This window comes from Eumetopias jubatus, unplaced genomic scaffold (assembly GCF_037043125.1).
Source record: "Eumetopias jubatus isolate StellerSeaLion01/CBP00866 unplaced genomic scaffold, mEumJub1_p1.0 scaffold_8, whole genome shotgun sequence".
Classification (NCBI taxonomy): domain Eukaryota; kingdom Metazoa; phylum Chordata; class Mammalia; order Carnivora; family Otariidae; genus Eumetopias; species Eumetopias jubatus.
The window spans coordinates 124062245-124573490 of NW_028274814.1; the positions used below are offsets into that span (position 1 = coordinate 124062245).

At 43.6% G+C, this 511246-nt stretch overlaps 7 protein-coding genes and 2 pseudogenes across 9 annotated transcripts; 4 read left to right on the plus strand and 5 right to left on the minus strand.

Moving 5' to 3' along the window:
• Window positions 1-118756: 118756 nt before the first annotated feature.
• Window positions 118757-263509, plus strand: STAB2 (stabilin 2). 2 transcript variants are annotated; one of them, XM_028121647.2, is made up of 70 exons: window positions 118757-118831; window positions 122746-122879; window positions 124885-125000; window positions 138198-138283; window positions 139113-139182; window positions 146186-146281; window positions 151612-151737; window positions 152656-152852; window positions 154467-154600; window positions 160265-160398; window positions 162009-162091; window positions 163655-163804; window positions 165177-165320; window positions 165872-165928; window positions 166082-166207; window positions 170744-170797; window positions 171103-171183; window positions 173282-173434; window positions 176532-176594; window positions 179303-179389; window positions 179950-180036; window positions 181169-181280; window positions 183968-184148; window positions 186461-186554; window positions 187789-187947; window positions 190900-190995; window positions 192067-192159; window positions 193612-193659; window positions 195127-195263; window positions 195693-195807; window positions 197930-198007; window positions 200284-200382; window positions 200477-200584; window positions 202776-202907; window positions 205710-205838; window positions 206919-206975; window positions 207912-208007; window positions 209793-209988; window positions 211363-211458; window positions 215028-215073; window positions 215952-216028; window positions 218504-218629; window positions 220464-220537; window positions 222183-222254; window positions 225202-225321; window positions 226226-226273; window positions 227336-227419; window positions 228752-228898; window positions 230119-230259; window positions 231477-231536; window positions 232912-233088; window positions 234406-234495; window positions 236442-236588; window positions 237733-237789; window positions 238980-239106; window positions 240620-240769; window positions 242481-242585; window positions 243961-244068; window positions 245806-245999; window positions 247303-247444; window positions 251308-251441; window positions 253424-253589; window positions 253734-253840; window positions 255501-255620; window positions 256395-256535; window positions 257464-257466; window positions 257867-257974; window positions 258877-259005; window positions 259872-259988; window positions 263459-263509. In XM_028121647.2, exons 1-70 carry the CDS (start codon window positions 118757-118759, stop codon window positions 263507-263509), a joined length of 7647 nt encoding a protein of 2548 aa, XP_027977448.2. The 2 variants fall into 2 exon arrangements, with proteins under 2 accessions (XP_027977448.2, XP_087881797.1); XM_088025671.1 differs by lacking the exon at window positions 257464-257466.
• A 2314-nt stretch (window positions 263510-265823) lies between these two features.
• On the minus strand, window positions 265824-321502 carry NT5DC3 (5'-nucleotidase domain containing 3). The gene is made up of 14 exons (XM_028121650.2): window positions 321292-321502; window positions 303845-304029; window positions 295072-295146; window positions 294343-294398; window positions 288528-288618; window positions 287498-287635; window positions 285460-285520; window positions 284930-285032; window positions 284678-284779; window positions 282529-282610; window positions 281374-281460; window positions 276440-276580; window positions 272022-272086; window positions 265824-270102 (listed from the first exon to the last, which is right to left on the minus strand). Exons 1-14 carry the CDS (start codon window positions 321500-321502, stop codon window positions 269850-269852), a joined length of 1650 nt encoding a protein of 549 aa, XP_027977451.1. The 3' UTR covers window positions 265824-269849.
• Window positions 321503-323124: 1622 nt separating this feature from the next.
• On the minus strand, window positions 323125-392173 carry LOC114222966 (putative tetratricopeptide repeat protein 41). The gene is given in 15 exon segments (XM_028121651.2): window positions 323125-323803; window positions 323895-324024; window positions 338386-338519; window positions 343270-343422; window positions 343983-344130; window positions 347252-347423; window positions 349548-349687; window positions 362692-362870; window positions 363711-363909; window positions 369762-370001; window positions 372714-373155; window positions 375627-375787; window positions 384733-384955; window positions 388000-388181; window positions 391375-392173. Coding segments are annotated over 15 exon segments (3981 nt in total).
• Window positions 324375-324466, plus strand: LOC114223007 (U6 spliceosomal RNA; annotated as a pseudogene).
• On the minus strand, window positions 352383-352820 carry LOC114222970 (calmodulin pseudogene; annotated as a pseudogene).
• A 12467-nt stretch (window positions 392174-404640) lies between the features above and the next one.
• HSP90B1 (heat shock protein 90 beta family member 1) lies at window positions 404641-423212 on the plus strand. Its single transcript, XM_028121626.2, has 18 exons — window positions 404641-404826; window positions 405803-405905; window positions 406736-406877; window positions 407407-407523; window positions 408564-408895; window positions 413770-413881; window positions 414090-414209; window positions 414977-415093; window positions 417242-417379; window positions 417464-417541; window positions 417661-417726; window positions 418195-418464; window positions 418715-418960; window positions 419732-419868; window positions 421464-421542; window positions 421634-421789; window positions 422052-422171; window positions 422916-423212. Exons 1-18 carry the CDS (start codon window positions 404778-404780, stop codon window positions 422943-422945), a joined length of 2412 nt encoding a protein of 803 aa, XP_027977427.1. The 5' UTR covers window positions 404641-404777; the 3' UTR covers window positions 422946-423212.
• Window positions 423213-428057: 4845 nt separating this feature from the next.
• On the minus strand, window positions 428058-432164 carry UQCC6 (ubiquinol-cytochrome c reductase complex assembly factor 6). Of its 2 annotated transcripts, XM_028121594.2 has the most exons (3): window positions 432007-432164; window positions 431516-431633; window positions 428058-428230 (listed from the first exon to the last, which is right to left on the minus strand). In XM_028121594.2, the coding sequence occupies exons 2-3, from the start codon at window positions 431621-431623 to the stop codon at window positions 428135-428137; spliced, it is 204 nt and encodes a 67-aa protein (XP_027977395.2). In that variant the 5' UTR covers window positions 431624-431633; window positions 432007-432164; the 3' UTR covers window positions 428058-428134. The 2 variants fall into 2 exon arrangements, with proteins under 2 accessions (XP_027977395.2, XP_027977396.2); XM_028121595.2 differs by lacking the exon at window positions 432007-432164 and having other exon boundaries at window positions 431516-431949.
• A 7211-nt stretch (window positions 432165-439375) lies between these two features.
• TDG (thymine DNA glycosylase) lies at window positions 439376-464423 on the plus strand. The gene is made up of 10 exons (XM_028121686.2): window positions 439376-439565; window positions 452395-452537; window positions 454365-454606; window positions 456208-456277; window positions 457666-457801; window positions 457995-458077; window positions 458157-458251; window positions 461247-461418; window positions 461834-461959; window positions 462401-464423. The coding sequence occupies exons 1-10, from the start codon at window positions 439543-439545 to the stop codon at window positions 462529-462531; spliced, it is 1221 nt and encodes a 406-aa protein (XP_027977487.1). The 5' UTR covers window positions 439376-439542; the 3' UTR covers window positions 462532-464423.
• A 212-nt stretch (window positions 464424-464635) lies between these two features.
• Window positions 464636-488007, minus strand: GLT8D2 (glycosyltransferase 8 domain containing 2). Its single transcript, XM_028121660.2, has 9 exons — window positions 487922-488007; window positions 485731-485823; window positions 478285-478456; window positions 472813-472930; window positions 471533-471617; window positions 470811-470923; window positions 468561-468727; window positions 467617-467729; window positions 464636-465089 (listed from the first exon to the last, which is right to left on the minus strand). Exons 1-9 carry the CDS (start codon window positions 487938-487940, stop codon window positions 464917-464919), a joined length of 1053 nt encoding a protein of 350 aa, XP_027977461.1. The 5' UTR covers window positions 487941-488007; the 3' UTR covers window positions 464636-464916.
• Window positions 488008-511246: the final 23239 nt, after the last annotated feature.

Genomic DNA, 511246 nt, shown 5'->3' on the forward strand with positions numbered 1-511246 from the left:
TTAGGGGACGACATGCAGCCAGCCCTGGGCTGAGCTCGATATACTAGGACAATTTTCCTGGGAGGCTGGAAATCCAGTGGTAGCCAGAGAACATTTCTGCAATGAGTTTTGAGGTTGGTTATCTTCAACGGGGCTATGCAAGAATAATAAATTCATGGGGACAAGACATTTTCTTAATACTGAAGAAAGCATTAAAGTGGCCTGCTCCCCAAAAAGGAGCAAGTTTATTCGTACATGTGCTATGTTTACTGCTGTATGCAGGGAGTTGAAAGTTTGCTTCCGAGACAGCAAAGATATTTTTGCCCTGAAGTAACAACTTTACAAACATTCTATTTGCTTTGTAAAAAGAATCTATTGTTCCATGCTTTGCATGATTCCGATTTTGTTTTCTTTTATTCTGGTGACCTTGAGAATTGATCCAAAATTCTTCACCTCTGTTTTAGCCTTCCGTACCCAGAGCACTTTGTTTCAAAGCTACATCACTAATGAGTCAAATATTTGTTTTCACGGTAGTTACACAAAAGATATTACAACTAGTATGTGCAAGGACAAAAGATTGGTTTCTAAGGCTGACGTTATTTTACTAAGACAAAGGGCCTTTCCTTCCCCCACCCTCCAACTCGTGCTTGGTAATTGTGTCTTCCTCTTAAGCAAAAGCTACCTGAATGTTCAGCTCAAGAACAGTTCTTCTGAATAAACAAATCACCCTCCTCAATATTTAGGAGAAAATCAACATTAAACGTAAGCCAAAAACAACAACATAAACATAACTTCTCTTTTCTATCACTGACATGTGACCAGTACCTGGGGAGCTTAAATGGGAAAGTCCCCTAACTTAACTGTGGCCCAGTCCATGTGTTGTAAGTGACCCAGATCAGAGCAAACCTAATTATCTTGAAGCACTAACCGATTTCTCTGCCTCTTATCTCTCTCTTATCCCTCTCTTCCCATCCGTCTCCCCAATCGACCAGATTGATCTTCCAAAAGACTAGTTAACCTTCACATTATTTTCCCTGGTGAGAAATCACCGAAGGTTCTCCACACTCTTTTGTTTGGCATGTAAGAACTTCTGTCTTTTCGTCCAAACCGCCTTTCCAGCCAGAGCCACCATTCTCCCCCTGCACACCACTCTGGCTCCCCCTTCCACACACCTCGCTGTTCCCACTGTGCTTCACACTTTCCCAGTGCATGGCAGTATTCATAGTCTGTCCTCTGCCCTGACACTCTTCTCTCCTTAGCTCTACCCAGGCCCCCACGGTAGTGATCTCAGAGCCCATTAGTGACCTTCAAGTGCTTTGACAGGAGAGACTGTCTTGCTTATTTTTGAATCCCTTCTGTAACTAAGAATGTCTCATTCTGGGTAGATGCTTACAAAAGATTCACTGGGTGGATAAATGGACGGATGCAGAGATGGATAGGAGGAAAGATGGTTAGATTGATGGGTAGGTGGGAGGGCGATGAATGAATAGGTAAGTGGATGAATGGATGAGTCAGTGGTTAGATGAATGAGCTAATGAAGTGTATCTTATTACAGGAGATCCAAGTAAGAGAAACAACATCTAATAAAGTCACTTGACACTAATTTCTGGAAAAGAACATCAATGGAACTTAATTCTGGTCTAATCCAACTTTGTTGTCAAAGACATTTTCAAAAGATAACTTTGCTACCCTTACAGTTTAGAGCTATTTAGAACAACCGTTTATTTCTATAGTTAGCATGGAAGTGGTACTTAAATTAATCTCAACCCAGATCTATTTCTAAAGTACTACCTAACCAAATCCTCCTTTCACTGACTGGAAAAATATTTTGTTTTCTCAATACAACAATCTTCCATCTGAAAATTTCTAGAACAATTAACACAGGTCTCTGAGATTCCAAAACAATGATGGTAAAAGCCTGATATCAGCAGACATGTGCTCTTCTTAGATAGGAGTGTGCAGCCTTCACTTAAAGCCTACAGACTCTTAGACAACACACAATGCTACCAAGATCATTTGATCTCCATCAAGCAGCAGACTGCAAGCAGCTACTTGGAAATGGCACGAGGATCTGGCATAAACCAGTGTATTTACTGCAGTCAAAACTAACGATTTATAGCCAACTGCCAAGCAGGGCGCAGGAACACTTTTTTTTTCAGTAACACTTTTTAAAACTATTTTAAGAAGCTCATTTTCTTTTTTTTAAGATTTTATTTATTTATTTGACAGAGAGAGAGAACACAAGCAGGGGGCATGGCAGGCAGAGGGAGAGGGAGAAGCAGGCTCCCCGCTGAGCAGGGAGCCCGATGTGGGGCTTGATCCCAGGATCCTGGGATCATGATCCGAGCCAAAGGCAGACACTTAATAGACTGAGCCACCCAGGTGCCCCAAGAAGCTCATTTTCTGTATGCCACATTTCATTAAGTTTTTTGTTGGTTTTTTGGTTTGGGGTTTTGGGGTTTTTTTGGGTAGCCATGTTTATAAGCCATAAACAGCTTATTTATATTGTCTCTACTGTTGACAAAAGCCCAGCGTTCTCTACACATGTGCTTCTGGTTTTCTGAACCCATCAGTGAAAGAGAAAATCAAAGAGATGTGTCCCACACAGCTGCACTAGAGGAGAGTCATTTACCTGGTGCTGGGAAACCACGGAAGACTTCCTACAGGAAGCACCATCCAAACCTAGCCCAGACTGGAGAAGGAGCGGGAAGGGAGCATATACAATGGTAGAAAGATGATGGCACGTGCAGAGAAGCACACATAGTTCAGAGAAATGGCAGCGGAGAGAAGAAAGGAAGTTTAGTGGCAGAAAAAACCTGGAGAGGAAGCAGGGTTTAGCATGGCAAAGGACCTTATAAATTTGTAAAGAAGTTTGGAATTTATCCTGGAGGCAATGGGAGAGCAGTAGAAGCTTTTAAGCCAAGGTATGACTTTTAAAGCAAAGATACGCTTTAGAAAGATCACCTTGGCCCCAAATGTGGAGGCTTTATGGGATGAAATAGACAAGAGGCAGAGTAAGGACATAGGAGACCATGCCATTGATGATTATAAGGATCCCAGTGACCCCAGCTCTCAGAAGGACCCCTGCCCAGAGTCCTGCAGGCTGGGCTCCCAAATTCTCCAACTCTGCTCTGTACCCACACCAGTCCTCCAGACGTGTCTGTGTCCACTCCTTTAACTGAACTTGGCTTCTCTGGCCTGACCTTTGCATTTTCAGAGAACCTTAGCGAGAGTCACTGTTCTGTTTGGTGATTCACATTCCTGGCCTCCTCTGGGGATAACTGCCATAGCTCTGGCTCCTAGAGCCCAAACCTGGTATCAAATCCCTCCAGTGTCGCCTGAGCAGAGATTTTTACGCAGGGATTTTACACAAAGCGTTTTCTGGCACAAAAGTGAACCTGGGGGGAGTTTTCTGCAACAAAAATTTCCATAATTATTATTAGATGTACAAAATTATACAAAGATGTACATTGCATCCAAAATTGCATTTTTAAAAACCAAAGGGAATGTGAGAAAGGGAAAAAGGTACACCGTCTTTCCTCTGCACCCATTTTACATGGTCATTATCGCCATAACCAAAAACATAGGCACGGGGGGACATCCAGAGATGGATAGAAAATGAGAACGAGGGAGAAGAGTGGGAGAGACTATAGAGAGCAGGAAAGAGGCCACAAGAAGAGGAACACCGAATCCATGTACACTTGAAAATGCTTTAGAAAACAAAATGTACTGATATCGATATACCAATCCGAAATAGCAAAAGAACTAAGGAAATACAACTTAATGAAACAAATATTCTGGTACGTTCGAATGGTCTCAGTGTTGTTCCGAAAACAACTACTCCAGTATATACCACGGGACTATGATCCCCTCACAATACTGTCTGAGTGATCACAAGTGTTTCTGTAAGAGGTACAGATAAATTGCTGAAATTGTCAAGATAACAGTTTTCCAGAAGGAATGACTAGTCCCAAAAAGCTTCAGTCCTTATTCTCCGGTCCTATACACCTGGTACATTCATCTTCCAAAAAAGGAAATATGAGATGGTCAGAAATGATGCCATTTGTACCTGAAATAGATTCACTGGAGCCAGAGGGATAGATGTATGTATAATGAAGTATTGAATTTGATTGGATTCGGTATTGAATTATTAAATCAGTTCTTAAAGAAAAAAAGAGGTGTTGTTCTGAGGGGCGAGAATTGAATAAATCTGGGGGAAAAAAAACCTCTGTTTTTGAATGATCCCTTGTTCTATTCAAATCTCTTTAAATTGGCGGAAATGAATTTGAGAGTCCTGTGAAGGTCATGACTGAAAAAAGAATCCCAAAATTGATTTAAAGGGGCTCATCAAGGAAAGATTTGCAATACTTTCATGAAACGGCCTTCTGAAATGGAAGAGAATTGGCCAACAATTCCATTTTCCTGTGCATCCCATTAATAGAATAGCCAATTATTGTTCAGCAAAAGCAATATCCCAATTCATTCTTTTTCACAAGGTAACGACTCTTGTCTGTGAGTTGAGACTATGAAATGGTGGACCGGACACACGCCGCAGAAGAAAAGCATGGGGTAGGATTTGGGGCTTTTTACTGGCTGCAGTTCATTTCATTAGAGGTTCTGAGTCTCCCGCTGGGCTCTTATTTCTAAGCCTTTTGTGTGGGATTTTCCTTTTAAAATGATACCTCAATGCAAACGTCCACATCAGTGTAAGAAAACACTTAGCACACGCCTAAGAAACCTGTAGAATGGTCACAGAAAGCGCAGAAATATTTTAAAGTAAAAATAGAGGGAATGAAATGGAATATTTTAGGCCGGCCTAGCAGGTGGGTATTTGGTGGTTGAAAACCTGCTCGCCCACAAGCAGGACTGTAACTGTAACAATAGAAAAGGCACTTGTGTTCCAATCATCCCAACAAAACTAAATTGCAGACCTGGGAACACTAAAAAAAAAAAAAAAGAAAGAAAGAAAGAAAGAAAGAAAAAGAAAAGAAAAGAAAAGAAAAAAAACACAACACCCTTCAAAAGAAAAATAAAACAATGCTCCCAAAATAGGCCCGATTATGTGGGTCACTGCATACTGTGTATTTCCCCTGTAGCATTTTATCATGGTTACTGTTGCCAGGGGACACTTGATGCTCTCATTATATATGTTTGTCTTTCACATCAGAGCCAGTCTTTTCCCTTGGATGCTCCCAGAACTGTAACAGAAATAAAAATAAGGAATGGACCCCATTATTACACAAATACCTACAAAGCAGAGGGAGTGACCCCCGTGGGTCACCGTGTTGTCCCTGGAAGCATTGATGCCCTTGCCCTGGGGGCCCCCAGCCTTTTGTCACAGGGTCAAAGCCAGGACCTCGGCTGAGTATCCTCTGTGAAGAATTAACAAGTGTGACAATTTGTGGGCCCTCCCCCCTCGGCCCCTGGTCCGGCCTGCCTGAATGCTGTAAATAGAGACATCTGGCTAGGACGCTTTCCCTGCAGTAATTGAAAATGAACACGGATCAAGTTCTGGCCTGTTGTATTCATAAATCTTGAGGCTTAATTACATTAAAGGGAAATCTAGAGCCCAGCACTATGGAAACTGCAGATTCTATCAGGCGCTTGAATCATGAATCTTTAAGATAAGTGGGTTTTCTCTCCCCACCCCACCCCTCAAGTCCTTAGTAGAGTTGAATGAGAAATTTCCAAACCAAGCCTTCCAGTTTTAACGCACGGGGAAACTTCTGGGAAGATTTTTGTGCCTCTCTATTTGTACATGTGTGTCCCCTGCGTGTTCACTGGCTGACACGCGTTGCATTCCTCCGAGCAGATGAGCGTTTCAAGGCTTACAATTAGGTACATTTCTATGAGCAATGATGACGGACTTGACAGATATTTAAAATATGTTTTTCCCCCAAGTTGAGCAGAAAAAGTGTGCATCTAGTTAAAATTTAATGAGTTTCAAAAAAAAAAGAATTATGGCAAATGAACAAAGGAAGTCAAAGCTCTCGGCATCCTCTTAAAAGATAAGTTGAAAATTATTCCTGAGTGATTTGTAATTCTATTGAAATATATATATGAAATGCTTTTTTATTTGCTTAATATAAAAATCACTCAATTCTATCAACCAAATATGGATTTTTTTAAAAGTATATGACTCTGGTGGTTCGTGCAGTTCATACTTTTATTATAATTGCAATTACTGAATGACATTTGCCCACTTTGGCAAACGGACAGATGGAAAGCATTGGAACCTACTTGTTAGAAACACATCGACACCAACCACCATGCTGAAGTGAAGCCCTTCGAGGACACGCTCCACCTGTGACTCCTGCTTGCCCTGCAGACAATGCCTCTCCCAGTTTCTCATACACCATGGGCACAAAATGTGGTGTGGGGACGAGCTGATAAATGAATCTACAAACTAGATCTGTATCTCTGGGGTCAGCTGTAATAATGGAACCTGCTACTACTACCCCTTTGTCTCCGTTCCTTGAGGGTAACTGCTTAGCATCGAATGAGAAAAAAATCACTGAGTACAAAAGCATGCAAGGGACTGTGAGGGGTCTGGCATAATAGTTATCACTGATCTAGAATCTACTCTTTCAGACATTGTGCTAGGGTCTCCATAGACAGGCTCTCAAATGCTCACAAAAATTCATCAAGTCACACATCATTATTTCCCTTTTCTTGATTGAAAAACTGTGACTCAAAGGAATTAGGAACCCAAGACCACACAGCTGGGAGAGATGAAGTTGAAAGGTAAATAGAGGCCATTTTGACTCTTAAGTCCATGCTATTTCCACCAAACGACACAAATATCTAACCTTCTATGGAGGTCTACCATTTATAAAACTCTTCCCTAAATATCATGGGCAGCATAATATTGTGGCAAAACCATGCGTGCTGGGTTCAAATTCTGCATCCTGCACTTAGCTGTTATGGCAGTCCAGACAAAATAAACTTTTTCCTCTCAAGTTCCTCATCCTTAAAAGTGGGAATGGTAATGATAGTAATAAAAGTCAAAGTTGAGGGTCATTTTGAAGGTGCAATAAGGTAATAACCTGACCCATAATAAGTGCTCAAGAAACAATAGCTGTTTTATTCTCTCCTTCACACAGCTTTCAGTGAGTGTTTTCTATTGCGATCTAACTCTCTAGAAACCTCTTACTATAAACACTAGAACCATGTGAGGAGTTCAGGAGGTATCAGAGAAGGTCCCTAAAGAACCTCCCAGCTAGTGAGGGAGAAAAATATGTAAATTCTCAGCTTTACTCTATGGTATGGGCTGAATTGTGTCCCCCCAAATTTATCTGTGGAAATGCTAATCCCCAGCACCTCTGAATGTGACTATACTTGCAGAAAGGGCCTTTAAAGAGGTCATTAAAATTAAATGAGGTCATATGGATGGGGCCTGATCCAATCTGACCACTGACCTCATAAGAAGAGGGGATAGGATGCAGGCAACATGCAGGCTAAAGGAAAACCATGTGAGAACATAAGGAGGTGGCCATCTACAAGCCAAGGAGAGAGGTCTCAGAAGAAACTCACCCTTGATCTTGGACTTATAGCCTCCAGAACTGTGAGAAAATAAGTTTCTGTTGTGTAAGTCACCTACACTGTGGCCTTCTGTTATGGCAGCCTTAAGCAAATTAATACACTAGACAAAATAGATTAAAAACACTACTAGAGGAACAAATAACCCCAAACACAGAAGGACTCCCATAGAACTATATACTGTCTTCATAATACCGCACACAATATGGTGAGTGTTTATTTACTCGTCTGTATTAACTAGGCCATAAATTTCCTAACAGTAGGGTGGAGATACGTTTGCTCTGGTGTCCCCCACAACTAGCGCAGTTCCTGGCTCCCAGTAGATATTTATTAAATAAATAAAACCATGAGCAATGCTTTATCTTTCCTTTCTTGTGTTTCACAGTAACCAAATACCTGATGAAAGAAAGTTCTTCCTTCTAGAAATATTATAGCTAATAAATGCAGAAGCAATGATAGAATTAGGCAACCACCATCTTGTAATCCTTAATGCAAAAAAGGCTCTAGCCAATGATTAGAAGTAGATGCTGAAATTATTAATGAATGGTTGATGGGGAATTTACAGAGGATCATGTTGACGCCATCTGTGTTCATTGATAAATCTTCAGATATCTAACAAGAGGAAGACCAGATATTTTGTGATTTATGATGTGATGCATCAAGGAGGACATAGCACCACCTTGGAAGTATCTTCCCTAAAAAAACTGTACCAGTGTTTAACTGAACCTCTAGATCCAACTACCTGTTTACAAAAATACAGGGGATAGAAGAACAAGTTAAAAGACACATCCATGAAGCAATCAGCAAAATCCAGGATGCAGGACATTTTGCAAAGAAATGACCCACTTTCTCTAACAAAACAGTGGTATGGGTTGGAGGGGAAATTTTTATTTTACAAATAAAAGTGAATTCAAGAGACATAACAACATACACAGAATGTGCAATTGCCTCGAGTCTTGACCCAATCCTATCAAACGGAAAAATGACCATTTGAGACTATCTGGGAAAAAGAAAAGTGGACTAACATTACATTGTGTTGATGAATTATTGATAATTTTCTCAGGAATAATAATAGCATGGTAAGTATGTACAAATATAGAGAGATATAAATTCAGGTATGAATATAGATACCCTTATTAATTAATGATACATACTGAAGAATTTGTGGATAAAATGGTATGATGTTTGAGAATTTCCATAACAAGTTTAAAACTAACTTGATTCTCATAAATGTGGTCTATAAAAGAGTACAGATCTTGTTGTTGCTGTTTATGATGATGATGTTTTTAAGGTGAAGGCATCAGGAACCCAATTCCTTTAGTTAAGAGGTTTACTGAGATTAGTCAGAAAGTGGCAGGACCTGCTTCTTCCAACTCTTACTCCTATGCATGTGGGTATTTCACTATAGACCCCTAACTCCGAAATTAGGGATAAAGGCATAAATTTTAAATTAACATTTATTCTTATGCAGTAACTTTGCTGAGTTTTTTATACACATTACCTCATTTGGTGTTCTCATAAAACCATGGAGTGTGTGCTATTGGACCCATTTTGCAGATGAACCAGAGTTCAAAGAGGTTTTATGATTTGCCCAAAGTGGCACAGGTGTCAAACCTAAATCTGTCTGACTTCACTTCAAAAGGGAAATTCAGATCCTTGGCCCTGGGGTCAAATTAGTGTGGCAATCACTGCATACTGCAGCTTTCTTCTTGGTGAGTTGCAGCGAATATTGGCTTAGTCAAAATTCCAAAAATTTGACCATGGAATTTTTTTTTACATTTAACATCTATTAACTCCACATTTGCCCACGGAGCACACCTTGAAAAATGTTCCATTGCTCTGTACTTGCAATGGGTGAAATCTTTCTGTATTTCTGCCATTTTTGAATTTGGGAATATTAATGCCTACCATTAAGTGGGAAAGGAACAAGTCCACTTATTTAGCAAGCAAACAGTTGATTATATGTGACCAGCTTCATTTGTAATTGACAAGCAATTATCTTTACTTCGTGAAAAGCAATATTATTTCCTTCCAAGTATTTAGACCCCTGAGTATTATACTTTCCAAAAGGCCATGAGATTTTAGACACCCCTTCACCAACCCAAGCTCATTGGAAAGTTGATTTCCTAGAAGAGTGGACAGTTAAAGGGGGAGGAAAGTTACTTTGTAAGACGGTCTTGTACTTTTATGATGCTGTTAATATTAATACAAGCCCAAGGCATTGGGCCAAATTTTACAGAAATGAGAAAAACAATTTTTCTCCAGATGTAAAAGGCTTTGAACTGAAACTTGATTATTAAAAGAAAAAGGGAAAATGGAGCAATAATGTCAAACCAGGCTATTTTAAGAAATGCTTTCCACACATACCCAAAAACTTGTCACCTCTTCTTCCATCTCCATATGTCCCTATTTTTTATACATTTCTGAACTCAGACATCTCTGTGGATCTGCCACCCAAGAGCAACAGTCTCTGAGGCCGGGAGCAGCACCCGATGCAGCTCCGATCAGTCAAGAACCGTTACAGTTCACCGTGGAAGAGTCCTCAGCCACCAGGACAGGGAACTGAGCTGAGGAGCTGTGCAAAGAAAACTCCACCTTCAGGATGCACTCCGCAGCCTCCATGTTTCACGCACCATGCAATTTTCAGATGGCAATTGTAAAATTAGGAAATGTGTTCTCAAACGACAAAAAGAAAAACAGAACCTTCTCTAGAAAAAGGGAGAAATGTCATTCCACTTGAAAGAAAATGCAATTGTTCAAAACAAATTCTTCTCTCTTAAAAATCAAGAATCTGTACATTACCTTTACAACTTCCAACAAAATTTTCACAACATGCTCATTTTCCTCCACATTCACACATTTACCCTAGTCTCTATTCCATCTTATAAAATCTGGTGTACGTACATTTCTCTGATTCTTACAAGATAATGTGCACACTCACTGCCATTTTTTTGCAAAAGCAAGGAGAGAAGTAACTGATGATCTCCTATCTGCTTTCTGGGCCACAGTCACACGGGTATGACAGCTCTGTGACCAACGACATCAAGCACTGAACAGCACTGATGTGCAAGTCAGCGGATTGCCCAAGACTTTCAGCAGGCTGAAGACAAGGTAGTTTTCCCTGGAAAACCCTATCCTGGATGTTCCAGTCTGGTAAATGGAGCACTAGATTATTCCATTGTGGTTCCTTCCCGCTGAAATCAAATCAGCCTTCCATTTGGCCAGTTCCTTGTATGTCCTGGTGCAACCTTTCTATGCATGTCCTGATAGCCACTGAATTATTTTTTAACAAATCATCAAATCACATTGCTTTGTGATTATAATAGTGGAGATCAATTTCTTGAATGAGCAAACAAATTCCTTCTACGTGCCAGACACCGTACTATATGCTTTCCTTTTGTTACAAATAATTTTTTAAAAGAACAAATGAATTAAGAAATAACAGATACATTAAGGAGTAAAGAAACTTTTTCATATTATTTGAAAGGAAAATTGCCTTGGAAATTATACACACACTATTTCTGTCTCACATTTATATTTGTATAATTACATATTTAGTTAATATTTATATTAATAACATAATATAAATATATTAATTGTATCATATATTTTATAATTATAGAGTTATAGATAATATATAATTCTGAATATAATAATCTCTTTCTTAAAATCACTCACTCAACAAGTATGTATGAAGTGCTATTAGGTGCCGAGCTTTGTCCTAGGTGCAGAGAATGGAGGAGTAAGCAGGACTTACTTCAAAGGAGCTTACAGTCTAATGAGGAGAGCTGCCAGGTGAAGATAGGATAGGGAAGGCTGTGAAAAGAAACAGGTCTTGAGTTTGCAAGCTAGTGAGGAGGTGTGTGGCTAGCCTCCTCTGCACATTAGATTAAACCAAAATCAAACAGCATGCAGATCATTGTGCAAATAACTAAGCAGAGGATATGAGTTACTACAGAATATTCTGTCAAATAATTGTGTTGCTCATCTTGTTTCTATGCCTAAATAACAGGTGGCAGTGATTTTATATAAGAACAGCAAGAAAGGGTAAAGAGGAAACCGATACTTACTAAGCTACCCCACAGGGCCCAGAACTCTGCTAGATGTTTCCATGTTCAGTTTCTTAGTTAATATCCATGAACCTGAACCATCACTTTATAAGCCTAGTATTTCCTCTATCTTGCAAATACGGAAAACCGACACACTCCAGAGTCGGTTAACTTTCTCAAAACAATCCTGCTGGTGGGTGGTAGAGTGTGTGACTCTCAACCTCAAGGTCGTGAGTTCAAGACCCACTTTGGGCATGGAGCCCACTTAAAAAAAAATCTCTCCAGAATAAAGTGGTTATAAAGAGTTATTTATATATCCTGAATATTAATGCTTTCTGGATTATGTGTATTGCAAATATCTTCTCCCCTTTTTCAACTTATTATTTCCTTTTCTTTATAGTGTTTAAATGAACAGAACTCATTTTTAATATGTTGTACTTATCAAGACTTTTATGATTAGTACTCTTTTTATATTGCTCCCAAAAATCTTCCCTAGCTAGAGGTCATGAAGATGTCCTTCTATATTGTCCTTTTCTTTAAGATTTTATTTATTTATTTGACAGAGAGAGAACAAGAGAGCACAAGCAGGGGTAGTGACAGCAGAGGGAGAGGGAGAAGCAGGCTCCCTGCTGAGCAGGGAGCCCGATGCAGGACTCAATCCCAGGACCCCAGGATCATGGCCTGAGCCGAAGATGATGCTCAAATGACTGAGCCACCCAGGTGCCCCCTTCTATATTGTCTTTTAAAAGGTTTATAGATTTGTTTTTTATATTTATGTGTCTAATTTATCTTGAATTGCTTCTTATATATAGTATGAGATAAACTCCTTTTTTTTCTAGGTATAATCTAGGTATATCTAGGGGTAATCAATTGCCCAAGCACCATTTGTTGAAAAGTTCCTAGTTTCATCACCACCCTGCAACTACAACAACAACAATGATAATAATAATTGCAATTAACAATCCCATTTGCTTGCCTTCTTGCTGGAATTCTCCCTGCCATTAGAACAGCACTTAAATATAACTGTTATTTAATATATATATATATATATATATATATAACTGTTATTAGGAATCATAGTAGTGTTACACCAAGGAAAATGCAAGTCTTTCTTCTACTACATTATTAGCTCTCAGAGGGAAGAACTCAGTGTTTTTCATCTTTTTATCTTTCAGATAACACAGCAAAGAGGTTAGGTAGAAAAACCATGTAAAAGGAAGCCATGGAGACATCTATTTCAAAATGGTCAACTGAGTACACGTTGCAGCCCTCCCACACCTACAAATGCTTCTTAGATTAAGTTCATCTGAATTACTGGTATAAAGCAATGGCTCTTATACTCTAGTTCTAGAGTGATATAATTTCCAAAGAAGGGTGAAATAAGTAGAAATGTCCATTATAACCCTTTCCCAGGTTTGAGAGGATTCCAAAACATGGTCCAAAGCAATGTTTATTGAAATATTTTTATAAGTTTTTATTTAAATTCTAGTTAAATTAACATACAGGGTAATATTAGTTCCCATTGTGTAATTTAGTGATTCAACACTTCCATACATCACCCGGTGCTCATCACAAGTGCACTCCTTAATACCCATCACCTTTTTAATGCATCTCCCTACCCATTGCCCCTCTGAGGACAATCAGTTTGTTCTGTATAGTTAAGAGTCTGTTTCTTGGTTTCCTCTTTTTTCCCCCCATGATTTTTTATTTTGTTTCTTAAATTCCACATGAGTGAAATCATACTGTATTTGTCTTTCTCTGACTTATTTCACTTAGCATAATACTCTCTAGCTCCATCCATGTTGTTGCAAATGGCAAGATTTCATTCTTTTTTATGGCTGAATAATATTCCATTGTATTTTCTCTTTGCTGATACAGTCTTTTGTTCTTCTTCCTCAAATAAGCTCTCTTCTGCACCATCCAGGTCTCCCCCCACCATCAGGGTCTCTGCCACCATCCTGGATGGCCCTTTCCTCTCTGTTCCTCTTGACACTGTCTTGAGAGTTCTCCTCTCTCCCACATGTCCCCTAAGACTTGAGGTTCCTCTTTCCACCTTCACTGATTTTTCTACTAAGAATAAACCCACAGATCTTTTCATTCTTTTCTCTCCTTAGAGAGAGGGGAAAGAAAGATGTGAACCTGCATGTTAATTTTTATCCTGTAAAGCTTAGAGTAACTATTTTTGAATTTAATTAGAGACATTTAAAATTATCTACTTGTTTTCTACTAAAAACATCTACTTGTACAACATTTCTTTTTACTTTATCCAGGATAAACTTCACTTACTAAGAATCCCAGGCTTACATGTTCTTCTTTGTCTACTCGATGTTGTTGTCACTGATGACTCTAGAACAGAGCCCCTTTGAATATGATGGCTTTTGACATTTATAGGACATTTTCTGGAAACAAAAGGGATTTTTCAAATCTTGTCAAAGGTCAGTACAAAGACCTTTCATTCCTGCCTCAGTTCACTAATGTTTGGGTTCAAAAGGCCATCATTTGAGAGCTGCCATGTTCACTGTACCAGGAGAAGCAGACTTTTAACTCCATATCCACCATTTTCATTAGGCAAACAGTAGAAACATAGCACACATGAGAAAAGAACCAACAGCAAAATTAAAGTAAGTGTTTGGAAATTGAACCAATATTTCTTCTGATGTCTGCCCAGGTACATGATACTGCATACATTTCCATACAAATCTGTTCTTGCTTAAAGACTGAGGTTGTTCAGTAGGCCTCTGAAATTGAGGTGTGGTTTTCCCCTTAAGTCTGAACTCATCCACCTTTCTTTCCTTTTAGAAATTCCTCGCAGGGGTGCCTGGGTGGCTCAATCAGTTTAGTGCCCGAGTCTTGATTTCAGCTCAGATCATGATCTCAGTGTGGTGAGATCAAGCCCCACGTCAGCCTCCATACTGGGCATGGAGCCTAAGATTCTCTCTCTCCTTCTGCCCCTCCCCCAGTGCTTGGGATCTCACTCTCTCTCTCTCTCTCTCTCTCTCTCTCAAGTAAATAAATAAATAGAAATTCCTTGCAGATTTAGAGATGTTTCTTATTTGTGACTTTATGCAGTAAGTTAATAAGCTGGTAAAATCCTCCAACCCAAATACTAACCAGGCCCGATCTTGCTTGGCTTCCTAGTAAAATCCTTCATGCAGTCATTTGTGATTTCTGTTTTCTTTGTCTGATTTTTAAAGTAATATAATCAGCTTTGAAAAATTTGCCAGGATGATGAAAAGACTTCTCAAAGGAAGATTATCTGTCTGACCACCATCCTAAAAATGCAAGTCCTAAGAAGCCTAAATGTCCAGGCATGACACAGAGGAGGATGCATGACCCTCATGTTTCCTGTTCCTTTTGAGATCTTCCCTCAGTTAACTTGTTCACCAGTATGACTGAAGAACTGTGTTCATAGAACTTCGACCTTGTTGCTTATGGTCACTGGAAACTGTTACTTGTTTACTTTCTACTTTGAAACTATGCATAAGATGCTACAGAGAGAATTCTGGGAGTTTACGATTCCAAATGAACATGCAGGTAAGACTGGATTTCTGTAACATATTCCTCCCAGAAAGTCACTTTTAGTACAGTTAGCCACAGAAGGCAATGGCAGGGTGCATACTGTGTTTCTCTGAGGAAGTTCACTTTTCTCTTTTCCATGTTTGTGCCCCAGGAGACAGTCAGTAGGCTCCTTCTTCTGTGGCTGAAAGGTGTAGAAAAGATGAAGTGACTAGTGCCCTTGTACTGGTGTATGTGGGGTGCTGTAAGCTCCATCCAGCTGACCATCTCCCGGAACACGGTGAGAAAATGGCTGCCTTGTTGCCGAGACTGGCTCTCCTGGCTGGAGTTGTTGTTTACAAGCCACGTGCCTTTGTGCAGTCTCTCCGGTTGTCACAACAATGTCTTAACTGCTATGTCAGCCAGGTCAGCTGAATGGGGATCTACATGGGTCTGTTTTTAAAATATTTTTAGTTCCCATACTTTCAAAAACATCTAGTTAAGTTGCCTAAATAGCCTGATCTTTCAAGCTTTTAAATCAGTTGCCATGGTAACAGATGTTCAAAGACAGGGGCCTACAATTTTATATTAAACTATGTTTTCCCCGACTCCCCACAAACTTCACGTTTATATGCTCTGTCTTGGCGGGGTGGGGTAAAGGCACAAGTAGAATTTTCAATCTTCGTTCCTTCCTTGTATGACACTTTCTTAAAAGAAAAAACCTCCACATTGCACTAAAGAAATCGGCCATAATGTAGTGCTATTTCATATCACTCTTGGTGTTTAATAAGACCTGAATATATTGAAATAATAATTATAGCAACTGAGAAAGAGAAGGGGGGGGAAATCAGTGGGCTCCATTGCCTGTCCTCCAACTGCACTTCAGATAAAATGAAAACTACACAACTCCATTGACTGGTCATCTTGAAACAAAGAACAAAAGCTTAATCACATATCTAGACAGGGCAATTAAAGTCAAGAGCACAGAAATCTAATTCTCCAAGCACATCCATGCATAATAACCACTTTTGGAAACATGGTCTATACTGAAAAGCTTCTGTGTCTGTATAGAATCTGTACTTTTTAATTATGAGACATTTCACATAGAGAAGACATGGGGGGCAGGGGCAAGTCCAACAACTATGGGAGGGGGCCTTTCCTTCTCCACAGACTCTGAAACCGGTAGGTTTCTAGCACCAACTTGTGAGAAAGAAAACGGACGGTGCTTTTCCAAGAATTCACGGCAAAACTGCTCTCTGAAAAGGCATGTGGCAAAGCAGAAAGAGCATGGTGGGTACTGGCTCAGGGATCTGGGTTCAAATACCAGCTTGGTCTCTTACCAGATTGTGATGTCAGGCATGTTGTTTACAGTCTCTGAACATTGTCCTCTCTTTGGGATTAAAATATTGCCTGAAATGGATTTCCATTTAATAATCCAATGAGATCCCTGTGGAAAACATCCAGCTTAGCAAGGTCTTAGTAAATGTTCTTCCTTTTCTGTTGTCCCCATCTCCATTGGGGATTCCTGAGTCTAAAAGCAAGAAATTCTCTCTCCTAGTGACTCCCCCAATTTGGTTGTCCTTTTTCTTGAGTGGATTACAGGGGTCTCTGCCACCCTACCCAAGATAACATCTACAGCTCAAGCGCAAACACTCGTGCTCCACAATGGAGTTGCACCTGGTCAGGGAACTAGATGACACAACCACGGTCCCTCACATTTTAAGAGAATTGGCCCCTTTTTATACTTCCAAACAGATCAGAACAATTTTTGTGTTAGTTCAGATCTTCTGAGAAGCAGATGCCATGACAGATTAAACAAGCAAAAAAAGTATTAGGGGAAATACCTGTGGGGGAAAAAATGGGGAGAAACAAGCCTGACCCCTAGGGAAGGAGAAAGGAAAAGAGAGGAGGTTGGGTGGAAACTTCCTAGACAGCCACACAATCTAAGGAAAGTGCATCTAGAAGGTCTGGGAGTCCTCAAGCCAAAGTCAGCCATCAGAGGAGTCTCTTGTCTCCCAGGATGGGCCTCAGTATCCCCACCATGCTTGGCCTCCTGACAGACCAGAGAGAGGAATTCTCATGTGGCCACAGCTAATTGGGTTTCACATTTTCTCCAGATGTAAACACAGCCTTAAATTAAAAACTTAGATGTTTCAAAAAGGAGTATGTGTGCATATATATATATATATATATGGTCAATCTCTCAATTAAGAAGATTTTTATATGAAGCAAGCAATGCACAGAGCTGCTGGAGACACTGCCTTTGCTCTGTCTGGAGCTGTTGCCACAGCTAGAGGACACTTTTTCACCCACTTTTGAGGATCCGTATACCCCTGTCCTTCTCCATACCTCCGCTGCAAGAAGCCTTCCTCCTCAGCTACCTTGAGAGCTCCCTGTACCCTAAGCCATCCCACCTTCCTGAAAAGCTCAGAGCAAAGTGGCTTAACTCTGTGGGTACAGGATTCATAAAAGAGTATTTGTTAATGCTCACAGCTGTGACAGATAAATCCCAAAATCTCAATGGCTTTATACAATCGGAATCTATTTTTTGTATATCCAACAATCCCTACAGGTATGTAACAGGCGGCCTTCAACACAATCAAAAAGGAACCTCTGCTAGACCAACCCCCTGGGACTTTGGGGACCTTCTCTTCCAGCCAATGGACAGAAAAGAATAGAAAGTAGGAAATCCTGGGAGACTTTCGTGAGCTAAGCCTGGACATGGAATCGATTGCTTCCTCACATATTTGTTGACCAGAACAAATTTCCACTGGCCACATCTAACTGCAAGGGAGGCTGGGAATTGCGGTCCCACTGTGCACTACAGTAAGAATTGATTAGTACCTAGCTATCTGCGAAGAAGGATCCAGTGCTGGGGCCTGGGGGGCTGGGGCCTGGGGGCTGGGGTCTCGGGCTACCTGAATTACCAACTGCACAATGGGAGCTGTAGTGTTGTTTTCAGAGGTTTCTGAGGTTGGTTTCAGAGCCTACCCACGGACTGAGCTGCTTGAGTGCTTAGCTTCGAACACTTAGTAAATGTTTTCAGGTGGAAAACTTCTATGAGAAACTGTATTTTGAATTATAAACAACCTATTTATAAGCAGACTTTAGTAAGAAAGTCCATCTGTAAATTAGGAGCTAAATATATACATGTGAGTATATACGTGAATATATACGTGCATATGTTAAATATGAATTTGGATATCAGGTAACTGACAATCGGTTCACAACCTCTAGCAAACTGAAATTCTTATCATTGGCATGAATAGACCCACTGTATGTTAGGAAGTGACACTCGTGATCATTTCGGTATTTCCTCGGTGCAATATACTGTCTGTTGAAAACACTATTAAATTGATCTTTACTCCTGTGGTCTTTGTGACAGATCAGCTAAAAATATTGTCTTCCACTAACCTCCAATGAAGCAATCTGTCTTATAAGAATACAATTTTAGGACCCCATTTACTGCATTATAGTGAAATTTCATTTTATATTCTCACACTTATGCAAATATGCCATTTTGAACATATGCTTAGAGAGGATGCAAAGACTGCTGGCAATCCAGCCACTTAGCTCAGACAACTGACAATAGTATCTTTTTTTAAAGCTACATCAGAGCTTCCCCTTACTTTGGAGATGACAAATAGCTCTTCATAATCCCCTAACAACATAATCCTGCATTGCATCGTCCATTTTAGAGGACAGACAATATCGTGGGCTTACAAATTAAAGTCTGGAAATTTTAGGTCTGCGAAGAAGTTGAACAATACATTCCTGATTAGAGAAATATGCAAAAACTGCCTTCCAGATGCACTTTGCATTTATAAAACATTTCCATAACACTTACAGACATGTGGACATAAATGATACCCTATTTGCCATGTCTGCACGTATGTTCATGAAATTAGATTAGAGATAGCAGATTTGCTAAGAAGAGGAGACTTTAATTCTTGATTCAGCTCTGCCTTTACTAGCTGTTTGACCCTAAACAAGCCACCTGACTTCTCTGGGCTTTGGTTCCCTCCTTTGTAAAACAGAGATTTGGATTAAATGACTTTACCACATCCAGGGGCGCCTGGGTGGCTCAGTCAGTTAAGTGTCTGCCTTCAGCTCAGGTCATGATCCCGGAGTCCTGGGATCGAGCCTGCTTCTTCCTTTCCTGCCCTCCGCCCCCTCTGTCAAATACATGAATGAATAAATCTTTTAAATAAATAAATAAATAACTTTGCCCCATCCAGTATTCTATATGATATCTTTAACCTTTTTGGGTCTCCATTTCCACAAATAGAAAACTGATTATAAACTATCCACCTTTTTTTTAATCTTAGGATTCTCTTGAGGATCAAAAGAAAAAGTATATGGAAATGAGCTTGGGAAATTGCAAAGTGCTATGCAAATGTAAGTTTTTAAAGAGAAATAGTCACATTCATATACTGTCCAAATCTTTTGCGTGTTTGCTTAATCTGGACCCCAAGGTAGATACAGTGGAGTTTAAGACTCAGCTCTGCCGATCCATCTACATATCATCTAGAAAGCTGAGAGTTAGTTCCATTTTTGACAAGCTATGGGAGATGGCCTAAAGTCCAGACAAAGAAACATTGTTTAGAGCCAGAAACTGAAGCATCCTCCTAATACCACAACATGCAATAGGGCGCTGCTGTAGGCTGCCTTCTTTAGCAACTCAAACTGTAATGTCCCCTAAAAGCCACACACAAAACGTGTCTACCAGACTAAAATAAAGGAAAGCAACCTCTTCAGGTAAAGGTAAAGCATTACTGCCATTAGGAAGGGCATTATTTACCATAAGACAGGCAGCCCTATAAAATCCGGCATGGAAGACATGGAAGTCCAACAAACTCAACTTGATTTGAAGAACACCAAGGGTGTCTGCACATCCGTGACGCACTGTCGGTGTGATGGCTAAGTATTATCAAAGACATTGTGGGATCATTGATCTCATTACTCACTAAAGCCCATCAGGGCAGAATGTCCTAAAAACCAATGCATTCACACCTTTTCTTTCTCACCTCCCCCTGGTCCAGGCAGCATCCTCAGCAAGAACACGGTAATCATGAAGAGCTGGCCTTTGGAGCTACCGCTGGCAGGTTTGAATCCTGGGTGTGTCACTTGCCTGCTCTGTGGAATTAGGCAAAGTGTTTAAATTCTTTGTGCCTCAGTTTCCCCTTGTATTAAGGAAACTGTCCCTCAATTTTCAACTGTAATAGAAGAATGATATATAATAAGGTCCATATAGATTATATACAGATATATCCATAAAACCCTCAGCACCATGCCTAGCATAGAGGATTATTGAGAGGGTTATCAGCCAGGATTATCAAGATTCACTGAGAGATTAAGGCTGTCCATCTTATATTCTGACCCTCTCTTCTAATTCTCCCTAACTCCCCTAAATATTTTATAACTGCTAGTTATGACTTATTAGTATATCATAGGGTCAGTTTAGTGGGATATAATCACCAATTATTTAGAGAAAAATGCAATGCAATGCAAAGGGACAGAACATAAAAGAATAAAATAGAATAGGAAATATATCACATGTAATGAGATTAATATGTGCAACTGGGGGAAGGAGGACCAGGGGTGTGTGTGTGTGTGTGTGTGTGTGTGTGTGTGTGTGTGTTACTGAGATAAGGATGAAAAATATGTTTTCTAATGTGGGACACTATCAAAAATGAAGCTACAACTCTCAGCCCTTTCATTGTGCCCTCTGGAATCCATAGTCCATGGTGAACAAAATTCCCTATATTCTCAGACTCTTTTCTGAATGGTCCTCTTAACGTCTTACTGTAACTCAGTGTTTTTCAAACTTGAAGTGCATCAGGGTCTCCTGGAGAACTCTGTATTAGACAGACACTAAAATAATCCCTAATAATCCCTCACTCCTAGTATTCACACACTGTGTAATACCTCCCAGTGTGAGTTGAAGTCACAACTCACTTCTTATGAATAGAACACAGAAGTCATTATTTATCACTTCTAAGACTACACCAGCCTCAAGATGACAGCAGACCAGCCAATAGCTGACCGTAGCCCCACGACAGAACTTGAACCAGAGGCACCCAGCTAATGTTCCCGGATTCCAGATCCTCAAACGTTGGAAGATAATGTCCAATGTTTTCGGCTGCTGAGTTTTGGCAGAATTTGTTACACAGCAATACATAACCAATACAGGTTTGTTAAAACATAAGTTACTGAGCCCATCCCCAGAGGTCCTGATTCACTATGTTGGTGGTGGCGGGGGGGGGGGAGGGGGGGGCAAGATCTGGAATTCTGTCAAGTTCCCAACTGATGATGCTGATTTGGAAGAACACATTGAGAAGACTGTTCTCTCTGAACCCAGGTTCTCACTGAGGACCCCACTTCCCCTAGAACCCTCTTGAGTGAGAGCTGTTTCATTTTGCTTCCTCTCTCTCTCTCAGTCCATCATCTACTGGGCATTCCCTTCCATATCTCATCAACCCTCCCCCGCCCACTCTCCCTAGCTCAGAAAGTGATTCCATCTCTTCTCTATCTGGAAGGAAGCTGCCAGATAATCTTTTCCAGGATCCAATCTACTCTGTAATGATTAGGCTCTGATGAATTTGCCAATCCTATTGCTAAGAAAGGCTCTTTTCTCTCTCAGATACCTGACCCTCACAATTGAAAGCTGGCTTCCAAGGCCATTGTTTCTGAAATGCCATGTTAAAATTCCCTAACTTAGTCCCAAGGGGTAGAATGGGTAGAAAAGCAAGAACCCTCAAAAATGCAAAATGAATCATACATTTCAAAATGTTATCCCACATGGCAGATTGCATTACCAGCTCCCTGTATCCATGTTCACCTCTCCCTGTATTCATGCCCCTTTGCCATGTAATTTTTTCATAGCTCCCACTCAAAGCTGGACCCAGCCACATGACTTGCTTTGACCAATGGGAGGCTAGCAAATGCCATCACAAGCATAGATGCGAAGGTATTGCACTATTGGACTTGCTCACTCTTACCCCGTGTCACTACCGGAGCATATGTCTTGGCGTGCCTGCTGGAGGCTAAAAGACACATAGGGCAGAGCCAAGTCACCATAGTCCTCCCAGTCAGTGCCATTCTAGATCAGCCAACAACCAACCAATCCCTGAGCCAAAATCAGCAGACCTGCCTAACAGACAGACTCACAGCTGAACACCGGTGTGTGAGGGAGCCTTACTGAGATCAACCAGATCCAGACCATATCACCTAAAGCCCTCAAACACCTAAGCAACATAGTCACTATTATCAATTGTTACATATTTGATAAAATGATATGAGAAAACACTTTGCTCTAAAGGTAGATCCTGAATGAGATCCTATATATTTACCAGAATTTTATTTATAAAATTTGGTAAATTTATGGTTTATTAGAATTATAAAATATACACACATAGACCTAATCATCATGTAACCATTGTGCACTATAACTTCAAGTATCCATCGCTGCATTCATGGGGAGTGGGGAGGGTGGACAGGGAGGTTTTGCTCCATGAGAGGGGATTTCTGCTAAATAATTGATGGATTTGAATCTCTGCACACAATGCGCCCGGAGACTGCTCCCCCTCTCTGAATACAATTAGAAGAAGGTACTGACCGCATCCCAGGTCAAGCAGCTTGGATCATCATGGAAGGTTTCTCTCTCTCTCTCTCCAAAACATTGGTTTGTCCTGGATGAGAAGCAAACCTGCTCTGCCCTGGTTTCCTCAGAAGGAGTGACTGTAGGCCCTCTGCAACCAGCGGTAGACACCGAGCTGAGAAAGCACCTCTCAGCGCTGGTGCTCTTGTCTGCAACCAGGGGACTATGAACCTGCAGACTCCAATGGTAGGAGATGCACTCTATTTCCCTTGGGTGCCTGCCCCTCAATAAATAGCATCTACTTGAAGAGCTCGGATGTCAAAAAGGCTTAACCTCATTTGTCTTATTTGAGCAGGACGAGACTAAGACATTTTGAAACTCGAAGCATTAGCAAGATCATGGGGCCCACTGCCAAGTGTCATTCAAAATAATATGTTTTTTAAGGCTGCAAAACTTCCTGTATGCTGGGATCTAGCTGTTCTGACTGCAAACTTTCTGACAAACTACAGAAAGCCCAACCTATTTGGATGGATTTTGTTTGTTTATTTGAGGGGGGGAGAGAAGTTGTTGTTTTGCTGGTTTTTAAAGCACATATTGAACTCTTCTCATCGGTAAATCAATCTGTCTGCAGATTAGAAAAGACTGCAGGAAAGCTACAGTTTTGTTTTGTTTTTTATCTGGGCCTGGCAGATTGACCTGATGAGGGGCATCCACTTTAAAATGGAAACAATGTAGGGGTGCCTGGGTGGCTCAGTTGGTTAAGCGACTGCCTTCGGCTCAGGTTATGATCCTGGAGTCGCTGGATCGAGTCCCTGGATCAAGTACCGCATCGGGCTCCCTGCTCGGCAGGGAGTCTGCTTCTCCCTCTGACCCTCCCCCTTCTCATGTGCGCTCTCTCTCTCTCTCTCTCTCTCTCTCAAATAAATAAATAAATAAAAATCTTAAAAAATAAAATAAAATGGAAACAATGTACACCAACAGCAAACTTTCACTGATAAATACAAGATAGGTAAAGTTTCATGGGTGCTTTGGAAAACAACTGATTTCTGAATGTGATTGCATTTATAGGATAAAACTCTAACTGGTAATAGAAGTTCGGCCTATCAATGTTTACTTTGAATACTATTTTTACTTTATAACCTGCTAACCACCCTTCTGATTTTTTTTAGCCTGCTTTTACATCTTAATGAGATGTAATGTTCAGAAAAGCCTAAAATGCTAGCATTCAGAGAGGAGTTGATGTATAAAATAGAGTTTTCCTCTTCATAAATGGGGCCTGCCCTTCTGAATTCCAGACTTAGCCCCAACACAGCTTAGGACTCCCTGCGTTAAGAAAGGTGTTTATTCTCCAAAGAACTGTAAATGTAATGCATGTGATAGTTACTCATAGAATGGCTAAATAATTCCATCATCCAGAGAGAAAACTTCTAGAACGCAAACTGTGTTGTTTCCTGATCAGATTTTTAAAGGTAAAATCCTCACTGTTCTTAACTCAGACCTCTCTCATTCTTGACAAAGAGGCAATCTCCTCATTCTTGGTGTTTAACAGGAGGCAACGACTTTGGAATTCTCCCCCATTTCAAGTGCCCGCAGAACCGCTCCTGTCTTTTACAAGCATCCAGAAGCCTCGTTGCAAAAACAAACCCTATGGGGAAAAAAAATGGTGGATGAATTCACCCGAAGTGCAAATTACCTCGAGACTCAGGCTCCCCTTTTCTGTAGAACTAACAAGTGAATCTTAAAGTCCAGACAAAAAAAAAACCCCACTGAAGTGAGCCTTTGAGAGACATTTGTGCGGGTGAGGACAGCATTTTCATGGTAATTTGTTAATGTTCTTGCAGAGCAGGGGTAATTTACTGCAGTAAAATCCAGCTAATAGTTGTAGAGATTTGAGGCCTTCGTCAGGGAGGGCGTGCACGCCCACAGGCTGCCTGCTGCCTGCAAGGCTCCCATAGCCACTCACAGATCCCCTGCTAAACTTTGTTACGGCTGGACCTGCTGGACACCCCTGCTCTGCCCACTTCCCCACCTTTCAGCCTCAGAGGCAGTGCCCAGCTGGGGTGAGAGAGAGCGGGAGCAAGGAGTTTGGGGAGAGGTCGGGCAGAAGGCTTGGTGTTCAGGACACTCAAACTCTGAGAGGTCTTAACCCGACAGCTCTCTTTTGGGGCAGTCTGTCAAGAACAAGACAAAAAAGATAAAAGGAATGATGTGTAAAAGACATCTATCAATGCTATTCATTTTCTTTTCTGATTACGAAAAAGATTCCCATTCATTATCGGTTTTCAAAAAAACAAAAGACCCAAAAGGGGACAAAATCACCAGGAATTCTATCTAGACATCTTGATTCAGTTCCTTCCAGTCTTTCCTTTTTTTTTAAAGATTTTATTTATTTATTTGAGAGAGAAAACGTGCATGTGCAAAAGACAAGAGAGAGCGCGCACACAAGCAGGAAGAGTGGTAGAGGAGGACAGAGAAGCAGACTCCCCACTGAGCAAGGAGCCCAATGCATGCGATGCATGCGGGGCTGGATCCCAGGACCCCAGGATCATGACCTGAGCTGAAGGCAGATGCTTAACCAACTGAGCCACCCAGGAGCCCCCTTCCAGTCTTTTTCTATGCAGAATTTAATTACTCTATGCAACTTTATTGTGAATGAATCCTTTTGTTTTTTTGAAAATAAGATTCTTATAGCCACCTAATATCATTGTCTGTATGCACTGTAAGTCATAGAATGTTCCTGTTAGAGGACCACAGCAGTGGCTCCCATTATTGCATAACTATAAATAACATTGTAGGGACCATCCGTGTACAGAAATCTTGGTCTCACACTCTATCTATTTTATTAAGATGGATTCTCAAAAGGGATGAGTGGTATCAACAGATATGGACATGTCAGCATACTTGGTACATAAAATCGAGTCAAACTGCTTTCCAGAAAAGCTGCAGCCATTACACAGAACAGGAGTCCCATATTAATGCCCTTCAGCCACATTCAGTTTTTAATATGTGCTCGTTTGACAAGCAAAATTACAGATGGAAAGTTACTTTTTCCGTTTATGGATACAAAATGCATTATGTATAGCTTGGTTTGCTCATAAAATTAACAAATCTGGCCCATTTGGGAAGGCATAAAATCAGTCACTGAGAACGGAAAGTGACCTCACAGAGCACATGATCTGCCAGGTGAAGTGGTTTGCCCAGGGTCATGCAAACATTTAGTGATGAACTTGGAACTAAAACCAGGAATTGTTCTAATTCCCACCCCATTGTTGTGAAGTACAGACTTTTAGTAAAAATAAAGCCTACTTTAAAATATGGAAAGAACAGAGAGATGGAGGGGAGTTTTGATGGTCATTAGATAAACTTTGTCCCCATTGATTGTCCACATCTTTACAGCAGTGCACGAGGCAAGCACTCCGGCACCCAGCAGCTCATCATCACCTTCCACCTCTCCCAGAGGTTCCCTTTGGAGGAGAGGGGTCACAAAATGCGAATTTGTTTCTGAGTTAACCAGAGCCAGTTGTCAGGGGGAGCTCAGTCCATTCCGAAAATATCTCAAGTGACAATGTAAAATCAAATATCAATGACTCTTTCTTGCCTCTCTGTCTTTCCTCCCGAGTTGTCTGTGGCCCTTTTATGGCAAGAACATGAAAGTCATGGGCCTGACTGAAGACTCTCTATGATACCACCTTTCACATCTAAAACCACCTTTTAATTTCTGCATTCAAATGTCCTCTCCATCTGACCCTGTCGTGGCTTTAGAATGGAGTCACAAATTCTTCCTGATGCCAGGACATGTCTGTGTCCCCTCCCCTTGAATCCGGGCAAGACTTCTTTGACCAATAGAGCACAGGAGAAGGGATGCCACGTGATGCACGAGGCTAAGTGACAGAGGGCAATACGGCCTCCTCCTTACCTGCTGGGAACACTTGTGCTGGGAGATATGAGCCACCACATAAGTCTGACCACCCTGAGGCCACCATACAATGAAGAAATTCACATCACATGGGGAAACCACAGGTAGATGTGCTGACTGACCCAGCCTTCAAGTCATTCAGCCCAGATGCCAGGCAGAGGGAGTGAAGAAGTCTCCAGACCATTCCAGTATCCAGCCATTTGAGTCAACTTTGGCTTTCATGTCCTCCCAGATAATGCCCCAAGCATCATGGAACCGAAGCAAGCTATCCCCCTGTGCTTTGGCTGAATTCCTGGCTCACACAATTAATGGGCATAGTAGAATGATTGTTGTTTTATGTTTGAGGCATTTGTTGTGCACCAGTAAGTAGCTGAAATACAACCATCTTATTGCCTTACTGCTATGATCAAAGGTTTGTGTCTGCCCCCCAAACCTCAAATTCATATGTTGAAATCCTAATGCCTAGTGCGATGGCCTTAGAAGATGAGACCCTTGCGAGGTGCTTAGGTCATGAGGAGTGTTATGAATGGAATTAGGGCTGTTATAAAAGAGGCCCCAGAGAGGTCCCCTCACACCACGTGAGGACACAGCAAGAAATCAGCAGTCCATAAGCCAGAAGAGGGCCCTCACCAGAACCCGATCATGCGGGCACCCTGATCTTGGACTTCAACCTCCAAAACTGTGAGAAGTAAATTTCTGTTGCTTACAATCCACCAGTCTGTGGTATTTTGTTATAACAGCCCTAATGGACTATTCTCCATCTCTTCCTTTTCCTCACACAGCCCATGAGCTACCATTTCCCCTACTTTCTCTCAAAAATCTCTGAGGATTGGATTGGGGACATTTGTAACAATATTTAATATAAATATTGTTGATGGTTGCATTGAAAAAGAGACTTGGAAGTCACCCAGAACATGCGGGGACCTACAAATTGACTTTCCAGATAACATTAAAATGTCATATGTTTTCTCTGCTCTTTTTTTTTTTTGTGATCCATTTCCCAGTTCCTGATGCTTATCCACATCTTGAATGTAGAGAATTTCCAGAAACTTCCCATACTCAATCAAGTAAACAACTAGCAGGGGTCAATTTCATTAAAAAAAAAAAAAGCTACCACTTAGCTAAGTGCTATGCTAAACACTTTCCCCACATTATCTTAGTATCTTGAGTGCATGAGTTAAGTCTTCTTAACCCATTTTACTGAAGAGGAAACTGTGGCTTAATGAGGCAAAGTAACACAGCTCCATAATGGTAGAGTCAAGATTTGAACCAGGAGTTATAGGGCCCCAGACCCAGGTGTTAACCACTATCAGTAGTTTTCAAGTCCTTTGGTCACATTCCATAGTAAGAAATGTATCTTCCATCATGACCAGTGAACACTGCCACACATAGATTACTGCAATAAAAGTGTCAGGAAACAATGAATACCTCATCATGTACACAGCACATTGACCTCTATTCTTTTCTGTTTATTTTCCATTTTTAAAAAGTAGGTAGTTGGGGTGCCTGGATGGCTCAGTCGTTAAGCATCTGCCTTCGGCTCAGGTCATGGTCCCAGGGTCCTGGGATGGAGCCCCACATCGGGCTCCCTGCTCAGTGGGGAGCCTGCTTCTCCCTCTCCCACTGCCCCTACTTGTGCTCTCGCTCTGTCTCGCTGTGTCTCTCTATGTCAAATAAATAAATAAAATCTTTAAAAAATAAATAAATGAATAAATAAAATGTAGGTAGTAACCCATCAAATCGATTGCATAGCCTGCTGCTAATTGTTTACAACACAGACACTACAAAATCATTGCACCTTCTCTAATTGGACTTAAAATCTGGGAAGTCATTACCCCAAGACCATTTTCTTCTTTTAAACTGAAGGTCACTACCCACAGATTAAAACCCAAAGTTTTCATTCAATTTTTTTTTCCATTAGAAACAAGCCTTAAAAGTTCTATCCATCAGGGAATACAAATCAAAACCACAATGAGCTACCACCTCACACCAGTCAGAATGGTTAAAATCAACAAGTCAGGAAACAACAAATGTTGGTGCAGATGCAGAGAAAGGGGAACCCTCTTACACTGTTGGTGAGGATGCAAACTGGTGCAGCCATTCTGGAAAACAGTATGGAGGTTCCTTAAAAGTTAAAAATAGGACTACCCAATGATCCAGCAATTGCACTAGTAGGTATTTATCCAAAGGACACAGACATAGTTATTCGAAGGGCTGAATGCACCCCAATGTTTCTAGCAGCAATGTCCACAGCAGAAAAAATATGGAAAGGGCCCAGATGTCCATTGACAGATGAATGGATAAAGAATATGTGGGGGGGGTGTGTGTGTGTGTGTGTGTGTGTGTGTATAAAATGATATAATGGAATATTACTCAGCCATCAAAAAGAATGAAGTCTTGCCATTTGCAATGACATGGATGGAACTAGAGGGTATTATGCTAAGCAAAATAAGTCAGTCAGATAAAGACAAATACTATACAATTTCATTCATATATGGAATTTAAGAAACAAAACAGATGAACATAGGGGAAGGAAAGGAAAAATATAGTAAGATGAAAATTGAGAGGGAAGCAAACCGTAAGAGACACTGAACTCTAGGAAACAAACTGAGGGTTGCTTGAGGGGAGGTGTGTAGAGGGATGGGGTAACTGGGTGATGGACATTAAGGAGGGCACTTGATGTAATGAGCACTGGGTGTTATATGTTATATGTTTATTTATTTATTTGACATAGAGAGACACAGCGAGAGAGAGCGAGAGCACAAGTAGGGGGAGTGGGAGAGGGAGAAGCAGGCTCCCCACTGAGCAGGGAGCCCGATGTGGGGCTCCATCCCAGGACCCTGGGACCATGACCTGAGCCGAAGGCAGATGCTTATAACATCCAGAGCACTGGATGAATCACTAAATTCTACCGCTGAAACTAATAAGAAAAAAAAGTTCTATCCACCACTTTCCTTTGTAATGTGAGACTCTTCAGTAAAAAGCTCTACTGGGTAAATTTAACAAACAATAAAATTAATGCTTCAGTTTTAGTTGCTGGACAGGAGTAAGATATAGGACAGATGTCCATCTCGGGTTTGCCTTTTTCCTCTCTTTCCAGAAGGGCACCAGCCACTGCCCCCAACAGGCTCGAGGGCACGGAACACTGTTGGCCCCTCTTTACTCCAGCTGTTCAAACCATCAGTGACTAGAGAGCTGTGACATGACTTCCTATGAGAAAATACACTGGACCAATGTCAGAAACTAGAATGAGGATGGTGGGAAGGTAACCCCAAGAATTGGGAGAAGATGCTGAAAGGTCGTGAGGCAACACTGGGACTGGGGGGCCTTGGTGACCACAAACAAAACACAATGGTGAAAAAAACAAAGACGCCACTGAAGAGAGAGGAGAATGGAGGACTCATTAGGGGGAGCAGAAGCGCTGTGCCCACCAGAGAGAGTCAAAGAGAAGCTGGTCCCTCACGGGGTAGCCAGTCCTGCTGGCTCTCTGGGAATTGGCTTTCCAATTCCAGGGACACATATACTCAAAATAAAGACCTATCTTTCTTCCTGAAAATTTGAAAGGCTTTTACTTCTTTATGATCCAAAGATCCTTAATTAAAATGGATGCCAAAAATATTCTCACAGTGAGAACTGAGTGTGGGACAGCCACAGAGTCACAGACAAGAGACAGGACCTCCTAGAGGACTATTCCCATGCTTTTGCCTTTGGAAATATTAACGATATTAATGGCAAAGCCTTTTATTTAAATGATACAGGACTTTATAGTCCACAAAAAAACTGATGACACATAATCGTCTATAAAGTGGGGATAACAATATTACCTTCCTCATATTTTTGTTCACACTCATATTTCATACTCAGATGAAATGAGTAAACATATGAAAAATCCTTAGACTAGTACCTCCCACATGGTAGGTGCTCAATAAATAGGACTTGACTCTATGATCATACTGGAACGTGGGTAGACATTATAGAGTCATCTGATAGGTGAAGAAATGGGACACTCGGAGAGACCCAGGGCCATGTTAAAATTTACACAGCTGATAAGTGGTAATTAAGGTCTTTGGGCTTTGTGTCCTCCATCTATTCATTCCACAGGTACTCATGGAGTCCCAGGATCAGTGTCAGGCTCACACTCTACACAGTGACTATGAGGGATGCGATTTCTACATCCACAGTCAAATGCTCTTTCCCCAAGGCTTATGATGTGTCTACAATACAGGCATCAATTAAATAGTTGCTCTTGGTTTTATGCCCTGCAAAGGAGCTTAAATTAAGCTACAATACAGAGGCACATAATTATGCATGCATCTTTTAGTATCTTGAGAAATTATAGTTGGTGCCTCCTCTGTGCCTGTCCTCAGCCTCTTGGGGTCACTCCAGCATGGCACTGATGTGCTGTTTTGTAACTCTCTGGATAATTATCTGTCCCATGACTCAACCCAAGACTGTCAGCTCCCTAAGGACAAGAACTGGCCTTGGAGCAGCACTGAGTCAGTTGATTTTAATGGAATAAAAGGGTGCTTCTCATATCAGTGCAGCTGCCTTCGTTTTTCTTCATACTCAGATTGGCCCTGGTTTTTAGTGTCATGGAAAGTTTTTATTGCTTGGAGTTTTTTGAGTTTGTGTTTCCCCCCCTCCCCCACCCATGGTGGGTTTTCTGTTGAAGAGGTACATAAAGCTCAATGGAATCTGAAGGAAATAGCCAGGAATTAAAATGACTTCCACCAAACCACCAGTAACACTTATGTACAATTCCCAAGCCCTGAGCTCTAGGGAGATGGAAGGCAGAAGAGAAAAGTAAGCAAAAGTGTAGAGAAAAGAGAAGGAAGTGAAGATGAAAGAGATAGTGGAATACAGTTCACAGCCATTCGGGCATGACAAAGCAAAATTAATTAAAAGTACCAAAAGGAGGAATTGTAAAATGCCATCTGTCCACACCTCTTTCCCACAAATCCAGAAGAAGGTCTGGCTGATTAGATAGACAGACAGGTAGATAGATGATAGAGAGAGAAAGAGAAAGAGAAAGAGAGAGAGAGAGAATATAGATATGTATATAGCAATAATAATTATTACATGTTATTTATTTACAAAATATATTATTATATATTATATGTATTAGAGAGAGAAACAGACACAGAGAAAGATCAAGAAATATTTATAAAAAATCAATGTGGAACCCTTTGAAATCTTTTATTAGAAGTAAACCTGATTCTAAAAACTCCTCTAACTCTACAAATGTAAAATCAGCCATGTTCAAAAAATCTATCAACCAGAAACATAGTTTTCACCTTTAAATAAAGCCACAACACTACTTTTGGTTGATTCAATTTTGCCCAAAGCAGATTTTTCTTCACCATGAACATATTTCATTCATATTAATTCCAAATAGAGCAATTTTGAGATTGAAATAGCTTTCCAGCAAAGCTAGAGTCTACAAAGTCAATAGTGCTAAATGTTAATGGATTCCGCCCTCATCAATTGGGGGTATGGGAAGGTGGCTGGATCATTTTGAAACTTCATAAAAACTCCATAGACATCAAATATTGGGAGTTAACCGTGAAGAGGAGAAGGTTTAGAGACCCTCTAGATAAACTTTGCAAAGTTAGACTTCTCTCCTGGTTTACCTAAGACAAAGGATTCTCTGGGGGCAATACAGTAAATTTGAACTTTTGTGTGGCCCTTTTATTTGTACGTGTGTGTTTTAGCGAGCACCCTAGAATGGCAAATGCTTCCTCCTCGGTGGAACCATGTAGATTCAGAAAAAGCCATCTTCCATTGAGAAGACAATTGTCTTCTATAGAGACAAGAAACAAACGCCCATGACCCGGGTCACCTCCTCCCAGCAGGCTTTTGCTGCGGCTTCCTCTGAGCAAACACAACAAAGTCCGGAGCAGTCAATCCTGCTGCCCCACACTGGGCCCCTGCAGTTGTGCTTTGCTATTTACCCTTCCTATTAATCTGTCAATGTTCTAGTCAAACATGCAAAACAATATGGTGGGTGCATAGTTTGATTGGCCATTGCTAAGTAACTTGGGCCAAAGATGAAGAAATAGAACTTCCACCCAACAAAATGTGAGGCCCAATTTGTAAGAAAATGTTCAACAATACCAGTGCATGACAATTTTTCAGGGTGGCTGTGATTTAGCATCCCCCTCACCAGAAAAGAGGGGTCCCTATAAATGACATTCTGCTCTAGAATCTAAAAATTCAGGTCATGTTGCTGCCCCTACCACTGTGGGATAAGACTGTCTGGGAGTTTTGTAGAAGAAGGTGCTTGCTAATGAACAGAGGGATTTGGTCTGGTACACAGGTGAGCCCCTGGCTAAAAACTGAAACATTCTTTGAACTGAAAAATGAGAGTCCTTGTTTCAACACTCCCTGAAACATGTGTATGCTACAATTTATAGCTCAATAGTTCCAAAATGTAATCCAAATTATCAAACATTATGAAACATATAGATAACGAGTAGCTCATTTCTTCACTCCACTTCCTCTTCTGCTAGCCCAGATGAAGCCTCAGAATCCTTCTCAACACAAAGGTCTAAGTAGCCACTCCCACTCCACTGGAATTAGTACAAAATATGGAACCTATTTGTCATTCTAGCCAGTGCTTGAGCCTCGAATGAACAAATGTATCAGAATATAAGATGTGTAGATGATAAAAAAAAAATTGTCCCCTCCTAGTACTACAGAACATGCATTTTTCCCGCTGTGTGTTTTCAGAAACCAGATAGAATGGCAAGAGTAGCTAGCTTTTATGAATCTGGGGTACCAGGACCTAGTACAGCAAAGGGAAAGAAAAGATGGATATTGCAGTTAGGCTGACTTAGGGTCAAATTCCCTCGTTTACTATTTACTAGCTCCTTGAGCTCTGGCAAGTATTTAACTGTTCTGAGATATGCTTGTTCATCTATAAAACAGAGAAAATAAAAATTTATCGTGTACAAGTGAGGACTTCTCAACTCCCATCTCTGTTCCATTTTCTCTGATGATTTACTTCTCCACAGACCACAGGCAGCTGTGGGCTCATATCCTTGGCAGTTTTTGACCCAAGAGAAAAAGGAAACTTCTCTTCCCAGCCTGAGCTCAAACACTGATGGGAAGAATTCTGACCAGCTTGACTGAGGTTATGTGTCAACCTCTGGACTCCCACTCTGATTGGTCCAAACAAGGTCACACAACCATCCATAGCCAGGGTATTGTGGTTGGGCTACCCCTAGAGCCACTCGGTGGGAGTGGGTAAGAGTAGTTTCCCAAAAGAAGTGCTGAGTAGGGGGAATACTTTTCTGGGGTAGACAAAACAGTAAATACACACTCTGTGATGTCACAGAGTGAGAAGATTAAATAAGATAATCCATGTAAGGGACTTAGCACCTGGCACTTAGTAAACATTTCCATAAATAGCAACAAAGATGATGATAATTATTACTGTCATCATTATTATCAATCTCTAGTCTCAAAAGTTACAATAGTAGGGGCATTCACAGAAACATACCTAGTGTTTCACATCGAGATCATCACTTACAGATGTTAGTTTTAATCTGGCTACTTAGATTATATGCTCAAATAGCACTCAGTGAAATAAGTGAATACTTATTGTACACTTTTTGTATACTTTGTCTTAATTTTGTACTTCAATTTGAATTCAACTAATAATTCAAATTATGGAGATTTCATTTTGCTCCAGCTCGCTGAAGTAAAGGATGAAAGTAAGAAACTGATTCACTCATGCATTTACTTGAGCTCTTATGTGCCAGGCACTGGGTTAGACACTGGGTGATACAGGGGAGCCAAAGTGATCAAGTCAGTTATAATAGAAGGGGCCAACTTTCCAGAAGGGAAGCTGGAGAGTAGTGAGAAGCACGATGGAGAACAATGAAACATAATAAGAGGTTGAAAAGCACAGAATGGACTTTAGGTAGAGGCAGGCCCTCTGAGGAAGGGACATCTGGGCAGACATTTGAACAAATTAAAGGGAACAGCCTTGAAGGGGATAGTATTCTACACTGAGGGAACAGTGAGTACTGAGTCTGGAGTGTGACAGCGTGGCCAGAGCAGAGTGAGCAGGTGAAGGGGATAGGAAGTGATGTTAAACAGCTTGCCCACCCTGTCCCCCCAGGATGTATATGTCCTAATCCCCAGAACCTGAGAAAATGTGACCTTGCATGGCAAGAGGGACTCCACAGATGTGATTAAGTTAAGGACATTGTGATGGGACATTATCCTAGATTATCCATGTGGGCCCAGTGTAATCACAAGGGTCCTTAAAAGGTTAAAAATGGAGGTAAAAGAGGGGGTTAGAGTAATGTGATATAAGGAAGACTCATTCTGATGTTACTGGCTTTGAAGATGGAATAAAAGTGACACAAGGCACAAAATGCAAGTAGCCTCTAGAAGTTGGAAAAGGCCAGGAAATAGAAAGTCTCCTAAAGTCTTCAGAAAGGAATGTAACCTTGCCAACACCTTGATTTTAACCCAGTAAGACCCATGGCAGACTTAGGACATACAGAACTGTAAAATAATAAATTTGTAGTTTCAAGCCACTAAGTTTGTGGTGATTTGTTACAGCAGCAATAGAAAACTATATGGTATCATTCTTAACATTACCAGAAAGTTAGTTTCTATCTTGAAAAACTTGTCAGGAACAACATCAGTTACTTTAAAGTGCATGCACATGCCCTACTCTAATGGTCTGGGGTCACCTTATAAATACACAAAAGAAAGAATGGTAAAGGAAACATGGGCTGTGTCTCCGGGTTTTCCTAGCCGAGGCATAATGTATCCCTAGGCTGGCAAATATATATATATATATATATTTTATAAGGGCATGTAAAATTATGCTATAATTCACAATAATGTGGATAAATATGGAAACTGAGAAAATGTTCCAAAATATAACAAATGGCACCAAATCAAGAATCAAAATTATTGGTTGAAATGAAGCTAAAAAATATAAAAGTGTATTATTGCTCATACACTACCTGCATCCTCATTGCAAAGGGTCTGATATGTAGTCAGCAAGAGTGCTGCTTCTTTTCGCATTGCTCCATAGTATGTCACTTAGACATCCATTCGGTGAGTTCAACTCCCTATAAATGATGAATGGAGAAAGAAGAGCAGGTTTACAATGATGCAACAATGGGGAAATTTGACATTTTTAAGATGTTGAGCCATCCTAACTATGAACATATTTCTTTCCAGGGATTATCAATAAAATTTTATACTATTTTGTATAAAGCTCATGACCACCTTTTGTAAGATATAATCCTAGGTACTGTTGGTTTTTTGTTTGGTTGGTTTTCGTTGTTTTGCATTATAAATGATATCTTTCAAATTAAATTTTTTCTAATAATTTCCAGAGTATAGAAATGTGATTCAAGGAGTGCCTGGGTGGCTCAGTCATTAAGCAGCTGCCTTCGGCTCAGGTCGTGGTCCCAGGGTCCTGGGATGGAGCCCTGCATCGGGCTCCCTGCTCAGCAGGAAGCCTGCTTCTCCCTCTCCCACTCCCCCTGCTTGTGTTCCCTCTCTCGCTGTGTCTCTCTCTGTCAAATAAATAAATAAAATTTAAAAAAAAAAAGAAAAAGAAATGTGATTCAATTTTATGCACTGTTTTTTAAAGATTTTATTTATTTATTTGACAGAGAGCATGAGGGGAGGGACAGAGGGAGAGGGAGAAGCAGGCTCCCCGCTGAGCAGGGCGCCCATCGTGGGGCTCAATCCCGGGACCCTGGGATCATGACCTGAGCTGAAGGCAGGCACTTAACCAACTGAGCCACCCAGGCTCCCCCAATTTTATACACTTTTAAAACAGCAAGCTAGTTCAACTATCATATTAATCCTGAATTATATGCCTGTAGATTATTTGGGGTTTTTGACATGAACAATTGCATCACCCGCTAATAGTGACAGCGTTGTTTCTTCCTTTCAATTCTTTATACTTTAAATTTCTTATCTTATTTCACTAGCTGACATCTCTAAAATAGTGTTGAACAGCTGTGGTAATAGTGGACATCTGTGTTTTTCCCACAGACAGATTTATTATTTATTTACTAAAGCAAATAAATGTTGCTTGCACAGGCCCCTGTGAGCTCTAGGAATCATTAAGTTTTACAGAATATTGTAGGTAGAGAGGGAAAGCCTAGTGAAATTGAGAAACACTTTCAATAGATTGCTATAAAAGGTTTTAAAATGACAAAACCAAACGTACTTTTACCATATGATCCAGCACTCATGCTTCTTGGTATTTACTCAAAGAGGTTAAAAACAAAAACAAACAAACAACAACAACAACAAAAAAAGAGGTTAAAAACATGTCCATATGAAAACCTGCACATGGATGGATGTTTATAACAGCTTTGTTGATAATGGTCAAAACTTGGAAGCAAACAAGGTGTCCTTCAATAGGCAAGTGGTTTATTATAGTATGATATATCCAGAAAATGAAATATTATTCATCAATAAAAAGAATTAAACTATCAAGTCATGAAAAAACATGGAGGAACCTTAAATGTCTATTATTAAGGGAAAGAAAACCAATCTGAAAAGGCTACTTACTGAGATTTCAACTATATGCCCTACATATGACATTCTGGAACAGGCAAAACTACGGAGACAGTAAAAAGATAGTGGTCACCAGGGATTGGTGGGGATGGGATGAGTAGGCAGAGCACAGAGGATTTGGGGGGCAGTGAAAATGCTCTATATCATACCATCATGTTGGACACGTGTCTTTATACATTTGTCCAAACCCATAGAACATACAACACCAAGAGTGAACCCTAATGGGAACTATAGACTTTGTGCGACAATGATGTGTCACTGTAGGTTCATCTCACACAACTCAGGTGGAGGACATTGACCATGGGGGAGGCCAGGCTTTTGTGTGGTCAGGTATATTGGATATCTCTGTACCTACTTTCCAGTTCTGCTATGGACCTAAAACTACCAAAGACCTAAAGGTCTCAGAATGAAATGACCTAAATCTCTAAGTCTCTAATTTTTTGTGTTTTATTGTCATCTTCGTTTTGGTACATATTTTTTAATTATAGTATTGAGGCTTGAACTATGAAGTACTTCAATCAAAAGGAAGTTAAGACAGGAAATTGCATGCAAAGGTGCTGGAAAAGAAAAGAAGAGGTATGTGGAGTTGCAAAAAATTAGTGGAGGTGATATTGACACGTGAGAAGGTGTTAACCATCAGGGAATGGGGCTCCCAAAACAACATAAGCTTCAGCCTTTACAAAAGTTATATATGCCTGATTATTCCTGATGTAAACAGGAATTTATACAACATTTCTACCACCATATACAATGTTTGCTGTATTTTTTATTTACTTATTTATTCTTTGTAGATTGCTTTATCAGGTTAAATAAATTCCCTTCTATTTCCATTTTGCAAAGACTTTGGGGGGTTGGGGTGGGTTGTTTGTTTGCTGTTTAATTAGAAAGAAATGGTGAATTTTATTGAATGTCTTCTCTACATCTGGTAAGATGATCATTTTTTTCCTTTTAATTTGTTAAAATGATGTTACATTAATCAAATTTCCAATATTAAACCAATTGGACCTTCATGGAATAAAAACAACTTGGTCTTTTTAGCATATGGCTGGATTTTGTCTGTTAATATTTTGTCTTAATTTAGTTTTATTTCTTTAACGATCATGTTGAAATTGACTTTTTCCCCCCTTATAATGTCCTTACCTTGCTTTGTTATCAAGTTATGTAAGCCTCATAAAATGACTTGGAGAATATTCTCTTTTTCTGGTTGCTGACAGACTTTGCATAGGATTGAAACACCTGCCCCTTAAATATTTGGATGACTATATTGGTAAAACCATCTTCTTCTGATGTTTTTCCTGTGGGAAAATTTTTAACTACTCATTTATTTAATGATTATAGGGCTATTTATGTTTTCTATTTCTTTTGAGTCCATTTTGGTAAATTTTGTTTTTCTAAGAAACTTTTATTTTTTAACTTTCCAAATTTGACACTGAGGAGTATGTAATATCCACCTGTGTTTTTAATCTATTCAGTATATGTTCTTTTTATAATTCTTAATGTTATTTATATTGTATTTCTCTCTTTTTTCTTGACAAATCTTGCCAGAGGCTGATCAATTTTGTTATCCTTTTCAAAGAGCCAATTTTTACTTTTATTGATTCTATTTATATGTTTATTTTCTGATATATTAATTTTTATTGTTTCTTTTAAATTATTGTCTTTTTTATGTATTTTGGGAGTTTATTCTGTTCTTAACTCATTGATACTCGGTTTTTAAAATATTTTATCCAGCATATTTGGTTAGTTTAGATAATAATACAGGATAATTAGTCTACAGTTTCCTTAGAAATAGAAAACCCTTATTATATATTTCAACTTATCTTTATTAATATCTTTAATAATTAAATTTTGTACTCTTATTTGGCATCCAATTAGTTAATTCAACATGATCTATACTGTGGAACTTCCAATTCTTTAAAACATTGAAAGAACTCATTTGTAAAACTGGGCTCAGAGCCTTTTTCAGAGTTAATTATCTGAAGACATCTTTCATTTTCGTCATGACTGCTGTTCTAGCTAGGTCTTCCATCTCCTTTTGAGTTAATTTTAATTATTTTGCCTATTAATACAATATAATAATTTTGTTGAGGCTTTTGGATGTATCACCACAAAATTCTACATAGTGTTTTCTTATATTTTATTTTTTTTAAAGATTTTATTTATTTGAGAGAGAGAGAATGAGACATAGAGAGCATGAGAGGGAAGAGGGTCAGAGGGAGAAGCAGACTCCCTGCTGAGCAAGGAGCCCAATGTGCGACTCGATCCCGGGACTCCAGGACCATGACCTGAGCCGAAGGCGGTCGCTTAACCAACTGAGCCACCCAGGCGCCCATTACATTTTAAATCTTTACGTGTACTATAGCGAGAGGAAACTGGTTTATCCATTCTATTTCCTTGGAATTATAGGTATAGTAGCTTCTATTCCACTTCTCAAGAGAAAATTTAGAAACAAACACCCCTCCCCTCAAGAAATAATTGGGCTAAATTTACCAGTAGTTACACAATTTAAAAAATAATAAGGGGGGGGCCTGGGTGGCTCAGTTGTTGGGCATCTGCCTTCGGCTCAGGTCATGATCCCAGGGTCCTGGGATCGAGTCCCGCATCGGGCTCCCTGCTCGGCGGGAAGCCTGTTTCTCCTTCTCCCACTCCCCCTGCTTGTGTTCCCTCTCTCGCTGTGTGTCTCTCTGTCAAATAAATAAATAAAATCTTAAAAAAAAAAAAAGGAATAAGGGTATATCTCTCACTCTGTGTCTTTATCTTGCTTCCTCTTCTTTTTTTTTTTTTTAAGACTTTTAGTTATTTGTCAGAGAGAGAGAGCACAAGCAGGGGGAGCTGCAGGCAGAGAGAGAAGCAGACTTCCTGCTGAGCAATGAGCCCGATGTGAGACTTGATTCCAGGACCCTGGGATCATGACCTGGGCCAAAGGCAGACGCTTAACTGACTGAGCCACCCAGTCTTCCCATTTGTTTCCTCTTCTGCCTTCTTGTGTCCAGACAGTGCAGACCTGATTTCTGGCAAGCTCCTGATTTCTATATGGTGAGCAGAATTGACACACTTTGACAATGTGCCTGCCAGTGACTATTTTATCTACTCAGCTTCTCCACCATGACTTGTGAGTTATCTTCAGTCAATTCAGATTGGAGAGAGTAGGAAACACATGCTAGCTTAAAAAGTCAAGCCTCAATCCCCAATTCATTTTTACCAGGGAGCTCTTTACCTGAGAGAGTCCTGTGGCCTACATTAACAGAGCTGATAAGTTGATGCAAAACAGATGTTTACTGTCTGAAGCAGGACTCTGAAGGGGAGGAAGGAATTTTTGACTTCCCAAACATAACCCCTAACATATTAGAGACCTCTTTTCATTCTCAGTTTTATGTGTTTGTGGTTTGTCCTTTTTTCTTAAATCACCTTTCCAGCAATTTGCATGTCATTGTTGTTTCACAGTCTAAGATAGGAGATTCAGTCTGGGTCAAAAGCAACTGTAAAGACCTCAAGTGCATAGCTTTATAGCTCTTCCCTCTAATATTACTCTAGTCACATATTACAGCTTCTTAACATGAACTTGCTTCCCCCAGCCACCTTCTCTCCCTCTAACAAATTATGTCTGCCCCCTGGACCAGGTTTCATAGCTTCTGCTTATTCACATCCACCATTTGATCATGATCCTTAATGGTTCTTCCTCCAGCTCATAATTTTTCAGCAACTCCTCTGATGCTAACCACCAGCTGTCTCAGGATATTCAGTTGGGATTCAGAAGGCAGGGAATCTTACTAGCCCGCTCATGCCTTCACATCAAGCCACATCACTGATCCTGAAAAGCCTAGGGAAACAGCCCAGGACCAGTCAAGTGTCTGTTCCTAAGCCTACCATCTCCTTTTGCCCTCCTCAATAACAGCTCAAAATTAACACATTGCGACAGAATTCTTGATTCATACTCTTTTTCAGTCCTTAATGTCCATAATGTGACATCCCTATCTCTATAATGTGCCATCTGGCAAGTTGTTCAGACCTATGTGTTCTCCTTAGTTTCTCCCTTTCCCCCATCATCTCACTCACAAACTCTCATTCATCACGTCTTATCGTTCTTTCTCTAAGGTAGGTCCCAAATCCATCCATTCTCTCAATTTCCATTAGCATCTCCTTAATCCAGGACACCATTATTTCCTATCTGGATTATTACAACAGCCTTCTAACAGCTCCCTAACCAGCTATTACATTTCCAATTCTTTCCATCATTCTATCCACATTCCTCAGAGCAGCAGTAATGATCTTTTTAAAATATACATTCAATTATACAGCACCCTCACTTAAAATCCTTCAGTAGCTCCCTATTTCCCTTAGAATAAAATCCAGTCTTTTCTCATGACTGACAGAGCTTCCCATGATCTGGTCCTGACTAATGTCTCCACCTGATCTCACAGTATGCTGTCCCCACTCACAGTGTGCCAGGCATACCAGCCTTCTCCCAGTGACTCAGGACCCCTGAAGGTCTTTCCTGCCTTAGGGCCTCTGCACAGGCCTCTGCTTGCTTGCTCCTCCCTCTGTTCCTTCCCACTTGTTTTAGACAGGTGATCTTCTCTGAAGAGTCTGTCCTTGGCCACCCTGTCCAAAGGAAGTTTCCCCTGACTTGAATGTAATTCTTTATGTCACTGCCTTGTGCTTTCATGTTTTGCCTGTCCCCCTAAATTATAGGGAAAGAAACTATAAAAAACAACAGAGAGAGAGAGCAAAAGCCATAAGAGAAGTCAAGAAAACAAAACTTCAAAAAATAAGAGAAGGGGGAGGAAGCAAGAAATTGAAAGGAAATTGACATAAAGTTACCAAACTCCTTGGAGAAAAAATGTTCACAAAATTATTAGTAAACACAAATGTTGTGCACCCCTCAAGTGAGCATTCTGAACACTTCTTTCTAAGTCTGATGAAATGATTTCTAGGTTTCTTGCCTTCAAGATTTATGTAAGTCAATCTTCCTTGAATTCTGGCAACTACCATATTCTCTAGTTTGATAACTTATCAAAAGGAAAGTTCAAAATGAGTTAGAAGCATTTGAAGAAGTCATTAGGAGCCACTAGAAGAGGCTAACGCTTCTTTTCTCATTGTGAGTTTGCATAGCAAGCATCCAAGACAAGTTTCAAAATAAAACAACCCTCCCTTAGGGCCATGGGTACATGAGGCATCATTTCCCCACAATAGCCTGACCCTTTCGCCTGCCTTTGTCCTCTGCAATGCCTCTTTGTAAATCACAGGTGTTTGTGGGCATAAAGCCCATCAGAAGGGAGTTTCTTGTGAAGAGTTCTTTCTTTGCCACTTGTTCTAAACCTGTTCAGAGAGTGCTCCATGCCTTAAACCAAATCTCCATAAAAATCAAGAAACAAGAAGTTTTCTGTATTCCTGCCCAGCAGCCGCACTATGACATTAGCTTCGACAGCTTTGTGACCCGGTATTATTCCAACTTTATTCACTAGTCTCTTTTTCTCTTTCTCTCTCTATTCCTTTTTTTAAAGCCTATTGGCATTTTTTTTATCTACTGTAAAATAAAAAGGAGGAGGATGGTGTTTTTTTTTTTAAAAAAAAAAAGCACCCTATGTGGCAGCTAGAAAAAGCTATCTACAGTTACTGTAGTAATGGTTTCAAAAAACACCTGCAAATCAAAGAAAGACACCATAGCAGTGTCTTCAGTGTTGTTTTTTGTGGGGTTTTTTTCTTCCCTTAAAGTTCCTTCTTGGCCATTCTAGGGTAGGCTCGGGAATGAATTTATGTGACAGCTATGAACTTAGTATTAAAATTGTGAATAGTGCCTAGCAGTTTTCATGCCCTTACTATAAGATCGCCTCAATTTGCCACACAGCGGTGAATAGGGTAAAGGGGGGGAGGTGTCAAATGAATGGGAGGAAGAGGGTATGTGAATGGGAGGGTTTCCCTAGAGGGAGCAGCACAGCAGTCACGGGGAAGAGTGATTTATTTTTGAAATTCCAGGAAGAAAGGCCAAGAGAAGCTGCCTAAGAGATCCTGAAGCACGGGGTGGGGGGTGTAAGATAAATAATACGTCTTCCACATTTAGCAAGTGTCAGCGCCAACTCTAGAAGCAGGGACCGGGCAAGGGCGAGGGGGGAGGTGAGATGGTAAATCCATTCCTCTGGTCTTCCAAGATTGAATATTAAATGCCAGCAGGGAGCAGATGCGGGTAGGGGCTTCAGACTGGGGCTAAGGGCACGGAAGGAGGGGGTTAAGCGTTTATCTCAATGGAAATTAACCACTTGGGGAGCATTAGGAGAGAGCCGGAGCAGGCTGGGCGGGGGAGAAGTGTCTCTCAGTGAGTTTAAAGAGAGGAACTTTTCTGGTGCAGGGATTTGGGGAGGGCGTTCAGAAAGCCGAGGTGCACCGGGCCGCAGAGAGCAAGGTGGGACGTGCCCTCGGCCGCCCCCGTGGCCCCGCCCCCACCCCGTATTAGCATGCGGGCAGCAGAGGGCCAGCCGGGCGGGGGAGGGCGGCAGTGGGATCGCCGCGCGGGGCGCATTGTGGGCAGCGCTCGCCTCCGCGGGGGACCATCTGCTCGCTGTCAATGCATCACCTGCTCGTCTGGGCCGTCGCCGGGGCAACGCGGGGCGGGGGATTAAGGATCGTGTGCGTCTGGGTTCGGGCGGCGGCGGCGGGGGCGGGGCGCTCCTCGGCCGCCCCGGGCCTGGGACGGTAGGCCAGGCGGAGGGGGCCCGCGACCACAGTGGCTGGCTCAGCCGTTCGCCGCTCCCCTCCGGCTTTGCAAAGACAGCCGAGCCGCCCTCACTCGCGGAGGTGGCTGGTGTCCGGAGGGGGAGCAGACAGCAAAAGATCCAGCCGTTTGAACCCACCCAGAAAGCGAGAACTGTGATCCTCGGATCTACCTGGAGCTTCTTGGGCCATGTCCCAGGACCGGCGTCTGCAGCCTCCTGCGGGGAAACTGATCCGCCCAACCCGGTCCCTGGAACCGTTCTGAGCAACGCCCCCGCAACGCCGTTCTGAGCGCCCCGCTGTCGTTGGGCAACCACAATGGGGTGCGCATGGCGGGTAGACCCTCCCTGGTTCCTGTCACCTACGTTACAGATAACTTCCCCACCTTTCATCTGATATTTTGTTCTGCCGCCCAACGCTCAGGCTGGGGGAGCCTTTGACATCAGACTATGAGTGACACTTGTTCTTTGGGGGAGGATTGTCCCAAGATTTATCAAAACGGGTTTATTTTCCATGGAGAAAGTGGTTCTGAGGTCCTGAAATCCCCTTTCCACCTATTCCTGTTCCTCTCCCTCGAAATAATTTTGAACCCAGGAATACCACGAGCGATGTAGCCAACAGCAGGGGGCAGAGCGAGGCTGTGGATGGAAACAAGTGTCCCCTTTGGGATTACATTTGCTCCAGAGTCACCAACAAAGGTCCTTCCTATCTGCCGAAGGATTCCGTGCCCCTTAAACTCCCTTACCTAAGTTTTCCATGGACTCCACAGAAGCAAGGCGTTATTAAGCTTTAATCACAGCTGGTAATATATCATGTTTTCTTTCTGGGCCGGCTAAGTACTGTTATTCCCCTGCAGAATAACCTGAAGCAGCGAAAATGTTGAGATTCACCAAATCCCAGGCTGGACCTCCCAGACCCATATCTAAAACATTTCCAGTCCGGTAAAATCCCAGCTTGTTTCTAAAGATTTGAGTCAAGAAAATCCCAAACCTGTCTTGTTAGATCTCATTCCAGGGGCTGGCGACTCTTGAGAATCAGCAGTCTTTCTCTGACTAACTTAGTCACTCCAACCCTTTTCCTACAGTTCTGTTTTCTGAAGAAACAGGGAAATTGGCCTCTTTTCCAGTAAACCCTTTGTGTTGAAGAAATCATTAAACTGTCCATTAACCTTCTCAAATTTTCATCTGTCTTTGATTCCAGCCATTTTTCTCTTCTTTAACCAAACCCTTATTTAAAGTTACACTAAATACAAGTTGATAATATCTATCTTATGTATTTCTCCAACTAAAATCTCAAAATCATCAAATACAATTTCTCTCATCCTTTTATGATTTCTGGATATGAACATAAAAATTAGACTAATTTCATGATTAAAATTACAGTTTTAAAATTTACTGTTGCCACCATTTATTTGCTCTTCCTATCATTTATATGCAAGCAAAGAACGTCAACTCTACAAATACCCATGTGTTTTGACATAACAGATGAAGGAAAAAAAAATAAGTATGTAATGTATTAACTTGCTCGAAAGATAAAGAAAATTCTACCCATCCAAAACTGCTGTTAATTCTGACTTTCATGGATTAAAGTTGAGAGTTCTGAGAAGGCAGGCTCTTTGATTCACAAGGTATAGCTGTCCTTGGAACAACATGGGGGTTAGGGGCACTGACCTCCCACATAGTCAAAAATCCACATAGAGTATTTGACTCCCCCCAGATTAACTACTAATAACCTACTGTTGTAGCTTATTATACTATATACTATATAAGACTTACCTATAACATAAACAGCACATAGTTTCTGTTATATGTATATATACTATATTCTTACAATAAGCTAGATAATAAAGGAGTTATTAGGAAAATCATAAGGAAAAGAAAATACATTTATAATACTGTAAAAATCGTCATATAAGTGGACCCATGCAGTTCAAACCCGTGTTATTCAAGGGCCAGCTGTACTTCCAAATACATAGAATCATGGCATCATTCCTATTTAAAGAAGGATGAATTTGAGTCCAACCATCAGCTCTATCAACAAAGTAACTGAAACGGAAATACAAGTAACCTGCCCAAGACTGTTACAGAAAAGCTGAGTATGCCCAGGGCACTCTCAACCCCACGAACCTCCCGAGGGAGCACTTTCCACACCAAAAACACCTCAAAATGCCTTTTATCTACTCTATTCCTACTCCAACAGCTGCTGACTTCACAGCAGAGATGAGAACTCTTCATCAATTCAACGAATAATCATTGAACACCTGCCACATGTCAGGCAAGCTAGACAAAGATCCCACCCTTATGGCACTCACTGCTTAGTAAGGGTAAATAGATTTAAAAAAACAAAAAACCTCTTTTCTTTACTCATTTACCCAATAAACATTTCTTGAGCAACTAATCAGTACTATGATAAGAGGGAAAAAATATATCCATAAATAACATAGGGATATCTCTCTCAAAAAAAGAAAAATATACAAAAAAATTAGAGCATAATGTAGTTAATTAGAAAATACCAGTAGGACAAAGTATCATGGAAGTAAAGAGGACGCATCAGATAAATTTGCCTGGATAGCACCACAGAGATGTCATAAAGTGGGCGATGAAGAATTAGTAGGAGTCCCCAGCACCTAAAATAGGGCATGGACATAGCAGATGCCCAATAATTAGTTGTTCAATGAACAAATGATGTAGTTTTCAAGTAGACAAAGGGAAGACAATCCAGGCAAAAATGTCACAGTATGAACAAAGACTCCAAGAAATACTATTAAAGGGATGAGGAGTGAGCAGTTCACTGCAAGTCAAACAATATAAGAAGAAAGAGGAAGATGGAATGCCAGTGTGGAGGCATGTGGAGGAGGGATTTGCATATCATGCCAAGAAGGTAGACTTTGTCGGGGTCCCTGGGTGGCTCATTTAAGCATCTGCCTTCAGCTCAAGTCATGATCCCAAGGTCCTGGGATCGAGCCCCACATTGGACTCCCTGCTCCACGGGAAGCCTGCTTCTCCCTCTCCCACTCCCCCTGCTTGTGTTCCTGCTCTTGCTATCTCTCTTTCTGTCAAATAAATAAAAATAAAATCTTTAAAAAAAAAGAAAAAGAAGGTAGACTTTGTCTTAAGGACCAATAAATTTTCAACAGCAGAACGCTTGCTTCAAATAGAATTGCAAGGAACACAAATATAATAAAATTAATCAAAACAAAACGGCCCTACTTGAAACAGGGGTAGGACCTGACACCCCGCCCTCTGGTCACAATCTCACTGTCTCGGCACTGCTGGGGAACCTAGCATGCCCCTTGGAACACTCTTTGAAAACCAGTGCCATGGTCCATGGGTCATCACTGAACATTATTGGACATGACAATGCAAGTTTGGATGGAAAGAAGCCAAGAAGAATAGTTAGGATGCTATTGAAACATGTACTGCATGGAGCACTGGGTGTTATATGAAAACAATGAAGCGTGGATCACTACATCAAAAACTAATGATGTAATGTATGGTGACTAACATAACATAATAAAATTAAATTAAAAAAAAAGGATGCTATTGAAATTGTCCAAGCACAAACTAATGAGGATTTAAGTTAGACCAGTGACAATCATACTGAAATGGAAGATAAAGAGATTTTGAAGATGGAATCCTTAATATGTATGGTCTTTCTACTTCAGGGAAAATAATTTCACCTCTGGTACATCTGGATTTGGATATTTTTAAATGATAATATGTAACAAAGTACATCACAGCTGTTACTACGGCCAACGCCTTCCCACACTTGCAAAAGTTTGTGGAAAGAAACACAAATTCCTTTGCAGTGACTAGTTAAAATATGGCTTGGATCTCAGAATATAGATTTTTGGATTTCTAAGAGGAGCAAATGGAAAATTTAGGAAAACAGCAAAAAGGAGGGCACAGATGAGAGTGGTCCAGTACTCCCTTAATTAATAACCAGGGGAACCAATTTGTGTGCAATAATCAAAGTTATGGTGAACAGTGACCCTTCCCCACACCCCCTGAAATGTAAGCATTCAAGTGTTGTTCTTAAAAGGCATATAAAGTTCACATATAATATTGCTCACTTATATTTAGATATATTTGACGATGAAAGGCCCCTCATGGGTAGAAAATCTGTGACTTAAGGAAACCACAAATTATGGACTGGGTAAAACAAAGATATATGCTCTTGCAAATAAGCTAATGGAAGAGAGACAGCAAAGGGGAGCTGGGAAGCCAAGGAAATTCACATGATGAAGATAGCTGGCATTTAGCCAAAAGTGAAAACTATAAATATTAATCAGATGAGAATCAGTATCACTTTACTGCAAGAATGTTCTGTAATTAAGAGGGTGGGTATTGTGCTGTGCATGTTAGCACAATTGTTGCCAATAATACCGAATGCCGGCAGCTCCTGAGCACTGGAGAAAACACAGATTCCTAAAGATGTCACCTACCAGAAAGTTTACCATGTACGCATGAGCTGTTTATGTCAAATTCAAATGATACGTCAAAATAAAGGAGGAAGAAATACCAGGGCTTCAAAATTGTGCTTCTGTCTTTAAAAGAAAACAAAAGACAAGGAAAAAAATATTTGTTGGACGCCTATTATATGCCAGGAATTTACTAGACCCTTTCCATACACCATGTCATTTAATCCTTACCTCAAACCTGCAGGAAAGATGTTCTCATAACCACATTTTAAAGACTCATTAGTTCCAAAGTTGGCTCTGCTGTCCAGGGTGCGACTCTGGGTGTGTCTCAAGTAGAGCAGAGGTGAAATGTCCCTAACATTGGTGACATGACAAGATCATGAGATTAAGGTGCTTAATGGATTATCCACGTAAGCAGTGAGTCTTCCAGGGAGCTGATGACCCTTGGAGTGAAGGGGAAGTCTTGGAGGGAGGTGCCAAAGCTCTCATTTGGGAAAGTCAGCAGTAAGTCTACTCAATGGTCAGGCAAAGGGTGTTTAGAAACATTCCGAGTGTCAAAGGAGAGGAGGTTACTGGAGACCAAAGGAGTAATGGTTGAAAGAGGCAGAGGGGGACGAAAGTATGTTGTTCCCTACCTTCCTCTGTGCCCAGACACAGATGAGCAAGGATGAAGACATCCACTGTGGCAGGGTGCAAAAGCAGGCATCTCTTCAAAGGAAAATAGGGGTTTAGTTAGGTCAGAAGTGGAGGGCTCTTTGAATGAAGAGGCCAAGGATGTAGAGGTCACTTTCTTGTCTCTCCCTTGCCTATAGTCTAAAATCCAAATACTGAGAGGTCATTGAAGCCCTTCATGAGATGATCTATAATGGCACATCTTCAGATAGGCCTTCCCTAGTAAATGTTTAACAACCAGCTCTCTGAGAGGATAAAACCCTGATCTGTAGCATCTGCCAATATCCTTGGTTGTAAATACTCCCACCATGATTGACTTCAGCTTCCAAGGCCACATTAGTGAGTGCAGAGTTAGCAAAAGATATGCACAGTCAGCTCTGATGAGCCAGTGCAGATTGGTTCCAACACACCATTCGCCCTTGTCTATTTCATGTTCTCCTGTCCCTTCTTCCCATTTAATCCTTACCTCTGTATTCTTGTTCAAAGATAGAGCTGCTAACTTCGGCAACTATACACGGCACAACTCTGGCAGAACCATGTTTATCACAGTCATCACTGACACATTTATGTAATATAACAGCTTTCCTTCAGATGCTAAGTATAAAGAACAGGAGACTGTCCCTAATTTGCACAGAGGCATCATTTCGTTGTCATGCTGCTCAAAGATCACATACTGGAAATCCATCCCATGGGCATCTTTTTCGTTAGCTCACAGGGAGTTTAAAAATGTTTGTTTTTAAAAAACTAATTTGCCATTCATCTATTGATGGACCCTTGGGCTGCTTCCACAATTTGGCTATTGTAAGTAATGCTGCAATAAACATAGGGGTACATATATCCCTTTGAATTAGTGTTTTTGTATTGAATGGATAAAGAAGATGTGGTATATTATATATATACAGTGGAATATTATTCAGTCATAAAAATGAATGAAATCCTGCCATTTGCAACGACATGGATGGAGCTAGAGAGTATAATGCTAAGTGAGGTAAGTCAGTAGAAGGAAGACAAATACCACATGATTTCACTCATACGTGGAATTTAAGAAACAAATGAGCAGAAGAAAAAAGATAGAGACAAACCAAGAAACAGACTCTTAAGTATAGAGAACAAAGTGATGGTTACCAGAGGGGAGATGGGTTGGAGGATGGATGAAATAAGAGATGGGGATTAAGGAATGCACTCGCTGTGATGACCACTGGGTATTTTACGTAAGTCTTGAATCACTATATCATACACCTGAAACTAATATTACACTGTATGTTAACTATACTGGAATTAGAATAAAAAACTTAATAAAAGATAAAAATAAAAATAAAAACTAGCTTGCCAACATTTAAAAATAAGAAAACAAAAATCCAAATTTCTGGATTCTCTTGGGAAAATCAGAGCAGGCTGCATTATGAACAAATGGAAAATGCCTCTGCCTACAAAAAGCTAGTCATTCAAAAGATGGCAGATCCATCAGCCCACCGAGGCTGGTATTTTATACTCAGCATTTTTACCCTGATATCCTGAAATCCATGTTATCTGGACTCCATTTTCTTCTGAAATCCCTCCCCCACCTTCCCTCTGTTTCCAGAACAATCCTCACACCTGCCATTCTTCTTCCTGAAATACTCCAATCCCCAGCCCCTTCACTTGGCCAACTCCCACTCATCCTTCCATTTCAACCAACTCTCAGCAAGACTCCCGAATAGCCTTCAGCCTGCTTATACCCATACCACACACCACAGAGCACTCAGAGCGGTCTTTTTAAAATGCAAATCAAATCATGGCACAGGGTAATTATAATGGGACACAAACTCCTTAAAATAGTCCTTAAAGGAATATTATGCAGCCACCAAAAGGAATGAGATCTTGCCATTTGCAACGACGTGGATGGAACTGGAGGGTGTTATGCTGAGTGAAATAAGTCAATCAGAGAAAGACATGTATCATAGGACCTCACTGATATGAGGAATTCCTAATCTCAGGACACAAACTGAGGGCTGCTAGAGTGGTGGGGGGTGGGAGGGATGGGTGGCTGGGTGATAGTCATTGGGGAGGGTATGTGCTATGGTGAGCGCTGTGAATTGTGCAAGACTGTTGAATCACAGATCTGTACCTCTGAAACAAATAAGGCAGTATATGTTAAGAAAAAAAAGAGAAGAAGAAGATAGCAGGAGGGGAAGAATGAAGGGGGGGAAATCAGAGGGGGAGACGAAGCATGAGAGACGACTGACTCTGAAAAACAAACTGAGGGTTCTAGAAGGGAGGGGTGGGAGGATGGGTTAGCCTGGTGATGGGTATTAAAGAGGGCATGTTCTGCGTGGAGCACTGGGTGTTATGCACAAACAATGAATCATGGAACACTACATCAAAAACTAATGATGTAATGTATGGTGATGAACATTACAATAAAAATTTAAAAATAAAAATAAAATAAATAAAATAAAATAGTCCTTAAAGGACTATATGATTTGAACACTCTCCCTATTCTTTAGTCACACCGTTTCCCTTTCTCCCTCACACACACCACAATTGTACTCTTGCCATCTGGAATGTTCTTTCCCAAATCTTTATGGACACCTTCACCTCATTCTGGTCTCAGCACGAATCAACCGCACATCTTCAGACAGGCCTTCCCTGGACATCCACAGTCTAGCATAGCAGCCCTCGTCCCTACCAGCCTCCCTTCAACGACTCTCTAGCACATTACTTTGTGACATATCTTAGATAATCCCCTAGACATCCACTTCAGAATCCCCAGTGGTGGGACCTGTCAATCTATACTTTTATTAAACTACCCCTGATGTGTACCAATTTGGGAATACCCCGTCCATGGCATAATGGAAAGAATGAGGAAAGAACATCATGCATGTCAAGGAATGTTGTGGTTCATCGATAGTGGGTTATTCCTTCTGGGTTACTATAGTTCAGTTCAGCACTGATCAGACGGTACCACAAACCCAGCCTAACTTGCGGCAGTAAATTAGCATTTCCTTGCCTGTTCTAGTGATACCCAAAACCCCTATAAACAAAATTCTAGAGAATTTGTTAGAAATAAATCCAAAGGTCCCTCCAATCCCTTTGAAGAAGTGATGAAGTGAAGGATGAACGCCTAGCGGTGAGCTCAGCAAAAGAGTAGGAGGGGAAAAAGGCAGACACATTAAAAAAAAAGCTGGAGATGCTGTGAGAGCTTAAAAATCATTGGGAAAATGTCTGACATCATGAAGAAATGTAAGATTAAAATCTTACTTGATGGTCATGAAAATACAAAGACTAGAGGAAAAGAAATGGAACATGGCGATAAGATTGGTGAAGTTCAATAAATCCTGTAAGTGGCAGGATAGTTTTCCAGTTAGGTTGAACTTGGGAATCATGGAGACGTGATTTCCCAGCAGCTCTGCCAGCTTTTGAGTTTGAGCAACATTGAAGCCACTGGGGATGTCATTTTTATGGTATGCTTCCAAATTTAACACTTACGTAGGAAAAAAATGTCCCAAGCCAGATTTGAAAGCCCACAACCAATAACTGGAAATGCAATTCAGTCGATACATGACTGACAGTATTACAATTGTCCAGAACATTGGTAGGAAGAGATATCGTTCTTCTCAGCGACAGCCCTCATCTCCCTAGAGGACAGAATCTCTCCTAGAACCTTTCCTTTTTTCCTGGAGATTACAGTTACTTACAAATACATGCATCTTCCCTCACACTGTAAGTTCCTTTAGGGCAACATAATATTGAGGGTCAATAACCAAAGCACTGGAGGCAGAGATGCCTGGATTCAGGTCCTGGGTTGACCACTTGCCAACTGTATGTCCTTGTCCAAATTATTTGACCTCTCTAAGTGTTAGTTCCCTCACCTTCTAAAAAGGGAATAATCATTTATAAATGCTTCTGTGCCAGGTAGGTGCTAAGTATTCTAAGTGTTCTAGTCAACCCCCATAAGAACACTTTGAGGTAGCTACAGTTACTCTCCCCATTGTATAGAGGAGGCAAACTGAGGCATAAGAATGTTAAATTTATTTATTTGTTATGTTAATATGTTAATTATTTAACATAACTTACTCAGAGTCACACAACCAATAGGTGACTGAGGTGGCATTTAAGCCCCAACGTATTGAATGCTAAAATAAGGTAACACTTGTAAAAGGCTCAGAACAGCAGTTGTGTGCCTAGAGCGAGCTTTTCCAGGGATTCTTCATGCCCCTTCCCATCTGTGCCATGTAGCAGTTAGCAACCCTAAACTACCTTATGCTCCAATCATATAATGTTTGCTGCTGAAGAATGGGGTGCGGGAAGGTAAATACAAGAACAACCTATAAAGTAACTCACTCCTTCTGAAGTTAATCACCAAGCAACTGAGAGCTTCAAGGAAGAACCATTTTCTTGGAATATTTCCAAATCTGCCATCTTCAAAGGGAAAAAATAAATCTCAGCCCCTGAGCCAAGCTTGAACACGGATAGTCAGGCTTGAAAGTGCAACTTAAAAAACAACTTTAAAATGCATCCTTGTGTAAAATGTAGATGATATTGCCAAAGAAAGAAATTGGGTAAATCAAAGCTGGTTTCCAAGACTGAACCAACTTGCCATCCTTGCTGAGCAAAGCAGGTACTGGATATTATGCATGACTACAGTGACCCTTAACCAAGTTGCATTTTTAGTCTGAATTCCTGTTTGGAGCAGTGCAACCCAGCTAGCTGTCAGAAGCCATACTCAGATGTGAGATATAATAAATCCTAAGAGAGAGGCTTTCTCTTTTCTTCCCTAAACCCACCACAACAATTTCCTCATCTCGTTTCATCTATGACCTTTAAACTTTCTGAACCCAGGGAGTTCTGAAATGCAGATACAATTTCCTTTAAATCCCCCTGAAGCAATCATTTAATTGTGATAAAATTACAGTATCACACTCCTGCCCTGGGTTCCTTCCCCTTGTGCTGTAGGCTTAAGAGAGGCCAGATCATAGATATTCAGGAGAAGGAAACTTTTATGTGACATCAGTAATCTTAATATTTTGTCCCTTCTTTAATGGCTGCAACTTGGTTCGTGGACCATCCTTCATCCTGCTTGTGCCCACTGGGATTCTCTTTTATATCCTGTCAATGCAGGTCAGGTCCAGCACCCCCTTCTCCCAGGAACCTGCATGTTGCTGGGTGGTCCCAAGCTAGAAAGTGAAAAACATTACCCGACCACTTTGGAGAGTTGTCAAGATTCGCTTCCATGAAACCAGGGAACAGGCTTGCCCATCCTGACTCTCAAGAGGCTCACTGGTGGGACGCCTGGGTGGCTCAGTCCCTTAAGCATCTGCCTTCGGCTCAGGTCATGATCTTGGGGTCCTGGGATCAATTCCTATGTGTGCTTCTCCCTCTCCCTCTACCCCCTTCCCCCGCTGGTGTGCTCTCTCTCTCTCTCTCCAAATACACAAAAAAATCTTAAAAAAAAAAAAAAGAGGCTCACTTTAGAGCCCCCAGAGAAGAAATGGGGAAGACAATAGAAACACCTTTGAGAAGAAGATAGAATTTCATTCACCCCAAGATGTTAGTCTCATTATGGCCTTCCGTTGGATCCCAGGGGTGTTTGAGAGGTGTAAGAAGTAAAAGAGAACCAAGAACTAAAACAAGTGTGGGGCGACTGGGTGGCTCAGTTGTTAAGCGTCTGCCTTCAGCCCAGGTCATGATCCCAGGGTCCTGGGATCGAGACCTGCATCGGGCTCCCTGCTCGGCAGGAAGCCTGCTTCTCCCTCTCCCACTCCCCCTGCTTGTGTTCCCTCTCTCGGCTGTGTCTTTCTCTGTCAAATGAATAAATAAAATCTAAAAAAAAAAAAAACTCAGACAAATGTTATATATATTAAACAAAATTATATTTGTATTTTATGTAAGTTATAATATATAATATACTTTTATATAAATATATTATAAAATATATGTGATGAAATTTTATGATACATGTGTATAATGGCATTGTGTATATATATATATTTTGAATATGTGCATATATAGAACTGAGATGTAACAAAGACTGTCACACTATAAAAACACCCTTTAATCCTCGATTGGGGGTGCAAGGTTTTCCAGGCTGGCTCACTCACTGCTCCACTCCCCTTTTCCTTCTTTCTTCTACCTCAACCCACATGCTCTCTAGAGGCATAGATAAATGAATTCGATTACTCAAAAGAGCCACTGATGAGTTGCTTTATCTTCAAAAGTTAGTACACCTGAAGGCAGGGCCAGGAAGACATATGTTCCTTGGCCTCCAAGTTGACCAGTAATGTGACATCCCTGGTACTGTCATGCTTTCATGCCTTTTCAAACTGTTATTCTTTAAATATTTAATATTTTCACACAGATGTGCATTTACATTGTCTTTATTTTTTTTATTTTATTGTATTATGTTAGTCATCATACATTACATCATTAGTTTTTGATGTAGTGTTCCATGATTCATTGTTCATGTATAATACCCAGGGCTTCATTTACATTGTCTTTAAATATATAAATATCCTTTTTTAAACATAGAGTCTTTTTTCTTAAGGGGTACCCCTGGCTTCACTTGTATGTATTGGAAAGTCAAATTCTTGCTTCGAATGTGCCTTCATCTACTCTGCAAAACAGAAGCCCTAAAGGTGCCCTGACACAGACTCCTTAGACAGCACTTTGGAAAATAAGAGTATTCCTACTTGAGCCTGCTCCTGAGGAGCCTTGACCCCTGCCCAGGAGGGTTAGCCATATTTTCCTTTTATCACTATCACGACAAGTACTGATTTATACTCCATTTTCTCCCTCTCATTGCATTTTCGGCGATAGTTTGGTTCCTTTTATGGAATGTATAGCAAACAGCCCAGTGGATCTGCCCTCCGGTGAGGCTCTGGGAATCTGTAGGATGGTCGTAGTTGGGGATGGAGGTGAAGCTGGTCTTCGTGCAGTAGACATCTGCTCTTCTGCCCGCCCAGCAATCATTCCTGCTTCCTCAGGTGAGAGTTTGCTGATATTCCTTGGGGAAATGCTCTCCTCTGCTCTCGGTTCATGTGTCCCATGGGGCATGTGTCCCAGATCCGGCACAATAACTGGTTCAGAGAAGGATGTGTGGCCCCAGCCAGACCAGGGAGAGTCGGGATGTCTGCATGAACCCTAAGGAAAAGAGAACTCGCTCTCCACCAGGGTTGCTAAACCGATAGAAGGGAAACCTGTAGCTCCATTTGGCCATTTCATGCCATTGAATGAAAAGAGTATGAAGGCCCAGGGAGGGAGGCAGAGCCAAGAAAGAGAGGTTCCTGAGGATATGACTTCACACCTGAACCAGCCATGCCTAAAGCCAGATACGCCCCTGAATTTTCAGTTTCATGAGCAAATACCTTCCCCTCTTTACTTAAGCTGGGTTTTCTGTCCTTTGCAACTGAAAAAGTCCTGATTAATAAAGCAAGCTGTATGATCAGTCTTCCCCTCAATAAAATAACAGCAACAACAAAAAGATTTCACCAGGATTAGGAAATGGGCTCTTTCTTTGAGCACGGATTATAGTCCGTCTCTGGATCAGGATTGGGATCGGGAGGACTCTAATTCAGAAAGAAAATGAAGACAGAACCAAAGTATTTGAACTCAATTTATTAACAGAAAGAGTATTCAATCTTTTACCAAATATTTATTGAGCACCAGATGCATGCTGGACAAGTCAGTGTGCTGGGCGACGGGACACAGCCCAGAGCAAGAGGCAGGGTCGGCCCCTTGCTCACACTTTAGTGGAGAAAAACAGAAAGTAAACAAGGAAGTGCTACATCACATGGTGGCCTATGTTTTGGAGAAAAATAAAGCAGAATGAGGAGGATAGGGAGTGGGGGATGGGCCGAGGAGGAGAGGCCTCTCATCCAAGCAGAAAGCAGAAGCAAAAAGGAGCCACACAGTTCTCTGAGGGAGAGGACAGCCCAGGAGCAAAATCCCCGAGGTGGGAAGGCACAGGGCAGGGCCATGGAATGGCTAGGAAGGATGCACAGGAGCTAAAGTAGAGTTAGAAAGGAGGCCAGATCCTGTAGGACCCTCTAGACACTGTAACGACTTTCCTTTGACTCTGAGCAAGCTGGGAGCCAACGGAGCGTTTTGCAAAGAGGAAAGCTGTGACCTCCTCTCATTTGAAGGATGGTTCTAGCTGCTGTGTGGAAAATAGGTAGGAGCTGGGGTGAGGGTTTGCAGGGCGGGGGTGGGGGACAGGAGCAAGGACAGAAGCTGAGAGATGCTGTCCAATTCTACCCAAGCTTTCCGATGGAAATAGCATAAAAACGTTTAAATCCAAGCAGTCTGCCAGAAAAAGAAGAGTATTGAAAAAACAACTCTCAAATACCCCTGCAGAGAAAGAGTTCAAAACCACGGCACATAAATAATTATGATTTTAGTCCCTCATAGTTCCAGACCAGTGGTTCTCAATCAAGATCTTGTTTTTTCCCCCCAGGATACATCTGGCAATGTCTGGAGACCTTGATGGTTGTCACAAATGGCTGGGGGGGGCGGGCAGGAGGGGAGCGTGCTCAGGGGGACTTGTGGGTAGAGGCCAGGAAGGCCGCTAAGCAGCCCAACACAGCCCCACACAACAATGAGCCGAGCCGTCCAGCCTCACGTATCAATAGTGCTGAGGTGGAGACACCCTAGTCTACAGAGTGTAAAGATTCATTGTTCTCAGTTTCTGTGTTAGTGACTCTTAAACTTGCACTAAATATGAAACCAGAGAAGCACAGACTGAGTTGGATTATTTTCCCCTTTGGCTAATCATTTGAAAGACAAAAGCTATCATTGCTGTTTTCCATTTAAGAACAGCTTATTGAAAAAGAAAATAATAAAGAGCAGCCGTGCTGTCCAGTAGATCCTTAGGAAAAGAAGGGACAGAAGAATATTCCTCAGTTTGTAACAGGAAGAAGACTTAAAAAAAAATTTTTTTTAATATAAAATGTCATTGCAGGGAAACAAAAGTACCTGGCACAGATTTTGCTTTGGGGAGGAAAATGCCTTTGAAAACCCAACTAGTTGTATAATTAAGTGATAATGAATGCAGAGCTGTACTTTGTATTCCATTCCAGCACATTGGAGTTGAATCTGAGCTTGAAAAGCTAAATCCCTCAGTGCGCTGGCCCCTCATCAGTGAAGTGCAAATCAAGGCCTTTAACTGCTACAGAAGGGGTGTTTCCAAAAAAAAAAAGTGTGAACTACAAATATTATGTTTTCAAACTGCCTGCTTTCTAATGATATGCTAAGTTGTAGATGCAAACCGTATTTAATAGAAAGAAATGTTTCCTTGGAACAAGAAAGCAAGCTATCATATGTGATGTTTTATGCGAAATGGAATGATAATCTAGTTTTTAAAAAGAAAGAAGGGCTATTAATTTCCAGTTTATAAGGGCAGTAGGAACGCTTTCTGGATTTTTAACTCGCCAATGATTCTACTTAGAGGAAGACTGAATAATATTTTTCTTTGTGCTCTGGCGAACATCATGTGTAAGAAGTATGAGAATAGATATGTATGTCGGATTAAGCTTTTCACTTTGTTATAAAGATAATTAGTCTTTGGAAACTTGTCTTAACAAGAGTTGAGAAAACTTCAAAAATACAGCAACAAACAGAGGACCTGCAAACATAAGAAATTCCTAAGATGATGAGTTATTTAAAATGTTATTATGATAATTAAAGGACAAAATATAACCAACTTGCAGACAGGCAATCCTTCAAAGAAGCCAGTATCATTTGATGTTTTTATCTTGATACTTAAAAATAAACTGAAAGTTAAAGAGATGGAAATTTGTTTGTTTTACCAATTGGTATTTTCTCGAACAAGGACTAAAACAAAAATTCCACATACAAGGAATTTAGGAGGTAAGCCCAATGGGAAGCAAAATAGACAAACTAATACATGTTCAAGTTCAAGTAGCATTTTGATAAATAAGTAGGCTTAAATGAAGAGAAACAGGGCTCTACAACAGGAGGGTAAATGGATGACAAAAGTGGTGAGTATTCTACTTATCGGTTAAACACCCACAAATTTTTATCTACCCGATTTCATCAGAAGCACAGGTTCTCACCTAGCTCTGACCACAGAAGCGTGCCACGGGGGAACATCCCTTCCAAGAGAACCGGCAGCCCGGGGCTATGCAGGGGACCACCACGGAAGACCAGGACAGCAGGCAGACGAGGCTGCCCGTCAGTCTATTCCTGCCCGGTGATAACACGATCACAGAAGGAAGAAGTTGGGGCAAACCAGTCTAGTGACACAGTAAGACAGACCCGATACATTTTTCTCTTTTGTAATTATGCCTTCATCCAAAACTGTCTGCTTAAGAACTTTCTGGGTGAGACGGGCAAGTAGCTTCTTCTGCTGGCTCTGATCAAACCGTAGAATTAATTAACTGTGGAGTTGCATGTCCACATTGCTCCACCTTCACTGCAAGCCAATATCCCCACACCAACAAAGCTCTGGATTGGGAAGCTTGCAGCCAGCAGCCCAGATGCCTCGCTCGCCCATGAGATTTTTGGCAGAAGTAATCAAGGCTACAGCAGCAAGGGCAGGGTAGGAAGGAGGCCTTTAGGATGCCTTTGCCAATGCCAAACATGGAATGTAGTCAGACTGCTTGAAGTTCAAGAGTGACATGATCCACCTGATGGATGACCCACAAATCAAATAGACCATTTCAGGTGAAAGACTGGAGAGTCAGATGAACTAAAACTTCTTTTCTGATTTTTTTCTGATTAAAAGATACCTACGGGGGAGCACCTGGTTGGCTCAATCGGTTAAGTGTCTGACTTCGGCTCAGGTCATGATCTCAGGGTCCTGGGATCAAGTCCCACTTGGGGCTCCCTGCTCAGCGGGGAGTCTGCTTCTTCTTCTCCCTCTGCCCCTCCCCCTGCTCGTGCTCGAGTTCTCTCTCTCTCTCTGTCTCCCTCTCTCTCTCTTTCTCTCTCAGATAAATAAATAAAATCTTAAAAAAAAAAAAAAGGACAGCCCAGTAGCACAAGAGAGGTTGGCCTGTGGGAAATGTATTACCTTGAGCTTTGAATTATTGATTTTTAATGGGAATGTCTAGTCTCTCAAACTGAATTATATGTTTCCTATAATTCTCTATTATCAACCTCCCATCCCCAGCATTTAGCATTTAAAGACAGTCTTTAGCAAAGCCTCTGCTTAGAGGAAAGAATAAAGAGTCATAGATGACATTTTTTAAGATTTGAAAGAAAATTCATTGCAAATAATTATAAGTAATTTCTTCTGAAAGGGCACGTAAATTAATGACATTTGTGGATAATACTTCCATATTTTTTCCTTTAGTTTTTTTTTCTTTTTTATCATCATGAATCAGAAGGCAAAAAATTTTTTTTGTGAGGAACACTCAAAGGGCAATAGAAATACTTCAGTGTCATTGAAGACCCAGCAGAAATTAAAACACTTCTGTCAGGATATAAGGGTTAAAGAAATTGTGAATCAGGAGAAAGAGGCACAGATGTTACTTTAAACCCCAAACCATAAACTGGCTCATAGGCCTGCCACAGTCTAATGCTAAATCAGTCAGAGTTCTTAGTAGCAAACAACAGAATCTTCTTTGACCGGTTTAAACATTTATATAAAGTTATTTATTAACTTTATTTATTTATTAAAAGTTTTTTATTTAAAGTCTACCCCTCATCCCTGCCCCCAAGTATCAAAGTATTAGGTACTTAGTAACATGTCCTAAGCAGATAGCAATTTAATTTATTTCAACAGTTGTGCTTTTTTTCCCCCAACAGTTATGTTTTTCATGCTTGGAAGGGAGACTTAGTTCAGCCACTTAGAAATTATGTGAGGTTAGGCAAATTACTCAACCCTATGAGTCTGCTGCTTCCTCCTCCACAAAATGGGAATGATGAGTTTCTCATAGAGTTGATGCCATGACATTTTTGGAAATGGGGCACAAGCCTGGACTGGAGTAGACACACATAAATATAAGGTCCACCACACATGCCCAAGCTTTATGCTTTAATGGAGTAAGCAGCTACCTAGCTGTGTGATTTCCAATGTCCCAGGAAACCCTCCCACCCTTCAACCAAGCCCCCACTACACATACACACACATACACACACACTCACACTCACACATCCCACACACACATCAGCTCACTCGTGACTGGAGTCAGGGAGATGCTGGGATCTAGCCATGAGAAATGAGTTTGACAAGACCATAGATCTGAGGAACCCACACTGAGACACAAGTGGTAGTTACGAGATCCCATTCAGAGAGCCGCTGTACGGGAAGAGGCAAAGGACACTGCTGTCCTGGCGGTGGCAGGAGACGGATACCACAGAGTACTGCCTGAAAGTAAGAAGGGGTGAGGCACCTGCTGAAGTGGCCCAGATATTCCTCAAAGTGACAAATGACAAGCTCCATTTGACCAATGTAGAGAGTGAGAGTGAGAATATAAATAACGCATATTATAGAGATTCTCGGATAGGGATCAAAGACTGGAAAACCCTGATTTGCCGTGCTAGCATCACCTTAGAAAGAGCACAAACTACCCACAACTCCTGGACACAGGCAGTCCCAAGTAAGGGGGGCGGGAAGGGATGCAGGGGACATACGTGGACAGGCACAGAGGATTGAATTCATTTCTGGCCAATGAAAAACCCCTCCTATGTGTAATCCCTGATTTCTTTTTTTTTTTTTTAAGATTTCATTTATTTATTTGAGAGAGAGACAGAGAGAGCACAAGCATGGGGAGAGGCAGAGGAAGAAGGAGAGAAGCAGACTCCTTGTTCAGTGGGGAGCCCAACGTGGGACCTGATCCCAGGACCCTGAGATCATGACCTGAGCCGGAGTCGTGACCGACTGAGTGACTGATGGAGCCACCCAGGTGCCCCTATAATCCCTGGTTTCTACTATCACCTTACAGCAAATATCTGCCCAGAATAACTCTCTATTTCTTTTTTTTTATAATTTTTTTATTATGTTATGTTAGTCACCATACAATACATCATTAGTTTTGGATGTAGTGTTCCATGATTCCTTGTTTGCATATAACACCCAGTGCTCCATGCAGTAGGTGCCCTCCTGAATACCCATCACCAGGCTAACCCATCCCACCACCCCCTTCCCCTCTAGAACCCTCAGTTTGATTCCCGGAGTCCAGAGTCTCTCATGAGGGGGAGACGAACCATGAGAGACTAACTCTCTAGTTCTTATGATCAAAGCAAAACAAATAAAAAACCTAAGTGAAATAGTGGACTGAGCCAGGAGCCTTGAGAGAAAGAGTAGAAATGTGAAAACTTCAAGGGCAGGCCCACACCACACATGTCCCTTTGGTCTCTCTCTGTCTTGCATGAATGCCCTTCATCCCTGTCACTACCTGGTGGGCTCCTCTTCATCCTTCAAGACCCAGCTTAATTATCTACTGCCTTCTCTGTAAAACCTTCCCAAGGACTACAGAAGGAATCAGTCATTCCTTCCATGTGCTTTGTCTCACTGCTTGGGCACCTCCTGTGTCCCACTTCCTGTCTTCTTGGCTCACTTTTCTGACCCAGCCCTAGCTGTGGCACCAACTGTGCCCAGGAATTACCTGGCAGTCTTGTACCTCAGCCACACCCCCATCTCTTCATCACAGCCCCATCCAGCCATCTTGACACATGTGCAAACCGAGACAGAAAAGAGAGTTAACATCTTATGGGGCAAACCTTGACTCAGAAGATGGGAGCTGGTGGAAAAAATGTCCCACTCTTACACGTCTCAGGGTACAATTTTGAGGTACATTCTACACAGCTCCTAAAAGGTCCCCAATGGCATTGCATTGCAGTTGCCCTCAGCAGTTAATAATACACAGTTCAACAGGCTTTCCAGCCTTCCCAGTTTCACTCTGTCTAGCAAGCACCCTGCACATACCTTAAAATCACTTCCCAGAATAAACCACCTGCAAACAAGCCCTCGTCTCAGGCTCTGCTCGGATACAAGTTCACAATGGTTTTGACTATAAAGCACACAGAAAAACAGACCATCCACACAGACTATTCTTCCATCCTCAACATGTCAGCTTGGAAACCAGTCCCATTGTTATGAAAAAAGATGGTATCTAGCAAGCTCCTTTGGCTAGATGAACACAAAACTATCACTCTCAGAGAGGAAAATAATCCCAACTTTGAAAGATGTTAGTCTGAAGGACCATCTTTGTGTGGCGAGGCCATCTCCTCCATCCAACGTCGCTTTCTATCAATACTAAGATAAATTGGGGCGCTTGGGTGGCTCAGATGGTTAAGCGTCTGCTTTCGGCTCAGGTCATGATCCCAGGGTCCTGGGATCGAGCTCCGCATCGGGCTCCCTGCTCAGCAGGGGGCCTGCTTCTCCCCCTCCCTCTGCTTCTCCCCCTGCTCATATTCTTTCTCTCTCTGTATCTCTGTGTCTCGAATGGATAAATAAAAAAACTTTTAAAAAAATACTAAGATAAATTAATCCTCTCTTCTAAAAATGGCCCACCCATAGAGTTCAGTCCTTTCCACTGGCAGCTCCCAGGTGCCTGGATGGGGCGTTTTGCAAGAACCCATGGTAACTTATATGAGCACCATGCCTTGTATGCAGAGAGAATAAATGGCTCATCATTTTCATCTGACTACTATGTATGTAGATGAGTTGTAATTAATCAGACAGAAATTCATTTAAAAATGTTACTGATTTGGGGCGCCTGGGTAACACAGTCGGTTAAGGGCCAGACTCTTGATTTCAGCTCAGGTCATGATCTCAGGGTTGTGAGATCGAGCCCCACGGAGGGTTCTGTTCTGTGTGTGGAGCCTGCTTAAGATGCTCTCCCCTCCCTCTCTAAATTAATTCATTCATTAATTAAAATGTTACTGATTTCAGCCAGGATGTATAATCTCCATCAGTGATGCATATCCTAACATGGGGGGCATCGGCAAACTACTTTCAAATTTCAAAAGGGCGCCCATATTCCAAAAGTTTGACCAACTCCCTGTTTTAAGTGGTATTAATGGAAAACAATAATTGTTTAATAATAACCTCTATGCACTGAGTGCCTACATTTATTATCTTAACCCTCTCCAAAATCCTGCAAGAAAGTATTCTTAGTCTTATTTTAAAGGTAAGAAAACAGGTTCAGAATGTGTAAGGGACTTTCCTGAGGCCACAGGATAATAAGTGATGAATTGAAGATCAAAATCCAGGCCTATGAGACCTTACTATCACTATCATTCATTCATGAATTCATTCACTCACTGCATAGGCACCTCTGGGGACATGGCACGTGCTATAAACTTTGGGAAAACATAGCCGTTATCTAAGCCCCGCTCCTCAAAACATCTTTCTTCCGCCAATTTAATTCAATTATTCTGTCTTTTTGCTCAGCTTAAGCAGGTTTAGAGTAACAGAACCTGACCTTGTCTTTTAGCTTCTTTTCGCAGACCCTAAGAGCCATGCTGCCTATCCTTTTTCAAGGATTTCTTGTTCTTTTATCACCTGTTTGTTCTCTGGCCTTTAACTCACCCACAAACAAAGGTGAAAGAGGAGACAAGCCCAGTGACTTGCATCTCTTCCACCAGCCCAATCCCTTCCTTTAGCCAGGGAGGAGATGTTGGGTCTATAAAAAGGAATCAAAACGTTGGCAAGAACAGGGCCCCGTCGTGTCCAGCCATGCTTCCGTGAGGCACAGAGTGGGGGCAAGAGAGACATGTGTGGTCATGTTTTCCAAGTGTACGCTTTTTGTTCCCAAACCAGGGAGACATGCTTTCCTGGCTTCCGCATGCACCCTCCCCCAGTCACACCGAAGAACAACTAAACTGTGGGCAAGTCCTCTCTTTAAAATGCCAACCGTGGGGCACCTGTGTGGCTCAGTCATTAAGCGTCTGCCTTCGGCTCAGGTCATGATCCCAGGGTCCTGGGATGGAACCCCGCATCGGGCTCCCTGCTCAGCAGGAAGCCTGCTTCTCCCACGCTCACTCCCCCTGCTTGTGTTCCCTCTCTCGCTGTGTCTCTCTCTGTCAAATAGATAAATAAAATCTTAAAAAAAAAAAACTTAAAATAAATAAATAAAATAAATAAAAAAATAAAATGCCACCCGTGCACAAACCCAGCAAAACCAGGCAGCCATCAACCCTGCCACTTGATTTCAGTTCATGGACACAGTGCAAACCTAGACAGAAAAGAGAATTAATATCCTATGGGGCAAACTTTGACCATCAGAAGATGGGAGCTGGTGGAAAAAAATGCTCCTCTTACACATCAGCCCAGTGACACAGTGAGGCTGGACCTAACCAACTTTGATTTATTTGAAATGTGTGATTCACTAAGTACATGTATCCGTCACAGGCGCAGGCCGTTCCCTGACAGGGTGTCTCCTGATGACTGACTGCTCAGAGGCAGACTGAACAGAAATACTGTTCCCAGACCCATCAGCAGATAGCACATGGGTAAACATAAGTGCCAACACAGTCACAGCACATCTCCAGGAAATATTTTCAGGGACACCTATGATGGTACAGTGACAAGGGAAGCTCAGCATCCGCAATACCCACATCTGATTTTGGTCAGGGTTGCCTTCTCCTGAGTCCAGGGGCTGCCAATCACAAAACACACCTGGCCCAGCTGCTTAAGTAACTATGAGATCTATTGCATGGAGTCCCTGAGTCTTAAAGAAGCAGTGTGGCAAATGTTCTTGGAGCCAGCAATTGAGCTCCTCTAGGAATTCTTCTTAATGCATGCCAAGATCTGGCTATAGAGGAGCTGTTCATCACAGTGTGATGGTGATGGTGGGAGGCAGTGGGGGGACGGTGGGTGAGTGGTACATGGCACTTGTCTATGCACTTTGTATATATTAATTCAATTTGTCTTCATAACAACCCCAACAGGTAAGTGTGATTATGGTTACCACTTTGGTTACCATATGGTTACCAAATGAGGACAACTGAAGTAGTTACATAATTCTCAATATGACACAGCCAGTAAGAGACAGAGCTGGGTCTGTGATGGCAGTATCTCCCGAGATGACTCTCCTAACCAACTGTACTGGTTTCGAGAAACCAACCACCGTAGTGTGCTGTATCCTTCAACAATCCAATTTTATACCTCTTAGTCCTCAACCAAAAATGACAGAGAATCCATAATAATAATACTGTAACAAAATTATGAAACTACCTTTAAGAAGAAATAACATCCTCCTCAGTCAGAATAAAACATAGTCCGGTTTTCTTAAAGCATATTTAAGCTACTCTGGCTTGCAATAACCTCCTTCTTGCTATATCCTCACCTGGTGTAGGCTGAGATCATCTCTCTCGTGTCTCTTTTTATAAGGACACTAATCCCATTGATGAGGGCTTCGTCCTCATGACCTAATCACTTCCCAAATACTTCACTTGTAAATATTATCACATCAGCGGTTAGGTCTTCAATATATGAATTTTAGGGGGACACAACATTCATTCCACAGCACCAAGACTCAGAGAAGTTAAGAAATGTATTCAAAGTCACACAGCCAGTAAGAGGTAAAGCCAAAATTCAAATTTTCTGGACCCAAAACTCCATGTTCTTTCTACCAAGTAATGTTTCCAAAGGACTATGAGCTTATACCTTAAAAAAAAGCAGGGATTCCAACTGAATTTAATATTTTGTCCCATGATCTTATGAAAACCAATAAATGCCTCTCCTCCAAGTACGTGGGAGCCTCCATGAAGGACACAACCTCAAAATAGCGGTGATTTCTGCCCGCTACATGGAGCCCATCTCAAATAATCCCAATGCAAGTAGCACAAGATCCCCACCTCTGTATTTACTTATTTCACTCTTCTCTTTACCACTGTTAATAGCCACCAATATTAAGCTCTAGTGGGTCCCCTACAATTTCTTCTGAGAAGCAGTGATGTAACTCCAAGGCAGATTCCTTCAGGATGTAACCCCTGAAATGTTAGCATCGTTGATCTATCCGTAAAAGTGCTGTGGTGGCTCAGGTCAGAGCCCTTCACTACCAACTGCTGTCAAGGTTAATGGACAATTTCAGCTGTGTCTCAGCTCATTCTCCATCCTCAGGGTATTTGCTGCCAGGCAAATGCCTCAATCAGAACCATACAACTGTATAAAGAGTCTGTGCTGAGTTAGCACAATAATCCACAGGTCTGGGCTGGTAGCAGGAGATAGTCAGGGATGGGGGAATTTGAGAAATGGAGCTCTACTGACTGCAGGATTTCTCCAGAGAACTGGAGGGTGTGAGTTCTGCTCTTCAGAATGCTGGCGGCTCTAGTAGATGCATTCCCACCCATCATTTCAGCCTGTAATTTGCAGAAATCTGGTTTCTCTTATGGCATGTGGCATGCCAATAGGGCAGCAAGACCAATCTTCTGCTTTTGCTGCCACCCTGGAAAGCTAGCTCCCAAATTTCCCTCTGCGGTCACCCTCCTCTCTCCTCCTTCATTAGAGAGCGTTACCCCCCAGATACTGTCAAAATTCTCCCCAGAGACCCACAGAACACATCTTAGGACTGAATGCCTTACAATCATCCTGTCGTAGTTTGGCTACAATCAATACGCTTGGGGCACGAGTTAGTAAATGCGTGTTACTGACTTGACTCACTTTAGGTTTAAGAAGGACAAGGTAGTCTTTATACTTGTGTCAATGCTGAAAATAACCAAGGTTGGGACGGGAACATTTCACCCAAACCCTTTGCAGAGTTTCCTCCGAGAAGAGAAGGTGACGGGTGCCAGGAGATCAAAGGCATCAGGAAGTGTTTGCAGAGTTTTGCTGGAGGCCGTGCTCCTCTGGAATCCGAACTGTCACCAGCACATGGGGCCAGGCTGACTTATGAAGAGTGGGCCGCGCACTCGTTTGGTATTCTGGAAAGACAGTGGTGTGTGTTGGGGGGCCGAGGCGTGCTGGCGACTCTGGGGTCTGCCAGGCTTTCACTCTCTCCAGCTTGCCCCTGCCTCCCAGCAGGAGCTGACCCGGGCTTGGAAGAGGTTAACTAGCACAAACAGCCATCATTTGTGACGAGTGGGAAAGCCCCATGTGTTGCCCCAGCTTCTCTTTATGAGGCATGAGGGGTGGTTTTTCTCTGTTGTTCAGACGGTTGGCACAAGGTAAGTACCCAGCATGCTTCTGCTTTAGGAACTGGAAGGGGCCTGTCTCCAGGCAAGTGTTCAGGAGGCAAATAAAAAAAGGAAGCCCATCGGAAACCCTCCTGTTTCAACTGGGGGAGGCAAGGGGTGAAGGGGGTAGGGAGAGAAGTTGGGGTAGGGTGGGGGTAGGAGCAGAATAGCACTTCAGTGTGCGTTGAATAAATGCGTTCACCTCGACCTAATCGGTTCAAATGCTCTATTTTCAGATCCCATCTGCTTATCTCAAGGAAAGTTTGGGGAACAGCTCCCGCCCATTGTGAGCCCATCATTTTGCAAATCTATTCCCATCAGAGCTCTCATTATAACAGATGTCAGTGGAGGAATCCGAGCTGTCGGGGAACCGCCAACCATGAAAAGGAGGGGCAGAGGCGGCTAGTTGAAAACAAAACAGTTGCCCCCACCACAAACGTAAACAGCCATGTTTGTCACAATATTTTCCCACATTGCCTGACAATTCCAGGGGACTTATTTCAAAAAGAAAAAGTGAGGGGGGGGAAATCACTGTAACAATGAGGAGGCCGAATCCAGCAAGTTCATCTCCTCCAACTTGAAGGATTTGTAACCTGTTCCTAAAATCATTTTTCTCTGCAACAAAAATTAATGTGTGTCTCTTCCCTCCAGGAGAGTTTCTTGTTAATGTGAAAAATGGTCCACTAGCCTTTAGTCTGGGCAAGATGTGAAGGGTTTAAATGGTGGGATTTTTTTCCCTTATTTATTTTCCCTTTTCTTTTTCCTTTTTTAGTAAACCCTGCCTCACCCTGGATTGTGATCAATGCAAGACCTAAAATTTTGCACATTGTAAGAAGGAGAAAACAATTTCTTGCCAGCGCTACCCTCTTGTCAGATAATCCATGTGAGAATCATCTGGGAAGTCTGTAGCAGTAGAACTTGGTCAAGAGCTGCTTACTCCAGGGAGCATTTTGTCTAAACTGGGTTTTCTGTTATCCGAAGAAAGCAAAGGGTTGCTTTTGGAACTGGAAGTACTGAGGGCCCCGGGTTTCAGTCACTCTGAGTTAGTTCTTTGTGGAAGAGAAGACAGAGCCCTAAAAGAGCATCCTGGTTCTTTGAAAAGTTTATTTTAACCAAAACTTTAAAACTGTATAATGAGACATGGTGGGGTTAAAGTTTTGACACAACTTGGGTGGTGATATTTGGTTGGTTTATTTTTCTATTTTTAAGACCAAATGATGAAGGCTGACTCCTGTGTTGTAGCTTGCCCATGGGCCCCGTGAAGACACCTATAAACAAGAATCCCTTGGGACACCTAGTGGTTCAGTCGGTTAAGCGTCTGCCTTCCACTCAGGTCATGATCCTGGGGTCCTGGGATATAGTCCCATTTCGGGTCCCTGCTCAGCCCGAAGCCTATTTTTCCCTCTCCTCCTGCTGCTCCCTCTGCTTGTGCACTCGCTCTCTCTCTCTCTCTCTCTCTCTCTCTGTCAAATAAATAAATAAAATCTTAAAACAAAACAAGAATCCCTTACTAGCATATGCTGTTTCATGAGGAAACTCCCTTAACTTTCATGCCAACAAGGCAGCCAAGCCAATGTTAGTATTCCCATTTTATAGTTGAGGAAACTGAGACCCTCAAAGAGCTATGGTTTAGAGCTCTATATTCCAACCCTAATACTTTTCCTCTACATCCCATGTATGAAAAGTCCCATCAATGTGCACAGCCATCTGCATCTTGGAATACCAAACAGCCACAAAAACAGAGAAGAGAAGAATATTCATCAAGATGAGAAAATGTTTACAACATATGAAGCAGAAAAAAAAAGCCTGATGCCAAAAGCATGGGTCCGTACGATGTGATTTGTTTCATCAGTGGATTCATTTATGCGCCTGGATTAGAAATATGGATACAAATAACAATTGTGGTTGTCACCGAATGGTGAGGATTTGACTTTCTTCCCTATACTCTGCATTTAAAACATTTGACACAATAAACTTAAAAAATTGTATTTTGTCATCAGAAGAAAAGTCATGTATTTGATTGGCAGTACTTAACCACAAATAATATTCCTAATGAAAGAAAACTCAATAAGAGAAAATCGCTCAATTTTATTTTGTTGAATTCTCTGTGAACTCCTAACACAATGACATGGAAACATCCTGACTTTCAGATCTACGACCTCCATGGCAAAATCAAACATTGTCATCTGCCGTTGGAATGACATGCTTATTAAATTATCATTAGTATGTGTGACCTGCTATGTGACAGAATGCAGAGAAACGAGGACGTCCGCAGTAACCGTTCTAGTAGCATCTAGGCTTGCCAGCCTCGTGTAACAAGGGGGTGAGACGCCGCACTGAGTCTTCAAAGAGGTCACATCAAACCACTCTTGCCCCACAGGCAAGGTGAAGCGCGGATCACACGGACAACAGGGAATTGTGTGTCTGCTGGCATGACTAGAACCAATGCCAATCAAACAAAAGTTCAGCCTTCCATTCAGTCCTTGACAGGCTGTGATTCCTTTCAGACAGAGTCGGCCAACAGACTGAGCTACTGAATATTTTCTGGCTGCATTTCATAACACTAATGATGTAAATGAATATTTAGCCTCGAATATTAACTTGGAGCAACAATGCTGGTTATGTCCTCGAACTCAGTAATGACTATACTTATTGAATACTATGGTGATTTGTCATTGCTGGAAACAGCAAAATTGTCCCCTCAGATTTCCAGGCAGGAATTCATTCTGACAATATAAAGTTTAATATTTGTAATCCCCCCGAAGACCTCTCGGCTGATGGGATGCTCTCTAGTCCGCGCCTTCAGCACCCACTGTGGTTTTGATTGCTCTTCTTTTCCACGGTGGTTTTGGTCGCATGGGTCTCAGTTAAGAAACATCCTCTCCTTGGTCCCCGTTTTCCGTGAAAAGTCCCCTGGGTGACCTCAAGGTCTGGGTAAATAGTAAAACTGTGGTGCCAAGCCTGGTTTGGGGATCCAAAGCACACACTGTACTCAGGATATTTAAAGTTTCTGAAGCTGCCTTTTGAAAGCAACATTTCCTGAGATCATGTTTACAGCACATGTTTGAGGTTGAACTATACGAAGTTGACATTTTTGTAAGGCAAAAAGGGTTAAAGATCAGCAGTTTGATTTTGTTCAAGCACACAATACTTGTCAAGCTACAAATTTTCAGATCATAAAATCAGATAATGATCCACCAAAAATAGGTTAATATCCTGCCACCTTCCTTCTCAGTAAGTGATAACACTCCATCACGGACATTTTATGGGCAGAGAGATGCTTTGTGTAGAGTCACTACCTGGGTCTGAACTCCAGCCCAACACTTGCTTAATAGCACCATAGTAGACAAGTCTGACTTTCTCTAGGCCTCAGTTTCCTTGTCAGCATGGGGCTAATCTAGTACCTACCTCATGGGATCCGTGTGCAGATTAATGAAGTATATGAAGTGCTTAGCCCCACACCTCGGCATATAGTGAGTGCTCCATAAATTTAATTCTTTGATTCAATCAACAAAATTATCTATCATCTATTATTATCTCCAAAAATGCCCTCATGGAGCTATAATTCTCATGGATGTTGTTGTTTTATCAAAATTCTTCGACAGGTATTTAAAGGTTCTTCTTGTACCAGAAATATTTACCAGTCCCCAGCCTAAAAAGAGAGTTAGGATTCAAGCAAACATCACAGCAATTCTTCTGAGACTCCATCCATCCAGCTTGCATGCTCTGGAAGAGGGGAAAAGAGAAGTAGAATGTTGAGATATCTCATAATTGCATTCATCTTCCTACACCTGCAATCACACTCCCAAAGACTTGTCCAAGCATGACCCAGGGCATCCATGACCCCGTAGGAGAACCTCCAGCACCGCTTCCCAGGTACCGCTCTAACCTTGGACATGGAGCATCCCTCCTAACTTAGTATCACAACTAAAACGGCGACTGTTCATTCATTCATTCATCCATTCATTCATTCATCCATCCCACAAACATTTACTTCACATTTTCTATGCACCAGTCACCATCTTAGGGATAAAGGAATGGAAAGAGACTACACTGCGCCCAAAAGACATTTATAGTACAGTGAGAGAAAATATCAAATGAACAGGCAATTACAGTTAGCTATAATAAGTGTATGAGACAATCCTCCACAGGTGTCTCAAATGTCTGTATTATCTTGTGAGCAGAACTACCTGCCCTTTAGCTCACACTGTCTCTTCAAGAATGTTTGCATAGCAAACAGCCTTGGAAGATACAGTATTTCCCTCCAGAGAAAAGACAAGGTGTTTTTTGTTTTACTGTCTAGTATAATAAAGATAATGTCTCTCCTTGGGGTAAATTTGGGGCAGATTTGCTTGCAAGCCACTATAAAAGATTCATGTTCTCTAAGCTCTGGGTTTATCTCCTGTGATCCAACCCACACATGTACAGAGGTCACTGGGCCCTCAGTACCTCACTCTGGAAATTGAGCTCAGGAAACAGAGCAAGAAGATGATGCCGCTCTGACAACTGCTATTTCTTAAGTAACATTCCTTTCTGTCACTCTGACCCAGGGGTCTTGTGTCCTCTGCCAGAATTTAGGAGACTATGGAAGGCTAATATTTTAGAGTAATCTTCCCAGACGAGGCTCAGTAGAGTTCATTTATCAAAGGGGAGGTAAGTTGCCTAAGATGGGGGAGAAAATGGCATGAGTATTCTGTTTCCCTGAAAGATAGAAATTACTTTCCTGACCTTCACCCACCCCCATAGTTTTGTGAGCCTCTAATTCCCTGTAATATAGCCTTCACTGCTTGAAATACCTACAATGGATTCTGTTTTCTTGGCCCAACCTTACTGATACAAAGAGAAGGGAGAAGCAAAAGAGAGCAGGAGAGTTTATGGAACGAGGACCTAGAAGTAATGGAGATGAGGAAGGGATTCAGAGTTTAAGTGAAGGAGAGGGTCTTAAAGAGGTGAAGGAATCCTTCCCTAATTCTCTCAGAAGAGAAGGAAGCAAGGATGAGCATGAGTAAGTCAAAGTGAAACAAAGGCGGGACATTAAAGGTTCTTCTCTCTCTCCAAAGCAATAATAATTACTAACGTTTATTGATGCCCTGGTACATGTCAAACAATGATCTAAGGACTTTGAATGTATTAGTTCATTTCATGTTCATGATGTAATAAGTACAATTATTATCATCTCCACATTACAAAAGAGGGAACTAAGGTACAGGAGATTGAGTGCAGAGCCAGAATTTACCTTGGGTAGTACATCTTCAGATAGATTTAGATACAGATAATGATACAGACATAGATACTCAGTTTTGGGGGTTTTTTGCTCATTTATTTTTTTAAGATTTTATTTACTTATTTATTTGAGAGAGAGAGAGCACGAGCATGGGGAGCAGCAAAGGGAGAGGGAGATGCAGACTCCCCGCTGAGCAGGGAGCCCAACGTGGGGTTCAATCCCAGGACCCTGGGATCATGACCCAAGCTGAAGGCAAATGCTTAACCTACTGAGCCACCCAGGTGCCTTCACTTATCATTTTAATAAGGAAAAATCACCTACCTACCCACCATCCCATACATGAACTACAATATTGACAAGTTACATTTACTTATGTGTTTCCCCAGTTCTGTTCCTGTGCCTCTCCCCATCTGAACTAATCATCACACTGAATCTTGTCATTATCATACTTCTATATATTAAAATGTAGTCTTATTTTTTGCTCAGGTCATGGTTTCAGGGTTGTGGGATCAAGCCCCACATCAGGCCCTGCTTGTCCCTCTCCTTCTGTTCTTCCCCCCCATGCGCTCATTCTCTCTCTCTTTCCATCTCTAAAATACATAAATAAATAAAATCTTTAAAATATAGTCTTATGACATATATGTGTATATCTAAAAATTGTATATTTAATTTTAACTTTTCTTAACTTTAATAAAAAGGTGGTGTGTTAGATGTAATCTTCTGAAAGGATTTTTTTAAAGATTTTATTTAGTTATTTGAGAGAGAGCACAAGCAGGGGGAGGGGCAGAAGGAGAAGCAGGCTCACTTACCATGACCTGAGCGGAAGGTAGATGTTTAACCAACTGAGCCACCCAGGCACCCCTGAAACAATTTTTTTGTTTCACACTTTATTAAACATGAGATTATGTATATTGTTTGCACTTTTCAATTCTTTCATATTATTATTAATACTTTTGTCTACTTGACCTATCAATTACTGAGACAACTGTACTAAAATCTCCCCTGTATGATACTGGATTTGTCAATTTTTTCTTGTAGCTAATTTTGGTTTTATGCATTCTGAGGGTATGTTGCTAGGCAAATACACGTTTAGAATTTTATATTTTTCTCATAATGTGAATCCTTTCTCATTATGTAGTAACTCTCATTATTTCTCATAGCATTCTTGGCCTTAAAGTCTAAAGTTATTAATAATGCTTTCTTATGACTAGCATTTGCTACATCACTTTTTATACTATTAGTTTTTTTGTATCCTGATGTTTTAAATTTGCCTCTTAAAAAAAAACAGTCTGACAATCTTTGTCTTTTAACTGGAATATATACAATTTAATTTTTTGCAATGACAAATATATTTGGGTTTACTTCTACTAATTTATTTTGTACTTTCTCTTTGTCTCACTTTTTGTGTTTCTTTCCTCCTTTCTTGCCTTCTTTGGGATTGAATATTTTTCTTATTCCATGGACCCTTAGCAATTTAGAATTTATAATCACTATTTCTATTATTTCATAATCCCATATAGATTATAGCATGTCTGTTTAAGTTATTAAAATCTAAAATTAATCATACCTTTATCCTCATCCTATGAAATACAAAGCTTTAAAATGTTTTCATTCAATCAGCCGTTTCTAATTTGCATGCTATTGTTCTGTTTATTTAATTCTGTCTTGGCTTTTCACCGTAAATGATATACTTGATGTTTGTTTCAGATATATAGATATACATATACATATACATATATACAGCTTTTTCACTAATCATACCTTCTTGTATCTAGGAATACCTTTATTATCCCACAAGTACATCTTTTCAGAATTCTCTGTAGTAAGAGCCTATTGGTAGCAAACTCTCTGTTTTTGTTCTTCCTCGAAATGTCTTCATTACACCTTGACTAGTAGATTTTGAGCTGCAGAATCCTAGGTTGACAGTTATTTTCTCTATACATTCACAAAATCCCACTGTCTCTACTTGCTTTCATTCCTGCTCTTCAGAAGTCAATCCCATTCAATTGCCATTCTTTTGTAAATATTCTCTTTTTTCTCTATATGCTTTTAAGATACTCTCTTTCTTCGGGGATTCTAAAGTTTGACTGTGCTATTTCTAGCTGTGTATTTCTTTCCCTTCACCATGGTTGGGATGGATTAGATTCCTAAATATGAAGATTGGTGCTTTTCATCAGTTCTGAAAAATACTTATCACTCTCTCTTCAAACATTTCCTCTCCCTCATATATCTCATCTCTTCTTCTGAAACTCCAAATATTAGACTACTTCATTCTATCCTTGTGTCTCCTAATCTTTCTTAACTATTTTTCATCTCTTTATTTCTTTGTGCTTCATTCTGGATATTTTCTTCAGATCTAGGTTTCAATTCATCAATTCTCTTTCTCATTATGTCTACTCTACTACTAAAATCCATCCATTGATTGTTTTTCTCTCTTCATCTAGTACAAGTTTCAAATCAGACCATTTCCTTACTGTTCCCTGCTTGAGGGGTTGGCAGCTTTATTTTTAGTTTCCCCTTATATACTCAGCCTCTGTTGGCAGCCATATTTGGGGTCTCTTATTCTTCTCACTTTCAGTGGATTCTAGTCTTTCTCCTTTTTCCCCTTACAATCAACGGTAAACTTCACTGGGGTTTCAACAGATGTCCTCAGAATGAAAGTGTCATTGGAAATCTGTATACCTCTTTGATTTCCTTCCCTCCTAACAGCTCATTAATGAATTTTAGGATTTTTAAAAATTGTATTCTGCATTTGAAGATTTCATTAGGGGGTAATTCAGAGTATCCTATCTACTGTTCTTACAAAAACAAAAAACCGGTTTGCTTTAAATTGGGATAAGAACAGACTCCAAATCCAACACAACACATCTTAGGTTTTGTATGAGCGATTCAAGCAGATGTTGCATATATATGATGTATGAAAAGCAAGTTGCAAATAAATGTATATAGTACAACCCAACTTACGTAAAAATAAATATTAAAAAAGCTTGAAATACATATTTGTTTGTATATAGATATGAGCACAAAGAAAGATGTAAAGGGCTACATACAAAGTGGTTTGGGTTATTTCAGAATGGCTAAGACAGGTTGTGAGAAAATAAGGGGAAATACTATTAAAAAAGAGAAAATATACAAGTTGATAAAATGTACAACAAAATATTCTTCCAAATATGTACAAGTTTAATAAGTCTATGGACAAGGACTGAAAGGAAATGTGGACAAATGTCTCAATGGTTAAGATATTACCTTGCCCAACTATAAAGGGGTTGACCAGATGGTCCTGCACGTATCCTTTAAATTTCCATTTAGGTAGCCCTGAATTACAATGAATACACAGCAATCTCTTCTCTTTCCCAGTTACAGTCCTGAACCACTTCTTCTGCCTTATCTTATACTTACATTCCAGCCCATCCATATACCCACCTTGGCCTACTTGTGACCTTGGAATTTTTCCATCTGTTTATAATTTTGCCTTGATTCTTAAAACCAAAGCTCAATATTGATGAACTTCACTACGGTTCAGATTCTCCATTTGGATAGGGTGCCTCTAGTGCAGGAATGGGGACAACCAGTATGTGATAAGCATATATGTCAGATACTAAATGGGAGCTTGCCATGCATTATTTTATTTGTCTTTACAACAATCCTATGAGGAGAGGTCCAAATGCTGAGAGATGGCATCCTAGGGAAATCTTACTAGTGAGAGAAACCAGGACACTCATTCTGAGGAGGTGATTATGAAGTCACCTCTTGTAGAATGGGTGGGAGTTAAACAGGTAACTGTATACCCAAGGAACTGAATCTACGAAACACAGCATGTAATGACTCAATACTAACCTTTTCATTGGCAAAGGAAGCTACGTCGATATATTTTTTTAAAAGATCAGATTACACATTTGTCCTTAAAGAGGGGCCAATATTTGGAGTCCCACTGAGCTTGAAACTGCAGCCAAATGGTCCTGTCACTGCTGCCTCTGGAAGGACCCAGGACACATCTTCCCTAAGAGATTGATGGGATCAACTCTATATTTCAATTAGCATTATGTCCCTGGTTGCTTTTAGAATTTTTGTAATTTTTGTTGTTTAGATGATGAACTGAACAAAATAAGCACTTAGAAGAAAGAATATTTTCTTGGGATCTTAAGGGATATGAAAGAATGGGGAAAAAATTAGACAGTCATTCGATGGTGTGGGTACAAAATGGCGAGGAGCTTTGAAGGAGGTGTCATTGTAAGAGAAAGGAAAAGTGTCGAAATCTGAAGCTACTACAACTCAATAATTTACCATCTAGATTTTCTACGCTGTCCTCCATGTAACCACTAAACACATATGATTATTTAAACTTTAACTAAATAAAATTAAAGATTAAATTCCTCAGTCTCACTAGCCATATTTCAAGTGCCCAATAGATATTTGTGGCTAGCAGCCACTGTATCAGACAGCTCAAATAGAGAACACTTCCATTATCACAGAAAGTTCTTTTGGACTGAACTGAATAGAGCTGAGAAGGGAAAAGCCCTCCCTCAGGTCCTACTACACATTTACAGATACAGTTTTCAATGCAGGATGCCGTTGTCCAAAATCAAATGTCTTACATGGAAATTCTATCCACCTCAGTAAACATTTATTAACCACCTTCTAATCCAAGACACGGAACCAACCACTGGGGGAGATAGAGAAACTAATAAATTAGACACGCCCACTGCCCCTGACCTGATTCAGGGGCTGAAAGAACTCAGGGATCTTTTCCTTAAGCACAATTTCTTCCCAGGCTGGAATTATAGAAGGTACCACATCACAAAGTCTCTAATCTTAGCATCGAAGTGAAGGTCTCTGGAATTTTGGGGATGATGGAATAAGACTTATACACTGGGACAACCTAGGTCTCCAGGAGACAATCCAAGACTAGGATTCTTTTAAAGCTTTCTCCCCTGCCCCATTTTCAGGGCAGAACAGAGCAGGCTGGTGTGGCAGCAGGTCCAGTGTAGTTCAAGGTTGTATGAAACTAAACTGTCACCTTCCTCCAAAGAAGGAATATAAATAGGCTTGTCTTGGGGCCTATTTCCTCTTTTGTAAAATGAGCAAGTTGGATTGCAAAATAATTTTCAGTTACAAAAATATCATGTTCGACTGATATTTTTTTATCTGAAAATATGAGGGAAAAAATGAGATTTTACTCATCTGGATTGACCCCAGGCCCTCACCTGGGGGCTATCAGAGGGTCGGCAATGGTCTCTTAAGGTACATAAGGGACTCTAAGGGAGGAGCAAGAGCTTCACAGCATGGGGGTGCCACAGTCTGCGCCTTGAATGTATGCTCACCATACAGCTGGGGGCCCAGGGAGTAAATGTATATTATGTGACTTAGATCATCAATTCCTCCAAAATGGACAAACAGTTAAAAAAAATTCTGCCAAAGAAAATGCATGTTGAAGGTAATGCAAAGAGTGCATCTAAAGGTAACCCATGTGATATTTCCAATATTTGTTCAGTTTTTACCTAAGAAAAATAGCAATTTAGTATGGTTCAAACTAATGCTTGCAAAGAAGAAGAAAATGGCTCTATTCCCAGTGCCAGCTAATCAGCCACATTACAAGGCAGAAACAATGACCATCTAATAAGACTTGATAGGAAGTGAGTCCCCAAAAGGTGAAATCATCATCATTTGCAAAATGGCCGTATGTCCACTATCCTTCTTTTTTTAACATCATAATAGATGTTTATTTCTCTCATTTAAAAGAATTTTTTTATTTTAATTTTATTACGTTATGTTAGTCACCATACAGCACATCATTAGTTTTTGATGTGGTGATCCACTATCCTTAACTGTGAACCTCACTGCTATGTGCGAATACACTCTGCCCGAAAATGCCAGCTAATGATAGAATGAACGAAGACAGAAAAGTGATTTATCTACTTCATCTTTACATCATCTCCTAAATCTATCTGTTGGTGTATGTCATCATGTAGGTAATAAGTCAGCACAGCAGTGCCAGTCGTGGTCCCCAGTCAAAAAAAAAAAAAGGCAAAGACTCCGAGATCACGGACCGCAGAACCTCTGCGGACCGCCGCTCCGGTGTGGATGGCTTATGTTCTGCTGCCATCTCGTGGTGGGCGTCCTGGGAACACGCCTTTGGGAACTGGGAAGGACCGGCTCGGACCAGTGAACTCCAAACTTGTGGGTAGCGTAGAGCCCCCACAAAAGAATCTGAGTCCTTACAAGGGTCACTGCTGCAACACTTGGAAGGTCTGAGGACACGGGCCAATGTCAGGGTTCTGCCACATTAGTTACCTTGCTTCTTTGGGACGCTTCTCTCCTATACCTGTAAAGCGTTGGTGATTTGCAGGCTCTTGGTGAACTTCGGGAAACACCTCCGGGTCTGAAATGTCTATGACATTTATCAGGTGTCACTTTGCATTTTACTAGCTTCCAGATCCTTCATTTACAGCCCCATAAAGCTGTCCCTCCTTCTCTGTGTCTATCCCATTGTGTACACGCGTGTTGAAATAAATTTCTAGGCCCAAGATGGAGCTGGATGCCTTGTGGGCAAACCGAAACTTAGGTAACTTTCAGGTCCCTTGACGTGCTCCGCTTAGCCAAAAGCACAGTATATCAGGTCAGCCAATCTCCAAACGTGGAGCCAACTCTGCATTCTATTTTTATTTCCTTGTTCCTTATTCTCTGTGCTATAAAAGCTTTCTGTCTGGGGCACCTGGCTGGCTCAGTCCGTGGCGCATGCGACTCTTGATCTCGGTATTGTAAGTTTGAGAGCCCCACATTGAGTGTAGAGATGACTTAAAAATAAAATCTTTAAAAAAATAAAAAAACAAAACTTTTCCTGCCCTCCGCCCCATTTTGCAATTCTGCGGACCCTTGGAAATGGAGACTGCCCACTTCATGAAGTGTTAAATGAAGTTTGTATCACCTACATTGTCTTCTTTAATCACTTTTAAAACATGTTTGTCTCTTACAGTTATTAGGTTATTGTTTATTGTTTTGTTTTGTTTTACTTTGCTTTTTTATTTTGAAATAACTGTAGATTCTCAGAACATGGTGGGGGTAGGGAGTACGAGCAGATCCCATCCACACTGCTCAACCTCCCCCCACGGTAGCAGCTTATGTAGCTACAGCACATGAGCAAAACCAGGAAATCCACACGAGTGCAATCCAGAGTTCGTTTGGATTTTACCAGTTTTACATGCATTTCTTTGTGTGGGTGGGGGCAGGGAGGGGCGTTTTTATTTACTTGCTCATTTTAGATTACCTGGTTCCTAGTACAGTGCCTGGTAGACAAATGACTTTCCTTAGATGTTGATGAAGGAACACATAGAGAAAAAGAGGCTGAAGGGAGGGGGGAAGGGACCCTTGGCAATGAGTAAAACAAATCAACCAATAAATTGAAAGTAGTACCTAAGTGGATTTTTCTGAGATAACAGGCTAGATCAATGTTAAAACGCAACTTTTCACTCAGAGTTACAGTCTTGTTTTTATTACTCAGTAGATCATTCAATATGCCAGTCCTCAAGACACCCATCCAAATGACATCCTTGCAAATTACAAAATCTCTTGGGCTTTCAGTTGTTGTTCAGGTGGCCGATGAGACCCTAACATGCATCCTTTCTTTGTCTCTTCATTGTTTAAAGGCTGTCTCTAAAAGTGCTGCTGAATGCCTATTTTACTTGGGGCAGCGGCTCACTCTCTAGGGTCTTCATTTTTCCATCTGAAAAATGGCAAATGTCCTTCTCAGAAATGATATTCTAGTAATTCTATGGCTCTACGATATCAGAACTTTCTTTTTAATACTACTTTTGTATTACATATAAATGTAATAAATATTTGCTTGTTACAAAAATACCCCCCTAAATGTATTGAAAAAGAAAATTCAAATCACCTATAATCTTATCCACCGATGATGATACAGAATTAATATTTTGAAGGATTTAATGTCCGTTCTTTCTACACCTGTTCATCTGTTTTATATATATATATAACACCTTTGCTAAAATAATTATTATTTTTGAAACTTTGCCTAAAATTTTATACTTGGAAAATTATACCTCTCTGTTTTTATTTATATTTTTTTACTGGCTAATAAATTTCTCTATCAGTAGCATCATATTTATCAAATAACATGGTTGCAAATTCTCTGTTCTTCACTTCATATTAGGATGTTAGTGTTTTCTTATTAATGTCATATTAACTTATATATTATGGATGCAAATGCTTGTTATATTTGTTACTCAATTTTTGCCCTTAATACTTATGACAACTATCCACAGTTTTATTAATACTTCTTTTACTTTTTTTTATTATTATTCATAGATCTGAGATCAAGCCCTGCATGAGGCTCCCTGCTCTGCGGGGAGTCTGCTTGAAGATTCTCTCCCTCTGCCCCACCCCCCACTCGCACACACACACGCGCGCGCGCGCACACACGCGTGCACACGCGCACGCTCTATCTGAAATAAATAAATATTTAAATAAAAAGAAATCCATTCTCTAGAATCATTTACCTTTTTATGTACATTTTTCTCTTTCACCTATGATTTTGGTTTTTTATATTTAAACATTAACACCTACGAACTTATTTTGGTATGAGATGAGCTGCTATAGCTTCATTTTTTTCCCTAAATAGCTCCTCTTCTCGAGCATGTAGGAATCCATCTCTTGCTTGTTTCTGCCATTTTGGGACTAGAACTACATCACCAGCTTTCCCGGGTCTCCAGCTTGCAAACAGATCATGGGACTGCTCAGCCTCCATAATCGCATGAGTCAATCCTTCATCATAACTCTCTTTCGGTATGTCTATGGAGATCCTATTAGTCCTTTGTTTCTGGAGAACCTGACTAATAGAGGAGAGAAGACAAATGAACAATTGCTACAGGTGTGATCGGTTGTTGCAGGAGAAAGGTGAGAAGGCGCTATCTCTCTGGGAATCCAGGGAGGTCTAGGAAGGCTTCACAGAAGAGATAGTGCTAGTGGTAGGAATACTGGGCATTCAGTACAAATCCTAGGTCCACTCACACTCTCAAAAATGTTGTTGATGAGCACCCAGGTATAATCCAGGGTTTCTCAACCTCAGGGCTATTGATATTCAGGGCTGGATAATTCTGTTGTAGGTCCTGTGCTGTGCATTGTAGGGTGTTCAGCAGCATCCCTGGTCTCCACCTGCTAGATGCTGGAGGCACAAATCACCCCTGGTGGAAAACCACTAGTCTAATCCTATCTCCTCTCTTTCTGAATGCAAAAAATAAACATTTGGATAATATAAGAAAGTGTAGGACTCTCACACTTCCGTTGGTTATCCAACCTCCCCTGGATATGGTATAAATAGTACTGTAGTCCTTAAAACAAAGATTTTTCAAGCAACAATTTTTGCTTGAAAAATTGTAACCTCAAGGAAAGTTCCCATACTCCTTCTGAAAGATTCAAAGAGACAATCATAATATCAGCTCTTTCACCAGCAACACAGCACGAATAAAAATATTTATGCACAAAAATGCGTATATCCATAGAAGAAATCCATTTCACTAATGTTATTTATAGCAACATGGCATTTTAGTACCAAAAGTTCATTGGCAATGGTTTAGGTCAGTGGTTCCTAGACTCTTGGGTTGCTTGGCAAATGTGCAGATTCGCAAGCCCCACCCTAGCCCCACTTGCTCACTACAGTCAGGAGTGGAGCCTGGGAATCTGTTTTTAGTAAGTGCTCAGGTGGTTCTTTTGATTTGGCAAGTTTGTACAACTCCCATCAAGGGAGGCCCTTCATCTTACCAGAGGAGACACAGCTCAGGAAGTGATTTTCCCATCATCCCCCTGGTGGAAAGTGACAACCCTGGACTTAGGCCAGGAGGCTCCTGACTCCTAGTCCAGTGCTCTTTCCTTTACACCAACCTGAGGCTGGCAGGCCGAGGAAAGCCCTCAGGAAGAAAGCACAGAAAAAGGCTCTCCCAGGTTGGATAACAGGAGGGTTGAGAAGTGGGATATGTAGATCAGGGGTCAGCAAATTTCCTGTAAAGGACACGAGAGAAAAGAGTTTTCACTTTGTAGGCCATATGACCTCTGTCTCAGGTGGATGTAGCTCCAAAGCAGCTGTGGGCAATACATAACCAGCTAGGCATGCCTGGGTTCCAAAATACACTGTATTTACACAAGCAGGGTACCGTGATTCACCCACCTCTGATATAAATGACATTTGACGAAAATAAACAAGTGTAGCCTTGAAAGGAAGCCGGGGGCGGGGTGGGTGGGGGAGGCGCTGAAATCCGGCCTGTGGCCCAAGAGTTGCAAATAAAAGTTTTGTGCTACTCAGCTAAAGCCATCTTACACAGAGCTTCATCATGATATAAGATCAATAATTAAGCAAACTACATAAAGTGTTATCCTAGTTTGCGTTCCGCAGAAGGCAGCCCTGAGGACAGGATTCAAGTACAAATCACTCATTTAGGATGCAATGGGAAATACATTTCTGTGGGAATCAGGGAAGTAAGATCCAGAAGGCAAGTGAGGAAATGCGGGGTACTTTTCAAGGTCACTCCACTGTGGGCTTACCCCTGCAGACAATGGAAAAACAGTGTGGAGCAGGACTTCTTAAACTTGCAGGGCATCAGAAATACCTGGGACCTGGGTCCCACCCCCCAGAGATTCTGACTCAGTAGGTCTGGGGTGGGGCCCAGGAACGGGCATTTTTAGCAAGCTCGCAGGACCTGCAAGTGCTGCTAGCAGGAGGAGCACACTTGGAGTAGCTCTGATAGAAAGCAGCCTAGCCACACTGGCATTGCCTGGGATCTGGTTCGAAATATCAAATCTCAGGTCCCACTTGGAAACTACTGAGTCGGAATCGGATTTTGAACAAAACCCTAAGTGTTTGTTTGTACAAGAAGGCTTTAAAAGTCCTGGTACGGAACATGAATCTTAGATTTATACCTCCAGATAGGTAGGATGTTCATATACTAAGTCTCATTAGTCACTGGTTGAAATCTACTGGCGGTGTGTAGGTTAACGCCCCTCCTGCTCCCTATCTCACGCTCCCCCTGCCCCCCAGCTTCCACACCTCTCACCTGTTCTGTGTACAGTGGAGCTGCCTTTAGGAAAGCAACATGGGCAGGAGCAGGTGGAAGTCAGCCCTCCCCACCGAGGTAGGGAGGCCCAGAGATGGGGTGGGGGGGACCAGCAATCTGCTACTGCTGCTGAGAGACACAGCCTAACAGAGTGGGGGGGTATTGCCTTGAGCTACAGCATGCACTGGTGGGGAGAATCAAGCTCTGGAGTCCTACAGCCCTGGGTTCAAAACCTGACTGTGTCCTGTATCAGGTTCCTGATAGGAAGGATCTCCTATTTTGGCCTCTCAAAAATTCAGTTTTCACCTGCAAATGGAGATAATTTAAACCTTCCTTGATTCCCTATAGTCAGGAACATATAAGCATTCAAAAAATATACCTATTTATTATTGTTTTGTTATTACTGCCAAGCTATGAACCTCTCAACACTGAGATCTCATAGACTGAAGTTCAGGGCTGAGTCATAATGAGTATCAGGGTAAGAACTTAGACAACCATGTACATGCATCAGGGCTCTCCAGGGAAACAGAACCAATAGGACATGGAGAGGTACAGGAGAGGTACATGTGATTATGGAGGCTGAGAGGTCCCACCATCTGTGAGCTGGAAGCCCAGGAAGGACATTTCTGTATTTCCAGCCCAAACCTGAAGGCCTGAGAACCAGGAAAGTCAATGGTGTAAGTCTGAGTCTAAAGACCCAAGAGCCAGCAGCACTGATGTCCAAAGGCATGAGAAGAAGGATGTCCCAGCTCAAGGAGAGACCAAATTCACCCTTCCTGCACCTTTTTATTCTATTCAGGTCCTCAATGGATTGGATGATACCTACCCATACTGGTGAGGAAGAACTCTATTCAGTCTACTGATTCCAACGCTAACCTCTTCCAGTAACATCCTCACAGAGACACCCAGTACTAATGTTTTACCAACCACTGGGGCACCTCTTAGCCCAGTTAAGTTAACACATAAAATTAACCATCACACCATCCTCCAAGAGCTTAGTTTTGAGTGTTATTTTATCAGAGGTTGCTTCTTCTGTTTGGAAAATGCTCACCTATATTTAGAGCAATAGTTCTGAAGAGCAGCTTAGCAGAATTAAGCTGGTTGAGGAACACTCGTGCAAAATAATCCTGAAAATATGCATTAGCTACATTTAGATGAAAACTTCTGGCCCATGTGAAGGTCAGAAGATTTAAACTAATACGAGACCTTCATAGGGTCTATAGCGGGTTGAGTGGCGGTCCACGTTCTCATCCCCAGAACCTATGAATGTCACCTTTCTTAAACAGTCTTTGCAGATGTAATTAAGTTAAAGATCTGGAGATGAAATCATCCCAGATTATCCAGATGGGCCCTCTACCCAATGACAAGTGTCCTTCTAAGAGGCACAGAGAGGAGAGACAGAGGGAGGAGAGAAGAAGACTGTCACAGGATAAGGCAGACACTGGAGTTACACAGCCACAAACAGAGGAAGACCTGGGAGAAGCAAGGAAGAATCCCCCTGGAGCCTTGGAAGGGAGCGTGGTCCCGCCGACACCTGGATTTCAGACTTCTGACTTTGAGAACTGTGAGAAGCCAGATTTGTATGTGATGATCTGATACGACAGTCCTAGGAAGCTAATACAGCATACAAGAGCAAGAGAGAAATATCCCCAATTCCAAGAAACCACTTGGGTTCACCCAGAACCATGCCAGCTAAAAAAGCAAATGACAGGAAGAGAGTTTGAACCCAGTGAAGGACATAAAGTTTAGAAATCACATAAAATATGTCCATAAAATTTTAACTGAAAAAAAATTTAAGTTTTTTAACTCAAAAAATAAAAAAGCTCAAAACTAAAACTATCTGCGCTCACACACGCAATTATCTAATACTTTGAGAGAAAGCCGCAGGGCATTCTGTTTATAGAGTATTTCAGTTATTGCTGATGCCACTTCCGCTGTGTAGCAAAAGTTGCCCACCACATGGGTCTTACCGTTCCAGTGCAATTCGGCCCAACCGCCAAGTGCCAACAGCTGCCCTTCTTTGCCTGCTCGTTTCCTCTGGCCACCAGAGCCTGCTCTGCCTGGGACAGAGGCAAGGTGGAGAGCTGGGAAACCAGGGTCCCCAGGAGTATTCAACAAGCAATGCATGATGGGAGTTGAGATATATGTGCCCCAGTCCCTGGCTGGGATCCTCTGACCACTGACTCCCCAGCAGGACTAATGCCCGGCTGCCCAGAGCACTAACCTGCTCCATGATGGATGCTTACCTTCTCATCTCCTTTCCTATCTCCCCACCAATGTTGTGATCACCTCCCAAATAAACCACTTCCTCTGGAGTCCTTGTCTGAGGGTCTGCTTCTTGAGGAAACCAAACTAAGACAGATTGCAAAAGTACCATGTTGGAAGCAATTCTGAACCAAAAAGCATAACACGAAGCCTTTGTCTTCTTTAGGAATTCTTTCTGAACTGCCTGCCAGTTTCACTGCAATGTTAGAAAATGATCTAAGGCGTTAAGCTGGCCTTGCCTGACTTTGACATTTGCCACATTTACTCCAAGGAGACACACACTGAGCTAAAGGGCTCCCCTTTTTCTCAACCTCAAACCTACCCTCCGCTGGGAGGTGAGTTCTTTTTTCTTTTTTCTTTTTTTGAAGATTTTATTTATTTATTTGAGAGAGAGCATGAGCAGAGGGAGGAGCAGAGGGAGAGGGACTAGCAGACTCCTGGCTGAGCAGAGAGCCAGAGGCAGGGCTCGATCCCAGGACCATGACCGATCCCTGGGATCATGACCCAAGCCAAAGGCAGACGCCCAACTGACTGAGCCACCCAGGCGCCCCATGAGGCGAGTTCTGACTCCAAAACACACCTTGTATCAGTCCATACTCTCCATGGCCATTGCTACTCCCTGAGTCCCCCATCACCATCTCCCAGTAGACTGTCACAGTGACCTCCTGATGTGTCTGTCCCCACTACCCCTCTTGAGTCTTCCAATCTACTCTTCAAGTAGCAACGAAGGAAATCATTTGAAAACATAAATCAGTCCATGTGACTCCCTTCAGGAGATCTTTGGTAGCTTCCCACTGCACACGGAATGAAATGCCAACTCCCTCTCCTAGCCCACAAGACTTCTCCAGCCTTCACTTTAAGCCACTGTCCTCTTCACTCTCAATGCTCTGGGAACCTCAGTTCCTCTTGGTTCCAAGAATGGACCCAGCTTCTCCCAGCCTCCAGATCCTTGTGCTTGCTCTCCCCTCTTCCTCAAGTACTCTGCCCAGACTCTTTGTATGTATGCTTCTGCCTCATCTTTCAGAGCCCTTTCTCTGAAATTGTTCTCCAATTACCTCATCTAAAATCATCCACCCATGCGCCCCACTGCATCATTGTCTTGCATTGCTCCCTGTTTATTTCCTTCATAGAACCTATAACAGGTATGCTTCCATTTCTTGTTTACTTGTTCGTTCAAAAAAATGTATACTCAGTCCCTATATGTGCCAGGCCCAGTCCCCCTACCTAGTGTGGAAGGTATACAGCGGTCAAAAACAGACATGGTCCCATCTTCTTCATTGGAGAAAGAGTCCGGTGAGGCAGACAGTTGTTAAACAGATAATACATGCAGTCTCAAAGCTGGAACTGTGGAAAGTGTAATGTCCAAAGTGCCTCCAGAGCTCAAACTAGACAAATTTGGCCTAGTTAGGGAAGGCCTCCCCAGGGAGGTAAAAAATGAGCTGAGGATCTGTGCAAGAAAGGGTTAACTCAGGAGACCTGCATTGTTCAAACCCTGCACCTTCCCAAGGACAGGACCTGGACGATGAACACTGAGCCCTTGGAGTTGCTCTGCCTGACAAGAGTGTTTTTATATACCTGAAGCTTTGAGCCACACAGCGTCAGTTTATGCTAACAATGTGATTTACGGTAAATGTCAGGTTTTTGCTCTGTGGGGGGGGGGTGCAGTCTGAGTAGCTGAGGTCAGTCACATGGAGACTACATGCCTACATACTGACCCGCAATTAAAACCTCTGAACCCTCACCTGGGTGAAATTTCCCACTTGGCAACACTCCACCCAAGTTGTCACACATTGTTGCTGGAAGGGTGAAGCACCCATGGGACTCCAACGGAAGAGGACATCTGGAAACATGCGCCTCATTTCTTCTACGTTCTGCGCCATGTGCCTTTTCACTTCTCTGAATTTCATCAGTTTCCTTTCACTGTAATAAACTGTAACCATGAGTACAACAGCTTTTCTAAGTCCTGTGAATTCGTCTAGCAAATCATTCAGCCCAAGAGTGGTCTTGGGCCTCCTGACACATGGCCAACATGCACACTCAAGGCAGAAGGAACAGTAGGCTCAAAAGCCCTACAGTTAGTTACCGTCGTTGTTCCCACAAGTCATCCAAAACAGAAATCTGGGGGGTCATTGTAAGTTACCCTCCTTCCTTACCCACAGCATTCAATCAACAACAAATATGATTGATTTTTAACCTGAAATACTTCTCCATTCAGTCACCTCATTTTCAAGCCAGCCTTCATTTCTCTAATTCAGGCCTTACCCCTATTCTCTCCTTCAGCGGCTCTCCATGCTTTATCACCCTTGAATCCTTCTTCCACCAGGGTGATCCATAGGCACTAAAATGCTAACATGACTTAAGACCCATAGACCCTGGCCTAAAGCAGGAGTCTTCACACTGTGCTTCCAGGGACCTCTTGGGTGTCTGTGGACTGCTGAGGGGCTCCTGCTGTTCTCACTTGAACAAAAGTAATGTCAGCTTTGTGGATTTTACACATTGAGCTTCCTTCTGATTTAAAGAAAGGGCTGCACTGCCTAAAACAAAAATCAACACAAACAAACATAAGCACCTGGCTGGCTCAGTCAGAGGAGCATGTGACTCTTGATTTTGAGGTTGTGAGTTCAAGCCCCACATTGGATGTAGAGATTACTTAAAATAAATAAAATTTTAAAACAAACAAAAAACAGACAAATAACCATACCCACACTCTTGAAAGATGGAATACAGGGTCCTTGGCACTATTGAACCATGGCCCCTGGCTACATCTTTGCCTTCTCACTATTTCTGCTTCTTTCCCCTCTGCCTATAGCATTAATCTAGATGATCTAGGGCTATACTTTTCAAACTTTTTAGTTTGCTCACTTTATACTTTTAAAAACATATGGATTCTCCATATTAGTATCTTCTCACTACTCACTTCTCACTACTAAAACAAACTACCACAAATGTAGGCCCTTTAAATACCACAGATTTTTTATCTTACAGTTTTGGCCATCAGAAGTCCAAAATGAGTCAACAGGGCTGTATTCCTTCTAGAAACTCTAAAGCAAACAATTATTATATGTTCCACTGCAGGACATCTCTGAGTCAGGCTTGGCAAAAAATCAATTTATTATACTAAAACTCTCTTTCCATGAAGCTGTAAGTACTTCATTTTAATTTTCACCTTTTCAGTCTATCCAGGTGTCTCACACCATTAAATTCCATTGCTGATGCCAGGGCGTCTGTTCCGGGCAGAGTGGTTGCATTTTCTTCCTTTCTCACTCCAGCAGTTGGATTAACCAAAACCTTACGCCTCAGAACTGTTGCTAAAGTCATTTGATTCTCTGGCAGTTGCAATCTGGAAATGGTTCCCACTTATCGAGCATTTCCTGCAAACCTGGCATTGTGTTAGCACATCCCGTGCTTTATCGCCTTCAGTCTTCACAACAACACTTCCCCAAAGGAATTATCACAATCCTCACTGTACCAGTGAAGTGGGGACATTCAGAAAAGTCACATAACTTCCCAGCCCACACTGTGGGAACACAGATTTGCTTGAAAGTGTCCACCCAACACAGCTGACTGTCTCTGGCAACATGACTCAGCCCTTCCACACTTGGCATAGGCACGACTTTATTATTTCAGAAATTTCTAGTCCCGGAAGATGAAGATCCAAACAACTCAATTGTTTATTCCAGGAACTTTCTGAAAATCCATTTATCTGAACAATAGACCACTTAACGAGCAGTAGGCCCTTTCTCAGAACTCTCAACTGGGGTTATCAAACCACTGCTTACTCTTGAAGGCTCACTTCTGAACCTCACCCCACTGTGTGCACCAATCCTAAATCACTGTACCTTAACGGGTGTCCACTCTCTATCAGATCCCTGCTTTGAAAGACCCACATTTCAGACCTCTAAAACCCTGTAAGTCTCCTGCCTTGATGCAGCACCTCCCCATCTCTGATGTTATTAACACTGTGGTGTAGTGGTGTCCTTTACTACAATGAGCAATTTGGATTTGCTTGATCAACAGGTTATTCTGACATCTCTTCTAAGAATTGGCAGTCGATTCCTAGTTTCTCCTGTATTGTCTGTGCTCCTCATCAGTACCTATATTCTCTTCAGGTCCCTTGAGCAAGTAAATCTTCACAGGAACCTGTGTCCAACAGAGCAATGAATTGCCAATAAGTACATCTCTGGAGCCCCAGCCTCAAGGTCAGTCTGGCTTTGGTCCAGTCCCAGGAGTATAAATCCTGGACTAATCCCAGATATTCTCTGGTTCCCTTGTCAGTTACCATAGTGTGCTAGAACCAATTATAGCCCATCCTAGAAAAGATCTAGAATTGCCTTGGAGGTCCTAGTTGCACTAAGAACATCCCTGGCATTTAAGGACTGTGACAGAAGTCAAATTCCCTGAGTCCATGTTGTAAGTTTTCGCTGCGTAACAACCACAAAACCTCATTGTCCTACAACAACAGGCATTTACTGCTAACATGTTTGAGCTCAGCTGGGATTTGGCCTGGGGGTTCCGCTATCTCCTCTCAGATCATTCATGTATCTGGGGAGTCAGCTGCTTGTCAGCTGATCTAGACTGGTTTCAGCTGAGGCTCTTGGGATGATTCGGCTCTGCTCCACTTGTCCCTCATCTTCCAGTAGGCCATCCCTGGCACATTCTCATGACTATGGCAGAGGATCAGGAAATCAAATCCCAGTGCTCAAGACAATTTCAAGTCTCTGCTTACATTACATCTGCTAATATCCCACCGGCAACAGCAAAACATAGGCCAGAGCTCAAGGTCTAGCAGGGAGGGTTCTACAAAGTTATACTGCAAAAGTCATGGATACAAAGAGAGGTAAAGAACACGGACCAGGCAAAAGTCTCGCCTCCAGACTTCTACCCCATAACACATGCTCCTGTACAGCCCCCCATATAAAGTTCATCCCATGAGGAGCAGTCTCTGGGTTTTGATTTTATAAATGATTTGCTTAACAAATCAATACAAGAAAGCAGACTCTCTTGCATTTCTGAAGATCTCTTACTCCTGTCAGATGGGTGCCATATTCTATCGATTGTTTTTATCCCTGACACTTCTGTCTGTCCTTTCTCCAAGAACCACAGGAAATGGAAACACAAAGGGGCACTACAGAGGGAAGACATGTTGGCACTGGAAACCTCTTTGCATTCGATGTCACTTTCCCTTTCTAAGTGACAAAATCCACACTTTCCCTCACATGCAACAGTGATTAAGAGAGAAAGAGGCTAGGGAGCCGCTAGGGAAAATCAGAGAGAGGTGCCAATCATTTTTTAGTGTAAATATGCATAGGACATAAAAAACGATTTGGGGGTGCCTCAGTGGCATATCTGGTTAAGTATCCAGCTCTTGGTTTCAGCGTAGGTCATGATTTCAGGATCATGAGATTGAGCCCTGTGTTGAGCCCTGAGTTGGGCTCCATGCTCAGCAGGGAATCTGCTTGAGATTCTCTCTCCCTCTCCCTCCTGCTCATGCTGTATCCCAAATAAATAAAGTCTTTAAAAAAATGATTTGTTGTTTATCTGAAATTTAAATTTAACTGGGTGTAACTGGGTGTCCTGCATTTTTATTTGCTAAAGCTGGCTACCCTATCAAGAGGAAAAATTATAATATTCTTAATAGAAGGAAAGAGAAGAAAAGAATCACACACACACACACACACACACACACACACACACACACACACAAACGAAACAGGCCCATTACAGAGGGAAACTGGCTTTAGTTCTGTCTTGTAGTCCCACTTCAACCCCAAGACTTATGTCCAGGCTCAATCCACAAATCTTACTAGGTATAAGAAGATATACTTTATTTTCCTCTCTCATTATGATTTGTCCATAGCAATATTTAAAAGAATTAAAAATTTTTTCCAAGGTCATTTATATGTAGGTATTACATTTATGAAGGGAATTTGCAAGCAGTCTCTGTCAATCCCATTACTCAATACATAAAGGTGCAAGGATCCAAACAGCTGAAAAAAAACAATCCAAGGTTACATAGTGTTTTGGGACCAGACTGATTATAAAGTTCAGATTTTCTGAAACCTAATCATTATGATTTCCACTCTTTCTCTGATAATCTTCATTCCAGCATCTAGAAAGAAGCCATTCGAGGCTTGATACAACTTTGAGTTGAGAGAAAGAAGAGAAACCTCTCCTTCCACAGAACACCAAGCACATGCCCCACCAGGAAGAGGCGATGCATCCACAGAGCAATTTGCTTACACGGAGGCCAGGTACTCCTCAAGACAGGTGCACAACCCAGTAGAAACTTTATCTGAAAAAAATCCAGGAGAAGCTGAGCTCTCGAATTCATACTCAACATCCATGTTCTGTAGAGCCCACTTCGTGCGGCAGGTGTCGCCAAACAGGGCAAGAGTTTCCTTTTGTTGACAGTGATTGCACCAGCTGAGCGACTCTTTTGAGCCACACAACAAAAAGACACTAAAAGAGGCAGCTTTCAAGATCTAATCTATGGGTAAGACCACCCCTTGCAGGCAAGCAGGGTGGCTGTCAGCTGTCAGGGGCAGGCCCGCATTGCACGGTGGAAGAGCAGTGTGGGTCCTCTGCCTAACGCCGCCACGCCGCCATCAGGCTCGGTCTGATAAAGGCTGGCCTGGCCCACAGACGACATTCCCCCACAGAACAGCTGCACTTAACGTCTTCACACGTCCCATTGTACTGTTGATTTAATGAGGCCTCTTGGGCACTGTGTTTGTAAATGACAGTCATCATAATGCCAAAGCACCAGGGACACAACCGTCTTGTGTTTACACCATTACAAGAATTTTTTTTCATTAAAAAATAAAATATAATCACAGTAAAATCCACGTTCCCCTCTGGTAGATTTTATGAATTCTCTAGTCTGAGGAAGTCCTTAGGGCAAAGCAGTTCAGACCATAAGCTTTGGAGGCATGAACAAGTCCCAAGTCCACTCTTGCTTGATGGGACAAGTTATGGAACCACTTGGAGCTCCAAGTTTCTCAGCTAGAAAATGGATATAGAAATCCATTTTATGTAAAAAAAAAAAAAAAAAAAAAAAAAAATCATACCGCCAAAGGGCTACAGGGAGTCTGAGTGAGATAAGGCATGGACAGCACCTCACCTGACATCTGGCAACTTCTAAGAGCCCAGCGAATGTTAGGTATTCTTTATTTTACCAAATACATGTGAGGCTAAAAACAACAGCCAAAAACAAGTGTGTGTGTACATATATATACACATATATCTACCTTAGTTTCTAGATCGCCTCTTTATCAGGTTCAATCCCTTTCTCTAATCAGGGGAAATGAGTTACTATTTGGAAAGTGATTGCAAGCACTGAAAGGCACAGTAAATGCTATATAATTGCCAGCTATTGTTGATAGCATTGTCATTGTTATGATTATTACTGAATGAGAGCATACAGACCTTTTGGAACAGATCTCAATTGACTTGATCCATGGATTCGCTACTGGCTTTCTCTGCACTGCAATTCTGGGAGAAAAAGAAGATGGACTCTCCTAAGGGATGGAGGTGAAGTGTGATTAGAATTAGGTTAAAATAGGGATCAATAAATGAGAGCCCACAGGGCAAATCCAAAGCCCACGGTCTGCTTTGGTAAATAAAGTTTTATTTGAAACACAATAAACCCCACTCACAGTTTACATGTTGTCTATGGCTGCTTTTGTATTACAGTGGCAGAGTTGAATAGTTGCCAAATAGGCCTTAGGACCTACAAAGCCTGAAATATTTACTCCCTGGCCCTTCATGTACAAAGTTTGCTGGGGCACCTGGCTGGCTCAGTAGGAGGAGCATGTGACCCTTGAGCTCAGGGTTGTGAGTTCAAGTCCCACATTGGGTGCAGAGATTAATTAAAAATAAAATCTTAAAAAGAAAAAAAAATTTGCTGATCCTTGGGCCAGAGAGAAGAGAATGAACCTAGAACAGGGTCTGGCACATAGTAGGTCATCAGTAAATATATACTGAAAAAAAATGAATGAACCAAATACATGAATAGTTAGGAAGAAGCTGATTTATTGTTGGTCCTGACCTATTAAGGTCTTCATGAAGTCACAATCACTTCATATTGATGTGTCAGCTCCATTATTGTCCTGGGGAATTGCTTGAGCCTTTGTTGGGAATGAATAGGGCATAAATATCACTTGTAAATCAGACACAACGGTACTGGGTTCCTGCCATTTGGCTCCAAGTGTCCCATACTCTGCCCTATTCAAGCAGTAAAAGGAGAGAGGAAGCTGGTGATGATGGAAGAAACCTTAAATTTACATTGAGATAATATAAAGAATAGAGAACAAAAGGGGGCCGACAGAAATGGTGCATTTGCCTATAGTTGTAGCAAAGGAAAAGAATGCATCTGATTCCCAATCTTGCAATAAGAAATGTAGACCTCAACATTCAGAAAGATCAATGAGCACAGTCATTTGACGATAAAAACTAAATAAAACTCGAGTTCGGATTTGGCTAGGGCTTCTTTTTTTGGATCAGATTGCGTGAACACAATTGTCTGCTAAAGCTTCCATCAAAATTCCTAGCTTAAATGTGAATGCCTGGCCTTTCCCCAAAAGAACAAGGGCTCTGTGAAGGCCCAGGCTCATCTTTGATCTCTGTTTCTGCCTACAGAGCTTAGCAGTTGTCCTGTGCTGAGAAGTCTTATATGAGGGTCCTGAGCAAGACCTGATGACTGAGGAACTGAAGCAGGGCCTCAAACAGGTGGTAAACCAGCTGTCCCAGAAGGCTACTAGGTATCCCACATCTGGTAGCATCCTTGGCTAAGAGATCTGGCATTGGTCTCCTGGCTCCTGTTTGCCCTGATGTTTGTCATTGGCCCAGCATCTCCGTCACCTTCTAGTACCAATAACTGAATTTGCTCCAAGGAACTACCTCTTCCCCATTCTCAGCTATGTGATTTAGCTGAGAATCCCTTTCCTTGTCCCAGGGGTGGATCCTAATTGGTTTACATATATTCCATCCCTCTAGCCACATTGGCAAGCTATTTTATAAAACAAAACAAAAAAACAATGAAAACAAAACCAAAACACTAAAATCTCCTTGGCTTTAATGTGATAGGGGTTTATTTCTTGCTCACATGAAGCGAGTCCTAATTTGTGGGTGATTTTCCTCCATGCAGTGATTCAGGGACCCAGGCTTTTTCTACTTGGTTGATCCCCCCATCTTAAATACATGGCTCCAAAGTCACTCTGGGGGTTGTCTCCATTCCTGTCAGCCAGAAAGGACAGAATGTCTCAGGATCATCTCACTTCTATTCATATCTGCCAGAATTCTGTCACATGCCCAAATCCAAACCACAAGAGAAGTTGAGAAATGTAGCCTAGTTTACACAGAAGAAAGAGATGCTGGATTTAGTAAACAGTGAGTCTGTCTCTATCACAGATGGGCATTTACTTTAATCAGAGACAGTGATGCATAAGTTAATTTTGCTGGGAATTCTAGGGAAAAAGATACCCCATTGATTGGGTATAGAGAGGACATGTGTCTGAAATCCTGGGGCCAGTAAGCAGTCTAAGAATGGTGCCAACCTGCAAAACCCAGAGCTAAGATAGATACTGGGGACATCACTTGAATCCTGGATCAAGCCATGCCTGAAGTGAGACCTATCTCTGGACTTTTCATTTGTGGAAACCAATAAATCCCCTTTTGGTGTAAACCCTTTTGACTTGGGTTTTCTTTTGCTTGCTACTAAAATTATCTAAGTTATACCATTATTGTTGGCTACCAATGAACTCTGCTCTCCTGTCCTCCCAATTCTGTCGATTGCAAAGAGGCAGTAAAAAGAAAGGTTAAGGGTTCCGAATCTGCAGCCAAACTGCCTGGATTTGAACCCCAAGAACTGCCAATTGCCCTTGAGCATGTTACATCTCTGTTTTCCTCACTGATAAATGAAGAACAAAAATAGTACCTACCTCATAAGATTGTTGAAGATTTGTGGAGTGATTTATGTAAATGCTGAGAATAATGCATAATGCTTAAGAAGACTATACAGATAATTGTGAATGTTACTACGGTGATGTGTCAGACCTATGTTGTACCCTTTGCCTCACCTCAAATAAGGCATCAGCTGCATGATGCTTTCCCTAGCTTCTCCCCCTCTCTCTTTTCTTCCACAGCCCTCTCTCCTCCATACCCACCTCCCCTCCTATCTTAATTGGCATGGGATTGTGGGGAAAAAATAAATTATTTTACTACCCAAAACAGATCCACTGGCTCGCCCTGGGTGAAATGGACTTTTGGAAACCTAGAAGCATCATGTATTAGCAACTAGAGATACACACAAACCAAAAGTATCAAAGGTCCAAAGCTCCAATTTCCATTTATTGTGACTGAAAATCCTCTCTTGTAAGGTGGCAGGAGGGGACCCAAGTACAAAGTCCAAAATGCCACTTTCACTCCACTAAAATATCACCAGCATAAACTGCTCCACAAACCAGAGGCAACTGTTTATTTTCTCAAATCACCTCTCAAGGCCCCATGAACCTTATATGACATGAAATCTATCATCTCTTTCTATAGGATTCCACCCCACCCCATCTCTTGATGGTCCACAAACCTCGGGGGATTGTACAGTCCAAAAAGGGAGGCCAAATGGCAGGTGCATAAGACTCCCACACTCAGGCTGGGAGAAAATTGGTCTCGGGTACTGTCATTGCGGCTTGTCGCCACACGGGGTCACTGTTAAAGACAGATGCCGCAGGCGCCGGAGGCCAGGGGCCCGCTGGTCCCCGTTGGTGTGCGAGGTGTCAGGTCCTGGCTCCCGAAGGAAGTCGATCTAGTGCCAAAGTGAATCTAGTGTGCTCCCAAGGTTGCTACTCTTAGGGACTGGCTCTTTCCGTTCACATGCCACCTTTCAGAACATCAGCCAACCCCAGGCTTTCGGAATCAGGATTCATTCTAACATCTCTTTTCTCACCACCAGCATCACCTTCCCCTTTTTCCTCTACAGTATGACCATTTTTAAAAACGGTCGCATTACATCCTCCTTCCCGTCCCTGGGAGACCCTCCTCAGTGGCTGCCAGACACAGTGCCTTTAGAAAGGAGATTGCCCTCAGTGATTCTAGAAGGCACCTCTCTCACGACAGAAAACACGTTTAAGCTCAGGCAGCGCATCCTGCTACAGTATAAAATCAGTCTTCTGCTAACTCCTCCTGAGCAAGAAGGATCTTGAGGTAGGTGCAGTTCACCTTCTGCCCTGCCCCCAACCCCACCTACACTCTGTGAGCCACTTGAAGAGATTGCTTGCCCTGTGTCTGCCGATGTAACACCGTGGGTTAATTTTTTTAAATCTACAGAACACGGAAGAAAATATAATTTTGTACTTATTTTTGCTAAAATCCCATTGACTCTCCTTTTAGGAACCGTTCAATCCCCTGTTGTTTGTGAACTCTCAGAGTGGCTCTTATGCCTTTAGAGCAGTACCAAAAAAAAGTCCGCAGAACGAGCCCTTAGATTTTTTAACTTCTGGTTTTTACCTAATCTGCTTCCCAAAGCATGTAGTAAGCAATTTTTTCAGTGACCCTTATGCATACAAAATTGAGGCAATCATTAAAATACGCACTGTATTATAAGAAATTCAAGCAGTAGGTATATTTTTTAAGAGCAGGATTGTTAAATCAGTTCTTTGCTTTTTCAACAACCGGAGGTGTTTTTCTACTTTCCCTTCTCCACCTTCTTTTCGTGCTCTATCTTCCTTCCTCGTTGTCTCATGCCTTTTACCCTCTTGATCCTTCAGGTTTTTGCCCCTTTGATTGTTGGCCATATTCAACTGAAATGTTTTAATCAATGTATTTATTGAATAAAATATAATGATCCCTGTTCTTTAAGAAACAGCTTTAGTGGTACTTTTTTCTACATCAGGGACACAAATATACCAAATTATGAACATGTAAGAGCTAAAACTATAAAATTCTTCTTAAAAAGTCATTAGGGGAGGTGCCTGGGTGGCTCAGTCAGTTAAGTGTCAACTCTTGATTTTGGTTCAGGTCATGATCTCAGGGTGGTGAGATCGAGCCCTGTGTCAGGCTATGTGCTGGGTGTAGAGTCTGCTTAAGATTCTCTCTCTCCCTCTTCTTCTGCCCCTCCCTACTCCCACTCTTAAAAAAAAATCATTAGGGAAATCTTTTGAAAAATTGATTTGGCAATGATTTGTTGGATATGACACAAAAGCACAGGCAGCAAAAGAAAAAATAGATAAATTGGACTGCCTCAAAATTTGAAAACATTTGTGCATCAAGGCTCACTATCAACAGAGTGAAAAGGGAAGTCATGGAATGAGAGAAAATATTTGTAGGTCATATATCTGAGAAGAGGTTAATACACAACATATGTAAAGAGCTCCTACAACTCAACAACAAAAAAAAAAACAAAAAACTCAATTTTAAAATGGGCAAAGGAGTTGAATAGACATTTCTTTAAAGAAGATCTACAAATGTCCAATGAGTACCTAAAAAGATGCCCTACATCATTAATCATCAAGTGAATGTGAATGAAAATCACAGTGCAATACCACTTCACATCCATTAGAATGGTTACTATCAAAAAAATAAATAAAAATAACAAGGTGTTGGCAAGGCTGTGGAGAAGTTGGAACCACTGTGCACTACTGGAAGAAATGGACACTGATACAACCGCTGTGGAAAACAGGATGGCAGGTCCTCAGAAGTTACACGAAGGACTATAACCTCATGAACCACACAGCTAAGCTTCTCCCAAATTCATGACCCACAGAAACTATCTGGTTCATCCTCAAAACAAATAAATAGGGGCACCTGGGTGGTTCAGTCAGTTGAGTGCCTGACTCTTGATTATGGCTCAGGTCATGATCTTGGGGTCATGAGATCCGTCCCCACCTTGGGTTCTGTGCTGAGTGTGGAGTCTGCTTAAGATTCCCTCTCTCTCTCCCTCTCCCTCTGCCCCTCCCCCGCCCCACTCGTGCTCTCTCTCTCTCTCTCTCTCTCTAAAAAATAAATAAATAAATAAATAAAAATAATAGAATTAGCAGATGATACAATTCCACTTGGGGGTATATACCCAAAAGAATTGGAAGCAGGGACTTGTACAGATATTTGTACACCCATGTTCCTGGCAGCATTATTCACAATCGCCAAAAGGCGGAAATAGCCCGGATGTTCTTTGAAGGATTGAGTGGGTAAACAAAGTGTGGCAGATCCATACAGTGGAATCTTATTTAGCCTTAAAAAGGAAGGAAATTCTGGCAAACGCTTCAACATGAATGAACCTTGAAGACATTCTGCTAAGTGAAGTGAGCCAGACACAAAAGGACAGATATTGTGTGATCCACTTACAGACGGTACCCGAAGTAGTCAGATTCATAGAGACACGAAGTAGAGTGGTGGCTGCCAGGGGTTGCGGGTGGGGTGGGGAAGAGTAGCTATTGTTTAAGTATAGGAGTTTCAGTTTGGGAAAATGGGTATTCAGCTTGGGAAGATGAGTAAGGATGCACATTCTGTGTCACATATCTGTGTCATCCTGCACAATAATGTGAATGTACTTAATGCCATGAACTGTACTCTTAAAAATGGCTAACGTGGTAAATTTTCTGTTATGTATATTTTACCACCATACAAAAAAAAAAAAAGAAAAGGAATTGCCTTTTAACTTATGTATCCTTGAATTGTATTTTTTTAGGTTAGTAGTCCTCAACCAAAGAGAAAGAAAAGCAAAAGTAAATGAAAACAGAAAAGAAAATTTCTGCTTCAGATATCCAAGAAGACTTAGTGAAGCTAGAATGATAAAAAGTCAAAGCAAAATGGAGCCAAGTTGAAGAACCCACTGACCCTGAGAGTTACGTGGCTTGTCCAAGGTTACACAGCCCATTAACTGGAGGTGTGATGGTTTCATGATTTTCACATCTTGGAGTAAGACACTGGGAAAGATCAATTCCAAATGCTTCTTTGAGTGTTGCCTGAGAGTTTGTGACAGCACCACATCTCCCTCCATCTCTAACGAAGGCATTCACTCCCCCGCAGAGTGCCACAGGGCAAGAAGTTCAGGGGAATGGTGTAGACCGCTCAAGCCACTGAAGGCTCCATCTCTCAGGAACCAATGGGGGCTGGGGCTCCAGTAGGGAACATGGGGAGTGGGAATGTTAGAGGGAGAACACAGGTGGATTTGGGGCATAAGTCATTGGTTTAAATTACTTAGGATAGACAACACGGTGTGTGTGTGTGTGTGATCACGTATTAATTTTGACCTTTATCATGGAGCCTAGTTAAAATTTATGTCCCTTCCATCTGGAATACAAACACTAGGAAAAGCTGGTTAACATTTGAAAGCTTCCAAACGAAGAAGAAGAAGAAGAAGAAGAAGAAGAAGAAGAAGAAGAAGAAGAAGAAGAAGAAGAAGAGGAGGAGGAGGAGGAGGAGGAGGAGGAAAGCAAGCTTCCAAACAGAAGCCTACAGGCCAAAAGTAACCACCATGTCAGTATCTAAACATCCGATCAACACCAGGATGTGAATTAATTAGTATGACATAGGTAAGGATAGTTTTTTCAGTATTGACATTAATCATGATCATCATCAATTTTTCCTTATCTTTTGGAATGTTCCCTCCAGCATATAAAAATGCTGTTGTTTCTCTCATCTTTTAAAAATCTTTCTTGACTCATTTGCTCCCCCCCACCCTCTCCACTTAGGCCTTATTTCTTTGCTGTTCATTTGCTGCAGAACTCAGTGAAAGACAGATCTACTCTGTCTCCACTTGCTCTCCTTCCATTCTTTCTCAAACCTACCCTATTCAGCGGTTTGTCCCTACCTCTCCACTGAAATTACTCTTGTCAAGTTCACCAAAAGCCACCATGTTGCTGAGTCCAAAGGCACCATCCCATCACTATACATCACCTGCCACCACCACTATACATCACCTGCCACCACCACTATACATCACCTGCCACCATCACTATACATCACCTGCCACCACCACTATACATCACCTGCCACCATCACTCAACAAAGGTGAGCGTTCCTCCTCCTTGACTCAGTTCTCCTGTACCTGTTACTATAAGAGCTCAGGCTCAGTCTGCTCTCTGCACTCTCCCCTTTGGGGATACTCCCTGTCCCAAGGCTTTCAATACGACCTGTAGTGCTAATGATTCTCAAGTGTGGATATTCTGCCCAGGCCTCTTCTAGAACACCACACTCATTTATTCAACTATCCCTTGACAACCCCACTTGGATATCTAAGAGACATTTCAAACTTATATCGAAGATTGAAGTCCTAAATATAACCCCATGAAACCCTGCTTTACTTCCACCCTCCCATCTCAATGGTTGGCAACTTCATTCTTTGAATTATTCAGGCCAAAAACACAGGAGTCGGGAGGGGCGGAGCAAGATGGCGGAGGAGTAGGAGACCTGGATTTCATCTCGTCTCAGGAATTCAGCTGAATAGGGATCAAACCATTCTGAACACCTACGAACTCAACAGGAGATCGAAGAGGAGAGTAGCAACAACACTCTGAACAGAGAAGCGACCACTTACTGGAAGGTAGGACGTGCGGAGAAGTGAATCCGAGGCGATATTCGGGAGGATAGACGGCGGGGGAGGGGGCCTCCGTCGGCCGCTTCTGGCAAGTGCTAGAGCCGCGGAGCACAAAATTGGAACTTTTAGAAGTCAGCTCCGCTGAGGGACGTCGCTCCAGTGGCTAAGCAGGGGGTGGAATCCTCCCGGGACAGTGTGGTCTCAGGAGCCTCGGGGTCACAGAAAGACCGGGGGTGCCTGAGTGTGGCAGAGCTCCCAGGTATTGGAGCAGAGAAGCCGGCTGCAGAGACGGAGCCGAGGCGCGGGCTCGCAGCTCGGGGTGGCCATAAACCGTGATCCGCGGCCCAGTCGGGCCACTGCTCCTCCAGCAGGGACCCAACAAGCGGCAGATCCGGGGAGACTCCCCTTCCTTCCCCGGGAAGAGCGGCGCGGAAGCGCACCGCAGGGATCTGCTGGGTTTGGAGACTCCACACGGAGTCGGGTGCCAGAGATAGAAACGCTCGGTCACAGGCCGGGTGAGCACGGAGTGCGGTCGGAGACCGGGGAGATAGGAGTGATTGCTTTTCTCTGGGGGCGCACTGAGGAGCGGGGCCCCAAGTTCTCGGCTCCTCTGGGGTGGAGATTGGGAGGCCACCATTTTCACTGTCATCCTCCAAAGCGGTACCAAGAGCTTGCAGGGAACAAAAGCTCCCGAGAGCAAACCCAAGCAGATTACTTAGCCTGGACCGACAAGGGCGGGGCAATTCCGCCTCCAGCAAAGACATTTGGGAACCACGGCAACAGGCCCCTCCCCCAGAAGATCAGCAGGAACAGCCAGCCAAGACCAAGTTTACCGATCAATGGGAACAGCAGAACTCCAGCACTAGGGGAATACTGCACATAGAATTCATGGCTTTTTTACCATGATTCTTTAGTCTTTCAAAATTTATTTTAACTGTTTTTTTTGGAATTTTTCTTTTTCCCTTTTTCAACCAACATCTTATCAATTCCTTTTTTAAAAAAACATTTTTATTTTTCATTTTTAGAGTCATATTCTATCCCTTCATAGTAGTTACCCTTATTTTTGGCATATATATATATATATATATATATATATATATATATATATATAAGTTGTTCTCTCTTTAAAATTTTGAGATACAGTTTCTTCTAATGGATCACAATATACCCTATATCTCTAGTGTATGGCTTTGTTCTAGCCTCCTGCCTGATCACATTCTCTCCCCTTTTTTCTTTCTTTCTTTTTTTTTTTAAATCCTCTTCTTTCTTCTTTCAAACAACTTTTTATCAATTCCTTTTATAAAATTTTTTATAATTTTCATCTTTACAGTCATATTCCATCCCTTCATTGTATCAGTCCTTATTTTGTACATATATAAGTCTTTCTTTCTTTAAAATTTTGGGAGGCACTTTCTTCTAACAGACCAAAATACACCCAAAATCTAGTGTGTGGCACTGATCTATGCACCAGCCTGATCATATTTGATCATATTCTGTTTTTCTTGTTTTGTTCTGTTTTTGTTTGTTTTTATCTTTTTCTTTTTTTTTTTCTCTTTCTTTTTTCTTTCTTTTCCTTTGTTTTCCCCTGGTTTCAGGTCTTTTCTGATTTGTTTAGAGTGTATTTTCTGGGGACGTTGTTACCCTGTTAGCATTTTGTTCTCTCATTCATCTATTCTCCTCTGGACAAAATGACAAGACAGAAAAAATCACCTCAGCAAAAAGAACAAGAGGTAGTACCGTCTGCCAGGGACCTACTCAATACGGACATTAGTAAGATGTCAGACCTAGAGTTCAGAATCATGATTTTAAAGATACTAGCTGGGCTTGAAAAAAGCAGGGAAGTTATTAAAGAAACGCTTTCTGGAGAAATAAAAGAACTAAAATCTAACCAAGTCGAAATCAAAAAGGCTATTGATGAGGTGCAATCAAAAATGGGGGCACTAACTGCTAGGATAAATGAGGCAGAAGAGAGAATCAGCGATATAGAAGACCAAATGATGGAAAATAAAGAGGCTGAGAAAAAGAGAGATAAACAACTACAGGATCATGAGGGCAGAATTCGAGAGATAGGTGATACGATAAGACGAAACAACATTAGAATAATTGGGATCCCAGAAGAAGAAGAAAGAGAGAGAGGGGCAGAAGGTATATTGGAGCAAATAATAGCAGAGAACTTCCCTAATGTGAGGAAGGAAACAGGGATCAAAATCCAGGAGGCACAGAGAACACCTCTCAAAATCAATAATAATAGGTCAATACCCCAACATCTAATAGTAAAACTTATGAGTCTCAGAGACAAAGAGAAAATCCTGAAAGCAGCTCGGGAGAAGAGATATGTAAACTATAATGGTAGAAACATTAGATTGGCAACAGACCTATCCACAGAGACCTGGCAGGCCAGAAAGGACTGGCATGATATCTTCAGAGCACTAAACGAGAAAAATATGCAGCCAAGAATACTATATCCAGCTAGGCCGTCATTGAAAATAGAAGGAGAGATAAAAAGCTTCCAGGACAAACAAAAACTAAAGGAATTTGCAAACACGAAACCAGCCCTACAAGAAATATTGAAAGGGATCCTCTAAGCAAAGAGAAAGCCTAAAAGCAGCATAGATTAGAAAGGAACACAGACAATATACAGTCACAGTCACCTTACAGGCAATACAATGGCACTAAATTCATATCTTTCAATAGTTACCCTGAATGTAAATGGGCTAAATGCCCCAATCAAAAGACACAGGCTATCACATTGGATTAAAACACAAGACCCATCGATATGCTGTCTGCAAGAGACTCATTTTAGACCCAAAGACACCCCCAGACTGGAAGTGAGGGGGTGGAAAACCATTTACCATGCTAATGGACACCAAAAGAAAGCCGGGGTGGCAATCCTTATATCAGACAAATTAGATTTTAAACCAGAGACTGTAATAAGAGATGAGGAAGGACACTATATCCTACTTAAAGGGTCTATCCAACAAGAAGATCTAACAATTGTAAATATCTATGCCCCTAACATGGGAGCAGCCAATTATATAAGGCAATTAATAACAAAAGCAAAGAAACACATTGACAACAATACAATAATAGTGGGGGACTTTAACATCCCCCTGACTGAAATGGACAGATCATCTAAGCAAAAGATCAACAAGGAAATAAAGACTTTAAATGGCACACTGGACCAACTGGACTTCACAGACATATTCAGAACATTCCATCCCAAAGCAACGGAATACACATTCTTCTCTAGTGCCCATGGAACATTCTCCAGAATTGATCACATCCTAGGTCACAAATCAGGTCTCAACCGGTACCAAAAGATTAGGATTATTCCCTGCATATTTTCAGACCACAATGCTTTGAAACTAGAACTCAATCACAAGAGGAAGGTTGGAAAGAACTCAAATACATGGAGGCTGAAGAGCATCCTACTAAAGAATGAATGGGTCAACCAGGAAATTAAAGAAGAATTAAAAAATTCATGGAAACCAGTGAAAATGAAAACACAACTGTTCAAAATCTTTGGGATGCAGCAAAGGCAGTCCTGAGAGGAAAGTATATAGCAATATAAGCCTTCCTCAAGAAACAAGAAAGGCCTCAAATACACAACCTAACTCTACACCTAAAGGAGCTAGAGAAAAAACAGCAAATAAAGCCTAAACCCAGCAAGAGAAGAGAAATAATAAAGATCAGAGCATAAATCAATGAAATAGAAACCAAAAGAACAGTAGAACAGATCAATGAAACTAGGAGCTGGTTCTTTGAAAGAATTAACAAGATTGATAAACCCCTGGACAGACTTATCGAAAAGAAAAGAGAAATGACCCAAATCAACAAAATCATGAATGAAAGAGGAGAGATCACAACCAACACCAAAGAAATACAAACAATTATAAGAACATATTATGAGCAACTCTATGCCAACAAATTAGATAACCTGGAAGAAATGGATGCATTCCTAGAGATGTATCAACTACCAAAACTGAACCAGGAAGAAATAGAAAACCTGAACAGACCTATAACCACTAAGGAAATTGAAGCAGTCATCAAAAATCTCCCAACAAACAAAAGCCCAGGGCCAGATGGCTTCCTAAGGGAATTCTACCAAACATTTAAAGAAGAATTAATACCTATTCTCCTGAAACTGTTCCAAAAAATAGAAATGGAAAGAAAACTTCTAAATTCATTTTATGAGGCCACCATTACCTTGATCCCCAAACCAGACAAAGACCCCATCAAAAAGGAGAATTACAGACCAATATCCTTGATGAACATGGATGCAAAAATTCTCACCAAAATACTAGCCAGTAGGATCCAACAGTACATTAAAAGGATTATTCACCATGACCAAGTGGGATTTATCCCCGGGCTGCAAGGTTGGTTCAACATCCGCAAATCAATCAACGTGATACAATACATTAACAAAAGAAAGAACAAGAATCATATGATCCTCTCAATAGATGCAGAAAAAGCATTTGACAAAGTACAGCATCCTTTCTTGATCAAAACTCTTCACAGTGTAGGGATAGAGGGTACATACCTCAATATCATAAAAGCCATCTATGAAAAACCCACAGCAAATATCATTCTCAATGGGTAAAAACTGAGAGCTTTCCCCCTAAGGTCAGGAATGCGTCAGGGATGTCCACTATCACCACTGCTATTCAACATAGTATTAGAAGTCCTAGCCACAGCAGACAACAAAAAGAAATCAAAGGCATCCAAATCGGCAAAGAAGTCAAACTCTCACTCTTTGCAGATAATATGATGTTTTATGTGGAAAACCCAAAAGACTCCACCCCAAAACTGCTAGAACTCATACAGGAATTCAGTAAAGTGGCAGGATATAAAATCAATGCACAGAAATCAGTGGCATTCCTATACACCAACAACAAGACAGAGAGAAATTAAGGAGTCGATCCCATTTGCAATTGTACCCAAAACCATAAGATACCTAGGAATAAATCTAACCAAAGAGGCAAAGGATCTGTACTCAGAAAACTATAAAGTACTCATGAAAGAAGTTGAGGAAGACACAAAGAAATGGAAAAACATTCCATGCTCATGGATTGGAAGAACAAATATGGTGAAGATGTCAATGCTACCTAGAGCAATCTACACATTCAGTGCAATCCCCATCAAAATACCATCCACTTTTTTCAAAGAAATGGAACAAATAATCCTAAAATTTGCATGGAACCAGAAAAGACCCCGAATAGCCAGAGGAATCTTGAAAAAAAAAAAAAAGCAAAGCCGGTGACATCACAATTCCGGACTTCCAGCTCTATTACAAAGCTGTCATCATCAAGATAGTATGGTACTGGCACAAAAACAGACACATAGATCAATGGAACAGAATAGAGAGCCCAGAAATGGACCCTCAACTCTATGGTCAACCAATCTTTGACAAAGCAGCAAAGAATGTCCAATGGTAAAAAGACAGTCTCTTCAACAAATGGTGTTGGGAAAATTGGACAGCCACATGCAGAAGAATGAAACTGGACCATTTCCTTACACCACACACAAAAATAGACTCCAAATGGTTGAAAGACCTAAACGTGAGACAGGAGTCCATCAAAATCCTAAAGGAGAACACAGGCAGCAACCTCTTCGACCTCAGCCGCAGCAATTCTTCCTAGAAACATTGCCAAAGGCAAGGGAAGCAAGGGCAAAAATGAACTATTGGGACCTCATCAAGATAAAAAGCTTTCGCACAGCAAAAGAAACAGTCCACAAAACCAAAAGACAACTGACAGAATGGGAGAAGATATTTGCAAATGACATATCAGATAAAGGGCTAGTATCCAAAATCTATAAAGAACTTATCAAACTCAACACCCCAAAAACAAATAATCCAATCAAGAAATGGGCAGAAGACATGAACAGACATCTTTCTAAAGAAGACATCCAGATGGCCAACAGACACATGAAAAAGCGCTCAACATCGCTTGGCATCAGGGAAATCCAAATCAAAACCTCAATGAGATACCACCTCACACCAGTCAGAATGGCTAAAATTAACAAGTCAGGAAACGAGAGATGTTGGTAGGGATGCGGAGAAAGGGGAACCCTCCTACACTGTTGGTGGGAATGCAAGCTGGTGCAGCCACTCTGGAAAACAGTATGGAGGTTCCTCAAAAAGTTGAAAATAGAGCTACCATATGATCCAGCAATTGCACTACTGGGTATTTACCCCAAAGATACAAATGGAGGGATCCGAAGGGGTACGTGCACCCCCAATGTTTATAGCAGCAATGTCCGCAAGAGCCAAACTGTGGAAAGAGCCAAGATGTCCATTGACAGATGAATGGATAAAGAAGAAGTGGTATATATATACAATGGAATATTATGCAGCCATCAAAAGGAATGAGATCTTGCCATTTGCAATGACATCGATGGAACTGGAGGGTGTTATGCTGAGTGAAGTAAGTCAATCAGAGAAAGACATGTATCATATGACCTCACTGATATGAGGAATTCTTAATCTCAGGAAACAAACTGAGGGTTGCTGGAGTGGGGGTGGGGTGGGAGGGATGGGGTGGCTGGGTGATAGACATTGGGGAGGGTATGTGCTATGGTGAGCACTGTGAATTGTGTAAGACTGTTGAATCACAGATCTGTACCTCTGAAACAAATAATGCAACATATGTTAAGAAAAAAAAGAAGATAGCAGGAGGGGAAGAATGAAGGGGCGGAATCGGAGGGGGAGACGAACCATGAGAGATATTGGACTCAGAAACAAACTGAGGGTTCTAGAGGGGAGGGGGGTGGGGGATGTGTTAGCCTGGTGATGGGTATTAAAGAGGGCACGTTCTGCGTGGAGCACTGGATGTTATGCACAAACAATGACTCATGGAACACTACATCAAAAACTAATGATGTAATGTATGGTGATTAACATAACAATAAAAAAATTTAAAGGATAAAGAAAAAAAAGAAAACACACACACAAAAAAAAACAAAAAAACACAGGAGTCATCCTTGACTCCTCTCTTCCTGACTCACCCCCATCCAGACTATCAGCAATTTTTTGGCCCTCATTGTGAAATGTTCCAAGAAGCTGACTCCTTCCTGCCACTTCCGCGGTTCCCACCGTGGCTCAGGCCACCATCATGGCTCACCTGGCTTGTCCTACAGCCTGCTGGGAGGTCTCCCTTGCTCCTCCCAGGCCTATTCTCCACACAGCAGCTGGGATGGTGGCTTCCTAAGGAAGACAGATTATGTCTTTCCTCTACTCAACCCTTCCGATATCACCCAGAATCCTCACTGAGGACCTTTACCTTCCGGCTCCCATTTCCACCTCCACCTGAGGGCCTCTGCATCTCTGTTTCCTCTGTGTGGAGTGCTCCTCTTGGAGCACTTAGCAAACTGCCTCATCTCCAGGAAGTCCTTCTCACATTTCACCTTTACAATGAAGCTTACTTTCTGTAATATTTCACCACCCTATTTAATTTTCCTAGCTCTCCAGAACGCCTTCCATCTGCCCTACTGCCAAGGTCTTGAAATTTTTGTTTTTTTTAATTTAATTCAATTAGCCAACACATAGTACATCATTAGTTTCAGACATAGTGTTCAACAATTCATCAGTTGCGTATAACACCCAATGCTCATCACATCACATGCCCTCCTTAATGCCTTAATTCTTAATTGTTTTTTTAACAAAGGATCCTGCATTTGCATTTTGCACAGGGCCCCACAGGTCATGTAGCCAACCTTTCTTAAAGATCTCTACTTGCCTCTGTTTTGTGATGTGTAAAATACAGATAATAATAGTACCTTCCTCATGGTAATTTTGAAAGGATTAAATAACATACTAAGTGTTATGTGCCGGGCATGTAATACTTATACATTCATTCACAACAATTTGTCTACTATGTATCGGGCACTCTTCTAGAAATGCCTATGAAAAGTTGCTGTCGAGGACCTTACATTCCAGTGAAGGAAAGACAGTTGCTATCACGTGAAATAAGTACAAGATGCGGGGAACTAAAATGGAGTGATGTGATGTAGTGGCTGGATGATCACATTAGCTTGGGTAGTCGGGGGTGGCTTCCCTGTGAGGTGACATTTAAATAAGAGCTGAAGACAAGAAAAAAAAAATCAACTATGCAAAAAACAGAGGGAAGAGCATTCCAGGCACAGGGAATAGCTACCGAAAATGCCAAGGATGAAAACTCACTTGGGGTGTCAGAGACACAGAATCAAGGCAGGGCGGGTGTCGCCACAGAGTACATCACGGAGTGCTCTGGGATGAGGCCAGAGCAAAGACTGGAGCCCAGACCCAGTAGGACCCAGAGTCAGAGCAACGGGTTGGTGCTCGTTAGTGCTGGGATGGCAAGTCATTCAAGAGCTATAAGCTGGAAACGCCTGATCTTACATGTTTGAAAGATGACTCTGACTGCTATTGGGAGAATGGGTTGGGGAGGGCAGAGGTGGAAGGAGGGATGTCAGGTAGGATGCTGGTCGACCACCACAATTACGGAAGCAAGAGAGGAGGACGACTTGAAGGGCCGTGGTGGTGGGGGTGAGGAGAAGGGGTCAGATCGCAGTCAGATCTGACCCGTTGCAGGTGGAATCGGTAGGAATTGCTGATATCAGCAGTGAGGAAAAGAGAAGAAAAAAAAATGATTTGGGGCAGTTGAGCGATCGCTGTTCACGATGATCATGTAAATACCAAATATGATGATGTAAATACCAAATTTACATTCATTAATTAATTGATCACGATCCTCACAAAGGATCAGGACGTTCCCATGGACAACATGCCAACCAGAAAGGTGCCTGGGTGAAGGATGGTGCGGGCGGTGGACTGACGAACATACTGGGCAGGACGGAGAACCCTGAATGGGAAGGAGAGGGGGAAGCTCAAAAGAAACTTTGCCTACTTCACAGTTTTGCCGAAAGCAGGACCTGCTGACTGGTCTCCACAAAAAGGAAAAACAAAACAAAACAAAAAAGTCTGCAGCATGGAAAGATTTAAACTAACAAAGGAAGAGGAAAGGGCCAGGAGGACGGGGGTACATGTGTTTGGACACATCCCCCGCTTGGGAAAGCTGACTCCTGAAAAGGCCAATATCTGATGAGTGTGCAGGAAGCCCTTTTGCCCTCTCAGTTCCTAATAACAACCGGTGCATTCTATTTACCCTCTCAAAGCACGGGCCAGAGGAACCAGGAGGGGTGTTCGGGGCCAGGTAAAGGCATGGGCATTCATCCGTCTGTTTGTTCAGCCCTTTTTGTAGGATGGGAAGCATTACAGGGAGGGAATTCCTGGGCCCCAATGTACCTGCTACCTGAAGACATGACCTTTCTACCAAAACTGTTAGCCGCTTGAGCCCCTTGTGCCCCATTAGAATGATATCCTTCCTGGAAAATTCAGTCCTTAAGGAATGGCGATGGACTAAGGGTGCTTCTCTAGGAAGATTAAAAGTTTAACGTAGAATGCTAAACACATATATGTTAGGGTACACCATATGAAGTTGCTGGTATTAGTCTTTTTTTTTTTTTTTGCCTAAAGTAGTGACTATTTCATATGGTTCAACCTGATATCTGCCTCGGTGGGCTAATGAAATCGTCTGGGCAAAATACCACCATGGCAATAAATCTTATCTTAAATATATCCCACTACCCTTTCTTCAAAATCCTAGAATGCTTCTGTTTCCTTTAAGAAAGTAATTTTGAGGGACTGGAGCAATTCGGATTACTTGCAGGAGAAAACAATTTACTTATATTCCTTTTGGATGTACCCAGCATTCAAGCCAACCACCAAAATGTTCAAGGCTTAAAGAAGTTTAGAAGGGGGAGAAATTCCCTTGGGCTGAGAAATGTGAAAAGAAATATTTCCAGTCTTGTAAAAGTAGAGGAGAAGAAGCATCACATCATCCCATTCCGTTACTTTATCATACGGAAGCAGTTTCTTAGCTCAAGGCCAGGGTCAGTGGTTTGGGGCGGAACTAGAGCCAGACCCTTGTCTGCTTTAAACCAACTCTCTTTTCTGAACTAATACTCATCATATACGGAAAGAGTCTGAGAATTTGTGGTTGAAAATCACTTTGTTCATAAAAAATAGAAAAATATTTAACATACTTGCAAGAATTTGATTTCTCAGATATCACAATAATAATCTAATAATAATAATAATCCAACAGAATAAGATGTGGAACACAAACCAAGGGGATTTCAGATGATTCACTTAGAGGAAGGAGCTATGGCAGGGCAGAGTGGCACAAAGAGCAGAGTAAACTGATTTTCTAAGTGGCTCAGAGGATTTAAAGAAAAAAAGGAGGTATATGCTTTAATAAAAATTCTTTTGAGGATGGTGGTATTTTAGTTGAATTATCCAAACTGCTTATCTATATAGCTGAGAAACTTTCACTTCCATAAGTCACTCTGTCAATCATTAGTATACACCAAGCATTATTCCCAGTATTTGGGATAATCAGGTAACTAGACAGAAAAAAATCCCTATCCTTAATGAGCATATATTCTAGTTGGAGAGACAGAGAACTAACCATAAGTATAGCAAACAAGCAAATTATAGGGTGACTTGGAAAGTGATACATGCCAAGGAAAAAGAAAAGGATCAAGATAAGAAGTGAGGGTACCAGGCTGGGAAGGATGCACATTGCAGTTTGCAACAGAGTAATCTGCACAGGTCTTAATGGAGAGAGTGGGTTTGAACAAGGGCTTGAAGGAAATGAAAGAGTTAGCTAAGGGTCTCTTTAGGGAAGATCACTCTAGGCTTAGACAAGCCACTAAGATAGAGGCATGACTGGCAGGTGTGTGCTTCACCACGTACTCCGTAGTGCTGGTGTGGTATCTGACCCTAGAGCATGGCTAAGATCTTTTATATGAAATAAGGAGCCTTGATCCATCCAGTTTAGCCATACGGTATTATGCCATGCATGACAAGACCAGTGGACCATGCAATAGACCACAGGGACTTGGTGACCCAACCCTCAGTTCTGGTCCAAATATGCCTGTGGTTAATTTCAACCATATTCTTTTCTCTTCAAGACTTCTGCGACCACAGCTTTCTTTCAGTGTAACAACAAATAGCACCCGATTCAGTTCAGCATTTTAATGACTGACTTAGGTGAACCACAGATAATCCACTCATGAGCTTAGGCATCGGGTATCAGAATGGCGGTCTACCCTAACAGGCAGATAGAGTGAGATTACTTGGCATCTATTACTAGTTGATACTAACTGATTGACCCTGACTAAATCACTCAACCCCCTCATGCCCCCATTTTCACATCTATGAAATCAAAATACTACTCTTTGCCAAGTCTATTTCTCAAAGTTGAAATAAGGTTTAAGTGAGGTAATACGTGCCAAAGTATGACAGAAGCAATAATGCACAGTGCAACGTGGCTTATCCACCTCTATGGCCCCAGCCCAGCATAATGTCTGACGTTCCATAAATGTTTGTTGAATAAATGAATAAGTAAGTGAAACTTACAGTGTGATAACAATCAAGAAAAAAATCATTCTGTTAGATATGGCTCATGTCTACACAATCAAAGTAAAGGTGGGTATTTGGGGCAGCTATCAATATAAATCAAACTAAATAAAATATTATTTAGACTTTCACCTGAAGACTTTTTAAACAAGTTATTTCAAAACATGATAAAAAAAATTATAGACTACTCTTAGTTTAACTGAAGTCCTTTGATCCATAAAAACACAAGATATTCTTCCCCAAGGCAGGGAAGGGAGAAGGACAAAGAAAATAAGAATTCATTATTGCTCAGCAGATCAGTACAAGAAAGAAATCTTTTTAAATGAAGACAAATGTGAGTTCCTAATTTATATATTTGGAATATAAATAGCTATTGAATTGTTTCAATGTTACAATAAGATGTAAAGGAGAGAAGGAAGTATTTTGTACTTTGGCCAAGATGTTTTAGATGCCAAAAATTCTGCCCAATGAGTACATAGACACACCCACACAAAAATGTCCGGGTGAATGTAACCTCAAACTATTTGTTTAATAAAACTAGATTCCATTGAAAATGCTTACTCCAGGGCGCCTGGGTGGCTCAGTCGTTAAGCATCTGCCTTCCGCTCAGGTCATGATCCCAGGGTCCTGGGATCGAGTCCCACATCGGGCTCCCTGCTCGGCGGGAAGCCTGCTTCTGCCTCTCCCACTCTCCCTGCTTGTGTTCCTGCTCTCACTGTCTCTCTCTCTCTCTCTGTCAAATAAATAAATAAAAATCTTTAAAAAAAAAAAAAGAAAATGCTTACTCCACATGAAAGCCACATGCTCAAGCAGAGAAATCCATCTCTCCTACCGAGACATTACCTTTAATGGTAAAATTGAGATTTAATACCATGCACTGAGATTTTGAAAGCCTGTTTTGTTAGTCCTGTTTGCTTCACGTTGGCCAGTATCTAAATTTATCAAGGACCACATCAGACAGAGAGGACTCAGTCAGGATAGGAGGCATCTCCAAAGAGTTTCGACTGATTTCTCCTACTGGAAGTTTTCAGGGACATATGATTATTTTCCCTTTTCTAAATTTTTACTTCCCACAATGAAAATTCAGAGAGGGGAAAAGTTCTAGGAACTGTTTGATTTGTGAAACTAGGTGAAGCAATGGTTTCAATTTTCTAGATTGATGCTCAAGAAAGATCAAAACCCAGCTTCTATCCTGTGATCGTTTTCTTCTTCGGTCTGGCAAAAATTGCTGAGAGAATGAAACCTGAATTCTAACCAGAAAATCAACCTTAAATCCCCCATTTCTGCCCTTTTTTTCCAGCAAAGCAAAAACTACAATTGATCCCCATGTAAACGGCTAGGTTTTTCCTACTTCAGAAGCATTAACTCTCGCCCTGTTGGCCACCTCACAAGGTCCATAAGGACATTGCTCAAGATTCAAGAACCAAAGCATGTCACGTGAATGCCTCAGCATCAGCCTGTGGCTCCACACTACCTGGGTTCAAATCCCTGTTCCGCCACTTACTAGCCTTGTGACCTTACCCAAGTTACTCAACTTGTCTCTGCCTCAGTCTCCTCGTCTGCAAAATGGGGATGGTGATAAGATAATGATAATATGTATGTCATAGACTTGTGGGGAATATTAAGTAAAGTGAGTTAAATATTTAAAAAATGCCTGGCACATATAAAAGCTGTGCTTGGGTTTGTGATGAGGAGGATGGCGGTGACAATGACAATGATGGTGAAGGTGATGACCCCCTTCTTGGCACGCTACTCAAAGCAAACACGAAATGCTTTGTTACTCAAAGTGGCCAATGACTGAAATCTCAGTAGCGGGTACCATGTAGAGAAAGGAGCAGTTAAACACTAAAAACCAGAATCCTCGGGCCACAGAAGTTGCTCAACAGTGTCACCCAGGAAAGGTCTCAATTCATCTTCTGCCTTTCCCAATACGGGAAAACTGCAGATTCCAATCAGGAAGTGAATCTTCTCACTCAAGAGACAACCAGCCCCTCTCGAGTAACCATACTAAGAACAGATGACAAGAGCAAAGGAGCATGGAGGACCCAGGAAGACCAAGCAGGAAGCCATGAGAATGCAGAAGGGCATCCTTGAGTGGAGGAAAGCCACTCCCGCATCTAAAGCAAGTGACAGCAGCAGGGTAGGGGATATTGGAGAGAGTAAACTGCCTAAAGAAATGTTGCTGGTTAAAAACCCTTGTCTCAAAATGACTCTGAATGTTTAGAGACAGAGATTACAACAACCTGCCAAAAAGGGTATATGGATGGCAGGCGAAAAAGTGACATCCCACTAAGGGAGGACCCACAGGTCAGCAGAACTGGGGTGACTCAGGAAAGAGGAAATCCAGACCCAACTCGGAGCTGCACTGGGAGAAGGGTAGAGATCTGTGTAGCTGCCATCTATGACACTGGCATATTTTAATAATATAATAATAATGGTTAAGAGTGATGGAGCACCCACTATGTGTTAGGCACCATGCTGAGCGCTTTGCTTGTTAATTCCAGGGTCAGGGAGTGGTAGGGGTTTGAAATAACTTGAAGCATCTCTGTTCATAGCAATCAAATGAGCTTAACAGAAATAAAATTAATTAACAAAACTATTCAGACAATTTCTAAACAAAGCCATGTTAGTTATATGTATTTTTTATGCAACTAATTAATGAAGTATATGAACAGATCCTAGGCTATAGAGTTCCCATGGCCACTAGCAGGCTGACTTCTACTTCCCAGCAACTTAAAAATAGAATATTCAGCCTGCTAAAATCCCAGACATTGTTTCTCTAAGAGAGATCAATAAAACACTGAATCTGGATGTTTAGTTTGCAAAGACAGAAAGTATCTCTTGGGGCGCCTGGGTGGCTCAGTCGTTGGGCGTCTGCCTTCGGCTCAGGTCATGATCCCCGGGTCCTAGGATTGAGCCCCACATGGGGCTCCCTGCTTGGCGGGAAGCCTGCTTCTCCCTCCTCCACTCTCTCTGCTTGTGTTCCCTCCCTCGCTGTCTCTCTCTCTGTCAAATAAATAAAAATAAAATCTTTAAGAAAAAAAAAGAAAGTATCTCTAGGTCTAAAAAAAAAAAAAAACCTGGAAAATACTGCTTTAAGCAATGTTGAACTGTTTCCGTTTGGTTTTGTTACATTATGCTTTACTGCAGGACTTCTCAGAAACGTCCAATGTGCTAATGAGCACGGTTAATACATAAGAAAGGGACATCGAGGGCAGGGTTTTCCAAATTATTTGATGAGAGATTCCTCCCCTAATCCTCCTGCAGCATCTCCCAGAACTATTTTAGGAAATGCTAGTATTTCCTCAGGGATCTAGCCCATTCTAAGCCCCAGATATTTATTCATGTCCCTCAGGGAGAAAAGAATCAGAAAGAAGTCTCCAACCTCTTGCCCTGGTGTAAGGGAAAGTGAAGGTAACACACCCTCTGTGACAGATAAACCTCAAGATCTCTTTGGCTTCACTCAATAATTGTTCATTTTTCCTCACACAACAGTCCCATGCAAGCAGCATCACCCAGGAAGTTTTAAAACTATTTGTTCTGTGCCCCACACCCAGAAGTTCTGATTTGATTGTTCTGGACAAGAGTCTGACATTGGGGAATTTCTTCTAAACTCCTCCAAGATTCTAAACCAGGATTGAAACACACTGAACCAAGGGATTATAAGAACTTCCTCATTTGGCATCTTCCATTCAGACCTCTGGGTTAGCCTCTGAAGAGCCTGTCTGTATTAGAAGTTTCTTAGATTATTGACCCATATGATATAATGCTATTTCCAAAATTCAAAGAGAAAAAGACCAAAGGGAGAGAATTATTTAACCAAAACTAGTATCTATAACGCATGAGTATCTCAGTTAAGTCAGTGTCATGAGACACACCCTCATATCCTATCTTGTTGATAAGCCCAGACTTTATTCTTTCTGGTTCTGAGTCTGATACTTTTCCATCATGTCCATGAAACTGGAGCACCTCCTCCTACTTATTGATGCATTAAATATTCATTGTTTTGGGTAGTAGAGGGTAGTGGTTAACAGTACTGGTTCTGGGGCCACACGGTTTGAAAACTGGATGCCCACTTACTAACTGTGTGACCTTAGAAAAGTTTCCAAACCTCTCTGCCTCCATTTCCTTATCTATAAAGTGGGGGAAATAATCCTAACTATTTCACCAAGAGCTGTGAGGATTAAAAGGGGTAATCCATGGAGAAGTCTAGCATAGTGACTAGCATATAGTAAGTTTTCAACAGATGGTGACTGTTACTATTTGTTTTTATTGTTTTCAAATGCACGTCTCTGCCCTAGGCTCTCAGATGTACAGAGAAGATGAAGGCTTGCCCCTGTCCTCAAGGAATTCACAACTGGGCATGGGATATTGACACAGACAGATGGATTGTGACAGATATGACTGGGCTTTTGTAGTATTAGGTGCAAAATGCTGGGAGAGTTTCCAAGGTGGTATTCGAGGGGCAGGACAGGAAGGCTTCCTATAAGAGGTGGCATTTGATCTGGGCCTTGAAGGGGAAGATGAGACCTACAGGTTCAGTCATTTGTTAGGACATGACATGGAAGAGGGGAAAGGATGAGTTGAAACCCCAACTGTCGGAGACTGCAAAGAGACATTTTTTTGCAATAGTTTGCCAGCCATCCCAAGTGAGGCTACCACCCTCTCCCAAGTCAAGGCCCTGAGTTTCTGCAACATTCTCCCTGTGGGATCATTGCCCACTTATGGGCACTCCCATAAATACTGCCTGGCAGCAAGCTTGGGACTTAGAATTCAGAGACAGAGGCCTGCAGTTTTCCATGGTGTGGTCGTCTACATGTTGGCGGGGCTGTGGGTCCAGGATGAGGCAGGACCAGAAGTGGGATGGGCCGAGCAGTAGGAGGCAGGAGTTTGTTCTTGGGAGTTTCATAAGGCACAAAAATTCCAGAGTGTGTCTCCGCCTCAGCCCCTTCAGGATATCCTGTTATTCAACCAAGACATATATAGAGTTGAGAGTGGCCAGCTTCACCAGGACCCCTGGATTTGCCACTTTTCCTGTCTCGAGGCAGTTCTCACATATCATCTGCTTCAGTTCAGGAACAAGAGGGGAAAGGGTTTAAAGGCAAATACTGAAATGAATGAGAATTCACTAGGAGTTCATCAGACTACAATAGGATAGCCGAATAGTTCTGACAGGTGCCTGGCATAAGAAGGAGCAAATAGTTTCTCACCATGCTACAAAATCTCATACTTCTTCTTGGATTGGTTATACACAATTCCTGCTCCCCACCTGAAACTACAGACCAGGTAAGATGACACTTGCAAGTTTGTTATTTTTCAGGTTTATGGTGTGTCCAATTTTTTTGCTTCCCTCTGTTGTCATGGGTACTGGACTTCATACAATAAAGAGAAAGCCAGTGCAGAATCGGATCCTAATGGTGGCGTGCCATCTTTCTGAAGGTGTGCTCACCCAATTTGTTCTATTCCTGTCCTAAACCACCCTTGCTAGGAGCTCTAATTTAATGCTAACATTCCTCTTTCCACTGCTGATGTTGATATCCTTGGCGGGCGGCGGAGGGGGGGGAGGTTGTTTTGTTTTCTTTTGTTTTAATAATCTCATCACTGTGTCGTTTTGAATATAGGAAATAACAGTGGTTGAAGACAGATGAGTAGAGAGATGTTCTGGGGAATTCTGGGCGGGGTGATGTCTGCTTGAGAAACCCAGTATTCCAGAATGCCTCGGGAACTCATCCCTTCTACTTTCCACAAGTTGTAGTAAAATCACCCAGGGCAGTCATGTCAGCAGCTCCCATGAAGGACACCAGCACACCAGTGTCTCAAACAGGCTCACGTGAGCTGTCCTAATAGAGCATGTTGGGTATCAGATGTACAGCAAGGGCACCCTAAACAAGGGGTATGAGCAAGGCAGTCTGGCAGTTCTTTTAAAATGCATTTCACAAGGCATGATTTCTGCTCTATTATTCATAAAACTTAAACATGATGCTACATCTGTACCAGGCAAATTTTTATCAGTGCCAACTTGATCCCAGTTGGCAGTACTCTGATGATGCTTTTCACACAATTGCACTACTGGGTATTTACCCCAAAGATACAAATGTAGTGATCTGAAGGGGCACATGCACCCCAATGTTTATAGCAGCAATGTCCACAAATAGCCAAACTATAGAAGGAGCCTAGATGTCCATCAACAGATGAATGGATAAAGAAGATGTGGTATATATATATATATATACACACAATGGAAATTAGGCAGCCATCAAAAAAATGAAATCTTGCCATTTGCAACAATGTGGATGGAACTAGAGGGTATTGTGTTAAGCGAAATAAGTCAATCAGAGAAAGACAAGTATCATATGATCTCACTGATATAAGGAATTTGAGAAACAAGACAGAGGATCGTAGGGGAAGGGAGGAAAAAATGAAACAAGATGAAACCAGAGAGGGAGACAAACCATAAGAGACTCTTAATCTCAGGAAACAAACTGAGGGTTGCTGGAGTGGAGGGGGGTGGGAGGGATGGGGTGGCTGGGTGATGGACACTGACGGTATGTGCTATGGCGAGTGCTGTAAATTGTGTAAGACTGATGAATCACCGACCTGTACCCCTGAAACAATAAATTATATGTTAATGAAAAAATTTTAAAAAAAGAAAGAAAACGCTAGAAGATAGATCATGGTTTAGTGCTCCAGCTTAAGGGTTTGGGAGCAGCGAGTTGGAACTGTGGCTCTCGTTTGTTTATTTAACAAATATTTCTGAGGACCAGTCACTGTGCTCCACAGCCTACTAGCTGTTCAAGCTTGAGCAAGTTAGCTAGTCTCTCAAAACTTCAGTTTCTCCCCCAACAGTGCTCCACAAACAGCTGAAATGATCATTCTCATCATCACCACCACCATTAGCATCAACAAAGGCTTGCTTTAGTGTGGAAATCAGGCCTTGACTGGTGTTTAAAGCTGAGTTTGCTTTTCAGAGGAAACTGTATGAGAGATAAAATGAGCCATTCCATTTGAAAAGGATAACTTGAAAGTCAAGAGATTTCTTGAAAAGAGAGGATTAAATCTGACCTTTTAAGAAAGAAAAGAAAAAGTAATGTCCTTCCATACACCTATCTAAATGGGAAAACCTAATATAAAGAAATTCCTGCTTTAAAAATTCAGGAGGTTCCATGACCATTAAAGGCGGTTGATTCAAACTCTAGCTAAGGGTGGCTTTTATTGTTATTCCATAAAGAACATTCCAGGGCTATTTTGGTTCATAACAATCACCAAATGAAAGCTGCCCATGCAAACAGATTTCGTTTTTCTATATGCCACCGTACATCGTGTAGGAAAGAGGAATACTGAATCAGGGAATCAGAAGACCACGAACTTACAGTGTGACCTTGGCAAGTCACTGAACCTCCACTCCTCTTGGTTTTCTCCTCCCTAGAATAGGCGTGATGAAACCTGCCCTACTTATCTTCAACATGGTCAAGATCAAATAAGATGATGCCCTTGGAAGTATGTAAAACCATAAATTTCTCTGTAAAAATAAATTTCTTCTTATGCAGCCTTTATCCATTTCAGAAAACTTAGAAGTAGTTATGATGTTCCCACCATCCCTACCTAATGCTGGGCCTGTACTGTTTAGGGATAGGAGTAAGTAAGAAGGAAGAGACATGGCACCCTCCCACAAGGGGTTTTTAAATGGAAAAGCAAAGACAACGAAATGTGTTCCACTGGCCAACCATATGAAGAGTAGAAGTTGAGAAAAGGAAGAGTTTGGTATGGTTTTGTGGAGTTGTTACACAGAGCCTTGGAGGATGAAGTTTGGGTAGCCAAGAGGAGAGGGGAGCACATTCCTCTCAGGAGAGGCAATAAGCAAAACATGGAGCGGGGAATGGAGAAACATCACAGGAACTAGCATTTACTGCCTACGACATTCCAGATCCTGGGCCAGGCAATCTGCATGTGTCATATCATTTAAAGGTCTCAATAACCTGGAGAGTGGTTATTATTATCTCCCCATTGCAGAGGATGACAAAGGGTAAGGAATTCATTCAAGACTGTACACTTGGGGTGCCTGGGTGGCTCAGTCAGTTAAGCGTTTGCCTTCGGCTCGGGTCATGATCTCAGGGTCCTGGGATCGAGCCCTGCATCGGGCTCCCTGCTTGATGGGGAGTCTGCTTCTCTCTCTCCCTCTGCCTCTGCCCCCCAACTCATGCTCATTCTCTCTCTCAAATAAATAAATAATCTTTAAAAAAAAGATTTATAATAAAAAATTTTTAAAATTAAAAAAATTAAAAGACTGTACACTTAGCAAGATAAAGAGCTTGATTCTAAGCTTAAGTCTTTTGATTCCCAAATTCGGTCTCTCTTCATTGTATGAAGCTGCTTCTTCTTAAGCTTGATGGGAAAATGAGGGAGATTTGAGAGAGGGGACCAAATCCATTTGAGAGGATCAGCATCAACACCATGGACAATGAGGGATCCTGAAGACAGGACCAAAATGTGTCTGCATCCTTCATTCTAGCAGCTAATTCTCTACTGCCTAATGTTGCTAAGCAACTGTTTCTAGTGTGTCTGTTGTATTTCCTACAACTCATTCATTCAATCAACAAATATTTACTAAGCACTACTATGTTCCAGACACTGTTCTAGGTACTTAGGGTATAGTCAAGGACAAAACAGAAAAAGATCACTGCCTCTTGGAGCCCACAGTCTAGCTGAATTATAATCAAAAGATTGCAAACATCTTCAGAGTAGGAATGACATGCTTCATAGCATTTAGCACCCAAACTAGACTATTTCTGTAGAATCAATGCTGAAAGAATATTCTTGAGACCTGTTGATCTACAACCAATTGACCCTAAATAATCACTTTAAAATTTTCCCATTTGGAAAGTGTACTCTATGACATATTTCAGGTTTCTCATTTGGGTACATGTGTGTAATGATGTTACCTTGCTTTACTGAATTCCAGACTTTAGATCAAGGATGGCAAACAGGTGGTACAAGCAGCCTCCTTCCTACCCACAGCAATGGCAGACATTGCTTGTTGATCCCAACACTCTTTCTAAATAAGGTGGAAAGCAACTAGCCAGTCATTACCAATCAACCTTGTTGTCATCCCTGTCATTCCATTGACTTGAAGCCAATAGGGAAGAATGACCAACCAAGGCTCGACTAATGGGACTTGATTTTTTTTTTTTATGTTTTTGCAGGCAAAAAGATGTGATAAGAAATCTCTGCTTACAATTAGGACTGAGTGCCAATCCTGTTCACTCAACTTGGGAATTAATTGCCCAGATGGTTACACCAAGGTTACCAATGGCTCCATGGGGGTTCGAGATTGCAGGTACTCAAGAGAAAATCTCGTCTTGAAATTTAAGGGATTGTGAATCCAAATTGAAACTTCCCATCTCAAAATCTACAAAGCATTTCCATGATTTTCCCTTATTTTAAGATTATATTCAGTCCAAACTTAGGTAACTTACAATTTACAGCCCTGAATCTAAAAAATTGACTGATTATTGATTATTGATTCACATTTTAATACAGAATTGACTATATTGCATTGCAAATAAACATTTTCCCTACATCTTGTCCTTCTTTATTTTGAAAATCTGGGTTTTGTTTCATTTGGAGAGGGTTCTAGTCAGAACATGGACTAAAAAGCCATGGGTCTGACGGTCATCTTACTAGCTAGCTGTGGATCCTGATACTAATTAGAACCTGAAGTGGAAGACAAAGGAATTACAGCTTCATGCATTTTATGTGAGCATTGCATTCCTGAAATCCTCTTATGATTCAAAATCCTCATAATTCAAGGCTAAGCCTCAAAAAGGATGATGAGCAGTTTTGCTCACCAGCTAATGGAAGCAGCCATACAACTCAAATGTAAACACAATGTTTTATTCACTCAGTCTACTAATTTAGACATTAGACAGCTCTCAATGAGTTCATTCTTGATTCAGGGATGAAGGATCAGTACTATTTCTTATTTTGTATTAAATAAAAACTAAACACTGTTATATCACACTACTTTAAATTCATGTTTGCTTAATGTGACCATGATATATTCTAAAACCAAAATCATCAGTTTTATAAAAGGTTCCAAATACAAACTGGCCTAGAATTAGCAAGCATATGTGACAGTTGACCATTCAGTTACCAAAGCGGGCACACATCTGTGACCAGAAACTCTTAAAAAGTATATAGAAAGATGTAGGGTTCAAGGTTAAAATTATGTGGTGACTTTACTGAGGACTTTTTTGTCCTGGCTACTATTTTTCATGGCAAGGTGGATACTTGGTTACATACTCCCCACCTTACCATCCCCCTTCCAACACACACACACACACACACACACACACACACACACACATCCAGGATAAGATTATTGCACTCATGCTCTCTGTTTTAGAATTGAAGACTTGGATTTGCCATTCATTTATGCTGAAATAAATCCAAGATTGCCTCTTGAGGGGATGTTTTGTTCTGCCCTTGGCTCTCCCTTTTCCCATCTTTGTGAAGAAATGCCCCTGCCAGTATTCTCAAGCTTTCAGAGGAACTGTCAATTCTGTCTCCAACTTGACTGGCCATAAAGCCAGTAGCTCAGGGACTGGATTAGAAGTACAACCTTGAACTCACAGTTGCATCACACTATTCTTAACAGCCCCGTTGAAAGAAATGATATTCATGGAGGATTGTTTCTAGATACACTAAAGTCAAATCCTAGAATAAGTCACCCATGCGGAGATACCCCGAAAATAGGCAATGGTATTTCGCCGCTACAGAATTGCTATTCCAGGTCTGCACCTCAGATGGTATAAAAACCGTTCTAAGAAATTCATCATTACATCTCCCTTGAGTGTAAGGTGGCAAATATTGCCCATTATATTACACCGCCTCTCACAGAAATGTCTACATCTACAGTATCTGCAAAAAAAAAAAAGTGCTAATCCTAAGCAGTTGTTTCGTTTTAAAATCCAGAGATCCTGTGCATCACAGAACTCATGATCTTTTCCTTCTCGTATTGGCTGTGACAAGTGTGAGGTACACCTCTAGCATGTGCCTAGAACCTAACACTCTTTCCTATCTACTAACCTCACTTCTGACATGACTGTAGATATTCTACCTTCATTTGCATTGTGTTCTGATTTTTTCATCCATTTCATACAATTGAAGGTAAATCATTATTAAGTTTTGCTCTCCCTAGACAAAAATGTATTCAATCTCTGTTTTTTTAAATATAGGCAAGTGTAAAGAAAGACCTAAATAAAAACCTGGGCTAATCCCACTGCCCAGAGTTAACTGCATTGCTCTGATCATGGGTTTATGTCTTCTACTTCCCCTCCAAGGTACATATTTGAGATCAGAAGGTACTCGCTGTCTCTCCCTGGATGCCGCCATATCTGTAGGAAGGACTATGTCCAACCTCAGTGCTGCCCAGGCCACTGGGGCCCAGACTGCATGGGTAAGTGGCACAGAGCTTTTCTTGGATTTTGATACTTGCTTCTCAATGTCCCATTTCACAGAAAATCGAAAGGAAGGAAGTCTGATAAAAGGAGAGTGTCAGCACCTTTTTCTAGAAAGTTCCATTTCAGTCTATCTGTAGAAAAATCTTTCTTGCTCTGTCAGCTTTTATAAACAAATCTGCTTTCCTCCAGTTAGAGGTCTCTTTTTAAGAGAATTCCCTTACAAGTCAGAAAAAGGGACAATTGAAAGGATATCCATTTTTATAAAAAAGATAAGGGACCATAGAGAAGATGGAAGAATGCTGGGGCTACTATAACCCTGAGAACAATTTTCTTTAAGAAGGAATTTTATTATAGCATCTCAAAGACCATAGTTATTGTTTAGCAGCACAAATAATCATTGAAACTACTAAAACTCTAGTCTTTAGGATGGAATATCAAACTCTATGATGACCAGTTTCACTGTAAGAAAAACTAGCAGCCAAATCTGAGTTGATGGTGCAGTTAGACTTCTTTGGTCAAGCATAGCATTTGTCAGCTAAAATTGAACTTCTGTCATGATTAAAGATGTTAACACTCGAATAGTGGCTGAGTCCTTGCTATGATATGCAAATTTTGTGAGATCACTTTTTTCCCTTGGAGAGTAAATGTCAGGCATTTTAATTCGCACATTGACGATTTGTTTCCCATTTTCTAGATGTAATGAAACATCTCCTAAAGAATCCACTTAAATGGAGGGGTGCTTGGGTGGTTCAGTAGACTGAGCATCTGACTCTTAATTTCAGCTCTGGTCATGATCTCAGAGTGGTGAGATCGAACCCCGTGTCAGGTTCCTCGCTCAGCAGGAAGTCTACTTAAGATTCTCTCTCCCCCTGCCCCCTCTTTCTCTCTCAAATAAATAATAAATAAATAAATAAAAATTTTAAAAAACAGAATCCACTTAAGGAGAGAGATTAGTTCTCTTTTGCTTTTTTTTTTAAATTAAAATAATCCAAGCAAAGTGCACACAGCATGTAAAGTTTAGAAAGACTTTTTGTCTTCTTTTGGTCACACATAGGAAATCCTAAATGGTTTAGCTTATTTCCCTGCCTTTTTTTTTCATATGCCTTCTATACAGTTGAGCCCTTCTTGTACATATGATGTTGAAACCTACTGTTGTGTTTTTTTTTAACTAATGATTTTTTTTTAACTAATGATTAAAAGAATAATAGCTTCCATTTATTCAACATGGCTGACATGTGGTACCAGAGAGATACTTGGCCTATATTATCTGATTCAATTCTTAAAACAAATCTTTGAACTAGACATTTTTATCTCCATTTTGCCTATGAGGGATCAGAGATTTGAAGATGATCTCTTACCAATTTCTTTTGGCCTGATAAATGATAGAGCAAGTTCAAGTTCAGGGCTGCCTGTCACCAAAGTCTTCTGTCTTTCTACTCTGTCCCATTGCCAGAGCAGCTTATAAAGAAAGAAAGAAAGATGGGGCGCCTGGGTGGCTCAGTCGGTTGTGCATCTGACTCTTAATTTCATCTCAGGTCATGATCTCAGGGTCATGAGATCGAGCCCCTTGAGGGGCTTTGCACTCAGGGCAGAGTCTGCTTGAGTTTCTCTCCCTCTGCCCCTCCCCCTGCTTGCATGCACTCTCTCTCTCTCTCTAAAATGGATAAATAAAATCTCAAGAAAGAAAGAAAGAAGGAAGGAAAGAAAGAAAGAGAGAGAGAGAAAGAAATGGGAGATCCTCCAAATGTGTTTCTAACTTCTCTTTTGATTGGCAAGTCCCTTTACCCTTCCAGTCAATGCCTGAGTTATGCTCCTTGTGCTGGAAAGATCAAGGTTTGGGGTTCAGGAAATCCTGGCTTTCTCTCTATTAACCTCTCTGTTTTCAGTTTCACCCCAGCATGTGGACACTGTGTGATTCTGAGTTTGTTACAATGGAATCAAGTGATTAACCCACCCTTCTAGATTTCAAGAACTTTTTAAGCACCAAATGTGGTCAGGATTACATCAAGTTCTTATAGACATGCTGATATAATACAAAAACTTTTAGATTTGCTTTTCTCTTTCTAACCCATGAAAACTAATCTGATGCTGTTATTGATTAGACCCCTGTAGAGAAGAAAAAGGTTTGTCCAAAATACAGCAACAAAAGTCAGTGCGTGCAACATCAGGAATGACAGACCACAGCTCAGAGAGCAAAAGGACACTAGTCCTGCTCCCACATTTGCCTTGACTCTAGTCCCATCATTGGGCAATTTACTTCCTGCCATGCCTCAGCTTCCTTAGCTGTCAGATGGGGGTCCAAAGTCCAACTTTACAAAACTGTAGTGGAGATTTTAAAACATTCATGTAGATAAAAAGTACTTGACAGAGAGACACTGAAAAAACACTTTAATGATGTTTTAGGAGTAAATGAATGAGTGAACAACAGTCAAAACAGACCTCTGACGGTTAAAGCCAAATAAAGTGACGTTCTCTTTTGAGCCCTTCTTAAACATGGGTAACTCCTAAAACATGAACAGACAGACAGGATTCAAAATCTTCAGTGGGCTTCATGCCATTGCAATATGCTATGCACAAATGGGGCGAGGCTCCTGTCTGCGATCCAATGTGCATGGTTCTTTGAAGGCTCACACATTCCCTTCTGCTAGGTTTTAAGGCCAGAGAAGCAAAGTTTGTGAAAAGCAGGGGCTTGGACGGTCTTTCTACTGTCCTCTCGTTGTAGCAAAAGGATGCGTCCCTTTATCTTCATCTTCCAAACATACCAAATGTCTCCAAAGGCTTCCTTCCTTTAGCTCAGGAAAGAGATAAATGTTCTACTTAGCCGTATATTTCACCTCTCGCATTTTGTGGTGATGACAAGTGAGATCTTGCCTATCACTTTACATTTCCGCAAGGATAAGGCCATTTTGGAGCTGCTGACGTGTGTCCATATATCTTTCTGATGAACCACAAGCTTTGGAATGGCCTTCTTTCCAAGGCCAGCGCAGCATCCGATTCCTTTTCAGTGCGTCAACAAATACATTCATACTGAATACCTTTGGGTTACTTTTTAAGTTATTTTAAAAATGCCTCATTCCAATTAGAAAATAGCTCTGATCAATTCAAAAAAAAAAAAACCCCAGAAAACACGAAAAAAGCACAATGAGAAAAAAATTGCTCATCATCTTTTAAAATTAAGAATAAAGCATGGATCCTCACATGGAAAAAAAAAAAAACATGTCATCCTGACATAAGAAAGGTGTTTCTACCCAGATTTAACTCACTTCTCCCTCATTAAAAACTATACTGCTTTATCAGATCAGCACACAGCAGTCTTTACTAATTAGCACACAAACATATTTGTAACATTGAAATGATCACATTTGAAAAACCAATATCCTACTTGAGAGGAAATCAATTTTTTTTTAATTTGGGCATCCCAGTTCTCTTGATTTCACCACAAATGTTAACTGATTTTTGCAAACAACTCAAAGTAATGGGAAAAGAATGTGGGCAAAGGGGTTATAGTGAACCTGGATCACAGCCAAAACAATCTGATTATTTCAAAGGGAAATGGTCTTGATGCTTCTTTTTGAGGTTGGTGTCATCAAATTCTGCACATTTATTTTTTTTTTTGTACTGTACTATTTATGTTTCCAGATCTCTTTCTTTCCTCTTGTACGTTTCTTGCCATTCACTGCACAGGTCGCAAATAACAGACTTCTGTGAACTTGAAACTGGTCTTGTAGGCATGTTCCTTTTGGCTTTGAGTGAGAAATAAAGCTGAGTTCACCTGAGGAACCTAATTCACATCGGTTTCCCAGGGAGACAATTTCAACCAAACTCTAAGTGAAATACCAAGACAAAGTCTCTGCCCAGCACCGTGAGCCAAACTTTTCAACAATGGTGGTAGCATGAAGTAGGCACCTCTAGAGTTCCCTGGGAGATAAAGTTACAAGGAGGTCTTTGGCGTCTTGCTGCAGGGGAAGTTTATTATCTTCCTTTAAAGAAACAGAACGGTTGATGATTTGCTGACAGCTTATAACGGGTAAGCCTCCTGCGTGAGGAAAGTCACAATGCAAGAAGAGACCACCAGGGTAGCAGTAACTAAAGGGAAATGGGATAATGACCTGAAATAGCTTTATCAGCTACTTGAGCCTCACAATGCGTCAGAAATGTGCCCTGATAGCAAATTCTGTAATATCTTTCCAAGCACGGTTGCTGAGAATGTCAATTTTACCATCTTTCTTCTTAATGGGGGCCTGAGGTGATAGAAAGTGATTTGAGAAGCAGGACTAAAATTCACACTTTTGCTTTAAAAATTTTATTTAAAAACTGAACAAGTCATTTCATAGATTTCAAACTTAAACCATCCAATTTAGGACATAAAATGAGAACTCTTTGTGCCCCCACACTCCTGCTATCTTTTTCCCAAAGTTCCTTCCATGGTTGGCCGACTCCTAAAAAATCAAGCATTTATGGAGCACCGACTATATGCTGCTCATAATCGCATATCTGATAGGTCCAGTGTCTACCCCCAAGGGGCTCACAGATTAACATAAGAAAGAGACACAAAAGCAGGGGAGGAAAAAATAATCATACCTGAGAGCCCAGCAGAGGACCTGGGGATTTTGAGGAGTTTTGCAGCTTGCCCAAAGGCAGCCAGACTAGGAGACAAGCCTGTCTTGCTGCATAGTCCTGGCTCTAACCCGCTACTCTCCCCTGCTTCCCCAAATAACTATTGGTTTTGCCAAGTCAACTGCTGGCAAGGCGACCTGCCCCTCTCTAACCTACTTCTAGAAAACTTGCTTCCACCAGCAGCCAGGTGCCCATCACTGCCTGGAATCGATTCCATGACACCTGAGCTCCCCCTGGTTCTACCCTTTAGCTGAGAGGCCATGGGGTTTTACAGTAAGATGGCACCAGACTCTGAAGTCCCATTGGCCTCCTGACCCAGCATTTACCACGCTCTGGTTCTGGGACCCACTCTGTAGGGCTATCAGATTTAGCAAATAGAGGACACCCAGTTAAATTAATTGCAAATAAACAACAAATACGCATACAGTATTTAGGGCATACTTGTTCTAAAAAAGTATTCATTGTTTTATCTGCAATTCAAATTTAACTGGCATTCTATATTCTATCTGGTAAACCTGTCCTTCAGCCTTGGTTTTCTCATCTACAAAATGGAAATAATGATACCAATAGGCCTTCCTCCGAAGGTTGTGCTGAGGTTTGAGTGAGCTCGTACCTACAGAGTACTTAGGATGTTCCCGAAAGCTGGCAGGTATTCAGAATATGCTAGTTACCATTTCTGTCTTTTGTGGTCCAGGGGGTGTGTCTAGGTTTGATTTTATATTCTAAGGTACTGATCGTGTATGCTCTGGCTTAGTGGTTAAGGACTCAAAATCTTGAAGTCAAGCCTGATTGCAGTGCCCATTCTAAGACTTGCCAACCACGTGATCTTGGGCAAGTTACTTACTTCTCTCGGCCTCAGTTTTCTTATCTATAACCTGGGGATGATGGCAATGATGATGATGTTAACAACAGTCATGCCTTCCTCAGTTGTTGGGAGAATAAGACCATGCATATAAAGTGCTTAGCAATAGTAAATGCTTGACAAATTCTATCCATCTGTCATAGAGCTGATAACCAAGTCACAGTGCCAGCAGCCTGGGGAAGACTTTCCTGTGCATCTCGTTATTTATGTAGCTTATGGCCCCTTAGGTCAACTATTTTTCTTCCCACAATTGTCTGCCCTTCTGTGGACCCCATGGGTTACCTGGATGACTCAAAGCAAAGGCCTGCCTTTCAAGGATATGGGGAAGATAAGCCATCAGTCTGCCTGGGCTGCTGTAACCAAATACCATAGCAACAGACATTTATTTCTCACAGTTCTGGGGGCTAGAAAGTCCAAGATCAAGATGCTACAGATTCAGTTCCTGTTGAGGCTCTTCTCCCTGGCTGACAGATGACCACCTCCTCACTGTGTCCCCATATGAGAGAGAGAGAGAGAACGCTCACTCTGGTCCCTCTTTCTCTTCTTATAAGGACCTTAATCCCATCATGGGGTCCCTACCCTCATGATCTCATCTAAACCTAATGACCTCCCCAAAGCCCCACCTCCAAATGCCATCTTGTTGGGGTTTAGGACTTTAACATGTGAATTTGGGGAGGCACAGACATTCAGTCCATTAACAGTAAGTATTCACCTTGGCCTTTGGCCCACTGGGTCACAAGCCACTCGAGAGAAGTCTGGGCCAGGACGAAGCACCTGCTAAGAGAAAGACTTCCCTCCCTTGCAGAATATGTGCTGTTGAGGCTTAGGAAGATTCCCAGAAGACAGCAAATTAATACCCAACCAGTAGATGCCTTGACCCTTAGCACAGCCACAGGCAGATACCCAGTGACCCCTGAATAAAGCAGACCGCCCATTTCAATGAGAAGTATGCATTGGAACACCTCTTCAGAAACAAGTCTAAAGCACTGAAGCTGGACTCGCCAGCCCCTTCCTGCCGTAGGCAAGAGGAACAAAGGCCCCTTTTCTGCTCAGGCTAAATCTCATTTCACTTTCTTGTGAAAATACAAAGAGAAAACATTAGCATCTTTGAAAATAATTGTAGGCATTCAACAAATCTTGAATTAATTACTTAATTAAATGAAAGGCTTGTAAAAACATTTAAACCATGTAGAATAATTTTAAGCTATCCCTACAGAGAAGCACAATTCTGAGCCTTTAAAGTCAGACAGAGCTGGGTAGACTCCTTGTCTCCCAGTCTGATGCCCATGTGACCTTGTTAATGGTCCTCTCTCTGCCTCAGTGTCCTCTTAGGTAAAATGGGGATTGTAACACTTCATAGACTAAAGAGTAATAGTTCATAGTTGTGAAGATAACACATGTAATGTCCTTGGCGTTCCACTCAAGGTTTAGACTGCTAATAATAATAATAATAAAAAGAACAGCACAAAAAGGAAACAAAAACAAGTCAAGTTGGTCTTTTTAAGGCCAACATCTGGCTCGTGAAGGTGTTCAGTAACAGTTTACCAAAGGGTGGCCCTGAAGAAATGCTTCCTGAACATTGGTGTTCTGGAACTGAATGTATTTGAACGAAAAGGCTCAGAGACTGAAGGTCAGAAGCTGAATGACTGACCATGTGCTTAAAAATAGCCCTTCCCGATTCTAGTGTCTTGCTTTGTTTTCCTTTCCGGTCAGTATAATTATAGAAAAGGACATCTTTGAGGTCTAAACAGAAGTCACGTTTCATTAATTATTGACAAGGACACTGACCACCTTTCCCAAACCTATCAGGAAGGCACATGCTCAGCTAATGGATTGTTCTCATTTATTCTTAATTTATAATTTCTGTACAGTAAAACCCACCCTTTTCAGTGTGCAGCTGTATCAGTTCTGACAAGCCTCTTTTGTGTAACCACCACCACCATTAACTTAGAGAAGAGTTATTGCATCCCCCCAAATCCCCTTTGCTCTCATTCCCCCCATCTCCTGCCCCCTGGCATTTACTGATCTGTTTCCTGTGCCTATAATTTGACCTTCATGTCATGTGTTTGGAGTGATACTGTGTGTGCCTTTTGAGTCTGGCTTCTTCCACTTAGCATAACGCTTCAAGATTTGTCTGTGTTGCTGTATGTGTCTGTAGTTCATTCTTTTCTAATGCTTCATAGTCTGCCGTGATGTGGCGGCAACCAGTCAATCCATTCACCAGCTGGAAGATGTTCGGGTTTGTTTCCAGTTTGGTGCAACTAAGAATAAAGTCATTGTGGACATTCATGCACAGATTTTTGTGTGTACCTACATTTGATTTCACCCGGGGAAAACTACCTAGCAGTTGGAATCCTGGGGGCACCTGGGTGGCTCAGTCAGTTAAGCTCTTGGTTTCAGCTCAAGTCGTGATCTCAGGGTCATGAGATTGAGCTCTGGGTCAAGCTCCGCGCTCAGCTGAGAGTCTGCTTGAGATTCTCTCCCTTTCCCTCTGCTTTTGCCTCCCCCACTTGCACTCTCTCTCTCTCTCCCCCTCTCTCGCTCTCAAATAAATAAATAAATAAAACCTTAAAAAAAAAAAGTGGGAGTCCTGTCCAATGTATGTTTAACTTTATAAGAAACCGCCAAGCTGTTTTCCGATGTATATGCATCGTTTTGTTTGGTTTTTTTTTTTTTTCATTCTTACCAACAACATGTGAGAGATCCAATTGTTTGGCATCCTTGCTAGCAGTTGATATAATCAGAATTCTAAAAAAATTTGCCATTGTGTGCGGTGGCATTCATTGCAGTCACTTTAATTTGCATTTTTTCATGTGCTTATTTGCTATTCATGTATCTTTCAAGTTATTGTTTCTGGAACATTGACAGTTCTTTAAATGGTTGACGTACAAGTCCTTTATGTGATACATGATTTGTAAATATTTCTTCACAGCCTGTGGCTTGTCTTTTCACTCTCTTACACTAACTTTTGATGAACTAATGCTTTTAATTTTGGTAAGGACAAATATATCAATTTTTCTTTGATAGATAGTGTTTTTTGTATCATATCTAGAAATCCTTGCCTCCCCTAATATCACAAAGATTTTCTTTTATCTTTTCTTCTAGAAGCTCTATAATTTTAGGTATCCACTGTGAGTTAATTTTTGTATATGATCTGAGGTATAGATCAAAGTTCATTTTTTATATATAGATACCTAATAATTCCAGCATTATTTCTTAAAAAGACTATCCTCTCCCCATTGGATTGCCTTTGGACTGTTGCAGAAAATCAATTGACCATCTATGTGTGGGTCTATTTCTGGACTCTCTATTCTGCTCCAGTGATCTGTGTGTATATCCCTTCACCATACCACCCTGTCGTGATTACTGTAGCTTCACACTAAGTCTTGAAATATGGCAACGTACATTCTCCAGCTTGGTCATTTTCAAAATTATCTTAGTTATTCTAGTTTCTCTGTTTTTCCATGTAAAATTTAGAATTAGTTTGCCAATATCTACCAAGAAGTCCTGCTAGAATTTTAACTGCAATCACATGGATCTGTAAGTCAGTTTAGAGAGAAGTAACATCTTAAAGTACTGAATCTTTTAACCCATAACCACAATATATCTCTCTGTTTATATAAGACTTCTTTTATTTTGTTTGTCAATGTTTAATCAGTTTTAGGTTACAGACTTTACACAAGTTTTATTATGCTCATACCTAAGTTTTTCATGGTTTTTGGTACTATTTTTAATGGTATATTTTCATTTCAATTACCAGTTGTTTCTTACTAGTTTGTAGAAATACAATTGATTTTTTTATATTGCTCTTGTATCCTGAGAACTAATTAAATTCATGTGTTAGGTCTAGTAACTTTTGGGGGATTCTTTTGACTTTTCTCTGTAGACAATCATGTTGTCTAAGAATGGAGACAATTTTATTGCTTGCTTTCCAATATGTATGCACTTTATGTATTTTTTCTTACTTTATTGCACTTGTCATGATGTATTATCTGTTTCGTATATCACTGGATTCGGTTGGCTACAAATTTGTTTTAGAATTTTTTTAATCTTTGCCTTAGATTTTTAAAAGAATTTTTGTATCTATGTTGATTAGAGATGCTGGTCTGCAGTTTCCTCTTCTTATAAGTATTTGTTAGGCTTGGGAATCAGAGTAAGAACGCTCTCCATATAGAAGGAGCTGGGAAGTGTTCTCTCTCCCTCAATTTCTCAGAAGAGCTTTTGTGTAATTGGTATGATTTCTTCCTTAAATATGAGGTATATGCACCAGTGCAGCCATATGGGATGGAGTTTTCTTTGTAGGAGGGATTTTAAGTTCAAATTCAATTTCTCAGATAAAAAGAGGCAGGTCTGACTCCTGAATAAGAAAGGGAACCAAGGGAGGTTAGATTGGAAAAGTCTTAGACTAACGTGTAGTTCTAAGAACATTGGGTAAAGCTGGTGGGGAGCACCCCAGCCAAAGTCACCCAACAGGGGAGTCCTCCATCTTGCAGGAATGGGCCTGCTCTGGTATCCATCCTGGTATCCCTGCCCTGCTCAGGCACCGGCTAGAAATAGATGTGGGAAGTGTGACCTCATGAACAGGATGGTTGCTAACAGGGAAATTATGCTCCCACAGTGCACATCTGAGAGGTACATTTTCATAGAGACTCTACCTGGAGAAGGACCTCAGGAATCTGTCTTTGTAAAAATCCCTCCTCCCCTACCTCCTTCCCCAGGTGCTTAGAAACAGCTGGTCCAGTGAATCACCTTCAGAGTAACACCTGCTCAAATTTTTTAAAAGAAGGGCTTGCTAACTGTGTCTTAAGGAAAATGAGGCCCAGACTTCCTAAACATAGCCTCACACTCTTGGGAACTGGGATGGGAGATGCTCCCTAATTCTTCTGTGACCAGCCTTTGGCCTATAATTATAATTATATTCTTAGTAGATGGCTTTGCCTTGTTTTCTGCTCTATACGTTATCACAAGGCAAAGGCCAGGCAGAAGGGACACCCAGAGGACGGAATAGTGGTATCTACCTCAGAGGAGGGTCCGGGAGAGCATGTTTGAATGGCGGGAAAGGTACAGGCAAGATGTGGAGGGAAGCATATGTCTGGGCAGCGGGATGGACAAAAGAAATGGGAGATGGGAGAGGAGGTGGTCCAATGCAAGGAGCAAGCTACCGAGGAGAATACGAGTATGGGAGACTGGGATTCTGGCATCGTTGCCTGCAGAACAAAAATGCCTGGGAGAGCATTTCTGCAAGGTGGCGCTGATTGCTGAGTCCCAGGGCTGGGGAGGCCCTGTGTTCTTCTGAGCCAGCCCACAAGGCAAGCTACCGGTCCCTCAGAGAGCACCTTGCTTGCCTAGTCATATAGAAAGACACAGGGACCAAGAGAGGGAAACTGTGGCAGAACTGTCACCCCTCTATCTTCCTGGTTCTGCCCAGAGGTGAGTCTGGTTCCCAAAATACCATCTCAGCCCAAGAAGGGCCTACTAGCAAAAGGAAATAGAAGAAGAGCCATTGGATAGTTACAATCTATGGAAAAGCTCTCATTAGCACCCCTTGCTCAGCATTGTTAATGCAAGTGTTTCAGTTGGGTTTCAGATGAACTTCAAAGTGTGTACCTCCTACCTGCTTGATGAGGGCCCTCTCTCTCCTCTTCATCCCCACGTCCTGCTGCTCTTTTTAGGATAAAGACTACAATCTTTAACAAGGCCCTTCTTTAATGATCCGGCTGTTGCCCCCTATTGAGACCAGATCTAAGTCAACTGGGCCATTGAGGGTTAGGTTGTTTGGGGTCAATGTGAGTGACTTCCAGTAAGTGGATTGAGGAAAGCTCTTCCCCCATTAGCCTCATCCCAGTTTGCAAACCAGTATTTATCTGATTGTTAATCTATGACTTTCTCCCCACTAGACTGGTAGGGCCATGGAAATAGGGAACCGGGTCTATGTGCTCACTTTGTACACCCAGGACCTTCCAGAGTCCTGATTCAAACAGATGCCTAATAATGTATTTCCTGAGTATTGTTACCTATTATAGCACAATCTGAAAGAACAGAAACTGGAGAGGATGAGGGGTATCCACCCTAAATACTAACAACCATTGATTGAGCGCCTAATATTTCCAGCCCCTACTGCAACCTGCAAGGAAGACACTTGAATGGAATCTCAGAGCCTTGCATTGATTTTCCCAAGAGGGGACAGATAGCAAAGAGTTGTACTGGGGCTCAAATCCAGGAGTTTGCTGATTGCGGAGTCTGAACTCTTTCAGACACTATTGCGTCTCACGTAGCCACTGCCCCAGCTGGTGAGAGCGGCCCAGAATAACATATTAGTTTTCAAGGTGATTTATAAATATTAGCTACATGTCAGTGTGTCTTCTCCTTTGCTTCCTTCATAAACATTTCTGTTATCTGTGCTGTGACTCTGGGCTACAGCAGTGCTTGATGAGTATATAGCATAGCAATGAACAGTGTTTAAGTGTAGTAGACTCTGGGAGCACCTGCCAGGGTTTGAACCCTGGCTCCGACATTGTTGTGGGATAGAAGACCACAGACTCAAAATGTGTCATCTAGACTCTGTAAGTTACCAACATTCTGCCTGCAGGGAAGAGGGGAACCAGAGAGAATTCCATCCACAGGTGTGGAACTTGACTCTCTCACCTCCCTGTACCTGCAAGTTATAAGTGTTCTTTTAAAGAACTAGCCTAGTAACTCAAATGAGCCATCAGGTTCTCTTCGGAAGAACTGGTTCTCTCTGTGATTAAAAATCTCTTTTTCCAAGAACTGTTTTTCATTTTCTATGGGTGCTGATTTCTTGGAAGATATATGGCACAGGGGAGCTTTGTCGATGAGGGTAGGAGAGGAGGGAGGTCCGACGAGTGGACACTTCTGGTAGAGGAGGAGGGAGTCCCTCATCACCCGGGGCCAGCTGGATGGCTTTGGGCAAGTCACTCTACTACTCTGTGCCTCCATTTCCTTATCTAGAAAATGGGGCTAAAAATAGGCCTTAACTTCAGGGGCTTGCATTGAGTAGTACATGCGTGCATCCTTTATTATTATCTAGAATTCCGTATCATTAGCTATTTTGTGGAAGGCATTTGTCTTGCTAACTTTAATTTGGGATAATATTTGATCCTGCCTCATTCACACAAACAAACTCTCCTACCAAGCCTTTAAAACCCCAGCTTGAATGACTCCTCCTCAGGATATCTCCCAGACTTCTCAAGGCACTTCAGTAGCTCCCTTCTCTGGGCTCCATGGAGCATTTTGTTCCACAGCACTGTGGAAGAAGCCCAGCTATAGAGTAATGCCGAGAGATGAACTAAAGTCCCAGCTTTGCAAATTATAAAGTGTGAAACCTTGGGCAAGTTACATGGCCTCTCTGAACTTCAGTCTCTTCATCTGCTAACCAGCACCCATAACAACATCTCAGGATTTCAGTGGGAATAACTTAATTAGAAAAATATAAAGTATAAAAATTAAAAAGTATAAAGTATAGCAAATGCTCAAGAAATGGTAGACAGTCCAAAGCCTTCTAGGACAGCACCTGACTATACTGTGATTCACTCGCCTTCCCCATGTAACCCTGGGTGACGTCGGCAGGGTCTTTAATCATTTCTTATCCCTGGCAGCTAGCACACTACCTGGCCCATGGGAGATGCTCAGTGCATCCTTGCAAAATGCTGTGTGCAGGCATGAATGACTGAATCTGAGCCCTCTGATTCCCTAGAGTGTCCGGGAGGTGCGAGCTTGCCCTGCAGCGGTAGGGGCACTTGTGCAGAAGGCATGGAAGGAAACGGAAGTTGCTCCTGCCAGGTAAGCTCACAGACGTGTTCTCCTTCCCCCTCTCCGTTCCTGTCGTCCCTATTAAACACATATACACTAGGTGGAATCTCTAAGAAGTAGTACTATTAGTAAAAAGAGTATACGATCTGTGACAAAATGACCTCTTAGGGGCTGGAGACCTCTGAGAGAGTCAGTTCCCCGCTCAGCCTTAAGTACATCCTTCTGTAAAATGGATTTGATTTAAAAAAAAAAAAAAAAACCTGTGTCATTACATTTGTTGAAATAGTGCAATGAGCTCATATATATGAAACTATTTCGTGAAACTCTACAGGGCTGTAGAAATTGCTGGGTTTTTTTCCTGTTGAGAATCACTACCATGAGCAGACTCCTCTGTGGTCACTGGGTCTGCCAAGTGAAGAACGTCTATTGTTATCCCATGAAAGTGACTCTTTGTGAGCTTCAAACCTTCGATAATTTAAATACAAAGAAATCCTTCTGAAAGGGATGGAGCTCAATTGTCTTCAGAAATGCAAAACTGAAAGAGTGTTCATTTTACTCCTGAGTGAAATTACAGGTGACTGTTAGCACTTGCCCTCTCTTTGTATCTTTGGACTGACAAAGCAGCCCCCTTCTGAGGAGCTCCAGACTCTTGGCGGAAAATGACGCAGGGTTAATGTATGCATTGTAACACAAAAACAGCCAAGTATAAAGGCAGAAGTAGGAAGAAGGAACTTCAGGAAAGGACAGAAGGAAGGTACAGTTGAGAAACAAATGCTGACCAGACCATCAGTTAGAAATCCCAGGGCTTCCTGGAACGGCGACCACTTGGGTCTCATGCCATTTACTTGGTTTTCTACAGGACGGGTTTGGGGGAACAGCTTGCGAAACCTGTGCTGATGACAACTTGTTCGGGCCCAGCTGTTCAGCAGGTATGTCTGATTATTGTGTAATCAGATGCATTTGTAAGGGCTGAAAGTAAAACCTGGCTTAGGCAGCTGGAGACGCCAGAAAGGCTATTCCTTGCAGGGGAAACACCGGAGTTACAAAGAACTAAGTCTACACAGGCAAAGCAAAGAGTTGACAACAAATGTAGTCTTTCAAAAAAGAGAGACAGTGTTCTCTGTGGTTTCCAGCAGCCGCAGTCAGCTGCTCACCAGTAATGCTTTCTGGCAAACTTGGCAGCATACGCTTCCCTCTCTCCAGGCTCCAGGATCCAATATCCACCTGTTGTTTGCCCTTGAGGTCTTTCTGGGTCCTGGTCTCAGCATAGACCTCCTTCCCAGGGGCCTCTTCTTCCATGATAGGTCCAACCATGTTCTGTTCCTTCCTTTCGGGACTTCTCAAATACCCAAGCGGATCAGGGATTGTTGGCTCCATTTTGCAGATTAAACAAACAAACAAATTGACACCGGCTTGTCCATTCTCTTGGCTCCCCCCAGAAGCAGACCGTGAAACAAAGACTTCAGTATGGGTAGCATACTTGGCAGGTAACCCCAGAAACACTAAGAAAATGACATAGGGAAAATAAAGGGTGTGTTATCAAGCCAGAGACCAGTGTAGATGATTAGAGCTTAATGCCCTGGGGAACTGGGCATTACTGTAGGACTGTAGAACATTCCTCTTGGAGTCATCCCAGCAGACAGGAGCGGGAACCACAGTTTGGTAGGCAGAGTAAGGACCTCCCCAAAATGTCCACATTCTAATCCCTTGTACCTAGGAATGTATTACCTTATATGGCAAGGAGAATTCAGGTTGCAGATGGAATGCAGGTTGATAATCATCTGGCCTTAAAATAAAGAGATTATCCTGGATTATCGGGGTGGGCCTACTGTACCCAAAGGTCCTTAAATGTGGAGGAGGAATGCAGAAGATACCGTGTCAGGGTGATGAGATGTGAGGAAGAATCCCCCAGCCTTTGCTGGCTTTGAAAATGAGGGGGGCCACAAACCAAGCAATGTGGGCAGCCTCTAGAAGCCAGAAAAGACAATGAGCTGATTCCAGCTGCCAGTGAGCACTCGGGCAGAGCAGCCTTCCTAGGAAGGGCTCACAGGATACTGGAAGTTGGCTGGAAGGCAGGGAATTGTAAGGTCTAGAACATGTGGGGGGTAGGGGCAGTGTCTGCCAGATTCACAGTCTCCCAGAAAGGATATGTCAGGTGACCTTTCTCCAATACTACCTTAGTTCTGGCTTTTATGGAAAAGTCAAATTTGGTAGACCCTGCTTTGATTCAGATATTTTTTGCATTAAAACCTATGCCCATACATTGACATCTCACCCCCATAAATTTGCAGACTCTGTAATAACTTTGACCTACAACAGCAGAGACATTGTCTCCTAATCCATGGTTCCTTGAAGGCGGGTACTGACATGTCTTTCTCCCCAGTACCTCCCACAGTGCTGCCTGCATGCGAGACACACACTACACTTCTGTTGGCTGGATGAATAAGTGAGTGAGTGAGTGAATGAGTGTATGAACGAATGTAGGAACGAATGATCGAATTCACTCCAGCCATGTTGTCCTGATCCACAAGCTTGATTTTGAGAGGCACCATGTGCAGAGAATTAGAGCTTTGGCTTACGCTCAGACTGGGCTTCAGCCTTAGGAACCTTCAGTTTACCCAGCACATGCTCTGTCTTGTCTTCATCTGTAAAAATAGAAACGATATTGTCTCCCTTAGTGTTATTATGAGGATTTAGTGAGATCATCAGTGCACAATAAATGTTAGCAATTATTAGTAGCAGTACCTAGGATTCCCTAGTGGCCCCCAATTTTATGTTTTTGTTCATCCACCACTCCATGGAAGATGATTTCATAAGGGTGTTGGCAAAAACAAATTGAAAACAGGTGTTGGTATTCAGTGTGTTTTTAACATTGTATGTTATATTAAAGGACACGTCTCCCAAATTGGCCCTTTCCTACCATAATCCTAGCATCTGAATCACATATTTTAAATAAATATTGAAATGGAAAGGAAAAAAGGACAGTATCCAACACTGTTTACTTACCAAGAAAGCCAAGTACAGTTGGGGGATGAAAATTTGGAAAGAAGAGGAATCCATGTTGCCTCCAAGAAATTGGTGCCAGTTGGTGATAAGCACATATATACAAGGAGACTCTAAACATTTCTAAATAGAGAAAGTATCCTCCCTAAACACTTGTTTGTGCCATGGAGGAAGGGCAAGTGAAAGGGAGAAAGGTGGATTAGAAACCTAAACTAAGACTCAGGAGAGAAAACTCCAAGCTCTAGTTTCCAATCAATAGAACTTCAGGAGATGATGGAATGTCCTGAATCTCTACCATCCAAGCAGAAGCTCAATGGCGGGACACACGTGGCCACTTAGCACCTGAAATACAGCTAGTGCAACTGAAGAACTGAACTTTAAATCTTAGTTCATGTCACTTAACTTAAATTTAAATTGCCGCACAGTGGCTAGTTTCCTCCATATTGGAGAGCACAGCTCTAGAACATAATGGTTAGGAGAGCAGGCTTTGAAGTCAGACTGGCCTGAGGATGTAACCAACCCCACTTGCTGTGTGACCCGAGGCAAGCTATTCAGCCTCTCTAAACCGTTCCATCTATAAAACAGGAATAATAATACCTGCCTGTGGGATTGACATTATAGCAAAGCTCTGAGCAGCAGGTAACAAGCACTCGCTCGATGGAAGCATATAGTCAGTGAGGACAAAAACAGTCCAATGGTAAGCAAGCCATGCATGGATGGATGGATGGATGGTTGGGTGGATGGATGGATGGATGGATGGTGGATGGCTGGCTGGCTGGCTGGCTGGCTGGCTGGCTGGCTGGCTCAGTGATGGCTGGTCTTTTCCATTAGCAAAGACGAGAGAAACTTGCGATCTTTTTCAGCTGGGCCTCCACTGGGTGACAGTGTGGTTTCATCCAGTGAGGCACCGGTCCCACGGACGTGGCAATTCTGCCCGTAAGTAGGACAGCTCTATTAGCTGCAGTTTATTTTTAACACTGACTTTAACCTGCTGCCAGAGCATTCTCCTACCCTGCTGTTGATTAGTTTAGAAATGATTTAGAGTTGCATCGGCCAAGGGTTTTCATCTCTGCTGCCAATGCCCTTGCCTGCTCCGTGCCTCATTCCTGGTTAGGGCAGAATGCAAGGCCCACTGTCTCTGACACGACTCTCAAATCAATCCCACAATTGTGTCTCATTAATAACAGTAACTAGAATTTGCTGAGCACCTGCTGTGCACCAAGCAGTGTGCAAAGTTTGACAGGCATGATCTCTTTGGATCCTCACAACTCTGCAAGCTGGGTTCCACGTGTTATGGATAAAGAAGCAGAGAGGTTTCTCAAGGTCAAGCAGTTATTTTGGGGATAGAAGCAGAATTTGACTCCAAATATCTGACTCCAGAGCCTGGGCACCCGAACACTGCACTATTCTGTCCCTGATGAGCATCCACCATGCGTTAGACCCCTGACAAATGATAGGATGCTAAAAAGGAAACAGATTAGTTCCCCAAGGAGCTGGAAATGCAGGTGACAATTACGATCCAGGGTGCACAGCACACACAGGATGCTATGGGAACAGGAGAAGGAGCAGCTCCCTCTGCCAAGGGGCATAGCACTGGGGGCTTTGGCACTGTCCCTCTGACCCAAATGGCCATGGCTTTGACCTCTTTAAAGTCACACACCCCCAAGTTTTTTGTGTCTCTAGAGATTTGCTGAACACCAGTTCAACAAAGTCCAAGGGCTCCTTAAAAGACATCTCAGAATCCCTCCGCAACTCATTTCTCCTTCCCAAGGGCACTTTCTCGGCGGTGGCTGGTGACCCTGCAATAGGTATCAGGTGGACAGCCCGAAGGCTCTCCATGCCAGGTCAGTTAATCCAGTACAGTGGCTGTACCAGAACACAGGACACAGGGAGAGGCTTATACCACACAGCCTAGAGGGAAGTTTAATGGCAAGGACAGCTCTTAACAGTTAGCATTGAAGTTGGGAGCCGGGGCTGAGTCACATTCAATTCCCTCTTCTGCCTCCTCGCCCTCTTCCATTGGCTACATGACACTTAGGACCTTGAACCTCTGAGTCCAGCTCCCCACTACACTGTGAGTCCTTGAATTTAGGTATTGTGAACTACTCATATTCGTATACCCAGTGCCTTCTACAGTGACTGCCACTAGGTAGGAACTGGGTAGATATTTTTTTAATTGAATTGAATTGACCCTTCTCTAATGAAACATAATACACCCCCCTCCGCACCCCAGTTACCTCTATGACCAATCTGACTTCTCTCTGGAGCTCCCGTTCCAACAGCTACAGCCGTAGGTGAACATCAAAGTGCTTTGTTAAACTAGAAAGAATGGCAAGTCCGTTTTGGAAGTGAGGATGACAAGTGCAAGTCCAATTTACATTTTCACATTATCTGTATGAATACTTGCGCTGGATGTCTCCCACGTTTCATAGGTAACACAAGGTTCATGAGCTCTACTGCACAGAGTGCAGTGAGCATCAGAGGAGATGATGGGTGTAAAGCGTGTGGCAAAATGCCTGATGGATAGTAAGTGCTCAGTAAAGGGAAGGGCAGGGCCAATGCTAGGATGAGGTGAGGGAGGGACATGCCTTGGGCACCAAATTGAAGGAGGCATCAAAAACTCAGTAATCAAGGTAAGTCATTTCATTTCTTAGCGAAGACCCTTGCAACAAAGGGCCACAAACAGGTGGCTTCAAAAACAAGAATTTAGGGTCTCAGTTCTGGAAGCTAGAAATCCAAAATCAACATGTGGGTAGGGCCATGCTCCTTTCAAGTGCTCTGGGGGAGGGCCCTTCCATCCCCTCGAAGCTTCTGGTCGGGCAGGCTTTCCGGGGCTTGAGGCAGCACCACTGTGATCTGTGCATGGTGTCCTCACGTCTGTGTCCTCACCTCTTCTTAGAATGACCCGTCATATTGGGCAAAGGCCCCAGTAGGACCTCAACTTAACTAATTACATCTGCAATGCCTCTGTTTCCAAATAAGGTGACTCTGAGGGATGAAGAGGTAGCACTTCAATGTATCTTTCTGAGGGACAAAATTCAACCCATTACAATCATATTTTTAAATTCTTGAGCAAAACATCCAAATATCAAAGAAAGGCAGGATCCAATACTGCCCTGGATCTACCTTGCCTCATTCTGTCCACCCCCTGCCCTGCCTCCCCCTCCTCTCCCTATATCCTGCCTCCCCCTTCTCACCTTAATCCTGGCCCTGCAGGATGCTGTCTGATTGATAATGTAGTTGTGCTGTTACGGGTATTGCGATAAGGCAACAAAAAGGATGTTGTAGGGAAATACAGGGAGGGGGGAGGCCTCCCAAGGGATTCCAGGCATGGAAGCGTGCAGTGCAGGAGGCGGGTCTCTCCTAGGCCAGCCCCGCTCAACTCTTCCTGGCCAGCTCCCATTCACCATTGATCTATCACACTGCATTTGTGATGAGCTGCTTTTTCGTACCATTAGACATAGAGGGCACAGACTTTGTCTTATTTCTCTTTAGGTCATTAATCCCAAGCACAGCACCCTGAACATGAGAGATGTTCAATACGTATTTGGAAGGAAGGAAGGTAAACTAATGAGTCATCCCTTGTGCTTAGAACCTAAGATGTATAAAATGAAGCAGTGGAAAATGAAAAGTAAAAAGGTTGGAATCAGACTGGATAGAGCCTTGTTTGCCAAGGAGAGGGATTTGGATTTCATTTGGTCAGCAATTGGTGGTCCCTGAGATATTTTGGAGACGATCACCTGCCATTACTGGTCAAACGAAATGGATGGAACAGAGAGGTGAGAACTTGGACGGCAAGGCCAGATAAAATGCTACTGCAACGGTGCAGGCAAAGCATGACAGGCACCTGGAGAGCAGTTCCGATGGATATGAGTTGGGGATCGAGTTGGGACATATAACAAAGAATTCAAAGGATTTGATGTCTTACTAAATGTTTGAAATACTTTCTTAATCCTTGCTTTTCCAATATTTGGTTAGGTTTTTAAGCAAGTGGATCTTCTTAATTATGTTTCACTTGAGTTAATATTAAATTGGCTTACATGCACTGAACACATGTGTGGTAGGCAGAAGAATGTCCCTGCAAAGAAGTCCATATCCTCAGCTCCGGAACTTGTAAATATGCTAGGCTACATGGCAAAGGAGAATTAAGGTAATTAAATTAAGATAATAAATTTGTGTTGTTTTAAGTCACAATTAAGTCGTGGTAATTTGTTACAGCAGGAAAAGGAAACCAATACAATATGTCGCACAGAGGGCTGGGCTGAGGGTGCTGGTGACCCTGCCAGATCGTAAATCTTGCTACAAGTGAGCTGCAGACCGAGTGCTAAAGAATTGACCATTTATTTCAAATGCCCTTCACTTGTCATTCCTGAAATGACCTCTCAGTGGGCTTAAAAGGTATCTATTTCAAGCTAAAAGACATGGCATAGTTATTCTCTGCTCTTTCAAATTTCTTTTTTATACTTGAAGGTCCGCATCATTCAGGAGGTAGGATTTATCCCAACAGACAGTAGATTTCCACCACCAACAGTGATTGAGTCAGTGGTGGCTTTTCTCTGTTAAACATGACAGGTATATAAAAAACATTAAGTTAATTCTCTTCTTGAGGCATCCAAAGATGAAGTAACTAGTTTAAAAGTAGAGAAAAGCACTCCAGTGCACTCCAAGGCACCAATACATCATCTCATCCAGCTGTAGAAACCCCAGGAGGTAGGTATCACTATCCTCATGTTATACATAAATAAATTGGAGCTAATAAAAGGAAAATGAAGCCAAGATCCAAACCAGGGTCTCTAGGACTTCAAACCCTTGGTTCCTCCCATCTCCTCATGCAGATTCTCAACAAAAACTATCTCAAAGCATTACTCTTCCAGAATCTTCAGAAGTCTATATCAGGTAATGAGAAAAATCCCCGTGTTCTGTCTGCAGTGTGCAGCTGTGTGCATGGAGTGTGCAACAGTGGGATAGACGGTGATGGAAGCTGTGAGTGCTACTCTGCGTACACTGGCCCCAGCTGTGACAAGCGTAAGTCCTGCCGCTTCCTTAATGTCCCACCAGACCAGACAGGCACAGATGGATGCCTTTCAACTTTGTGTTCACATGCCGGGGCTCTGCATGGGTGAGGCACCATCAGATGTTTTCCTGGGAGAAAACCAAGAATTAAAAAGGGTGAAAAAGGAAAGGAGATGATGGGAGGGGAGTAGAAGGGAGGGAAGAGATGGCATAGAAGAGGAAGTCATGGGAGACTTGGGAGCAATGTACCGACACAGCTATGATTTAGGAAGGTCGAGCTGGCGGCGGTGCGAAGGATAGAATAGAGAAAGAGCTGGAAAACCAGCTGAGGCCATGGCAACAAGTCAGCCACCCAGGAAGGGGGCAAGGCATGTTCTCAAGTTCATGTCTCAAGGACAGAACACATGCACAGGACATGGAGGTTCACTAAGGCTAAGCAATTCACCAGAGGTCACAAAACTACCAAATAGAAGAGCTGGAACTCAAATCATTTGAAATTCTTGAAATGCTCTATCACACTGGGTCCAAGCATAAGATAGGAACCACAGGGTGATTGAAACAAGGGAAATTTAATAGAATTAGTGAGCTATGATAGGAGAGCGGCTATAAAAGCACAAAGTGAACTCTAGGGCTGCTGGAGCGTAACAGAGGAAACTTGGGTAGGGGTGACCATCCCCAAGGCTGAGTTCAAACCTTGTTGGAGAAAGGATGGTGGTAGGCCCCTGGGTAGAGGAGAAGTTTGCTGGTTTGCCCAAGCCAGCATGGGACCACACTCCTCCGGCAGGCAGGCAATAATGCTCCAGGGCGCTGATGAGCCAAGGCTGGGGGTGAGCAAGCACACAGAGGGAGCTGGGGGTGCCAAACTTGGAGGGTGCAACATCTGTGTGTGGAAGGGGCTGTGGGAAGGTGGTCACTGGGTACCGGCTGAGCATGCGAGGTCACAAATAGACTGTGCACTCTGAGTGATGGCTGAAGCAGAGCATCACTGAGTGTCCTCACATACCCGCCCCACTGACACACTGTACAGTGGCGGCAAGCAAACACAGCAGAAACACAACACTGCATAAAGGAAGCAATGAGAGGAGCCCCTTTCTCCTGCAGTGGCCCCCCAGACCCCCCCCACTGGCCAAGCTTCATATACTACTGTAAAGGAGAAATAGAATCCACTCCGTTATCAAAGAGCAGGTAATGAAGGGTGAATTTGGAGCTTAGCCATTAAGAAACTGGACGTTCTTCCTGTGACACTAGCCTCACTTAACTTATCCTCTGGATTTTACTCTTCTGACCTGTAAAATGAAGGGACTGGACAAGATTCAAATTCAGCAAATTCAAACTCATTTAATAGAAAGTCACTGTGGGGCTATGCACAGTAAGGAGGATGAATAACACACAGCCTTCTTCCTGTGGAGGAGACAGGCATGCAAATGACTGATTCAGATCAACAGCAGAATGAAACTCAGGTGGAGAGGACAACCCTTCTGTAGACCTCAGGCAGCCTTCTTCCCTGGCCCCTCCGGTCGTTGCCCAGCAGACTCATGAGCAAAGACCTTTTTAATAAGACAGCATACCCAGCCTAGAAGCCAGCCTAATGGAGAACACGGACAGATGTGCCTCCAAGTTACAAAATAACTCTGCTGAGTCAAAAGATAAACGATATACTGGCACAAAGTATTTGCAACCCACATGGCAGAAAAGTTTTCATAATAATAGGAACCCAATTTTAAAATTTGCCAAAGAGCAGCTACTTCTCAGGAGAAGAAATAAAAACTAGCCAACAAGCTACTTGCTTAACCCATGCAGAAATGCCAATGAATCACAGGTTCCTTTAAAACTATAACGACGTGATACTTTAAAGGTTTGGAGGTTTGGTTTTGGTCTGGTTTGGGGTTTGTTTTTTGCTATGTTACACAGATTGCAAAGATAGATAATACTTACCTGTGGGTAAGAGAAAAATTACAGTACAGTCAATGGGGAGAGGAACTGCTACAACCTATGAGGGAAATTTAGCTTTTAAATTTTTCAAAGTGTGCTTACAGTTTTCTGCCATAGCCCCCATTCTAGATATTTACCTGGAGTAAAAAGAGAGGCAGGCACCAGTAGGTAAAAATATATGTACAAAGAAATGCATGACAGTATAATTTGTAAGACCAACACGAGCTAAACACAACTTGAATGGCCATCAGTAGGAAATGGTTGAATGAACTGTGGCACATCCTACTCCCGTTAGGATAACACCAGCCGCTGCAAGAACCAAACACAAAAATCCAACGGCTTAACACTAAGATTCCAAAACTGTACCAAGCATCCCAAGCTACCACACCAAACTCACAAGGGTGTTATGGGATATTTTAAACTTTTGAGGGAGACAGTGATGCCTCCATAGAATACCACACAAATTGCTAGCTTGAGTCGGCTCACAATTTCAACATTAGGTAGCACTAGATCCCTTTCAACAATATCATCCTTACAAAGCTGTGTTTTCAGTGGTTGCTAAGATAAAAAGCAAGTAATCATGCAAAAACCCTTTCGAATGGAATGAGGGAGGGAGTCTCCAATCTGATTCCGAGGTTTAAGACGTTGAGGATTGTCCGAAAAGCTCACACATTCCACTTATAAGTAAATATGGTTATTTAAGAATGAAGTAAAAATATTTCTCTTTATACCAACCACATTACTTTTTCAAATTGTTACTGAGGTCTCATGACACACTTACTGAATTCCTTGGTTCTAACAACTTAATAAACCTGGTGGATATTTCTTTTAGACCGGGGCACCATGAAAACATTAAGACACTAAACACCATAACCCGAGAATTTGGGGAACCTCTAGCTTAACATAACAGAGGTGTAATTCTTACTCATGCACAGTCCTGTATGGGTGTTCATGGTTGACACCAGCTTCCCACCACATGGTGATTAGGGATCCAGATCTTTCTATTTCGTGCCTCTGCCATTCTGTAGCACCTCAGGGTGCTCCGCTTTGAGCCATGGAAGGAAGACGAGAGGATGGAGAAGCCCCTGCTTATGAAATCCAGAATGACACATCCAACTTCCTCTCAATAGTCCATCGATGTAAAGTCGTCACATGACCCCACCTAGAGGCAAAGAGGGGTTGGAAATGTAATCCTTGAAAGGGCAGCCACCTTCTGGCAATGATTCTACTTTATGGAAAGAGTTGGGGGGTTGTTCTCTCCATTTGGTTCAACTAGCCACTGTTGGGGACAATTTCCATGAGTATCTCATATTTGTATGCTTCTTGAGTGCAGCACACTGACTGCTCTTTGTTCCAACATCTTTTCAAGGAGGTTTATATTGCAAACAGCCTTGGAAGATGTAGGGTCTCCCTTGGGAACCAAGTGTAGGCATGCGTACTGCCTGTTTGAGTTATCAGTGGGTTACCTTTCAGCTCAAAATTCATCTTTTTTGCCTGTTCTGTGATAATGGAGAGGAATTTGTAAATATTTCTCATTTGCCAGCCAGCAAGATGTAAAATCTTATGAATAGAGGGTGCTGGAGGGACACTGAAGAAGGAAGGGTTTTCTCTTCCTTTTTCTGCTTTCACCCACTCACCAGGGCCCCAAAGAACTTGGGTTTTCTCCACTGCTCAGCCCTCCACAGCTTCTCCAGTGCTAAGTCCCTGCAGGGCTCAGCTTCCTCCAGTGTTTGCCTACTGTGTACCTTGTCTAATGCTTGACTCAAGTGGCAGCAGCATAGCCAGGAGCCCCAGACTCCACAGACCTGTGTCCCACCACACAGAGATGTGCTTGCTGTTCAGTATGTCTTCTCCTCTGGGCCATGCTCACTAAGGGCCCTGCAGGGTTGGCCATCTGGAGAGCCAGCCATGCCCCCCTCTCTCCCACACGGCTGGCCCCTATAGCCGCCCTGGCCCCAGCCACACACAGAAGTATACTACCCTTCCGAGGGGGTAGCTTCTCAGCTTCCAGTTCTGGTAGCACCCAGTGGCAAGCAGCTTCCCCGGGCACCAAATGAACCCTCAGGCTTGGCATCTCCTTGTGGATGACCTTCTTTAGAATTCTTTTTAACTCTCATGGGTTTTCTGCCGATAATTCTTTACACTAAAACATTCCCTGTTCAAATAATTGTGTATGTTAAAAAAAAAGAAGATAGTAGGAAGGGAAAAATGAAAGGGGCAAAATTGGTGGAGGAGATGAACCATGAGAGACTATGGACTCTGAGAAACAAACTGAGGGTTCTAGAGGGGAGGGGGTGGGGGGATGGGTTAGCCTGGTGATGGGTATTAAAGAGGGCACATACTGAATGGAGCACTGGGTGTTATATGTAAACAATGAATCATGGAACACTACATCAAAAACTAATGATGTAATGTATGGTGATTAACATAACATAATAAAATAAAATTTAATTGAATTTAATTTAAAAAAATTGTGTGGTTTTGTCTCTTGCTTGGGCCCTAAATAATACATTGCCTATGATTTAAAAAAACAAAAAAACAAAAACTTAGGTTCCCTAAGATTGGGGCTCCTCCCCTGTAATGGAATCCACGGCAGCCCCTCTCTGCATTGCCCCAGAGGAATTGGGGCTTGGAAGAACTGGTGCAAAAATGCCACCACTCTGGCCACTACTCTTGATGTGAGTCATAAACTGTCCTTCACCTCTGACCCACGAGTCTCATAGCTTCTACCGGCATCCTCGGAACTGTATTAGCCCAACTTCTTAGCTTTGCACATTGGATAATATGTCAGATTCCTTGTAGTTTTTGACAACCAACTGTGCCCCCCTAGATGATGAAGTATACACAGTTATTAGAGATTAAAATAGGGGCACCTGGGTGGCTCATTCGTTAAGCATCTGCCTTCAGCTCAGGTCATGATCCCAGGGTCCTGGAATCGAGCCCCACGTCCAGCTCCCTGCTCAGCGGGAAGCCGGCTTCTCCCTCTCCCACTCTCCCTGCTTGTGTTCCCTCTCTCGCTGTGTCTCTCTCTGTCAAATAAATAAATAAAATCTTTTAAAAAAAAAAGATTAAAATAGATCTTTAAAAACCTCCATAATATACTGTTAAATTAAAAATCAAGTTGCTAAATAGCTTCACAGGATTCTATTTTGTTTAAAAAAAAATCACCTAAATAAATTTATAAGTGAATGTAGTATATTGACTATTGATATTATTTACTTTGGGAGTGAAATGGAAGAACGAGAATCAGAAAATGGTTCATTTTTACTTTATACATTCTTTGTTTTTTGAATTGTCACAGTGAGTCTTTTTTAATTACATTTTTTAATCACAAAGAACGCTGCATTGGTTGAGTTTTTTAGAATCAGTTATTCTACTAATGTGAGTATCTCAACAATCTTGCTTTGCAGCCATCCCTGAATGTGCAGCCTTGCTCTGCCCCGAAAATTCCAGATGCTCACCTTCCAGCCAAGATGAAACGAAACTGGAATGCAAATGCCTTCCCAATTACCAAGGCAATGGCCACTACTGTGAGCGTAAGTTGAATTTAGATACTGCTAGCTCATTAATTGAGACGTTTAAGTTACTCAACAGAAAAAACAAAACCTCACAACCTCTCTAATATTAACACAATGGCACCTCAATTTATCTCTGTGTTAAGTTGAATGAAATATATAACAAGTGCGGAGCACATGCTCATCCATGATAGCTTTTCGATAAATGGCACTCACTCCTTCTATTATCAAAGCACATACATAGATTTTTACACATAGTTTTATATCAACTGTACTGATATTAGGATAAAATACAGCCTGTCTTTCTTTCCTTTCCTTTTTTTTATTTAAATTCAATTAGCCACGGTATTAGTTTTTGATATAATGTTCACTGATTCATTAGTTGAATTAAAGAGGGCACATGATATGATGAGCACTGGCTGTTATATTTCCTTTCCTTTCCATGCTCATTCTCCTTGTGAGAGATTGTGTTGTGTATTGGTTATGAACATGAACTCTGGAGGCAGACTGCCAGCATTCAAATCGCAGATCTGCTTATTAGTATATCCATGACCTTGGACAAATTCTTTAACTTGTTTGTGCCTCCATTTTCCTACCTATCAAATGGGGATAATAATGGCTCCTTCCTTACAGAGCTGTTGTAAGGATTAACTGAGTTAATGTATGGCAAATGCTTAGACAGGGTCAGTACCTATTATAAATACAACAAGCATGAGTGCTTTCTTTCATGCTATTTTATATTTAAATCCACACATAACATGACATAGTAATATATCAACACAGTATTTGTAGTTATAATCTCTGACAGCCATATATAAATCTGTTCAACAGGTGGGGGGCATCAGGTGAACTGTTTATTACTCTCTCTCTCTCTCTCTTAAAACTATCAAACTGCCTGTGCAACTTTGATGAGCTCATACCCTGCCATTGCCTTTCAAGCCATCAATCCATGTTTACAAGCAATCTGCCATCCTCATGCTCATTGCACCTACCTGGGACCGAATCGGCACAGTTGCACATGCCAAGAAGGCTACCACGGAGATGGCCAAGTGTGCTTACCAGTAGACCCCTGCCAGACTCACTACGGAAATTGCCCTACAGAGTCTACAGTGTGCATATATGATGGGCCCGGACAGGTGAGAACATGATGCATGGAACTAGGGCATCTAGAAGTAGGGCAGCCCACCAAAGCTAAAACCATGCCATGGGTATCACTTGTCTGCTAGGTTCTCCCACTTTGCCCTTTCAATGCTCAATTTGGGCTGCCTCTCCAGGTACACCTCCCTGAGCTCAGGGCTAACCTCAGTGTGTCCCCTCCCCAGTCCATCCTCTGAACTCACACTTTCCCAGCCCCCCCCCAGGGAAAACTTAACTGTCCTATGTTCTCTTGTGTCCCGGTCTTCAAGGGTAATTGACAAAATATATACACAACTCAAATTAGATTAACAAATTAACTGTTAACCGAGTCTTGGGTGAATAGGTCATTGACTTTCACCTGCAATCCTCTATGCCCTCTTATGTCTTTTCAAGGTGAAAGAGGACTCTTAGAACTAAAAATACTCTCTCCCAAAGAGATGAGCCCTTACAAAATGGCAGGCAGCCCTGACAGATTGTAGGGAGCAGTGAGGCTATTCTGGGGTGAGACCCTGTCCCTCTAAATCACATCATGACCTTGACGGGTAAAAAACAGCCAGGTCCAGAGACCTTTGCTGAGGAATCCAGTTAAAAGAGCCCTTTCACCAATACCTCATTCATCCATCAACTATTTAGTGGGTGCCCACTGCATCCATAACTGTGCATCAAGCTCAGTGGAGGAAATCTCTCTGTACAGAAGGATATTGTTGCCCTGGTAGGAGGAAAGGCTTCAGTGCCTGGCCCAACCAGAGTCATGTGTCCCCAGCAAACCAATCACCCCGTGGCAATGCGCAGGGAGTTCCCTGCAGAGAATCCACCCAATCTCATCTTCCGGGGGAAAAAATGTATATCACACACTATTTCTGCTATTAATGTCTGAGGTGGGTTTGGAAAGAAATTCAAGGAGCTGAGGCTCCATCCCCAAAATGAGGGCCCTTATGGGAAAAGCCACATTAGACTCTGAGCCAAGGTCCCGGACCTTGGGAGTGAGATTAAAAATAAATTTTGTCTCCAGAAAAAAAATGGGAGAAACCCCCCATTATTCACACAGAAGCGGGGCATTCATTATTCCCATTATTCCAGAGGATGGTTCCTCAACTTTGACATTACCAGCATTTTGGACTGGAGAATCCTTGGTTGGGGGGGCTGTCCAGGGCATTGTAGGATGTTTAGCAGCATCCCTGGCCTCTGGTGACACTGCCCTCCTCTCCTGCTGTGACAATCAGAAAAATCTGTAGACATTGCCCAACATAACTTAGGTTGAGACTCCCAGTTGAAAACCACTCTTTTAGAGCAATAACATCTCCCATCTGAGCCTCAGTCTCTGCTCACCTGTAGACGATCTAAAACCAGGAATTATGGAGCCAGAAAAGCCTAGGGTTAGGAAACAAGAAAACCGAAAAGGTGAACTTTACAAACAAGGTGTAATTTCCCAAAGGGTGAAATACATAGACATGATTCCCAATTCCAAATCCTTTGACAAATTTTTAATTGAAGCCCACACTTTGGACCTGCCCCATGTTAGTTTTTAGGGCAAAATACAGATGGATTCAAGAAGGATGTCAGCTTCTGTGACTAATGAGGACCCTTCGTTTTTCTCTCCTTGTCTTCTGAAGTCTCACTGTGAGTGTAGAGAACATTACCACAATTATGTCCCTGGAGTGGGGTGCAGCATGATCGATGTCTGTGCGTCTAGCAACCCCTGTCATAGGAACGCTAACTGCACTACCATCACACCAGGCCAACCCAAGTAAGTCTGTTCAGTTCTACCACCTTCTTTCCAAGTGGTGGCCAGTCAATGCTGTCAGTTCCCCTAAGGGCAAGAAATGTGTCTTATTCAGTCTTGTACCCACCCTCAGCCCCACCTAGCAGGATGCAAGGAGCATGGTAGGTACCCAATACATCTCTCTTTAATCACTGAATCATTCAACAATTGTTTCCTTTGTAATGACCATTAGAACGTGCTGAGGTACAGCCGTGGCCTGATAACTCGGTAGTAAGTGATTAGAGTGTGGGAGAAGGAAACCACGGTCACTGGGAAAACGAAGGTCTGCTGTGATGACAGGCATTTGACCTCGAATGTATGTGCCTGTTTCCTCATTCGTGAAATATTGCTTGCTAGTGGTGCCAAACAAGACCGGGGAAGGTGAATAAACACCAGTGGTGTTTCCTGGACTCCAGGTTTTAAGAGAAGGGACTTACCGAGAGTAAAAATATTTGTGTGAAAACTCCTGAGGCAAAGGCAGCTTGTGTAGTGGTAAGAAGATGGTATTTGGGGGTGAAAGACCTGGGTCTGAGTCTCAGGACTGGTATCTACCAGCTGAATGACCTTGGGAAAGTGACACCATCTCTCTGGTCTTGGTTTCTCCACGATTGAAATGAGCACAGTGATGTCTACTTCACCATGTTATGCACATTAATGTGAGATAATGTTCTAGAAACTACTATAGAGCTGTATTATGTTTTCATTAGTGGGTGAACTGAGGCTAGAACCCCAGTCTTTGACTCCCAGACCAAGGTTTCTACCTCTGTGTCACTTTCTGTTCTCATTGTCATCAGCATCTGTGAAGGACTCACGGCCACTGTGAGCTCAAAACCATAGTAGACATTGAACCATGTAATTACTAACCAGTTTCTGTGCTTGCAGAGCCCCTTTTCATCTTCTTTGAAGTTCATTCTTTTTACAGTTGGGCCTCAAATATGTGGATTTGCCCAGATAGGGTTCAGGACTGTCATGTTTTATCCGGGCAAGTAAGTAGATCTGTACCCCCTGTGGGTAGAGTCAAGAGAGCTTGGATATCAGAACCCCTGGGTTCAAGTCCCAGCTCTGCCATTTGCCTTCACCTCTCTGAATTATGTTTGCTCTGTCATAAAAGAATTGTACCTCCCACCAGACCTGTGACGAGGATCACATGAGAATATATTCATCAGTCTCTGAGCAGAACCTGGCATACAGAAATCACTCCACACGTGTGCATGCACACACCAGCACACCACAGCCATGCATATAGGCACATCTGCACCCAACACACGTGTGTACAGCTTACACACGTTTCGCCATTCTCTCAGAAAGTCTGAGTACGCTACTTTAAACACTTTCTCTCCTTTGTATTTGAGAGGATAAAATCAAAAATGAAACTGGAAGGAACATCAGAATAATGTAAGTGGCATTAAAGCTTGTGTTTAGAATGTCAGTGGGGTACCACTTGATCCCCCTCTCCAAAGATGGACTGTCTGGGAAGGCTGGAAAGATGATGACGTTAAAGACTGGTTACGTTACACCGATAATAGGCCCATCACCAACTTAGTGCAGGTAATTTACTTTACCTTGAATAAAGATTTATTTTGTTTACACCTCTTCAATATGGCAAGGAGCTTATGCAGAATATTCAAAATCATACTGTGTTAGTCACAGAGGTCCACCCAATAAAGAAGAATGGGCTCAAGCGTGGGCTCTCTCACCACCGAGTGACCTTGGAGAGGCCATGTAACTTTTCCTTCACCTGACAAGTCCACTAGAGACCAGGAGTATCTCCTTGGAAAGAGTGGAGTTGAGGCTTATAAGCAGCCTTTTATGCTATAAGCTCCATGTTGATCATTACTAAGAAGAACAAATAGCTTCCTGCCCTGCCCTGGGCACTGCATCTTAGAGGTCCCCATTCTGGCCCTCCACCAGGGCAGCTCCACCGGGGCAAGGGGACATGCTCTCCCAGGGCCTGAGCCCCCCTCATAGACCATACTCGGGTACCTCTGCCTAAATGCCTTCAGACCAGCTTCCGGGACTGGCACAAGCTCTTCCTGGTACGATTCTCCCTAGGGTATGGCCAAGGGTTGCTTGCAGAGAGTATGGATGAGCAACATCGTTTCCACCACTCCCGTGAACACCCTCTTCGCTCTGGTTCCACCCACCTGCTGTTCTTGAAACATGCCATGATGTTCCAGCTCCATACACTCTCACATGCCATTCCCCCTGCTTAGACCTCATTCTCCCCTCGCCTCCTCTGAGTCAGGCTAGCATACAGATCCTTCACTGTTCATCACTTCTCAGCCCTTTGGCTGAGATCAAGTGATCCTTTACTGTTCAGCTGAAGTGTCTCCACCTCTAGGATGTCTCCCCTGTCCTCTGGGCTCCGGGAGCACCCTGGAATGCTTCTGTACACCGTACATGCATAGTTCAGTCGTGATGAGCACAAACACTGCCACCTACAGGCTGTGTGATCTTGAATGAGATACTAAACCTCTCTGTCCCGCTGTTTCCTCATCTAAAATGGGGCCAGAAAGAGAACCCACCTCATAGGATTGTTGTATTAAATAAGACACCGTAGTAAGGCCCCTACCAAGTAACTGGAATAGCAGCTATTAATAGATATTAGCTATTAGTATTACTGATCTCAATTCCCAATTAGAATGTAAGGCCTTGGGGGTCCATGTCTTATTCATATTTATCGCAACAACTCCTGCCACCCATTACAAAAATGACATGAGTGACACTTTGGAGGAACAAACGAATCAATGAAGGACTGAAATGAACAAGTGAACGAGTGAAGGAAGCAACTGTAGTAAGCCTTTTGGAACACCCTACAATTGCACTAAATCTCATCCAGCACTCTATGTAATTAATTCCATCCCATAACTTACAAAATGCCAGTGGCTTAGGGGTATTTTTAGAGCTGTAAGACAGCAAGAGACCTTCACTCCTAATAAAGAAGCAATTTACAGAAGGGGGCCCTGCTGTGAATATACCACGGCCAGCTGAGAGCATTTCCGTCAGAAAACCGTCTCAAGAAATCTCAGACTCCGGACCAAGATTTTAAACAACAATAAAAAGTATTTATATCCCACGCAATCCATTCAGCAGCGTCTCCATTAAAATATGATTCTCCTGCCATCCTGAAGCAAGAGAAGTCAAGTCACTTTATATAAAACAGACTATTGGCCTCATAACAACTTAAGGAACTTTTAGAGAGAAACATACTCAGCGGTTCACACGAGTTACTTGCCTGGCTATTATCAGCTGTCTTCAAATGAAAAGTATGTAACTTAGAACAAGGACTATTGTATCTCTCTAAGAGTTACCAATCCGCCCTGCCCCCCCCCACTCTGTGCTTCTCAAATTCACTGTCCTGGAACACAGGACTTGCAGAGGAAGTTGATGTTTGAGTAGGAAACTGTTATTTGACTGTATTAAGTAGACCCTTGATTCACTGTTCGATCTACCTGAATGATTCCTTATAACAAGGTTTCTCAAGCTCAGCACTATTGACACTTGGGGCTGGAGAACCCTTGGATATGGGGGCTGTCCCCTGCATTGCAGGGTGCCCAGCAGCATCCCTGGCCTCCACCCACTAGATGCGAGCAGAACCTTCACCTTAGTTCTGACAGCCAAAAATATCTCCAGACATTCTCAAATGTCTCCAGGGTACTCTGGTTGTTCTATAAAAAATTCCGAAGTCTCAATCAGTAAATGATCTGCCAGTCATCCAGCCAGCCAGGAAACTCTTATGTATCGTAGAATTCTCTTAAGTGGTATTTTCTCTGGGAACCCGTCCCATATTTCTCCAGGCACGATTAATTAGTCCCTTCCTCCTCTGTGCCCCATAGCATCCTATTCAATCCTCCATCGTGGCTCTTTCCGGAACTTCAGCCGTATGGTCATGGACTAGCTCTGCTCTATCCTGCCCCCGCCCCCGCAGGACTGGTGGCGCCATTGCCACCCTCTCCACCATCACCATCATCATCCTAGTCATCGTCCTCATCATCTACCAAGTACTGAGCTTTTCCTATGTGTCTGTCACTGTACCAGCTGTTCTTCGTGCATCATCTCTTCCATCGACAACCCTAAAGGTATTAATAAACCCGTTTCACAGATGAGGAAGCTGAGACTTTAGGAGGTCAAGTGGTCTTATCATGTTGCTCAAAATTGCTTGTTCCCAGGCCCATCTTCAGCATGTGAGACACTAAAGTGGCAAGATATCTGTTACCATCAGCTCTGTAGCCCTCCTCCCGGGCCAGCTTCCTAGAATTAAGTAGATACTTGGTAAATAATCACTTCAACGATTAGGTATCATCCTAAGTGCCGGGGTACAATGAGGAACGAGTGGGATGTAGGTTCTAGGAGAGCTTCCCATCCAGCAGAGGAGACAACACCTCAGGGGCTCATTTTGGTGCAGAGGGTTGTGATGGAGGGGGTACCCACAGGCTGCTCCTGTCAGGGAGAGTCAGGAGGCCAGGTAAGGCTCCTTAGAGCAGGTCATGCCTGAACCAGGAGGTGAGGCTGGGCGACCATTCCTGGCAGGGCACATGGCCTGAGAAGGGCGTCCCAGTCTCTAAAAGAGAAGGCAATTTGGGATTGCTGGAATTTGCAGCATGCAGCAGGAAGGAGACGTAAGCAAGTTCCCCCTTTGGGAGCCTTGCAGGCCATGCTAAGCACTTCAGACTTCTTCTGTAGATGAACAGAGTCCATGTCGTTTTCAGCACAAAGGTGCCAGATTTCCCTGTTGGAGAGACCGCTCAGAGGGTTGTGTGAAGAACCAGTTTGAGGAGAAGGAAAGTAAGGGCAGAAAGGCCAGTTAGGAAGTCTCACCACAGCAGTCCGGGGTGGGGGGTAATAAAACTCTGAAATGTTTGTTCAGCAAACATGTTGAAAATATGTCTGTTTGCCATGGGACCATATTTGGAAAAAAAACTGGACTCATGAGTGTATAACTGTCCTTTGGAAGCCTCTCATCAACGTGAGTCATGTCTGTGGTATGGATGGCCACAGCCTCCCTGCAGCTCTCATCTCTGCAGTGCCCGCCCCCCCCACCTCGTGTTTGGTTCTCCACTTATCCCGGGATCCTGTGCAATGGCACCTTCCAAAGCACCTCCCGGCTTCAACCGGCAGTCAGTTCATCTTTGCTAGGTAGCAGTGGTCTGCTAGAGCCAGGGCTTACCAAGTCACAAAAGCTGATGGTTAAATTTTCACGATTTTGCAAGCTGGGTGACATCACACTGGTAGTTTAAGATTGGCCAAGGTGGGAGTATGACCCATGGAAATTGGCAAAAGCTGAAAAGCAGAGCTCTGCCCTACTCCCTGCAGAGAGCTGGTTATTAAACGTTTACCAGCACACCACTGCTGGAACACCTTTAAACCTTGTCCTTAACTCTATTAGTCTTTTATGAAACTATTGTATAAAATTTCTGCAAATTCCATTATCTATATATTTATTGCAATTCAATTGCCACTTATCATTCAACCGTTAATTATGTACCTGCTCTGAACCACGCCCTCTGCTAGATCATGACATTAACATAGGCCATAAATATGCACACGACCCTTGCCCTTACTCTGTTCTCAGATGAGGGAGTTGGACTGTAGGATCTCAACACTCAATGGCTCTAAGACCCTGAGAATGTGTTTTCACCCTCCCTGCAGATGCACTTGCCAGAAAGGTTACGTGGGTGATGGCTCAACATGTTATGGAAACATCATGGAGCGACTCAGAGAATTAAACAGTGAACCCAGAGGAAAATGGCAAGGAAGGCTGACCTCCTTCATCTCGCTCCTGGGTACGCAGCTATGGGTACAGGTTTCCACATAAAGGGCAACCCTCTTTCCGGCAAGGCATCTGCAAGACACCATCATTCAGAAAGGGGTGGGCAGGGGAGGAATCTATTGGAATCGGTCCTCTAGGGAGGCATCATGCAGCTGAGAGGGAAAGAACGGGCAGCTGTTTCCAAGGAGACAAGGAGTTAGTGCCAAGCGGGTCCAGCAATGCAACAGTTAGAAGGCAGAATGCTGAGGACAGGGTCCTGGGTCACTATAGATTAACAGGTCTGCAACAACAATGAAACAGGGCAGCTACTGATGTGAGGATAGAGACTATCCCTTTCCCTTGACCTTACAGGTCCTCCAGGTATGAAGCGAGGTTGGCAGATACTACTGGGAATAGAGAGTGACTAAAACCTGTGGCTGTATCCATGCGCTGCAGTGGGTGTCACTGAATTTTGAGAATAGTTGGTGTGACCTTCTCACACACTGCTGGATGTTTAGCAATGTTGTCTTTCCCCCTCCCCCAACCACTAATTGTCTATAGTGACACCTCTTCTCCCCACCCCTCAGGTGGGGTGACAATCTAAAATGCCCTCATCATTTCCAAAAGCCCTCTAGGGGTCATTACCCAGCACCCCCTTGAGAATGAAATATTATAGCTGATTGCAGCATTGGACAAGACTTTCAATAAGATACAAATTTGACCAACAGAAAGTAAAACACAGACTTGACCAATCAACAGAAGCCTTAAAATACCAGTATCAAGTATCTACCAGTCACCAAAAAATGATTTCCCAGAAAGAGCACAGAGAATGGGTCCATGCCATGTTGTTGGCATAAATCCTAACATACAGCCTGCACAAGGCATCCTACAGGGAGTCAAGCATTTGTGGCATGCTTCTGCCTTCTTACAGCCTTCCTCTAACAACTCAAACTATCAGATGACAGCAGATGGGGGTGACAGAGTGTCCTTTGCTGACTGTGCTCTCGAACATTTCCCTGGACAAAGTCCCGTCGACCTTCCACCCATTTATGAAGTGCTGGTCCATGTTGTCTGCTGTGTGACAGCCCAGAGCCCTCCCTGCTGTCCCAGCTTCTCCAGGAGGATGGAAAGAGGACCAGCTACATAACTTGTAACTTGCAGGACACCATGCAAAATGACAAGATGGGGTCCTTGGTTCAAAAATTAATGAACATTTCAAGTGGCCATAGCAGAGTATTAAACCAAGCATGAGGCTCTTCTGAGCTGGCCCTGGGTGGAACAGGGCTGTGTCTTTGCTCAAACAGCTCAGAAAGTCAGGCACCGGGTCAGGGACCTGCTGGGATTGACTGAGGATTTTGTCACATGACCCTCACAGAAGGTCTCATCGCAGTGCCTCCTTGAAGCCAAGGCTGTGGCTGCAAGAAAAACCACACAGTTATATAGAAGCTTTTGGGGCCATGGCATCATGATGCCTTGCTTTCTTAGAGCTTCCCAGTTTACCAAGGGCCACACATACCAATTAGAAGAGAAGAGCTCTTGAGTCAAAGGGCTTAAATGGACCACAAGGACCATTGCTTGCTTTTACTCTTCACGTGCCACTGATTCATTTGGTGTTTTCTTTCTTTATGTATTTCTATTCCTAAGACAAAGCCTATGCCCGGCCACTAAGTAACCTGGGACCATTCACTGTGCTCTTGCCCACAGACAAGGGACTGAAAGGATTCGATGTAAGTATTTAAAATAAAGTGGGAAATCCCCATTAAAATTAAATCTGATGATAAGGATGCTGATTTGGGGAGGAGGGGTAAACTTTTAGTGAAATATAACACCCCTACAGAAAGCATACAGATTGTAAGTGCACAACTCAATGCCTCGTCACAAAGTGAATGTACTTGTGTATCCAGCAAGACTATTACCAGCTCCCTAGAGGACCCACCAATGCCCCCTTCCAATCATGACCCCTTCAAGGGTAATGACTGAGGGATCGTAAGTGTAGTCATTTGATAAATAGGATTTGCATTATGCAAAACTGCTTACTTCCTGCGAGAAGAATTAACCTAATGTATTAACTGCATATTTGTTTCTTTAAAATCATCATAAATGATGGGGTGCCTGGGTGGCTCAGTCGGTTAGGCATTCAACTCTTGATCTTGGCTCAGATCTTGATCTCAAGGTCTCAAGTTCCAGCCCCACATTGGACTCAATGCTGGGCGTGGAGTCTACTTTAAAAAAAAAAAATCATAGGGGCGCCTGGGTGGCTCAGTCAGTTAAGCGTCTGCCTTCGGCTCAGGTCATGATCCCAGGGTCCTGGGATCGAGCTCCACATCAGGCCCCCCGCTCAGCGGGGAGCCTGCTTCTCCCTCTCCCTCTGCTGCTCCTCCTGCTTGTGTTCTCTATCTCTCTGTCAAATAAATAACTAAAATCTTTTTTAAAAAATCATAAGTAACAGTGGTAGAGGAAAGTAGAAGAACACGGTAGTCTTCCCTGTGAGCAACTGTTGTCTGAAGTGATGTCACACAGTGGGAATGAAACTCACAGTGTGCCCAGCGGAAGTGTCCTATCATGATGGTGTCAGTGAAATTGTTACATTGGGTTTAATGGAGATAATGGACATATTGATCTGTATAAAAGTGTTTTCTCTTCAACCAAGATATTTTATGATAATAATTTTTGCTGCATTGAATAAAAACCCAGGAAGCTCCAGAACCCTTCACCCTAATATGTCACCACCTTTGGACAATCTGAGATGAATCAACCATTAAACTTCAGAAATGCCTCACGTCTCTCCTATAGGGAGGAGAGCTCACAAATATTGAATGTCTCTGAATGAGGCACTTTGCATGTGGTCTCTTGTTTACTATATAGATTATTTACACAGAGTTAATAAAAAGTATCTGTTGATTGATTGCTGTTGATATATAACACTGACAAAATGTAGATTTGATCCAGTGGATTTCAAAAATCCTAATTTTCCTATTCAAAAGCTCCATGGATCTAGTTTGTACTTTCTTTTCACATAACTTCTTGTTTCATTTCCATCTGATCCCTGGGCTCAAGCTGATTCCTGGGTGCTTGCACCTTCCTCGCTCCTGGTGATTTGAGAGGACCCTGAGCACCACCTCCTGCTCTCTAGATTGCGCTCTGCCCCCCAAAGCCACCTGTGTCTGAAAGAGCCCAGGCCTCAGTTAGGGGGCCTTGGCATTGACATCTTTGGCCAATGCATGCCTCACAACCTCATTTTGTCCTTCAAACACCAGTGGAACCTGAAGGGACTGGCTCTCTTTCCTCAGGTCAAAGAGCTCTTGATGGATAAGGAGGCTGCTCAGTACTTCGTGAAACTCCACATAATTGCTGGGCAGATGAACACCGAGCATATGAATAACACAGACACTTTCTACACTTTGACTGGAAAGTCAGGAGAAATCTTCAACGGCGATAGGGTAAGGGCCTCTCTGATTTTCACTTCCAGAACAGAAGTGTCTGCTGAGCCAGGGCCCACAGCTGACTCCAGCTGTGGTTGGGCTCTTGAAGTTTACGGGGAATGTCTTTCCTTATTCCTCGTTTGCCAAAGCACTTCCCTATGAGGGAAGAAGTGGAGAGCAACACCAGGAAGGATCGGGCCAGAGGGATCTGTTGTGGAAAGAGGGTTATAAAGTGTTGGATTTTGCTCTGGTTTGAATTCGTCTTCAAGGGAACGTCATTTGGGTGCCAGCAGGAAAGAGAAGCTTCGTAGTAAACCTCTTTCCTGGAAGTGCTGGCACAAAGCCAGATCAGCATCCCTCTTGCAAAAGAAAATGGATTATGTTTGGTTTAGGTTACTGGAGTTTATCCATCCTCTGCAAACCTAGCATCCCATCTCTCCTAATGCCGTTGGTTCTGTTCTGTTGCTTAAGTAAAACTACCCTCCTCCCCTCTCACAGATAACTCTTTCTGTGACTTTACTGAGCCGGAGGGACGTGATTAGTAAACAGAAGGTGCATGTGTGGGTTATGGCCTATATTCTTGCATTTCACCAACTATCAATATTTGTTAGATTATTGAGCACTTACTCTTGTACTGAGATGAACCTTTATTTATGTCATATAAGACTTGCAACAACGCTCTAAAGGTGATTTTTCAAGTGGGAAAACTGAGAGGTCACAAATAAGGGTCAGATCCAGGGTTCAAACGTAGGACTCCTTGACTCCAAGACCCGAATCATTAACCAATGTGTTATACTGTGTGTGAGAGGATGGATGGATGGATGATGGGTGGATGGATGCATGATGGGTAGATATCTAGATAGATGGATGAAAATGTATCTCCTTTTCTCACAAGGACATTCTTTCACTCACTCATTCATTCATTCATTCACTCATTCACTCACTCATTCATTCACTCATTCAACACATAGTTATTGTCTATACCTTATAAGAGCCACATGAAAGGAAGAAGGAATTAGCTTCAGTCATTTATGCAACAAAATTTTTTATTGTGTGCCTTGTCCATACAACACACTAAAGTAGGTGTTAAGTTTACAGTAAATAGAATTGTTTTACCCTTTCTGACCTTGCAGTCTATTCAGGGAGACCTAGGGTTCCTATTCACATTTAGCAATCCCTTGTAGTCATCAGTGATTTCACACATTATCTCATTTGATCTTAATGAAAGACCTGTGAAGTGAAGCAAGCAAATGACATCTTCCCATTTTGGGTTAAGTGACTTATCCAAGATCCTATAGCCAATAAATGATAGATCCCAAGGACTCAGGACTTCTAATCCAATACTCCTTCAAGGACACCACATTAATTTTATTTTTTCTTGGTGTTTTAGGACAATCAAATAAAACTTAAACTCTCTGGAGGCAAAAAGAAGGTAAAAATTATACAGGGGGACATAGTTGCTTCCAATGGGCTCCTGCACATCCTTGACAGAGCCATGGACAAGATGGCACCCACATTTGAGAGCAACACTAAGGTGAGACATTTCAGGTAAAAGTTAGGTCAACCCAAATCCATCTTTCTCTGTACCCTGGAGAGTCATATCAAAGAAGAAAATGCATGCCAGCACTATGGGCTCGTCTTTCATGTCTACTAGGACCCCAACCATGGGGAAAATGGGATAATTTCTGTTTTCAATAGAATTCTGGGTATCTCTGTCAACAGAAAGAGAAACATGCATTGGGTGTTGGAAAGATCTCAATTTTATGATCTCTTTTATGGCCACATATGATGATTCAGTCCAGTAACCAGTTGTCATGAAAAGTTATCCCTTGTGCTTTATGGAGCAGAGCAGTCCTCCCTGTGATAAAAATTTATTTCTTTTGACTCATTTGATGATGGTCAAAGGCTACTTTAGAACATACAGATCTGAACCACCGATTCAACTAACAACAGGAAACATCTCTATAATGTGTTGCAATTGACCAGGGTCTTTTCTATCCACATTTACACATAAACTTTGTCACAGACCTTTTAATGTTGGGGTGTCTATATCCTAAACCACCTATTTCTTTTCTTGATTTTTAGCAAACCATAATGACAATGCTACAACCAAGATACAGCAAGTTCAGATCTTTGTTAGAGGTATGTACTTTCCATGAACTTCTGGAAAATGGTTTTATGTCCAATCTTTTGTATAATGAGCAGAGGTATCAAATATAAATATTTGCTAAGGAATTACTTCAAGGATTTGTCAGAGATAGGTTGCAGATATAAAATTTCATTCCTCAAATGCAGGAAACCAATGTGGGACATGCCTTAGATGAAGATGGGGCTGGTGGACCATACACCATTTTCGTTCCAAGTAATGAAGCATTAAACAATATGAAGGACGGCACTCTTGATTACCTCCTTTCCCCAGAGGTATGGTATCCTACTTACTCTTATGACATCATTGACATGATGTGAGCCCATACAGACTTTTTCCAAACTAGGGACGTTCCACAAGTGACGCATTTATCACCACCTACCCTCCCGCAACCAATGCAGACATCATTAATCAATCACAGTCCTCTGGAACTATGGATGTGGCTACAGTCTCCTAGGCAGAGTTCCAAATAGCCAGCCAGACTGAGCACAGGAAATGAAATCTTTTTGCAACCTCAGGTCTAAATGATTGGTTTGATTTTTCCTGGCTCTTCTAATATTTCTCAGTAGCAAAATCAATATTTTAAGTTCCCTACAACTTCTAAAACTACCTTGCAAATGAACTCTAAACTAGGCCATTCTGGGCCAGGTCTAGGCTAAATTTAAAAGGAATAAATGTTGGGGGGCACCTGGGTGGCTCAGTCAGTTAAATGTCTGACTCTTGATCTCAATTCAGGTCTTGCTCTCAGGGTCATGAGTTCAAGCCCCATGTTGGGCTCCATGCTAGACATGAAGCCTTCTTTAAAAAAAAGAAAAAGGAGTAAATGTTATTTTTAGATGCCCCAGGCATTCCTTTCTACTGCTTTCATCTTTCTTCATAATAGTCTCTCCTTATATACCACAAAGGCCTTTAATTCTTTCACATTCTCTTCTAGAAAGGAGATTATTTTTTTACTCCTTCACATAAGAGTATAAGTGATTGAAACCATTTAATGTGTTTCCTCTCCCAGAAATAACAGCCTTAAACCAAAGGAAAGGGTAATTAATTATGGAATTTTGTTCATTAGAATGTCAAATGATGGAATTACAGGAAGGGCTGTGAGCTTTCCTCCAGTGCCCTGAAATCATGCTACCATCTTGCCAATGGGGCAAGACTATCCATGACCTCGGGTAGATCGGTTCATTATACAGAATGGAGGGTCCGGATCTTTTAGGGTAGTGATTCCTAAACTTCAGTATACTTAGGCATCACCCTTGGAATTTGTTAACTAGGCGGCTTCACAAACCATACCCCAAGCATTTTGATTTAGTAACATCTCCATGAGATCTAGAAATAGACATTTGGGGAAGCACCAGTTTTCTAACCCAGGCCACGCTCTTTTTGGAACCCTGAATCTTGTTGCATGTATGGTTTAGAGATGCATATGGATACATACCTTTCTAGAACACTTTCAGGTATCTACAAGGGTATCTTGCCTTCAGAAAACTTTGAATTAAGGCAATCTCTTACACTGCAAATGAACATTCACCATATTAAAGGACTTGCTACCGGTTTCCACTTATAATGCTAGATTTCCCAGTGTCTTCAAGATAGGGTGCTATTTTAAAAATACAATTCACACACAAGTTTCCTGAAACCTAGCTATTGCAGAAAGGCGGTTAAAGCTCTCATACTTAATTTTAAAGCTAAAAAGTAATGTTGCTCCCCTGAGAAATTATAAAAAATCCTGAGATTATATGGCTTCATTGAGTACATAGCTTCTAATTTGATACCAGTTTTTTTAAAATAATGTTGAAGGAGTTCTCAGACACCTAACCTGCAACACTTAAAATTAAGATAAAACCTTTTAATTAGAATAGAGAAACATCAACCTCCCTGCTTTTCTGTCAAGCACCTTTGCTCAGAAATCTCTTGTGTTTCTCTTCTGTCATGACTCCTTCCAGCTGTGGCTGGAGCTGGCTGGCTTGCTTGGGCTCTCAAGTAGATTGTGTACCTGTTCCCAGCTTCGCTCACCGAGATTGCCTTGCAGCTCGAAATTAACCTATGGTGGCAATATTTACATGGCAGAAATTGGCCAACTCTGTAAATCTGGGCTCCTCTGTTTCCCCACAGAACTGATTTACCAGCACACCACTGCTCCTGGCTCTCAATCTCCTTGCTCTCAAAGGCAGTATCTTTCTGCCCGCAGAGAATATAAACACTCCAAGTCTCTTCGTTCTGAGTCAAAACTGTTCTCCCACTTTAATTTCTAAGCGAGGAATAGAATGATCATTTCCGCTTTTTTCTCAGAACCAGAGCCTGTTTGGTTAAAACTTCTCAACCTGTAGGAAGGTCCTTCTCTCTCCATGCATTTTAATAGCATCCTTCAGCCTTATTTCCGGGAAGAACCTCAGCTGGAGACAGAAAAGTCCCCATCAGCTATGCCCATGAGATGGAAAATAAACTGATTCCATTAGAGGAATGGCTTCTAATTCTGATTTTAGAGTACCATGTTTCCTTTCCAATGTATCTTTCTGCTTCTCCCTGAAGCAAAATTTCAGTCCAGGAACCATCCTATCCACACAGAGACCACAGCTACTGATGACCAGCCCCAGCTGATGACTTCATCACTGAACTAGGGGAAATGAAAGCACAGGGAACCAGAGACTGGCCCTTGCCAGCTCACAAATACCTTGCACGTAACATGGGACAAAGGGAGGTGAAATTGCAGAGTTCGGGGTCATGTTAACAATTTGGTAGAAAAACTTTCTTTCTGCCCTGGCATCAAAGGGCTGGGTTTTTGTCATTTTTACCTAAAACAGCAAGGAGGAAGCAAATGTCTTCATAAGGGAAAGGATGCACTAACTACACGGAAAGTCTCTGCTACAAAGAGCAGCACCTGGATGCACATCCTGTCTATTTGAGCCACACTGGACTCAATTCTAACTGAACGATGGCCCTCGTGGCTCCCAGCCAGACAAGGGGACAGGCACACACAATGGCGGGAATGACACCTATCAGTTCCTTTGTCCCTTTCATTCTCCTGCTCCTTGTAAAAAACAATCCAAGACCAATTAACTCTTAGGGCTTTAGAAGCAAATGATCCAGTTAATAAAGTCTCCTCTACAGAATCAGAGGGTTGGAAGGGGTCCACACCACTCTCTTTATTTTACAGGCCAAACTGAGCCTAGAGGAGCTACGTGGCTTGCTCAAGGTCACAGCAGCACAATCAGGATTAGAACTCAGGACCCCAAGGTCCAGCTCAGTGCTCTTCCCAGGACCCCTCCCCCACTTTTAACTTACCAGCACAAATGTTGACGCGGGGCCCCCTGTGTACCACACACTGCGTGGCTCGGTGACTCTGATTAATAAGCCAGACAGACCCCGCCCCTGCCTTGCAATCCAGTTTGGGCTGACATTTCCCAGCGGTCCCCACTTTTGCTCACCCCTTCCGCCACTGAACATCCAAACTTATAATCTCATTGCTTCAGCCTGCAAGTCCTCACTTGCGTGTACCAGAAGGCAGCTGCAAGGGGAAGATTAGAGCCAGAATCTAAGAGTCTGAAGTCACGCAGTAACAGAGCTGAGGCTACAGAAAGCATCGCTGCCAGGGCTGGCTACTGGGGGTTCAACTCCGACATTCTTACGGGTAACCCTGCCCTGCACATACTGCTTTGGACTTCTCGATATGGTGGCCATACAATGTATCATCCACACCAGGATGCTTGAGAGTGAATGGGGCTGCCAATATGCAAGGCGTAAAGCAGGGTTGTACCAGACAAGCCAGGATAAAGGGTCACTCTACTTAGGGGAAACTCCCTCGGCCGAGGGACCCAGAACACGTGCAGAGCGGAGTCTGGGCACATGGGCCTCAGATTCAGCTGGGCTCTCTTTTGACCTGGGACTTCTCGCTGTTGGGACATGTCCCTAAAATGTCAACCTCTGGGAGGTGACTATGATCTTGATCTGTGATCCTCCTCCCGTCCAAGCCAGAGTAACCACGGCCGCGCCACTTAAGTAGCAGAACTCAAGGGCTATGAGCTTGAAACTCCCAGCTCCGATTCTGCTGAGAGACTGCAGACCCCCACGGCCGCTGGTCCCCAGAGAGTGGTTCCCTGCGGTCCTCACCTCTGTACGCTCTCCCCAGGGCACCCCTACGGGGACTGCTCATCCCGCTGATAGTCCTAAGACTCTCTTTTTTTCTCCACTGCTATAATGCTTCTGAAGCATAAGAAATCATGGCAAGGGCTTTGAAGGAGAGAGGACTGTGGGCCATGGCGGCTCAGAAGGGGAGAGCGTCCGGCCCAGATATTCCTAAGAAGGATTGTGTAAATTCCTAAATAACCAGCACATGGTCTGACAAGCAGACATTTATTTATGGGGAAAATGAAACAGAATCATCAACTGAGGCTATCTTAGAAATTCCAGAATGTAGCTTTAGACATTCAGAGAAGTAATGGAACAGAGTGACTGAGAACTTCTTAGGCTTATTATCCTAAGTTAGCTTTGTGACCTCGGTGGTGTCTTTAAAACTTGGTGTTATCCCACATAAAATGAGCCAATAGCGGTCCCTCCCTCACAGGGTTTTTAAGAAAATTAGATAAAATATGCGTATAATGCTTTCAGAACAGCTCCTGCCACAAAGGAGGAATTTGGTGAATGTCAGCTCCTTGAGGATGGGGTTTTTCTCATCCTGCACTTCCCAATGAAGAGATTATGGGGCATTGACTTTTCTTGATCACGCATCCAAAGTCATTGGAGGAAGTTCCCACAAAAGGGGGGCAAGTTGTATTTTCTGCAATGACTAAAGAAGTATTTTGATTCCGTTGCAGGGATCTCGGAAGCTTCTGGAACTCGTCAGATACCACATTGTCCCATTTACTCAGGTTGGCCCCACTTTCCTGCCCTATTTTTTCCTGCTTTCCACATATCTGACCTCATCTTAAATTCCATTATTACAGTGCTAGAAAATCCATGACAATTGTTCTTTATCTGTAGCTCTGGGCATACCCTAAGCAATGCATAATGAGCCCGTTATCAAAGAAACCCTCAAAGCCACAAAACTGATGACATCAGACTTCCCATTATTTATTTCCTAGACTTCCAGGCTATTTTTTCCAATGAGAACTTTACAAAAGCAGGGCTCTATGCATTGCTCAAAAATGTCTGTGCTGTTCTCTTCTCTTTGCAGCTGGAAGTGGCTTCTCTGATTGTGATCCCACACATTAGGAGCCTGGCCAACCAGATCATACAGTTCAACACAACCAACAACGTAGGTGAAAAAATTCTACCGCGCTGTTGTGACTCACATGCATTTTTGCTCTGCTTATGATTGTTCACCAGGTTATCCTACCTATAACCTAACTCCCAGGCTTACGGTCTTGATGATTACTTCCTTCATGTGTTATTTCTTGCTTTTCATGATTTCATTTATTTGCTGAGCAGCTGCAGGTGTGAGACTCTGATCTAGATGCCCAGGATAAAGCAATGAAGAAGACCGGCTTACATTCTAGCAAGGAAAACAGACTTCGAGCAGCTAATTAATGGCCAGCTAATTATTTCATTACAATTATAATAAGTGCAATTATAATTATAATGAGAGTTTACAGTAAGAGAAGGCTGGGCATCTAGAGGTCCTCAGGGAGGAAGCGATGCTTTAGACAAGTTTCAAAGGATGAGTACAGGGAACTTCAGCAGAGATGAGTAGAGGAGTGTTCCAGGCAGAAGGGAGAACATGTGCAAAGGCCCTGTGGTGGGAGGGAACATGACTTAATTAAGAAACTCAGTGAGGGCAGTGTTATTCAGCTAACTCCCTGGGCTAATATGAGCAAAAGTCTGACAGCGTGCAGATTATATCTCCTGTTGATTCACTCTTGATGGTGATGATAATGATGATGCATCTTTTCTTTATCTCTTGAGTGCCCACTGGGTGCCAGACACCATTCTGGGTCTTAAATGTAGACCAATGAGCAAATAGAGAAAAGTCCCTGGTTACATGCAACTTGCATTCTAGTAAATAGGAAGATAGTAAACAAATTAAATAAGTAAAACACAGCAAATATTAGAAAGTAGCACGTGCTAAGGCAAACAAACAAAGAAGGGGGATATAAAGCAAGGATGAAGCTGACATTTTAAATAAAATGCCCAAGAAATCCTCATGCAGAAGAAAACATCTGAGCAAAGGCCTGAAGGAAATGAAGAAACAAGCAAGCAACATGAATATCTGGGGGAAAGAGCATTCCAGAGAGAGGGAGCAAAGAAAGGCACAAAGAAGGGAGCATATGCCTGACCTGGCTGAGGAACAGCAAGGTCACTGTTGCTGGAACAGAGGGAATGAAGGAAGAGAGGTAGGAGAGGTCAAGGCAGCAGGAGGGAGAAGGAGAAGAGGGGTCAGGTCACGCATGGCCTACGAGCTCTTACTTTAAATGAGATGAGGAGCCATGGGGGATTCGAGCCGTGGAGGGGCATGATCAGACATCCATTCGGGGAGGGCTAGTTAGAAGCTGACTGTAATAACCCGGAGAGGAACGATGGTGACTCAGACCAGGGTGGTAGCAAGGCTATGGGAAGAAGTGGTTGCATTCTGATGGCACTTTGAAGGAAGCCCCAAGAGAATCTGCTAATGGATTAGAGGAAGAAGTCTCCTGAGCTTCTGACTCGGGCCACCAGAAGGATGGAGTTGCCTTTAATACCACAAGTGGAGCAGATCTGGGGGGAAAGGAGGTCAGAATTCTTGGCCCATCTGTTCATTTTCTGCTCCCTCCCCTACAACATAAGCAGGGACTTGTCTGGGTTTTTTACTGATGTATCCCCAGCGCCTAAAGCAGAGCACAATACAGGGTCAATAAATGTATCTGAATGAAAGGATCTTTGCTTCGCCAACGGAGAGGTAAAATGGTTAACCCGTGGTCTTTTAGCAAATATATCATAGAGCTGGAATAGTTATCCCCCTTCCCAGCCCCGCACCTGCAAGGACCATCTCTGCAGAGACATCCTTGCCCGGTGTCAGTCAAGAATTCATTTAAGATCCATCTTTCCCTGGGGCGCCCCGGGGGCTCAGTCAGTTAAACGATTGACTCTTGGCTTCTGCTCCGCCATGATCTCAGGGTCTGGAGATCAAGCCCCGCATCGTACTCCCCGCCGAGCATGGAGCCTGCTTGGCATTTTCTCTCCTTCTGTCCCCTCACCTTGTGCTCTCTCTCTCTCACTAAAATAAATAAACCAGCCTTTTTTTTTAAAAAATCCATCTTTGCCTGTCGGCCAGGCCCTTCTCGCAGCAACCGTCTGACAGGAGGCCACGCACCCAGGTCTGCCTGGGGACGGCTGGTGTCCTGCAGGACAGAATGAAAGATGTCCCTGCTTCCTTCCAGGGACAGATTCTGGCAAATGAGGTGGCCATGGAAGAGACAGAGATCATTGCCAAAAACGGCCGAATCTACACCCTGACTGGCGTCCTCATTCCTCCCTCCATTGTGCCGATTCTGCCCCATCGATGTGATGAAAGCAAGAGAGAGATGAGACTGGTAAGGAAGCTAGGAAGATAAAGAGGGGCCCCCAACAGCCCCACAGGGCAGACAACATCCTTCCCTTTCACGCTCCTGAGGAAGCTGGCAAGGAGAGTCTCACCCCAGGAGCCTCATTCCAGACAGGTTTCTGTCTCCACGAAGAGGCAGACGGGCCTGAGGTCCTAGCTCATAACCATGATCGATGCCTCCCAGATCTATTGGCTTTTTAGAGCAGCCATAACAAATTACCACAAAGGAAGAGGCTTAAAGCAACAAAAATGTATTCTCCCACAGTTCTGGAGGCCAGGGGTCTGAAATCAAGGCATTAGCAGGGCCGTGCTCCCTCTGCAGGCTCTGGGAGGGGGCATCCTTCCTCGCCTCTTCCAGCTTCTGATGCCTCCTGGGAATCCTTGGCGTTTCTCAGCTGCATTATTCCAATGTCTGCCTCTGTCTTTACGTGGCTTTCTTCCCACTCTAGTCACTGTGTGGGTCCCCTCACTTCTGTTAAGGACACCAGCCATTAGATTCAGAACCTCCCCCGCAATCTAGTATGACTTCATCTTAACTAATTACATTTGCAAAGACTTACTCAAGGGAGCACGAATTTGGTGGGGAACACTATTCAGCCCACTACACCAGAAGAAGTGGGACCACCCCCTGCCTGTGTCCCCTGGGACCACCTTGCTCCAAGCTCATAGCTTTACTCCCAGAAACTTAAAAAAGAATTTCTTCTCAGGTGGGTGCTCTGGCCTCGCCAATCAACCATCTTTCTGTATTTCTTTTCAAATACCAAACTTTCTGTTTGCCTATGAGCTTGGGTACCCTCTAATGGCCTTTCCTATTTCCATAGCAACCTACTTGGCTGAGCTGATTTTATGCAAAGCACCCCAAATTTCAACACTGCTGTACACGTGATCTTTCAGTTCCCATGGAAACCATACCCCCAAAGTTAGTGCAATAATCGGTCTGGGTCTTTCTTTTCAGGACACTGCAATAATACTTCAATGATTGTTCTCAAAATATCCTTGGAATATGGGCACTGAGCAAGGAATAATGGTTTCATTTTATAGGTTTTATTTATTGATTCCTCTTCTTATCATGAAGGCTGGAAATAGCTGGTTGGTCACCTGGTACAGGATTGTGGCTGGTTCTTCTGATATGTTTTAGGATATTGTGCAGGTACCTGTTCTCCATGCCAGTCATATACCATCTGGGGGATTTGATTCCATTCTGAGCACCCCTTTTTAAGAGAGGCTGAAACCTAGTCGCTTTCCCAGCCAGTCCCCGCCAGTGATTTTTGTTTGGTTCATTCTTTGAAAAAAAAAGTTTTGGCAGGTACATCACCTGGCTTGAGCTAGGGTGAAGATCAGAACAGGCCAGACGAGAATAGTCTCATCTCCTATCCCAAAGGTGAAAGATTTTTGGAAAATAGGGCCTCTGCCAAAAAGACTCAATAGGAGTCTAATTATTGACTTTAGAGCTTCCCCATCCCAAGCAGCTGCCGTTCAAGGTCAAGAAAAGAAGTCTATGGAGGCACAAGGGCAGCCCTCACTGCCTGCCTTGTTACAGGGTTGCTCTGTTCCAGGTTGCTCAAAATCTTGTTCTCCAAATTCCCAAAGGAAAGAATCTAGAGGTGGGTTTGGGCCACAACCCAAAGGATTTTGGGTTAATAGAGAAAAGAGCTTCCCAACACCTGCCTTAGGATAGAGTCTTCTTTTATTATTTTCTCTGGGTTTAAAGTCAAATCTATCTGCTCTACATGATTTAGATAGTTTTTGTTAGGTCTGTTAAAAGCACAAATGCTGGGGCACCTGGGTGGCTCAGTCAGTTCGGCAACTGCCTTCGGCTCAGGTCATGATCTTAGGGTCCTTGGATCGAGCTCTGCTTTGGGCTCCCTGCTCAGTGGGGAGTCCGTTTCTCTCTCTCCCTCTCTCCCTCCCCACCCTTTGTGCTCTCTCTTGCTCTGTCTCACTGTCTCCGATAAATAAATAAAATCTTTTTTAAAAAAGTACAAATGCATTCTCTGCAAAGTATTTAGGCTAGCACAGAGTAAGGGCAGCTGGGACTCTCTAGAAGTCTCAGTTTGCACCAGCCGGAACCCATAGCTGCCTTGTCTTGTATGTTTGGATTTTAGAGGTTTAATTAATAATTCTCTGTACTAGTTAGGGTGCCTGCAGGAAACAGAAGTTACCCCAATGGTTCAAATGAAGAGACTTTAATGAAGAAGCTACTACAGAGGGGTGGGCAGGGCTAAGGAGACAACCGAATTATGCGGGGGCATCCGAGGAGAAGGCATGGTAGGAAATTATTACCATCCAGGACCAAAGAGGTGAGGAAGGGAGGGCTAGGAGGTACCGAACCCAGTGAGAGCTGGAAGGCTGGAAGAAGTGGCGTCCATCAGGAGCTATAGTGATGGTGCCCAGCAGAGAGGTAGGGAAGAAATACCTCGACCTTGCCCTCCTCCTGCCCACCAGTATCCAGCTGGCGTCTCACACTGGCCAAGACCATTAAGACACTGGCAGGGGAGGCTGAGAGATCATTCTTCAAGGTCCACCTGCTGGAGCACAGAGCCCAAAAGAGGTCAGAAAATTGATCTGGAAAGATTTGGAAGCACTCACCCCTCTCCTTCCTCCTGAATTCAAATGAAACAAGAAGCCCGGGGGCGGGGCGGGGGTGGGGGTGGGGCTTTTCAGTTCAGAGACTGAAAGGTGGAGATTCAATGTTTAGCTTTGCTGCCGCTAGACTAATTGGAGAACGAGTCTGTGCCCAGTGCTAATGCTCCATCTCTGGCACAGGTGGAAAATCTGCAATGCTTCCTCAGGGACAGGTGCCTCTACATGGCGGAGAGTCAATCAGAAACCTCAGGCCGGTGGACGGTCGATCTGACCGTGAACAAGGGAGAAGAGGGGGCTGCTCTGAGCAAGCTCAGTTCCAGCTCCTAAACCCTCTGGCACAGGCACGGACCTCCCTCCTTCTCTCCAGGGAGGCCTCATTAGGGAGTGGAGAGGGAGGCCCCCCGAGCAGTCCCCTGGAGAAGGGAGCATGAGGCCAGGTAGGGTGGTCCCCTGCTCCCTCTTCCAGGGATGCCTGCACTGATCCTTGTCTTTCCTTCCAGGGCACCTGTGTGAGCTGTTCTCTGGTGTATTGGAGCAAATGTCCTGCTAACTCTGAGCCCACAGTAAGTGTGATGGCTTCGTGAAATCACACATCCCCCAAGTGACCTCACTGGTGTTGCTTCTCATCTTTTCTACCTTTCTTCTTAAAAGATATTAATTCCAACTGGGGTAACGTCAGATTGGCTCTTAGCCTACTATATGGGGGAGGGTAGAAAGCCCACTGTGTGGGGGAGGGTAGACAGAGCTGCATTTGAATCCTTGCTCATTAACCCTAGGTGCATTGCTTAACCTTCTTACACTAAATTTTTTTGTCTGTAAGTAATAATAGTAAGAGGATTAGCAGAGATTAAAAACCCAAGGACAATGCATGAATCAAGTGGCTACTCAGTAAAGGTTCATTCTTTCTCTACTTCACCCTCTTAAGTTTGTATAGGGGAGTCAAAGCTTTGCCTTCACCATCTTAAGGTCTCTGGCTGGGCCTGAGAATTAAATGAACATTAGACAGATGAACAAGAAAAGTTCACAGATTGTATGTGTACACAGGAGAGCCCATAAGAAAGCGAAGACCCAAAGAAATGGCAAAACCCAAATGTTTATGTGGCAGGTTAAATAAAAGGAGGCAATTATGGGAAAGTCACTGTACAGGGAGGCTAGAGGAAAGTCAGAGTTATTTTAACACGGCCCATTTGTGCAGCTTTTTCTCTGCTTCAGCTTCTTGTCTCTAGTGACAAGAGGTCTCTTTTGTCCTGGTACAGGGAGGGCATCTTTCACAGGGGAGTTTTATCTCCTGTTTTCAGAAAGAAACGGGGGGAAGTCAGAGTGTCCCTTTTCTATCTGCTGTTTTTCAAGGGTTCCTTGAGCTCAAAACAATCCTTAGGCCAAGTGGCCGATTTGAGGCTGACATATTCTGCCACACTTTACTCCTGTTTGCTCTTCCCAAGCATTTTTCTAGATAGAAATGCAAGGCCTATCAAGAGAATGACATTAGGACCATCAAACCCTTTTCAAGTTCGACTGAATTCTGCTCACATCTATTGAGAGCTGGTTCCCATGGCATAAAGATGGATGAGATGTAGTTTTGTTTCGTTTTTGCTTTTGTGTTGAGAAGATGTAGTCTAACAGGGAAAACAGATTGTTCTACAACAATCCAGAATTCATATGCCAGGTGCTCTATAGGTGACAAAAGCAAAATGCTCCAAGGCAAAATTGATGTTAGAAATCTCTGCCTATAATTTTGTCCTAAAAAAAGAGCATCCCAACGAGAAGTATCATTCAACACTAGAATAGGTCACTGAGGAAGGAGATGAGCTCTTTAACACAATCCTACTGAGAAGCACTTAATAAGGCAAAACATGAACATTAAACAGGGGCAGGTGTACAGATAGTTATTTTGCTCAGTCAAGACGTCACCCCTGAGTCCTACAGGATGCTGTCAACCAGGGAATACGGAGAGGGAGGAAAAGAGAGGAAGTCATGTTGACTAGCATCAGAGCGATTGCTGGGTGCAAGACATTGTTCTAAATGCTTTACATAGCAAACCTACGAGGTAGGTATATTACCATCATAGCCCTCTTGTGATCTGGGAATGAAGATAAGGAAACATAAAACGCTTCGTACAAGGTCACACAGCTAACACGTGGCAGAACCATGATCCTCCAACGCTACAGCCCAAGTAAGGAAGAGAAGGAAAGAAAGAAGGCGGAATTAGATACATGGGTTAGAACCAAAAAAGCCCAAAACTTCCCTTCCCAGGCTCCCCTGGTCTAAACTTACTTAATTATCCTGAGAGCTGACAAGAGGACTGAAATATTCCTTCCTCAATGACTGCAGAATTCCTTTATATAGCTCAGATTTTAGGATTTTACAGCCCATGAAGCTCTCAACACTACCTTCTTGAGCAAGAGCCTAAGATGAAGGGGTGCCTCCACATCAACGGTTACCTAACATAAAATTTGAGCCAGGGACAGAATGCTTAGCATAAAACTTGAGATCAGCATTATTGTCCCATTTCACAGATGAGGCAGTTGAGGCCCACAGAGACGACATGACTTGCCTGTGATATCCTAAAGTTAGCATGTGGTAAGACCCATCCTCTGGACCTGCCCCTTACTAGTGGTGCTCTTTAGAAAAAATGGTTTACCTGTCGGGGCCTCAGTTCCCTCATCTACAAAAGAGGGAAGGAGTTGAAGATTGATGACCTTATATGTGCAGTGCATGTGACCCTAGTGGGCTCTTGATAAATGGCAGCTCTAGATAATTATGATCGGGCACCAGGGCTTAGAGAATGGAAGATTGCACTTAAGTCTTTCCTCCATGCACATATATATACACCACTCCTATGAGAAAAACTCAGACCACCACTATTTTGTTTGGTGGATCTTTCTACAGACTAGAGAGAGACTCTCTACTGGCTCCAAAATTTCTATCTAGAAGGAGCTTGGGGATGGCTATTGATTAGAAGAGGAGGCTAAGTCACATCGAGGATGAACAGGAGAGTGTTCCCCGGTCAACTGGCAAAGTCTGCTATGGCAAGAGAGGGGAGGTAAAGATAAATGTGCCCTGACTTGTGCCAATCCCAGCCTGTGTTCTACCAACAAGCAAAGAAGGTGACGAAGCTCTGACAGAGAGCCATGTGAGCTGGAGTGCTCTGGTGCTCTTGCCTGATGTCAAAGGGAAACGGAAGTAGGCTGTCGAGTGTACGAAGCCGAGCAATGCCCAGAGGACCTCAAAATGCAGACTCAATGCATTTTTCCTGTTGGCTTTCTTCCAGACACTCTTCACACACAGATGTATCTACACTGGCAGAATAAGGAGCCTGAAGAGCGGCTGTGCCCGATACTGCAATGCCACCGTGCAGGTGAGGCTAGCAGGGCCGGGCAGCTCCAGGGCCACACTCCGGAGCCTCAGCATCTGTGAGGTGACAGGGTGCTGGTGGGGCCTTGGCCATGTCTTCCTGCAGGGGAATGGCAGAGTGAACTCTCTCCATGGGGTCCAGGTCACCCCCTTCCCTGCATCCATCCCTCCTGTGGTTCCCTCTGGCTCTTAACAGAGAGCCCACACTTGACGCTCCCCACCCCCGACCCCGCCACAGACCGGCCACTGCCGTGTGTCCAGCCTGTCTGTTACCATCCTTGACAGTCTCTTCCCGACGACATAGAGGGTGGCCTCCATCAGCACAAGCCTTCATGTCTTGTTCTCGCAGTGCCAGAGCCAGCTTGGCAGCCATGGTTGGCACTCAGTACACGTGTGGTGAGCAGATGGCTAAGCACCAGCCATGCCATCATCTGCAGATGAAGTCGAGCCCATAACGGGGAGCTAGTGCTGTTTATTACAATAATGGAGATTAAAATGTATCTCCTTTGAGGAATTGGCACTCTGTTTGCAGTTTCAAAAGGCAACACTCATTTTGTTTCTCAGATACCAAAGTGCTGCAAAGGTTTCTACGGGCCTGACTGCAACCAGTGTCCTGGAGGCTTCTTGAATCCCTGCTCAGGGAACGGCCAGGTGATATAAACTGTTTCATGAGTACTGAGCTTGACCTGTCCTAAGTCAAGTGGAAAAGCAATTTTTAAAACCACTAAACCAAGAAGTGTTACAGTGCCAGTCACTATTCCCAGAAAGTAGAAGAAACAGATCAGTTGCTAAAAGAACAGATGTAGCAGAAGGAATTGGGGCCAGAGGTGGGGAGGGGGGAGTCTGGGAGGGTTCCAATGTCTGCTTTCCTGGGGCTGACCACTTGACCTTGGATAATTCAATGAGGCTCCCTCTGACCCCACTTTCCTCCTATGAGAGGAAAGCAGAGTCCCCTGCATTGATCTCCAAGATTTCTTTCAGGATGAAGATTTTGTGATACTAAAAAAAAAAAAAAAAAAAAGCACAGCCCAGTGATCCGCTTTTCATTAACCCACCTCCAAAACCTAGTAAAATGTAAAGGCCCAAACTTGACTCCTCTAGCTTAGAGGCCAAAGCTAAACAAACAAAGGTAAAAGTAGCAGTGGTTAACATGGGAAATTATAGATCTGTGCATTTAAGAAACCCACATCTGAAATATGCCCCTCTCAAGGGGGAGGACAAACTGCACCCACAAATGGGTTGGGGCAAGGAAGACCAGGGCAAAGCGGGTGTGAATTAGCTACCACAGCCCGCGGCAGGAAGTCGCCCCCACCCAGCTCTGGTGCACAGTGATCCTTGCAAAGCCAACCTTGAAACAGCTGAAATGGGGAGGTGGAAGACAAGAAGTCTTACACTGCAGGGGGAGACGCTGTTGTCTGAAGTCAGGAAACTGAGTGAGCGAGACTCTGGAGAGAATGGCCAGCCTTCATTCTGAAGGTCGGTGGCAGGTCACACCATCCCGCAAGCACTGTTTGCAGCTTCCCAGTTCACCATGGTGACACCCTTCCTCCTTGAATGACTTCCCTACAAGTTTGAAATCCCGACTCAGGACCCCAAACTTGTCTTTGTTTTAGCATCCTACCTGTTACCAACATGACTCCTCTTTCCACGAGGAGTCCCAAAGAACCATGTCTAGCAGAGAGAATCTGACTTCAAAGAAGTCAGGCCATGACACAAAGGCATCTGGGACTTCTTTACGGTGGAGCATTGTCCTCATGCCCTTGGGGCCTGCCTTTGCTTGCAGTGTGCGGACGGCCTTGATGGCAATGGGACGTGCGTTTGCCAAGATGGTTTCCAAGGCTCCCAGTGTCAGTTCTGCTCTGATCCCAATAAATACGGACCTCGGTGTGACAAAAGTAAGTGGCACTTCCAGAGCTTCCTCCTGTTCCTCAGCCAGGATCCCTGCGTCTGTGGGCTGTGTGCCCCTTTGCTTGGTGTATACCCTCATCCTGGGTCATTTCTCAACACATGGTTCTCACGCCAGACTGCAGGGCCCCACTGCAGAGTTTCTGAGGCAGCGGGCCTGGGGTGCTATTGGAGAACGTGTGATTCTAGCGGGTTCCCTGGGGATGCCCACACTGTTGGCCAAAGGACCACAGTTTGAAAACCAGTCTCTTAAGGTTTCCCCACAAACCTGAATTGACCGTGGGCTCAGTAGCAACACACAGACTCGCTCTCTACCCTTCCAGCAATCCCCTTCTATCACCTCCCCCCTCTGACCTTAGGCAAGTGACTCCCCCCCTCTCTAGACTTTGGTTTCCTGATCTATAAAATGGGGATAATAATAGTAATTACCTCATAACGTTAGTGCAAATTATAAATGGAAAGCCCTTGCCTTGGGACAATGCCCAGCACCTAGAATGCAATACAAATACACTAGCTCTTATTGTTATCTGTGACTGTTGTTACTGTTGCCGTTATTCTAAGTTCAGCAACATAAATGTCAGGAAGCTTGGAGAACAAGCAGAAAGTTCCACAGCACTAGGCGTTAAAAAAAAAATGCAGTTATTTGATCTTAGAAAATGCATTATGCCTTTTAAAATTGCAACATGTGGGCGCCTGGGTGGCTCAGATGGTTAAGCGTCTGCCTTCGGCTCGGGTCGTGATCCCAGGGTCCTGGGATCGAGTCCCGCGTCGGGCTCCCTGCTCAGCAGGGAGCCTGCTTCTCCCTCTGCTTCTCTCTCTCTCTCTCTCTCTCCCTCTCTCTCTTCCTCTCTCTCTCATGAATAAATAAATAAAATCTTAAAAATAAAAATAAAAATAAATAAAATTGCAACATGTGTATATTTAAGTAGATAGATACATAGATATATAGAAATAAATACAGATGTATATTTCTACACTAGGTTTAGAACTTAAAAGAAAAAAAAAATGACTAGATCAGAGCTGGCTGTGGAATCAAGCCAGCCAGAAGTTAAATCCCCACTCTGCAACTGACAGGCTGTGTGACCCTAGAAGGAGTCTCATTGAGTCTTACTTTCCCCATCTATAAAATGAAGATAATAATAGTACCCATATCATGGGTTTTTGATGACGTTAGACCATAGTTTAGGGCCATAGCACAGAGCTTCCACCTAGCAAGAAATCAGTAGATGAAGCCCTTCTTACTATGATCATTCCTAACGCCATTTGCTGGTTACAAAGCACACAGCCCTTCGCCTCTCTCACCTGGTCTGCTCTTCACACCCACCTCTCAAGATGGACAGGAAACTGGAACACAGCAGGGTGGGGCTGCTGATCCTAGTCCACTGTTCTTTGTGCCAAACAAGGTTTCTGAGAAACAAAAATAAGGTTTTATTCCAAAGCCTGCCAGCGTTGGTATTTTTATGAAGCCAGCAGGGCAAGATGCTGAGGCCAGGGGAAGCCATGGAGGTTTCCGCACCAACGCCTCTCGTCCTGGCCTGTGGCTGCCCACCATCCCATGCAGGAGAGCCTCCTCTTCCTTCTGTGCCCTTGTCCCTTGCAGATGAAGTCCTGACTTGCTTAAAAGTTTATGAAAAGTTTTTTGTTTTAAATCCAGCCATGCTTTTCCAGCCCGCTCACTGTGTCTCTCTTCTCCGTCCTCGATGTTGGCTGTAAGCACCCACACGAATTCCTCTCCTATTGCCCTCCTGGGGCAAAACCGCAGAAGCCTTCCTTTCTGATCATAGCCAAGCCCTCAAATCCTTGCCACCTGTCTTTAAGAAATTTTGCATCCTTCTTTTCACTACCGCGTGCATAGGAGCTTGAGTTTGAAGCACACGTTGCAATTTTTAAATACCTATCATCAAAAGCAAAGTAAACCGCTGAAGTTTAAAATGATCACGAGCATGTGGAAACACCAGCTAATACCCTAACCTATGGTGTTTGCATGTGGGCACTAACAGACATGGAATCTGAAGTCCTAGGTTCAAGTCCCTGTTTGAAAACTTAGCAGCAAGTTAGGCAGTGAGTGTCACCTCTCTGGGCCTCAGTTTGCTCATCTGGAAACGGGGGTGATAAGAGTACCTACCCTCTGAGGCTGTTGACTGTTAATAAGATGATACAATTAAAGTCCGGACCGAAGCCTAGAACAAGGTCAGTGCACAAATACTGGCCATCAGTTAGCACTGGTTTGCTGTGATAGAGAGTAAAGAACAAGTATATAAGCCACACGTCAGAGGCCATGCCGGCGTGAGAAACCGCTTCTAGTGATTCCAGAAAGGTGAGAAATTTCCAGACTAAGCTCTCCAGCCATAAAGTAAATGAAGATTGAGTTCCTTGGCATCTTTCACACACACACACACACACCCCACACACATACATGCAAAGCCCTTCTGGGACTGAGTTCTTCCCATCCTTGATGGGACAGTCAAGCTCACCAAGCACTGTCTTGGGCACATGGAGACACACTTGAGAAGCTAAGACATAGCCTCCAGAGCCCTCCCCCGGCTCTGCCCCAGGTTCTGCTCTGACGGGCATGAGAGGGGGGTGGGGGGAAGGGGTCTCTCTCCTACATGACCCATGTGCCCCATTGCTACATTTGTCCCCCAACCCCCAAATGTCCCTCTTCCTTCTCTTCCAGAATGTCTGTGCATTTCCGGAACATGCAATAACAGGATCGACAGTGACGGGGCCTGCCTGGCCGGCACGTGCAGAGAAGGCTCTGCGGGGAGGTTCTGCCACAAGCAGACCTCCGCCTGTGGGCCCTACGTGCAGTTCTGTCACATCCACGCCACCTGTGAATACAGCAATGGGACAGCAAGGTAGGCCTGTAGGGCAACCCCCTAAACAGCCCCCAGCCACTGTGCCACCTGTAGGTAGATGCAGCCCATATCCCAATTCTTTGCCAGCAAAGGCCTGTTTGCTCCAGCTGCCAATGTGGCCTTTGTGGAGAAGACCTCAGACTGAGCTGGGTTCAAGTAGCCGCACTCCCTGCTTTGAAACGTACCAACTGTGTGACCTGGGGCAGTTTACTTAACTGAGCTTCACTTTCTTCATCAGGACAATAAGGATGATGTTGCCTACATAGCAGGGTAATTGTGGAGATCATAAAAACTGGATGTAAAAGCACCCAGCACCAGGGGCGCCTGGGTGGCTCAGTTGGTTAAGTGGCCAACTCTTGATTTTGGCTCAGGTCATGATCTCAGGGTCGTGAGATAGAGCCCTGCATCATCGGGCTCCACACTCAGCGGGAAGTCTGCTTGAGATTCTCTCTCCCTCTCTCTCTGCTCCTCCCCTTGCTCGCACTCTCTCACTCTCTCAAATAAATAAATAAACCTTAAAAAAAAAAAAAAAAAAAAGCACCAAGCACCAGAGCTAGGACACCATAGGTGTTCAGTCATGGAAACTATAATTATTATCATTACTTACGTGAAAGGAAAGTATGTCCACCACTGTCCAACCCTTTAAAAAAAGCCTTTACATCCTAGGGCCATTAATAATAACTCCCCCTGTTAAAGGCATCTTACAGGAAATTGGGTCTTGGTCATTAGATCACCATTTGTTTCCTTAATAGTGTCTAATATATGCACTGGGCTTGGAGATGGGGCAGGGGGAATGTCAGAGGAAATTTTCCTCTCTGGGAACATCTCTGGTTCAAAGGTAGTAACCACCTGAAAAATAACCTGGGAAATGCAGAGAATGGCTGATAATCTTAGCCTCTTTTTTATAGCACTTTTCTTAATTTGTAATTGCATAGTTACTTAGTTACTTACTTCCCTGTTTATGATCTGTCTCCCCCACTAGAGAGTAGGCAGCATGGACCCAGAGACTGTCTTTTCACCTCCACGGTAGTACCATAGAAATGCATTTGCCTTGGGAGTGAGGATCTACATCCACGCATAAGGGAAAAATCACAAGTTATCAAAACTGTCCTTAAAACCTCTGAAATCACTCACAAAGGGCTATTGACATGGGTCTGTATATACTACATAAACTTAGGTAAATCAAACAGTGTTGGAACAGATCGATCTATTTTTTCATTTGGGCACCAGACAAAGTATTTTGTTCCTCATGGAACCTTGACACCTGAAAAATAATTCTATTTTAAATTCTTGTGAAGCACCTATGACTGAATTTGCAGCAAATGATGTGGATTATGATGGAATCACAGAGGACGCAGCACCTCTCACAAGGGTTTCAGTGAATCTTGGTGGGCCAAACGAATGAATGAACAGTCCATTTGATAGTTAAAGTATCACGGTGAAATATTTTGAGAGGAGTGTCTCAAAGGGTGAGGAGTCAGTAAACTATGTCAGCTCATGGAATCAGGCACTTTGAGAGTGTGGTGCTCCAAAAACCGCAAGTCTGAGGGAGCAGAGAAGGGCAAGAGGGGAGGTCTCACCTGACTGTCATTTTTAAATATTTTACAAACTGTCTCATAGAAGAGGGGCGCCTGGGTGGCTCAGTTGGTTAAGCGTCTGACTCTTGGTTTCGGCTCAGGTCATGATCTCAGGGTCATGAGATCGAGCCCCACATCAGGCTCCACGCTCAGCGGGAAGTCTGCTTGAGATTCTCTCTCCCTCTCCCTCAGCTCCTGTCCTCTGTGCTCTCTCTCTCTCAAATAAATAAATTAAATTAAAAAAAAAAACCATCTCGTAGAAGAGATGGTAGTTGTTCTCTGCAGAACCACGGATAATAACTAGAGGCAGATTCCAGCCCCTTCAAAGCAGCAAAGCTGCTGCCGGAAGTCGGGCCTCACAAGGTGCAAGTGCAGGCAGGCGCCTGCTAAATGTTCCACAGGCTTTATCTCGCTCACTTAATCTTCACAGCTTCATGAGGGAGATTGTAGACTCATTTTCCAGATGAGGAAACAAAGTCTCCCAGAGGTTAAGGGACTCATCCAGGGTCGCACAACTGCTAAGAGTTGGAGCCTGGATTCCCACCCAGGCATGTCTGAACGCAGACCCCCGCCCCCAGGTGCCTGTGACCACCGTGGTACACTGGCTCCGCCCACAAGGGCAACCTGTCAAATGTCTGGCCAGGAGCCAGTTCACCCCTGGCTGGCCGGCCTTTTCCTGGGTGGTTGCTGCTTACGTTTCTGGGGCTGATTTTGTGCACGTGCTCTTCGTTGCAGCTGTGTTTGCAAAGCAGGATACAAAGGGGACGGAAGCCTCTGTTCAGAAATGGACCCTTGTGCAGAAATCGTGCCAGGGGGCTGCAGCCGAAATGTGAGTGTTGCTCTTTATTTCCAAGCTGCCTGGTTTCTTAGGAAATCCTGAGGGAAGGCCTTGCAAAAAGCGGTATCTGAAAGCTTTCCATTGCATGAAGCACATTTGCTGGAACCTTGAGTTTTAAAGATGATGCCAGCGCCTTCTGTGAGCCTCCACTTCCTAAATCCGCATGTGCAGGGGATGTCCCAAGACCACAGGAGCAGGGCTCTTTGGGCTCCTGAAAACAGAGCCTCAGAATCAGATATTGGAGGTTATTAGTAATAAACCAGTGATTCAAATGTTACAGCTTACAAGTGACTTCAATGTCCATGATCTCATTTGCTTTCCCTAACCCCCCCAACCCAATAAAGAATGTTCTTATCCCCATTGTGCTGATAAAGAAACTGAGGCTTGGGGACGCTAAGTGACTTGCCCTAAGTTCTATTATTGGGTATAGCTCAGGGATATAGCCCAAACTCACCACTGCTTTTGAACATCCCTGCCACCACCACCAAGCCCTACGCAGTTTACTAACTGGTCTCCCTGCTGCTTCCGCGCCGCCCCCCCCCCCACTGCCCCTCGGGCATTTATTGTCCACCCACAGCCAGAGTGACTTGAAGCGGATCGGATCATGTTTCTCCCGTGCCAAAACCTCTTCCGTAGCTGTCAGGCTCCAAGGGTGAAATCAGACGGGAATGTCTTGCCCCATCCCACCAGACGCCCCTGGAGCTGGTCCCAGCCTCTGGACCGCGTCCCCGGCACCTCCTCCCTGTCACGCTGTCCTTCAGCCTCCCAGGTGCTGGGTGCTCCTCCGGAGAGGCCTGGAGGTGCTTCAGTGGTTAGGAGCTTGGACTTCAGTGTTCTAGAGACAGGGTTCCTGAAGTTTTGTAGCTGTGTGACCTTAGGCAAGTTACTTAACTCCTCTCAGCCTAGCTTCCTTATCTGTAAAGCAGATACTAACACGCCCTTCCTCAAGATGATGGCTTCTACCGGGGAAACGCTAAGAACAGTCCCCGGCTCCATAAATGACAGCGACGTGCCGGGGGCTGGCCATTAGCTGGCCCACAACAAGCAATGCTGGTCTTTAAATCGTCTCCTGTTTTCCATGGATTCGGTGCAAACGTGCATTGTAATCATTTCTATCGCACTCCATGCAAACACGCATTTCTGGAAGGTACCCCTGTTTTTTGCTTTGGGAATCATGTGGCTGGACTGAGGTTTCCGAGATTCGCTGTGGCTTGTCCCCCTGCAGGCAGAGTGCGTCAGCACGGGCATGGGGACCCACACGTGCGTGTGCCAGCAGGGGTGGACCGGGGATGGCAGAGACTGCTCGGAGATCGACAAGTGCCTGCTAGCCAGCACCAGCGGCTGCCACGCCAACGCAACATGTTTGTACATCGGCCCCGGGCAGGTAGGTGGCACAAGGCAGAGGGCAAAGGGGAGCGAGACTCCTCCAGTGGCTTTTCCCCACTGGACGCAGCACTACTTTGTCTAGAACTTACTGCAGCTTTTGAATCATTTGTAGTAGTGAGAATCGGTTGTCACAACAAACTTGTGATGTAGGTACTTTTTTCTTTTCACCTTTTGACACTCTTCACCCATTTAGCCCACCCCCACCCCCACCCCCACCCCAGCCTCTAGCAAGCACCAATTTGTTCTCTTTATCTATGTGCTTGGTCTCGGGTTTTGGTGTTTGGGTTTTTTTCAAATATTTTTAAGATTCCCCATATAATTGAGATCACATGGTATTTGTCTTTCTCTGTCTGACTTACTGCACTTAGCATAATGCCCTCCAGGTCCATCTATGCTGTTGCAAATGGCAAGATCTCATTCTTTTTTATGGCTGAGTAATAGTCCATTGTATATATATATACCTCCTCTTCTTTATCCATTCCTCTATCAGTGGACATCTGGGTTGCTTCCATATTTGGCTATTATAAATAATGCTGCAATGAGCATGGGAGTGCAGATTATCTTTTCAAATTTGGATAAATACTCAGAAATGAAATTGCTTGAAGGCACAGTAGTTCTATTTTTAATTTTTCGAGGAACCACCATACTGTTTTCCACAGTAGCTGCACCAATTTACATTCCCACCAACAGTGCATGAGTTCCCTTTTCTCCACATCCTCGCCAACACTTGTTATTTCTTGTCTTGTTGATAATAGGCATTCTAACAGGTGTGAGGTGATATCTCATCGTGGTTTTGATTTGCATTTCCCTGATGCCAAGTGGTATCGAGCGTTTTTTCATGCCCTGTTGGCCATCTGTGTGTCTTTTTTGGAAAAATATCTATTCACATCTTTTGCCCATTTTTTAAAAAGGATTGTTTGTTGTTTTGTTATTGCATTGCATGAGTTCTTTGTACATTTTGGATATTAGCCATTTATTAGATATGTAATTTGCAACTATCTTCTCCCATTCAGTAGGTTCCCTTCTCATTTTGTTGATGGGTTCCTTTGCTATGCAGACGCTTTTTAGTTAGATGTGGCCCCGTGTGTTTATTTTTGCTTTTGTTGCCACATAGGTTACTAGCATTATTCCCATTTTACAAAAGAGAAAATTGAGGCACAGAGAAGCTAAGTAATTTGCTCCCATCGCACAGAAAATAAATCATGTTGTGAAATTCACACTCAGATAGTCTGACTCCAGACTCCTCTTAGTCACCTGACCACACTTTGTAATTCTGTAGCACTCTGCAGTCTGTGATCACTTTCAGTTAACCCGGTGTGAGGGAGACTGAGGCAGAGAAAGCTACTGCTCAAGAACCAGTCCACACTAGGGAGGTGATGACAACTGTACCATGACCATGGCCGCAGAAATGTCCTATTCATGAAAGAGCTCACTGCCGTCTTATGTCTCACCACGCATCTGGCAAACAATTGGATTCGTTTTTTGACTCACCTGAATTGCCAGAGTGCATTTGAGAAAGACAAAATATGTCCTGGTCTCTGTATTAGTTTGCTAAGGCTGCCGAAACAAAGCGTCACTAACTGGGTAGCATAGAACAACAAAAATGTATTGTCTCACAGTTCTGGAGGCTAGAGGTCCAAGATCAAGGTGTGGCCAGGCTTGGCTCCTTCGAAGGGCTTGAAGAGGAATCTGTTCCATGCCTCTCTCCAAGTTCTGGGTGGTTTGCAGACAATCTCTGGAGTTCCTCAGCTTGTCCACGCATCATCCTGACCTCTGCCTTCATGTTCACAGGGCGTTCTCCCTGTGTGCATGTCTGTGTCCAAATCTCCCCTTTTCGTGAGGACACTAGTCATATTGGATTGGGGACCCACCTTACTCCAGTGTGACCACATCTTAACTAATTACATAATAATAATCCTATTTCCAAGTAAAGTTACATTCTGAGGTCCTGGTATCAAGGTTTCAACATATGAATTGGGACCGGTCGGGACCCAGTTCAACCCATAACAGTATTTATCCCCTCTCTGCTCTTTCTTTCTGTGGATAAAGGAATCCTGACGTGGGAGATGGAGGAAGAGAAAGGTGTCTTTTTTTTTTTGATGGTGCCGTATAAGAAATAAAATAGACCATATCTAGGATTGCCCTCAGTAGTTACTAGTTGGCTTGAGAACTTTTAGATATTAGGCAGGAATCCTAATTACCATGAATATTTATGTAAAAAGACAAACCGTGTTTGGCTCAACATGTCAGGGTTGGGGGTACAGGGAGGTGCTACCCCAATACCAAGTGGAAAGGATTAAACACTCATGTTTATAAGGTCTTGCCCTGCCGCATAAAGATGTATACAGGTGTTTCTGTATACATATACTTGCATCTAAGATACACACATTTACCAGAGCCTGGGTGGCTCAGTCGGTTAAGCGTCTGCCTTCAGCTCAGGTCATGATCCCAGGGCCCTTGGATCGAGCCCCGCTTTGGGCTCCCTGCTCCGTGGAGAGCCTGCTTCTTCCTCTCCCACTCCCCCTGCTTGTGTTCCTGTTCTCGTTATCTCTCTCTGTGTGTCAAATAAATAAAATCTATAAAAAAAAAAAAAAGATACACACATTTATCTTATAAAGCACACATAGCAAATGATACTTACATTGTTAAAGATAAAAATTCTTAAGTAGAAATTCTATTCCTTTCTTCCCACAACTTCATGGGTTGTCTTGTATCACGTATGGCACTTCTGGGATAATGAGTTCAAAAAGAAAGTACCAGGGAACTCTCAGATGAAATGTAACACAGAATGTGTGGAGCAACAGCTCTGGAATCTGAAGTGTAACAAACGAAAGACATTAACTCAGAAGGCCAAACAACTATGATTTCCGTGGCTCATTTTTCAGGCCACGTGATGAGAGGCTTGAAAGGCAATTGTTTTCAATAATCCCTTTTGTTCTTGGAATTATAGAATGAGTGTGAGTGCAAGGAAGGATTTCGAGGAAATGGGATTGATTGTGAAGCAGTAACTTCATGCTTGGAACAAACTGGGAAATGTCATCCACTGGTGAGTTACTTCATTTCTTTTATCCTTACTTAAAAACGAAAAAAAAAATCGCTTCTCGGCCTTTTGGCTAAGAGCAAGTGTAAAAAAGAAAAAAAAAGTTACTTGAGAAAGAAAGAAGACTAGTTTATTTCTTATCTAGAACTACTAATGAACAAACTCTCTCCTCCTCCCAGAGAGTACCCAGGCAGAATGTTCTTACAAATGTCACTCCAGTCCAAAGCTTGGAAGAACCAACGTATGATTGCCAGATAAAATACAGGCTTCCCAGCTAAATCAGAATGTCAAATAAATAACAGTCCTTCAGCACAAGTATGTTCCAACAATTACATAGGACAAATTTATACTAAAAATTATCCAGATCTTCTCTAAAATTCATATTTAACTTGGTATTTTTTATTTGTTAAACCTGGCAATTCTTTTTTTTTTTTATTACGTTCAGTTAGCCAGCATATAGTACATCATTCGTTTTTGATGTAGTGTTCAGCGATCCATTACTTGCGTATAACACCCAGTGCTCATCACCACACGTGCCCTCCTTAATGCCCATCACCCGGTTACCCCATCCCCCACCCCCCTCCCTTCTGTGACCCTCAGTTTGTTTCCCAGAGTCCAGAGTCTCAAGGTTTGTCTCCCTCTCTGATTTTTGCCCATTCGGTTTTCCCTCCCTTCCGCTGTGGCACTCCATGCTAATTCCTTATGTTCCACTTATGAGTGAAACTATACGATAATTGTCTTTCACCAGTGGGCCCCAAACATTACATGGGACATACTTATGCTAAAACTTACTTGTTTATCTGAAACTCAAATTAACTGTGTGTCCGGTACTTTTACATGCTAAATCTGCGAGGGATGAAAAGAAAGAATTTAATTGTGATTAAGCAGGAGCTGTACCAAACACAGACAGGAGCCTTTCTTTGGGATAGGGCAGGGTCTGTGGGTCACTCCCAGCATCTTTTCAACCCCAAAGTTGCAGTTCTCACCTTCAATGGAGCCTGAGGGCTCACGGATGTAACTCAGAGCCAACTATTCTGTAAGGAAGGCAAACTCTTTCTTTTATCTCCGTTTTATCAGGCAACCTGTCAGTTTACTTCTGGCCTCTGGAGTTGTGTTTGCCAGGAGGGCTATGAAGGAGATGGCCTTCTGTGCTATGGAAATGCAGCCGTGGTAAGTCTGCAAAATGAACTCCTATGCAGAATAATGAAGACACAAAACTCTAAAAAAAAAAAAAAAAAGCTCTTAGCTAGGCTGCCAGTCATGTGCCCCAGGAGATCATACAGGAAGTAAGCTGCTCACTCTTCTTGCAACAGCTTAGCCTCGCTGTCCCTTTGCCAGCTCGGCTCCCCTGTCCCAGGGACCCAGCCTCCCCTCTTTCTGCCATCAGCTCAGGCCCCACCTGCACTGTCCTCTCCCTTGAACCAATCCCTCCCTTCAAGGGATTACTCACACATCTCGGCTCTTGCACCTGCCGGTTTACTCACTGACTATCTGACAGCTATTTACTAATTCATTTGATAACCTCAACCACTTTCAAAAAGGAATTGAGACAACTCTGAGATTTATTGCCTCGGTGTAAATTTTCATACAATAACTCTTGCCATTCTCATGGTGTTTAATAATTTTAAAATGCTTTCCCCTACATGAATGCGTGTAATATTCATAAGCCCAGAAGCAAAGCATCATCATATTCATTTTTCAGATAAGACTTGAGCTCTCAGAGAGGTTAAGTGACTTACCCAAGATCACACAGTAAATGGCAGACTCAGGAAGTGAATCCAGTCTTTTTCAACTCAAGGTCTAGACCTTCCTTTATCACACCTGCACACATCACCGAGCTACTGGTGCTGTGGGTACCTCTTCGAGTCTTAATTTCCCCCAAACAAGTATAAGTTGTGTGAGAGCGGAGGTCATCTTTTCCCTTTTATATGCCCTCTCTTCGCTCCAAACTGGTGCCCACTGTCCACGGTGGAACGATGAAAAAGAAGAGTGGCTAAGACTTCCTGAGCAAGTCCCACATGCCAGCCTCTATTCTAAGCACTTCAAAACAGTAACTCCTCCAAATTTCACATCAACCTGTCAGTTGGAGCTTTTATTATCCCCATCTTACAGGCAAGAACATTGAGGCCCAGAGAGACCAAGTAACTTGCCTAAGGAATCAAGCAACAGCCAAACCAGAATGAAAACCCGGGTGGTCTGGCTCTGCATTCCACACCACTATTCAATGTTGGCTCTGAGAGGGGGCTGTCATTGAGCTCTGTGACCCTCCCTAGGGCCTGGGGCCATGACCTTAAAAACTTAAATTAAATTCTTAAATTGACCTTAAATTCTGACTTGGAAGAGCTTCAGGTGGTTATTCCACCTGAAGTTTCTGGAATTCCTTCTTTATCTCGAGTAGAGAGGATAATGGAGCCGCTAAGCATGAAAGATCTGTGCAGCTCTGGCAACATGGAAATTCAACTAGTTGGCCCCCATTCATGTCGGTCAGGAAAATGAGTTGAGCCCAGCCCCGGGAAGACTAAGTGCATGCTGCTCAGACATGCTGTGATTATGCTTATTCATTGTGCCTTCTCCCATGTTCTCTCTGATCTCTCCCTCCCTCCCCTGCACCACATGAATAAGGAATTGTCATTTCTCTCTGCGGCAGCTATATTTAACCAGTGGATAAATGTGAGTACCTTTGTTGGAACTTCAGAAATGTATACAATTTTAGAAATTTGGAACGCATATACCACAAAACTGAAAACGCAGTTGGTAGGAAGGAGGGAAAGCAATTGTCTAGAGCAGAGGCCCTCCACCCTGACCACACTGGAATCACATGGAATCACATGGAATGCACTGTTTGAAAAGCCATGCCTAGGTTCCCGCCACAGACACTCTGACTTGATTGGTCAGAAGTGTACCCCGGGCATCAGTGCACTTTAAAAGCTTCCTAGGTGATTCTAACATGCAAGCAGGGCTAAGAACTTCTGGTCTAGGTTAAGCTGGAGGGGTCAACTTTTCAACCAATTCAAATATATATGTATCATTTCACTCATCGAGAGGTCTTTTTAAAAAGTCAACATAATTCATTATTACAATTCACCAAGTTGGATTTGGGATTTATAGTTGTAATCTGGGATAACCCATGGGTGCTTAGCTCTTCGCCCAACATGTTCCGAGGAGCTTCTTCCTCTCCCCTGGAAAGTTCTATGATGAAGAATCCAAACCCCACTATACCCATTTGTCTATATCTCTGTCATCTTTGCATGAGTGGGCCAAGGTGCCATCATAACTACTAGTTTATCCCCTTTGAGTAGACACATGCCAAGATAAAGAGAGCCTGGTCAGCACCACTCTGGGACAGCTCCTGATTGGCTTCCCTGTGCGGCCTCTCCGCCCCACCACATGAAAGAGCAGGGACTGAGAGTCCTATTGCACATGATGATTTCCGTATAGACCGAGTCCACATGCATACACTTGCCCAGTGGGGCAGTGGACCCAGCTCATCCCAACGCACGAGAGCACATCTTCCCCAAACTCACCTTCAATGCTGTCACATTCATAGCTTGAAATCAGCCATGGTGGGAGGATATACACCACAGAAATCAGGGAATGTTACAAACCAGGGCTTTTTGTTTGTTTTTCCTGGGATCGGTTGTTAAACATAAGCGCACCATGTCTACCCAGAACTAGCTCTAGGTTAGAACAAAAAGTAGGTCAAATTTGATTTCAGGCTTCCAGTCTGTCCCCCATGCTGAAACGCTTCCTGAAATCTTCCCACCATCCTTATTCCTAGGGCAGCCAAGGGTTCTTAAAGTTCACACACCCACACACAGGATCATCAAGACTATTCTCTGGTTCTCTGTTTAGACTAAAGGGTAAATGACTGATAATGATTCAAAGTCTGACGGGGGGGTGGGGAAAATTTGCCTTTTGACAAAGCTCACACATTTAAGTAAAAAGAATGTGTCTCAGAGGAGAATATGAGACACCAGCCAGTGGGTGGGATGGATTTGGGAAAGGGGTCCCTAGGAACCTTCCAATATCCCTGAAATTACTTCCCCTGGGAAATTGTCATCTCTGCTAAGCATTCAGTCCACCCTGTTTGACCTCTAAAGTGAGCCAGGCCCAACTTCTTTCCCTCCTGTGATTCAGAATGCTTCTCTACAACCCATGCTGTCAGCCGCCTCAAACCTTACTGTCCTCGTGCCTTCCCAGCAAGCTATTGAGGACATGGATCAAGATGAAAAAACCTTTTGGTTGTCCAAGAGCAATATTCCAGCCCTAATAAAGTAGGTATTATGTATTTATTCTTCTTGCTATCTCACTGGCATCCATGTGAACGACATTCAGTAGAGGGAAGCCACATAGTCCCTGAGATCCATGGAACTCAGCATGTTCTAGAACATTCCTCACCTCCTTCCCCAGGATGGTAATAGTTAACATTATTGACAGCTAACTCTGTGCTAACTACCTTATGTATAACTCAGTTCACCCTCCCAACAACCTATGAGATAGGCATTAAAATTACACCTATTTTACAGATGTGTAAACTGAGGTGGGGGGTGATTCCATAACTAACCCAAGGCATCATGGCTGATAATTGCAGGGGAAGAGTTTGAATCTGGTTGTCTGGCTCCAGAACCTATTTTCTTAACTATTCAATGATACTCCTTCATGCATTGATATTTCATGATAGCCCTTCTGGACTGTTGCTTTAGATACCACATGCTGCTGGGCACATACAGAGTGGCAGATCTGCAGGCTCTGTCACCTTCGGACATGCTGGCAACGTCTTTGCCCGGCAACTTCCTTCACTTGGCGAAGGCAGATGGGGTAAGAGAGTGCTGTAATCTGTTAAGTGGAAATGTGTCATCTATGTTTGCACTGCCCACTTTTAATGTTTGTGTTATGGAAATTTCCAAACATGAGCAAAAACAGACCAAGAATAGAACTTCCATGTAGGCATCACCCAGCCTCAACAACTGTCAACATATATTGATACACACACACACACACACACACACACACACACACACACACACACACACACATTACTTTGTAGTAGTGATGCTATGAAATGTGGTCCTGCACCCACAGCTTGGCCACAAGGCTCTTCTTGACAGACCACAGACTGATCCAGAAAGGCAAACCTTTCCATGGTTCTGGGTAAAGGTTGCCCAGTTTCACAACTGTGGCGATTTGTATATGCTGAGCTAAAAACGGGTTCCCGGTGACCTACTAATGAGTCATTATAGGTTACTAAAATTTTATGTCAAGTTAGAGTCAGTCAACCAATCTTTACTGCGCACCTACGATGCACCAGGCACTAAGTGCTGGAGTCAGGGCAGCGCACAAGGAAGAGCTGCAACCCCGTGGAAGCTCAGCTTCTGGCACTTGCCGCCGTGTGTCCGGACTTGGAGTCAGTCTTGCATCAGGAAGTTTGGCTGCCTTGCTGCATAGGCCAGTGTTTGAAAGTTCTTGCTATGAATTGCACAAGATGAAAATGAAGATTTTACTGGAAAGTGAGAACTGCTACATCAGTGGACTGTCAAAAATGTTTTGGAATTACTGCTCTTAAACATTTTTACCTTCCTACTCATCAGTGCAAGCACTGTGAAAAGGGTCTATGCCTAGTACTACCTGAACGTATGTGCCTCATCAGATCATTCTTTGCAGAAAGCAGAAAAGAGTTGCATGCAGTTCCATGGATTCTTTCCATATTGTTGGTCTAATTCTAGTACATTACATACCTATATCAGACAATGGGGTTATGTTCTGTCAGTGTTCTAGATCACTGATTCTCTTAGCAAGCATGAACTGAACACCCACCCTGGGCAGCCTTATCCTGGGTTCTATGCAGTCAGAGACAAATCAATGGGACCATTGACCTGGAGGAGTTAACCACCAAAGACACATTTTTAATGAGTTCCTGGGTCTGGTATAAATATCTCCCTTTAACCAAAAGAGATGTGCAAGGTGGCCAGGAATTTTTTCTCCAGGGCCTCTGGTGATGTGACTTGGGAGCTGTCAGGGTGAGACTCGAGTCCCCTTCTGCACCGAGGGTCCCAGGAGGGATTTCAAATAAAGGGTAGGGGTGGGGAGAAGAAAGGAAAGTAGAGAGAGTGGAGCCAAGCTGTATTGTAGCTGGTTGGTGGCTGGTGAGTGTGTAGGTTGGGTAATTAATATTTTGCAAAGTAGCTGGATTCTGATCAGGAAAGTCAGGTACTGTCCATATGAGTTTGCTAGGGCTGTTATAACAAGGTACCACAAAGTGAGTGGTCCAAACAACAGAAAATTTTGTCTCACATTCTAGAGGCCAGAGGTCCAAGATCAAGGGGTGAGCAAGGTTGGCTCCTGAGGGCTATTGAAAGGGGCTGTTCCAGGCTCTCTCCTTGGCTTGTAGATGACCTTCTTCACCCTCACACAGTGTTCTCCCCATACCGCGCTCTGTGTCCCATTTCCTCCTCTTATAAGAACACCAGCCATGTTGGAATAGGGCTGACTGCAATGATCTCATTGTAACGTGATTACCTCTGTAAAGACCCTATTTCCAAATAAGGTCCCATTCTGAGGTATGGGGGGTTAGGACTCCAACATATGAATACCGAGGACAAATGCAACCCACAATACTGTCTACAGGACTTTTCAGACTGCAGGATCACTTTGATGAGCCTCAACCAGCACTCTTTGAATGAAGTAGAAAAGAATAGACTCGGTGTTCAGGGGCCTCCCAAATAGTAGAGGAAAGTATCACTTCATTTTGATTGTGTGTGTGTGTGTGTGTGTGTGTGTGATGCCTAGTGTATCACAATTTAAAGATACTTCTAACTTCGGGTCATGGTCAGAAGTGTGAAAGTCACTACTGCTTGAGAAGTATAAAACCCAGAAATAGTTTCAATCCCTGAATCTCCTACCCTATGGAGACTCACCTCCCCACTGTGGTTTGCATCTACAGAATATCACGATCGAAGGGGCATCTGTAGTTGACGGTGATAATGCAGCCACGAATGGTCTGATACACATCATCAACAAGGTACACGCTTGCAACCTTCCACAAGTACAGCATCTCTTCTGATTTCATTTATTTGTTCTCCTGCACATATCTTTGGTGGGGCAGGTGGGGGTGGGGGTTGGGGGTCGAGGGGGTAGTGGAAATACCTACCTCTAACGGAAGAGTACCTGTGTTGTGCTCCATGAGTTAAAACTGCTTAGAGGTTCTATACATCCAGTCAGACTCATTTGTTAACTTACTCAGTCTATATTCAGCAAGTGTGGCCCACATATATTATATTTCTGATTTATGTGAACATCTTAATCAAGAGCTGGAAGAGAGGCAAGTGGTTATGTATTATTTTTCCTCTCCCCTTTCTGCATTATTGCACCCTAAAAAGATAGGATAAGGAAGCCCTAGGGAAAAAATGCAAAAGGTCAGAAAAAGTATTCTGAAATTTTCATTTTCTTCTAAGACACAATGCAACAGTATTCAAAGGTATGAAATAGAAAAAAAAAAAAAGTGAGGGCGCCTGGGTGGCTCAGTTGGTTAAGCGACTGCCTTCGGCTCAGGTCATGATCCTGGAGTCCCGGGATCGAGTCCCGCATCGGGCTCCCTGCTCAGCAGGGAGTCTGCTTCTCCCTCTGACCCTCCCCCCTCTCATGTGCTCTCTCTCTCATTCTCGCTCTCTCAAATAAATAAATAAAATCTTTAAAAAAAAAAAGGTGTAGTGGGAAATGGGGTTTTAAGCTATCCTATAATTTTAGGTTACTATATTAGGATTTTCATTGAAAATTAAGGTTAGAATTTAGGGTATATTGTGAACTTTTGAAAGGTAGAAGATTGGAAAAGACAATTAACTAATAGCATTTTAACTAAAATTATCCTCACTTGCCACTTCTATACTCACTTTTGATTAAATTTACAGAAAATGTCAATTATTTCTGTGCAGAAAAGAGAAGCTATTTGTAAGATGCCTGGGTGCATTATTTTGCAAAAAAAAAAACCTTATAATTCCCTTGTATTACCAAGAAACATTAAGGAAAACCACATTTTTGAGCAAGTGATCACTTGCAGGGAACTATGTTGGATTTCTGACTTCTTATGATGCAAATGAACATTACTTACCAAGGGTATTTTTCTTCTCCAATCCTGGCTTTCCTACTAAAAACCTATGAAAAACCTTTTTAAAAAACATTAAATTACCTCTCCTTATTTACATTTCTGATGGCCACACCTTGTTAGTACAATGGCCCCTCAACCCATCTCCTGTCCTGATCGTTATTATCATGGGGCCAATTCAAGTCTCACCTCCTCCTCGAAGCCTTCCCTGATCCCTGCAGCCCATATCATCAAGGATGGCATACAGAATCTGGGTACCAGCTCATAGCAAGCTATGTGAACTTAGGCAAGCAACATAACCTCTCTGAGCCTCATTTTTCTTCCCCAGGGAGAACGAAACCACACCCTCTCTCACTCTCTCTTGGTGCCTACTGCCTAGCAGGCTTTCCCTCAATAAATGCTGGTTTTACTCCTTTCTTCCTCCCCTATAGTTCCATGGGATTTAGGGGTGTAGAACTCATTCGGCACCCTGTGCCCTCTTGTACTGATAGTTCTTCCTCATGGTATAGTCCCGGACCCCCACATGATGGCATATCCTTGGTGGGGGGGGGCAGGCTGTGTCTCTGTGTCCCTCGTCAGCATTGGCACCTAGTCTCGTACACAGTAATAGTGGTAACTAGAATGATTGACAGCGCAGGAGGTACCAGCCCTGTACAATATATCATGTCACATTATCTTGTGTGATTTTTACCACAACCCTAAGACAGTAGATGCGACTGTCCTCACTTCACAAATGAGGTGAGTAAGGCTCCTCAGGGTTAAGTAACTGGATTGAGGAGGAAGTGATGTGACCACAAAAGATTCCTGGATGCCTGCCAACTGGTCCGAGTCCTCTGCTTAGCCTCCGGGTTGCACTGGCTCCCTAAGGACCCCCTACACATGCCCTTGGACACTGTAGTCACCTTTGCTAAGGCCACCATGAACACGTGTGCTGGTCGTGCCCTGCATATCCGTGCCTGTCCCAAGGGTGGCGTGGGGCTAACCCCCAGCCCACTTCACTCCCCAGGCTACGCACCCCCGTTTGGTGTTGCCAACCGTCAGAGGAAAATGTGCCCTTTGTTAAATTTGCAGAGGCACTCTGTGGACAAGCAGTGGTCCTTATCATCGCATCTGGTCATGTGACATGAGCCTACCTACCGGAGGGCAGCAAGTCCTATGGACACAGGCTAACAGAATCTGGGGACTTCCTTTCCTAGGTTCTGGTTCCCCAAAGAAGCCTATCTGTCTCCTTGCCAAACCTGCTCACCCGGCTAGACCAGATGCCCGACTATTCCATCTTCCGGGGCTACATCATTGTAAGTACCACGTTCGCTGCACGACCTGCTGGCTCGGGGTACCTGCACCTGCACAGGGGAATCCCTCACGCGTTTTTGTCTCTTGCCCCCACAGCAGTATAACCTGGCCGGTGCGATCGAGGCAGCGGACGCTTACACAGTGTTTGCTCCAAACAACGAGGCCATTGAGAATTACATCCGGGAGAAGAAAGTCACAACTCTAGTAGGTATTGGGAACAATAACCAGGAAAATTATTTCTGAACATTCAAACTCAACGTTTTTCAATCCATCAATCAGGGACCATTCTACTCTCTCATCAGAGCTTCCTTGTTCGTGTCCGGACACTTAAGGTAAACTTGCGCGGAGACTTTCTCCGCCCGTGTGTTTCATTCACACCCCTGGGAGCACACAGTCAGGCCCCTACAGAAGGAGGCAGGTGTCCCAGGAAGCTGGGAGGATCCTCCTGGTCACCCTCCTTCTCCGCCCCGGCCTCCCTGGTCCCCTGAGATGCCAGCGGCGGGGATGAGGAGGGAGTGGGTCATCTCTGTCTTTCCCCTCTGCTCCCCACTTCTGTCCTCCCTGATTCCTAACATCGGGGGCTAGACAGTCCTAACATCGGGGGCTAGACAGTCCTAACATCTGGGGCTAGACAGTCCTAACATCGGGGGCTAGACAGTCCTAACATCTGGGGCTAGACAGTCCGAATTTGTCAAAGGATTTTGTCAAAGAATACAAAGCTCCAGTCATGCCACTCCATGCCTTAAAACCCTTGGGTGGATCCCCATTTCTTGCAGGACTGAGTTCAGGCTACACCTTCCCAGGTATTTAAGGCCTCCGTCAACTGGCCGCCATTCATCTTCTATTCAGTGGTGGCTCCAGAATTTTCACTTAGGAGCCGGGGTTGCCCTGCTCCCAGCCCCCACGATGGGAGGACATGTTTGAAGCTGTATTTGCACAGCAAACACACTATTTTCCCTTATATCTTCAAATAAGGTGCCTGAGACAGAGACGCTAATAAAATGTGGACAGACCCTTGAAGTCCTCTAAGCCGTCCTTGGGCCCACCTGTTCTCTGCAGAAACCCCCTGATCTAACCAGAGTGATGGTCTCAGAGACCCTAAATAAGCCAAAGCGGTGTTGGATGCCTTTGTTCATATCCACCCATACATAGAGACCCACAAGTGCACATGTGTGCATGCACACAAACACACATACATGCACACACTGCCCCCTCAATCAGAAAGCCTGCCCTTCTGCCTTCACTACCTCCAGAATCGCCCCATCCATTCTTCAAGTCCAGTCTGGCTTCCTCAGGGAAGCTGGCTCACCACCCGAGCCAATAGAAAATCTCTCTTGTCTCCGAGTTCAGACCATCTGCATGCCCTTCAGCATCTATATGGTGTGATGAGTTGTCCTTTCAAGTGAGCAGGCCTTAGCTCACCAAGGAGCTTATAAAGTCCATAAAGGCAGGGACAGTGTCCTACACTTTTGTAACGGACATGAGAAACAAGCAGGGCTCCTGGGAGGGGTCAGAAATCACTTTCATCCTGTCTCCCCTGCCCTGCCCCAGTCCCTGTGAACCTGTTCAGTGGAAAATATTCTTTTCCTGCCTCCCCGATGCTTTGGTGGTTCATTAGAGACCCCAAGCACCACTGTGGTCTCTGACTGCTGTCCTCTTGACCTGAGTGCATGCGCCCTAGCCCTATAGTCATCAATCTCCTCCTCGGCCCTAAGCATCCAGAACCCACCTCCAGCTTCTCCCCTGGGGAAGCCTCTCTGTCCCGCTAGGCCGCTATCTAAGATAGAACCTAAGGCCCCGGTTCTCTGCAACCTTGCCACACCTCTGGCCCACAGGACACATGTCCTTTCCTGTCCCAAGCCGGCACTGTGAATGGTGGCCTGTCTCAGTGCAGGGACACACCTCTGCCCTCCCAGTGGATCAACCTGCCAGCCATCCGTGGAGTGAGATTGCTCAGGCCTGAGTACGACCCCAGTCCCACAGGGCACCGTATCTGCCACCAATCTCGTTCTTCAAAACATCCCGTCAAATCTCCTCTTGTGGTCCCTGGGGTGAAAGGCAGGCTGGGGTGTGGGGACTCTCTCTTCATAACACTTCTCTTGAAAGAAATCATCTTTGAAACCCTCCCTTAAGCTTCATGCCCTCAGTCCGGGTTTTAGGGTCCTACCAGGAGTTGTGGACCATTCCACGTGGAAGACTGGCCATGTGGGAGGTGAGGTGTCTCAGATTTAGTATTTAATATCTACTGCGTCCTGATGCCTCGGTCAGGACCTTACAGTTCAACAAGCTATTGCTCTGGTAATTCCCACAGTGCTGGGCATGCTGGGGGCAGCCCAGTCAGTGACTGGGGCTTGGCTGACCTGTGGGTTGACTTTCACTTCTGTGTGCTGCCCAGGGGGAGGACGTACTCAGGTATCACGTGGTCTTGGAGGAGAAACTCTTAAAGAATGACCTGCACCACGGCATGCACCGGGAGACCATGCTGGGCTTTTCCTACCTCCTCGGCTTCTTTCTCCACGATGAGCAGGTGCGACCCTTTTACTTAAAACCCAGGAGGGAGTGTCTTAGCTCCTATCATCTGTCATCACTTCCATGTTGGAATAATCTCACTGGTGCTTCCTAAGCCTTATCTACAAAAGACAGTTGTCTGTCTTTCACCATAAAAAGCAAAAAGACTGCCAAGCTCCCCAGCTCACCCTCCCTGTTACCGGCATTCAGATAATGGGTGTGGGCTTTACTGATCATGGTATTTGAATTCCAGCACTCACAAGTGCCCTCTGACACTGGATCCTAACAAACCCAACAGACAGTCCCCAAGCAGTCTCTAAGATAGAAGGGTACCTGGCCGCAAAACCCAACTCCCAGGGTGTGGCCCTGACTCCACGGGGCCAAGTGACATGTGGCATCCAGCAGCCGAGTGAATAATGTCGTGATTGCTTGATCGCACAGACCCGAGGTCCTAGGACCAGCTAACTCCCACACCGGTACCCCAATATCTATCTCACACAACCACTAAATATTTCAGTGTTCAGAATTCATGAAAAAGAATTGATGAGACTAAATATGTAAAGTATTTCAAGTATAATTCTAATGACATATTTCAAACATCAAGGAAGAAGATTGCTTTATGAAAATTCAACAAGAAACTCACAGTGTAACTCATGTAAATTCTCATAAGAAAAATTAATAAAAACAAATTATTGCTTAAGATAAACTAAGCACATGTTAAGAGGAAGAAAGTTTAATCACTGACATTTTTTAGCATTAATATTATTTGGTCCTTTTAAAAAGTGCAATGTTAAAACAGTGTTCTTTGTGGTATCATCATTGAACCACAAGTGAGGCTTTGTGGACATTTTGTTTCAACCTGCTTGGGTAAAATAAGAGCCTAACTCTTCTTTACTTCCAAATATTTTCCTCCCACTCCTGTGAATAATCCCACCTGTTATGGAATAACTTTGAGGAGATCCTTTTAAATACATTTTCTTATTTTTCCTGGTAAGGCAACTTTTTATTGGTAAAGAACTTAGATTTTTTTTTTGTTTTTATCCATATCATTTCTTACTTCATCACATACAGATGAATTTTCTAATGCAGTTAGTTGAATCAATTTCAACTCTGTCCTGTTTATTTTCCATTTGTTTGGAAATTCTTTGATCTAGAGCAATTTTACACTAGAGGCTTTTAACTCACAATAAACAGTTCTACCTCACAGTCGAGATTTTGCTTTTATCCATAACCCATTTACTTTCTCTTAGGACAACGGAGTTTTACGAAAAAGCTCTCTAACCCAGTAAACTTGTGTTCAAATAAAAATTTTAATGCAGCCCATAATTCTCTGGGTACATCTCACAAAGAAAATGATTCAGACTTTTTTTAATGTCAAATCAACAGTATTATAGCATCAGAAGTTATGTCAGTTTGATATTTTTGAAATAGCTCAGTATCTCAGAATTCTGGAAGTTTGTGCTGCAACCACCATTTGACAGCACCTGTAAGGTTCCCTGCTAGTTTTCCAAATCTACACAGACGCTAGAAGGCCTCTGTGGAGCTCAGCCATGATTTATCTCAACACCCAATGGAAATTCACCTGACTCCCAAGTAAATCATAAGGGATTTTAACATTCCATGGGAGTTCAAATTTCAGCACTTAAAAGAGTCATTTTAATATTGCTGTTGTGGGGAGTTTGGGGATGTTATTAATCATTTTTAAACCCTTTTTGGATACAAACTTAACATTTTCTTAGTACAATAAAGATTCCCCCTTCTCCCAACTCACACCTACACACACACACACACACTCTCTCTCTCTCTAATTTATTTTTTAATTTTTTTTAAGATTTTATTTATTTATTTGACAGAGACACAGTGAGAGAGGGAACAGAAGCAGCGGGAGTGGGAGAGGGAGAAGCAGGCTTCCCGCGGAGCAGGGAGCCCGATGTGGGGCTCGATCCCAGGACCCTGGGATCATGACCTGAGCCGAAGGCACACATTTAACGACTGAGCCACCCAGGCGCCCCTCTCTCCCTAATTTTTTGAAGAACTATTTGTTCCCAATTATATTAGTTATATTAATGAATGGATGAATGGATTCACTTGTTTTGTATTACTCAATCATTAAAGTAGCCTTCCCTAAAAAAATCAAAACAAAACAAATTGCAACTCAGAGTCGAATTTGAGTTAGCAGCATATAATGCAGAACCTCTGAGCACTTGCCACACACTGGGAAATGATACTATCTGGTGGAACGCTTTTCACAAACAAAAACACTTAAAAAATGCTAGTTATTTTTATTCTTAAATACCTGTTGCTTGGCCTTTCTAAGGGTTGCTTACAAACTGACCATAGAGATGTGCTGAAAGGCCATTGAGTTTCCTTCTCCATGCCTTGGTTTTGGAAGGCATTCAAACCTCCAGGACCCCCAGTCCACAGCACAGGGGAGCACACCCCATGGAGCCATTTTGCTGATGGGACTCACATAACAATCATAATTCAGAATTCTTCAAGCAGTCATAAACCAACTAATGTGAGGGGTGGAAAGAAACCTTAGAGATGATCTAGAACAGCCTCTTCTTTTACAAAAGAGGAAATTGAGATTCAGAGAGGAAAAGCAACCGGCCCAAGGTCACACAACAAGATGGTGCCAGATGCAAGACTGTTACTTAGACTCTCCTCCCCAAGAGCTCTTTCCACTACAGAGTGCTACCTTCCAGGTGAATACTGGAATATCTCTGAGACTGTTGGGATAGTGAGAGGCTCTAATCCCTATCGTTGCTATTTCCCTTGAAATCACTACAGTCAAACTCACATTCAACCCTCTTGTTTACAGCTCTACGTAAATGAGGCCCCGGTAAACTACACCAATGCGGCCACTGACAAGGGAGTGATCCATGGCTTGGGGAAAGTTCTGGAAATTCAGAAGAATAGATGTGATAATAACGACACTACTATTGTACAAGTAAGTTATATCCAAGGCCGATGATGCACCTGTTTGTTTCGTTTTTTATAAATTTTTTAAGCGTAAAGGTCATCTATCGGGACATCTCAATTTGGTTCAAAAACACATTGAGTGAGCATCTCTGATGTATGAAGAAGCAGAATCAACTTGACTCTACAAAGATAAATGAGACATGATCCCTGCCCTCAGTGGGCTCACAGTCCAGTGCAATGAATTGTACCTTGGGTGCCTGGGAACTTCCCTGGAGGGTTGTATTGAGCAGGATCCTCAAGCCATGGTCTTCCTCAGTGGGAAACATGCCACGCCTAACATAGGCGCAGAGAGGGGGGCTATGGTGCACCTATGGCAGGTATTGGCCAAGCCTGGTCTACTGGGAGAGAAAATAGGGAGCTGCATTATTTCGGTGTAACAGAGGATTCAGTAACAGAGCGTTTTCACTCCAGTCCATGGGATGGTGTAGGGTCTTTCCGTAATAGTAATAACTGCTGACATTTGGGGGGCACTTATTATGTGCCAGGCACTGCACATATTTTATATTGTTATAATGGTTTTATATGGGTTAATACACGTTACATGTATTAATCCGTCCTCACAACACCCTACAAAGTAAGTACTATTACTACCCCCATTCTACAGATAGAGAAAATGAGCCACAAAGAGGTTAAGTAATGTACCCAGGTTCACAGAACTAGAAAGTGGCAGACAAAGAGTTCAAATCCAGGCAGTCTGGCCCCAGAGCCAGAACCGTGAACGACCACACTATCCTGTCTGGTGGGGGCCAAGTTAAGAACTAGTCACATCGGCCTCCTCCTGTTCTAGGAATGGGTCACATTTAAAAATTTCCATCATTCTTAAGTTGCGCTCATTGTTTTATAGTAGTGTATATTATCTCCACGCTGAGTCCTCAGCTCCCAGGTGCTCCCAAGGGTTGACCAGATGAACTTCCCTAATATCTTTCTGAGTTTCAATTCTACATCCTAAAACCTTCAGCTCCAAGGTCTGTAAAATACTTGCAGCCTCACTTTGCACTAAAATTAAGAATGGTGAAATGTTCACTTTGCCTCTCTGTGTTTTACCAAGGGAAAATGTGGCAAGTGTCTCCAGCAGCCAGTCTGCCCATTTGGAACTAAACAACTAGTAAGTATTTTGTCTGCTTTGATAAAATAGTTTCCAGATTCCAGGAGGTCCAAATTAGAAAATGAACCTCAAAAAAATGAAAGAAAGAAAATGAACTTCAAGCATACCTCATTTTCACTGCCCTCAATTCCTGTACTTGGTTTTAATTTAATCTTACCATCACATGTGCATCTTTCTAAAGTCTTGAATCTTTTTTTGGACCAAAGCATAATTTAATTAATACATAAATAGAAGCTGGGATTCACATCAGTTGATACACAATACAGGAAGGCATTTTTCACTTTCTACATCTTTCAGTCCTGGAAGCCAGTTGAGGACAAGAGCAAGAAATCTTATCAGAGAAGGGCAGACTCCATAACCAAAACCACATCCAATCTGGATGAGTTTCACCTGCCTGATTTCCTTTTATAGTTGAACTTACAACTCTCTCTAAGAAACAGATGGCAAACTTGGGAGAAGTAAACATGTCTTTGAATTAATTACCAATGTTTCTTGTAGCTATTTATTGCAAAAGCTACTTCCGAAAATGTTCCAATCATTACAAAAAAATAGATGCTTATGCACCTCTCAAAGCATGCGAATAAGAACTTCTGATGATACCAATGCTGATTCTCTCACTAGAGTTTAATCTTGTTATTACAGGATAATTTTATCTACAATTCTTCCAAACTTGAGTTAGTTTTCTAGACAAAAGTTCTTTTTACGGAGTACCACCTTAAGGTATAATAATTTGGATTTTGCCACCTGTTCGGTTCTGGCAACCAACACTGTGTTTTTGTGTCTTCTTCCCCTGCAAAGCAACTCCAAGAAGCCAACCCCCTCCCTTTCCAGAACATTTCAGTGGGAGAAACAGCAATATGTCACCCACCTACTTGCCCTTAGAGATTGGAACTTTTCCCTCACCCGAAAGCTGATATAATCATTTCTATTTCATAGGGTGAAGAGATAAGGAGATGTATCTATACCATTTATTTCATGGGCAAGCGAACCCTGTTCATTGGATGCCGGGCAAAATGTGTGAAAACCATCATTGTGAGTATAACGACTGAATCGCCCTTCCACTTCCTGCAGCAGCGTGGGGCAGTTTTATCATATGTCACACTTTTCAGATGCCTTCACATCTATTCCTTCTGCCTCTCCTCCTCCTCATCATCATCCTCATTGTCATTGTCATCGTCATGCAAGGTAGCAGTGGTAGCAGGAAAACTCAGGACAGCAGGAAGTCAGGAAACGGGGAAAAGCTGCAATATTCAGTTGCATGGTGAGGAAACTGAAAGACTGGGAGCCTAGGAAGACTTCCTCGTTGTCACAACAGGGACGGAGACAGCCAGCTTCCTAAGGAAAGAGACGGTGCACCTGCTTGTTTAGAAAACAGGACCCCAGAGCTAAGCACGTCTGCACGGCTGCTTTGGAATCTGCGGGAACATTCTTTATAACTTCCTGTCCTGCCTCTTCCCCAGAAGACTAGCCATAGCCTCTGCCTGTCCCACAGAAACAAGATGGTTTGGCCCTTAAGCTGCAGAGCTTGGGGCTGCAGAAGAGTCTGTGGGGTTTTGGGGTCTTGTTTTCCAGTATCCAGAAATGTTTTATTGGAACACAGCCATGCTCATCCATTTATTTTTTACTGAAGTATAATTAACATACGATGGTATATTCGTTTCACGTGTACAACACAGTGATTCAATAATTCTATATGTGGAACCTAAAAACAAAACAAAGGAACAAAGAAACAAACCAAAAAAACAAAAAAAAAAAAACCAGACTCTTAAACACAGAGAACAAACTGGTGGTTGCCAGAGGGGAGGTCGGCGGGGAGGAGGGGAGATGAGTGAAATAGGTGGTAGGGATTATGAGGTACAAACTTCTAGTTATAAAATAAGACAGAGATGAAAAGTGCGGGCTAGGGAATATAGTCAGTAATCGAGTAGTAACGTTGTATGGTGACAGATGGTGTCTGCACTTATTGTGCTGAGCACTGAGTAATGTAGACATGTGTGTGTTAGTGCCCTCAAGAATAGAGCCATCTGGGGCACCTGGGTGGCTCAGTGGGTTAAGCTTCTGCCTTCAGCCCAGGTCATGATTGGGGATCCTGGGATCCAGCTCCCTGCTCCTGGGGAGTTTGCTTCTCCCTCCCCCTGGGCTCCTCCCCGCCCATGCACTCACGCATGCGGGCGCCCCGTGCTCTCAATTTCTCTCTCTCTCTCACTCTCTCAAATAAATAAACAAATCTTTTTTTTAAAAAAAGAATAAAAGCATCAGTGATGGGGATTAAGGAGTGCACTTATCATGATGAGCAATGAATAATATATAGAATTGCTGAATCACTATATTGTATACCTGCAACTAATATATTGTATGTGAACTATACTGGAATTAAAATTAAAAATTTAATTAAAACTTTTTTAAAAAAGAAGAAGAAAAAAGGCAGGCCCAGGCCAAGTGCACAGCCTGTAGGGCTTCCCTAAACTACAAGAGACTCGCTTCTAAAATGTTCGAGGCTTTCCCTGCAAAGGCCTCTCCTGGCTTAGCAGCATGGGGATGAGTAACACACCAGGAAGGGGCCGGGGTCCCCAGTGGCATCACCTGCATTATTCTTTACTCTGTTCCTGCTGCCTCCTTTCCTGATGGTCTTCATCCTAGTCTCTCGCTTGCCTTTTTCCTTTCCCTCTTTCCTGCCTCCCCACTGCATCCTGCCCCTGGCGCCCTCCAGGCGCACAGCCCGCCCCACCAGCAGGATTTCCAGACCTCAACGGGGACAGAACCCACGGAGATGGAGGTGGGGCCTCGTCCCAGCCCAGCCTTGTCCCTCGGTTTCAGACGAGAGAATGCTGTGCGGGCTTCTTTGGTCCCCAGTGCCAGCCCTGCCCTGGGAAAGCCGGGAACGTCTGCTTCGGAAATGGGATCTGCTTGGACGGAGTGAACGGCACGGGTGTGTGTGAGTGTGGAGAGGGCTTCGCAGGCACAGCCTGTGAGACCTGCGCCGAGGGCAAGTACGGCGCCCACTGTGACCAAGGTGTGAACCCTCCTCCCTCCCCACCCAGCATGACCTCCCCACCCACTGTGGGAAAGTAGGGGGGGTGGCCATCTCCGCCCTAGCTCTTGGGCCAGGCTGGAACCCCACCTCTGTTATCATGTGAATTGTGAGAATGTCTGTGTTGTGTAATTTGCATAGAACAGTGTTTTCCAAACATTTTCAATCACTAACTGGACCTGTTCCTTGACCCTCCCCAACCAACCAGGTTTCTGTGTTTGCCTGTGCACACTGATCCTCCTCATGGTTAGCCTCTCAGGTTTGGACATTGCTTGCTGGTTTGAAATGCCCGTTTGTGCACAGTATCTGGTTTAATCCACACAGGAACATTATGTACCCATTTTACAGACGAGTATATTAAGGCAGAGCCGAATGACTTCCCTTAAGGTCACACCTGGTGGGAAACAGAACTGAGGTTTGAATGCATATCTTGCTTGGCTCCAAAGACTTGCTCTTGAATCATGCAGTCCTTTACCTGACGATTATTAATTCACCTTCCCAGTAAGCCACATGCTTTAAGCTGTTTTCACAAAAATCATCATCTGTTTGCATTTTCTGACCTTGTGCCCAAGGAGGGCACATGGGAGGAATTTCCTAATCCATGATGAGAAAACAAGGCATTTTTTTTTCCTACCCTGCACTAAAAACCATAAATTGGACCTGACTATCACTGCTTTGTCATCAGCTTTCCAAGCCAGACAAAACCAATATATAATTGAATCATTACAATTGGAGCATATAATACATAGTTGCAACTGTAGAGCTGACTCTTTCTGTCATTTGGAAGCATCTTCTGCTTCCACTTGTGCGGGACTTCCTAACCTGTGATCCATAGATGACCTTCATGGAGTCTAGCGAAGTCCCAAACCTGAATGCTTTTCCCTGGGGGAAGGCATCCAAGGCTTTTAACCAGTTCTCAGAGGCCCACGGCACTGCTGCATAACAAAGGAATCGGCTTTTCTATGTTGTTAAAGAAGGCAGTGCCATCCCGGGTTTATACAAACCTAGTGGACAGACCTTAGGGAACAAACATGCTTCCGTACCAGGGCGTCGCACACGACCCTGAGTCCTCCGCTGAGCTTAGCTGAGGACACTCTCACCCTGCTTCGGTCACCAAGCCACAGTGCTACACTGTCCCACAACTGTGGTCTCTGTCAAATCATGACCCGACTCGACTCTTCTCCTGTGCCCCCTGCCCTTCCTGTGAATCCAGCCCTCCATTGAGGACAATGGTGCTCTGGAACCAGGTGGGAGAATGAAGTGCCCTTCATGTGAAGTGCCTCTTCATAGTAAATGATAATGAGTTCCGGAACACAGGTCAGAGGGCTAACAATTTATGGGCACTTTTCCACTTAGTGTGTTCTTGTGTTCATGGGAGATGCAACCAAGGACCCTCAGGCGACGGTTCCTGCAACTGCGACCTTGGCTGGCGAGGAGTGAGATGCGACACTGGTAAGGGCAAGCCCCTCAGTCCTTATGATGTGTTCTTAGCCTCGCTTCCCAGCAGCTACATTTCTGTCTTCCTAAAATAGAAAGACACCTGTAGGGGGCACCTGGGTGGCTCAGTCTATTAAGCATCTGCCCTGGGACACCTGAGTGGCTCAGTCATTAAGCGTCTGCCTTCAGCTCAGGTCATGATCCCAGGGTCCTGGGATCGAGCCCCACATCGGGCTCCCTGCTCAGTGGGAAGCGTGCTTCTCCCTCTCCTGCTCCCCCTGCTTGTGTTCCCTCTCTCGCTGTGTCTCTCTCTGTCAAATAAATAAATAAATAAAATATTTAAAGACCAAAAAAAAAAAAAAGTCTGCCTTCGGCTCAGGTCATGATCTCGGGGTTCTGGGATGAAGGCCCATGTCGGGCTCCCTGCTCAGTAGGGAGTCTGTCTCTCCCTCTCCCTCTACCCCCCACCGCTTGTTGTCTCCCTCTCCCTCACTCTCATCTCTCAATAAATAAAATCGTTAAAAAGAAAAAAGAAATGACACCTTTATTACCTCCTTTGGCAATCAGAGTAGCTCCTACTTGCCACAAAAAGTTGCCACAAAATAAAGAAAAGCAGGGGCGCCTGGGTGGCTCAGTCGGTTGAGCATCCGACTCCTGATTTCGGCTCAGGTCATGATCTCAGGGTCGTGAGATCGAGCCCTTCACCACTTGGCCCTCACCAGCAGCGAGGAGTCTGCTTGAGATTCTCTTCCTCTCCCTCTCTGCCCCTCCCCCTGCTCATGCTCACTCTCTCTCTCTCTCTCCCCCTCAAACAAATAATAAATCTTTTAAAAAAGAAAAGAAAAGCAGAAAGAGAAAAATAAGAAATGCATTCCCACAGCAGGAACAAACTATCATTAATATTTTACGTTAGCCTTCCAACCTTTTTCTAGGTGTATGTGCCTGAGACTGCGCTCTGCATAGTGTTATAGCCTACTTTTTCACTTTACAATATGTCATGGACATATTTCCATGTGAATGAATATCGGTAAATATCATTTTTAATTTTCATATAATATTCCATTATATGACTATACCACACTCTCTAAAACCAATTTTCTATTGTCATCATAATGCTGCAATGAATGTCTCATATATACATCTTTCGCATTTGTCTAACTAATTCATTCACTAATATTTCTAGAGATAGGATTTCTGAGTCAGAGGTTGGCACTTTGGGGGAAGGGTTTGCTATTTACTGCCAAGCTGTCCTTCAGAGAATATATCCATTTAATTTCCCACTAACAGGATCTGAACAGACCCATTTCCCCCAACCCCCCCCCCCCACGGCACTGATGTTTCTTTTTTTCTTTCAGATTTATTTATTTGAGAGAGAGAGAGAGAGAGCACGCAGGGCAGAAAGGGCAGAAGGAGAGGGAGAGAAAAACTTAAGCGGACTCCCCACTAAGCACAGAGCCCAACACAGGGCTCACCCCAAGGACCCTGAGATCATGACCTGAGCCGAAACCAAGAGTCAGACTCTTAACCAACTGTACCACCCGGGCGCCCCTACACCGGTGTTTCTTAATGTGCTCCAAGGATGCCCCTCCAGGCTCACTCTTCCTGCTTTCCTTACCGGGAAGAAAGACCCAGCCTGCCCCCACCTGCTTACCCAACCTAGGAACCATCGGCTTGGCCTTCACGCCTTCCACTCCGGCTCCCCCACTCCCTCACTAGCATGTCTACCTTACTCTCACCTCCACCTCCCCTCCTGCTGCTCAGCCCTCGGCAAGAGACTTGTGATCTGTCCCTCTGCCCCCTGTCCCGCCTTTCTCAACTGCATCCTCCACATTGCTGCTGGAGAGAACTTTCCAAAACACAGATGTCCTAGCTTGGGCTGCTATAACAAATCCTGTAGACGAGATGGCTTAGAAGCAACAGAAATTTCTCTCTCACAGTTCTGGATGCTGGAAGTCTGAGAGCAGGTGCCAGCACTGTCTGGTTCTGGTGAGAGTCCTCTTCTGGGCTGCAGACTGCCGACGTCTCGCGTCCTCACACAGCAGAAGAGGCCAGGGTGCTCTCTGGGATCTCTTTTATAAAGGCACCAATCCGATTCATGAGCACTCTGCCTTTATGGCCTGACCATCTCCAAAGGCCCAGCCCCAATACCATCACACTGGAGATTAGGTTTCAGCCTATGGATTTGGGGGGGAAAGAGGACACAAACATTCAGCCTGTAACCATAGGTAAGGCCATATGTCCCACCGCCTCCCCAGGACCTGACAACCTGCTATGGTTCTTCATTGCCTCCAGGAGAAAATTCATTGCCTGCAAGAGAAACAGCTTAGCAGGGTGGAGTGCAAGGCTCTTCACCAGTCGGCCCTCCCCCAGTTTTCCAGGCTGGTCTCCGTGCACACCCTGCACAAGGAGCTTCCAGCCTAGAAGTGGAAATAAATGTTCAATAGTGTTCAAAAACTAGTGGTACGAGAGCACAGAGGAAAGAGCCTCTAGGCTAAAGTGAGGAAGAGAACCCCCCTATTTGGGGCAAACACCCACCTCCCAAGCTCATGGTAGACATCACTGAGGCCAGACAGGGGCGTCACATCTTGCTCAAAAGAGCCCAGCCTGTCGCCATTACCTACTCACTGAAGTTGGCTCAAAGGTTTAGAGCTCATTTCAGAGAGGAGGACCTAAAAGATGATTGAGTTTCAGTCGACAGAGAACGGAGTCGATAGAGATTTCAGTCGATAGAGAATGGAGAGGGAAGGGATTTCCAGGCTTAAGGAAGAGCATACATAAAGGCACAAAATCGCATTGCATCCATTCCAGCCTGCTGGAGCCTCTCACTGTTCCCCTCTGACACAAAACAGACCGCTTTGACGGTCAAGTCTCTCTTTCCGGACTTTCCATGTGACTCGGCCAGCTCTAATGAGATATTATCCCAAAGGCTCTTAACACGAGCATCTTTCCCAAAGGATACTCTTTCTTCATCTCTAATGATTTCTTTCTGGATCCTCCCCTGCTGGGAAATATCTGTTAGCTGGGCATCCAAGGGCAAGAGCCTATGCTATTCCAGGAAATTTAGGAATGAATTGAGCTAATAGATAATAGGAACCTGCTGTGTGCCTGCCTGGCCCTGTATTATTTTTGCATATGCAAAAGAAAAAAAAGTTTAATATTAGTTATAATTAGGTTTTGCTTGTTTATATCACTCCGTAATAAAATGATGAAAAACTAGAAAGAATAAGGAACATAAGAAATATAAATGAAAGTAAAAAATCAGGCCCCAGTGAGGAACATGCGTCAACATCCAGACCCTGAGGGAAGAGACTGTTTTACTCTCCCTGATTTTGCTGTGTGGCACAGAGCCTGGCACACAGTGGACAACTCCATCGGTATATTTGACCTTCCAGTTTGGCTGTGAGCTTCCTGGCAGCCCATGCAAAGAAAGGATTTACGAGGTCACAGAGTTTTACATGGTTCACATGATGCATATCATTACTTCTGAGGAATTCAATCTTTTCTTACCACCAAGTACTCAAAGAAAGTTCTTGAGGTAGGTTTAGTATGAAAGGACTGACCCAGCAATTGGTTCTCTTTCTCAGAGATCACAAAAGACGACTGCAATGGGATGTGCCACACCAGTGCCAAGTGCGTACCTCGGAGCTTTCTTTGGGGGTGATGCAAAGGGGATCCTTTCCTAAGAGTGTCCACCTTGGGGTAGTCGTTTCCTGAGACCATTTCAGAAGAGTTAGGATAAAATTAAGTATGAAATGAAAATTCCCTCTGAAAAGGCCACCATCACCTTGCCAGATGCAGCCTTTTAAACAAGCTGCCCCCTGAGTTACCTGGCCTGTTGGCAAAAATGCCAGTTGTTACCCTCAGTTCAAGCCACAGGGACTCTTTCAAAGAAGCCAAGGATAGGCAGTGCACCTGACCTTCATCCAACCTTGCTCCCGCCGCCAAGCCTTACTTGTTCAGACTTCAGCTTCATACTGCTAACTCCCAGAGGGGCTTTGTGGTTCATTAGTTAGCCCAATAACTGGGCTTAGATCTGAATTCAACTCAGCCTCTGTCCTTTTCATTGTCTGCATGACCTTGAGTCAATTACTTTATGCTTCTAAGCCTCAGTTTCTCCATCTATAAGATGGGACTAATAACATCGGCTTGTTAGGGATATTGGATATTGTGTAAGTTCTACAAAGTAACGTGCAAAGCACAGCTCCACATACATAAGTGGCTCTCTAAAGATTGGTAGCTACCCCGCCTATCCCTGGGCCGATGCCTGCATAGGCACACCTGCAGTTTTAGCTGCCCCTGGCGGGGCCGTGCTAGGAATGGCCTCTCCTTCCAACACTTGGGTAAGACCTTCGAGTGCCACATGGGAGCAGGAGCTGGGTGCTGGGGATGAAGAGGGTGGTGTTATAAGGTTTTTGTTTTTTGTGTTTTGTTTTCTTTTGTGGTTTTTTTTTTGTTTTGTTTTGTTTTTTTCTTCTTTCACAAATAGCCCTTGCCCCTTCTCATTGCAGCTGCCTTCTCAATCCGGACGGCACAGCCTCGTGCAAATGCGCAGCAGGATTCCAAGGGAATGGAACAGTGTGCACAGGCAAGCGAGGAAGGGGTCTGCTGGGGGACACAAGACTACAGCACGAGCTGTTGAGAGGTCTGTGTTCCTGCAGACCGGCTGGGCAGCCGCTACCAGCCGCTGAGGGTGAACTGGATGTAACAGGACCACTGATTGGGCCCCGGGGCAAGAAAACTACTGTTCACGGACCGGGCATGTGTTGGCTTAGGAATGGGTGGGTCGATTGCACCGGTTTTCTTCTCCCAACAGCAGTTCACGGCCTTGACCGCAATTGAAATCACCTGGAGAACTTTAAAAACACTGGACTGATTGACCCAGGGTGTGGCCCAGGCGTGGGGACTCTGGAGTGGGCCAGGGGCTTGAATCCTGGTTCTTCCTCCTCCTACCCATGTGGCTTTGGGTGGGTCTTTTACCTGTTCTGAGCCCCCTCAGCTCGCTTATGAAGTAAACAAAACTGTGTCCCCTGCCGAGTGGTTTGGGGATGAAATGACCTGTCTGTACAATGGCAGAATGAGACAGCAGTTTAAAGTAGCCCTGGCATCAGACTCTCCTGGGTTCGAGTCTAAGTTCTTATCATTTGTGCTACCTTGGGAAAGCTGCTTGACTGATCTTTGCATCATTTTTTTTTTTTTATCTGTAAGTTGTAGGTAGTAAGAGAATCTCCCTCACTGAACTGTTGGGTAATAACCTGGATTAATCGCCGTGAGGTGCGCAGAACAGCCCTGGCACAGAGCATACTCAATAAAAGCAAGCTAATATTCTTACAGGGCCCACCACACATTTGGTGCTAGAAAAATGGAAACGCTTAGCATCATTTTTCTCCTATGCTCCTTGTCCAGGCAGGCTTCGGTCCAGATTATAGTGGAGCTGGACAATGACCCTACCAGCCTGCTTTCTAGACCATCTCACCCTGCGGATTCTCCCAGCATGGAGGCACCCTGACCCAGGCCCCAGATGTTTCCTGCAGTAGGATGTGCTCAGTATGCCAGGGAAAACAACTGGGAACAGACAATAACTATAACGTTTCTCTTGCCCTCTGTTTTTAGGAAAAACTGTAAAAGCAGAAGACACAAGTTAATAGGAGAACAGCCAACATTTCTATAACACTTTCATATACATGATCAGATGGGAGTCTCTAAACCTATAAACAAAACTCAATAGGTGGACCCCAAGGTTCATATTAACTAAGTGGCTTGTCCAAGGTCACAGCGTGGGACTCCAAGTGGATCTGGGTCTTTGATCGACTTTGAATTAATTTGAGTACATGTTGTGAGGCCGAGGTCCAAGTTCATGTTTTTGTATGTGAAGATCCAATTGTCTCAGTATCATTTGTTGAAGAGATTAATCTTTCCCCCATTGAAATGTGTTGGCATCTTTGTGGAAAACCAGTTGACCTTAGATATATGGGTTTATTTCTGGACTCTCAATTCTATTCCATGTATAGATGTCCTTTATCAGGTTAAGGAAGTTTCCTTTTATTCCTTGCCTGTTGAGTTTTTATTATTAAAGGCATGGAATTTTATCAAATGCTTTTGTTCCTTCTATTGAGATGATCATGTGGTTTTGTCTTTAATTCTATTGATATGCAATAGTACATTAATTGATTTTTAAACGTTAAACCACCTTGCAGGGATGCCTGGGTGGCTCAGTCGGTTAAGCTCTACCTTCGGCTCGGGTCATGATCCCAGGGTCCTGGGATCGAGTCCAGCACTGGGTTCCTTGCTCTGTGGGAGCCTGCTTCTCCCTCTGCCTCTGCGTCTCCCCCCCACCACACTGCTCATTCTCTCTCTCTCAAATAAATAAATAAAATATTTTTTAAAATAAATAAATAAACCACCTTGCATTCCTCAAAATTCCCACTTGGTGATGGCATGTAATTCTTTTTATATATTGCCGAATTTGATTTACAAGTATTTTCTTGAGGGTGCTTGTGTTTATATTTGCAGAGGATATTGGTCTGTAATTTTCCTGTGCTGGCTCTGTCTGGCTTTGGTAGCAGGGTGATACTGACCTCATACAACGAATTGGGAAGTTTTCTCCCCTCTTCCAGTTTTTGGAAGAGTTTGTGAAAATTTGCTATTTATCCTTCTTTAAATGTTTGGTAGAATTCACCGGGGACGACCTCTGGTACTTTGCGTTCTTTTGAACTATTCATATTGAATCCAGTGCCTGACATTTTGAGGTATCTTCCATTTCTCACTCAAGTAAAAATGCGTCACTGGTTTTTTTTTGTTTGTTTTGTTTTTTAAAGGTTTTATTTATTTATTTGACAGAGAGATAACGAGAGAGGGAACACAAGCAGGGGGAGTGGGAGAGGGAGAAGCAGGCTTCCCGCGGAGCGGGGAGCCCGATGCGGGGCTCGATCCCAGGACCCTGGGATCATGACCCGAGCTGAAGGCAGACGCTTAACGACTGAGCCACCCGGGCGCCTCTCGTCACTGGTTTTCTTCCCCCTCTCCCTCCTGCTCTGCGTGGCGTCCCTCCTCTCTCTTACAGCCATCAATGCCTGTGAGACCAGCAATGGGGGTTGCTCTGCCAGGGCTGACTGCAGGAGAACCACCCCCGGGAGCCGGCGGTGTGTGTGCCAGGCAGGCCACACGGGCGATGGCATCGTGTGCCTCGGTAGGTACTGTCTGTCTCGGTAGGTCCCTCACTGTCCAGTGGCCACGGTTCAAGAATCAGAGTCCTGGCCAGTGGTCCTGTTATCAGGACCTGCCACTGCTGGAGCCATCTTTAAGTGTATCTGGGCAGGAAGGCATCAGGGTGGGAAAATGTGATCGCAGCGGGATGAAGGTGTGTGATGGCGAAAAATCACCTGGGAAGGAGAAAAGGGAGAGACTTGTTCCAGTTAAACATTATAGTGGTGACTGAATTTTTTAACACTTAATTTTTTTTTTGCACAATAGCACATTCTCCCTGTAGGAAAATTAGAGAATGCATATATGCTGGGAGAGAATATTCTGGAAATAACCACCCTTCCTATTGTCCTATCGCTCCAGTTTGCTATGTAGATACATACTTCTTTGAATGAAAATTCTGTTATGATACATAATATTTACTATGCCTAGCCATATGGAAGAACAACTCTCTCTGAAAATAAGTGTACCTCCAAATCATTATCTTTATGGCTACACACTGTTCTACTCTATAAAGGTGTGTCGTAGTAGTTGTCTGACTTCTAACATTTTAGTTGTAAAACAAAAAAAATATTCGCACAGAAGCACTGCAAGAATAGTTCAAAAGCGGGCCCACTTGCTTCTTACCTGGATTCACTATTGTTAATGTATTGCTCCATTTGCTTTATCATTTGCCCTCTCTATGTCTGTACACATTTTTCCTAAACCATTTGAGAGTAAACTAGTAACGTATATGATATTCCCTTTACCCTATAGTAAACTATAATGTATATGATATTCCCTTTACCCTTAAATACTTCGGCATATTTGAGAATAAGTGTGAATTCTTGCATACCCGCAGCAGTTAGCAACTTCAGTCAATTTACTACTGATATGATACGTTTGTCTAATTGCCATTTGTATTCTAATTTTGTCCCCTGACCCCATAACATAATGTCCTGTTTTGGCATTTTTTCCTCTAGTGCAGGATCCAGGTTAGGGATGGGCATCTTATTTGGCTGCCATGTCTCTTTAGTCTCCTTGAATCGGGGATGATTCTCCAGCCTTGCTTTGTCTTTTATGACATTGGCATTTTGGAAGAAGACAGTCCACCTCCCCAACTTTGTTTTTCATTGCATGTCCTTCATTTGGGGTTTATCTGATGTTTGTTCATGATTATATTGAGATGAAGCATTCCAGACCTGCCATCACAGGAGCGATAATGCATCCTGCTCAGGATATCACACCAGAGGCTCATGATTTCCAGCCGCCTCTCATCTGTGATGTGAATTTTGACCACTTCATCAAGGTGCTATCTGTTTTCTCCACGGTACTGTTGCTTTTTCCCCAGTGCTACTAAGAAGCAGTCAATGGGGAGAACCTTGAACACGCAGCAAAGATCCTGTTCCTCATCAAAGTGTCCTCCTAGATGGAGAATCTATTGATGATTCTCCCCTGAAGAAATTATATTGGGATAGTTACAAGTGAATTTTTAATTCCTAAATTTCTTCCTTCGTAGCATGTTGGATTGGACTCCGAGATTCTATATTATTTCAAGTCCTTGGCTGAAAATGCTCATATTCATTCAGGAGAGGGACAGATGCAAGCCCACAGACTCTGCCTCTGCTGGCACAGTCCCATCCCAGAGGAGGTGACTTTGAGAAAAAAATCTGGGACCTTCCCTTTTGGGTTACTTCTGCCTCAGAGTTGTCGGAAAACTGAATCACACTTGGACATCTGCTCCCCTTGTTCAGTTAGCCATCCTGCCTCCTTCCTCAAGATGTCTTTACTTGGAAATGAGGCTTGATTTTCATGCCACGTATTGGCTTTTTGTTTTAAAGAGATCAACCCATGTTTGGAGAACAATGGTGGCTGTCACAAGAACGCAGAGTGCACACAGACGGGACCCAACCAGGTGAGCTTCCCCCTCTCCCAGGCCCTCAGTTTTCCTAAGGGCAAATTCCTGGGTCTTCAGACCCAGGCCTGAGGGGCAGGAGCTGAGAACAGACCTGCGGATGCCAGCCGCAGAAGCAAACACCGTAGGGGGAAATTCTGAACGAATTCCCCAAGACGCCATTCTGTGGGAATGAGAACTGGCAGGGGTGAGGGGCCAAAGGGTTCTTGGGAGAAGGGGCTTCCTGTGTGGGGAGACATAGACGGCTGCCAACACAACATGGAAAGTTGCATCTGGAAAGTTTCCAACAATGCTCTCCTTTCTTTCGGCTTTCTGACGTCCAGAATCCCACACTTTCTCTTTGGCTTGAGGCCCTGAAATCCATGTGCCACAGCAGAAGATTGTGTTCTTGGGCCCTCTATCAGTCGTTCATTCCCTAACATGGCGAACCTTGCAGCCGAAACTAGCGTAACGAGAAAGTTACCTGTATCAGAAACTGGATGATGAAGTGAAGTCCCCAGGGAATGTTCTAGGGACCTTGTTGAGCCCCAGACCTCAGTGCCAGGTATCCCATTGGGCAGAACAAGCAGGTGCCTCAAGTGCCCAAAAATAAGAAAAAAAACACACTTATTTTAAAGAAGTGTGTGTGTGTTTGCACATACAGCCTTGGAAAAACCCAGCACAATTAGACATAGTTGGGGGTTCAGCTCTTGCCACTGAGTTCTTATTTTAAACCACTTATGGAATAAGGAAAACCTAGAAATGTTGTACTGCTCAGGGCCTCTACAAACCCTCCTCCAGACCTAGAAGGCAGTGAGAGGGACACAGGGTTGATCGCTTAGACAGGACGTTAGCCCAGGAAGGGCGGCTGGGGGTGTCTTGATAAAGGCTTGGGGCCAAGGTCCGGGCCCATAATGAAGGAAGAGGCAGAGGAGTGAACACCTGCCGTTGGACCCTGGCTCACCCTGCCAACCAGTTCCGGTTCCAACAAGTAGACATGAGCCCGGAAAAGCCGCCTCTGGTGGACACATTAGGAGCAGGTGCCCTTTCTTCTGGGTGCACGGCTTGGTAACTAGAGCGGAGCTGGGTTTCAGCCCCACTCACTTCCATGCAGAGCGCCAGGGAAATGAGGGTGAAGTAGACAGTCCCAGCTTCCTGCAGACAGTGTCCCCTCCCTCAACTTCAAGCCCCCACTGACTTCCTTGGCCAGTGGGTCTGATGGATTGTTTTCCCATGTGCCACCCATGTGACTCCAAAGCTGTCCTCCAGCAGCTCCCAGCGCGGGCACCTCGGGCGGAGCGTGGGTAGAGATGCGCAAGAACGCAGTATAGATGTGAGTGGGCCGTAGCTTAGCTTTCTTGCCACTGAGGCTTTACCAACCAAGGTGACAAATGAGGTGAGTGCCAAGGAGGCAAGGGACCAACTAAGGTAACAGTGTTTTAAAAAAATTAAGTCTCTTGGCAGCAAAGTTAGGCTATGTAGTAGGCAATCCCAGTGCTAATGTGAAGTGTGCTAAAATGTAAAATGCCAATTATCATTCTAGGAAGGAGCTTACCAATACCAAATATAGACTCTTGTGGCATTACTGTTACCATTACAGAATTGGTACCCGAGAGCCAGCAGAATCTCCCTATGAAATAACCTATTTCCTTCCCCTCCTGGACAGGCGGTCTGTAACTGTTTGCCCAAATACACTGGAGACGGGAAGGTCTGCACACTCATCAACACCTGCTTAACCGTGAGTATGGTTCTGGGGCCGGTGCCCTCAGTGGACAGGCCTGGGGTGCCTCTGACCCCCCTTCCGGGGCATGGCACACAGAGGAGCCTCCTTCAGAGAGGCTTCTGGGCCGTGAGGCTCATCTCTCCCTCATGTTCCAGTTGTAGTTGGAGAAACTCCATTCTCTGCCTCTGTCTTCACATGGCCTTCACCTCTATGTGGGCATCTTCTCCTCTAGTAAGGACTCCTGTGGACTCCACCTGCTTCATCTAGGATGCTCTCATCGCAAGATCCTTATTTATATCTGCAAGGACTCTCTAAACAAGGTCACACTCAGAGACATCAGGACTTAGGGCATGGGCAGACCTTTTGGATATAGAGCAAGCACCCAGCCTAGTCAGAACTTGAACCCATGTCTGTCTTACTCAAAGGCTGTGCCCTGGATCACTTTTCGGGTGCTTGTTCCTCCCACGAGGCAGCAAGCCCCAGAGGAGGACCAGTCTCTGCATCTTACTTCCCTTCTCCATATCACCAGTCTCCAGCCATGGGCATGAGAACAGCACAGATGCCACATAATTAAAGCCCTTCCTCTCCAAGCTCCATCCTGACTGTCCCCTTGTGTTAGTCTGGCAAATTCCTCAGGGGAACACGTCCCCACGTAAAGTGATTGCAGAAAGTGGGGTGCTGGGATATGGAACTGTTAGGACCAGACCCACAGCCAGCTTTATTTCCACAGCCATTCTTCAGTGATCCTCTCCATCTGTCTGTCTGTTTTTTAATGGCCACCTTGTCTTGGCAACTCACGCAATGAACACACACGCACCTGGGACTCAGGTACAAGAGTCATTAACTCATGGCCCCTGCACCCATGACCGCCATCACCCACTGGATTCTTTTCAAGAAGAAGGGAAGTTTGTTTCTTACTTTAATACTTGAGTAGTATTAAAGCATGTTTTTCTGCTGATGAGTATGATCCAATAGAGAGAAGGAAACTGGTACTGAGGGAGGGAAGGTGGATTGTTACAGGAGGAAGGCACAGGAGTAGATGAGGGGAAAGGGACCCAGAGCTCACAGCTGAGCCTCCAGGAGGAGCAGGGGCAGTGGTAGGTAGGCAGGCAGGTAGTTGGTTAGTTGGTGAGTCAGGCAGTTAATCAGGTGGGTAGTTAGTCAATCAGTCTGTTAGTCAGCCAGTTACATTCATGGCCTTTAGTGTGAATTAGCTTGAAAATGTCTGTGTCTGACCATTCTAACTAAATTGTGAGTCCCGCGAGGATAGAGACCACTCAAATTCCTACCTATCCGGTGGGAGACCTCATACAGGATGACACACATCTAGGTCGATGGGCATTCCCTAGATACCAGGCACCATTTTAGGCACTGGGAGTTCGTCAGTGACCAAGCGGCAAAGTCTCTTCCCTTCAAGAGTTTACACTGGGGGGGGAAGAGACGGACACTTGGTGTGTAAGGGACTGGTCAGTCAGTTGTCAGTTTATTTGTTAAATAAGGGAAGTAGAGTTGGTGACCAGGCCCAGGCAGGTGGTGGGCGTCAGGGCAGGGAGATGGGCTGGTTCCTGTGTCTATTTTCTCCATAAGGTATGAGGTGAGCTCGTCTGCTGGGAGTGAGGGCCAGGGGTTGAGAGTTGCAGGGAGGAATGAAGGAGTGACGTGTCTTCTCCAGGGAGAGAGAAGGTAAATGCGCTCGAGGAGTAGGCAGTGTCGGTGTGTGTGTGATAACTTTGTTGGGAGTCCACACAGCAACGCCCCGCCCGTCCGGCAGGGCCCAGGGGCAGTGGTGTGCCGAGCCCTGCTGTGGGCGGCTGGGCCAGGGACGCGCGGGGAACCGGGGGTGACTGGGCCCAGTGAGTGGGCGGGAATGTGGGTGAGAAAGAAGTTTGGCTCAAAGGAGGCTGGAGCCACAGCATTGGAAGAGGTGAGTTGAGATGATAAAAGCTGGTGGTCAGAGAGAGAGGGATGTTGAAACAGAGCTCTCAGGAGCGTCCACTTTAATGTTGGGACAAAGTCAAGGGTGGTCCGGCAGTGGTGGCGGAGGCAGAGTGGGGGCAGGTACGGTGGAGACCACTGGCAGGGATGTTGATGCCGCCGAGGATGACGACAGGTGTGGAGGGAAGGCCGGTGATCCAGGCACCACAGCTAGGACCGAAGAAGAATGGGGGATCATAGATTCCATCTTGCAGAAGGCAGCTTTCGTGGAGAGTTCACTGAGCTGTGTCAGCTTGAGGCAGGAATCCGGGACAGTAAGTCCCTCCCGGACCCGAATATCATGCTCCACAAAGACTTTGGGAACAATGGTTAGTGGAAAGGAAGATTTTACAGCTGGCCTTCAAGTCTGTTGACCTCCTTCTTTGTCAACCCCATCAGCGTTCTTTCTCCTGAATTCATATTTTTTTCCCCACTTAGAAACTTGGCTTAAGCTGCAGAGTCCTTCTTGGTGTTCCATGGATGTCAGCTTTGAACTGTACTTTGCTTTGTTTCTATTTTAGGTCTCTGTCCCATCTTCCACAGTTTTTAAGCTCGTTGTGGACAAGGACAGTGTGTTCTTTCTGTTTTATACCCACTGCCTTCTAGCTGATGACTGCTACCTTGACTATTATGAGATCAGAATTTAAGCCTAAAGCTGGGAATTGTCAGACAAGATTGGTGCCTTTCTGGCCAACTCCCTGGTGCTAAGAAATTTTCCATTTGGCACCTCTGGGCTTGTCTATATAGGGCTGGAAATCTGCTCGGTTGGACCCGAACATCTTGGGATACAAGGCTAGGTGAATAAATGGCCCTTACCACTCTAGGGAATTGAAAGGCAAGTTCAGGAAAGGGGCAAATCATGCCAACAAGTCAGTTAGAGAGTGAGTAAAAAACTAAATTTCAGTACAGAATTGCTTGGTGACTACTGGCAGGGGTGGTAAAGAAACTGATCTGATTCCTATCCCCCACCCCTTGAAAATGTGACCAGAAAAACGGCGGCTGTAGCGAATTTGCTATCTGCAATCACACTGGGCCAGAAGAAAGGACATGTACTTGCAAGCCCAACTACATTGGGGATGGGTTTACCTGCCGTGGCAACATCTACCAGGTAAGGAAAGGCATGTTTCCATAAAGTAAACCGTACATCCCTCACTGCGCTAAGAATCCAGGTTACCCAAGGGAAGGTGCAAGAGTTTTGTAACTTAGAAAACTCTACAAAAAATGGGAAAGACTGTTCTTATATAAATTGGCAATGAGAAGGGATTTTATCTACCCATGGGAATTCTCAGATCGATGGTTCTAGAGTCAGAAGCACCTGGGTTTGAATTCAACTCCACCAATTAGAAATGTGGCATTGGGCAATAATGTCACCTCTCTACACATCAGCTTTCTAATCCATTAAAAAAAAAAAATACTAATGGTACCAAGCCCATCGGGTTGTTATCAGAAATAATGTATGTAACCGGCACAGAGCACACAGTAACTCCAACGAATTACCATGATGTGGGTTGCTGTTGGAGCGTATGGGTGCGTGCATACGCACGAGCCTCTCTACTGCATATGGCGGATGAGAGAGTGTAACACTTGTAGATTTCTACCCCTTTGTCAAGTGAACGTTCTGTTATTTGGCTTAAAGAGGGCCTAGAGCATTCTGGCTAATCAAATATTCTTGTTAATGGAGAACTGAAATCTGCCATAAACCCATAACTGATTTTTTAAACATATTTCAACTTTTAAAAATGCTCCTAAAGCTCAGCTGCTTCTGGACCTTTCTTTGATAAATCAGACGGTGACTCCAGAAAGGTTTTGGAACTCACAGCATGTCCCCGTAGTCGTTCTGAACATCAGTGGAAGCCTGTAGTTGGGGTTTGGAAAAGGACCATCAGGGCAGATTTCCAGTTGAAAGTATAGGAGAGACTCTGGACCTTAGAGAAGTTGTCCTATGACAACCCTGGATGGTTCTTGCATATAATCCCAGACATGAAGCGGCCCTGCCCTGTCTCTGTTTCCAGGAGCTTCCCAAGAACCCAAAGACGTCCCAGTACTTCTTCCAGCTGCTGGTAAGTACATGTGTGTCTGTCTCTAGCTGTAGGACTTGGGTCTCCGGCCAGATCCGAGGAAACTGTCGCTAGCCTCTGGAGCTGGTGAAGGGCGAAGAACGTCTGGAAGCATGGATTTCTGAAATAGCGTCCCTGTTGGTCATTTGTGGACTTCTCAGGCCTCGGGTGGGCAGCAGGAGTAGACCCGAAGACACCCTGGCCCATTCGACACACAAGAATGCAGTGTGTGCAAAAAACATCACACCAGTGGAGGAAGGAAGCATCACTGGGGCAATCAGGGAACTCTTTGGATGAAAATATTATGTTAGATCTCTATGCACATCATACGTCGGAATAACTCCCAGATATATAAAAGATGAAAGTCTAAACGAAGAAAATCGTAAAACCCAGAAGAAAATATAAGTAGCCATAGGACCTTAGCATTGGCAAGAAGACAATTAGAACAGCTAAGTCATTCATCTTATTACTTACATTTGTATTATTATCCCAATTATGTAAAATATTTGTATGTAGAAAGACACTGGAAAAGAATACCTAGAAATAACGGGTGAGTTCTAGGCAGTGGGATTATGGGTGGTTATTTCCTTCTTTATGCTGTATTTTCAAGTCTTTAAAACAGTAAGCATGTGTTATTTTTATAACCATATAAAAATAAACATGATTTCAATGACAAAGAATGCAAATGGATTTGGGGCACCTGGGTGGCTCAGTCAGTTGAGCATCCGACTCTTGATTTCAGCTCAGGTCTCAGGGCTGTAAGATCAAAGCCCACATCAGGCTCTGCCCTCTGTGGGGAGTCTGCTTGAGATTCTCTCTCTCCTTTTCACTCTGTCCTTCCCCTCCCCCACTCACAAGCTCTTTCTGTCTATAAATAAATAAATAAATAAACAAATAAATAAAATTAAAGAAAAAAAGAATCAGAATGACTTTGAATCCGAGACTAAATAAAACACAGATCGCCCAGTTCAGTTTTCCCGCCAACTCTCTCTGCTATTTGTTTGAACCAACCCCCCCGTCTTTATGTCAAATAGGTGACATGTGGCCCCACGTTCCTTCCCACAGGAGCATTCTGTGAGAGACCTGAGTGGTCCAGGCCCCTTCACCGTCTTTGCACCTTTATCTGCAGCCTTTGATGAGGAACCTCGGGTAAGCATGAAGCTCTAGGCGAGCAGAAGAGGTTTGGGACTGGAAGCCAGTCTTTGGGGGTCACCTTGGAACCAACGCTGGTGACATTTCTGGGCAGGAGATTTAGGATCAGCTAGTGCTGATCAGCAATGGAATGGGCTGCCTCTCAGCATAGGGACCCCTATAAAGGGAAAGGATTTAAGTGGATTTGGGGTGCAATGGCCAGAGGCCCACTAAAAAATATTTCTGAATAGGGTAGGAGGTTAGAAAAGATCAACAACTCTTAAATGATCCAAACCTTCCATAGATGAAAGAAAGAACAAAAGGAAGGAAGGAAGGAAGGAAGAAAGGAAGGAAGGAAGGAAGGAAGGAAGGAAGGAAGGAAGGAAGGAAGGAAGGAAGGAAGGAAGGAAGGAAGGGTTAAAGGAATTTAAATAAGTCTTTTTTCTTGCGGACTTTATCAGAGCCTTTACTATTCTAACATTCACTGGGACTCTTCATACTGGATTACCCATTAACATATAAAAATGTAGCAAACATTTATTGAGTGTGCCAGACACTGTTTCTAGCACCTGGCCTAGATTAATTCATTTAGTGTTCACAACAGCCCTGTCAGTTGGGTGCCATTATCCCCATTTTACAGTCCAGGACATTGGCAAGAAGTAACTTTTCCAAGGCCATATGACTAGCAACTAGTGGAGGAAGGACTCAAACATGACTCCAGAGCCTGTGTCCTTCACTATGCACACTGCTTCTCTATGCATATATTTTAGACACCAGGTAGGCAGAGGCACACAAATACCTTTTGAAAGATGTTGACATTTGATAGTTTTTCTCTAAAAAGCATCAAAAGAGAGATATGAAAAATGAGAACCTTATGGGCCTTTTATTACTTTTTCTACTTTTTATTAATGGTTAATATTGTTTGTGTTTTGATTTACACATGGAAAAGTATCGTGATCTTTTACCATACTAGAGGTTTGATTCTGGCCCAGGTACCTCTCCAAGAGGGGCAGGTGCTATGCGGGGTTTTCCAGCATTTTTCACAAGAAAAGTCTTTTTTCAAGTAGCATCTCAAAGGACTTAGGGTCCCTGCCCATGTGTTGCGAAATGCTGGGTCGGGAGAACTCCAAGCTCCCTTCCATGCTGAGAATGTATGTTGGAAGCAGGAAAGAAACGAGGACCACTGTCTCCCTCCTGCCTGAACAGCCTGTACCCTGTAACCCTGACCACCAGCCAGCCCTGACTGCCTCCTTCCCAGTCTAGGTGGGGAGAAAGGCCCCTGGAAGGCATGAGGGAGGGGACAGCAAAACCTTCTGGCTCTGGCTGGAACCCTCCCATCTTCTATTACAGATTAAAGACTGGGACGAACAGGGTCTCATGGCCCAGGTTCTTCGCTATCATGTGATCGCCTGTCACCAGCTGCTTCTAGAAAACCTGAAATTGATCCCAAATGCTACTTCTCTCCAAGGGGAGTCAATTGTCATCTCCGTCTCTCAGGTAAGAGAGGCCACCCACCAGGTGGGCATCAGGAAGATGCCCCTCTCTCTTCTCTTCTTCTTTACAGTAATACCAGTAATAGTGGTAATAACAACTAACACCTGTTGAGTGATTTCTATATGCCAGGTAGTATTTTAAGTATTGGATGTGTACTGACTTATTTTTTTTTTATTTTTTTTATTTTTTTTTTAAATTTTTTTTTTTTATTTACTTTTGAGAGAGAGAGAATGAGGGGGGGAGGGGCAGAGGGAGAAGCAGACTCCCCACTGAGCAGGGAGCCCGATGCGGGACTCGATCCCGGGACTCCAGGATCATGACCTGAGCCGAAGGCAGTCGCTTAACCAACTGAGCCACCCAGGCGCCCGTGTACTGACTTATTTAATCCTCAAAATAATCCCATGATGTAGATACTATTCTTTTCCCCAATTTACAAATTAGGAAACTGAGCTCAGAGAAGTTAAGTAACTTGTCCAAGGTCACACAGCAAGTAAATATGCAAGCTGGAACTGAAACTCAGAGGTTCAAGCGGTCATCAGAACTGCTTTTGGGGGGCGCTTGGAAGGCTCAATCATTAGGCGTCTGCCTTCGGCTCAGGTCGTGATCCCGGGATCCGGGGATCGAGCCCCGCATCGGGCCCCCTGCTCCGCGGGAAGTCTGCTTCTCTCTCTCCCACTCCCCCTGTTTGTGTTCCCTCTCTCGCTGTGTCTCTCTCTGTCAAATAAATGAATAAAATCTTAAAAAAAAAATTAAAAGAAAGAACTGCTGTTGGTCGGGAGCCAGCCAGGGATGAAAACTTCTGACCAAAGCCACTTGGCCATGCTGGTCCCCTCGCCCCCCCACAACAGAGAACCAAGAGGTGACTGTAGAATCCATTGCCGAGAGAAACAAGTGTGTGGTGGGGGCAAAAGGTGGTATAGAGAACACATGTGAAAAAAGGAGCCAATTTGGATCTGCTTGTTATTTCATATTTGAGAATCACAGTGAAATGACCATTGTGGTTGGTTTTCTATTAACTTCTGCAGGTGAGATTACAGGCTTGTCTCAATTTTCTTTTTATAATCATAATAAATAAATGGGCTCAAGTATCTTCAGATTTTGCCCACAGCTCTACTTAAACGTTCACTTTCATGATGAGTTAGCACGTTGGTAAAAGCATTCTGAAAGAAGTAATTTTGTATCTTTGTGCTCATTTCTTTTTTTCCTTTTTTGGTTAATTTCAGGACACAGTGTATATAAATAATAAGGCTAAGATCATATCCAGTGATATCATCAGTACTAATGGAATCATCCACATCATAGACAAATTGCTGTCTCCCCAAAACTTGCTTATCACCCCCAAAGATGCCTCTGGAAGGATTCTGGTGCGTGAACTTTTTGTCATACTCTCAGCACAGAGTGACCCATAATAATCATAACTTATTATCACAATTCTGATTTTAAGCCATCATTTTGAGACATTTTAATTTTGCTGCTTCAGTCTCAAGCTACTATTAAAAGCCTAGTGAATATTATTCTAGTAAGAAGTAAATAGGTAAAAGTCTAATTTAAATAGATAAATGGATTTTATAAGTTTCTCTTTGGTTTCTATAAGGACTGGAAGATGGAGAAATTACACAGCTGGATGAGACAGATGATAGGTAGAAAGATAAATAGATATGGGGCACCTGGGTGGCTCGGTCAGTGAAGCATCCGACTCTTAATTTTGGCTCAGGTCATGATCTCAGGGTCGTGAGATCAAGCCCCGCACTGGGCTCCGTGCTCAGTGGGGCCTCTGCTTGAGGATTCCCTCTCTCTCTCTCTCTCTCTCCCTCTCCCTCCCTCTGCCCACATGCACTCTCTCTAAAATAAATAAATAAACCTTAAAAAAAAAGAAAAGAAAAGAAAGATAGATGATAGATAGATTAATAGATATCACTCAAACCAAACCTGGAGTAAAACTCCTTTTCAATTGAAAGAAAAGACAATTTTGAATTTTATTGTTATTTATTAGTATTGGCAAGGGTTTTTCATTGTAGACAACAGAACCCATTATACCTAAGTTAAACAAAAAGGAGATCCTTAAGATATTAAGTTTATCACCAAATCCCTAAGAAAGCCAGAGAGCCAGATGCTACACAGCTGGGAGCAAAGCAGCTCAGGGAGACCTGTAAAGGGAGGAGCCCTGACCTTACCACGGGGCTGTCCTGACCTGTATCCAGCCTCAGCACCTGCAGCATGCAAGCCTGAACACCAGATGCCTCCACCATAGTGCCGGTCAGAGTCTCCCTCCTCACAGTCACGCCCACCTCATGTGGTTTCCTTCCACCAATAAGTTTGGTAAAAACCCTTGTGCTTGCTGGATGCTCTATCACCTAGAAGGCTGTAGCTGCAAGGCAGTCTGGGAAAATGAAGTGCATAGCCCTCCAGCCTCTGTAACGCAGAAAGGCACGGGTACATCGGAGCTGGAGTAGGTGCTGATGAGCCAATCCACAGTACCTGCGCATTATCTTACCCTCATTCTATTCCATTGAGCTTTTGTTAAAGTGCTTTGTGAACCGTACGAAGAAAAGTGTCGTTCCTATTCTTATTATCTTTGCAGCAAAATCTTACGACAGTAGCAACAAACCATGGCTACACGAAATTCAGCAACCTACTACAGGTAAAGACCTAGGGGGTAACCTGCCTAAGGAGTTTGGTTTTTTGGAGGGTTTTTGTTTGTTTTGTTTGGGGGTTTTTTGTTGTTGTTTTGTTTTGTCATTTGGTGTTTTATTTGGGGCGCTAGCCAGCTGTCCTGGAATCTGTGTCAGGAAGTCCTGATTTTCTATAGAGCGAAGTCATGCTCTGCGATTCCATTCCCCAGATAGCGTAGGGTTTGTTCGGCTATACAGTGTACATTGGCTGAATTAGAAACTGAAGTATTTGAGACAGGAGCAAGGGAAAGGAATTAGAGTGTACCAGTCCCTGAACTAGGTGTTTCACATCTGGAATTATTGCCTCCATGATAGAGATGGGCAAGCCGAGGTGCAGATGTGGAAAATCGACACCAGGGTGCATAAGTAGAAATTGCACTTAAAACTATATCTTTCTGACTTCAGACACTTTTCCCACAAATTGAGTAGAGAAACTTCTTGTTCAGACAAAGATTTCAGAAGAGAATCAGGGAGGGACGGGGTCCTCCAAGGTCCCCTCTCCTCCACCTACCCTGAGATGTCCCAGCCCCCCACCCCATCCCCCACCCCTGGGGCACAGTCTACAAACCTCTGCACAAACCAGCGATTTCCAAAATGGCCTAGGGCTCACTCTCTGGGGGCCTTTTCAGAAATGGAGATTTCAAGGTGCTCAAAATGAGACTCTTCAGGGAGGTTACAGGCAAGTATCTTGGCCAGCTCACCCAGCCCCAAAACCTCATAGTCACCCCCACACCTGAGCATCTCAGAACTTGCTTTGATAGCAAGTTAGCAAACCTCTCTAGGGCTCAGTAGAAGGGAATAATAAAGCCTACTTCATAGGGCTGTTGGGAAAATTACAAGGACTAATGTATATGATGCACCCAGGTTATAGAAGGCTCTCAGAGTGATTCCTCTCCATTTATCTGGCAATTTCTTTTTTGAGTCCCTGTGAGCTAGAAATCTTATAAATACATAGGAGTATCTCAGTATTGTGTAAGTTTCACTTTTTTAAGTGAAATATGGGGAAAATGCTAAGGGGGTCTTCCAGAAATTAAAATATTTGGACAATAGTAGCAAACAAACAAACAAAAAAATACTTGTTAAAGGTTCTTTTTCTACTCACAAAAGCCCAGAATTTGACTGTCTGTTTTGCAATCTAAGAAAATGAGGGTCAGAATAGTTGAGGTGTGATGGACCTCTAGTCTCAGGCTGTCACCCTTGAACCAGCTGGAGTCCCAATAAGCCCCCAGGGTAGGCACGAAGGGGATCCCCCCAACCCCAGCTGGCTTTGGGTCTCAGGAAGACACTGTGCCTCGCCCCGTGGCTGGGCTTTGCTGTGCACGCACCTGACTCCCTGTGTTTCAGGATGTGGGCTTGCTGGGCATCATCACTGACCCTATCCACACTCCGGTCACTGTCTTCTGGCCCAGCGACCAAGCCTTGCAAACCCTACGCCCCGAACAACAGGATTTCCTGTTCAACCAAGACAACAAGGACAAGCTGAGGGAGTATTTGAAGTTCCACGTGATCCGAGATTCCAAGGTATTTCGTTTGCACACAGATGGGGTCCATTCCAGGAATGGTCAGTGTGTCTCCACCTCCGAGGTGCAAAGGAGACCTGAGCAGCCCCTGTCCCACTCTGTCCTCCTCCGACTGGCCGTGGTTAATTGACACCCACAGTGTGCCAGGCAGGTACCATTTCTCCGACCGACCATTATTTTTTTTTTCTAACGTTAACCAGTACCCAGGAGCATCATTCCTCTGCCCCAGGTCACATGGCCAAGTGGCTGTTGGCAACAGCTCCAGAGGGTGTCCAGGTGGGCTCATTCTCCCCCAATTCCAAAATTTCTAGGCAAAGGGCTGACTCAGCCAGGTGCAATCAGCGGTTCACCCCCGAACGGACCCACCGTGACCAGGGAAGCAAGATCTTGTAGGCACGTGGGCAGCTCTTGCTGAAAACCTGTCACTGTGCGTCCTCAACCAGGACCCATGTCTCTCTCCAGGAGTGAGTCTGTCTAAGCCCAGAAGGCCAAGTGCCCTAACTCTGGCTAAGCCAAGGACCTGTGTTAGTGTCTTAGGGCTGCATAATAAATAACCACAAGCTGGGTGGCTTGAAACAACAGAAATGTATGCCCTCAGAGGTCTGGAGGCTGGGAAGTCTGAAATCAAGGTGCTGACAAGGTTGTTCCTTCCAGAGGCTCAGACGGAGAATGTGTCCCATGTTTCTCTCCTAGCTTCTGGTGGTTGCTGAAAATCCTTGGTGTTCCTTGGCTTGTTGATGCATCCCTCCAGTCCCTGCCTCTCGTGTCGCATGGCTGTCCTCTCCCTGTGTATTTCTGTGTTTCCACATGTCGTTCTCCTCTTCTCTTTTCTTCTTATAAGGACACCAGTCATATTGGACCAAGGGCCCACCCGACTCCAATGTAACCTCATCTTAACTAATTGCATCTGCAATGACCTTATTTCCAAGTAAAGTCACATTTGGGGGTAATGGGAGTCAGGATGCCAATAAAACTTTTTGGGGGTCACAGTTCAACCCATAACCACGCCCTATGCCGTTTCCCTGACCCACTGATCACATCATTGGCTTCGTACACCTACACGGCATCTACCATGGACTCCCCAACATAGAGGAAGCACAGAGGGGTGACTGAAACTAGCCCAGCTGGAGGAGACTTTCCCTACAGAAAGAATTTCCAACTTCCTCGAGAGCCCGCGATGAGTCTTCCTTTTGATTATGTCTGCCGTCATTTTAAAGCTGGAAAAACTTGTGTCTGGATTTGGTTTGTTGGTAAATCTCCTTTGGGCGCTTCTGCAGCCCAGATGTGGCGTATTAACGTGGCACCATCGCTCCTACAGATTTTAGCGGTGGATCTCCCCAGGACCACTGCCTGGAAGACCCTGCAAGGGTCAGAGCTGGGTGTGACGTGCGGAGCTGGCGGCGACATCGTGAGTATTCACAACAGTCCCCAGCCACTGCCCCCTCAAGGGAATATTCATTTTTTCCTCGGTTGACAGCTAGCTCTTTTCTCTGGCTGCCTTTGGGGGTATTACGCTCAGAGTGGGTATTTAGATACGAAGAACCTGATAAATCCTGGCCCAGCACAAGCCCTGGTAGCAGGTGTTAGGGAGCCCCCCACCCTTTACACTTGCAGGGAGCAGCTCTGGGTTGATTTTTTTTTTTTTTTTTTTTTTTAGAGAATTTATTTTGCACTATGAGACACTCCGCTGAAGCAGGAAAGCACACTGCCATTCCTTTGCCTTCCATCCCAGCCCCCCTGCAGCCTCACCTCTGGCCCCTTGTTGGCAGTCAGAGCCACAATGACAGTGGCTTAAATATATAAGGGCGTGTGTCTTTTAAGAAGAAATCTGGAGGCAGCCAAGCCTAGTATGATGAGCTAGTATGATGGCTCACTGGGGGAGGGCCTTCTCTTTGCTCTGCAACCCGTTTTCAGCTGCAGAATCCCCTCAGGGTTCCACATGGCTGCGGCAGTGCTGAGCTCCAACCACCAGGTCCACTTCCGGTCCAAAGGAGGAAGGATGAAAGGGATGCAGCTCCCTGCTGAGTTTCTTCCCTTCAAGGAGCCTTCTTAGAAGAGCCAGACAACATTCTGTTTATAGCTTATGACCACCCAGAATCCCTTTGCTGTTTGCAGTGGAGTTGCATTGAATTTATAAACTAAATATGAGAAATGTTAGCATCTTTACAGTCCAACTTCTAGAAGGTTATTCCAACATACTTATCCTCTTGAGATTAGCTGTACTATTTCCATAGATCAAACTGGACACCTATCAAAGAAGTATAGTAAGAATGTCCACTACTCATTCAGGTGCTAATATAGCTTTCAGAGCACTTGGCAATGTATTATTTAGTTTGAGCTTTATAATCACCCTATGCAATGGATCCTTAATCCTATTCACCTGGTGAAAACAATTAAACCTCAGAGAAGTTCAGTAACTCCCTCATGGTCACACAGCACGAAAGTGCAGGTGGAGGATTTAACCAGTTTTCCAGTGCTCTTGCCACTAATCACACTGTGTCCATCCCATCAATAGATGCTGAGATTTATCTTTAACCCCACCCCCCAGAACTTTCTAAATGCATTTTGCTTCCTCCGGGGGTGGGTGGAGATGTATTCAACAATTTACTAGCTGGGTGAACCCTAAGGAAGAAAGTTCTAATGTCTCTAAAGCACGATTTAGACAATGCCTAGTACATGTGAAAAGAAGTCATTGTCATCATTATAGAGTTACAGCCCATCACTTGTATATCCTGAAAAAAAAGGTCATGGCTGCACTTGGCTAGAAGCTAGCACAAAGTAAAAACAAACAAACAAACAAAAACAAAAACAAAAAAAACCGCACTACTGCACAGGAAGTGGCCACATGACCAAAGCGGATCCTGAGCCACAGTCAGGTCATGCCTACTCCAGCCCATCACCCCCCGCTGCCCCTGTTCCTACTCTGTTGGAGGCAGCGTGACGGAGGGGTCCCGGGTGCAGGCTCAGAGGCTGCGGGCCTGGGTAGGCGTGCCCACACCACCCCTCCCCGACTGCCGGGCCTGGGGCAAGGTGTGGACCCTCTCCTGTCTCCGTTTTCTCATCTCTAAACAGGGACCCTAGTAATAGTTGCTGTCCTCTAGGGTGCTGTGAGGATGAAAGGAATGCGCACAGGTACACGGCATCACTCGGCACATAATACATGCTGGCTGTTGGCTGTGTATATCTTACATCTATAAGAATTTATATATATATATATACACACACACACACACACTTCTTTCTGAGTCTTGCAGGTGCTGGCCACCTTAGATGGCCTTAGGAAGAAGAGAAGTCTGAGAAGGATTGTTGACTGTTTTCTTTCTCTCTCTCTCTCTCTCCTCTCCCCCCTCGCAGGGCGAGCTCTTCCTCAACGACCAAACATGCAGAATTGTGCAGCGAGAGCTCTTGTTTGACCTGGGTGTGGCCTACGGCATTGACTGCCTCCTGATTGACCCCACCCTCGGGGGTCACTGTGACACTTTTGCCACATACAATTTTTCGGTCAGTCCCCAAAACAGTACCGTAATAGGAGACCGTTGGGGTTCAGCCCTCACGATCCCGCATGGTCTCTGCCATGAAACCACTGAGGGCTGGTCCACCTGGAGCCTGGGGCCCACGAGATCTGAGGGCCAGATGATGGTGCTCTTCAGACATTCGCCCATTCATTCAACAAACATTTTTTGCTATTCTGCCAGATGAGACCATATAAAATTGCCATATTTGGCAGGGTATGATTGCAAAAATGGCAACTTCATAGGGTTCAACCTAGTATTATATGCCACCCACACCACCGCTGATTTACTCATTCATTCATTCATTTAACAACAGTGATTGAATGTCTACCCTGGGCCCTGCTTATATGAGGCGTTGTCATTTCACACTCATTCATCTGTCCAGTATCATGTTAGAGTACTACCTTGGAGCCAGTCATTTGGCTCAATGCTCATCTTACCCCTAAAGGAATCCAACAATAGAAGTTGTTCTCAGCCACTCTGTGATGTAGATTTGGAAACTGAGTCTCAAAGAGGGGAAGTGGTTTGCATGGCCAATTCTGTGACTGGTTGGCTTGGGTGCCTGGCAACTTCTAGGGATTCAAGAAATATCCCAAGTTCTTGAGATACCAGGCAGCCAAAGTAGGAGATGAAAAACCAGTTGTCCTTTCTGCTGTAGAGGTTGTGGCCTTCTTAACTTCCAAAGTATATCGGCACACATTTTTGCAGTTAATAGTTTCCATCAGCAGTCCTCTGAAGACCAAATAGCAGCGAGAATCATCGTCTCTAGTTTGTAGATCAGAAAACTGAGGGTCAAAGCATGTGCCTGGCCAGAAGTATCCTAGCTGGTTTATAGTGTGCACATTTCCCACAGCCACTGGACCAGATGCCTGAAGGACACTGCCCGCCCTGGTCCAGCTCTGTATAGCAGGGAACTCTTCACCTCAAACAACAAAAACCAAGGAGTTGAGGGCCAAGACAGACCTCCAGAATTCTCCATGGCAAAGTCACAGTGTGCTCGCTTTTGCATTCTTGATCATAGCCAGAATTTTAATCAAGATTAAGTTGTCAACTCTCCAAAGCATTAACCAGGGGCATATCCTTGGCTTGCCCAATATTCTTGATTTTTAAGCATTTCTTTTCTTGCATACTAGGGAGATTGTTGGAGCTGCACCAATACCCCCAGCTGCCCAAGGTGGAGTAAACCAAAGGTAATTATGAATGCAATGATAATGTTTGGAGCACAATGTTTTTTCCATTATCAGACCCCAGTGTTCTGGTTGGTGTGAGTGTGTGTGCATGGGTGTGCATTTGCGGGTCTGTTGTACAACTGCAATTAGCCTCATTCTTTCGATAACCAGGCATCCTTAGCCTCATTGAGCCCAGGCAACCTGTCAACCCAGTACCCACCTTCTAGGAACTGTCTAGAAAAATCGTGGATTGTAGACTTAAAAGGGGCTTCAAAGATAATGATAATTATACAAATAATAGCTGCATTTTGTTGGCTGCTATCCCTGTCCCTGGCTGTGCACTGGGCCCTTTATTTATTTATACATTACCCCTCATTGTAACTCTCATAGGAAGCTATTATTTCCTCCACTTATGAAAAAAAAAATGTATCTCAGAGAGGGTAAGCAATTAGGCCAAGACCACAGAGCTAATAAGGAGCAAAGCTAGAATTAGGGCCCAGAAAGCAACATAAGAGTAATGGTTAAGCCAGTGAAATTTGGAGTCCATAGCTATGGGATCCAATTCCAGTGGGTAATCTTTGGCAAATTACATAATCTATATAGTTTTTCCTCCGTAGGATGGAGCTAATTACCATTCTGTGTGTGGCTATTAGGAAAAGTGCATTTTAAAATGTGGGTACAGAGCCTGGCACATAGCAAGCACTCATTAAATAGCTTTTTTATTTATCCCAAAGCCAATTTCCCTCTACTCTACTAGTAAAACCTCGTAACAAAAACCCCCTTGAATTAAAAAAACAAAAACAAAAAACAAAAAACAAAAAACCACCCCTGCCAAACAAAATGGAACTATTCCTTCCCTACTGATGATTTGGGGGCCTTACCACAGAAGCCCCTCCCCCCATGGAAACCATCTCTCCCCCACTCCCTCCCCAAGAAACCGCACCCTTTGCAAACAGCTCTAAGGGTCAGCAAGTCCTTCCTCTTAAGACTGCGGAGAAATCTTTCTGTGGACTCTAGCTCTGCCGCCTCCCCCAACCATCTGCCTATCTACACCCCTAAGAAAAGAATTCCTTGTAAAGGGCTCCGGGGGCCATGGAGTGCCATTCTCGATTTGGGCAGTACCCAGGATCCTCCGCTGGGGGCGGACTAGAGCCAAAGAGCCCAAGTCCGGGCGGTGGAAGGCGGAGGGTTAGTGCGCTTTCTTCCTTTAGGGCGTGAAGGAGAAGTGTCGATACAACATGTCCTTCAAAGGGTACCTGGAAGGCTGCCGGGAGCAGTGCACCATGGTGATACGGCTCCCCAGGTGCTGCAAGGGCTACTTCGGGCGAGACTGTCAGGGTGAGGGCGCCTCTTACCACCTCGCGATTCTGAAAGGATTGTGCGATCACTGGGCAGTATTTGAAAGTAGGACGCTGTAAAGCAGGGGTGGGGGAGGGGGCGTCGGAATGCATTGCTCCCAGTAACCCTCTAAGAGAAGATCCGCAATCATTCTAAAGAGTTGCGTAGCTTTCCTTCTACTTTTTTCCTTGTGTCCTATTTTGTTTGTTACGGAGCTGAGACCCTCCTGTGTATTGATTGTCGTTGTGTTGTGCTTTTTTGCTCAACATGATAGCATCAGACATTTCCCATGGTGCTAGAAACACCGTATTTCATTTCTGATGCTAGTCCAGGATACTGGTGAGCACATGAATTTAAATGCAAAGAATTCTACCTTGGCAGGATGTTATGCTAATATGAGGTCTGGGGGCCATTGTTTCCCGGACCCCCCACCCCATTATGGGATGTATGACATCACCTCCCTCTCTTGCCTCACCAGGAAAGGGCTCCTTGCCAAAAGATATTTAGGCCCATCCTGAAATCTTGGTGTATAGATAGAACTTATGGCCAATCATAACAAATGCCATGGCACTTCCCATTGGCCACACATTGTTTTAATTAAGCACATTTATTGCATGCTACTTCCCATATATAACAACACATTTAAACCTGGCAACAACCTCTAAGAAGTAGAGGCTCCATTGTTATCCCCACTTTACAGATGAGAAAATCGAGGCAGAGAGAGGCTAAGCATCAAGCCCAACGTCCTGCAGAGAGTCCCCAGAAGCCATGGTTTTAACCACCATGTGTCCTCCATTCACTGTGGTCCAGCTGAGAAAATTCTGGGCTGGGAGTACACACGATCACCCAGTACCCACACTCCATCACTTAAGTGTGCACAAAAATCGGTGGTGTCCCTTACATTTGCTCAACGCTTTATGTTTTCAAAGTGCTCTCAGTTACAGTAACATTGTTTTAAAAGATGCTATTTATTTGAAAGAGGGAGCACTAGCGGGGGGTGGGGAGGGGTAGCGGGAGAAGGAGAAGCAGACACCCCACTGAGCAGGGAGCCCAGTGCAGGACGCTGGGATCATGACCTGAGCAAAAAGCAAATGCTTAACCGACTGAGCCACCCAGGCGCCCTACAGGAACATATTTGATCCTCAGTCACAATGTGGTCTAGGTCATCATCATCATCATCATCATCTAGAGCTAAAAGAACTGAAGCTTCAAGAAATTCAGCCCAGATCTACTCAAATCCAGCCCTCTAACCCCCAAATACAACACATGGTTCAGCATATTGCTCTGCCACGGTAGAATCCTATCAGATACATTTAAGTTCGTGCTCCAAAGGCCACTGGCTTGCCCTAAGCCTCTGGTGACACTATGTGGGTGTATCCCCAGGGCCACGGTCTCTCTGGGCTCATGCAGATGAGCCCCGCAGCTGAGGGCTGATCAGCAGCACATAACAAAGGTACTGAGCTGCTCTGGGTCTTGGGAGACTGTTAAGTCACTGCTGTTTCGTCTCTTCCAGCCTGCCCTGGAGGAGCGGATGCCCCCTGTAATAACCATGGTGTGTGCCTCGATCAGTACTCGGGCATAGGCGAGTGTAGATGCAACACGGGCTTCAACGGGACGGCGTGTGAGCTGTGCCTGCCAGGGAGATTCGGGCCTGACTGTCAGCGTAAGTGGCCCCCACTGCCCCTGTTTTAGCCTCTTGTCCAGCCGTGTGCTCACTGTCCTCGTCCGCATCACCTGCCTGACCCAGAAGCATCCCTCTTCCTCTCTGCCATCCACCCACCTCCCATCCACCTGCCTTTACATGCTTTTTCCTTCCCTGAATGTATTCCCAGTTGCCATCCACTGAAAGAGCCCCATCTCTAGAAGTGAAGTGCACATCCCCTGCAGCCATCCACACAGGCCGTGGCTGAACAACACTCATTCAGTCATTCAACCAACATGCATTTAGAGTCCTTATTCGTTTTGACAGCTCATGTTTACAGTTAATGCGTATGGTGCACCTGCTATGTGCCAGGCAGATATGGTTTATCATTTAATCCTCACAACTACCCTTTGTGGGAGGTACTGTTATTATCCCTACTTACCAGATGTGGAAACTGAGACGCAAAGGGGCTAAGGGACTTGCTCAAAAGCCAGGAAATGTTCTAAGTTGTAGGGATACAGTGGTGTTGGGAGGGGGCCAAATCCCAACTCTCAAGGAATATACGCTCAGAAACAAAGGTAGTTATAAAGGTATAAAGAGAAAGAAGCAGGTGAAGGGGATGTGGAAGGCAGGGGGGCACTGTTTTAGAAGACATCTCACACCGGGCATTTTTGAGGCAAGACTGAAAAGAGGTGGGGGCAGGTGTGGGGATCTCCGACGGCAGCTCTGCCCAAACCAATTTGCAGTCATGCTGGAAATGTTCTATAACTCTCCCATCAGGAATGGGGGCCACTAGCCACATGTGGCTATTGAGCACTCAAAATGTGTGACTAAGGAACTGATTTTTTTAATTTTAATTAGCTTAAACTTACATAGCCACATGTAGCAAGGGCTACTGTACGGAGCAGTGCAGACCAGACGAATGGCTTTCCTAGAAGAGAAATGAGCAAGTGCAAAGGTCCTGAGGCAGAAGTCGGCATGCCGTGCACTGGTGGTGGCTGAGCAGAGTGGGCAAAGAGGAAGAGAGGAAGGAAATGAAATCTGAAGGCCACCAGGGGCCAGGTAACATAAAAGGTTCTTGGCCAGAGACAGCTCTTCATCTATTCTAAGTGTAATGGGTGGCCAGTGGAGGACTGTGAATGGGGGAGCACTTTGAGCAGATTAGAAAGGATTGCTTCAGCTGCCCCAAGACGAACATATGGTCAGAGAGCAAGAGCAGAAGCAGGGCCACCTCTGGGGAACTGAATGCAACAATACAGGTGAGAGCCGGTGGTGCCTTGGGCCAGGGGGCTAGTGCTCAGGGTGAGGCAAGAAGAGAAAGAATTGGTACATACCTTGAAGATTTCACTGTTAAATAGATTTCTCTGTTAGGTGACCCCAGGTAAGGTTCTGTCCTCTTCGTATTCTGTTACATACCCTATGACGCCCTCTGCTTCTGTGTTTATAACACTCACCAAGTTTATAACTACATGTTCAAAAGCCAGTTCCTCCTAGACTGAAAGCCCCGTGAGAGCAGGAACCTTATGGTTTATGTGGTTCACGGTAAGCTCATTGCCTAGTTGTGTCCAGCCCATGCTAGCCACTGACTGTGTTATTTTGAATGAATGAAAACGATGACGTCAGCATGGTCCTCCCACACGGACAACACAGCCAACAGGTGGTCAGTGAGCTGGCTGATTGGATTTCCATCCCTGCTCACTGATTGCCCATCACCCTCCAATTTGCTTTACAGTCTGCGGCTGCTCAGCCCACGGACAGTGTGATGACAGCACCACGGGCTCCGGGCAGTGCTTCTGTGAAACGGGGTGGACGGGCCGCTTCTGCGACACTCAGACAGGTCTGTCCCAGGAGCACTGCGGCGGGGCCTCCCAGAGCACCCAGTTGAGGGTGGGGGGGTCTGCGTGACCCCTGGAAAAAACCAACAAAGCAGGAGTTTTCTTTCCCACACGGAAAAGACGATCTGGATACATGGCCCCAGGCCTCAGGAGGTTTGGGGACTTGAGGGAAAACTGGCTGAAAAGATTTAACTCAAAACCCACGAAACACGCATGCAGTCCTGTGCAATCACGGAAGGACCCAGCTCAGGCAGACAATACAGAGCTGGGCAGGAGTGGTCCCTCAGGATCGTGGTCCCATGTGGCAACACAGAGGCCGAGTGGTTTCACAGAAAATGCACCCTTCTGTGGAGTCCGGGATCTGACCCCTGGTTCTGCTAGTTAACTAGATGAATGGCCCTGGGTAGCCCACCGGTCTGGGCCTCCATGCATTCATCTGCAAAAGGAAGTGCCTGGGGGCACCTGGGGGGCTCAGTCGTTAAGCCTCTGCCTTCAGCTCAGGTCATGATCCCAGGGTCCTGGGATCCAGCCCCGCATCGCGCTCCCTGCTCAATGGGAGGCCTGCTTCTCCCTCTCCCACTCCCCCTGCTTGTGTTCCCTCTCTCGCTGTGTCTCCCTCTGTCAAATAAATAAGTAAATAAAAAAGGAAGTACCTGTTCCACCCTTTGCAGGGGAAGAGGCGCTGACAAGAGCTGCCATTATCATTGTCACTCATGATCCTCATCACGCGATCTAGATCCTTCCTGAGCAGCCAGTTTTCTGAGGCGTCCCGTACACCCTGAACCCTGAGTTCTGGTGGAATGTCCAAGATGTGAAGGTTGAATTACCCACTGTGAACCACTAGGGGCAGGAGGGCATGACTAAATTCTCCCTCTGGGCTTAAGCCACCTGAGATCCCAGAATCCCTGCACCTCCCCTCCTCCCTGACCACCCCATGGCTCCACGTTGCTTGTTGACTGGGCCGCCCCATTCACTCACCAGAGCTCCAGACTTCTCCCAAGCTGAGCGGTGCCCTCAGAAGGCCATGTAATTTCTCCTCCAGTTCAACAATCTCCTTCTGGGGACCCCATACCCATAGGGCCAAAGAGCTAATCTGCCAAATGTATCCTTGTTGAGGTATAAAGTTTTAACTGGTTGCCCATAAAGGTTACATATTACCGTTTAATATGACTAACATGGCAGAGTTAATGTGTTAGCATTATGGAGTAATTCTGGAATATCAGAATCTCCAGGCTGGGAGGAACCTTAGCAAATCACCCTATCCTCCCGCAGAAGGGGCACTTCTGAAACACGGGGACAGACTAGACAGTGAGTCTTGGTGCGTCCCACGTCCTCACACCACAGGTACAGCAAGAACAGTAACCTCTCTGTTTGCAGCCTTGCCCCCCGTGTGCACACCTCCTTGTTCTGTTCATGCCACGTGTAAGGAAGACAACACGTGTGAATGTAACCTGAGTTATGAAGGGGATGGATTCACATGCACAGGTAGGTGCCGTTGGGGCACGTGTGAAATAGAGCGGGGCAGGGGCAGAACGGGACTTGGTCAGAGTGCCTGGACTTCATCCTGACCCTTCTACTCCTGCCTGGGCCATTTTCCCAATACCTACCCTCTCTGTGATTCTGTCTCCTTAGTGGGTTTGCCCATGCCTGACCCACCTACCTCCCAGGTCATTGCTCTGAAATCACTTTGCACGCTCAAAGTGATGCACTTTATTGTATAGTGTTTTTGTAACTCTCCAGGTAATCCAGCCTTACTTCAAAAAAAAAAAAAATTCAGAAGATACGTTATAGTACTAAAAAAAAACAATAGTTACTCTCATCAGTTGGTGAAAATCACCCTGACCACTGCCATGTCTGTAGTTAGTAGTTAAGACATAGGTTCACCTGTGCAGAGACCCAAAGGGACAGTGGCATAAACAAGGCAAATGTTTAGATGTATATTTTTATCTCATATAGTAGTTTGAATGGAGGCATCCAAAGCTAACATAGCTCTGAAAGGACATCTGGGAGCCCAGACTCCTTCTGTCTTGTTGCTCTGCCACCATTCACTTGCCTGGCCTGAGACGGTCAGTACCATCAGCACATCCCAGGCAGCAGGATCAGGAAGGTGAGGAAGGAGGCAAACTTCCTTCCCTTTAAGAATGCACCTAGAAGTCGTTAAAAAATTTTGTCTGTTCCCATGCCATCGGCTGGAGCCCCATCATCTGTCATACCTAGTTGCAAAGGAGTCTGGGAAATGTAGTCTTCATTTAGGCAACCAGGAGCCCACTAAAAATCTCTTACTATAGAAAAAGGAGACAATAGATATTGGGAGAAACCTACCAGTCTATGCCACATGTACTTGCTAACTTTTTCATGAATAAATATGCAAATAAAGATACATAGTTTCTTTACAGAAATGAGATCTCACTATACCTGCTGTTTTGTAATCTGCTACAAAGCAGTCCAGAAGTAGGTCACTGACCAACAACTGCAGCAAAGACCCAGGTTCTCTCTCTCCAGTCTGCTCTCCTTTGGATGAGGCCTTTTGTCCTCATGTTTATTCTCTCAAAATCTCAAGCAGCTGCCATGCATGACTCCAGGCAAAAGCCAGGCAAGAGACATCAGATGGCTTCCCTGCTGCTCCTGAGGCTAGAGCTAATCTAGTACTGGGTTGAAATTTGGGAGATCGTGAAAACAAAGGTCCTATCGGGTAGCACAACACAGTGGGGAAAGCATGGGCTTTAGGGGTCAAACCAAGCCAAACCAAGTTTAAATCCCAGGCCCACCACATAATCACCGTTTTGCCTTTGTCAGGTCAGTTAAACTCTGGGTTTCCGTTTGTTCATCTGTAGAATGGGGGTAACAACGCCCGTCTTATGAAGTGCTCAAGAGTACTGTAACTCCACACACACACGCACGCACGCATGCACGCAAACACACACACAACTGTCTTAACATTAAAAGCCCAAACTCATTCCAAAAACTACTGAAGGGGAGCCTAGAGGTATGTGACAAAGGGGGTCAGAGGTGCACAGGGGTCATCAGGCCTGGTCTCGGAGGCTATCAGCCACAGGATTCTAGTGTTCGCAAAGGCTAGCCCAGGGGCTGTAGGGAATGGGGAGAGAAGACCCCAACATGCTGGGGCCCATTTTCTCCCCAACGCCACTCATCCCAGGGTGACCCATGCCCCACATTCCACAGACAGTGGTTCAATGAGCCCTCTCCCCTCTGCTCCTGCAGTTGTGGATTTCTGCAAACAGAACAATGGGGGCTGTGCGAAGGTGGCCAGGTGTTCCCAGAAGGGCACAAAGGTGTCCTGCAGCTGCCTGAAGGGCTACAAAGGGGACGGCCACAGCTGCACGGAGATAGACCCCTGTGCCAATGGCCTCAACGGTGGGTGTCATGAGCATGCCTCCTGCAAGATGACCGGCCCGGTGAGTCTCCCCTCCCCCAGGGAAACTTGGGAGCAGTTCTGTGCCTTGCTCAGCCTCGCTCACTCTGCTTACCGTTCGGCCTTCTCCTCAGCTTCCTTCCCACCGGACTCTTATGTCTTGTTAAGTCTGCAGACTAAATGCCAAGTGGCATCCTAAGCAGAAGAGGGACGTGAGCGGGAAAACTGGTGAAATCCACATAAAGTCTATTATTCAGTTGATAGTAATGTGCCACCACTCATTTCTTAGTTTTGTTTTGCTTTGTTTTTTTATTAGAGAGAGAGAGCACAAGAGCAGGGGGAAAGGGAGAAGGGAGGGAGAAGCAGACTTTCCGCTGAGCAGAGAGCCCAATGCGGGGCTGGATCCCAGGACGCCGGGATCATGACCCGAGCCGAAGGCAGATGCTTAATCAACTGAGCCACCCAGGCGCCCCCATTTCTTAGTTTTGACGAAGAGACTATGATTAGGTAACGTAGGGGAACCTGGTGAAGCATGCATGGCAACTCTCTCTGCTATCTTGGCAACTCCTCTCTAAATCTAGAATTATCCAAAGTAAAAAGTTTATTAAAACGAAAAATGTCGGCAAGAAGTGGGGGGAAAGTGCAGGTTTGGGCACCCACTCAAGTCTTTTTAGAATAGGATCAGTGCCCTGGTGCCCAGTTTATCTGTTGGGAAGAGAAGACGGTGGAAGATAATGTCCATTACGGTCATTAAGTGTGAACTTAGAGTCACTCTCTGAGTCCTAGCTCCCGCACTTACACTCTAACCTGGGGCCAGCTACTTGATTTCTCCGAGCCTCCGTTTCCTCTTTTGCCAGGTGAGCCTAATAAAAATACAGCCCTCAGAGAATTGTTGTGGGGATTAAGTAAGATCATTCATTGATTCGGCAAGGGGTCATCAGGGACCTACTGTGTACTGTTGTCGGGGCCAGGGACGTAGCATTGAAACGTGTGGGGAGAGGGGCAATGCTCTGTGCAGGAATAGGTGCAGGAGATACTTCCAGAAAGCACCAAGAGTCAGGAAGAACATAAATTGGGCCAGTGTGATAGAAGGGACGGGGAGAGTTGCTTTATTTAATGGGTCAGGGACACTCTCTCCGAGGAAACGAAATTTGAGCTGAGAGGACATTTCGTCATGAGCCTGTACAAACATGAGACGTGGCCGTGACTTAACTGCCACTATTTACAGGCGAGGCATTTTCCTGGTGCTTCTGAGCATCTCCCGAACTGGATGGGGGCCCACAGAGCACATAGGGGTCCTGGGGCCCTAGAAAAGGGGCTTCTCATCTTTTCGGCTCTCCCCACAGGGCAAGCACAAGTGTGAATGTAAAAGTCATTACGTGGGAGACGGGATAGACTGTGAGCCGGAGCAGCGGCCCATCGATCGCTGTTTGCAGGACAACGGGCAGTGCCACGCTGATGCCAACTGCGCCGACCTCCACTTCCAAGGTCAGTGTGGCTGGGGGCTGCCTTCAGGCTTGGGGAAGGGACTCCTGCAAAAGCGAACAGGAACGGAATTAAAAACCAGGCCAAACAGCCCGCTCATTGCCCAGGACCCAGTGCCCAGGGGGGAGCAGGCTTCGATGGCAGAGGACCGGAAACACTCGCATCTGGACCCGGAGCCTTAGAACCAGGAGGGAGCGTAAAGGTCATCTGTCGTGAATTTTCCTGATACATGCTTTCCCCAAGTTGCTTAGCAACCATCGACTGGAACTGAATCTAAGGAGCATAGTTTAGGGTTTAAATAAGAAAGAGGAAGCACCTGCCATGTGTAGATGCAACTTCTCAGCAGTTGTTTTGATAATACAACTTGATAGGCAGGTAGGGCATTCTCCTCCAAGGCTGATCTGAATGGCTTGTAATAAAACCACAGGGGTCATAAAACTAGGAATCACAACACACAACAAAGTGGAAAGCCAAATGGGACGTGCAGAGGTGCAGGTGATAGGGCATCTTGAAACCTCATGGAGGAAATCCACGAAGGACCCAGGGACATCATTCTGAGCCAGGGCAGGGAGGGACTGCAGGGGTTCAGAGAGCGACTCGGGGCATTACGTACTACGGCCGATCAGCGTTTATTGCGTGTCTCTGACTGGTATGGGGTTGTTTTAGAGACATGGTAATTCTCATGAGGCAGTTTTTACATATCTCAATAATAACTATTGAGTTAACACCTGTTACGTACTGTCTTAATCCATTTGGATTGCTACCATTGACTGGGTGGCTTAAAAACAACAGAAATGTGTTTCTCGCCGTTCTGGAGTCTGGAAGTCCAAGATCAGGGTGCCAGCATGGTCAGCTTCTAGGGAGGGCCCTCTTCCAGGTTCAGACTGCTGTCTTCTCACAGCAGAAGGGGCTAGGAAGCTCTCTGGGGTCCCTTTTATAAGGGCATTAATCTGGGACATGGGGCTGGCTCAGTAGAGCATGCGCCTCTTGATCTTGGGGTTGTGAGTTTGAGCCCCATGATGGGTGTAGAGATTACTTTAAATACACACACACACACTAACCCCATGCAAGAGGGCTTTCCGAAACCTCATGACCTAATTACCTCCCAATGGCCCCACCTCCTGATACCAACACACTGGGAGTTAACATTTCAACCGATGAATCTGGGGGGACACAAACATGCAGTCCATAACATGGACAGAATCCTAAGACACCTCAAGTCCCTTTTGGGGATGAGATAGAAGAAGCGTAAGCAAGGAAAATACACAGGATATATGACATTGTCTCCTTGCAAGGGGATTCCCACTGTAGCTGAAGAAATTTTTTAAATTGAGAAGACAAGGAAAGACAAATCACAAAACAGAAGACAGCAGTTTATCTCGTGCTGATGGTTCAACTGAAATGAGAGAGAGCAAGAATAGAAAAAAACTGAAAGCAGGGACTTGAACAGATACGTGTACACCCATGTTCCACCAAAAAGTGGAAACAACACTAGTGTCCATCGACAAATGAATGGATAAATACACTGTAGCCTATCCCTGCAGTGGGATATTATCTGGTCCTGGAAAAGGAAGGAAACTCTGGCATGTGCTGTAACATGAATGAAACTTGAAAACATTATGCCATGTGAAATAAACCAGACACCACAGGACAAATATTGTGGACATATGCAAGGGATCTATGTAACAGGCAAATTCATAGAGACAGAAAGTAGACTAGAGATTACCAGGGGCTGTGGGAAGGGGGATGGAGAGTCACGATTTGATGGTGACCACGTTTCTGTTTGGAATGATGGAAACATTCTAGAAATGGATAGTGGTGATGGTTGCATAACTTGTAAATCTACTTAACACCACTGAATTTTACCCTTAAGATGGTCAAAAAAGTAAATTGTATGTTATGTATATTTACCACTGTAAAAAAAAATATTTTGAACAATAGTCGGAGATGGGAAAGATCTCTGGGTAAGATGAGAGATGGACTCATTAGAGAAGCCTAATAGAGGCCTGGGACTATGGTGGAGACTCCAAAGATGTCAAGCCAAAGACCTCAAGGTAACAGGGTCTCAACTAGGAAGAAGGGTGAGCCCAGGGCACTCCTATGGGCAGAGAGGGTGGTGCTCTCTTTTTATCTCAAGAGAGCAAACCCCATGGTGGTTGGGTTAAAGCAGATGGGAGGGAACATGGCGCAACATTTGAAAGCTTGGTTGGGGACATTCTATTAGGCTACCAAGCAGAGGGATTCTATAGGCAGTTGCTATTTAGGATGGGGGCTGAAATGAGCAGCTGGGACCAGGGATGTTGATCTGTGAGTCATTTGCCTCAAAGAGTGTGAAGTCTTTGGCTTTTGTCTTTAGGGCACAGTCCATCAGCCAGTCCTGCCTGTTCCCATAGCTGACCCACAGGGGGAAATCTATTCAGCTCTTCTTTTCCGGGGGGCTTTTCTCTTCTGCTGTCTCCTGAATGCTAGGAAAGTGTTGGGAGTTTTACTAAGTGACTGAGCATCATAACTGAACCCACCTTCTGTTGAAGCTGAGTGGTTACCCTTAGCAAGACAGTATGGCATTGGGATAAGACCCCAGCTTTCCCTGTGGGCACGGATACAGGAGCCAGCCCACACTCCGGAGGAAGTGCCTACTCTTCCAGTTCAGAGGAAGGCAAACTGGTGCAGCCTTTATGGCAACCAGTTTAACCATGTGTGCTGGGAGCCATAAAATAATTCACGCCAAGACCTGGTAGCTCCATTTCAAGGAACCCATCCAATAGACACACAATCTAAGAAGGGAATAAAGATAAACATACCATCTCAGCATTACTTTGTATCATAGAAGATTATAAATAACACATATCTAACAATCAAGGATGATCAAATGTACTGTTACACATCCGCTCAAATGCACTATTAAGAATCACGTTGCCTTAGCAAGAAGACAAAGAAAAACATCTATACATCCTTCCCCAAACTGTTATGCTGGTAAGTGTTTGCATTTTAGATAGGGCTGACAGGATCATACAACCTGTGGAATATTCTACTGGACTGTGGTCAAAGATCTTGAGCTTAGGTCTTTTTTGGTGTAGAAAGTGACCTTTTAGTGGCATTTGGTAATGAACTGGACAATGTAAAAATGTAACTCAGTTCTTGAACTGTTTCTGGTCTCTGCTTTCAATTGTCTGGCTAAAAAAGATTTCAGCCAGGAAAAAATGATAAGTCTCTCAGTATCTTAGGGGAGAGATGGCTAGAGAAAACTTTAAGGGCATAGTGGCGATCAGAAAACATAGAGTCCTGGGCGAAAACTCTCTTTAAAGTATTTTTTCATGGCTGTGAAGTTCACAAAAATTATTCAATTATAAGTAGTGAGGGGGAAATCCTGTTGCTGGAGAAAATTTATAATATGGGGGAATAATAATGATTCAATGTTAAGTCTAAAGATTTCTAAAAACTCTATATGCAAGATGCTGCCACATTTATATTGTATATGACATGTAAAGGAAGAGGTAAAAAGACTAGAAAAGTATGAAATTATATCATAATAAAAAGTTACCAAAAAAGAAAGTAAAAATTCTTTAGGGGAAGTACGCCAAAATGTTAGCCCTGGAGTAATGATTATTTCCAGGGAGTACGATTATAGGTGATTTCTGTTTATTTCTTTTCTTACTTTGATGGGTTACCCAAATTTCTACAATGAAATGTGCTGTTCTTATAATGAGAAAATAAATAAATATTTTAAATGATGTGCTTCAACATACCTTGAAGGGAAATGGTTTGCACCCTGGGACACAGCTCGTCTTCTGCTTTGCCAGTCTTTTGCTGGGAGCCCTGCCAACCAGCCGGACTGACCTGGACAATTGCTCTCTTTTCCCTTCTAGATACCACCGTCGGAGTGTTCCATCTCCGCTCCCCATTGGGCCAGTACAAGCTGACCTTTGACAAAGCCAGAGAGGCCTGCGCCAATGAGGCGGCAAGCATGGCAACCTACAACCAGCTCTCCTATGCCCAGAAGGTGGTCCCCAGTTAGTCAGCACCATGCAGGCAGGGTCTGCAGGGGACGAGGCGCAGCCTCTTCTTAACACGAGGGAGACCTGGGCTGTTGCCTTCTTGGAGGGGAAGGAGGGTGCTCCTGGAGCAATGATAGCAATTCGTCGCATCCATCAGACATGTCCTGTGTGTCGGACACCATGCCGGTGCTTTGTTGACAACCCTGTCCATCCTTACAGCATCCCTGGAAGTAGGCGTCACTATTCCCATTTTACAGACAGGGCAACTGAGGCTCTGAAAGGTTAAGTAATGTGCCCAGTGTCACCCAGGCAAGAGGTGGCAGATCCAGTATTCAAAGGCAGTCCTTACTCCATGATAGTCAACAGCCAAGGCAGAAGCACAGACTGGGAGTGCATGCCTCACAGCTGAAAACCAGAAGGCGTTCCATCACCATAGGCCTAGGATCTCCCTGAACCCACAAAGCAGCTGAGTTTCTCTGAAATGTCTGGAGGGGCTGTGGAGGTCATGAATGGGGATTGCCCCAGCTCTTGGCTGCAACCAGGTCGGAGATGGAGCTCTAGCGAAGGCTACTCTCTTGGCCCCCAAAACCAGAAGCCCTGCTTATTTGGAAAGGCCAGCACCTTGGAGTTACCAGCTAGCAATTGCTCAGCAGGTGCAGAGGAGGTGACTGCCTATACAGTATGATTCTAGGGCCGCTCCTCCAGCCTCCCTCACCATCCAGTCTCTGCCTTCCTTCAGACCTGGCATTTCTTTACCAAGGAACAAAACCTCGGATGCCAGGCCCCAGCATATTGGAGGGTCTGAATTTTTGCTTCTCCTGCTTGCCGATTTTGTAGCCTTGATCAGGCAATGGAAACCTCTGTGCTACTTGGCATGTTTGTATAGGACTAAAGGTAATAGGGCACAGTGACGGGTACATTCAGTTTCTAACATTAAGAGCTCTGGAATGGACTGCTCGGGCTTGAATCTCAGCTTAACTACTTGCTGGCTGTCTGACTTTGAGCAAGTTACCAACTCCTCTTTGCCTCAGCTTTGCCAATTATGAGATAGGGACTTTTTTTTTTTAAGTTTCTATTGTATAGGGTTGGTGTGAGGGTTAAAAGTGCTGACACAGGGAAAGGCCTTTACAATAGAATCTGGCCCAGAGTAAGGTCTCAATAAGTATTACAATGATGATAATGATCGTGATGATGGTGGTGACAGTGATGATACTGATGATGGTGGTGATGATGGTGATGATCATGGTGATGATGGTGATGATGGTGATGATAGTGATGATGATGGTGATGATGATAGTGATGATGATGACAGCGATGGTGATGGTGATGATCATGGTGATGATCATGGTGATGATGGTGATGAGGATGATGATAGTGATGATCATGGTGACGATCATGGTGATGATGGTGATGGTGATGATCATGGTGATGATGGTGATGAGGATGATGATAGTGATGATCGTGGTGATGGTGATAATGGTAATGATCATGGTGATAATCATGGTGATGATGGTGATGATCATGGTGATAATGATGGCGATGGTGATGACAGTGATGGTGATGATGATAGTGATGATCATGGTGATGATCATGGTGATGATGATGGTGATGATGGTGATGGTGATGATGGTGATGATCATGGTGGTGAAAATCAATTCGAGCTCTATCAATGCACAGACAGAAGAATTTGCCCCCAGGAGTAGATGGCTAAGAGTAAATTTAATTTGAGAACACACAGAAATGAGTGTGAAGGACTTGGGCAACAAAAGAAAAAAAGGGTACCACTTTCATCTGTTCACTGAATCAATCAAGAAAAATTTAATGAACAGCTACTATGTTCCAGGCACAGGGGTACAGTTGACAAAATGAGCCATAACCCTGACTCCATGGAGTTTACAGTCTGATGGGAGAATCAGACATGAACTAAAGGAGCCCACACCAAATAGGAAATTGTAGTCGATCCACGGCCCTGTCTGTGTCCCTACAGGCCAAGTACCACCTCTGTTCAGCAGGCTGGCTGGAGAGTGGGCGGGTGGCCTACCCCACAGCCTATGCCTCCCAGAACTGTGGCTCCGGCATTGTTGGAATAATAGACTATGGACAAAGAAACAACAAGAGTGAAATGTGGGATGTCTTCTGCTATCGGATGAAAGGTAACTACCCCAGCTACGCTTCGGATTCCAGGCCACGCAGCTGCTGAGCAGCCTCAGCCTGGCCAGCCAACCTCCAAGGGAGAGCTGGAGCAGCCCAGGCCCCTCCCTCACCAGAGTGGGACCCTGTGTGCCCCTGCCTTCCAGATGTGAACTGCACCTGCAAGGTGGGCTTCGTGGGAGACGGCTTCTTGTGCAGCGGAAATCTGTTGCAGGTCCTGATGTCCTTCCCCTCGCTGACGAACTTCCTCATGGTACGTACCCTGTACCCCATCTGCTTGGTTCTGCCTCAGGGAAGGAGCGCTTGCCTCAAGGCTGTGATTCCAGAGGCGAGTCCTTGAAAGAAGCCCCATGCTCACAGTCACGGTTAAGAGCATGGGCAGTGGACCACACTGCCTGAATTTGAAGCTTGGGTTTGCCACTTGTGGCTCCACCTTCGACAAATTACTTCCCTCTCTGGGCCTCAGTTTCCCCAGTAAAATGGAGAGGATGACAGCCCCAGGCTCCTAGCATGATTATGATAATGAAAGCACTTAGACCTGTGGCCCCACGTGGAAACGGCCACACTGGGGCTAGCTAGTAGGAGCATCTCTTTTTGCATCTAGAGCAGCTTGAGGGTCTGATCTGCAGGAACAAGACGCTCTTTGGTCTTCGCAGACCGGGTGGGGCACAGTTAGCTGGGCGGGCCTGGTGACCAGACAGTTATCAACGTGGAGTCAACCTGCACTTAGCACCATCCTTACAGTCAATTCAATACTCTACAAGTTATGCCTCGTGAAGAGAAAGCTCCAGTTGGAGAAGTGGACTGATCAAAGAACTGAGCTAATAATAACAACTCGATCAAGAATAACATTTCTTGAGCATTTATTTTGCACTGGGCATGCATGAACCCCGTCAGAGCACTTATAACTCAGCCCACAGAATGTAAGCTCCCTAAGGGAAAGGATTTTCTCTGCCTTGTGACTGGCATATAGTAGGTGCTCAATAAACACGTGTTACTAGGAATAAATTCTCATGTCGGAACAAGACCCACTGGCTGTGTGCCCCTCAGCAGTTTAATTAACTTCTCTGGGCTTCATTGGCCCTGTCCACACGACAAAGTCGAACTGGGTAGTGACGTTTCTTAAACTGTTTCAGCAAGTATTTATTGAGCACCTACTACGTGCTTGAGATATATCGGTAAGCAAAAGAGACATACAAACTAATAAGCAGAATAAATAAGTACATAGTAGTGAATGCTAGGAGGTGATTATCTATCCTGTTGGGGGGGAAAGGAGGGGAAGGGGGAGTAGAGCGGGGGAGGGGTACCACCACAGGTTCCCATTGCAGGGTGATAAGGGACAGCCTTGGTGAGAAGAGGACACCTGGGGCAAGGGAGTTAGCCATGCAGACGTGGGGCAAGAACAGTCCAGGCAGAGGATGAAAGGCAAGAGTGGCCACACGAGTCTGAAGAATGGCAAAGAAGCCAGTGCAGCTGGAGCCGAGTGAGGGACAGAAGGGCCCAGGGGCAGCGGGGCAACAGGGTCCAGGTGGTTTGGGCTTCATGGGCCATTCCTCGTAAGGCCTTTGGTTTTCCTGTGAGTGAAGTGCAGGCCGTTGCGAGGTTTCAACAAGAGGAGACTCAAAATTTGACTTAGATTTCAAAGGACTGCCCAGGTGGCCATGTTAAGAATGGTCTTGATTCTGTGATGTGGCTGTGATGTGGTAGGGTTCGTAGAGGAAAGAAAAAGTGCTCCTAAAATTCTGCCAAGAGGCGGCCAGAAGAAACAGCAGCCGGAGGTGGGGCCGATGTCAGGAACACTCCCGGATGGGTGGTGCCCCGTGACCGCCCTCCCCGACCACCCCCCCATCCCCCCGCCCCGCCGCCACCCCAGCCCTTGCACACCAGAGCTGATCTCTCTTTCCTCTCCCCAGGAAGTGTTGGCCTATTCCAACAGCTCAGCCAGAGGCCGGGCATTTCTGAACCGCCTGACGGACCTGTCGACCCGCAGTACCCTCTTTGTGCCACACAACAGCGGGCTGGGGGAGAACGAGGTGAGGCGGGGGCCTGCTGTCTGTGCTTCACACTAGTGCTTCACCAGGATCTGTTATCTGTCACCACAAGTCACCCCAAAACTCAGTGGCTACACAGGTACTCAGCTCACCCCGCTGTGGTCCTGGCCAGGCCTGCTCACGGGTCTGTGATGGCCTGGCTGTCGGCCGACGGAGGCCTCCCGTCCTCCAGAAAACTAACCCAGGCGTGTTCTTATGGTGCTGGCAGCAAGTGGTAATTAGGAACAAGCCCCCATTTGGTCACATTGGCTAAGAGGCCACTGGTCCAACAGGTCATGCAGCTGAGCCCAAAGTCAGAGTGGGAAGCACTCAGAGTTACATGGCAAAGGGCACGAATGCAGGAGGGGTGAAGAAGCAGAGCCCCGGACGCAGGCAGTCCACCCCACTAGCCTTCTTCACATCCGGGCACGTGGAGGGGATGGCAATTCCACACAGGTGGCTGACCGCAGGCTCTGGCAGCCGCAAGCCCTGTCCCACCCGAGGGCTGAGAGGAGCGGGACCTCTGCCCACAGTTTCCCACTCAAGACCCAGCCTTCCTGAGGACGACTCTCAGTGCCACAAGCTAGCTGGAAGTGCACCTCTGGCAGAGCCCAGACAACCAAAAGTCTGAGAGAAGCTTGACATGCCTTCTCTCCACGTGGAGGCAGAAAACCATGGCCATGAGAAGTGATTTTTTTTTTCTGTGTCATCCTTATTATTAAAAATAAAATTGCCTGGCTTCTATAGACCATTCTTATGTTTCTCCTTTCCTCTCAGACGCTGTCTGGGCGGGACATTGAGCACCACCTTGCCAATGTCAGCATCTTTTTTTACAATGACCTTGTCAACGGTACCGTCCTGCAGACTAAGCTGGGAAGTCAGCTGCTCATCACCTCCAGCCAGAAGCAGCAACAACCGGTATGAAAAATCTTCTGGATTCACTTGCAGAACTGGAGAGAATACATGCAAAGCTCTCAGCGTGCAGTAGGGGCTTAATAGATGGCAACTATTATAATGTGAAAGTAAACACTATACCTGCAGTCGGGGACGGTGTTAGCTGCGCACCGTAGGACACCATGCTGTTAGGCAGCCCCTACCCCTTGGGGAGGAAACCACTGGTGACCACCAGCCCCGGAAACTGGTAATGATGAATGAGGAACTTTACATGAAACTATTTTTATTTTTAAAGATTTTATTTATTTATTTGACAGAGAGAGAGAGAGATAGCGAGAGAGAGAACACAAGCAAGGGGAGTGGGAGAGGGAGAAGCAGGCTTCCCGCCGAGCAGGGAGCCCGATGCGGGGCTCGATCCCAGGACCCTGGGATCATGACCTGAGCCGAAGGCAGATGTTTAACGACTGAGCCATCCAGGCGCCCCCACATGAAACCATTTTTAAAGCTTTCTGACTCTCTGCCTCTGTTTCACGGTGGTGGTGGTGGTGATGCTGTTGGTGATGGCAGGCATGGTGATACTGACGATCGTGAGAGTGATGTTAGTGATGGTGATGACGGTGATGGTGGTGGTGGCAGTGATGACCATGACAACCACGTTGTCAGAATCATAGGCACTTGTGAGGGTTCAGTGACTCCATGCTTGTGGCATGTGAGAACAGTGCGTGCTCGGTAGCAAGTGCCAAGTGAGTATTATTTTTTAATATTTACCTGATCGATGATTTCTTTTATTGAAAGTTAGTGGTTTAGACCAGTGTTTCTCAAATTTTAACATGCATTTGAATCAGGTAGAGGTTTGCTGAAATGCAGATCATAAATAATTCAGCAGGTGGAGTATGGGGACCTCAGGTTCCGCATTTCTAATGAACCCTCAGGTGATGCCCACAACCACAAGACAGTAGATCATGCTTTGATTAGCAGGGGATAAGATCACTTAAAAATCCATTTTCTAACAGCTCAGTGTGATGTTCAGAGCAGTGGACCCGAAGTCCAGAGGCTTAGGTTTGGCCATATGCTACCTACGTGATCTTGGACAAACCATTTTCCTTCTGAACTCATCTGGTAGACAAGTTGGTGGGACAGAATGGCCCCTTGGGTTCCCTGCAGCTCTTCAACCTGCCTTGTAGCCCAAGGGCAACTAATGTGTCTTGTGCTGCCCATCGGTAACAATAGGCCTGACACCCGGGCTGCAGGACCTGGGAGAAACTGAGCAACTTCCTTTCATAGAGGGGTTGCCCACATAGAGCAAAGAGGCAGATGGCCACAGATCTCCACCAGCCCCCCTCTCATTTCCCCAGGAGACCAGGTTTGTTGATGGAAGAGCCATTCTGCAGTGGGACATCTTTGCCTCCAATGGGATCATTCATGTTATTTCCAGGCCTTTAAGAGCACCCCCTGTCCCACTGGTGAGTATCCAGGGCTCCTGGGGGTGGGGGTCCAATGTCTACTCCCTAAGAGGCAAACTGTAGCAAGAAGCTCTGTCTCCTCTCCTCTGGAGACAGGAGGAGCCTCCCACAGGTGGCCTCAGAGATTGAGGCCCTGGTTCATCCCACCCCTGCTCCAGTGCATTAGCAACACAACACCTGTCGCTGTTGATATTTGTTGAGTGAATGGGCCATTAGAGAAGCCACTGGAAGGGGAGTAGGAAATCCTGAGCTCTGGTGTGTCCCCTCCACTTTATTAGCTGTGCAACCTTGGACAAGTCTCTGACCCCATTTTTCTCATCTGGAAAACGGGGGGTCATAATGCCAACCCCTGGGTTCTTGGGAGGATGAGTCGATAAATATAAAATAATTAGGACAGTCCTTGGCACACAATACGGGCTATATGAGGGTGGGTTGGTTGGTGGTGGTAGTATCCTGCTTTCTAAAAGGTGGGGGGTGGGGCGGTGAGGGCGGTGAGCCCAGCTGTTTTCTGGGAAGCTCCATAGCATAGTGGTTAAGTGCACCAGCTTTGTAGCCAGGCTGGCTTCCGAGCCCACCTACCTCTACTCCTCATTGGCTGTGTGATACTAGGCAAAGCACTTACCCTCTCTGGGCCTCAGTCGCCCCATATAAAAATGGAAACAGTAATACTTGCCCCTATCTCTTGGGGCTCTTATAGGTTTAACTGGATTATGTCATGGAAGGGGCTTAGACAGACCCTGGCAGTAGGAAGGGCTAAATACATGTTAGCTATCTTATCCTTATTTTTATCCCAACCGGCCCCAGATGCCTCGGGCCAGCAAGAGTGCAGTGGGCTCCAGAAAGCTCTCCTCTCTGGGCAAGGCACCGGGTTTAAGTATCACCCCTCCCCTTTCTGCGGGCAGGCTTCAGTGCACACCGGCGTGGGAACAGGGATATTCTTTGCTACCGTCCTGGTCTTTGGAGCTGCCGCTTTGGCTGCATATTCTTACTTTCGGCTAAACCGAAGAACAGCTGGCTTCCAGCGTTTTGAGGTAAGAGAGACATGGGAACATGGTGACGGGGGAGACTGGAGCCCAGCCCGACTGGCCGCTTCACAGAGCTCACCCCTGGGGAGCTGGGGGCTTGGCTTGGAGGCATATTCACCAGGGGCCCAGAAGCCCCCTCACCTTGGAGGATTCTGAGACAGGCACCCGCTCTGATTGGCGGGGGTGGAGGACAGGGTCGGGGACCCGCACGGTCAGGCCTCCCTCTGCAGCCAGCCTCAAACTGGTGAGCCCACAGGGAGGTCAGTGGATCTCGGCTGAGCAGGGGGGGGCCCCGGGGGCCGGGTGAGCCCACGTGGAGGTCAGCGGGTCTCGGCTGAGCAGGGGGGACCCCCGGGGGCCGGGTGTGGCCGCAGCACAGCAGCTGAGCACCCTCCCCTCTGTGCTTTCCGCCCCCACGCCACCCAGCCTCTCCTCCAGTTGCCTCCCCCAGGCCATTCCCTCCTCGCAGAGCAGATGCCTATTCATAAGCTCCAGCATCTCTACCACAGTGTGCATGCTGTGGGAGTCCTTTCTTACTAAGTTCAAGGACAGGCAAAGCCACTCCAGGGTGATAGGAGTCAGAAGAGCAGTTACCCTCGGTGGGATGGGGTCCTGCGGGCATGGGCGTGAGGACGCTTCCTGGGGAAGGGGGAGGGGATGGAAACACCCTGTGTGCGGGTTTGGGTGGCCGTCATGCTTGGATGGACATAGGAAGTCACTGAGCCCAGCACTTAAGAGGGGCACACGTGATTACTGTAAATCAGAAGAAAAGGCCCCCAGAGGAGGAGGTGGGGCGTGGCTTGCTTTACCCGCCAGCTTGGATGAGGCTCTCCTGCCCTGGGGACACAGCCTGTGCCTGTCTTCCCAAGCAGTCGGAGGAGGATATCCACGTCGCAGCTCTTGGCAAGCAGCAGCCTGAGAATATACCAAACCCCTTGTATGAGAGCACCCCGTCCGCTCCCCCAGAGCCTTCCTGCGACCGCTTCATGGTGAGTTTGCCTCTTTACCTAGGGACAGATGCAGTTGGGGAGCACGAGAATGAGGTCTTCCAGCAAATCCAATTGGAAAGCTTTGCACCAAGGAAAGCACATTTCCAGATTGTGTCTCGGGGCAACAAGCCTAAAAGCCAGTATCGCAAGCTGACTGAAGCCATGTGGCTGTTCAGTGTCCCTGGGTTCTTCGGGGTGACGTCTCCAATAATCAGAGGTAATAGGGGGGCAGAGGCAGCTCACCCCCCACCTCGTGACCAGGTGAGAAGTGGTTTGTCACACGAAGAAATCTTGGACTGCATTCTGCTGCAAACATTATGAGGTAGCCAGTGCAAAGTAAGACTCAGGCCTTAAAAAGTTTTTTTTTCCTTATGTTACACTTTAAACTTATATTTACATTGTTGGGGTCCCCGCCTGGCTCAGTTGGTAGAGCATGCAATTCTTGATCCCAGGGCCATGAGTTCAAGACCCACATTGAGCATGGAGCCTACTTAAAAAAAAATTTTTTTTTAATAAACTTTTCTTTACATGGTTGCCAAAATTTTTCTGCCCATCGTCAGAGCTGCTTCTTGCCTTTGGAACTATGTTCCTTTTGATGGCAGCAGGCTGGGTCCAAGGACCCAGAGGGGGTCCCACAGGACCAGCCAAGAGGGTCGGTGGCTTCAAGCAGGATGGAAATCAAACACAAGCCAGCGGGAAGTAAGAGCAGAGTTTACTGAAGATACAGAGAGGGCAGGTACACATGGAGCGCCTGGGACACTCAGAAAGGAGAAGGAAGGAGCATGAGTCCTGTCTTTGTTCTGGGTCTGGAGCTTTTATTGAGGACAGTGGTCTGGTGTATATGTCCCCTCAGGCATCCCAGAACTGGTTAGGATAAAGACCAGGGCCCAGGTGTTAGTCCTTAGAGCCAGGGGGCCTTGGCCTGGAGCTGTCTAGCTGCTGGTGGCCCGGAGTGCACATATGATAACTTAGGCCAGTCATTCTCACCTGGTCATTCCTTAGATGTTATCTGTTCTAGAGAAATCATGAACTCCTTGTCCCTTCCAAGGAAGACATAACTATTTGCATTACGAGGCATGTGGAAGGTGCGGTGGGGATGCAGGTCCTAGCGAGAGTAGAAGCAGGAAAAGGAGCAAAAGCAGATTTTTGCAGAGTCCCTCGGTTTCCCTGTCTCACTCTGATCAGGTCTTTTATATCTAGAGGGACATGTTCTGCTCTGGTATTCCAGGAAATAAACATTTGTTTCTAGTTAGTGATCCCTGAGCTTGGATGGAGCTCCACTGACTTCAACCCAGGGGAAGCCCACAGCAGTGTACCCCATTCACACTGAAGGTGGAAGGTACACCAGGTCTGGACTGAGAAGCTAAGAATAAAATTTAATTCTTCCTTTTATATGAAGAAAAATTGACAGCTAGTATGTACCTCAGCAGACTGAGCTGACAGCATTACTCAGGTTCAAGGAAATCACCTGAATCTGGGCTGTTGGTCTAGAACCCTCACAAAGAAGTAATGGGGTGGCTCAGTCGGTTAAGCGTCGTCTGCCTTCGGCTCAGGTCATGATCCTGGAGTCCCGGGATCGAGCCCCGCATCGGGCTCCCTGCTCGGTGGGGAGTCTGCTTCTCCCTCTGACCCTCACCCTGCTCCTGCTCTCTCTCTCACACACTCTCTCTCTTAAATAAAAATCTTAAAAAAAAAAAAAAAGTAACCAAAGCCAAAGAGCCGCTGGGATTGTTTTATGCATGTACATATGCTGTCCCACCCCTCAAGACTTTATTATGGCTGTCGCATTCTTGCAAGTTGGCACTGAAACATTACCGAAATATTTTATTGTGCCATTTTTCAGCTCGTATAGTGCAACAGACGTTTTTGTTCTTCTGCAGTGAACCAAACGTAAATGTCTTGTGTTCTCGGTGCCCGTGGTAGCAGAACTAATATCTTTGCAATAGACTGAAAAATAACCAGATCATATCCTATTTTGTTTTTCTAATCAAACCATGTAAAAGTTTCCCCATCCAAATTGAAAGGGTAAGTTCAGCTGTGCATTTATTAACTAGTAGTTCATTTCTGCAAGCACTGTTATGTTGAAATCAACCTCGTTTAAAAAGCTGGTGGGGCAGGGGGCGGGGGGGGGTGGTGCGGAGTTCCATCTCATTCTGTGCACTTCACACCTTCTCGGCTGCCTGTCCTCTTCTGAGGGCTCTGTCCGCACCACGCAGGAAAGATTCTCCTGAGGCAGGAGAGAGTGTGTCCCAAATGCAGGAGTCAGATGAACCTTTCTAATCAGGCCAGGCGGCAAAAATGTTCCAGGAACAGAAGTCCTAAGCTGAGGGTGCCATCCCCAGAGGGATGTCCTCCATTCTCCTATCTTTTATGTTGAAGGTGGGGTGCCCATACAATATTTGTGGCCAATCCAGACATCCGGAACACATCCCTTATGCAAATTAGCAACACTTCGGTGCCAATCAGAGCTGCAGACAGCACAGGGCATGGGTGCTGCCTCCAGAGTACGGTTTCTGATTGGACTCCCTCAAATGCTCAAGAGCCACCCTGGGTTGACAAAGAATGTTTAACTTGAAGAAAGCAGTTTTTTGTAATCACCTTAGTAGCCACCTTTTGTAGGGTGCGTGTACCTTCCTTAATGCAGTATCTGATTTAATCCTCATACTTCCCTGTGAGGAAAATATTATTATGGCCGTTTAGAGATGAGGAAAAACAGCAAGAATGGAAATGATCTATCTGGGGCCCATAAGCTTCAAGCAGCAGGGACCACCCCCAGAACCATCATACCGTCCTGCCTCCCAACACAACGCTCCTACCACACACGTGTTCACAGGGCACTTGGAGAAGAATTATTTTAGGCTATGGGGAGGGAAGACATTTTCTTCCACCCTCTTAGGGTCCCTGGCTGGATCTGAAAAGTAATCTAACAGATTCACAGGGAAAAAGCATGTAAACTTTATGGACAGTCTACATGTACCTGGGAGCTTTCATGAGAGAATGAAGACCTGAAGTAACCAGAGCAGGAACCTTTTCTATCTTTTATACAAAGAAACGGCACATTTGTGGAGAATTGACAAGACAAAGGTTTGGGCTTGGGGGAGTACATGGTGAACTAAGTAGGAAGCTAAAGAGTTTAACCAGGTTGTTTGTATGGATTTCCGGGCCCCGAATTCCTGTCTCTTAGGTGATCAGCGTCTTCTTTCCTCCTGGTGCAGGGAGGGTTTTATGACCTGTTCGGAGGAAAAGGGGCAAGGTGGGGAAGGGTCAGAGTGACCATCCTACTTCTGCTGTTTTTTCAAAAATTCCTTCAGTTTTAAGATATTTAAACTGCCAAGGTGCCATATTTGGGGATAGCACGTTCTGAACCCCTTCAAAGCCTCAGACCAGGGGCCAGAAGGAATGCTCAGCCTAGAAAGATCCAACAAGCAGAAGGGCCTGCCCCAAGTGTTTCAGAGACCTCTCTTTTCCAGGACGCCGAAGACCAGCAGCTGGACAACAGTGACCCCCTGGGGGCGTTGTGAGGGCCCAGACCTGCTGCGGCCAGCCACCCCCCTCGGCCATCTGCCCACCCACCCGAGCCTCCTCAAAAAGGCTGTCAACTGTGAATCCTCAGCACCAGTTGCTTTTTGGAAAGTAAGGTCCTTTCACACTTTAAAGTATGAAGCACTCAAGCCATACCTCATCTCTTTGGTTAATCTGGGGGATTACTTTGTTTCGGTGGGTGAGGGGCCATGTTAAACCTACCCACCAACCCCGGGGGACTACCCCTCCACTGTCCTTCCTTTGTACCTTTAGACGGCACTTAAGTACATTCTCCCCAACACTATGACCTTATCTCCTTTCCCTGTTAGATTGTAAGCATCCAAAGGCAGGGACCTGCCTCATTCATCTTTGTATCTCGGGATGTGGTACATGCAATGTGCTCAATAAATGTTTATGGAAGAGAATTAAAGTCAACAGAACAAATCTGGTGTTTGGGGAAACAAAAATACTGTTTGCCACAGGAAGGGTCAAAGTGTGAAGGTAAAATCCACTTACTGGGGCTAAATAGGGCCTTTTCATTTAGCCAACACCTGCCTTATAAAGTCTTCTTTCTCAATTCTGTTTCGTTTGCTTGTTTGTGTTTAAGAAGACATGATAACCACAGTGAGGTCCCACTTCACGCTCACTGGGGCAGCTAGAATCACGACAGATAATAACAAGTGTTGGCAAGGATGGGGAGAAATCAGACCCCTCACACGTTGCTGGGGGGAAAGTAAAATGGTGCAGCCACATAGAAAAGGTTTGACAGTTCCTCAAAAACTTAAACACAGTGTTACCATGTGATCCAGAAATCCCACTCCTAAGTATATACCCAGGAGAAATGGAAAACATGTCCACGTGATAACTTATATATGTGTTCTCATGGGAACATTATTCATAATAACCAGAAAGTAGAAACAACCCAAATGTCCGTCATCTTCTGAATCGATAGCCAAACGGTGGTATATCCCTTCAGTGAAATCGCATTCTGCCCTACAAGGGAACGAAGTACTGATGATGCATGCCAACAACACAGAGAGAACCTGAAAACGCCATATGCTAAGAAGGCAGACGCAAAAGACCACATACTGTATGACTCCATCTCTATGAAATTTCCAGAATAGGCAAATTCATAGAAAATAGATTAGTGATTGCCAGGGACAGGGAGTGATGAAAATGGTTCTAGAACTTTCCAGTGGTGATGCGTGGACTCGGGACAGTGTTGTACTGTGCACGACTCGCCCAAGCAGTGCAGGATGTCTACCACACCAGGCCCCTGCCCTCAAAAGGCCAGAAGTGCCCTTCCATCACCGTGACAACCAACACCCTCCAACCCACCCACCACACACTTCCAAATGGTCCCTAAGGGGCAGGACTGGCCAGCTCTGGGAATCACTGCTGGGACAGAGAAGTAAAAGGTTGGGTTGAGCAGACGTCTGACTCTCCTTTTGGCCCAATAACTGTTCCACGTCCTCAGGGTTTTTGCTGAGTCAGGTGAGACATTCTCGAGGCTCCAGTGTCTTGTAAGCTTTTTCCCAACTCCAGGAAAGGAAAAGAAGTCCCAGTTTCAGGCACAGGAACAGCTTACTGTCTCCTCTGGAACAACATGCCATGATGAAAGCAAGGCCATGTTTCTGGGAGATCACTACCCATAAAGAACGAGAGACAAATTCCCCAGTGAGTCCTCCGGTACCACCATCACAGGGACAAAAAGGCAAGCGATTGAAAGGAAGACCAGCAGGCCATCCATGGAAGGAGTGAATGAGACAAAGGTCCTGGCACATTGAGACATCAAGGACATTAAGGAGGCTAAATACACGTGCATGCACGTGCACACACATACACGGTTTTTAAAAAATAAGCTTTTCAAAATATTTATAAATTTATCCAAAACCCAGTAGTGATTTGACTTCATTGCATTTCCTCTTAATTTCGTATTATTCAGTATTTTCTTCCCCTAAAACACAGCTTCCAATTTTTAGCTTTCCTGGCAATTTGATTGCAAACACGTAGGTGACCGTATCTTCTCCTGGCTGTCAAAGAAGAAACACCTGTGGGGGAACAACGGTTCCGGCGGGTATCTAGGGCCTACCTAGTCTGAGCTCGTGCCCACTTTCCATCGCGCCTTCACTACACAGTCTTCCGGCTCTGCAAACAAGCAAGTGTGCCTTGCTGGGGTGCTGGGACAAAAGGGGTGAGAAATGAACCACACATCTTCCTCCCCTTCTCACCGGGGTGTTCTTTTTTGGGTACAGTAGAATTTGATACGGTTTTGCCACTAAGGCACACAAAAACAGATGACTTACAATGAGCTAGACGACACAATTCAAACTTTTATTTGGCAAGAAGTTCAATCCTATCACATAAAATCAACATGTAGAATAAATAGCAAATTCACATCCAGAATAAATAGCAAGTCTACTTAGTTCGCACGTATGGCACCTGAGACCATTCTACAGGCACACTCTGTCATTCTGTTAAATACTTGGAACACGGTTTCCTTGGGGTTCAAGCCTGTGGTGCTAAATAAAAAAAAAAAAAAACAAGCACAGAAGCGCTGTAGCGGGTTGGCTGCCCCGGGAAGCAGACACTGAGTGAGGTTTGCATGCGGGACGAGTTCGGGCGAGTGTTCTTGGGAACAACACCTGCAAACGGAAGAGAAGGAACGAGAAGGGCAGGAAGCAGGGCTGGAGTTGGAGGCTCCAAGGAAGCGGGCATGACCTCGTCTGAGGCAGGGCTTTCAGTGGGGGAAGCTCTCAAACAGGGCCACCAGCTGAGGATGGGGAGCCAGCAGCTGACCCAGCAGTTGGGGGGAAAAGGCCTTCGGTTCTGAAAGGTGTTCTGGGCAACCAAGCCCATCCCGCTCTATGAGCACAATCACCAGTCAGTGCAGCGAGGGATGGCCAACCAGTGCCTGAGCCTGGCGGTTCAATTACACACAACGGTTACGCCATGTGCTAGAAACAGTGGCCACAGAAGCACGGATGCCCAGGGAGCAGGGGAGTGTGGCGCACTCACCTACAGAACTTCTCTCTCCCAGCCACACCCAGCTCTGAGTTGGTTCATCTGCGTGCTTTCAGCAAAGTCCTGGTGCTGTAGCCACCAACACAAGCCACTAGCGCAGGGGTGGGCAAACTATGGCCGGAGAGCCAAATCTAGCCTGCAGCTGTTTTTGGAAATCAGGTTGTGATGGAACACAGCATGCCCGTTCCCAGAGCCCTAGCGACAGAAAATGGCCCGCAAAGCTCCAAGTGCTTCCTCGCTGGCCTTTTTACAGGCAACACCAGCGGAACCCTGCAAGAGAGAAACTTCTCTCCCTTGCCTCGCCTTAACCCACAAGGGTGTTAAAGGTTAGCTAAATTTGAGGCCAGGCTCCCAAATGCTAATGCAAAAAAAAGAGAGAGAGAGAAAGAGAATTGGTATAAAAGGAAATTAGTCTTAAGAGGGCAAAATACAGGCTCCCTAGTAGTTGAATAGAGTAATCAAGGAACCCTGCCTCCGGGCAAATGTAGTCTCACAGCATTCTGGACAAGGGCCCCCGAGTGGATCTTTGGCAGCAAATGAGCCTGCGGCACAGGGAATCAAGTCCAATATTTAGCACATTCTACTGCTTAAAGGGCCTTTGGGAGGAAGAGGAAAAGCCATTTAGTTCCCCCAAAGCTAAATTAGTGAGGAGGGAAGATTACTTCTCCTTTCTCCTTTCCAATAATTAAGAGGGCCAATGCATTCAAAACAACTAGTAATTTAGTCTGACAAATGCCCAAATCAGTAACAGGTGGTGTATGTTACATAGCATTCCTGGTGATGGCAGAAAATGGAGCTGAAGAGAATTTAAAAAATTAAAAAAAAAAAGAGGTTATGTCAGGAGGAAAGAGGGAGCTCTAAGCCAAACTCCTAAAATACTTTAAAAGCCGAGTTTTGTCTATAAAAGCAACTGCAAAACCAGTTGTGCAGGGCCCTTCCATGGCAGTCGGCTCTGAGTACCATGAGCCTCGCTGAGCCGCTGCGGCCGGCCGGACCGTCCCTGCACCACCTGCCTAACCGATGAGAAAAACGGGAGATATTTGCAACGTGCAGATCCATTTTCTTCTGTTCACTTTCCAAACCGATTTTCTAAACGGTAGAAAACAGACTCCGTTCCCTTGTACCACTGTGCTTCTCTCAGTGTGCACCACAGAGAACTGGAAAGAACAAAATGCCCGGTGCCATGTGCCAAATCCCAACTGAGTCACGACAGTTACAATCTATCTTGACTGAGCACACACAGGAAGCATGCCTCTGTCTGTCCTTCACATGGACACGGTTGCCCCGACTCGTGTGGCTGGCCCTGGTGTGGGTTCCGCCCGCCAGGTGCCTGCTCCACGGGCCCGGCTCAGACAGATGCTACGTGGCATGTCTCAATACTGCCACGTTCAGTGGCCCAGAGACTGAAATCTTAATGGGTAATATGTTGTAAAATTCATTATTCATTCCAAGAAAAATCTATTTCTCCCCCAAGGCTCGGGTCACCTAACCTAGTTCTCCATAAAAGCAGTTTTAAAAACAGCGCTACTTTATTCTTGAGTAAACAAGACACCTTGTAACTGGCACCAAGGAGACATCAATGACTATCTGATTAGATTAAAACTGAGAGGAAAAAAAAAAAAAACTTTTTTACTTCCTCACTCAGCTTTTCCAGGCAGAAACTCTAAAGCCATGAGCACAGCCTGTCTGCCGAGGACCCCAACACCAAGCACCCTGGGCATCCACCTGCACCCATTAAATGCCCATCCGCAATACCCTCTGATGCTTAAACCACATAGGAGCTAACACACAGCAAACAAAATGCCTACCCCATTCCCGAAAAGGAATGGGCTACAGTGTTTGTAACAAAATTTAGAAGTAAAAAAAGGGGCCAAATCGGGCCTCCTGGGTCTAAAGGGCATTACGAACGGCATCACAGAAGCCGTGTAACTCACATCTTTTGTGCATTGCGGCAGGTGCTCTCTGAAATGCCAAGCTAAAATGTCATCAGAAGCTGGTTCTGATACATTAACCACAATAAAATGCTGAATAAGCGAGCACTCTCCACAAGTCCCCTTTCAGGGCCCTGCCACCCGCATCCACTGGGGACAAGCATGCGTGCCACTCGAGTTGTCCTTAGAAAGGAATGAGACGCTTGATGAGCCAGCCGTTCCTAAGTCTCCTCCTAGCTTCCATTGCCCTTTATCCTCTCCCACCTTAAACACACACCTCAGGAAAACCACCCAGGCTCCCAAAATAGCCACACCAACGTGGCAGGGAGGAGATCTAAGGGGAGGACAGGGCTGGGAAGCTAAGCAGTGAGTGATGGGGCCACCTCCTCCTCCCCTGCTGGTCATGCAGATGTTTTAACAAGATTCCAACACAACCCTGCAGGGGTCCGGGAGGGGCATTTCATTACAAGGACATTTTTTGCGCCTGCTTCATCTTTTGTCCTCCAGTGGGCACATCAAACTAACACGTGGGTGGCGTTTTCAGGGGGGATAAACTCCCGGGAGGGCCACCACAAATGCGCTGGTTCCTCCGACCTGCTTGTTTCTCGCAGCCGGGTTCTGCAGTAAAGCAGAGCTCTGGTCTCCTCACCCTCCTTCCCCGCAGAAGGAGTGGACGCACCCATCACCTGCGACCCCACAGGTGCTCCCAGCATGGGGCAGGCCCCGGGAAGTGGCCTCAGCTGAGGACAACCACGAGTCAAGGACTTGCAACTTCTCTGTTCTTTCACAGAAGATTTTGCAGGGACGCTGAGTCTCCCTTCGAGTGACGCACCAGGATGCCACAGCCCTAGTACCACATGATGTGGGCACTGGAGGCTACGTACAATACTGTTACGGATGTTATTATGGAGCTCACAGACTCATCCATCAGCTTTCCACAAGCTGTTTACTGTCGCCCGGCACTGTGCCCCTGCGGTCCCCAACAGCACTCACTGCCCGTGAACGGTCAGCCCACTGTCCACGGAAGAGTCAAGAACATTTGCGACACTTCAGCGGCTGGAATTGAGAGATGGCATCAACAAGGCTCACCTAGCCCAGAAACACGGACACCCGTTCCAGTACCTTGGTAAACAAAAAGGCTGATCGCAGGGTTTCAACATGAAGCTTGCCACTCGCCCCAACGAGAAACGCAAAGGCGGAACTGGGGGGCTGCCTGCTTCTGTCTCAACAACGTGGAAGGAGTCTCCGTAAGGTAATGAATACCAAAAGGCGTATTTGTATCTTTTCCAAAAGCAACACTCATTTGCACACAAGTCAACCCCATCACGTCCAGCCAGTTGGGGGTTGTCCCTGCTTCTGGCTTTTTCCGCAGGTGGGCACCTGGTTACTTGGCGTGGGCCTCCTGCAGGAGGGGGAGTCTGAAGGTGGGGGCCCTGTCCGACCAGGCGGGAAGTTCGTGCTGCAGTGGAGTCCTCCGCGGGTAGAACGTGTGGCTGACATCGTAGTTCAAGAGGCAGCTCAGAGACGCCATGTAGATGTCAGCGAAGCGCGACAGGCGCCTCAGGAAATAGGTCGGGTTCTGGTCTGTGCGGAACAAGCTTCCAAACTGGGTGTTGAAGAAATTTTTGGTCATTTCTCTAAAGCAGCAAGAAAAGAGCAAAGCAACAGAAAACGATTCAGAAAAGTCTCTTTTTGAGTTAAAGAAATCAAAATCACCTTATTTGGATAGGACTCATCTGAAAGGAAAATCAGCCCAGAGCAGCCCCAAGCCCTGCTCAGGAAAACAGTCTGCCTATCCACTCATCAACATGGCTCTGATCACATTTCCCACTTAGGCCAGCCAGAGAGCAGTGCTGAAGGCTCCAGATTCAATGGGGACGCTCCTCTAAATGGACGCATCGCGTTTCCCAAACCAAAACAGAGGAGGCAGGAGAGGGGTACACGGACAGATGCAGAATGTTCTCAGCGTCCAAACCGCCCTCATCTACAGAATGGGATCAAGACCCCCTTTCTACAAGGTTATCGTGAGAACTCGGTAAGAGAAGTAAAGGCATATGAGACACTCTTAAGTATTCTGATGTCTGGGGAATGAAGGATTATTTGGTAGTGATGTAAATAAATCTCCACTATCTGTTACACAGATCCATGTGCCTCACTGCCTCTTCGCGGCCCAGGGGACAACATTTGGCAAGGCTTCTCACCCCTGCCCCAGGCTCTAACCCCTGCAGGCGTCCATCTGTGTGGAAACCAACACCCCATCACACACACACACACACACACACACACACGATATGCACACCATCTGACGGCTGGGACCTCTCCACTCAGAACAGTCCAGCAAAATGGGTAAATACCACCTGACTGTTAATAAATCAGTCACAAACACAGCAGAAAATGTAACCACATACATAACTGTGTGACCCACAAGCCACTAGCTGGTTGCTACTGTCTGTCCAGTAGATGGTGACAGCAGATGCTGTGACAACCAGAGTAGAAAATTTTTAAAACTCCACTAGGTCTGCAAGCGGAGCAATATAAATGGTTTTTACACTTTTCGTGAAAAATCTCATTAAGATGTGAGGTTGTTGGAGACTTAAATCCAAAACAGGATCTCTGATGGTGAAGTGGCTCCTTCTTCATCGGACAATCTGTGATTCCTGGGGCAGCGCCCAGGCCTGGCCTTTGGGGGCAAGGGGCCTGAAGTCCAATCACACCGTACGCCTCCCCTCACCCTCTCAAGTCATGCAACATTTTTATACCAACATGAGAATAAGATTCCAATCAGAATGAGCCCCAGGCAGCCAACACCAAGAGGAGGAGGAAGGACTGAATGCAATACGGCTGTGGCCTCTGCAGCCCCCAAGGATGACTGTCCCCTCTCCACGCCGCTCCCCCCAAGCAGGCTGTGCACTGCTCAGAGGCCAGAACCCACGCAGCGACCACTGCTCCCAAACCCAGCCGAAGGGGAACGGTCATATAAACAGCGTCTGCATATACGGCATCCTTCTTAAGGAAACACGACGGTCCCGGGCCTCTTTCCAACAACTCTTCCGTTAAGATGCCCTACCCGCCAAACTTCCCAGACAGCAGGTGGGCTCTCCTCACCAGTAAACATTCTGATCCTGCCATGTTTACATAGGCTCACATATCCCTGATGACAAAAAAGCAGCTGGGCTGTAGGAGCCCTAAGAATTCACGGCAGTTCCGAGCCCGCCCCCCACGCCGTCCCAGGAGCCACTCTGGGCCCCCGGCTGCGCAGACGGGCAAGTCAAGCGGGCAGGGAAGAGGGCGGGAAGGGACAGCTCCTTCCACCCTGGCGTTCAAGGGCAACAGCAGGAGGTCTGAGAAAGGTCGCTGCTGCTCAAGGAAATGTCACACGTGTCCCCCCCGCTAGTGGCAGCCATGCCTAGTTGTAGCTACGACAGCTATGGTCCCGTTCACACCTGGCAGCTTAACACAGGAGGGCTGCCTCGGGCCAGTGCTGGGGACGGCGCGCGGGCTCGGAGAGGTGCAACAGGGTGGCGGGCTCGCCGCACTCAAAAGGGGCCCCTCTTACCTCATCTCCTTTCTTTCCCTTTTCCACTCCTGCAGAACCAGCTGTGACTCGGCATCTCTGTGAACCTGCAGGACACAAGCTAATCACTGAGGCTGCTCGAGCTGCAAAGAAGCTCATGAGGTTATAAGAATTTTTTAACGGGCAGCTCTCCTCGGAAGAATTTCATTCCTTGAGGTCGAAGACATAGGCGCTTGCATGAAGTAACACATTTTCAGATTCCCGGCTGCAGTCCTGACTTCTTCACCAAAAGTTTTTGAATGCGCAAAACATTATGGAACATTATGAACCTATTAAACAAGGCCCCTATCAAATTGGAGCATTGACAGTATTAGTAAAGTCTATGTATAAACACAATGCATATATATCCACATAAAATATGTGTGTGCAGTGTGTCCATTATCACGTGTACCACGTATATAAACACACACTTACCACACACCCCCTATTACACAGATCACAGGTTAAGTATAATCATAAAAATGGCAGGTAAGTGGAGCGAGCAGGTTTAACGGTACATCTCTCATTGCAAGCATGTCAAAATACGTGCATATATTTGGCAATGAGTGTGGAAATTTTTCTTTAATTTGTGCAGGGGAAGTAGGATTATAAATGGTTTTAATGTTTTCCCTTGATGTTATATTATCCTTTCTAAAGTGTTCAAGAGAAAATAAATAACCGTTTTGGGAAAGACAAGAAGGTAGAGCACCTCAACCAGATGGAAAAGCAGAGAATTTTCCAGTTGGGCTGAAATGTGAGCAAAAGGCAAGAAGAAAAAGAACAACTGCCCACAACCTAACCACCGAAATCTCACCAGTCTCTCGTGGCTGAACAGAAACGCCCCTGCCAGGGCCAGACGTGCGTGGGGGTGCGGGGGCAGGTGGGGCTCCCTGCAATTCATGCTCACAGGGGAGCCTCAGAGCCCTGAGGAAGATACCCAACAAGCAAACCATCAGCTCCCCATGTCGGGAGCCAAGGCCTTCTGTCTACTGCCTCTGCCCAGCTCAACGGCTTGACTGGCAGTCACCTGCTAGAACCTCTACCACTCACACGAAAGCCGCGCGGACTGAGCTTGTAACCTGCACGTCCGGCCCAGCACCACTGCCTGCACCAGTGGGAAGCAGTTGCCATTGGACAACCGCTGGCTGGGTGTTACTGGGAGCACCGGAAGACTGTGCCAGCGCTTCCGGGGGTGCTGACAGAGGTTCTGTGAACATGGTTGTAATTAGTTTTCACATTTTAATCAAGAAGTTACTCACTACAGAACTGAGGCTCTACAAAATACGTGACTAGATCAGAAAAGGTAAAATGTGTAGGGAGCCACAACAAGTTTCTGTACACACGCACACACACACAAACACGTACATACACATCAGTACTGCACACCCACTATATCCCCAGCATCGTGCTTGACACTGAAGATACAAGAGAGGACAAGACAAGAGGCCCCTATGGGGGGTACGCCTAGGTAAACAGACTGTGACAAAACAACGTGACACGACAGAAAGTGAGGAGTCAGTCCGTGAGTGGGAACCCCCCACCTCTGCCCACACACTGGGCACCTCCGTCCTTGTCTAAGCAGGAGGCAGAGATGCCTGCTTCCTTACTCAGCCCATAAATGCAGCACGGGAGAATTCTCCAGGGACAGGCATAAGGATTACCAAAGTGAATCTACCTGCGCTCTCTTTCTGAAACTTGCTGCCACATGGCATGTAAATTCTCCTCTCCACTCCTGCCCTGCAGGTGGGCCCCCACCCCAGGGCAGGCTCTGCAGACCTGAAGGGCCATCTTAGTGGGTCTCCCAGTTCATCTCTTCTAGAAATGGAGCAGACATCATGTGCCCCACTCTGCCCTCCTGGGAACCTGTCTCCACTGTTTACCATCACTGCCATAAGCTCAGCCTCCTCACCTGGCACCCCTCCATCAGCATTTGCACATGCTCAGGTCTCTCCCATTTAAAAAAAAAGGGGGGCGGGGGAGGCACCTGAGTGGCTCAGTTGGTCAAGTGACTGCCTTCAGCTCAGGTCATGATCCCGGAGTCCCAGGATCGAGTCCCACATCCAGCTCCCCACTCAGCCAGGCATCTGCTTCACCCTCTGACCTCTGACCCTCTCCCCTCTCATGCTCTTTCTCATCTCTCCCTCTCAAATAAATAAAATTTTTTTTTTTAAAAAAAAGCTATTTTTTCCTTGATGCACTTCTTTCTCCAGCTCTGCTCCTCCTCCAAGGCCAAAATTTTAAACAAGTCTGAGGTATCTGAAATCTACTTTAAACTACTTCAGAAGAAGGGTGTGCTCATTAGTGATACCTAATCTTTAAGTGAAACCACACACTCTAGGGTGGGTAGTTAACATCAGAAAAGACTCACCAGAAGCTGATGCCATCTTTGGCCCCATCACTAATTAGCATAATCAGCTCCACAGGAGAGAGCAAAAATGTAGATCACGCTCCATCTGCGGCACCAGCCCTCCTGCCCAGTGTGAGCAGGGCCTGCAATCCAGCCAGCCCCCCAGCCTCTACCAGGGAAGGCCACGTCCAGCCCACCACCCATTTTTCCTATCGGCTTCCGAGCTGAAGAATAAGTTCCTTTCTAAATGGTTGGGAGGTGTGGGGAATCAAAAGAAGAACAATTTTATGACACACAAAAATGGTATGAAATTCACATTTCAGGGTCCACCAATAAAGCCACAGGACACAACCATGCCCGGTCGTTTCCGCATTGTCCACATTGTCCGGGGCTGCTTCTGGACTGCAAGCACAGCTGAGTAGCAGTGACAGATGGCTTGGCCCACACAGCACGACATGTTCACTGACCTGGCCCTTGGCAGAAATTGGCCAACCCCTGAGCTAAATGTGGTTGTGACACGATAACCCGGGAAGACCGTCTACCACCACCAACCACACCATACTGGACTGCACTTCGAGGCTAGTTAACAAAACTATCTTTATTTTTTACAGCTACTTTCTCAAAGCAAAAATTATATACTTATATTTAATTCATCAGACTTGGCTCCAAACGATACTGGGTTGGGTTTCATTTTACTTCTTAGAGCCCGAGGTGACGGTGTGGAAGTTAAGACTCTATAGAGTGGACTTGGGCATCACACAAGCCTTAAGTTCAAGTTCTTGCTTTGGCATTTTACGACCTCAGATATGTTGCCTGACTTCTCAAACACCTAGTCTCCTTATTCGGAAGTGGCAGAATTGTACCTGCCTGCAGAGGACAGCCGGGACTATTCATGACTCATGTGTGCAGAATAGGCACTCGGCATGACGTCTGGCAGGCGAAAAGTCACTACTATTATTGTCTGACCTATGTACAGACTTGAAGCTACATTAACCCAGAACTGATGCGTTGTATTTTTAGCAAAGCACCTCCCAGACAAGCATAGTAAGGGAAACCACAAATTCTCATCACAGATCAGCCAAGAACCAGCGTGGGCGGAGCACACTGGAAGCGAGGCCTGGGGGACGTGAGGGCCCCAGAGCAAGGGCCTGGCTGGCCACTCCCCACAGCTCTGCCTGAGCTCACTGACAGCGGCTTCCACGAGGACCGCCAGCTGGACCAGGCGAGGCAGGCCCCTGCCCATTCCCAAAGCGGACTGGCGGGCTGTGGGCCAGAAGCTACAGGTGTGTTAGCCAAGAGAGCGGGCAGTGTGTTCCTTATCCTCAGAAAGCCGCAGGCCAGGTCAGCTGAACCAAGCGGGAAGCAAGGTGTCTCAGGAGAACTGGGAGTGGGCCACAGCGACAAGAGAGGGGCAGCTTTCTCGGGTTGGAAAATCACCAAAAACAACATTCCTCACTAACCGTCCAAAACTGGCTACGTAACTTACACAAAGAAAAAACTGCCACTGAACCCCAGTGAGCCAGCAAGCTATAGGTATTATGTTCAAAATCAAGTGGAGGCTGCACGCAGAGATACTGACTTTTGCTTTGAGACCCTCTCCAGTAAGCCAGACGCCTAGCCTGAGGTATTCATTCCACAGGACCCTTCATTTTACAGATGGGGAAACTGAGGCCCAGAATGGAGAATCCCACAGCAGGCCCAAGGCAGAGGCAGGACTAGCCCCACACATCAGCAGAGGTTCTTGAATCCCACTACCCCACAGGACGTCTCCCAACAGAGCTTCAGTGGGGACACGGGATTTCCACCAACCGAGGTATCTACACAGACCCCTGCGCTTACACAGCCCCACAAAGCTCTTCCTCTAAATGAATCTGCGGGCACTTTCAAAGTTCTCTTCAGGGAAACTGGCGAAACTCTCTCAGGGGCAAAATAACCCCAGGAGTTATTCTGCAGGATGCCTTACACCTCATGCTTTATAACTGCAATTAAAAAGAAAATATATGTAATAACTTTGATTAGCAGACTAACTTCAGACTTAAAGAAAAAAAGGAGGAGAGAGAAAAAAGTCGCAAACCTGCATCTGCTCCAATAACCCGGTCAGGGCCTGAAGCCAGGTCATGGTTTGAATGTACTGCTCCGTGTTCATGATCCTGAGCTCGGATCTCAGCTCCGGGATAATCGCACCAGTCCGCCAGCCATGCTTCAGGGTCAAATCCTGATCATAAAGATCACCAAAAGTCCACATTCATCTCGACAGAATTTAAACCATTCCATTCCCTTTCCCAGATGCAACAGGTGTTCGCTGAACTACTTCTTCATTGTAGTGGTTAGTTATTAACCAAGGAAATTCAATGAATTACATCTAACTAAAACCAAGTTAGCCCCAGGCTTTGACCATTACACCCAAAGAGAGTTTCTGTTCTGGAAATAACTGTGGTGAATCACAGTCCCTGCAGAAATGCAGGGTCTGGAATCATTAACCATGGTCTATAAAACAACAGGTCAGGGGCAGAAAGAGCCTCCACCAAAAAGCCACTGGAGGTCTTCATTCAATTCGTCCACAGACCACTAGGGAGCACCTACCAAGTGCCGAGCCTTGTGGTTTATGGGGAATTATAGAATCTCAGACTTGGAATGATCCTACAACACAGACATACATGATCACATTCTTCATTCCAAATACAGTAACCTCATGATTTGACAATAAGCCAGAATATCTGCCAACAGATATATCCTGGGAAATGTAAGACATACAATCACCATACTAAATGGTCATTCATTTTCTCATTTGGCAAATATTTATCCAATACTTCTGCCAGGCCCTGTTTTAGACAATGAGGATAAAACAATGAACAAAAACTGACAAAACCCTGCCCTCATGGAAAATACAGGCAAAAAATAAGCAAGTAAATATACAAAGGCAGGTGGTGATAAATACAATGGTCAAATATCAAGCGGAATAAGAAGGGAAAAAGTTACCATCGTATATAAAGTGGTTAGGAAAACCAGGCCAATGAAGGGATGTTTGAGCAGAGATCAGAAGGGAAGGAGAGTGAAAGTATGAAATATGTGGGAGAACAATTCAGGCTGGAAAAACAGTAAGTGCAAAGGCCCTGGGGCAAGAACATGCTGGGGTAGGGGGCGTGGAGGTAGAGTTATAAGGGAATAGCCAGGCAGGGAGCCTACAGCAGAGTAGGAGAGGGCAGAGGCAGGTCCTGCCTTCAGAGAGGTAGGCTGGAGAAGGATAGATCAAGCAGGGCATTGCAGGAAACAGTAGGAAATCAGGCTTTTACTCTGAAGAATAAAGGAAAGCTTTGAGGTTTTAAGGAATAAAGTGGTATAAGGTTTACAATTTTAAAAGTTCACTGACTACTCAGCTAAAGCCAGAATCCCTGCCCCGTAAGTGCTAAGGATGCCTACCATCTTCACCCACTGAATTTCTTTAAACCTTTCAGTATTTCTCCTTCTCCTATAATATATGAAAACCTACAGCACAACCTTTCAAATACTCCCAACGGTGGCAAACTTTGGAAGGTGGCTTTTATTTCCAAAAATAAGTAAAAAGTCATCTGGAACATTCTTAAGACTATATATGATAATAAATTATTAATAATAAAACTGATTCTCTCCTGTGCCTCAACCTGGCTCTCAAATCTATCCCGAAAGGGGCACCCAAATGTTTTTTGAGAAACAGCACCAACATTAGAAGTAGCTACATTCCCAAGGTGACTCCCTTGAAGGATAATGTGCTTTGCCACATAATTTCTGACATGTTAGTTAATGGATTGATCTTAGCACTTTGTAACAGTGGTTTTCAAACTTTGGCATGGGATCCAACTATATACTCCAAGAGACTCAATTTATTTGTTTGTTTGTTTATTTAAAATCTCTACACCCAATGTGGGGCTCAAACCTACAACCCCAAGATCAAGAGTCACATGCTTCACCAACTGAGCCAGCCAGGCATCCCTCCAAGAGATTCACTGTAGATTTAAGGACACACATAGATTGAAAGGACTAAAAAAGATATTCCATACAAACAGTAACCAAAAGAGAGCAGGGGTGCTATGCTAATTTCAGACAAAACAGACCTTAAATCAAAAACTGTCACAAGACAAAAAGAACGACATTATATAATGATAAAAGGTCAATTCACCAAGAATATATAAGTTACAAGCATATATGCACCAAACATCAGAGCTCCATAATATATGAAGCAAATATTAACAGAACTGAAGGAAACAATAGTCAGCTCTGCAGTAACAGTAGGAGACTTCAACAGTCCACATTCTATAACAGAAAAACCACCGGACAGAAGACGATGCATCAGGAAATATGACTTGAACAACACTGAAGACCAACCAGACCTCACAGACATATGTAGAACACGCCACCCAACAAAAGCAGAATGCACATTTTTCTCCATGCACATGAAACAGTCTCTAGGACAGACCTTACATTAGGCCCCAAAATACGTCAAAATGAATTTTAAAATCACACAAACTACTTTACTGATCACAAGGAGTGAAGCTAGAAATCAACAGCAGAAGGAAAAACTGAAGAGTTCACAAACATATGGGAATGAAAAAACACCCTCAAAGTCAAAGAAGAAATCACAAGAGAAATGAGAATATACCCTGTGCCAAATTTAAATGTAAACACACACACGACATAACAAATCCTATGGGATGCAGCAAATGCAGTACTCAGAGGGAAATTTATAGCCATACACACTTACAATGAAAAATAAAAGAAAGGTCCCAAATTAACCATCGAACTTTACACCATAAGGAACGAGACAAACTAATCTGAAAGCTAATTAAGACCAAGGAAATCACAAAGATCAGAGCAGAGATTAAAAGAGAGTAGAAAAACAATATTAAAAAAATCAAAAAAAAACAAGGGAAGATTGACAACAAAATTGACAAACTTTTAGCTTGACAAAAAAAAAAAGACTCAAATTACTAAAATCAGAAATTTAAGTGGTGGCAATACTACCAATTCTACAGAAATAAAAATTATAAAAGCTACCAATTCCCATACAGGAACAACCTGAATAACCTAGGTGACATTCCCAGAAACACACAACCCACCAAGACTGACTCATGAAGAAAGAGGAAATCTGAAAAGACCTCTAACTAGTAAGGAGACTGAATGAGTAATCAAAACCCTTCCAACAATAAAAAGCCCAGGACCCTTCCAACAATAAAAAGCCCAGACGGTTTCACTGGTGAATCCTTCCAAACATTTAAAGAGGAATTATCACCAATCCTTCTCCAACTCTTCCAGAAACTGAAAAAGAGAAATCACTTCCTAACTTATTCTGAGGCAGTATTACCCTGATATCAAATTTTAATGTGAAAAGCTGTTTAAAACATGGACAGCTGAGCCCCACCGGAGTTTCTGACTCGGCAGGTCTGATGTGAGGCCTGAGAAACTGCATTTCTAACAAGTTTTCCAGGTGATGCTGATGTCACGGGGACCACACTCGAAGAAACTACTGTTTTGTGAGCACCTCTCACAATGCTAAGACCTGTATGCGTGTGTGTGCCTTCACAGGGCCCTGTACCCACAAACCTCATGGGTAGCACATAGTTATCTCATCAAGGCCCAAGACTCCACTTGGCAAGAGGAAAATGTCTGTGACGCCATGGCCAAACATTCTGGTCGTGCCAACCTCTGGATAGTAGCACTTCACTAAGACTTTTACACACATTATCTTACTTCACTCTTCTCACAAATGAGGACGTCGGGGCTTGGAGGATGTGTGTCGGGTCACCCAGCTAAAAACAGTAGAGCTGAAGTGAAAACCTATCTTCCAGTTCTGAGCCCATGATTCTTTCCACTGGACCCTCAGCCCGCTGGACAGACATGACCATGCGGGGCATGTGCTGCAACCACCTGGGAAGAGTATCTCCGGACAGACACTGGACTCACCCCCCGCTTCCCCCTCCCCCACCCCCAGACTGTCTGAAGTCTGAGGCCACAGACTTCAGGCTCCAGCACATGTGCTATGAATACGCATCCCAGGAGGTCCTACTGCACAGCCCATTCCAGCTCATTGCTTGGATGGCCAGTGGACACAGAGGGACAGAAACATGAGACCACTCTAAAGTGGCTCCAAATGCTCGGAAATACCAATAATGGAGTTCGACTGCCAGCCACGCCCCCACGCTGGTGACTCTGCCGACACTGGGCGTCACTCAGGCTTTGCAAATTGTGCATGGTGCCTCTAGCCTGGGCTCACTGAGCACACAGAAATTCACTGCACCAGGAGCCGAGCATGGCAGTAAACGTGACTGACTCAGTCTTGTTCCAATTACAGATTAAATCATAATTCAAGTCCTGCAACACTGCTCTAGTTATTCCAATGGGCATGAAATGCCTCACTTTCTTATAATAGCTGTTTCCTGGAAATGCCAGTTTTTGAACTTGCAAAAGAAGCCCTGAGTAACGTTTACAAATTCTTCGTCTGCCTCTGATGTTTAATGAGATGACAAAAAAGAAAAGAACTTGGGGTGCCTGGGTGGCTCAGTCAGTTAAGCGTCTGCCTTCGGCTCAGGTCATGATCCCAGGGGTCCTGGGATCGAGCCCCGCACAACGGGCTCCCTGCTCCGCAGGAAGCCTGCTTCTCCCTCTCCCACTCCCCCTGCTTGTGTTCCCTCTCTCGCTGTGTCTCTCTCTCTCTGTCAAATAAATAAATAAAATCTTTAAAAAAGAAAAGAACAGAACACTGGCATTTATTTCTTACCATTACTTAAATGGAAATATTTTTCTGATAAATCCTGAGTAAATTACTAATTTCTATCATTTCAAAAAAAATTACCTTTGTTACACCTCTCATCCATTCTGTTCTGTAAAGAATGAGACATTAAAAAAAAAAAAAGGCGACCTAGTCCTCATTTTTATGAAAGCATAAAAATGGTCTTAAACTAAAGAGAAATTCCTTAGGAAGTGAGACTAACACATCTGTCCCCCAACAAAAAAATGGAAAAAGAGGCTTCTCACCGCCAGGTCACTGTATATGTGGTCACCAAAATACAACACTTTGGATCCTCTCCATCCAGTAAGCTTCAAAAATTCATATAAATTGCCCTACAATAATAGAAAAATATAGATATTATATCATCTGAAATAGAAGCCTATATAACCTGTGGCCCAAAATATCTATTTTTAAAAACTTAACAAGAACTTTGCTTTAATATAGAACTTAAGTATCAAAACATAAAAGACAAAAACACCTTTGCATGAAATCTCTCAGACCTTTCTTCTAAGTCAAATGCACTTTCCGAAAATGATTCATACTGTATATACCTCTCTGTAATGATCTTTTTACACTGAACAGTCTATGACCCTGTCAGTAAGTACTAATCTACCATTTCAGTAGCTGAGAAATACTGTGATTCCTTTTACCAATTCCCTGATGTTGGACATTCACCTTGTTATCTATTTTGTAACTCATGGTAAATATTATTGTAGCAAAGTTTTAGCTACATCTTAATAATTTCCTTGGTCTAACTTCCTAGTAGTGGGATGGCTGTATCAAAGCAAATCTTTCAAGGCCTAGAAAACATACTTACTGCCAAATCAGCAGTGTGTTATAAATCCACCAGGAATGTATCAAGTTTTTTTAACCCTGTGGTACTGTTCTATAATTTCATGTGTTTTATAAATCTTACAGAAATATAATAATTTTAAAGGATGAGATAAAACGAACTTCAGTAACACAAGAAGGGTCAGTGATTCAATCACTTATTCAAACATTTGAGAGCTTTACTTATACCAAAATATATCAAAACTGTATATAAAACACAGCTCATCAGGAAATAATCACTAATTTAAGATAATACATCATGTACTTCAATGCTTCTTCAAGAGAAATATCCAAGGTTTACTACTAACATCTTAAATTATATATACTATAAAAGTAATGCTTTAAATTTTGTTTTTAAAGACTGTTCAATTCTGAGTTAATTTAGATGTAACACATTGAGAATATACTGACTTAAGTTTAAATTTTGCTGCCACGTTATAAACAGCCAATTCAAGCAGAACACTCAGAACTATGCTGGGCACACAGGAGGCCTCAACAAACACTGGCTGTTTTCATTATAACTGACCACAAAGCAAAGGAACAAGAAGGAAAAATCAGTCATGAGGTACCTGCTTATAAATCTGGCCTTTCTGCAACTTGTGGATCTTGTCCCAGAGCAAGACACCTTTCTCGTTCACCTTGCGGAAAGGTCTAACAACAAAAAGGGGAAAACACCATATAACCCATGGGAACGGCGCATGCTGTCTGCTTAGGAAACACCACACGGTTATTCAGTGGGAATGAAAAGGGGCTGCACGAACCCGGACCCCAGGACCCAAAAGGTATTTAATGAGGAAAGAACTCCAGAGTCAAATAAATTTGGAAAACACTAGGCACTACTTACGTCCCTCTTAAAAAGTCACTGAGGACTCTAAAAAGCCCTCCCGGGAGAGAAACTTTCTTTAGCCCAGATTTCCCAAAACGTATTCGATCACAGAGAAAATCTGCTTCACAAAAACAGCTGATGGAAAAACCGCCTTAGTACACGTGTCCCACTCGGTGCTTGAAATCCAGCCACTCTAGACACAAAACAAATCCGAGTAGGAGACAAATCACTTTATGATGGAGAATGGGAATAAGAATAAAGGCTTCCGGGAGCTCCCCTCTACTTGCTAGATGGGACGCAGCCTAATTCATGAATAAATTAATAAAGCCAATTAGATCTTTAAAATTAAAAGAAAAAAAAGAATAAAAGTCCAAAGTATGTGGGGGTCTGTTTGCCTTTTTTTAAGGTAACATTATTTGGATTGTTTTTCTAATCAGAAAAATTTAAACTGACTGCAAAAAATCTGGAAAATGCAGAATAGAATGAAGAAAAAGGGAAGTGACCCCTAATCCCAGTGCCCAGGTATAAACACCTAACATTTCAGTAGGTGTCTTTCAGTCTATAAAGATAGCATCTGTTATTTTTCTCTTTTTTATGAACACAAATGAGGATCACTGCATATACTGATTTGTATCTTTTTTTCTCTAATGTTGCGAGCAATCTCCCATGTGATTACAAATTCTTTCATACGTGTTTTTAACAGTCATAAAACATGCTCATTGCTTTTTTTCCCAAATACATCTTTTTCTTTTTTGAGAGAGAGAGAGAGAGAGCGTGTGCATGCAGGGAGGAAAAGAGGGAGAAAGAGAGAGAGAATCCCGATGCAGGGCTTGATCCCATGACCCTGAGATCATGACCTCAGCCAAAATCAAATCGGTCGCCCAACCAACTGAACCACCCAGGCGCCCCCCAATACATCATTTTTAATGGCTGTATAATACCCCCTCCCATGGATGATCCTTTAGGTTGTCTCTGATCTTCATCATTATAAATAACACAAGGAGGAATGAAGGTGTTCCGTGCATGCAGAACAAAGACAAAATAAATGGGTGCCGGGGGAGGGGATGACACTTGGTGAAGAGGCCTGTTCCACACATTGCAAAACATTTTAGGGGCGCCTGGGTGGCTCAGTCAGCTAAGCATCTGCCTTCAGCTCAGGTCATGATCCTGGGGTCCTGGGATCGAGCCCCTCATCGGGCTGCCTGCTCAGCAGAGGAGTTGCTTCTTCCTCTCCCCTCTGTCCCTCCCTCCTGCTCATGCTCTCTCTCTCAATATAAATAAAATCTTTTAAAAAATAAAATAAAACATTTTTAAATGTTAAAAAAAAACATTTTAGGACCCCTGACCCCCACCTACTAATGCTAAGAGCACACCCCAGTCACCGTCTTAACCCAAAACTTCCCCGCTCCTTTATTCCCCATGGCAGGAAGACGCCATGTAAGTCTTGGTAGAGATTTACTCCATTTGACACAAAACCTGTGTTGCAGAGTTTTGCAAAATCCAGCTGTAATCTTAAATGCCCCAGTGAGAGCCCTACGTACCAAAATACCCGCCAGGTGGCTCGCTGTTCCTGTTGTCTTTTACACTTCACAACGCATCTGCATCAAGAGTCTAACTTATGATGTAATACTAAGTGTGGCTTTTTCATGGCTGTCAATCTTTCTCTCTTCTTTTTTTTTTTTTTATCTTTTTCTTAGAGCCTGACCCCCAGGACTGAAGTAGCCCCAGCTGAAGTGAGAACCATCTCAACAGGTGTGAGCTGTCCTCAAAATCAAAAGCTACAATGTCAGATGCTTCTGATTTTCCAACTAAACTTCACCAAGTCACACGTCTTAAATGTTCACGGCAGCAAAGGACAACGATCTAGTTCTCCCAGAAAGACAGACGCTCACCTCCGCTTATCGTTAAAGAAGTTTGGCTTCTCGGCCTGAACGATGACCACATCAAACAGGTCCCTCCAGTCTTTTCCGACAATATACTTCATCCCTTTGTCCCTGAAACAACAGGTCAGCCGGGTGAGTCTAACAAGAAATGGATTCACTACCTTTGCAACGTCTTCTTTCAAATTTTCAACTGTGAACATAAATGGGAATACCAGACAAGATGTGAGCCAGAAGGCAGCAGGGACACCTGCTGCCACTTACACAAAACTGCTGGGGCTGTTGGTGATTAGGAACATCTTCTTGCCGTGATCAGCCAGTTTGGCCAGCACTGCACGGGTCTGCTCAGCATAGCAGATGTACTTTTCTAAGAGCGAGAGACAAATTCACACACGGATTCAGCATGAAGTCGGTCAGTCTGCAAGGGCTCCCTAAACCTGTGGGTCCAGTGCATCCGGGGCCCTTGGGAGAAGGCAAGTCTTAAGGAAGCGTGGTTCAGGCTGTCCTAACAGTACCTGGTCCATCAGGAACCAAGACTCCACCCCCTCGGTCTAAGGGAACATACTAGATGCCTGCCTGCCGTGGCCAGTACCCGTCTTTTTGGGTCAGGATTAGGTGGAGCTCTGAGACAAAGGGGAGGGAGATGTCTGAGGTGCAAGGAACCAAGGTCCTCACGCTGCACTGGGAAGAGGTACTGGGCGCCGGCTCGGCACCAAGAATGAAAATAACGGCCGGCTCGTGGCCAGGCAAAGGGACAGGCTGAAGCGGCCCTCGCGATAATGCTGCCTACGCACCAATATCTGCTTCGATCGCGCTGTACATGATTCCTTTGATGTGCACGTCTCGAATTGAATCCTGTCGAAAGAGAGGTTTCCAATCAGTGATGGGGTCAGTGAGACAGCCTGCGTGACAGGACAAGTGGAACGGCATTCGCAACAATGTCCGCCTTTAGAGGCCTGGCCATCCAAGCACCAAATGAAATCCCAGTGCTGGGCCATTTCACACAGGCGGCCAACACTTAGGTTTCCATGGCGACAGTGAAAGTTTTCAGAAGGGTGACTGGGGGGACATAACTTGTATGAATAATTCTGAATAAAATTCCACACGGTAAATGGCAATTTCTACACAGTATCACAAACAGACGATTCCAGGGCATCTGGACAAAGGGAATTATTGCTTTTTTCATCTTTGCACCCCTCCCTAGACCCCAAGAGCAGGTTCTCTACTCCAGAGAAAGAGGCCGAGACCAATGACAGGCTCTTCCATTCAGCGAGGCGAGGAGCAGTCAGTGAGATGCTAACTCAGGCCAGCGTGAGGATGAGGGGGCCGTGAGCCCCTCACAGGCCACAGGCTGTGGCAACCTGACGCCCGGCAGGTGTCAGAGTGCAGCCCCACCCTCAGGGGGCACTAAGCAGGTCCACCACAGAGGTGGCTCTCCTGGAGGCACACGGAAACTTTCTGGAGCCTACAGCAGGGGACTGGGCTGCAGGCAAAACTGGGCCATAAGCCTTAGAAAACCGGTAGCAGATTTCTATCAAGAGTGAGCACCTCTGGACTATAAACTCAACCTCGGCCACCTTCCAGCGCAGGCTTCACATCGGCAGAAGGCAGGAATTCCGAGCAAGCCGAAGCCAAACTTTCTGGCCGGAAATCTAGGCTCTGCCATTACTATCTGTGTGACTCTGGGCAAGTGACTCAACCTCTCCGTGCCTCAATTTCTTTATCTGTAAAATGAGGGTAATGATAGTACCTACCTCCAGGCATGGTTGTGAGGATTTAATGAGTTAATATGCAGAAAGCAGTCAGAAAAACAGTGCCTGGAATATACCTCAGTGCTCTCCATTGGTGGTATCAAATAGACATCTCTCCTCATGACTGCAAGGGTTATATAACTACAAGTGGTTCTTTTATTTATTTTTTACTACAAGGGATTCTTAAAGATTCTTAAAGATAAAGCATTTGTGCACATAAAAAGGAGAAAAGAAACTAAATATTTAACTTTAGTTCAAATCATACCAGACTAATACTGAGGAACTAGAATTCATCCTTCATCTTCCTAAAAGCCATGATTTAAAGCAGTCGAAATTTAAAATTAATCATAAGGATACAATAAAAACATTGTAGTACATAAATATAGATCTCTTAAAAATGAGTACTTATTAAATATATATTACATAAATATATACATAGAAATACATACTTATAAACCTATGTATATAAGTATATGTCAATACATGAACATATTTTTAAGTACTAAAAAAAGTTTAGAAAGTTTAAATATATATAAACACATGTGAACATAAATCAACATATATAAATACAAAGCTACATAAATGATGTACGTATACATGCATGTAAGTTTCACAGCTGTCTATAAACCTCTCCAACTGGGTTTTCACACAGCTTTTGCAGGGCTGGGAAGGCCTACGTGGAACCTCTGCGTACAAGAGAAAGGCCCGCTCTGGGCAACTGCAGTTGCACGGGCTGCAGCCTGAGTGTGAGATCACCCCCTCTGCAGGCAGGCTCAGCGGTGAGCTGGGTCAGGCTGGACCTCAGCCACCACCCGCCCCTCTGACCAGATGCACTGGCCCTGGCCTTTGGTCAGGAAGAATTAGAAATCCAGATAACAATATGAGCACCTTCTTCCTTAACTGATTTCCAGCTTCTTCCAGATCTTCCTAACGTAAGATCTTTCTTAATAATTTTCAGGGTAAAACCATAAATAAAAGAGATCCCAGGCAAAGGACTATTTCAAATACTTAACCCAAGGAAGTTAATGATGCTGTCCCTTCTGCTGAAACCCTCTGGGAGACATGGACCACCGCCTCTCACCTTGACGTCTTTGTACAGATGGACAGGCTCATAGTCGATGTTGTTCTTAAGGAAGTATTCATTCACGCAGGAGAGGAGGGACATCTCCGGCAGGGAGAAGATGTCCATGAACTGCTTCATGGTGTTTCCATGAGAACTCTGCAGGCAGGGAGGAGAGCGTCAGAAACAGAGACCAACACCACAGCAGAGCCAGACTTGACATTTACCCGGGAGGGGATTCTGGTCATCAACATCTGGATCCCTCTCCCCAAGAAAAGGACAATTTTAACAATAACAAAGTAGAAGCATTTGCCTTATTTCTTATCATTCCCGGCACAGCTGATGATGTACTCTACGCACAACTGGGAAATCCAAGGAAATGTCCTGATTTCCGCCCCCAAAAAATCTAACCACTTTTTCATGCTTCTGTGAGCTCTAACTTCCAGCTCACCATCTCCCATCAAACACAGAGGAAAGCTGGCAAGCAGACTACTGCCCATGGAATGGCATAAAAAGCCACATAACTCTCCTGAATGTGAGTGCCCCCACGCAGCCATATGTGAGCCTGAAAAAGAGCCTTTCTCTAAATGCTGGCAATTAGTAAGCCTAAGTTCACCAGCTGACCGGGCATCTTTCCAGTGCATTTTGACAGTAAAAATAAGAGCACACCCAATAAGACGAGCAAAAATTCAGAAAGCAAAGAGAACCACAAAAGTCAGAGAAGCAGAGGCTTCCCTTCAAGCACAGGGTGACCTGCTGTCCTCGATCTCAGGGAAGGCAACCACAGCCGCCCTGACTTCATCCAGAAAGTGGGGACATGCCTGGGGTGGGGGGTTGTAGACAGGGGTGGGTGCAAGGAAGGTATAAAGAACCTTCATCAGATAGGGAGGAAAGAGCTAAGAAAGAGGAATCATGAAGGGCCTAGGAGAGATGCCAACATACTAGCCTCTCTCAAATCCAGGGCCTCTCGAAACAGTCCCAAATGCCCTTGTCAGTTCCATAGGAGCACTCAGAGAGATCCTAAATCTACCAGGACATGTCTGTTGATTACCTTTCCATAAAAGTCACTCATCTGTTCCAGGGGCACGTGGGACCCCTCATACATTTCAATGACTTCTTCATCGGGGACAACACTGAGGCCTCTGGAAAAAAAATCACAGGCAGTGCAGTTAGACTCAACTAGTGAGAGCAGTGACTTCAGACCTCCGGCAACTGCTGGGATTTTTCAGCCCAGGGGCACGATGCCACTGTCACAAGGAGGTGAGATGTGCCACGGGTCACTGCTACAAGTAACAGGCAAGAAGCTACTACTAACTATTACTACTACCACCAGCACTAGCGGCAGCATTCTGTGGGTAATAGGGGCAGGAAAAATAACACGCACTAGAGTCGGCAGGTGTGAACTCCACGCGGTCATTCCCTTACTTCTCAGCAGTCCTAGGAGGGAAGCACTAACATCTTCCCATATCCCAGCAGAGGCAACCGAGGCCCAGAAAGGTCACGGCTCTTACCTGAGGTCACCAAAGTAGGAAGTGGTGGCACAGGACCAGACCCCAGGCTTTCTGGCTTTAGGGGCCCAGGCTCCTCAACCACTAATGTCACACAGCCTCGTTCACCAAGGTACAAGGCCTTCCCTTACTCCGGGAGTAGGGTTTGTTTTGGGGGTGGGTTTAGGTTTCCATTTTTATGTGTTTAATTGATTAGGGAGGGAAAGGCTAGCTTTGTCTCTATCATCCTCCTGCCCTCTGATACTTGGACCTAAGAAGGTCAGCGCTGAGGCAGGAAAAGCCACACATGAGGGCTCCGGTGGACTAAACCCTGTGACACAAGGCAGGAAGCAACGTGACAGTCAAGGCCAGTTTCCTCATCTATAAAAAGCCAAGGTAACATCTGCCACCTGCCTGCCTCCGGGAGCCGCGGAAGAATCTGCAAACGAATCCAGCTTCTCCACAAAGGGGAAAATAAATTTTGGAGTCAGAGCAAAGAGCAACCTGACTTTCACCTCTGCTGCCGCCGCCGTCACCAGCGCTCTAAGCAGGTGCTCGCACCAGGGATTTAATGGTCTTGTATTTCCTCACCTTGCACTGCCCCCTCTAGAGTGTCACGAAGAAGAACGTCGGTTCCCCAGCCGCTTCTGTGGGGAAGGTGCTTGGGAAACAAGGCACCAGTGGTGAGGAGACCACAGAATGGATGATGGGAAGTCCACCCAGTGCTACCTCCAGTGGGAGTATGAATAATGCCCTGAGAGTCTCAGTTACTAATACAAACAGGCTGCTTATCTTATAAAATCACAAATATAAAATATAATTTATATTTGATATGTAAGTGTAATGAAAATATAATTTCAGCCTCTTTCCTCTGTTCTCCGCCCTCATATAACTTTCAAAAATACCCAAGGGGATTCGTTAGTATTTTGCCCACCCCCCCATCTTCATTAACCTGCTACAACTTCCAGCCTTTGAAAACAAAGGAGGCCTTGCACTTCCCTTTATCATTCAGCCGATCATTCTGGGCGGTGACCTTGAGGCAGAGCTCCTGCTCAGGTGTGCACCCGCCTAACACTCTAACACTTAGAAAGAAATTATAAAAAAAAAAATGAAAGAACTCTGCTGAGTGAGTCATTTTCCTGCCCCCACACTAGGCCCTGCCAGGTTCACAGCCTCCCAAGCTGCCCCAGTAACTACTGAATGTGAGCTCAAAAGCAGCGGTGAGATGAGTCGGCTCCAGGGAGCCGGATTCGGCAGAAGGCGGCTCTGGCAGGGACAGCACCCCACAGGACCTCGGCCACAGGCTCTGGGGCACTGCCAGCCGCACAGTGCGAGGATCAAAATGCAAACTACTTGATGTGGCCCCGTGAGGTTGTGAGAAATATAAAGGTTAGGAGCACAGATCCGCAAGTGTCTGCCCAGGGTTCAGCCTCCTTAATTAGTAGGCATATTTCCCGGACAAGCAATAGAACCTCTTTGGGTCTCAGTGTCATTTTTAAAATGGGGAACAATAATAGTATCTGCCTCCTGGCATAACTGAGATTAGATGAGCTACTATATAGAGAAGAGTACATGGCAGGCGCTAACAGAGCTTTGCTGGTGTACCTGTGATGAGAACAAGCGCAGCTTTTCACCAGGTCCCTAGCCAGAACTTAAATCGTGGGTACCAAGTGGGACTGTAGTGAGAGCCAGTCTGCCTCCCCCTCTGGCCTGTGGCATTCGCTCCCACAGCGCACAACACAAAATTCAACCTGATATAGCAGCTGGGGACCCACGGCAGGTCTCAGAAATGGGCAAGGCTGAGGAGGGGGCATTCTGCCCTGCCAAGAACTTTCCTCTTTTCAGGGAAAGGCAAGAGCAGTGACATTCTGCGTGCCTTTACTGCCCCAGGCACACTCTGGTCTACCTGACAAGCCACCCGCGGGGCAGCCAGGGGAATCATGCCAATTCTACAGAGGAGCAAACCAAGGCTTTGAGATGGTCAAGGAGTTGCTCAAGGCCACACACGCGAAAGCAGTGAGGCAGGGTCCACGCCGAGGAAGTGCGACTCCAGAGCCCACACACGCACCCATGCTGCCTCAGCCCACCACATCCCTCAGCGCTGCAGCCACAGCGACCTTCCCAGGACCTAAACCCGACACTCCTTCTCTTTCAAATGCCTCGGCTGGCTTCTCCCGCCTAGCCCTGTCCATAACTCCCTAACATGGTGGACAACTGACCTACAGAAGAAGAAACAAGACAATTAGGAGCTGTAGGACTATGTGGTCTGAGAAGAGGAGGGAAAGACCATGTCGGGCTGAGGGGGACTGGGGGGGTGAGGCCTCGGCACCAGTCAGCCTTGAAGGAAGGATGGATGAGATTTCAAGAAGCAGCGAGGAAGGAAAACTGCACCCTGGTAGAACACCAGCATGAGCAGGTGGTGAGCAGCAGGAAAGGAGACCTCGGAGGAGAGGAATACATGTGCTATGTGCACCTGCCTCATGCACGCCGCGACTGGCTGTAACTGCTAGGAAGAGACGGTCCCTTGCTCCTGTTGACCCGGGGCCGGGGGTGTCACCAGGGGTCTCCATGTGGAAGGACCTGCCTGGAGCAAACCCAGAGGGAGAGAGCCAACAGATGGAAAGAGTTCTGACAACATCAATTTGGCCCCTGGAGCCAGCCACGCCTATACCTGGCACTGTCCCTTGGACTGCACAACAGGTGAGCTAATGCTGTGTTTCTCATTAACCCAGTCTGAGTCGGGGTTCAGTCCCTTGTAACCAAGAGTCCTAACTAATCAGGAGGTGAAAGAGCTGTGTGTGGAAGAAGAGTAGGATAGGGGTTTAGAGAAGGCTGGTGGGAAACCTACGAGGTTTGGGCTCCATTTTCCAGGCAGTGGGGGCTAGCCAGGATCTCAGAAGAGAGAGTCTGTTGAGGGCAATGCTTTAGATGAATCAGTCCAGCAACAATGTCCAGGACAGACCACACTGCAGAAAACTACAAGACCCCAAGAGAAAAGGATTAAGTTTCTGAGCCAGGGAGCTGACAGCAGGAACAGAGATGGAGGGACAGATCCGAAAGTTCTGGTGAAGGATTTCATTAACCTAATCCGTTCACAAAAACCATGCTGCATATAGGTCAAAGGCACAGGCTCAGAGCCAGGCGACCAGGGTCTGAATTCCACTTCTCTGTGGCCTTGGACAAGTCACTTAACATCTCTGGGACTAATACCAGTACCTACCTCATAAGGTTATTTCAAGGATCAAATAAGTTAACCCAAATAAAACCTTTATGACAGTGTCTGTGCTGTAGCAAGACTTTGTATTTGCTCGTTGCTATTTATTATTACTACTATTATTTTCATCAACACCAGCATCTCTTCTCCCTCCTGAAACACCATTAAAATGATAGCAAAAAAATAAACTACTCAGCGGCACCTAGAGGGCTCGGTCAGTTAAGCACCTGACTCTTGACTTCAGCTCAGGTCATGATCTCAGGGTCATGAGACTCAGACCCTCGTTGGGTTCCGTGCTGGGTGTGGAGCCTGCTTGGGATGCTCTCTCCCCCTCTCCCTCTGCCACTCCTCACCCCACTTGCACACGCACATTCTCTCTCTCTCTCTAAAAAAAAAAAAAAAAAAAAGAATAAACTACTCAAAAAGTGAAAGGATATGAGAGCAAAGACATCAGTAGACAAGACATTTCAACATGTTCGTGGAAGACAAATAGCAGATGAAAAGGAGGCTCCTGGCTTAGCAAGCTGAGAATAGGGGCCTGCATGGGGACACCAACACAAAGAACTGATTAGTGGCCAGAGCCCCCCAGAAAGGCTCAGCCCTGAGAGGCACCAGAGAGCTCCTGGAGGATATGCTAAAGCAGAACGAGGGAGTAAAGCCAAAGAGAGGAAAAGATGGGCATCAGGGAACAGAGAGAGAGGCAAACCCAAGCCCCAGGATGAGCCATCAGAGGTCAGAGCAGAAGGTGTAGTCAATTAAACACAAAAATAACTGATAGAGTATCTAAAACATTTGAATTGTTGGGAAATAAATACATGGATGATACTGGTGATGGAGGATTTAGAAAAAACTAGGGACACCTCTACAGAAAACAAAGCAGATAAAAAGTGATATTATTAAATCTAAGAAAAACCAAGCACAGTACACAGAAGAAAGCAGTCACAGTGCACGACATGGCATAAAGAGGCAACAAAACTTGCAGAGTCAGGATGCAAACAACGACTGAGGATGGAGAAACACGCAGACACAGATCCGCACGAGGCTCGAAGAACGAGCCCGGAGAAGCAGGGGCTTGTGCGTGCACCAAGTCCTGTCCCATGGCAGAAACAACGTCCAAAATTAATAAATTAGGAAACAGAAGGATGAGCACATTATTTAGACATAGAAAGAAAAGGGGCGCCTGGGTGGCTCAGTCAGTTAAGCGGCTGCCTTCGGCTCAGGTCAGGATCCCAGGGTCCTGGGATCGAGCCCCGCGTCGGGCTCCCTGCTCAACGGAAGCCTGCTTCTCCCTCTCTCACTGCCTGCCGCTCTGCCTACTTGTGCTCTCTATCTCTCTGTCAAATAAATAAATAAGAAATCTTTAGAAAAACAAAAAAAGAAAGAAAAGAAAAATAGGAAGAAAAACAATGAAGAGCGTAAAGGGTTTGGGTGCGGAGGACAGGGGGCTACTGCAGTCCGCCACCACGCTCTCGGCACTATCTGATCGGAACTGTGTGCATGTTTAACTTGGATAAAAAAACATTAATTTTAATAAAGAGTTTGTGAAAGAAGAACCTAAGATAGGCACATCTCTTTTTTTAAGGTATAATGACCATACTCCTAAATCCTCCCCCAAATTCAAGAATTAGAAAAGGCAAAATCCTTCATTTTCAAAGTGACAAAGATTTTGGACTGAGCTGAGTGCTTCTACTAATTCTAATAAACAGGAGGGGGCTCTTAGTATCCAAACTACTCAACTGCCATGGTGGGAACAAGAACCCGCTGCCTCACCCCAGCCTCCCTCCCCACCCAAAACCTTGGCTCCAGGACCCTCACTCAGCGGCAGACGGGCCCCTCTAGAGAGCCCGTCCTCCCCTAGAGCCTCCCCAGAGCACCCCCCAGTGGTCTAAACACCATCATCACCTTGGTCCCTATGGACTGCAGTCTGGTTAACTTATATGGCTGCCAACCTACACTCCAAGGTCCTTGGGGCATCCGTGTAAGCCAAACCCTTCGGGTCTGGCATAACAGGCCCCAATAAATGTTCTTGAATGAATGAGTGAATAAATCACAAATACACACACTACAACTCTCTTCATAACTAAGCAGTCAATGGGTCTTAGGTCTGTCATCCAAAGCCACTTCGTTCCTATGAGTGAATTAAATTTACCTCCTCTTAGTCTTACCTGTAGACGGTTCCCAACTGGATGTAATGAAAAGCATCAATCTTCATCAATACTGCCTTCAAAAACATAAACACATACACACACACACAGGTGAATAATGCACATGTGCAAGCTGCATATCTAATGAGAATTTCAGGTGTCATTACAAACCCTATCAGCACCAGTGATGTGGCAAACAAGCACACTGCAGGTGTCCAACAGGTCTGCCTGTTGATTAAAGCACTGTGGGGGCACCTGGGGGGCTCAGTCGGTTAAGCATATGCCTTTGGCTCAGGTCATGATCTCAAGGTCCTGGGATCCAGCCCCATATCAAGCTCCCTGCTCAGTGGGGAGTCTACTTCTCCCTCTCCCACTCCCCCTTGCTCATCTTCTCCCTCTCTCACTTGCTTGCTCTCTCTCTCAATAAATAAAATCTTAAAAAAAAAAAAAAAGCACTGTGCAGTCTGTTAAGGAAATGACTGATCTGCAAAAACAATATGACAACTGACTCCTCAAAACACCAAAAACGACTTCTAGAAATAAAGAGTATCTTCCAAATAGCTAAATGCATTCATTTTTTTCTAATAGTCTTTTGCAAAAGGCTTTATCCAAAGATGTTTAATAATTCGGTTCCACAGCCCCAAGGAATAGAATTTAAAATCAACTTCTGTGTCCAGCAAAGAAAAGCACTGAGAGTACATTATTCCCAAACACCATTAAACTGTAGAAAAACACAACAATGAAACCTACCCGCTGCACATCATAATGAAGTCCACGAATTGCAAAATTTGGGTCATACTCATACTTCCTGATTTCCACCGGATACTAAGAAAGAAGAAAGGCAGCATTTTTAGCTCACAATGTACTAAGTTCAGATAGTGCCCAGATTTGGTCCCTGTACAAAAGCTGAGGGGCTGACACACTTTGGTGGGAAGATGGGGTGAGGATGGACCACAGCTTAGCCCTCTGTTTCTGGACCAAGGACCTCTTGGTCACAGAGCCCTCCCTCCACCCCACTCCTGCTCATCTGCCCAAGCACAGGTAAGGCCTCACCCCTGGCCCCAGCTTCTCTCGTCTTCACTACCCCCGTCCAACCTTCCCTCTGCCCCTGGACCCCTTTATCTCCTCGGAGCCCAGAAATACATCTGCTTCCACCTCCAAGATTTCGCCTCCTCCTACTGTATTTAAGGCGGCTAATGAAGAGGAACTGAAGCATCCCCTCTCTTAGAAGTGTGACTTTCCCCAACACATTATCAACCATCCATTCAGCTCAGATATGAGCACCTCAATATACCGGCCCCCGGTGTGGCCCCACTACCAGGTTTCATGAAGAGACCAAGCTGAAAACTTTTCAAAGGGGGGGGGCCTCCATATAGCTTTCATTGCTTTTCTCATCCAGACAGTCGGCCGCTGCTCATCCCCCCGTCCCGGGTGGAAGGACCTCCCTGTTGTCAGGTACGGCCTCCCTCCCACTTGGGCCGAGAGGGCCCTTTCTCAGCATGTGGTAGCCAATTACTGCTCCGGCACTCTGACTCAAAACATGCATGACTTTTGGAGGCAGCTCGGCTCCCCTGGTAGTTCCTATTATCAAACCATTCCTCAAACTATGCAAAAATCCCAACCCTGTTCATATCTACTAGACTAGGCACCCACATCCTCCCCTCCCCCCACAAATCTCAGAATTAGAACACCGGCTACCCGCCGGTAGCACTGAGGTACCAAGCACCACGTCTGCTGCTACCGCACGCAAGCCCTCCCGTTCCCATTTTACAGATGGGGCACCAGAGGCACTGACAGAGACAGGGTGGCCGGGCCACACAGCTGCGATGTGGTGGGCAGGGAATCAGGCCTGGACCTCTTCCCCTGCTCTCCCCACTCCCCTCTGCCCTTGGAGTACAGACCTGTAGGAAAGAGTAAATTCCTGAGTCTAGGGAGGCTGTGGCACCAGGATCTTCCTTCCAGTTACAATGTAAACTGCTTAAGTAAAAATCTGGACAGCTAGGGGCGCCTCAGTTGGTTAAGCATCCAACTTTTGGTTTCAGCTCAGGTCATGATCTCGGGGTTGTGAGATCAAGCCCCACATTGGGCCCCATGCTAGGTGTGGAGCTTGCTTGAGATTCTCTCCCTCTCCCTCTGCCCCTCCCCCACTTAAAAAACAAAAAGCCTGGACAGCTATCAAGAGGCGCAGAACCTCTCTGCACAACAGCACTAACTTTCCATGGCCAGGGTCACGTTTGTGTGGGAATACTTCCTGCTCCCAACAGGATGAATGGCATGCAGCAAGTGTTCAAGCTGCATAGAATGCTGACTCAAATGTCACATCCGAGCTCATTTATCTAACACCTGCCACACATGCCAAGAAATCACCAAATGCTATTTCCACTCAGGGGCGTTTCCAAGAATCCTGAACACTGTGTACAGTTCTGCATTTTTACGAACAGACTTCACACACACTCCCCAGAACCCCACACACGGCACCACGGTCCCACCCCCGAAGTGAGGCCATGGGTCCGCACACCTCTGGAATCTCCTCCTAAACTTGGGAGTGAGGAGGAAGAGGTAGGGCATGGGGAAGATATTTAAATGCTCCTGAGAGGGGTGCTTTTACTGAGTCATGGGCTACACACTGTTCTGGACTTTATTCTATGTACTCCTCATGGAGGAGATAGGGCATCTCATGTCCCCTGGATTGCTGAATCATCTGAGAAGTAGAGTCAAGGAACCTGCCCAAGCTCACAAAGATAAACAATGGCTGGGCCAGTACTTGAATCCGGGTCCGTGTCACACCCAAGTCTACCCCAACCCCCTGCAATCCACTCTGAACAAACCCTGAGCCACCATACTGGACACTCCTCGCCTCCTGTGATGGCAGGACCTGCGGCCTCCGAGGGCCCAGTGAGTTTCTCGGAGGATCCATGGTGACAAGGGCAGGACCGGCTGCTGTGAATAAGAGAGAGAGAGCGTACACACCGAACTCGCACTGCTGGAAAGTCTGGCAGCTCCTGCTTTGAACAAGGCCTATCCGGACTCCCCCACAGGACACAGACCACACAGTGAGACATGGCCGTGCACCCACCCATGGGCCCCAGAACTGTGTGGTTTTGGGAAGCCACTCCTGATAGACACACAGCGTTTCCAAGGGGTCCAGAGATTACGACCGACGTGGAGAACAGACAGAGGCAGCTGAAAGGGCCTCATGGAACACTGTCGTCACAAAGAACAGGCCCCAGGGATGCAGGACCGGGCATCGAATCCCAGTCCTACTAAGTGCTAGCTGGGTGTCCTACTATGTGCTAGCTGGGTGATCTTGGCAAGGTCGCTGTCTCTCTGAGCGTCAGTTATCTCATCTCCAAAGTAAGGATGCCAAAAGTCCTACCGTAGATGGAAGTAGAGAAGATAAGTCAAAGGATGCATGCAAGGAGTGCCTGGCTGGCTCGGTCGGTACAGTCTGTGACTCCTGATCTCGGGGTTGTCAGTTGGGTGTAGCCATTATTTAAAAATAAAATCTTCAAAAATTTAAAAAAAAAAAAAGGATGCATGCGGGCAGTGGGGCGGTCTCCGGCACATAGCAAGTGTGCAATGACACAGAGCTGCTTTACTAGACATGGAACGGGGGGGCCTGGGCTTTGAGACCCACTCTTCTAGCCTCCGCTACCCTCCCAGAGGACTTCAGGCCCGTCACTTAACCCCTCCAGGCCCCTTCCTTCCTATGGAAAATGAAATGGTTGGACTGGGGTGATTTCCATGTTCCACTCCTGCCCCTAAATTGTTTCCCCATACAACCAACCAAGTCAAAACTGTCCTCATGGTGGGCCCCTTTCCAAACAGATGGAGAGAGACACACAGAAACACACACATACACGCTCACACACTCAGGCACACATGCTCACATACACATGCAGGCGCGCGCACACACACGCAAGTGCACACACACGCAGGCACACACACAGGTGCACACACACAAAGCAGGCACACACGCACATGCTTGCGCGCACACACACGCGCAGACACACACAAGCACGCACAAATTCAGGCACACACACACACACATAAGCAGGCACACACACACATGCTCACACACACACACATACGCGACACCCATCTCTGGGAACAACCGTCACGGTAATCTCCCGTCAAGGAAGCCAGGGCTGCTCCATCAGCCAGGAGGTTATGCTTCTCTCCAGTGGTCTATGGCTCGATTTTCTGGACTCGTCAGAGTGGAGAAACTTTCCACCAGTCTGAAAAACACGACTCACTCACTGCATCATGAAGATTACTGGTGTCTCTAAAAGCAGAACAAAGTATGAAAAGAAAACAGACCTGCACTGGGGACTTTCATTAAAAATCTTATTTAGGCCCAGTCTGGTTTCCTTCAGTACCTGGGTTTGTTCTCATTCTGAGCACAGTCTGAGCAGGCTGGTGTATGGGGATGAACGAAGAGCAAGGTGCTACAGAAATGTCCCTCACAGCTCCAAGCAGAGCTCCCAGTAGAACACCACGGAGAACCCAGGAGCTCCCAGTGTGCGGGTCATTCCCACAGCTCTGTGGCTAGCCCGCGTGCCCCCTTTCTGGCAAGGTACAGAGATCTCGAGACAGCTGGTAACCTCTACCTCACAACACTGCCCCTGAGTTCCTGAGGTCCCAGATGCCTAGAAATACAGGTTTTTCAGAGATCTCAGTCTGATATTTTAAGTAGCCTAAATTATGAGTCTTATTAGAGGCAGGGCAGAAGGGCATAAAAACAAAATTCTCTTGAAATCTTCACAAAATGTGGAGTGAGGACAAAGCAACCTGCATCCAAGGGGTGATTCCACACCAAGCACAACACTCTCACTTAACCATGTACTTTGTGCCAGGGCCTGGGAATATGGCAGCAAGCAGAATGGGCAGTCCCTGCCCCTAAGAAGTTTACACTCTACCCTGGGGAGGCAGACCACAAACAAACACCCAGCACAAGGCCTCCTGGTGAGAAGTACTACAGGGCAAATGCAGTGCAAGGGCTGAGAGATCTTGGGGTGGGCACGCAGAAAAGATGAGGAGCCGGGTCTCAGACTGCCCGGGGCCGGGACGAATGTTCCCAAGCAGAGGAAATGCAGGTGCCGAGGCGGTAGCGTGTGGCAATTCAAGAAGCAGCAAGAACACTGGTGTGGCTGCAACAGAGTAAGGGCGGGGCGGGCGGGGGGGGGGGGGGCCTGGGACCACCAGAGGTGGCCTTCTCTATCATTCCAAGCGTGCCAGGAGGGCTCAAGCGGGTTTTGGGTCCAGGCGCCACATGGTCAGAGGGTGATGCTGGCCTGGACCAGAGCAGTGGCAGTGGGGAAGAGGGGGACAGAGTTAGGACACATTGTGAATGAGTGAAAAGAGAGCTCACGGCTGCACAGTGACCTCCTCCCAAAGAGTAGAGTATGGAAAGGGGAAGAGTAACTTCACGCTGCAGAGACCCTAGATACAGAGCTCAGCCACACGATCAAGGCCAACGTCATCAGCGGTAAGTCACATAGACAATATGTACCCTTGACATGACGTGGTAAGAATTTCACCCAGAACCCCCAGTCTAATCACAGGAAAAATGTCAGACAAATCCAAAGAGAGGGCGCCCTAACAAATACCTGACTGGTACTCCTCACAAGTGTCAAGGTCATCACAAACTAGGGAATTGTGAGAAACTGCCAAAGCGAGCCTAAGGAGACATAACAACTAAATGTAATACAGTGTCCTGGACGGGACCCTGGACCAGGAAAAGAACATCAGGTAAAAACTAAGGGAATCTGAATCCAGTACGGACCTTAGTTAATAAAGATGGATCAATGTAGTTCTTTTGTTGTGATAAGGGGACCACAGTACCGTAAACTGGGAACCAGAGGGAAAATGAGGCATGGGATACAGGTACAGAAATTCTCTGTATGAACTCCGCAACTTGTCTATAAGCCTACAATTCTCCAAAACTTAATAAACTCTCTAGTTTATATTTAAAAGAGGAAGAGAGAGCGAGAACCCATAGAGTTTGCTGACAGATCAGACATGGCATACAGGAGAATGGGAGGGGTCACAGCTGATGTTGGGCTCTGGATTTGGAAAATGGGTGAATGTCCATGCCAGGGAATGATGAGGGCATGGATCTAGGGAGTGAAACTGAGAACTCTTTTAACACTCCCTTTCTGTTCCTTGGTGGACCCATGAAAGGGAAATGCAGATACAATCATGACCCTATATTTTGTTCTATTTTTGTAAAAACTTGTTTTTCTAAAAAAAGAAAGAAAAAAAGGGTAATTAAGAAGGGGCTAGAACTTTTACATTTGCTTTTGGGGAAGCTGCGAAATTGCAAACTTACTGTTCCATTACTGTGCATCGCAAAAGCAGATGTCTTCTCATCTCTACAAGTACATTTAGTCTTTGGCAGGAAAAATGGCACCAAATTAAATGCATCTTGGAAGAATTATTTTGTTTCATCAGAGCAAGAGAAAGATTTGCATGAGCATAATTGACTCTATTAATATGCCTGATATAATTAGTGTTATGACTGATCTCTTTTATCAAAGCAACAAACAGACATAATGGGACTGAAATTTCAGTGATCTTAAATCCAGAAGCTTTTCTAATGATAATGATTGCACCTTCTTTTCCCCACCTATGTCATCTCTCTTTTCCCCCAAATTTCATACATTTTTTTATCTTCATAGATTTTTTACCTTCATGAATATTTTACTTCCCTATGAACAAAAGGGTGGAAATGAAAGGTGTTATCAATCCCACAGCAGACAACAAGGCATAAAGGAGAGAACATTTATGCCTTGGAAACAGATTTAAGTTCAAATCCTGGTTCTGCCTCCTACTGATCTCACGGCTTTGAGCTACTGGCTCATTTCCATTAGCCTCAGTGTCCTCACCTGTAAAACAGAGGCTATTTGCAGGGTCGTCACGCATCTGAGAAACAATGCTAGTCATAGCTAACATTTAGTAAGTGTTTTCTACCTGCCAGGCACTTTATATATATATAAACTCATTTAATTATGACAATGCCATTGTGAGCAAAGTCCAGTCATTGTGCCCATTTCGCAGAGGAGGAAACTGAGGCTCAGAGAAATGAGGTGAGTTTCTCAAGATTCCCTGAGAAGTTCGTGTTGAAAGTCAGGATTTGAACACCAGCAGCCAGGCTCTGGAACCTGTGTTTCCAGCACTTAGCAGAAAATCAACAGATGGGGCTGTTAATAAATGACCCTCATTTTATAAGTGATAAATCAAAGTCACAGCAAATGCCACAGATGACCGAGGACTAGAACGCCAGCACCAGTGCAACACTCCTTCAGGTCCATCTCCTGGCGGGGTGGTGGAGAGATGGTGCAGGCTGGCTGACAGGTCAGCAAGGGCGGGACCGCCTCAGTCTTATTCTGTTTTCACTGCCACAGTCAAGGAAGAAGTCTGTGGGTTAGACAGAAGAGAAGAGAGTCTTTTGAACAAATGGAGAAGTGCAGCTGGATGCCAAGTGGCTAGATGGGTTTATGTGCGGTAAAGTGGCCATAACTAAAGAAAGCTGGCTGCTGGCTTAGTGGCAGAAGGGAAGGTTATTTTTGGCAAATGCCATTTCTGCATTTTGAATGAGGAGAAACTGAGTTTCTTATTAAATCCACTGATAACCAAAAGCTGAGGGGAATCAGGAAATATATTGCATCAAATGGTGAGGATCCAAAACTAATGGAAACTTCGGTAGCATTAATAAAGGTATGGTACCCAGAACCAGGGAGGTGATGATCTCCCTCTATTCCACACTAGTCAGACCCCACCTGTAGTAACATCTTCAGTTCAGGGCCTCATATATGAGAGGGATATACCAGAGCGCACACACGAAGAAGGGTAACTAAGATGATAAAAGACCAGAAAGGAGGCAAAATGAGAATGGCTGAAAAACTACGAATGATCGGCCTGGGAGAAGAGACATCTTGGACAGCATAAAGGCTGGACTACATGACACGTAGCCCAGTAGTATAAAACATTATTCTAGTGGATAAGTCAGGGATAAAACATTAGTTCTCCCAGACCCACCAGCCTGCCCACCCCCAGCACAACTTTGCAGACAAACTCCTTCCAGACTCTGCTGAACTATCACCTTCTTTGTTGTTTTCCCAATTCCCTCAGGCGGGGAAAGTTGTTCCAAGCAGCCTCCACACATCCCTAGCTTTTCATTCAGATGTGTGGAGAGGCCTCCGGCAGGTGGCCACATAATTCCTCTGCTCATCCTCATGCTCCCGGCTTCTACAACAGGGCCTGGCATGGACGGGGGACTTAGGAGAGGCTGAAGGAATGTGTGAAGAAAGAAATGACAAGAGAAGAGATTGATGGTGAAAGCTGTAGGAGGGCAGAACAGTTCTACCCCCACTCAGGAGTGCCTCCTGCAGTAAATGCACTCTGTCTGAGATAGACAATCAAGCTGCACTTCCCAGGATGCGGCAGGCAGGGTTCTCAAAGGGCATTAGTCCAGGTGACCTCTGAGGATGCTTCTCATCCTGGCTCCTGAAACGTGAATTCAAACTTCTATAGGAAAGCATGTTGGGTTGGGTTCTGCGTGTTTCTTTTTTCCTTCCTTACTATAAGCCCTCAACAATACTATGCATCAGAAGACATTCAAATGTTCTTTACATAAGAACAACTCAAGTCAGGGATGAAGGTGAAACACTGCCTATCCTTTGAAGAATTTCTTCTAACCAGAACTCAACAGGCTGCCAAGTTCATCAGCTCTGGGAGAAACTGAGTCACTGCTCGTTGAGAAAGGACAGCATGAAGTCTGTGGCCCCATCTCCACTAACACATAACTTGAGAGTCTTTTGTCAAAGAGACATCTAAAGATTTTTTTAAAAAAACAACTGTCTTCCAGGGACGCCTGGGTGGCTCAGTCAGTTAAGCATCTGCCTTTGGCTCAGGTCATGATCTCGGGGTCCTGGGATCGAGCCCCAACAGTCTGCTTCCCCGTCTCCCTCTGCCACTCGCCCCTGCTTATGCTCACTCGCTCACTCTCTCTCAAATAAACTCTTAAAAAAAAAAAAAAACTATCTTCCAGTACAAAGTTCCAGTTCTGTGAGAGAAGCAAGTTCTGGAGCTCTGTTATACAGCACAGTACCTACAGCAACAATACTGTATTACCAAAAATCTGCTGAGTGTTCTTACCGCACACACACACACAAATAACAACAACAATGAAGGGGGCAGGAGGAAACTCTGGGAGGTGACAGTTCATGACCTTGATGGTGGTGATGGTTTCATGGGTATCCACTTAACCCAAAACTCATCAAGTTATATCCATTAAGTATGTATAGCTTTTTGTATGTCAACCATACCTCAAAAAAAAAGTAGTTAAAAAAAAAAATCTTCCAGATAGAGTCATCTGGAATGGAACAAAATCTACCCGTTCATTTAACAACACTTTACTAAGTGACGTCTGTGTGCCAGGCACAAGGCCAGGTCCGCTCAACGCTGTTCTTCAACGTCTAAGGGAAGGAGGAGGGAGACTGCAGTGTCCCTGTGCTCTTACCCGGTGTTCATTGATGAGAAGGTCCCGAGCAGCATTAAATATCAGCGTGTGGAGGTGCTTTGAATAAAACACCAAGGTATAATCATAATCGAAGCCATAGATTTCAATGTCCGACAGGCTCATCTCATTGTTTGAGAAAATGGCATCTGGATTCAACAAGTTGTTCATAATTGAAGGAACCAAGTCTAGAAGTAAAGAAAAAAATATATTTTACCCTGTGATAAATAAGGGTTAGTATGATTGCTAGGAGTCACCAGAGTGCAAGCATGATTAGCTTTGCCTTGACAACCTTACGCTGAGTGAGAGAAGCCAGCCGCAAAGGCCTGCACGTGGTATGAGGCCATTCGTCTGAAATGTCCAGAATAGACAAATCCATAGAGGCAGAAGGCAGATGAGTGGTTGCCAGGGGCTGGAGGGTGTGGGGACAAACAGAGAGATGGCTAAATGCATATAGAATCTCCCCTTTGGGGTGATGACAACGTTCTCAAACTGATGATGAGTGCTGGCTGAATGGCTGTTGTGAATCTACTAAAAGGCACCGCATGGGAAGACCTTAAGTGGGTGAATGGTACAGTATGTAAATAGTACCTCAATAAAACTTACTAAAAAAAAAATCTTTGCTTCAATTATCACAAAATGATTAAAAAATAAGACATGCTAGTTACAGATTTCAGAAATTGAGAAACATATAGATAATTACATTTAAGTATCACACAACACTGCCTCACCCAGAAAAAAACCATTAACGTCCCGGCTGCAATATTGTTTATGTATGCATTTTACACAGCTGGACTCGCAGTGTACACATGGCTCCGTGTCCTCTCTGCATTTAGCATTCTATCATGACTGTATTTTCCTATCCCCACAGACAGGGGCAGGAGTGAAGTCAGTCACCCCTACATCATCCTTCCGTCTCCTCAGTGCGCTGCCCAACGTATCACAGCATTTTCGGGAAGGTATAAAAGAAGTCTGAAGACACCATCTTCGCAGTCTTTTTTTTTTTCTTTCGTGGAATACAGTAAAGAGTTCACAATTTTTCATTTTCCACACATAATGACAAAAAGAATAAAACTACAGAGGGAGACATTTCCCAGTTAGTTGAAGAACCAGAAGATGAATGCAAAGGACAGACAGAGCCCCCTGGAGCCTAACGAGGCTTGGATGAACTGTGGGTCTCCAGCCACCACATCCTCGATGAAATCAGGATTAAAGACTGTATAGCGTATTTCCAAAGACAAAAAGGAAATACGATATTCACATTCAGTTAGTCCTCACGGCGGGAACCTCACCATGCAACGTTTTGTGACAAGAACACTGACCACTGTATTTTACTAAAAGGCTATGTGACTGTATTCTTTCATCTTTTATGATGTTTGTGAATTTACCTGAAACAGCTCATGAGTGCAAAAGCTAAAAGCAGGTGACTTTTTGGGAGACAGGTACAAAATATGTCCATATCTGAATTTCTGACTACTCTTTACATGACTAAGGACAACCTCTGGGCTCCACTATCAGAGCTAATATTTATTAAGCACCTACCACGTGCTACATGCTATCATAGCACTTTGTATTATCTCATTTAATCCTTACAGCAGTCTTATGATGCAAATACTGTATTATCCCAGTTTGAGATATGAGGACATCTGGGACCACAGAAATTACATAATTTGCTGAAGTACACACAACTACTAAATGGCCGAGAGTTAAACCTGGCAAATCTGGCTCCAGAATCTGTGCTCTTAAGTCTCTTCTCCAAGATTATGGGATTCAACAAGCATTTGAGAAGGGTGCATTTTACCCTCAGTAAAATGAAGTCGATCCTTCATCATTTCTGTGCTCACCAGAGAGCCTACACTGCTTCCCCCTTCCCTCTGCTCACTTCTTTCTGGCTAGGAATGGCCCACGTTACCCACTTCCATTCTAAGGGGCCACGTGAAATACCCAAGAGGTACTGCTTTCTCAGGGTGACAGCTCCAATCAGGAGCTATGCCAGCCACAACAAGGGGTTCTGAGCATTTGAGAAGGCTCCTTGCAGCTTTAAGGCTTACATCCCTTTGAGAACCTAACGGAAGCTACAGAATCCTCTCCCCAGAAAAATTCCCTTCCAGATTTTGCAGACAATTTCAGGGAGGCTGACTCCCTGAAGCCTATTCATGGTCACCAGGTAACTTGCTATATTAGACTAACTTAAAACTAAGCCTTTACGTCCCCACACACAACGTCAAGGCCAGCAAAGGCAAATGTATGACTAAATGAATGGCTTTATAAATGCATGCAGGTATTTCTCTACCCTCCCCCCAAGACAACCTAGACAGGGCTGAGCCTGCTGAAAATCCAGTTAAGATGCACCAACAATTCCATTTCATTAGTTCTCTTTTGTCAACATCAATGAGATGATTACTTTGGCTTTCTTTTTCTTTTGCAAATAAGACATCGGAGGACAAGACAGTAGCATTTTAAAAAACTTGAAGGCAGACAGTTCACCAGACTAGTCCTAGGGAAGGGAGAGGCTAGTAGCTCCAAGCCATTTGGCATCTGCCACCACAGGTCTCCTGGCCTTACATAATCAATGGGCCCCTGAGGAGGATGCTATTTTCTGAATATGACCACACGGCATCCTCCTCCAGATGAAGTAAGGGAAGCAGGATTGCTTACAGAGTGACCAACAGCTCTGCTTTCACAAACGATCTTTTCATTGGAAGTTCTAACAGCCTGTTGAAATTAGAAGTTTATGTTTAGGAATAGTGTTGGCAATAGTCTCCTCCCTTTCCACACCCTGAGAAGAGTATGTGAAATCCTCAAGGAACACTGCTATGATGGAAAATTGCTAACAGCACATCTCCAATGGCTGCCCGGGAATCTCCTGCTGGGGTGAAAGCCCAAGGTGTATTAATCACATGAACATCACCACCGAAAAGCTGGGATGTTTAATGTATCATCACTCAAAATAAACATGAGGAACACGGGAAGCTTAAAAGGGATTTCAATCTCCATAAAACCACTTCAAAAAAGCACTGAGAACAAACACGAATAATTACAAGGCAAAAGGAAAGAATACCAAACACTCACAAAAAGACTGTCTAAACTGTAGACTCTAAAGTATAAATGGAAGAAGGCCCTTGACTAATCAGTTATGTACTTTCTCCCCAAGCAGAAACAAGAGTGAGTACCAATTTAGAAAATGAATTCCTTTTGTACCTAACAGATGATGACAGCAAGACTATACAGTTAGTGCAGAGAAATGGAGAGACAGCCCTGTTACTCTGGCCAAAACTTTGACGAGAGCCTGGTCCCAACACAGCCACCCTGGGCTAGAACATGGACGGCAACATGGAAGGCCCGAGGCCCCAGTAGACTTTGCGTGAATGAGAATTTGGTTACAGCTGTCTACAGTAAGCCACAGAGACTTCGGTATTGCTGGTCACTGCAGCATAACCTAGCCTAAGCTGACTAATACACCTACTATTCCTCCAGTAGGCTGTACTGCTTTGGGAAATCACTGCTCCCCAACATCCAGACTGTATGGCCTCAGTGAGGTTCCATTCCTGACTCCAGGAGAAGAGCACATGACCCAGGTCTGGCCAACAAGAGCACCTAAATTCCCTCACCAACATTAATTCATTTGGAGAAGGCTGAGGACCCCCTCTGGCCAATCATCATCACACTTTCCCTGTGGCCAAAGTGAACCAATGAGTCCAGTCAGGAAAATGTCTGGATTTGTAGGGAATTTCATGGAAGAGGCATTCTTTGCTTCCAACTTGGATCTAAAAGGATTTAAAACTGGAGACGTGAAGGGCCATCTCTAAGAACCTTTAAAAAGGCCGGTATAGAAGAGAGCAAGGTTGAGACAGAGAAGCCACCCAATGACATACTTGGATCAACTTATATTTGAAGCTAATACTACCTCTTGATTTTTCAATTACACAAGCCAATAAAATTTCTTCCTAAAAAAATTTTCTTTGCTTAAGTTAGATCAGTTTGAGTTGGTCCTAGTAACTAAAAGTTCATTTCAAGCACATTCAGCCACTCAAAATTCTCACTGCCTACAAATTTTAATTTTTTAACCTGGAATTAAAGGCATTCTCCATTTACACTTTAAACCATCTTTCCAATCTTAAATTCTCCTTCATATGCCCTACTTTCAGCAAGGTGGGTAATCTACTTACGACTCTCTGTTCTCCAGAATACGCTATAGTTGAGTACCATCACATGGAATAGTCAGTCTCTCTTCATCTAACTACATAAACACTGGTTAGCTATATTAAAAGAAGGTCAGGGAAGATTTCCCTTTATACTATACTGCAAAACAAACACCATGTGAATCAAAGAATTAAATTTTTTAAAAAATATTAAAAAGTTGGCAAAACTACACAGATTACTATTTATCTCATCATTCCAAATGTGAAAACAATAACAATAAATCACAAATGGAAAATATCAACAGATTTACAATATAAAAAATTTTTTAAAGAGATAGGGGAGGGGAGGGGCAGAGGGAGAAAGAGAGAATCTTAAGCAGGCTCCACGCCCAGTGCAGAGCCCCACGCGGGGCTCAATCTCACAACCCTGAGATCATGACCTAAGCCAAAATCAAGAGTTGGAAGCTCAGCTGACTAAGCCACCCAGGCGCCTCTACAATATAAAAATTTTAAACATCTGTGTATCAAAAATATCAAAAACAATAACCTGAGGGGAAAGGTTATATTAGGCAGAAGTTTAAAGTAAAAAGCAAAGGACTAATATCCTAAATATTAAAAAAAGAATCCAGGGGCGCCTGGGTGGCTCAGTCGTTAAGCGTCTGCCTTCAACTTGGGTCATGATCTTAGGGTCCTGGCATCGAGCCCTGCATCGGGCTCCCTGCTCAGCAGGAAGCCTGCTTCTCCCTCTCCCACTCCCCCTGCTTGTGTTCCCTCTCTCGCTGTCTCTCTCCCTCTGTCAAATAAATAAATAAAATCTTTAAAAAATAAAATAAAGAATCCAAAATCCAATAAATATAAAGATAAAGGATGTATCTCGTAAGAGAGCAAATTAAATGGCTAACAAATGTAAATGTTCAACCATTCTAATCATAAACAAAATTAAAACAATTAGTTCACTCTCTCTGAAAGATGAATTACAAATAGTTTTACTGTATTTCATTCACTTTGTTTTCTAAAAGAAGCATGTGTTACTTGGCTAAGAATTAAAAGATGCCATTTTTCTCCCATCAGATTACAGTAGTGTTTATGTTGCTTTCGTTATTTGTATGTATTCTTTGGGGCGGGGGCTTCCATTCTTTTACTGTTTTTAATATTAGAACATAGAGTTGGTGCTGGTACTGACTGGACAACCTCACCCCTTGCTATTTAGGAGAAATCAGTTCAAACTTTCTAGAAAGCAGGTTGGCAATAAGTACCAGGAGTCTTTTTAAAATTTTCATACCCTTTGACCTGGTAATTCTCTTTCTAGGAATCAATTCAAGGAAATGTTCAGAAATGTGGATAAAGATTTATATACAAAGATTTCATTACAGTGATATTAATAAAGCAAAACCTGGGGGAAAACATGCTCCATTTGGAAAGCCAAGCATACATCTGAAATACCCGAACTCAAGAACTAAAACACATTAATGAGAATATGATCCAACAGAAAAGCTGAAATGCACCTGAAAATCCTTGAAGTTCAATTTCTGGGTAATACAAACCACAATCCCAGAGACATAAAGACGACATTTTTCTTTAATTAATTAGGATTTTTCTTTTTGGTATATGCCCTAGACTTCAAACTGTTCTCCTGGGAAAAAAAGAACATTCAGATCTGAAGTCCCTGAGGAAGGAAAAGAAGGGGAGGAAAGAAAAAGGAAAAAGAAACAACTTTTTCCCTAGAGGTTACAAAAAAACAGAGGGAAAGCCTACCTTTACCCCCATATACCACCCTGAAGCTTTCTGTGAATCCTCCCAGGACTCAACCGACCACACCCAGGAGTCCTACTGGCTGAGAATGATGTGCATTTGCTATACACTGGACCCCAGATGAAGGTGCATGGACCTCACTTAATGTAGTTATTATTTACAAAGAAGGAAGATGAACATGAAATTAACAGCTCAAGGTCAGATTTCTTGGTAATATATTTCTATGCTCCTAAATCAGGAAAAGTTAGAGCAGATTTAAAATACTTGTTTTTCTCTAATTTGACCCAATCTCAACTTCAGTTTATATTTTATCATATTCATACATTTAATGAATATTCATAAATATTCAAAATATTTTATGAATTATTTCATACTTCTTTAACATAGCTTCAAAGTCTCTTTTAAAAGTTCACATGTTAGGGGCGCCTGGGTGGCTCAGTTGGTTAAGCGACTGCCTTCGGCTCAGGTCATGATCCTGGAGTCCCGGGATCGAGTCCCACATCGGGCTCCCTGCTCGGCAGAGAGTCTGCTTCTCCCTCTGACCTTCCCCCCTCTCATTCTCTCTCTCAAATAAATAAATAAAATCTTAAAAAAATAAATAAAAAATAAATAAAATAAAAGTTCACATGTTAAAACATGATTTCAAAATTTCTTTTAAAAGTATAGCTCAGTTGGTTAAGCATCCGGCTCTTGATTTCAGCTCAGGTCATAATCTCAGGGTTGTGAGACTGAGCCCCACAGCTAGCTCTGAGCTCAGTAGGCAGTCTGCTTGAGAGTCTCTCTCCCTCTCCCTCTGCCCTTCCCCCATTCATGTGTGCATTCTTTCTAAAATAAATAATCCTTTTTTTTAAAAAATGTATATAGGGCACCTGGGTGGCTCAGTCAGTTAAGCGTCTGCCTTTGGCTCAGGTCATGATCCCAGGGTCCTGGGATCGAGCCCCGCATCGGGCTCTCTGCTCAGCAAGGAGCCTGCTTCTCTCTCTCCCTCTGCCTGCCCCTGTCTGCCACTCTGCCTACTTGTGCTCTCTCTATCAAATAAATAAATAAAATCTTTAAAAAAAAAAAAGTGTGTGTGGGTACACAGAGAGAGAGACACTGAAAATATATGAACAAAAAAGGTATAGGGATTTTTCGTGTCTAAGTTGAAGCCATACTTACATGTCCTCCAGTGTCTCCACCACAAGTGAGCTCAAGTTTCTGTGCCCAAATTGTAAAGATTTAACTTCTCAATTGTAATGGCTAAGTACAATGATAAGGAAAAGACAATCACCTTGGATGATTTTCTCTTAGCAAACCACCAGTTACAACTTCCTTCTGTCAAGCAAGGCTTGGGCAAAGACAGTCAGTTCTTTTGACACCTGTCTGAAAATATGAATTTGTCCTAACGCAATCAATGTGTTGGGGAACAATTTGACCATAATGCAAATTTCACGTTAATATTTAGAATGTTATGTTTAGTGCCAACAAACGTGATATGATATGGTTGTGACCACTAGATATCCTTTCTACTAATAAGTAGTTGCAATAAGGGAAATAAAAGTGGAGCAAACAGCGTGACTTGAGATAGATGATTCAAAGGAATGCTACTATTAGACCTTCCAGATTTGAATCCCAACTGTTTTTAGCCAGAAAATATTTTCTCCAGTATCCCCAGTTTACTTCTGCAGTAGTCCAACAGATGCAGAGACAAAACCAAGTGACCAAGGTATCCTTTTCACTATGAAGGTGAACATTATGGGCTTACCTGCCCAGCACAACCCAACCCTTAGATAAGAAATCACCCTTCCCCACCTCTAAACACACAAATCCCACGTTCTTCTGGGACCCTGCTCCACCCCCTCCAGCCACAGTTGATGGTCCAGGCTAGAACACCAGATTTACCCTGGGCCACACTGTTCCCACTCCTGTGGTAGGAACCTGCCTCAAGCCAGGCTAACCCAGAGTCCTTCCCTTATTTCTTTGTCTTTACTGGAGAGCTTTATTGAGGTACAGGGATGTATAAGAAATTACACATAAAGTATGCAGTTTGATGAGGTCTGACATATGTATTCACCTATGAAGCCATCATCCCAATAAAGATAGTAAGTGCATCTAACATCCCCAAACATTTCCTCACGCCCCTCTGAATTCCACCCACCCTCCCCCCTCCACCCCTGGCCATCCCCAGGCAACCGCTGTTCTACTTTTGACCTGATTTGTTTGCATTTTCCAGAGTTTTCTATAAATGACATCACATGGCACATAGTATTTTGGTAAGCTGGTTTTCCCCCTTACTCAATCCTCGGGAACTTTTTCAGTAAGCACTCCCTGCACACCTACGATGTGACAGGCACCACACAGAGGACCGTGCAGGGATTATAAGTGAGTAAACAATAAAGCACTAGCTCTGCAGTGAAAGACATCAGGGTAGGCAAGAAAGGGCATGATGACAAGTGGAGAAGAAACAACACAGTTGCCCTCTCCAAGGAGGTGGCAATTCAAAAGTCATTGTTATTCTATCTATAAATCTAAAAAGCAGCTTTCATTTTTCCTTTACTTTAGACATTTTGCATCATCTCCTGGGAAAAGCAATCCATGACAAATACAATTACTCATCTGAATAATTAACAATGCATGTGACATTTACACTCCTACCAAAAGTTAAAATCACATATTATTCTGTAAATAGTATCTGTAATTTTGACCGCTCTGTAGAAATCCATCCTGCTTCCTAAAGTTCCAAAAATAAAACCACATGTGACTACATTTGAAATACAATTACATATAATAATGGTTTAATGACAAACTAATCTGAAGTCATTTAATAAAAAACAAACTTAGGGGCGCCTGGCTGGCTTAGTCATTAGAGCATGCGGCTCTGTAGCTCAGGGTCATGAGTTCAAGCCCCACGTTGAGTGTGGAGCCTACTTAAAAAAAAAAAAAAAAAACTGCTCAAAAGAAAAGCACATTTGTTTCATGGGAGAAACTTCTTAGAAAATTTAGCCATATCAAAAGATCAATAATACCAGACAAGCTGTCAAGAATTTTCATTAAAGTATGGAGGATGTAGAAAAGGAATAATTATCAATGCCTTCCATATACCACTCGCTGGGTACTTCCTGTTATCTTGATTAAGTCACAAGAACTCCCTAAGGTAAACACTGCTACCCCGTTTCCAGATGAGAAAAAGGCTGAAAAGTTAGTAAGTCCAGGTGGCACAGTTATCAAACAATAAAATGTAGGTCGAACGCCCGGCAGAGTACTTACACAGCAGGTGTTCCATAAATGTCAGTCCCCTCTCCTTTTCTCATCCATTCAACTAATATTTTTCCTAGATTGGCATAAGCCCAGAAACCACACCCTTGGACTCTTTCATGGGATCTCTGAGGGTCAAACTATTTTTATAATAATGCTTAAACATGAAAGGCAGAACATTGTGGATTAGAATACCCACATCCAAATCTCTAGAACGTGTGAATGTTACCTTTACACGGCAGAGGGGAAATAAGGTTGCAGACTTTAAATAGCTGACTTTAAAACAGAGATTAAGCAAGTTGATCTAGGGGGGCCCTATACACAAGGGTTAAGTGTAGAAAAGGAAGGCAGAAGATTCAGCGTCAGAGTGATCTGATGTGAAAAGGGCTCCAACTTCATTTTAAATTGCTGGCTTTGAAAATGAAAGGGGCCATGAACCAAAAAAATGCAGGAAGCTTCTAGAAACTGGGAAAAGCAAGAAAACATTCTCCACTAGAGCTTCCAGAAAGGAACACAGTCCTGCCAACACCCTGAGGTTACCCCAGTGAGAACCATTTCAGACTTGTGACCTCCAAAACTGTAACTGATCTGTGTAGTTTTAAGTCACAACATTTGCAGTAATTTGTCAAAAGAGCAGTAAGAACTTATTTTTTTTTAAATATTTTATTTATTTATTTGACAGAGAGAGACACAGCGAGAGAGGGAACACAAGCCGGGGGAGTGGGAGAGGGAGAAGCACGCTTCCCGCCGAGCAGGAAGCCCCCCAATGTGGGGCTCGATCCCAGAACCCTGGGATCATGACCTGAGCCGAAGGCAGACGCTTAACCGACTGAGCCACTCAGGTGCCCCAGAGCAATAAGAATTTAACAGAGAGATTATTTGCCTCTTTCACTTTTATTCTCTCACCAATTTATAGTTGAGTTTTCCAGAGGTTACATGATGTCTGACAACTCAATGGTCTGAACGCAGAATCAGATCTGAGACTCCAGCCAGAGTCTAACTCCTATTAATTGAGACACTGCAGAAATTTACAAAAACGTGAAATCATGACATTCTTCTAAAATTCTTTTATTTTGGAAAATAGTCACCTTTCATAAAAAGTGTGTCATTTATGCCAGCAGGTAACAGATGTATTGTTATTTTAAATGAAGTGGGGAATACCTATGTTTTAAGTCTCTCATTTTTCAATTTTGAATACAGTCACCATTGGTATAATCGATTTAAACAGAAAAACTTTGGGATCTTCAAGAATTTTAAGTGTATAAAAGAGTCCTGAGAGCAAAATGCTGGAAAACTGCTCAAGCTATGCCTGCCTTGCTCACTGTTACAGTTACAGTAAACCGCACCTAGATGATACTTAAAAAAATACTGTTAACTAAAATGGATACTCAAACAACATTCTGATACTGACAGTAATCATGTTTCTCAAGTAGGTTTTCCTGCTCAAAAGAGAACAAAAGAAAACATCCCAGATGAGCCCAATGTGATCACCAGAGTTATATCTTGGAGAGTTACACCTCTAAATACAAATTAAAATTTTATTCAGGTTTATATGTCAATATCTTACAAATACACTTAATATAAAACAGCTCCTTAAAACCCTAGTAAGCTGAAAAAGATGAGTTTCCCAAAGTTATGGACCAACCCAGAGAAGTACAAAAATCTCCCACCCAGCTGATTAGTCAGCTAGCCTCTCTTTCTCACTTGACTAAAACATGCAGTATCTAACTTAAAAAATAAAAGAAAAAGAAAATACTACCTTTTTTTCTCCTAAGCATTTGCTAATAATGTATGACAGGCACACAAAGTTGTTCTGGAGGAAAGTAGTGGGGGGCTCAGTCGGTTAAGCATCTGCCTTCGGCTCAGGTCGTGATCTCGGGGTCCTGGGATTGAGCCCCGCATGGGGCTCCTTGCTCAGCAGAGAGTCTGCTTGTCCCTCTCCCTCTGCCCACCCCTCTCATGCTCACTCTCTCTCTATCTCTCGCTCCCTCTCTCTGTCAAATAAATAAATAAAATCTTTAAAAAGAAAATTGGGGGAGAGGTGTTTTTTTCCCTCTTTTCTCCATCTAAAATATATGTTGTCAATATAGGAAATGACAACGTCAGGACCTGATTGAAAGGGAACTTCACACAAATTAACCCAGCCTTGGATTCTAGGTGTTCCAACAGAAGTCCCAGGCTCAGCAGGGCAGGGCTGGTGGCGCTCCTTGCTCTGAACCAGTCAGACTACAAGTGGCTTCTGGTCATCAGTTCCAAACAGTTCACTTTCAAAGGGTATTAACAAGCCAGACTGAATGCAAAGTCGCGCTTCCAAAGTAATGAAGTCAAAGAGGAGGGGCAGTGATGATGCATGATCACCATTTAAACAGCTATCATATGGGAGAGGAATTAGAATTACTCTCTGTGACTCAAGCCATCCAAAATAAAATTGGCAGCCTTGTACTCATATGGCAAACTCAAGCAGATGCCAGATGGCCACTAGTAAGAGCCATGGAAAAAGGGATTCCTTCTTCCCGGCAAAGGCCTGGATTCTATAACTTCTAAGGGGTCCTTTGGTTCTCTCCCTATTTTAGGAATTTCTTTTCTAAAATTATTATGTGGCACGTTTCTCCCTGAAATCAACATTTCCTCAATATCTCAGAAGATGGTGGAACACAGTCTGAGAAACACTGGTCTCATCTTAAAATTACCTCATTATTATTACGGCGTTTCCTTAACCCACTGCAGTTCCTTAAGGGAAGGGTTTGCATTTTATGTTTATTCTCTACAAATGAAGCTTCTATCACTGTCCTACACACAGTTCTTACTAAGTACATAATTTTTGAATAAGAATTAAATGCTCTCAACGGAGAACTCTGAATAAATTCTTCAACATCCTGTAAAAGTTTCTAAGACTTCACACTAATCCCCATACTTTTTTCCACAAGTTAATACACGTCACAGCCCCAGCTAAGCAGCCAAACGTTCTAAACAGACCAGGCTCTGAGATGATGTCTAAGCTGGGGGGGGGGGGGGGGCACTAGGCCTCCGAATGCATGGCTGGAGCACCACCCACTTGGAAGAGCAGCAATGCTTCCATTCTGTATCTAACAGGGCAGGCTATCTGAGGAGCACACACAGCAGGCCAAGGATTAAGTTCAAAGAAGATGTGCACAAGGTGCAGCATAATGAGCAAAAACAGACCATACAAAACTATATCCATTCCTTTAAATTATAATCGCACAATGATTTCTTAGAATTCCCCATTTTAGGGCAAGGTTTCTTAAACTTGGCATTACTAACATTCGGGGCTGGATTATTCTTTGTTGTGAGGAGGCTATTCTGTGCATTACAGATTGTCTAGCAGCATCCCTGACCTCCACACATTAGAGGTCAGCAGCACACCTGGCCCCCAGGTATGACGATCAAACAGGTCTCCAGACATTGCCAAATGCTCCCCCTCCCTCTGACTCCAGTTGAGAACCACGGATTCTACAGGAAATTTTTGCTAGAGGTTATAAACCAATATTTCTTTTCCTAAATATATGAAGACCCTTCCCTTTGAGCTGAGTTGGACACAGGATGCATAAATATTATACTTCCAAAAATCTCAAAAAAAAAAAAAAGACATTCCAAATGAGGGACACTTTACAAAGTACATGACCATTTCTCCTCAAAACTGTCAAGGTAATCAAAAACAGGGGCACTCAGAGAAACTGTCACAGCCAAGAGGAGCCCAAAGAGACATGAGGGCTAAATGTAGTGCGCTATTCTGGGTGGGATCCTGGAGCAGAAAAGGATATTAGGTTAAAAACTAGAGAAATTTGAATTAAATATGGATTTTAGTTAACAGTGATACATGTGGACAATGTATTGATATTGGTTCCCTAATTGTGACAAATGTGTCATAGTCATATGAGAGGTTAATTACAGGGGAAACTGGGACAGGGCTGAGAGAAATCTAAATCTAAATCTAAAATTGACCTAAAAATAAAGTTTATTAAAAAAAACACTTTAAAAAAAATGGAGTTGGGGCACCTGGGTGGCTCATGCATTAAGCGTCTGTCTTGATTTCAGCTCAGGTCATGATCTCGGGGTCATGAGATCAAGCCTCGTGTCAGGCTCCACGCTGGGCCTGCTTGGGATTCTCTCTCTCCCTCTGCCCCTCCACCCCCACCACCCGACTCATGCATGCTCTCTCTCACTCTTAAAAAAATAAAAATAAAAATAAAAAAAATAAATAAAAATGGAGGGAAAAAAAAAAAAAAAGAAGTGCAGAAGAGAAAGGGTAAAACAAGGAGTAAAAATCATCTTCCCTGAGCAGGCTTCATTCTGGGAGACCCTTCGGAGAGAAGACACCTGAGCAGATTGTTTGGATTAGGCAAGAGATCCAACGACCAGAAAGCAATAACCAGAAAATGAGAAAAAAACAATTCTTTTTCTCCTCTTGTAAGTTGAAAAAAAAAATAAAACTACATGTTTTTGTCTGGTTATCCGTATTTTTTCTGACCTCTCATTCCTACAGACACAGCTCAAGTATCAGCCCTAGCAAGTGTTTCTCTCCACCCGCTGCATACATCTGAGCAGCTATATGCTCTGGTGCCAAAGCCCCTGGGGTCTGTCTATTTCCCCCAAGCTAGCTGTCACTTATCTGTTACCGGTCTCCCCATCCATGTGACAGCGATCCCACACTTGGTGCAGACAGGGACTCACCCACTGTGGGCTCCTCACTCTCAGACCTGCCCATCTGTGAATCAACAGCATTTAAGTCCACAGCGAGGTGCTTAATAAATTCTTGGTGAATGAACTCATGCAAGCGGGGCATGTATATACTCTCACAGTCTTCGGCTAAGAGCCGATAGGGATGGTGCAGCCCTGGACAGGGTGAAAAAGTTAAAGTCAAATGAAAGTCCCTGTGTTGTCAGGGGCAAGACAAGGACCTCGTGGGTATGTGCTGGGGGCATGAAGGTGAGGATAGGGCACACGGAATACCTGATTCACAGACCCGTAACATTTGAAAAGGCTTACACGATATTTAGTCCAGTCGCCTCATTCTACAGAGAGACACTGAAGCTAGAGAGATCAGGTGGCTTGGTCAAGGCCATGCAGCTAGTCTAGCACTCCTCTAAGCCGAAGAGGGCCTAGACCATAGAGCTAACTAAGCCACCTCCACCCCTCACTAAGCATTTGTCTAAAACTGGAAGTTATTTAGTAACTAATAATAATAGCTACTAACTACTGTGCATCTGCTGGGTGCCAAACCCGTGCTGAAAATCCCCACATTATCCCCAGGTTACTACTGAGGAAGGGGACTGAGGTCAGAGAGGAAAGTAACCTGCACCTAAGATCATAGAGGTAATTAAGTCTCAAAAATCTCCTCTGAGCTATCATACTCCAAAATTTCACTGTGATTATCACACTCCAAAACCCAAACTCTAGCCCGATGCTCATTTTCCTCACCCAACACTTCAACTGTCTCACTCACCTTGTACACACCTTGCATGGATGGGCTCATTCATTCCTCACCAAGCCCTACAATGTGGTACTACTGGCATCCCATTTTACAGATGATGAAACCAAAGCTTCACAAAGAATGGCAACAATGTTGCCTGTAGTTCTTATAAAACTAAACATACAGGGGAGCCTGGGCGGCTCAGTTGGTTAAGCAAAGCGACTGCCTTCAGCTCAGGTCATGATCCTGGAGTCCCAGGATCAAGCTCCCTGCTCAGCAGGGAGTCTGCTTCTCCCTCTGACCCTACCCCCCTCTCATGCTCTCTCTCATTCTCTCTCTCTCAAATGAATAAATAAAATCTTGAAAAAAAAAAAACTAACTAAACGTACAATTACCATTCAACCAAACAATGGCATTTAGAGAAATGAAAACATATGTTCACACAAAAACCAATACACAAATGTTTACAGCAGATTTGTAATAGTCAAAAACTGAGAGCAACCCAGATATCCTTCAGTGAGTGAAGTATAGTTAAGTGGTTCACCATAGTTAAAAAAAAAAAAAAAAAAAAGAATGGTTAAACTGTGGTACACATGCACCCCATGGAGCACTACTCAGCATTAAAAAAAAAAACACTATGGCTAAATACACACAACCACCTGGACAACTCTCCAGAGAATTATGCTCAGTTTAAAAAGCCAGTTCCAGGGCACCTGGGTGGCTCAGTTGGTTAAGTATCTGCCTTCAGCTCAGGTCATGATCTGGGAGTCCCAGGATCCAGTCCCGCATCATCCCGGAATCGGGCTCCTTGCTCAGCAGGGAGTCTGCTTCTCCCTCTGACCCTCTCCCCTCTCATGCTCTCTCTCTCACTCTCTCTCAAGTAAATAAATAAAATCTTAAATAAGTAGATAAAATAAAAAATAAAAAGCCAATTCCAAAAGGTCACATACTCCATGATTCCTTCTACAGAACACTTTTGAAATGGAGAACAGATAATGCCCCAGAGATTAGAGAAGGCAGCGGGAGGGAAGTGGGTATGACTATAAAGATAATATGACAGATCCTTGTAAAGAACTGTTCTGTATCTTGACTGCAGAGCTGGATTCTTGAACCTACATGGGACAAAACTGTATAGAACTAAATAGGCAAACACAAGTAAAGTAGAAGTAGAGTACGCTGAACAAGATCTGTGAAATGTATCAGTATCAATATACTGCTTGAGATACTGTATCATTGCTTGGCAAAATGTTACCACTGGGAGAAACTGGGTAAAGGGTATCCCAGATGGCCCTGTGTTAATTTTTACAACTGCATGTAAATATGCAATTATCTCAAATAAAAATTTCAATTAAAAAAGTCTTGCGGGGCGCCTGGGTGGCTCAGTCAGTTGAGCGTCTGCCTTCAACTCGGGTCATGATCCCAGGATCCTGGGATCGAGCCCAGCACCTGGCTCCCTCTTCATTGGGGAGTCCGCTTTTCCCTCTGCCTCTGCCCCTACCCCCCTCCATGCACGCGCGTGCATGCGCCGTCTCTCTCTCAAATAAATTCTTTAAAAAAAATTTTTTTAAGTCTTTCAAGTCTCAAAGCTGAGCTAGATGATCTATATTTCTCTCATCTAAGATCTGCAATTTCCAGCGTCTGAAAAGCCAGTCTTCTTTCCATCCTACCACACAACAACTTCAAAAAACGGTGCAAAATTTAACTCTGAGCAAAGGAAAACTAAAAAGCCGTATTTCACAGAAGTCTGCATTGCTAGCCTCTTTGAGTTCCCTCAGAAAATTATCCCAGTTGGTGAAAAGAAGCCCCTTGCTTTCTTTCATTAAACTGCCAGAAGATTGAAAATGTGATCCTACCAAAAAAAAAAAAAAAAATGTGAGCCTACCAAACACTCTCTCCCACCAAATACTCTCCTTATCTCCACTTGCTACCTCCACCCCACCTCACTCCCAACAGTACAAATATTTCAATTCTAAGTCTTCCTTGAAAGAAACAGCACCAATGACTTATCACTGGCCCTTTACACCAGCTCCCAAATGGTCAGCTGCTACAGGAAGGTAGGGCAGCACAGGAAACAGGACAGAGGGTTAGGGGCTGAGACAGACCCCAGGTCAAGGTGTGACCTTGGCCAGGTTCCTTAAACTTGAGTCTCGCTTCTCCCATCTATAGGATGCGGATGTGGCACATTCCCTGGTAGGTATGAGAAGAGTTCAAGGAGACAATCGATGTGCCCGGCCCTAGTATTTACTCGGGCCTCTTTCCGCCTCTGCCCATTTCCCTTACTAACAACAGAACCAAGTTGATTTTATGTTCACCTGGCAATTAAGGAGTCACTCCCTGGAATCACCTCCTCACTTAGGTTAGTAGATAACCCAGAACACTCTCAAATCGGGACCTCTCCTATTTCAAACATAGCAAAAAAAAAAAAATACAAAAATACAAAAACAAAGCAAAACAAAAAAAGGAAAATCAACTCCAGCCACTACCACCTGCCTAGCAGCTCAGCTCCAGAGGAACTCGCCGCCTGCCGGACTCCGGCTGTTACTATTATTACTGTTGGGGGCGACTGTCTCCCAAGCGATGCCCGTGGAGACCAAAGCGCTTCCGATGCAAATTTCTAGTTAAAAATCGCAAGAATTTATAAAACTGCTTTCCCGAGAGGAGAAAGGCAAGAGTTGTAAAGTTTCTGGAAGCGCATTTTTCCGCGTTTCCCGGAATCGCACTGCAGAGGAGATGTCGCCGCAGCTGGGATTGAGGGCGACAGAGGGTCACGATTAGAGTGCCCTGGCGGTCAGCAGCCGGACCGGCGAGGATCGGAGGGTGCCCGCTCACCTACTGACGGCTTGGGATCGGCCCCCAGGTACTGGTGGTTCTGGGGGCGCCGCCGCACTCACCGTCCTTGCTCCTCTTCGCCTCCCGGTAGCGCTCCCACAGGTAGCCTTTCATGTCCGGGGCCGTCCCAGGTGCTGTGCACAAGGGCCGTGCGGGGCCCGCGCGCGGCCACCCCCGGGCCGCACTCCCGCAGCCGCCCAGCAGGGCCGCCGCCACCCTCGTCCCGGCCCCACGGGCCGCCGCCGCCGCCGCCGCCGCCGTCGCCGCCGCCATGCTTGCCGCCGCCCTGCTGCAAGCGGCACCCGGAGCGGGACACCAGTGCCCTGCCCGCGCTCAGCCTGCTGGCGGGCGGCTCCCTGCGTCGGAGCACGTGGCGGCGGCGCGGCCCGCCCCTTTTGGCCACCGCGGGGGCGGGGTCTAGCCCTGTCCGCTAGGGGGCGGGGCCTGGGGCGAGGCCCAGTCCTGCCGGGCAAGGGGCGGGGATCTGCATGGCAGGGCGCGGTCGCGGGGGCGGGTCTGGGAAGTCCCTGGATCCCCGGGTTGGATCTTTCCAGTGCCGCCGGTGAGGGGGCAACTGAACCGAGGTCCCACATGTGGGCTGATGTGTTTGAAGGTCATCTTCTTCCCCGGCCCCCGCCTACTGCAGAGCCTAAAAAGGCCAGTGCCCCTCCAGGGATTCCTGGCTCAAGAGGGAGGCACTCAGGACACCGCCACCCTGCTCCCGCTCCTGCTCTTGCTCACAGGGGCGGTGCACTTGTCTTCCCTCAGATCTGCGAGGCTTCACCTGTTCTGTGCATTATGGTTCCACCAAGGACAAACAGTAACCCCCACAAGCGACATTTCTGTGTGGCTGAAGCAGACCTGGCTGCTGCAGGCAAGACTGATGGGGCCCACCCAGAATCCGGCTGAGAACCCCTGAACTCAGAGGACTTCCCAAGCTGTTGGTTACTGTGATTACTGATGAGCAGGGTGTTCGGTGGAGTACAGGGAATAACTCTCAAGGCTGGCACACTGCCTGGGGGACCACACCGCCGTGTGTAAAATTGGGCACGATTTAAGACAACCCAAGCATTCACGTATGCTTACGTTGTTGGCTGGAGGGCTCGGAAGATGCTTCCTGAACAAGGTGGCCTCTGAGTTAGACCGTCACAGAGAACAACTACGGTTCATTAAAGGCTTGCTATGTGCAGTATCTCATGCAATCCTCTCAGTAATCCTGAAAAGCCGGCGCTGGGGTTTCTGCCATTTTATAAGTAATGAAAGTAAGGCTAAGAGAAGTGAAATAATTTTCCTGAAGTCACACAGCTGAGCCCATTCTTCCATTTGGCTTGCTAACATAGTATGTAGGATTTAGTTGGGTGATAAGGTAGCCAATAAGTAATCCTTAACAGTCAATGGGTAACAAATCACTGGTAAGAGGCAACTGAAATGCTTAAAATAGATATCAAATCCATGGACTCTGGGACATTAAACTTTTACTTTATGGTTTTGGTTTATTCCAATTTATCTTTTCTTATTCATGTTTCATTAAAAAAAGTTTTGGTGATAGCAATTATAAATTTTGTTTACATGGAAAATCAATTCATAAATCCAAATAAACTATAGCAACATAATTGTAACACAATTAGAACTTTAATAACACTGCTTCAGCATATTTTTAGATATGGAACCCTGTGAGAGCAACGTTCTTCTACCTACCATACAAATGTGAATCACTTCAAAATTGTTCTTTTTAGCTACAATCTGTTACAACATTTTAAAGAGCTAAAAAATTGAAACCCTAGACTTTGATTACCATCACCTCTAAGAGTTATAAGAGAAAATATCTCATCAAAGAGTTCTAAATAAAGACACCTAGAAAGAAATTACAGACAAGAAAAAGCCCATGGTAATTTTTATACTTTATTAGTATCATTTGAGGTCTTCAACAATTTGGTTTCAAACGGAGGTCTTCTCTCAAAAAAACTCTTCTGGGAAATTGAACTGTAATCTGGGCTATGAAAAAACCACTTTTCTGATATGAGCTCAGATATGGATTCCCAGGGATTATTTGTACTAAGAGACCCTATTGCCAAGGGATGCCGGTAAACCGTGGTGATTTGGCCTTTTTCACTCTTGCCTTTAGCTAACAAAATCCTGTGCGGTGAAGGCTTTACTACACCATCCATTTTACTCAAAGATAAGATCTTAAAGGAATAATCTTGCTTTTTCAGCGAAGCTTCTTTCTCTGGGCCATTCCATAGCTCAACATTATTTTGTGTCTTCCGTGGGGGCTTCTCCTCAACAGAAACGGAAATAATGGGTCTCAAGACCTTTTTCCCTTTTCCGGAAGCACATTTTGATTTATCTGAAATTGTATGAGATTCCAAGCCCATGCTTTTAGCTCTTTGTAGCTTGTCTGCATTCATGCATATTGCAGAGCTCACTGTATTAGAACTCTGAGCACTGTGGTAGTTTAATTTACGCAAGTGCTCCCATAACAAGGTGCCATTCCTAGAACCCTCAGAATATTTCCGGCTGATGCCTTGAGGCCAACATCTCCTACTCCTGATCCACTCAATTTCCCTCAGAAGCCTGCAAAAGATCAAAAATCATCAAGAGGTCACATATCTAAGGTGAATAGCCAGAAACATGTTTCTCTTTGAGACACAGAACAGAAACTCACTGCAGGATTCCATGGATTGATGAATGAGAAGATCCCAGGTAGGTCGCCCTTAAATCAAGTGATCTGTACAAATAGCCCACTGCTTCAGTCATGACGTGATGACCAGAGTCACTTATCAATAACTGACCTGCTGGATATTTGAAAATAAAAATATTAGAATTTTTAAAAATTACTCCTAGTTTCATATATTTAAAAGAGAAGGGTGGAAAAAAATTATAAAAGATGGCATTGGGTGCTCACTTTGGCAGCATATATATTAAAATTGGAATGATACAGGGCGCCTGGGTGGCTCAGTTGGTTAAGTGACTGCCTTCGGCTCAGGTCATGATCCTGGAGTCCCGGGATCGAGTCCCACATCAGACTCCCTGCTCAGCGGGGAGTCTGCTTCTCCCTCTGACCCTCCCCCCTCTCATGCTCTCTCTCTCTCTCTCTCTCTCATTCTCTCTCTCAAATAAATAAATAAAATCTTTAAAAAATAAATAAATAAAATAAAATTGGAATGATACAGAGAAGATTTAGCATGGCCGCTAAACAAGGATGACATGCAAATTCATGAAGCATTCCATATTAAAAAAAAAAAAAAGATGGCATTGGAACATCATCTATTGTAGTATTCCTGCCAAAAAAAAAAAAAATTTAACCTAAGTCTAATTATAAGGAAACAATCAGATACAAATTGAAAGACACTGAGGTGGGGAGGGTAGAGCAGAACCTGACCTAGACTCTTCAAAAATGTCAATGCCATGAAAGATAAAACAAGCCTACTTAAAGGTTCTAGGCTAAAAAGAAGACAACCAAATACAATGGAAGATCTTACACAGGATTCTGGATCAAAAAACAAGCAACTATAAAGAACATTTACTAGAACACTCGGGGACATTGGAATATAAACTGCACTTAGATGAATAGCCTTAAGCGATGGTTAAATTTTCTAGGTTTGATCATTGTATTGCGGTCATGTAGGGGGAATGTCCTTGTACTCGGAAAACACAAGCTGAAGTATTTACAGATATAAGTGTCATATCAGCAACTAACGTTCAAATAGTTCAGGAAAAAAACATATGGATGGATGTGTGTGTGTGTGTGTGTGTGTGTGTGTGTGTTTATGAAAGAATGCGAGCATGGTCAAATGTTAACAACCGGTGAATATAGGTGAAGGGTCTATGGGTGTTTATGATACAATGCCAGGTGCCACAGTCCATAATTTAATATAATCCTCTAAAATGTGTTAAAAGTAAAAATATATACACATATATTTTACAATCTAATTTACTAGTGGTACTCATTTATTCATTTTACCCACTTACAAGGCTGCTTTAAGGAGCTGAATTTATACCCCTGGTTATAAACATAATGGAAGGCCACTGCATATAGGGTTGATCTGGATAGGTGGCAAAGAGACTGCCAAGAATATTGGGTGAAAACCACTGGCAGATGGCCCAGCCAGCGTCCCTGTATTAATAATAAGAACAACCGTAAATTATGTGAGTGTCATCTGTCAGGCCTGTGTAATCCTGTAAGGCATAAACTATCATCACTTGTCTTTTTTTTTTTCTTATTTAGGTTTTTAATAGGACACACATCCACATGGTTCAAAATGAAAATGTATAAAGATATGAAGTAAAAAGTGTCTCTCCCATCTCGGTCCCCATCTGTGCAGCTTTCTCCTAAAACATGTGTCCTTCCAGAGAATTTATGGTGCATATCCATTGTCTTTTCAAGAGGAGAAAACTGAAAGAAGTTAAGTAACTTGCTCCAGTTCATGGTAGAACAATCCAGGGTCTGCCTCGTCCCCAAGCCCATGTCCTCGACTGCTATACTAAGCTGCCCCTTCCCTCATGCTGGAATGTTTTTTCCTTCTGAGGACCAGCTGTGGCTTCTGCTTGCAGAAATGTTCTCTCTCTGTATCTCTGCTTCATGAGTCATAACCCAGGTCTGAAAATCTGATAGGGACTTGTAGCTATTGGCTCTGCTTAGCAATCTGTGGCTATTTTGCTTCTTTTTGAATTATTTTCATAACTCCCTATGATATTCCCAGTTAGCCCAATCTAGCACAGCAGAATGCACTTGTGAATTACCCTGCTCGGGACGGCCACATTGCATTGGCCTTAACTGGCCTTTCAAGATAAAGTGGGGAAGAAGAAAGCCAGAATGTCTCATGTGGCAGCTGAGCAAGGACTCATTCTCAGAGATCCTCTGTCTGGATGCCAATAACCAAACCTCACAGAATGTTCATTCTGCCTCAGGCCCTTCAAGAGGTTCTGACTTGTCACACAGACCGCTGTCCTCAGCACACACTATTTCAGGCCTCTGATCCTCAGACTCCCTGTTGGCCACACATCTTGGCTCCCCAGGCCCCTTTACCCTCGGGATCCATTCTGGACCTGTATCTATAGCTTCGACCTCAGACACAACCCAGTTCTTTCTTTCTGGCAACAAGCATCGTAGCTGCCAAGAAAGGACATCCTTGCCTCAGGCCCAACCCCGGTCCACCCCATCCTCCCTTGGGATGGGCAGTGCTACCAGCTGGGCAGCACTACCCAGCCTGGTCAGTCCTCCCAACCCAGCAAAGAAGACAGACCAAGATGGGTTCATTTAAATTGGAGAGAAACCACTGAACCTCTTCTCACTCCAAGTCTTCATTCTGGAGGGGAAGGGAATCTGACATTAATTGGTTATTCTGCATACCTCAACCTCATCAAATCCTCAGAATAACCCTACAGGCAGACATTATTTTCCCCTTTTGGCCAGTAAGACAATTGAGACTCAGAGAGGTTATGTCCAGAAAACAGCAGAACTGGGATCCAAGCACCATAACTTCTAGAAGTGGGTAAAGAGAACACTGTTCTCCCTGTTGCATTGGGTCCCTATTAGATTTTTCCATAAAAATATACGTAGGAAGGAACCATCAGTTATCTTTTCCATTTTGTACTTGTGGACAGAATGTGAATCGGAGGTAGGAATAGGGGCACAGTCCCACCCACTACCTTGAAAATCTGTTCTCAGATTTTGAGGGGTACATTCCCCTAGTCCTCCCCCATGCACACCTTTTTTTTTAGTGCTTAATATTTTTTAAAAAGTGTTGTCTTTACTATTTCCTCTGGAAAAAGAAAGCAAGATATTTTATCTGAAGACAATTCTCAGTCCTTTTAAGTATTCTTCTAAAGTACAACCTTTTCTAGTCTTTATTCTACTGAAATTTAAGCCTGTTCCTCATGCTTCCTCTAATATGTGCTGTCACCTAATAGGTGGGATTTTGCAATGCCAGGCCTGTATTTACTTTCTCCCCAGCCCACATTTGCAATGCAGATGGTTGTCACCAGGTAGCAAGGAAGATCTCAGGTGTTGGTGGAGGTCCTCAGGAGGTCTCTCTGAATGGCTCTGTGGACCCTGCCCAATAGTGAACTTCCCCCCTGTGTTGGGAGTGAATGGGCTGAGAAGTGAAGACAATCACTGTTTCTATTCTCCACCCAGAAGACATGCTGCAAATGTGTAATGAGGAAGGAGGATTATGCAATATCTAGAAGTTCTTTGTTGAAAGTCTTGTTTTGTTCAGTAAGTATGCTATGTCTAAAGTTTCTTTGTCAGAAGTCCTTCGGTTTGAGAAATTAAGCTTGTTTGCTCATTCTTTCAATAAATGTGTGTCTACAAACATATTAGGGAGTGAGAAAGCTATCATTGTCTCAAATAAAGTAAAAAGTAGCAATCAGATGTCTCCATGGGCCTTCAATTTCTGCCCAAAAGCAAATAATAAAAGAGGGTGGGTGTGCATTTGGGGGTGGAGGGTTCCTACGCCCCACCCCTCTACACTGAAACCACTGACTGGTCTGCTTACAGGGACCCAGCTGCAGATGGCAAGGAGCAACCTCTGTTGTTCGCCTCAGTACTGCATGAGTTCACTCCAATTCAAGGGCCTGTGCAGACCCCACCTTTGGGTAGAGGGAACAAATTCATTGTTCTCATCTTCACGGGCCTTTGTCCCTACCACTCCACCAAAACTGAAGGTTCCCTGTGACCTCTGTGTTGCACTGGCCTCTCAACCTGGTAGTCAGTTGTCAGGCCTCTCCTTTCTGAGCTTCCATGACTTTACTGATTCTCAGCCTACCTCTAGAGCCCTTCCTCATCTTTGGTACAACTCTTCACCCTGCCCACCCTTTAAATACTGGCATTCTTCCAAGTTCTATCTCCTGCCATCTTCTTCTCGTATAGTCTTCTTAGCTCTTTCAACCATTCTATCAGGTTGAGCCACCAGGCATATGCTAGGGACTCCACAAAATATGTTTCTCCAGCTTGGTCTTCTAGCTCCCAAGTGCAAGACTCATATTCTCCACTACTGAATGACTACTGAATGTCTCCATGTGGGTACGAGATTCAAACTCAACATGCCCTAAATGAACTCATCATGGTTCCCACCCCAACTCTCAACCTGTGCTTCCTATCTTGAAATGGCAACAACCTGGTCTACCAAGATGCAATAACCTATGGTATAGCCATAAACTGGGGGATACCTTTGTCCCTCCCCTCACCTCTCACATCCAATCAAACACAGAGCCCAGGTGGGGTGGACAGATCTCAAATACAACCCTTTCTCTCCATTTCTACTGTCATTGTCTAACACAAGAGACTCTCCAGTTCCCTCTCACCAATCCCATCCTCTATTCAACCATGAGAATATTATATCTAAAATACAAATCTCCTCATGACCCTTCATGCTGGAAATCCCACAGCAGCTCCCCTGGACAAATCCTTTAATATGGTAGACAGGATTTTCCATGCCCTGAACTTTGCTTTGTTCATGTGGATCCATCTTGACTGAAATGCTCTTCCTCACTTTCTTTGCCAGACAAACACCTGTCAGGACTCACAGCCAAGTCACTTTCTCTGGAAAGTCTTACTTGTTGCTTCTTTTATGTGCTTCCCCATATCCTCTATCAACATCTGTCACAGCACATATCACATTGATGTCAGTTATTTTTATGTGCTTATCTTGTCAACAAGGCTACAAACTCCTAGAGCCCACAGACAATACAAAGAGCATGGGATTGACAGTCAGAGACTGGGTTCCAAGTTCTCAGTCTACTACTTACTAGCTGCCAGGGTTTGGAATGTCACTAGGTCTTTCTGAGCCTCAATGATGTTATTATCTAATTAATAGGATTCTCTGACCAATTGTACCAGGGAAACTATATAACATATCTGCTATTTTCTCAGCTTTAAAATTAGCTGAGTAATTTCTAGAGGCCTTTCCAAGTTAAAAAGTGTTGTAAGCGGGGCCCGCGGGTGGCTCAGTCAGCTAGGTGTCTGACTCTTGATTTCAGCTCAGGTCATGATCTCAGGGTCATGAGATCAAGCCTTGCGTCAGGCTCCACACTAAGTATGGAGTCAGCTTGAGGTTCTCTCCCTCCCTCTCCCTCTGCCCTTCCCCACCCACCCCGGCTTGCATGCTCTCTCTCCAAAAAAAGTGTTCTAAGCTTATGAGGGCTATTTGACATTCTCCTGCAACCAAAAGTATTTACAAATTTATAACCCTTTAAAAATGATGAAACCTGGGGCACCTGGGTGGTTCAGTCAGTTAAACAACTGCCTTCGGCTCAGGTCATAATCTCAGGGTCCTGGGATCAAGCCCCGGGTCAGGTTCTGTGCTTAGCAGGAAGTCTGCTTCTCCTTCTCACTCTGATCTTCCCCCTGCTCATTCTCTCTCTCTCTCTCTCTCTCTCCCCCCTCCCTCTCTCTCTCAAATAAATAAAAACTTTAAAAATAAATAAATAAAAATGATGAAATCTACACAACAAGTAGAAAGAAAGCCTTGTTAACAGACACGCCTTAGACTGCTAGATTAACCAGGGCCCTCTATTTCCTCTGCAAAACATACTAGCTGACACCCAGGACACACTCAGTGTCTATAGCTAGTAGGCTCATCTCTGCTGTGCTGACAGACTTCCATTCCTCACTGTTGGATTCTAGCATGACCAAGAGTCAACTGGGTTGTTAGACTCATTTTGGTAACTAAATTAAGTATAGTACAAACTGATGAGATATTTAGTGTGAAATGAAGGAGAGTTGTTTTTTATGAAAAACAGGCTGAATGCTTTGGAATTCTTTCAAATTCTGGGGCAAGGCAACAGTGAAAGTTTGAGGGAAGAAAGAGGTAGCAATCTGGAAGGATCTGGCATAGACTGCACCACTATCATCTAAGGTCTCACCCTACAGAAGCCAAAACTGGAAATTGTGGGTGATGCATTTTGAGAAAAATGACATCTAATTCCAATCAGAGGACCCAATTATAAGGGGGGGAAAAAAGGTCTTGAATCTAAATTTAAAAGTTTGGGGAAATAATTACATTTATATGTTTAAGTTAAAATAAAATGCAGTCTGTCTATATCACTTAATTCAAAAGGGACCTACCACCGTAGAGAAGAGGACCATGGCTGAGCTGAGCATTTAAAAATCATATGAGGAGAGAGAACTGACTCACCCTACTGAAAGTCACCCACCAGAGCTTTTATTTAATTTCTTCCTTCTAAATCTGACTGAGATGGTTGGCATTTCTTTTTTAAAAGAATCCCAGGGAGAGGCAAGTAACATAAAGTTCATCAACCATACTTCTTCCAAAATAAATAATTCAGTACAGAACACTCAGCTTGATATAATGGAATATGAAAATCCACATTCCCACTGAAATCATTTCTCAAAAGGCGGATTTGAGGCACTTAGAGAAGGAAAACAGGAGGATGGCTCTGTGTCAGAGGTAGCTTGGAACGCAAATCACAAAAATCCTCTTTTCACAGCCAGGATTATACTAAAATTTACTCTAGAATTAACCATTTTAGTAGGTTACGATTTGTCTTGAAACCGGATTGAAATTGAGGGGGAGACAAGCTGTAAAGGATACATTACATGGAAAGATTTCATTCTGAATAAGTGCCTCACAAAAACCATAATCAGAAGAAGAAACAAAATGTAGAATTTATTGCCCCTCACAAATCCATCACGTAGTATGTGTTTACTATAATCTCATGCATAAAAATGCTATAATTAAAATCTGAATTATCCTGGCTGGAAACCCACTATCTTCCAGCTTGGAAGATTACACTGGATTTTACATGTTGATCAAATGTATTAATAAGAGACTGAGAAGGTGCCAAGACTTTCAAGCTAGCAATTTATCAGCGTTAATCTATAATCCAAATCAAAATATGGAAAGCCTACTAAAGACAATTGTTTTCAATAGGTTCAAATGCAATTTGGGTCATTTCTTTCGATGTTGTTGGCCTAGAGCACAGCCACTGCTTCTGTGGGATGCTCGGGGAATGTGTAAATACCCAGAAAGAAGCTGTTGATGCATTTCTTCACCCTTCCTGCAGTGGCAGAGCCCTTCCTATGGCTAGCATTCTTTTCTCATGCTTTGACAAGGCCCCTGCCCCCTGGGAGTTCACAGTCTGACAGGCCAAAATACTCACACTGGAAAGAAACAGAAAATGAGTGTCAGAAAAGGATCCTTTGGGGGCGCCTGGGTGGCTCAGTCGGTTAAGCATCAGACTCTTGATTTCGGTTCAGGTCATGATCTGAGGTCATGAGATCGAGCCCCGCGCCCGGCTCTGAGCTGGGCATCAAGCCTGCTTAAGATTCTCTCTCTCCTTCTGCCCCTCCCCCACACACTAAAAAAAGAAAAAGGATCCTTTGAGCTTCTTCATGACTCTGGTTCACCAAATTATTCTGGCATGGCATATTGTGTTAGAAATCTCTCATAATGGCTACATTAAAGGAATGATGACTTCAGGTCTCTCACAATCCTTCTGCTTTGCAAAAACCTCCCACTGGCTTCCAACTGCTCTTATGGTGACACCCCAAATCCTTGACCAGGCCTCAGGGCCTGTGATTGGCCCAGCACCTCTCTGACATCCTCCTCGGGCACCCTCTCCCTATCATTGGTCTCTGCATTCTAGCCACATTGGCCTTTTTAGCTCCTTCCAGCTTTGCAAGTTCTCCACTGCCTGGATGACTCTCCCCACTCTACCCCTCTTTTCTTAGCAAGCAATTTCTCATCCTTCAGATTCAGTATCAGCATCACTTCCAGAGAAGCATCCCCACTGTATCCCCTCCCTCCAACACAAGGTCCCATCAGTGGTTGTATTTTGCCATGAGAGCATTTTCCACGTTCTAGTGAGGCTCTCATGTACCCAGCTGTCTAACCACCATCTCTGTAGGACTACATGGCTACACGGTGCTGTATCTAGTTGCCTAGATCTAGATCCTGTATCTAGAGCCGTCGGCCTCAGTGTGAGCTCAGTAAGAGCAGTACTGGGCTCTCTCCGTCCTGCTCAGTGCTATATCCCCAGGAACTAAAACACACTGTCTCCTAAGATTCTCCGATTGGCCAAACTCTACTCAGGCTCTTCCAAGCTCTTTTTCAACCAGGTCTCACTTTGGGCTTCCATGTTCATCTCCGCATTGTCCAGTTTTAGCAAGAATCCTGCAAAGTCAGTTTAGCCATCCTCAATGTCCGATCACCCTGGACATCAGGTTCCTCATTCCCCATCACATCCCAGGTGTGCCTTCAGCCAGAACCCTGTTAGGTTCAATGCACCAGATTTTCTTACCCCTGATGTTTCCTCTCAGTAATTTTCTATCCACTGACCCCCTCCCTGCTCCTTGGCTATATATTCCCACTTGCCCATGCTGTATTCAGAGTTGAGCCCACTTCTGTACTGAGGTCTATTTTCCCCTATTGCAACAGTCCTAAATAAAATCTGTTTTTACTGCTTTAAGGTACAGTAAATACTTGTTATGTGAATGAATGATAACACAAGTAATTAACATTTAAAACACGCCTGGGGCACCTGGGTGGCTCAGTTGGTTAAGCAGCCCGTTCTTGGTTTCAGCTCAGGTTGTAATCTCAGGGTCGTGAGACTGAGCCCCGTGTCTGGCTCCCCGCTCAGCGGGAAGTCTGCTTAAAGGTTCTCTCTCTCCCTCTGTCCCTCCCCCCATCCCCCCAAATAAATAAACAAATCTTTTAAAATAAAATAAAATACCCTTAATAATCAGCGCTTACTTCCCTAAAAAGTAAAAGACCATGCAGTCTCCAGAGAAACTTCTGCCCTTCCCTCAACTACACAGAAGAATCTAAACCAGGGTCTTGGGGCACTTGGGTGGCTCAGTCAGTTAAGCATCTGTCTTTGGCTCAGGTCATGATCCCAGGGTCCTGGGATCGAGCCCCACGTCTGGCTTCCTGCTCAGTGGACAGCCTGCTTCTCCCTCTCCCTCCGCTGCTCCCTCTGCTTGTGTTCTCTCTCTCTCTCTCTCTCACTCACTCACTCTCTCTCAAATAAATAAACTGGGGTCTACCCAGAATAAGGTTGTTAGCAGAGACAAGTTTTATCTGGGTGACCCATGGGTACAGCAGGGCAAACACCCAATAACCAAACATCTGCTCTTTATTGTCCCCATGAATTGTGTTCCTTTCCGCTGAAGTCCCAGTTCTCCTCAGTTCAGGACGACATATATACCTCATTTTCCCTGTCCTTGGAATTTCTATGTCTGTGTGGATTGCCCACATGTGTGCTATTAAATCTGATTTTCTCCTGTTATTCTGTCTCATGTCGACTTGATTCTTAGTCCATCTATGAGGGCCTTTGAGGGGACAGGAATTCTTGCTCCCCAACAAGGGACAGGAAATTTGCTTCACTCTGAACTGGGAGACATTTCAGACAGACTTAAGAAGCTCTAACTAATTGTAAATAATTTCCAAAACAATCTCCCAAAGAGAATAAGCCCACGAGAGGATCACGGGCCCCCCAGCCTTCTTCAGACTTAAATCTCCACTTGCCCACATGCAGGACTGCCTTCAGACCAGCACACCACCACCTCCTCCCAACACTGCCTGCTCTCCTGCTTCTTCACCTCGTGTCCCACCCTTTCTCACAGCCCCTCATGACAGCCTCCAATTTGTCCTCTCCATTTCTTTATTCCTATCTTTGTTCATGCAAGTCTTCTGCCTAGAAGTGCCCCCTTCTCTGCCAGTTCACACCCTCCACTTTCTTAAGGGCTCCTCCCAAGAGGTTTTCCCTGAAAAACCTCCTGCTACTGATCACTGTCTTCCTTTACATTTAGATGTGGCCTATTAACTCTGCAGAGGGCCTCAAAGAATTCAACACCCTTATTTTATAAAGTCAGAGACGGACATGAGCCAGAGAAGCTGTGATTTGCTGAGATCCCATCCCTGTCATACAGCCACGCGAGAACTCAAACCCAGTTCAGTCTCCTCCACCCAGGCCATGTTCTAAACCTTTCACACGTTACATCTTTTATTATAGGCTTGTTTTACCTCCCAACAAAGTAAGCAGTTAGTGAAAGGCGAAAGTTGTCTTTTGTTTTCATATCCCAGGTATACTTAGGACAGTCCTTCAAGCACAGGGAACCTTGTTTCCACCTGTTTGTCTGTTACTGCATCCAGAAAAGACCAAGACAGACTGTTCCCAAATTTAGAAGGTATGTGTAGGATGATCTGAATTGAAATACAGGCCATATGGCATTCATAAAATTTATGTTGAAGGACCTAAGGGACAACTTCAAAGTGATAGGCAGCCCACTGCAGAGCACCCGAGGAACTGGCCCCACAAGGGAGACAAGCTGGAGACAAAGGGAACAAACAGTAGTTTCATACATGAGCCTCCAATCCAAAGTCACAAGGGCAGATGCAAGCAATGACTTGTGTTAGCATCCACGTGGGCAGCTTCATGCTGAGTGCTCCCAGGGGGCTGGGGGCTGGGGGGCAGTAGGAAGCTTGTTTATCTTTAGAGGGTGCATAATTCTCCCAAACCACCCCAGATCTACAAACTAGTCGGGTAAGACAAAACATCCTTACAATTCCACCATGCATTACAATTTATAAAGCGATTAAAATAAATGTGTACTGAATAAATAACTGCTAATCGTCAGTATACAGTGGTTCTTTTCTTCCTCAGTGCAAAATTACATAGTGTCAAAGGAGTGCTCTGATGACCGACGTTTGCTAACACTTTTACTACAGGGCTAAGACTTGGTTTACAATGGCGAACGATGAGGAGTCGGGAGTATGGGTGGCTATGGATTACTTCTTGTTTTATGGAGTCCACTCGAGCACATTCCATTCAGATAAACATTCTCCATTAAAGGTAGGCAAAGGGGATCCGGATATGCTACCCCAAAGCATGCCGCATTCCTGATGACATAATATTTTGAGCTGAAGGCATTTGAGTTCTTAAAATCCTGTATGTGCCTAAAAGCAGAGTCCCCCAAAAGGACTCAAGCATTATAAATTCCTTCCCCAGGGCAACTCACATCTTCTCTCCTGGGACACAAGAAGCTAGCACCACACCTAGACACACACTGTTACAAACTACACATCATTTATTCTCCTAAGGGTTCATTTATCTTTCCAAAAAGTAATTTGCTTTTCCCTTAAATGCCCTTATCTTTCCTCCACTTCCCTTTCCCCTGCTAAGTTAGGTACATAGACCCCAAGTCCTAACACCCCCTGGAGTTACTCACTGCCAAGCGCTCCCATGTGTAAGTGTGATGCACATGCTAATCAACTTCTTATCTGAGAGCAAACGAATATATTATACTTACATCATAGAATAGAAACCACAACTGGCAACAAACTATTAAAACAAAGCAACCAAATTAGGTGTATAGTTCCTTTTGCATAGATTTGCAACTGTATTTTCCGGTTGTAAACAAAATCCTTCATGCACTCAGCCTGGAAACCCTTACTGAAAAAACACTGTACACACACACACACACACACACACAAACGTGCTCCTAAATCTATGGACTGAAAATAATCTTTCCCTGCAGATAGCAAGTATTTAAGCCTTCTTCCTCCTTAGCAAATGACTAGGCTGAAAGCAATCGTGTTTTATTGTAAAACGGACAACAAACATGCACCCTGGGGAAAATGGTTGATTAACTCAGGGTTTCTCAGTCTTGGCACTTTGACACGGACCTGGATAATTTTTTGCTGTTGGCGGAGGGGCTGTCTTGAGCACTGTAGGGTGTTGAGCAGCATCCCAGGCCTCCACCCACTAAATGCCAGTAGTGCTCCCTGCCCCCCCCAACGCCCACCCCCTCTCCCCTCCCCTCATCATGACAATCAAGGTTTCTCCAGACTTCTGTCCTGAGAGATAAAATCACACGGGGCTGAAAACCTGTTTAGATGGAAGTTGGCCATGCCCTGTGGCAATGAGATTTCATGATATCTGACAGTATTCCGAAATTTTTCTAGTCATGGCACTTGAGGTTTCTGGTCTAATCCACTGGAAGAAATAAAGCTGCCCACGGGCTGAGAGGTCTTTACCTGGCACACTGGGAACTCGCTCACTGGAGGCAACCCCCGCCCCCCCCCCCGCCCCGGGGACTCGCAGACCTGATCACCCCCACCCCCTCCCTCCCTCCAGCTGTGGCCAGACTCCAGCCTGCTGTCCCAGCATTATCTGCAGCCCCCAATCCAACTCTCCAATCTCCTAGATTCCCAAGTTTGGCAGCAACACCCCAGGCAAAGGACAGAACTCATCGTGTGGCCCCTATCTGCAGAGCAAGCTAACAGGGTCCTGGGCCAAATAAGTAGTGAGGCAGGGAAGGACAGGGCCTGGCCACTCTGGTCCCTGGCTGGAGCCAAGTCTGGCAAGGAGGACCCCTCTCTCACGAGGCCTCTGGGGAGCTCGTCAACAGTCAACCTGGAGGATGGCCCTTCAAATGGAGATAAATTCCACCTCACCGGGGCATAAGTTTCTTTATCTAGATGAACTGTCACTAGGCCCTTCCTCCACCGTAACCTCGTGGGCTGCACGTAAGCACATTCCTCTACAGCCTCGCAAGAATCATTAACCTTGCCCCGTTTTCTTTTTCCCGGAGCTTGCTACAGGAACCAAGGAGGGAGGCTACCTGATAACCCTTGTTTTACAGACCCAAAGCCAACAAGTAACGCTCTGAGACCACTGGATGGAGTCCAGATGTCCCCATAGCACAGTATCTCTGTTTTGAGCCTCTCCTCATGAAGTTTCGAGGCCCATCCAGTTCCCACCCTAACTCCCGCATACCTTATTCGCCCCACATAAACTGTCCGTAGGCTCAACAAAGACAAGGCAGGTTCGAGACGGATGCCTTGCCTTCCCATCGGGCTGCCCTTCTGATAAAAAAGCTTTCTCTGCTTCTAACCACGTGGCTTAGATTAGCTAACTGGGCATCAGACACACGAAACTGACTTTAGGTTCAGTAACGGTAGTGCCAGTGAGGAAGAAACAGCATTTACTACAAACCACAGGCAATAATAACATTCTGGTGGAAGAAACTCAAAGAAAGGATGGGAACTTGTCCAGTGAAGAGAAGCAAAACAGAAATAATAGAAACAACAAGTAGCAAGAGGAGTGAAGGTACCCAACCCCAGCCCTCTTAGGTTTAAGACCAATTTTTTTTTCAATTTTTAACTTTCATTTCATTTAAGTTTTTAATTTTTATCTTAAATCAGAAAGTGCCTTCAAATCTCTGAGCCAGGTCTGAGGCACTGAGTCTTACATCCTATATGTAAAATCAAAGGTGGGCCCATTTGTGATTTTCAGTCACCTGCTATTTTAGTGTCATGGGAATAAGCGTGAATAGGCTATTCCTATAGAAACAGTGACTTAAACAGAATCGGAAGGAAGAAGGAAACCTACCCTGACAGGAGAGGGCTGTGGTTGGGCATCATGCCCTGCCAACAAAAGAGTGAGAGATGGGATGGAAAGACTTCCAGAAGATCTCTTTCTGGGGCCCCTGAGTGGCTCAGTCGGTTAAGCATCTGCCTTTGGCTCAGGTCATGATCCCAGGGTCCTGGGATGGAGGCCCATCAGGTTCCTTGTTCAGCGGGGAGTCTGCTTCTCCCTCTGCCTGCTGCTCCCCCTGTTGTGCTCTCTCTCTCAAATAAATAAATAAAATCTTGAAAAAAGAAAAGAAGATCTCTTTCTGTTATGGACTGTTTGTGTCCCCCCTCCCAAAATTCTTATGTTGAAATCCTAACCCCCAAACGATGGTATTTGGAGATAAGGCCCTTGGGAGGTGATCAGGTCATGCAGGTGAACCCCTCATGAATGGGATTAGTGCCCTCATAAAAGAGGTGCCCTTCCTTCCACCATGTGAGGACACAGGGAGAAAGGAGCTGTCTGTGGACCAGGACCCAGGCTCTCCCCAGACACCGAGTCTACTGGCGCCTTGATCTTAGACTTCCCAGCCTCCAGAACTTTGAGAAATACATCTCTGCTGTTCAGACCTGCCTGTCTATGGCATTCTGTTCTAACAACCCAAGCAGACTAAGACACATTCCTAATAAGGGAAGGTAAATAAGTAGCTTAAAAAGTTGAAAGTCTGTGGAACAGGAGTTGCCTGCTTAGAAAATAAAGACATTTTAAAAATAAGCAAAGTATGCAGGTCAAAGGGAAAAGTCACCTGCTTCTAACAGAAACACATCAGCAATTACCTAATTTACACAAGGTGTCACTGAGGCTAATGCTCAGCTGCTTCCTGACGAGTGAGGAGTTGGCGAAAGTCCCCGCATTTTCCTTTATTTGTATCACTTGTTTATAATACTCAATTGCTTACTTCTTTTGGAATCTGGAAAAGAGAAATTTAATTAAAGTTTTGCATTCAAGAAGCACTGCATTCATTCATTCAACAAACACTCGGGGCTTGGGGCTCAAGGATGAGTAAGACTGATCCTTGCCCTCAGAGAACTTCCCAAGGTTGGAGCAGAGGCTAAAGAGTGAAACAAAGGACCAGCCACTCATGAAGGGCACTGCCTGCGAACCTAAGGGTTTGGGACTTTAACAGTGAGGAGTTTTCATTAAGAGAATGATGTGATCCGACATGCACGTTAGAAAATTCACCTGGCTGGTAGTGTGGAGGGGACACTGAGGCGAGTTAGTCCACGGGAAGCAGGAGGGTCTGAGCAGATGCCGTGGGCCCTGGGCACCACACTGAATGCTCTGGGCCCAGTGCTGGGATCACCGGGTTATCGCTGTGCTCGCAGTAGAGCGACATGGTTAGGAGCCTGAGCTCTCAAGTCAGGCAGGCTTGGTAGGCGTTAGTGAGGCACAGATGCCCTGCAATCAGACTTGCTGGGTGCTGATCCTGGCTCTACCACCTAAAAGCTGGGCAAGCATTCTAATCTCCTGAACCTCAGCTTTCTCACATTCAAAATGAGAATAACAAATTGTCTGGAGGATTCAATGAGAAAAATGCATGTAATGTCTTTAGCATAGTGACTGATCATAAATACAATTAAGATGACACCATGGCGTCCGCACTAGGTGAAATGGGAGAAAATGCATTTCATCAGGAAGAGGGGGTAGATGTGTTTGGTCTTGAGAACGTGGACTCGGAAATGCCCAAATACTTTGGAATACTCAAGTGGAGACATCCAATAGATGATGGAGGACTGAGAAGGACATGAAGACAAAAAGCCAGCACCTCATGGCTGAAGCCCTAGGCACAGGTGAGGTTGAGGTGCTAAGACTGAGACCAGCATCCAAGCACAGCATCCATGAACTGAACCCAAGACAGCACCACCATTTGGACAGGAGTCAGAGAGGGAGGGAGGGAGAGAGGGGAAACCCACAAAAGAATGTGAGCAGGGATCATCAGAAAAGAGAGTCAGGAGGCAGAGTATCTCAGGAACCAGGAGAGAGGGTTGTTTCAGGACTTCAGCAGGAGAAGCCCAACAAGATCAAAAAGTACAAAGGGACACATTTAACATGTTCCTGATGACTTTCGCTGGAGTAGACAAAATGGAGCTGGGTAGAGGTAGAAGTTAAATGACAATAAATGGGAAGGGAGGAAGAAACTTGACCTTGAAGAGGTGGCTGATGAATGGATACAAAGTCAAGGAAGAGTAGATGGCATTTATTTTACTGAGAACATACTACTGTTTCTCTTAATCATTTATTCATTCCTCTCTGTCCTGTTTTTTTTTTTTTAATTTGACCTCATTTATCCAGCCCTCCCCATCCCCAAGCCACAAGGCCCTCAGATCCCACGGATCATTTCTGAGGTGCGTGAGAGCTGTCACAAGGGCCCCTGGCCACCAGGACAAAGGGTCTACACCTGTGTGAGAGGTGAGTCAAGCTGCACAGCAAAACATCTCCTGGTCTTAACTAATGTTAAAAAAGATGTGGTCACCTAAGGGCAACCTTCAACAAGGAGAAAGGCCTTCCGTTGTTTCAGAAGGTTGACCGTTGCCAGTGAGGGCTCAGCTCATCTGCCACAGAGGCCATCCCTATGGAATGGACGAGCAATACTAAGCATCTGTAATTCACACCCCACCAGCTCTGGATTTGCGGTGGGGCAGCCCAGGCAGCCAAGATGACTCAGACAGTATGCTACATGTTTAGATTTTTTCTTTCACGAGGCAATGGTTCTACTGTCACGCTTTTTGCTTCTGTAAAGAGGAGTCCTGTCTCTGTTCACCATGCTGGTCTTAAGAGGAACAGAAGGAGGCTTATCTGGTATCCAGTGTCTAAAAAATTATCTGGTGGGGAGCAACATAGTGATACTAAGAACTCAATTTGGTGAATGAACTCTTCTGGTATGTGTCAGACATTCTGCTAAGCACTTTACATATGGGAACCCTTAGTCCTCACAACCATCCTGTGAGCAAGATACTATCCCCACTTTCATTCTACCAATGAAGAAATTAATGAGACACCAAGATGTTAAGTTCTCGCTGTTACCAATTTGAACCCAGGCACTCAGATCCCAGAGCCCAGCATGTCCCCACTACTATACAGTACCTGTAATTTTACCCTTACACACTCCCTTATTTGGGCTACTTTTTTATAGGTAAATACTCATAGAAAGGCTAAATATGGATTTGCACTTAAATGTTAGAAATTAGCAACATCACATTTCTCCTGGGAGCAAACGCATGCAGGAAGAGGTTACCTTCCTGGGGAGAGGTAAGAGGGCAAGTGGAAAGCCAAAAATGAAAAGCAAGACAGGGAACGGAGAGCAGAAGGACAGAAACTACTAAAACAAAACTTCACAACTTCATAATTTAACCTAGAGCGTCCCCAGCCTTCCGGTCGGCTGACTCGGCTAGGAAAGGGTGTGAGCTGGAGCCAAAGGAAGGGGGTGGTGCATCTGTCTCTCTGGACTTACAAAGACCCTTCTCTCTACCAACCTGTCAAGAGAAGTGGTTGGACCCTGCAGACGCTAACACTGACGGCATCCACAGGATAATACCTACAACCCTCTCTTAAACACAGAAACCGACAAAGAATCTCTCCTTGACCAAACTCTGCTCAGGCCCTTCTCACTCTTTCTCAAGTAGGCCTCAACTTTTAGACTTCTGCGTTCATCTGAGCATTGTCCAATTTTAGCAAGACTCCTGCCAAGTTAGTTTAAGGAGACTCCCCCACCCCTGATGTCTGATCACCCTCAATATCAGACTGGGTTCCTCCTTCCCCCATCATATCAGGTGAGGTCTGATCCCCCTGGCCTGCCTTCAGCAAGAATCCTGTTAGGTCCACTGAGCCAGAATCCCCTCCCCACAACGCTTCCTCTTGGTAATTTCCATCTACCGACACCCCTCTGCCCAACTTCTCTTTGTATTTAGGATTGGGTCCAATCTCTCTTCCCCTCTGCAAAACCCTGCTGCAGGACCTGAGTGAAGTCCACCTTACCTTTCTTTTAACAAGTGTTATTGAGACAGAGAAAGTGAAGGGACCCCATGAGAGAAAACGTTGCTTTTCCTTTGCTTTTTTCTGGCTTCTACTCTTGCTAGGACCTGCACCCCCAACCCACTCTATATATGCCTCATAATGCAAATAGCATATGTCCTTGTAAGGGACAAGGAATTAATGATTTCTATAGAACAGATAACATCTAAGAAAGGACCAGGTGAGAAATGACAATGAAGCCATTATATGCATACTCCAGACCACCAGTACCAAACATCTTGATGCCAAGGCCCCCTGGCTCCAAGGAATAACACCTGGGCCCTCGTCTTGGTTCTAACTGGTTCCTGGATGCCTAAGGGGACATGTACACCAGACCACCACTCTCAGTAAAAACCCCCAGACCCCAAGCAGAAACGAGACTCATGATCTTTCCTTTCCGAGTCTCCTGGACATTCCTTCTGTATCTCCCCCCCAACAAACACACACACCTCTCACTCTCTATATATCTTCAATTAACTCTGCTTTCACCTCCTGCTGGCTCACAGTTGATTTCCATCCTGCCTGAAGCCAAGGACCCTCTTGGCTGGTCCCGCAAGAACCCCCTCTGGGTCCTTGGCCCCGGCCTGCGTACATCATTATGAATAATTTTTTCTTTAACAGCTTTAACAATGCCTTGGTTGGCAGGGAGCTGAGGAGAGCCTCTGACTTCCTGGCTGGGGAGAGAAGAGTTAGCAAGAAAGCAGAGAGAGAAAGTCTGAGACACTGTAGGCTCTGGCCTGGGGTTGCAGGAGACAGACCAATGGATGTGGCCCCGCAGACAATGGAGCTGAGACCTGCTCAGGAAGTCTCAGGAAGTGAACACAGCTGACCTTTGAACAATGTGGGCGTTGGGGCACCGACCCCTGTGCAGTTGAAAATCCAGTGTCTTTTGACTCCCCCAAAACTTAACTACTAAAACCTACTGTTGACTGAAAGGATTACTGATAACCTATGCAGTCGATTAGCAGAGATCCGTAGGCTCTGGGTTATATACTGTACTCTTACAATAAAGGAAGCTGGGAAAAGACAATGTTATGAAGGAAATCATATGGAAGATAAAAATGCATGTATAGTCCTGTGTGTATTTATGGAAACAAGGCCATATATAAGTGGGCCCATGCAGTGCAAACCTGTGTGGTTCAAGGGTCAGCTGTCCATCTTCCTCACGAGGCCTGGGAGTGATGCAGAGAAACACAACATCATATTCCTTTGTACTTTTCCTACTGCCAAAACCTCTACACAGTTTGTGGGCTAAGAGCTCCTTTCAAATACAATACGGTCAGTGTCCTGACAAATAGACAGGGACACAACTCTCAGGAATGGTGAGCCCCTCAGGTTTCTGAACAAGGCTACAACCAAAGAAGTGAGACACCCCTGATGGCTCAACCCCAGATCTCCCTGCCCCTGGTGTTTTGGGGGAGGGGAAGAAGACACACTATTTGAAATATTTTATAAAAATTTGCCTTAGAGTGCCTGCGTGGCTCTGTCAGTTGAGCATCTGACTCTTGGATTTGGCTCAGGTCAAGATCTCAGGGTTGTGCTCAAGACTCTCTCTCTCCCCCTCTGCCCCTCTGCACCCCACTCATGCTTGCCCTCTCTCACCTTCTCAAATAAGTAATTTTTTTAAATCTTTTTTTTAAAAAACTTGCCTTTCACTATCTCCTGGTAGAAAAAATAGTAAATCTGCTAAAAATTCCATAATTTCTCCAACTAGGATGTTTTTCTCGCCAAATAAACTTCTCCTGATAGTTAAGCATTCTTGAAATCTCATTTTTGCAAGAGAAGTGTTTCCAGCAACAAACCTGAAAATAAAAGGCATGTGTGTATTTACCGGACATGATAATGTTGGCTACTTCATTGTGCTATCAAAAGTAATTCTTATAAATATCCTTTGTGGTATATAGGAAAATACAGAACAGCAGAGCAGTTTATAATGAGAGAGATTCAAGACCTTCAAAGTGATATATAAGAAGACATGTGAATATCTTTATAAGAAACTAGGCACTATTCTCAACCCCAACACAGTTGACATTTGGGCTGGTAGTATGTTGTGGGGCTGTCCTGTGTACTACCTCATGTCTAGCATCGTCCTGGCCTCTACCCACTAGATGTCAATATCAACCTCTCCAGTCATGACAACCGAAAATGCCTCCAGACATTGCCCAAGGTCCCCTGAGGGGCAGAATCACCCCAGGTTGAGAACCACTGAAGCAGAGATGGAAGTGCCAACTTTCGGCATTTCTTCACCCAATCAGTTAGGTGGGAAATGGATTAACAAGTGTGGGTTAGAACATTGATCTTAACAATAAAAGCTAGTACAGAAAACAATAATTTTTCAGGAAAAAAAAAAACACATGTTTACATCAGAACACCTTCAGTGTATTTCATGGTAGCCTGATCACGGGGGCTGTTGTCCAATAAGCTGGAAATTTCAGCAGCACATTCCAAAATGTGATTTTCTTTTAAGTACTTCTCAGTTGCTGACTTTGCCAGGTTGTTCAGCACTCTGCCTGCAGGGAATACATTTTGGCAAAGAAGATGATGCTTAAGGTTTTTTGTTCTACAAAAGAGTTAAGATGTCAATAGGCAGAGCACTTAATATCATTGCTTCATCACCGACAATAACCAGGATTTTTCTTAATAAATCGATGACTGGCCTACATTGCATGGGGACTGGTTTTCATACAATGATTGTGTGTGGACAGCAGTTGCAAGGCCAAAGAGCTAAGACAATGGACTGAAACTGAATTCTGAGACTGTTCTGCAAATAAATAGATCAGAAATTAAGTAAGAACATGGATGTGGTAAAACCAGCCATCACTGTGGTGACCAAGTCCTACCGAAGGCAGCCAGTCTTGCAATAAGAAATAATAAAATGATACAGCCTTACAATAAGAAGCATATGAATAAGCCCCATAAATCCAATTAATAAATCATGAGCTATCCCTAGATACATACTGCCTTGGGAATGGACCTGCTGCGAAGGCCCCATCATTTTGTTCCTTTATTGAGAGTTGTATATTCTGACACCAATACAGACTCCTAAAATGCTGAAAAATGTTTTCTAAGCCATTATCTGTTAGGAAGAGAAAAAGCCATACCAATGTTCCCAGAAGGTGTTAGAACAGCACTGGTAGCAGGAAAGAAAAGCAGATTTGACATCCTGTGCTATGGAATTCAGTTATAAGTATAAAGGATTACAATTACACTTTCCCATGGTCGGTGGTATCTCATTCACTGCCCTGTGCCCACTGCACTCCACCCCACCTCCATCCAGGGCCTCACATCTTACACTTGGGCATCAGATGGGACAGCCATGAATTTGATCTCCCTATGTCCCCTCTTACCCACCATGCAATCCAGGCAAAAAAAGTAATCTCAAAATAGAAATCAAATGATGTCATGCCCACTCTAACTCCATGTAATAGCTTCCCCTCGTGGAGAATAAAATCCAAATTTTTGCCCAAGGCCCAAGGCCCTACACAATTTGGACCCAGCTGCTTCCTGCCCTTTGCTCAGGGAGGCTCTTTCCATTGCCAATACAGGCCAAGACCCTCCCACCTCAGGGCCCCGCACAGGCTGTTCCCTCTGCCAGGACCATATGTCTCAACCAAAGAGGCCTGTGGACCTTTCAGAAGGGGACCCTCCACCTGCCTACACTCTACCTGCATGTTGTTTGTGTCTTTCATTGCATTTATTCCAACCTACAATTATTGTGTGTTGTGTCACCTCCTTTAGAAGACAGAGTTGGTGACTGTCCTGTCCAGAACAGCACCCTGGTGCACAGCAGGTGCTCAGGAAATTGTTCTTGAATGTGTCAGCTCCGGCCAGCCTGGAATCCAAGCCCGTCCCCTTCACCTGCTTGCTTGGGCCCTGAATCCTAGCCTGACCCTTCTCAGAACACTGGAACTACAGGGAATTCCCATCAAAGTTGCCGCTAAGGACACTGGTCTACCCCCAAGCATCCCTTGCCAGCAGGACCCCACCCCTCCTGCTGGTTTGGACTCCTCAGGGAGCCACATTTATCTGCACCAAGCCACGGTCTGCTCAACTCCACGGAGCTCTGCACTTTAGACTGCCCAGCCGGCTTTGGAAGGCCAGTCTCAGAACCCACCTGAGAGCACCTGTTTCCCACCCTGGTTTCCTCTGCTCACCAAGGTCCCAGCATGCCTATGACCAGCTCTGTCAGCGTTAGGGTGCCTCAGAAGCTACACTCTATATATTGAGGACCATAGCTTCATAAATGTCAACACTAGAAGAGATTCTATACAGTGAGGAGTTACTGCAGACAGGCTTTAGGATCTGATCAGCCTAGCTGGGACTCCTAGCTCCAGACCTGCTGCCTGTGAGAGCTGAAGTAGTTTAAGTTATTCTACCTCTATGAACTTCAGTTTCCTCATCTGTAAAATGAGGGTAGCAATACATACCACATGAGGTATATTCGAGGATAAAAGATCATGAGCATAAAGTGCCTTACACATAATAAGCATTCAACAAATGAGAATTATTACTATAAAAATGGACTTACACATGAGATCTAGCAAGGGTAAAGAGCTTGCCCAAGGTGACCTTTGATCTTATAGGCATGGTAGTAGATTGCAGAAACTGCAGCAGCCCCCCATGCCAACCTGTACCCCATTCCCCTCAGCAATGCCACTCCACACCTCCTCCCATCAAGAGGTGGAGTCTCGTGCTCTCCCTTTGAATGAAGCCCGGTGACTCATTTTGACCAACTGAATACAGCAGAAGAGGGTGTGTGCCCGGTCTGATCCTAGGTCTGTGCTTTTGCACAGGCTTCTGCTCCTCCCTCTTGGAATCCTGCGAGCCGCCAAGCAAACAGGCCCTGGCCATCCTCCTGGAGGATGAGGAACGTGGGGCCCAGCCACCTGTGTCACCAACCAGACAGCTAAGGGAAGCCCTTGTAGGCCAGCTGATCTCAGGCACTGGCACGAGTCCAGCCTTAATCTGCCGAGCCCACCCTGGACCAGTGGAATCCCCCAGCCAACCCACAGGCCTCTGGGCAATAGTAAGTAGCTATTGTTCAAATGGCTGCCTTTCGGGCTGGCTTGTTATACAACAGGAGCAAATTAACACAGCCATTTAAATACAGCATAAGTCTAGAATCCTTTAGTTTAGCCTGACTGTAAATCAGTGGGTCAAAAATGCTTAATATCTTCATTCAGTAAACTTTCTTTGTCTCTGCACTCTCGGTGGTACCACAGAGCCTCAGGCATCAAATACTGGAGACTAAAAGGAGCGGGCTCCCGTGAGCACTGGACTGCATGCCGGGCACCACCCTGCATGCGCCACGGTCTCCTACGAACACTTCTAGTCTCACAAGGACGCACAACAGGTACTCCTTTCATCCCTCCCTTATAAAAATGTGACCCAGAAAGGTTGAGTCATAGGTCTAAAGGCAAAGAGCCAGTAAGTGGAGAGGTGAGATTTAAACCCAGAACAGCAGGCTTCGGAGTCATGTGACCGGCTGGGCTGTCGCACGAGGAGTGTTTACTGGTCACCCCTCACGTGCCCACCACAAAACTCACACCCACCTTTCTTGGTGGCTGGGACTAGCCCAGGAGCTCGACTCCGAAACACAGGGGTTACCCCCTCTGCACCCCTCTGCCATACCTTTCTGCTTCACGAAGTCCTGGTTGTCTTTCATGTTGCTGGGTGAAAATTCCACCAGGTTGGACCAGGCTTTCTGGAAATACTGGAAGCCCTCCTGAGTCATTCCTATTTCAAGGTAGAGTTCTCCAGTAGTGTTCTGTACTTTGAGAAGCATCTCTGTCAAGGACTGACTCTGTACAAAGTAGAAAGGACACCACTGCTGAGGGGTGGGTCTTAAATGACCTAAGCTGAAGAAATTACAACAGTGGCATACATACAGAATGCATTCATCACAAATAACAAGCTCCTTTCCCTTGAGAATGTTAGGCATCTTTTTTGAAGAAGTTGTTATTGCCAAAATAGTTTTAGGACTTGTCTTTTGGAAGTTCCTTCAGAGCCTAAAGAAAATTCTTTTAGCAGTCTCCATGGTGGCTAGTCCCAAAGCACTGTTGCAAAAATATTTTGACAACAGAATCATAGGATTGATGCCTCCCAGAGGAGCGCGCTGAAGAAGGAAATTTTCTTTGAATGTCTAAGCTCTGGCACGCCTCCTATGAAGCCGTCTTATCCTTTCGTGACCATGTATCTGACAGGCTCTGCTTCATCACTGTTTTGCATGTTGCCAATGTCTTCCAGCTAGATGGGGAGCTCCCTGAGGGCAGAAACTGTGCCTGCCTCACTCACTGCTACCATTCCAACTCCCGATACAGTGCTCAAACTAGGCAAGGCCCTCAGTGAGTGTCAGCCGAGTGGATGAATGAGTGAATGACTAAGTGAATGACTAGAACCAGGCACTCAGTGATTACCTAATTAAATAACTGGTACTCTCCAGACAGACACCTGTCAGTATGAACATCTGGACCTCATGGGAAAAAAAAAATGGGGAGCGCAGGGGGAAATTCCACAAGCATAATAAAAGAGCAAAGAATCACTGGACTCCACTCCCTGGAAGATGAAAGAGTGGCCAAGATAGCTTAAATCGAGCTGTCTTACTATTTCTAACCTAGGCCTCAGGGACTTCATAAGCCACAGACAGAAATAACAAAATAGCTACCAGGTCTTAAGATCTCTCACTGTGGGCCACACAGTGTGCGAAGTGCTTTGTATACTTTCTTACTGGACTCTGTTAACAACCCCTTGAGACAGATAAGAGAATCCTCAACAGAGTCAGAGAGGTTAAAATTCTCACCAAGGTCACACAGCAGTGAGTGCCAAAGCACTTTAAATCTGGGTCAGCCCGAAAACATCCCATGCTCTATTCACTACTCTGCTGCTGCTTTCTTAGGATATGAAGTATTTGCAAATTCAAATTGATTCACTGATCCATTTATTAGGCACCTGTAGGTTGTAATATGCCGTGGAGGACACAAAAATTGGTAAATAAGCATGGTCTCCACCATGAGGAGACTTGCCATGTTAAGTCTTATTAATCTCTTTAAATAGAATTCTTTCTATAAAGGTGTGTGTTGATGGAGGCAGGGGCGTGTTTTATAAAAATGTGAAGGTCTTTGTTTTAAAATAAAAACAGCTTTGTCTTGGGTTATACTATTCTTGGTCTACAAATGCTACTGAAATCAGTAAAAATTTATAAATTTTTAAAAGGCCAGTTAAATGTCCTCATACACACATAGTTATGTATTGAGTAAAACTTTCATTGTATTCAACAAAGCCAAAACTTAATACTTCAGAAAAAGTAAATCAATATAGAGACAAGATAATCAACCTTCCCCAACATTTTTGTGAAAATTATAACCATAAAACCATAACCAGGTCCTTAACCTGTCTTTTATTAGTTCATTTCAACCCACTCCTCTAGTCCTTTTTTTGCTTTTTTTTTAAGATTTTATTTATTTATTTGACAGAGAGGCACAGCAAGAGAGGGAACACAAGCAAGGGGAGTGGGAGAGGGAGAAGCAGGCCTCCGGCGGAGCAGGGAGCCCGATGCGGGGCTGGATCCCAGGACCCTGGGATCATGACCCGAGCCGAAGGCAGACACTTAACCAACTGACCCATCCGGGAGCCCCTCCCTTTTTTGCTTGATCAACATTCTTTTTTTCCTCAAAAATCGCACCTCTTGGTATTCATATCTTCAAAAATGACTCCATCTATCTACTACTTGTTGGCACTAATCTACAGTTTGGGGTATGGATTAAAGTCAGCTTCCTCTCTGATTAACATAATTAATTTAGTATTCATTTTATTATTAATTCCTCTCTTTGTGGATGAAATTATAAAGGAACAAAGATAAATGATATCTGAAAATATCTAACATGAAAGGAATAGCATTTGAAGGATTTAAAGTGATTTCCCACTTTACCTGCACCAGCATGTTCTCGACACTCAAGAACAACTCTTCTGCTTCTCTGGTCTTGCCCATAAGCTTTAGAAATTTTGCAATAAAGAACATTAATCGGCATTTGTCAGTGGTGGTAACCTCAAAAGGCCTGCATTCCAGCACTAGATTGGAAAGAAAGGTAAATAAGCCTAAATAAAGCATATTTGGAAAGGAACAAAGAATACCCATCACTTAATCTTGATACAGGAGTTATAAATACATTATCCTCATTTCAGTATTTCTCTCTCAAGGGATTAGCATTTTGCTTTTTATTAGCACTTACATACATTACCAAGTATTTCAAACAATGACATGAAAAATAACTCGAATGCTTTTAAATAATCTTGCTATGTAAATATTAAAAACCAGACAGTCAAAGGAGCATTTCTATAGCACAGTCCACATACTACTGTAATTTGTATTTGGGGGTGATTTTCAGGTAAGAATAAAAAGGTGTTTAAATTACTTACACAATTCTGCCCTCTGTTGCAACTATCTTGAATTACTGGCTTTACCAGAAGGAACAAAATGTGAAAAGAACCAAATAAGGAACATGCCTTGCCTCTGCGCAAGTGTGTGTGTGTGTGTGTGTGTGTGTGTGTGTGTGTGTGTGTGTGTGTATGTTTTACACCCTCTCATACACAAATGAAAATATATAAAAATTTTGAACTTGAAGACCCAATTAAATACATGGTATTGCAAAGTCATCATTTCCAAATTTTTTCCCCAACATTCCAGCATCTGAACTTCTACATTTGACCATTGTTTCATTTCAAAGTATTGCATCTACTTTATTAGACACAAACACATCCAGTGTTCTTCATCTGTTCCATTGCCCCTGCTGTAGGCCACCCAGACACTGACTACGTTCCTGCTTTCTTTCGGCCAACTTTTCCAGTGATCACCATTTGTGCACAGAATAAATATTTATTGAGCATCTACTGTCTGTCAGGCAGCATTCTAGGCTCTCAACACCAAGCACAGCAGATGAGGCTGCATCTCCCAGCATGGGAGAGAGGCCAAGAGGCTCTGAACCATAGCTATAGTGCTTCAAGTCCAAGAGCAAAAACTAAATGAGAGCCAAGGAAGAGACAGCTCTAAAGAGAGTCCAAGACTCTCATCCACAGCGGCCATCCAAGCAAAGGGACCTAAGGTGGGCATAAGAACTGAGGGGTCAGGGCGCCCGGGTGGCTCAGTCGGTTAAGTGTCTGCCTTCGGCTCAGGTCATGATCTCGGGGTCCTGGGATCGAGCCCCACATAGGGCTCTCTGCTCAGCGGGGAGCCTGCTTCTCCCTCTCCCTCTGCCTCTGCTTATGCTCTCTTGCTCTCTCTCAAATAAATAAAATCTAAAAAATAAAAAAGAACTGAGGGGTCAGTCCAAGCAACAAAGGAATCTAAGAACTATAAGCAGCTGCTTAGAGCAGGCAGGCCAAGGGTGGTCTGGACAAAGAGCTGAGGGATGGGCCCCTGCTTGGGGGAGAGGGGGTGGGGGGAGGAGTTGCAAATTCCACGAGTATTATTGGGTCCAGATTCCTGTCAAGGGCTCAGGTTGGAATGGACAATATCCATTCACTATGTTTAATACTCAATTCAACAATCTCATGTGCTCCAACAAAACTTCATTCATGAATCCTTCCTGCCACTGACCACATTCCTCATGTTCATTCCCTTAGCACCAACATGTAGTTTGAACGGACAAGAAAATAATTTTTCTCATGATAAAACTAATATGTGTACATTACAGAAAAACTGAAAAATATAGAAAAGTACAAAGAAAAATAAAAACCACTCATAATTGCATCATTCAAAGATATCCTGCATTCACATATTGCTGTATGTACCTCTGATCTTTTGCATGCACCCACATTCATATCTTTTTAAAATAAGATTGGGATCATCCTACATTATGTTTATCTTTTTTAAGTTAACGGTCCTTTTATATTGGGGAAGGAAAAAAAAAAAGACTAGCATTTACAACTTGGAATGGCCATAAATTGCAATTTCTTGAACAGCAGTGTCGATGGTTGTGCTCAAGTCCACAGCCACAGCCTACTCTGTTGGCTCCAAGTCAGGCTTCACAAAGTTTTGACAACAGTCCACAGATGCTCCCTTGATAAAGGTTTCTTTTTAAAAATCTGTGTGAATGGTGACAGCCTGACACCCATTTTGCTCTAGTACAACATGGACAACGCTAAACCAACACACGCAGCATGCCACAAGGATGCGTGTCGTTGCCACCATGGGTGGGGGCACCGGGAAGTATGAGAGGGCCGTCCTAAGGGGGGGAGGGGCGCTATGTCTAGACAGTTTCTCCTTCACCTGTTTTTTGCACAGCATCCTGAGGTAAACCAAATTTTAAATGTTTGTTTTCAGTAAACCGGCTATGGCAATTTATACTAACAAATTGAACTAGAACCCATTTGACTAGGTTTTAAATTTGTTTTTCCATTTTTTGTTTTTAATACAAATGCCTGACCAGGCTCCCTTGTCAAGCCACATGCAGGAAAGACTGGCCATGGCCAGCCCAATGTATTAATCACTAGCCAATGGGACTGCAAGTAGTCCACGAAGTGCTTCCTTATCCTTAAGGTAGTATAAGTGTTTCTATCATAAAACTGACGTGTAGTTTGATCTTTAGGGGACAGGACCACCAACCCATACATGCAGATTTTGTGCATGTGGACAGAAGGTACTTTTGACGTTCAGTTTTGTTATATAGAAACAGAATGAGTAAATGAACTTTTTTTTTTTTTTGCAAGAGGTAAAAGATGCAATTTGATTCTTCTAGAGGGGGGGAAAGGAGTTGAAAGTAGGTCCTCATTCTGTAGTCATCATCTGTACAAATTCTTCATAGCTGACTTGTCAATCTCCATCAATACCTGCTTCTCTGATCATTTCATCTTCTTCATCTGTTTTTCTCCTAACTTGATCATGAATGACATAGCTCCGTCGTGCTGACGTAACCAGTGCCATCCTTGTCAAAGACTCAGAATGCCTTGCGAATTTCTTCTTCACTGTGGCTTTCATTTTTCTAGCCATCATAGTCAGAAATTCTGGGAAGTCAATGGTGCCATTGCCATCAGCATCCACCTCGTTGATCATATCCTGTAATTCGGCTTCTGTTGGGTTCTGGCCCAGTGACCTCATGACAGTTCCAAGTTCCTTTGTTGGGACAGTGCCATCGCCATCTTTGCCAAATAAGGAGAAAGCTTCCTTGAGTTCAGCAGTCTATTCTTTGGTCAGCTGATCAGCCATGGTGTGAGCAAAGGGAGGAAGCACAGAGGAAGCAAGGTTGGAGGGGGCGTGGGGCTGGCACCAGCACAGGGGCTGTGTGGGCAGGGGTGTCCCCTCAGCACTGTGACACCGCCATCACCCTACCGAGTAAGGGCACCCTGCCACCAGGCTCCCAGCACCACTCCACGTTATGTTTAATACCTGCTTCTTCACTTCCATATTCAACAAATATTTATGTGTCAGCACTGTGCTAGATATCGAATATATACTAAACACAATATTCATGGCTCCTGCCCTCATTGAGCTTATAGTCTATCAAAAAATATATTGTATTATGAATATTTTTCCATATCTTTAAAAATTGAGGACACATGTACTTACCATTGGTCTGTATTCCATTTTACAGATTACCTTTAGTCAATTTTTCACTATATATTAAATTTTTTTATTTACATACAATTTTTATTTAATATTTATTTATTAAATGTTATTTAGTGAGAATCCCTGGCAGAAATCTTTTTAAACATCCCTGATTATTTCCTTAGAGCAACTGTTAAATTGAATAAGCCACAGGATATTAATATTTTTAAGACTTTGAATATATATTGCCAAATTGCTCCCCAGAAAGACTGTCCCAATATAAACTCTTACTGTAGCATATAAAAGTACCTATTTCCCCACACCTTTACCAACATTTTTATTTTTATTTTTTATTTTATTTTTTTAGATTTCTTTTTTCTTATTTTTAAGTAATCTCTACACCCAACGTGGGGCTCCAACTTCCAGCCCTGAGAGCAAGAGTCACATGCTCTACCAAATGAGCCAGTCAGATGCCCCCATTATTTAATGTCTCTAAAATTCACTACCAAAAAAATCATTGCACATCTGGTATCTGAAAAACAGCATCTTGATTTAATTTGCATTTCTTTGATTACTAGTGAAACAGAATATAGTAATATATTTATTAAAAACATGTTCATCAACTCTAAGATGCCATCAACTGCAAGATGCATCCCTATTTCAGAAATGTTAAGTTTGGGGCAAGCCTACTTCTTAGAACCAATGAAATCCAGTATTTATTCTTTAGTGAACTCATTCCTCTAACAACCACTTCCAGGGCACTTTGAGTACCTGCTGTGGGCCAGGCACTGTCCTGGGTGCAGGAGATAAAGGATGAGCCCAAACAGACCTGGACCCTGCCAGCTGGGCTGTCAGAATGGCGAGGAAGATAGATTATCACAGAATCATACAAATGAATATAAATTCAAACATGAAAAGAACCACGGAAGAGTTGGTGATATGAACTGTGGAAGGTTTCACCATAGAAATGACAATTGAGCTGAGAGTTTAAAAAAGAGTAGAAAGTATTGAGGCAAAATGAGGGAGAGACAGTGTGGGAATTCTGGACAGAGGAAGAGCACATGCAAAGGCTCTGGGCAGGAAAAAGCAAGGTGCTTAGAGAACTGAAAGATGGGGACTGAAGAGCAGAGAGAGCAAGGTGTTTGGTTCCAGATCAGGGTGGAGACATAGGAAGGGGCCATTCAGCAGCCACACCATGCCTGGTGCTGCTGCAGGCACTGGGAATACAGCAATGAACATGAGAGACAGAGTCCTTCTTTCATGGAACTTACATTCCAGCAGCTGGGAGGGTCAGAGGGCAACAGGGAGCAGAGATAGACAAAAAAAAAAAAAAAGAAGAAGAAGAAGAAGAAGAAGAAATAAACAAACAAGACAAAATCAGGTAGAGGTGAAAAGTATGCAAAGAATTAAAACCCGTTGACAAGAGAGAGAATGACTAGGTATAACAGCAGACTGGGGAGGCCACTCTGAGAAAGTGACACTTCGGCTGAGATCTAAATAACTAGAAAGAACTGGTACTATTAAAATATGAGTGGGAAGAACATTCCTGGCAAAGGGAACAGCTGGTGCCTGAATGTACTTCAAGGACAGAAAGAAGGCCAGAGGGGCTGGCATCTAGAGGCCAGGAGGAAGAATCTTATAAAATGACACTACATAGGCATGCAGGGGTCAGATTATACAAAGGATTGTAAATTAAGCTGAGGAGTTCACATTTTAGTATAAGTGCAAACAGCAAGTCTCTGGAATGATCTTAATCTGGAAAGTGACATAATCCGGTCTACATTCATAAAAGTTCATTCTGGCTACTAAGCAGACAGTAGACTTTATTGGGGAAAAAAATGAAAGTAGGAAAGCCAGTTAGGAGGCTGTGATGATGGGCCAGGTGAGAGGTGATGGTGGTGAGGCTCACTAGAGTGATGCCAGTGACAAGCTGAGGTTAGGATGTTCCCTCTCACCACTCCTATTCAACATCACAGTGGGAGTCCTAGCTAGTGCAATAAGAAAAGGAAATAAACGGTGTACATATATTGGGAAGGAAGAAATAAAACTGTTTCTGTTCACAAATGATAGGCTTATCTATGTAGAAAATCCCGAAGAATCGACAAAAAACTCCTAGAACTAATAAGCAATTATAACAAGGTTACAGGATACAAGGTTAATATACAAAAGCCAGGGGCGCCTGGGTGGCTCAGTCGTTGGGCATCTGCCTTCGGCTCGGGTCGTGATCCCAGGGTTCTGGGATCGGGCCCCACGTCGGGCTCTCTGCTCGATGGGAGGCCTCTTTCTCCCTCTCCTATCCCCCTGCTTGTGTTCCTGCTCTTGCTATCTCTCTGTCAAATAAATAATTTTTTTAAAAAATACCTTAAAAATATATATATATAAAAGCCAATTGCTTTCCTATATACTGGCAATGAACAATCAGAATTGGAAATTTAAAACATGATACCATTTATAATACCCCAGAAATGAGAAGCTTAGGCACAAATCTAGCAGAATATGTACTTGATCTATATGCAGAGAACCACAAAACTCTGATGAAGGATATCAAAGAATATCTAAATAAACTGAGAGAGGTTCTGGGTTGATGGACTGGAAAACTCAACATTGTTTAGATGCTTGACCTATAGATTCAATGCAATCCCAGTAAAAATCTTCCATAGATGTCCAACCAATCTTTGACAAAGTATTAAAGACAATTCAATGGAGAAAGTCTTATTGATAAATTATTCTGGAACAAGTGAACATTCATATGCAAAAAAAATGAATCTAGACATTACACCTTTTACAAAACACTTAGTCAAAATGGATCATAGCCCTAAATATAAAATGAAATACTATAAAAGTTTTAGAAGGAAATAGAAAAAAAACCTATGTGACCTTGTGTTTTGGTGATGATCTATTAAATACAACGCAAAAAGCACAACACATGAAAGAAAATACAGATTAAGTTAGACCTTATTAAAATTAAAAACTTGTGCTCTATGAAAGATACCATTAAGTGAATGGGAAGACAAGCCTCAGATTGGGAGAAAATATTTATAAAATATACATCGGATAAAGGACATCTATCCAAGAGAACTCTAAAAATTCAACAATACGATATGTAAAGATACTCAACATTATTTGTCCTTAGGGAATTGCAAATTAAAACAAGAAGATATCACAGCAACCTATTAGAATGGCTAATATAAAAATTAAAAAAACAACAACAATACTAAATGCCAGTGAGGACAGAGAACAACAGAAACTTTCATGCATTGTTGGTGGGAATGCAAAATGGAATGTTCCCTTTGGAAGGCAGTTTGGCAGTTTCTTAACAAAGCTAAATAAACATAGTCATACCACACATTTAGACAATCAGGCTTCTAGGTATTTACCCAACTGATTTAAAAACTTGCATGCAAATGTTTACAGCAGCTTTACTCATAATCATCAAAAGCTGGAAGTAACCAAAATGTCCTTCAATAAGCAAGGGGATAAACTGGCATATTCATACATTGGAATATTATTCAGCAATAAAAATAAATGAGATACCAAGCAATAAAAAGATATGGAGGCAGCTTAAATGCGTATTACTGATCTTCACAACTGCGTGCGGCAGCTCTGACAGCTTAAAGAAGGACATTGGTGGTGGAGGTGGACAAGGGGACAAGTTTGGGAAACATTTACGCAGTAAAAAATGTCAGGACTCGGTGATGAAATGTATTTGGGGGGGCGGCGTATAGGACAGAAAAGTGTCAAGGATTACTCCAACATGGCAAACTGAGAGTTCCTGGAAGAGAACCTGATTTTAGGGCGATGTTGTGAGTTCAGTCTTAGAGGTGTTGGGTCTGAGCAGCTTTGAAGACATCATCTAAGTGGACAGTTAAGTTGGTAGTTGGATATATGGATCTCTGGCTCAGAGGATAAATGTGGCTAGAGAAATAAATGTGGGAATCATGTGTACAGGGACAATCACTGAAGCCACAGACATTCATAATGTGCTTAGGATGAAATTAGACATGAGAAGGAAAGAACCATAAGGAACTCAAACACTTAGAAGCCAGGTAGAAGAAGGGGAATTAACAAAAGAGACAGAAAGGGAGGAGCCAGAGAGATGGAAGATGAACCAGGGGAGTGTGTGTCAGCAAAGTCAAGAGACCAAAATGTTTGGAAGAGAACGGAACCATCAAAAATACACATGGACACTAAGAAGTAAAGTCAGACAAGAACTGAAAATGTTCTTTGGATGGCCTGCTCATGATCTTGCCTATTTTTATTGAAGTGCTTGTTATTTTCTTATTTAAGAGCATTTTACTTACTAAAAATATCAATCCTTCGCCTGCCATGTATGTTAGAAATATTTTTCCCAGTTATCACTGCTCTTGTAACTGTGTTTCTAATTTTCTGAGTTGTGTTGTTTTGTTTTACATGTAGTAATTTCATGTGTTTAGACAGATTTACCAATTATTTTCTTTGTGATTTACTCTTTTGCTTTCTTGCTTAGACTCACTGACATTTTCTTACAGCTTTTTTAATATAAAATTTCATTTCTTTACTCTTAACTCTAATTGTTCTGGAGTATATTCTGGTGTAATGGTTCAGGTAACTTAACTTTACCAAATAATGAACCATTATCACAGCACCATATATTCCATGATCCTCCTTATCTGAAAAACTTCTATCACTTTTATTTATTTATTTATTTATTTATTTATTTATTTATTTATTTGAGGGGGAGAGAGAGAGAGAGCGAGCATGAGCCAGGGGAGGGGCCAAGGGAAAGGTAGGCTCCCCACCAAGCAGGGAGCCCAACGTGGGGCTCAATCCCAGGACCTCGGGGATCATGACCTGATCCCAAGGAAGATGCTTAACCGACTGAGCCACCCAGGTGCCCCTAATTTTTTATATTTATAGCTGAGTCTATAGCTGAGCCTTCTATTTCATTCCACTGAGCTATTTTTGCTCCCAGTAGTATTTTTTAAATTATTATAGCTTCATAACATGTTTAAATAAGTTGATATTCAAATTGTTCTCATTTTTTTAAACTCTTACTCTCCGATATTTTTTCTCCAAAAACTTTAAAATCATTTTGAAAATTTAGAAATGTTTTAATCACACTGGGATTACATTTAGAATTGTTTTATATACATAAGTCAATTGTGGAAGAACTGATAACTTTACAACCTTGAGTTGCCCCATCCAAGAATATGGTATATCTGCCTATATACTAGAATTTTATTTTCTATAATTCTAAAGCTGTTTTATAAAAATAAAGATCCTACACATTCTTGTTATTTATTCTTAGATATTTCATATTTTCTGTGGCCCTTGAAAATTGCATCTTTTGTTCTTTTAATTTTTCTGTAGAGCTATTTTTAACAGGGCTCCTGGATGGCTCCATCAGTTAAGTGTCTGCCTTCAGCTCAGGTCATGATCCTGGGATCCTGGGATTGAGCCCTGAGTTGGGCTCCCTGCTCCGCAGGGAGCCTGCTTCTCCCTCTCCCTCTGCCCCTCCCCCTGCTTATTCTCTCTCTCCCTCTCTCTCTCTCTCTCTCTCTGTCAAATAAATAAAAATCTCTAAAAATTTTTTAAATAAAATAAAATTGTTTTTAATAAACCATTTTGTTCCATTTATCTAAAATATTTAGAAGTTTCCAAAGGTATCAAGGGCAAAACATCATATGTTAGTTATGAAAAGCGGATACTGTCTCATTTACTACAACCTTCAGGCAAGATCCTGTACTGTAATGCATTTACCTTTGCTCTAGTAAGAAAGGCTGCCCCTTAAAAGCAAAATGATTCTCCCCAACCCACCACGTCTGCCACCTGGAGGGTAGCCAGTCATCCGTCAAGATGGAGCCATGCTGGGACCCATCCTTCTGCCACATCTGTTTATAGTCTGTCTCTTCTGGTGTTTGACTTAGTCTAAAAGTGCAAGTGCAGCCAGAAATGGATTTTCTTCACTTTGATGTGGCCTAGGACTCCAGTCAAAACCAAGCTTATCATGTCACAGATAATCTATAAAAATTGGCCCATCCCCATCGAAGTTGTCCTGTAGGCTCCAAGTCCTCCCTACTGGCCATCAGTCAGAGATGTAACTTGCCCAGACGCATCCCGCCAGGAGGGGCAAACCCAGGCGGCAAGTGGGCAGGCAGGAAGCACTTGGGGAGAAGCGATTTCCAGACACAGAACTGAGCATCTTTTCCACCAACCTAACAAGTTAGGGTTCTGGTTCTCATCACAGCCACCAGGGGACGCCAAACCACAGAGTCCGGCAGCTGGCGCCCTAAGCCGGGCGGGGCATGCGTTCGGGTCCTGAGCTGGAGCACAGCCCCTGGAGCAGGAAGAGACCTCACACACTCCTCCCCTCCCCCGCCTACTCCCCCGTCAGGCAGATGAGCCTGCGCAGGCTCTCTTGTACCTGTTCTTCAGGGTCGTCACTCCCCCCCGACTCACGGTCCTCAAACGTGCTGTCCCCTCAGCCCTTTGTCCCACGAGCTCTCACTCATCCTCCAAGTCTCAGATGAAATGTCACTTCGTCAAGGTCCTGCTCCAGGCTCCGTGCCACCACGATGTCCCGCTCCTTCCGGCTGAACTTCTCAGGAGTGTCTGTTTTACACTCCACCATCCGCTCCAACAAGGCAGGAACCCTGTCTGTCCTGTGGGCTGCGGCACCAACTCAGCAAACACTGCTGAATTGATTCAGGGCATTAGTGGTAAACATTTACAAGCCCGCCCGTCCAGACCTCTTTATTAGAAGGGAGGGCAGGGCTGAATTGGCAAAGCAACCCCGGTCACTGCAGACGATAAAACAGGATTTCTCAAAAACCCCTTTGAAAGAACATTCCAGTTTAAGGGTCTTGTCTCCATCAGCACCCTAGGAGGATCCATTGCCTCTGGGCTGTGTGTGGCTACATAAGCACGGTAGGAAAAACAATGTTTAGGGGGCCCGGACAGCCAACCAGACCACTGGAATGCCTCCTGGGACTATTATACAGGATTCCCGCTATCTTGCAGGAATGTTCCAATGAATCTTCTATTGCTTTGGTAACAAGTCATTGGTCTTGTGACTTCTACATTCAGCAATCCAAAAGGGGGAAAAGTGAACCTACACAGTCCCGGAGGGACTTCAGGAAGCCCCCCACAAACCGCCCCCCCCCAGATGGCCATGAGCTGACTCTGCCAGCCAAGGTGGAGATTAAGACATGAAGGCAGACAGCAGCAACGTGCAGGGTGACTTGATCACAGCTTTGCTTTATGAAGAACTGATCAGACAGAGGGAACGAGGGTCTGGAGGCCAGGACAGAGAGGATGTGAGAGGCTGGATGGAAGTAAAATCTACAGGACTGGGCTGTGACGGGATGTGAGGGATGAGGGGTGAGGAAGATGGAAGGTGTCAAAGGCAGTGATGGAGGCCAGGACTCCCTGCTAAGGAGCCCCCCAGGGTCCAGAGTGAGCCGAGACTAACCAGCAGATAATCATACGAACAGCATGTTTGCAGTATCACAGAGAGCCCTACCGATTCTCCAGCCTAATTCAAAGGGACACATTCTGAATTAGGCTCATTTACATCCAGAAAATCCTTACATACTGAAATGTTAGGTGATTTCCTCCCACTGTCAGCCCCCAGCCCCCAGCCCTTTCCATCACCATAACAACCACGTTATGACAAGCAGCATGGCATCATCAGGAAGGACACTCACCCCCACCCAGAGATCTCATCTTCTGTAGGTTAGCTGCCAGCTTCCTATGACACACAGTGCTCTCCCCGCACCATCTCCCGCCCCCTATCTCCTTCCCACACTCTACATCCCTAAGCACCGATACAATTCCAAATGCATCCTGGCTTTATTCAACACACTGGAATCCTCAGAGTATCGCTTGGGTCCTACCACTCGGAGGATTAGTGAATTGAAGAAATTCCAAAATTACATAATTCATACATGGTAGTAAGAATATCGACAGGGTGCCTGGGGGGGCTCAGTCAGTTAAGCATCTGACTCTTGATTTTGGCTCAGGTCATGATCTCAGGGTCAAGAGACTGAGCCCTGCATCAGGCTCCGTGCTCAGCATGGAGTCAGCTTGAGATTCTCTCTCCTTTGCCCTCTGCCCCTCCCTCCACCTGTGTGTGCTCTCTCTCTCTCTCTCTCTCTCTCTCGATATCTCTCAAGTAAATAAATAAATAAAATATTTTTTTTAAAAAAAGAATACAGGTAAAGACTACATGGCTAAGGACTCAAAGGGATGCAGGAACAACATAGTCCAAATCCATCCCTAACTATCTGGGACATCTTGGGCAACTTACTTCACCTCTCTGAGACTCAGTTTCCTTAGTTTCAACCAAGATATTAGTCGTACTATAGAGATTTTATTAGAATTAAACAAAATACATATCAAGTATTTAACTTAGAGCCTGGCACATGACAAATGCTCAGAATCTGTTCTTATGATCACTAGGTGGTAAAACCATGGGAGCAAGGCTTCAGTTTTGAACTAGTTTTGAATGAGTTGGCCTCGTTCACCGATATATCAGCAGCGCCCAGTGAGTCCAGGGCCCAGGGAAGGTGCGCAGTTACTATTTGTTGAAAGAATGAATGAATGTTATTACTGTTTTAAGAAGCCAGGAAATACAGGGAGAAAGAGACGCAGGCAAGGGGGCCTACTATGGAGAACAAAGGGAAGAAACACTGACCAGAGTGCTGTCCAAATCCAAGCCATTAGGCAGCACGTCAAAGGACAGCTGTTCCAACTCAGATGGGGGCCCTCCTTGACAATAATTGTGTGTCTCCAGGATGGAGTGAGGGGCCCCGGGGGGCGGGGGGAGTTGGGGCACTGTGAGCAGACAGAGGGAGCACAGAAAGCAGCGTAAGTGCGGAGGGAACATCTGAAATGATTCAGGGCTTGCATCTATTTCGTTTGAACTGTCAGCTGGTCACTTGGGAAAGCCGTCGATGGAGCAACAACAGTGCCCGTGGCCCTCGGGAAGCGGGGCACATGTGCAGACGCTCCAAAAGGAGGTCAAGTCTGGAACTACAGAAGGCGGAGGAAGATGCTAGGAATGCGGTTGAGGCCCTGAGAAAATAGAGGAAGAATGTGAGGGATGGAGCCTCGGAAAACAGCCACAGCAAGGGAGAAAGAGGAGCCATCTCAAAACTAACACTTTTCCGGGGTTCAGTCGTTAGGCGTCTGCCTCTGCCTCAGGTCATGGTCCCGGGGTCCTGGGATCAAGCCCCGCATCGGGCTCCCTGCTCTGCGGGAAGCCTGCTTCTCCCTCTCCGCTCCCCCTGCTTGTGTTCCCTGTCTCATTGTCTCTGTCTCTGTCAAATGAATAAGTAAAATATTAAAAAAAAAAAAAAAAAAAAAAAAAAAAACCCTAATGCTTTTTCTCGATTTCCTATCTCTGGAAACTGTTGGCTTAAGTGGTAGGTAGGAGTGCTCAGAGAGCTCTGCTGGAATGACCAGAATTCTGTGGGGAAACAGGAGAATAGTAACTCTTGGCCACGTTACATCCCAGCAAAACAGACTATTCCACCATAGCGACTCACTGTACCTGAGAGGGTATGTCTCTTCTTCACTTTATGGCACTTATCAGCTTTAATCTTGGCCACTGTGAATAAATAGGCCCCAGCAGCATCGTATCCAACTTCTGACAACACATTCCAGTAGTGGATGAGGTGCAGCCCTGTCCAGAAGCTTGGGTTTTGGATCTTTGATATAAAATCTGTGATACTTGCAACACAAAGAATTAATGTAAGTCATTTTAGTATTTCGTGTCTTGAAGGAAGCTATTCTTCCGTTTGCCCCATTCCATCAGCCTATTCATAAACTCCTTAACTACTATGACTTTGGTAGGTCACCAGATAAATGTGAGCCTGTCACTCTTAAGGAGTCAAAGCCATTGCCACTTATCTGTCCATGAGGCCGCCTCCTCCAGGCAGGCTCCCCGAATCCACCACACAGAGCAAGCCCCTCCCTCTCCCAAGCTTGCTAGCTCTGAGTCTTTGCTCTAGTGAAGCACTGAGCCCCATGTGTAGCTCTTCTCTGGCTCCACATGCTCCCTGCTAGATAGAGCTGCGTCTCATTCCCACCTGCATCCCCAGGGCCTACAAGAGCTGGGATTCAGAGTGAGTCAATGATACATGTTTGCCAAGGGGTACATAAGAGGACAAGAAGGAAGGTGGGGGACAGAGAGGAGTAGAGAGGAGGGAAAAGAAAGAAAGGGAAGGCAGGGTCCAGCAGGAGAATGTGGTCAGTCCTTTATCCTAGCCCATCTACAAGCCCTCCTGTCTCTGTAATCCTCCAAACTTTGACAGGAATCCCCGTGGAGTCAAGAAGGGCAGGCAAGGGAACACTCTGAGAGCCAGATGATCAAATGGAGCGACACTAGGAATCCGTCAGCCACAGAAGCGGATGCCAAATGAGGGGCCCATCCGAAGGAATGAACAGGTGGTTGACCAAGTAAGTGAATGAATGTGCCCTGCTTAAGGGAAACGTGGGCATGTCAGCACAGTGCTTAGCAAAGGAAGGAGATCTGCTCGAATGCCACCGTATAGAAAGAACAAGCCTTACCTGGGGCTTGAGAGGAAGCTGCACAAGTCCCCCCAGGAGCCGCTCATTTTCATGTGCCACGGCAGCTCCTCATACACTCTCCAGAAAACTGTCTGCCGTTGGAAGAAACGGACTAAGACTCGGTGGAAATGTGTTTTCCTGTGATTCGTTGGGTTCTGAAAGGTATATGGACTGCTTTCTCTGACAGGAGTGAGCACACCTATTGACAAATCAATTACAGTGGAATGCATCTGACTTCTTAGTATATGAGAACACTATAGCAGATAACAGCTCTGTGGCCATAATTAGATACAATAAACAGGGAGCTTGGAAAAACCCCTGAAATGTTAAAAATGTATCTTCTTATAAGTCCACCCGAATTTACCAAAGAATTAGTTACAGTTATGATCACCGACCCAGATTTTGAAAAGCTAGGGAGCATGCTCATTTTTCAGGCTCTCTTCCCCTTCCCCCAAGAAATGTGTGTAAGCTACTTTTTTCTACTTTAAATATACATCATGGTTGCCACCCACATAAGCACTTTCAAATATGTGAGGACATGAGGTTTGGAGAAGTAAGTCTGCACCTGGGTCTCATAGAGGCCAAGGGGAAGCTGAGCAAACTAATGACAAATTGGACACTACTGCCAAGATTACTATATTTTTCACTGCCAGAGAAGTGATTCCAACAGATCATACTACCCAGAAACGAGCTTCTTAAAAACAAAAGGGTATTGTTGCATTAAAAGTTTAGAGATACTCATCCTTGAAAGGCAAAATGGAAGTATTTTAAATATTCTGCTTGAAGCTTTTTCTCCAAGATGAATCATTCTGCTGGATGGCCCACCAAGCCCAGCTCTTCACAAGAGCCGTAATAGAAGGGGAGCCCATTGTTCAAATAACTGTTCTGCATTTCCATTGGAATGAATTCCAGGTTCTCTACGTGCTTGGAGAGACTTCATGCTAGCTGGTGGCATGTAGAGTGATTCAGAAACCCACGGAAGAAGAAGGAAACTCCCCTCTTCCACTGGGCAAGGCAAGGGCAATTTTGTGCGTCATAAATAGGGAAGGGGGTTGGGGAATGAGAGAGAAAGAGAACTGGAACAAATATCACCCTGCATCCCAGATTTAGAGTGTTAAACACAATGCTTGAAGTGCACAGAACACTGTCATAGAAAACAGAGTTTATCTTTTTACGAAATAACCTTGTGAGATATGAAAGGATATGAAAATCTGTGATTTTCCCATGTAATTTTACATGTCAACTTTACTGGACGAAGGGATGCCCAGAGGGCTGGTTGGGTATTATTTCAGGGTGTGTCTGTGAGGGTGTTTCTGGAAGAGATTCTCATCTGAACCGGTAGATGGAGTAAAAACCGCCCTCACCAAGGCAGATGGGCATCATCCAATCTGCTGAGGGCCAGAACAGAAAAAAGGCAGAGGAAGGCGAGCTCATTCTCTGCTGGAGCTGGAATCTCTGACTTCTCAGCACTTCGAGTTCTCGGACCTTTAGACTCAGACTAGAACTTACAGCATTGGCTCCCCTGGTTCTCAGGCCTTGGACTTGGACTGGAACTCTACCAGCTTCCTACCAACTCTACCAACTCTACCAGCTTCCTACCAACTCTACCAACTCTACCAGCTTCCTACCAACTCTACCAACTCTACCAGCTTTCTACCAACTCTACCAACTCTACCAGCTTTCTACCAACTCTACCAACTCTACCAGCTTTCTACCAACTCTACCAACTCTACCAGCTTTCTACCAACTCTACCAGCTTTCTACCAACTCTACCAACTCTACCAGCTTTCTACCAACTCTACTAACTCTACCAGCTTTCTACCAACTCCACCAACTCTACCAGCTTTCCTGGGCCTCCGGCTTGTAGACGGCAAGATCCTGGGGCTTCCCAATCTCCATAATCACATAAGCCAAACGCTCACAATCTTTTTCTAGAGATCTGTATAGAGATATATAGAGATAGAGACCTAATCCTATTGGTCTTGTTTCTCTGGAGAACCCTGGCTAATCCAATCCCCATATGACAAACAAAGCTACTTAAACTCAGAGGGACCAGGTGGCTGGCCTCTGGCCAGCCCATCATTGAAGAAGATTCAAACCTTCTGACTCAATTCCAGTGCTCCTCCAATTGCATGAGATGTGAGGAATGGCTTGACCACGGCATCATCCGTACATACCAAGTTCAGTACAATCATCACAGACAGACTGATTGGCTGACATTTCTGTAGTGTTGTTCTCTCTCATGACAGGCTATATTATGCTGTGTGGACAGACGACCCCAAAATCTCAGTGGCTTAAAACAGCAAAGGTTTATCATGCCATCACATGTTGGCTGGACCTCCAAATCCAGGTCTGCTCACTCTGGGACTGAGAGACCAGCAGCCATCTGAACATTGCCAGGAGCCACGTACAACCATTGGACAGAACTGGTCACAAGATGCCACCCAATAAAGGGACTGGGAAGTGCTTCCCATGGTGGGTGGAGGGGCTGGAAATATTGGCAATTGGCTGTCATGGCCACCACAGTGGTTATCACTGTGCCAGATACTATATTAAGTACCTTACATTAAGCATATTTAACATTTTTAATACGCTCAAGGTAAATACTGTGATTATCCCCATTTTGAAGGTGAGAAACTGAGTCTTAGAAAGTGAAGCACCTTTCACAGGGTCATGCCAATTCTGTCAGATTCTAAAGTCCTTGTCCTTAACAAGAAATTGTTTATAATAGAAGCCATGGTGATTGTCAGTAGGAAAGAAGGTAGACTCTGCCAAACAGCATACAGGCCTGGGAGTGAGGGAAAGACAGTGAAATGAGGCTGCTCCTCTACCATGACCACAGCATCACCTGCAGGTAGCTCATAACTCTTCTCCTGTGCTCAGATCTCCAGATTCTGATTCCACTGCAGGCAAACACTAGAGACTGACATTTAGTATTGGCTCTCAAAACAACGGATATGGAAGCTTCTAGAAACAGCAGGGCCAAAAAACCAACTGTCAGGAACAGCTGTGCATTCATTCAGCAAAATCATCTATTGAATGGGGACACCTGGGTGGCTCAGTCAGTTAAGCATCTACCTTTGGCTCAGGTCCTGATCCCAGGGTCCTGGGATCGAGCCCCGCATCAGACTTCTTGCTCAGTGGGGAGCCTTCTCCCTCTCCCTCTGACCCTCCCCCTGCTCATGCCCTCTCTCTCAAATAAATAAGTAAAAAAAAAATCTTTAAAAAACAAAACATCTATCGAATGTAACTGGAGTAGGGCCCAGGGAATTCAGACCAGCTTAAAGGTATCTGATGAAATGGAAGAATCCTTAGACCAACAGAATTCAAGACCACCAGGTGATTTGCATGGGTCATTTGGGGAAAGATGGTAGATAAAAGGCCACAGGGCAGACAGATGAGTCAAACAAAGGGAGAATTCATAATGGCTAACATTTCTCAAGAATTTACTACAGGCCAAACCTACTCTAAGTACTTGTAATTACATGAATTAGTGATTGAATGCTTGCTTACTAGTAATAATGCTCTGAGGTTGGTTCACTTACTATTTTACAGAAGAGGAACCTGAGTACAGAGTGATGAAATGATGTAGCCAAGTCTTCAGCTAGAAAGTGGGAAAGCCAAGACTCTCCCCCAATCTAGCATCAGGACCCCACTTTCACCCATTATGCTACGCTGACTCCTTCTGCTCAACAATTGCTGCAAAGTGGGCTTCATAGACTGGGTTTTCGAGCTTTTACAGGGTGAGGGGTTCTAAGAAGAAAAGGAAGGGGCTCTTTCCAGGAAGGGCTCCCTGAGATCCTGAGGAAGGACAGAGTTTGGGAGAGGAAGCTTGCATGGCTCAGGTCTCCTAGAAAACACCTATTCCCCCTTTGGACAGCAGCACCATCCTGGCACCTCGAGGTCTGGCTGCCATAGGACAAAAGGAGGGGGACCTCAGCATGAGGCCTTGTTTTCTCACGGTGAGCCTCACGGGGGCAGTTGGAGGTACCCACATCAGTAAGCACAAACCAGAAGAGCCTCTCTGGGGTGACTATAGACAACAGATGGGGGAGCCCATGGAACACAATCTGCAGATCTCCTGAGTCTCAGGGACTCCTACAGACACCTGGAGCAGGTGAGGACTTTCTAGGAGGTGGGTGGAAACCAGAATTGAAATGACCTAGCCTAGTCGGAGGATGTTCTGTGTACACAAGAAATAAAGGAAATAATGTATGTGAAGTGGCTGGCACAGTGAAAGCACTAAATAAAAAGTGGTGCCCATGATGGCCAGGGGCGACAAGCCACGATAATGATCTAGAAGCACTAGAAGAGCATCTCCCAGCTTTTCAGCTCTCCTCCCTAGTTGCCCTTTTCCTTTTCAACCCCACTAATATGCATGCACACACACACACACACACACACACACACACACACACACACGCGGGCACCCACACACAAAGTAGGCAAGACCAGAGAATCCTCAGCTTTAGTACCAGAAGGGGAAAGAGGTTGCTCTATCACAGCCCAGGGATCAAAGCACGCCTCTAAAGCATGTTTGATAGGAGTAATTTAAATTACAAATTGAATATAATACCAGAGTATTAATCTCAAAGGAAAGGAGCATGCATGCACATGCACGTGACAGACTAGTCTGCCCCAAAATGATGGATGTGACATTTGGACAAACTATGTCAAAAGATAGTCCTTTACCAAAAATATCATTGCAGACTCAAGTCCTCTAGCCCTAGCTTTGGGATCATTTTTCTCCTTGTAGTTTGTGCTTGCTTCCCATCCTCAGGCCACGTGGAAGTGAATTGTTGCAATTACAATTCCCCGTGCCTCCAGGAAAGATGTATTCACGTCCTGATTCTACAGCATGAGAAGTTGGGTTTTTTTTTTTCTGACAATAGTGAGTATTGCCAGCAGTGCTTTATTTTGGGGCTCACAGTGCAGAGAAGGGGTACAGCCTATACCCAGAATTTTAACAGCCACACCATGGCCCTTTCATTCCTGCACCTCCAAGAGTGTTACTGTTCTTTGGGAAAATGATGAGCCAGGGTGTGTTGCAAACCATCAGAGGCCAAGTGAACAGAGGAGCTGACATCACACCTAGGAACATCCTCATTCCTCACCCTGCTCTCTTTGCCACGTTATGTAACTTCAGAGGTGGTAAAAATGATGACAATGTAGGAGGGAAACAGTGGAAAGGATTTATCTTTTTAAAAAAGAAAGCTAAAGAGGACATAGTAAACTTAAAAGGAAATTTGTGCAGAGCTTAGCATCTTTGCAGAGGCTGTGATTTAAAGGTTTTTTTAAGTCCTCACACCTGAAGTTCTCTGTATGAATAGAGGCTCTGCCTCTAGGTCAAGTGTCTGTGATTGCCACCGTGTCTCAGATTCAGACCTGCTATCCTTTCAGAAGGGGATAGAATTTGATTTCAGAATTAGGGCAGAGACTGCTAATGCCTACCCAATAACCACGTCCCTCATCTTTGTTAGTGACAGACGCCCACCGTGGTTTAAAGTAGCAACACATCTGTTGAAACCTCCATTTGCCAACTTTCCTTGTATCTAGTGGTGGCCAAACAACAAAGTTCTGGAGACACAGTGGAAATGTTGGTGGAAACCTGGGAAAGCTCCTTAAAAGTAAATGCAAGCCCTTCTTCTTCTCTTCATCTTTCCTGTTGCCCAAAATGCAATGACTGGAGCTCCAGCAGCCATGCTGCTTCCAGCAGTCATGAACAGGAGGTGACCTTGAGCAGGCAAGCTAGTGTGTGGATCAGGGACACAAAAGGCATGGGGTCCCAGGTGACTATGTGGAGCCAATAGGGCAACCTACCTCCAGAAAGTTCTCATGTGAGAGAATAAATCCTGGGATGGAAGAGAGAATAAATCCATTGATGTCAGGTCTCTGTAACTCACAAGTAGGTACAAGTATTAATTTCTATCACCATGTTTATACGTGTTTATAGATTCACTTGTACTTGAGAAATGCCAGCTACAAGTTTTCCCTTGCATGCAAACTTCCCTTTTCTTAACTAGCAGGTATTCGCACAGATTCAAGCCTTACCAAGAAGCTTGTGCTCCACAGCATTCCGCAGGGACTGGTGCCTGAAGTACAGGAGGCCATTGGGCTTCTCCTGGACCCACTGTCTGGTGGCATTGCGGAAGGCAGCCCAGTGCAACGTGGTCACCTTGTAATGATCTCTGTAGCCCAGCATGTCCAAAATCTGGAATATCTCATCCTCAGTCAATCCACAATGTGAGATGCTCAATAAGCACAGAGCATCGACCACCCAGCCATCCAGCGCTGTTAAGAAAACGTAATGACAATGATGACAAAAAGAAGAGTTCCCACCTGCCAGGCATCATTCTAAATGTTTTATATGACTAACAACTTTTCTTTTAATCGTCTTATAAGTAGATACTACCTAACTCTCCTGTCTTACAAATAAGACAAATAAGGCACAGAGAGGTTAAATAACTTACCCAGATCACACAGAAATAAGTGCAGAATGGGGATTTGAGCACAGACAACCTGGCTTCAGAGCCCAGACTTTCAGGCATTAAGTTATCATCTACATTGTCCCAACTAATACATCCATGTGAGCTACGGTTCCAAACTGGCAAGCTGGCCCATTATGATACTACTGAGCAGTCTTTCTTGAGATTCGCAAACATCAAATTTGCATGTATGGGTATGAATGGTTTTCCTGTATGGTTGCTCTCTTGCCACATTCACAGATACCACTCGAGGCAGCTATACACATGACTCACCTGACCCTTCGATTTTTCAGCCAGAGCTGGATTTCCCACTGGCTTTATGGTCAAACAACTCAAAAGAGACCCTTAAGGCCATTGAGAGAAACGACAGTGTCTGTCATTCTAAACGGACTTCCTGTACTAGGATTGGGGCATGCATCCCAAACACCTGCAATTGTTAAGCAGAGGCAGCTGCTCAGCCCCAGCCGTGCAAGCTTCTTCTGAGGTTGACCCGAGTTTGACCAAGTTCTTCTTGGACCTGTGGCTGAGTGCCCTGGACTTGAGGACGGGTCAGTGGGCAGTGCTATCAGGAGGAAAGTCAGCCAGGGAAAGGAGTAGTCCCTCAGAAGAAGGGGGCCTGGGCTTTCCTGCACGATGCTGGACAACAAGGGACAGCCATGGGCACAGCCATGGGTCACTTTGCTTGTGTGACCCTTCTCAGGGCACAAAGACCTTTTTTTCACCTCTTTGCAGGTGGGGGAGGGTACACTAAATTTGCCATCAATTTTATTTGCAGAAATGCATACTCTAGAGCAAAAAATGGGGCAAGACAATATGTTGTCATGCCAACCAATATATCTCTCAGTCCAAGCATTTTCTGCTTCTTTCCCCACCCCCACGTCCCCATCCCTGCTCCATTCTAAATTCATCATCCTTCAGAGAAGGTTATTGTAGCAGAAACTCAAGTTTCAGAAGAGAATTTTGAAGCTCATAGCAGAGATAACAGCCTTGAGAATAAACTTTCCTTCTCAAAAGACTGACTCTTGAATATCAAAAAACAAACTCCTGACCAACTCATGGAAAAAATTTTTAACCACAAACAACAGACTCAGACAGTTACAGGTTGAGCTAAGGAAGACTAAACCAAGAAAGGTGGAGGAGACAGTGACGAAAGAGAGCAATGGAGTTGCTCGGGTGGGTTTCTGTGAAGGGGCCTGTGCTGTCCCCGGCACCCAGGCTGTGAGCAGGGAGAGAGGACCCACCAGACAGATGCACTTGGGGACCCAAGAGTACAGAGAGCCTGCACTCTGCTTCCCATTGGAAGCCTAGAAGACAGCAGCTCTGCAGATCTCCTGTTGCCCTCACGACCAGAGAGCAGAAATCACTATGTGGAGACCTACAGAGCCAGGAGCTCCAAGCGTGCAGTGAGCAACCAACGTGCTCTGTCACGAATGTTCAGTACCCACAAGCCTACCTTCTGTAGGCTCCAGAAGGGTGCAGATGTTAGTGGAGGAGAGGGGCCTCCTCACATTAAGATGAGGGAAAGTGGTGGCTGATGGCAGCGTAGAGCAAACAACTCAAGAACAGATGGGAACACAGGCGTCTTAGAGGATGCCAAAATTGGAGGAACGTCAGTATCTGTGGACCATATGGGGCCATGACCACCTCAGCGGAAGACAGCAGGGACAGATGACAACCGAGGACACCCAGCAGCAAGGCCCTCAGATTTAAACTCAACCCAAAAGAGACACAGGAAGGACACAAATCCTCGCTTGACTGAAAAACACCCTGAATTGTCTGAAAACCAGCTAAATTGATGGAATTAACCTAGATTAACTGAATTAGGTTTCTGCCATCACTTGGACTATAGGCTCAAAAGAATTGAGTTATAGAAATAATAAAAGCCAGGGGCGCCTGGGTGGCTCAGTCGGTTAGGCATCTGACTCTTGGTTTTGGCTCAGGTCATGATCTCAGTCCTGAGATTGAGCCCTGTGTAGGACTCTGGGCTCAGCACAGAGTCTGCTTGTCCCTCTCCCTCGCTCCTCCCTCTCTCCCTCTCTCTTTCATTTTCTGTCTTGCTCATAAATATTTAAAAAAAAAGAAAGAATAAAGGCCCATTTCTTAGACTCCTGGAAAACGTGCCTAATACAATTCTCTTTACAGTCAACACAGAGCTCCCAACACAGGGTTGTTGGATTTAGCAAATTAAAATACAGAGCATGCAGTTAAATTTGAAATTCAGATAAACAACAAATTGATTTTTAGTATAAGTATAGCTCATGCAATAATTTGGGATATACTTCTAATGGAAGTATTTATCTGTAATTCAACTAATTTTTAGTGTAAGTATGTCCCATGCAATAATTGAGGCATGCTTTTACTAAAAGATTATTTGTTCTTTATCTGAAATTACAATTTAACTGGGCATCCTGTATTTTCTCTGACAACCTTATCCTTAGACCCTCCTCCTCTGGGTCGTTCACCATACATCTTTCTCCCCATGGGCCCCAGCTGGTTGTCAATACTGGCCAAGGCCTACCTTCTCCTGAAGCCACTGTGTCTGAATTGGCCCTTTTTGGTATGCAAGTCCAGCTATAGTCTTCAATCCAGCGTTTCAGAATCAATTCCCAGAGCTCCTGAATAGAGACCACCTCTAAGTACTCCTTCAGACACTGATACTCATCTCGGTAGATTCTACATTCTCTCAGCTCATTTGCTAGGATTGTGAGTTTTAAAGGATTCAGGTTTGTTCTTTTCCTCAAAGTGTGTTTGCTCTGTCGGAGCGGGTCTTTGTTGGGAATGAAGAGATACTGTTGAAAGATGTTTAGTTTCACTTCTTCGTCTCCTACACTTGGGAGCTCCACTGTCCTCACGTCCGGGCGGGCACACAGCGACTTGTAGGCCAAGCTGGAGGAGACAGTGCTCATGATAAATTTGCAATGAGGAGGCAGTAAGCATGGCAGCCAAGAGAAATCTTTTGCCTGATGGAGAAAGTCAAAGACATTGGGAATCTTTAAAGACCTTAAAACTCCTTTGCTGATGGTTTTTAAACTTAAGAGTAGCTGGAATAGAGGGAGTAAGTACAGCGTAAAGGCTGGGGTTAAGGTTATTAACAGTAAGTTGGATAGCAAACAATATGGTGATTAAGAAAATACCCACTCTCACCCCACAGAACTGTATTTGACTGACTCATCCATCTGTTTTGAATTTGATAGTACAAACGCAACCTCTAAAAAGAGATTCCTACAAACAAGTAATCCGACAAATCGTAGGCTTCTGAAGAATGACCTACAGTGATGGCCAAAGGAAACCTAACAGTACAAACTGGACCATTTGATTGAAAAGGGGAACACTGTTTTACACTGAAGAATCGTTGCTTTATACCGCAATACTATCGTAAGTTAAATGGCTTTATTTTGGAATAAAATAAACACCTAATCAGATCTTTTTAGATTCCTTTAACAGCTTTTCCCACCCCTCGCCACTACCATAATAATAATAAGAGCAACTATCAAACACTGACCACTTACTCTGAGCCCGGCACTGTGTGGGATGTGTCTTCAGGTACTAACTGTATTAGTTAAAGATTTTTATTTTTTGTGTCTTCTGATAGTTTGCCAGCTCTCAGGGGCCTTACAGATCCAGGAGAAACTGCTCCTCCCAAGACAAGTTAATTCCTGGGGGTGATGGACAGCTTGCCTGGAACATCCCTGTCATGTGCAGACCAGCCAATCCAAGACCATGCCCCCCACCCGCCTTCTTATCTGCCTTTCACTCACCAACCCAATATTTCCCTGACCTACATCATCCCAGGGCCGGGGACCAGACAACCAGGGACAGTCCCTATGCCACAAAGCCTGCTGGAATTGTACAAACTAGCCAATCCTGAATGGTTTACTCTGCCTTTCCCATGGGAACCCCCATAAAGGCTTTGGCCTGGGCCTTCTCCTGGCTCCTGTCTTCCGCCTCCTGGCCACTGTGATACTCCCCCCGGGGCCCTGTATGACATGGTGTGTCTCCTTCTCTTGGGAAATATAAGTCATAATTTCTTCTTTCAATGGCACTGGCTTCTCCATGTTGTCAGTCAGTCATCCTCCTGTAAATCAAATCCCAGGTATAATTTTAATACACCAACTCATTGAGTCCTCCTAACAAACCTCTAGATAGGCAGAGGAGGAAACTGCAAAACAGAGGGGCTAAATGTTATATCTAATTCATTCTGATAGTACACAGCAGAGCTGGGGTTGAAACCAAGGGTCTGGCTCCCCAGGCAGGCTCCTAACCACTGCACTACACTGGGGCCGGTAACAACCTAGACAGTCCCTTCTCCTCCCACTCAGCTCTGCCTGGAGCCCTTCTTCCAGGGAGCCTTCCCCAAAGGCCAAGTCCCTTCATTAGAAGCTCTCACGACACTACATACTGATCCTTGGCAGCCCTTGTCACAGTTGCAATCTTATACTTATTTGTGTAATTGCATCATTAACATCTGCCATCCCCTGCTAGAACGAAAGCCCCATTTGTTTGCAGGGACCGTGTCAGACTCCGCTTACAGTGCTTTTCCCATACTGAGTGGTCAATAATTACTTGTTGAATTGATGGTGCCTGCTGTGTATTAAATTAAGAAGCAGATTACAAAATAATATGGTGTGTAATTTCATTGACATAAGCATCAATGAGTGTGTATAGACATCCATAGGAAAAAAGAAGGCTATACTCCAAAATGCTGAACAGTGGTGAGACTATGAGTATGCTCAACTTTCTGTGTTCTTGTTCTTTATCATATTCTCTATAAGAAACATAGATTACTTACATAATGTACAAGTCCATGTGTTTTTAAGTTTTAGAGAAAATGCTTCACAAAGTAATGACCGATACTAAGGTGTATTAGAGGTTCCATGGATCCAATATCATCTCCAACGGGATAAAAACTAAAGAGCAACCAATTTGGTATGTGCAAAATCAGTGTAGATGAGGCAGATCAAAATATACAACATAAAGAAAATACTAGGGGCCCAACAAATGCTTGATAAAAGTGTAAAATAGGGAGGCAGGGGGCAGAACCAGGCGGGAGTAAAGGCCACAGTTTCTAGAACCAGACTGCCCACATCTGAATTCTGAGTCTACCACCATCTTCAGATGTCCTATAAAGCCACCTAACATCTCCACACTCCATTCCCTCTATGTAAACAGGGACGATGATCACAGTCTCTCTTTCATAGGCTTCTTCTGAGACTTCTATCCGTTGATATTTCTAAAGTTCCTAGAAGGGTGCCTGACCCACAGTAAGTGCCACCACAGAAGTGTTTGTTCAAGGAAACGGAGAGCAGTAACCATAAGCAATGCTGGCTGCAGCTATAGATAATGCAATGGAAAAATGTTACGGACATTCTAAATTATGGGTTTTTTTTAATAAAATAGCAATAAAATAGGCATTATTTTTAAAAGAGATTACCTTCTGTCCTGAAATCCCATAAATGCCAATCAATTCTTCAATTCCATCCAGGACAAGTATACATGGCTTTAAACTGATGGAAGCAATGAAGACTTCCACAAGAAGTGAAAAGACCAACACATTTGAGTCTTCATCAAGAAGATCAGTGTCAAGCTGAGTACCTAGAGCACAGGAATTTGCTCAATTTAGGCGAAAATGTCTCCATCACCGCTAGAATATGTTAATGGGATGGGGAGGCGGAAGGGGCTGGGAACTGTGAGTGCCATTCACAGCTGTACAGCTGACATATATAGGTGTGTGTGTGATTAGCAGCCTAAAAATACTCAACCCAAAAGGGATGATGATATTTACCAGATGTCTCCTATACATTTTCAGGATTTTATATAAAAAATATTTTGTATGATCCAAAGCATTACTCTTGTTCTCCAAAATGCAAAAATAGACCATGTTACAAAGAGTTGGATGGGGAGGAAGAGAAGTCTACATGGTCTGTGAAGTTTCTGCAGCTCTGTAACGTCAGGGGGCACTTTAGGGGCCTCAGCCACCACCCCCAGGTGGTCCTCCCCCTGGTGCCTAGACTCTTCGCTCCTTGCCCACATTAAACCTGACATAACCAATCCTAAATTACTCTACCCACAATATTGGACCCCAGACCTTGAATTCTGGAAATTATCAGGGAGAATTAGGTAATGAACCAGCAAAGGGTACAGGATGTAATACGAGGACCACTTTCAAATTCTGGTCAAGTGACATTGTAGTAGCGACCCAAAATTGTAATCAGCTACCTAATACTCTTTTTTCTTTTAAGATTTATTCATTTATTTTAGAGAGAGAGAGAGAGAGAATGCATGTCCCGGGGATGGGGGGTGGGGGGGAACAGAGGGAGAGAGAGAGAATCTTGAGCAGGTTCCATTCCTAGCCTGGAGCCTGACACAGGGCTCGATCTCATGATCCTGAGATCACAACCTGAGCCAAAACCAAGAGTCTGACGCTCAACCAACTGAACCACCCAGGCGCCCCTCAACTACCTAATATTCTAAGGATATTTTACTATATACAACTTTGATCTTGCTTTTATTTTTCAAAGGCAACGTTTCCCATAGAAATTTAGGCATATTAGAATCTAGAAAACCAAGTTATGTAAAGAAGCTTTAATGGATTTGGTCTCTCAGATGCATTAAGATTCTCTTAGAAGCACTGAGAGTAATTATGTTTAACAACTACTTACTGGCTGCCTGTTATGTGCAAGGTGCTGTGCTAGCTGCCAAGAGGAGATAAAATAATCTATAAGATAAAGGAAGGGAAGTGAAAATGGGTTCTGTACACAAATAACCACGTTTGAAGGCAGAATATGAGTCTGAAGGTTACTGGAGTTTGATGCAGAACCATCATAATAAGGAAAAGTTTCGTGCAGAAGACATATGAGATGAGCCTTGGAGAATGCACAGGTAGAGATGAGGGCAAGGGTATATCAAGCAAGACAAGGCAGAGGTGAAGGTCTGGAGGAAGGAAAGTACATGAACATTCAAAAAACAGGAAGTTGATTAGAGCAGTGGGACTCAACAGGGGAGGCCTGGGGATTCTAGACGTCCTACAACATAGGACATTCACGCACAATGACGCTGTGTCCTGGGGTCTACCTGACTTTCAAGTGTTCTGTCAGTCACATAAGGGGGGGAACCTTACCAATTTACTTCACCTAGAAACCAACTCCATTTTCATGTAAACGCAAAGTAATTTGCACAGATTTAAAACACATAGAATTTTCTAGGAATACAACTATCAGATAAAGTGATGGAAGATTATATATTGCTTCATCTGAAATGATACCAAGATTTGTTCGCCACTTCAGAAAATCATAGCCCTGATAGGAATATTGCTCATAATGCTTGAACCTTGAATATAACACACCAGTGCCAGTCTGTGCTAACAGCTATCACTTCCATGGTCATTTTCCATAGAGAGGCAGGCACCTGCCTACTCCACTGTGACCTCCGCCAGAACCATGTCTGAGCGTTTACATATTGAAAAACATGTTATTTTATAATAAATTACTTTATCTTTCTCCTTTACATTGTAGTAGAGGGTAGTGTGTGTCTTCTTGTTATTGAGGTAGAAATTACATATAGTATTACATTAGTTTCAGGCATTCAACATAATGATTCGATATTTGTATACACTACAAAATGATCACCACCGTTAAGTCTAGTGACCACCCAGCACCACACAGATACAAAAACATTTTTTTCAGGGCGTCTGGCTGGCTCAGTCGTAGGGTATGTGACTCTTAATTTCAGGGTTGTGAGTTCAAACCCCATGTTGGGCATGGAGCCTACTTAAATTTTTTTTTAAAAAGAATTTAAAATAAATTTTTTTTCTTGTGATAAGAACTTTTAAGATGTACTCTTACCCACTTTCAAATACGCAGTACAGGATTATTAACTATACTCACCATGCTATACATAACATCACCGGGACTTACCTAACCTACAACTGGACATATTGATTTTTAAATATATTTTTGTATTAGCAAATGACCATAAAATTAATGACTTGAAGGTTATATATGAATGTGAGACATAAAGGAGGAGAAGGAATCAAAAAAGATAGGGGTACCTCTCTGGCTCAGTCAGGGGAGTGTGCAACTCTTGGTCTCAGGGTCATGAGTCCATACCCCACGTTGGGTGTAGAGATTACTTAAAAAAAAATAAAGTCTTAAAAAAAAAGATGGTTTGTGCTTGTGTCACACAATAAAAAATATTTTTCAAGAACCGGAAGAGAACAATTAATCTTGGTGCTTCATCCTTTCAGTTTTTTGTAAGTTTTTTTCCCCAAAATTTTTAACATATGGGTAATATCAAGACTTCAGGCCTTAAGTAACTGAAGTTTAGAGCAGGAGGATTCTGGAAATCATGTAGTCTAGTCCAAATCCTCATTTTGCAGGTAAGGAAACAGGCCTAGGAAGGTGGAGAAACTTGAACACACATCAGTGAGAGCTTTAAAAACACCGATTTGGCTAATAGTTTTCTTGCAAACAACATATCATCATTTAAAGGTTACTCCATTTGAGTTTTCAAGCTCTGTGGGTCATCACCAGTGTGTATGATTCACCAGCACTCATATGTGGAAGGCATGCACTGCTCACCTCTTGCATGAAGCTGGTACAGAGTCTAAGTAACAAAACGGAGGTGAATGAACCTCAGAAAATACACACAGCCTAACAATCATAAAGCATAATATCACTCAGAATAATCAGCAAAAAAATAATCCCAGACAAAAAAAAAGGAAAAAAAAAAACCTCAAGGAAGATACTTACAGATTGAGATCTATGTACACAAAGGAAAGCATTGGTTCAGTGTTTTTAAAATCCCATTTGGGGTAATTTAAATTATTTTTCCTCAAAATAATATTGAAGATAGAATTACTAGCAGTGGAAAATGATCCTAATGTCTCTTTATTCTGTTAGGGCCAAACTGTCTCTACTCAATGACAGTGGCCTATTGCCTAATTTAAATAGTAACATCTCAAGTGTTCAAAGACCCAGTCAGGATAGGTAAATTTATGGGGAGAGAAAAGAAGTCAGTTGATACCGTTTCAAAATACCTTGCAACGAAATGACTTAGTGATTGATTCTTTTCAGTTTTGGGCAGTGTTATCTCTTGCCATTCCATAAGGATTTATGGAGGAACTTCCGTATTAGTCAGGCCCTGTGTCAGGCACAGAGTGGAAAATGTCCAGTAAAATAGACATGGCTCAAGCACATGTTATTTTTGATATTGTTTATATGCGTGAGTATAATGTTTTTATTATTTTTAAGCTAAGTTTTTTTTCTTACTTGTTTGAAAAAATGAACTTCTCTGTGCCACAGTAAGAAAAAAAAAAAATAGACACGGCTCCTTGCACTCCCAGGACTATAAAGGGATATATAACACAAATAATGACAGGACCATGTATAAGTCATGGGGGACCAGGACAACAAGCTCACAGTCCTTGAAGGGAGACACCCACATAAACTAAAATACAATGGGACCGGGGCTATCCTTGCCACTTGACAGTTGGAGGTGAAGGAGAGAGGCACCCATCAGGCTCTCTCATTGAGAGGGTGCTCTTTATTATTTTTTTAAAGATTTTATTTTTAAGTACTCTCTACACCCAACATGGGGCTCAAACCCATGACCTCGAGATCAAGAATCACATGTTCCACCGGCTGAGCCAGCCAGGTGCCCCGAGAGGGTGCTCTTTAAAATAGGACTGGGGCGCCTGGGTGGCTCAGTTGTTAAGCGTCTGCCTTTGGCTCGGGTCATGATCCCAGGGTCCTGGGATTGAGTCCCACGTCTGGCTCCCTGCTCTGCGGGAAGCCTGCTTCTCCCTCTCCCACTCGCCCTGCTTGTGTTCCCTCTCTCGCTGTGTCTCTCTCTGTCAAATAAATAAATAAAAAATCTTAAAAAAAAAATTAGGGCTTAAGGGAGGAGAAGGATTTCAACTGACCTGAGAAAAGGGAGGGGCCTTCCAGTAGAAGGGAACGGAAGCGGACAGACAAGGAGGGACCAAAGTGACTAGCTGCTCCAGGGAGACCAAACCCATTGTGCAAAAGGCCAGAGACCCTGGTGAAGGCAGCCGGGCCTAGGGCACAAGGCTTGGCAAGCCCTGCCAAGAAGTCCCGTTAGTATTTCTGTTCATTCCACATCACTGATTTGAGGGCAGACTCGCCTGGGAGCTGATGCAACGAGAGGACCCCGATGGAAATCATTCAGAAGAGCAAAGTGTCCCTCTATTGGTTCAAGGAGGCAAGACAGGGCAGTAATGAGGACGAGGGGCCTGGAGCTCGGCAAAGACCTGGTCTGAAGCCCTGCTCTGCCCACACATAGCTGCGTGAGCCAGCCTCTCTGAGCCCGTCTCTTTATCTGGGGCGAGAATGCTGGATGCTGACAGCATTAAATAAGATGCTGATAAAGCCCTTAGCACAGAGCCCGGCACTCAGAAAGCCAGTTCAGTAAATGGAACTCATTGTTCTTCAGGCTGCCGCTGGGCTCTGGGGGTAACAGGGCGAGGATACAAGTAAATAAGAAAGTCAGTGGCTCTCTCCTGACCTTCTGTGAAGCGTGTCACAGAAAGAACATCACCAGCCTGCGAGGCAGGCAAGGGGCGTGGGAGTAGGGAGAGCGGACTCCAGCCCCTTCTTTTTTTTAAAGGTTGGAAGTCTATTTTTTTTTTTTTTTTGACAGATAGAGACACAGCGAGAAAGGGAACACAAGCAGGGGGAGAGGGAGAGGGGGAAGCAAGCTTCCCGCTAAGCAGGGAGCCCGATGCGGGGCCCTGGGATCATGACCTGAGCCGAAGGCAGATGCTTAATGACTGAGCCACCCAGGCGCCCTACTCCAGGCCCTTCTATCTGCAAGATCCCTCTCTCCAGGCAGGCAGGGGTGAGGCCAGAGGAGCAGAAATGTGAGCTGCACGGGGCGGGGGGGGGGGGGGGGGGGGGGCGTTCCGATGTCCCTTCTAGGGAGGGCGCCCTCGGGAGCTGTGGCTGTACCCCGCTGAGGGGGCCTCAGCCCCCAGAGAACGGCTCTGCAAAGAAGCCGAATGTGCTCCAAGCACTTGACCTCATGTGCTCCAAGCACTTGACCTCCGGGCCAGCTGTGTTCTCAGCAGCAGCTCCTCCTCTTCTGCCCACATCCACCTCACACAGGTGAAAGCCAGCTTCCTGGTTCCCGCGGCCAAGCTGAGTGCTGAGTGCGGTGCTTCCCCTCAGCCTCCTCCCGCTGTGGCTGCAAACTCTCCTGCATTGCCTGCCCCACCCCGCCGCCCCCCCCCGCCCCCGCCAGTCTAGCTAAGGAACAGAAGTTTCTTGTTTCCCTTAGCGGGCCCCCTCTCTCTGCCTCTTTCTCTAGCTCAGTGAGGAATAATAATAATAACCACAACAACAATCATACTAACAGCAACCGTGTGCCAGGGACTCTTTTAAGTCCTTCACCTGTAGTATCTCTTACTCCTCACACAGCTTTATGTACATACTGTCAGTCCCACCCCTACCTTGCAGATGAGAAATCGGGGCACACGTCGCTTAAGCAAACTGCCCAAGAGCACACAGCTAGTAAGTAGCAAGGCCAGGTTGGAAGATGCAGGTGGGCCAAGAGCAGAAGCCCAGCCCCTGCCCTTGGCCTCCTGTTGTTAATGAGGTGGGGGTATCCTTTGAGGGACACAAGGTGTCGCCTGAGTGTCTGCTATTCACAGGCTGTTCCTGAATTGATTCTACTTTGTCAACTTCAAGATCCGTTTGTTTTGAAGACAGCAGCTGTTTTTTCAGGAGCTTTCAGTACCTAAAACCACACTCATTAAAATCACAATTCGCTTTGGGAATAAAATCATAATTGGGCACGTTCGGTTGAGTTCGTCTCCTCAGTCTGGCCAGACTGAACCCCCTTGGGCTGTGGCTGAGCAGGATCAGTGGTTGTCTTCTAGAACCAGTCACACCTGCTGCTACTGATTTTGATTTTACCCACTGTACATGCCCTGAGAAATGCAACCGCAGAGAACTCATGCCCACGTGTTTACCCTATTTACTCACAGACACATGCACACACACGCACACATACACACTCACACAAAGGAGCTCAAATATCTGTCCCATCATATAGAGATAATACACATCCATCAAAACTCATTCTGAGCCCCACATACCCACTCAATACCCAAATGCACGCTTGGCTACAAGCCCCACGGGAGAAGGGACGAGTTCCCAAAAGCAGGTGGGGTCAGACACGCAAATACACAGCAGACACCCATTAATAATAATAGCTGCTATTTATCAGTGCTTACTCTATGCCAAGCACTGTGCTAAATGTCTTTATTTCTTATACTTTACCTTAGTTAATCTTCTCAACTACCTAAAAGACATTTCTTTTATTACCCACATTTTACAAACTGGGAACATGGAACCACAGAGAGTTAAAATAACTCACCGAAGCTCACACGGCTAATAAGTAGCAGTCGGGCTCCCCAACCTCCTAGAACAGAGGGAGATCCCCCACAATTGTTAACATTCCCCATAGACACCTTGTATCTTAACTCTCTCTCATCCAAAGCAGAACTCTTTTGATTCCCCTCAAAACCTGCGGTCCCCACCCGCTATCCCCATATTGAGACAATGCCCCATCTCAGTACACAGCCCTCACCATCTGTCTAGCTTCCCAAAGCTGTCCTCAACTCCTCCTGTCCTTTAAGCGCCACATGCAATTCCTCAGGAGACTCTCAGTCCAGTGAAAGCCCTCCACCTCCTCTGTTCCCGCCCTCCCCAAGCCCCCGTCATCGCTTGCTTGGACCACTGCAGTAGCCTCTAACAAGCCTCCATACTTGCTCCCCTACATCCATTTTCCATACATCAGACTGACTTTATTTAATCTTTTCAAGATATCAATCATATCTAGTATCATTCCCCTGGTTAAGACCCCCCACTGGCCTCCCACTGTACTCAGCAGAATCTGACCTAACATTCTGTGCAACAAAGCCCAGACCCGAAGTGCCCTGGCCTTCACCTCCTGCCAGCCACACTGGCCTGCTTTCCTTTCTAACTCACCTTTGTTTCTGGCTTAGGACTTGTATTACCTTAACTGTTCTCTCCTCCTGGAACGTTCTAATCTCCACATGGCTAGCTCCTCCTTGTCCATGAGATGTTCCCAGAATATAGCAGAGATAGCTATTTGTCCTGCAAAAGTCCACACTTCCTCTTCCGGGGTGGGGTTAGCTTTCTGTCCCCACTTGACTCCCAGTGTGGCCATGTGGGCCCATGGCGGCCAAGTTCCTGCCAAAAGAATGGCAGGGGAAGTGATCTGGATTGCTGCCAGGCTATGGTGTTAAAGGAACGGGTGTGCCTTTTTCCTCTTCCACTAGCCAAAGGCAGAGGACTCTGAGGCTCTAGGGGATGACACAGTCTCAAACACAGCCTCGTTTACAGGGAAAAGGCCTGTGTCCCTAAATCATCACATGGAAGAAAGCCACTTGTTACCTAACTTAAGAACCCCTTACTGGATTGTTCCATGAGTGAGAAACAGACTTCATTCAAGAAGCCACTGAAATGGGACTTAGTTGTCACCACAGCTAGAGTTATTCTAAGACAGAGACGCAGCCCTGGACCACTTAACCTAACTAGCACCCTGTCACCTTATCACATCACTCTGCATGGCGTTTATCACTATTTGTTGCTTATTTGTTATCTGCCTTTCTCAACTAGAACATCGTTATCTGTGGGAGCCATGACCTTATTTTCCTGAGGCGGACATCCCCAGAACCCAGGGAAGTGTCTGGCACAGAATAAGCAACCAATAAATACTCAGCAATGGGTGACTGAATGAGCACGTGAGTAAATGAACATGCTCAAGAAACAGTTACGGAGTCCAATAGGAGGAGCAATAGTTGGGAGGCACATCCTGCCATGGAGGCCTTGCACTTGTCTCCCTTGACTGGAATGTTATCCCTGAGATACCTGCTTGGCGCCCTCCTTCAGGTATGTATTCAAAGGTCCCTTTCTCAGGGAGGCTTCCCCAGGCCACCCTTTTCAAGTCCTAACTGTTCTGACACACACCACACACTACCTCCCTTCTGGTTCTGTTTTATTTTTCTTCATAGAACTTACCATCCAACCTTCTGTATTGTTTTTAGTTGGTGAACTCTTTGTCTCACTCACCCCAATAACATAAAAACACCATGAGGGTAAGGACTTTTTTGTTCACTCTTGCATCCCTACTGCCTAGTGCCCTGGCATATAAAGGTATTCAATTAATATTTGGTGAAGGAAGGAAGTACGAAAAGAAAGAAGGAGGGATCGAGTCCCGCATCGGGCTCCCTGCTCAGCGGGGAGTCTGCTCCTCCCTCTGACCCTCTTCCCTCTCGTGCTCTCTGTCTCTCACTCTCCCTCTCTCAAATAAATAAATAAAATCTTAAAAAAAAAAAAAAGAAAAGAAAGAAGGAAATTGAGCTCTGGGAGGGGAAGAGGTGGGAGACAATACAGGGTTTATACCAGAACAAGAGGAAATCAGCTGTAGGAACAGCAGACAGAATATCTAATCTCTAACAAAATTCTCCAAAGTTAAAGGCTTGATTCCAGTACCATAGTTTTTGTACTGTAATTCTGTGATGAAGTAATGTATCACGGACATGATGTCACTGCTTTCACAAGTGCTGCCCACAAAATGAGGGATCATCAACATGCTGGGGTATTTCTTTTTGAAATAATTCACCCAGTTGGCGATCAGGGTAGACTTCCCACAACCACGTTCTCCAGACAAGAGCAAAATAGACTTGTAAACTGGAAGAGGATTTATTCTGAAAAAAATAAAGGGGTAAAATGTAGTCAAGAATATTTACAAAGGAAGGGAGGGAGGGAGGAAGGGAGAAAAAATTGTCCTGCATCTCTCTCTAAGAGATATGAAATTCTAGTCTCAACTTTGGCCTCACTTGGCTCCAAGTAAGTTATTTGCCCTCTGGGCTTTAGCTCTGTCCTATGTAAAATTAGAACAGAGATGGTAACCTTAGAAGGCCCTTCCAGCTACACAGATGCTAGGATTGTCCAATATTAACCTGGGGTTCATCAAGGGCGCAACTTGCCCAAAGGCCCAGGGAGGGAGACTCCACAGCAATCCACCGCCCTTGTATCTGCCCTGCTTCCAAAACTTCCTGAGGTCATAGCCACCATCGCCAGACTGGCCCTCCATATAACATCATATCAGGAGAGAATAAAAAATAGAAGCATTCATATGCCAGGGATTCCCATTAATCCTGACTCCCACGACATTGGAAATTACCACAACTATTAGTAACTCACTAAGACGTAGCCTGCTCCTCTACCAGAGTGTTGCGGCCCGTAGTGCTGCAGAAATGTGATTTCTCTGAACTGGCATGAACACAGTATAACCTGTCCCGTTGCTTAACTTTTGTGGTGAAGAACTTCCAGATATGCAGAGGATTCCCAGGTCCACTGGTATCACTACAGACAGACTCCAACCCTGTTCCTCACACATTTGTGATTTAATAAATATGTGCCTCGTGATTTTTTTATGGATGGAAGTTCCACGGAGGCAGTTACCAGGCTTACCTTACCCATTATTAGCTTGTGACTGGCACAGTAACTGATTATAAATTGTTGAATGAGTGAATGAAATCAAATAAATAAGCCTGACATTCGGGTTCAGCAAAGGAAGATCAGTCTGAAGATCTCTTTTGGTCTCTCCTCAGCCAAGCAGCCAGAGTGAGCTTGTCAAAATACATGACATATGTCACTGCTCTGTGGTAAAAGTAGTAAAAAGCCCAAGTCCTTACAATGACCTGTGATACTAGACAAGACCCACACCCTCCCCCCATCCATTACATGTCCACCTTCATTCCCTACCGCCCTCCCTACAGCCCTGACTTCCTTCCAGCTGCCTGGCCTCCCTGCCATTCCTCCAGCCTCGGGACCTCTGTGCTTGCTGTTCCCTCTGTCTGGAATGCTTGTCCAATCCATATTTGCATAGCTTACTCCCTCACCTGCTTCCAGCAGTTAGCCAAATGCTACCTTCTACCAGATAGCCTATTCCCTTTCAAGATTTTATATTTTGCTCCATAGCACTAAAGGCATTGAACCCATTATATGTTTTCCATATTTGCCATGTTTGTTGCCTAGCTCCATAATGTAAGCTCTGTGGAGGCAGGGGGTTTTGTCTCTTTGTTCACTGCTACATTCCCTGTGTCTAGAACACTCCTTGGCACTTAGCAGGTAAAACCAACGAAGGAAAAATACAAATATAATACATCCACATAATTAGGCTAGGGTCTGAATGATTTCTTCTTAAGAACAAATAGAAAATGAAAACATTGCAAAGCAATCTGTGCTTATTGTTCTAGATGGTCAGCTGTTAAGACGATGTTTTGAAACTTCAAAAGAACACCCCTTTCTGTTACCTATACATGTGATTCAGGAACTTACAGTACAAAGTATTGTTTCCAAATGGCAAAGTCCTGTTTCCACACAGCTAATTTCAAAGGACTTGTTTCATTATTATACTTAATTGGGCACATTTGGACTTGCCTCATTGCAATAAAAATCATCAAATTTCTCATCTACTCTGAAATACTCAAAATTGTAACCTACATGAGATATAATTCACATACCAAAATCTCACCATTTTACAGTGTACAACTCAGTGGTTTTCACTGTACTCCATGGTTATACAAATACCACCACTAATTCCAAACCAATTTCAGCACCCCCGAAAGAAACTCCAGACCCACCAGGAGCCATTTCCTGTTTCTCCTCCTCTCGCATACCCTGGCAGCCACTAACCTACTTTCTGTCTCTATGGATTTGCCTATTGAAACCTAAGATTTTTTTTTAACACATGACCTATATATTCCAACCCCTGTTAAGTTTTAAAAGCCTTGCCTGAGCTCCATGTTGTAGTAACCAAATAACTCGTCTTCCTCTTGGCACGAGTTCCTGGAACCACAAACATGTTGGTAGCTCTACACCTCAGTGGGCAGAGGTGGTGGAGATGGTGGAGGGAGAGGGGCTGAGCCATCCCAGCTGCTGTGGTGGGTTTCTTTCAAAATACAAAACTCACAAAATAAAGGAGATCTGTTGTAAGAAGAGGAGGAGGAGGGGGAAGATGGAAGAAAGGAAACGATCTCAAGAATCTCCCTATTTCTTCGGACGAGACAGAGAGGGACACTGAAGACAACCCACATCCTACCTCACGCCCCAGCCTTTTCCTGCCTGGAGGTGATGAACAGAGTATGCCACCGTGCCAGGTGGGGAGAGATATAGGGGTTTTGATGTGGAGGACACTGGATAAAACAATGAGTGCATACGTTGGGTAAGATAATTCAGTTCCATACACAAACACAAATAATAATGTGGCCCAGAGTAGGCATTCAATGAGCGTTAGCTAAATATCTTAATGTAATTAATAATGAGCTGATGATGTATGTGGAAGCTCTTTGTAAAATATACAACACTGTACAGATGCATCATTTATTTTTCCTGATCTAATTTCTTCTCCTTCAGGTCATTCCATCATTGTCGGGAATTACTTAGACCAACTGAGATCAGGGGTGGGCGGTGGGGGGGGGGGGGGCAAGCTCTGCCCTCCAGAGTTTATAATCTCCTTGAGGAGACTGAAAGAAAGGAAGTGAAATAGCCAGGAAAACTTTGCAAATGCAGAGTGATATCTAATAAGGAAATTCTAAACCAAGGGTGGCTTTTCAGAGGCCTCTCTTGCAGGAAAGGATGGCGTAGAAAAGGGGAGGTGGGGGAAGACAGTTGAAATTTGAGGGATCATATTCACTCAAGACAGACTGTTTTGCTCAAGCCTAAAAAGGCTGGAGATTTCTTGATATCTTACCTGAGAAGAGCATCTAAACTGGAACCTGCTGTGGCACTGTTAAAATCAAATCCCACATCCTTTAAAGCAAATCTTTCCAAGATTTCGAAGGTTCTATTTGATTCCTTGGAAATAACAAACACTTGCTTGCACTTCTCAGCAAACTCTTCATGATAGAAACGTTCAAAGTTGTGCTTAGAGTCTTTATAGACAAAAAAAATAAGTTTTAGTCCCTTAGATTTATTTCACATTTTCCATTACATATGGTTATTATAAATGCCCAGGAAGGTCTCTCCCCCTCTGTATCCGTATCACCTTCTTTTAATGTTGGCACCATATTTCACAGCCCATTACGTATTCTAATGAAAGCAGACAATAGCCAAGTAATTTAATCTTCCTAAGGCTATTTGTATATGAAATCCTACTTAGGATTCTAAGTTATTCCTTGACCTCAGAATAACAAGGGCAAAGAAAAAAATCAAAAACTGGATTTGCTACATACATCCCCTCATCTTTTTTAGATTGTTATCTAAGTATCTAAGTATACTTAATTCAATCTTATGGCAAATGTATATATGTCTATCCATGGCAGGGGTTGGGAGAACGGGGTGTATTTTTGGACAAGATGCCCTAATACAATGACAACCATGGGTACAGATGTAATTCTGCCATTGGGCAAGTCCCTTAAACTCTCTGGTAAAATAAGGGGCAGGGCTAGATGCTCGGATCTCTGAGGGATTCCTTCTAGTTTCAATTTACTGTAATTCTAAACTCATAGTTTAATTAAAGTCAAGGTGTTCTGGACTGCCAAAATGCCCTTCTGTCTCTGAAGACACTTATATCCCCCAAGGTTTTGTTTTTGCTTTTAATGGAGGGAGGCTGTTATGCAAGAAAATGAACGCTAGGTAGGTTAACCTGGTAGGTTCCCAAGATACTCACCTTGTGCCTCCACAGTTAACTGGGTTGCCCTCTGGTTCTGGTTAAAGCCAAATAGATCTGGAAGACCTACAGTCTGGCCAAAGTCAGCTTCAAATTTCAAGATCTTAGACAGAATTGGGAATGATCCCACCGTTGCCTGGGTCTCTTGAGGTAAACCTGAACCTCACCCACTAAACTCAAGTATCTTCAAGGACCTCAGAAGTGTTTCTAAGTGTTAAAAGCATGAACCAATAGCTCTACATTGCCTTACAATAACCACCGGCTTCCCAAACGGCCTTTTGTTACCCGTGTCCCAACCCCATCAGATTTTGGAACTACCTAGGTGATTAAAGGGTAGCAAAAATACAGAAAAAAAATAATATAGCACTTCCAAAGCCTAATTCTGTAACTTCTAATTCACACATTTAGTCCATATATTATACATTCAAAACTGAAGTCTAAAGCAACCCAATTTTTCAATAACTAAAATCAAAGGCGAAGGAGAATAGATGGAGAAATATCCTGGCTCTAACCCAAATGCACAGAGAGACTTGATTCTTGAGCACATTGGGAAATATTAATCTGTTAATGCAGGTCAGGTTGAGATTAGTCAAAGAAAATCACCATTAACCATATTTCAAGCTTTAGCCAAATGCATATATTCTTCCAGGACTCATCTGTTGCTATTCGTTCTTATCAGCTATTTACTCTGTGCCTAATATGCGTCAGGCACTCTTTTTAGCTATTTTACACACATTATTACTCTCAAGGCGGTTAATGTTAACTCATTATGTAGAAGAAGAAACTAAGGCTTACCAATATTGTCATTTGCTCAAAGTCACACACAGCTAGGAACTGAAAAACCTGAGATCGTGTGTGTCCTTATACATTCTAAAACTCCAAGCTTATAGTAAATATTCAGGCTATTTTTTGACACTCAACCACTCACCCTACCCTAGTTTCTGTAACAGCCCCAGGTTACCATCCGGTATCCCACCCGTCCCAACTCTCAGTTCATGTTATTCCAGTGGGTCTGACGCCACCTCCAGCTCGAGGGGGCATATGACCCAGGATGAGCTAATCAGAGCATCACCTGGCACCAGTGATTAAGTCAGATACAAGCATATGGTCCCAGTCAGGCTAATCAGAGACAGAAAGACTCAATGCTAGGACTTTGAGCTACTTCTGCTGGACTTGAACGTGGAGCTACTACAGCCATCTTCCTTCCACGAGGGAGGAGCCACCGATTTGAGGCAATATCAGGACAGCAGAGCCATGCTGAGAAATAGTAAGAAACCAGGGCAGGTAATATCTTTTGAGCCACTGGTAGAAGCCTGAGCTGAACCAGACCTAATCCTAGGCTTTAAAGTTATATAAGCTAATAAATTCCCTTTTTGTTAAAGCCAATTTGAGTCACCTGCAATCCAAAGAGTTATGATTGACACAATATTCTTTTCTAGGACACCAGAAGGATTTGGCTTGTAGGCAGAGTTGATCAGCACCAGTGGGATTTCACCACTCGCCTCCCTCCCCACCAACACTGCATTCAAATGAGTGTAGGTGAGACAACTCTGTCTGTTCAATTTGCTGCAGATCCACCTGCTCCCTATCATAAGGACTACTGCCTGCCTGGCCCCTGAAAGCATTTGGGAATGCACCACCTGCCGTCACTTTGCAATCTCACATTAACTGGGCCCTTACAACAGTAATTCATAAGCTTTTTTGGGTCATTGAACCTTTTGAGAATCTGATCAAAGATACAGGCCATCTTCTTACCCCCCACAACACACATATGCATGTAAACATACTATTTTTATATAGTTTTAAGGGCATCACGGACCCCTCCCGAAGTCTGTCTTTGAAAACTCTCTGCCATACTCTAATATTGCTCTGCCATTTCTTTCTATGTGTCTACAAGATACTACTTTCAAAAATAAATGTAATCACTTAATTTAGAGGCAGAATGGCAAGCTGTGCTTCTCAGACTTTATGTGTATGCAACCCACCTGGTCATCTTATTAAAATGTAAACTCTTATTCAGTAGATCTGGAAAACTTCTCTAACAAGCTCCTAGGTAATGCTGAGGCTGCCAGTCCACGGATTACTGAGTAGTAAGGGTGAATGATGTTTAGCAATATCCCTGACCTCCACCCATTAAGATGCCAGGAGCACTCCCCCCAACTCTGACACCAAAATGACTTCAGACGAGGCCAAATGTCCCATTGGAGGACTGCCAGATATTTGAGGTCTTCTCCGAGCTCCTGGACTTCCTAAATAATCTTCCATGACCCTTTACTTGCTCTTATTTCCAGTTTCAAAAATCTTCAAGTGGAGAAATGCATGTTACAGAAATATGGTAACAATTTTAAATGCTTAGGGAGTATTTTCAATCATTTCAAGTCCTCTTACAATGAAGACATGCAAAACATATTAACTTTATGTTGATAATAGACTTAGCTATCTCCATGGTTACTCACCCATATTTTCAATCATTAAAGTGCCTGGGTAAAGTTGTTCTATCACAATTGACCAGTCCTTGAAAACCAGCTCACCCAACTCGTGGAGATCTTTATAAAATCGGACAGGGAGTCCTTTGCTAATAATCTTGGCCTTAAGTTTTCCAATCCTTAATTTTTCTTCATCATTCAGAGAGCCTGAGGACAGCCTCTCTTTTTCCTCATCTAAAGTCTTCAGCAGCGTGGTTCCGGTCCTAAAGTAAAAATACTGAAACTGAGACTCATTCAGAAATGCTGCTTGGATGATCTCAAACTCCGTCAAACTGTAGTTGGGACTCTCCAGGACCCAAGGATAACCATTTTTTGCAGCAACATAGAGATTCTGCTCTACTGTGGATAAACTTGACAAGTCAGTTGCTTTGGAGAACAGTAAAGGCACGTGGTCAGGGAGAAAGTCCCCGTATGTCTGACCCAGCATGCAGATGAAAAAGGGAAAGCAGGTGTTCACATAGTCGAGACAGAGCTTCAGATACTGGGAGTGGAGACAAGAATGCTGTCTAAACAGGTTGAAGGATAAGGGTGGCGGGGCCATCAACGCTGGCCACCTCAGGTCTACAGCTTTGAAATATGTGCCCCGGGAATTGCAGAGTTCATTGAGCTGAGGAAAGATGTAGTTTGCCAAAAAGTCTCTCTCTTCTTGAAAGTCATTCAGAGTTGAGCAGATGTAAGGCTGAATGGGTTTCTGGAACTTTAAAACAAATTGGGCATACCTGTCTACATTTGCCTTCTGGCTTATTTCACTTTGCTCAGGGGATGACATCGTGCTTAAAATATAACCATTTTCATCCTGGCATAGCTGCTGACATCCGCTGCTTCTAAAACTTCCTCCTAATTATGTTAGCTACAAACACTCTGAGAACTTTCCCCAAAATGGTTTCTTTCTTATTGACCTGTGAAGGGGAGAGGTGCCAACCAACGGACAGATCAGAGTTGAAAATCTAGTTTAAGACTGAAAAAGAAAAAAAAACATTCATTTTAGGATTAAAGGAAGTTCCCATTTCTCCTTGTCTCCCTCAAAGCTTTTGCTGAGATGCTGAGAACCATGAGGTGAGCAAGTACTGGACACAGGGCTCTCCCCCTTTCCCCCACCTACCATTCCACCTTCCCAGTATTCCTTCCACCCACTGCTACTTCTGCTCCCTATAAATTTGGAAATCATGCAAGGGGACTTCCTGAGAGTGTGAAAAGAAAGACAAACCCAGAGAAGGATCCTCATCTGTCTAGGAGCAGAATCAGCCAAGACCCATGACCAAGACCAGAAGGAAGAATGAACAGGTATGAAGTTGAGGTCAGGATTAGAAGAAGATATCAAAGTATCACAAGGCCCAAGACCAGTAATGCACCTGGCATCTGAGAGACACAAGGAAGTTGGGATCAAAGACCTTCACAGAGTTCTGTGATTTTTTTTTAATCTAAAGTTGAGCAGACTCATACAAATTCCACCCACCTACATGAGCTAGGAATTCAAATCCACTAAGCTAATGATAAAATACACACCCTCCAACACTGATGTAGATATGCTTGCACCTTGCTCAGAAGCAAAAAAATTAAATGAAAATGACCCCTTTTATGAGCTTTTTCTTAATGCAACTCATTTTCATACCAAGCATTGCTTTTTTTGGTTTTTTTTTTTTTTTTGCCTCCACCTAAGGGGAAACATCATGTTACCGTGTATAGGGCAATTTTTCATCACAATCACCTGACAAGAATAATGCAGTACCTTTTTAAAAAGTGTTAACCCTTTTGCTTTTAATTGTTGCATTAGTTCAATAATAGATAATATTGCCACCCTACTTTACAGACAAAGACAAAGGTTCAAACAGGATAAGCAACATGTCCAAAGTCACTTGGCTAGTGAGTGGAGAGCCAGTATCTAAACACAGGTTAGCCTGACTCAAGAACAAATACTTTATAGTGTCTCTATATTATAGAGATAACGAAATCCCTTAAATCAATGGGTGGAAGTACCTATCCAATAAATGATATTGTAATTAATAGGTGGCAATTTGAAAAAAAAAGTTTAAGCTGTACTCTTCACACTACTGCACCCACCCCCCAAAAAAGAATCTTAAAAAAATGACAGAATAGGTGTCCTGGGTGCTTTATTAACAGACTTCTCTCCAGCCAAGCAGGAGGCTAGAATTCGATTATCAGCCCTTGCAAATATTCACCTTCTCCTAGTCCCATACAATCAGAGATCATTTCTATTTTGGTCTATACCATGTCCTCAACACCTAGTATAATGACTGGCTAAGAGTGGGTGATAGGTAAATATTTGTTGAATGAAAAAATTTAATATAATTTTTAAATGAAAAGAAAATATAATTAAATATTTACCAAACCTGGAGAGGACTTCCAAATCTTATAAGCTGTAGAAGAAATCACAAAGGATGGACAGATATGGTTACATTTTGAAAAGATGTAAAAGGAAATCAACGGACTATAAAAAAATATTTGCCACAAATAAGTTTATCTTTATTCTAAAAAAAAAAAATACGGGCATCCTAGTAGACATATAAGCAAAAGATACAAACAGATAAAAAGAAAAACAATACAAGAATACATATAAAAGCACGTGCAATCTTTCTAGAATTCAAAAAAAACTTTAAAGCAATGATATAGATTTTTTTAAGTATAAGTATGTAATGCTAGTGAAACTTTTATCTCATACATAGCTATGGAACTGTAAACTGGTAATTTTGGAAAGCTATTGGAAGGTATATTTAGAAAATAAATGACAATATATTTCAAAATATATTAAAGTGTTCACAATTTTTGACTCAGTGATTCTACTTTCTGGGAATCACTCCAAGGAATTAATCAAAATAGTGAAAAACTATAGCCATTAAGATGTCATTACATTGTTTATGATAGAAAAAAATGATAAAAGCAAGCAAACTAAGCGGTTTTTGATTTGTTAAGGGAATAACCACAGATGGCAGGTTGTACATCTGTTAAAAAGACAGTTAAGGACTTCTGCTTGTAGCCATGATAGAATAATAGGGGCTAGACTTACCTATCCTCTTCAGAAAATTAGAAAACTAGACACAATATATTAAATAGCTTTTTTCAGATATTAGATCTCAGGCAGTATGGGAATGTGAATCCTAAGAGACGTGAACTAGTGAAGTTTATCAGAAAAAGAAGACTTCAGAACAAAGAGTATTACTAGGAATAGAGAGTGACATTACATAATGATAAAGCAGTCAGTCCACCAAAAAGACGTAACAATCCTAAGAGTGTATGCACCTAACAACAGAGCTCCAAAATATACAAAGCAAAAACTGGCAGAAATGAAAGGAGAAACAGACAAACCCTTAGCATAGTTAGAGATTTCAACATTCCCATTCATATATTATGTATTTCGTGATACAACGGCTGAGTTGAGCAGTGGAGCTTGTGAGCAGGCTTTGAGTACAAAGCCTGAAATATTCTCTATCTGGCCCTTTAAATGATATTCACTGACCTCCATTCTGGGCTACAAACCAAAACTCAACAAATCTGAAATTGAAACCATATAAAGTATGCTCTCTAACCACAATAGTTAAATAAAATTAGAAACGAATAGAAAGATACTTGAAAAATTCACAAATTTTGGGAATTAAACATTTCATTTCTAAATTTCTAAACTTGTGGGTGGAAAAGAAAGTAAAAAGAAAAATTAGAACAGTGATAGAAAGCAGATCACTGCTTGCCTGGTGGAGAGTGGGGAGGGAAATAACTTGGAAGGGTCGCAAGGGAACTCTTTAGGGCAATGGAAATTTTTTTAAGATTTTATTTATTTATGAGAGAGAGAGAGAGAGAATGAGGAGGGGGGAAGGGGCAGAAAGAGAAGCAGACTCTCCGCTGAGTGGGAGCCCGATGTGGGGCTCAATGTGGGGCTCGATCCCAGGACCCTGAAATCATGACCTGAACTGAAAGCGGACGCTTAACTGATTGAGCCACTCAGGCGCCCTGGGAATTTTAATTATAGTGGTGGTTAGGTATAGGCATTCATCAAAATTTATCAACTGAACATTTAAAATAGGTGCATTTAAATTTCATGTAAATTATACTGAATTAAAGTTATTTCTTAAAGAGTCTGAGAACTAGCAAGAGGAAAATATTTATAAGGATTAGGTAAAAAGAAAACTATAGGCCATAGAAGACCAATTCCCTGGATTCAAGTTCTTATAGTAAGTTTCATAATTTTTCCATGCTTCAGTTTCTTCATCTGCAAAATGGGGATAACAGTATCTATATCATAAAATAGTTGAGAAGATCAAACAAGTTATTAGATGCAAAATGCTAAGAACAGTACCTATAACAAATATTCAATGAATGTTATTATTAGAAAAAGTGCACATGAGAAAAAAACAGGAAAGAAAAATGATATGGTAGCCGTGTAAGAATGGCTAATTGTGGCAGATTGTAGCTTATCTATTTCTCTAATCAAAATGACTGTAAATTGTAGCTTTATTATTTTAATTTTTTAAATTAAAAAATCATAATCTCTATGGGCACCTGGCTGGCTCAGTTGGCAGAGTATGCAACTCTTGGTCTCGGGGTTGTGGGTTCAAGCCCCATACTGGGTGTAGGGATTGCTTAAAAATAAAATCTTAGGGGCGCCTGGGTGGTTCAGTCTGTTAAACATCTGCCTTTGGCTCAGGTCTTGATCTCAGGGTCCTGGGATGGAGCCCCACATCAGGCTCCCTGCTCAGTGGGAAGTCTGCTTCTCCCTCTCCTTCTGCCCCTCCCTCCCCTGCTCATGCTCGTATGCGTGCTCGCTCTCTCTCTCAAATAAATAAAAATCTTTTTTGAAAATCTTAAAAAAAGATAAAATAAAAAATAATAATCTCCACACCTTGCTCTACAACTGCTAATAATGAGCCTTCCCAGTTTTTGCAGAAATAGGGGATTAAGGTGGGGGAGAGCAGGAGCAAAAGAAACCTAGATGGAAGGAGTTATTTTTGAATGGAAAGAAAATATAGAAAAGACATGACTTTTAATTTTTAAAACAATTTAAGACCAAAAAAAATGTTAACTGGAAGCTTCATTTTAACCACAAGAGCAAAACACTTATCATATGCCACAAATAGATAGTAGCCATAAAAATAAATGCATTAAAAAGCGAACTGTGAAAAAATTCTAGTTAGATACACTTCTCTTTTTACTGAATAGATTAACATGTATTTATTAGAGAGACATTTAAGGCAAACTTGTATCAAACTAGCTTTCTCTTGGCCTAATCAAAAAGACTGAAGCAGAATTGAAAGGTCCAACAACTGCACCAGGGTATCAAAGTTATTTAATATCTGTCCCTGGCCCATCTGATAGCAGTAAGGGGAATGAGAGTGGGTACGCCCCTGGAGGTTGAACATGGGTGTTGGAGTCATACAAACCCTGCCTCAAACTGACTCTACACCGGTAAATCTTTGAGAAATGAGGACCACACCCTTGTGACAGGATTAAATGAGACCTGGCATAATAAGCACCTAAGAGTGCTAAAAATTTGTTTTAACCCTGCTAAAATGGACTTCTCATAAAGAAATATCCTTCTCAACAGATTTCTTAAACAAGTTATCACTGTTTATTTATAATCTACAAGGTCCATACTAAGCCCTCAACGTTTGCTATTCCCATTGCTGTCAACGTTAATATTACCTTTACCGCAAATGTTTGCCTTCATATTTTGTGATAAAGCAGCCTCAACAGCATTGCTCCATATATCACTGTACTTAATAACTATGAGAATATCTATTAACTGGTCAAAAGTTCCTCTGACCTTTTACAGAAATTTCTCTCAATATTTTAAGGCTTAGAAATTTCTACATTCAAATGCCACACCCCCTGCTCCCCGCCCACAGTGACCGCAGGTTCTAACTTTGGTAATTTTACCCCTGACAGCCCCAGATTTTTTTTAAGCTTCTAATGCTTAAAATGTCAATGGTGGGAATATAAATTGGTACAACTATTCTAGAGGGCAATTTTTAGTGTCAAAATCCTTTCATAACAAGTTGTATTTTTTACCAAGCATTCCAATTTTAAAAATTCATTTTGTATATTAAGGATTTATCAATAAGGATTTTCACTGCAGCAATATTTATGATGGTTTAAAAACTGGTTATAAACTAAAGTCCTAACAATAATAAATCGGACAATTACAGCGTAGTCATGACATGAAACAGTGTATATCCGTTAAGAGATAGCTTGTAAAAATGTTTATATAGGCAAAAGTTTACAATATACTGACAAGTGAAAAAGAAAGTTTTGAAACAGTATTATTGTGTGATTCCAATTTTAATTTGTTAAATTTTAATGCAGACACTAAGATGCTAATAGTGATATATCTCATTAAGGCATCTCTTATTTTAATTTTCTTCCTTGACCTTTTTTTTAATTTTCAAATTTTTTTATAATACACATTCATGACTTTTAAAATCATAAAAAAATTTAAAAACAAAAGCGTTTCAAACTCTTTAAAAAGTAGTCAAGAGGTATGTGGTGGCTAGAACACTGTAAGAAATTTTTAAAATATGAATAGTTCTACTTTGATCCACCAATACCTACATCATTTAATTTCTCGGGACCTCAAATTTCTTAAGCTGTTTTTTATTTTTTTATTTTTAAAGATTTTTATTTATTTATTGAGAGAGAGAGAGAATGGTAGAGAGAGAGCATGAGAGGGAAGAAGGTCAGAGGGAGAAGCAGACTCCCCGCTGAGCAGGGAGCCCGATGCGGGACTCGATCCTGGGACTCCAGGATCATGACCTGAGCTGAAGGCAGTCGCCTAACCAACTGAGCCACCCAGGCGCCCTAAGCTGTTTTTTAAAAAGGAGGTGGGGGGGGAACGCTTCATATGGGAGATAAATTGGTATAGCCTTTTTTTAGAGGAATTGGTAAATACCCATAGAATTCTGAACGCACATACGCTTTAATCTAACTATTCCAAAACTAAATATTTATCTTCCAGATAAAATAAAAAACCTGTGCATATTAAAGCATTCTGTGCAGCATTGACTGAAATAGCAATAGACGGGAAACAATACAAATGCCTATCAAAGAAGAAAGATTAAAAAGAATGAGACATCAAAGAGGTATTAAATGGATTAAGCTGATGTGTATTGTTTTATTTATCTTTAGAGAAAATCAAAATTTTCATCTTTAATTTTACCACACACATGTACTTTGCACACATACAAACAAATGTCTGCAAGGAACCTCTATCAGTACTAACCTCTATAGAATAGGAACAATGAGGTGGGAAAACCTAGAACTTTTTACCTTTGACCTATACTTCCCTATTACCAACTGGGGCACTTTTTTAAACCATGAAAATATATTCGTTTTATCATTTAAAACTGAAAGGGAAAGTTGTAGAACTACATGATTTCCAAGATTCCTTCCAGCTCTAAAACTCTATTTGGTCCCTAATGTAAATTATCATCAACATGGCTGATTGGATCATGCAAAATATCAACTTACCACAACTTAAAATGTAACAAATCTTATTTGAAATTCAATTCCTTTTACACTCTGCTAGTGTCCAAAGTTGGTAGAAGACAATCAGATAGATATTTTTTAATTGACCTATTTTTCTAAGGCAGACTCTAGGGAGATATTTGTTTTTAATTACTAGAAAATAAAATATAAACTGTAAGACTACATGTGAATTTAATTTAAAACAGGTGTAGGAGCAGCTGGGTGGCTCAGTCAGTAAAGCATCCGACTATGATCTCAGCTCAGGTCTCAATCTCACCATCATGAGTCCAAACCCCGTAGTGGGCTCCACGCTGGGTGTGGAGTCTACTTAAAGAAGGGGGGGCGGCGCACCTGGGTGGCTCAGTCAGTTAAGCAACTGCCTTCTGCTCAGGTCATGATCCTAGGGTCCTGGGATTGAGCCCCGAGTAGGGCTCCCTGCTCAGTTTAGAGCCTGCATCTCCCTTTCTCTCTGCTGCTCTCCCTGCTTGTGCACTCTCATGTGCTCTCTCTATCAAATAAATAAAATCTTTTTTAAAAAAACAGGTTTAGACTTTCTAATCGCATAAGAAAGTTACAGCACCCAGAGATTTTATTAGCAAATGCAGGTAACCATTTTATAAATCCAAAGTCAATTCTCAAGCAAGCTAATTTGGTGTAAGCTGGGGCCAGGTATAGGGAAAAGATCACAAATATTCCAAAATCACAGCTAAAACTAGTCAAAAGTAAGATATAATGTAAACTATAGTTACATTAAATATTTAGAAACACATTTATTGTTCTATAGCCAAAATAATACAAGTTCTAGTTTGGAAACATTACATAAATTGCTTGATGAAAAACCACTCAAAAGTTAATATAAGAAAATAATTATGGCTGGTTTTTTTTTGAAATCTTTTTTTTTTTTTGAAATCTTCAAATAGGACCAAGGCATTATGTATCTGCCATGTAGAGCCACATCTACTTGTACAATTTACTATGATGGACAATGTGAGGCAGAGAACCCTTTGGCCAGAACAACTAGAGAAGCTAGATAAGATACTGGAGAATTTGTTTAAAGGCATCAGGATTTTGTAGTGATCCGAAGGGGTACATGCACCCCAATGTTTACAGCAGCAACCTCTACAATAGCCAAACTATGGAAAGAGCCAAGATGTCCATCAACAGATGAATGGATTAAGATGTGGTGTGTGTGTGTGTGTATATATAATATACACACAATGGAATATTATGCAGCCATCAAAAAATGAAATCTTGCCATTTACAATGACGTGGACGTAACTAGAGGGTATTATGCTAAGCGAAATAAGTCAATCAGAGAAAGACAAGTATCATATGATCTCACTGATATGAGGAATTTGAGAAACAAGACAGAGGACCATAGGGGAAGGGAGGAAAAAATGAAACAAGACGAAACCAGAGAGGGAGACAAACCATAAGAGACTCTTAATCTCAGGAAACAAACTGAGGGTTGCTGGAGTGGTGGGGGGTGGGAGGGATGGGGTGGCTGGGTGATGGACATTGGGGAGGGTATGTGCTATGGTGAGGCTGTGAATTGTGTAAGACTGATGAATATACAGACCTGTACCTCGGAAACAAATAATACATTATATGTTAAAAAAAAAAAAAAAGGAAGAAGAAGAAGAAGATAGAAGGAGGGGGGGGAATCAGAGGGGGAGACAAACCATGAGACTATGGACTCTGAGAAATAAACTGAGGGTTTTAGACGGGAGGGGTTGGGAGGGATGGTTTAGTCTGGTGATGGGTATTAAGGAGGGCACATATTGCATGGAGCACTGGGTGTTATACACAAACAATGAATCATGGAACACTACATCAAAAACTAATGATGTAATGTATGGGGACTAACATAAATAATAAAATAAAATTTTAAAAAATTAACTAATTTTTTAAAAAGGCATCAGGATTTGAGGAGACAAGATTTCAGAAAGAATGGAAGCTTTGACAAGTGAGCCCTACATTTTCTGTTGCTTTTCCCCTCAAAGTACTTGCTGATTCTTATGCCACACGGAACCTATATTCTTGCAAGAAAGTGCAATGCTGATAAGCAGCAGCCTCATAGTGCTAGTGCTAGAAAGATAAAAATTGGAATTCAAGGTCCAGCAGGGAGGAGGCCTGGTAAACACCCTAGGCTTTCTGTTGTATTTTCTGGATGCTCAATCTGCAAAGGTTTCCTGCATTCCTAGTGTGTGCTCACAGATGCTCTCATTTTCTTCTAAGCTGGATTTTTTTCTTTTTTAAGTAAGCTCCATGCCCAGTGTGGAGCCCAATGTGGGGCTTAAACTCACAACCCTGAGATCAAGACCTGAGCTGAAATCAAGAGTCAGTCGCTCAACCAACTGAGCCACCTAGGCACCCCTAAATGAACTCTTAAATTTCCACTTGCGTGTGCTTTTTGCAAGATTAGAGCAAGTCTATTGGTATTTATATATTTATCCTACAGTCAATAATTTACCAGATTTTCATACTCATTATAATGTGTTCTCCCTAATTAAGAGTGTGTTGGGTTTCCAGGGTATACAGTTATTTTACCAGTAAGAAGGAATTCCAAAATAAAAGACTTTGACTTTCCTAAAATTAATGTCAATTACTTCATTTTCTTGTCTTAGACCCTCGGAAACAGTGTGGGACAATACTGACAAAAACAGGCATGTCTGTCTGGTTCCTGATTCCTACTGAAACAGGTTTTAGTGTTGTGTTGTTTAGAATGACAGTTGCTATCAATTTTTTTTGATCAAGATATAATGTACATATAACAAAATCCACTCTTCTTTAAATGTGGAGCTTTTACCACCATGTTTTTACCACCACCAAAATCAAGATCAAAAGTACTTCCATCTTAAGCGTCTGCCTTCGGCTCAGGTCATGATCCTGGAGTCCTGGGATCGAGTCCCGCATCAGGCTCCCTGCTCCTTGGGAGCCTGCTTCTCTCTCTACCTCTCTCTCTCTCTCTCTCTCTCTGTCTCTCATGAATAAATAAATAAAATCTTTAAAAAAAAAAAAAAGTACTTCCATCACTCCAAAAAGTCCCCTCATACTTTTCTGCAGTCATTCTCTTACATCTTTGTTTCACTTTAAATAAGATACATGCACTTATGAAACTCTGCTGTTAATATCTGTTCAAGCTCTGCACAGAGACCATATCTGTATTGCTCACCCCTATGCAGCCAGCACCTTGCAGAACACCTGGCACATACCAGATTAACACTTGCTGAATTAATAAATGAATGAATGAATGAACCAATCAGCCAACAAATTCACCTTGGTGCTCATCCCCATTCCTTAAACTCCCTAATTCCAACTGCTTTCCTGCCTTAATCTCCCTGGTCTGCACTCTCCCTGCCTCCTCACTGCTGGACTACAGCGTCTACCAGGTTAGCTATCCATTGCCTGTAATGGCACCCCTTTGCCTAAATGGCTTTCTCTTCCAAGAAGAGACTTACCAACAACAACAAAGGTAGTTGTTTCCAGTAGGTCCATGGACATACAGTATCAAAGGGAAACTCTAAAATTAGGAAGCAAGGGAATCAGATGCAAAGTTTAATAACAGCCTGGAGTATAAGTTCTGGGGGAACTAGACCAAGATGGGAAGTGAGAATCAATAATGGGTAAAAAGTCAGAAGAGGTGGGCACCCCAAGTGAGAAAAAGCAAGGCTGGGATCTGAATAAGCTGCCGTTTCCTTGTACAGGGCGCAAAGACAGGGATCCTGTCTTAAAGGGGCAGAGCCAAGCCAGACAACAGCTGGCCATCTTCTGCCAGTCTACGTCTTACATCCTGCCCACCTCATAAATTCCCACCATCATATGATGAAACGTCTACTCACAAGCAATGGATCTATTTTGGAGGACATTCTCAGTTCCCTCCAGGTGCAACCCGAACTAGCCACCACTGACTCAAGATAGAATTTGCAATTTCAGAACTGGTTGCTTACTTGTTCAGAGCTAGAGAAAGAGGTGAAGAAGTTGAGTTGTGAAATGCAAAAAAGTGAAAGAACTCATCTTTTCTGAGCGCAAAAAAATAAACAGGAGTTAAAATATACAAAAATGCAATTATTTGAGATTTCTGAATGTAATTCTTACCCTAGTATACTCTTAAAAAAAAAAAAGATACAAGCACAAAAGCATTAAAAAAAAAAGCTTTGTAAGGTATCCTTTGCTTACTAGTAACAAATGTTGGTAATTTGAGCAGATGTAAATAAGTCACCACCACAATGTGTAAACACCAACCACAGAATTAAGATTGGCAAAGCTAAATAGGGGAAGTTGAGAAAAGATTATGACAGCCTGTCACTGAAAAGCTTGTTTTCAGGAATTCGAATGAATATCTGAAAACAAATTCCAAATTCCATTTTCCTGGAGAAGCAACAAGAAAGGGAGTGTTTTTTTTTGTTGTAAAGAAGGTCGGAGTTGGGGTCGGGGAGAGATATGTAAAGCCTAGGTTAATAGACACAAAAAAAAATATTTCCAAAGGCGCAAGCGTGGGGTGAGGGACTTCCCTTGCCGGAAAGACACCTGGTCCTTAGTGTCTTCCTAAACGCTGAGTAGGTTATTTCTATGAAGTTACAAAGCTGCACTCTCTCATTTGCAGCCCCACAGGTTTTGCTTTCAAATATCTGCAGGTGTAACCTCCTGCACAGGGTAAACGAGGTTTTTTTTCCTCTTTTCTGTGCTAGACAGAACTTCATGAACACGCTCTCCACCTGACAATAGAGATTCTAGGGCCGCCAGCCACCATCTCTGAAATTTAGGAGTTGAGGGCATCAAAATTGCTCTCAATTTCTCTCAAGGGGAAAAAAAAAGCAGCCCCACTATCCTCTCCTGTAAACCGGATCAGGGAGGCCGCAGGTTCCGGCCGCTGAACACGGAGAGGCAGCGAGGGCTCCGGCGGCCCCCCAAGTGACGCACGAGAAACCAGATTCGTGTTTACCAGCCGGAGGCCGACCCCCGAACACAGGGCGGCCGCGGCCAAGGTGTCGGAGCTTTCCAGGCCTGTTTCTACAGTCTTTGTACACTGGAGAGTCCTGGAATAACACAGACCTCTACTACAAGAACAAGACGTAAACTCTAAGACACGCAGCGTATAATTCCCGCAAAGACACGTTGGGAAATGCGGCGCGGCTCAACTACGCAGCTGGTCCACAGGCCAAAGACTACGATTCCCAGCATTCAATACAGTGTACCCCCTGGTATGTTGCATGCCGGGAACTGTAGTTCCTCGCCACGTCCATCTAAAAAGTACTCCGGGGATTTTCAACCTCTCACGTGTTTCTCTTCTCCGGGATGCACTGTCAAAGAGAAAGCTGACTGCGAAAAGGCGCGCGGGAATCATTCCCAACGTGACCCCACGCGTAGACGGGGAAAGTGAAGAACCGTTGCCGTGACTACCGTTTCCCCTGGTCACGGAATAAACGCGCTAAAGGATCCGGAAGTGGTTCCTCTGCGACCTCTCCAAAACGAGGGGATGTGTACTGTGCTGACGTTCATCGGGCCGTTTCCCTGAGAGGCCAAAGCTACCCGGGCAAGGGGGCGGTCCCATGTGAGAGGGGCCCGCGGAGCCATTTGATTGGAGAAGAGAGGCTACGGTTGACCAATCGGAGGGAGCCACGCTTCGGGCATCGGGCACCGCACCTGGACAGCTCCGATTGGTACACTGCGGTCCCCCCCACGAGTCCCCATTGGGTATAGGGGGTGCGTGGTGCGGCACCATTGGTGGGTTCGTGTTTCCCGTCCCCCGCCCGCTACAGGCTGGGGTGAAAAGCGGCCCGACCTGTTTGGGGGTAGTGGGCGGACCGCGCGGCTTGTGGTGTGAGGATCTGAGCCCCGTGGTGGGGGGTGGAGGCGGCTCCTGCGATCAAAAGGGACTTGAGACTCACCGGCCGCGCGCCATGAGGGCCCTGTGGGTGCTGGGCCTCTGCTGCGTCCTGGTGACCTTCGGTGAGTGATCCCAGAGGAGCGGGCACCCCCGGACGCCCCCCCTCAAGCGCGGCCTCTTCTCGAAGGTTCTGGGGGCGTTGAGCCTGGGAGGGGGATTACAGGGCCTCGGTTGGGCCGAGGGGACTCCATCGCCTTTCCTCGAAAGAGGCTCAGGGGGAGTTCCTGCACTCCTCTTTCTGTGGAAAGGAAAAACGAGAACCGAGAACATTTAAATCCCTTGCGGACCTCCTAGTATCCGCGCTTAGAGGTCTCGACCAACTTGGGGTGGGGCGCCTCTCGGGCACTTGGTTTCCCAGGAGCCTTGCGGGTGCCTGTTCCGGAGGACTTTCGTCAGACGCAGGAGCCTTTGGCCCTCTACGTTTGGGGACCCCCGCATCCAGTCTGCGAGTCAGAAAGTGGGTTTCCTTTCTGAGGTGCTGGACTGGGGTGTGTGGGGCCCTGAGTCGGAGGAAGGGCAGTGTCAGCGTGTTTGCTTCACTTTTGCTCGAGCTTCTTAACCTCTCAGAATCTCTCTACTTCTCTTCCCTCGCTCACTTGGGCCCGATTTCAGTTCCCCTCGCCAGTGGTTGCACAAATTCTGTTTGTATTCTGACCTGCGATATTGAAGGTCTAAGTTTTGGCGTGTCGGTTGGGCGGCCTTGTCTCGGCCCGCACGCAACACGTGTGAATGTGGAAGGGACCTGGTATCAAATCTGCTAAACTTTACAAAGCATCCCAAGGCCGCTCTTCAGACGCGATGGCAGCCTCCGTATTTCACAATCTACTGGAGGATTCAGTACCTGGACTTAAATAAGAAATATACCAACTTGGATTTACGCTGGGTCTTTAAACTAGTAGATCCATTTTTCCAACCCCACCTCCCATATTAACCACCTGAATTTTGCAAACCCTCTTCTTGCCCTGTTTGATTGTATTTCTTCTGAGAAGTACCCGAAGCAACGACGGTTTAAGAGTTTTCTGGTGTTAAATCTTTCAGGGTCGGTCCGAGCTGACGATGAAGTCGATGTGGATGGTACAGTGGAAGAGGATCTAGGCAAAAGTAGAGAAGGCTCAAGGACAGATGACGAAGTAGTGCAGAGGTCTGTGTTCTTTTGAAACTACACAGATGAGCCCTAATGACCACTGGAATATGGTAGCTTGTTATCTTTTTTCCAAAGGTCCACATGATGTGTAACACCCCAAATTTAAATACCTAAGAAATGGTCAAAGAAAATGTTAGGGCTGTGACGCATGTTCATCCCTTAAGTATCTCCTAACTTGCCCCTAGGAATGACTGGTCAGACTGGGATGAATTTCTTTTGAAAACTCTTTGGATATCTAGATTGCAGAATAGAAGCTCTGTGACTTTCCTAAGACCAGTTGGTTTTATATTCAGTAAGTGTGTAAACTTAGTAATTGTTGTTTTAAGTAACCTCTGCCCCCACTGTGGGGCTTGAACTCCTGACCCCCCCAGATCAAGAGTCGCATGTTTTACTGACTGAACCACCCAAGTCCCCCTAAACTTCGTAATTTTAAAAGATTTCTCTCCTTTGAGCAATGTTTTCAAATTTGGCATCTTGGGACTTAATTGACAATTTTGTAGACCATTAGAGGCCAAAGCTTCCCAGGTCAAGAGGCAGCCCCACATGCGAGGGGAACATATAAATAGTATGACCTTGCTTTTTATTTTTAGTAGAGGAAAGTCAGGTTTATTTTTCTGACGGTTTTAAGAACGGAGTATTATAGCTCAGTGCTAAAGGTGGCAAAATAATAGAAATAGTAGGTTAGTAATATTTTATAATAGGTTTCCATTTTACCCTTTTAACCCTTAAGACAATCTCATGAGACCACTGTGCTTTCATCACAGAGCCTTTGTTTTTGGAGGGAACTAAGTAAGCAATGCAGTAGTTTATCAACTTTTTTTCCTTAGAGAGGAAGAAGCTATTCAGTTGGATGGATTAAATGCATCCCAAATAAGAGAACTTAGAGAGAAATCAGAAAAATTTGCCTTCCAAGCTGAAGTTAATAGAATGATGAAACTTATCATCAATTCATTGTATAAAAATAAAGAGGTAAGTAACATGTGGTTTGGATAATATTTTCTCTCTTGCAATAGCATATTTGTTTACCTTCATAATAAATATATTTATGTAGTAATTTCAAGTAAGTAGTTATTAGCACAGTTTAAATACTCAGTATTTATAAAAATTGCTGCTAGATACCTGTTTGGGGGGGGCTTAGACATTTTCCTTTTGTCTTTTCCCCTCCATTTATGTTCATAGTCTGCTAAATAGTCAGTATTAAGGGCAGTCACACAAACTAAGCCTTGTGTGTTAATACGTTAAGGTCACTAGTTTGAGACTAGAGTTTTACTACTCTTAACCAGTTCAGGTATCCCTTGCAGTTGCTACAGTCCTGTGGGTAAAGAGCTGTACCTCCTTTTACCAAGAGAATAAAGCCACTTTTGTATCATAAGTTTTATTTCTTAAAAAGTACTTTTTCAGAGTACAGAAGAGAACTAAAATGAGTTTCACATTAAATTTGCTGTTTTGTATATCTTGAAGCTAATTGAAGTGTGTGTTAAATCTGGCTTCCATTTAGATTTTCTTGAGAGAACTGATTTCAAATGCTTCTGATGCTTTAGATAAGATAAGGTTAATATCACTGACTGATGAAAATGCTCTTGCTGGAAATGAGGAACTAACTGTCAAAATTAAGGTAAGCTTAAAACAAATTTCTTCTTCTAAAGCAAAAAGAATCCTTAGCTATGGGGAATCTCTGTCGGTCAAGATAGGCTAGGTTATGCTGCAGTAACAAATAACCCCCAAGCCTCGGCCTTAAATTGGGGTTTGGCAAAATACGGCCTGTGGGCCAAATCCAGCCTACTTGTTTGTATAAATAAAGTTTTACCGAAACACAACCATGCCTCTTTATGTGTTAGCTATGACTGCCTTTGTGCTACACGATGGGTTTAAATAGTTGTGACAGAGACCATATGGCCCACGCGCCTAAAAATATTTACTCCCTGGCCCTTTTTCAGAAAAAGTTTGCTAACCCCTGGATTAAATAATCAACCTCAGGCCACTGTGGCCTTTGCTTTGCATCATCCTCACTCCCGGACACAAGCTGATTGAGTAGCCGCCATCTGGAGTGTAGCTTGTTGCCATGGTACAGAGAGCTTGGAAGGTCCCCCATCCTTTAAAGGCTCTAGCCTGAAAGCTACATTCCTGACTCCCACTTGCAGCTCACTGGCCAGAACCAGTCACATGGCCTTAATAACCAAAAATGAAGGAAGCATATTCCTGCTACGTTTCCAGAAGACAGAGAGCTAGGAATATTTAGTGAAGAACATTGATCACCACAGATTCCAGAAGTCATTCAAGTTTTGAACCTTTTTATTTTCTATGACAGAAAAAGGCACAATATAAAATTTTATTTTTCTTAAATTTTTTTCTTCAAAAATAACTTGTTTTCTTTAGGTCTATCTACCCTTCGACATTTAGACCACTCTCTGTCTTCTTTATATTGATACTTTCTCAAATACACTGAACTTCAGATTATCCTATAAAGAAAGATGCTTGCATGTAAGGTGCACGTTTTCTGAAAAGGCCATAAAATACTATATGGAGGAAAATTAACCCAGTTTAGTTTTCTGTTTTGGAATTGAGGTGGCCCAAAGCTGGTAATTTCTGAATATTTACCTGTCATACTGTGAGTATTAAGTGAATAAAACTATCCTATTCTTGTCTTGCTTTCAGTGTGACAAGGAGAAGAATCTGCTACACGTCACAGATACTGGTGTAGGAATGACCCGGGAAGAGTTGGTTAAAAACCTTGGTACCATAGCCAAATCTGGAACAAGCGAGTTTTTAAACAAAATGACTGAGGCACAAGAAGATGGCCAGTCAACTTCTGAATTGATTGGCCAGTTTGGTGTCGGTTTCTATTCTGCCTTCCTTGTAGCAGATAAGGTTATTGTCACATCAAAACACAACAACGATACCCAGCACATCTGGGAATCTGACTCCAATGAATTTTCTGTAATTGCTGACCCAAGAGGAAACACTCTAGGACGGGGAACAACAATTACGTGAGTATTACTGATTCCTCATAAGAAGTAATCGCCTAGCGAGGATCTTGACTCTGAGCAAACAACTTATCCTGGGCTTTCATTCCTTGCCTATAAAATTGACCTGTTCTCATCACTTGAGGAAATATTTTGAGGACCTCCTAAGGGCCAGACACAAAGAGTTATAATGGCTGCTGTACATAGAGGGCAAAAAGTTGGAAGGGTTAACTCTTCTAGGGGAGAAGGCAGATCGGAGGCCTCACAGAAGTGGGTTGATTGAAGATTTCCGGGGAGGCAAGTCTTGGGAAAGAAGTGTCAGATCTGTGGAGGGTTGTCGCTACAAAGGCATGGAGGCACAGCATGTTCACAGGATTAAAGAAATTCCTCTCAGTTGGTGGCAATTCATGATAGAATTTTTGATTAGCTTTTTTAAGGTTTTCTGAAGATGGATGTGGAGGCTGGCAGGACTGGATGAGAGGATACTCTCAGGGTGACCACTGAAAATACTCAACTATGGGAGTAACTGGTGCTGGGTGGGGACAGGTTGGAGAGAACAGATACAAATAAAGAGCTTGAAGAAAGTTAATGAAAGTTCTTCGGAAGAAGATGTCTCCTTTGAGGATGGTTGCAAACTGTAGAATTCAAACTAGTATTTGGTTTAAGCCAATAACTGTTACTTGTACAGATGAAGCAGATCTCATGCCCAGGGTCTCTTGGTGTTTATAGCACTGTGAAGTAGGGCAGCTTTTTGACTCCCCCCACCCCCAACAAATATAACAAGATACTTAAATTTGCTTAATACTTAGGGAATGACGAGTAAATACTGAGCTATATGAAGCTACCAGCTTTAGGCCACATCAAAGAAATCCCATTTCAGAGGTCATTTGGCTTGCTCCTTGCCAGGTGAAAATGTGCCTACAGCCTCAACTTTTTTTCTTAGTCCAGTTTTAAATTTTCTCAACGTAAGAATTTTTAAGTATTCAGAAGATAAGAAAGCATGTATTTATTATTTTGACCAATGTTCTTCACTCCAGAAGGTGACTAGTTCCTATCTTCATTTTCATAAATGTTCCTTGCAAAGAGTAATTAGATGGGTGCATTTTAGTACTTTTACTAACTTTTCCCAATTTACCTGTCTCTGCCCTCTTTATTCACAGTCCTATCTCCTGCTCTCATTAGGGGGCATCACTAATAGTTACACCCCATTGCCCTTTCTATTAGATGTTAAAGGAACATAGGTAAAATCTCATCTCTTAACTACAGTGAGATAGAAAACAATGTCCCAAGAGGGTGGCTGTCTTAGGGTGCTAAGAGACAGGTGAGATTATCTAGATGGAAGCTCCGTGGAAGCAAACATTTGCTTGGCTCTTCCATTCCTAGAGCCTAACACTTGACTGGCAGATGTTTCTAGGAATGAATAAGGGTAATCAGCATGTAGCATGGATGGCTGATGCATGAGTGAAACCTTACAAGTGCTCTCCCTGAGCAAAACTGCCATTTTTCTTCAAGTCCTTCTACCCCAGTGTTTATTCACCAGATAATCATTTGAGTGCCTCTCACCTGCTAGGGTTTAGGACTGTGGTGGAGAGTAAGACCGATACAGTCGCTGCTTCCATGTCGTTCATTCTAGTAAATAAGAAAAACATGAAATAATTTCAGAGTGGCAAATGCCAGAAAGGAAGCTACAGGACACTTCCCTTATCAGAAGGACTTTCTGAAATTGTGGTAAGTTAGGTTCAGATATTCTAGGCACCAAGCACAGTATGTTGGAAGTTCCAAAGGCAAGAGGCCCATTTAAGGAACTGACAATCTAGAATGGCCAAAGGGAAAAGGAAAGAGAAGGCAAGAAAGTGATGAGGTCAAGGTCCCACCTTATATGATTTCATCTTGTATTTAACCAATAAAATAGAAGCCATCAAACAATTTAGTGCTACCTACTCTTATTCCCACCCCTAAATTAGCCCCTGCTGTACTCTTATGAGAGATTTTGTGAGGATTCAATGAGATCATGAAATTGGCATCGAGTAAATGCTAGCTAGTACGTTTGCTTCTGTCCTTCCTACTATGAGGGAGGTATTCTACATTTTTGCCTAAAGCTGGTCACTACTTTTTTTTTTAAGATTTTATTTATTTATTTGACAGAGCGAGAGAATACAAGCAGGGGGGACAAGAGAGGGAGAGGGAGAAGCAGGCTCCCCACCAAGCAGGGAGCCCAATACGGGGCTCAATCCCAGGACCCTGGCATCATGACCTGAGCCGAAGGCAGATGCTTAACCATCTGAGCCACCCAGGTGCCCCTGGTCGCTACTTCTGATCTGCCTGCCTCCTACCTCCTCAGAGGCTAAGCATAAATTAATTCCAACCCCATCTTTTAAAGTCAGTCTTTCCCACACACTCTCTATTTCCCATGTTCAAGTCTCAGTGGGGAAGGAAAGAGACAGACAGGTGGTGCCGCACCCCCTTATTCAGTCAGGCATTAGGACTTTATCCACCACCTTTCCATTGAAATAAGTCACCAGTAATCTTGTTGCTAAATCCAGTGGGTTCAGGGTTTTTAAATTGACATTGCTCCCAGCAGTAGATTTTCTTTCTTCCTTGGTTTTCCTCTTGTGTCTCCTACATAATTTTCTATCTACTTATCACCATCCACTTAGTACCTAGTTTCCATGAACCTGCATATCTTTTTGTTTCCTTTGCCTGTTGCTTAAATGTTGACAGTATCTCTTTCAAAGGTAACTTACTTTCAGCCCTTTCTCATTATTTTTGTGTTCCTTGTGCAGTCTTCCTACCCTGATGGATTCAGCATCCAGTTCTTGCTCAGGGTTCTCAAATCTCTATTCTTAGTCTGGATCAGGAGTCAGCTGACTTTTTCCTAAATGGCCAGCTAGTAAATATTTTAAGCGTTTGGACAGTGGGATCTCATATGTCACAACTCTCATGTTCTCGCTCAAAAGTGACCATAGACAACACATGATGAGGTTGTGTCCCAGTAAAATGTCTTATGGGTGCCAGCCATAGTTTGCCAGTCCTTGGTCTAGATCTCTCTACTAGACTCTGCACTCATGTATCCTTTTAAATATCACTAAGATGTAACCATCAGCTTGAACTTGGATCCACAACTGAACTTTCCTGCAACCCCACACCGCCAGGATACATGTTCTGAAACCAGAGGCTTGGTCACTTCATTAGGCTGTGTCATCATGAACTATCTACCTCTTGGTAATGCTACTAAACTGTAAACTTTTTGAAGTGTAAGGGGGGGACCCATGATACAGCATTGGCCATATTTATTTATTGGGAACACAAACATCAAGATGTGGGCTCCCCACTGTGTTTGAGGCCATGTTATGATGTGTTATTTTTGGTGAGTAGAGGAGGAGTTTGCAGAAGGAACAGTAAGGAAGAAGAAAAAACAATGTTGCAATTTTCAGTATTAGAATTATCTAAGCCGGTGCTGTCCATTAGAACTCTGGTCTAAGCGTCTGCCTTCAGCTCAGGTCATGAACCCAGGGTCCTGGGATTGAGCCCCACATCAGGCTCCCTGCTTGGTGGGAAGCCTGCTTCTCCCTCTCCCACTCTCCCCTGCTTGTGTTCCTTCTCTCGCTGTGTCTCTCTGTCAAGTAAATAAATAAAATCTTAAAAAAAAAAAAAAACTCTGGAAATATTCTACCTCTGCACTGTCCAGTATGGCAGCTACTAGCCACTTTGTCTATTGAATAATATACCTAGAATATGGCAGTGCAATTAAAGAACTAACTTTAAATTTTATTTAAAAAAATAAAATGTGGGGCACTTGGGTGGCTTAGTCATTAAGCGTCTGCCCTCGGCTCAGCTCATGGTCCCAGGGTCCTGGGATTGAGCCCTGCATCGGGCTCCCTGCTCAGCGGGAAGCCTGCTTCTTTCTCTCCCACTACCCCCTCCTTGTGTTCCCTCTCTCACTATGTTTCTGTCAAATAAATCTTTGAAAAAATAAAATAGAAAATAAAATGTGACTGACAACTACTGTTTTGGACAGTGGAGATATGAACAATAAGTCAGATTAATTTTCTAGCTTTTTTAAGGAACATGTTTTTATTAAGTGTTACCTATAAGAGAGACTTTTTTTTTTTTAAGGTTTTATTTTTAAGTAATCTCTACACCCGACGTGGGACTCGAACTCACAACCCTGAGATCAAGAGTTAGCACGCATGGGGCGCCTGGGTGGCTCAGTTGGTTAAGCTACTGCCTTCGGCTCAGGTCATGATCCCAGGGTCGTGGGATCGAGCCCCGCTTCGGGCTCCCAGCTCGGCAGGAAGCCTGCTTCTCCCTCTCCCACTCCCCCGCTTGTGTTCCCTCTCTCGCGGTCTCTCTCTCTCTGTCAATTAAATAAATAAATAAAACCTTAAAAAAAATAAAAAGTTAGCACACACTTCCAACTGAGCCAGCCAGGTGCCCCTGCATTCGCCATCTATGATAATCCTTTGATTTCTAGAGTAACTATCAGAGTGCATGTCATTCCATTTTTCTCCAGAATGTTTCAGTGCCTTCTTACCTTGAGCTAACTTAACATTTCAGTTCTTCAAATGAAAAAACTAAAAACATACACACACACACAAAAAAAAACTAAACAAAAAACCCAACATATTCAGAAGGTTGGAACTTTTGCACTGTTTACTTGGAACTAATGGTATTTTCCACGTGAGGGACACAAGAAAGATTCTTCCCTCTACTCACGTTTAGTATCTTTAGCTCACAAACTGTCATTGGTGATAAGAGTTTTAACATGAAAAACAGACCATCCTGGAATACACTGAACTGCTGGCCGTTAGCTTTGTGAGAAAGATATTTAGATGACTTTATAATCAAATCTTTTAAACCAAGGATGTCTCCGTATAAATGTCTTATTTTCCTTTCAGACTCGTTTTAAAAGAAGAAGCATCTGATTACCTCGAATTGGACACAATTAAAAATCTCGTCAAGAAATATTCACAGTTTATAAACTTCCCTATTTACGTGTGGAGCAGCAAGGTAAATCTACATAGATAAAATTTCTATGTATTATGTGGGTGCATATTTAAAACTTAAAATAACAAAGGCTCAAGAACAAAGTGTGGTTCTTTTAGTACAGGATACTCAGGGTTTTCTTATTGAAGACCTATTTTTTTTTGAGCTGTAAATGCTTTTCATATTCAGAATTATTAAATAAAAGAATTTAACTGTAATTCTACTTCAACAGACTGAAACTGTTGAGGAGCCCATGGAGGAAGAAGAAGCAGCAAAAGAAGAAAAAGAAGATTCTGATGATGAAGCTGCAGTAGAAGAAGAAGAAGAGGAAAAAAAACCGAAAACCAAAAAAGTAAGTCTGATTCATCTCCACACTGAAATGTTGTTTAGGACATGTTCGAGAAAACACAACCCCAAGTGTGCACAGACTGATTGGAGTTAAGTTTTAATTCTTACAAGGTCTTTTTTCCTCCAGATGTTAAAGTCCATAGGCCCAACTTAAGAACAAGAACTAAGTTTATTTGCTAGTGTGTATGTTTTCTGCCTGTGGGAAGTTTTAAGTAGCAAACACAGGTCATTTTTATGCAGTTTTCTGAGTTCTATATATTGCCCAGGACTAGCGGCTTATCATGTTCTAAATCTTAAGATCTTCAAAATCTTTCTACATCGTTTGTTGTAAAGATATTAACCATAATATTAGCTCTCTGGCCTGTTCAGGAGCAGAGTAGGTGGAAGTAATGGTGGTAGGTTTGAGGAGTATTTATTGTAAGATGTTGGATTGCTTTAAGTCACGAAGTAGGAACAGTTAACGCGTATGTCCTTCTAACCTGAAAACAAATATTTTCAAGAAATAACATTTTAGCTAGTTAATAATGGGAAAAACCTTTTAATTGGCTGTCAGTTATAATGATAACCAGTTGCCTTCTTTGCATTATAGATCAGTCTTAAATGTTGAGAGAAATACTTTTAGATTTTTGATCCCATTGGCAGGAGCCATAGGAGATTAGAAGTGTCTTTTGGTGCTTCCCACATTGATTTGAACTGTCCTAAAGTTATGGTTCCCACTAGTATTACTGTTGGTGAATGCTGTGGCTGACTAATCATGTACTGTAACTTCAGGTTGAAAAAACTGTCTGGGATTGGGAACTTATGAATGACATCAAACCGATATGGCAGAGACCATCAAAAGAAGTAGAAGATGATGAATACAAAGCTTTCTACAAATCATTTTCAAAGGTAAATATTATTTTTAAAATAATGTGATGAACATTACTAAATTAAAAATGTTTTTAGATTGTTTATCGCTATTTCAACACAATTGGTTTCCTTTTTAATCTTGTGTGTTTTATATTACGTATGCATTTCTTAAGAATTTACTCTGAGAAGGTGTCTGTAGGCTTCACCAGATTGCCAAGGGGTCTGTGTTACAAAAAAGATTAACAACTACCTACATAGGTAGGTGGATGATTTCCATAAAACATATCTTGTATTGAATGGCTTTTAACGTTACTGGCTCTTTTCTATTCAAGAATGAATGCCTTTTATTTTTTTAACTTTTTTACTTGATACTTGACATACAATGTTACATTAGTTTCAGCTGTACAAGCAGTGATTCAGTATCTCTGTATTCTGCTATGCTCCCCACAAGCGTAGCTGCCTACCATCTGTCACCATACAACGCTATTAGTGTCATTGACTATATTCCCTATGCTGTACAGTTTATTCCTGTGACTTACTGATTCCGTAACTGGAAGCCTCTATCTCCTTCTCCCCTTCACCTGTTTTGTCCATCCCCTACCCTGCTCTCTGGCAACCATCAGTTCTCTGTATTTGTAGGTCTGAGTCTGCTTTATGTTTGTTGATTCATATGGCTTTTAACATAACCTTAAAGAGCCTATTTACAACGTCAAACATTTATTGTGAGGTCATATGCTTAGGAATAATTACCAAATCTTTGTTTCGTTACCTGTTTCCTTTTTACTGATCCCTTTTAACTGTAGAATCTAAAACTAGCATTGATTAAGATTGTTTCAAGTTAATATTTCCCCATACAGCATTTTGTACAAAACAAACTATTTAGCATGGCTAGATAAAACTTGATTTCTGTGGTTGTGTTTGTTCTTTAACCTTTATTCCATCTATTGATTCGTTTCCTAACCTTCTTTGTTTTCCATATGTTAACATCCAGCCATCCCTTAAGTTTTATCTCTTAAAATTGTCCCCTTGGTTCTGCCTCCACGTTTATTCCCATGAACAGTCTTAGTGTATACAAATGTAACGTATTTTCATCTAGGACAGCTGGATTAGAAATATAATGTGAGCTATATATGTGATTCTTTAGAAGACTTTTATTTTTATTTATTTTTTTTTAAAGATTTTATTTATTTATTTGACAGAGTGAGAGAGCACAAGCAGGGGGAACAGTAGAGGGAGAGGGAGAAGCAGACTCCCCACCAAGCAGGGAGCCCGATGCGGGGCTCGATCCCACTGACCTGAGCCAAAGGCAGATGCTTAACCATCTGAGCCACCCAGGTGCCCCTTTTAGAAGGCACATTTTTAAAAGTGTGTCTGTGTGGTTCAGTCAGTTAAGCGTCTGCCTTCAGCTCAAGACATGATCTTGGGATCAAGCCCCACGTTGGGCTCCCTGTTCAGCGGGGAGTCTGCTTCTCCCTCTCCCTCTGCCCCCAATTCGTGTTCGCTCACTTGCACACGCATGCTCTTTCTCTCAAATAAATAAAATCTTTAAAAGTTGAAACGGGACCAAAAAAAAGTTGCAGCAGGTGTAGTTAATTTTAATGTTTTATATTATATAAATTTTATATTTTAACCCAACATATCCAAAATATTTTTATTTCAACATGTAATCATTATTTTAAAAAATTAATGACACATTTTGGTGTTTTTTGTTTTTTTGTACTGTATCTAGGGAATTTGTTTTTATGATTTTACTTACATACCTCGTTATAGCCACTGCTATAGTCCATATCCCATGGAAAAAAATCTGTTCTCAGAACTTTTTGTGGTTGAACAGTACACTCATGAAGTATGTATATTGTCGTTTAGACAAGATGATTTTTCTACCCTGTTCTCTGATACATGTGGAACCTAGACTCATCCATTCTTCCCCGAGTTTAGGAGATCCAGTGATGCTCTTGATGATCATCAGTGATCATCAGCAAAACCACCATGTCTAGCTAGTTAGAATAGTAGTCTTAACTGTTTCTTTCCTCTATTCCCTCCCCCCTGCTTTTGTTGGTAAGGGTAATTGGTAATTTTTTTGTTAAATAAATGCTTAACTGAATATGTACCACATAATAAATCACTTAGCCTTTGCACTGCCTTTTTCTGGTGCCTTTCAAATGACTAAATGCCATCTTTCCATAGGAAAGTGATGACCCCATGGCTTATATCCACTTTACTGCTGAAGGGGAAGTTACCTTCAAATCAATTTTATTTGTGCCTACATCTGCTCCACGTGGTCTGTTTGACGAATATGGATCTAAGAAGAGTGATTACATTAAGGTGAGTTTTTAAATTGTAAAAACTGAGTTTAGAATTTGAAAGTTTAATTTCTAGAAGGTGACCTTTTTTTTGGTCTCTGCTTAGCTATATGTGCGCCGAGTATTCATCACAGATGACTTCCATGATATGATGCCCAAGTACCTTAATTTTGTCAAGGGTGTTGTAAGTATCAAAATAATGAAGAGGGGTCATTAAGAACGAGGGATGGAAGTAGTTTTTTGGTTTGTTTGCTTTTCTTCCAGTTTCTATTGCTCACTGAACTTTCCTTTTGCCGTCTGAAGGTGGACTCAGATGATCTCCCCTTGAATGTTTCCCGGGAAACTCTTCAGCAGCATAAACTGCTTAAGGTGAGTGTTTCTTGGGAAGAGACTGGCTACTTTGCTCTTTGATTGGGCTTCAGAGGACAGGCTGCATTAGTGGAGTCACCAGATATTGAGAGTAGTCCTTGGCTCTTTAGCTGAAGAACTGAATTTTATTCTGGAATTATTATTAAATCCTAAGAGTCTGATATTTCATGAAAGTTTCAAATCTATAGAAAAGTTGAAAGAATTATATAGTAAACACCTATATAAACCCATTATCTGGTCTAAAGATAGAATATAAACGTTAAAGTGATTTTGTGACTATTTCCACTGACAACTTAGTTTCTGCTCAGTCTGACATAGGATTGCTCACCATTCCTGCCTCTTGACAAAGGGCAGTGACGATGCTGTGTTTGTAGCTTTCACCACTACTCCTCTGCTCTCTTAAATGTGGGAGGTCCTCAAAAGTTTGAGAGGTCATTCTCGAATAAGTTGTTGTTTAATTTTATTTAGGTGATTAGAAAGAAGCTTGTCCGTAAAACTCTGGACATGATTAAGAAGATTGCTGATGAGAAGTACAATGATACTTTTTGGAAAGAATTTGGTACCAACATCAAGCTTGGTGTGATTGAAGACCACTCAAATCGAACACGTCTTGCTAAACTTCTTAGATTCCAGTCTTCTCATCATCCAAGTGACATTACCAGTCTAGACCAGTATGTGGAAAGAATGAAGGAAAAACAAGACAAAATCTACTTCATGGCTGGGTCCAGCAGAAAAGAGGTGAGATGAACTCCCAACTGTCAGGCATCCTGGTATGTAGCCAAATCTTGAGGGAAAAAATGGTAATGGTGAACTGGAGTCATTATGAGGCCTGGTCAGTCACTGACAGAAAAGTCATTGTATTCTCTGCACTTCTTATTTCTCCACCTGTAAAATGGGGTTGTTAGTACTATAGAAATATAGCTACTAGGGGGGAACAATTATACCAAGGCTAGGCTTGGAAACTTTATCACTTCCCTTCATTTCATAGGCTGAATCTTCTCCATTTGTGGAGCGACTTCTGAAAAAGGGCTATGAAGTGATTTATCTCACAGAACCTGTGGACGAATATTGCATTCAGGCTCTTCCTGAGTTTGATGGCAAAAGGTTCCAGAATGTTGCCAAAGAAGGTGTGAAATTTGATGAAAGTGAGAAAACAAAGGAGAGCCGTGAAGCAGTTGAGAAAGAATTTGAGCCTCTGCTCAACTGGATGAAAGATAAAGCTCTCAAGGACAAGGTATTCTTGTAGAAATTTGAACTTGTGAAATTTTAGCATCTGCATTTTCTTTTTTTAAAAAAATTGTTTTGTCAACAAATTAAACTTTACATCTGGTTACCTTGTAACCATTAAAAGTTGTATAGAACAGTGTTTAATATGGTGGTTAAATTTTGGTGAGGATGAGCTTAAGATTTATAAACTACCGGGGCACCTGGCTGGCTCAGTCGGTACAGTGTGTGACTCTTGATCTCAGGGTCTTGAGTTTGAGCCCCTCATTGGGTGTGGAGTCTGCTCCCTTTTTTGAGAGAGAGGGAGAGTGAGAGAGCACGCAAGCAGGGAGAGGAGCAGAGGGAGCTTGATCTCATGACCCTGAGATCATGACCTGAGCCAGAATCAAGAGTCAGATGCTTAACTGACTGAGCCACCCAGGGGCCCCTACTTTAAAAGAAAAAAAATTTTATAAACTATAAATAATTAAAAAGATAGTAGTGGTTATTCTGTATGTGGGTAGTGTTCAGTTTTTTTCTTTGTAACTGAAAGTTTTCTGTAGTTTAATACTGCTTTTGTAATAACTTAAATTTTTACTGATTAAATTTGTCTTATATGTGCTTAAAGTGTTTATTTTTGACCAAAAAATTCAGATTATTAAATGATAAGAGTTTTCTAAGAATCTGAATAAGAGGTATCTTTATGACCTGCCTCTGTTTATGATCTTACATGATGAATCCTTGGTTATTGAATGTATTGTTGGTATTTACATGTATCTCACTTTTGGTTTCTTATCCTAAGATTGAAAAGGCTGTGGTATCTCAGCGTCTGACAGAGTCCCCATGTGCTCTTGTGGCCAGCCAGTACGGATGGTCTGGCAACATGGAGAGAATCATGAAAGCTCAAGCGTACCAAACGGGCAAAGACATCTCTACAAAGTAAGCATCCTTGGGAAGGTCCCTGGCAAGGTGTTCATTCTTGTCCTGCCTTCCTTTAGCAGATGATGCCAGCTTCTGTACAAGGAGCTGATGTGTGTTAAGTGTCCACCACTATTGCTGTATGTTAGATGAGACAAGTTTACAAAGGGATTCCTCTGGCATTAGATTGATAAAGGGGAGCTGTTGGGCTCATCATTTATTTTACGGTATTTTTATACACAAATTTTCTTAATCTGTGACATACATTGTGTTTATTTTTGCACTTGATTATATGCTTCATCTGGTGTCTGGGCTTCTTTGACTTTTTTAGATACCAATAGTTACAGATGAGGTTAACGACAATGACGTTTGCCAAATGAGTTTGTCCTTTTTAACTATCTCCCCTTCCCCAAATAGTATGCCCCACAAAATAAAGGGTAAAGGACCCATGAGTTAATAAGTTTATGAACTAAAGGGCTAAGTACTGGAGGTACACTGGGTCTTGAGTATCCTTATTTCCAGGGAATATATATGTCAAATTTATATTTTAATGTCACAGCACCGGTCTTGAAAATGACTTCTTCCCTGCTTTCATTCTCCCTTCTCCCACCTGGAATGTCTTATTTGCTCTCTGATCGTCATATATTTCCCCAAGGCCTAGCTTAGGATCCTTCTCAGAAGTATAGTCTCTGTTGTCACAATTCCAAAACTCTATATCTTTTTATATGAAGTGTGTTTCATATTTAGTGAGGCTCCCCAACGTTAATGTTTTCATTGTAAAATGCTGAAATGGCATCTTGTTTCCATGTCTTGCCCCCCCCCCCCACCGAAGACTTTACAGATTATAAAATTCAGGTGGAAAACAGGTTTCTGCTTCTATCCCACTGCAGCAGTATAGTAGCCATTATATAAATGTCCATTTATTTCAGTCATTTATTAACAGGAAGTTACCCTACATTCAACAAACACGCACCTCCTGTATCTGTACACCTGGTGGGCTAAGTAGACATCACTGCTGTCTTTCTGACATTCAGACCAGTCAGGATAACAGATCAAGTCGTAATTTTCTAAACTCTGCATGTCTAAGAGGTATACCAAGATAGGGCTAGATGTAGGTCCTCCCTCTCCTCAGCTGTAGAAGGGAGAGCAGTCACAACTGACAGTAGGAAACCAAACGTGATGAAAGGTAGATTTAGAATGCATTGAGAACCGAGCTCCAAGAAAAGAAACAATTTGTCCTGGAACCATATTGGTGAAGGCATTATGAAGAAGGTAGTAACTGATCAGCATGCAGAGGCTGCCTAGAGGTTTCGGAACTCTGTGGGAAACCGAGCTGCAGTTAAGGAAGTGAGAATAAATTAAGAGCGGATGAAGACGACACTAAATCCATTCATCCACTCAACAAAGCTGTAGGCACTTGAGATGACTTAGTAAATAGTTCTCTTTATTGCACTCTTCCATCGCACCTTGCCCATCTCTATTTAAAAGGCAAAGCATGGTGTAGTGAAGTATTTTTTTCCAAGCGTTCTCTGTAATTTTAAAAATGAATAGAACATGGGAAATGTATGGACCCTGAAATTTGATGTTTCTTAAAATTCATTTTTACCCCTTACCAGTTACTATGCCAGCCAGAAGAAAACATTTGAAATTAATCCCAGACATCCCCTGATCAAAGACATGCTTCGACGGGTTAAGGTGAGTAATACTGCAGCCATACTCCTTTGTCTTTTAATTGGAATATTTTGTACGTTTTGATATTAACCAGATGTCCCTTCTTCCATTTCAGGAAGATGAAGATGACAAAACTGTTTCAGATCTTGCTGTGGTTCTGTTTGAAACCGCAACACTGCGGTCAGGATATCTGCTACCAGACACTAAGGCATATGGAGATCGAATAGAAAGAATGCTTCGCCTCAGTTTAAACATTGACCCTGATGCAAAGGTTTGAAATAATTTATGGAATCCTTGAATCCCCTAGTGTCACACACTGCTAGAATTAATAAGAAATTCTTTTATATCTTTTTTTTTTTTTTAATCTGTCTCCCTTTGTTAGCTTGACGTGTTAACTCTGATTAGCAGATTTACTCTGTAGTTCTGGATAAAACGGAGTGAAGTTAATTATAATGTTATACATTTAAATGAACAAAGTGAAAATAGACCCAAGGTATTGGATCCATTAATGAGGTCATAAATGTTGCCCTTAGGTGGAAGAAGAACCCGAAGAAGAACCTGAAGAAACAACAGAGGACACCACAGAAGACACAGAGCAAGATGAAGAAGAAATGGATGCAGGAACAGACGAAGAAGAACAAGAAACAGTAAAGGTATAGGAAGTCAAGAATGGGGCTTGCATTTTTAGTTCTTGGAAAATTAGGCAAATTTTTATTTTTAGTTCTGGCGTTAGGACTGTGTAGCTTCCAGAAGTCAGACTTCAGGAAATCCGCCAAAAAAACAGGCCTCTAATATCAAATTCAAAAGCTGGAGCAGGTCCATTTTTTCTCTAAATGAAGTATATGCTTTCATCTTCCCATTGCTTTTGTTCCTCTGTTTTAGCCAACCATTCTTGAGATCTTGTTAAACAGATTTTTTAAGATTTTATTTATTTATATGACAGAGAGAGAGATACAGCGAGAGAGGAACACAAGCAGGGGGAGTGGGAGAGGGAGAAGGAGGCTTCCTGCTGAGCAGGGAGCCCGATGCAGGGCTCAATCCCAGGACCGTGGGACGATGACCTGAGGTGAAGGCAGACGCTTAACGACTGAGCTACCCAGGCGCCCCTAAACAGATTTTTTAAGCCCACAAGGCTTCTTCATTTGCCACCTGCTTCTGCCTTACTATATAGCAGCAGTAGGCCAATTTTAAAATCTTGATAGTTTGTGTTCAGGGGCCATTGATCTTGTTGAGTTCTAAATTATTTTGCAGATTAATAGGTGCAGTTCTAGCCTACCTATGAAGTAATGAACTGTGCTGGGCCCATTTCAGTTGTTTTTTTCCACATATGAACCTTCTGTGAGCTAAGATTTTTTTCTGCTGGTTTTTAATGTCTTCTGATTTTTCTCTATTCACAGAAATCTACAGGTGAAAAAGACGAATTATAAATTATACTCTGACCATTTGGATCCTGTGTGGAGAGGGAATGTGAAATTTAAGTCCTTTCTTTTGGGAGAGACTTGTTTTGGATGCTTCCCCCCAGCCCCTTCTCCCCTGCACTGTAAAATGTTGGGATTGTGGGTCACAGAAAGAAGTGGGTTTTTTAGTTGAATTTTTTTTAACATTCCTCATGAATGTAAATTTGTACTATTTAACTGACTATTCTTGGTGTAAAATCTTGTCATGTGTATAAAAAATAAAAAAGATCCCAAATACTCAGCGTCTTGTCTTCATAAAGATTGTACAAACTTGGCTGATTTTTTTTTTTTTCATCCGGTGTTTTGGGGGTTTTTTTCCCCTCATAAAAGGAATTCGTACATACCACAGAAGTCTTTTTTAGATCCAGTATTTTTAAAAAGTCACCTATATTAAAGACAATGTTCCTTACAGAAGAATTCCAAATAATACATGCAGATACTCCCCCTTCCAGGAGGTGGGGCTTCATTCTCCTTTCCTTTTTGAAAGTGGGCTACACTTAGTAGCTGTCCTCTGGACTATGGAAAGGGGAAAATAGTAACTTTGTAGCAGAGAAACCTGGCCGGCACTACCTGAACACAGTGGCCTGGTTAATCTCCCCAGTGATGTCATGTATCCCTGATAGGATGTGGTAAGAAGGGTACTGCCATGTCTACCATCAGACAAACCCATACTATATGAACAGCATTCTTCTGAAGTTTCAAGGTCAAAACCAAGGACAGACATAGACTGAAGGAGACATGGCAACTAAGTGCCTTCATTGCCTGGATTAAACTAGCAAAATTTAGTCTGAAGATAGTCCCTGGTTCTTCGGCTTTGACCTGTGGACCAGCATTCATGGAAACAGGAAGGGGACATGGGGGCTCTGTACTCACTTTGCAGTTTTCCTGTAAATCTAGAGTTACTCCAAAATAAGGCTGTTCAAAATACCCATAATCCTACAACAGATACCTAGATACTGAGTGATGATCCTCATCAAGCAATCATTTAATTTCTCTTGAAATGTATTATTTATGGAAGAAACAGTTGTCTCTAATTTCGCTAATTGATAGCCATCTGAAATGGTAGTCTATTTTTTAACTGGCTAGGGAGAGAAAACCTCAGCTGTATATTCAGAGATCGTGTGTGTGAGAAAACGATGGAAACCAACTTTATGTGCTATAAAGTTCTGTTAGGGACTAGATGTTCCAGGTAGTTTAGGACCCTTTCTGGGCTTCTTTTGTTTGTTGTATGTATCCTACTCCTGCCCCCAAGCTATTTTTCTAGGGTTAGTCTGCAATAATCACTCTGAAGTCTGATTACTTGATTTTAAAAATCTGTTTCTTTTTATAAGAAAGAAAATGGGAGCTCAGTCATAGGGAAACATGCTGTAGTTAAGACATAGCTTCATGATACAACACTATTAGCTATTAGTCATATTTGTTTCCAATTTTTTGGCCACCATAAATTACCATTTTTAATAGACTGTTGTATAGAAATTAAAGCCATCAGATAGCATTAAATTAATAGCATCTGAAACTTGCTCCTCAGCATTCAAATTCTGAGACTGTTTCCAGCAGGAAGCTTAAGAGAGCATCCTACCCCCTGTTTTGGGTAAAAACAGCTATGTCATACACATCCTGCACAACCACTGTTTGACCTAATTTAATGACCAAACACCTTGCAACTGGTCTATCTTGGGTTTTTTCCCCACAGCTTTATTAAAGAATAATCTATTACTACTTTTAATTTTTGGTTTGTCAGTCACAGATTTGGTTCTCCAAGAAGCACTAAAATGGAGTTTAGTATACAGGATGTTTTTAAGGAATGCCCTTAGACCAGCACCTGTGGAAGGAAGGAAGGAAATGGGATGGAGTAGAGGGAGGTGAGAAGCAATGCAGGTTCAAAGAGCCTCAGTCTAACTCAGAGGGAACTGAGCTAAAACAGGCCTCTCAAGAACTGTGCTGAATGGCAGGAGGTGTGGCTTTGAGCAAGGCCACTCTCTTGCTGATAAAATCCCTGCAGAAGCAAGACAACTGAAGGCTGCTCAGTGAGAAGCATCCAGTGCCTTTCCTCAGGGAATCTATTAATGCATTTCCATGGCCACCACAATGCATATTTTTCAAATAAGGGTCAACGTCAAAAAAGGATACCCTGGTAAAAGTCACTTAGAATCATTAGAATCAGCACTTACTGAAATGATGGCACTTTTTCAGTACATTTTTAATAGCTAGAAAATCAGCTTTCTGCCTTCATAAAGCCATTGTCTTGTAGGAGAGGTTGATTCAAATCATCAGTTTTTCTCTCAACAGCCAGACCAGTCACTCTGTACTAGTAAATGAAAAGTATGGGGTGGGGAGGGGGAGTGCCTTTAAAGTATGGTCCACTGCATTCACCCAGGGCATGAGGGACCTCCCACTGTGCACAAACTGGCCCCAAGGGGCCGAGAGATCCTGAGAGATCCTTTCTTCCTCCGAAGGGTGAGCAATGCCCCCAGCCCTTTATTCTGGAAAGTGATGGGAGGGGGTCTCCTCACTGATAGCTACAAAATGCATTATCAAAGTTCACCAGTTTTGTGTTCATATACAATTAGTGTAGAAGTAGAATTTGTAAATGTTCGTTTAGCCGAGAAAAAAAAAAACTGCACCTAGTAAATTCAATTGATGAAACTAGCCCAGAGTTAAAAAAACGATTTTATTATTGATTTGTACGAAATCAGGTATCCTTCCTGAAACCTTTGGGAATATATATTATTTGAAGGAGCGAGGCACCAAAGTTAGAATTACTGAGTTTGAGTTTTGGAAACCATTTTTTAATTCCTTCAACTAAAAAAAAAAAAAAAAAATTGTCAAATTTCTTCCAGTCTGATATAAAAACCCTTCCAATTGGCTGTGGCAAGATTCACCATTTGTAAAGTATAGAATTTTTTAAGAAAAAAAAGTATTCAGGGGCGCCTGAGTGGCTCAGTTGGTTAAGCGACTGCCTTCGGCTCAGGTCATGATCCGGAATCCTGGGATCAAGTCCCACATCGGGCTCCCGGCTCAGGGGGGAGCCTGCTTCTCCCTCTGACCCTCTCCCCTCTCATGCTGTTTCTCTCTCTCAAATAAATAAATAAAAATCCTTAAAAAAAAAAATTATTTTTTTAAAGTATTCAGGGGCCCCTGGGTGGCTCAGTCGGTTAAGTGACAACTCTTGGTTTCAACTCAGCTTGTGATCTCAGGGTCCTGGGATTGGACCCCGTGTCAGGCTACATGCCCAGCACAGAGTCTGCTTGGGACTCTCTCTCCCTCTCCCTCTGCCCCTCCCCACTGTGCTTGTGCTCGCTCTCTTCCTCTCTCAAATAATCTTTAAGAAAGAAGAAAAAGTATTCAATTAATGGCAGTTATGAAATTTGATCCAGAGAAAGTAAGTCTCATGCACAAGGTCACTGTAAATATCAGAAAACAACCAGTCTCAACTCAAAACTCTGTTCTCCAGACCTTTCCCTGGAGTGGGCCACTGCTCATCCATCATCACAGAAATACAAATCCTCTTCACGTGTAGAAGAATTTGATAAGGTACCAAATAATATGGCAGCAGAAAAGAGCTTGTATATAGACTGGAAATAAACCATTTCAGTTAGTTGCTTTATACCATTAAAGTGAAAAGGGTACTTACTATGGAAAGTAAAACAAAAACATTTTGTTTGCACTTCAGGATTTAAGATTTCAACAATGACCCCAAAGATTTATGTGATGTAGCAATTTGCTAACTGGCTAAGAAGCAAGCCTAGATGTTATCCTTAAGAATGCAGAATTCTGAAAAACTTCTTTTGGAAAAATTGCCCTAAATAGACAGCCAACTGCTCTATAAATTACTTTTGTCCTTTATTTACAGACTCAGAGGAAGAGTTGAAATATTTGTATTAGTTTCCTAGGGCTGCCATAACAAAGTACCACTAACTGGACGGCCTCAAACAACAGAAATGTATTCTCTCAAGAGTTCTGGAGGGCAGAAATCTAAAATCCAGGTGTCAGCAGGACCATCCTTTGAGTCTCTGGCTAGAATTCCCTCCGTGCCTCTTTCTGGCTTCTGGTGGTGGCTCTCCATCCCTGGCATCCCTGGCTTACATCACTCCAGTTTTTGATGTGTTGTCACATGGCACTCTACCCTGTGTGTTTGTCTTTACATGGCATTTTCCTCTTATAAAGACATCAGTCATATGAACTGGATTAGGGACCCACCCTAATGACCCCATCTTAACTTTGTTACATTTACAGGACTCTACTTCCAAATAAGATCACATTAACAGGTACTGGGAGTTAGGACTTCAACATCTTTGGGGAGATGACACAATTCGCCCCATAAGAAAGCTCATTTAAGCTTTTCAATTATTTTAAAATATAGAAAAACTACATGAGGGATGCCCGGGTGGCTCAGTCGTTAAGCATCTGCCTTCAGCTCAGGTCATGATCCCAGGGTCCTGGAATTGAGCCCCGCGTCGGGCTCCCTGTTCAGCAGGAACCTGCTTCTCCCTCTCCTCCCTGTTTGTGCTCTCTCTCGCTATCTCTGTCACTACCTGTCTCTCTCTCCAGGGAGTAAATAAATAAAATCTTAAAAAAAAAAAAGGAAGAATAACTACATGGTAATATGGTTTCTCAAATTTGGGGATAAAGAACTTGTGACAGTCCAGGTGACATCTGCTATAATTTTGTTAAGTACACAATTCCAAAAGAACTTCAAACTTCAAATATTTCAACTTAATTCACAGTTTAGTACAAATAACACTTTGCAATTTTAGAGAACTATTAACTACACACCATAAGCTTTCATTGTCAGTGACAATTTTATCATAGTTAATTTATAATTCCTATTTGTCATGATAGTCAAGCTTATTCAGAGAAATAAACCAGAATTATAAGGGCAGGAAACACTATTCTTTATCACATGATATCCAAGACTAAGTATCTATTCAAATACATTCAATAAGCTGATGATATAAACGTTGGCAGTTTTCAAGAAACACTGGTCAATCCATAATTAAATCTCAATGCGTCAGTTAACACCTGGGCACCTCTTGCAGTTAGCATTGCATTACATGCTTAAAGACAACCAGTTTGACTCAATAAACTTTAAAAATATATATTTAATACTTATAATATTATTCACGGAGTTCTTGGCAGAGTTAAGTATTTTGAGGTTTCTATTGTTGAGAAATTTGAGGTTCATGTTGTCTCTCTTTCAGTCCCAAAAGCTCCGTTTTGAGTTCTCCAGGCTTTGGTGGAATTTCAGGTATTGTCTATCAAAAAAACAAAACAAACAGATGCCAGTGCTTTCTTAGACTGTAATTCGGTATGACCTGAATGAAAGTAAAAAGTTAAAAAAAAAAGAACAAAAAGTCCCTGTGTACTCAATGATAAAACCTTATTATGAGAGCCTGTGGCCCATCCCAGTTCCTTTCTAACCCTATATTTACATGACTCTATTATCCAGGCGTGTCTCTAGTATTACAGAACTCACAGAGGGAGAGTTTATATCAATATTAATTGACAGATCACAAATCTTAATGAAGCTTTCCACAATTTGAAATTCATTCCTGCACTATTTACTGAGTCTCTACCATGTGCCTGGCACAGAAAACAAGTATCAGGAATCAATTCGTTTTGAATTGATTTCAAATCAGTTCATTACTGTTCAAAAACAGTAAGTGCCTGGGGCGCCTGGGTGGCTCAGTCAGTTAAGCATCTGCCTTCGGCTCAGGTCATGATCCCGGGGACCCAGGGATCGAGCCCCGCTATTCTTACGATGGAATATTATTCTGTCCTAAAAGGAAATGAAGTACAGATACATTTGACAATATGGGGCAAACCCTGAAAACATGCAAAGTGAAAGAAACTAGTCACAAAAGACCACATGTAGATTCCATTTAAATGAACCGTGTACAAGAAGAATGTGTGGACCTACGTTTTCATTTCTCTTGGGTATAAACCAAGATGTGGAATCGTTCAGTCCTATGACTCTATGTTGAACTGTTTGAGGAACGGCCAGACTGTTTTCCAAGGCAGCTGCACCATTTTACATTCCTAGCAGCATTGTATGAGGGTTCCAATTTCTCTACATCCTCAGACACTTGTCATGAGCTGTTTGGGTTTTTAATTATAGCCATTACAGTGGTGATAAAATGGTATCTTATTGTGGTTTTGATTTGCATTTCTCTGATGGCTAGTGATGCTGAGCATTTTCTTACGTGTTTATTGTCTGAAAAGGTGACGTCTGAACAAAGACATAAAGGAGGATGAGAAAACCAGCCATGCAGATATCTAGGAGTGTTTCAGGCAGAAGGAACCACAAATGCAGAGGACCTAAGGCAGAAATGTGCCCTTATGTCCAAGGAAAAGCAAGGTGGTCAGCACAGCTGCTATAAGGTATTCAACAAGAGGTTACGAAGAGACGAGGACAGAGGGAAAACGGGGGTGCAGAGATGCACAATCCCTGCAAAGTTCTGAGCAGAAGAACAACATGACCTGACTCAAGCATAAAAAGAGGACAGTGGCTTTGTCGAGAAGAGACTGCAGGGGAGCAAGGCTGGATGGAAGGCAGAAACAGGTCAGGGAGCCATCACAGAAACTGAGGTGAGACGTACCTGACAGTGGCTTGAACTGGGTAGTAGCAATGGACGTGGTGAAAAGCAGTGAGATTCAGAATGTAGTTTTCAGATCAAGCCAGTGGGATTTGCCATTATGTGTAGTATGAGAGAGGAGTTAAACGGGACTCCTAGGCTTTGGCCTGAACAAGAATGATGGAGTCACCATCCACTGTGACAGGCAAGGCTTCAAGAAGCGCAGGTCTGTTGGAGGAAGACCAGGGGCTCAGTCTTGAACATGCTCACTGCACATCCAAGTGGAACTGTTCATGATTCAGAGGCATATCTATTTCTTGTTTTTTTAAGATTTTATTTGTCAGAGCGAGAGAGAGAGCACAAGCAGGGAGAGCAGCAGGCAGAGGGAGAAGCAGGCTCCCCGCTGAGCAAGAAGCCCAATGGGGCTCGATCCCAGGACCCTGGGATCATGACCTGAGCCAAAGGCAGCCACTTAATTGACTGAGCCACCCAAGTGTCCCCAGAGGCATATCTATTTCTAGATATAGATCTAGATCAGCTATCAGCTTACACTGAGGTCCTGAGGAAAGGGACCACATCGTAATCCCCTCCTTATTTCTTACAACCCTATGGAGTGACCCTCATTATAAAAAGGCAGGCAAAAAACTGTGCTGAATGAATAAATCAACAGACTTTGCTCAGGACCCTTATAAGCTCATAAGATTGTTGAAATAAAATCTTTACTCAGATTATTTTATATAAAAATGCAAGATTAGGGGCAAATATTTGAGCTGAGCCTGAGTGGCTCAGCCAGTTAAGAGTCTGCCTTCAGCTTGGGTGATGATCCCCAGGGTCCTGGGATCGAGCCCCACATCGGGCTCCCTGCTCAGTGGGGAGCCTGCTTCTCCCTCTCCCTGCCACTCCTCCCCCTGCTTGTGCTCTCTTGCTCTCTCTCTCAAATAAATAAAAAAATCTTTAACAACAACAACAACAAAACTGCAAGATTATTCCGGCATAATTTCACTCACATCAGAAAACTTCTATAGCTTTTCAATGCCTGAAGTTCAAACACCTTGATCTGGTTCATTTTACTCTTTCATCTAACAACTAATTAATTCTAAAGAAATAAAACAGTTTAGGAAAGAATGTGGGGTTTGGGGTCGGGGTCACAGGAGAGGTAGGGAGCTAAGAGATATGCTTCACAGCACAATTCTCATTTTGAAGTGAAAATGACTTTCTAAAAAAATCAGTGATGGGAACTGGAATAAAAGAAAAAAGGCTGTTGATATAAACATGTGTCTATTTATACAGATGTTAACCAAAACAAACAAGTTACAGAGATATGTGTATATGAACTCCCTATTTCCGTGGGGAAAAACACCCTGTCCGCTGTGTGTGTGTGTATCTCAACAACAGTAAAAGTCTGCAAGTATACACCAACCAGAGATTACATTCTGGTGAAGGAAACAAAGAACAAGTAAATAGGCAAAAGGAATAAAATACTTGCAAGTTGTGACAAGTCCTCCCAGGAAACAAAGGACTGAGACAGAACAGCACAAGGAGGGATCCTTTAGGAGCTGCCCCAAGGATCCTCACTGCTGGAGGAGATATTTGAGCAGAGACTTGACATTTTGAAGTAGGAAACCAACCCAAGATCTGGGAGAAAAGCACTCCAAGATGAGAAAAAGCATGGCCTTGAAGGTGGAGACGGGCTTGATGAGTGTGAGAAACAGCAAGGAAACCGGTACTGGCTGCAAGAGTGAGAACGAGAGATAAATGGTAGAAGATCAAGGCCAGTGGCAGGCAGGTGACTGGCTGTGTAAGACCCGTGTAAGAACAGGCCATGCATTGCTCTGAACGCAACGGAATGCCATCATCAGGCTTTAGGCTCAGGGCAGATGTGCTTCTAATTTTAAGACGTTTCCGCTGCTGGGAGGAGAACGGAATGGCCCAGGGGCCAGGAACGATGGACCCTCCTGCACTCACCAGGTCCGGCCGGTAGTACCTGTGCACCGCTTCGGCCCCGGCGCACATGGTCAGGAGGCTGGCAGCGAACATTTTCAGATACGTGGCCCAGGACACGCCCGCGGGCATGGTTGGGGGTCTGCACGGGGAGGAAAGGCGGGCAGTGTTAGATGGCTCCCAGATCAGGACGAAAGCGTGCCGGGGAACAGGCCACACAGCAGCGGTGGGGCGGGGTGAGGACCCCGGGTTGTCTCCCACCCCGCGCCGCGTGGGCTCATTGGTGACGCGAGGGCGCCGAGGGGCCCGACGCCCCTCCCACGCCCGCGAGCAGCTTTCAGCCTCCACTGGGCTCTTAGTGCGGGGGCTGGGCCTGCGCAACTTAAAGGCCGCTCCTGCGGAGCAACCGGAAGGCCGACACCCAGTGGCTTCCCCGCGCCTCTTCAAACTAGCAGGAGAGAAACTGCACAGCGCACTCCCCACCGGCCCTAAAGGCGCGCCCCGAAAAACTTTACCGCAGAATGCACCGGCTTTCGGCCGCGGGTCAGAGGGCGAGCGGAAGTGCGAGCCGGGGTGGCATCGGACAGCCAGCCGCCGGAACCGAAAGCACAGGGCCTAGGGGCCCCGCCGGACCAGAAAGCCGGGCAGTGTGGGCACGTGACCCGGGCCGACGTGGGACTTGCGGCCGGAGCCCTTGTCTATTTTTGTTTCTTTCTTCTTCCCCCCGCCTCCCCCAATTCCCAGGGCTTTCCCAGCCCCAGGCACTTGTTGCGCTCTTTACTCTCCCTGTGGGCGGACTTCCCTGGCAGATATCGAATCTCGGGCTCGGAGCTGGCAGGATTCTTCCCTCGGGTGGTCCTTCACACGCCCGCGGAAATTGCTTGCGTTTACCGTCTTTTAGCAACGGGTGGAGACTGGCACTCCGACCAGTGCTTAGATGAGGGTCAGCCTCCGGAGAGTGAAGTTAAAGCACTCTCCGTCCTCGTGCGGGGCGTCCTTGGAGACCTGAAACAGGCACACTCACACTGCTGTTCCCTACTGGAATAAAGGAAAACTGAAGTCGACGTTGTTTAATCTATGCGTATTTAGATTGTGCTATGACTATGGATTGATTTTTGTTGAGAAAAAGTTAACTCAGGACTAAATTCTGAAGGGTTATGGTCGTATGTATAACATGAATCATGATACACTCACCTTTTAAACACTTTCATGGAGGTATATTTGACATAAATGACGTATTTAAAATATACAAATTGATGAGGTTTGACATGTGTACACCTGTGTAACCATTACTACAAGCAAAATGATTAACATATCCATACCCAAAATTTCTCTGTGCCTCTTTCTAATTGCTCCCATATTGTCTCCTCTGGGTCTGCTTTCTGTCTGCTTTCTGTCACCATAGATAAATTTGCATTTTCTAGAATTTTATGTAAATGGAATCATACCATACAGTATGTACCGTCTTTGTGTGGCTTATTTCATGCAGCACATTTTATTCTGAGATTCATTCCCTTGGTTGGTTGCATGTATCAGTCCTTCACTTTTTTATTGCTTAGTATAATTATAACACAACTGGTGTATCCATTCACCTTTGGTGGGCATTTTGGTTGTTTCTAGTTTGGGACTTAGAGAAATAATGCTGTTATGAACAGTAAAGTATACCAAAAAGACTCCCCTACAAGCCTGTGAACACACGCTTCCATTTCCATTGAATACTTTCCTAGGAGTAGAATGGCTGCAGCATATAGTAGAGAGGTGTATATTTAACTTTTTAAGAAATTGCCAAGCTGTTTTCCAGCATAGGTATATACAGTTTAACATTCCCACCAGCAGTTTTGAGACCTCCAGTTCCTTTCCATCCCCTTCCAACACCTGGTCTGGTTAGTCTTTTTAATTTTAGGCACTCTAACAGGTTAGTAATAGTGTCTCATGACTAATGATGTTGGGAATCCTGTTATATGCTTGTATTTTCTTTGGTGAAGTATCTGTTCAGATATTTCATCCGTTTTTATTGTTTTTTAAACTATTTTAGTCATCCTTATATATTATGGATAAGTCTTTTATCAGATAGATTTGATCTGCAAATATGTTCTCCCAGTATATAGCTTTACTTTTTCTTAATAATCTTTTGAAGAGGGCGCCTGGGTGGCTCAGTCGTTAAGCGTCTGCCTTCAGCTCAGGTCATGATCCCAGGGTCCTGGGATCGAGTCCCGCATCGGGCTCCCTGCTCAGCGGGAAGCCTGCTTCTCCCTCTCCCACTCCCCCTGCTTGCGTTCCCTCTCTCTCTGTTGAAAAATAAATAAAATCTAAAAAATAATAATAATCTTTTGAAGAGCAGAAGCTTCTACTTTGAATAAAGTCCAATTTTCAATTTCCTCTTTTATGGATCATGCTTTTGGTGTGCACCAGGTCACACCCCCATGAAACTGGCCCTGCCTGCCAGTGTCAGAGATGATTTTCCATCCAACACCCTAGCTTTCTACTTCTTGAGCTCGCCACAAAGAAACCTTCATTTCTACTTAATTTCTGCAATACTCTCCCCTAATTCATGCATTTAAAAACACATGAACACATTAATTCATGTTATGTTAGTTAACATGGGTTTCATGTTAGAAAGGAGCTCTGAGGTAAACTAATTTATAAAGACACCTCAGAAAATTACAAATAACTTCTAATTTGGGATCTTGGTTTGCTGTATCTTACCTTCCTGTATCTGAGAAGTGAAAGCTACATCAGATTTCAAACATATATCAAATTCTTGGCATATCTGTTGGAAATGGCAGATGTTGATTAAATTACATATTAAAGGTCAGAGGCTATTTTCTAAAAATGCAGAAAATAAGTTAACTTATATTAGGATAATGACACTCTTTCTAAGAATATTTTTATTTTTTTAAGGTTTTATTTATTTATTTGACAGACAGTGAGCAAGAGAGGGAGCACAAGCCGGGGGAGAGGCAGAGGGAGAGGGAGAAAGAGACTGCCCACTGAGCAGGAAGCCCGATGCAGGGCCCAGGGATCATGACCGGAGCTGAAGGCAGACACTTAACTGACTGAGCCACCCAGGTGCCCCTTTATTTTTTTAAAGATTTTATTTTTAAGTAATCTCTATACCCAACATGGGGCTCGAACTCACAACCAACCTCGAGATCAAGAGCTCCATGCTCTACCAACAGAGCCAGCCAGGCACCCCAAGATTATTTTAAAACTATACATTCTTATAAACGAAGAAAGCATGTACTTATTTTTTTTTAATTCTTGAGATAGAATACATAACAAGAAATTTCAGAACATCTTTTTTTAATTTTTACTTAAATTCAATTTAATTAACATATGGTGTATTATTACTTTCAGAGGTAGAATTTAGTGATTTATCAATTGCATATAACACCCAGTTCTTATTACATCAAATGCCCTCCTTAATGCCCATCTCCCAGTTACCCCATCCCCCCCACCAACCTCCCCTCCAACAACCCAGTTTGTTTCCTATGATTAAGAGTCTCTTATGATTTGTCTCAGGAGACTATCTTTAAGGTAAGATGAGTACTGCAAAATATTGGCTTAGCACAGCTAAAAAATGGTTTAGGTTCCTTAAAAAGATGTTAAATGACAAACTAGTAAGACTCGATTCCATTATACAAAAAAATTGTCTTTTCTATCTTTTGAGTTTTCTGCCATGCACCCTAAATCACATTTTATGCAGTGCCCAACTCCTATTCATATTGTAGTCTATCAGTAATGCGTCCTATGTCTGTGTATCAGGTCTCTCTTCTTAGAAGGACATCAGTCATTACATTTAGGGCCCACCTTAATCCACTATGACTTCATCTTGACTTGATTACATCTGTTATGACCCTATTTTCAAATAAGACCACATTCACAGATACCAAGTGGACATTAATTGGGAGACACAATTCAACTCAGCACAAGCCCTTATCACTTACTCAAAAACTTTAAAAATACATAAGTAAAAGTTTAAATATTAACTGCAAAAAAAATGTTCAAAGGCTCATAAATTTTAATAAGGGAAGTCAGGGCATCTGGGTGGCTCAGTTGGTTGAACATCTGGCTCTTGATTTCAGCTCAAGTCATGATCTCGGGGACCTGGGATCGAGCCCAGCATTGGGCTCTGCACTCAGTGGGGAGTCTGCTTAAGGATTGTCTCTCTGTCCCTCCCCCTGCTTGCTCTCTTTCTAAAATAAATATTTTTTAAAAGATTAAGACAACTCTTTTGAAACCTAGAAAATTTTGTATCCTCCCCTAAAATGAATGTTCGTTAAAGCCCGACACACAGATTTTTTTCTAAATCATTTGCTTGAAACACGTAGCTATTCCCCCCAGGAGACACCACAAACCCCCCCCATTCTACAAAATATTGCTTAAGTATTAAAGACCCATAATAAAGGGCTGAGTTGATACAGGAGAGTGTGTGAACCACAGGTCTCCGTCCTCATTTACTCCTTTTCACTTGGGGGAATAAGCCCTATTATAATGACTTTTCAAACTTTTTTTGATCGTGATTCACAGTAAGAAATACTTTTCTAGGATTGTGAGCCTATCTGTACACATGTACCTGTGTATGTGTAAAACAATACTTACCTTTATCATATATGAACACTTTGACACTTTATTCTGTTGTATTTTTTTTTTTTTTTAAGATTCTATTTGACAGAGAGAGACAGAACACAAGCGGGGGAACAGGAGAGGGAGAAGCAGGCTTCCCGCCAAGCAGGGAGCCCGATGTGGGGCTTGATCCCAGGACCCTGGGAACATGACCTGAGCCGAAGGGAGACGCTTAACAACTGAGCCACCCAGGCGCCCCCTGTTGTATTTCTTCTTAATGCTAATTTCCGGACCCAGGCGCCTAGGTGGCTCAGTCAGTTAAGCAACAGCCTTTGGCTCAGGTCACGATCCTGGAGTCCCAGCATCGAGTCCCACATCGGGCTGCCTGTTCAGGGGGGAGTCTGCTTCTCCCTCTGACCCAACCCTCCCCTCTCATGCTCTCTCTCACTTTCTCTCTCTCTCCCTCTCTTCTCAAATAAATAAATAAAGTCTTTTAAAAAAATTTCAGGACCCACTTATGGGTGAAAATCTGCAGTTTGAAAAACCCTACCCAGTAGTAAGCATTGTTGAAAATAAGATGCAATTGACTGACAGAACATTAGCTAAGAAGGAAGCAAGCTTACTAGGTTCTTAAAAGGGAGAGGAAGCATTGGGAGGAAGAGGGAAAGAAGGTGAAATGACTTGCCCTCCTTTTGTTCTTGTCCTATCATACAGCAGGTCTCTTTGAAGTAGAGACATATTTGGCAAAGACAGGAGAAGAACATTCCTCTTAGGCTTCCCCCAAGCTCTGAAAGGCAAGGCTCACAAACAGAACAAGTCTGTCTTCCAGATTAAGCTTCAGAGGGTGAGGAAGGTACTGATGGGACTGGAGCCTCTTTGCTACAATCGCTTCACTGTTTCCAGGTTTGATGTCCTGCTCCCCAGCACCTCTTCCAGTAAACTCTTCCTTTTGCAAGGCAGAAGTGAGCAGAGGCCCCCAGTCTGCTCAGGTAATGAATGGAGCTGGCAGGCCCAGCATGCATAGCACCCCACAGTAACTCCATGTGAGTGAAAACATCCTGAGAAAAGTCTGCAGCTCTTTACACACATTTTTAGTCACCAGAATTCTCTCTCTGAAATAACCAAGGTAAGTCACCGGCTTTAAAACTTTTCTGGATTGGGGGCACCTGGGTGGCTCAGTTGGTTGAGCATCTGTCTATTAATTTCTGCTCGGGTCATGATCTCAGGGTCCTGAGATGGAGCTCCAAGTCAGGCTCCACAGTGGGAGTCGGCTTGAGAGTCTCTCACTCTCCTCCCTCTGCCCCTCCCCCCACGCATGCTCGCTCTCTAAAATAAATAAATAAAATCTTAAAAAAAAAACTTTTCTGGACTGTGGTCCTGAGTGGTTAGAAAAACCAGAGAGAGACACAGAGCAAGAGAATGGGCTGTTGTTCATTCATTCATTCAACAAATATTCACTGGACACCCACCATGAGTCAGGTTCTGAGTAGTACCTACTAATGGACAGAGCATCCATAAAAGTTCTGAAAAGTTTAAAAATATTTAAAGTTTCATTTGAGCAATGGATATAAGACATATTAATCATTCTATATTTACTCATGAAAGCCCTTTCCCGGATCCCGAATGAAGACGACACATGAAGCACAGAGCCATACTCGTTCCCAGTCCATGTTACATTAGTGAGAAATAAACCTTGGTTGCTGTAAACCACTGAGATTAAAAGAGCCCTTCAACTACCTCCATTTTGACCACAGTCTGTATTTTCTAATTGACTAAAATTTTCTTTCCAGTTTATCTCTTAACTCAGCTAAAGACTCAGTGGGTAATGGATCCCATGTTGGGAACTGAAAGTACCCCTCAAGCAATAGGGACTACCCTGATGCCAGCAAGACCTTGCATGATTAAGCTAAGGACAATGATCAACCTGACCTTTACTGCCCACCTGCACCTACCCACAGAGCTTTGTTCCACATTTCCCCTATTTAAACCTAGAAGGGGCACCTGGGTGGCTCAGTCGTTAAGCGTCTGCCTTCGGCTCAGGTCATGATCCCAGGGTCCTGGCATCGAGTCCCACATCGGGCTCCCTGCTCGGCGGGGGGCCTGCTTCTCCCTCTCCCACTCCCCCTGCTTGTGTTCCTGCTCTCGCTCTCTCTCTGTCAAATAAATAAAAATCTTTTAAAAATAAATAAATAAAATAAATAAATAAACCTAGAAGTATTTTCAGCGCTTTGAGACAGTCTTTGAGACTCAGTCTACTGTCTTCCCAGTGTCGACCTCGCTGAAATAAATTGTTTCACCACCATTCCTCTCCCTGCCTTTGGATTTTGTCAGCGCTATGTGACCAAATCTGGTCCCTTTGGGACTCCCGGAGCCAGGTGCTCTTGCACCTAGCGCCCCAGTAACCAGATTTTGGAGTCATTTGTTACAACAGCCTAACTGGGGAAAACGATCTATTTATTTATTTATCTTTGACGATTTATTTGTGAGAGAAAGAGAGCACAAGCAGGGGGGAGGAGCAGAGGGAGAAGAAGACTCCCCTGACCTGAACCATGACCTGAACCAAAGGCAGAGCCACCCAGGCGCCCCTCCATTAAGAGTTATTTAATGAAGTCCCTGTGACAACTTGAAACACCAGTGACAACTTGAAAACTAATGAAACAAAAAAAAGATATAAGAGCCATTGAGAAATAGAGCAGCTAGTCTGTAACGTAATAAGGGAGACATGGTGCTTAAATGGCATCTATCATACACTTGAAACGTTAATGTTTACATAAACTAAAGCAGACAGAGGTTTACGTAATGCTTTACATTTTACAAAGCAGTTTCAGTCACCCTCATTTTACAGATGAGGATACTGAGGCCCAAGATAACACAGTGACCTCAACTTCCAGGTTTTCCGACTCCAAAGTCTATTTGCCCAAAATCACACTTGATAATTGATACCCGATAATCAACGCAAAACACTGTTCTTAATCGGGATACAATTGAGGTGGACTGGCCTGGATAATCCTCATAAGCATAACTGTCCCACCCACACAGCGCCCCCAATGGACTTCACCTTCTCAGCTTCCGATCCGCCCACTATCGAAGAGTCGTGACGGACAAAAGCCTACGTCATCAGAGCGCGCCTCCATCCACCCTTTTTGTCCTTCACCCTTCCCGAAAGGCCAAGCAGCGAGCAGAACCAACGAGAGGGAAGTGAACATGATTGGGCTGCCTGTATCACGTGACGACCACAGGGCGTGGGATTTGGCTTCGAGCTGACGGAAGCGCCCCGCGAAGGGGGGGGGGGGTCGGGGCTGGGGGGGGGCGGTAGCTAGAAGCTCGGGGGAGGAGCTTGAGCGCTATCCGCTGTCCCAGTTCTGCCGGTAATCGTGTCCAGTCCCTGGTTATTGTCGTACAGCCGTTGGTACGCCGCGCTACTACGGAGACCAGTCATTTGCTTGGCCGGCAGGCGCAGCTGCCAGCAAGAGCGGCAGCGGGGAATGGAAGCGGAGAACGCGGGCAGGTAAGACCGGGGCGGAGCGCCGCCCCTCCCCCCGCGCCCCTCGCGCCCCTCGCGGCGGGGTTAGCCGGCGGGCGCGCGCACGCACGCAGGGGTCTTTAAATGCCGCGGCCCGAGTACAAAGGCCGGGGCCGCGCGTGCGCACCGCCGGCCGGGCCGGGCCAGTGCTCACCCGGGTAGCTCGGAAGCCGCGCCTCCAGCGCCGGGGCGCTTCTTCCGGCCTTCCCGACATCCAGCCGGCTTTAAGTGCGTTAGTCAGCAGCCAGCAGTCTGCAGATCACATTTCTTTTCAGTTGCCATAGTTGGCTGCATTTCCCTCCACCCTCCCTTATTATGCGAAGAGCTGTAAAGATGGAGTATCACACGTATCACTCCTGGAGTTTTATTTTAAAAGTTAGAGATTTATTGTGGCTTCTTCCTCCCATAGGTTTACTAAAAGCAGCGTGAGGGGCCGCAAGGTAGAGAACACTGCCGTACTGGAGCTCTTGAATTCTGGACTGTGACTAAATACTCCCGAGAAGTCATCAGTGCTTTCTGGTGATTTTAGGACGGACTTAAGAATCTACTTTCAATATGACCTTTGGGGAGAGTTAGATACGTGGAGAGAACATTTGGCAAGAGCAGAGATTTCGCGATTTGAACTCCTGGCAGAAAACTAAATGAAAAAAACTAGGGTCTTTAAAAAGAAAAAAGTGATGACTTATATTGGAATAAAATTCTTTTTGACCTAGTGAAGAATTTTCCTGACTCTCCGTGGCTCATGGGTCTTGAACTTAGGCAAGACACTTGGCTTCTCTGGGTCTGTTCGTGTCTGTAAAATAGGGCATCTCTGGAATCCGATTCTGACAGGCTGTGAATCTGTGTTATGTAGCAGGGATTAGATCACCAAAATCATCTTTAGAGTTTAGGAAAGGTATATGTAATAAAGTGTGGGCTTTATCCTGCCTTTGCTGGTCACATCCACACATAAAGTACTGCACTTCCTTCCCAGAAGAACTTGTGGAACTTGCTTCTACCTCTGTGATCTTACTTCAGATCAAAATTGAAACCTGGGTGAAAACTACCATCAAAAGAATTACACATTAGAAGACCTTGCTCAGTGTCTCACAGCAAAGTCTTAGGTCTCTGGTACAAAGTTTACCCCAAAATTGACTTATATTCTGTTCTTAACTTCATCCACAGGGTTATAGACCATTTTTAATTTTGACTCACAAAGTTTTAACCTCAGGAAATAGAATTTTGTGTTAGTAGTGTACGGGCTTTATCCTTGGGAATTCTGAAATGACTGAGGCCCCAGATAATCCTGAGAAATTGGGTTTCTGTCAGTCTTGACTTACACTAATCAAGGAGTAGAATGGAATGCTGAGTATAATGAATTTACTTTCTATTTTGGAGAGTAATTTCAAAAAATTCTAAGAAAGAAGTTCCATTAATATGGACTCTTAAAAAAAAGATAATTGTAGTATCATAACAAATATTTAAAGGCTAACCAGAGAGGAAAAAAGGAAGGAGACTATGTTTCTAATGATCTCCAGCATGAGAAGACATTTACCAAAAATGGAAAGTAGGATGTCAAATCAAAAATGACTGGAAAAGTGTGATACGGGCCACTGAAAATACACACTGAAAAGAGTAACCCTCAAATGACATCATTCTTTCTAGAAATGTTAAAGAGATCAATAACTGTTTTAGTTAGGTATTGACAGCAAGGGCAAGAAAGGTCTGGGTTTTCTGCCTAGTCCACTGGCATATTAGTAGATAACAGAAAACAAACACTTGGTTCTGATTTTGATTTTTTTTTAAAGATTTTATTTATTTGAGAGAAAGAATGAGAGAGAGAGAGAGAGAGCACATGAGAGAGGGGGATCAGAGGGAGAAGCAGACCCCCCGCCGAGCAGGGAGCCCGATGTGGGACTCGATCTCGGGACTCCAGGATCATGACCTGAGCCAAAGGCAGTCGCTTAACCAACTGAGCCACCCAGGCGCCCTGATTTTGATTTTTTTATCTCAAAGATAAAATGTAGACTGGAAATGGCAGAATGAATATCTTTTTTTTTTTTAAGATTTTATTTATTTATTTGAAAGAGAGAGACACAGCGAGAGAGGGAACACAAGCAGGGAGAGTGGGAGAGGGAGAAGCAGGCTTCCTGCTGAGAGCAGGGAGCCTGATGTGGGGCTTGATCCTAGGACCCCAGGATCGTGACCTGAGCTGAAGGCAGATGCTTAACGACTGAGCCACCCAGGCGCCCCAGAATGAATGTCTTTAAGAGACAAGATAAATGAGGACGTTTAAGAGAACTTTCAGTGCTCTAAGAGAAATCATATTTCCTGGCCTGGATAAGTTATATTTCAAATGAGAGGCAAGATTTCAGCCAATCTTTAAGACTTGTAGACGACAGGAGAGGGGCCCAAAGCCTGAAAATAAACGCATGGGTTCCTATTTCTTCCAAAGGTGGAGTCTGTCCTCTAATTTATTGACTTTGATCCTAAACAAAATTTTTACTTTTCAGTGGTTATTGAGCATATTTAAAAGGAACCAGTGACCACTAGGCTACAGTATACTTTCAGGAAAAAGTAGGATATATCAAGCTAGGTTCATTCCCTTTTGGATAATGATACTGGACTAGACAGCATCAGGAGGGTAATGATAGGAGGTACCTAAAAGTATGTAATCATCTCTCTCTGTCTTTACTATTACAGCAAAATTACTGTATACCAGGCAGTTGTAAGTGTTAACTAATTTAATCCTCATAGCCAATGAATTAGGTACAACTATTGCCATTTTACAGATGTGGAAACTGGGACAAAGAGGTTAAGGAACTTGAGCTAGTAAATGGCAGACCTGAAACTTGAACCCAGGCAATGTGGCTCGAAGTCTGCCTCCCTAACAACTGTGCCATGTACCACTTCTCTGTGGGCAAGATGAAGATGGACTGATGCAGTCCAATTAGGTGAACTCAGAACTGGTTTACTGCTGAAAGGATCAAGGGGAGGCTGAAGAGCGGTCTAATGTGTCATGGAGTGCTACCCCAACTTGTTCTTTTCAACAATTTAACAACTGCAAGGTGCTGATAAAACTTGTGAACGACCCAACTCTGGGAGGAGTTTATGGAATTGATAGTTTGAGTCAATCCAAATCAATCCTAATGGCTGGAATGGTGAATCACCTTTTACCAAAAGAGCCACAGTTCTGTGCTTGGGTGCAGAGAAATCAGCGATACAAGGGGGAGGTGATAAAAGGCAGTTTTCATTGATGATAAACTCCATATGAATCAACAGTATAATATGGGTGCCAGAAAAGCTAATGTCATGGATTCTGCAGCATGACTCCAGAATGAGGAAGGTGATAGCCCTGCTCAGTTTCAGGTTATGATGAGGCTATATCTGGAGTATTTTTATTTTGTTTGATTCTGAGCACCAAAAAATGAGAAAATCGTGAGGAAATTTGAAATCATACTATATGAAGAATAGTTGGCTGAATTGAGGATCTGGCTTATTCTAAATCTTTGTGTTTATAGATTCTAATAGATTATGTACCGCAAGTACCCAGTAATGCATGGTAAATACACATACTTCCACTTCGCAATATTTTTTTGTTGGTGGTGGTGTTGGGCAGCAAAGCAAGGTTTATTGAGTGATGGCAAAGTGATAGTACAAAGCTCCCGAGGAGGGAGGGGACCTGAGAGGGTTGCCATTGGAATTTCTAAGTCTAGCAGTTTTTATGGCTTGTTGGAGGGCTGTTTTAATCAGATTAACCCTCCTTGGCCTGTTACCCAGTCACATTTTTGTCATCTACCTATTACGTGGGAAAGAAAGGGTGGAGGGCTCCTTCCCCGGTGGTATAAAATCCCTTTAAGGGTGGTTTCCTCTTAGGGCGGGGGTTGTCTGCCTCCCAACTATTCTTCATCACTCTCCCCTCTGAAGAGGTAACGCTAACTGCTGTTAGGGAAGAAGGGTGATGACTGATTGTAGCTACTTCCTGCTGGTCAGGGGCATTGGATGGGACAGCAGTCAGGGTTCCTCTCATCCTGATCTATTAGGGGGTCCCCTGTAGATGTCTGGTTTGACCTCCATGCGAGGCTCCATCTGAACCACCATTTGGAGTTTGATGACCTTTGTTCTGGAAGATATAAAGCAGGTTAGGGCATTTAGGAGGCAAGGCCCAAAGCACAGTGCAAGACCGAGTACAGCTCGGGTCAGGCGAGAGATAGAGGCTGTTTTAGTGAACTCCCCATATACTGTGAGGAGAGGGCAGGCGAAGGGAATGCAATAAGGATTATGATTTTGATGGGATATAGGGAAGGTAACATTTAAGAAGACTTATCTGTGTCCGGTCACTTCAAGACTAGTTTGAGGTCTTCTCTGGGTTCACAGAGGGATTTCATTTCCTTGTTGTTAGGCCCCGTTGGGGACCAGGGTTTGACCTTGGAATGGTAGATCCAGGCTTCAGATTTAGAGGGAGCATGCTTTTCCTCCATGTCCTGGTATCCACAAGCAACAGTGGCCTTGTTATGCCCAAAAAACCTTTCCGACAAGGGAAAGTTGTGGAGTCCTTAAGTTGTATGGGAACAGGCACTGCTGTTAAGGCCCAACCCATTTCAGCCTGAGTTGCCCAGACCTAGGAATTAATATCAACCTCTGTTTAGGGGAGGCAATTGCTAATTTGCCCAGGGTCTATCAATATGAGAGTTAATAGCTCTACCTAAGAGAAGTGTGGGGCTCTCAGGCATTAAGAGTGAAAGGATATTAGATCTCCCTAGGTGCATCCCAGAAGGTGAGAAAAAAATTTGGCTTATGGGTTGCCCGGTGCCACCCTTTTTTTTTTTTTTTAAGATTTTATTTATTTAATTGACAGAGAGAGAGAGAGACAGCGAGAGAGGGGACACAAGCAGGCGGAGTGGGAGAGGGAGAAGCAGGCTTCCCGCCGAGCAGGGAGCCTGATGCGGGGCTCGATCCCAGGACCCTGGGATCATGACCTGAGCTGAAGGCAGTCGCTTAACCAACTGAGCCACCCAGGCGCCCCGCCCGGTGCCACCCTTAATGACAACACTGCTATTGAACAGTTGGCCCGGGACAGAGAGTAGAACAGAAAGGGTGGCTCCAGTATCAAGAAGGAAATCAACTGGTTTTCCTTCTGTTTCCAAAATTACCTGAGGGTCTGGGTTCCCTGTAGTGAGCTGTTTTGGAGGAGCCACCATGTAGAGCCCCAGGCCCCATCATCCCAATCAAGGGCGCTGGCCACCTGACCCTCACAGATTGAGGTCCCCGAGGGCATTCAGATTTCCGGTGTCCCCCTCCACAAGTGGGTTCCAGGGCAGTGGTTTTTGCCATGGGGGCATTCTCACTTCCAGTGTCCCGGGTGGCCGTTCTCTTTCGTTTCTGTGCCCACTCTTCTCTTGGTCCCAACTGTAAAAGACCCACTGTTAGAGCTCTTCTAGGGTCCCCTTGAGGCCAACAGCCAACTTTTGCAGTTTTTTCCCAAATATCTGGGCTTTAAGAATGATCTCAGCCTCGGCGGGGGGAGGGGAGACCCGGGGGAGGTAGCTGTGTATTTAATGAGAGTCTCTCTCAATCTATGAAAACTGTTGGGTTTTCTTCCTGAGTTTGGGCTGACAGTTAATTTACCAACAGACCCAGATATCCTTTACCAGAGACTTTGAAAGCTATCTTAACAATTGCCCGTGACAACTTTGAGACAGACAAGATTAACCACCATTTTTTTACCAACAGACCCAAATATCCTTTAAAAACACAAACTTATGTCTGGTAATTGATGCTTTAGCACTTTATCCTCTTTGGAAAAGGCCTAGATATAACCCCATTTATCATCCAAGCAAAACTTTCTTAACAATTACTATAACTTTTGAGAACCCCCATTTTAATGTGAGCTAATTTCACTTTCGGCAAGCCTAGATAGAATCATTCCAGGCTCTAAACCTCATCAGCTTGGACACGTGAGCATGCGCCATGTTTTTTCCGCTAAGTGGAAGTATGCAGTCCATGTCAGCCGGAGAAGACAGGGAATTTCCCTGAGAAACAAAGGGAGTTTTGGCAGCTGCTCGGGAATATTCCTTAAAGTCTCTGTCCTGAGGTAGACTAACCACAGTTGGCTCCAATTATAGCCATTAACCTGGGAAACGAATGAGGGAGAAGCCCCCATGTACTGCTCGATCCCTCTAGGATGCAGGCTTGGAATGTCAGCGATACGAGTTTCCAAGGGGATTGGTAGGATCCCAGTTATGGTCTTGAAAGAGTCACAATTGGGGTCTTGAGGTATAGCCTGGGCTCCAGTTGGAAACTGAAGCCACCCATGGGCTCACCCATCCATACCTTGATCCCCATATCCTTCAGCAGTGGCCAGAACCCCACGTTTTTCTGCTTCGGAGGGGGTCTGATTTAACAGAAGCATTACATCCAAGTTTGGAAAACTTTGAGATCCCCCTTCATCTCAGGTCTTGTAGTGGCACCTTCCCTTGGTCCCCCTTTGAGCACTACCTCTTCTCAAGCACCAGCAGGGGTTCCAGGATAGGGCGGGACAGGTAAGGGGACCTGATCTTACCTTAGGAAGGATGGAGCCAGGGGTGAGATTCCCCTGCAGACTCCATTTGCCTATCTGCTTTTGATGTGGATGTGGTATTCCTTTGTTCCATTCCCCCCCCACCCGCCTCACCCCCCCACCCCCCGCAACTGGAGTGGTAGGGAAGGTCCGGAAGAAAGTAGCCAGGAGGCTGGGATCAATCCTACATGACTGAGATCAGAACAAAAGAAAATGAGCTTCCTTTTTCCCAGTTAAAACCCGGAAGGTGTTCACCTCAGGTGGCCATGTCTCGTCCTCCAACTTGTATTGTGTCCATGCCCTAGAACAAAAGAAAATGAGTTGCCTTTGTCCAGTTAAAACCAGGAAGGCATCCAAGTAAATGATATTGAGTGACTTACAGGTCTGATACTCTTCCTATAGCCTGTAATGCCAGGAAGGGACTCTCAAGGAATAAGGGCCTGGTCAGGGAATTACCCATCTACAAGAAGAGAGGAAAAGGCGTCCCTTACTTCAGTTTCTTACAGTTGATCAGGGAGACATGGGCAGAGAGGAAAAAGCATCCCCCACCTCAGTTTCTTCTCATCTTCTCCTGATGTGTGGCCCTAGGTACTCATGCAACTGACAGCCAGAGCCCCTGTCCTCTCTGTGAGAGTAGTCGTGCTTACCCAGGCTTGGTCCTACCTCCAGAGAACAACCCTGGTTTTCCTACCCTTAAGACTCCCTTAGAAGTCAATGGATACACTAGACTTCTTTTAGTAGAGTTGTTCTGTCTGGCATAGCCACATGGAGGGACAAGATGGGGCAGCCAGGGAGAGGAAATCCACCTGAGATAACCCCTGTGGAGCTGAAAAGTTGAGAGATCCCTTAGATCTTAGTTCTTTTGCCCTGCTTGACCATTCCTTCACATAGATGGTATAGCCAGTTCAAGGGGTGTCCTAGTAATGCCCAGGATAGGAGTCAAACAGGAGACTGTTCCTCACCATAACAGGGAACTGTGAGTGAGATCCCTTGGAGGCTACCCGAACCACTCACAAGAGACTGTCCAGGGGACCATCCTGGGCTTTCCCGCTAGTTCTCTTAGGGGAGGAATCAGCCCAGAAAAGTGTAGTAGAGGAGTTTCGCTCTGGATGCTGGGATGGGCAAGGAAGGAACCAGGTCCTTCCAAGAGCCTTTGTGTGTTCAAAGGGTAGCCTTGGTCAGGCCCTTCAGTTGCTGCTAGGTTTTCCCTAGGTCCCTCACATCTGGTGATCTGCCCCGAAAGGAGTTCTGAGTCCTTACCAAGTCGACATTCCCAACTTCCGTTGGGGGATCAGTGGGAAGGAGGCCAGAGAGCCTGTCCCTTGAGAATGGCAGCTGCGCTAATGGCTCTCACGTGGCTGACAGGTGCTCACTGTTTCAGCAAACAAAATGGGGAGGAAGAGAGAGGCGGGGGAGAGAGACTTGCTGCCCACTACTCACAGTTGTCGGGTGGATATCCCGAATGAATCCCCCAAAATGTTCCGGGGTTTTTTCTCCATCAGTGTCCTCGTTTCTTGGGTACGCCACTTCCAGGAATGAAGAGGTAGACCAGACAGAGTGGTGGGCAGCAAAGCAAGGTTTATTGAGAGATAGCAAAGTGATGGTACAAAGTTCCCGAAGAGGGAGGGGAGGGGACCCGAGAGGGTTGCCCTCTGCTTTGCAATATTAAATGTAGTCTTTAAATAGTTATGATGGCATTTGGTCATAGTTTATATAACTAGTTCCCTTTAGTTGAGCGTTTGGATTATTTAGCATTGATTTTTTTTGTAATTATTCAGTGTTGTGTATGATTGTTTAAATGAAAATAATAAAATACTGCTATAGAATGTCATTTCAGAATTCATATGTTGAAAACTAACCCCCACTGTGATGATATTTGGAGGTAGGGCCTTTGGAAGGTGATTACGTCCTGAGGGTGGAGCCTTCATGAATGGGATTAGTGCCCTTATAAAAGAGGTCCCAGAGAGATTCTTCTCACCTCTTCCATTCTGTAAGGATATAGTGAGAAGGCAACCCATATGAACCAGGAAGTGGGCCCTCAACAGACATTAAATCTGCTGGTGCCTTGAACTTGGACTTTCCAGCCGCCAAAACTGTAGTAAGAAAAAATATGTTTTTTTGGTTTTTTTTTTTAGAGAGAGAAAAAGTAGGGGAGGGAGAGAGAAAGAATTGCAAGCAGGCTCCATGCCCAGTGCAGAGCCCAATGCAGGGCTGGATCTCATGACCCTGAGATCACAACCTGAGCTGAAACCAACAGTCGGGTGCTTAACTGACTGAGCCACCAAGGTGCTCCTAAAAATTATTTTTTGTAAGTCACCCAGTTTATGGTATTTTGTTATAGCAGCCCAAGGAGACAAGTATATTTAGAAAAGAGCAGTTAAATCTTTAAAATAGTGGGAAATGGGGCTCCTGGGTGGCTCAGTCAGTTAAGTGTCTGCCTTCAGCTCAGGTCATGATTCCTGGGTCCTGGGATCGAATCCCACATCAGGCTATCTGCTCAGCGGGGAGTCTGTTTCTCCCTCTCCCTCTGCTGCTCCCCCTGCTTGTGCTTGCTCTCTCTCTGTCAGATAAACAAAATCTTTAAAAAAAAAAAATAGTGGAAAATAAAGGATTAAAGAAGTTGGGGTTCGTTTTAGAGAAAATCTGGAAGTTTGAAGTACAGCAAAGCCTGAATTAACTGGACTACTCAGTCCACTGTGTGTGTGTGTTTTGAGAAAGACTGTTGGGAAATACCCAGTTCTTCAGGAAAATACACAGTATATCCACTTCAGATGGCTATAAAAACCAGTGCTTTGAATACTGATGATCAAGAGAAGGGGGCTGTGAATGGAGGCTAGGAAAGGGGGGGGCAGTTAGCTGCAGGCAAAGGGGAGGTGAGATGGAGGATGTGGGGACAAATGATAGGGGAGAAAAGTGAGCAAGGGAAATAAGATCATCCCTCATGCTTAGCAATTTGATATGAAGGAGTTAACAAAAAATAAAAACTCTTTGGGGGCTGTTCGGAGTCTGGACAGATTTAGTCCTGTTTTCTATATGTTGTCTGTATATGTAGAAATCATTTTCATGGTCCTGAGAGGTCCTGAGAGGATGAGTGACTTGACCAGGTGCTCTTCTGTTGCTGTCCCTCAACACAGAGAAAATGATGCTTTGTAAATTTTGCACAATTCTGAGTTCCTAAGTGGCAATCATATATAAATACAACAAATGTATTAAATATTTTTAGATTACGGTTGAACAGGTTTATGCTACTATCCAGCAGCATACTATCCACTAATACAACTGTTACTGGATAATAGACAATTAAATTATCCAGAACTCTAGTTTTCTAGCTTTGAAGTTCTTGAAGGTTTTTGTACAGATGTATTGCTTGCTCCTGCCAAGTAGTAGGAATGTTGTGATGCACTCTTTCCTTTTGTTCTGTTAGGAAGCTGTTGATCAGATGATAAGACGAAACGCTCAAGTATAGTGTATTACCTTAGAACTTACACATCATATTTTTCAAAGCTTTATTTTTCTATTTCTAATTTGTTTGTTTTCTATTTCTAATTTAACTTTTTGTGAGGTACCAGGGATCATTTTTAGAAAGATTAAGGGACATATTGATATTATCGATAAGTTTCTCGATTTCTGTCAACATACCAATTTTGATTTTGATTTTATCTCTAAAATCAAACCTCAGATTTTTTTTTCTTCCTTTTCACTTCTTCTTCAGCCAACTCTGATTCTAAAATTTTAATTTTCAGATTCTGAGCTTCAGAATTTAATGACCCCAAAATATGCGAAAGGAACCATGTTTTAGAAATTTATTTTTTAAAGTTCAGAATCCTTTTGAGTGTAGTGTTTTCCTAAATTAAGTATTTTAAGTTTGGACTTTGTGAAGTGCTCGAAATGGGACACATCTGTGAAACTCTTGAAAGTCGTAGCAAGAAACAAGGGAGAGGGTGGAAGGTTGCCCTCCTTTCTAAGTGACAGACTAAGAACAGACATCGTGCATTCTGGCCACTCACTTATTGTCACCATATGTCTTTACTTTTATACCTTCCAGCTGAAAGGGCTTGCTAACATCTCAGGAAACTGCTGCTGGCCACAATCAATATACAGTTCATTTTACTAGAATTTCTGAAGGGTCACTAAACAAGATCTCGTGATGTAACCTAGGAGTATCCAACCCCTCATTAGAGTATATATGTCATCAACATTGAACAACCAATGTTTTTACAATTTATCAAAAAGAGCTATGAATATTATTTTTTAAAAAGACTTTATTCATGAGAGCGGGAGGTGGGGCGAGAGAGAGAGGGAAAAGCAGGCTCCCCTCGGAGCAGGGAACCTGTTGCCTGACTTAATCCCAGGACCCTGGGATCACAACCTGCGCCGAAGGCAGACGCTTAACCAACTGAGCCACCCAGGCGCCCAGAGCTATGAATATTATTAAAGAAAAGTGGAGGTGGGGGGGACATTTTACTTTGTGCTGAGCATGATTTAAGCACCTCTCTTCATTTTTCACATTTGAGCTTCTAGGACTTGTCTACATATTTTCCTGATGTGCAGCCTTAGGTTACAGTACTGTTTTGTGTTCTTTTTGACTTTAAAGTCTGCATTAAACATTTTCTGTGCTTTTAAAAATATCAATAAATGTAATTTTGCTGCATAGTATTTTCTCATGGACTGAAGTTTACTGCATTGCTGTGTCTATTTTTTTACATAATTGAAAACAATTTTTTTAGATAAAAAAGTAAAACTCTTAAGATAGAGTGTAATATCTTTCTAATTCTTAACCTTTTCTTTAGCAGCTTACCCTTAAAGATAGCCTGAAGCCAAAGTTACTCTCCAGTCGTTTGTCCATTGGGGTTTGGCCCCTGTCTCTCTCTGAGCACCTAGCATCCTAGCCTAGCCGCCCACAGATAGTCTGTTACCCTGTGGTGCCTTGGCCATTTAAGCTTATTAAGGCCATTTTATTAAGATATGAATTATATACTATAAAGTTCACCCATTTAGAGCGTACTAGTTTGCCTTTTTAATCTCTGCTTTCTGAGCTTCTACTTTTCTTGCTCTGTGACTAATAAGTGAGTTCACCACAGAAAACATGACTTTTCTCTCCAAATGGTGAACGATACTTATCCATTTTATTTCGTAGTGTTTTCCTTCCCATTGTGTATTTATTGGCATCATTTGGCATCAGCTGTAGCTTGAGTTACATAAAATATATGTTTACTTCTCTGGCTTTGTGCTGAGGGCAACAGTTTGAGATAGTGGTTTATAGTCATTGAAAGTATTTTTTTGGTAGTTGCTTCTTGTGAAAAGTTACTTTTTGCCTCTGTTCCTTATATTGAACTGACTTACTTGGAACAAAGTCTGAAAAATGTTCAGAAAAGAGGTTTAAAGTGTTTTTTTCCATAAATTCCCACAGATATGTACAGAATAACCATTTCTAGTCCTAATCTAGTGGCAAAAAGCCAGCAACGGTTTAGAAACAGATCCAATGAATAAATCGTTAAGTAGGCAGATAAACCAAAAGAGAACCTTAAGTTAGATTGGAGGGAAGGCAGGAGTGGGGAGATGTTAGGCAAGAGTGTAAGGGTTACCAAGACCCGGGAATCTCGTGTACGTCGTGGGGATTACAGCTAATAATACTGTGCTGGTTACTTGAAAGTTGCTAAGAGAGCAGATCTTCAGTGTTCTCATTGCAAAAAAGAACTGGTAATTATTTGACAGGATGCAGATATTAGCTAAGACTGTGTTAGTAATCATTTTGCAGTGCATGTATCAAAACACATTGTGTGCCTTTACCTCGTACAAGGTTATATGTCAATTGTATATCAATAAAGCTGTGTGACGGTTAGATTGGAGGGCATCTTTGTGACAAAAGGGATTAAATCTGAAGATAGAGACACAAATGGCTTTTATGGACACTTTAATCCTATATGAGCTGTTGTGCCTTTTAAATGTCTCTGCTGTAAAATTCCCATGATCTCATTTCAGGGAAAGCAGAGGCTGACTTGACAGGACTGGTAAGTTTTATTGATGACACATCTTGTCATTAAACAGTAGGAGAGTTAATTAACGTTTGGTTAGTAGGCACAAAGTAAAAATTGGGTGAATGTGCACATGTGGAAACAGATATCCCTTCTCCCCTTGCCCCTATTATCAACTCCAAATATTACAGCCTGGTTACAAACCTTTTGGATCCTGAAGTTTTTTTTTTTTACAGCTGATTGTTTAAACTTCTAGTTGGGTAACTTTAATTTCACATTTTATATTTAATTGTTCTTTCAGCTATTCTCTTCAGCAAGCTCAAGCTTTTTATACATTCCCATTTCAACAAATGATGGCTGAAGCTCCTGATGGGGCAGTGGTGAGTGAACAGCTGATGCCCGCAGAAGTGCCGGACCCAGCTCCTGCTCAGGAACCTGTACCAGGTAGTTTTCATCCCGATAGTGTAGAAAATTAACTATTGGATTAGCCAACATATGTAAAAAAGGGTTTAATGACGAAATTTAGTTTTATTTTAGTATTAAAATTTTTAGCCACCTTTTAAGTATGTGCAAGGCACTGTGATAGGTTTGGAGGAGTAAAAGAACGTGGGTCCTGTCCTCATATATCTCCTAATCTAGTAGGAGAAAATAATAATGTTATACTTCAGCACACAGGGGTGAAGAGGGACACAGGATACTGTGAGAGCTCATAGGGTGACACCTAACTCAGACCGAGGCCCAGAGGCAGCTTCCCAGAGCTCTGGAAGCCATGGGTGAGGAGACTTTATCCCCAGGAAGAATGGGATGGGGAAATTCCAGGCTTAGGGAACAGTGTATGCAAAAGCACAAATGTGAAGAAGCATGACTGTTGAAAAGTAGTGATTCTGTGTTTTGGCATCTGGTGTATAACCAAAAAATAGTAAGTGATGAGGCTTATAACCTGAAGAATGTATGTGCTGTCCTGAAGGCAGTAGGGAGCTGTTGAGAGAATATAAGCAGAGGGTGACTTACATAGACTGACATTCTAAAAGTCGGCCTAGAAATACTGTAGAGGATGGATTGGATAGTAGGGAGTGAGGCAGGATGTGGAGGCAGAAAGTGGATTCGAGACTGAATAATCTGGGGCTGAAATGAGGAGCACCTGAGGGGACGGAGAGGAGGTCATGGTTTTCTCCAGGGCAGCGGTATTGTATGAGAAATGGGCACAGCGTTCCAATTTCGGATTCCAGAAACACATCTGACTCCATTGCATTGGGGATACCTCTGCCTTTGACTCTCCTGTTGCCTCCAAGGTCGATCCGTTGGCGTAGGGGATGGCTAAATCAGGGTGGGGTAGAGAGAGGAAGGACAGGAGGCTGGGCTAGGGAACCACCAAACAGTAGAAGGGGGAGGGACCCAAGAAATTAAGAGCGATGTTGAAGAATTAAGGGTAGGAAAACCAAGCCTTTTTGTGGGTAACTTTAAGTTGGTGGTTCTTGACCAAGCACCCCCCCACCCCCCACCCCCACCCTGCAAGGGACACTGGGCATTGTCTGGAGACAGCTTTGATTGTCATGATTGGCAGGGTGCTACTGGCCTCTACTGGGTGGAGGCCAAGGTGCTATTAAACATTCTATAATGGACAGCACAGCCCCCTATAACCAAAAATTATTCAATCTAAAATGTTAGTAGTGCTGAGATTGAGAAATCTCAATCTGCTTTAGGTCCTGAGGTAGATCCTGCTCTTGCCTTTTGAAAAATACTTTCATCCCAGAGATTTCATCCTCAGCACCTCTACATTCACCTCTTTGGCTGTGTGTGGAACAGAATATACACTCATAATCTCTAAAACAAGTCCATAAGCCATTAGAGGCTTTCTATTGCTGGAAATTATGGGGAAGTTGAGTTAAAATGCTTCTCTTCCTCCCTATTTTTCTACTTATTTTTTCATTTGTTTATTTAACTATGTATTTACATTTAGAATTCCTATAAAATAGTATAGATGCTTTGTATCCCTGGGGAGGCCAAGAAGACAAGTAAGAGTGTGCGGAAAATCAGTCTATGGTTATTATGGACGTTTCATCCCAAGAACAGCTAACAGAGGAGAGAGGGTGGGGTGTGGGGCTGCGTGAACCCAGTCCCCGGGTGAAGGAAGGGGAGAATGGTGCAGAGGACCCTGAGGTGGGAAGGTAAGAGTGTTGATAGGGTGAATTTTCTGGGAAAGCTGCCTAACGTTTGTAAGTTACATTTTTCTTCATCTACATCTACACTCTGGAAATTACTGTGTTTCAGAGACTCCAAAAGGAAGGAAAAGAAAACCCAGAGCAACAGAACCAAAAAAAACAGTAGAACCCAAAAAGCCTGCTGAGGCCAAAAAATCTGGCAAGTCCACAAAAGCAAAAGAAAAGCAAGAAAAAATTACAGACACATTTAAAGTGAAAAGAAAGGTAGACCGTTTTAATGGTGTTTCAGAAGCTGAACTTCTAACCAAGACCCTCCCGGACATTTTGACCTTCAATCTGGACATTGTGATTGTAAGGATTTTTGTCCGCATTTTGGTTTTATAAATAACATTGCTGGATTAATGTTACGTAACCTCTGTTCTTGCAAATAGCATTTTGTTGAAAAGAACCATTTCTGAGAATCCTTTTGGTAGTAAATGGTATCTCCTTCATGAGGTTGTATTATATAGGTGTGTTTAAGAGGATGGGTTTCAGATCCTGCCATATGGGTATGACCTTGGACAAGCCTTAACCTTCCTAATCACCAGTTTCCTTATTGGTGAAGCAGGGGTGATGATAATACCTCTCTCATAGAGTTGCAGTTAGATAAAATAATCCATGTGGATCCCTTAGATCGCATGACACTTGTGAGGTCTCCGTAAATGCGAATACTGATTTTGAGCTTTGGTTTTTGTCAGGAACTATCAGAAATAGCACTGTGCAACAACTGTAGCTGATGTGGAATAAGCTGCTTGCTGGGAGTGGAGAAGCCAGCTGTGGCTGGACCTGGACTCAGTTGATCGGCTGCTCCAGGACCTTTCTCTTTCCGGCCCAGTTGGGCGGGTGTGGGGGCCTGGGGATATGTGGGGGTCAAACTAGTCTTTGTTTTTTAAATTTATTTTATTATTTTTTCTTTGTATTGAAGTATAGTTGACACAGTGTTACATAGTTTCAGGTGTACAACATAGTGACTTGACAATACCATGCACACCACAAGTGTAGCTGCCATCAGTCCCCACACACTACTACAGTCCCATCAGCCATACTCCTGATGCTGTACCTCCCACTCCCTGTCACCCATTTTGCCCATCCCCCTGCCTCTGGCCACCACCAGTTTGCTCTCTGTATTTATGGCTCTGTTTCTGCCCTTTTTTTTTTCCCCTGACTGGTTTTTGTTTGGTCGTTTTTTAATTTTTTATTTATTTTTTATTTTTTTAAAGATTTTATTTATTTATTTGACAGAGAGAGAGACACAGTGAGAGAGGGAACACAAGCAGGGGGAGTGGGAGAGGGAGAAGCAGGCTTCCCGCAGAGCAGGGAGCCCAACACAGGGCTCGATCCCGGGACCCTGGGATCATGACCTGAGCCGAAGGCAGACACTTAACGACTGAGCCACCCAGGCACCCCTGTTTGGTCGTTTTTTTAGAGAGAGAGAGAGAGACCACACAGGCAAGAGCAAGCAGCCTTGGCGGGGGAGGGGCAAAGGGAGAGGGAAAGAGAATCCCAAGCAGGCTCCATACCCAGGGCAGAGCCTGAAACGGGCTCCATCTCAAAGACCCTGAGATCATGACCTCAGCCAAAATCAAGAGTTGAGTGCTTAACCAGCTGAACCACCCAGGCGCCCCCAGACTGGTTTTTAAAAACAACAGCAACACTTAAAAGGGAATGTTTTTCTTCACAATGGAATACTTTGGGGGTCCCTGGGTGGCTTAGTAGGTGTGGAGCTTACTTAAAAAAAAAAAAAGGAATACTTTGTTCAAATCAAGACTAGGTACCTGATAAAACAATATTGCTTATGATGCTGGATTAAATTTTGATTTTAATAAATTTAGTTTTGTCCATCATTCCTCCACAGAAGCCCTAAGGCTTAAACCCTACTTTTTAAGACTTAACTGTATAAACATTTTTTGTAGATTGGCATAAACCCAGGACTAATGGCAGCTTACAAAGGGCATCATTACCCTGGACCCGGAAACCATTTTTGTAAGTAATTACTTTTTTTTTATTATTTTACTTTTAAACTAGTATGTTTATTAATAGTTTGGGGTTTTTTTTTAAACCAAATTGTGTTTTTTAAAAGAGAGATTGTTTGTAAAAATACATACATGTTTTCTGTGCATGTGTACACAAAAATAAAAGTTTTGAAACTTTTTGGTGTTTTTTGTTCACATTTTGGTGTGAGAGAGTGGAGGGGCAAGAAAAGCAGTACTTCCTCCTTTGTTTTGCTAATAGTTTTGTAGGAGTTTTACTATATTTTTTAATGAATTTTCTCTCTTACTTGCTATCTGCGGTGCTAGTAACAGTAGTACCTCAGTGTGCCCGTGCAGACAGAATACGAACCTTTCCAGATTTCTGCTCATCTATTTCCTAGGAGAGATGAAGTGCATTGATCATTGGTGATCAAGTTGTAATAGTTAAGAAATTTTGTGATTGGAGACACTCTCCACAGATACTTCGTATCTAGCAGAAAATAGTATTAAAGAGCCTCATACTTGTAGAGTGAGCTTTAAAACCAAGTATAACTACTGTTGTATTATCTTCTGTGTAAGTCCACTTACCTAACGCGGCCCAATAAAAAAAGGCATGCAGTAGGCCCTCAGGAAATACTAATCCATTATCTACGTAACATTAAAAACATTTAGGGCAGGGGCGCCTGGGTGGCTCAGTCTTTAAGCGTCTGCCTTCGGCTCAGGTCATGATCCCAGGGTCCTGGGATCAAGCCCCGCATCGGGCTCCCTGCTCGGCGGGAGGCCTGCTTCTCCCTCTCCCAGTCCCCCTGCTTGTGTTCCCTCTCTCGCTGTGTCTTTCTCTGTCAAATAAATAAATAAAATCTTTAAAAATAAATAAATAAATAAATAAATAAAAACATTTAGGGCAAAAAATACAGTAATGTATTTTTGGAACTAAGGACATATTTTTTAAAAATTTCTAGAAAAGTTTGAACTTTTCATTTCTTCCACTATCAGGGTGTTTGAATGTTACAGGTCTCTTGGTGTATGTTTATCTGTTCAAGTTATTCCAGGGGCAGGTAGTGGTGTTACCAGTTATTAGAAAGGAAAACAAGCAGTTTTGAAGTTTCCTACACTGACTAGCTGTGTATTTCCAACAGCCATTTACCTAAATTGCCCTGTGAAAAAGGGATAAAAATAGAAATTAATATTTCATAAGATAGTTATCATTAAATGAGATAATCCATGCAGAGGGCTGCACACATAGTAATTGCTTGATATGGTATTTACCCATAATTTTTTAAATATCATAAATTTTTTTTTTTTTTTGTACTTTCAGGATAAAATGTAGACTACCATATCGATTCATGGGGCAAAAACCTTTGATCTATATGGAAATAAACTGAACTCTCATTTTCACAGGGAAGTGTCTGTTTATGTCAGGCCTGAGTGAAGTCCAGCTGAACCATATGGATGATCACACTTTACCAGGGAAGTACGGTATTGGATTTACCAATATGGTGGAAAGGACAACACCAGGCAGCAAAGATCTTTCCAGGTAATTACATTTATTTTTATAGGTTGGAACCTGTTCGTGCAGATGCCTTATATACCGTTGAAATACTATATGTACTTAGTTCAAGCTGACTTAACAAATACATGAAGCGATCTTTTATCCACAGATATCTCAATTTAGCATATTATAAATATTACCATACTTATATTTTGACTACTTTTTAATTCAATTTTAGTAAAGAATTTCGTGAAGGAGGACGTATTCTAGTGCAGAAATTACAGAAATATCAGCCACGAATAGCAGTGTTTAATGGAAAATGTAAGATTTACTTTTAAATTTTATCTTTTTTCTTTGCTAACATTATGGGCAATGTAAATATGTTTGTATTTCATTTTAGGTATTTATGAAATTTTTAGTAAAGAAGTTTTTGGAGTTAAGGTTAAAAACTTAGAATTTGGACTTCAGCCCCATAAGATCCCAGACACAGAAACTGTAAGTCCTTAAAATTACATTTGTAAATCAGCTAAATATGAATTTTTTTCTAGCTAGCTTCCCTTTTTTATTTGTCCTGTTCATCGTAATTGATGCCATAAAAAAACACTGGATTTTGTTGAGTAATAGTTACATATCAACTCAAAAAAGTTATGTATATAACTCAAAGTTATATAGTTGCAGATTAATTCAGGTACTGGTAGTTAAAATAAAGAAACATTTGTCAGATAAAATGTCTTACTGATGTTATTTGGTTAAAATATTGGAAGGAGCTAGCTAACATACATTCAAAATCTATTTAATGGCATATTCTTACCAAATTCAAGTAGAGTAGGCTTTACTGAGTATGAAACAAATATATAAATATGGACATGCTCCCGATTAGTAAAACTGCTCATCACCCCCTGCTTTTATATCTTAGCCCAGTTTCATTTTAGAGCCGTATAAATAGTATAGAGCTCAGTTGCAGACAGACATCCAGCCAGTCTGACTGGCACGCGATACTCTTTACTATGGCCTTGTACATGAGGCATCATGAAGAAACAGTGGTTATCAAACTCTGTCATTTCCCAGAGCTTCTGCAGACATTTGGCTGAAATTTTGCTTCTTAAATATAGTTTTAAGTTTTGTTTACAACTTTTTAAAAAACAACATACACGCATAGACCCATGTGTTCTAGACAGTACTTTAAATGATGGAGAAGCCAGTGTCCCACCAGGTTTTTATGGAGACCTCAGAATAAAGTTTCTGCCACTTACATTTGAACTTCTCCTTTAAATTTCTTCTGTTTTTAACTTGTTTTAAATAGGTGATTGATAAAGTAGGTGGTAGCCCTGGTCTTTCTTTAAACCGAGGCCTACACTTGTCTACTTTGGTAAAATTGTATAGCTGAGTTCATGGCTTTCTATAAATTCCTGCATTATTGTCCCTTAAGAGCCAGATGAGGCTCAGGTACCTCTCTTGGATATATGTGGCCATAATAGTGCAATACTAAGTGAACTTGAATCATATCACGACAGGTAGTTTTACCTCTTATAATGAGCTGGGAGTACTTGTAGCTTTTAAAATGTATTCTTTGTTATGAAATACAGTTATTGATGATGTTAATGATTCAGCTCTGAAATAAAAAACTACTTTTTTGGGACACCTGGGTGGCTCAGATGGTTAAGCGTCTGCCTTCGGCTCAGGTCCTGATCCCAGGGTCCTGGGATCGAGTCCCACATCAGGCTCCTTGCTCAGCAGGGAGCCTGCTTCTCCCTCTCCCTCTGCCCCTCCCCCTGCTCATGCTCGCTCTCTCTCTCTGACAAATAAAATTAAAAAAAAAAACTACTTTTTCAAATTTCTGGATCTTTTTAAAGATTTTATTTACTTGAGAGAGAGAGAGAGCGCATGAGCAGGAGCAAGGGAGGGAAGTAGAAGCAGACTCCCCTCTGAGCAGGGAGCCCAACTCGGAGCTTGATCCTGGGACTCCAGGATCATGACCTGAGCTTAAACAGACGTTTAACCAGCTGAGCCACCCAGGCGCCCCTCTGGATCATTTTATTTTATTTATTTTTGAAAAGATTTTATTTATTTCAGAGATAGGGGGAGAGAGAGAGAATGAGAGAGCACCCAGGCATGAGCAGGGAGAGGGGCAGAGGGAGAAGCAGACTCCCTACTGAGCAGAGAGCCTGATACAGGACTGTATCCCAGGACCCTGAGATCATGACCTGAGCCCAAGGCAGATGCTTAACCGACTGAGCCACCCAGGTGCCCCCCTCTGGATCATTTTAATTGAAGAATATCTTGGGATGGGAAAATGTGCTATTACAAAACCTGGTAGCATTTGCACCTACACATCTTTATGAGTCAGGAGTTTCTAAATGTCTTCTAAACAAAATTAAATAATTTGTTTCTGTAATGTTATGGAGGCCAATATAGAAATTGCAACTGGAAATTCCATAGTCTAGCAGCCTCACTCTTTGATATATATGTGGTATGTATTATTATATATGTTGTATTCTATGAAGGACAGTTTGTTGTCAGTATCCCAGATGATAAATGCAAATGTCTTTCTCCTTAGTCCTTCCAATTCTGGGCATTTATCCAGCAGATATGCTCACACATACTCAAATTTGTACAAGGTTTTTCACTACAGCTTATAATAAAAAAAAGACTGGAAATGTCCTAAATGCCCACAGCTGGGCCTTGGTTAAATAAATATACAAGTACTACACAGCAATAAAAAAGACCATCTTTTTACTCTAATCTAGATATCTGGTACAGAATTATCTCTGAATGTGCTGTCGAGTCAAAAAGCAAGGTATAGAACAGGGAATAGAGAGCATGTTACCATCCGTGTGTTTTTTAAAAAGGGTGTGGGAGAGTACATGTATTAGACACATTTGATTGTATATTCATGGAATACCTCTGGAACCAGCAACTTTGATTGCCCTGGGAAGAGAACGAGGTGGATAGAGGTAGCATTGGGAGGGAGGACTTTCATTGTATACCTCTGTGCCCTTTTGTACCTTTAGAATTGTGAACAGTCTTGTCTATTAAAAAGACAAGACTATTAATTGACAAATGAACATGGGGCAGACGCCTCATCATTTTTGATTTATTGACTTTGTAATAAATAAATTTTACAAATTTGAACTCAAACACAACTACTTTTTTTCAGTTTGCATGTATTAATTATGTGATAAGCATCATTATTAACCTAGAAAAAAATTTTTTCCTCTCTATGTAAGTGGATTTGGTAGACTTGTAAGATTTACGTAACTATAAAATTTTATAATTCTATCTCTGGGGGCGCCTGGGTGGCTCCGTCGTTAAGCGTCTGCCTTCAGCTCAGGTCATGATCCCAGGATCCTGGGATCGAGCCCCGCATCGGGCTCTCTGCTCAGCGGGAAGCCTGCTTCTCCCTCTCCCACTCCCCCTGCTTGTGTTCCCTCCCTCGCTGTATCTCTCTCTCTGTCAAATAAAAAATAAAATAAAAAATCTTTAATTCTAGCTCTGCTATGTTATGCCATCATCCAGTGCAAGATGTGCTCAGTTTCCTCGAGCCCAGGACAAAGTTCATTACTACATTAAGCTGAAAGACTTGAGAGATCAGTTGAAAGGCATTGAACGAAACACAGACGTTCAAGAGGTGCAATATACGTTTGATCTACAATTAGCCCAAGGTGTGTTCCCGTTTTCACCCCATTTATTCATTTCATGGATCTGTACATTACAGGAAGCATGTTGTGGATTTAAAAGCAGGAGAAAAGAAAAGTTGTATTTGCAGCCAAAGTGCTCTGACAATAGACATTAGTCACTGTTAAAAATCTCCTTTTACTAAAGTCATCCGATGTGGGTACTCCTGCAGATGTTGAGGATACAAGAAACATCATAGCCCACCTGAAATTAAATCTAATAGGCTTTTACAGTTCCTATGAGTTAATTCAGTATATGTTATAAAGAGTTTAAAAGATAACAGAAGATACGTCTCAGGATACATGAACTAGAAAAAGATTTGTTCGTGATGACTTCTGAAGAAAGCTGTTTTCAAAACCATTGTATAAAATCCATTTTAAATCCCTTTCACTGTCCTCACAGAGGATGCAAAGAAGATGGCTGTTAAGGAAGAAAAGTATGACCCAGGTTATGAAGCAGCGTACGGCGGTGCTTATGCAGAAAATCCGTGCAGTGGCGACCCTTGCAGCTTCTCTTCCAGGGGGCTAAGTATGTTCCCCTCCGGATGTGCATTCCTTTCAAACGCTTGGTTTTGTCAGGACTGGGGAAAAGGGGTGGTTTTGTTTTTGTTTTTGTTTTTTTTTTAAGAGAATGAATTATTGACGCTTAGGAATGGGACCATGAAAATCTTGTCAGTGGCCAGTAGTGAAAATGCGATGGTTATCTGATGTTCTGCCACACGCACGTGTGCAGCTGATTTTCTCTAAGTCACCGAGTCATCCTAATCGCATTCCCTCCATGAATAACAGTTGAGGGATTCTCAGTCCTGTGTCTGCTGAGAGAACAGAGATTTATCATTGTAATCAAGAAGCTTGTGTAACTATTTTAATAGCAGTTTCCCTTCACTGGACTGCTCAGACCTCCTAGTTAAATCCTGTAACGTTTTTAGATAGAATAAATTAATCCTAACATTCTTTTCCCCCCTGGCAGCTGACAGTGGAGAATCAACTTTCAGTGACATTCCAAACGGGCAGTGGATGACCGAGTCGTTTACAGACCAGATTTCTTCCTTTAATAATCATTGTGGGATGCTGGAACAAGACGAAGGAAACCACGCTTAAGAGTGGTGTTTCTCAGCTCTACCTAAATGCTGCAGTTTTAATGCAGTTGTCAAGAAGTGGCCCTCAGTTTGCTAACTGAGGCATTTTATTAGTATTTTACTCTGTGATATAATGATAGTACAGTTGTGTGGTAGAATCAACTGTATGAACCTAAGTAAGTTGGGAAAGAAAAAGTAGGGTTTTTTGTGTATGAGTTTTTGTATTTGAATTAACCATCATTCCAGCTTTTTATAAACTATACTTCACTTATGAAGAAATTAATTTTCTTTTGGGAGTCACTTTTAATCTGTAATTTTAAAATGAAACAGTCTGAATATTTATACTTGATTATTAACTGTGCATAAACCCAGATAGACATTATTCCTTTTATGCCTAAGAAGGGCATTCTAATATTAATTACCACTGATAAAGAGGCAAATGTGTTCGTTTTTGTATATGAAGTTAACCCACAGTGGAGGCTCATTTGGTAGTTTTTAGTGGTGTTTGATGGGCTCCCTGAGTCGTATTTACACTCACACTTCTTTGCCTCACCAATGGGGAGTGTTTGTGAGAGATGCCCAGCAGTAGAAATACAAAGTATGGCCTTCCAGCAGCAAGGCTAGCCTGGCCTTATCTGACAGGGCACTGAGGTCTGGTTTTGACCTCGTCACCCCGGGTGTTAATCCTGTAGTACAGGTTGAAACTGTTGTGCTGGGATGGTAAGTTCCAGAGAATGCAGTAGACCTTTTTTAAGTTTGTTACTTATTCCTCTGTGTTTTACTTGAGAGACATACATTTGATAGGGAAGGAACTGAATTTTTCGTACAATATCTATCACCATTCTAATTTTATCCTCCTCGGCTTTAAGGGTATATAACGTGGAAAGTGGTGACAAATGAACTCTTAGGCTGAGCAACAACATGCTGGAGATGTTTGATAATCTGATTTAAATTGGTGCTTTATGTACATGAGGTGTATTAAGATAACAGATTTTTTCTTGCTAGGTGTATCTAAATAATTTTTAAAATCTCTACATCATTGTCTGTTACTGTGGACTAATTGAGCCTCATGGCAGGGTTAGTTTGAAGTAACATACCTTTGTGATTTTATGCCTTTTCCATGGTGCTACAAAGAGTCCAGACTACTAGGCCTGGTGGATAGTAAAGCTGGGTATTCAGAAATGCCATTTGCAGTTACTCCTGGTCACTTCTGAATATCCTGATTTCATACATACCCAGGGAGCATGCTGTTTTTCAATATGAAAATATTTATGAGGTGGTTTTTTTTTTCCCGAAGAGATTATATGGCCTGTTCTCTGTGTAATAAGAGAAACAAAGTCTTGTGAATCTTAACATACTTTTTAGCTGTGGCTATGATGGATTTTATATATCCCTTAGTCTAGTTCAAACTGTGTAAAAGTTATTCAGCCCATGTTATTTAACTCATGTACTGTACTGCTGTTTACACGGATATTTTATGCAGGTGCTTGGAAGTGCCTTGCATCAGGGATTAGGAACAATTGAATTATTTTTTCATGGGACTATGTAAAGCATGTAAGTAGGAATTGCTTTGGTATATAATGAGTGTAGCCTTACAATAGATTTTTTTTTTTTTGAGTGGAGAAAATACCCTTTAAATTATGATGGACACTCATTAGGGGGTTTGAGGATTTTCCAAGCATACAATAATGGTGTTTTTCATTACATATGAAGATGAGTAGTAAATGTTGATATATCCTATACATGACAATATGAGACTTTTTCATTAAATAATATTGAAAAAGTTTTTAAATTCATTTGAAAGTCTTGATGGTTTTTACAATAAAAATATTAAGAATCATTATCCTAAGTTGCAAGTTTTTCTGCAGTAGGAGTGACCGGTATTCTTTCCGCCCTTACATGTGAGGTCGGTCTACCCTGTATTGTGTTTAATGTGTAGAATAATACATATACTGAAAATCATTAGAAAATCTGCAAATATTTTATTTTTTCAGACATTCATGTTTTAAATGTAATATATTGTTTTACAAAAGACAAGACTTGCAACCTGTTGAAAAATACCTAAAAAAAGATGTGTGTGAAAAAACACATCTAGAAATTTTTAAAAATTGTGAATACAAGTTGTCATTCAGAGTTAAGCAAATTGATTGCTGAAACCGAGACGGGTTTATTTCCTTCCAACAATACATCTCACGCACCTCATCGTGATTTCCGTAACCCCCCTGTACTTAAGAAGGAGTCCATGCATGCATGACCCAGGGTGCTGTTTGCACACAGTAGTCTTTGTGGTTTCCATTGTGGATCATATGTCTCAAAGGTACTATTCATAAAGAACAATGAAATAGTAGGGCTACAAATGCACAATTCCACATTTTTGTGTAGGAAATACTTAAAATGTTAAGTTATATCAGCTACTGTGGTGATTGAGTTTAAATATTCCTGCAGGGTCAGGAACAAACCAGCTTTCCCATAAGTCATTGTGAACACTAGGGAAGTCCCAAGGTTTATGTCTTCCATTCCAGTGGAGTAGTTTTGCTTCCTGCAGAAAATGCTCTGAATATCTGGTATCTGGATTCCAGCCTTCATGGTGTTTAAAAGAAAGAAATAGGCTTGTTAGAAAGTAAAAATTTTATATTGAAAATTGAATACAAGTCCATTATTTTTTTTTAAGATTTTATTTATCAGGGGCGCCTGGGTGGCTCAGTCGTTAAGCGTCTGCCTTTGGCTCAGGTCATGATCCCAGGGTCCTGGGATCGAGCCCCGCATCAGGCTCCCTGCTCAGTGGGAAGCCTGCTTCTCCCTCTCCCACTCCCCCTGCTTGTGTTCCCTTTCTTGCTGTCTCTCTCTCTCTAATAAATAAGTAAAAATCTTAAAAAAAAATTTTATTTATGAGAGAGAGGGAGGGGGAGAGGGAGGGTCCTGGGATCATGACCTGAGCCAAAAGCAGATGATTAATGACTGAACCACCCAGGCGCCCCTTGTTTTAGATTTTCTTTCTGCGAAAGAGAATTTAATATTTTTTTAAAACTGAAAATCCCTTAAGAGAGGGTGGATAGCTGGAGTTGTGTGTTAGTCCAGCTTCACATGATGCAAGAAAAAAACAAAAAGCCATCTTCCATTACAAACATAGCTGTGAAGGCGGTCGTGGAAGAGGAGCTAGGTGTTTCAGGCTGTGGTAACATAATTGGAATAATTATCAACTTCCAAAGACTCTACAAAGGAAATGCTCATTTGGGAAGAAGCGCCTTAGAGTCTCCACCTGGGGACATCATCTGTCTGCTCCATGATCGGAGGACTCCCTATGGGCTTGCAGTTTGCTTTTAACTAAATATATATCATACATTTTTAAAATCTTAAGCCTACCTGCTTAGACCCAAACTTAATACCCATTAGTGTTACATTGCTTTCTGCTTCCAAAACGCCCTAAAACTGAATCATTTTTCAAATGATTTCTGTGTAGATTTACTTTGCAGACTTCCCTGATTCCAAAACCTTCACAGATGTAGTCTCTGTTCTACAAAGAAAAATGATTTCTTTCCCTTAGGAAGATTCTGCGCCTTCCTACTTACCAGTTAGATATTTCATAAAATGTGATTGAGACTCTGTTCAAGATCATAAAATGCTCTAACCTTATCAATCTAAGCTCCGCATAACTATTCCTACACAACCTTTTTTATAGACCTACAACTTTGATGGGATTTTCTGCACATTCATTTCATGGAAATACTGGTATTTGACCTAACAGTGAACCCAACATTATTATAAATCAAACCAGATGGAACACTAGTGTCCTTAACTTCCCTGTGTTGCCTCTGTGTGCACACAGATGCTCAGGAAAATCGAGGAAGATTCTGGTAATGAGGCAGAAGGAAATCTGTACAGAATCAGTAAGAGGAGACAGGACCAGCTTCTATAGTTTTATGTGCCCCTTCTTTTAAAAGGGAGAGTAAGGGACATACCACCTTGCAGGCTGTTCTGAGAATTAGAACTAATATTCACCTTTGTCACCAAAACCTAGCTCAGTTCCTTACAGTGTAGAAGATACTTAGTAAATATACATCCAATTCTAAAATAATGCCCAAATGTCTGAAAACAAAAGGATTTTTAATAACTTTTTTGGTAGCAAAACCTAGATCCCACTCAGAATATTGCATAACATAAATGTATGCATCACATTACCTTTTTAAAATTCAAAACCTTTCTCATTTCTAAACAGGTCTGGCCCAGTGCTTTTGGCTAAGGGATTGTGGCCATGTGTTTGAATGAATGTGTCTTCTGCGCCAGGCTCTGTGCTAAGCAATTTACATGTATTAGGTAATTTATTCCCTATAAAAACTTTATAAGGTTCTGTTAGCTTCAGTTTACAAATGGAGAACTAAGGCACAGAAAGGTTGAATAATTTGCCCAACATAGGTAATAGCAGAGTTGGGATTTCGGTCCATATCGTAGAACCTGCACTCCTGCAGTGAAGACTGAATAGAAGACTCACATGGTACACAGTCAGGAATCAACTTTTTTTTTTAAAGATTTTATTTATTTATTTGAGAGAGACAGAAAGAGAGCATGAGAGGGAAGAGGGTCAGAGGGAGAAGCAGATTCCCTGCCGAGCAGGGAGCCCGATGCGGGACTCGATCCCGGGACTCCAGGATCATGACCTGAGCCGAAGGCAGTCGCTTAACAACTGAGCCACCCAGGCGCCCAGGAATCAACTTTTTAAAAGAGAAGTTGTGAGCTATCTTGATGCATCAAAAACCATTATGCTAATTCGTTTGGTTTTGCCCACTGCAAACTACTGCAAGAGAGCAATAAAGGCAAGTGAAAAGTTCTGACAGTGAAAGTTCTATTGTAAAAGTAGGTAATGTTTATTGAGCACATACTGTATGCTAAGCATGAGTCTAATTGCTTCCCATGAATTCCTAGAAACGCACCTCTCAGGCCATTTTTATCAGCTGCATTTGTAGAATCTGAGCAACGAAGGTTAATGGATCACCTCCAAGATCGCCTGGAGGATCTGAATTGAGGCAGCTGGTGCTATAGCACACCGTCCCCCCCTGGTGCTCACAGATCTGTAAGATGCACATTTGTGTTGTCTCCCTAAAATACTTACCCAGGTGCCTTATGTGCCACAGGGGGTTGATTGCGGAGTATTTCCCATGAAACACAATCAGCATTGGGGAGGTGGCTACCCCTCCTCCCAGGGAGCTGCTGTAGAGATTTTCCCTAAGAAATGGAATAGAAAAGCAACATTTGGCCTCGAGCCACACAGACTCAGATAAAGTAGAATCTACTAATTTTGAAAGATGTAAGACAGTCTCCCACTATGTAGTAAGACAATAGTTTTTCATTTTCCCCCAACTTTTTATTTTGAAAATTGTCAGACTTACACAAAATTGTAAGAATACCATGAATTCCCATATAATTTGTCTAGACTCACAGCATAGCATTTTGCCATTTTAATTTTCAGCCTTTTTTATGGCAAATACAGAAGATCAAATTCTGATCCTACATTATGTAGAATAACTACTTAAAATTCAAGGTTATGATGGTATTTAAAATACCCAGATAAAAAAAGATGGACAGGAAATACAACGACACGGTAATAGTGGTTGTGTTAGAGGGGTTTTTTTCCCTCTACTTTAGAACTTCGACAATGAAAAATGATACATTTTTAAAAATTCAACCTTCAAAAACAAAGTTGAGTTTATAAAATCACTCTTAAAAACAAATCTATGTAAGAAGGAGAAACCCAACTGAGATAAATGATTTTCAGTGGAGAAGGTTCACTAGGCTTCTAGGAGAGGACTTAAAATTACATTATTAGTTCATTAGAAAAATGTTTGCATGATAAGATACTGCAGGATCTCGCTTCCGCTGACATACCATCTGAGACTAGATTTTCATCTCTTGTCCCCATTCTTTCTCATCAGCGCCTCTGTAAGAAAATCTGATCTAAGATGTCTGTGAAATCTTTCTAACCCGAGTTATGTATAGAAAATTAACTGAATAATTCTGTTGCCAAGCATGGAAAATGGTAGAGAGGTTTACACATACTCCACATTTTTTTGCATCCACTTCTCCAGTTGTTTGGTGATGCGCTGGTGCTTCCATTCCGTCATGTTAGCCACAATCACACCCGGATTGAAAGAGCAAGTGCTGGGGCTTATGCCAAGGTCTTTTATGGTCTTCTTCCTGTAGTCCAGATAGCCCATGTATGTATTCTAGAAAGGAATGGGATACGCTTTTGAACAAATGTTTTGTTTCTGAAAAATAGTCATTTTCCTGAAACCACCATGCAGTATTTCTGGGTTTCCTACTGTGTCCCCAGCCACTTCCTAGCGTCCCTGGCTGGTTTTCTCCCTTCCCCAGCCTCTCTTCCAGCACCTGTTCCTGTCTCTAGCACTAACTCCCTCGACAGCCTCATCCAGTCTCATAGCTCGAAATGCTATCCGTGTAGCCGGTCCTGATGTCTCTGGATTCCCAGCTTCTGCCACATCTGCCAACTCTGTCTCCTGGAGGCTTAACAAGGCAGCTCCCCTTACATCCAAACACGGATCCCAGTCCTGTCCCAAACCTGCTTCCTGACAATCTGCCCCACCTCAGTTACTGGCAACTCCATTCTTCCAGATAATTAGGCAAAAAGCCCAGGGTCGTTAGGTCCTCCGTGGTTCCTTCTCATTCACTTTTCATCCAAATCCGTCAGCAAATCCTGTTGGTCTCGTCTTCCAAACTACACTGTCCACACTGCTACCTTCCCGGTCCAGGCTGTCATTGCCACTCACAGGATTTCTGCAAGCTCCTTCTAAACTGTTCCTGCTGCCACCCTTTTCAACTCCACTCTGTTTCTGTCACTTACCTGCTCAAAGCCTCTCCAGTGGCTTCCCATCTCAGAGTAAAAGCCTGAGTTCCTACAATGGGCTGCTACGCCCTGTGCCATCTGCCCCCACTGCCATTACCTTTCTAACGTCTGTTCTCGCCCCGCTTTCCTCTGCCACACCGATCTCCTTGTTCCTTCCATACAAGAAAGACACACTCCAGCCTCAGGACCTTTGAACTTGCCATTACCTCTCCTTGGACTGTTTTTCCCCTAGATATCTGCTGAGGCGGTTCCCTCAGTTCTTTCAGGTGTAGGCTCAGCGACACTACCTCAGGGGAGCCTTCCCTGATCACCCAATTTAACGTACAGCCCGACCTGCACCCTGATCCTCCGTTAAATACTTTGTTTACTGACTGTCTCTTCCCACCAAAATGTAAGCTACACAAAGGCAGGAATTTTAGTTTTGTTTACTGTCTCACTGGTACCTAAAACAGTGTCAGGCATATATAGGAAGTTGCTGAATGGGTGTGGCATGCGGCAGGACATACTGTTTCACCTGCACGAGCTGTCCTAACCCACCTCAGTGTGATGCTCAAAGGTAACAGGGAAATAATGGAAACACATGAGCAAATTCTGGGCACCAGGCAGTTCTGGGAACTTTGCACACATTACCTCATTAATTGCACGCAGTCCCTTTCCACGGATTAACTAATTTAATTCTCACAATAACTCTACAAGGGAAGTACTCTTACTACCTCTGTTGGACAACTGAGGGAGAAGATGACTGGTAAGTAACTTGGCCCAGGGTTACAAACCTACTAAGTGACAGAGCCGAGCTTTTGACCAAGTCGGGGGTGGCCTGAAAGCCGACGCCTCAAAGTGTGTCACATCTCTATCGCCACACATAAAATTATTTCCGGAACTTTTTTTTGGAGAACAGCATTTGCTTCTTAGCACCACCTTGTATTTTAAAGCCATCCTTTTGGCTTCAGTAGTCCATAGAGGTTCAACTTTTCTCATTTCCTCCAGGGCGAGAAGCTCTTTACCCTTGAGGAAAATCAGTATTTTCCTCTATTGAAAGGGGATGGGGGAAAGCGATGATCACAACTCTGAAAATAGAACCCAAAGTTCAGGGAGTCTCTTACAGTAAACCCCCATCTCAGACAGAGAGTGTGGTTCCAGCCACCTACAGAACAAGGGTCCCTTCTGGAGCACTACTGCAGGCTGGAACTTGGGCATCATGTTATCGCATCGCGGCTCACAAAGACAGAACAAAACAGGGACTACTGTTGCCGTGTTTCAGACAAGGAGAGCGGGACTTTGCAGGGTTATCTTGCCCCAGCCTCGGTACGCACGGAGCCGGGGTGGAACGGGCAGCCAGGCCCCTCCCGGGCAGGGTTCTCCCAGGTTAGATTATCATGAGCTGTGGGGAAGGGAAGGGAGGGGAGCAGCAGGGCGAAGGCAGGACCTCCGAGCAGCGAGCCCACCTGCAGCCCCACAAATCTGTTCATGTCCTGAGCCGAGGGCAAATCGCAGTCACCCGAGAAAGCTGCCGCGTGGCCCAGGGCCAAGGTGGTGTCATAGAGTTCTTGGATATCACCTGAATTTAGAAACACCAGGAGTTAAAATATTATAGCATTTGTTTTAGAGCCAGATAGAGCCTTAGAATGTCAAACAGTCCCCGATTTTGCTAAGGAGGAAAAGTATGTGATCCCAATTTCAAGTGGCGACTGACTTAATAATCTAGCTTGTCTCTGTTCAGAAAGCCACTTGATGGTAAGCTCGGATCGGCACTGGCCGATTTCTTTACTTCTGTCGCCGTGTAACTTCCACACCTGTGCTCATCTTATTTGAACGTGGGAGACAGAAAGCCACACTGAAACACCCAAACTTAGCTCACTTCTCAGAATGTCATCAGGGAGACTTCATTGCCCTACATTCTAGGGGTGCAGAGAAAGGGAAGGCTACTAGGTTATTCATTGCTGACTTTGACAGTGGCTCTCAGAAGGTCAGCTGGACTGTCCAGGGAAGCGAGTATCCACCCCTGTTTTCAAATTATTCCCACACTTACAACACTTACTATTCTCCCGACTTGAATACACAAGTCAAAATCACTGGGCGGCCTAGCTATTTGGAAAATGAAGAAGGGAAGTCATTCTACTTATCAGCTGCTCCTTTTCCGAGTGTTCTTGGCAGTCAGCGAGTATACCTTGCACAATGACGTCATCGTCCAAATAGATGACTTTCTCGTGTCGATGGATAAGCAGAGGGAGATAAAATCGAACAAAGTTCAGCTGTTAAAACAACAAAGGAAGCGATGGTGGGCAAGAGGCTTGTGGCTCCGCGTCTTCCAGCGCTGGAGGGGTGGCTCTGACCTTGGCCTCAGCTCAGCTCTGGGTGCGGAGCGAGATACAACAGGCTGCAGAGATGCCTCACCGCAGCGTCCCGGTGCCCAGGGATGGGGGCCCGGGGCCGCAACCAGCGCTGGCAGATCACAGCTGCCCAGACGGTGACGGGACACCTTCCCCTCTGTGAACTGCTACAGCGGGGGTCACAGGCTTCCTTCCTGGTCAGTCTTTCAGGCCACAAATTGCCTGCTCTCCTCTACACTAGTACTTTGACGGCTGTCAACTAAGCCTCACGCACGCATGCGCACACACACGCACGCATGCACACGCACACGCACGCACACGGGCACAGAGGCATCCCAGCCGCAAGTTTAACCTGTTAGCTCCTTGGACGAGAAAAAAGTCAGACAAGCAAGAGCGGAGGGTGGGAGTCAAGCAGTTTGATTAGCCGCACCACTTAATCCAAAATCGCATCTCAGCTCACGCTCTGATAATAAATATAAGGGATTGGGAAAAGGTCATGTCATTGAAGGGCTTAGAATTCATTACATTTTCGAGGATGGATTTCAGTGACAGCTATATGTAGAGCATGGCTACATTTTCTGTGAACCCGCCATCAACCCTACTCTTTATGCAAGAAAGAGTCCCTTTTGTAAGAACTCTTGCAGTAAAATACCTTAAGATTCCCAATGCTAGGGAAAACAGTGGGTGTCTCCTGCAAATATCTTAGTTGATCCTATGAGGTATATAATCAACCATGCTACTGTTTTTCCTTAGCTACTGGGATACTCGGCTAAATTTAATGTCCAATTGCAGTACACACAACAGCCTGTGGGTTGGGAATATTTTTTCCTGGCCTCACAATTTGGCCCCTACCCCCAACCCCTACAGGCATATTCACACATATAAAGGCATCCTACATTTCCTTACGCTTCATTTCTTCTTTAATAGCTTCATTATATTTATGTAAACCATCTTAAATCCTTCTGGAGCAGGTGGTATAAATTATAAATAAGCAGAGCTTGGTGGAGAGCTAACACTGCTTCAGAAATATTCCATCCACATCCCAGTGGCCAGTGCTCCACACTGAGCAAGGGTCTCACCAAAGACTGTCCCCAGCACGGGCGTGTTTCCTACTCACAGGCTGAAGCAGTTCGGGCCTTGATGAATCTGGTCTGATCTTCCCTTTGAGGACTATAGGGTTGAATTCCACGACTTTAAAGTTTATTTCCCTTAGTTTAGAATGTTCGATCCATTTTCTAAAGAGATGACAAAAAACACACACACACACACACACAAAGAAAGCTCTAGTATACACCTCCAACCTTTCCTCACTTTGCCTATTGCTTCAGAGTCAATCTGTTGCCTCCTTAGAAAGTTAAAAATAAAATGTCTAAACCTTCGAGTTTAGTCTATAAATCCTTCTGATTTTTTTTTTTTTCTCTATCTGGTCTGGCTTCAAATCTTTCCTCTTTTTTTCCTTTAATTCGCATAACTCTGCAAAGGAAATGAAGCAAAATAGTAATAACCAAATATCTCCCCAGATCCACATAATCTCCACAGGAAACTGGAAGAACAAAAATGTTCCTGCCATGGGCTAACGGATTTATCAAGTTATGAAGCAGGACATTCTGAATCTCCTACTCGAGGGAAGTCATTCTTACTCTGCTGTTTGGACTCCAAGGATGATTTGGAGTTAACCTTGTCTCTGAGTCTCTGTCTCTCACTGTTCCCCCACCTGTCCTTGCTTCCCACCTTCTCCTCCTTGCCCCCACCCTCTGCCCTCGTGTTCTCTCAGTCTCACACAATGTATGACTATCTTTTTTCCAATCCATAATACAATTCTTGGTAGAAATGATCTCAAAATACGATTGTCAATGACTAAAGCGTTTGTTGTTGCTCAAAAATCAACAAAAGAGTTGATCTTCTGAATAACATTGAGATCTGCAAAATTTGAACCATAAACGCCCATCATTTACACAACGTTATATGTCAATTATAGCTCAATAAATCCGGAGGGGGGTAGAAGTCACGTCAACAATGGCGAGAGACTCAAGCATGCACATCTACGTGGCCAAGAAATGTGGGGAAAACAGTGCTCAAACTCATTAGAAATAAAAGGATCTCAAGTTAAACCACTGTGAGATAGCCTTGGACACCCGGCTGAATGGCAAAGTTAAAAAGACTGACCATCCCACTTCGGGGTGGTGGTTGTTACATGGGTATGTTTACTTTGTGATGACTCACTAAGCTGTACACAGGATTTAGGCAATATTCTGTTTTTGTATTATGCTTCAATGAAAAGAGGGTTTTTTGTTTTTAATTATTTAAAACAGGGGGGTAGTGGACTACACCACCAAGAGCTGGGAGACAGTTCCTGCTCAGAGCCCTGGAGCTCATGCCTTTTGTTCAAGTACAAACCCTTGCTCAGAACATATTACACACGCTACCCTTTGGGGTTTGGTTATCTAGTTTTCATTCCCACGGATAATTACAGGGCTGTTAACAGCAGGCTAAGGGAATAATCTCCAACAATAAATGATAAGAAGAGTGAGAAATGAGACAGAAAATCTAGAATGTAAACATAAGCCCTCAAAACCCACAGGAGCCAAGGACCATTTAGATTAGGAGCAAGTGTCTTCCATATCTCAGTACCTCCTAATAGTGCTAAGACTTAAAAATCTAATTATAAAAGTCATACATAAATATATTCTCTGAGAGCCTGGCTAGCTCAGTTGGAAGAGCATACAACTCTTCTTCTTGGGGTCATGAGCTCAAGCCCCACATTGGGTATAGAGATTACTAAGATAAATAAAGAAAAATTCTTTCTTCCTTTTTTTTTTTTACAGATTTTATTTATTTATTTGAGGGAGAGAACAAGTGAGAGAGAGCACAAATGGGGTGAGGGGCAGAGGAAGAGGGAGAAGCAACCTCCCTGCTGAGCAAGGAGCCCAACACAGGGTGATCCCAGAGTCCTGGGATCATGACCTGAGCTGAAGGCAGACACTTAACTGACTGAGCCACCCAGGCGTCCCTATTCTCCTTCCGAATAATGGAAATAACACTTGAAATACCTTGAACTTCCCTTCATCACTGCTCTCCCCAATCCCTCCATCCTCCCCAGAGGCGGCCACTGTTAACAGATGGAGATCTTTTGGGTCTTTTTCTTTACAGAAACACATATATGTACATATACACATTTACAGTTTGGGTTGTTTTTAAGATTTTTAAAAAAGATTTTATTTATTTATTTGACAGAGAGAGAGAGCACAAGCAGGGGGAGTGGCAGGCAGAGGGAGAGGGAAAGCAGGCTCCCCACTGAACAGAGAGTCCCACGTGAGGCTCGATCCCAGGACCCTGGCATCATGACCTGAGCCAAAGGCAGGCGCTTAACCGACTGAGCCACCCAGGCACCCCTTTTTTTCTTAAGATTTTATTTTTAAGTAATCTCTACACCCAATGTGGGGCTCGAATTCACAACCCTGAGATCAAGACTGCATGCTCTACCAACCGAGCCAGCCAGGCACCCCTGTTTTTGTTTTTGTTTTTATCTTTAAAGCTATGAACAATGTTTTTGTCCCCCATCCCCAAATTCATATGTTGAAACCTAATCCCCAGTGTGATGGCATTTGGAGGTGTGGCCTTCAGAAGGTGATTAGGTCCTGAGGGTGGAGCCCTCATGAATGGGATCAATGCCCTTCTGAAAGAGACCCCAGTGAAATCCCATACCCCTTCCACCATGGGAGGGCAACAAAAACGCAGCCCTCTATGAACCAGCAAGCAGGCCCTTACCAGACATGGAATCGGCTGGGGCCTAGATCTTGGGCTTCACAGCCTCCAGAACTGAGAGAAATACATTTCTGTTTTTATAAGCTACCCAGTCTGGGGCTTTCTGTTACAGCAGCCTGAATGGATAAGACGTTCATAAAATGGATTATACCATATGAGATGTACGGCAATGTGCATCTTCCACTTAACAAGATGCCTCGAAGATCTTGTCAGTATACCCACACGGCCTTCTTTCTCTTTTAATAGCTGGATCATATTCCATAGTTCATTTCAATATTCTTCTATCGATGGACATTTAAGCAGTTAGCATTTTTTTTTGCTATTTCATATAATGCTGAAATTAACACTGTTGTACCTATATTTTGGTAATATGTATTAGAATTGCTGTAACAGATTCCTAGTAGTGAAAATGGTATGGTGAGTCAAACTATATATGTTATATATGCATATAACATTTTTTTTAAATTTAAAATTCCAATTAGTTAACATACAGTGTAATATTATCTGCAGGTGTACAACATAGTGATTCAACACTTCCATGCAGTACCGGTGCTCATCATGACAAGTGCACCTGTTTCACTCATCCCCCCACCCGCCTCCCCCTGGGAACCAGAAGTTTGTTCTCGATAGTTGAGAGTCTGTTTCTTGGTTTGTCTCTCTCTCTTTTTTCCTTTGTTCATTTTTTTTGTTCCTTACATTCCACATGAGTGAGATCATATGGTGTTTGTCTTTCTCTGACTGATTTATTTCACTTAGCAAAATGCAATCAAACTCCATCCACATCATTGCAAATGGTAAGATGCCATTCTTTTATATGCCTGAATAATACTCCATTGTATATACACACCACCTCTTCTTTATCCATTCATCTATCCAAGGACACTTAGGCTGCTTCCTTGATTTGGCTATTGTAAATAAGGCTACTATAAATGTAGGAGTGCATGTATCACTTTGAGTTAGTGTTTTTGTATTTTGGTTGTAAATACCCACTAGTGCAATTCCTGGATTGTAGGGTAATTTTATTTCTAACTTTTTGAGGAACCTCCATACTGTCTTCCACAGTGGCTACAGCAGTTCTATGCATATCAAATTTTATTAGACATTGCCATATTGCTCTTTCAAAATGCCTTACCAGTTTACAAAGTGTACATTGTTTAAGTAAAGAATGAGCATGTCCATTTTCTTGCACTGGATATTGTTGTCCTCTTTAATTTTTTACCATCTCGGTGAGTGAAAAATTATGTCATTGTCATTTTAATTTGCATTTCCCTATGAGTAACACAGAATACCTTTTCATGTTTGTTGACCATTTGTATTTTTTCTTCTATGATTTGTTTGTTTGTATTCTATTTGTTTCTATTTCTATTTTTCTACTAGATGTTTGTATGCTTAAAAATTTTTTGTGAGAATCCTTTTTATACTTTGGATAGTAATCCTTCATCTATAATACATGTTGAAAATATTTTGCCTCATTTATTGCATGATTAATTTCACTTACAGTGTTTTTCATAATTTAAAAGTGTTTAGGGGCACCTGGGTGGCTCAGTCAGTTAGGTATCTGCCTTCAGCTCATGTCATGATCCCAGGGTCCTGGGATTGAGGCTCTCTTCTGGCTCCCTGCTCAGTGGGGAGTCTGTTTCTCCCTCTCCCTCTGCCCCTCCCCCAGTTCATGCTCTCTCTCAATAAATAAACAAATGCAATCTTTAAAATAAGTAAATGAATAAAGCCTTGTCTGTTAATCCCAAAACTTGGGTTCTCTAAAAATTAAATAAATAAATAAATAAATAAATAAATAAATAAATAAATAAAGTTTTTAAATATTATGCAGTAAAATCTGTCCATTTTTTCCTTATGGTTTTTGTGCTCACAGTCATTTTCCATAGCAAAATTATATAATTATCCCACATTTTTATAATACTTTAAAATTTGATTTTCTATTTATCTCTTCTAAATCCATTCCCAACTTATTTTTTTAGTGTGTTGTGTGATAGGAAACAGATTGCTTTGCAGTTCAAAAATTATAATAATGGGGTGCCTGGGTAGCTCAGTCAGTCAGGCATCTGCCTTCGGCTCAGGTCATGATCCCAGGGTTCTGGGATCAAGCCCAGCGTCCATTTCCCTGCTCAGGGGGGAGCCTGCTTCTCCCTCTCCCTCTGCCCCTCCCCCCTGCTTGTGCTCTCTCTCTCTCACTCTATCTCAAATAAATAAATAAATTCTTTAAAAAATTATAATCAGGGCACCTGGGTGGCTCAGATGGTTAAGCGTCTGCCTTCGGCTCAGGTCATGATCCCAGGGTCCTGGGATCGAGTCCTGCATCGGGCTCCCTGCTCCTTGGGAGCCTGCTTCTCCCTCTGCTTCTCTCTCTCTCTCTCCCTCTGTCTCTCATGAATAAATAAATAAAATCTTTTAAAAAATAAATTAAATTAAATTAAATAAAAAATTATAATCAGTGATGATTCTGGGTCATATTAAAATGATACTATATTACTATCCTTCCAGGTTAAGAAAGCAGAGAAAAGAGAAACCATTTTAGAAAGAAAGACTTCCACAGAACCTGCTTAAGGACTGCAATTCTTTGGTTCATTAGACAATTCGCTTCAGCAGAACGATGCCTTGAACAACCAGATTAATGAGGCTTTGCTGCAACTTCCTTAGCGAGGCAACACATTCGTCAGGTCGCCAAGTAAACCTCAGGTCATCCTCTCATTAATTCAAATGACATGTATCAAACCCAAAACATAGGGAAATCCATTTAAGGAAAGATAAGAAAGATGAAAAAAAAAAAAAAAGCAGAAAACTCCAAAGTCTATAGTGCACAAATTACCGGATTCGAGACAGAGTGTTCCGGAGTCCAACGACGTAGAACAGAATGTTGGCGTCAGTATTGCTGTAGATGCTGTTGATGGCAGCCATGGTGGCACCCATTCTGCCCGCCGCAGCACAAATCACCACAGGAATCTCCTCCTCCATTTCCTCAGGAGGTTCAGAGTCCTCGTCTGGAAACATCAAAATCAGTGTCTTAGAACATGAAGGAATTTCATAGTAGGGCCAGGTGTCTTCCACACTCCTGGGGGAAGACAGCATAGGGTAGTAGAGACTGCCAACTATTCTCCAACACCCAGTCTCCTCTTCTCTTAGAAAAAGAACACTGGAATTTTAGCGGGCACATAGCCAACCACGATTCTCAGACTCCCTTGCAAGTCTGTGTGATCAAGTTCTGACCAATGGGAGGTTAGTGCAGGTATGTGGGCGACTACTGGGTTTGTCTTTGAAAGCAATGTGCTGGCCTCCCCTCTTCCTTTCCCCCTTCCCATTGTCTGGAATGGGGATATGATGACAGGACTCAGGGCAGCCATCTTGGGCCCCAAGATGGAAGCTACCTGTGGAGGACACCAAAACCCCAAGAGAGAAGGAAACTTGATCTGGATGACTGTAGAAAGGACACATCACACTTTGACCTTGAGAGAGAAAATAAACCTCTGTTTTGCTTCAGCACTATTATTTTGGAGCTCTCTTACAGAAGCCAATCAGATAGCCTAACACAGATACACAGTTGAAAAATATGTGAAGAACTGAAAGCCTCATTCGATTCGACAGTTCCTCAGCTCCTCAACTCTTTCCTAAACTGGGATATTTACCCTGCCTATGCTGCTATGAAACCTACTGCTTGTGATCTTCCTTCTCTTATCCACCCTCTAGTCAAGTGTCTGTAAATCTGACAGCAAGAGAAAGGAGGTAAATGAAAGAGCATGACTAATGTACAAGATGAGTAATTGATTGTTCTCTTGAGCTGTGGCTGTGATATAAAAAACTGGTGATATAACATCACATTTTGGCACCACAATATAGTTTTCCAGGATGAAGGATAGTAATTATCAGTATGTAGAGTACCCACAATCAGATGCCCTTCTGGTTTTTACTTAAAGCTTGCTCTCTCTTTACAGATACTTTTTGCAAAATACCACTCAGATGCAGGGTAGTTCTAGCTGATATTTAATCCAACAAATATATATTAAACTAACTACCAGGACCTGTGCTTTGTATAACTTAAGGAACATGGAAGCGTCTACCCCTTCTCCTCCTACGTCTCTTCACAGGCTGGCCACCACATTGGACATGTCCACCACGAGAATAAGTTTGTTTTCACAGTATCTTTAGTGACATGAGAGAATGCTCATAATACAATGTTAAGGGGGAAAAGAATACAAAATTCTCTCTAGCATTTGGTGCACAAAATCACCACACGAATCTCATCTAGCATATTATCCCAATGTGATATATACAGACATTTTCAAATGGATCTACATCTGTTTATGGAATTATGAGTGATTTCAATTTCCTTATTTGCATCTCTTGTGTTTTCCAAATTCTCTAAAGTAACTATGGTTATTTTTATAAACAAAAAAGAAAATATTTCTCTTTTTTTAAAGATTTTATTTATTTGACAGAGAGAGACACAGGGAGAGAGGGAACACAAGCAGGGGGAGTGGGAGAGGGAGAAGCAGGCTTCCTGCTGAGCAGAGAGTCCAATGCGGGGCTCGATCCCAGGACCCTGGGATCATGACCTGAGCGGAAGGCAGATGCTTAACGACTGAGCCACCCAGGTGCCCCAAAAGAAAATATTTCCTAAGGGATTATTCCTTTTGGACTAAACTGTCATCTCGGGGAGGTTTCCTAATCATGTGGCATGTTACTTTCAGGCAGTGAAGTGAACTGCCCCAAATGCAAATCTGACTATGTTTCTTCACTGCTTCCCATCCTTCAGGGGTTCCCATAAGGTAAAGCTACCTTCCTTTGCCTGGCACACAGGGTGCCTCACGATCCAGCCCCTGCTCACTTCCCTAGCTTTGACTCCTTGCATCCCAGCAATACCAAACTACTTGTGGTCCCCTGAACACTGTACCAGGCAGGTTGTCCCTTTCCTCAGTGCCCTTGCACACACCGTTCCTGATGCCTGGAACGTTCCTTCCACCTTTTCCCACATGGCTAACTCTGACACCATCAGTCTAGATCAGACCCTCAGGGAAGCCTTAACAGCTCCTTACACAAATTAGCTCACCCCCTATCTGTGCTCACTTTAGTCTTGTTTGTGGCTGGATTTAGCAGCTGCATTGCAATTTTTTGGGTTGCATGTCTTTCCTTTCTCTCTCATTACATTGGGAGCTCCATGAGGGCCGGGACAGTAACTTGTTCATCTCTGTCTGCTCACTTGCAGCTAGCATAGTGCCTGGAACATGGTAGATTCCCAATCCACTTTGGAGGGAGGGATGGATGAATGGATGGGTGAATTTATTAAATACCTCTCTTTGAGCACTTACTCCACTGCACACAAAGCATCTATTCATGTGTCTGTCTCCCCCGCTAGACTATGAGCTCATTATATTATCCCCACGGAGTCTGGCACCTAGGAAGCACTTAATAAAAGTTTGCTGGATTTAACTGAATTGATGTGTAGATCTTACAGAACAGGGCTTTGGAGGAATGATTCCTGGACTACTTGTAGGCGCAAAGAAAGAGAGAGAAGGGCTGGAAAGCTGGGGCAGAGCCAGCCTGTCAGGCAACAGGCAGAATAAGGGAGGAGGAAGGTATCCCCAGGAAATAGGGCCACCCCAAGGGGTCAAACACCAAGTTTATAGCTCATCTGCCACACTTCTTAGGAGTCTCTGCCAGTCAGAGGAGCTGGAAGCTAACCCAAGCCAAAAACACTGCTCTCTGCCAAGAAGTCTTCCCTGGACAGAATATGGATGAAGGCACACTGGAGAAAGTGGCGGGGTGGGGGGAACGATTTACCAACTATAAATTCTTCACGAATGTTTCATCCTTGCAGCTTCTTGGGGGAATCATCCACTGTTTTTGAATCTGTTGTGCCAATTGGTGCCTAAGCCAATTCATCAAAAGATTTAGCTGCTTGGTGCCCTAAAATCTCTAAGAAAACACCATACTGATGGTAGTATGGACTAGAAATGTATTCCATTGCACTAGTCCATTCCCACAAGCAGCACTTATCAGACCACGCCCATTCCTAGAAAAAGTGAAATGTATGCTCTCCCAACGCCAAGTCTCTGAATCCCATTTAAATTAGGATCTTTTTAGCCAATCATGTAAACTTGCCTCACTTCAAATGGGCCAGGGAGTTAATCACCAGCTAAATTATCAGGAGATTACATCAAATGTTATTATCAGGAGAATACACAAAATGGCACTGTGCTTTTCTTCAGCATGTGACTTTACAGGGCTTCTGGACATCACCTTATACCACTAGTTCTTTGAATTACTGTCTTAGAAAATACAAAAGTTAATATGGAATAGGTGGAGCACAGAGGAGTTTCACTGTTTCTATTTTCTAGAATGGTAGATAAATGTCATTATACATTTCTCACAGCCCATGTACAACACCAGGAGTGAACCCAAAAGGTGTAAACTGTGGACACTGGGTAAGAATGACGTGCCCATGGAAGTTCATCACTTGTCACTAATGTACCATAGGGCAGGGGATGGTTTTTGTTTTTTTTTTTTTTTAAGATTTTAATTATTTATTTAACAGAGAGAGACATAGCGAGAGCAGGAACACAAGCGGGGGAGTGGGAGAGGGAGAAGCAGGCTCCCCGCTGAGCAGGGAGCCCGATGTGGGGCTCGATCCCACGACCCTGAGATCATGACCTGAGCCGAAGGCAGACGCTTAACGACTGAGGCACCCAAGGCACCCCAAAAATAAAGTCTATTAAAAATATTAATATGTCAAATAAATAAATAAAATCTTTAAATATATATATATTAATATGCACTTCTTGGAAAGAATCCCAGGGGCACCTGGGTGGCTCAGTCAGTTTAAACGTCTGCCTTCAGCTCAGGTCTTGATCCTGGAGTCCCAGGATCGAGCCCCGCATGGGGCTCCCTCCTTCTCCCTCTGCCCCTCACCCCGCTCCTGTTCTCTCTCTCTCTCTCTCATATAAGTAAATAAAAAATCTTAAAAAAAAAAAAATCCCAGCCCCAAATTCCAATAAACCCTGATGATTTTCTTCAGACCTCTCCACTCCAATTCCAAAGGCAGATCTCTGTTACGGGTGTAATGTGTGCCTCTCAAATCCTTCTTCATGTTATTCCAAAAGGAAATATACCACTTACATGTATTATTTTAAAACCAAAATGAAATCATACTTTTCATGGTTTTCTGCAACTTGGCATTTTCCACTTAACATAGCACAGCCATCTTTCCATGTCAACACTATATTCTTTTGAATAGTAGTTCATAACACTGATTCTTTTTTTATTTAACACTGCATGGGATAAAAATATGACACTGGATCCATTCATGTGCTCCAAACACTTTGTTTATTGGTATATGGCTAATTAATGAGCCAGGATGTGCATTTCCTTACAGTTGTTTTAACAGCTGTTATAAAAGCTATTCATTTCTCTCTGTGGAGAAAGGAGTTTGCTGTGGGATTCAACTGGCCAAATGTGTTGGTTTATGGGCAGGGAGTGAATGAAGGGTGAGGAGGAAAGAACTTGAAGTTCAGACAACTTTTGACCTTGTATGGCTTCCTTCCTCTATTGAGGCATAATTTATTGTTATGGACTGAATTGTGTAAATTCATATATTGAAGCCCTAACTCCTACTACCTCAGAATGTGACTGCATTCGAAGACAGAGCCTTTAAAGGACAATTAAGTGAAAAATGCGGCTTAGCTTGAGGCTTAATCCAGTATGACTGGTGTCCTTATAAGAAGAGGCAGGGACATCAGAGATGTAAACACTCAGAAAAGGTCATCTGAGGACATGGGGAGAACTGTGAGCCTAGAAGAGAAGTCTTGGGAGAAACGAATGCTGGGAGCACCTGGATCTTAGACTTCCAGCCTTAAGAGCTGTGAGAAAATAAATTTCTTTTGTTTAGGCCACCTAGTCTGTGGTATTTTGTTAAGGCAGCCTAGGCTAATACAGATTTCTTAAAATTTGGAAATTTTGGAATTTTCTTAAAATTTGCTACTGTAGGTATACAGTTCCATGATTTTTAGTAAATTGATAGAGTTGCACAACCACAATCACCATTTTAGAACAATCTCACCTCCGTGAAAAGTTCCCTTCACTGGGTTGCCGTCAATCCACTCCCACTCCCAGGTCCAGGAAACCAGAGCTCTCTTTTATGTCTCTGTAGATTTACCTTTTCTAGAGATTTCTATACACAGAACTGTATAATATGTGGGCTTTCAGGTCTGGCTTCTTTCATGTAGCATAATCTCTGGGAGGTTTATCCACAGGGGAGCACACATTACTGTGTTCCTTTTTACTGTTGAAAAGGACTCCACTGTGTCAATATACTACATTTTATTTACTCATTAGTTGATTCACATGTGGATTGTTTCCAGTTCATGGCTACAAAGAATAATGTCCTAGAAACATTTGTATACAGGTCTTTATGTGAAGTCATTCTCTTTCCAGATGCTCCTCATGTTCATTTAGACCAGATTACACATGTTTTTAACTTTTTTTGGGGGGGGGAGAGAGAGAGAGCACGAGAGAGTATGAGCAGGAGAAAGGGACAGAGGAAGAGGGAGAAGCAAACTCCCCACTGAGCAGGAAGCCCTATGTGGGGCTCGATCCTAGGACCCTGGGATCATGACCTGAGCCAAAGTCAGATGCTTACCTGACTGAGCCATCCAGGTGCCCCTTAACTGTTTTTTTTAAATGAATTTTTTATATTAAGGTAAGTCAGCTTTGTGAGAACAGGGACATTGTTTTTTTTTTTTCATTGTTGTATGTCCAGTGCCTAAGCTGGCTTAAGAAAAATAGTGTGAGAGGGTGCCTGGGTGGCTCAGTTGGTTAAGCGACTGCCTTCGGCTCAGGTGATGATCCTGGAGTCCTGGGATCGAGTCCCGCATCGGGCTCCCTGCTCAGCGGGGAGTCTGCTTCTCCTGCTGACCCTCTTCCCTCTTGTGCTCTCTATCTCTCATTCTCTCTCTCTCAAATAAATAAATAAAATCTTTAAAAAAAAAAAGAAAAGAAAAATAGTGTGAGGTGAATGTATATAATGCACCAAAATATTAACTGTATTTGTCTTTGGCTGATACGACAACAGGTAATATTTTTTCTCTTCTGCATTTTCCATAAATGTATTTGTTTGATTAATATAAAAATTAAATTATCTAAAAATAGGAGCATCTTGCTGGCTCAGTTGGAGGAGTGTGAGACTTTTGATCTCAGGGTTGTGAGTTTGGGCCCCACAGTAGGTGTAAAGATTACTTAAAAATAAAATCTTTATAAATAACATAATATAACATAATATAACATAACATAATATACTTGCTATCAGTGTTTCTTAATTTTTGTGTGGGTTGATTTTGTGTGTTCGGAGGTTGTAAAGGTGCCATTTCAAGCAATTCACCCCTCGGGAGGGAAATTGGGCTCCTCGGCACAGCTGGAAGAGAATATAGGGTCAATACAGGAGCTTTTTTAAGTTGAGAATTCTGAGGCTATTTGTGTACTGATGGGAATGAACCAGCAGGGAGAAGAGAGAGAAGGCAATTTTCATAACCAAGATTTTGAGAGACTCAAAGGACAGATGTAAAGCAAGCCACCCAAAGTGTTGTCCAAAAACCAAGTGTCACTGGGAGCTTATTAGAAGTGCAAATTCTCAGGCCTCACCCCATATCTACTAGCTCAAAATTTCTCAGGGTGGGTCCAAGTATTATGTTTTAACCAACTGTAATCGTGATTCTTATATGTGCTAAAGTTTGAGTAGCACTGATCATTCTAGAACATTACTGAGAAGTTGGCCTTGGGTGGATATTCTACGAGCAGGTCCTTGGGATCTGACCAAATTGTGGCTTGTCTCTGAACCCAGCTACTGAAAGGAATCAAAGGAATGCATTTAAACCGCAGTCCCAGGTACCCTATCTTGATGGATTATATATGCTTACTTATCTGCTTTTTTTTAAAATTCTTTTTATTGTGGTAAAAAACACATAAAATTTCTCATCTTTACCATTTCTAAGTACACAGTTCAGTGTATTAAATACATTCACACTGTGGTACTACTCTCGCCACCATCCATCCCCATAACTCTTACAAAACGGGAGTTTTATAAACTCATTTTATAAAACTACAACTTATACCCATTAAGCAAGAACTCCCTATCCCCCTCCCCCCCCCCAGCCCCTGGCAACCACCATTATACTTTCTGTCTGGATGATTTTGACTATCTAAGTACCTCATATAAGAAGAATCACATAGTATTTGTCTTTTTGGGATTGGCTTATTTCAGTTAGCATACCTGTTTCATTCCTGAGCACAGTTCCCTTATGAACTTTCTTATACAGGATCCCACAGAGGGTCACAATCAGAAGGAACAGCAACACCTGATTAACTGAAATAAAAACAGAAACACATTCAAGTGTAACCTATCAAGCTGAAATTTGGGGAAAGTTTAGAATAGTCTTAGGAGCAGATGCCTTCCCTGACATACATAGCAGTGGTGGTCTGGGACCTTTAAGCAGATGGCATGTGCATAAAGGGTTAAGCCAGGATGCTGTTGATGCTCAAGGATACGGAGATGGAGTTTAAGGAGGACCCTGGCAGTCTGATGGCAGAGGCTACAACCTTAGTGCGTGTATGATGCTCCCTCTGGAGCCACTTTCTGTGCATGAATACTTTGTTTGAATGAATAGCCAACATTTATATGATGCTTATGATGAGCCAGTACTTCTTATGAGTACAGGTTCTCAGCTATTATAACACAGCTTCTCGGTTAATTCAACCACTGGTCAAGGATGACGTACTGAAAATTCTTGCCCTGAGTGAGAAGCCAGAAGACCTAAATACCTCTTCTAGTTCCCAGCATCCAGGACCATCTGTTCCAGAACAATGACGCTCGCCCTTGGGATCTACTGAGAAGCACAAGTAATATAGGACAGTGTTGTCCTAATATTGAGCACATGCCATGTGATTGTACATGAGGTGGTTTAGGAGGTTCATGATCATGGCATTAAGTAACATTAAATCACAGCGTGAGAAATCAGTTTAATTTCAGGTGCAGGCCAACAACAAAAGCAACCCAGGATTGAATAACATTGTTCTAATCGTATATATTTGTATAATCAACTTCTTTTTATGATACGAGATAGCTTATTCTACTTACAGTAAGGATATACACTTTCTATTATAAAGTACACATACTTTTTTAAATGAGTCAACTTAAAGAAAATTGTTAAGTCATGCATAGGACAGAAGAAACACAGATGATGAAAAATTGAGAAGGTGTGCATTGCTCTACATGGAGCACAAGTACCTGAAGTCTGGAAAATGTTGGTAGGAGAGGAAGGGGCTAGGATTTCAAGCGTGATTCAAATCTTGTTTCTATCACCTCTTAGCTGTGTGGCTTTGGACAGGTCACTGAATCTCTCTGAGCCTCAGTTTGCTCATCTGCTCCATGAGGAGTGTAATTGTAATATTAGTCATTGTCTCACAGGGGGGTTTTGAGAGTTAATGAAGGCAATGTAGGCCCAGTAAACACGTTACAATTGTTATATGTTATCATTTCCTACTTTTGTGCATCAAGGTATTTACATTTATTGGCCTCATACTGAGCTATTTTCTGGCTCCTAGGCCTTTGTCTTCACATTTGTAAAAGGAAGGAGTCATTCTCTACAGATGTCTTCCAGAGCTACATTCTGAGGCTCAAGGATTCTCCTGTGCTAACATCCAGCTCCCCTCTGCCTTTCTGGATTGTCAGATGCAGCCAGAGACAACCGGATACTAGACTCAATTTAATACCAAACTATAGAGAAATAGAAAATAAGGAACAAAGTCCTGTAGTTTATCAATACGTCTGATTAACATTTACCTGCCACAGCCAGTGTGGGGAAGCAACTCAATGTCTACTACCACCTTTATTTTATTTTTTTTAGTATAAGTATGTCTTATGCAATATTTGGGATATACTTATGCTAAAATATCATTCATAGATAATCTAAAATTCATATCTAACTGGATATCTTGTCTTTTCATCTGCTACATCAGGCAATTCTACCCTGAGGCTAACAGCAACACAATTAGATAACTATGTTTCTCTCCCAGGTTCACAAACTGCTATATCTGAAATCAAGGGCAAATCCAGGTTTTGATGGGATCTGAAGATAATATAATTTAAGAATAGGAACATGAAATTACAACTGCTGAATTAAATAGGAACATGAATATTTATTTAAAATGAGAAAATGAGTTATATTTATAAATTTTATAGAAATGTATGACCCCTCTCAGGATAAATCTATGTCTGGACAAAATACTTAACAACTTTCCACAGGCATCATCCTGAAATGATAATGCCAAGTATTGCATGTGGGAAAACGATCCATGAAAATCAAAGAGGATTTTTTTTAAAAAAAATCCAAGATCTAGCATCAAAACAGTCTTTTAGAATATCTGTTTTTAATAATCATGATTGTCAAAAGCTGTAATCTTACTTTTTCGTAACAAAGCCATGTGTGTTCAAGCAGACAAAAACTGCGACCTGTGGATTGAAGAAAAAAAATTTATTTAAAACAGAATCAACCCAAAAGTCATCACACAATGATTAATGACCATGTCTTTGATAGTCTGATATGTGGCAAACTGTGGACTCATTCTTTACTGTTCTGATACTAGAACTTTGGAAACAAGCATCTCTTGGATGTATAGCTCCCCTCTTCCAATTAATTTCTCTGGCTGTCCAAACAGTACAAAGGCCCCCCAAGGGGTAATCTTTTGTCTTCAAGGGGTTTTGTTTTGTTTTGGTTTTTTATCTTCTCCAAAAAGAGCCCTGTCAGCTCTCTGGGTTAGCAAATCAGACAGTGCTAACTGAAAAAATGTCACACAAGAAGGTCTCCTTGATCTAAAATATCAACCCCATGCATGTTTCTGCTATTATAACTGCATTCCTTTGACAAGGAAATTTTTACATCCTCAGGGACCCCTTTGGGAACCAAACTATACCTTACACTAAATCCAATCATTCATTCCATGAGTATTTATTGAGATTCTACTGAAAGACAAGCACAGTGCTATGTAGTAGGGATGCACCAATGAACAAATCTGTCCCAGTCCCTATCATCATGGGGCTTTTAAACCTGGGGAAAACAGATATTAAAAAGTAACAAATAAAATAATTAGATTATGGTAAGAGATATGAAGGAAACAGAGGTCCTGGGATAAAGATCAACAGAGTTGGGGAGCGTTTCAGGAAGAGAAATCAGGAAAAGCCTCATTGATGAGATGGCATTTGATCAGAAGGAAGAGCAAGAGCCAGTGGGAGAATGCAGAAGGAAACAGCAAAGTGCAAAGGAAAGGAAACAGCAGGTGCAAAGGCCCTGTGGCTAAAAAGAGCTCTGAGTATTCTAAGCACAGCAAGAAGTTCAATGTGGCTGGAATGGAGTGGACTAAAGAGGAGACTGGCTAGATGAGACTGGAGACAAACTGTGTTGTCTGTAAAGGAGTTTAGATTTTATTTCAAATGCATGCAACTCCTTCCATCCATGTCTGCCTTCATTAAAGTCCCCAAAGCAATGTTTTCAAACATTCCCACAGAATGGTAAAGGAGAGTGAACACTCAAACTCACCCATAATGAGCTCTAAAATACAAGTTTCTTGCATTACCTTCAAATTCCTGTAAACTGTACAAGAATGAGGAAAAATAATGACTCCTTTCATTTGTAGCCGAGGTCCGCTCAGAGAGAAAACTCTCTGTTATCATGAAGTCAAAATCTTCCATGCATGGACGCGGCGGGCAGGGATGAGAGCACGAACATGTTAAATGGGTCCAAGTAAATGAAGAATTGGAATCCTGGGGTTGGCTGCAGCTCAAGAACATTATGTGAGGAGGAGAGAAATCCCATTGCAGGGGCTGCTACTTGCTCATGAGAATGTCTTTCCTTGTGACAGGTGGCCCCAGGGACTTTTCAAGAACTCTTGGGAGGCCCAATGTTCAGTCCACAGTCTTCTGCCATGCTCTGCACCTTCTAATCCCCACCCTACTGCTTTCCCCCCTTGGATCTAAAGACATGTATCAAGGGGTTTGGGGGAAATCAAGGAAAGGGGGTCCTTGTTGGACATGGAGAATGGGGGAGAGATGCAGCTAAGACAAAGCTCTGTGGGTACTTTGAATGTAAGGGAATGTAAGCCATGAGGAAGTCACAGGAATTGTGAAGGGGATATTGGTTGGGGGAAAGGTGAGTCCATTTTACTTGAATCTCCAAATCTATGGCTGCTGGCAGAAATCTTAACCTTTTTTGAGATGTAAATCTCAAAAGTCTGCTGAAAACCATAAACCTCTTTCTAGAATAATATTTTTTATTTTTTTAATTTTTTAAAAAAGATTTTATTTATTTGACAGAGAGAGACAGCGAGAGAGAAACACAAGCAGGGGGAGAGGGAGAAGCTGGCTTCCCGCACAGCAGGGAGCCCAATCCGGGCTCCATCCCAGGACCCTGGGATCATGACCTAAGCCGAAGGCAGACCCTTAACGACTGAGCCACCCAGGCGCCCCTAGAATAATATTTTTTAAAGCTTAAAAAACATATTGTATCACAAAGAAAACCAATTACAGAATTTTAAAGAAAAGGAAGCCATCAGCACATTGGAGGAAAAAAACCCAAATTTGTGACATAATATATATTTTTATTAAGTAGCAACTATTAGCAAGTGTGATAGTTACTGTCAGTTGAGGTAGTGGTGAGCTTTAAAAAACTGTGAGATCCCTGAACAACTGTAATGTAATATGAAAATATCTGATTTCTACAGGGGATGGTGGCACAGGTACACAGTAACTTCTGTGATTTGTCGCCTACATTCACAATGAAAGGAAGCACCCAGTTCCAGTTAGAAGCTAGTGAAAGTGAAGATTTTTTTAGGTGCGCCTAAGTGGCTCAGTCGGTTAAGTGACTGGCTCTTGATTTCAGCTCAGGTCATGATCTCAGGGTCATGGGCTTCCTGCTCAGCTGGGAGTCTGCTTGAGATTCTCTCTCCCTCTGCGTCCCCCAGCCTCCACCCCCACCCCCGCCTTGCACATGCAGGTGCGCTCTCTCTCCCTCCCTCTTTAAAAAGAAAAAAAAGGTTTTTTTTCACATCTAAGTACATGAAATCCTGTGAAATGTATCCATGAACACTTCTGTGCACCCCAAGTTAAAGGTTAAACCCCCTGGGCTAGGTAGACTCAACTGCCATCTCGGTCAAGACGATGTTTTCACTGTTTTAACATCTAGAAAAACTGCTGCTCTGTGAAGATTTGTCAGATTTTTCCTGAGGGTTTTCATAGGCCCCAGTTCATGACCTGACACTCCAGGTGACAGGCAGGGTGAGACCCCAGGCCCAGGCAAACACCAGAGAGGGACAGGCTGACTTTCGGGGGGACAGCCAGAGAGAGGAGTGTAAATGGAAAACGAAACCCTCCAAGGAAGGCTGGAGGGATGCCAGAGACAGATTTGGGATAAGATTTCCTCTTTTGGACTGCTGTACCTATTAAAGGTCGTGAAAATGCCCACCTGTGCAGCTTCATGTAGACCAATGTTGAAAGGTCCTCTGCCTCTCTATTGAAGATTACAGAAGATAAAGAAGGGGCCAGGACACAAAACAGAGGGAGACTTACACACACACACACACACACACACACACACACACACACACACACACACACACACAGATGCTACCAAGCCAGCTTCTTACACAGACTCCTTGGCTTTGCATGAGACAAATTCAGGGCAAATTTTAAGAGGCCTATCAACCAGATATATTCCAGGGACAACATCTTTTAACAGGAGAGGCCAACCACTTCTTCAGAGAATAAAGAACTGGCCTATAAGAACTATTTTTCTGCCAAGACATTTGATACATGTTGACAAGGTGATTTCTTTGTGGTCTTCTGGATTTCCGCAAATTTCATATTGCCAACTTCCATAATTAGAAAGATTGCTTCACCCAGAGAAACACAAATTGTGTTTCAGTATACCTGGGGTGTGTGTGTGTGTGTGTGTGTGTGTGTGTGTGTGTGTGTGTTTTTAAATAGGCTTCCTTTCTGTGACACAAGTAATTTATTAAAGGCATATTATCAGTTCAAAATTTGATTTCTCAAATTTTCAATATTTACACATAGCAGAATTCACTTTTTTGGTTATATCATTCTATATATTTTAACACATGCATAAATTCTTATACTAAGAATTTATTGTATCTTGTACTAATTGTATGAAGAATTTATTGTATCTTATACTAATTTTTGTACAACAAATGGAATAGAGAACAATCCAACAGCTCCAAAGAATTCTCTTGAGCTACCCTTTTGCAGGCAGAACCTGCCCAACCCCTAGCCTCTTGAAAACACCAATCTGTTGTTTTGCCATTTCCAGAATGCCATATAAATGGGATCATGCAATACACAATCTTTAGAGACTCTCTTCTTTCACTTAGCATGATGTATTTGGGATTCATACTTGCTGTTGAGTGTGTCAATAGTTTTTCCCCTTATCCTTATTGAGTAGTATTCTGTTGTATGGATGTACCACAGTTTACCCATTCACTTGTTGGACATCTGAGTTATTTCGTGTGTTTTGTGATTATGAATAAACCTTCTGTAAACACTTATTTACAGGTTTCTGTGTGATTTTAAGTTTTCAGTTCTCTATGGTAAATACTTAGAAATCAGATGGTGGGGTCATTTGGTAGATGTGTATTTAACTTCATAAGAAACAGCTTATCTAAATAAATAAAATCTTTAAAAGAAAGGGGGGGGATGCCTGGGTGGCTCAGTCAGCTAAGCGTCTGTCTTCAACTCTGGTCATGATCCTGGGGTCCTGCATTGGGCTCCCTGCTCAGCTGGGAGTCTGCTTCTCCCTCCCCCTGCTGTTGTGCTCTCACTTGCTCTCTCTCTCTTCCTCTCAAATAAATAAAATATTTTTTAAAAAAGGAAACAAAGAGTGTGGCCATTTTAAAAAAAGTAAAATAAATAACAATTTGTCTTGAAAACCCAAAGTTTATCTTAAAATTAAGTTGATCCCTCTTCATTATGGTCCTTCAAAGGAACTTCTGAACTTGACATTTGACTGGAGCTAGCAGTCAGCCAACAGGGAATACACAGCTTTAGAAATCAGCCCCATGACAGAGAGAGCCTCTGCCAGGAGGCACGAAAGGCCCAGATATCACAGCGCCCCAGGGCTCCCTCATGAAGGGTTGTGAGAACTTGTTGGCAGTGATCTTGGGAAACTCTTCAATAGGAAACTCTTTAATTTACTGTAAAGAACCAGCTACAACATCCCTTTTATTTCCCCAGGCTCTAGACTTAGGGTACATGTGTGCTGGCCCCTTCTCCTCTTCCCCGCTTATACCCGGGAGACGATCCAGTCAAAGCAGCACATTACTTAAGACTCTTCGGATATTGATTTCGGGTACTTTTTATCCACTTACGATTTTAGATGATATGCATTCAGCTGACCCTTTGAGATGATGTAAGCTTAGAATGGTCTATGGCCACAAGCCCCCTCTTCCCCACTCCATGAAGGAAGGCCATCTAGCACCACGGGAGATAGTGAGGGGAAGGCAAAAGGATCTGAGACTGAGTCGCTGATGCCAGTTCTACCCTGGGCATCCCCATTAGTCAAACCAATCAATTCCCCTTTCTTCCTTAAATTGCTTTGAAATGACATTTTCTTGCAAACAATAGTCCTTATAAATACATTCCCTGTGGCCCGAATCATGTGCACCTATGGGGAGAGGTTTGCAGGGCCAGCTACCATTTATTGCACACTTAATTTGCACCCAGCTCTATGCTGACCAGGTCTGTCATCTTCTTTAATTCTTTCAACACTTTTCAGGCAGATATATCACAATCTCCAGGTTTCACATGAGAAATTGTGGCTCAGAGAGGTTCAGCAACTTGCTCAAAATCACACAGCTATTAAATGGCAGAGCAGGGATGTGAAATGAGGGCTCTCTGACTTCAAATCCCATGCTCTTTAACCACAAGGAGCTGGAGGTCTTCAAGGGCCATTGTGGCTACCCCAGGAAGCAGGGGAGTCAGGCTCCAGGTAACGGATGGCACTGTGTGCTGATGTAGCGTCAGTCAAGTTTGGTCTGCTTGTCCCTGAGTGCTCGGTGACTGTAACTACTGAGATCATGCCAGAAGCAGAGAGAGAGAGTGCTGGCTAGTCCGAGAAGGGGGCTCATCTTTCCCCTGTCCAGCATGTTGCCAACTTGAAAATCCCTTTAAGACAAAAAAAGAGGCTCCAGGAAACTGTCAATGGCACATCTGATTGCAAGGCACAGCAGTGGTGAGCCAAGGAGAGAAATTCCTGAATTAGATTCTCAGAGGAAACTTTCTGAGCAGCTTTCAGAATATAAGGCAGGAGTGGAGTCCTGGAGAAGCATGGACTTCCAAAAGAAAGCCCTATTCTATTAAATTTTTTTTAAAAAATATGAAATTAGAAAGATTTGGCATCCTCTCCCTCTGTATAGTTTCATCTCCTGTCTGACGGTGGCACTTTCTACATAAGTTGCTGTAAATTGCTGTTTCTGGGACTTGTAGTCAAACACATACTAATAGATTAAGTAGGTGTTCGAGAAATGTTTGTAGCTCCTAGATACGAGCTGATGATGTGGGTTTGGTAGAGGAATCAGAGGTGTAAAGAGGCAGAAAACCAGTGGAGGAAGTCAGGGGATGTCCTAAGACATACAATAAGAGGCAGAGACCTGGGGCGGAGAGAAACGGAAATGTTTGGGGCAGAGCCTAGGAGAGCATCTTGTAGGCTAACACAGTTCCTGCATGGAAAGAAATGCTTTCTTGCCTCTGAACTTTGGATCATGCAGTCCCTTCTGCCTGGAATGCCCTTACCCCTCCTCTTTCCCCAGTAAACTGTCACTTGTTCTTTCAAGATTCAATTCAGGTATTACCTCCTTCAGGAAATCTTACCTGATTACCCTGCCTGGGTGCTCCCCTGATCTCCACTCCTATTCCTATCCCTGCACGCAGATCATTGTTCTAATATTATGGGTGTGCCCATCTTCTTCCCTAAGTCATGAGATGACTGAGGACAGGCACTGTGGCTTGCTCACCCCTATGTGCCTCAATAAATGTGTGTGGAATGAATAAATGAGAAACAGGAGAAAAGAAGAAAGGGAAAGAGGCTCTTGTTCTGTTCCTCAATCCCAGGAAGAAAGGAGGCAGTGTACCATTACTCAGGAAAAAGGCCAGGAGGGGACTGTGGATCTATTCCAGGAATAAAAGCAAAAGGCTCTTGTCTTTTTATCAGCCTTTTTCTTTTTCATCAAAACGAGAAGGCCCAGAACTGTGTTCTCTGCACTTACATAAGCTTTCCTAGGCTGAGTGACTCCTGTGCAGTGGTTTCTCCACAGTAGCAAATAGCCAAGCCGTTGGCATTGAAGAGCCCGTGGGCTTGTCTTCAAGACAGGAAGAAGGATGGAGCCTCACAGCCAGTGTTGGAGAGAGGGATTCCCTAGGCAAGGCACTGGAGGGTGGCACCTTCAAAGAGCAGCGGAAAGAAGGCTGAGGCCCTGGGGCCTGTGACTAGGAAGAAAAGGAGAGTTTAGAGAAAGGTCTGGACCTGAGAAGTGACCATTAAGTTTGAAAATAGGCCCCTGAAGACCTTACACAGGGAGCTGTTTTACCAGATGCCAAAGAGTTCGGGCCTATGGCCAAATCTGGAGAGAATGTTTTAAGACCTGGCAGTGGCTAAGCAACTTAGCTCTGCCTTGGAAGAAAAGGCAAAATTGGGAAGAACTCCAGAAAAATATTTCAAAAATCAGAGCCCCTAAGCTTTAGTCTACATGCCAACTCTAATCAGTGGGTAAGGGCTTTCGGTATTGTTAAACTGAGAAGGAATCTAAAGCTATCACCACAGTTGGTTAAAAAAGAAAGAGAAAAGTAAAGAAAGAGCTCTGATTGATTAATCCTGTCTGCTATGGGTTTAGGTAGGGAGGAATAGGAAAGAATCTGGAAATCAGAATGACAGATAAAAGAGGGGGCTTTTTTTTTTAAGATTTTATTTATTTATTTGAGAGAGAGAGACAGATAATGACAGATAGCGAGAGAGAGCACAAGCAGGGAGAGTGGGAGAGGGAGAAGCAGGCTCCTGCTGAGCAGGGAGCCCGACGTGGGGCTTGATCCCAGGACTCCAAGATCATGAGCTGAAGGCAGACTGAGCCACCCAGGTGCCCCACCCTTTTTTTTTAGAGAAAGAGAGAGCACAAGCCAGGGAGGAGAGGTAGAGGGAAAAGCAGACTCCCTGCTGAGCAGGAAGCCCAACATGGGGCTCATTCCCAGGACCCGGCGCTGAATCCCAGGACCCTGCAGGATCATGATCTGAGACACTTAACCAACTAAGCCACCCAGGTTCCCCAAGAGGGGGCTCCTTAAAGATATTATTGAATGACTTAAATCTGGCAGGGCCTGTACCTGAGCGGAAATATCATGGGCTTTGTCATTAGAAAGAGCTGACTTTCAATCCTGGTTCTGCCCCATTTCTTAGCCATGCAAGCCTGGGCAATTTACAAAACCCAATCAGTAATTGGGACTGTGCTGCAGATTCAATTAAATAGCCTATAATAATAACAGGTAACACATAGCAATTTCTATGTGCCAGGCATTGTTTCATGACCTTTACATACATTCACTAATTTAATCCTCACAACAACCCATAAAGTTACTATCCCTGATTTACCAAGGAGGAAACTAAAAGTTCAGGGAGGGTGACAATTAATGAGTGGCAGAGATTCCCACCCAGGCAGTCTGGCTCTCATTCTTAACCATCTTAACAGATACTGTAGCCAACCACTTTCCATTGCTGATCGCAATCACTGTGTCAAGCGACTGACATAAACTCTGTGATTTAACTTCCCTCCATAAGACTTGCACCCTGCAGTTCGCACATGCATAAAACATTTTACAGAGCACTTCATCTTAAACCATGCGAGCTAAGAGTCATGAACAGGACAAGAGCATGCATTCACCTGAAGAAAGGAGAAAGAAGGACAAAATCAGGACTCGGGAATTTGGTCTCTCACAAAACATCTCTGGCCTTTTTACTTTTTGCTCTAGCATGAATGGTTTACTCAAGATCCTCCAAAATACACAGGACAGAGAAGCCAGATGAGGGAGTCTTCGTTTTGTGGAGGACCTGTTCTGCTTTCTCCTGTGTTGGAATGAAGTATTCTTTCACAAAATGGTTCAGAGCAGGTGTCAACAAACTATGGGTCCTGCATCAAATACTGCCCATTTTTGTAATAAAGTTTTATTGGAACATAGCCAGGTTTATTCTTTGATGTTTGGTCTCTGGCTCGTCTCACACTAAACAGCAGATCTGAGTAGGTGCAAAACAGACCATATGGTTTGCACAGCCACCAATCTGGCCCTTTGCAGAAAAACTGCTGATCCCAGCTGTCCACTTTAGGCCAGATTTTCTATATACCACTATGGCACAGGTGATCATCTCATGTCCTTAGCTAGGAAAGGAAGAACACTACATCCCCTTCGGTGTTGGCTAGGGGAGGTGTGAAATAGCATATCTATAAGAGGAACCAAAATGAAAACAAATGTGGCCAGAACAGCACACAAAGTGTGCTCTGAGAAGGGTTAATCAATGTTTGTGATAAAACAGTTCCGGCGTCAATTGGGAACTTCGGTGGTAAACAACAACCTTAAGCAGATTTCTCTACTGCGGGACTTCTCAGGACCTTTAAAATGCCATTATGCCTTGAGATCTCTCCGAGGGTGACATGGTTCACAGAACGTACTTTCCCCATGGGCCTATGTTCTTCAGAACATTCTTTGGGAAATGCTGAAATAAAAGAAGTATTTAGAATCATGCTCCCTGGGAACTAGAAATGAAAACTATGTGAACTCTGGCTTAATGAGCATGTCTTTTTCTCAGTAAGGAAACAAAATGAAGAAGAAATGAAAAGAGCCAGGGTGAACAAAAAAAAAAAAAAGAAAAGAAAAAAGAAAGAGAGGTGTTTGAAGGGAAGAAGGAAGGAAGCAGGGCCCTGGAGAAATAACATGGGAGGAGTTGAGGAACACTTGGAGGACTGGACTATCAGAGGGAACAATGTGCCAAAGGCTGGGGCTGCCACCCACACAGGATGTGCGGCCACGTCCATCATCACCATGGTCATCGTTGGCACTACCAGGGGCCTCACTACTCTGCAGATCCTGTGTTAATGTCCTTTAGACCTACAATGTCACTTCATTCCCATTTTACAGATGAGGAAATAGAGGCATAGACAAGTAAGTAGTCAGAGTCAAAGCTTATAAAGCTTGTAAGTGGCAATGCATAGATTCAACTCTGTGATCTGGCCCAAATGCCCATGTTCTCTCCACCACACTGCCCTGCTCTACCTGTACCTGCATTTGACTGAGGGCGGTAAGCACAAACAGGATTCCATTCGGAGATGCGACACGAAGCCATTTGGAGGAAAAGACAAAACAAACCAACCAATGTCACTTTGATAACTGACTACACAGGGAGCCAAACAGCTAGAGGACTGATTTTCCCCGCCTACAGGACAGCCAGATGTTTAGATAGCATGTTTTCTTCTTCTCCCTCTTTTTACTCTTGTCTTAACTATTCCTTCTTAACTCCTATCATAAGTTATCTATCAGGCTTATCCAAGGTCCTACATTTGCTCCTAAAGTGAACATAATAGTTTTTGAATGTTAAGAAAGCATTTTCAACCCAACACGACAACTACTGTATTTATAAGCCCCATTTAGATTTCCACAACTACTGAGTCTTTTTTTCAGGTTCTGAAAACATGAATCACAGCTCAATTAAATCTTTCGTGGCTCAGAAATGTACCTGCATTTGAATACTCGCATTTATCCACTTTCTAGCTTACCACTGACTTCCATGCTTAAAGTATGATGAAAATAGTAAATCACACTGGTCAGTAGAGTTAAACCCAGGTCTGGAAAAGCAGTCTAGCATGTAAAAACTCGCAAAGAGTATCCTGGATTTGCTGCAATGGCAAAAAAAAAAAAAAAAAAAAAGAAAAAAAGAAAAAAGAAAGAAAGAAAAAGAAAAAAAGAAAAAGAAAAATGGTTGCCTCGGCATGCTACAAACATTGGCTGGGAGCTCCTGAAGGCGAAGTTCATGTGGGACAATCCACTTCTGATTTACATTCTTGAGTCTACAGCAAAACAAAGGGCTGCTGCAGGCGGGCAGGGAAGAATGGAAAGACTGCCACACTGCTCGTCAATTTCTGTTTACCTGGTGACCGGTGAGGGCAGGGCTTTGGGCTCCTTGGTCCAGAAGAGCTGTAGGGCAGAATGTTCAACTCCTGGCTGGCTCGGGGTTGCTGCCCTTCACGCTGCTTCGGCTGCTTCTAAGATCCCATTGGAAAGCCCAAAGGGCTGGAGAGCCCGAAGGCCAATATTACATTTCCAAGAGAGTATTCCTCCCCCTGCCCCCAACCCCCCCCCCCCCCCCCCCCCCCCCCGCCCTTTGCTTGCGTTGACTTTGGAGAGGCTCGGGTTTCTTCCACTCCTGCGCGGAGCAGCTGGGAGAGTTGGGAATCAGGCGTTGCGCTGGCGGCCGGGGTGAGGCGGCCCCCGAAACCACTTCCAGATGTGCTTGGCAGGCCAGCTCGCATGGCCAGACTTCCTCTGGCATCCTCCTCCAGCAGTCTGCATGCAAATCATTTTGAAAACAAGGCAGCTCTGGAGGAAAAGATTCAAAACCGGAGAAAAGCAAATGCTTGGACGGTGGATTTCCACTATGCGTTGGGTCTAGGGTAAACTTTGAAAGAGCAGAAGTGGAAAAATGAAGTTCATACTGATTTTCAGAATCTCAAATTACCCACTAGTTTCTCGTGAAATCCCCCAGTCATTAAAGTGCTGTGGCCCCCAAATTAAAGCCCAGCTAACAGCAATGGTCTCATTTTACCAAGGCAATGATACCAATAGGAGTTTTTAAGATGGTGTGTTTTGAGCCTGAACATGGAAAGGAATCAGGCAGGGAGTCAACCCCACCCAGCTCTAGGCTGTTCTCTTTCTGCTATTGATTCTCAGAAACCCAGGAAATGGTGCCAGTACTTTGCCTGGGATCATAGAATTTATTTCTGCAACCTCTCTCCTTAGCTCCTATAAGGAAATGAGGATCCCTCTACTCACTGGCTCTTTTTAAGTGGCATTTCCCGATAGAAATATAATGTAGGCCACCCCATAATTTAAAATTTTCTAGTAGTCACCTTAAGATTAGTACAAAGACAGGGCACCTGGCTGGCTCAGTCAGAAGAGCGTGCAGGTCGTGAGTTTCAGCCCCACAGTGGGTGTAGAGATTACTTAAATAAATAAATAAACAAACAAACAAACAAACTTTTAAAAAGAGAGGGAGAAAGAGAGTAACCATGTGCCAGGCACTCGGCTGAGCATTAACAGAAAAAGAAAAAGAAAAAGGTAAGTACAAAGAGGTAAAATTAATTTTAATGATATATTTTATTTAACCCAATATATACAAAATATGACTTCAACATGTAATTATACATTCTTTTTTGTATTAAGTCTGAAGTCTGGTGTGTATCTTATACTTGTAGCACATCTCAATTCAAATACTAAATTTCATCAGAAACGATATGTATTTAGATTTCATATAATTTGCAGTTTAAAAATTAGGCTCACATACTCAGGCTGTTCCAAGCATACTTAAAAGCTTTCCAATAGTGAATCAAGTATCAGTTCTTCAACTTAAATTCATTAACACTAAGTAAAATTTAAAAGCTAGTTCCTCGGTTGCACTAGTCACATTTTAAATGCTCAATAGCCAGCGTGCCTAGTGGCTACTGTATTGAACGATGTAGCTCTAAAGGGTTTAGTGGGTTTGTTTGTTTTTTCAGACTTGAACTTGGAGAGTAGGAATATCTGGAATAGCTTCCCTTTGTATAGAACTTTGAACATTGACAAAGCATCTTCACATCTTCTATTTCGTTTTCTTCTCATAACATTCTCATTAGTAAGTTGAACAGGGATGTTGTTTGCCCCAATCTGCAGATCAGCAAATGTAGGTTTTGAGCATGCTAATGTCCCAAGTTCCCAAAGCAAGTTGGTGATGAAGCCCGGACTGGAATTCTCATCAGCAGTTCTCACCTGTTTCTTACTTGAGGCATGCTTCAAATACTGGGATCTTTGGCTACAACTCTAAGGGTGAAACTGCATCCCAGGTTTTTGCATTCTTCACTTGGCGGGGCTTCAGCATCCAGGCACTGTTCGTATGGAGTTATCCACTGCCCTGGCGGTGTTCCCTTACATACCCCTATCCTAAAGCCCTCATACCATCCAGGAAATATGCCATTTTTCTTTGAAGCAGGCTTGACATTATGCTATTCCTCTTTTCTCTTTACTCCCAGGAGGTATACTCTGTTTTTGGGTTTTTTTTAAAGATTTTTTTATTTATTCATTTGAGACACAGAGATACAGAGAGAGAGCATGAGCAGTGGGAGAGGCAGAGGGAAAGGGAGAAGCAGACTCCCCGCTGAGCCAGGAGCCCGATGTGGGGCTCAATCCCAGGACCCTGGGATCATGACTTGAGCCGAAGGCAGACGCTTAACCATCTGAGCCACCCAGGCACCACAGTATACTCTGTTTTAAAGTGCAACTTCACCCAATGTTTTAGCTAACAGACATAGTGGTCATGTATTCATCTTTGATTGCAGCAGGTCCATTTGATCCATGGACCACCTGTGGGAAGTGAGAAGGTTCAGCAGCAACACAGAGTGCACTCGAGCACTCCTGCTCTAGTCCTCATGGCCCTCACATGCGCAAAAATATCAACATTTCCTGTCCTTCCAGAATCATGTGCTGTCAGGAGCAGCGGGACAGTCAGTCAGATGTGTCCCAAAGCATTGTGATGGGAAGCCCTCCAAGCTGACTCCTGCTTACTCCAGTTTCCTCCAAAGACCAGGTTTTCTCTCCCTTTGCATCTCTCATCCACTTAGCAGAATGCCTGACCCAGTGTGAGAGCTGGTGGCTAAGTAGGTTCAGAGAGTATGACAGCCCAAGTACCCCAGAGGGGGACTCATAATTGAAATAATAATTCTGTTGTTTTCATAGGCTCTGCTTGCTATTCATATTGGCTTCCATCTGGACCCAAATCCCTCTGCTCATTGCCCTACTGTCTCCAACTTGGGATTCTCTCTCCTTTATTTCTAGTGGGCCATGTTCTTTTTTCTTTTTTTTTTTTAAGATTTTATTTATTTATTAGAGAGAGAGAATGAGAGAAAGAGAGCATGGGGGGGGAGGCAGGGCCAGAGGGAGAAGCAGACTCCCTGCTGAGCAGGGAGCCCAATGCAAGGCTCAATCCTGGCACTCCAGGATCATGACCTGGGCTGAAGGCAATTGTGAAACCAACTGAGCCACCCAGGCACCCTGGGCCATATTCTAAGGATGCAAGAGGCTTATTACCTGTGACCTAGACTTCCACATTGTGTGCACAGGTTCTTCCCTGGGGAAGAAATGAGAACAGAAAGAGATGCAGGTTTTAAGGGACACTCTGAGAAGTATAGTGGCTGCCAGCATGGGCTCTGGGCACAGACAGACACACCCAACTGTTAGCTCAGACATTATACTGAACACATCACTCAAAACCACTCACCTGTGGTTTCCGCAGCTATAGAGTGGGGAACCTCCTGGTGAGGGTTAGAAGATATCATGCATGTAAAGCATTCAGTAAGGGCTCAATACATGGAAGTTATCACAGTCATCTCCCCTTGTCTGTGAAGAGTCTACTCCCAGACCCCCAGTGGGTGCCTGAAACCATGGATGATTCCAAAACTCTATATATACGTTTTCTTGCTACACATATATATCTATAATAAAGTGTAATTTACATATTAGACAACAATAATGATAAAATACAACAATTACAACATACTGAAATAAAACCTATATGAATGTGGTCTCTGTTTCTCTCTCTCTCTCAAAAGATCTCATCGTACTCACCTTCTCCTTGTGACGATGTGAGATGACAAAATGCCTACGTGATGAGACAAGGTGGACAAAGCGACGTGAAGGATGCAGGCATTATGGTCGGCTACATCGTCTTCTCACCATCCAGCATCACAAGGGGGATTATCCACTTCCCGACTCTGTTGACAGAGGGTACAGAAACCTGAGAAAGCACAACTGCAGATAAGGGGGGACTACTGTATTTTTACTGTCAGATGAAGACACCCCTAGTTCAAAGTATGAACTAAGGAAAGGACTTATAACAGTAAGCAATTTGTAACTTTTTCTTAAAAAGTCCAAAAGAGTGATATGATGTTGCAAACACTGCCAGTAGCCTACTTAATACCTGTCTCTGCTCCTTCCCTTGAACTAGAAACACTCTTTCATTTGGAGGCAGCAATGGTCCAGTTACAAATACTCACCTCCTGCTGTCTGTCACTTCCTAAAAAGCTATTATTTTCCTGGCAAAGAGCCATTTGGTGCCTTTTGCCATTTCTTCCTGTCTGAAATCCAACCTTGATGCCTGGAGGTAGACTATCCATCTTGCCTCTCTGGGGCTGAAAGGGCCACACTGTGCTGCTGCATATGGGCCACACCAGCTATGCACAGATTACGGTGTTGAATCGGTCAGGGTCCTGGCAGGATACAGACGGCTCACTCCAAAAGGCTAATGGTGGAGACTCTGCAAAAAGGCACTATTTGAAAAGGTCTGTATTAAGGAAACATGGTTACGAGTGTTGCAATAAGGTGGCGTTAGCAACTGCAGGGAGGTATGGCCACCTGTAACCCTGAAGGGTAAGGCAAGGGAGGGATTACTCAGAGTGGGAAAGTAGCTGAATGGACAGGGCTACCCAAGAGGAGCAGCTGGTGCTGACCCACACTAAGGGGACAGGGGGCTAATGACCCCAAGTTTATGGTAATATAATTTACCATCTGACTCATTCATCTGTCTGATTCAGCAGCCCTGCTCATGTTAGGGAGGACAGAGCAAGAACATGGGAGGAGCCGAAGTCCCTGCTGGCCCTGGGAGTCACCAGAGCAGCCCTGCACCAAGTGATCTGAAACATCTAACCACATGAGGAAAACAAACCATTGCATGGGTATGTCACTTTGGTCAGGTTTCAGTTACATGCCTGAATGCAGTCCTCAGGGATTTACAGGTATCTTGTATTTGTGGTATCATTAGCTGACACGGTGTATATCTGAGTCATTTTTATTCTGTGTTTATTTTTTATTAGTTGAGAGTCAAATGTTCATCATTCCTTCTTACCCAATGGGCCTGCCTTGGCTGAGTGTACTGCTTTGTAGATAGGGTCCTAGATAAAATCTATTAAGGCTGATAAACGGACCAAAAGGAAGGAAGAAGCTTTGTATAGGAGCAGTGAATCACTACATTGGGTCAGGCTGACAGCCTCGATTATCGCCCCATCTCCCCGGGCTGGGCTCCAAGGTCACCCACATGGGGCAGGAAGTGTAACTTGGGGAGTCTCAGTTCCCTCTCCTTTTTTCTGATGGGGCTCAATGATGGGTCACCTTCTAGTCCCGAGCGGAGGCCCTCTGGGCTCTTCTCTGCTACCCACTAGGCTGTGGCAATTGTGCTTGCACCTGACTCTTGACCTGGAGGCCATCTTTCTCACTCAGGTGAGTATTTTTCTCCCTTGACTCATGTACCAGTTCCCTGTTCTGGTAACTGGTGTAGGCTCTACCTGGCCTAGAGTCCTGGCTTGCTCTTGCCAGCTGCCCCCACCATGCCCTGACCACAGCTCTAGCCAAGACCTATGGCTGGAGCCCTGTGATCTGTGACAGACCTCTCAGACACCATCTGCTTCTTTCATCCCAGGAGCCCTGCCTGCCCTGCCTCTCTGAGTCCTGCCCACCTGCCGGCACTCCCCAAAACTCCTTCCCAGACCTCTGCCAATAAGCCCTTGGCGTGAATCCTCAGTTGAGATTAAGGTATCCCTTGGACATGGTAATTTACACGCTTGGCTGAAAACACAGCACTGTCTGCCACCTCCCAGCACCAGCCCCTCTCTCTCCAGCTGACTCCTCAGTGGCCTGTGGCTCAGAAGGAAGAGTAGAAACAGTAGTAATATAATGAAAATGACAAAGACGATACAAGTAAAACAGTCTACTACTTACTAAGTGCTAACTACCTGCCAGGCATCACACAGAGCAGCATAGCCCTTGTTTTGCATGGCAACAGCACAAATCTGTTTTCATGGTTTAGTTCGATGATGACATCAGGTGCTCATTAGGCACTCAACAGCCCAATTCACAGTTCATATCTGTTACCATAGTATATTAACTGTGAGTACTTGCCTAAGGACAAACTCTGCTGCTAACTTTTTAATTCATGAAATTACCCTGCAAATAATGGATCCAAATTGTGATCTGTGACCAATCATGTCACTTGTCTGACAGTCAGCCAGTGATTGGTCACTGGACATTTGTTATTCAGTTTATGTACAGATAAAGCATGTATAGGTTGTGTCGCTTCCTTAATTCCCAGTGATATTTACAAAACTCTTGTGATATTTACAAAAATGGATGATAGAGAGAATTGGCCAACAAAGATAATAGGGTAGCAAAGAAACAAAAAGCGGTAATTTTCAGAGTGAAGTTCAAATCAAAGGTAAATGGAGGTAGAGAAGAAAGGGCTGGCTGTGGGATGATACTGTCACTATGCAACTCTAGACATGCAGCCCGAAGAATTTAGTAAAGGTGACTTGATGGACATAAATGCAGAAAGTGGTTGTGCAGAAAAGGATGAAGATGTTTCCAGCGAAGAGACGTGGATAAAAAAATTCATCTTAAAGGAACTCTCAAAGATATTTCATGACATTGAAATTGCAAAGAGTAAAATATGGAAAGCTGATCCAAACCTGGAAAGGAGTATGACAATTGGCCAAGGCACAGAAAAGATGCTCACTCTGTACAGTAAGTTATATGGCAGAAAGGGAAGCACTGCTCAAGCTACTCTTGATAAGTTTTTTTTTTTTAAGATTTTATCTATTTATTTGAGATAGAGAGAGAAAGAGAGAGAGAGCAGGAGTGGGGGAGCAGAAGGAGAGGGAGAAGCAGGCTCCCCACTGAGCAGGGAGCCCGATGCAGGGCTCAATTCCAGGACCCTGAGATCATGACCTGAGCTGAAGGCAGACACTTAACTGACTGAGCTACCCAGGCGCCCCATTCTTGATAAGTTTTAAACAAAAACCAAAAAAATCCAAAAAAACCCCAAACATTTAATTCTCAATGTTTCTAATGATTCAAATTACAGTATAGCAAATAAATACTAGGTCTACTAATTTTTTCATTTCCCTAGGCATTTATTTTATTTTTTTAAAGATTTTATTTATTTATTTGACAGAGAGCACAAGCAGGGGGCAGAGGCAGAGGGAGACTTAGGGTCCCTGTGTAGCAAGGAGCCTGATGTGGGACTTGATCCCAGGACCCTGAGATCATGACCTGAGCTGAAGGCAGATGCTTAACTGACTGAGCCACCCAGGCACCCCTGCCCTAGGCATTTAAAACCAATAGTAAGAGTTTTAAAAATTTTGACAAAAACATTTAAAGATCACAGCACAATTGTAACTTTTCCCCATTGAAATTTAAGATCACTTTGCAACTCATGTGGTCATTTTTAGAGAACTACACTACTGGGGCACCTGGGTGGCTCAGTCAGTTAGGTGTCTAACTTTTGGTTTTGGTTCAGGTCGTGATCTCATGGGTGGTGGGATCAAGTCCCACATCAGGCTCCAAGCTCCGATCTCAAAGGGGTAGTCTGCTTGAAGTTTCTCTCCCTCTGCCCTTCCCCACCCCTCCCAAATAAATAATCTTAAAAAAAAAAAAAAAAGAACTACACTACCATGCAAAGTAAGGACTGCCTGTACTTTACATATATTATTTCATTTGGTCTTCAAAACAACTCTAAGAAATAGATGCTATTGGGTGCCTGGGTGGCTCGGATGGTTAGGCGTCTGCCTTCAGCTTAGGCCATGATCCCAGGGTCCTGGGATCGAGTCCCGCATCGGGCTCCCTGCTCCTTGGGAGCCTGCTTCTCCCTCTGCTTCTCTCTCTCTCTGTCTCTCATGAATAAATAAAAATAAAATCTTAAAAAAAAAGAAATAGATGCTATTATTATCCCCATCTTATAGACAAAGAATCTGAGGCTCAAAGAGGATAAATAATTTGACCAAGACTACAAAGCTAGTAAATGGCTACACCTACTGAATTCTAAATCCCATGACTTTAATTCTCGCTATGTTGAAAATCCAGATACCTGATGGGTGTTTGATATGGGAGAGCGAGAGTGATGGGGGAAAAGTAGTGAGAGATGAAGGTACTTTCTCTAATGGAACCCTGAATGGCTAGAGCAGCACCATCCATTAGAGCTTTTTGTTTTCTATATACACTTATAAAATAGAAATATTTATGTAATCTATAATCCATGGTATAGAAACATAATATATTCAACCCTAGTGCACATGTAAATCCATGTGTACTTCTGAATCCACCTTTTCTTGATCCTTCAGGATCTTGCTCCATCAAGTGTCAATTCTCCCTAGGTAGGCCTAGTAGGTTAGCTCAAGCAACTCTCATTTCCAACTTTATTCTTCCTTGCCTGCTTCTCATTATTGAGGCTGAAAACAGACAAACAAACAAAAACAACTACTTTCCCAGACTCCTGTAGCCACCCTCCTGCAAGATGAACCCCAATGTCTGTTTTCTCCTTTCTCTATAGCAGAGCCTTGAACATTAGCTGGGAACATGGCCATTCTAAATGAAAACTACATGTCCCAGATTTTCTTCAACTAACTGTGGCCTTGTGACTAAATATTGGCTTATGGGATGTAAGCAGAAATAATATGTATAATTCCAAAATGTGTTCTGGAGAAGGGAACATTCCTTTCCCTTACTCTCTCCTGTTGGCTGGAATATAGATGCAACAGCTAGAGCTGGGGCAGCCATCTTGGACCATGGGTTGGAAGGAGGAATTCCAATCCAGAAAGTCTACAAGTTCTTGAGGACTTGGTGAAACACAGCTGCCATGCCTGCCGGCTTTGGACTGCTACGACCAAAATTCATTTATATGGGAGAAATAAACGCTTTTAAAGCCATTATTTTTTTGGTATTTCCGTGAGTATAGTGAATGTAATCTTTTTTTCTTTTTTAAGATTTTATTTATTTGACAGAGAGAGACACAGTGAGAGAGGGAACAAAAGCAGGGGGAGTGGGAGAGGGAGAAGCAGGCTTCCTGCTGAGCAGAGAGTCCAATGCGGGGCTCGATCCCAGGACCCTGGGATCATGACCTGAGCCAAAGGCAGATGTTTAATGACTGAGCCACCCAGGCGCACCTAGTGAATGTAATCTTAATATACCAAATGCCCTAGTTCTGGCCAATGAAATCCAAGAGCAAGTGTGCTGGATGACTTCTAGGCAAGATGCTTTTTTCCTTGTAGAAGGAGAGTTCTATTTCCCCATCCTGGCTGTCTTCCTGCTTTTTATCTTTGGGCATGGTTATGAGAGGACACAATGCCCGGAGCTGCAACAACCTTCTTATGACCACAAAGGAAAGGCCAAGAGAAATTCAGAGCCACTAACCAGAACCGTGACACCACTGAACTAACCCCAGATTTCTTGTGCAAAATAATGAACAGCCTTATCATTTAGCCACTGTGTTGGATATTCTGCCACTTATAACAGAAGCATTTCCAAATGACATATTCTCTTGCTATGAATGTTTATGCCCCCCTCCCCAAATTCACATGTTGAAATCCTCACCCCCAAGGTGATGACACTAGGAGGTGGGACCTTTGGTATTTCGGTGTGTAGGTCATGAGGGTGAAGCCCTCATGAATGGGATTAGTGCTCTTATAAAAGAGACTTTAGAGAGTCACCCCTTCCACCATGTAAGGATACAGCGAGAAGTCAGCAGCCTGCAACCAGCAAGAGGGCCTTCACCAGAACCTGACCATGCTGCATTCTGATCTTGGACTTCCAGCCTTCAGAACTGTGATAAATAAATTTCTGTTATTTATAAGCCACCCTGTCTGTGTAGTGTTTTTTTAAAAAAGGTTTTTTTTTTTTTAAGTAATCTCTATACCTCACATGGAGCTTGAACCCTGAGACCAAGAATCACATGCTCTACCAACTGAGCCAGCCCCAGTCCATAGTATTTTAACAGCGGCCAAAACTGACTAAGACATCTCTATTGCTCCTTCAGTCTCTCCTTTTCAACAGCATTCTTTTTCTGGGCCCACAGTCATGCTCATGTCAGCCATGCAAAATAATGCAGTTTGTCCTGTATCCATCTTTCCCTCCAGCCACTGTGTTTTCTTTCCTTTCATGGGCAAATCTCTGTAAAAAGTAGACTATACACATTATCTGCACTTCCTTACTTGTTATTCATTCTTTGATCTTCTCTGGCTTCCCTCCTCCCACTCCACTTGAGTATTTTAATCCAGGCCACTAATAACCTCCTAATTTGCAAATCCAACAGACACTTATTTGTCTTTTTCTTATCTGACCTCTCTATGGCTTTTGGCTTTGATAACCACTTCCGCCTTTGTGAAACTCCCTTCACCTGTGGCTTCTTACCCTCGCCCCGTTCCCTTTTGACCTCTCTGGCTCCTCATTCTGTTTCCTTCATGAGTGCCTCCTTCTGTTTTTAACCTCCTAAATGTTGGCTTCTTCAGGGTGCTCTTCTGCCTCACTCTTCCCTTTCTACACTCTCCTCCTAGATGCTAACTTCCATTCCTAGAGTTTCAGAGATTGAAGGTAGCTTTCTTGAGAATCAGGGACCTACTCTAAACTCCTCATTAAGCAGAGTTGAGCCAAAGCTGCTGTGGTAAAATATCATTTCCATTGGATTAAGCCCTTTGTCATGGATTGAATTGTGTTCCCCAAAAAGATATGTTGAAATCCTAATAACCAATATATGTGAATGTGACCTTATGTGAACATAGGGTCTTTGCAGGTGTAATCAAGATGAGGTCATTAGGATGTAACTGTGAACTTATAAGCAGAGAAGAGACCCAGATACACAGGGACAATACTGTGTGATGATGAAGGCAGAGTTTGGAGATGTAGCTATAAGCCAAGGAATGCCTAGGATCAATGGCCACCACCAGAAGCCAGGAAGAGGCAAGGAAACATTCTCCCCTACAATTTTCAGAGGGATTGTGGCCCTGCTGACACTTTGATTTTGGGTTTCTAGCCTCCAGAACTGCGAGGCAACAAATTTCTGTTGTTTCAAGCCACACAGTTTGTGGTATTTTGTTACAGCAGTTCTAGGAAATGAATACACACTTCCTCCATTGTCCTGCACCTCCTTATCTAAGCAACCAGTTATGACTTGTAATCACCTTTCTTGTAATGTTTTGCCTTCATCTTTCCTCCAGTTCAGGGATTTTAAGCCTTTCACATATCATAGACCAGTTTTGATTTTTTTTAAATTTGAATATCAATATTGAGTTTATAGCTTTCAATTTTGCCCTTCATCTTTTGCTATAACAGCATTAAATACACACACACACACACACACACACACTCACACACACAACTACCATCTACTTACAGCATCACTCATAAAAGTTAGGACATCTTAACCCTAATCTCTCAGAAAAAAGTACAGTTCTTATTAAATATTTTAAGTTCTATGAAAAGCCCATTGCTTTGTCCCAATACTTTCCCAGTATTGTTTCAGATACATACTTTGTAACAGAAACATTTATGTATGTGACAAAGAAAAATATTAATGCATAAATACTCATAGACTCTTTGTTTCCAGCCATCTTCCCCCTCCTTTCCCAAATTGTTTTTGACCATATTGTAAAATTGGGGTAATCGGTAAAGGAAAAACGTGAGAAGCAGGAGCTGAAAGAACAGGGAGAATTCCTTTTAAAAAAGATAATCATTTCTCAAAGGAAAGTTTAGATGGATGAGGAGGTGGAGAGGCAGGCTCAGGACTGAGAGAGTTGGAGAGGGGATGATACAGGTGTAGGAGAGAAATTGCTAATGGTAAAGGATGAAGAAAAAGGAATTTTAGGAAATTTGCTGTATGTTGTGTGTATCCCCCCTTTGGTACCTTGTTGAGAGTGTGAGGCAGGGATTTAAACTGCTTTCAAAAATTTTTTTTTCTTCTGGAATTGTATCTCTTCGAGTGTGATTCTTTATAGGACCAGATGATAAGGCAAGCTCAGCCTTAATAGGGTTACATGACTGTGAGCAAAGGCAGTTATTGTATAGCTGTTAGAAAAAGGGGCTATGGAATCAGAAGCCCTGCGTTTGAATCCTGGTCCCAATCCGCTTCTGCTGTGTCGGTGGGAGAATCTTTACTTCTTTGTGCCTCATTTCCCCATCCACGAAAGGGAGATAACAGTACCCACTTTACTGGATTGTTGGGAGAATCATGAGGCAATTAGGACAGCGTTTGGCAATGGAAGACCCTCAAATGTCAGCTAGTAATAAAACGGAAACCTACAGATAGTTTCCACCTGCTGAAACAAACCTTTCGCGGCTAACTGTTGCTAAACTTCTTGGCATGACACCCAACAAAACCTCAAGTGCCCGAGCAGGCTTAGCTCCGACCTTCCCTCCGGCATCCCCAGGTTCGGCCGGGGAGCCTCACTCGCGGCCGCTCGCTCGCGCGGCCGGCGCCTCCCTCCTCCCGCATTCGCGGGCATCCTCGACGCCTGGGCGCCCTGGGCGCGCGCGTCACCCGCCGGCCGAGGACGACTTCCCTCTCTCCTCCCCGCGCTCCCGGCACTTCGAACCTCTACGCGAGCTTTTCTCCCCGTTGCGCTGTAACTGTTCA

What these genes read in the sequence shown, in the direction of transcription:
- STAB2 (XM_028121647.2), top strand. Translation starts at nt 118,757, where the DNA reads ATGCTACAAAATCTCATACTTCTTCTTGGATTGGTTATACACAATTCC. An exon ending in TATTTAACCAGTGGATAAAT is followed by an intron (nt 193,660 to 195,126) that starts GTGAGTACCTTT and finishes CCTGTGATTCAG; the next exon opens with AATGCTTCTCTACAACCCAT. An exon ending in AATTCAGCAACCTACTACAG is followed by an intron (nt 231,537 to 232,911) that starts GTAAAGACCTAG and finishes CCTGTGTTTCAG; the next exon opens with GATGTGGGCTTGCTGGGCAT.
- NT5DC3 (XM_028121650.2), bottom strand. Translation starts at nt 321,502, where the DNA reads ATGGCGGCGGCGACGGCGGCGGCGGCGGCGGCGGCGGCCCGTGGGGCC. An exon ending in CGCGATCGAAGCAGATATTG is followed by an intron (nt 285,033 to 285,459) that starts GTGCGTAGGCAG and finishes TCTCGCTCTTAG; the next exon opens with AAAAGTACATCTGCTATGCT. An exon ending in AACAGCCCCAGCAGTTTTGT is followed by an intron (nt 284,780 to 284,929) that starts GTAAGTGGCAGC and finishes CTGTTGTTTCAG; the next exon opens with GGACAAAGGGATGAAGTATA.
- HSP90B1 (XM_028121626.2), top strand. Translation starts at nt 404,778, where the DNA reads ATGAGGGCCCTGTGGGTGCTGGGCCTCTGCTGCGTCCTGGTGACCTTC. An exon ending in CATTGTATAAAAATAAAGAG is followed by an intron (nt 406,878 to 407,406) that starts GTAAGTAACATG and finishes GCTTCCATTTAG; the next exon opens with ATTTTCTTGAGAGAACTGAT. An exon ending in AAGAACAAGAAACAGTAAAG is followed by an intron (nt 422,172 to 422,915) that starts GTATAGGAAGTC and finishes CTCTATTCACAG; the next exon opens with AAATCTACAGGTGAAAAAGA.
- UQCC6 (XM_028121594.2), bottom strand. Translation starts at nt 431,623, where the DNA reads ATGCCCGCGGGCGTGTCCTGGGCCACGTATCTGAAAATGTTCGCTGCC. An exon ending in GGTACTACCGGCCGGACCTG is followed by an intron (nt 428,231 to 431,515) that starts GTGAGTGCAGGA and finishes TTTTTTTGATAG; the next exon opens with ACAATACCTGAAATTCCACC.
- TDG (XM_028121686.2), top strand. Translation starts at nt 439,543, where the DNA reads ATGGAAGCGGAGAACGCGGGCAG. An exon ending in TGGACCCGGAAACCATTTTT is followed by an intron (nt 456,278 to 457,665) that starts GTAAGTAATTAC and finishes TCATTTTCACAG; the next exon opens with GGAAGTGTCTGTTTATGTCA. An exon ending in AGCAGTGTTTAATGGAAAAT is followed by an intron (nt 458,078 to 458,156) that starts GTAAGATTTACT and finishes ATTTCATTTTAG; the next exon opens with GTATTTATGAAATTTTTAGT.
- GLT8D2 (XM_028121660.2), bottom strand. An exon ending in GGCCCGAACTGCTTCAGCCT is followed by an intron (nt 471,618 to 472,812) that starts GTGAGTAGGAAA and finishes TTGTTTTAACAG; the next exon opens with CTGAACTTTGTTCGATTTTA. An exon ending in CGATGACGTCATTGTGCAAG is followed by an intron (nt 470,924 to 471,532) that starts GTATACTCGCTG and finishes TTCTAAATTCAG; the next exon opens with GTGATATCCAAGAACTCTAT.